The following is a 555,948-nucleotide window of genomic DNA, read 5'->3' as shown; positions in this document are numbered from 1 at the left end:
ACCTTCGGAGGAGCGGGGCGAAATGACCCACGCAGAGCCTGGGAGCGCACCGAAGTCATCATCGGCGTGCGAAGTGCCCTTTGTGAAGGGAATCCTCTCCGTAACTTCGCTCAAGGAACTAGAGAAGTGATAAATCAGTCTTCGCTACACTGCAAAATAGCTGGCTCCTAAGATTATCTATATTTCATGGCTGATTAGTAATAGGAACAAAATGTGCAGGAACTCCTGTCACAAGGCTTGTGGGGGTCTCACGGCATCTCGGAGCTGCTGAGGCCGTTGCCGAAAGAGCGCAGAAACGGTACAGGCAGTCACTGAGCAGAGCGGGGCAAACTGGAAACCCGAGCTTGAGCCACTGCATAAATACGCAAAACTGAGGGGAAAACAAAATGTGGAGGCAGAGCCGGGGGTACTGCGGCAGAAAGCACGGCGGGGAGGGCCCATGGGGTGTACACACTGTATAGAGGTGACAAGGGAAATCACCCATCATGCTGAGTAGGAACACACCACGTGGAACGAGGGGGCTCAGCTGGAGAAATGTACGTGCCCCTGTCAGAGAAATAAAGAGATTGTTACTGCTCCTCAGCAGAACGCTATTTCTCCTCAGCTCTTGCCTGTCTCTCCCCAGGGAAGGGAGTCTGACAGGCAGCAAATAATCACGTACAGCTCCAAACAAGGCAAAGGAAACGTGTGTCCCACATGGGCCTTCAGGCGTGGTTTACACAAAAATTATTGTATTTTGCATCATAATCGTCAAAGTGTGCTTATGGTTGGTTAACAAGTCTCTCCCGAGCTAAAGATACATCAGGCAAACGAGCTTCTCTATTCATGCTTGCAGTGAGTGAGGTTTTGTGGGCAGCAGAAAGCCTCTTCGCCCCTCTTTGGCAAGCTGCAGGGACCCAGAAGTATCTAAGGGGTATCTCAGGCACGTCCTCCCGGTCCCGCGGGGTTATGGTTACACTCCTTCCACCCGCAGTGGGAGGCGGTTGAGCTCAGCCCCTTCCCCTGTGGTGGCTGTGGGTAGCCGTGCGCAGGAGCCAGCGGCCAGACCTTCGGCCCCAGCCGGTTCCTCTCCGCATGCCGCAGGGCCTGCAGCACGGCAGCACAGGCGCAGCGGGGCCTGCAGCACCTGGGGCTGCAGGAACCAGGCCCGGCCATGCCAGGCGGCCAGTGCGTTGCGGGAGGGGGCTTTGGAAACAGGGGTGAGGGCAGGGAGCAGAATCGCTGAAGTGACGGATCCCGCGGCTTGGAGAAGGGGCCCGATACCCGCTGCCAAGCCAGGGCGACTGGAAACACGCACAGGATCAAACAGCTTGGAGCTACGAAAAGAGCGAGGGACTGCCGCGGATGCCCGCGTCTGAGAAGCCACTGCTTGGTGAAAGAAAGGCAAAATTGTTCTCGATTCAATAGCGAAAATAAATACTGTCAAGTACTACTGGCCCGGGGAAGCATCGACTTCACCGTCCTGCGGCGCCGTTCCCCGTGCTGGGGTGTGTTCCCAGGTGGGTCACCCGGGCACTGCCAGGGACGCTGGGTGTGAGGGGGTCAGTCCTGTGTAGCCTCTTCTCTGGGGCAAACTCCCTCAGGTAGCGGAATGGCAAAAGCTCTGCTAGATCGTGACCGCTGGCCTTCTCTGCTAGAAGGTACAAATTAAATATACAATTAAACAAAAAACAAGTTGAAATTGTGTAAGGCTGCCTCATATGTGGGAGACTTGCTGACCTCCAGAGAGCTGTGACATACAGATAAATGCGGCGCAGAGTATGCTCATGCCCAGAGGCACTAAACGCTGCTGGACTCCTGGACAATTTCTCCTAAGATTTTGTGCAACTCCCGAGACAACTCTTGCATGAAGTTGCACTGTAGGCACTGTGATCTTACCTGGATGCGGCCATCAGAGGTACCAAAGATGCGCTGATCAAACATACCATCCTGATGTATCTTGACATGTTAACACACAGGAAAAAAGAACATAAAGGGTGCAGGGGAACATTTTCTGCTGTGTTTTTGGCGCAAAAGTCTTACAAATTTCAGCCCACAGCGATTACATCAAAGTTGGGGTATGCTGGAGGAAGCTGTGTCAAATTACACCCAGCTGGAAAGGGATCCGGAGCCATATGGCATCCAGGTGAAAAGTTTGGCGGCGCTCAGGAGCAGGAAACTAGAATAGGAAGTGGCTGCAGACCACAAGAAGTTACTTGTGAGGAGCCCAGGCAGCAGTCATCGTGCCACAGCATGGGCATCCTCTGCCAGTTTCTTTGGCAGGGGGAGTACCACAGAGCAGAAGTGTCGCCACTGCGTAACACGGTGACTGACCGATGACTGGGCTGACGTCTGTGAGTCCCCTGCCTTCCTCCAGGAAAGGGGTGGGTAAAACCTGAGAGAACAGGAACATGAAATACAGCATCATCTATAAAGCATTTTCAAAAGAATTCCTAAGAGCTGACTCGCCCAATAACAGATTATAATAGAAGCTGTTTCCAAAACCAAGAAATGCTGAATGTTAAGCGAGGTGTAGTGATATTTTAGGCCTGTGGGTGCGTGCGGGGAAGCACGGGCCAAGCAGATGTGATGCAGCCCGGTGCCCCGCACACGCCGCCCTTCCTGCCCTGCCGTCCCCCAGCACCGGCTGCTCCCGTTAGCGGGGCAGGGCAGCGCCTCGGCAGTCGCAGAACGCAGACTACGCGGTTTCAGGCAGTGGGTCCTGACTGCAGCCAGTGTTTTGCTGTTTTATCCAGAGCCAGAATTCATTCATCCCAGCAAAAGGCAACATACGATTAGTAAGAAATGTTTCCAACTGGAGAAAGCAAGGAATGACTGAAGCAGTGCTTCTGCGCTGTTGCAGGAGCCCAGTACGGATGCTGAGGGCAGATGCACGTTGCCAGCCACTTTGTAGAGCAGGGGAGGTGTGGAGGGGACATGAGCTAATCTTGCAAAGATAAATTGTGCAGTGCTGGTACTTGGTAAATTCAGATGAACAAGATCTATACATGGGGGGAAAAAAAAAGGGGGGGGGGGGCAAATCTATGTCCAAATATAAAAGTTTGCCAGTGGCAATGGTGAAGAGTAATAGGTAAAAACATGCTGAAGTCCAAACTGTGTGACCTTTGACATGAATGTTAAACCCAAGTGTCTACTGTAGAGCTGATACTTAATTTTTCTCCAGACACTGCAATGGATAACTCGCAAGAGGAAACGTTACAGTATAATGATGGTGAAAATAGGAAGAAGTCTGAAAGTGCCGCTCTGTGTCCCCTTCAGCGAGCAGGAGCGTAATGGCCGCCAGCTGTATCCACACCAGCGCCGTCCCCAGCCCCAGAGATTCGCAGCTCTGACCCCCAGGCCAAGTCCAGTGGGCTGAAGGTGCAAATGCAGATCACGTTATTTCTCTTCCGCATGGAGATGGAAGGCAGATGGGTGTCGATCAGTGTTGTTACTGTAGGGGAAGCACCACTACTAGCTAAGGTTGCCTAACATTTTCTGTTACAGCTCCTGGTTTTCTAGTACTTGTAACCCAGACAGTGTAGTCTCAGTATTTTCAGTCTTGGTGCCTGCCTTGAATATTAAATTTGAACAAGAGGGCTCAAGAATCAGGTTAGATTTTTCTAAGTAGCTTTGCCACTACGAGGGAAAAAATGGTCTTGAGGCTGAATTTTTCGAGTAAGCCTGAGGGTCAGATAAGCACACAACATCACTATCCCCATGAATTTTCATTACACAGCTGCTTGCATAGATGCCATGGAAAAGTTGTCTTGCAGGTTGGGGCTATTGCATTTTTGACCCAAGTTCCAATATTTTCACAGCTTTTCCTACTGAGATAGAGCAGAAGTAAGATAACAAGGAGTTACTTGGCATTAGTCATTGGCAGGTTCATAGAAAATGTGATTGAAATTGGCACAGAGGAGGGACATGGGATATCCCCAACCCACCACTGCACCTCTGAAGAGCGTGGACAAAGCTGTGGCTACCAGTGGTTTTGGGGTGCAGCAGTGCAGGGGCCAGCGCTTGGGGCTCCGACTCCCATCTGAGCAGAGAGGGCTCCCTGTCCATTGCGAAGGGATAATGGAGGAAGTACTCACAGGCCGGTTATGCAATTCCTCTGTAATCATATTTGACTTACTTTCATCACTGTCTTTATGGCTTTACTAATTGGCTTATGCTTTTATTAGAAAGATCTTTATGAAGAGCTTTTTATACTGGCAGGAAAAACAACAAAAACCCAAAAGTATATCAGATTAAAACCCTTAAATGCAATGTAATATTTTGCTGCCTGAATGCTCTTTTATAACCCTGAGGGATGGACTCTCTTCTTCTCAGAGAGGGATCTTCGTGGGCTTTGTGAGCTTATCCCAGCATTTGATTAAATGGGCCATTTTATACTTTCTGGACTGCAAAACACAGCTAGAAGGAAATGGTCTCAGAGTTTTCACTGTCTTTTTTTAGTTCACACTTTGGAAGTGAGAAAGGGTCACACAAGTGGCTGCTCCCTGAATTTATTTTGTTCCTGGAGCCACAGGAACCAGAGGTGGAAAACCCCAAACCTGGTAGCTGGGGGTCTGATCTGTGCTTCAGACTATGGGCTGCTAACGTCGAACCGAGTCCTGCAGATTTCAGGTGCTAGGTACACGTCCTTTACTTATTTTTAAGTAATTTTAAATTCTTCTGAACTGGATACAGCTCCAGTTATATTTCTCAACAGAAATTTATTGCTGTCCATTATGGGATATTTTGTGCATAAAAATGAAGATTCATAGTATATAGCTGCTGTGATAACTGTTCAGGACAGCTGTCCAAGAAGTGTAAGACCTGAAGCATCTGAAATCAGTCCAGGTGAGCACTGGTCATCACTAGACATCGTTTATAGGCCAGGTAATGAGCTTTCCAGCTGAGAGTGCCAGTTTCTCACTATCTTCACTTGTATTGCTTCATTTTGTATCGCTCTACATCACGCAAACTTGGACTCTTGGGAAAGAAGCCTCCAAGATTCAAAAGCCAAATTTCAAAATTCTGAAGTCAGTCATAAATGTTCTTAAAACTAGTTGTGGTTTTGAACCCATATCTGGGTCCATAACATGGTCGGTTTTGTGGGGAGCCAATTTTGAGCTGCAAAGAGCTCAATGGGGAAAAACTGTACAGCAATCTGAGAAGATGTTTCCCTACTGATTTTTCAAATCTTAGATGTTCAGACACGAGTACGAGAATACTGGGAGGGCAGCACAAGGGCTGGGACTCCCCGAGGGGCGGCAGGGCAGAGCCTCCTGGCCAAGCTGAAATGGGCTCCCAGGCCATGGGTGGAGGTGTCCAGCTGGGGCTGGTCAGGGGCATTTGGGCCGATCAGGGCCCCAACAAGCACCATTGGCCTCCGAGACTTGCTGTGCACACTTCAAACACACCACTCGGTTGCCCATGCGTACATCAGAGCTATCCTCACTGGAAGCGAGGACCAGAGAGGGAGGGAGTCTTGCGAGCAGGCACATTAATACAGTTCATAAATATTTCCAAGTGAGCAAGCAGAGAACAGCCATATCATTAACTGAAGTATGCAATAAAACAGAGGAAAATATACTGATTCCCTTAATAGAAATGAAAGGGAAACAGCAAGTACAGGTATGAAAAAAATACTTGCATTTGATTTGAAAAACCTCCAGCTGGCCCTGGTACAGTTGCTGCTATTCCTGGTGCCGAGGGTATTGAAGCTGAGATGGCAGCCAGGGCTGAGGTAACTCTCCAACTCTCCACACATCGCAGAGCATTTTAACGATGTCAGAACATTAAGGCATACTTTAGCACCTGTGTTCTGGCAACGTTCAAGCTCCTGTATGACTAAAAATATCTTTGTAACTGTTCAGATTTCACCCTTCAGATGAACAATGACTCCTTAATATAGTTGGCCCTTACAGGGTCTGCAGTTTCTGCTTAGTTATTGGGGCCTAAACATCCTTCAACGTTTCTAAGGATTAGCCTAATGAGCTGCCTAGATTTTGCCTCTGAATGCAGGCTCCCATCTTAATGTCCCCACACCTGCAGCACAATTTGTATTTAAAGCATTTTGCTGTGATTCTCTACAGCTGCAGATGATCAGTTGGAGCACTGAAATCACAGCTGATAAACATTCAAGCTGTTGGTGGCTCAGCAGATCTGTGCTGCGTGATCTGTCTCTGGCACGGAGAAGCAAAGTGTCCCCCAAGCCGTGCGTGAAGCGGTGAGGAGGGTTTTGTGCCCCACGGTGCCCCGGGACCATTGCTCGTTCACAGCTGGCACCGGCGGGCTCAGTGGCTTTGCAGAGCTACGTGTGGCCAACTCTGTGTTAAATTACAGACGTTATACTTAAATTTTTGTAAGGTTAGCAAGCCCAGCGTGCCATTATGGGATGAGCCAGAGTTGAGGCTGCCTTTGCGCGCCGGCTGTGCCGTCGTTTCCCAGTCCCTTCCCACACATGCCGCTGCCACAGGTGCCTGTCCCGGTGAGGAGAAAACCGCCAGAGCCGGTGACAGCTGCTCCTTGGTGGCACCGGGGTGTTGGCAGAGTTTGTGCAGGGCAGTGCATCCTCCCGCCTCCCCTGGCCTGGGCCTTCAGGTGAGGCCCCGGCCGTGGCCCAGCTGCGAGGCCATGGGGCTGGGGGTGGCTGTGGCACGTCCCCCACCCAGCAGCGGGGACCCTAGCCCGCGCCGGCAGGATCCGCAGCCCCAGGCCGTGTCCTCAGCCACCGAAACTAAACGTGTCTCGGTGCTGCTCAGTTCGCTGAGCAGGAGGGTGACCCCGCGGGAAGCAGGGGGTAACACGGGGGGGTAACACAGCAGGGGATAACAGAGTGTAATGCAGAGGGGTGTAATGCAGCAGGGGGTAACACAGGGGGGTGTAACACAGCAGGGGGTGGCACAGACGGGGTAACACGGGTGTAACACAGAGGGAGGTAACACAGAGGGGTGTAATGCAGCAGGGGGTAATGCAGCAGGGGGTAACACAGAGGGGTGACAGGTCCCCTCCAGGGCCGCGCCCCGCCCCGCGCCGCTCTCCGGACCGGCGGTGCTGAACGCACCGGCACTTTCCTCCTCCTCCTCCTCCTCCTCCTCCTCCCCCCTCACCCCCTTTTCGGGGTGCCAGGGCCACCCCGCAGCAGGAGCACACACGATGCGAAGGGGCAGCCCAGGCCCTCTCGGTTGGGTAACGCCGGGGCTGGGAGAACAGGACACTCATCCTGACCACTGCAGTCCCCCAGCTTGGCCTCAAAACAACCATTGCTGCTTACTTTTGAATCAGAACCAATTGCAAATATTGAATACTGGTCTTCTGATACAGAAGCTGACACATCCAGCTTCTGACCAACTGTGACTATTTGCTGTAACGGTTACAAATACTGCTGCTTCTATTCAAAATTCTCTTATGCTGCCACTGGATCAAAGGTCTTCAATCTGTGACACAGATGAGAAGATTCTTTGTAACTCCCAGAATGGGCAGCCCTTACCCCAACAAGCACTAAATCCAGTGACAGCCAACGCTATGCTCTGAAAAATGCCCTGAAGAAATAAATAAATGAAATGTAGTTACTGAATTCATTGTTTAAAAAAATTTCCAGGTGCACCATTATGTTTTCCAGTGTGCCTGAAATTGTTTTAATGTTGCTGTTCTCATGGTTTTGTAGGAAGGTTGGTTTACAGAAAAGACACTGTGCACTTATGCAATGAGTAGGACCTGATTTAATTCATGCTAAGCAGACAGATGTAGGAGTAAATCAGATCAGAAAGTATATCACAGAACTAATATCTTCAGTGAAATTCTATTTCTTTCAGCTGCTGAAGGACTGCAGAAGCTGGAGGTGTTTGCTTTAACACAGCTGATGATCTGTGGAGTTTTGCCCTTCAGAAAGCTAGCACACTGGGTCTTGGGATGAATGCCTGTGCCAGGCACCTCAAAAATCACACTCTGAAATTTGGAGTCCCACAGTTTTTCCCAGCAGAGAAGTCTGGTAGTAGGAAAACCTCAAAGAGCACTCAAAAGCAACTCGTCAGGCCAAATCCTTAAAAATCAATTTCCTTTCAGTAGGCCTCTCTAATCACTTGCTTTTATATTTTCCCTGTGCTTTACGTCCACTCCAAGAGGAAAGAAACTCAGGGTAGTATGTCGGGGAATTCACGGTTACAGATGGGAACGTGCGGTAGGTGCACTGCAAACAGAAAATGTTTTAATTGCAGAAAAAGGCATTCCTGTTCATTATAAAAAACAGAACAAGAAATGACAACCCCAACTTTCCTTTTTTAAGAATCTCTCATGGGGAAATAAGGGAAGCGCGACGTGATGAGCGCAGATTTTGTTTCATTTTGGCAATCAGTGAGCAGGACTGTGCGTGGAGTTTCTGAGCATTTCCTCAGTGGCTCTGTGCCACGCAGACTTCAGACTTTGATCGAAACACTGGACTGGGGCCGTCTTCAGTGCTGGGAGCAGCTCCAATCTGTGGCATTCTCCAGGGCAGCGTACTGCAGTTCGCTGCTGTCAGCAAAGGGGTAAGCTGAACGGAACATGCCTTACCAGCTGGTAAACATCTCTGTGTTAACGCAGCAGACAGACCAAAACCTGCAGCTCACAAACCACGGGCTCTGAGGGGCATTGCTGTGCCGGTGCCTGTGAGAGGTCTCCTTTTAATAACAGAGCTCTTTAAAAAGCCTTGTGTCAAAAGTGTCTTGAGCAAGAAGAAAAGTGCATGATTGTTAGTTCATCCTGATGATCGTGTGTACACGCTCACCTTAAACCACGTTAGCTTTATTCGATGTACACGAGAGAGAGAGTTAATGCCGCCTCTTCCCCATTCTTCCCTTCTGAGTGTGTGTGAGATAAAGCAGGTAGGGCTGTGTGGCACCTTGTCCTCTGACACTTGGCTGTTAGTGACATTTACATAGCAACCACGGTACACATTAGTCATTCTCAAGTCTAGGCAGTTGCAGAAAAGTTATTAAAACTCCCCTGCCATTCAGTGTTGTGATTCTTTCACTCTCTCATTGTGCCACGCCGCTCGTAACTTAGTGCAGTTGCACTAATTCTCACCACTATGCATTACTGGCTTTCTAACTCTCCTCAGTGACACTACTGCTGCCACTGGACGGAGGTGCTCCGCAGCACAAGGGTGCTCTTGGGCTTTAAACTGGCTAGCATGAGAGAGGGGGACAGGGCGAACAAGTGACTTTCTTCTTCATCGTTCAAAATGTATTTCCAGCAAAGCCTTCTCTGCATTAGCACGGTGAGGAGGACTGACACAGCGGTTCACACGCCGCACGGCGTGATCCGGCCCCAGGCAGTCACACGGCCCCAGGCAGTGACACGGCCACTGCTGTATTGCCTGGAGCCCAGTGTAAGGCCTTTTAGCCTGCTGACTAATCATGTCTTTCACTAAAGCTTAGTTCTGCCATTATACTGCTATTTTTCCCTACCCGGCATCCCTCAAGTGCTCTTACAGCAGTATTAGTGCTGTCATCCATTTCTGGTGGGTTCTTAAGCTCTGACTGACTTTGTAGTGTCATATCACACACATTTCCAAATGAAACTTAACTGAATTCCTATAATAATTGAGGTGTAACCTGACCTACAGATTTTTAAGTTTGTTCTGTTAGTGTTTGTCACACACCAAATAAAGATTAGCAGAGAATTTTGTCCTTTCTAAACTTAAGCCAAACTAAGTATTATTGTAGAAGCTAAACAGCTGCCCTCCCCCCAGACTGTGTTTGCAACTTCTGTTTTTAACCTTGTTGCAGAATAAAAGATTTCTTGTACAGTCTCCCACCTCTTTGAGTTTCTTTTTTCATTCTCTTCCCACAGTTCTTTCCCTTATGAGGATTTAGGTCCGGATAGATCCATCTGGTCTCTATTCCAGTGCTAAAGGCCATCCAATATTTACTTTTGTACAGCTCATAAACAGCCATACCTTGCAAGCACTTCTTGAGAAATCCTAAAGCATTGTATAGACTTTATGCGTCAGGGTGTTTCACCTACAAATGGCACTCAGCTGTTCCTGGAGAAGGGCGGAACAACTGTTTATTGCGTGGTCTTGACCCTCTGAAAGCGGTGTCAGGTAGGAGGACAGTGCCCCGGGAAATCACGCGCGCCATTCCCAGCATTGTTCACCCGCTGGAGCAGGAAGCCACGTTCTGAACAACAGGAATCGGGAAAGGTTGTGCCTGTAGCATTGGAAAGCTGCAACACCATATATTATTAGATGAAATATGGCTCGAGTGGTAACTTATTCCAATACGGCAACAAATGGAGCAGCCGCCAGAGTGGTTTTCCGTTATGCCAAGCGCTGCCGGGACAGCGGTTGTGCCGGGGCCTTGCGGCAGGCCCAAGCGGCAGAGGCGTCACCAGGAGCCACTGGGGCCTTGCTTCAGCACAGAGGAGGTTAGTAAATGAAGGTGCAGCACTTCTGACCATCCTGGGTTTGCTTCAAATGTCCTAAGTCTGAACACCCTCAGGCTCAGGAAAGCTGCCGAGGCTGCTGATGTTCAGGGGCAAAGAACTGTGCCCCTCGACTGAACCTGCCTTTGTCCATCCGTCACTTACACTGGCAGAGCCACGGCAGTGCTGAGGTGGGCAGGGACCGCAGCGCTGCTGAATGCAGCCTCGCCGGGCTCTCGGTCCTGAGGAGGAGGAGGAGGAGGAAAACCTTTGGCTTTCCCCCTGTCCTCCCTAAGGCAGTATGTGAAGCCAATGTTCTGTCTCTAAGATCTTTTGTGAAAAAGTACTTAAAGACCATCATCATCATGGTAAAAGAGTAAGGACATACAGCTTCCCAAAGGCAAACACCTTTACCTTGCTGCAGTCCCAGGACTCCTCAGGAGATGGAGAAGGTGCAGACGGAGAAGGCGCAGCAGCCCCGGCGCGCTCCTGCCTGCCCTCTCTGCAGAGCACTGAGCACACTGCAGACCCCGTTTGCATTCCCTCTATTGAGATCACTCAAAATTGATTACAGCTCGGTTTATGTCACTGTCTGCTGGTGACGAGCTCGGTTTGTGTTCTCATTGCTAAAGATTAGTCCCTTTGTTACACGGCTTTAGAGATGTATATGAAGGCGTGATATGGAAAGTTTTATAAATAAATGGAACAGATTAGAGAAAGCAGGATATAAATAGCTAACCACTGATTACTCTTCTGCATAACTATCTCCCAGAGTACAGTAACAATCTTTGAGGCAGTTTGTGGACTACACCATTTCTTCCAGCTCTTATATAGAGTGAAAGGAAAAGAGGAGTACTTTCAGCTGATTCTGGTGGAACAGCAAAGAGTGGTTTAGGGGATATTAAGAACCACCCAACTCTGCTCTGTGGTATCAGTCCTTCATTTTCATAACAATTATGCAATCACATATATTGGTTTTGAAAAGTTGTATTTACTATATTGCAAGTTTATGCCTGGTAGGACAATAATTTCCCTAAAACCAAAGGAAAAAACCAGAAAACCACAGGGGACCTGTGAGCTGTGTGGTGGCACACTAAGAGAATTAACGACTTATGCTAAGCAATTTCATGATGAAAATTTCTAAAAACCTTGTCCCAGAAGGCTAGCAACTTTCATCATAAGAAGGATTACCCATCCTTTGGTCATTTTACATTATTAAATTGTTTTTGGATGGCTGCGGAGGACTGTCAGGATTTTCTATTCTTATTTTTTAAATGAATTCTGTCCTGGTGGTAAAGCCGGCGCAGAGGCAGGTGGTGCTGAGGTGCAGAGCATGCCCTGGGCGGCCACTCTCTGCCGGGGCTGACCTGTTACTGAAGGCGGGATGCATTGGCAATGCCACCGGGCACCAAACCAGAGCAACCGGGGCGGGAGCTGCGGGGGGGGCTGGTGCCGCAGAGGGGTCCCACTCCCACGGGAGGGTCTGGCCAGTTCCCCCAGCAGGGACGGGGGGGGTCGTGACCTTGCGGGGACACGGTTTGGCTGCTGTGGGCGGCAGCAACGGGCTGGTGAGGGATCTGTGGGGCTGCCTCAGCCCCGGTTTCATGAGCAAACAGTTCATACACAGATCTTATACAGGGAAGCGATTCATTTGTATTTTAAGCCACTTAATGTTTCTCAGAATTTGATCTCTCTTAAACAAGGAATATGATGTAATTTGGGTGTGTGTCCATGTGATTAGGCCAGTTCTGCTCTCCCCGAAGGGCTCCTAACCCTTCACTGCCTGAGACAAGCTATCAGGTACCCCAGTTTAACAAATCCTGTTCTTTTTCTACATCCAGATTTTTTTAGAAAAATTGTTTTTCCTCAAATCTATTAAGCAAACCTCAAACCCTGGGTGGTAAAGCACCGCAGTGGGACACTGTGGGAAGGAGACAGCAGCAGGCTTTGCATCCTCCTCGTGTTCTGAAACTGGCTCGAAGGAGGCCGGACCCGGGATGTGCCTCCCCATAGCTTCTGCAGAAGCAAAAGCTGTGAAGGGCCACAAAACTTGGCCCCACTGCAGAACTGGGTTGGCAAAGTGCAGCCTGTCCTTAGGAGGCTGCTCTTCTCCGTCCCTTCGTGATCTGCCCGTGGGTTGGTAGAAAAATATAAACGTTGTCTGTCCTGACGTAGTTTAGAATGAGGGTTGTATACCTGCCCCGTAGATTACACAGCCACTTGCACTTACACCCTTCCTGCACCATGTCGTGGGGCTGGGATGGAGAAGGCATTGAGGAACAGAACTTTTTTAAACTGAATTACACAAGGAGTAATAGTGTCAATATCATTGCTGCAAAAAGTCTATTACCTAATCAGCTAACATCAAAGAAATAGATTAATATGGTGTCTGTTCTCACAGGACCATAGATATTTTTATGGGATATGGCATTATAATAAAAATTCCCTAGACTTCAGCTTAATCTAGAAAACTCATTAAATAGATTCAATACACTATGGAATTCTATATAGAAATTTTATTGTTAAATGTGTACCATATTCCTCTGCCTTCTTTGCCAATTGTTCTTATTTTCTAGCGTATTTTACAGTGTGGACGAGATAGGAAGAGGACTCAGAACTGATGCAGGCTTTACGGATCATTGACCTGTGTGCCTTAATGCATGGGAAGATGGGAGGAAGAGGGTCATAATTTATAAATTACTTCGCTAATGAAGGTGAGTTTAGCATGACCAGAAAATCAGGACTAAACCATAACTTGGTGAGGTTTCAGATTCTTGGCCAAGGTTGTGTTACAGAAGACAATCTAAACACTAACATCTGCTGGTGAATCACCAACAGCGGGGTAACCCCGAATTTGGCTCCTGCGCCAGCCCCAGCTCCAGCTGCCATCCCACCCGAGGGGCTTTGTCTGGGGCTCTGTCTGCACGGGGCAGCCCCAGCACCGCCCTGCAGCGGGCATCAGCGCGTCTCCCACCCATGGCCGAGGGCTCCCAGACCCACGCACACAGCTCAGCTCTCGCCCTTCCCGCCTGCCCCCCGCCTGGTAGCCCGTGCTTCTGCTGCCCCGGACAAAGAGAGACCGCGTGCCCGCGCGGGGCTGCTTCTCACCTGAGCCCCAGCCCTGCGACCTTCCTCAGCCAGCAGCCTCTGGGAAGCTGCAGCTGGAGATAATGAATCCTTTGGCATATTTCAGCTGGAGATGATTTCTATGGCATAGCTCACCCGGTGGCAGGAGCGTGGCCCAGCCCTCGGGCACGCTCCGCAGTCTTTGGGAAGCTCCTGTCAAGCCAAGCTCAGAATCTCCATTCTCCTTGCCAGGCCCTCCACTGCTTGGAGCCCACGCAACCAGCAGGTTAATGGCCATGAGGTGAAGATTGTGATCAGGAGCTATGCTCCTCTGCAAAATAAATGGCAATATGTGTAAAACTTTAAATTAAGAGCAGAAGGCATGACTGTGACAACCAGCTTGAGACTCTTTAAGAAATTCCTACAGGATCTGAGGCTCATCGCAAACTCAGTGTCTTTCTGCAGGAGGTGCATTTCTAAAGCAGAGTCTTGCTCACTTGAGTGTTACTGTATCCCACATGGATGTTAAAATACCACACACAAGAAAATGCTTCTTAACGTGCATTTTTTCCACGAGGAAGCAAATGAAATGACAGCAGTTAATCCCCTCACTAACTGCAGTTAAGCACCAACAGGGAACCAGTCCTGAAATATTAGTGGCCATGGAGTGGCAACTCTTAAAAAGGTGCTTTGATTCCCCCATTTTTAAAGCTACTGATGAAAACATTTCTTTTCAGCAGTCCAGCTAAAAGGCATTGTGTATAGCATGATTCAGTTAACCAGAGGTGGGTTTGTACTGGGAGTGTTTTCAGGCTATACCTCAAAGTATTGGAATTATTGAAATACCATAAGTTCAGATTCTGGAAGTTTTTTAGGGTTGTGCCCATGCAGAGTTTTTCTGAAGGAAAATAAAATTGCCCTGCAAGGCAGCATCCTTGTTTTCAAGCAACATATGGAAGTAATAGCTTCAAAAATGCATTAGAATAAACTCTCCTGCTTGCAGATAAACAACAGTGCGTTGTATGAAGTGACTACACGGCTCCTCCGCTCCCTTGGACACCACTTGTGTTTAAAAATAAGATGTTTGGTTAGCATGTCTCTGTACCACTAGTGAAAGTAAAAAACATTCTCGTTCCAGAGAAGCTGGCTCCCCACACGGAGGAGGGAGGGAGGGAGGGAGGGAGGGAGGGAGGGAGTGCGAGCAGGCACCCAGGGCGCAGCGAGAGGGGAAGAAGAGGGAGTTGAAAGGCTGAGGCTCCTCCTTCCGAACCAAGTAATGGAAAAACGATGTAAGAATTCCAGCGCCTGAATAAATATGCGCCCTATGACCTTAATCCCCGAGGAACCAAAAACATCCAGAGTCAGATAAAAATAGTAAACCCTTTACATTGCTGAGGGAGAACAGCAGTGCTTGCAGCTAATTAGCTAAATCCTGTTAATAGCATGGGGGCTGGGCGGCCGTGAGGAAGCGAGTCTGTGAGAGGCTGCTGAGCTGGAGGCCCGGGCGAGGCCGAGGCGGAGGACGGAGGCGCATGGTGAGGTGCGGACGCGCACTGAGCCCGGTGAAGCAGGCGGACGGCACGACGGTACCACGCCAAGCTCTCGGGTCGCAGTTAGGAGGCTCTTCGCTGGGCAGGGGATCCACCCTGTCCATGGCACTGTGCGACACGCTTTGAAGGAGACTCACCAGAACCACTCCTGGTTGATTGCAGTGCTGTTCGAGCCCCCAAAACTCCTCCCAACAAGACTGCAGACCTTGCCTGCTAGCTAGCTTGTGCGGGAAACCTCAGCTGGGCAGCAAGGATCCCTTTAAAAAAAAAAATAAGAAAGAGAATTACAGTGATCCTGACAGCAAATGTCAATGAACTGTTCAGGTTCAGTTGTACCATTTTATTTAAAGTACCATAGCTTAGCAGTGTGCCAAAGATTAACTATTTATTCAAGCCATAGTGGAGACAATAGATTGCTTCGAGCAGCATTCACAACTGTTTGCTCTAATTCTGAATGACCGTTTCATTAGTCAGCATTGGTTTTTCCTTACTGTTCCCTATTTGCAAACATTCACACCAGGTGAGGCTTACATGGTGAGTGTTTTATTCATGCTGTACCTGCACACGTATGCAAAGGTTAACATCTGTGCACAGCCAGGAGTCCTGTGTAAATTAAATCTTCTATTTAATATTTTAGATTTTTCCAGCCAAAGAATAGCACCCTCACTGGAAAGCAGAAACGATACCAGTCGGTCTCAGTGGCCCACCACGCTTCACTGGAGAGAGTTTCCAGCCTGCAGCAGCTGCAGGGTTTCTCTCGTGTTGCAGTGGCCGGTCGCGCGTTATCGCTGCCGGTTGCGGTGCCTGGAGGCAGCTCAGCTGCTCCTGAAGCACTCTCAGCGTCTTCATCCATCACGCATAATGCAGTGAGTTTTGCCATAGACATGCCCCTCCAGCAATTTGGGCTGAAATTTTAGCTAAAGCGTTTACATATTAATGTTCCGGAATGAGAAATGAGTTTCTCAGAGAGTTCACTTCTGCTGCATTTACATCATATTTCTGCAAAACCACTGCAGATATTTGTTTCTGACATGATCCGATGAGCCGTTAGAACGATTTGCTTGCTATCGGAAGGAAAGGCTGTTGTGTCAGTGTGTGCTCTGGCAGGCCGGGAGTGCTCACTTTCTGCAAAATCACACTGAGCTTTGCCTGGAGCTCCAAGCCAGAGCTCTGGTGGCAGCAGCCGTGCTCCGAGACTGTGCAGGGAAATGCTACAGAGCACCGTGCTACAGCTCACGTCTGTCGGTGTGGTACAGAGCATGTTTCAGCCACAAAAATGCCAGTGTGCACCGCATGCTATACGTAATGTGTTGCTTTGCAGCAGGAAGGCAGAGGTCTGAGGTGTGGACCCCACAGCCTTTTGGGGCGCCTGCATGGAGTGGCATTGTTGGAAAATGCCAGTTCCCTTGGCAAACGCTGCTGTTGCACTTGCCACGGTGTGCCATGGCCGTGGGGTCCTGCCCAGGGACCAGCAGTGAACTCTCCATGGCTTCCCCACAGCAAGAAGTTAGTACCCTTGTTTCATGGTTTGTTTTTTAAAGGCATATTTGAAAGCATCACTTATCTCTGTGGCACAAAAGAAAAGAAGCATGTATTTAACCAATGTTTTATATAGTGCACTTTTTACAGACCAAAACCTGTGACTAGCTGGTAGTTACAAAACCAGAGAATTTTCTCAGATTCCTGTATTTCACACTGTTACTGACTGAAGTAATGCATTTTCACTCTGTAAAAAAAGCTAAGAGCATAGCTAATTTCATGCCATCTCAGGCTTTAAAAGCTGAGTAATTCGCGTCTTTAGAGTAATATAAAAATTGAGCTGTTAATGGCAACAGACTTGCAGGCTGGGAGAGATGGCTCTGCTCACTTCCGTGCGGCCGTGGGATGAAGCCCCCGGCTGCGAGGAACCGTGCCGTGGGGGGCTCCCAGCCGGCAGCACGTGGGGGTGCTCTCACCAGCCAGCGCCGGGGTCCCGTGGCGGGGCCACCGCGAGGGATGTGACGGAGTGGGGGCTGCGGGGCGCACCCAGGCATCCCCCGCGCGCTCACAGGGAGCTGCCGCCGGCATCCAGATGGGTCCCACCCAGCCCGGCAGCTCACACAAGCGAAGGGAGGCACCTGGGAAACCTCAGAACTTGGGTGGGAGGGCCGAGACGTGCAGCCATGTTGTCAGAGAGGGGCTCCATCACCCAAAGCATCCGACAAACCTGCCTTGGCCCCAGCAGCCTCTGCCCCAGCTGGGCCCATGGGGTCATGGTGGGGGTGATGCTCCTGCGCAGCTGGGGCTTGGCAAACCCTACTCGTGCACCCACCTGCTGACAGGCTGCTTTCCTACCTTACAGTGGCAGAAGATCTTGAAACATTATTTTAAACTATATCTGGGTTTTTTTCCCCCTTGTGTTTCACTGACAAATAGACAAAACTCAGGCCAGGGTTAAAAACCCCACAAAACTGATGTGAAATTGTTTAATTTGGACCAAGGGCATTGTTTGTCAGGAGTTGTGGAGGCTTTTGCTGCTGTTGGCCTTAGAAATGAACCTCTGGGCAACTTGGCCCATCCCCCAGCAGCTCTGGAGCTCAGGCAGCGGCCTCGGGGCTGCTGGGGGCCGTGGTCAGCACAAACCCAACAGTCTGGAGACTGCGATCCCTGTTCCTCGCTTGTCCCTTGGCACCACTGCCACATGCCTCTGACACTCGCATCGCCTCCATCCCACGGCTTGCTCACGCTCACAAGGATGAGGAGGAGCGAAGTGACATCACCGCCTGCCAGGGCTACGTGATCATTTGCTGTTCAGGCATGCTGTGAGGTTTCCACAGCCCGCAGCTGTCTAACCAATTCTAGCACTGCTTTGCCTCCCTCCTACTTTTCTTTTGTCACTTTGCATGAAGAGCATAACTTAGCATGGAAAAGTCACCCTCTGCTTCACGGTTCTATACACTAAAAGTGACATCTGAGCAGTCAGACCCTGATGAAAACGCCCCTCTCACAGGCTGGCGAGAGGAAAGGCAAAGGCGCTGCGCTGCCCTCCCTCCGCACCCAGGCCCAACAACGAGCTGCAAAGCAGAGATGGGACTCCAGAGCGTTTCCAGTGCTCCCCAGTGCCTGGGCGCACGCTCTTCCCTCGGGATTAGGGTGGGCACACCGCTTCCACGGCAGCGCTAAGATTATGCCCCGTGTTTGCACTGAGATGAGCGGCAGCGAGTGCTGCAGAGCAGAGGCACACCTCATCCTACCTCGGAGCGTTTCTCTGGGTACACTGAAAACCAGACCAGGAGTGCTCCAGCCTGGGTACGCCCTCACCCACCCACGAGCACATCTGTCACCTGCAGCACAGGTGGCACCAGCTTTACTCACCTCCCGGCTCTCCTAGTTCACCCAGTGGTTCCCTGGTGCTTCACTCGCCTGGTGTGACCCTCACTCGGGACCAGCTCCAGCTTTCCCACCTGATCGGCTTTTGCTTTGTTTTCATGTCCTTTTCCTGTCTCCTCAGGGCACCCTCTGCAGCTGGGTGCCTTACAGATGCTCCTTAATTAGCACCCTCATTAACTCCCTCTTTGCCACATCAGTCTGCTCCACGTCTCCGGGCAGTGGGGAAGCCTCCTGGCCCTTGCAGGATGACAGCAGTAGTACAGGCGAGCAGCGTGTCCCTTTGCAATGTGATTTTTGGGCTCCTTCAGCAGCTGAACTGGACCCAACCTGGATGTCTCAGCAATATATTCACATTTTAGCAAGGGAGAGTTGAGAGTTACCATCCCATGCCAGCTCCAGCGAGGTACATAGCGCCTGTGAGGTACAACGCTTCCCACTGAGGCTTTCCATATAGACACAGTGATAGAGAACAGGGAACATGCCAAAGTGAAAACATGTCTCTACTGAGTTTCAAGTCCTCTAAAGAGTAAAGTTTTTCTTCCTCTATCTCTCCCATCACGGAGCAGGTTTATACAGAGCTTTTCCCTAGAAGCAGGCATAGTAACTGGAATCATGTCAGTAAGACAAGTCCTGAAAGTGTGTGATCCTTATGCACAAACACAGTCTGGCCAAAAACACGTAATAAATGCCAAGCACAGCTGTTCAGAGAGGTGCAAGTGCAAAAGCAGCTCCCTGCCAACGGGATTTTCCACCTCAGACTACTTCAGATACTACAGAGCAATAAAATTAATAAATATAAAACCTTGTAAATTGCTTTTCAGAGTTTATTCATCCTCTGAAGGAGGAGCTGTGCACAGAACTTGCTCACCGAGCATCTGGAGGAGAACGTGGGCAGCAGCCCAGCTCACTCCAGCTCTGACGGCTCCCAGAGCTCGGGCAGGGAGGGAGCCTGGAAGAGGTACAGGCAGGAGCAGGGATGGCAGGCACTGCTCCTTCCTTCTCTCTGCTCTGAGAGATGAAAGCAGGCAGCTAGGAATGAGAAATGGAGTAACTCCAAGGCAAAATGCAGGTTACTTTCAGTGGATACTTTCTTACTCTTCCCCTCGCTGAAGGAGCTATCAGAAGAGACATCTCACCATGAGTCTATCTGCAGAGATGTATTTCAATTCCTTTATGAAACATTATTGCTTACTGCCCTTCTTGTAGCTGAAATAGTTTTCATTTTTAAAGAAACAGCTGTGTTTTTCTTTTTCAGTAGCTGTCAAAAGATAGATAACCAGATGAAAAATATTCTCATGATCCTGAATTTTCTTTTTCCAAGACGCCTAGTAGATGAAAGTTAATCTGGGAATAATATCCTTCATGTAAAAGGTCTACAAGACATCGTATTTGAAGGCTAAGTGGTGGGTTAGTAGCTGTGGCATCAGCCTTAAACACGCACAACTTGTACTTACCGTGATAGTGGTGAGTGCCACAGAGAAGGACAGTAACGGGCAAGATCTGGACATGGTTAAGTGCAATGTGCCTTTTTCTAAATAAAGCTTTCAACAGAAAAGTTGTTGTAAGGACACAATTCCCGTAGTTGTACATACAGACAATTATTTAGGAATAGCTTTCTCCGCAGACCGATGCAGTTCGCTCCCCGGGCTCACACAGGGGTGCAGGTTCCTGGCCTTGCAGGGCTGGTGGGATCCCGCTCCCCTCTGCAGGCAGCTGACGAAAGGCTGGGACCTGCAGAGCTCCATCTTGGAGCCGCCGGGAGCCATGCGGCTTCTGAGAGCTCAGTGCCCACCACGCCTTGGTCGCACCTTGGGGACTGAAGAACAAACAATGGGTGGGCATCTGCTACTTTTTTTGCCAACACGTGTGACTTTTTGGCCTCATTTAACCAATTTGGTTTTCTTCCTTCAGGAGCTGCTTGAAACTGAGGAAAAGATGTGAGATAGAGACCTCCTACTGTCTCTCCTTCTCTTCTTATGTAAGCCTGTTCAAAACAGTAATAGCCCCATTAAAGTGAATAGATTTGTATCAGAATAAAAACAGTGTGAGCAGCAAGAGAATTGGCTGCTTTGGGTATAAATTCATGAAAGTCATTTGAAGGCTCTCTGGGAGCATAATTAGAAACATGAAGTCCTGGGATGTCTTCCTTCCTTTTTAATCCAAAACTACTTTTAAGAGCTGCTGTCAGATTGAAAAATGGTTATTAAAAGAGAAACAACTCCAGACAGTTTGAGGAACAATGCAGACTACTAAGTTTCTCTGCAAACAGTAGGGTTTGTGCTTTTTTTTTTCTTCTGTTCTTTTTTTGTTGGTTTGTAATTTTTTTTTCTCCCTGTGTATGATTGCAGGGCAAGAGATCCATTTCATCAATAGGAACAAGACACAGGCTGATGCTGGAACACAAAGGGATATCAAAAGAGTGAAAGGGAAGTAGCTCTTTAATCTCTCTCATGGTAATTTCATCCAAGGCGAAAGATACTTTTGCTTTTTGGAGCAATGCTACCTGCAAAATGTTCAGATGGAGGTATGCTTTTAAAGTTCACATGATCCCTTTAAGGACTGGCAATACTTAAGAGTACATGAGAGAGCCTGGAAAGAGCTTGTTCCTGTTACATTATCTAGGAACAATAAATCAAGCATAGAGAGGAAACCTAATTCATCCAAGACGTTATTTTCAAAGGCTTCTCTGCCTTGATAAATAATATTTCCCTTTGAGTAGAGCAATAGGGAAGGAAGTACAAAGAGCAGCTACTAGTCATGTGTTAAGTTGCTGGAGGGTGCTTCAAACAGCAGAGCGATGGACACACTGAAAGCAATTAAAAGGTAGGTAAGATTGATATTTTTCCATGTCTGAAAGACAACTTTTCCCTTCCCTTCTCCCGCAGAGCTTGCACAGTGACATGTAAGTGGACCTGACCTCCTTTCGGTGCTCTCTCCAAGGGTAATACACATCTCCTCTGCTTCCTATCCTAGAAAGGTCAGTGTTGATGCTTTAGAGAGAAGCTCTAAGTTGGAGGATTTTTTTTCAGTCTTTTAACTCTAAGGCTACTCAGGATCCTGGAGTTGGTGTATTTGACTTTCAAGAACCTGGTACAGGATCAGAAATACTGCATTCATGGAGTTTACAATTCAGCAATGGTATTGGCAAAGTAAGACCAATTTTGTCCTCCTGCATATGGTATAAAGGCTACAGCTACGTGCTTCAACTCTGTCGGTGATTATTTATGACTCAGATCAAGTTTTGGTGGTCTGTATGATGAGCATGGAGCACAGCTGCAGCATCACCACTTAGGAGCAGCTCTTGGCTTGTGACCTCTTAGGAATCCCTGTGGCCCATAATCAGTCACCAAGATGTAAACCATGTGTTATGCAGCCATAACAGACAATACAGAATGGGGAAGAATACAAGAAGAGGGGAAAGCATGTTAGAACTGGAAGCAATTATTGCTCTTACTGTGAAGAGCTATAATAAACTGGCTAGTCCCTAGTTTGCAGAAAGCAAGCATGGCACGAGGCACTTGCAAGTCTCTTCTGTGGCTGTTAGTTACTTCTGCCACACTGCATCTTCTCAGCATGATCGTCTGTTCACATTTTTCTTGGAAAATGACTACAAAATTTATGTATGAATCTTTGAAGATTTACAGATACAAATTGTGCCTCCTTCCCTGCTTTAATAGTTCCTCTGGCATTTGAGTAACATGAAGTCTTTGGGGACAGTAGTGTTTGTTTCAGTCCCACCAAAGGCTGGCCTCTAAGAAATGAAAAATTAAAAATATGAAATGCCAGTGCTGTCATCTCCTTCATCCAAAACTAAAGGACATGTAAGGCACCAGCCTAAACTGGAGACGCTGGGATCCCTTGGCACCTAGTGCATGGGCGGGATGGTGGGGCTGCCTGCAGCGGCTGCTCACACACCATTTCAGGGCACGGAGGGGGGTAAGAAACATGAAGGCAGCATGTGCCCACAATTCACCACCAAGGCAGTGAGGGAAGAGCCTGGAAAGACGGTGGGAATTAATTCTGGGTTCCCTTGCGATAAAATGGCCTTCACCAACTGGCGGCCACGGCGGGAAGCACAGTGGAGAGTGGGCAGAGCAGAGCTGCATGCGCTGCAGGTTTTCAGTGACGGCCACTTGAGTGGGTGAACCAGTGAATAAGGGCTTTAAAAATTAGTTTAATGTTTTTCAGATGTTTGATGATGCAGCGTGTGTCCCAGAGACGTGCAGCGGCGTCGGGAGCAAAGCTGAGAGGCTCTGTAGCCTCTCCCTGGGATGCGGAGGAAATGTCAAGCTGTCCTTAGCTTGGAAGTGAAAAGGTTACACTGAATTAGGAAATCAGCACTGACTGAATGACTTTTTCTCCCCCTTAAGTCCAACAAAATGTCAAAAGCCTGTCCAGCCTGCAGCACAAGGAGGGAAGCCCTGGGGAGCTGGCTCCTGGGGGTGCCAGAGCAGGGGCCAGGACCAAGGGAGAGCCAAAGGGGCCCTGGGGACAGGGGTCTGCTGGGGTGCAGGGCTGGGTCTCAGAGCCCCTCGTGCCCTGCAGCGGAGTAAGGAGCTGAGCACCCTGTGTCCTGAGCAGGAGCCGACGGCCCTCCCGGGAGGAGCTGGTGGGAACCCTCTGCTTTGATGTCTGTCTCCAGCTGATAAATAGGGTAGCGTAACTGAAGGAAACAGTTAGTCAGAGAGGAAAGCCAAAGGAAATAATGACTCATGACTTGGCAGCTGAGAAAGTGCCATCGGAGCCCTCCGTTTCCCTGCGGAACCGATCACAGCGGTGCAAAGGTGAGCTCCTTTTCCCGGGTTGCTCCTGCCTCCAGCCCACTGTCAGAGGCACTGTCAGAGAGCTGGGAGGGATCTTCTGCTCCGAGAGAATACTGCTGCCAAAGCACAGGCACCATGCCTCTCTGAAACATTGTCCGCTCTCCAAGAGTGTTACAGACTGCTATTGTTTGCTATGACCTATGGTGATTTCTAGTAAGACAGAAATTAATCCCTGCCTCTGGTTACCTGGACAGGGTAAACTGGTGGTGTCTTTGTTAAACTGCCTGATTTAGGACTAACACCAGACTAATTCCTATGTGAAGTCTAACAAAATACTTTTTCCTGGATGTACTAATGCACCACAGAGCTCGCTGATGTCAGGAAACAGACAGGATAAACTGTCCCAAAGACGGAGTGTGAAGTGAAACCCCCTCCAAAACCATCCCCATCTCCCTGTGGTAGGAGCAGCAGCACTCTGCGAAGAGTCACAAACTGCACCGAAGCTGATTGCTATCACAAGTGTTACTGCTCTTTAATGCGGAGTCTTCAGTGCCAAATATTTTTATCTTCAGAAAAAGATATTCTTAGTGTAACTATAATTCTTTTTTTTTACTTTTTCTATAATCGAGGTGAATTAAGTGTAATTGGAAGCATCTGCTCCTATTTTGGCACCCGACATAGCGTGGTATTCTGCATCTCCTGGAAAACACTCTCCTTCTTCAACTCCCACTAGATCCAGCTAAAAATAGTTAATCTAAATCACATTCTTAGGCAAAAGTGCTCTTCAGCTCTCAGGGTTTGCCCCTCCCTGCTAAATGGCTACTGCCTTTCTTGTCCTTGCTGGACTAGGGGGAGGCTCCCCGGGCCCCAGGAGGTGGAGGGGAGAAGCCCCGTTTTGTCGGAGCAGCCGGTGCTGTCAGCAGAGCCTCGTCTGGGGAGCGGTTCGGCCGATGCTGAGCACAGCTGTGACACCAGGGAAGGGCCCCTGGTGTGCTGTCATGTGTCCTGGCACACCCCAACTCCTCCAGTGCCACAACTATCACTGTGACTGCAGCCAGACCAGCGACTGGCTCCGTCCCGAAACATCTCCCCCGGCGCCCGGGGGTACATCTCCTCCCGCTCTGGTTTGACTTTCTGGCCGTCCCTGCTGGGTGGAGGAGCCGCCTCTCCCGCTGCCGTGAGCATCAGCCCGAGGCCACGTCCTGTCTGCTGCGGGCTGGGGAGCTCCTCCGGTCCATGGAGCAGCAGTCGTGTTCCTCACGTGGGTAATGACATATTTACTTGTAGTTATCCATCCTCGAGGCAAATGGGGCAAATATTCCAGTGTCAGGTTTTTTCCTCATTTTTGAGCTAAGTATAGGCTGAACAAGCCTGGAAAATCTCAGGAGAGAAAACAGAGGAAACGTGAACAAAAGGATTTGCACAGATGGCTTGGCACAACTGCAGAAAGTTGTGCGAATGTTTGCTTTGTAGCTAGAAAGCACTTATTATGAGGTCGGTATGCTCACCAAATAGTAGCATTTTGCTAGGGAGAGGTTTCTTCATGCCACTTTGACTCTTCTTTACTCATAAACTCCCATTGCTGGAGGCTCTGCCACACAGCCCTTCGCTGTTTGCTGCATCGGCAAGCTGTGGGGCGTGCACAGCGCAGCCCGGAACACGCTGTTGGAGGGAAGGCTCTGGGAAGGTTCTGCCTGAGTGAGGTCTAGGATCAGGTCAAAAGTCTGGCTCCATAACTACTAGCTCACATAAATAGCAATGTCAGAGGAACATTTTCATATGCTTAGATCTGTTCCTATATTGGGTGCTATCCATTTGCAAATAAGTGCACATTTCAGGAATGGTACTCAGCTCTCAGTTAATCCTCTAGTTTTCAATATAATACTAAACAATACACTGTATTATGGACTATGATTCATCAAGCCTTGTTTAAAATTTATAATAATAGAACCAACACCTTAACTTTAATACTATACATAATTTTGCTTGTGACAACATTTTCCTGGGAAGGCTTACAACCCTCAGAGAATGACTTTTAACTGACTTTATATTCCCAGGTAGGAAATGTCACTATGACTGAGTCAGGATTGAGAATACATTGAGAAATAAAGGTGAATAACCTGGTAAGTCTGTTACAGTTACATTAGACCAATGACTGGAAACTGAGAAAATTCAATTAAACCTAAAAACTAAGAAGAAATTTGAAGCTGTGAATAAAGTCAGGGTATTTACTCAGATTTCTTTGTCTGATCGCACGCTCATGCCAGTGGTCCTCATTTGTGAAAAGTAAGATTCCCAAAAAAATTTCCTTCAGAAAGTGCTCCAGGGTATGAAACAGTTAAACAGAGCTGCCCCCCAGCCCCGCACATGTGGACCCAAGATGCCCGTGGAGTGTTTTGGGCCATTTCCACTCCCTGTTTGTGTGGGCCGCCCGCTCTGCCGGGGGCACAGGGTCTGTCGGGGCCATGGCAGCAGGGGGCTTAATGAAGTTGACTTAAGGAATAATTACCAGTAGACCATTTGGGAAGGCAAGGCCTTTGTTAAGGGGAGGAAGAAAAGAAAAAACCAAAACTAAAACAAAAAAACCCCATTAAGGACTAAGTTGCAGAATTATGTATCTTGGAGAATCAAATTTTAAATGGGGTGCAATGAGGAAGTATATCTAGCAAAGTTATGTGCTATCCTGAAGAGCGTTACCACTTGTTTTCTGTAATTTGTTGATAAAGCTTAGTAGATTTTATATATATGTGTGTGTGTATGTCCATATATCTGTATGTGTATACACACACGTGTGTCAGTGACAGAAAAGTGGGGCTGTTTATAAAAGATCTAAAGGCAGTATTTTGCTAGAAATACTAAGCATGGTGCTCCAGGGCCCGTCCCCACCCTCGGCCATGAGTCGTCCTGGTGCTTGATGCTGCCTGTCAGCCTGGCTGCCCTCCTCTAGACAAACTCCCCTCCCTCTGCTCACCCCCCCAGGACACCCCGGGAGCCCAGCCCAGGCACAGGTGGGGCGGCGGGACGATCCCCATTCCTCCTGGGCCACCACAATCACACCCCACCCGCAGTCACAGGCCTCCTTCCCCGCTCTGCTGCAGCTGCCTAAGGGCAGAGAGGTGGGAGGAGCAGCCTCCCCTCCTCCTCTGACACAGCCCAGGAGATGCCGCCTCGGGCTGTCCCAGTGCCACAAGCCTTGTGGGTGCCTGTGGGGCGGGTCAGGGGCACTCTCCTCCTGACCTCGGCAGCAGCCTGTCGTGTACGTGGGGTATGAGCCACACGAAGCGGGGCACACGTTCAGCCCCGCAGATGCAAGCACAGCCCCAGAGAGAGGCAGTTTCGCAAAATTATTTCTCTGGTGACACTGGCTGTCCCAGCTCTGCACTGCCTGCGGGAACCTGACCTGCCTCACAGCTCAAGGACCTAAAAGGGGGAGAAGCCTGATAAGCTCCTGCACCCCCAAACCCCCCCTGAAACTGCTGCGGAGATCACCAAATGCTCCTGCCCACTCAGACGCAGTTCTCCCTCAACTCACATCCATCTTGCATTCATAAGGGCTATAAATACATCTTGAATTCTATACAAATAAGGCATGCACTGAAAATATTTATGCATTGCATCCACTCACACAGTCCTCTGGATTCCAGCCTTGACAACAGTAAAAACTATAATTACTCCATCGCATGGACGGGAGAAAATTCTAGTGTGAAAGTTACTTTATCTTTTAGGGAGTTTGAGGAAATTTCACTTCTGTAAAGACTGCAGCACTGGCAGCTAAACCTGGCCCTTTAAGGAAATGTCCTCTAAAAGAAGGCAAGGTTTATTGGGTTTTATGCTGTTGCACTTTTAGACTGTTCAAAACTCTCCCAGGAATCCTTTTAATATTCCCATCAAATTGAAATATGAGTTATGTAATTATAATTAGAGCACCACATTCCTGATAACATTCACTTCATTTCTTTAAAGACTGTTTACTTCCTAACTTGTACCTAGAGGAAATCTTAAAAAAGCCAAACAAACAGTTCCCCTCTCTCCCATTAAAGCACAAAACAAAACAAACAGCTAATTGCTCAATACATATTAAAGCAGTTCTTCCAAGAGCTGTGTTCCCCTAGAGCAGCTTCTGCAGTAACAGCAACCTGAGGGGAAGGTTTGTCGCAGGTGTCAGTGGCACCCCAGTGGCAGGAGGAGCTGAAAGCCATAAAGAAATGCATTATCCTCTGTTTCTGTAAAAGCAGGACATGGGAAATCTGGCAAGGGCTGGATGTAGCAGCCCCCTTATACCTCAGCCTCCTTCCCTTGCTAAATCACAAATGCCTTAAAAATGAAAAATCTCCACACCCCCAAACAGTGTCCATGAACGCGTTCAGCAGTGCTCAGCGAGGCAGCCAGGGCTGTTGTGCTGGCCCTGGGCCAGCTGGCCACACCGTGGGGACACTGCCTGGTCCTGCCCAACGCCACGGGGACACTGCCCAGTCCTGCCCAATGCCACGGGGACACTGCCCGGTCCTGCCTGCTGTCATGGGGACACTGCCTGGTCCTGCCCGTCAGTCGCCATGGGGACACTGCCTGGTCCTGCCCAACGCCACGGGGACACTGCCCGGTCCTGCCTGCTGTCACAGGGCTCCCAGCCAGGAGCTGCGGGGAAGCCAGTGATGACAGAGACCCAGAGCCAGCCTCCTCCCAGCGTCACAGGACAGGACGGGTAGCAATGGGCATAGACAGACAGGAGCGAGGTTCAGAGTGGTTATAAAGAAAAAATTTCTCCCCATGAGGACAGTCAAGCAGAGCTGCTCAGCTCTGCTCTCAGTGGGGCTGTGCAGTCTCCACCCTTGACTGCTTCCAGACCTGGACAGATAAAGTCACCTTACGGCTGACCAAGCTTGGATCTGGGTTGCCCATCTCCTGAGGTCCCATCCCACCTGAACTGCCCTGTGATCCCAATATTGATCCAACGTCACCTGATGTCAATGGCACAACTTGACTTGGAGATTTTCCATTTTGCCATTTGTGGTCTTATTGCAAGACATAAGGTGCTGGTGCTCTAATTAACGGCCCAGCACACGCCGCCATGCACCTTGGCTGTCAGCGCCAGGGGAAGAAATATTAAGTCACGACCTTAAAGCAGTCTAAAAGCATGGAAGTCAAAGGGCATTTTAAAACAAGCACCAAAAAGGGGGGTAGTGTGAATGGTAAGCAGCTTTGCACGGTCTTTGAGGACCTGGCTGAACTGATGGGGGGTTACCACGAGCTGTGCTTGTGTCACCTCATCCTGTAATGGCTGGCAGCTCCTCGGAAAGGGGTTTGTGGCACTGAGGTGTCCTGAGGTGTCTTAGATAACTCAGTGAAAGACATGAAATAAGTGCCTAGGCAGTTTGTTCTTTTCTGTTTCAGTTTCATTTTTGAAAGTAGAAATTACACAGGTTAAGATTTATATGCTGAGGTTTGACATCTGTTAGAGCCCAATAAAAGCATCTCCAAGTCATTTCCCTTGCTTCCCTTTGATTTTAGCACTCTTGGTTCTAGTTTGTGCTGCCACCTTTAATTATTGAGCAGCAATATTGGTAGTGTAATCCTCAGAATGTAAACTCTGCAGACTACTGGAAAGCAGATTTTATTTTATTCTAGAGGAGTTCACATACCTATTCATCCTCCACAGAAGAGAGATGGTGTGACTGAATATAATGCGCCCTTTGACACCATCTCAAAATTTCAGCAGCTCATGCATTCAGGGCAATTTTAGCCCAGACCTCTGGGCTGGTTGCCATCCCACCTCTCTGAAACACTCCCCTTTGGGCTGTGCTGGCTGCTGAGGGTCAGCAAAGGTCAGGCTGTTACCTCTTCATGTGCCTTTCCTAGACGGGCATGCTTGCTTCAGCTCTCCTCTCTCCCTGTTTCCCTAAATTGCTTTGCATGTTAGGTTGGGTCAGCAGAAACATCTCTCCTCCGGCACCTGGGCTGCTGGCAGCTGCCCTCGGGACCCACAGTGAGTCGGCCCCTGCACTCTCCGCTGGTGCTTACATGGGGGGAGACACGGCCGCCAGTCCATGGGACACGCGGGGAGGGGGTGTGAGACAGGTTGAAAACAATCTGTACGTGCCATTAAAAGAAAATATTGGGTTATGGCTAAGGAATGGCGACGTCCTTCCAGCAGGCACAGGGAGACAGTGCTCGGAGCCAGACGCCCGGCTGGCGCAGATGGAGCAGAGACCTTTTGTTTTGGCACATCCAGTTATTGGATCCCGTGGCAATGCTCTGTACATCCTCCAGACTCGCCTTGGTAGCTTAGTGCTGCCTGGTGAAAACGGAGCCTCCTTCCCCTTCCCTGGTGCACACCATCAGGCTGGGGCAGGGGCCAGGTTTGCTTGGTCCCCCTCCGTGCCAGGAGCTATCTCTCCCCCAAAGCCCCACCAGCACTGAAGGGCTTGATGCTGAGCTCTGACAAACTCATCCTCCATGGAGGGTCCCCTGGGCTCTGCTGCCCACCCTCAGAGCACAGTGGCCAACAGCCATATTATGATTTTAAAATTAAAATGTTTAGCTACGCTAATTAATCTGAGGTTTTAAAATAATGTTTGTCCCAAACGCTTTTGTCCTCACTTCACACACGTTCAGAAGTCGTGTGCCTATCTTTGCCAATAGCTACAATATTCAATCAGAACCACTCCTCATATGTAAACAGAATATGAACTAGATGTAAGCAGCCAATACAAACCTGCAGGCTGTGAAGCCTGCTGTGGCCAAGCTGAGACCTGCGCGGTGCCAGAGCCCTCGTCTCAGTCCCCATCTCCTGCCCTTTTCCAACCAGCCAGGAACAGCACGATAAATGTGTTCTTAACCTTTGCAAGGGAAGCCAGAGCGCTGGGACTGGTATTTGCATTTCAAAGCTGGAACCAATATCATCCTCAGAGAAAGGATAAAATAGAGGACAAGTACGACAATTTGGCACATAAATGTTTTTGAAATCATGTGATATCAAATGAAAAGATTGTTAACATTCTGCTAGCTTGCTTGAAGCTGAATAATATTATTATGGGTAATATTATTAAAGCTCAGATAGCATGTGTCACCCAAAGATAACAGAGTCCTGCTCGAAGCACTTCAGGAAAGCAAGGCAGGTCTCTCCCAGCTGCAGAAAGCAGGCGAAGCCCTGGGCTGGGTGACAGGACATGCCCGCAGCCCCGCCACCAGTGTGATGGCACCAAAACCCGGGTTTGAGCGGCTGGGACAGGGCTCTGACACAGGGATTCCTCACCGACCTCTGCCACGGCTCCCAAACCCACTACAGCATCCTCCCAGGCATCCCCAAAGGGGTAAATCCCAAACACGACCATCTCAGACGGGGGTGTTGTGGGGCCGGTACCAAGCCCCTGCGGATTACTGCAGATTATCACGTCACTCACTGTGTGCTGAGTCTTGGCAAAGCCCACCTCCAGCCACTGCCCGTGTGCTGGGTGCCCAGCGAGCCCCTCCGAGGTGGCCGTTTTGGCGGGTGAAGAGCTGTGTCGGGGCCCACACGAGACTCTGGGGTTGAGGCCATGCAGCCACCGTGGCTGGAGAGGGATGGTGGGGACACTGCGCTGGTGGGACCGGAGGGAGGGGAAGGGCTCCCTCAGCCACCTCCCACGGACACTGCCGGGAGGGAAGAGGGGCACCCTGCCTTTCTTTCCAGGGTTTACAGTTTGGCTTACGGCGTAGAACCAATTTCCTGAAAAACCCCAAAAAGGAGACTGACACTTGACATTAAAATCTAATAACATTAGAAAAGCAAGGGAACAGACAGTTTAACAAGGAGCCATTTCTGGTGGTTACTAGATAAGATTTAAAAAAATTGTTTCATCCTGACTTGACCTAAATGGAGTGGAAAATTACCATGACTACATTTATCTGAAATCATAAAGTGTGTTCTGATTAGACCATGATAAAAAGGATGGTATAAATTGATCCAAAGATAAAGAAAGGGCAGGGAAAATGAGATTAAGAAAAGAAGCAGACGCTAAAAAGGAAGGATAATACAGCAAGTCTCTGATGCTGTATTAAAAATAGCTCTAGGAACTGGAACATAAATAGTTCAGTGCTTCACTTTTTGCTCATTGGGCTGAGGCTCCCTCGCAGTACTTGTGAGTCCAAATTATCACCTCGTTAATCCCAAACCCTTTGGCAGACTGCTAAATGAGGAGTAGGTCTAGACCAGGCGTTCCCTCTCACCCAAGGACCAAACCTGGGCTGTGAGCACAGGCTGGGGCTGAGCCGCCGTCCGTCCGTCAGTCCGTCCGGCAGGAGCGGTGTCTGCCGCGCCGGTGCCCGGGGTCCCCCGCAGCTGTGCTCCTCCGATGGGACCTCCTGCCTCCCCTTCTCAGTGAAACCTGTGGTTGGTTAATAGGCTTCAGTCCCTATCAAATTACACTGAAATTGGTCAAAAGATTAGAAAACTAGTACAGTGGATCTGGAAAAGAAAACAAACCAAAAAGAGCGATTGGCTGAACCTCACTTGCTAGTCATACAGCACTTGCCTCTGGCAGAGACTTTGATGGCTGGGGAAACAAATTTTTCTCTGATAAAATTTGTCTTTCAATTTCCTAGAAACAAATTAAAAATTGTGAAATAAGCAGTTGGTTTTTTTTTTTTTTTTTGAACCCTGATGGGGCTGCATAACTGGCTGTCTGAGGGCTCGGTGTTTGCAGCACCACTACGACACCAAACAGGGAGGAAAACCACAAGCCCTGAGGCCACAGGAGGCTGATGAGAACGGTGAACAACATTCTGCAGTGGCGGGGCTCCGTGGCCCTGGCGGGCTGTGGGCAGCGCTCTGTGCCTCCCCCCGCTGCAGCAGACCCTGAGGAGCCCCTCGTCACGAGTTGGGGCTCCAGCCTCTGCACCAACACCCGGGGGTGCCGCTGGCGCGTGTCAGCGCAGACTTAAACCAGCAGTACCAATGTGCTCTGCGAACCATGCGCCCCACCGTTCTCTGAGGTGTCCACCCCATCCGGGGAATAAGGAACTGATACTCGCAATAATTTGTTCTTAAGATCATCTTTCTCAGAAAATGCATTCTTGGTAGTCTGGAAATGCTGCTGCTACTTGTTAAACATGGATCAAAAATGGATAAAGGTCTGACACAGCCTTCCTTTTTAGCTGTCTTTTTCTCTCTTCAGCTTAGTGACTGGAACGTCCAGCCTCTCTCTAGAGCAGGAAAGCAGCTTGTTTATCTAATCCCTTCTGACTCTGATCTCAATCGGTTTTATCTCAGTGCGGCACTGAAATCCTCAACGTCCTGTGGACACATGCCCACACAGCACTCTCTCCCAGACCTTTCTTGGATGGCCAAGCGTGGCTGGTTAATTTAGATAAGGCTCAGCAAATAGTGCATTTGGAAAACTGTCTGCTCTTTCCATTTAGTATAAACTTCCTTTTCCACCCTCTGTTTACGTTAACGTAGACATATGTAAATCCTTCCACCAGAGATTTCCTTCAAGGAGAAAGTCCAGGCACGGAGTACGAGGAAGCCCTGTTCCCGCCACACCGTTGGGATGGTGTCGGCGAGGAGGAGCTCCCAGCATCCCCTCCTCACAGCGCCACGGCCGGCCTTTTCCCTCCCTCCGGGAATCACTCGGGGCTTTTCTTCTGCTTGAGAACAAGCCTGCTATTCACATCTGTCTCCTTGCTGCCCTGGTGGGTGCCACAAGTCCACGGCAACCTTTTAGTTCTCTCACTGGAGAACTTTCTGCAGTGTCATTAACCAGTTAAAGATAATTTAATTTCCCTAGATTTGGTATTGTTTTAATTAATGTCCAGCTAGCCAGCTGTTCCTCAGGGCATCTGCACTCTCTCTGCTGTGGGTATTCTGTCTGGGGGACTGACCAGCCCTCTGAGTCCAGAGCCCCATGGAATCCTTTCCCTCCCACCCTCCAGTGGCCTTGGGCATGCCCGCAGTGGGACTGGCTGGGATGGAAACCGCTGACCCCTCCAGTCCTCACTCGTCCCAGCCCCATCCTCTGGTTACCGGGGCACTAAAACCTGACCTGGAAACTGCCCCAAATGCCACGGGGGTGTGGTACAAAGCAAAAAGGATGGTGCCATTTCTCTGATACGTGCTGCTGATGTGGGTCCTATAGTAAAAGGTAGCACACAGAACAAGCTCAGCTGTGAGTAAGAAAAAATACCTAATAAAATGAATACTATGTATGCAAAAAGAACAACAGCAGTGAGAGGAAAGGCTGAGCTCAATGCCCCAGTAAATGGAGGAAGACAAAGGGCAGCCCTGACAGATAGGCATGCAGGAGAAAAGGCTGCTCAGCTGCAAGTTAGCATCACCTCAGAAACTAATTTATGAAAAGAATTCTTCAAATGAGAGTGTTATCACTGTGACTGTATCAAACAGCACTGTAATGCAGTAACTTTCTTTTACTCTTCAGGAATGCCAAAGCCACCAAAACACTCAGAACTGTGTGCTTAGACTGATCCCTTCAATAGCTGTTGGTATAAAGTTACTCTTGTATTACAGTCTTTAGAATTCACACCGGAAGGTTTTTGTAGTTGCAAAGGGCATTTCTTCTATATTAAGTCTCTATCTCCCATATTTACCAGCCAGAGCAGGCTATGAGGGCTACAGAAGCACACTGCAATGTAAAAGTAAGCTTGAAGCAAACTTTATAAGCAGATGTTTATAAACATGCTGCTGCTAACTGTGCTGTAACAAACATTTGATTCCCTCTTTGAGTGCAGAGATTCAGCGTCACTTTGTAGTTCCAGCCTTACATTAAATAGCAGCTTTTTTGAGGCACAGAAGGAAATGAAGAGGCTGAATTTAGGAGCACACAGTGTGAGGGTTCACTTATTTCTTACACAGTTGCTGACTAAATAAAGCAAGCAGGTGTCCTGTATTACTGTGGGAGCAAATTACCTTTGCTGATCAGCAGTAGGAGGAAACATGGGAAGATGACTGTAAAGCTGCCAGTCTTCCCTGCCCAAGACATCGGGTCTGGAGTTCTAAGCTCAGCTTAATGGAAAAGAGCTTTGCAGCGTCCCCAGGAGGTGATCCCAGGGAGGCAGAGGGTGCCCAGCTCCCAGCAGCTTCGCAGCTCGGTGATCAGCCCTCGCCGGAGGAGCTCACTCTCTTGGGAGCTGGTGGATCCAAGACCAACAGAGACTGCAAAAACAACAGCCAACTACTCTCCAGTCTCGTCTTTGCTAATGTCTATTTTCATTCATGTGAGTCTGCCATTGCTGCCATGGTGACCAACTTAGAAATTAATTATATAAAGACATTAAAGACATATTTAAATAGGAAAGTTCAACCTACAGTTCTGGCAAAAAGGATTCAAGTATTCCTAGATCGCACCCCTCCTACTTTCCCCTTGAGTCCTTCAGATACCATGACTTAACTAATTTCTTTCCTGCACTTACTTCTATGCTGATGTTGACAAAATTAGTTTTCTGTTTTTTTTTTTTTTTTTTCCTGACTCATATAAAACAGATATTCTTTATACAATTTCAGTTCTCACTACAGAAAATCTGTGCCACTCTTTTGGGCACATCAGTCTTGGTGCTGACAGACTGGGCAGGGATGGTTTTGCATAGCATTGACCCAAACTGTTCTCCCCTTTTTGGCCATATCCCCCTTCCTCATGTGTGTTGGGCAGCAGTCACGGGCACCAGCGACTGCCCCACGGGCTGCGGCTTCCAGGGACTCAGCACCACCGGGCTCCTGCCTGGCTGGAGGCTTTGCATTACTTTGGAAGAATCAGGCCTTTTGCCCAAAGTCCCTGTTGCTGTGAGCACAGACACAGTGCTGGTGTAGCACACAAGGTCTGGGGTTTAAGCTATTGGCTTCAGAAAAATGAAGCGCCAAGACCAGTGCTGGGAGAGCACAGGCAGACCGTAACGTATCCTGGGCTCTTGCATTTTATTTGTTGGGGTTTTTCCACAGGAGATCTGTAAGTATCAAAAAACGTACCACCATAACCAAAACACTTGTCATGGTTGTGGCAGAGAAGGGAAGTTTACAGAGACTGACTTGCTCTTTAATCCAACCGCCAGTCCTCTTTTCCAAGAAAGGTGGGTAGTTTAGGCATGCTTGTTTTCCTGCTGCAATCTTTTCTGAGTAGATGGGGCTTTTGAGTCTCTATGGAGCCAACTCCACACCTGCTGTGACTGAGCTCTCTGCTTTCTCTTCTCCCCCTCACCCCAGGTATGCTTTTATCTGTGTCTAATTGTGCTTTCTGCAATGTCTCTCATCACATACAGCCTTTGATGTTGGCGCTGTCATGGAGATTATTTTTGTTCTCTTTCTGCAACTACTTTACCATTGACTCATGTTGTCTCTTTTTCTGCGTGGTTTTTTTAAATGCATAAACGTATATCCACCCTCACCTCAATTCCTTTCTGTTCAGTCGTGCGTTCCAGGTGGTGGCCAGCTGATGAGGACAAGCAAGAGGCGATTTAACTGCACCCAAGTATCAGGGAATTTGGCTTTTCAGAACATCCAATGAAGTAAACGTACAACACAATTTATGTTGCTGCGAAAGCATGCCTCTTGGAAAGGACTCACTGAGGGAAGGGCTCACCCCTGGGATGCAGCCCTGTGCTTTCCCACCATACGAGTTCATTTGTTTTGGCACTGGTGCCTTGCAGGGGCGGTTTACGTGCCTCCGCATCCAGCCACTGCTGATGTCCTGTAGTATTTTCGTTCAAAGAGCTACTGGGAATGAGGCCTAAAAAAACTGTACCGAGATGCCTTCATTAGTTCTGCTGAAAAGGGCACTAAAAAACCAGTGGTATGGCCGATGCCTTTCCTCAGAAACAGTCTGTGGTGGCTGGTGGGACTGCGGCTGGTGTCTGGGTGCTGCAGCTCTGCAGCCTTCTCTCAGAGACGAACCAGCCCTCCCACCATTTGTTGCTCAGGGACTGGTTTTCAGAATTATCAGCCTTTCCTAACAACAAATGGCACGGGAGGCAAACAAAAACCAAAATCAAGAAGGATCAATACACTTAAAGAAAGAAGATAACTTCTCTACAGATGTAGCTTGCTGGATAAGCCTGCGATGACGGCTGTTGTATTTCACACACAGACAGCGCTTTCCAAGAGATGAGCTAAAACTGCTGATACGGAGTAAATTCTCACAGACTTATTTGCAACTGCCCCTGTAAAGTTTTAATCTGCTCTTCCAACACAACCAGTCTGGGAGAGGAACAGAACGGATGGAGGGAAACTGTAAAGCGTGCAAGCAGATAACAGGATGGTAGAGAGCAGGAAAAATGCTGCTCAAATTAGCACTTGATCAGGATTATCAAGACAGATCACAGGATTTCTAAAGATCAGTTCTGCACCATCTTTCAGCTAGAAGGCATCCCAGGTGCTGTTTTGTAGTTATAAGAGGAAGTGTTTCACCTCTCAAATCACTAACTGGTCTCAATTAGAAGCCGCCTTTGATGATCAGCGTGTTGAAAGAGCAAGGCCTAATATGGATTAATTTGACAGGCTCTTATATTGACTGGTATGGCTGGAGATGTCAGAAGAGAGGACTGGTGTCAGTGGCAGGCAGAGGCATCGATCTCATCTCTTTGGTCCAGAGATCCTGTTGGGATGGAAAGTGCAGGGTCACCCATAAGGGCTGAGCACGAGTATCCTTTTGGCTTTTTGATGAGAAACAGCTGGGTCCCCAGGAAAGGAGATGTTGGGTAGACAGAAAGACTAGGGATAAATCCATCCCCAATGGGATTCTGTTGGCTTTAGGGAACATATAAAACAGGAAGGGGGCAAAATGAATCTGCAAAGGATGAGCACAGACCAGCATCAAAGATATAAGCACTGGCCTGAAGTTAAGAAAAGCCTGAAACTCAACTTGGTACGTGCTGGTGGAGATAGGTTGGGTCTTGGGATTCCTGGAGGGGATGGAGGGCAGGAGGAGGCTTGAGGGCCACTGAGGGCTGGTGAGGGGGAGTGTCCCCATCAGCACCACATCATGCTGGTGCCAGCCAGGGAGGGCCTTTCCCGTGGCTTCCACGGAGGTGGCAAATGGCAGGATCCTGACAGATGCCCACAGCACCTTCCTGACTCTGCATGATGCCGCAGTGAGGGACACTGCCCTCTGCATCCCAAACCACAGTCCTGAAACTGAGGAGCAGCGGTGTCAGGAGCTCTCCATCAGAAAATCATCATCTCTCTCTACAGAGGGAGCAGAGCAACTTGTGCAGCAGAAAGAAAACCTCTGGCAAGCCAGAGCGCAGTTACTGGAAACAGGTTATGAAAGATAATATCTGATAGCTGCTCAGCTTCATGTTCAAAACAAGGCTGTGGTCAAACCCGCTTCCTTCAGACAGCCGCGTGGGGGGCAGCCACCAGGGAGGCCAGTGAGCGCCTGCCCCGGCATCGCCCACAGCTGCACGGGCAGGAGTGGCACCATGCCCTCCCGCCTCCGTAGCATCCAGGGCTGTTGCCTCTTGTGCGTTCAGCTGGGAGCTAAAAATGAATCTCAAGCGTCTCATCTGAAAACCTTTTACAGATATCATGCTGACATGTAAATAGGAGAACGTGGTAAAAAAATACGTGACACCCAGCTTGCTCCTCTTCTTTGAAAAACTCAGATGTTTTCTTGTCACAAAGCTGTTCATTCTTTCCTCTTAACATAAATATTGTAATGAGAATAAAATGGTTTTCTTTGACAAAATGCTGTGTGTTGATGTTTAAGCAAAATTAACATTTTGTAAAGCAAATGAAAGAGAAAGGAAGCTCTGCAGCAAATTCTGTGAGCAAAGAAATTGTTGTTTTCTGAACAAATTTCATTTTTCTTGGATGTCAACCCAGATGCAAAGCAGTGTCCAGGGGTACTCAAAAGGGAAATGATTAAGAAAGTGACCAAGCATCCTCCCTTTGGGTCTGTGAGTCAAGAGATGAGGGATGTTTTTGTGATGTGTTGCTAATTACTCAAGCTCCTCAAATCTTGTGCCTTCACACAGCTTCAAAAAAGGCATATAAACATCCCATGGTTCTCTGTACAATTACACTGCATAAATCATTAACCCCAAATACACTGCAGTAATCATGTGTGTTATCACTCATGTCAATAGTCTTACTGAGTTTAGTGGGACTGTCAGGGTGGTCAAAGGTTGTCAGTGTCAATTTTAGCTTCAGTATAGGAACCGTGGATGTTACAGTTAAAAGAAAATTATTGCCTGTATCTGGAGCCAACCGATGTTCAGATTGACAGTATTTAATTTTCTTAAACTTCAAACATTACTGTTCCTTTCTAACCACAGGAAGCCTCAAGGAATTTAGCTGGACAAAATATCAAAGGTTTTTCTGCACCGATATAAGCATGTAGAGAAATGGCGATAGGTTGCCAAGAACTTAAAAAATAGATGGTCTACTTTTTATAAGTCATCACCGTAATTCACAGGTAACTCACTTTTTTCTGGGATACAGGTAGCAGAATTCAGAGATTAATCTTGCACTCAGTGCGCTTTCCAAACCTCCAGCGTAGCCTGTAAAGCTCAGAGCTGTGCTCGGGCACCGCAGCTCCATCTCCGTCCCAGCGCCCGGCTGGGTTTGGTTGTGCCGGGGCTCAGGGCGCAGCCCAGCGTGGCAGCGAAGGGCCCCCCTCACCGGCAGCAGCCGCCCAACACCCTTCCTTGGGTGGGAAAGACCAGGAGGCAGCCCAGGGACTGGTGTTAAGATTTAATCATCTTCAGCACTTGGCACATTTTCAAGGAGATGATGTTTCACCGAAAAGTGATGTTCAAAGTGGAAATATTTCACTGGGACTTACCTCTTCCAAATACATTTTCATCATGTGGGATGTTTGGTCTGAAGCACTCTCGTCAGAGAGAGATGGAAATACCCAAATGGAAAAGCTGAGTTTTCAGTTTGTTGTGTGTGTGTTTGTTTTTAGTATAAAATTTCATTTTCATGGAAGCATAAAGTTTGTGTCACCTCTCAGTAAAGGCAAATCTTAATTTTAATCATCTCCATGAAACAGAACAGAACCACTGTGGTAAAAATGAGGAGACAAAATTAAATTTGAATTATTGTCCTCTCCTGCTGAAGACTTTTTTTCTTTTATATCAGAAAAATGACTACACCGTAGGTCCTGAGTAGCAGTAAGGAATCTCCTGTTGAGATCAATGGGAATTAAGTTTTTTGGCATCAGTTCCTGAGTTGTCTAACGAGTTCCATTGCTTTTTGCTGCAAAGACTGTTCTTCAGCACAAGTGCTTACTGTTGCAGACCCTGGAGTTGGGAATGTGCAGATTAAGGCATTATTTTGACTACAACCTAAAGACCATGTAGAGAAGTTGAAAAAATTCCAAGGTGCTGACAGTGGTTTTGGTGGGGACAAGATTAATGTTTGCTGTATTTGCTGTATCCTTTTAACTGCTGCTTTCCTCCTCCTTCCAGTAAATAAATCTGCCTATTAGTTAAACAAACTGACTCTGATAAAAACCAAACATAAGAAATACATTAACAATAATGCCCTGTTCTTAAAATAAAAAGGCAATAGTAAAGAGAGCCCTTGGGTTCTGGCTTGCCACTGGGCACTCCTTGCTTGAGTGCTATTGCTTTGAAGTCCCATAATAAAGAGTTACAGGCTGCAGCAAAAAACCCCCAAAATCAAAGGACTACAGCTAACTATGCACTTCTTCATTGTGCCGCTGTGACAGAGGTTGGACAGTCTCAGTGCTGGTACAGCTGATGGTCCGAATTGACCAGAGAGGGTGTAGCAGGAGAAGAGAAGAATTAAGTGGTTTAGCAGATGATCTGGGCCTTGGACATGAGCTTGGTTACCTCTCAATAGGGGTCCTTTTTTCCCCTTTTTCTGTATCTTGGTGGGTACTGTGTAACACTGCGGATACACACAGAGCTGTTGGCACTGCGGCCCGGCTATGCAGGGCCGTCCCCTCAGGGATATGCCACCAATGCAGTCTTTTCTTAAGGGGTTTTGTCCAAAGTACAGATTATTTGTTGCTTGGAAACAACCAGGAAAAACTGGCATGCAGTGTTGCGAGCAGGCATCTGCTCAGCAGCAGGTGATCTGCTCCAGCGGGGGGATGGAGGGGACGCCCTGCTGCGGGCTGGCTTCGGCCTGCACGGAGGGAGCGGGCACCTGCCGCGGCAAACTTGGGCAGTAGCTGGACATCCGTTTTCAGGCACAATTTCAAAAGAAGTGAATTCTGGGAAGCCTGTGGGAAGCCCTCGGGAAGCCCTCCTGCTCTCCCTGCACCAGGGGCGGGTGGCTTGGGGCCAGGAGGGTGTCACAGCGCCGGGCTCCTCCTTGCCTCCCCCAAACCTACTTGTAGCTCCATTGGTATTGCATTAATGGTTGTTTTGTGTTGATTTTTACTGTGTACTTCGGTTTGTAGGACCTTGTTCTGAAACATCCCCCAGAGGACATTCCCTCTACCTTGCTGCACGCTGGGGGCTGCTGCCACAGCCCAGGCGCTCCCTCCATCCATGCTCCTTTTTGGGGATGCAGCAAGTTCTCTGCAGTCAGTGACTTAACAGCCTCCATTTGCCTTTTTTGGCTGAGTGCTCCATAAATATTCAGCAATGCATAGAAAAATACCCCTTAAACCCCCAAGGACTCTGGGAAGCCTCATTCCACTCCTTCCTCAATATTTAAACTGGAGTTTGAAGTTTAGACCTTGACCTCCTCTCACACTGCTAGAGCGCTCATTTCTCTGTCTGAAGGCCAGTACCTGCCCAGGTCACCGTGCGGGGCATGTGGGGGACGCCGTCCGCCCCGCCAGCTGGTTATCGCCTTTTTTGGAAGAGCCGGGCCGGGCTCGTGTGGCGCCGCAGGCTTTGCAGGGCGCTGCGAAGGCGAGGCAGGGCTCCTCCGTCCCACATTCCTTGCTAATTTTAACCAGCTCCCTTGAGCAGCTCGGGAGCGGAGGCCCGGAGAAGTACGGTCTTGATTTATTAGTCTTTCCCTTCTGAAAACTTTTGTTCAAGTGTCTTGGGACACAAGTAAAACCAGAATGGGATTCTCAGCCTGGATCAGTGGAGATGTTTATCTACATGATGAAGTATTGCAAGTTTTTTGAAGCATCAGCAGTTTTTTCCCCAAAGATGTCCTGGCTTGGAGATGTCGGTGGAACGGGGGTCACTGGCAGAGCTGCGTGAGGAAGATGGGGTGACATGGCTGGACACTGGGCCTGGCCATGGCTGGCGCCGTCCTGCAGACACCAGTGCCCCAGCCAGGGCTGGGCATTGTGCTCACTCAGGGTTTGTACCCTCAGCGTGGTGCCGGGCACCTTCCCGCAGAGCCAGCCCTGTGTGGCACACACTCCCTTCGCTGTCAGGAGCAAATCACCGGGGCCCACACAAGCAGAGGACCGTGCTCACCCCAAATCTGATCGCTGTCTCTATTCTGTGAGAAAGGAGGGGAACCGATAGCCATCTGGCAGGGCTGACCTCCCCCATGGCGGCCCAGGGGGCATCAGCTGGACAGGGAAGGAGAGGAAAGCAGACCTCAAAGACCTGATGACAGAATGGAGAATGACCAGAAACCACAGCCTAGGAGGTAAAACGGAAGGATGGATCGCTGAGCCTGTAGAAGAGCCGACCGCAGGGGACATGGCCATCCTCAAGCACTTAAACAGACATTGTAAAGGGGCAGGGCACAGCCTACTCCTTGTAGCAAACAACAAGCAACAGTGTGGTTAACCTGAGGCAAGAGAGGTTTGGTTTCGGCACAATGAAACTCATTAGTGGTGAGTTCAGCTGAGTGCTGGAACCAACTCCCCAGGCACTCTGGGGCATCCCTATCATTGGAGATTCCCAAGTGCAAGTTCAACAAGCACATGCCAGGGAAACCAGGCAGAGTTGGTCCTGCCCTGGGGAGAAGCCCAGGCTGGAAGACCCCCTGGCTATGTTGTCACCTTGACTGTAACACAGTCACTGATCAACCACATGCAGCAGCCAGAGCCCCCGACAGTCCCCTCTGCCACGCAGGGTTATCCCAACACCAGCAGAGACGCAGTTCCTGAGGAGCAGAAAGCTCAGCCACCTCGCTGGCTATCGTAGCACTTTCTCAGTACCTCAGCATAAAAATTAGAGTTTATCAATCTCAGATTGCATCAGTAATCAAATCAGCATGAAATTCACAAACCAGAGTATTTGTGTAGAAAACATCCCAAAGGGAAACATTAAACTTTCTCTTCCAACTAGTTTTTCTCTCTTATTTCACATCTATATTTTGTATGTGCGTGGACTTTACATCTATAGCCGAAGTGATACAGTGCTCTTGGAGAATGGAGATTTAAAGCCCTGATTATGCTTTTTCTTGTCTTTCCCTTGTTATTAATACAGAGGGAAAAGATGGACAGTGCTGCTGCGCAGCCGCCCTGCCCCGTACCACGGGAACGCACCCGAGGCTCCCCGGCACCCGCTGGCAGTGGGAGCACAGGCTCAGCGCCATAGACACAGCAGTAACCACCAAAGAAACTAAGGCTGTGGCTGGGAAATGAAACAGCTCTTGCCTCATTGCTCTTACAGATTAATGATTTCTCTAAGGTGTTTTGTGCTGAAGGCTGAAGAACTAAGCAATACTTCATGGTTAAGGGTTGGTTGGTTTGTTTTTTGTTTGTTTGTTTTAGATTTTCCTATCCAGCTGCCAAATACTTTCTGGCTCAGCCTTCAAAACAAATTAATCCTGCTATGATCAACCAATTTAAATAAATACTGGTTGAACATCTGAAGTGTGAATGGGGGAGGAAAGCGGGACTGGACAACCTCCAGCCGTCTATTTGCTCCTGAGGTGGAGCACCGCGGTCGGCGAGGAATGCGGAAGGGAAGGGTGCTGGCGGAACAGTGAGCGTCCCTGGGAGCAGCCGTGCTCACAGCAGCCACTGCTCTCATTTTCTCCCTGGCAAGCAGCTTAATTTCTGCCGGTCATCCGCAGAGCGTTTCCAGTGTCACCGCTGGGAGAGCCCGGGCACGGCACGGTGCTTCGCTGGGTGCTCCGATCGGCCTTTCTGAAATTCTCTGTGGCTTAAGCTCCTCTTAACAGGGCAGGTTGTTGCTGCTTATTGCTGGTGGCAGTGCCGGGTAGAGTTGGTGTTCCTCTTAGCTTACCTGGGCTTCCTTCCTGACCCAAGTAATAACCCTGGCTTGTATTATTGTAGGCTATAAATGAAGCATGGAAGTTGCAGAATAGAAATGAGTAGAAAAGGAAAATCCTTTTCCTAGCACAGGAAAAGCCCTTACTGGTATTGGCCATATCATTGCTGGCAAATCAAGAGCTTGAATTTTGAGATACACAAGAGTTTGAGCAGGGGTCTAAAATATTGCAGCATACCAACATCTTGTATTGACAAAAGTACCTCTGCAGCCTCCCAGGGTACCTGCATGAGGGCAATTTTTCTGTCCCATCGCTTTGTCTCTCCCTCCCTTCTTTCACCACAGCGAACCCGAGTGCTGCTCTCTCCACTGATGCTCTCACACAGCCCGTCAGGACTCATTCACCGTCACGATACCAAATCCTGAATACTGTTGGCATACGGCTTCAGTCCCCACCACCTGTTTATTTCAGGATTTAAGGAAGTCAGATTTTCTCCTGTGCTGCTCCTGATGCTCCCAGACAGTCCCTTGTGAGCATCTGCAGGCAGCTGCCTTCAAACCACAGCAGACCCCGAGCCAGGCAGGACTGCTGCAGGATGGGGCAGTGTTCAGGTAGGACGTGGACAGCCAAAACACTTCACAAAATGTTTATCAGCTCCAAAAGTTTTTTAGTCAGGAGCCTTTCTGGTTACTCTGCCTGAATTTCAGATGTCCTGTCTGGAAGGGACGGGGCAGCACTGTGGCTGGGTGAAGCCGTCGGGAACGTTGATTTCCATCTGTCAGCACAGGATGATGGATCTCCAGGCATTTTACTCCCTTTTCTTGCAGGCACTGATTTCACTCATGGCTCACTGCTTGCTGAGCCTTTTCAGTCCCCTCAAATGTGCATTTAACTGATTATTTCTGTGCATTTCTCTGCTTTCTATATTTCTGTTGAGCTATTTCCTTGTCTCACACAGTGAACTCCAACTGTCACCAACACGATGCCGTCATTTGTATTTAAAGCTGGAAAAAAGCAGAATAAAGTTTGTTCTTGTGCTTATTTCACTGTGGCAAAGATTCACCTCCTTTTTAAAAGAGGCTGTTTTTTCTGTTTTCTTCATTTTCCACCAGGGCTTCTGTAAGACAACACCTTTATTCCATCTGTATTTCCTAGTTACCTCTGTTAGGCTGTACGATTGTGGTTAATATCCAACTCCAGCGAGTTTATGAGCATTGTGGACTCCCAGGCAACTCTCCATGCAGGAAACAGGCTCCTGTCACCACTCAATGAAAAATGTAATTTAATTCTTAAAGTACCCTCGAGTCTAGCTCGAGTTTCTGCATTTTTCCTGCCACATTTTAATAATTTTCTTAAGTAATTTCAGTTTTCTTAAGGAAATTCCTTATCTTTTAAGCTTTAAATACAAATAAGGTTTGTGGAAAATGCTGGCTGAGATTTCCCCAGGACTGCAGCCCACCTGAGAGACACGCAGCTGCTTATGGCTCCAGTATTGGTTTACTAGAACCCAGAACAATCCCTGAGCAGTCTGTAAACAGAAGTTATTCCACAACTCACCATACCATATGTGTCTTTACATAATTTGCTTTTATCTCATGCCCTGAATGTCCTCAAAACAGTAAAAATAAGGTGTATCTGGGTAACAGCGGAAGACAAGGAAAATGGATTTAAAGGAGACAAGAAGTTTACCCTGACGTTCTTCACATCAGCCCATTAAACTGCTCTTATAGATCTCAGCAGCATTAGCCTTTGGTTCTATAAATTGAAATTCCTAATCTTTCCTGATTTGCTACAGCCTTAACGCTTTAATCCACCTTATTTTCTCCCCTAGATACTTCTCTCCTGATCCCATTGTTGCCTGATTAAAAGTAGTTCAAAATAATCAAACAGCCAGGGAAGAAGAAATAAGAATGTCCTAGTGAGAAGCAATTTCAGAAAATGAGATTACACTTAAAAAGACTTCACACGTTTTACTGAAGTGACAGTCCCACAAGTGAGAGAAATGGAGAATGGATTTACTTTTGTCAGTATAAATTGATGCTGTTTCTCCACAACATGAGTCATCATTTTCCATTTATCATGAGGATATGAACTGTGACAAATAATACACTATATAACCAGATCTTCACATTTATGACTTAAAGATTGTTGTCAATATAGCTAACTTAACCCAAACATTTAAAAATATAATTTAAAAACATTTAACAGCAAAAGTAATATTTTTTTTTTTCTTGACAGCTAACATTTTAGGTCAGTTGAAACCACCGTCCCACAGAGCCTGAGCACAAGCAGGAGGGGATTTGGGACACCCATGCTATTTTTAGTGCATCAGACTGGGTTATTGCTGTAGGCATCCTGCAAGATTTCTTTGTGCCATCTTCCTGTTCTTTCCTTTCTCCCCACACTACTTCCTATATTTCAGATTTAGGCTTCTAGTTTGGGTACGTTTCATACAAGTCACACTTTCCACCCTCATGTACAAAACCAGCCTGTGGGTCCAGGGCAGGATTGGGGCTCGGCAGGTGGGTGGCACAGCTGCACCTCTCAACTGCTGCTCTCAGCTGAGATTATCTTGAGATTTGTCAAATTATTTATGAGCATTCTCGTTTGTTGTTCAACTCATTGCAGCCCTTTGGCGGACGATTACATCACCATGTCCCCAAGAAACTGGCAATTAAGCACCATGCGTATCGCCGAGCGCTTGTTCTCTCCATGTAGAAAAATCAATTAGAGGTTCTCGTTGTGCAGTAAATGTCAATTGTGCTAACATTACAAAATCAGAAACATCTGTAACTATGGAAACTCTTGAGGCAGGACTCATTTCAAGAATAAATTATGACAAGAAGCTTTTTATGGCTGTTTTTAAACAATAAATATAAATTAAAACAGCTTAATTTCTTAGATGCAAGTTAATGTTATTTTTTAACCTTTAGTGCTCTAGTTTCTCAAGACACATTTATCAGTATTGACGCAGAGAAAAATGGTATTTTGTCAATGTTTGCATCCAAAGAAGCAGCATCGTTATTTGTATCACTCAATTTTCTGCTAAGACAATCTCCTCTGTATTTCAGTGGAGAGCATGCTTTTCAGGTGACTAATGGCCCATCTCTATAGTTTATCATGTGTGATCTGTGCTTTTTGCTACACTTTACAGTTAGGCAAAAAACCCATCAAGTGTGTGAAAGGAAAACTCAGGCAAAACTTTGAGTCACTGGGATGTCGTAGGAAATGAACATGAGGTCTGCGCTCAGCCGCAGTTTTGGGCAGAAATCTGGGACTTGTTCTTCCGCGCTTTTGCTCCCTGTTCACAGCTGGAATGCGGTGCCCCCAGCACCTGGGAGGAATCAAGGAAGCTTTGGCTATGAAAGCTGAGCTGCCATGATTGGCATCTTATTGCCAATTCCTTCTTTGTAACACATAAACCACAACTGACACGGTTTATCTTCAGCTGTTTGTGTGCTTGGGTGTGCTCATAATGCAATTCCATGAAAATGGAATTTCAGTATCACATTGAAGGAGATTAACACTTACTTCTCAAAACTTGCTGCTGGCAGTTTCGTAGTATCTGCGCTTCATCTAAGAAAATCCTTGGGGATGAAACTTGGATGTAGCTCCTTTTGAAAAAGAAGAAAAGCTTCAGGAAATATTTATTTGGCAATTTTTTCCTACAGACATGAGAGAGTATGAGCGCGGGAATAGAGGGTGGAGAGTCACACTCCATGTTTTCAAATGTGTCCCCCAGCATCCCTCCCCTGCCACCACCCACCTGACAGCCTAAGGGACACTGTCACTGACCCCTTCTTTGCTGAAGAATTCCTGAGGCGCAGAATCAGACCTTCCATTGGTTCAGGGAGATTTAGGGACTCCCCACTTCCAGTAGTGAAAAAGCAGCACAAAAGGAGGCTAAAAAAATACAATGACCCCTGAGGTTTTGGGGAGAGGGTGGCATGGGGGGACCCAGGGGTGCTGCTGGAGGGGAGGGGGCCCGGGGACATGGGTTGGTCGCTGGTGGGCAGCCCCACAGCAGGGCAGCCATGGTCGGCACGGGCACGTGGGACCAAGCCTGGGGGAAACTGAGGCACAGAGAACAACGAGGTCACTGCAGGCAGTGCAGGAGGCGAGCACAGGGCACGGCACCTTGCCTGTGCCACCACAGAGCCACTGCACTGGGCTCCAGAGCTGGCTGGAAATGAACACATGGTACGGCTTGGTTTTTTTCTCTTCTGTTTCTGTTTTTGTAAACCTCTTCTACCTCCTACATAAGTCTTTGAAAATCAGGGCAAAACAATGAAGCAAATATCAGCTCAGTGAAGGCTGCGGCTCTTCAGCCTTAGACTCCCTCTGCCTGCAGAAAAGCAAACAAATTCTCGTGAAAAAGACTATTTCACCCCCGCCGCCCCCAACGACCGCCCATTTTCAGCAGCTCTGCAGCCGGGACTCTCTAACACTGCAGGAGGGGAAAATGCTGTCCCCCTTGCAGATACCTTCACACCGTGCCGGTGGAAAGTCTTTCAGAAATAATCTTTAGAAATCAAAGCAACATGGTCTTCCACAGCCTTGGCTTCGACTGTACAAACATTATTGAAGTTTTTGACCTTATCCACCAGGCTTGTAAGGAGTGACTCAGGACACATTACACAAGTAGCAAACTTGTCATTAACAGTCTGATAAAGTTTTCTAATGGCTTAAAAACAGTGATGCAAACAGGGTATGTCAGAGATTGTCAGAAATATTCACCACAGTCACAGCAGGAGAGATGATATTTGAATACGTGCAGCAAGTGTGCTTCAGTGGCAGCCAAAATCTTCATGCTTTACATAGATGTGTCCCTGTGCAAAGCAATTAGAGTTTAGCTCTGGATCTTGAGATGAGCACATTGCTCAAAGATGGGCCAGGAGGGAAACGGGATGGGGATCTTCTCCTGCACTGTGAAAGAGGGTGATGGGGGAGCTACCGCCCATGGACCCCCGGGGGGTCCTGCCCCCAGGGTCTCACAGGGCACCGCCAGCTCCTGCCTGAGCCACCTTCAGTAGCAAAAGATGTATCAAACTGGATGAAATCATGAGCTGTGGATGAAATAGGTACCCTATTAGTAGATTACAAATTTGCGAAGTAGTGACAGGGAAGCAGCTTAATGCACCAGCTACAGAGATTTTTATGTAAAAGGGCAACAAGATTTACTGAGATATACACTTTTTTAATTTTAAATGAAACCATGGATGAGAGGAAAGAAATTTCTCTTTCGTAAAGCACCGCTGTGTCCAAACTACTCAAGTACTCTTTGTCTGAGCAAATTAATGGGCCTGGAGTACGCAGCAGAATGCCTTACATGCAGAAAGCGAATACTGCATGTTTAACGTCGTGTCTCAGGCACACCAGATGTATTAAAATCTCCATAATTGGAACTCTAGTTATATAAACAAGCAAAAACAACGTGCCTAAATGCTTGCCTGAAATCATTGTAAGGGTGACGTAAAGATTTGCACTTCACTGCAAATAACTACACAAGCACAATTCAGACCACTTCCCCGCATGGCTCAAGTTTGCCCAAATTTCCTCTTCATCAGCCAGCAGGACGCTGAGCACACTTCACACCGCACTCCTGGCTTCCAAAATGGTGCACAGGGGAGGAGCAGGCAGCTCAGCATGCCACGAGCCAGCGTTTGCCTCTTTGTATCTAGACATGCACGTGCAACCCCACTCCTCTTTCGCCCCACAGCTTCTTCCCTGCACCACAAATACCCCAGAGCACTCACCTGCCCACATTTTGAAGGATTGGTTCCCATAGCAAAAGATTAGTAAGCCCCCATTTTGAATAATGAAAAGTACTGTCCTCTACCACACAGGCAAGAGCCAAATCAAGAGAGACAATCTCCCTGAATTTGCCCCAGAACTGCATCTGCCAGGGTGGAATTCAGCTCTCAGTGCCTTGTGCATGGACAGACCTCTCCAGAATTTTTCCCCTCTTTCCCCTCTTGTTCCTCATACTCAAAATAGAGTTTTTTTCCCTGGGAGGGCTCCACTGCTGCAGCCCTCTCCTTCCCCCAGCCCACTGAAACACTGCTCCTGCCCCCCCACACCCCTCACCAAAGCTGATGAGGGACTGGCAAGAATTAAGCTGCCACAGGGACAAGCAGGAGCCAAGGGATGACAAACTCTTTGCTATTATTTTTCTCTGAGCAAACAGCCTGTGCCGGTGACAACTTTGACACCTGGGGTGACGTGATGGACACAGCGCTCATGGTGACAGGCTTGTGGCACCGGGAGAAATTATGGCTGGAAAAGGAAGTGTAACAGCACCTGCGAGTGGCATGAAGCCACTGGCTGGGGCATACCATAGAAAGCTGTGTCTCAGAATTGATTCTTTGGGCTAAAACATGACATTTTGAAGGTTTACCAGAAAAATCATAGTCCTCCACTCAGACTGTGAATAGCTGAGGAAAGCATCCCCATATGCCTTGCCAGAGTGGGAAAAAAGGAGTTTTTTCCTTTCACCTGGTACCTCACTTGCCCTGCACGGACGATGCCCCACTGCTGGGACCCCTCTGCCACGTTTGGAAGGAGCCGGGTCAGCATCCTGCACTGTTCCGAGCACAACAGGCACACGTACAAAACGCTGACCCAAAGACTGATTTTCAGATCTGGCGTAGTTCTCAGCTTTGCTCCGTTATGGGACTGACACCATCACAGCATCATGAGTTGCTCCCCAGTGGTGCGTGAGATGTGCCCTCCCCCAGCCCAGCAGCTCGGCGGGCACTGGCGTCTGTCCCAGCGAGGAGAGACGACCCGGCCATTGCCCCCCATCACCCCATCATCCTGCTGCCCCATCGTCCCGTCGCCGCCTTCCCCCGGGCTCGGCGCTGGTGGGCTCCCCAGGAGCCGGACTGCTCCCCCCCTCCCTGCTCCATCATCAACACCACCTGACGCAACCTCACAGCCCTGGTTTAGCACCACAAAAAGATAAATGCCCATAATAAGCTCAAGGACTTAGATTACTTGCCAGAAGCATTTTGACTGAGAGAAGAACAAAGTTCTACTAGGACTATAAACTTTATAAAACAAAAAAAATCCATGACAGATACTGTGAATATTTTCCTAGACAAAAATCATCCAGAAGAGACTGCTGGGAAAATTAAAAGTCTGTACTAGAGCTGGTTAGAGATAATGCAAAGAAATGTGGAATTTCCTCCAGTGTCACAGTGAAACTGGAATCTTTCCTGGTGTGGGATTACACCCTGCCCACTGTGTTCTTGCCAGGAGAAGGTTAGAAATTCCAGTGAGGAAGAGGGAGAATCTGAGCATCTCCTTAGGTTTGCAAAAAATGTAAAGCTGCATTTCAAGGTAGGATTCAAAAAGCTATCTAAATAATTCTGCAGTAGAAGATTAAATGTATTAAAAAAATATGGGCTTTTAAAAAAGGCAGAAGGTAAAAGCTGACAATATAACTTAGGAAGCTGGCTGTGAGACCTCTAAATAATACTACTGATTTCAGCTATTCAACAGGAACTGGTCACCAACAGGAGAGCACAAGCAGCACATCAACTGGAGTACAGGGAACACACTGGGAAATAATTCAGAGTCCCTTCTTGGTGCTGCTGCAAGGTGACTTTCGAGTTCATATGTAGGATAAACAGACTGGTGGAAAGAAGGTTTCTGAGCATGAACCTAACACAGTTTAAGAAATCCCAGAGAACAAGGCATGAAGATATGTACTAACATGTCATGTACATCAAGGTTATTGGAGATTAAGATAAAGGAACGATAAATATTAATGGAGACTGGCTACAGCCGTGAGACAACCGAGTCACTTCTTTCTCGTAGTTTGAATCAGAGATTTTGTAGTTAAAAGAGCAACCAGCAAAGTCTGCATCATGAGCTTGTCACCAGTCATTTTAGAGGACTGTCTGAAGCACAGGTTCATTAATAGATCTGGGATGATCCAGATAAAAGAAAATTATTCAGTGTAACTTGACAGATTTAATTTGAGGTTAAATCTTTGCTCCTAGTACAATGGCATTGTGTCTGTTGCAGACATAATATCATTTGCCATTATTTCAATGCTTTTCCATTAATATGTTGGAAAATTTTTAGATAGACTAAGCTAAAAATGAAAAATTAACTGGATGTGTGTCTGGACTCCCAGACGGTCAGGATAATACCTTCAAGTTAAAGAGCTGGTGGCACCATCACTGGCTGAAATCACTGGAGAAGAAAATAAATACAAGCAAACCAGAAAAAACCCTAAACCCAGCTCAACATGCAGAAGCCACAGGAATAGAAAATGTAACATAAATACAACCATGCAGGGGCACAGCAAAGATTTCTTTAGCCACTCCTTGTCTGGGACAGTGGCCAGTGCAGATGCTCGGGGGCAGTGATATCTGCCCGCCCAATGCCCCGGGCTGGGCTGTGCCCCTCGGCTCTTGGGCAGTCGGTCCTTCTCCAGGAGCCCTCCCAGCAGCACGGGGAACCGCCCTCTGCTCTGGTGGGTGTTAATTACACCTTCTGGCAATGAGGGTGCTGCAGGGAACAAACCTCCTGAGGTCAGGCCCCAGCCCGACGTGCGATCCTCCCCCTGCGCTCCTCAGTTCCTGTGGTTTGGAAAAAGATGATCGTTCCTTACTCATCTTTGATTTCCTGGTTACACTGACAACTACCATCCTTGCTTCTCCTAGTGTCTCTTCCAAGCTCAAGAGGTCTCGTCTGTTTAAGTTCTCCTTGGAGACAAGGCATTCGTACCCCTACAGGCCCCCTCATCTTTTGGTCACTTTGATTCCTATCACACATCAGTCCTCATGTAACCTGCCTGCCTTTTTGTCCACTTTTAGCAGTAATAATTTTTTTTTTTATACCATGTTATGGTCAGCAGCTCTTCACTCTTTTGCAGGTTTTTTCATTTGTCTTTTTTTGGTTTAACACTAACCCTCTTTTCCCACTGTGAAACTAGCAGCTTAATTCATCTACAAGGCTTGGCTGGAGGGCCGCTAAGAAGCTGTTTGAAAATCCAAGTGCACGCTACCAAAGACACCCCCTTCTCTCTCTGGCTCCTTCAGAGACCTCTAGTAGACTTCTGAGGAATAGTTTCCCTCCACAAGCCCATGCTGCCTCTTTCCCATTGCATCACCCCACCCACATATCTGCTATTGCCCCTCTGGGCTGGCTGGGGGGGACTAGAGCCCTGCTCAGGGGGTAATTGCTTCCTCCCTAAGAGCTACATAAAGTGCTTTATAACCCCATATGCACTATTATAGGGGATCAATATAAATACACTGCAGATTAGAAATAGCAGTTGGATATTTCAGTGCCAAGCCTGCTTTTATTTCTTTCTTGCTGTGTCCCTATTATGCTGGCAGAGTGGGTACAAACCCCGCTGGCCTTGTCCCCTTCACACAGGCACCTCCTTCATGGGCTGAAGAACAGAGCAAAAATTTCAAGGTCTTTTATAAATCTAAGTCTTCCACAGGGGCCTGCCATGTGCCAAGCTCTCAAATCAAACCTAGTAAGGCACTTTTCAGAATAAAAGGAATATTTCTGTTGCAAATTGCACAACCATTACAGCTTTCAAATACAAAATCTAATTTTAAAGTGTCTTTCTGAAGTTGAACAAATTATAGCTGAATGTTTACAGAGTACCCCAAAGAATGCAGATTCCGTGCAATCTGAGAGGGTGCTGGGAATCCACAGCGAATAAATAATACTGTCTTGCTTGGTAATGCTCCAAGACCCAAGAGTTGGGATTTTGTAGCCCTGGGTTTCAGGGTCACCTACATTTCTGGTCTGGTTTCCGTGCCCTGAGCAGGCGGTTAAGCTCTGCTCTGCACCAGGAGAAACAAGGCTGGGCTGCGACCAGACAGGTCCCAGGTAGCCTCATGTCACACAGATGAGCGTTCGTGCAAAGCAAACAGATGGGAGAGGGGAGCTGTCAGAGAAGGACTGCGTTTAGAAGGCATTGAAGAGAGGGCGAGCAATCATCACACTGCTTTCTCTGCCGCAGATGACGGGGAGCACCCTTCCCAGCCCGGCGTGGGCGGGATCCCAGGGGCGATGCACGGTGCCTTCAGGTACCAATGTTTGCTGGCTGCCCAAATAAACACCAGTGTAATGAATTAATTTCTTTACATCTGAGACAAAGTTAGTTTTAACTTGCCTCCATCTTACCCAAGGAAGTACCTCAGCACAGCGGGAAATGGCACAAGAGCTCATTACAGGTACTCATCTGCTGCGATGGGTTTGTCAGCCCCTTCAGTGGTTTCCCTGCTGTGGTGGGCAGGGACTGCCCCCCACTGCCTGCCACACCTGGACGGGGGTCCCAGGGAAGAGCCATCCCAGCACAGCTCAGTGCTGCACTCACTGGGCTTCTCCTGGAGAGACCCCAGGGCTTGGCCCCAGGCCAGGACTGATGCCTTGGCTTGAGCTTTGCAGGGTCCTCACCAACGTAAGTTATTTCTGCCAGGGATAATGATGGGGAGGAGCTGCCTGGGCAAATAACAACAGGATTTCCTCCCCCCACTTTTAAACAAGTAGCTCCTGCTTGGCACCCACACCTTTCCAGGCTTCCTCAAACAAGCACGACAATAGAACAGCTTTTAAGACACTTTAGCCCTTCTCGTTCTGGCAGAAATCAGGGAGGCAGAGCTGTAGGGCAGTGAAAAGTGAGCTCTGAAGAAGGCACAGAAACCCTTCTAACTTCCCAAAGGAGCCTCACTTATCTTGTGCAAAAGCTCAGGCCAAAAGTCATGCTACCCAAGCCACTTCCAGCCTTAGTTATTATGAGAAAAGAATCCTGGAGTAAAACGATTATGGAAGAAGCACATTCTTCCACAGGGTGAAAAAGCCCATACGATAATATTTTTCAGAAGAGGAGTTCAGCTATGAACACAGTGCTCTTCTGAGGGTACCCATACTATTTTTGATACTTACATGATGGCCTGGCCATTTTATACAAGAGTTATGGTACAATTACACCATTTCTGTTTCCTTTAAAACCCTGTTTACTTTAAGAGAATGAGTTTGGAAGGAATACGATATAACAACCTGCCATACTATGGTTGGTGGAAAAACCCTGCTAAAGCCTATAAACTCCCCTCAGCATCCCAGCAGGTGCAACGTCAGGCATACTATGATGGTGTGATTTCAGCTCTGCATTATCACACATCACTTACACCACTCAGTTTTTCACGCAGTAACACCAGCCCAGGCACCTCTGCAAGTCACCACACAAATACATCTGTCCCTCTGAGTTCTGCAGGGGATGCAGATGGGACCCTGGCCAAGCCAGGCAGAGATCCTGGCCTTGGCATGCATTCGCCCCTCTGAGGGGCAATTTGAGAAGGGAGAGATAATTAAGACTGTTTATGCTCCCAGCAGGAAGCACATCACCAGCACTTAGGCTCTGATCACACAACTTGTGATGCTGCACAGTATAATGTCTTGGAAATACTTGAGAGTTTAAACATGTAAGTTCACAGCTCTTAGGTTGTAGAGGAAAAACTGGAAAAGGTCATCCAAATCCATCCAAGTTCACCATAGCAAAGTCTAAGTAGAAACAATAAATTCATTTTTTAATGATCTTAAAGCAATTAGATGAACCCTGTGGTCTGGGTCACTTTTTGTCCTTTTAAAATGGGCAATATTTGAATTCAGGAGTCCATATCTTACCACTTTTTCACCTTTCTGTTTTAGTTCTTATAGCTGTAAACCAGATTTTATTTAGATGCCACATCTTCTCAAAGTTTTGATCACCCAGGACTTCCAGAAATAGACCTCAGACTGAAGGCAGGTGTTTAAGCACCTTGCACTGCAGTTTCTGTAGGTTTCTTCTCTGGCTGCAGCCACCCTTTTGTCTGCCTTCCTTTCTATAATTTACAAAACAGTTATGGAGCCTGAAGAAAGGAAAAGGAGATTGAGGATTTGTTTTGGGTTTTGATCTTGTTTTTAACGTGGAAGCACTGAAGTACTCCTCTGTGTCAAATTCTGCAGACTCTCAGCATCTCACACCACACTGCCTTTCGTTAACGCCAGAGCAGCCTCATTTTGCCAGTACGTATTAAAGCTGACAAAGCTAATTCAAAAACATCATAATGTTTTCGTATTAATCTTGTTTGTTTTCATTTAAAAGCAGATGCACAAGAAAGCGAGGACGCCGTTTTTCAGGCCGAGCAGCTCGGCCTCAGCAAAGTCAAAGCAGCAACGACACAGTGTCAGAATCCCCAGCAGATCCTTGAGTTCAGGCCAGTGTGATTTTTACAGCACCTGACTATCAACAGGCACATGGAGAGGGAAACAGTGGCGGCAAATGTTCAGTGAAACAGTGTCCAACCCTGTATATGGTGCTTTTGACCTTTAAATTTTATGCCATGTTCTGAACATGTCATTCTGACCGGGTTACTGACACTTCGCTCTGTTTGGGAGGGGACATACATCAGCACTGGCTGTAATCGAGTCACCCCGACCCCTGCAGGCACTGCTGTCAGGATTCCCCAAGCTGCATGGCAGTGGGTAGGATCCTCCTGAACTGGGTGTATTGCTCGTGACCCACCGCTGAGCGATCATCCGAGCAACAAACTGCTCACACAGTGCCCGCCAGCTGCGACCCGTACAGGAAACCCCTGTGCTGCTCTGGGGGGAAGGTGTGTGCACAGAGCCTGCTCTGGCTCTGCCACCCTTGGGCAGACAGGCAGCACCTGCCTTCACCCAGTTGATTCCTTCTGCTTCTAAGAGAGGGGTTACAACTGAAACCGTTTTGGGGTGTTTTGTTTTTTCAGTTTTGCTTTTGTTTATACCCGCTCATCCTGTACTTGGGAGGTGGAAATCAGAAGCCCTGCCTGCACAGGCTCCAGTGCAGGCACTAGCCCAGCGATGGGGCAGTATGTGCCAGCGACGCTCAGAAGCAGCAGCGGCCCCCAACTCTCTCTGGGGGTGCTGAGGTACATGTGCACACTGCAGCACTGAGCCAATGCCTGGGTCCAGCCCGGTGCTGCAGAGCACGTCTGGTTTTCAGACTGGAGCCGGCTCATGTCCGATGGGGTCAAGGTCAGACCATAGACAGTGCGGCCACAGCTGCCTCAAAGGCTGAAGACTGTGGAAGCCTGTCTCTGAATCCAAGCCCCTCCTGAAAACTTAGTGTATCGGATGCTTGAAGTTGAGAGGAAAGTGTTCTCAGCAGAAATAAATATTAAGGGAGAAGCAGAAATACCAGGACCTGTGTTGGCACCAGGGCAGGACCGTCCCAAAGCACGCTGAGGCCCCGGCATTGTGCTGGCAGAACCATCCCCACAGACCCAAACACAGGGACAGGTGAGACGGCTCCTTGCTGCCAACATCCTGCTCAGCACCAGCTGCCCCCCCCAATCCTACACCCAAACCCGCTCCCAGGCATCCAAAAGTCTGGGTGTGAGGAGCATCCAGACAATCAAATACATTTCTCACACAGTGCTGCTGGCATCCCGATGTTCGGCGGGGGGTCGAGCAGAACAGTGACCTGCTGGGAGCTCCTCAGGGCTGCTGACGCAGTGTCTAGGCTACCTGTGCCTGTCCTGCCCAAAGCAGAGGAGCCCTCTGCCAGGGCCTCCTCCCAGCTCTGGGGCTGCAGCTTTTCCATCCGACTTAAACACGGCTGCAGTTTTTCTTCAGGCTGCCCTTTGTTTTTTCCACTGCATTCCCATCAACTACCTCACTTTGTAAGAGCTGCGGTAACAAAACATCAGCCAAGATTTTTTTATTTTCATCTCTGTCCAGCCTAACTGGATGCAGACCCAAACGTCCCAGGCTCACGCCCACAGGGAGGGCTTGGTCCTGGCTCCCTGCAGTGGTGCAATACAGAGGAAATAATATTCATTCCTCAAATGCGGTATTAATCCAAGCTGCCAGCTGCTTCTTTTGCAGCATTTAAATGTTAGAGATTACATTATGGAATAGCTGCTTATCATAAATGTCCCATCCAGCACTCACTGTCAACAGCTGCTCACACAGCATCTGCGACATGAGCGACTGGACAGCGGCCGTACCCCGGCCAGCACTTCCCTCCTTTTAGGCACAGGAGCGGTACCAGAACCGCGTCATCCTGAAGCAGAGGAGGGAACCTGCCATGGGCAGAGGAGGGAACCTGCCACTGCCCAACACCCAGGCAGCTCCTCTTGCCTGGGGCAGCAGCGTTTCTGCAATCCCACCAGCTCCTTCTGTGGGGGAAAAGTCTATATTTTAAATAGGGTCACTTACTAGACTAATGAGAGGCCTATAATTTACATTTGCACCAGACTGTTTTCCCAGCGAGACAGCTGTTTCACCTCATTATATGGATTGTACCCTTTTGTACACAATTTCACTAAGAAGATTAGAATAGTCGCAGTACCAGTGCTAAATATAAAACCACATTAAGCTCCCAATATCAAGTGTATTCGTCAGGACTTCCAAATTAAACAACTCCATGTCTAATGCCCATTGCCAGCATGACTTCTTAGCTTTCTCCCCTTGAACCACAAATGAGCACAGAGGCACCCAGAGGCGAAGGGGAGTTGAACAAGCAGAGCTGGAAGAGGAGCCCGGGGGTAATGTGATCACAGCCTACAAGTACTTACACCAGGTGGGATGTCCTAGTAGGGGATCTTTGGTCTTGTGAGTATCATCAAGTGGGCAGAAGCTGAAATTAGCTGGAGCTGGTCTTCAGGGTGATGGGCCATCAGCCCTGGTCTAACGCTGGACACAAGTCCCAAGCAAGCGCTCCCCTCCCTAAGGACACCTCCAGCAGCCTTGGGCCATAGGGGCAGGGACCTGCTGCAGCCCCAGGGAGAGGACACGCTTGGCCCCGGTACCGTGAGCCAGAGTGACGCCAGCTGCAGAATCACCGCCGCTGCCAGCCGGGGAAGCAGCACAGTGACCCACCACTCACACTGCCGGCAGCGGGGGCTGGTTCCTGCTGCCCCAAAACGCGCCTGTAGGCTCGTGAACACCGGGACTGGTCCTTTGCAGAGAGCCCGTGGGGTGAACGCTACTCAACTGCAGTCTAACAGCAAAGCCGGGGCGGATTAACCCTTGTTTTGAACAGTCCTGCAGCCCACCAAGCCTGGCTGTGGAGTATATCAATGTTTACATATTACATATTTCCAGTGAGTCACTTTTTTTCAGCTCTGAGCCATCTCCGCTCTGACGCAGCACGCTGAGCACGGAACAACCAACCCCAGGCTGTGCGGGGCTCGTGCAGCTCACGGAGCCCCAGATGGGTAACACCCGGCCGGCGGCCCTGGCCTCCACCACACTGAGGGGCAGGGGGTAAGGACAGTCTGCTGGAAGGCCTTGCTGTCCCTTAGGGTGCTTCACTCAAAACCCGGGTGAGCTCTAGCAGTTGATCTTCAGAACTGCTCTGCACGACCATCCTGCAGCTTAGTTTGCAGTGCACAGGGATGACGACTTTAAAATGAAAGAGCCTTGAAAAATAAACTCAGAATGTTGCTCCAGTGGTGTTTTAAAACATAATACATTTGCAAACAGAAGACTTGGCAGAGGAGAGGTAAAATGGGGGTTTTTTTGGCACCTACACTGCAGCCAATTTAAATTAGGTAACTGAATATCTATAAATTGTCTAATTAGGTCGACTTCTATTGCAACCTCAGCCTGAAATGCCCCAGCAACTAAGCTTTCTTCAGAGAAGGTCTTATACACCCCTTGTTCCCACATAGCACTTCAAAATGATAATAATTAATTTAATCCTCATAATTGATTTCAGGTTTTCCAGAAACTGCTATGATTTCAAACAAATACATTTCTCCGGAATGCAGGTCTCTAGGTATGGAAGGATTTGTTCTGAAAGCCATAAAACCTCTGTAACAGAGCTCTGTAATACAGTTGCATAATGATATAAACAGTGGCTCCAAAAGGGCATTTGTGTTTATTTTTCATAAAGCTCTGAAATAACAGAATGCAACTAAGAAAAACAATTTTGTTAAAATAAACCTGCCCTCTCACTTGATCAGAAATTACAACAGAGCTGTGTGCTGGTTCAGGTTTGCCTGCCGAGGCCTTTCCCGTTGCCCCCCTCACCCCACTGACTCTGTCCCTCGGTGCACTGCTGCCCTCCCCCCCCACCCCCCCCGACGGCTCTCCTGGGCTCCTCGGCTCATCCCCCCAAGAGCATCCTTGGCTTTCAGGGGGGTGGTCCCGTCCCTGCCCCAAGCTGTGGTCATCGCTGTCCCCCCTCTGCTCCCACCGCTCTTCCCGGGCCACACGCTGGGTAAGAGCGGGGAGCTGTAAAATAGCAAAACCCAGCGATAACCCAACTTTCTTGCCTTTTTTTAGGCTGAGTTACTTCCCAAGTGCAGCTGGCAGATGGGTTGTATTGTCACGAGCCAAAGGGCAGAGGTAAACAGCCAGGGGCAAGAAGGTTGGGGAATATTTTAACTGGCAGTCTGGCCAAATAAATGACTGAAAACACAGAGGCTATGAGCTCCCAGCAGCAACAGATGTCTTTTTCCCCTGTGAATCCCAAAGGCCCCCGAGTGCTCTGGGGGTTGTCTGGGTCCTGCCAACTCTCATTGCCATTACTTCAGCTTGCGTGCTTGCGTTCCAAAAGTATTTCCTGCAAGTGCCGTATGTCCATAATCCCCATTTAGATGACATTTTCCAAAGACAGCAGCCTGCTTGGGCATTACACAGCCTTCACGCCCCTCGCGATCTCTCCCAGCCCCGTAAGTCACTTCCTGGCAAAGCACGTTCCCGGCGGAGCAGCCCTGGGGAGCCAGACGGTCCCCGTGTGACGGCTTCACATCTGGGCAGCACTCCTGCGGCGGATGCTGCCTGGCTTCATCGTGATGAAGCAGAAAGTGAAAATGTGTTGATGTAACAGATCTCTGATGCCTCCCACAGCAACTTCCCACCTCCCCTCCTCAGTTCAGCGCAGGCAAGAGTCCCGCGGTGAGAAATCCTCCCCGCTGCAGGGGCCGTGCTGCATCCAGCACTGCTGCTGCAGCTTTTGGGGATGTTTATCAGGGTGCAGGGGACCAGCAGTGCTCCTCCATCCCCATCTGTGGGGGCTCGGACAGGATGGCAGTAAGTATGCAACAGTAAGAAAAGAGACTGAAAAAAATCAGTTTAAAGGACAACGAGGAGTTGCAGCCACCTCCAAGAGCACATGGCTGCTCCCACACCAGGATCTCCACACTTGGAGGGACTGGCCCCCGCCCTGGCCATGTTTCATCCCTGTGGCTGGTCCAGCTGCCCCAGGGACCTTGTGAGGACAATGTGCTCAGTGGTCGCCTCTGTAAGGAGGAGGATGGGAGGAAGGGGGTGGCCCAAGGCAAGCAAGAGGTGCCCAAGAATCACAGAATCATCTCAGTTGGAAAAGCCCTTGAAGCTCCTCCAGTCCAAGCATTAACCTCACACTGACCGTTCTCAACTCCACCAGATCCCTCAGCGCTGGGTCAGCCCGACTCTTCAACCCCTCCAGGGATGGGAACTCCCCCCCTGCCCTGGGCAGCCCATTCCAATGCCCAACAACCCCTTCTGGAAAGAAATACTTCCTAAGAGCCAGTCTGACCCTGCCCTGGCGCAGCTTGAGGCCATTCCCTCTTGGCCTGGTGCTGGTTCCTTGGCTCAAGAGACTCATCCCCCCTCTCTGCACCCTCCTTTCAGGGAGTTGTAGAGGGCCATGAGGTCTCCCCTCAGCCTCCTCTTCTCCAGACTAAACCCCCCCAGGTCCCTCAGCCGCTCCCCATCAGACCTGTGCTCCAGACCCTGCACCAGCTCCGTTGCCCTTCTCTGGACACGCTCGAGTCATTCAATGGCCTTTTTGGAGTGAGGGGCCCAAAACTGAACCCAGTCATTGAGGTGCGGCCTCACCAGTGCTGAGCACAGGGGTAAGATCCCTTCCCTGTCCCTGCTGGCCATGCTAATGCTGATACAAGCCAGGATGCCATTGGCCTTCTTGGCCACCTGGGCACACTGCTGGCTCCTGTTCAGCCGGCTGGCAATCAACACCCCCAGGTCCCTCTCTGACTGGCAGCTTTCCAGCCACCCCTCCAAGACACAGGAACAGAAGAGCCTAATGCACACAAACAAGGAAAATACCCCCAGCACCTCCCCCACAGACCGCCTGGGGGGGCACCAAGAGACAGATCAGTGTGGTAAAGCCAGTGTCAGGAAAGCAGGTTTCCACCACCCTGGGAAGTGGAAGGGTAATGACATCTGCCCTGAGACAGACACTAATTGAGCAAAAACTTATTGAAATCAATACTCCGGAGAACAGTTCTACATGGTGGTATGAGCTAATTAACTCTCCTGTGCAGTCTGAAATCCTGCCGCGATCATGACCCTCTCCCCCATGTTCAGGCCTCCTCTCCTCTCTCAAAATAATGCCTTTGTAAGCGGCAGTTAAAACAGGAATTAAAAGCACCCAGGGTCACACTGACACACACCTACATGCAAAGGTCACTGTGGTGCCTGGACCTGCCCTCCTTTTTACAGATAAAATTGCAATATAAAGCCTCGTAACAGAGAGCAGGGCCCAGCGGTGCCGGCGTGGGAGAGCCTGGCGACGCAAACCCCGCTGCCGGCAGCTATCGCTGCGCCTGGGAACGAGACACCTTTCCCTGGCAGGATGTAACACAGGGCAAGCCCACCATCCAACACCAGCACACTGCAAGAAATGGTTACTAGCAACAGAAACTGGGAAACGAGGACAAACAGGAGGCCAAAAAACGCATATTGAAAAGATGCATTTTCTTCCCTGATGCGGCTGCAGGGCCCGCTCCAGTCAATACCTGCGTATCGCACGCGCTCAATGCTGTCCAGCTCAAGTGAACACCAGATTCACTCTGTAATTTGTGAATGTAAAGTAGTGAGCTCATCAATGCCAGCTTGAATTTAGAAATCTGCAAAAGGCACGGCCAAAACCCTGACGCCAGCAGCGTGGGGCAGATGCTGCGGGGCACCGTGGGCTGCGTGGCGGGAGGCCGGCACTCATACAGACTCCCTGCTGCAAGGGAGATGCCTTTCAACAGCGTGTTTTGTAGTGCTTGACTAGCCATGCTTCATTTGCACTTTTATTTATTCCATATGCCATTCTGCCGGGTTTCTGTCTCATTGCTGAACACAGTGTTGTTTTCTTTGTTTAAACAGCAGTTGCAAGGCCCACGGCAGGTAGCTAAGTCACCAGGCGTGGACAGCACAAGACTTCAGGGACAGCAGCAATCACAGCCCTACCAACATGGCAGTGACAGCACCATCCTGGTGTTGACAGCACACCTAACACACGGTACGAGGCCTCAGAGCTCACACGGCATCACTGGGGTTGAGGGAGGTGATTTTTGCACAGGGCAAAACTTTTACTTGAAAGACGTGAGGTTGTACACAACAGAAAAGGGCTTGGAAGCGTGGAAGTTTAAAGCAACAGATAACTGAAGTTTGCAAAACCGATTCCTGCAGGTGAGACTCCTCCTTGTTCTTGCACATGGGGGCAGCATCCCCGAGATCTCAGGTCTGCCTGCAGGCTCCTGGGCAGCGATGATGGTCATGTTTTCTCAGCAGCTCAGCTACCTATTACTTAAGGAGCTGGGCAGGGGGAAAAAAAAAAATATTACTGTGCTGTCTTCCTGGGGTCTGGTACAGCTAAATTCACCTTATTTTCCCTATAAGCAGTGTGGAAAAGCCAGTAAATAAATGCAGGGAAAGACAGGGCTTGTGCTTGCAGAGAAATACCTGGTGGATTCTGGTTGGTACCTCCCCAGACACTGCTCCAGGGTGCTACAGATACAGCTTTTTAAATTGCTTGAGGTTATTCAAGACTCACTCTTTTGATAAGAAAGGAAGCAGATTATTACTAATAGCAATTATGACTAACACTGCTTTTGGTTTCAAAGTAATTTGCAAGTGCTCTTCAGAAAAGCACGCTGTGTTTGGCTCTGCTCCCATTCCTGTAGCGCAGATCTCAGAGCGCTGCAGCCGGCAGTGCTTGGACACACCGAGCCCAGAAAAAGCACAGGAACTGAAACACAACACATCATCGCTCAGGATTTAGTCTCATTTCTGTCCTGGTAACATGCTTTCACCCTCGCTTTTCGCGCAACCCTCGTGAGACACGTAGGCACAGCCTCGCCACTGCCGCAGCAGCCCCCCGTGCCGGCAGCCATGGGGTGCTGCCGTGGGGTGCCACCGTGTCCCCCCGCCCTGCGGTGCCCGCTGCTGCATGGCGTAGCCGTGCACGTCCAGAAGTGGGACTGGCTGCCCTCGCCAACAGCTCCACCTGCTGCGCATCGCCCCAGCAGCCCAGCCTGTACTGCCGCACCCCACTGCGACAGGGCGAACCCGGGGGGCTGAGCACCCCTGGGGACAGGGGACACGGCCTGACCCTGCCCCAGCAGGTCCCAATGGAGACACCTCTCCCACCTGCCAGCACCGGGGCTGAGGCACAAGACAGCCCATCCGCAGGCATCAGGGCCTGCCTCCTCCTCCCGCTGCCACCCACCCAGGGGGCTGGCCAGTCTGACCCCACCAACATTAGAAAAGTGATTCCAGTACTGATAAATAGATGCAGGCACTTTTGGTTGTTTTTTGGGGGGTTGTTTTCTCTCTTCTTCACACTTTGTTTTCAGTACACCCCTACTTCAACCTCTATTTCCACCTCTATCTGAGCCACCTCTGCAGATGAGGTTTTTTTGAAGGCTTTTCCTCTCCCTGGGTGTTCTGTATCTCACTGATGTCCTCAAGGACACTGAGACTTGGAGCATCCTTGGAGTCACAAGCACCACAGGAAGAAAAGACAAAAACAGGCAAAGCACAGCCTGGGAGGTGAGACTGACACCTCAGACACAGGAAGGATCATGAGCAACAAACAGATCTATTTTTTCCACAGCTTGCCTACCCCCAGAGTAAGCCTCACTTGTGTTGTAGAGTGTGAGGATCCACTGTTGCCTCTGCAGCCCTGTGCCCAGGCTCTGCTGGGGTTCACAGGGGGTCAGGGTAGCCCTGCAGCCACAGACCAAACCTCAGTTCCGCTGGGTCAGCAACCCCGTGAGCAGCAGAAGAAATACAGCCTGTCTTAGGTGGCTAAAACAGGATTGTATTTCAAGGGGCTGTTAACAAAGCAAACAGGCACCCAAGCTACCTAAAAATCTTATCTTTTCCTTATTACCTCACAGGGACAAGCACAAGAGGAGCTGCAGGGCTGGGGTCTGGGGACCAATCTATGCCCAGGAAATACAGCAATTTGGCAGAGGATTAACTTAAACCCTGCTCACAGTGGAAACAACTGCTCTAAGCACCATCACATTCTTCACAAGCCATACTAGAAAAAGACAAAACATTCCTACCTGAATTCACAGCTCCCAGAGAAGCAGAATCCACCCTAGAGCCTTAGGCACAGCTTTGTGGGACAGGTTTTAAGACTCCTGGTGAGCTGAGGGTGTCGTTATTGGTTAAGGGTGGGCAGCTGGTGGCCAGGGCCTGTGGCAGGTGTGGGGGCAAGTGGAAGGGGTTGGGGTCTCTGCCCTGTGGAGGTGTCACAGCATGGGGGGGAGGCTGCGGTTCATGTCCATGACCCAGCACTGAAAAGCCAGACGCTGCTCTAAGGTGTGCCAGTCCTTCATTAGGGCTGTGCTTAAGTTTCTGTCAATTTTCTAAACCAAGCCTTAATGCAGGACTTTGCTTCTTTTCCTGCAAGGTACTGAGCAGCAGACATTACATCCCTCCTCAACGCGCTGCAGCTCCCCAGTGAGGATGAGCTCTTTGCCTTTGTTGTTTATCAGATCACCGCCTCCTAAAATAGGGCAACCGTTCCATTAGTCCTTAATTGGTTTTATTTTTTTCCTGCCATTCAAACTAATTAGAGTTACCTGACCATGTCTCGCTTGCTCGTTTTAATGAGGATTTTGATTTAGGTAAGTAGCAGGGTTGGGAGCCTGTCTACGTGCATGTCTGACGCACCCCCAGGGCTCCCCCGGGTCTGAGGGTGTGGGAAAGATCCGGAGCCCCCGGCCTGGCGTGCCCTGTGCCCCCCAACACCGAACCCACCTGGCACCACACTGCGTCCCCCTCCACCTCCACTCGTTCCTGGGGTCACGCTGGGGCAGCCCTAAATGCGATGGCAGATGGTGGCCAGGGCGGGCAGGAGGGGTGCAATGACAGTCATGGTGGCCTGTCACACCTCAGGGTGTGACAGGGGGACCTGCCTTTAGGCCACGTACAAAACAATTCACTCCTGGGATGGCGGCGGGGGGAGCAGCCATCTCCCCTTCCCGGCCGTCTCTCTGGCAGCAGCCAGGGAGGCAGCTGGTCAGGAGGCAAGGGCACTGTGGAGGAAACCCAAAATGCGGTCAAACACGAACGATGCTTGCTGACGTGAGGTCGTCTTCATCCCACAGGCAGGGCAGGCAGCGCACGGTCCCGGGCAGCCTGGCTGGTTGGGTTACCTGCCCCCAGCGCAGTGATGGGGGAGCGGCTGCCCGGCCCTGGCTGCGTCGCCCGCCTATGCCTCATCCCCCTTCCAGCCCCAAACCAACCGCCTTTAAAAATCCCAGCTAGTCTTGCTACTGACTCTCACCAGCACTTTAATTTCAGTAATTGAGCTGTTTTTCTACATTTCACTGTCTTATCCCACTGGGGAAAAAAAAATGGATTATTCACAGGCAGGGCAGTGCTGATGATTGCATTTGTTCTTTAGTCCAAACTCAGAAATCAATGAGCATCCCTCAGCATTTACTAAGAGTAAAAATACTTTCTGCCCAGCTGCTCTGAACGGCCTCCTCTGGCCGCAGCTCAGAGGTGGGCTCTGCTCTGCCCTGTGCTCAGGCTCCCAGTACCGCACTCTGAACCTGCCTCCAGCAGCCCCGAATCCAAAGGAGAAAATGTGACAAAAAACGTGAGTCACTGGCAGTGCTCAGAGGCTAGTGGTGGCGGTGATGGGGAGCACGCTTGGCACTTACGGAGAGGCCCAGTGCAGCCTGGCCCTTCTCCTGCACCCTGCAAATGTCCCGTAGACAAAGCTGTTCCTAACTGTTCCGCTCGCCCTTGCACGGGCTGGAGGAATCCCACGCCGGGTTCCTGCTGCAGGTGACAGGAACAGCCCAAGCAGAGACGCTCTGCCCTGGCATCGGCCGCTGCAACCCCAGCGCCGTGCATGGGCCCTCGCCTTGCCCTGAGCAATGCCCACACTGCCCACAGTGCCCATGGCAGCCACACCTCCTGTACCATCCAGCCCCTCCTTCCCTGTGTGCAGGACACCTCGATTTGGCAGATTAATGCCCCCAAGGCTACCCTGAAGCCCCCCAGAGCAGTTTGGTGGTGGTGGATCTCCCCAGCCGCAGCTCGGGCAGGGGCCCTCAAGCACCGGCCAAGAAGGACCTTCGTGAAGCCAAACACACCCTCCCAGAGGAAGGGGGGACATGGTAAGACAGAGACCCAAGCGATTTTGGGGGGCTCAGGTCACACAGGGCTGAAGTGGTGTCTTGGGGCCAAGCCAAGAGCTGGGCAGAACATGCCACTCCTCGCGATGGAGCTGAGCAGCCGAGCAGGAAAAATATGTGTCCAGCACTTGCTTTTGCTCTTCCCAACACTTAAATTGTACGGAAGTATTTAAAAATAATGTACTCCAAACAAGGGGGAGAAAGGCTGGTTGTCATATATTACCAGGGGCTGGATGACGCAGGGACCACTTGCATTAACCTGCCAGAGAATTAGCATTTGTAATTTGCCTCTTAGGAATCCCAGTTTACCTTCACCCTCTATCTTAGTTCACTGACATCATAGTTATCAGATAGATCATTTTTATGGATTATGTTTCGCAAGGGCAACATTTTAATGAATAGCAGAATTAAACGTTTGCCAGGATTTTTTTGAAATAAATGATCAGTTACCGCTGGGCACATCCATCACATTTATTAGCTACCTTCCAGAAACATTTTTCATAACTTGCAAATTGAAATAAGGCTGAAGTTGAATTTTATTTCTTCTTCATTTGCCCATAATAAATATAGTACTTACACATAAAACACCAAGATCAGTGGGGTATTTTGGGTAAGTCTTTTTTATGACACTGGGTAAAAATCCATGTGTGCAGAATAGTGAAAAATATTTTTCAAAAATTAGTAAAATACGGATTTCCTTTTCAAAAATACCTGGAGAATTGTAACCTGGCAGACAAGATTTCTTATTAATTTTCAAGGTCATCTTGAGACTACCTGGTATGCATTTACTACTAGTAATGTCCAACCACAAGGTTAGGAAAAATGTTCAGTTTTTGTCATGTCACACAGACTATCACTGCTTTAGCTTTAGCAAAATGGAGTCAGAAACACCATATATTTCATTTTCCTAAATCAGACAACCAGCTTTATACGATGTTAGAAATTATATGTAAAATACAAGTTGTGGTATCTTCTGTAGAGTTAAAAGCAAAGTTTATGGAACTCAAAACAGGCTCATGTGGGAACAGACACAAACCACACCTCACCTGTCCAGGTCACCTCTTCCGACCAGCCCATGCACACACACTCACACGTGGCCTTTGTGTCACTGCCCTGATGTCACGAGCTCCAGAAACATGGCAGGGTGTCCTCAGTCCCAGGGACACCTTGGGCCACCCCCCGAAAGCTTGAGGTGGCTGGTGCAAAGCACTTACCCAGAGACCAGAGACTCATCAGAGGCGACGCCAAAGCTCCTGGTGCCGGGGCGCGGAGGTTGGTTCTCCTGGCCGAATGGTGAACGGTCTAAACTGTGAAGCTGAAGATGTGGGGTGACTGGTATTTAGTAATTCATCGGTTTTCCAGGAAACCATCACGGAATGGGTGTTGGTCACCGGTCTGGAGGCAGGTGCGACGCTTGCCGTGATGGGGACTGCCACGGTGGGTCGGGCAGCCCGGGAGCACCGGCACAGGCAGCACTCTGCCGGCAGGCCGAGGAGGACTCGCATCCCTCTCGCTGGCTCCTGAGAGAGGGGAGCTCTCGCTGCTGGCGGTGCCGCGGCAGTTGGCAGCGGGGAAGGAGCCTGCGGAACTTTACACCCGGACGGAGCTGGTTCCCGAGGAGCAGCTGACACCCGGCCCGGGGAGCAGGGCCAGGGGGTGGTACCACAGTCCCTGCCCTGTCGTCCGGCAGCAAGGCAAGGAAGGGGCAGAGGAAAATGAGAGGGATCTCCTCTTTCACAGTTCCCCCATCAATGAGTCAGGCCTGTCAGGGCCACGGACAGGCAGGTTTGACCCATCTCCAACCTTTGGGGCAGCAGCTGCAGAGAAGAGCGATGAGCACTGCTTTCCAGTCTGACGGCTGCTACATCCTGACATCCACACATGTGGAAAGACCCTTTTTCATGCCACGAGTTCATGAATACCCTTCAGATGGCATTCGTTTCCTTTTTTTTTCCAAATTTAAAGTCCAAAACTGAGAGGTTCAATTTTTTGCTCACATTCTTTTAAAAAGCCTTTTAGAATACTTTGAGTACATTCTAGTCTCCTTTCTAACCTCAAAAGAAAATGAAACAAGAGCAAAGACACCTTTGCTCGCAAGAATAAAATATCTCCCCCCACTGCAGGTTAAATGGGGTTTTGGGACGACGTCAGCAGCAGCGGTTTGAGGCAAGTGATGGCACCTGCGCTCTGGCCAAGGGGGGCTGGAGCGTGTCCAGCAGCATGTCAGCGGCGAGGCTGGGTGGGGAGGGCCAATTTGCTTTTGATTGAGGATTTTAGTTTTGGGGACAACTAGATATTACAGCCATAAAAGAAAAGGAGAGTGCACAACTGGGGACAAATTTCTACTCTCAAGAATGCCAAAACTGAAGTGTCTGTAGAAAAGGGTCTTATTACCAATTTTGATTTATTTTGGGCTGGTTTGTGCAGAATACAGTAACTGCTTATTCATTTGATCTTTTTTCTGCTGAAGTCAGAGTACCAGTCCCACTTTCATATAGATTTTAGAAAAAAATATTAAGAAGAAAACAATTTTAAATTTTCACCATTTGGAGTTGCACCTCAAGGCAGAAGCCTTTTCCAAAGTTTTACTTCTGTACTGAAAATGTTCTGCTCTGATACCAGCTTACTTGTGAACATTGCTTAGTATGCACCATCATGAAATCATACCTGTGTGTGTTTTAAACAATACTTTCCACATTGAAACACAACTTCTTCATGCTCCTAATCTTTTCCCTGACTCCATCAAAGCCTTTCCTAAATAGCTTTGCTCTTAGTAGTGGAAAATTACAATCGGGAGGTTTCAGTATCAAACAGAAGAGGATATGACCTCAAATAGCACGCCATGGAGTGTGTTGCAATGTTACTGGAAATTTTAAAGAAAAAAAATGACACCATTGTGAGTCAATGAAATACGGTCACGGCGGGGCACTGACCTGTGCTCAGTTCCTGCACGCGCCGCCACGAGCCTGAGCTCAGGGCCCCGTCGCTGCTGCTCTCCCCTTCTGCTCCGCTGGCTCTGGGTCTTTGGTAAAGAAATAAAAGCTGGATTTTAGCAGGCAGCTGATCCCTGAAGAAGGGGACTGCCCTTCTCCCACCGCCCCCTCCCACCACGCACCTCCCCTCCCCACAGCCGGCTGCCCACCCGCCCCTGCCCGGCCTCCCCCCTTGTCCCCGGCAGATCTCCCCCCCAGCCCAGCGATGGGGACTGTCACCCCGCACCTCCCCAGCCCCAGCGGCCGGCAGTGCGGCCGACTCCGCGCCGGCTCCCTTCCCCGGGAAACAGCTCCACGCTTGCACAGAGAATGTGCTTTATGGGGTCTCATTTCATGGGAGTTCCCTTTACAGCTTCCCCAGGTGCCCTGCCTGATCTGGTGGCCAAAGAAACGGGGTTTATTAGTCAGTGTCAATAAATCACAGTGGACTCTTGTAGTGCTATGTATATAAAACTATATATATATCTCTCACATCATGGTTGGGGAAGTAGCTATGTACTCCTGATTCAGTAGGTTATTCACAGGCTCTGCCGAGTCTATTTTTTCCATCTGTATTTGCAGCTATTTCACTACATGGTATATTAAACTTGCAGCGTGGTGCACACTATATACATTTGTGAGAAATCTGCATTTCTGCCATCATTTGTCATCTCATCCAGAAACCAGTTTTGAAAGGATCATGTTTCATGGAAAGATCTGAGAAATTTAGATTCACATCTTCTTTACCATGTGCTAGTGATAAACATCTGCATTTTGTAACCACATAAGTGAGAAATAACATGATAACCAATTGAAGAGAGCCCATCTACTAGAGACTGGAGGTGATTTTTCTTAGACATTTCCAAATTGATTGGTTGTGAAAGGAGATTAAAGGAAAAGTCAACGCAACAGCACAATAAATTATTTTCTAAAATGGGGGGAGTCAACGATGATGATCTCAAACATGGCTTAAAAGCACATAGCTCCATCCCAAAATTGTTTTCTAATGTGCAAACAGTTGCCGTGTTAGCCACAAGAAAGTCACATTTTGATGAACGGGAAGGAGCCAAGAGCCAGCAGTTGGCTGGGAACTGGTTGACTCAGAGCTGAACACTAGGGTAGAGAGAAGAAATTGGGGGACTTTGAAGGGTCAAATTGCAGCTATTTTTTGCTGAGTATGAGCTATATTAGTGGGAAGCAAAAGTCAAGGTTTGGCTCTGTGTTACAGAAAACGTGCCCTGGCCCCACCAAGCTCACAGCCGAAGCTCCCACCAACCCATGGGGCTGTTGGAACCGGGACTCAAGGCAGCTGGGGAAATTGTCTTCTTCCCATTTCATATGTGAGAAGCAGAGGTAATAACTGTGTAATCTAAAATTACAGGGGAGGGGTTTGACAAAACAATTCAGTCCAGGTGCTTTTAGTCCCAAGCCCAGTATTTTAATACTAGATAATTTTGTCTCATGTGAGATGGAGGTATTTCTATTGAGGAAGGTTTTCACTATGTGTAGAGCCCTTTTTAGCTTTCACAATTAGCACAAGCAGGGATTATTCTTTACTTGGTGAAGAGGTGCTGGCTTTGGGTAGCAGCTCCTGCCCCCATAGCACATCGCTGTGGGCTGTTCGGAAGCACCACGAGGGATTATTCCCAGCAGGAACTGGGGAAAGTTGATCTGCACTGCTCTACAGGGAGGGGTTCTCCACCATCAGAAACACTCCAGCTCCCAAAATACAGACAAATTGACAGGTGAGCAAGCCCCAATTTCTGCTGCTCCTCTTTCAAATGTGCTGAGCCATTGGAACAAGACCGCCCATCCCTCCCCAGGAGCTCACGTTGCTTTCCGCTGGCCGCTTGGTTGGTCTGGCAGAAGCACTGAGTAGCACATCAGCTCTTCCTACCTGTGGGCAGGCAGCATATGCATATTCAGCCAGCATCTGATTTTTTCCTTGCTATATCGGTCTCTGAGGGGCAGTGTTATTTTAATAAATTACATTTTTGTGCAAGTAGGCCTTCCTGGAAGGCTGTTTCCTGATCAGCATGGTGCAGCCTGCTCACATTATTGACCATTTACATCTTTTGCATCATTAATGGTATTACAGGAATCCCACTTACATCAGTTGGGGCGTGCTCACGGAGCGAAGAGCCTGTCACGTGTTGCCACAATTAAGGAAGAAAAAGCTGCCCCAATTCAGACCCTGCAACTTGCAAACCCGCTCACCCTCTCTGGGCATGAGGTTGTTCCTGCAGTTTGAGTTGTTAAAATTAGCTCCAGGCCTTGCACAAGGCTGCCTTTCCAACATCATGTAACAGCAGCTTGCAAAGAAGGCAATTTGGAGACATCTGAGATAAGGCTGGCAGCTGTGGGACCACTGGAGAGGGTGGAAGTGGTATTTTAATTTGTACTTGATAAACAAGAGTTTTATCTGAAAAAAAATTCCTCATCAAGCCAGAATGAAGGTCAGAGGCAGGAGCCAGTCCTGGGACCCAGCTCTCTGAAGGACGAGGCAGCATGCCATGGCCCTGGCATCAAAGGAAAAAAAGGAAAAAAAGGGAAAAAAAGGGAAAAAAAAGGGAAAAAAAGGGAAAAAAGGGAAAAAAGGGAAAAAAGGGAAAAAAGGGAAAAAGAGGGAAAAAGAGGGAAAAAGGGGGAAAAAGGGGGAAAAAGGGGGAAAAAAAGGGAAAAAAAGGGAAAAAAAGGGAAAAAAAGGGAAAAAAAAGGGAAAAAAAAGGGAAAAAAAGGGAAAAAAAGGGAAAAAAAGGGAAAAAAAGGGAAAAAGCTCTCGGCACAGCTCGGGCTCCCTCCAGCAACGGGGCCAGCAGAAGGCAAGTGCCTGTGGGCAGGGAGGGCAGGCGAAGGCAGGGCTGAGAGGCTGGTGCTGCCCATGGCCGTGCCCTGGCCAGCTGGACGGTGGGAGGTTTGGGGACCCCCTGCTGGCTGCATGGGGGGGGTCCCTCTGACCATCCGGGAGCCGTGGGTGCTGGTGTCCGTGCTGCTGGTGTGGTCCAGCTGGTGCTGGTGCTGGTGAGCTTCTCTCTGAAACCAGCACGAGTCTGACTGTGGAGAGCAAAGGCTGCTATTACAGCTAAAGTTAGCCTTTGCTCGCTTCCAAACTTTGTATACAAGCATGCAGCTGCCTTTCTTGTTTTCACTTGAAACACTATATGAAATTTTGCTAAAGCTCTGTAGTCCTGCATGTCAGAGGAACGTAAAATAACACATGTGCTTTTAAAATGAAAGGCACAGTGATCAGAAAGCGGGGGATCGCATGCCGTGCCACCCATGGACAAACGCACCCATGCAACAGGCGAGCCTCCTCCCCAGAAGGATCCTTGCAGCAGAAACCGCTGTGGATTTAAACCTCACCATTCCTGCTCTCAGAGACTTTGAAGTTTTTGTTTCTCTGGGTTTCCCAAAATAGGACGCGCCAACTCTAACCATGGCTGTGGGGATGTGGGCAGGGAAGGGTCGGTGCAGCACAGCGCGGTTGTCCGGAGCTGTTCAGCGCAATTTGGCTTCAGACTGCGTGGTGGGGGGTTGGGGTGGAGACACATAATTAGCAGGTTTTCAGTCTCTCATTCTCCTGCTTTTTAAAATTATCTGCTCCACCCTGTGGCTGCCAGACTCATGCCTGAGGAAGAGAAAAGGGGACTCTCCCAAGGGACTTATTCCTGCTCCTACTTCATAGACCAGAGCAAACCAAATAATGGCGGTGAGGACACTCCTGTAAAACCCAGTTTTACCTCTAGGCTCAGACTAGACGGTCCATATGAGATGCAGCCTCCAGAAGCGTTGAATTTCTGCATGGAGAAAGTCTTGACTTGGCAAATGCAGCTATACGCACCACCTTCAGCCTTGACATTGTTCAAATGTCTGTAACCACCTTATCGTGTTGAGTAAACCAGCTTCAGGCAGAGCCGAGGCAAATCCCAGCCCCGAGCTCACCAGCACCTCGCTCAGCCCCTTCCCACAGGGCGGTGAGCGGGGTGAGCACTGGAGCCATCGGCCCTGGACCCATGGCCACCGGAGCCATCGGCCCCAGAGCCATCGCCACTGGCCCTGGCCGCTCCCTGTGTGGGTCTGGGTCCCTCCAGCATCTCTGTCCCCACGTGCCGTGAGCTCATCCTGCCCCCGAGCCCGGCTGAAGGTGACCCAGACCCCCCTCTCCTTCCTCCACAGGCCCTGTGTTGCCTCACGGGCAGCTGTTTGTTTATGAAAAGTTTACGCTCGCTCTCTCTGGAAGCTTCATTAACTCCCGTCTTCAGCAAAGTGTGCCAAGGGTAATTACAGTTATTAAAGCCTGCTGAATGATTAACAGATTATTGCTGCTGACTGATTCACCTGAGCCCCAGCTGACCCTTGCTCGGGGCAGTGGAGCATCCCCGTGCCTGGAGCGGGTGACGGGCAGCACTGTGCCACTGCCTGGGCCCTCTGCGGTGCCAGCGCTGCCCTTCCCTTCCACCCAGCACTAACGGCCCTTCATTATCTACGCAGGAGGATGTTTGCTGCCCGCGGCAGCACTAAATTTAGTCTGCTGAGAGACAGAAGCAGCATTTTGCTGCTCTGACTCCTGAAGCATCTCTCTTCATTGCGTGCTCCGAGGAGGCCGGTCACAACAGACTGCAGGGAACTAAACTCTGATGCAAGGAGCCGTCTCGTGACGGCCAGTCACCCTCAGCTGCCGTAGGACATGTTACCAGCCGTTTAGAAATGAAAAGATACAAATAGACAGGAAAAAGTCGCCAGGAGCTTTGCTTTTCTAAAGGATTTAGGCATCGCTCTGCCAAAGGGAATGAATCGACCTACAGTTCACAAACCAGCCCTGGCCGACCCCCGGGGAGAGCTGGGGTTACCAGCCAGCAGCGCTCCCAGGGCAGCGGGACCCCCGAACCCATGGGACCAGCCATGGGACGGGCAGTGCAGACCCGCTGCTCCCCCTGCGAACAGCAAGGGATGAAGTCACCCCCCTCCATCCCGCGCGCCTCCTCCGGGATGCTCTTGGCTTTCTTTTGCCGTAGCCAAGAGGTGCCTGGCGTGCCGGGACCCACCTCTGGCCCACGGGACCCCCATCCCGGAGATGGCAAGCCCAGCATGGGGCAAGGCCACATGGATCCGGGTCCGGGCACAGGCATCCCGCAGGCAGGAGCCTGTGAGGGCTCAGAGCACAGGCCAAAACTTCCACAAAAAGGGTAGAGAAGACGCATTTTAGAACTGTATTCATTCTTCTTCTGAAAGATGCAGCAAGAGCCCAGGTAAATGCTGCGGAGAGGTACTGGAAGGACAGTACAGCTTTTATGAGCCTGGAGCACAGCAGCCCTGTAAGCACACAAAGCAAAAGAAAGAAAAGTGATATTTTTTTTTCATTTTCTTGCACCTCAGCAGCTTGATCTCACCTCCCTCTGAGTACCATACATCGACAGTGTTTAGACTCCAGGAACAAAACGTTTTCAGCTTCAAAGCTGATGTTTTCTTTCGCTTCAGAGCACTGTGCTTGATTGTATAAACCATATTCTCATTTTGCAAATTCCCTTTGTATTTTTAGATGCTTTTATTTAGTCCTCAGACAGAAATGGCCCTGTGGCAGGATCCACAGTGCCAATACATAGAATTTCAAAGCAGCCATGCAACCGGTCCCTGCTGCCGAGGGTGGCACCTGTGTAGCAGCGATGGCTCCCTGGGCGCTGGTGTGCTGGGGGCTGGCTGGGACAGGGAGCCCGGGATGTGCGGGGAGGAGACAACTTACAGGATGTATTTTTACATCCTGACAGTCTTTAGCGCAGCACGCTGAAAAGCATTTACACCAGCAAAACAACACCAGTAGCTATTAAAAAAACCCCCAAATTTCCTACCCAAATTTTGCAGCTCAGAAATGACAATCTGCATGTAACAAAATCAAAAGGACAAACTGTCTTGGTGTCCCCACCCTCTTCCAACCCACAGCCTTAACAGCAGGTTTCAACCGGCCAACACCAAAGCCAAGGAGGTCAATTTGAGAGAAAAAAATTAAAGCTTTTTTCTTCCTGGCCTTAACTCAGTCCCTGCTGCTCATGAGACAGGCCAGCCTGCATGAGGACGGCCTGTCGGTCTCAGCAACAGGCTGAGGGGCTACGTGAGGCCACCCCCTTACATGCATTTTGTGTCCTTGGTAGCAAAATCACTCAGGGTGAAAAATGTAACGGCACAGTTTTTAAATTCCCACTTGTGAGAGATGTGTCTTACTGAAAACTGGCCTCTCTGTGTTATACACCCACTGGTGCTTTTCCTTTTCTTAGAAGTTTCCCTGAGCGTCCTCATTACTTTTTTCTCCTTTTAAAATGACAGAAGCTGAGTCAGGCACCTCTGCCCAGCTGCCCCCAGCACACAGCCCTGGGTTGGTCACACAGACCCCCCCAGCATTTGCTGTAGGGGCTGCTGACCCCTTCCAAGGGAAAGAGCCCTGGGGCTATTTCAGGACTTTAAAAACAGGCCTTAAAATATTAAAAGCCCAGAACACCTCGTGCTCTTCTCTTTCTCCACCTCTCTGCTGGAAGCGATGGATCTGTCCAGCAGCAGAGCTGCTGGGCAGCCCCAGGGAAGCCCCGTCCCCCCGCCACGGGGAGCAGCCCCATCCTTCACACACATGTCCCCACGCAGAAGCAGCCGGTGCAGGGGTGAAGCACAGTCTGCCCCGATATTTCTCATGCGTTTTGGAGGGTGAGGAGCCAGCTGGCATGAGCCCCCCGCTGTGCCCATGGCAGAGGGCTCGGTGCCACCTGTGGAGCTGGCAAGCCGACGAACACCGGCTGCTTTGCCAGCAGCTCTAAAGGTCAAGGTGTGCTTCTTCAAACAGCACGGCTTCCCTTTGTGTACACGTTCTTCTGGGCTTTTTAAAGCTCTTCAGCATTTATCCTAGAATATGAAAATGCAGCATTGGACATCGCGTGTTGGCATCCACGCAGCATGGGTGCCTCTTGCTGGGGAGGGGCTCCTTACCTATCTCCTCTATACCCAACTTCTTCCTTCTGATAGATAATTTTGTTGGCTTTGCATAGCGAGGACTGCTACAGGGAGGGATGATTGCTTTTTAAAAAAAATGTATCATCTCCATCTAGTTCAGTCCTCCTGGCATGTCCCTTACGGAGCATGTAAGGCTCTGGATAGTCGATCCTACGGCTGTAAGAAGCCACCAGTTGGTGACTGCCAACAAATGACAACCAGGGGACTTTGTTTTGGAACAAGATTCTCCAAACACCCTGTAAATCAAAGCCGCAGGTACCGAGCCATCTGTGAATTAGCACTTCTGTAGGTCTCTGTGGCAGAACCACTTATGTCCCAAGCAGGTGCCCATGTTTGTCCATGATTTTTTTTTTTTTTTCCAATTCAACAGATTGCTTGTGATGCTTGATAAGGTGTAAAAGAGCCAACTGATGTCAACAAGATGTCCACAAGAGACAGCGCTGCTGCTGCCACCGGCCTCTGGCTGATGCATGGGAAATGACAGCGACTGAGTAGCCCAACCGACGTTGTCTGGCAGTTCCCTGGTACTCGTGTTTGACAGCTGTGTGGTCGGCCTCTCTCTTTATGGATACATTCAATATCTCCTGTTATACTCAAGTACAATAATTCTAACAGCTGTGAAGGTGAGAGCCCTGTGAGACTCTCCTCTTAGGACAAGATGAAGTGCAGTCTGTATTTCCTACTTGGAAACTCACCAAATGCTAAAATTTTCTTCCAAAACTTTGCCTGAGCATAAAATTTCCCTTGAGCCAGGACATGCCATCACCGCTTGGTGTCTGTGGCTCCACAGGGAGGCGGAAGCTCCGGGGTGGATGAAGCGTGCTCTGTCAGCCCACCCTGCTTGCACCATGGGTGCTGCGCCCCACTTGCTTGCGGAGTCTTTGGCCCCCATTCCTCCTGCAGAAAGGACCACCTAGCCATGCCCCGTCTTACTAACCCCATGGTTTGCCATCATCAGCCTGCCAGCTTTGGGCATCTCCTCCCAGGAGATGGGGCAGGAGGGGATCCCCCCATTGCCCCCCTCGTGTGCTGGGGGCAGCTGCCCACAGAGACGGGCACAGATGTCCAGAAACAAACACGCCATGAAGACACATGCCATGAAGAAACACGCCGTGCTGGTGAGCAAGGTGGTGAGTCAACAAGTCCAATCCCTCCTACAAGGCACAACAAGGTCCTTCAGAGGCTCTCTTTGCCTCTGTGTTTTCTGAAAGAAAGTAGATGAATCCACCAAAAGGTCCTCACCTGATATACCTGGAGGGAATACAGGGAAATCTTGGTGGGGAGTTTCCTTGGAAATATCAGGGTGTTGAGATGGGCAGGGAGAAGGTGCCTTGTGCTTCACTGCAGGGAGTCAGTCGTGTTTGTGCTGTCAGGGCCTCAGAACACTATTTTTGTTTCATGCTGAGTAGGGGAACAAAAATACACGTAAGCATCTTCTCATAGAATCATCTAGGTTGGAAAAGACCTTGAAGATCATCCAGTCCAACCATTAACCTACAAGCAACAGCATCTGGGCAACAGGGGGCCACTGTCCCGTGCCCAGGTGTGTCTGGGTGGGGTGGTACGTGAAAAACCTGCCCGACCCAGTAGCTCACCACTACCCCCACGTCCAAGGCGGCCCCGCTGGGGTGCTGCTCCCCCTCCTCTGTGAGAGCCAGCATGGGGGGTGGCACCATGGGCCCCAGCCATGCCTGGGCTGGCACGGTGTGATGGCCATCGGGCCAACCGTCACCGGCAGCTCACAGCCGTCCGGGACGGCTGCAGAGCTGCCATGGAGGAAGAGCACGGTGGGGCCTCGCAGCAGCCCCCGTCCCCCTCGGGAGCTGGGATGAGGCCCATGTTTGGATTTCAGTTTATTGTAAGTAATTCCCTAAACCAGAAATCATTGTGAAATGCATCAGCTGAGCTTTTCGACTTAGAAAAGGCCAGAACAAAACATTTTTGCAGCTCCCAAGTTCTCCCTCAAAATCTTTGAGCCAGAAGATGAAGCAAAACTGCCCTTTTCTCTCTGCAAAATTTCAGTTTTGAGACACTGGCATTTTCCAAAGGAATAAAATTCTGTGCAGATAAAAGAAAAAAAAAAAAAAAAGTGGCGGCCGCTTTCTTGCAGCTTCCCTGCCTGCTGTTCCCAGGTTCTGCCAGAAGATGGGACCATACCGCGCTGTGCGGGGCTGCCAGGGCCGGGGGCCCCCTTGCCCCGGGGGGGTCCCCCCAGGCCGGGCAGGAGCCTCAGCCCCCAGCCCAGGCGGGGGTAGCAGTTTTCCCGTTGGTTGCTTGAATTAGTGACTTGTTTTAGAAATGCCGAGAATAAAGTCGAGCTTTAATGCGACCGCAGATCCACATCTCTGACAGCACTCGGCGGTTCCAAAGAGCCTGTTCATTTGGGGAGAAAACAAGGGACTGTGTGCAGCAGCTCCAACTAACCCCGTCCAACACCCCTGAGAAATTTCTTCTTGGCGTTTTTAGAAAAAGCTCCTCTAGGTTTCTGTCACTGCCCGATTTCCCACTAGTTTCAACAGCTTTGTGGTATTATTTCAGCCCCCGGGGCCCCCACTTCCCCCACCATCGCTGCCCCCCCACCCGGGGCTCCCCGAGCCCCCTGTCCCCGCTCACAACTCAGAGTCGCAGTTCAGCCACAGATGCAAATCTGATTATCGGTGGTTTAATGACGCAGCTGCAGCAGAGCCAGGACTGCAAATGCTCCCCTTTGCATATACGTTTACATTTTACAAGTGAAATACAAACCTGGAATAGCCAGCACAGGTTGTGCTTCAAACATGGAGCGGCCATTTGGGGGAAAATGTTACCTAATTGGAAATTTTCAGCCTGCAGCAGCAATTTAATTGCTTAATACCCACAGCAAGCAGTTTTCTTGTAAATTAATAGCATGAAATATATTAGGAAATTAAAATAGCTTCTTTGGCACTTATGTTTTTGTGCCTTCTTACCTTCATGGTATATTTTCAGAGCAGGAGATGTTATTGCTCAGAATCTCATAAAAAGGATTTATAATAGTTAATAATTAGTGTATTAACGCACCAGACTGCAGCAAAATTAATGCAGGCTTTGTCTGCCTGGGCTTGATTCATCACCACGCACTGAAGCAGCAACAAAACCAGGCCCGAAAGCTGTGATTGATGTCCCAGGGAAAATGACCTGGTGTGGGGAGCAGCGGGGGCTGGCACAGAGGAAACCGTCGTTGTTCTCTTTTTTTTTTCTTTTTTTTTTTTTATTTGAAATGACACCCCTGAGGTCAGCTCTCTGGTCCCTGGGTGGGGGGCTGAGCCTGGCAGAGGCATTTCTCTCCCTCCCTCCCGCTCTCAGAAACCTGCCATCCTCCCCACTGCACGGCAGCTCCTTCACACACAGCCCTGAAGTCAGCCCCAAAGCCTTGGACGCTTTATTCCCAGCCTGGAATTCCTCTGCTGTCCAGTACATACTGTCCTCCCGCAGACCTCCCTCCGCTGCCCCTGCTCTCCCTGCACCCCAGCTCCACTCTGCCCACACAGCCCCCAGCGTGTGATGGGAAGGGGGGGACCTGTTTTGGGGTGAAAGCAGAGGATCTGTCCTGGAGCTTGCTAACCCCCACAGCTGTGCTGCTAGAGCCTCCCCAGCCATGCTGGGCAAAAGCTGGAGGGTTTGTGGGGCTGGGGAGGGAAACCCAGCATGTGGACTAGGTGCTGTGGTTTGCCTCCGTGCCTCGGCCCTGCCAGCTTGTGCTTGGGACCACTGCTGCCGTGCTACACTGTCACACTAACATCATTCCAAATCACCTCCCTGCATGAGCACTTATCCCAGATTTGCATCATGAACAGATCCCAGGACGTTTGAAGGATCCCAGGCTTACTGTAGCGCAGGATTATTGGTCCTGTCTGTGCTATTCCCCCATCCACTTCCAGCTGCACTGGCACCGAAACCATTGCAACTGGAACAGCTCTTAAGCCAAAATATTTGGCATTGACATTAACTGTTGGGAGCACTTCAGTGTGTGGATGTGAGGTGGTTTATAATCACCTCGGGAGGAACCATGACTCAGAATAGCACATTTTTTTGAGCAGAAAGTTTCAGGCCATCAACCTCTTGCAGTTTGCTTCTAACGAGCTTCTGCAGCAGCGTTTCACCAGCCATCACAGGCACAACGCAGCCCAGCGCTTGCAGGGGAATCCAAGCTGAAATCTAAGGGACCACTGAAGAGTCCCCGTGGGAACTACAATGCTCCTGTGGCAGCTTTATGCCCCTTCTCGCTCAGCTGCGGGGAAGAGGGGAGTCAGGCAGGCTGCCAGCCTGATGGAGCCATTGCAGCAGCCAGGCATCCAAAATGCTTTGATTTAAGCCTTCAGGACACACCAAATTAAACATGGAGCTGATTGGCCTCCCCCTGGCTCTAGCACTGTGGAAGAGCCAAAGCAGCATAAACCACCTTGCACCACCTGCTCCACCTCCCAGGCAGGCTGGAAGCCTCTCATGATCAGGCTGAGAGGAAAACCGGGATGTTTTCCTGCACTGAGAACCTCTCACTGACCCAAATCAGCTCTGGGAAATCGTGACAGCGATGGAGTGGCTGATGGCTCTGAAGGAGTCTGTAATGTGTTTCATGATAGAGGGCCTGTTTACATATTTAGTATTTTCCTACGCCAAAACACAGAGGGAGCACATTTTGATATAGGCTTTCACCCTGAGGGCTGACCCTTCCTTCCCCCAACAAACAGTGCAGGAAATTTAGCAAGACAACTTTTCCCTCCACACATCTTTCTGCTGGCAATGAGAGTCCTGTAACAATTAGCCTCGTTCCTTTGTCACAGTTCCATGATTTCAGATGTCTTCAAAAGACAAACACCAGCAGAAAATGTAGTAGAGAGGCAGGCTTCCTCACACTGCTGTAAAAATACAGCCTGGTAGCATTTCCTTATTTCCTTTACAGAACCTAGCTGGTAAAACACTAGCATTAATTTACCAATAGCGCCTCATAAACCTGTGTGGTTTTTTTTTTCCTCCCCCCACCTAAAATGAGACCTAAAATGCCAGGATCCCCATCCCCAGCCAGAGCACATGCAAGTGCCACTGGTGAGAACAGAAGCATGCGCTCAAACCACCACTCTGTGCTTCAGAAGGGTACCCCTGAAACCCAGGAACGATTTTATCCATGGGTGGTCACTGCCAGTATTTCACAGTAAAGCCGAGTCATCACCGGGCTCAGGGGTGACGGCGTTTGCTGTTCACCAGGTGGGAGCTGAGTGGGGGACATCTGGGTCCCACAGGTCCCACAGCCACTTGCTGGGAAACCGGCCAGATCTTCTGATCCAGTACTTTCCAGCTCATCAGCACATTTTACTATTTTTTTTTTTCCTCTCTCCTCTATGCAGACAGCAGCACTTCAGCCAAAGCATTGCTGCAACACGAGCTGCATGTTGGGCAGAGGAAGCTGCTGGGCTGGTGCAGAGATGCTGCAGATGCAGGGGGGGTGCACAGCACCACTGTGTCCCACCACAGCAACGAGGTATTGCTGGGGACAGGCAGCACCAGCTGGCTTCCTCTGCCTGGGACACTGTGCGGGACAGCTTCTGACAGTTTGAGATCCCAAACTCAGTTTTAAAGCCAGCCTGTGCACTGCTGCACCCCACGCCCCGAGCGAGGCTCCCTAGGCGATAGTGCCAGTCCAGCAGAGCAAACTGTGCCTGTCTCAGCTGGCCGGATCAGCCCTCACCGGCCAATGTCACCCCCTGAGACTCTGCAGTTCGGACTCTGACTGGGTGGTGACAAGGCCGAGGGATGCTCCGGGGAGCTGCGCTCCTCTGTTCTGGGGACAGCCGTGACCGTACGTCACCGCTGACGCGAGGGTGGCATGATGCCCGGCCGGGCTCTGCGGATCACTAACCTCTCCTTCAGCAGCTGGCGCTCGGTCCATCAGCTCGCCGGGCTCCTCTCCATCTGCAGAGCCTTGCGCTGGGCCCAGCCTCCGGCGCGACACGGCCGGGAAAGCCACCAAAACGACGGGCAGGGCGCAGGGGCATCCTGCGTGTCCTCGGCAGAGCTGAAACTGAGCAGTGACACTCAGAACTGTTGAGGCTGCCTTGGTGGAACTTCAGAAAACAACAGATGTTTATTAGGTAAATTCAGTCTTCCAGCAAGCATAGCAACAAAGTAAAATGTAATGAACGCATCCGCAAAAGCTGCCTAGCACCTCTATCAAAGCCTGCCTGTGCAGATCCCAGCATCCTGCCTACTTGCTTTCCTATTTTTAGGAAATAGTTTCAATTTTATTAAGTAGTTTTCAGAAATCAGTATGGCCATTCATACGAAGGTTCAGTATGTTAATAAATAAGCCAGACAGAGGAAGCCCAGTAATGAGCCTTCTCTGTGTCATAAATTCATCTACAGTAGAGCTCACAAGTTAAAGCATTTCATCTAAATCACAGAACCATGCACACTTTATAATTCAAGTCTGAGCCTTGTTTTAAGAGGTGGCCTCAATTACTGGGACTCCCCTGAGATGCATCATTGGAAAGCCTTCACAATTTCTGAAACAGAAACATGCTGCATAAGGTCTCCCTTATAATCTTAAGCCCTTACAAAAGGTACTTGATTCTATCACGCCCTGAGAACAAAATGAGATTTTTCCTCATAAGGTTTCACAGAACATGCAACTCCTACATCTTGTATTTTCAGATTTATTATTTAATTAAGGCAATAATAGGTAAAGGAGAATCTGCGAGCAGCATTGCCTTCTGCAGTTCAGTCTTCTAGAAGCACTTAAAGACAGATTTATAGAACTACAGTACATGGATTCACCAGCACCCTGAGCACTGTAGCTCTAATGTGCAGTGACCTACATTTTAGAGCAAGTAGCCGTTCTCCCAGCAGCAAAGTCTGCCTGTCTTTATGCACATAACAGCACATACTGCAACAGCACAGGACAAACCAGCTTGGAATTCCCCCAGTGGGAACAGCAGGACACAGACTACAAACCCTGCAGCTCAGCAGCATTGTGTTCAACTTACCTAGATGAACACTAGATGTACATAGCTCCCTGCAGAAACCCCCCCATGACCAGGAGGTTACCAAGCTGGGTCAGTCACACCTACCATGGACACTGGGCATGACTAAAGCTCAATATCCTGCAGCTGAGCTGAGCTGGGCTGGGCTGGGCTCAAATGGGGTCCTGGGCATGGGTGGGGTGGATGGGCCCAGGTGGGGCTGGTCAGGGGCATTAGGGCTGATCAGTGCCCTCACGGCTCTGACAAAGCTAACGTTTCCAAAGTCTTTGATGGGTTGTTTTACTTCCCATTTATTTCTGTAAAATCAATTGTCAGTGAGAGCTGTGCCTTAGTGCCAGCTGGGCAGGGAAATGTGGTTGTGCTACCTGCTATGGCAGCAGAAGCTATCAGCACAGCTCTCTGCAGCCCTCCCGGTCCCGCTGCCCCCTCGCTCCCCTGCTCTGTGCTGCCACACGGGAGCTCTCGGTCTTCCTCCTGGTCAGGTGGGCACGCTGGGCTTCCCCATTTTCATACCTCTCTTCGAAGCATTGCTCCGCGTGGAGGGTGGAAGCACCGCTCTGCAGATAGGGACTCTGGGGCAATGGCACCTTGGCACCATCACAGGCAGCAGCTTCTTCTGAGAAAATAAACAGTCTCAACATGCAGTCCTCAAAACACGTGAAGGAGTCCCCATTTTATGTGGGAAACCTGAAATGTAAATGCAGCATGTTCAAAGAGCTTGATGAAATAGGATTTACATCTTCTGTTTTTAAATATTGGACATTTCCAAACAGCTTATACATTTGCTCCAGAAAATACAATTCTACCCAATTCTACCCAATTCTACCCACATACCAGCAATGCAGCTTTAGCTTCCTGGGCATTATTTTCAGCAGATTTGTCCTTTCTTTTGTGCAGCATTCATTGTCCAGCCTGACAGCTGCTCCTCTGTCTCTGCTCGCTCCTTTTTATCAGTAATCTCTTCTTTGATTTCTGTTTGGGTTTGTTTTTTTCTGAATGTCAAAGCTTATTTCTCAAGTCCTGAGCATACACAAAAAGGCAAGCGATGTGACGAGAATGCATGTACAGCCAGGATTTTGAAAGCAACTTCTGCGTGCCCTGCACGCCCGTACCTGCAGAAAAAGCCATGCAAATGCTGCTCGCCCCCAGTGCCCCCAGTCCTGCGGAGGAGCGGGAGAAGGGCCCAGCACAGCCCCTGCAGGGTCCCGCTGCAGAGCTGGTGGCTGGTGGCAGGCAGGCGCTGCGGAGCCAGCCCTTGGCATGTGCATCTCACAGCCAGAAACAGGCCTCTGAGCGGCAGGAGTTTGACCTAAAACTCCCAAAGATTTAAAGCAGATGCCTCGTTGATGTAAATGATCTCAGCCCGCATTTTTTGGGAACACGTGAGAAAATGAGTGTCACAGTACTTTTTTGCAAGAACAGACTTTGTCATTTCTGACAGAGACTCAATAGCTGGGACTAGAAAACAAAACCAGAGCAGATGGCCATCACCCTGTCAGGTCTCTACATTATGTTTTGACTCAAATATTGTGGGATGGATAAAGAATGGGAAGTGTGGGTCAGTTCCTGTTCGAAATGAAAGAAGCCATATGAGAGTTAAAAACACAGCAAAGCTATGGTAAATCCTATGCAGGTGTTTATTATGCGACATTGCAACAAGGAAATCCTCTCCACTGGGCAGCAGAGGAAGCAGGCCTGCCCGGGACAGGCACGTATGGTGAATGCAGACAAAGACGAGGGTGGTTGCCCCTCTCAGGAGCACTCATGGACCTGCTGCAGCGGCTGGGGGGAGGCCCCACGCTTCCCCAGGGCGCCGTGCCGCCATGCAACACGTCAGCCATGGGACAAGTGTGGCTGGGGCCTTGTTAACGTGAGGACTAATCACTGTCCTGACCATGCCAGTGTCAGCTCTGTGCTTTTGGGGCTGGAGGAGAAGTTCATCCCCTCGGAGGAGCAGCTCGGTGTCTCCTGTTCCCTCTTGGGCCGGCAGAAAACCACCGTCATCTGCTGTCATGGCACCGTGCGGCATTTCTGCCAGTGGCAACACGGTGCCAGACATTGTCACTGAAATTATCAGCTGTTATGCTTAGAAATGTGCCCTCCATAAACCGCAAGGTGCAGCCAAAAACCGCTGCAGTGATAATGTCACCAGCACTGCAGCTCAGTGCCGTGCTCCCGCGGTGCCCGTGCTGCCGGCCTGCCCGCTCCCCGCCCCACGCACACCTGCAAACCACCCTCCCCGGACTTGAGAAATAAGCTTAGACATTCAGAAAAAAACAAACCCAAACAGAAATCAAAGAAGAGATTACTGATAAAAAGGAGCGAGCAGAGACGGAGAAGCAGCGAAACGCATCCTGCCCTGCTGATTTCCTCCGTGCCCCCGGCCGCAGCGCCACATTACGCAGACCAGCCGGGCCCAAAAACAGAGCTGGCTAAATAACATCTGAATGCTAAAGGTCACGCATGAACTTTGTAACACGTTCCAACAGCGTTGTATTTTGTACAAGCTCCTTACCTGTGCTTTGTCAAGCTTTGGGACCCCCGTTGCAGGCTTGGTGAGCGGTTACCAGCCCAAATCGGGAAGATCTGCTGTTGTTCTGTGTTACTAATCATTACGTTACCTACTGCAACCACAGGTGCCATTCTTCTCCTCTGTGTAAAGCTCTAGGGAGAGCTGAGTCCATTTAAAATCCCATAATTCTCTTCCATTTTCACCGCTACCAGTTTGCTGATGTTCAGGGAAAGGTTCCCTCCTGCACAGAGAGTTTAGCAGCTCCGTGGCTGACCGGAGCCGCTCAGGTTACACATTGCAGATGATTCAGGCTGCAGATGAACTCCTCTCCATGGGTCGTTCTGCAGAGCAGTCCCATGGGTGCAAATTATTCAATATTTAGGAAGAAAGGGGCAGCTTTTACACCTTGCATGTGCCTTTGCTGGCTGCTGCTGCCATTTGCAGCACCTGGGGTCAGCTCACTGCTGACAGCCCAGAGATGCTTTTGGACCCACGGCACAGGCACAGGGAGGAACCTGTGCTGTCCTTCCATGAGCTGACCCAGGTCACAGGCTGGCTAGCCACTTGTGAGCCCGGGCCAGTCCCTTGGCTCGCTCCACCTTTCCTGAGCAGAAAGGGGCTTTCAGAACAAGGCGCAGAGTGCCTAAGCCCTGAATTGCTCCTGGAAAAGCCTCTCCTCCCCTCACCCAGGAGCAGGGCGAGCAGGGCGACCGTGCATCCAAATTCAGTGCCCCGCAGATCATCGGGCCAGCCCCTGTGCTGGGGGTGCTGGAGGCACCAGAGATCACAGAATCACAGAACCATCTTGGTTGGAAAAGCCCTTGAAGATCCTCCAGTCCAACCATGAACCTCACACTGACCGTTCTCAACTCCACCAGATCCCTCAGTGCTAGAAGATGTTGGAGATGTTGGAGGCACTGGAGGTGCTGGAGGCGTGGGGCGAGGGCGGGTGCTGCCATGGCCAGCACGACGCACCACCAGTGCTGCGCTGCTCCTGCCTCAGTTTCTCCTCTCCAGCTGCATTGGCCCAGGAGCAATCACTGTTATTTTCTCCTCTGGCATGCGGTGACCTGCCTCTGGCACCGGCTAACACCTGGCAAGGAGTGAATTCAGGCAGCCAGAGAGAGGAATTTGCTGGGGGAAATGCTGTCATTTTGACATTTGGTTTTATTCAAAATTAGGGTGAGAAGTGGAGACACTGAGTGGTTTCACAAGATTTCAGCTCAGACAACAGCTAATTGAGCTGTCCCGGCATTCTGAAATCTCAGCGTGAAACTCTAATTTGAAATCTTTCATTTCAAAATACCATATTAGAAGCACAATTTAGCGAAAGCTGTACCCTCCCGCTGAAGCAATTCCAGGGAGAAATGTTTCAACTGACTTTAATACTGAATGTGTAGGAGCTAAATACATAATAACCAATTTGCCTATGCACAAGTGTGCTGTTCTGCATCTGAAGAGCAGCTATTTCTCATCTCTTTTCTGTAAAGTCCTGTGTAGAAAAAGTAAATTTCAGGGAAATATGGATGGATGCTATCAGAGAAACCCAATCTGAAATTCAAATGAATGCTCACAAACACTGACTATGTCCTTTTTAATCATCTCCTATTGCAAACTTAATTTGTATCAGTCATGAACATCTAAAGCTGGAGATTAGTATCAGCCAGTGACTACACACTGTGCTGCTCTTGTTTGCAAACAGCTGCTTTTCACTTACAAATTGGTGGATTTTCATGTCCTCAAGGGTGAAAAAATATTTGGAAATAGTGTTCTGAGACATGGGATATTCCAGAATATCTGGAATAAAGTACCGGGGTGAATAGGCTGTAGCCTGGCTCACCTGTGATTACAGCTGGTTAGGCAGGGCGGGGGAATGAGCGGCGGGCTGGAAGGGACCCTCCTGCCAAACAGGGATGGGGTGCCTGCGGCAGCAGCCTCCTGCCGAGGGGATGGGTTCCACGAGGGGCCCTGATGCCTCTGCCCGGCACGACATTTTAATAAGATGCTTATTGCGAGTGGTGAAACTTTTCTCCCAAAATTGCAGGAGGGCAGCGGGTTTGCGGCTCTGGCAGCGGTGTTTCGCCCAGCCCAGCACCCAGCTCTGCGGGGGCCAGGACGTATCCCACCCCGAAGGGAGGCCTCTGCTTCGGCTGCGCTCTCTCCTCCTGGCTCACACTCAGATAAGCTTTTCTGTGATTCCCAGCTTAGGTTTTCTGCCTGGTTTTCCTCCTCCTTGCCCACACTCCTGTCCTCCCTGCAGCCCTCTTGGCTTGCTTTCTTAGCAAGTACCAAAAATGGCATTTACCACCGTTTTAAATTTCTATTTTTTTAAAGCTAATACAGCAAGGAAGCCAATAACCCTCTCACATAAGTTTTTCTAACATTCTGTAAAAACTCTGGTGATAAACTCTGCCTTATGATCTCCAGGCCAGGCAGTGGATGCCCAGCAGATAACATACCCCCCGAAGAGGAGAGTGCCAAAAACGCCCTGAGCGCACCGGGGCGGGTGGGCGATGCTGATGGCAGGCGCGGGGGTGCGGGGCCGCGGGGGGCCGTGCGGGCCCTGAGGGTGCCCGTGTCCCTCGGCAGCGCCGCGCCGTCGCAGTCGCTCTCGGGCAAGCAGGGGCCTGGCTCTCCCCACCCAGCTGGTTTGCAACCAGCACGGCAAGTTGCTTAAAGTCTTCCTCCAAATGAGCTCATCTGGCGTCCCTTGGATAAACAGTATTAAATGTGTTTGATGTTTCTCTTCTCAAATACTCTATTATTCGCTTACTTTATGCTCAAAACTAGAGGAAAGAAGAAAATGGGAGCAAAAAAGTGCCCAGACAAGCCAATCTCCACAATCTGCGCCGTGCTCATAGCGATGATCAGAGCCTGTTGCCTTCAGATCTCTTTGCAGGGGGTATGGGGCGGGGGGGCAGGTTGCCAGACCCCAACCCATGGGTGCGTTGCTGGAACTGAACCATTTCACCTGAGCAGAAGCACCGTCCTTCCAGCCCCACGCTCGCAGCCAGGTCTCAGTCCTGGAGCAGGGCAGGATGGAGGACGCAGAAAGTCGCCTCTGGCAGCTCCTCGCCCGGCCCTCCAGCTGCTGCGACGGCCCGGCAGAGGGACTCGGGCTGCAGGCGCGGACATGCCATCGGTGTGCCCCGTCCCGAGGGCCACTGGTGAGGATTTACATCTACCAGCACAGGGCACGGGGCAAAGCTTCCCCCGCAGTGCTCTGAAGCCATCCCCCTGCGGCTGGGTGTGACGGTGTCAATAAAGTAAATGGACATTTTAGGTCAGGCCTAGACACACCGGGGATGGAGCTGTTCATCACTTTTCCTTCTCATTTTGCAAATTTCGTTTTTGAGGTCAAGTTTGATGAAGCTGTTAACAACAATTCCATGGTTTTCAACAGAAAGCCTTTATGTTACACTATTTTGCTTACTGGCCATATGTCTGATAAGACAGCATCATTTCTACACAAAGACAACTTGCCTTCTACTTGCTTGAACAGCACCCGCAGATTTAAACTTCTTCAGACCGCGGACAGCCAGCTCCCTGCAAGCCTCCTGGGCAGGGAGGACATGTCCCCGCAGCTGCCATCGAAGGGGCCGTGAGCTCGACTGGGCGCTGGGAGCGTTTGCTCCGCGGCCGTGGGGCAGCCCCTGGGTGGGCTAGGGGCTGTGGCAGGGCTTTGCTCCAGACCCACTTCGGCCCTTCCTCGGATGGCAGAGGGACTGTTGGATGGCCCACGACTCCGATGGACCCCGACTCATGGGCTGCACCGGGCGCTGTGGGCAGGGGGACGCAGGGGCCAGCATGCTAGGGCGGCAGGAGCCATGTGTACCTCGGAGTTTGCCAAAACCCTTTGGGGAGCAGGGATGCAAATTCCCTGGCAGGAGAACCACTCTGAGAGACTTCCCAGCAGTGTGGGAAGCTGCACACATGGGCTCTGCTCCTTGATGGAGATCTGAGCCAAACAGAGTCCAAAGATCTGAAGAGACAACTTTGATCTGGTGAGAGGCTCCGCCGGCGACTCGAGCGGGGCGAGGGGACAGGACACCCGTGCCCGTCCTTGCTGCGTGCACTGCGCCGGGTTCTTCAGGGCTTCTCGCTGGAGCGTTTGTCCTCCCACAGAACCTGAACCTCTTCTGCCTCGCAAGGGGATTAGTGGCTCCTTCGCTGTGGTGTTGTCTCAGGCCGGCGCTGGGCTCACGAAGGTCAGCCAGGGACGCGAAGGGGAGCGGGAACGGGGGAGTTCAAACCCCTGCGTGTGCAAGGGTGAAGGTGTAACTCAGGGAGACGGGTGGATCCGGAACGGGGCTTTTCTGAGGGCACATGTGTCCCTTATTCTACAAACACCCAGATTCTCATGATGTATATACCAAAAGCTATTGGAAAAATAAGCAGAATGGTATAGTAAGGTTAATATTGTCAGCAGACTTGACGCAGAATTAGAAGAGATAATTTTTTTTTACAATTTAAGCATGAAATTTTTAATAACTATTTCTTGTTTGTTTGCTCCATTAAATGGTGCCTTTCCGCCCTGCCAGGCAGGCCCTGCAATTGAGGTGGCAGGAGGGTTCAGCCAGATGGAAGCTAGAGCTCAGCGTCCATCTCTGGGGGGGCAGAAGGGCCCCGGCACCACCCCGACGCTGTCCCCAGCCCCTGGCACCTGGGGGCTGCTGCAGGGCCCGGGCAGCTCCCTCTGAGGAGAGGAGCTGGGAGGCAATTACCAAAACCTCTTTGATTTTAAGGAAGCTGAACACAGTCTGCACAGCAAAACGTGTCCTGGTTCAAAGGCTCTGGCAGCTCTCAGGGCAGACACCAGCCTCACCCCTCGGACCGCAGCACCCTGGATTAAAACGGGCTCCACACGGGGAGAGACAAGCAGCTACCCTGAGAAACGGCATTTTATCACTGTACACAGAGCGACAGAGGAGAGGGGGGAAGACACTGAAAACGTCACTGAACACAAGGAATTTCTGCATAATACTCCACTTTATCTTGCCATTTATTATGTTGCCACATATGTAAAAGACATAGTTTTTTTGTTCTTTGGGTCAGAAATCATCTTTGCAGTCTACATGCATACAATGGCTGGCATACAGGAATCAAAGCTGTTGTGATATATGACTATAATACTAATCAGGAGATTTCCACAGTCCATTAGATGGACAGTAGGATGAGAACACAACCCACCTGGAAACACCGTGTTAGGAGAATACTCGGGCTCTGTGTAAGAAATCACAACCAGCCAGCCAAAAATGGGGCCCAGGTGCCTGAACCTGCATTTTTTATCGCCTGTCACAAGACAAAGTGGCAGCAGTGGTGGCAGCAGCCCTGGAGCAGCCCAGCAGAAGGATGGTGCTTCTGCAGAGAGAGGGGTTACTGCCCAGGGGTGAGGGGGAGCAGGGTGGCTGGGGGGTGACCCACAGGCAGGGTTTGCCAGAGCTCTGGCCCACGGCCACTGCCGCGATGGGCAGGGACGTGACTGGGTCCCTGAAACGAGCTGATACGCCACCAAATTACCCTCCCAAAGGCACTTTTTCTGTCAAGGGATTTCTGAATAATTCATTACCTGCCATAAACAAAAAAAAATTGGTAGCTACCCTCATCCTGTTCAGCTGTTTCACTGCACTTTTCACTAAAAAAAAAAAAAAATTACCATTCTTTTAATTTCAAACACAATCAATGGGAGATATTGGTCCATACAGTCCAAGGTTCATCACTTTCAGGCAACCGCTCATAAATATTCATTAGAGAATTAAAGAGCTATTAACAAGGGTAACTGTTGAGGAGTGTTCATTAACTGTCTTCCACAAGAAATGAAATTTGCATTTTTTGGTGTGGAAATCCACTTTGTGAAATGGCACCTTGCATGACAATAAAATGTGAGCCAAAACCTGATGCAAAGGCAAGAAACACCCATTTCTGACACAAAGGACGCTTTGGATTGTGCAGCGAGTCTGTTTGTGGAGCTGATCAAAGGACACTTTTCGTGACCCTGCCTCACACTGCCCCAGGCGCGTTCCCCGGCCCCAGTGCCCTGACCCACCTCTCCCCATGCCATGGTGGCACAGAAACTCATCTCTTTTCAGTAACCGTGATTCATCCTGATTTGCATATCATGGTCACTGCCTCCACATTTCCTCTAATTAATTCCCCAGAAAGACGCTTCCCCCTGCCGTGCTGTATAATTAAAAGGTTTGTTCACATTCACTGTAGCACGAGGCTCGCATCCCCCTTTGGGACCGGGGTGCTGCGACACGTACCCGGCGTGGCTGCCTCAACGGGCAGCTCCCCCCTGCCCCGGCGCAGGCTGCGATGAAGGGGGTCGGGCATTTCGCACTCAGGGGCTCTGCACTTGCTCTCCTGCTGTGCTCAGGTTTTAGTATCATCTTACACCCGGTCCTAGCAGGCGCCATCACATAGGTGATACCTACCAGTTCCTCGAGCCATCCATAGGAGAGGGGTAGGGGCTCCACAGATTTTATCTAAGAAAACCGGGCAAGGCAGGGTCTCGAGGGGAGCAGGAGGAAAACAATCATTTTGGGGTCAGTGAAAGAAACGAACAGGGCAGGCTCTGCCGTTGAGGGCTGCACGCCAGCCACTGCAGTAAGAGCTCCGCACGTGTCGGCTTCTGTGTGCAGCGGCCAAACGACACTGTCCAGACAAACAGCCCTGCTGTGAAGGTACTGGTTTCCCTACAACTGAAGCATTTCCATTTGGAAATGCATAAGGGAATCCCAGGGGAAGATCTATTATGTAAAGCAATTATTTCTCAGCCTGAAAGGCAAGACAGTAATCGCGTCCCCTAATGTCTCTCTGAAAACATAATTCAATAATTAATATTTGCTCTTTGGCATTTGTAAAATAATGGCATCTGAAAACGGGGAACCCAGAGCCGCTCGATGTTCCCCTCATCTGGGATCATGCATAATACAGGAGTTTTTACCCAACAGATGAGTAGCTACTGGATTTTGGCCTGGGATTCCCAGGGCGCTGCGAGTCCAAAGGGTCCACAAAATGCAACCAAAGAAAACAGGACTGTTCTCTGCAGCCTGGAATTCACTTGACGCCGATGGAGAACTCCTAGGGATCTGCACAAGGAAAGAAACACTAAAAGCCTACACAAGAGGTGGTGCCTTTGCTTTAAGGGTTATTTGATGCTGCAGACCATTGCCTTGCGACGGGGAGAGAAATAGTGTTGGTGCAGAAGTTCCCACTAGTGATTTCTCTTTCCCGGGTCTGAATCATTGTGGTGGGCCATTCCTGGAGGATGAAAAGATCCGCTGAGCAATGCCTGACTACTAGAAGTCCTGTGGAATACTGAAGTCCCATTCTGCTGCCATCAAATTAGCCGTAAGTTATTTTGTCAAGTCTCTGAATGGGTATATTTAAAACTGCAAACTAACCATGGCCAGAAACTCTCATATTATATTTCTCTGTAAAAACACAGCAAGCTATATATGTGTAAATATAGATATATATATGCATACACACACACAAACCTTTTTTTTAAAAATAACATCTGCTACTATTGTGCAGTGTGTGCTCTCTGTCAGCGTTTCACAAAACGTCCCTCATGCAGAGGACGTGGGCTGACGGAAAGGTAGTGGCAGCAGCTGTCATCGTCCCTCTCAGGGCACCCTTGGGCCACATGCATCCGCTCCTGGGCAGCTCACTCGTGTTCAGCTGTGACGGGGTTCAGCGAGGTTCTGCTGCGCCGCACGGGCACCGCACCACCAGAACCCATCGAGCACTGGGGCCCTGGGAAATAAGTGAATACAGATATTCCTCCTCCTCGCAGACGAGTGACAGAGAAGCATCAATATACACACACAGATACGTTTTGGTCAAAATTGCATCTTTCTTTATTCAGATTTTTCAAAGATGAGTTTCAAGCCTACATGCTTTCGGCATAAACCTCCCTAATATATGAGTAAGTCAAAGCCCTCGAACAAAGGCCGGCAGCAAACAGGATGCTGAGACTTTATCTGAAGTCATGAAAGTTATGAAACATTTTCTGACTTTCAGGAATGATTCATGATTTTTACATTTTTGGGCAGACCTTTTTGGTTAGTCACCGGCATGGTTTCAGCGATAGATTACACTCTCGGAGCCTTTGGCTCCCATTTCTAAATCCAGACTTTGAAACTTCATCCCTGAATCACACATATGAACTATGGAGCTCCTTTTTTTTTTTTTTTTTTTTTTTTCCTCTCTCTGAAGATGGTGTTAAACTCTATCTGGTTTTAGCTAGCAGAAAAACCTGAGACTTGGGGTGATGTTCTCCTCTGTCCCAAGGCACTGTCAGTGCTGTCAGTGGCCCTTGCTGGGACGCTCTGGCAGGGCAGAGACGCAGCTCCTGCTGCCGGACGTTGCACGTTTCCTCCAGGCATTGCACTCTCCCAGCCTTTTTGCTCCATCTAAGATCACTACAAAACACAAACATAAACACTGGGATTAAATTAAATCAGAGAAAAGGTAACATTCAGAGTTAGCTTCATTGAATCTAAAGTTTTAAAGAAATATTCATCAAAGATGTTGAAACAAAGAGTAAGCATTTTGCAAATGTACCCACAAGCCCCTCAGTCAGCAACAGGGACACCAGGAATCGGGAAGACCCCGGAGCTTCGAGCAGGCGGCGCTGGTGCTCGGGAGCACCAGCCGCCACTCCCGATGCCCACCAGTCCCCGTCAAGTTCCAAGGGTGACTTCGTGATCACGACATTTCACTAATAACACCCCCGGTGTAAGAGCCTGGTGTGTGTTATTTTGCCGTGCAGAAATGTGACGCTGCCATCACGATTTGTCACGCTTTACGGGAAGTTGTGGCATTCACAGTGATTTAATCTGTTCTTTGGCTACCCAGGGAGCGATGCCAGAGGTAATCCACACTTCGATGTAGAGGGTATCTGAGAAAACCTGGTTGGTTGTGAGCAGAAATCTGGCAAATCTGAAGATATAAATTAAATTATTAAAGAAAAACTCAAGTTGTCACCAGACAATGTGAGTGAGAGACTCACCCCAGACCAGACAGCAAGATCCAAATTAGAGTAATGAATTTAAAATACAATACTTGCAGGTGAAGGTCTCTGTGGGGCTGTTACAGTGTGGCCGTGATGCCATCGTACGGGACAGAATGCCCTTGCAGGTGAGTGTTAGATGGCCCAAGGTACCCGCAGAGGGCAACAGCCACCAAAGGCTTCTTCAGGGAGGAAACCCACCCGGCCACCTCACAGCTGCAATGCTTGTCTAATCCTTCACAACACGCAGCGGAGGAGAAAGAATTCGAGGAGTATTTTATTCCTAACTATTTAAACAAGAGAACTCATAGTCTACTTCTAATTAGGTTTTGTTATTAAGGTGTTATCTGATGTGGAAAGATAGACTCATTGAAAACATGCCAGAATGGAAAATCTGAGAGCTGAGAACTTTCACATGGGGCTTCAGCGAGCGGCCATCGCCTGGTGTGAGCAGCACCCTCGGCCCTCTCCCCACACTTGCTTTCTACCTCCCTTTCTCTCTTCTTCTACACCATCAGGTACAGCCATGTCCTGGGGTGAGGGACGGGCCCCCAGGACGGCCGTGAGACTCCCTGTGCTACAGGTGCGGCACACACACACACGCTGCTGTTCTGCAGTTCATGATTTCTGACCACAGTTTCTAGTCTGTGTAAAATCTGGTAGCAGAGCACCACAGTTCAGTTGGCAGGTGCTGGCTTACACTTAGCAACCTGAAAATTCATTCAGGAAACACCTTCTTAGTTTTCCTAAGACTCACTACATTTAGAAGTCTTAATTTCCCTAAATGTCATACATTTTGTCCCTGAATAAACCCCTGAATGTCAAAAAATACTAATAGCCTTTATTTGTGAAAAAATTATGCAAAGCCAAACCAACCACCTTTTTTTTTTTTTTTTTTTTTTCTGTAAATAAAAGTGGGAATTGAAAGCTCTTCATGGTGACTAATGGTAAGTACTCTTGATGCTGCACAATGAAGCACAGAGGAATATGTGGGCTCTTGGGTTTTCTCCTTCCTTTTGCTGCTGGGATTTCAAAAAATAGTTTTTGATGTCCAGAAGCAGAAGCAACGAGGTGCCAGCAGCGAACCAGTTAACGTACTGGTAGTGCTGGGACACACATGCTGGGCAAATGCAGTTCTATTTTCACAAGAGAAGGCGACACAAATATACCAAAACTGTTTACACAATAAAGAAGGGAGGGGAATATCTCCATTATCAACTAGTAATTTTTCCAGACAAAGAAGTCTCTTCTGCAGCGCACTAATCCTCTTATGCACCAACCGTCTATAATTGACACTTCTCAATTATACACCTACAGAAGCACAAGGTTATTTCTTGTTTAGCTAGTTTTCAAGCCCGTGCGCCAGCTTTCCACATTTTCCATTACTCCACACCTTACGTATTGCTAATGCCTCTGATAGGAAATTACACACACTCTAATTAGGGCCGGCCGGGCCTGTCTGCGCGGCTCCCCCCGCCCTGCCAGGCTGCACAGGCATCAGCAAAAATTCCTCTGCGTTATCCAGGCGTGACCTCCCCGTCCAGAAGTCAGCGTTAGCCCTTCCCACGGCGCAGGGCACCGGCGCTGGATCCCCAGCACCAGGTCCTGCCTCAGCCCCTGGCCAGGAAGGTGGAAAATGCCGCTCAGAAAGCAGGGAAGCCACGACACCTGGGTGTCTTTGGGGCTCCAGCTCCCAAATGCCCAGCTCATGGGGGTTTTGCATCGCTCTCATGTCTCTTGCATGAGAGGGGGGTTAAAAACAGGTTTGAATTTTGCACTACAGAATTTCCAGTGTCCGGCGTGGTCCCTAAACGCACAGCGAGCCCCAGCAGCACCCCTGCCCCGCGAGGCCTGCGGCGCCCGGCTGGAGGAACCCGGCTTTGTGGCACCGTGACAAAGACCGAGTGCTATTTAAGGAACAAACACAGGTTAAAATCCTTTTGGCAAAGGTGGCAGTTCTGCCCCTGCCTGCGAGCTCCCCGGCGGCTTCCCCAGGCACCCGCACTGTGCACGGAGGGATGCCGTGCCTCACAGAACTATAGATATTATACTCACGCGCTTTGCGCTTTCCCATTTTTTCTGGTGCGCTTTCACACGCCAAGGGGGGAAACAAGCAAACACAGCGGCAAAAGCCCGTTTGCTCTCTGTGAAGAGAAGCTGGGATAGCACGGGGAGCTGGGGCGCGGGTAGGCGACACGCCGCAGCGTGACGGGGACAGAGCGGGCTCCTTGGCAGAGCAGCGTTCCAGCACAGCCTGGCTCCCAGGTCTCGGTTTGGGCTTTGTCTGGGCTTTGGCACTGGGTTTGGGCACAGGCTCTCCAAAGCTCGGCAGCAGCCGAGGCACCGGTGCGAGGGCTCGCTCGCCTCCTGCGAGCTGCCGGCCGCAGGACTGGTGCTGGGACAGTGTGTGCTGAGAGGGTAGAAATTCATTTCTCTGTGTGTGTTACTGGTGGTTTGAACAAATAAATAAAGTCAGTGCAACTGAATCAGGAGATAGTCCTAATAAATGTTCTGTGCTCTGTGAGCGGCCTGGAAGTGAGCTCAGCCAGACTGGTAAAAGCCACTGAAACAGCTTATTCACCCTTTTCCCCAGGCCTACGCACACACAGAGCTGAACTCTGCTTTCATCAGAGAATTTATACATGTTCCTTCTATCATCAACAGAAATCAAGGGGCTCATTACTTTTAAAGGCACTGAGGTGCACTGTGTGCAACAGACCCGTGTTGGCTTAAGGAGCCCAAGGGTTATTTTTAGACCCATTTATACGTCTCTCACTTTAATCTCTCCTTGTTTAATCTGTTTTTGCACTCTGTTCTGACACTAGCGATAGGCAAAAAAATAATCAGTTTTAAAAAACCCAATCCCCAAACCCCAACACCGCCTGTTACTGACCACAGCAAGAGCAAACGCAGACATGGAAGAAACTATTTATAGCTCAGATAAACAAGGCAGAGGTTTTGCTTAACAAAAGGAAATGGAAAAATAACACTCAGACATAGACCTTGAACACGTTGCCCTTGCCTGGGCTTGGGAAGGCTGGCGGGTCCCCGCTGTCCCTGTCAGCCCACAGAGACGGGGACAGGGATGGGGATGTGGGTGCTGCAGCCACCGCTGGGCCCCAGCCGGGGTCTGGGCTGTCGAGGGAGTTTCTGGTTTCACACAAAGGCTGAGTGGGCATTTTGTTTTTGCCCCAAAGAGCGGGTGGGAGAAAAGAACGCCGTCCTGCCCCAGCCTGCAGAGCATCGCTGCTGCATGACTCACAGGAGCAGGAGGGCTTTAACGTGCCTTCGGCAGGGACTCCAGGGAGGATGCTTGGGGCATTGTTTGGCCAGACTAGCAGGAACAAAGGTATTTATTCAGAAAGTAAAACATACAGAGCACAGCTCTGTTTCACATCAACTTTGAACAGCTCTGAATGCATTAAGTAGAACTAATCCAGCTGAGATTTCCAGGGAGGAGGAAAACACAGCAAATACGTAGCAACCAGGGGTTTCCCTCGGCTTCTCTGCCTTCAGACTTCTGGAGTTGAGGGTTTTTATTTTATCCCCAGTTTTGCATCAAAGAGGCCCAAAGAGGCTGCCGCTGTGGAGCAGGGTCTGCCAAGCGGGGGGGGGCGTGGGGAGGGCAGCCCCAGGCAGCCCCATGGCATGGCACAGAATGGCACAGCACAGCACGGCATGGCACAGAATGACACGGCATGGCACAGCACGGCATGGCACAGAATGACATGGCATGGCATGGCACAGCATGGCACGGCACAGAATGACATGGCATGGCATGGCACGGCATGGCACGGCACAGAATGACATGGCATGGCATGGCACAGCATGGCACGGCACAGAATGACATGGCATGGCATGGCACGGCATGGCATGGCACAGAATGACATGGCATGGCACAGCACGGCAGCGGCTCCCTGGGGTGCCCCGCAGCGGCAGGGCCCAGGGCGGTGGGTCAGGGCCAGCTGTGGGGGATGGCCGTGGCCCCGTGCCGGTCCCGCCGCAGCCGTCACGGCGATGCTCCCCGGATTCCTCCCCCGGCCACCCGTGCCGTTCCATCGGCTGCAGCCCCACGCCAGGAGCGCGGTTCTCACTGACAACGAGCTGACTGCATTCCCGTTTTCTCAGCCTGCTTGAAGCCAGCGTGAATCGAGGCAGAGGGTTAATCCCTGAATTTCAGGCCCAGGGAACAAGGCTGTGCTAATTCTTTCCTGTAGATTTGCTAATTTGATTTTTCTTTTCATGAGACATCAAAGCAGAACCTCCAGAGGAGAACTTCCTAATCAGCAAAGAGAAAAGGAAATCACTTATTTAGTGGGAAGGATGTAGACATACCAAAGGGAAACATTTCCATATTCTTTTTATAGCTATGAAAAACAACTTTAAAGAGTGAGTCCCCTAAAATCTATTTCTATTGCAAAGAAACGTAGCTTTGGGGTCCTTCTGTGTAGTTGTCTTGTTCTCTGTACCTCTAAATGAGAACATCAATGAGATGAGGTGAACCGGAACATCTTTTCCTTGTTCAAAATATTTTACATTATTGATTGGAAGAGGAGAAGCCAGGAGAAAACAAAGTGCTCGTGAAGAGTGCAAAGCCAACCCTTAGATTTAATCTCCTGAGCACTGAGTCACTCCTGCAGTTTCTATGTGGCCTGTGAACATTTTTTGATCTCCCTAATTCCAAAGAAATCCAAGCTTAGACCCCCAGGATCCCATCACTGTACACAAAAGCCAGCCTACAGCACACAGCAAAGCGTTGGCCAGAGAAATCTCCAGGGGAAACCACAACCTAATTATATCAGCAGTGATAAAAAAGTGATATAGTAGATCTATTCAAGAATCTTTCCCTGCTAACAAACATCTGCTCTTGCTGTGGACGTAGCAGTCCAGCTACTTGTTGTTGGACCCAAGGACTGCCAGAAGATTTCAGATGTAGTCCAAAAACTGAATTTTAGCACCAGCTAAAGCTCTCATCATAGCCACAGAAAAGACAAAAAAAAAGCCCTGGGCCCTGTCCGAGGACAGAAGTGAGGCCAAGCGACTCATTACTGTATTAACTCTGCACAGGAGCCAAGGGGGATGCTGGAGCTGCACTACCCTTACTCCTTCCCCAGCTGGCCCCGGCACAAAGCAGTAAAAACCATCAAATCTTGTTCCATTTTCTAGAGGTCAGAATGAGCCATTTTCCAGTTTTCCGCAGTGTTTTATACCTTCAGATTTTACCCAATCCATTCGAAAAGCTTCAGAAGCTCCCCACTGGGGAGCTCGCTGGCCAGCTGGGAAGAGCCATGGCACCAGGGCATTGGCAGCTGGCGAATCCCCGCAGCCCCCCTGCGTGCCAGGCTGCAGCCCCCACCCGTTTCTCCCTTGATTTGTGTTTTGGCAGGTTGCAGGGGCCTTGGGGCAGTGGTTGATGAATTCTGGGTGCTGCCGTGGTCTGGAAGCTGCTGGGACACATTTTAGCCTTGCAGAAATGCCTGCGACAGCCATAGATTTAAACTGGAGCTTTAAACTGGACTTTTCCCCTGGACCCGCAGCCTCCAGGGCCACCCAGTCAGCCCTGGTGGCTGCTGGCTGTTACCGGGCGTGGGGAGCTGGCCATGCACACCCCAAGATCTGGTGGTCCTCAGCACAGCGCAGGAGGACATCGAATTTACCTCTTCCTTTATGACGTCAATTTTCAAAGATTAAATTAGGGCTGCCTAATTTAAATCAGTGGGTGGAAAGGTGCTGTTCGCAGGGTGGTGCAAAACCACTGTGAGTTCGGAGGCACCACCACGATCTGCTGGGAACACCCAGCTGTCTGTTGGGTTTAACCCCGCTCTGCCAGCCGTGCCACCTCAGGGGGTGCTGGAGCTGCTTATAATCTAAAATGCAGGAGGACAAGGGGACGATGCTTACAAGAAAGTCACACCGAATTTAACAGAGAATGAAAACGTTTCCAAAGCAGGAGGTTCACGTGCAGAGCACTGTGTAGTTAATTACAAAAAGGTGACATTAATTTCTGCTTATTTTACAGCAATATCATCTCTGTTGCTTTGAGACTGATCTGTACAAAAAAACCTAAACTGTCTTTGCAACGCCTGCTAAGCTGAATGCTTATTCCAAACGCAAAATACAGCTGTATAAATTACACATTATTTAGTGACTCATAAGAAAAACTGTTAACAGTGAGGGGTGGCTAAGAAAATAATTACACAAGAAATCCTGCAAATTGGAAACATTGCAGGAGACTCCTAGCATAAATCTGAGGCCTAAAATGAATCTCAGCACCCCCAGGCTTTTGCTGAGGGTGGGTGGCAGTGGGCTCGGGGCCGGGCAGTGGGTGCAGGATGGGGCAAAGGCAGCAGCAGCACTGGGGACCCTGCCAGGGCCTTCCACGCTCCGTCCCCTCCGCCTAGTTGCTGAGCGCTGGGACCACAGGGCAGAGCTCCCGGCTGCAGGCACGAGGAGCCTTTCACCATTTGAAGCCCAAAGTATGTTTGATTTCGGAAGTTTCATGATGCTCGCCCTCACCTGCAGCAATTGCAGCGCTGGGGGATGTGCTGGAGATGCCACCCAGGTGCCAGGACTCGGGTGGCAGGATGAGTTTAGTGCTGTTTACTTTAGCCTGGCAGTTCGGGGAGGGCTGAGCTGACCACCAGCCACACTGGGGAGGTTGCTGAATTCCCAAGCCTCCCCTTTATTTACCAAAATTTCTCCAAACCGTACGTGAACTGCAACTTCCTCAGGTGTCTCCTGGGTGTCTCTCACCCATCACACTGGATAATAACAGTGCAATGCTAAAAAAACCCCCAAAAGGCAAAGAGCTGACAGGGCTGTGAGAAGCCCTTTCGCACACCCTCCTCTTCAATTGCTGTCTGTAAAAGCGAGTGTCCCCTTCGAGGTGACGAGGCTGTGCTAATGAACCTTTCCCGCTGGGTCTCATGATGTGCCTGGGACCTCCGAGGCCACCTTGTTTTCAGTCCCTTCTGCCCTGGGCACGGGAGGGTGGTCGTGGGCAAGCATGGGGGCTGAGTGGGCAAAAGACAAAAAAGGGGAAAAAAAACCCAAATAAATTAATCAAAGAGGAGCCTGGGAATTGCTAACTCCAGGTTTGCCATGCATGGGCAGCTGTGCTCCTCACAGACTGGGGCCGGGCTGCGGTGCTGGGTCATGGACCCCGGGCTGCGCCTGCTCCCGGTCCCTGGCTGCACCGTGCTGGGGACCCGGCCCCGCGGCCTCCCCCCGACCTGCAGCCTGGCCATGGGGCCACTGCGAGACCTGCCGCAGTCAGCTGCCTGCTGGGGAGGCATTTTCTCAGGACATGGGAAGCCGGTTCGGTAAGGATCACCTGCCCGGCTTCAACCCTCCGCCCCAGCACCAGGAACGGCCGCTGGTGCTGTTGGAGCAGCCAGGCTGAGCATCCCTGTCACTCACCCAGGGAAAGGCAATGCTGCTCGGAGAAAAACGGGAGAAAAGGGCTGACGACAGCTGAGGACATTGAAAAGAGGTGCTGCAAAGCTACCAACCTCGTTGGCTTGGGGTAGCAGCACACCCTAAAGCAATCCTGCAGCTTAACATCTCCACTTTAGCCTCAGAAATATTCCGATGCAATAGTTCTGCCCTATATTCTGCCATCAGGCCCGCAGGTGCCCCCGCCAGCGCCGCCCCCCACCGATGCTGCATGTTGTGCTCCCTGTCCTCTTCCACACGTGATTAACGAGAAGAAAAGTGGCAGCACCACCATGGACCAGAAATGCACATTTGTTTTGGTTTCACCTCATCCTCCTTTCCCAAAAGGTGGTTTGATGTGTCACAGAGTTTTGGACATACTAAGCTATAATTTCCTATGTACAAGTTGGAAATTTTTATAGCTGCACAGGGAATAGGATGGACTGCAGACAAAACAGAGAGCAAAGTCATTCTTTTTTTGTAACAAAAACAATGACTTCACTAAAAGTATAACACGCCATGTTTTCCTCTGTTGGGAAAGTCTCATTTGGACTCCAGCTACTTCCCAAGTAAGCGAAAATAACCGTGAGCAGGAGCAGGCTCGGGAGGGAGGGGAGGAGGATGGTTCCTCCACGCAGGTGCAGAGGCTGCTCTGGGACACGCTCGCCAGCGCAGCGGTTCCCAGGCGGTAAATACCGCGGAGGTGAGCGACCACAAATAACCACGCTGGGGTTTTTTTCCTTTTTCTCATTTCACTCACATCCAAAAGTAGCATCCCAACTCTTTTCCCTGGTCTTTAACATACGCCTTCACTAAGGATCAGCTGCATTTCTGCAGTGAGCCTGTGACCTGAGCTGTCTGAGCAAGAGGAGTTGACCTGTTGGCCTTGGCTCCCCTGCCTGTCCTGCTGCCATCCCCTGCCCATCCCACTCCATCCCCTGTCTGTGCTGCCCAGCATGTCAGAGAAGCCTTGAGCCATCACACCAGCTTTTGGCGCTGGTTATCCAAGCCAGCGCTCGCAAACTGCCTGCGTGTTACGGTAGTTACCAGCCTTTGGAAATAATTCAAAGGAAAGATCAAGCCGTTGGGTGCAACCCTGCATGGGCATGTTTGAATTCCCTCGGCAGCCCCAGGTGGGTGCCCAGCGGGAACCAGCCTGCCCTCACCTCTAGGCTGAAGCCCCTGGAAGGCGTCCCACTATGCTGACGGAGCACTGGGTGGAGCACTGGGCGCACTGGGCAGAGGTGCACTGGGTGCCCAGACAGTGCGGGCGGTGGGGATGGGCTGTGGTGGGCGAGGGGCTGCAGCGGTGGCACCTCCCGTTTCTCCGCCGGTGGCCGTGGAGGCAGCGCCACAGCAGCAGCTCCTGCAGTCAATGGGACCAGGGGAGGTCGAGGAGGGGAGTGGGCTGGGCTGGAAGCTCTCTGCTGCCAGTCAAAGTGATCGCTGAAAGAACACATCACAATCAAAATGATTTATTTTTACTTTTCCCACGAGAAGCTTCATTGAAATGAGTTAAAAACTATTAAAAAAAAAATCACAAAAATGCATTTGAGTGAAGCTGCATTTTTCCAAAACCCCAACCACATCTTTCATAGGAAAAAATATTCAATGAGCTCCAATTCAGCTTTATTATGAAAAACTTCTGTTTTCAGTAGTAAGAAAAACATTGTTAGCATTTCCAATAGACTCCTGGCTTTGTTAGTTCATTATTATGATTATTTCCTTCTCTTACAACTCTCAATATTTGAGCTCACCTCCTAGCTGATAACGCTCAAGCTCTGGGGCCAGCAATTAAGATAAACTGGGGAGGTTGCAGAAGCGGGCCGGACTGAGGGATGTGCTCGCCCCACTGCTCAGGGGACAGCGGGCAGGATGAAGCCTCCCACGGCATTCGGGAGGAGCCCAGCGAGCTGCCACCGGGACCTTCGGACAATTTTGTGCTGATACCCGGGTTCTCCTGGGAACCCTTGCAGTAATTTCCCTGTCATCAGCTGGCAGCGGGGTGGCCATCGAAGAGCAAACCCGCGCCGGCGCCGCAGCGTCCCCCCGTGCCACCCCCTGCGGCACCCGCTGCACTGGGACGGCCCCGAGAAGGGGGCGATGCTGCCAGCCACCCGCGCCGCCTCCCCCGTCCTGGCGCAGGGCATCTGATTACTCAGATACAATTGGCCAGAGCTGCAGATGTTATAAATGGACACAAAATGATCCAGCCAAAGTTTTTCTTTTTATTCTAGCCAACCTATTTGTTTAAACCTTCCGCATAAATGAACTCCAGAGAGACACAATACCCTGTGAGAAGAACATTTCTTCTATTGGTTCTACATGTACCGACCTTTCCATTTGTACTTGGCCTCTTGAAGAATACTGCTGTTAATTATTATGATTATTACTGGATCATAGAAAAAGTCTTGAAATTTAACCATTAAATTTAGCTGAGAAAGAAGAGTAACCCAAAACCTTGGAAAATTATATGGATCTCCAGTGCAACTCTTTAAGACTTATTAAAAAAAATCTACTTAAAACCACTTTATACTCTCTTCACTTGTTTGATCTTTTAATTCAACTGGTTCGTCCTTGGAAATCAATACACCCCAAAGAAAATACAGTTATATTTTCCATGTCTAATGCAGAATCTGTGAATAAAAATAATTATCAAGGCCACCAGCCAGGTGGAAAATTCTGTTCATTTTATCTCTGCAGTGAAAGCTGGAGCATCAAACACATTCGGATACATCAGAAATTCACCCCCGTTATGTTTAATCCTCTCAGTGGTGGAGTCACATGCCAGAGAACTCTCAAAGGCCCCACTGGTGTAGTTGCCCCCCTCAGCAGAGCAATGGCACCGACTTCACCAACACAAAGCACATTCTCTGCCTCTATTGCATTTACAGCCCAATATGAAACCTGCCCTCGGGATCTATCATCAGCCAACGTTTGCAGCACAAGTACTTCAAGTATCACTAAAAAACACTTCAAACAAAACCTCCCCAAACCTCCCCAGATCCTGCTGCCTACTGTGACCACAAGTGAGGGCAGCGGTGTCGGGGTGGGCTTCGAGTGTGGGGCTTGTATTGAATCACAGAATCACAGAATCATCTCGGTTGGAAAAGCCCTTGAAGCTCCTCCAGTCTAACCATGAACCTCACACTGACCATTCTCAACTCCACCAGATCCCTCAGTGCTGGGTCAACCCGACTCTTCAACCCCTCCAGGGATGAGGACTCCCCCCCTGCCCTGGGCAGCCCATTCCAATGCCCAACAACCCCTTCTGCAAAGAAATCCTTCCTAAGAGCCAGTCTGACCCTGCCCTGGCGCAGCTTGAGGCCATTCCCTCTTGTCCTGGCGCTGGTTCCTTGGCTCAAGAGACTCATCCCCCCTCTCTGCACCCTCCTTTCAGGGAGTTGCAGAGGGCGATGAGGTCTCCCCTCAGCCTCCTCTTCTCCAGACTAAACCCCCCCAGGTTGAATTGTGAGGGCGATGGTGTTGGAGTTTGAGTGAACTCAAGCCTGAGCAGAGTGATGCCCAGGTGAACACCTGAGGTCTAGGGACCTGGAAGGAGACAACTGACCCAGAGGCTTCCCCGAAAGGGGACCAGAGCTGACCCCTGCCAGGATCCTTACGATCGGGGACACACCTTCGACTGCCACTCCAGTGCAAAAAGAGGAAAGAAAAAGCCTAAAAAGCAAAGGAAAAAGCCCCCATGGGCAGCATGGCACTGGGGAAGCTCCTTGGCGGCTGCTGGGCTGGGTGACGGCTCTCACGGTGTTCTGCACATCTGCACCAGGGCGTGGGGAGGAGGGCTGCACAAGGCCAAGATACAAGGCTCAACAGCACCGACTTGCCATTATTTTTGGATTATGCTTAAATTTTATGCATACTCATAACGTGGAATGAAGAGGTTCCCACACTGAGCATGTCCTAAACAGAGCATGGGGGGACGATCATGTACACTGGTAGCACACGGGACCAGGTGCCTTTTACATTTGTTTACACATATTACCAGTATAGACAATTAATCATAAGGAAAGCAAACACTCCAGCCTCACATTCCCTGCACTGCTGAGCGTTACTCTGGCTTGTATTGCTAGAAAAATCTTTCTTTTGATGTCCTTTGAACAAACGTCCTTTGAACTACAGTATTTTTGCTAACACTACTGGTCGGATCACACTCCCAACAGCTGAGAAACGTGAGATTTAATTTCAGGCTGCGAGGGAAACTTTCATTGCAAATCAATGTGCTTTAAGCAAGAGATACCTGGAAACTATCTAGTAAAAATCAAGATCTCCAATTTTCCCCTTAAGCTTTCAATACTCTCATACATCTCAGCAGATTGGCAATATTTAGAAATAGTTGTCACAGTCACTGAAAATAAGAACCACAGCATATTTGGCCATCACATACACATGGCTAAATATAACACCTGGTGGAAAACGGCAACAAACAAGGAGGTTATGGCATGGGATAAAACCAAGGGAGAAATAAACCTTATCCATAAATAAATAAACAAGTAAATAAAAGGCAGCCACTTTCTTTCTCCAAGTTCCCACAGACTATTTCAGAATAGGCATTTCTGTGTGACTGCAGAATCTGCAGAGAGAATAAAAAAGATTTTAAGCCGCCTATTACGCAGAGGTACGGGCGAGCCACGTCCGAGCTCTAGAGCCATGCTCCAGCACCCAGAGCCGCTCTCACCTCCATCGCTGCAGGTCTGCTGGCAGGGAAAGCCAACATGTGGGCAGCGGAGCGTGGGGTGGCTGTTGGGCCCGGACCCCAGAGCCGTGCCCAGTCTCCATCACTCCTCCTCAGCCAGAAGCAGAGGGTCTTCCCGAGAGCTCGAGAATTCAAAGTATTTTCCACCTCTACCATGGCTCCCCAGTAGCAGCTGAGCACTTGACTGATGCGGCCAACTGTGGTCAGATCGTACGATTTTGGGGCTGGGAGCGTAAGGGTGTCCTGCTCGACCGCAGGGACCGGAGCGGGGATGTCGGGGCAGGGCCAGCACCCGCCCCCATGGGCCCGGGGGAAGCTTTTCCTCTGGGACATGGTTCCTGAGCAGGACTCTGAGTGAGAGTGAGCAGTAACAACATGTCGAGCGTTGGTCTGGAGAGCAAAACTTGGTTTGTCTTCTTAGGGAAAGACAACACAATTCTGTCGCTGCTGCAGAGGTACCGTTTGCTCATCCCTGTTACAGTGGGAGTATTTTTCCCATGACAGCCTTTGAACCGGGGCGGCATTAGTCACCAGAAACGTTCCTGGTGCTGGCAGCAGTTGCCAGAACTGACATATCTGTTCACAGTCGTGCCTGTGCAGATGCAGTTTCTAACCTCAGTCTCCTACTCCAGGGCAAACACCTGCCAGCGACCGAGGGAGCAGCCTTCGAGGGTCTGCAAGCAATTACCAGCGATGCTCGTCCTCCCCCGCGCAGGGGAGCACCCTCACTCGCCTGAGAGCGTTTCCATTTTGCTGGGGGCAGCTGAGGCATGGAGACACTCAGACACCATTGGCACCAGAAGCTAAAAGCTGTCAGTGGCACTTACAGAGAACCTGTCACCATGTATCGCAGCACTCGGTCCCTGCCTGGAGCTCTGAGCACCAGCCAGAAACCCTGTACCAACAAACCAACCACCTCCTCTCGTTTCATTAGTGCTCATTAGGAGGGTTTGCGATGGCACGTGGGAAGCTCTGCCAGCGGGATGTGGTATTTAAACATCACACGTGTAGCACACATGCAAAAACAGCCACAGAACTCACCATGAACAAGCACCCGCCTCAGGGAGCTCACGTCCGCGGGAGAAGAAACCAGCTGTGCAGAGGGGCATGGTGAAGCTTTCTGTTTGCGTGTCCCCCCGTGCCCCCCGCAGCCTACCCGCGCTTCAGAAATACCCTCAGATGAACGAAAAAGAAACAGAAAGGCACTGGGGAAACAAAGCTGAAGGCTCCTCCACCGCCCTCCAAATTGGCCACGGAGTCACCTGATGGCAGTCAGATGCTGCCAGTGTTTTCCGAGGGGCTGTTATGTGTTAGTTCAGGACTCTGGCGATGGCAAAGCATGGGCAAGTGCTCTGAACGCCCTCCTCACTGCAAATGTTCCCCTCAGTAAATCCTCAAGCCCCTTCTGTGCCATATATGGCAGTTATATACTGTATTATTGAGGTCGTCCCCCAAAATGCTCCTCTAACAAGCACAGGAACGATAAATTGCAGAGGCAGAGATTTGCCTTTGAATGATAAGTTTTGAAAGAAAAATGTTGATCAGGCCGGATAACGATTTGTAAGGGGGATTGGCTGTCAAACATTTATGTTGTAGTTCTCAAAACACAGAGAGCACAGCTCTGTGCAGGACTCAAACTGCTCCCCTCGGATGAGCTCAGGTCACGCCTGGAAGGAGGTGAAATGCCACATGACATGTAGAGCATCCAAGGAAAATAAACCACCCCAAAAACCTGGTTTTGCATATTATGGTTGGTTACTGCTTATGGGAACGGAGAGGGGCTGGTGTTTGGAAGACAGACAGTTTCTAAGAAGTAATTGCTTTCCCTGTCCTAGTTTCTCTCTCCTAATCACAGGCGGGTTTGTGCCGGGTATTTGGGGGAAGAGGGTTGCAATGATCTCCTGCAGGCCAAGAGCATCCTCCGTCCCTCCCTCTCCCCCTGGAGACCCTCTCCTTATCCTCCTCCTCCTCCTTCTCCTCTTCCTCCTTGTCCTCATCCTCCTCCTCCTCCAGCCCCTCTGTGCTACCTTCAGCCCTTCACAGCTTCTCCCCCACCCCCCCCCAAATCCTGCCCTGCTTTTAGGCATCTGGAGAACCCCCCAGAGCCTTAGTCCGTACCACAAAAGCAGCCTCAGGGTTTGGCAGGTGTCTGATGAGAGCGAACCATGAAGTGCAGAGTCCCAGGGCTGCACTGGTGGAGGAGCCTGAGCCTGAGCAGGACCCCCAGCCAAAGCCACAAAACAGGGGCACCTGCTGCTGACGTCCGTCTGTCCAGCGCCCCGGCCCCGCTCCCCGCTGGGAGGAAGCAGCCCAGACTGGGAAATATTTATTTATCGCCACAGGGAGAAAAAGAAATGGCAAAGACTACTTCTGCCCTTTAGAATAAAGGGAATGGTGGCTGGTCATCCCCCTTTGCTGAGCAGAGATCAAGCGAGACTTGAATACGGGCAGGTTGTTTTCTCCCTGGACCACACTTTTAGAGATGTCAAATCTTGCAGAAAACGCTCCTCCCAAATGGTTTTAAGGCACTCCAGTATAATAGGTGCTAACAAAAAGCAAAGTGTTTAAACAATCTGGCTATAAATCTCTGCTTTCAATTGCTCAGCTTTCATCCCCTGTCATAATTATTTATATTTTTATACACTGAGTTCCTGGACAGATGAAACCTCAACATCTAATGGAAAAAAACGAGCAGGAGGGGGAAAAAAAAAAAAAAGGTAGTGGAAAACAAACAAAAAAATCCTTCAATTCTCGAGATGCATCATCCAGAAGCAAACGAAGCACATGCCCATTTTCATCGCCCTGTCAGCACCCCGCTGGAGTCCAGGCAGGGCTCTGCTTTTGCCTCTCGCCCGCATGGGCTGCCCCCTCCCGCGGGTCCTGTGTCTTTTACCTCCTCTATTGAAACCCAACAGTGAGTCAGCCCAAAGCACACACAGTGCTGTGAGACAGCCCCCAGATAACAACACCAGGCAAATAAATAAAAGCAGACAAGGGTTTCCTATTCCAAAAGCCCACTTCATTGGTGAGAGGGTGAGGCCCGGGGACCCCCTGGGGAGAGCTGCTGCGGTGGCCCCGAGAGCCCCCAGCCCGCACAGAAACAGCCCGTGGCCTTTGGGGAGGGCAGCTGGAGTTATGGGATCACTGCTTGCTTGAAGAAGGAAAATACTTCCCTTTCAAAGCAGATAATAAACCACTGCCGGGGTTCTTTCAGAGTAAATCTTTGGCTTGTTGATGTGTAGAAATTTTTTTTCCCCAATTCTTTTTTTTAAGCCTAAGAAATGCGCTTATCAGTGCTGACAGGGAGGATAACATTGACATACAATGCACTAATTGCCAGTGAGGGTAACTTCCCTCCTCGGAAATATCCCGGCAAAGATTTCCAGGGTCAAGTCCAAAGCTGAAGCACGGATCTTGGTAGACAACTTGTTCTTGACTATTGCTTTAAGGAAGCATTTAATGTAGTTGACTCATCAATGAATTTCATGTCAAACACTATCTATGTTTTTAAATGTTAGCCATACATAACTATCGTATTTTTAAACATGATTTCCTTTTCTATATTAGATGTATATCTCTACTGAATTAACTGTATTAGATGTATATCTCTACTGCACTCAGTTGTGCTATTTTACTTGGTTTACAAACAACCCCCTAGTAAACTGCCTACTGTTTGGAGAAGATAATCTATTTTTGATGGTTTAAGCATGAGTGCTGCAAGCAGACTCGGTTTGTTTCACATTAGCTGTCCTTCAGAGGAAGGATGAGGGTTTCTGTTGGAGGCTAACTCTGGCACTGGTCAATTTGTTATTAAAATGTCAAATGTCCGTGTAAGGAAACATCTCCCTCCCTTTCCTCACCTCAAGCCATAAACACCTCAGCTCCTTTAGCTGAGTAAGAAACTTTGGGTTGATGCATGCCAGGGCCTGTGTGAGAAGTGGCTTGACTCAGACAGGGTCTGTTTTCTTCTGTATCATCTAGTATGAACATAAAACATGCAATGACTAAGAAGAGCAAGCTTTAGATGGAGTTTATTCAGTGTGTCCAGAGTTTAAAATGCATTTTTAAAGCTCTGCGGTCAGGAGATTTTGTTCTGCAGGAAGTATAAATGGCTTTTTAAAACACAAGCCCTGCTAATAAAAGAATCGCTCTTTGCACACCTAGAAAGCTGTGCAACCTTTTATTTTTAGCTTTTTTTTCTGCACTGTGTGCTGAAGTATCAGAGTCACCAGTAACTGGTAGAGCCTAAGCAGCCCATCCAGGAGCAGCGGGTTCTCTTTAAAGAGCCTTCAGAGGGAGGCAGGCTGTCCCCTCTGCATGCCCTCGCCTCACTCGCACACGTAGAACTGCCACATGAACCAGGCGGTCACCAAACAGCCATCCTGCCCGAGCCTTGCTCGGTAGAGTTTGGGTTACTCACTCCTATTGCTTCTGGGAACTGGCTACCAAAATATTTGGTCCCTTTAACTCAGCAAATGTTGGCAGAGAAAAGTTTGAGGGAAATCCCCGATTTAAAAATTGCTGCAGACCTTTGTCCCCGACTTGGGCAGTCGCTGCCACGGCCGGGGGCTGGGGCCCAGCAGCCCTGTGTGCCGCGTGTGCCACCGCGCTGGTCCCTGCACCACCGCCCACCCTGGCCCGTACCCACAGCCTTTGCACAAACCCCACAGCAATCCGCAGCAGGCATCACGGGCTGGGCTGCCGGGGCTCCCCGTGCCCTACCACCCCTCCCGCGGCCTGCGACGGCCCCCCGCAGCCCCTGCGATGCATCTTCCGGCCCAGGCTGGGGCACGCACCTCAACCCGCTGTTCCCATGGGCGCCGCTCGACTTCCACCACCCACCGCCCCTTCAGATCAGGGTGACGAGATCAGTCTGCGCTTTCGCAGCATGAAGAGGTTAAACCCAGAGGGAGAGGAACTCGGCTCCCTATCAGGGTGAGGTTTGATTGCTTTGGGAGGGGTGAGGTCCCAGGCGGATCCCAGTGCTGAGCCTTGGCATGACGCACGGGCCGAGCACGAGGGCGGCCGCTCCGACCCCCCGTGCAGCCCCGCGGGCCGCAGGGGTGTTTTAAAGCACGTGATGTCCTGGGGTACGCAGCAACCGTCACCCCCGAGGGGCTCGGACTGATGGGAGACATAGAGTGCGCCCAAAAAGCCAGCTACTGGGGTGTCCACGTGATGGACGGGCAACTCCAGCGGATCAGAAAAACCCACACTCATTTCACTAGTGTTCAGGCTGAAAACCAAGGCCAGTATCAGAAAAACTGGCCCTCCTCCACGCTCCTGCCTGGGGCGGATGGAGCAGGGTGATGTTAACCTGTCCTGGGATGTGCTGAGCATCCCTGGACGCCATGTAAGGGCCACAGGGCCAGCATGGGCATTCCCAGCAGAAAAAGTGCCAGTTTTTCTGGCTCTGCTCCCTGTCTCCCTGCGCCATGCTGGCTCCCGCTGAGAGCAGCCAGGGAACAGCATCAGCCCCCGCCAGGAGGGCAGCCCCCTCGCATTGTCTGTCAGTGCTGAAACAAGATCAAAACCAGAAGAAAACCCTGACAGCACTGCAACTGGCAGTGCAGCATTGGCGTGCACTGTGCGGGGCACCCCGGCACACGTGTGCCGATCCACCGCTGCTGCAGGGGAGGCTGCTGCTCCCAACCACCCAGGAGCCTGCCTATTCACTGAGTGGTTGTTTTCCACCCGCTGCCGAGAGCAGGGGGATAATGTGCTTACAGCAAGATAAAAACAACACAAAACTTCAAAGTAAAGCAAAGACCAAACCCTCGTAAACCACAGGGTAACACCTGGCATGGTCCCAGGTACCAGTCCCCAGGCCATCCCCATCGCCTGTTTGCAGAGCTCCTTCAGTGGGTCTCGGAGGAGCCCTTGGGAGCTCACAAAGCCAGATTATACCAAAGCAAGAGGATTTCCAGTCAAGGCACATCATCAAGGATGTCCTGCCAGCAGCTTATGTGCCTCTAATCTGCCTAGCTCATCAGCATGCCCCACCTAATTACAGTCAGGGCAATCCTGAGATGGGCAGGAGCTGGAAGAGGACATTTTGGTTTTGTGTAAATGTGATGCCTTTGTGTTAACCTACACCACCTGCAGTCGCTGACTCCATCACAGACAGTATTTTGGGGCATCCCAGCTAGAGCTGTAGTACTCAAATCACTATGGGAGAGCCACTACAGCAAAGATAGAAACAGAAGCCCAAGAAGGGCAGGGAACATTTTGCTCAAGGTAACAGAGTTTTCTGATTGGGACCTCCAAAAGTTTTGGGACTAAGGTAAAGCTTCTGGCTGGTCTTATTTTTCACCGCCTGAAACTACAGGTATGTCCACATTGTCCAGGCTACTGGAAAATCCCCGACGTTGCCGTGCCATCCCTCCCGGTGGGAAGCTGCTGCCCACGGAGCCGCCCATGAATCACCGCCCATAACCATGTGTGAGCTTGACATTTGGGAGGGCTTGGCAGCTGACCCGCACCGGGAAGCAGCCGGCTTCCAGCTCATTTCTTCTAGTGATTTATTGAAGGCGACTGTTCTTTTCAGGAACCGTGACTTAAAAACCTGTGATTTATGAAATCCCCATACGTGCTCTTGCTCCCATTACCCACGGATGGCTTCCAGCAGGGTTTCCCTGCTGCTGGCTGCTGGCCCCAGCCCCACACAAGAGCTGCACGCTGCCCTGGGCGGGAACCGGGATGCTTGTGGAGCAGCAGCTCACAGCCGTCCATTTACCACGCTCACCAAGCAACAGCATCTAAATTTAGTGCTTCATCTAATACCCTCTTTGGAGGAAGTGTCAATTTTCCACCGGGCGCAGGTTACCGGCGGGCTGACTGCTCGCTCAGTGACTGACCACAGCTAACCCACCCCCCAGCACCAGCCCTCTGTGTTTTGTCATGTCCCATCTCCTATAAGAGCGGGTTTGTTGGTGCAGTTGCTTAGATATCACAAAAAAAATCAGAGGTGCGACGAGAACCCAGCTCGGCGCTCTGAGGAACAGCCTCCCTGCAAACAGAGGAGCTTCAACAGCAAAATGCAGTCAGGGATTTCCACAGCATAGCTTATTCCTGCACTGCCTGCACTCGGGGGGGGGGAGCTCCCTCTCCGCTCACCCCTCAAAACACAGTCACCAGGATGACAGTGTTGCTGTTCTTGATGCTCATAATTTCAACATCTTACTGTCTTTTTCCCCACAGTCCCAGCACACAGAGCAAAACCACCTAGCAGAAATGTCTGCCTCAAAAAGAGGTGCACACTTCTAATCTTCATATTGAGGAGAAGGAAAAGAGACTCAAACCCATCAAAGGGAAACTCAAAGGGCACATAAAAGCCAAACACATGTTATTTAATCAACAAATCCCACAAGCTCGTGGTTTTTAAGCTCGCTTCTCTTTCAGCAGCCGCGCCGAGGATGGCCATGCTGAAAGAAGAGGGTGGCAGCTCCAGAGCAGGTTTCCCCTCCCGGCAGCTCCGTGGCAGTGGGCTGGGCTGGCAGCACCCTTGTCTGCCCCGGGCAGGTCCCGCGAGCGGGGGGCGAGCAGTCACCGGGGCAGCCCTGCTCCCCCGCCTCCAGCAAAGCCTCCCGCCGCCCGCGGAGAGGAGATGGGGCAGGAAGGAGCCCCAGCACTGGGGACGCGCACGTTCTCCTGGCAAGACAGATCCTCCAGTCGCTGAAACATTAAATAACTGAGGCGTTAAATAACTCATTAAATGACTCATCACTGATCCCACTGCTGGTCCCTCCAGTTTTCTGCACTCATTTTCCTCTTAAATCTCCCAGGACTGTGGAACTATCCCAGTTCCCAGGTAACCACCTTCAGGAAAGCTTTGTAGCCCTCATAGATACAAAATAAAATCTCAGCATCTGACACGAGTCAAGGCTCCACATGACAAAGAAGCAAAACCCCTTTTCTATTGTTAAATTCTGGGGAGGCTCATGGATGCCATGTGAATGTTTGAGGTTGGCAACCTTGTCTCTTCTTAATGGCCTCTACAACTTTTAAAGAAAATCACTTAGTTTTTCCACTGTGGTCATAGCTTCTCCAGCACAAAAGTTTGTTAACAGATGTTTTAATTCAGGAGACTCCTGTAGCTGTTTAGGCTAGAGCTAAGTTTTAAGAGACAAGTGTTATTTGCTTTTATGTTTAAGTTACTTGAAAGAAATTCACTTTGTGCCCCTTTAAAACGGTGCACCTGGGCAGGGCCGACCCAGAACTACCAGAGGAGGAGAGGGCAGGCACAGGCTTTCCTAACGTGATCAGCGTAGCACCCGATTACATCCCTCCCACTTCTGGAATATCAGCTGCAAATATGCACAAGGTTACGATGGCCGCTGTAATCAGGAGTTGATCAAGGAGTGATTAATTCCTACTGTGAATCAACGAGGTCGTTGCTTTGTAGGCAGCAACAATTTCCTTTTCTGTGATCCTGGCTGACTGCATCACAGGTAGCACTCAGGCTGAGGGGTGAGGTCCTTGGATTAACTCGGCTGAGGGGCCGAGGAGCTTCACTTGCCAGGTCTGGGAGTTAGTGCTGCAAAGGAACGGGGAGCGCAGCTGCAGGGCTGGGGGTGCCTGGGGGGACGGCGGCACTTTCATCGCTCTGCAGTGCTGCCTGCACTGCAAATCAAAACTATGCCTTGTTAAAGGGATGGAGGAACAGAATCCAAGCGATTTCTGGGTTTGGCCTCCATCTCTAATGGCTTTATGTTCAAACCAGAAAAGCGAAGGCACCATCTGCTGCCTTGTGCGCAGGGCAGCTCCTCACACGGCCGGGCTGGCTCCCCCGCCCAGACGGTGAGTCCCCATCAACTTCTGAAGGGCTCTTCTGAGAGGGCTGGGCCTCAGAACTTGATTTATTTTGAAAGGTCTTCAGTATAATGCATCAATTTGCTGTTCTGCCTTCAAGTCTGCTGTCTTTATTACACAAGGAGCCTTGAACACATTACAAATGGCTGCCCAACAAATATATATCATTCTCAGCAGCTAAGGAACAACAAACCAGCAATAGTAGTGTAGATCCTGGCCTGGCCTGTCAGACACAGCAAGGCAAAAGGCTCCTCAAATCACACCACTGTCACCCAGGCTGAGCAAATGCAGTGAAGGTCCCTCCCGCCACCCCTGGGCTGTGGCATCTGCACTGCGTCAGGCACAGAAAAATCCATAAGCTCAACGAAAGGACAAAAACAGAGCTTCTCCCCCAGCCACACGCGGAATTCTGGTCCCAGGGGGTCAGGAGCCGAACGTTGTGGTGGAAAGCGTGGCCCCGCGTGCTGCTGAGACCTGCCGCCCTCCTCCTGCTGCCCCAAGCCAGGCTCCACACTGGAAGAGCCCTTGGTGAGAACTGGAGCAGACGGCACTTTTCTGGGGCGGCTTTGAGGAGACCCCACTTTTTAGTCTCCCCCCTGGAGAAGCACAGACTCCTTCCCTCACCCCCCCAGCCCCTCCATCCCCCTTTCTGCTCACCTTAGCTGCCAGGATCTCCTCTTGGGATGCTCAGCACATGGGGACATGATGGGCAAGGCGGCTGCGAAGCCACTGGTGCCGCAAAGCCAGCCTGGCTCCTGCCGCGCTCTTCCCCGCAGAGGTGCCCGGGTCTGAGCTGCTCCTCCGCCACCTCCCACATCTCGCCACCATCAGACTTTGTCTTTGCTCGGCAGCACACGAGCGAAGCCAGAAAAGGGTGTCCTCACCTGGGCACAGCCAGATCGCTGCCTGCTGTGCTGCCTGGGAAGGCCGGTGAGACCAGGGCATGTAGAAAAGCCCCAGGGGAAGTCACCGGGAGAGCAGCCTGGGGCTGTGCCCCCCGCAGCCCGAGCCAGCCCTGCCTGGAATGCTCTGCCTAAGAAAATAGCACATAACTGCAATAAAGCTATTGCCGGAGCTTGCCATTAAGTTAGCACAACCCAATAAATGCAATTAAAAAGCCAAACCAAAATGCCTGAAATCCCAGATTTCTAGTAGATAAAAATTTCATTTATCTCCTTTAAGTAGATGATCTGAATTACTGGAATAACAGGCTCCCTATGTTTGTCCAGCTCATAAGTTCTGCTAAAGAAAAATGTTTATTGACCTAAGTAGCCCTTTCTTTTTCTCTAAGCCTTTCTGCAGCAGTGCATTAGTGATTCAGTTACTCAGTGCTGTATTTTAAGTCAAGTGAGTGGTAAATTGCTACCGTAGACATTAATATAATTTTTGCAAAACTGCAGAATTACTTTCAGATCTCATAGGGACGAGTAATTCATTAAGAGATCCCTCACAAAGTTTGGCAGCGCTTTGCTGTGGGTGTTAGAGCGACGCAGCGCCACCGAAGGTGCTCTGGACCCTCCGGTAAGGGCAGCGGAGGCGGGGAGCCGAGCGCCGTGCCAGGGCGTCACAGCACAGAGGGCACGGCCAGGACCATCGCTGGCACCGGAGACAACGCTCCTTCCAGCCCGAATAGCGGATGTCAGCACTAAGAACACATTTTCTAAACAGGAAAACAACACAATTGGACCGGAATGTGTTTCTTATTTTGTTCCCACTGCATGATCTCACTCCTCTTTATTTTTGGTCTCTCCAGACCATTCTGCACCTTCAGTTACCGCAGGTCAACAGCCCTTCCCCTTGCTGGTACCAGTGGCTGCTTAACTTTTACTTTTCAGCCCGCGCTTTGTCCCTGCAAAGCCGTGGCCCTTCCTGGCTGGGCTGGGCTGGGCTCTCCTCCATCCATCACCCAGTGCGGTTTTTCCCGTGGCAGGGTTGGTGAGGGTTGTCAGAGCCAGATCAGGGGGATACAGGCGTATGTCGACCGCCCTGGCAAGCCCTGCCCTTCCCAGCAGCACCTTCCCAGTCCGACTTCACAGAATCACAGAATCATCTGGGTTGGAAAAGCCCCTGAAGCTCCTCCAGTCCAACCATGAACCTCACACTGACTGTTCTCAACTCCACCACATCCCTCAGTGCTGGGTCAACCCGACTCTTCAACCCCTCCAGGGATGGGGACTCCCCCCCTGCCCTGGGCAGCCCATTCCAACGCCCAACAACCCCTTCTGCAAAGAAATACTTCCTAATAAATAGCCAGTCTAAATCTAATCGACTTCAATCGAGACTGTTGGGAACAGAAGTCCAGGTGACCTATTTCAGGGTGAAATGTGTTTGGAATGTCTTCTGCAGCAGATGCAAAGTACTTCTACAGCGCATGATTGTTGTACCCATCAACTCCCAAAGGACGGAAGTCCTGACTTCTGGCTGCGGCCACTCGTTCCCTCACAGAGAGAATCCCACGTCCCATTTTGCAGCGACAGATGACGTGTACGGGCAGCACTAGTAAACAACAGTTTTGTTTGCTGACTTGTAGCAAAGGGAAAAACCCAAAGCCCTGCACAAAAAATGCTTTTCTAAACAGAATGCTTTTCCACGTTTCCCAGAGAGACATCAGTGGTTCATAATAAAGGAAACGCTAGTGATCCTACCCCAAAAAGAGCATCCATCACCATTGTGCAAGCAACTGATCCGACCTGGCTGATCATAACTAATCCCCAGTGTCTGTAATGGGAAGGGGGAAAAAGACATTAATAATAATTAACATCTGTGATGGGAAGAACAGTTTAACCTTGAAATAAGGATGAATTTAGGAGCAAAGCAGGGACTGGGGGCATGGGGGAGGTCCCGTGTCTCCCTGTCCCTTCCTACTGTGTCCCACAGCCCAAGTTTGCTCCTTTGGGAGGTTCTGTGTGGATCCTGCCTGGCGCAGCAGTCCGACGCAGAGCCGGCTGACGTCTGCAGGCGGAGCAGGGCAGGGCCTGAGTCAGGCCTTTCCCACCTGCCAAATGGCCTTCTCCTGGGGGAAGCCGTGTTTTCCACGCCTCTGAACATAGCAAACCTTGTGTGGCCTGACACCGAACCCAGACTCTTCCCGACCACGCGGTTCTCCCCTGGCGAGAGACCCCGTTGCCCCCGCGCTGCGGCTCAGGTGGCCTGACGCCGGCTCGGCGTGCCGCTCCCTCGGGGGACAGCACCCCCCTTCCTGCTGGGACACGAGCAGCTTCTGCCCACAGCGCCCTACCCCACAGATAACCTCTTCCCCACCCCGTCCCGCGTGCAAGCACTGCGCCTTCCCCAGCCTGTCCAGTCCTCAACAGCCGTGGCTCTGGACGTGCTCCCCCCAAAACCCCATCCCAGTGCCTCGGGGACACCCCCATCACCTGGCAGGGACCACAGCCGGGGCGCAACCGAGGTGTGGGGATGGACGCGTCTCACGGTGGCTCCGAGCTCTGCACCACCGGACCCGCCACACCAACCGGCACAGAGCAAACGCCCCGCTTTTCCCGACAGCCCTTGTCCTGCCAGGATCATCCCAGACCAGACCTTTGCTGCAGAAGGGCTTTCAGGTTAGTCTGGACCTCTGGGGCCACCCCGACGCCCATCTCGTCACCTACAGCCTTGCCCTGGCCCGGAGAGCCGCTGGCACGTGGCACTCACTGTGCACCTGGACCCTGCGGCCGGTGCCCGGGGTGCATTACAGGGGACAAACTGGAGGGAAGGCGGCATCAGAGAGGTGAAACTCGTAAAAACTGGCGTTACATGTTCGATTCCCTGCGAGGAAAGGTTTGCAGATGGAGGCCGTGGAGTTTTCTTCCCACTGGGTATCAATTTGGCAGGGTGAAGCCGCCTCAGCGTAGCTTTTACAGCCATTTGTAAGTCACTCCAGGGACTGTATTGTATTGAACTTTTTTTTTTTAATGCAAAAGATTTTTTCAGAAAGAGGTCATAGATAGAAAGGTGAAACAGATGTTTCCAAAGGCAATTCCTGTCCAGACCCTTACTCCTATTTCTTGAAATTGCTGCAATTATCATACCAAGAAGTGTTTCATATGTCAGGGACGAAGGGCCGGGGCTGAGCCAGGCAGCCTTTATGAGCAGCTGACAACATGGAGCACCAGGAAGAAGAAACGACTTGTACATTGCAATAAACTTCATTAGTTCAAGCCACAGTGGAAACTGCCGCTTGGGAAACTGCCGATATAAATTTCGGTGCACACACAAGCCGTAATAAAAAGAAAGATAAAAAGCATTATATGAACAGGAAGGCCTCTGCTCCCCGGGAAATGCCTCCCACCATCCAAAAAGCAGGGAGGAGACCCCCTGCTGTGGCACAGCACCAGAGCCCTCGTCCCCCCAGCGACACCCGCGGGTGTGGGATGGGGCCATCCCCCCCCTCCCCACGGCACAGGGTGCTGCTGCTCCGGGCAGAGGAGGGGGCTCGGGGGGAAACCCGGGGGGCCCCCAACAATACCCCAGCGAAACCACGGCTAGAGGAGCACCCGCTGACACGATGGCATGGCAACAGCATCTTCTAACAGAGTCCTGCACGTGAACCTGCTGAGCGACTGAGATCAGAAACCAGCCGAGACAATAAAGAATGAAAATAGTAATTGTCCAATTTTAACACAGAGAAAGGGCAATACTTATTTAAATATTGAAATCAGAGGAAACAAAGCCAGTAAAATGATTCTCCAACTGGTTTAGTGTCATGGAACTCCAAATCACAAGATACTGTGTTGAAAAGTTAACTTCTAGAAAACAGAACAAACACTCCTGTGGCTAAAACCAGCAATCATCACTCAAAACACTGGCCTGTAAATTAGCCCTGAAGTGTTTGGGCAACTTCCTTGGTAGCCAGGCCACTTCGTAAAGGTCCATAAGGATGTTTCCTGCATTCTCCTTCAGAAGCAGGTGGATGCTGAGCCAAAAGCTCCTCACCCGGACACGGGACGGCTTTTGGCAGCATGTCCCGGTGACACAGCGCCCGCGGCAGCCGCAGCCCCGGCGATGGTGACCCGGAGGAGCTGCCGCGGGCACCAAGGACCCTGCGGGGACACGCTCCCGGCCGGGGAGCTTCCATGAGTTTGGGGGTTTGTGATCCCTTTGCGTTTTCCAGTGGACACACAGACATTTCACAGGGAATGTGTATGATCTCACTTTCTCAGTCACCTTTTGAGGGACTTCAGAAGAAAACAACGTCATCTGTGGAGTAAAAGCTGAAAACCACTGAATTCCCCAAAAAAACCACTTTTGTGCTCCCCCATTACAGGCTTTAACACTTAATGTTGCTCATACAAGCCCCATTCTCCCCAACTCCCCAGGGCCACTACCCCAACTACATCCATCTAATTCAATACACACTTACTTACACTGAGTTATTCCCGAATTTAAAAGCATCTTCCCCTAACTGAAATTCACACACAGATCTAACTCGAGAAGGTTGCACAGGCTCTTAAGTTTGTTTTTATGTTTTAAGATACACTTGGGAGAGCAGCACGCACCTACACAAGCGGCTCTGAACCCCCGCGTGCTCGCACCCTCTCCCTGCCAGGGAAGAGACCCAAATTCTAAAATTATCCGCTCAAAATGAGCATTTTCACAGCCCACTTTGTATCAGCAGTCACTGAGTAATTCACAGCAGATCTAAGATTAGCTAATGAAGCACAGTGACTCATCAGCCAAGCCTCCGCGCCACTGGGAAAATTCAATTTTTCTTTAGCAACAGAGCTTCAGCTGTGGAAATTATAAATAAATACAGTTTGGAAAGGCTACAGTAACGTGAGGATTCTTGGTTAGAGCTCACTGATACAGATATTTGTGCCCATGATGCCCTTGTACCAACCCCATCGCTGATCACCTGCGATAGCGCGGGATCGTGTCCGGGACTTTCTGTGGCAAAGCCGAGCGGGAGCGTGCGGTGACAACGCACCAACCAGCTAAGCCTGATCCCAAACCACTCATTAGCTCACACCCATCAGCAAATTAGAACCATGCAGAATCATTACAGGCTGCTACAAACGACGTTGTTGAGCAAAATGATGGGGTGGAGGAAAGTCATGAACGGACTCAAAGCAGAGAGGATCCCCGCCCCCACACTGGCAAGAAGACACCAAACAACACCAAATTTCAGTCCCCGGCGCAGCAGGGCCCCGTGGCCCCCCTGAAACGGGACCCTCCGCACCCCTCGGGGCCGCTGCTGTGGCCTCACACACCTTCAGCGTGGCACCGCCGACACCAAGGGTTTTCAGCAAGGAAAAACAAAGACTCCTTCCCTTCCCTCCCCTCAAGCCCCTCGGCAGGGGTTGCTCCGTATCCAGTCCAGCTGCACTTAAGATTCTCTGTTTCGACTATATTCTGTTTCAAGCCACAGTAGGCTTTGGTTATCAAAGCCAAATGCTTCAGGTTTTAGTGTCTAATGAAAACCAGCTTACAATTTATGTGTTTTTCCTGAGAAATTAGGTTTAAAAACAACTTGCCCAACTCTGTGTTTTATAATATGCACTTAAAAAAAAAAAAAAAATTGAGTTTAGGGGAAAGAAAATATTTTCCATACAAGACAGACGTTTGATTGGATTAAAGCAAGCTTCCCTTTTAATTAGGCTTGCTGGAGCACCACTGGAGTCAGGCAACCGTGTCTAACTCTCCGCGATGTCCATCAGCTCGGACAACCCCCACTGCCCGCGCTTGGGCTGGTCCCTCCCGCGCAAACCGGAGCTCAGAAGCACTGAAATTCAGAGTGACACTGCGCAAGAGAGGGGCTGCTCCCCAGCCGGAGACCCCGGGCCCCCCCAGCTGCTGACGCTGGGGGGCTCTCCCCAGCCTCACAGCAGAGCAGACACAGAAGAAACCACATCAAGGCTGCTTAGAAGTCCTCTGCTACAAGCAGTAATAAAAAAAGGATAGTAGTAATAATCTTAAGATCTAGTAAAATAAGAAAATTACTACATAGGGGAATAGCAGAACTTTCTTTTGCCAGCATAAAGCTACTTTCATCTTTAAAAGCAACTGTTCAACTTCCCACTTTCTCCGACCTATGAAGGGATACTGTGCCTCAGGATTACTGCTGTAAGGCTGCAGCCAAGCCAGGAGGACAGATCAACGTAAAACTGTTGCTGAAATCCAGCATGTTCATCTGTAAGGATGTTTTCCCACAGGGAGTGATTGAAAAACCTGTGAAAACCAGACCGGTGCCAACAGTGACTCAAACGCATCGAGAGACAAAGGGTAGTGCTGCCATCCCGGGCTGTGCCCGACGCAGGGAGCTTTTACTGACTCTGTTTTTTTGGGACAGCCTTTTCCGTTTCTGCTCTGCTCTGCTCTTTTCCCCTATTCAACATTAGGTCAGGAAGAAAGTCGAAATTTTGCAAAGTCAAATTACGAGAAACGTTTACTTCAGGTCGGTGGAAAAGCCTGAGAAACCCCAAAGCTGACCCACAAAAGCGAAGGTCAGCAGGAAGGTTTCCTGCAGGCAGCACCCAGTCCCACCCGCAGCGCTGCCTGCGCGGCTGCAGAACCAGAGCCTGCTCTTCCAAACACCACTTTTTCTTAATTTTTAAGGCTGTTCTGCTGTACGAGGTGTTTCAGGGAGGCGCAGGGACATCCCCTAAAGCAAGAGGCACCTCAGCAGGCAAGAGGAAGGGTGTTGGGGTGCGGGCAGCCCCTCGGCAGACCTCGGCTTTCCCTGCCTGGACCAAGACCCCGTCAGAGCGGGGAGGACACCTGGGAAGGGCCCGAACGGAGAACGGAGAGCAGAAAAGCGTGAAACTGGAAGAGAGACAAAAGAAGAAGCTTTGCGAAAACACCCCAGAGGATATTTAGGCAGAAGCAGGTGCTGTGATGGTTTGCCACCATCACGCCAGGCTCATAGTCCCCTCTACCCCTGCGACCACCGGCACAAGGGATTTGTGTCGACACGGGGCTGCAGCAAGCGTGGCAGGACCTGCAGAGCACCGGCCCTGAGGCGAGCCCGGCCGGGAGGGCAGCCCGGCCACCCCCTGCACCCGGGAGGGGCGGAAACGAGCGACCGCAGCCCCGCTCCCACCGTCAGCCGTCCTGGCAGAACCCGGCGCGGGGAAAAGCCGTTGGGTTCTGCTGGGGACGCTGCTGGGGCAGCTGGTACGAGCGCTCCGGCAGCTCCGCCAGCCCGTAACGGCATGGGATGGGCACTGCACTATCAGCCACAATAAAGCAACCGGTAAAAATCTCATCAACGCTTTAGGGTCCCTGACAGAATCAAAACCGTGGGGTTTGTTATTCTGTAAGTCACTCGGATGGCTTTATTAGCACAGAGCAAAAGGCTATTTAAATAGTGCATCACTACAAGCCACAATCCCAACACCAGCTCAGCAAAATATCCTTCCCCTTATAGCTAAGCCAGCCCGCAAGGGACCCTGTCCTTGGGGTACCCCCATGGGGGCACCCACCGCAGGGTCCCCACCCGGGCCGTACAGCTGTACTTACCAAAGGGATTAGTGTTAACCCAGGCAATGAAGCGCAGCAGTCGGGGAGACTGTGGCTCCCTGCTCGCCCTCTCCCCGAGGGCAACCCCCGCTCTCCAAGGAACGGCATTGCAGCGCTGTCACCGGCAGCTCCTGAGTCAGCCCACGGCTCACCAAGCAAGACAAACTATTAAGTTAGGCCACCTACACTGCCAGCTCCTTTGAATAAATTTAGTAAGTCAGAAAAGATAAGGATACAAAAATTTGGTAAGAACTCATGGTTTTGAACAGAAATAACCAGACTTCCTCTCCAGTTGCAGAAAATACCGTTTCCCCTGGGGTCGGCAGGACTGCCAGCAGGCAGCAGCTGCCCGGGGTGGGGGGAGCCCAGGTACCGCAGGGCGCTGGGGGGGCTTTTGGGATGGAAACCTGCTCACAGCACGTCAGACATGAGGCCAAGGAAAAGGGATGTGGATTATGTGCACAGAACTTAGTCTATAGGTTCCGAATATTAGCAAAATGCCTTGTTACAAAAAGCACTGATAGGTTCAGTATTGGTTTGAATAACGTCAGAATAAAATACTGACTCCCCCCGTGAAAAGCATCCTAGACTCTGCAGGGCTTGCGTTTGGAGATCAGCTGCATGTGCTGAGGCACAGCTGTCGGGCTCAGAAGGAAACCTCCAAAACCACACTGCAGAGCAGCGGAGACTATAATAAGCCTTTCATGTAACTAGAATTGAAATGGACTAAAGGCGGCCCACCGTTTCCTAAAGCCGTGCACAAGTTTTCAAAGTATAAGGAAGGAAACCTTAAAAATGGAACAAAAAGTGAAGTTTCGCCACGCACAGGAATTTGCTAACGACATTCAATGGGTAGTACTGAACCGATTACAGAGAATACTGAAGACCACTTTCTATCCCTGAACATTGCTGTTTAGGTTTTAACCCAACGGAGCTTATCCTCTGACAGAATAAAAGATTAAAGTAAGCCATTCAAACTTTGCATTATTAAAAGTGACATTTAGAAACCTCTGTATCAGCTTTTAAAAATCAGTTAGGAAATGAAACATCATGGTGCTCTTGGTTTATGCTCTTGCATTTGCTGAGAAATTATTTTCATTTATCTGCATAACAGCAGAGGTAAAAAATGCAATTCACTACAAGGTTTTTGCTTTAAGCCTTGCCAAAACCAAAGAATCATCTTTTCACTGAGGTGAAGCGAGCCAGCTTCTTCAGCTCCCAGATGCAAAATTGTGTTTTTTCTTAGGGCACTGTTCGAGGCCGGTGTTTAAACCCAGCTCTGGCCCTGAGCCACCCACTCAGAGCAGGCCCCCAGTGTCCCATCCACTCACGTGTCCCCTAAGCACCATCTTCTCCATTATCATGTTTTTACTGAAACTCTGTGGCGCTTCTTAGTAAAGTGGCAAAAATCCAGTGACTCACCTGCAGTGCTTAAATTCCATTCACTGCTTCACTCTTTGAGCTGGTGCTGACAGACACACGCTCATCAGCCATCACAAGGGTGACTGGCACAAAAAGGAGTCCCAGCACATGGCACTCCCCTGTCCTCTTTGAAGGAGGGTCCCTCCCCAGCCCTCCCGGCAGAAAACGGCACCAAACCAGCTCCTGGAACCCTCCCAGAGCCGACACAGGACCTGGTGAGGGTGCACACTGGTATTTTCCCCCTCTCCGCACTGGCAAGGAGTCTCAGGCAGTCGCAGCCCACTGTTTGCTTTCCAGAGGGCCCGGCAACATTGGGAACATCACACGCCCAGCTGTGAGGGTGGTGGGAGCTGCCCCTGGGTGACAGGGGTCTGGCAGGACACAGCAACCTGCAAGGGAACACTGCGGGGCATTTCTGGAGGGATGTGGCCACCGCTGCTCTGAGGGCACGAGCTGACAGTGACTGTCAGGGCAGACAGGTTTCCACCGTGCAGCTGAACATCTGGCAGACCAGAGTTTTACTGCAGAGCCAAATGATTGTGGGGAAAAATCTCTGGGACATCCCCTCTTGAACAGCTCCATCCTGGGGCACGCATCCAGCAGCAGACGGGCGCTGGGCTCGCGCTTACCTTCTCAACCCGCCTCGCCTTCCAAGCCTAGAGAACACCAGCAGCCCCAAGCGTGGGGCTCCGTGAGGCTCCTCACGCCCAGCAGACTGAACGCCTGGTCATCAGGATGTTTCTGCCTGTTCGCGGGGCTCGGGTGACATCTGCGAGCCTCCTTGGGACAGCAGCCAGGCCTCGCCTGTTGCTCTTGGCACCCCCTTCAACCATGGAGCAGCCCTTTGCTGCAGGGGGAAGCAGACAAGCGCTTTTCCTGAGCGCGTGGGGGAGCGGGGGCTTCATTATTTTTGTTTTGCCTTTATTTTTTAAATGAACAGAAGGCTGCTTGTAACATCCTTCAGCTAACTGCTGTAATGCTACGGCCAAAAAGCTTGACACTGCTTTTTGGCAGGGATTTTGTACAATAAAGAACTGTGTGAACAGAAAACACAAAAACTACCTCACAGAGCCATCAGCTAACCCGAGGCCTAGCTCGAGAAATTGCTAGGAAAAAAAAAAAAGCCCACAAAGAAACTCCTGAAGACGGACAGACAGGGGCTAAGAAAGGTAGGACTGTTTTCTCGGAGAGCGGGAGCGCTCGCTGCACAAGAGCACCTTTGCCAGCCGTGCCCTCTGTGCCGGAGATGGGCGCAGCAGATGCCCAGGTAAACAGCTGCTTCACAAACGCTTTACACAAGGTGCAGAGCACACTCCCTCGCTATATACTGCTGTCCTTCTTACGCTTATTTTTGGAAAACAGGAAGCTTATTGATTTGTTTGCAGAGGTGGCCAAAATTGGTCTTGGGAGACAGATGTCCTGTTTCAGCACTGCACTTTGGTCTGCGTGCTTTACACTGCAGTCTTCCAACTGTTTTAAGGGAAATATATTTGACTCATTGTATGCTCCTACTGAGACTCGGCAGAAGGGGTTTTTTGGTGTTGAACTCTTCTTGTTAAACTCTGTTGTTAAACAGAAAAGGGAAGCTCTGACCTCTCTCGCTGACATTCACAAGACCACAGTATGAGCCAGCACGAACCAGGCCAACGCCAGCTTGCACGTTTTCTGATCTGCTCGTTCTTGGAATTTGACAATAGCTCATCAGTGTTTGCTGCAACAGGGTATGAACAAACAGGAAGCAGAATCTGTGCAACGATCCTGTAGCTTGAAGGCCACTTCTACATGCAGACAACATTTAACCTAGCAGGGGAACTGTTTTCTCCAACATCAGAAGCGACAGATTAACCACAAATTAATGTTTCTAGACTGAGGGAATCCAAGGGAAAGCTAGACTAATACAAAACCAAAAAAATTAACCGATAGAGTTTCAGAAGCTTGTCTGTAGGAGGTCGCTTTAGTTTGTAAACCATTTGTACTCTGAATTTGGTACAAAAGCTGTAGGCTTTCTGTTTCTTAAAGGCCACTAATCATTTCTGGCCACTTGAGAAGATGAAGATCCTTTCTATCCAACAGCACGTGTTCACGGGGCCTTAAATTACACTCGTCGGCTAGGTGCGAGCACAAAAGTCAGTTCGAAACGTTAATTGTTGGAGGCATTGGGCTAACCACCCACCTCCACGCACGCAGCGTGAGCCAGCCCAGGCTGTGCTGCCTGCGGGTGGCGTCAGAAAGCACACACTTAGGACACAAACCCACCCACGTCACCGGGTGAGTGCTTGTTCACGTACCTGAAAACACCGAATCGCTCAGCTCTGCAGTAAGCGCCAGGACAAAGCTTTAGCACAGGCAAGGACAGCCACATAGTTCTGTGTTGCACATTTTCCAAGTTTTAATAGACACAAAAGTGAGTCCATTGTACTTAAGACACTACAATGATTTCATTCTATTGCATGTCCTGCTCCAATTACATTTCTCAGAGTACAGTATTGAGTAAAAGTTTGGTAGCTTTAAAATTAACAAGTGTGTGAAATCTGTAAGTAAAATAAGCAGCAGCAGTAAATTTTTGGATTTTATCAAGAATAGCTAACTTTTAAGTAATAAATACATTCCGAGTTGTGGTTTTTGCTGTTCTCCTAGTTCATTGCCGTATGACTCGTCAAAGTCTCACTCTAGGGTAAGATATCCTTAAGACTCTCCCGCCAGGCTCACACCAGAAGAGCCACCTAACACCAAGTCCCGGTGCCTGTCACCTGTCCCAGATGAAAAGCAGTGCAATCTGACGAGGAAACTCGTCCTCCTGCCACGCGCACGGCAACCTCCAGATTCTCCTGGGGAGCATGTCAGGATGTTTACAGACTTCGTGACCCTCTAGAAGAACAGCTGTGCTCTTATCTTCTGTTACCTTGAAGAAAGTGAAAGAGGGAGAGGTTACTGCAGGCGGCACGGCACGGACCGGCATTATCGGCGAGGCACACGCTCCGGGTTTCCTCTAAATATAGCCAGGAATTCTCCTGCTCCCAGCTGGCCCGGCAGGCAGAAACAGCAGCAGCTACAGCTTTGGAAGAAACTCCTTAAGTTAACAAACCCGAAGAGTGGGAATTTGCTCCAAGATAGAGGTGATATAAATTTCAGTGACGATAATAAATCTTCAGTCTCTGGCTTAAAGACTTTTAAGTCCTGGTTCAGGGTGGGTTACTGTAGGTTAATCTGCCACGAGTCCCTACAGAGAGCACCATGTGAGGAACATCTGCCTCCACTTTTCAAACACAATCTATAAAATAGGATTATTTTCCCCTTGAGAGCAAAGCCGTACAGAAGCTTTTCCAAGTACCTGGAGCTGCTCAAGACACCGACCGCTGCTGCAGTGCCCGGTCGCGTGTTAATGAAGAGGCAGAGCAGCCACGTCACCACCTCCCTCTGAAAGACACCCCGCTTTCCCTCAGACCCCCATCCGCCCCAGGCTCCCCTGCCCACCTCAAACCCTGCTTGTTCTGGGCCGCAGAAGCAAGCGTGTGCCCCAGCAGCACTACGGGTCACGGGATGGCCTGTGGCTCTCCCAGGACCACACAGCCCCCTGAAGGCGGCTGCATCCGAGCACACCCGACCACGACTGACCAGCCCTTGGGCAGGAAGAGCACGCGAGACGCTCGTTCGGTGTTCAGAAGTGCAAAACCACGCACTCCAAATCACAGCCACCAAAGGGTGCCGAAGCTACCCACACGTGACGCGCCACGCTGCTGTCGTCCAGCCAGGCTTGGAGAGACACAGCTACTGCAGAGGGATGGGCCCGTCAAAACGCAAAACTAGGGAAGACAAGAAGTCCTCATCCTGGAGCACAGAACATCCTCATCCTTGCACGCAAGAGGTACTTGCACCGGCCCTCTAAGTCAGGTTATGGAGTGGAAGCCTTGAAAGAGTTTGAAGTGAGGACCCACTTGTCTTCAAGATCAAGTCAAGAAACTAGAATACACGTGAAACAGCTCAGTGATGCAGAAATGAATGAAAAAATGGCACGGAGATCTACACTTGCACTTTTCAACTGCAAAAGCACCCCTGCACCACACTTCAAATGCAATTCAGTTTGAGCCAGTGCAAGAGTCTGACCAGTCCTAACACACGTCCTCGCCAAATCAACCAGCATGGCCCAGTCAGAACCACAGGCTCAAAGCTGTGTTCCCAACAAACAGGATTGATGCTATGAAGCAAAAGCTCAAAGACCTTTAGAAATCCCTCGCAGCTGAGGTTTGTGACTTGCAAATACAGAGCACAATCAACCAAGAGCATCAACAGCGAACGCAGGAAGATGATCACATTTCCAACGCTGCTGAAAACGCAGCACCACCTCTTCTGCGGGCACGGAACCAAAAGCAACAGTGATTTGCCCAGACTCAGCATCCAGAACGATCCTCAGTATGGCCCATACAATTGAGACTTCAAAGAGCTGATTCAACGCACCATGAACATCTACCCGAAAACCTATATTCCAGAGAGGGACTGCGATCGGGTTTCATAAACTCCTTCAGTATTTAGCAGAATCACGCCGCTCCTAAGAAACTGGGATGTCTCACAACAAGGCTCTATTACCTATAGTTGGCAGAGTATAAATTTATACTTAATCTTGGAGGAGAATCTATTCATTCACCTTCTGATGCAGGGCAAGATTTCCAAGAGCACACAACAAACTCACTTGCAGGTTTATTATCTTACAACTACCAAAGACTCAGTGAGGTCCACGGACTGGGCAGAATATCCCTCAAATGTTTTTTGCAGAAAGCTGACCCTTTGGAGACAGATTACAGACTGAGAATATTTGGTCTAAACAGGAAAAAAGCGCATTTTTTTGTTGAGGAGGTAACAGCAAGCCCTCAGGCTGGTTTCATTGTTTGTGATTTCCACACCTGGAGGAAGGAAGCATCACAGCAGAAGCTTGAAGCCAAACAACCTCCCAGGGAAGGCCTCAGTGCAAGGGCAGACACTGGCCTGTCACAGGGACAGGGATGAGGCTGAGCTGCAGCTGCTCGCCGGGATGACCTGGGGGCAAAGATGGGGGATTCTCTCCTCCGGGAGCAGAACAGCCAACTGCTCTAAAATAGCTGATGCTCCACATCCTGCAACGTGGAAACCTCTCCAGCCTGCCCAGCTCTGCATGCCCATGGGCACTCGTCCCTGGCCTGCAAACACAGGGCTCCGCAGCCCAGGCTCGGCAGGGGCAGAGGCTGCCCCCACACAGCCCAGGTGTCTGTTTTAAGCAACCTCCTGAGCAGACCCAGGGGCTCTCAACATGTGTTCAAGAGGAGCAACACAGCTACAGTCACTCATACGGTCTCACTTCGTCGCTGGAAAAATCCAGAGGTTTCTGTTAATAAAACATAATCTTCAAGATGGAGCAGCGGCTTAAACACCTTATTCTGGACATGGCTGTAGCCTCGAAACACGTATGAGTAACGAATACATAACAGACTGACTGACTCAGGACAACGGCATGACCCGCAGCCGGCGCGCTAAGCTGCATGTGGAAAGGAAAGCCAAGAAAGCTCTCCTGAAGCCAAGCGCTTATTCATAACAAAAAAAAATGAAGTTTTGGATCAAATAAAGCCATTCACAAATTCAGATTTACCTGCTGCAGCGAGTGCAGAAAGCTGATGTATCTTTGAGATCCCTGCATCTCGAGGGTGTGGATGCACCGGGACCCTGCTCGCACCCGCTCACGGGATTTATCTGCCCTGGTGGGTCGAGGCGCAAGCGCAGGACACCCCCACACCCCCTCCCGCCCTCATGAGAGCGAGGTGCAGCACGAGGCGGGGTTCCTGTGTGTCCCGCTGCGCCGCTGCCACCAGCCGATGCTCACAGACCAGCTCCAGGCGAGGACTGAGACACACGCACACGTGACCGAGCCGGAGCTCGGGACCCATCTCCTTCAGGCGAAAGGTTTCTCTGGAGCACTGAAACCCTCTCCTGTCCCAGCTCGGTGAGCGGCACAAGCCCCGCTTACCCCGCGTGTCCCAGCAGGTTGGGAAGCCATGGTAGCAAGAAGCGGCTTATTTTGAGGAACAATTTCTAATTGTATCGCAATTAACAGCGGGCTGTAATTGAGCATCACCAAACCACTCTTTTTTGGACAGAGAGCAGCGAGGCAGCCCTGGCTCTAGCTTGGGAGGATCAAGCGGTCGTATATTCCCACAGCCCTGGGGAGGGGGGACAGGGCCCAGGGGACCCCGAGCCCCTCTGACAGGCAGCCGACCAGCTCCGCCGCGGCTCGGTTCCTGGAGATGGAACCTGCCAAACAGCCCCAGGTGCCTGTGGAAGGGCAGAGAGGCTGCTGCTGGCCGCAGTCCGGGGGAGTCCCTCCTTCCCGGGCCTTCCTCCAGCGGGAGGAGGGCTGCAGTGGGTGGGGGTTACTGGATCACTGCTGGGACCCCCGACCTGCTGGACGGGGCTTTGGAACCGTCTCCGACTCCCAAGGCATCAGCATCCAGCTGACTTGAAAAGGGTGGCAGCTATGTTCTCCAATTTAAACCCCATCACCCGAGCACCTCCCTGAAAAATCCTCTATCAGGTTCGAGAGTTTTCTGCTTTTGGAAAGGGTTGCTTTCTGCATGAAGAAAAGGCTCAAGCTGTTGGCTTGAATCAAAATAGAGCAAGTCATCATTCGTAAGGGAAGTTAAACCAGCAATTTTGCTACAATTGATTTCTTCGGCCACAGAGAGCACACAGGAAATATGCTTTATAAAGAAAAAAGTCTGTCTGATCCAACAATAGCAAGGATCTAATGCAGATTAAACAGCAACAGGTATGTCAGTTAAAAGCTTCACTCTTTCAGAAATTAACTTAATGAAAAAAAAGCCTTCATTAAAAAGACACCCTGCTCCTCCCTTCCAGAGAGACACACATCCCAGTGACCAAGATACGAGGACATGACTAACGCAGGGCAGCTGACGGAGGTGGTGTGGGAACGGCTTGGGCACACAATGCCAGAGAGCACTGGTGACCCTCTCGCTACAGCGAGCAGCCACACGTGGGCCCTCGCCCCACGCTGCATCCGTAGGGACCGGAGCACCAGGGGCCTTCTGCTGCCCGCAGCACTGGGGCTGACCCGGCAGCAGGCACAGCCCTCCCCGGCAGATCGACGCTGCCGGCGGTGAGCGTGGCAAGGTCCCACGCTGCACCTGCGCCGGGGCACAAACGGCACCAGGAGAAGCAGAAGGGCACTTTCCGACTGACAGAAGAGCTGGAGATCCGTGGTGCAGGGACTGCAGGTATGAAGAGCACAAGCGCTCCCAAAGTCAAGGTGTTAAGCCCCATCTCTGTCATCACTGCTGGACACCAGAAGCCTATTTCAGATGGACGCAATCTCAGGATGGGGAAGAGTTCATCAGCTAGCTAACACAAAGCCCATATATTCTGTAAAGGTACATACAGAGTGCAAAACATGCATCCAGCAGATTTAAAAAAAATAAACCAGGCACCAGCCCATCCTCATCTAGTTTTCAGGACACCAGCAAGCAGCTGCTTCCTTAAGCCTTTGACCAGGCAGACGTTTGCCACTCAGCCCACAACTGAGCTTGATCCCAGCTGCAGTGATGGGTACTTAGGGAAGCATCAAGGCTGAAAAACAACAGTTTGCAAGCTTTTCAACATTTAAGCATCTCCAGGTCGATTTTGGGGTTTAAAGTCCTACCTTTCACACCTAAGTGTTAAACTGTCACCCAGTTGAGTCAGCAGGGCTCCTCCCCAGCTGAGCAGCCACATCAACAGCACACGGCTACTGCACCAACATCTTGTTCCTCCGGAGGAGAGGAACCAACAAGCACCTTTCTCTACGCAGACCTCTCCCCAGGTTTTCAAATATCCCCTGTTCCTTCTCGGCACAAAGCAGCCTTTGTATGTACAACCTGGAGGTGCTCAACACTTTGCAAATAACCTGTTTAACTGCAGCAGAAGGGGCTGAGCTCCCCAGCTTCACCCAGAGAGGGAAAAGGGCTCCCCTCAAGAAGGGCTTCACCCCTTCAGCTGACCAGTGCCACTTGCTCCGAACTGCACGTCAGCCTCGAGTCCCACCCCGCCGAACTTGCCCTGCCCGGGGTGAAAAGGGGAACGGCAGCCACTCCATTTGAGTTTACAAAGGAAACAACTCAAGAAACGCAATTCAGGAAAGGCTGAGGAAATCTCATTTTCACATGATTTGTACAAGTTTTCAGAGAAACCAGTTTCCAGGCGCTTTGTCCAGGCAGCTCTGCTGGCCACACAGCCCGTCCCTGCCACCCCGGGAAGCGGCTCCACTGGAAGCGCCGAGCCCCTGGCCCAGACCCCACTCCCGCATGGCTCCGACCGGCACCGAGCGCGCAGCAACGCTGCCGAGGGAGGAACACCCGCCCTCAATGGGCACGCTCGTCTAGCCCAACTAGCAGATGCCTACAGCTCCAGGTGGGGCCTGGAGACCCTCAGTCCCAGGCGCAGCTTGTCGTGCTTCCAAGGGAGTTGTTAAGCCCTTCGGCTGATACAAATCTCCTTCGGCAGCTGAAGTTACAGCTCACGTAAGCAGATCGCCTTCTTGGGCATCTGCGCAGCTCATCTGCGGTTAGAAATAGCACAATGTATGGCCTGCTGGCATTTCCAAAAAACACACCCGGGAGCAGAGCATGGAGAGAAAGAGGGGCAACAGATGGCACGAGCGGGGAGAAGCAGCAGCGCGGATCTGGATGTTTCCAAATGCCGTCACAGCGGTCACAAGGCAAATGTGCAAGCGCTTTTGGGACCAGGGAGACCAGCAGGATGCCACCAGACTTGCAGCCCCAGACACCCTGCGCTGGGGCACACAAATATGCGATGCAGTCTATTTTAGACTTGTTCTTCTACTTTGTATTAATATGCAGAGACGCTGACTCCAAGCTGCTTGGAGGAAGACTGAGAAACAGTAATTAAGTTGGATGCTTGGTTTTACTTGACTGAACCATCTAGAAACCACGCCAAGAAAAATCTCAAGCATTCATCTTCTGGGCTGAAATATTTCACATAACCAGGCAGGTGTTTTTAAAAATTTAGCTATCACAGCAACCACCACAACTTTATATAAGAGTTATATAAACTTTTTGTGCCACTGGTAGAGCAGGAGAGAAGAGGTAAAAGGAAAAAGAAGAGTGATTTATGTTGCTTCATAAACTGCTGGCAAGCAGTCCTGGCTACATGCACACACAAAGCCCTGAACATCTTTGAAGGTGAAGTCATAACCCAGCGTTCCAAATTTTACGTTAGAGCTTACTATATATAGCAAGTATGCAATAGGTTTCGATTCTGCTGTACATGGTAGCAGTGTGCTTTTTGTGATGAATGGCTAAATGTACTGACACTAAGGGTCTATTAAGATAATAGCAGTAAAATGAAAACCTCCAAAAGCCAGTATTTTTAAGTTTAATGGTTCCACAGCCACAGCTTGGGGGTAGGGGGGATAAAGAGAGGGAAGAAGAATAAAGGATTTTCCAGACTGAAAAAGCAAATGAATATACATATTGTAAACTAGCCTTGTGCAGAAAGGTATATGAAAATCTACAAGCAGTTTTTATAAAAGGTTCTACTCTGTGAAAGGGCTGTGGGCAGGGAGGGGAGATCTGTCCTGAGGAGCCACTCGGGAGGAGGACGGAGCAGAAGACACTGAGCACTGCGGGAGGTGCTCAGCCTGCTGCAGCCCACGGGGACCAACGCTCCTGCCAGGCAGCGCGCAAGCGGAAAGCCCCCATCCCACCACGCGACGTGTTCCCTGGAGCAGGGACAGGGCGGCCTTGGGGGACACGGGTCTCCTTCCCCGCTGCACCCCAGCCCAAGGCAGAGCCGAGCTCGTCCCCACCACCCCCAGCCCCGAAGGGTCCGTCCCTGCCCTGTGCGGGGGTAACCCCCCTCCCCAACCATCGCACGCTCTTCGATGGCATCTCTGCAGCGGTGGAACGCAACGTACACCAGCAAACCTGCTCTTAGAAAACCAGAAATAAGCCGGGGTGCTCACCCCTGTGAAAGACAGTGGAAGGGCTGTTGGTTGGCTGAAGGAATTTGATGTTTATGCAGCTGCAAGTTTAAATATGTTATTGTGGAAGCGAATGGAAAGCAAAATGCAAAAGCACAAGAGATTTTCTTATTTCCAAGAAAAAAGCCGAGGCTGGAGGGCCAAAGCCCACCAGTCTGGCTCTCAGAGGATGTCCTACACGTGGGCCCACTGCCCCGGCTGAGACCTGTGCTCAGCACCCCGCAGGCAACGCTGCAGCCTCGCTCCAACTTCCCGGCCCTGGGACAGGCTGTCCTTAAGAGAAAGGCAACTGTCCTTCACTCTGGGCTACGGGCAACCACTCTCCTCACACTCTGTGCTTCAGGCAGCCACGGCGAGGGCTCACCCTGGCTCCCACCCCATGGGACAGGGCTGCCGACACGGCACAGGGGCCCGCGTACCAGGTCAGGCTCCACGGGGACGTAACGCTGTCCGTTACCCCGGCATTGCCAGAGCTCAGGTCTGGTCACGGCTACCTTCTGCCAACAACAGAGGCCTGCGGTCATAAAAGCACGAGGAGCGGAGGCAGGCCAGTGTCTGGTGCTTTAAAACCAGGCAAGAGTAGCTCACCAAGCACCCAGCCCCAGCGCAGACATCTTCGGAGCGTGGGCAGTGCAGGCAGCAGCTCGCCATACGGGACATGCAAGCAGAAGCTGCAAAGCAGTATGAGAAGATGCTGAGTGGGCACTTTTCTCCTAGCACTACTCTAAATCAAGAGTTCTTACAAATTTGACTTCTGCAGGTTGCTATCTTGCCTGTTGTTTTTCCAGAAACCCTGTTTTACTAGTCAGTTAATGATAAGCTTTTAATAAAGTATTTTCTTTGCAAAAGAAGTATAAGGACAACATGGTAGAAACATAAAAGTGATCATACCAGCTTTTCCAACCCAACTTAAAAAAAAAAATAAAAATCCAACTGCTTCCAGTTTTATATGCATCCACAAATCACCTGAATTGTACGTTTTTTCCAGTAACTACCCTCCATGCTTTGCAGAATAGCATCATGTGTCAGAAGCCAGAAACTTTCACAACAGAAAGTGTCAACAGCCACAAACTTCTGCCATGCCCAGGATTAGCAGAAGCGGCATTAGCAAAGCACTGCTGCCGAAGGCACCTCCTGGGCTCTTGCTCTTGTTCTGTGTTAGCGACAACAAGCCCTCGTGCAGCTGCCCGTGAAGCCGCAGCACGGCGGATTTTACAGTGGCAACGTGCAGTATTACCAGTCAGATGTCTGCTCTTCAAAACTACTTTAACTGATATAAGGCTGTACTGCCTTGAAAAGGCCTTAAAGCTTTCAGATATTTAACTGCAGCTCAAGTGTCATCATGGTCCTAGGACTCAGCAACTGCAAACATCAGTGAAAACTTAGGTTACGCCCTTCAAGAAAGAACAGCTGGTGAGCAACTGAAGGAAACATTTCAGTTCTACCTTAGGGAAATTCAAGGAAAGCAGTAAAATTCAATCCTCCTGAATAGAGAGAATTAGGTAGAGGGAAAGTCTCCACAATAACGAGCTGTTTTACAATCGAGGTACCAAAACACTAGACATGCTGGTCTAATCAGCAATCTAAGTAAGCGTGACACATGGAACATGGGAAGTTGTTTTTTTCTGCTTTTCTGGTTTGGAGCAACTGCAGTTGTTTATCCAACATCATGTCATCTCCAGACAGGCAGGCTGTGCTGGCAGTTCACCTTAGGCACATGTAAGGCAGAAAATCACCCGTGGAAAGCCAGCTGCAGGAGGCTAATGAAACGGCGAGATGCGTTAAACGTACCTACATACCCATACATACGTGCAGAGGCTTGGCCGAAGCGTGCAGAGGGAAGGGAGGGTCTGGTCTAATCCAGGCCATTCACCATTTCCTTCTCATTCTCAACATGTTCTTCTTTCCCCCAGCTTACAGACCTGCTCCAGCCCTTCCTGCTCTGTACCCACAGCTCAGGTCCCCGCTGTCTCTGCAATAGCACAGGTCTCCTCCAGATTAAGTGCTTCTTTTCCTCCTCAAGGCCTTGCCCCCAGTCTTCCAGACTGCACCTTGCCCAGGCGTTACCACCAGCACATCCGCAGTGTTCTTACTGGTAACAGCAGGCAGCGTCTTCCTTTGGCTAAGACGGGACTGGGCAAACATCCCCCCATTTTGGGTTCCAGGCCTGGCCTCTGAGCTGCTCGTGGCCCCAGGCTTCCCTACTGTGCACGGCCTGACCACCGTGGCCAACCCGACCGAGCCAAAGCCAACTCAGCTCTGCTGCTCCTTTAAACAGCGACTGTTGGTACAGGGGCAATGGATTTTGACCATGTTTTTTTCCCTGGCGAGGACTGTATTCTGGACATCAGGTTTATTTATACTCCAGATCTAGCTAATAGGAATTTGGGTCCAATCCAAACACTCCTGATATAATGAAGTCTTTAGCCAGAGTTAAGCAGCATTTGAAGGGGCAAGATCAAAGATGAAGCTTAAATGCTGCTGCTGCAGTTCTACATTTTCACTCGCTTGAGTGCCCAGTCATCCAGACACCTTGGGCACACAGGACGAATATGCCACCCTCTGATTTCTTACTCCAGCCAGGCTTGCCGAGACGGAATAACAACTCAAGCAAAGAAAGTCCTTCATCACCCTCAAGGAGGTGGTGAAGTGCCATCATGACAGAGGGTACTTCCCCTCAGGATGACACAAGGATGACCACCACAGTCCCACTGCACTACAACAGCTTAGACACTGAAGCACAGAGAGTCTCAAGCAGGAGTACCACCGGCTGGCACACACACAGTCCTTGTAGCGTGAAAAAGAGCAGAAAAATTTAGGGGGCAACATAATGAACCACACTGTATAAAGCGAGACCTTCGACAGGAAGACTCCGTAATGATTAGTTACGGTTTTCAGTCAGAAAGTTAATCCCTCCCCTTGTTTAACCGCATCACAGATGAGGTCTTGTCTAGATAGTGGTGACTGGAAGGTTGCGAAACAATTCTAGATCTTATTCAAGTTGCTGGATTTTTCCCCATGGACTTCACGGAGGGCAGCGTCCTAGGCAGCATCAACTGAAACTACAGATGGTATTTCTACTCCAATCACACCACATCCTGTATTTTTAGGCACCAAATTTTCATCCTGGGCAAAGTTTTGACTGTTTGATGAGAAAGGGAGTCCCATCCCCCTCCATGCTTGTGACCAGTAAAAGCAAAACATGGAGGCACTGCAACGAATCATCTCCCACGTTTATGTTCCCACCTCATGTCCCACCCCCATGTCCTCAGACAAAGAGGCTGCAGGTGAAGCCCAAAAGAACTTAATTTGATGACCCAGGCTATTCCCCAGCAACACACCGACATTTCAGCCACAAGTGCTATGAGAAGTATTGAAAAATTGTTCCCCAGTTAAAGACAGTTTTTGGTACAATCGTTCTGAAGATCCATAAAGAAAGTGTTTTCATAAAAAATCCAGAAATCCATACCAGAGGGGTCAGAGAAACTGCAGGAGAGCAAAGGGCCTCCAAGGGCCCTCAACTGTTATGGGGAACTGCTGGGCATCCATATTTAGATATGATACATACAATCTCAGTTCCAAGAAGAGTTTTAGTTCTTTAAACCAAAAGATGTTTCAAAGAAAGTCTAGGAGCTATTTAGCTCTCCAGCCACACAGGATTAGTTTCGACACAGAGTATCCTCAACACTCACCACATCCTAGCAATAAACGGTGCTAATACAGGGCTACAATTTTATCCGCTCTCTGAACAAGTGACACTTGCTTCCTCACAGCTGCTTTGTACTCCCCCCTGAGAGTGGGGGCTCCAATTCCCATGGTCCCCCCCAAAGGCTTGGAACTAGAGGTTCTTCTCACCTCTGAAATCACCGCCAGCGACTAACAGTGAGGCATTTAAGTTTAACACCTGTCAACCTCAGTTTTTATGGAGAAGCAAATGCAAACACACAGCGGAATGTACATTAAAAAGCACAAGGAGGTTCTTCACAGGAAGCATTAGTCCAGCAAGCACTCACCTGATACTGGAGGCAAAGTTATGTCTCAAACTGTGTTAAGAGATCTCTTATTTCTGGAGTCAGATGCTCTACTGCCTTTGCAGCTTCTGTGATAGCTTTCCGATACATCCCTTTCTTCTTGCGATTAAATCTCAGTTTGAAAAATTCAGAGAAAGGAGAGAGTTTTGAAACAGATAAGAATGAAGTCGTTGGAGAACCAAACCATGATACTTTAGCTTCTCGCCACGAAGGTTCCCCATTTTCCTTCTGGCTAAGGTTTATGTCAAGAACACGTGCTGGCCACCATGGAAACCCATGAATCTTACCCCAAACAATATCCCCCACTGAAACAGTTCTTCCATCTTCTGTGACACATTTGGACACACTTTGGGTATGCAGTCTGACTGTCAGTGGCGGCACAATTTTACGCTCATCTTTTGAAGATGAAGAGACAGATGCATCATCACCAGGCAAAAAGTCACACATTTCTGGTGATGTCACTTCTGAACTAGAAGACTTGGATTCGTCTAGACTGTCGTTACTACACACTGATAAACTAGAAGAATCTGCTTTTCTTTTACGATAATTCATAAGGAAAGCCAAGTTATCATGTCCATCTTTACCCTGGGGAAATCTTTTAAAGTCATCGTCTTCACCTGAACTCCCTGAAGATATCTCAGCTAAATTTCTGTCTGTGGATTCATCATTGTAAAAGGCGCCTGGATTGGACTCCCTGCTGTTCTGAAGGACGTTTATTTCGTCAATCAGTTCTGCCTTATAAATTGAAACACTCTGACCATCATTTATGCGATGGGGCTTCAGCCGTATCTTTGGGGGTGGGACATCCGCACTGGAATGCACCGGCCGCGTGAGCTTCAGTTTTGGAATGGAAGCAAGCTGGCTGCCTGCTGACTTGTCCATTAAACATTTGGTTTCTCGACACCGTTCAGAGTCTCTGGTCTCCTCTTGGTCCTCCCCTCCATTCTGCAATATTCGCTCCGGACAAAACGGTTTGACTGAGCCGTGAACCCGGGATGGGATTTTTACAACTTCACCTTTCCCCTGTGGAGTACTGTAGGATATTTTTATAACTGGCGTTCGATGGACTAGTTCCCCAGAAAACTTGTCATCCTCTCTCTTCTCTCTTTTGTTCCTTTTCTCCACATAGTCGGAGTCACTGTGCTTTTTCTGCTCTTTGTCCTGAATGCTCAGCTTCCTCCTGGTTTTAGCATTCTGCCTGGCTGTGTTGGCATCCTCGGGGTTCAGAGTGTTTTTACACTTCTCACAGAGCACCTGCCTCGGCCGCAGCCTGATCGTGCTCATGATAAGCCTTCCCGGGTCTCTATTCCGCGACAAACGCCTCCTCGTCCTCTTTATAGTCCGTGGCGGCGGCTGAGGAACCCACTGGTTGTACGTGTGCCGCAGCCACAGCGGGCGGGGAAAGGGAGCTCCCTCGAAGTAGGGGGGGTAAGGAGGGAGGCTGCCAGGCGGTGGGGGAGGCAGGAGCGGGGGTACTTGCTCATCACCGTTCCCCCTGGGAGGTTTTTCTGCAGCGGGCTGCAGCTCCGTCTTGCCTGGCGCAGCATCTCTGCCATCAGCAACTCCATTAGCACAAGCGTCAGCAGGAGGGTCCTCATGCTTGGGAAAGGAGGATGGGAGACAGAACAATCCGGACCTAAAACGGGGCGAGAGGACAGGGAGGGAAAGAGACAAAGGGTAAGGATGTTTGAAAGTTGCTTCTCTGGGAAGACTGCACATAACTAACATGTTAGTTTCTTTAAAAACAACCAACCAACCAACCCCCTCCCACAACTTCAACATACCAAGAACGCAACATTTTCCCTTGACTTTTAAGACAAGGCAGCCAATTCTGCCACTGAAAAAAATAACAGTGTTTCAAAATTTAGGAAAGGTGTCCTACTCTCCTGCCAGAAAAGGCACAGCGATCAAAATCCCTATTTCCATGAGCAATTTGCACAAAGTTTTACTCTAAGAAATTTTATCAGGCAAAGCAGTTTATTTTATCAGCAGGCTGGTGAAGCCACGAGGAGTGCTGTGATACAGATTACACAAGCCTGCTGGGAGCTATTAAACTTCCTTTCTTCACGCTGTACTTGCATGGCTGATTTTTCAGCTTCTCATTAAAAATCTGAGCATCTTGACTCGGGTGGGTAACTTGCACGTTCAAGCCACGGGTTCACCAGCACACAGCTCTGCTCCTCTGCCCCCTGTCTCTCCACATGTGACTTTATTTGTTAAAATAAGGAATACACTGCTACTTCAGAATAGCAAGGTTAAGAATGATGATCACTATTGTTCAGTGCTGAGTCTCATTACAGGCTGCCAAAGTCTGGATACAATATCTTGCAGCTGTATTGGCAAAAGCAAACCCTCTGAAACACTGAAACTCACAACCGCGATTCACATCTCTGGGTTTCTGCACCAGAACTTATGTCCTTGGCCTGACATTAGAAACATTATGCTAACACAGCACTTGGACAAATATTTGCCCTGAAACACTGACTCAGAGCAGGCAATGCTCGCTGTCTTGGCTTTCCAGAGACACTTCTGTAGAGAGTACACCGTCAGGGAAGTGTTTCAGCTTTTTTAATAATAACAAAATGCTGTACCGGTGAGCCATGAAGAAGCCAGAAAGAGATGGAGAACAGTTACAGACCAAACACTAGTTTTAGTTGAGGATGCTACATTCCCCATTACCCTCCTCACTAGCCATCATCTTCCTTCCAACCACTAGCAAGGGAGGAGCTTCTTGGCATTAAAGAGAAGGACTCTGGCAACCGTGACACAGAAGGGCACCGAAGAGAAGCTGAAGGCGTCCACTCAGTCACACATCCCCTCACCAACAGAAGCACAAAGTCACCGCTGTGGGTTTGCCACGACAGAGGAGCCTCCCCCCTCCCCCCGGTGCCCTTCCCAGCTCTGCCCTTGGGCCGCCCCACTCTGCGGCGGGAAGGACCCTAAAAACGCCACTGCCCCTCACCAGGCACTGACGAGGAGGCGAGAGTCTCCTTCCCCGGAGCACCAGCAGCGTTAGCAAAGGTCACGAACCATCCCAGGTCAGAGACAAAAACCAGCAGGGCTGTTCAAGCAGGTCACAGGAAAAGGGGGAACACGGATCCCACTTGATAAGGCTCTAACCCACTGGCTTCATTCTCCTTTTCTCAGACAACTACAGACTGTCTCTCTGTCACCTGATTTCCATGAAGACTCCCACCTCGTTTAAAAATAAAGCTTGCATAAACAAAGCAAGCCGGAATTAGTCTGATTCTGGTACCAAGTCACTGCCCTTCTCTGAAATAAAAAGACCCAATGAGTTATCTGGACTCTGGAAAGTCCTTTCTCATTATTCAAAGAGTAAGAGTGCAAGAACTTGCTGTTCAGATGACAGCTTAGTTCAACTGGGAAGCTCCCAGTTCAAATGCTAGCCAGTCAAGAGGATTAAGCTGTTGAAACCACATAATTTGGAACAAAATGTTTTTGTTCTAAGAGGTGGGTTTTTTTTAACAGAGACAACTGAGAATGTAGGTGTTTTTCAAACGACAACTGAGAAAGCAAGTACAGTTTGTACAGCCAAACAAAGATGTCAGCATCGTTCATAAAACAACTGAAAGTGATATCACTTCCGAAGGCCTGGCTATAAATTTTGGTTATTTTATGCAATGAGATTGTATAATCTGATCGCACTAGAAAACTGTGCAAGTCCATTCATCACGTGGACACAAGCCCAGCTCCCTCTGCTCCCGCAGGCGAGCCCAGATCCTGCCTGCTCAGAGCCAGGCTGTGGAGAGCAGGCAGGTCCATCAAATCCACTTCCTTCCCCAGGATCCAGCACGGCACGAAGCTTCTCGCTTGGCAGAAGCAAAGCACTCAAAGGTTCACTCCCCGGGATGATTTATGCTTGTGAAGTTACCGTATTAGCACATCGCAACCCTGCTAAGTCTGAAACAGCCCACCTCGCCCTTCAGAGCAGCATAGTGGCTGTTAAGCCATTTTAAGCAGAAGCCTGTCAGGCTGGGGTCCTGCCATTTTAGGCTTGCCACAGAAATACAAGAAAAAAGACAGTGAGGAAGAGCCCCTCACAGCAGGGCCTCCTCACCCAGACTCAATCATCGCCCTGTGCCGATTCACCAGCTCCTCAGCTGAAAGATGCAGCAGCACCAGCGGTGCGAGGGAAAATCCACCGCCTGCCTCGTCCAAGGGTTCTGCAGCCTGCCATCTTGGACAGCAAAGCACCTCAAGGTTCATTTTCGACGGCAGCACCTTCCACAGGGCCAGGCAGTGGCTCTGTCAGGGAGGGCCACGGCCCCGCAGCTCCTCCAGCTCCGGCCCCACACCGGTGCCCAGCACCCCACCGCAGCCAGGGCGCAGTGGCGATGGACATGCTTGCTCCCAAGGCGCCTCCAGGTCTTTTCCTTCATCCTGGAAGCGTCTCCAAAGGCTAAGAGAGCGGTTTTGCTGAGCAAGCATCCCCTTCCCAGGCTGCCTACCACGCCAGTCCTGGGCGGAGGCAAGGGGAGTCCTGATGTTCCGACCACCTCCCCACGCCATTACGTGTCCCCCCAACCCTACGTCTCCATCACAGGGGGGCAGGAAAACAGTCGCAGAGAGGGCAGGCACAGACATCTCTTATCTCGTCACCGTATCGCCCAGCGCCAGCACAAGCCAACAACCGCCACCGCCCAAGGCTGCTTTCGGTTTCTCTATCCCTCCACCCCACCGACAGGGACGCGCTGAAAGACTGAGCTCCTCCAGGCTCCTCCAGCCGTGGGAAAACCAACCAACAGCGATTACGTCTGACCCTGGGAGCACGTTCGCCGGCTGCCCTGCCCGCAGCCCCTGGCGCTCCCCCCTCAGCCAGCCCGAAGCCACCTTCCACGCAGCACGGCTCCTTGTAAGAGGATTTAGCTCCGGTGTCTTTCCACCCACTGCAGAACAAGAAACGTTTCAACTGACACACTTTGCTTTCCAGGAGCGGCTCACTTTTACCACAAGGAGAAATATCAGTTTCACGAGCTTTCCCTACATCCCCCCCACTTTTTTGCACAGATGTGGATGTAATGTATTTCTTCACTCTGCTCGCTGTCACTCTTGATTCTGCGTACCTGAACCGATTCAACTGAGATGACGGTGCCCGAGTTTGGGGCGTCAGTGCACGTGCAGGCGTTACAGGCATCAGGAGATACTGCAGAATGCGATTTCACCCTGCCTATAATCTTCCTTTCTGAGGCAGGTGTAGCCAAAAGGACTAAGTTACCTCAACCCAACCTCTGCTTGGAACAGAAGACATCGTCCTCCAATTTATACTCATGCATAATTAAAAACCAACTAATTATAAGTTCCATTGCAAGAAAATTGTCAAGCCTTGTTCTCAAAAAACACTTTAACTGCAGTCAAAATGCATTAAAATCTCATAAGCGTGGATGCTTCGTACTGTCTAGAAGGGTGAATTTATTAGAACAAAATAACCACCAGTCACCCGGTAATAAGTACTGGTGCTTGCTACATGCACTATCGAGGCTGCGGGCAGAAAAGGATGCCTGTAGGAAGCCAATAACCATTTTTTCTTCAAATAATTCCACAGCTGTTGGAAAAATCAGGCACGCATTTTTAACTACATCCCACTGCTCCCAAAGGCACAGGGGAAAGGCTGGAGGCAGGCACGCACACCGGCACGCAGGGTAGAAGGCAGGCTGCAGGCAGGCTGCAGGCAGGCTGGCTCCTGCCCGCAGCCACTCCCGCTTCCCACGCAAGCTGCCTGCAGGCCGAGCCCCCGCAAACCTGGGCAGGCGGTTTCGGGTTCAAACCTGCGCTTGTTTCTTTGCGGCTAAAATAACGGGAGTCTGGCGGGTGGCGTCTGGACGGAAAGGGATCTCCTGGCTACCTGGGCACTCGGTGTCCAGGCCAGCTCCTGCTCAGCTCCCTGTGCCACCCGCTACGCTTTAGGAGAAACAAAACAGACTCATCCTCTATGTAATGCTAAAAGCAGCTTAAAACACAAAAAGCCAAAGAGCCACCATAGACACTTTCCCTCTCTTTTGGGGTCCCCCCCTCTTTTTGTACAGGTAAAACAACCCACTCCGGTTGCTCCCCTCCTGCCAGTCCCGTCCTGCTGCCCACAGTCCCCGTGGGGGGGGGGCGGGGGGGCAGCCAGAGACCGCTCCATCAGCAGGGAATGGGGAGCAGGAGGGGAAACCGTTGCGCCACGTCGCTGGTTTGGGGCCTTCAAAGTTGCACACCAAGCTGACAAATTCCTGCGGCCTTGAGGACACGTCTCGACCTTTGCCTTCCAACCACCAGCAGACCGACTCCTGCACTCTGCTGCTAATGTGACGAGCACGATCTCTTCTTCCCTCCACGTCCCAAATTTATGGCTGCTGCAGCGGAGAAGGAGTGTTCAGGCTATTCCTCACACTCACTTGAAGTCACTGAGGTCCCCGGGAGCCAGGCACTCGCCTGACCTATGACACTTCCTTCCTGTTACCCGGCCACAGCCAGAGGCCAGGGCTCCCCAGCCACACATCGGCCACCATGTCACAGGCTCGCCGTGGTCACCAGGGCCCAGCCAGCGCTCAGGACCACCGCAGACGGGACGCGGCCCCAGCAGCTGCTCCACACAACACCCGAAGCAGGGAGAGCTCCTGGCCCCTCGGGGAGAGGCTCTCCCCCCAGGGCTGCAGGAGGCTCATGGAAGCTGAGATTTCTACCCAGGGCTCCTGGAGAGAGGCGGGATGTGCTCCCGCTCCATTGCGGCCAAAAAGAGGATTAAAATGCAGTGCCAGGTGGCACCCAGAAGCTGGACTGCTCTTCCTCCCATTTCTCTACCTGAAGCAGTGCTACCGTACCAGCAGGCCATGAAACTGGCCCGCTCAAAGGTTTTTGCTTCTTTTAAGGAGACGAGAGGGAGCAGCAATCCCATCCCTGTGTGAGCTCAGGGGCAAGTGGGCCTGTCTGAAGGCTCACCTTCCGCCACTGACAAGCCTGATAATTCCTGGGGTGGGTGGGAGGAGATGGGGGCACCTACCCTACTCGTGAGGTATAACACATCACAAACCCCTTCATTCTGCCCTCCCCATTCCGCTTCAAGCCAGAAAGCAGGACGCTGCTCCCGCATCCCCACTGCCGGTGCAGGCAGTCCCCAGCCGGGCCGCAGGTCTCCTGGTCTCCAGGACGGCAGCAGAATGAGCACCAACCCTTGGAGACAAGTCCCCGGTCCGGCGGCCGCGGGCCGTCCGCCGCCCTCCCACCGCAGCAAAGATCAGCGTTACCGGCGACGGGCTCCGGAAGCGCCTTAAAGCCTGGGAGAAAACACCCGTCTGGTGGTTTCTTGGATCCACGGGGGGCAGAGGGGACAAAAAGAAGACAAAAATCACGGAGAAACGTTAGCAGAAAAAAACCCAGGTAAAAACAGTGCATGTTGTCACGAAGGAGGAAGATGATGGAATGTGAAAAGGTGGAAAGAGCCCCGGCTGTGTGACCCGACAGAGGAGATGCCTCCTGCTCACTGCTCTGGCTGGAACCAGACACCGAGCGGGGTTTATAGACTCTTAATAGAGTTAGATGCCTGAATACTTTTGAAAATCTGGCTCCAATTTTCCGGGAGAGCCCTGCGAAACTAAATAAACTCTGAAAATTAAGTTCAGAAGTCTTGCTTCATACATCTTCGAAGAAGAATTAGAGAGGTGAAGCTGGCTGCACCCCTTCCCAGCACTAACCCGACCATTCCTCAAGCAGACCGAAACCAAACCCCTGGCCTGAGCTTGACCAGCGCAGGGCAACGCTGCCCAGCTGCGGCGTGGCCGTCCCGGGGCAGCTGTGCCACCCCTCTGCGTGCTTCCAGGGGCTTGGAAAGTTCGTTTTGTTTGGGAATAACGCATCTGCCGCGCGAGTGTGTCCCTTTCAGGCACCGGCGTCCAGAGGTGCCCCCGCTGGTCTCAGAGGGGCCCTTGGCCCGCCGGGGCCGCGGGGTCTGTCTGCTGCTGTCACAGCAAAACAAGAGACCGGAGGGAAGATGCTCCAAGACCCACCAGAAATCACCGCCGCGGCCAGCCGCGGCTGCGGGGCTCGGGGAGGGGGGGGTGTGACACGGCGACAGGGAGGTGCAGGGCGGCTCCAGGGACCGGCCGGACCCGCTTCGGGGCCGCTGGCGACGGAGGGGAGAAAAGGGGAAGAAAAAGCCAAACGCGGCCAGGCTGCGGCCTCCCCCCCGCTGGGCCTGTGCCGGGGCACCGGCCCCGCCGCCCGCCCTCGGAGCGCCGGCGGGCCCAGGCCGAGGCTCAGCACGGAGGGGCCCGGGCGGCCCTGCCTCCCCCACCCCCGGCTGCACCGGCCCCGGCAGGAGCGGGACGGTACCGGTACGGCCGCCCCCGCCAGGCCGGGCCCCGCTCCCCCACCCCGGGACGCTTTGTTCCCGCCGGGCCGGGCCGCCCCGGGCGAACAAAGGGCGAGAGCCGCGGGCGGCGGGGGCAGCGCGGGGCCTCCGACCCCCCGGCTGGGCCCGCTCCCCCCTTCCCCGGTGCGTCCCTCCCCGGTGCCGGTGTGCCCCCCGCCCCGGTCGCGGTCCCCCAGCCCGTACTTCTTGGTGCAGTCGAGCAGGACGCCGGTGAAGCGGCGCTCCCCGCAGCTCAGCGTGACCACCAGCGTGTCGTTCACCATCTGCTCCACCAGCACCGGCAGCCACGCGCCCACCCGCGGCGACGACGACGACGACGACGGCGGCGGCGGCGGCGGCGCCTCCTCCGCCGCCTCCTCCGCCGCGGCCGCCTCGGCCATGCTGCTGCTGCCGCCGCCGCTGCCCCTCCCCCGCCGGCGGCGGCCGCTGGGGCCGGGCCGGGCCGCGCCGCGCGATGACCTCACGGTGCGCGGGCGCCCCGCGGCCGCCGCTGCCGTCGGTGCGTGACGTCACGGCGCCGTCCCCCCTCCCCCCCCCCCCCCCCCGCCGTCTGCGGGCGGCCCCAGCGCCCCCTGCGCGGCCGGGCGGGCACGTGCGTGGCGGGAGGGGCGGGGCGAACCGGGAGGGGCGGGGCCAGAGCGCCGGGACGGCCACGCCCGCCCCCTGGCGGCCGCGCCGAGCTCCCGCCAACACCCCCACACACACCCTCCCCCCCGGCTGGGGCGGGCAGCAGCCTTGGCCTTGGCCTTGGCCTTGTGCTGGGCCTGGCCCCCGCGGTTGTTCCCGCGGCCTGGCATGCCGTGGGGAAAGAGAGACCCCGCCCCCATAACCGATTGTCACAACGACGTAATAGTGCGCTGTGGGGAAATGGCGTCACGGGCTCGGCGGGAGCTGACGGCGATGGGAGGGCTTGGACCGAGGTGAGTTATTTGTTATAATATCGGGCAGCTGGGCCCGCGGCACCGCACGGCGGCTGGATCCCTGCCACAGCGAGTGCCGTTTGCAGTGAGCCCCCGCACAGCGTGGCAGCCACGCCACTGGAGTCTGCGACCCAGGCTGAGCCCTAGCCGTGGTGGTCACACTCAACCACAGCTTGGTTAGAATACACAAAACTGAGAACATTTACTCACACTGCAACCATTTATACGCATTAAAGACAATGGTTAGAACTAGCAATAACTAAGAACACACAGAAGCAAATACATTTTCTGAATACGGTGGCTGGCCCCAAACAGAGCGTGGCGAGGAGCCTCTGTGGGGGCGCTGAGGGGCTGAGGTTGCGCCATTCCCCTCAGAAACCCCAAACCGCTCGCCTGGATGACAAGGGGAGGTGTCACCGGCTTCGAAGGACGGGGCAGTTCCGCGTGGGGGCACCTCGGGGCGCCTGCTGCTCTGCAGCTTTCCACACCTCCAAGAGGTGTGCGTGAAAAAGCTCACAGAAAGACTGAAAAATCGAAATGTATGTATTAAGGCGTCTCTTCAGTGGATTTTTATTGTTTTGGGGGTTTGACTCTAGGAGCCTACAGTGCCTTTTGCCAACACTGTAACTAGGAAAACAAGTGGCCTCTGTCAAACGGACATGGACTGCACATCGAGCTACGTGCTGTTGCATTTCCGTGGTTTAGAACTGCGATCAAAACGCAGTTGCTGCAAACACCCCCTCCAGCAGCGCGTCTGGGAAAGTGAGCCACAGGCGCACGTTGGGTCTGAATCGGGTCCCACTGCCCCGCGCCGGGGTCTCGCAGCCCCCACCCAGGGAGCGCAGACACTTCAGTCACAGGCCTTACAGACGCCAAAGGATCCCAGCACTCAGCCGCTGTTACCGGCGGAGATCGGCCTCCTCCGCGGCCAGACTCCCCACAGCAGGAGCCTTCCTCCCCCAGCTCCCACCGCTCACCCCTTGGCCGGCTGCTACTCAAACATCAGTTCACACTACCCAAGCGCCCAGCACTACCCGAGCACCAGAAGGGCCTCCTCCGCCGGCCCCTTCATACACCAGTCACAGCTGGAACACCCTTTTTACTCTCCGAGACATACTGTGGTGCAAATGGAAGCCGCAATGCTCGGGTCTGCCTCAGTTTTGCGTCCAAACGATGCGGAGACAACAACTGCTCTGAGCTACTTCCACGCTCTCACCTCAGAGCCGGCTCAGAGCTGTTCATCCACCTGTGTCTGCCCAGAGTTCCATCAGCAACGATCCGGGCTCAGAAACTGCTCTGAAACACCCTGCTGGCCTTGGGGCCGGCTGTGCCGGGAGTCCACAGCAAGAAATACGTGTGCCACCAGTTACGTCAGCAACATACAAAACACTCTGTGGTGAGCTTCCGTGCCCACCCACGGTATTTTTCCCCAGCTGTTTTGCACAGATCAGAAACATTACGGTGGCTCTAAGACACGAGAATTATGTGGAATATGGAAACATGGAGAGAAATTTTGGCCACTTAAAATCATTAAGAAGACTTCAGGTGACTCCATCAGAGTCAGACATCATCTGTAACAGCACTTCTCCCAAGTTACTAAAACGTACTTCTGATGTTAAGGTTAGACAGCAATTTACATCACACTTTACCTATCTCTGATGTTTAGTTCTGTCCCTTCACCACTGTGAAGTAATTAAATTAATTCAACTTTTGTTTCCGGGTAAATTTTCTGTTGCTTATTCACTGCAATGACCCTGCAACAAGCTTGCACATCCTCTGACAAATATTCAGAAGTCAAGCAGTGAAATGCCATTTTCATTGCTTTTGAAATATGAGGGAGTTGAGAAAACATCTCTGCTAACACTTAAGTTCTGCATTTTCTCCCCTGTTCACAAAGGAAATGTTGTTCAGCATGTTTTGTGAGGCTGCAGAGCAGGTTCAGATGATGTCTCTCTTCCTTTGTACACAAAATGCAGTAGCGTTTTCCCACCTTGTTTTGTGGCTTTGAAATCCTTGAACCTTAGGGTCACCCAGCACTTTCCAATGGGAGCTGCCTTTCTGTTAACTTTGCCAAATGCAACCGTTTGTGCTGAATTTTTTTCTTTCTGGGTGTTTGCTCCAAGGAGATTGTTCTTGATTGCACTGGTTTGACATCCCTGAGAATAAACAATTTAGTTAATCGTTTGCCAAAGGGGGTAATATTACCCCTTCCTAGCACTCAGACGGTGGCCTGCAGCACCCGCCCGGCCCCCCTCTGCCGCAGCCAGGCCCTCCCCGTAGCTCCTAACTGGGAAAGCTTGACTTGGAAATTTTAACGCTTTAAACCTTTTTTTCTGCCCAGACACCCTGAGATTTTAACTGGTGAAAGCCCCAATAGCACCTGAAAACCGTATAAAAGCGACAGTGAGACCACAGAGCCGAAACTGATTGGGAAAAGCTCCAAGGCCTGAGCCTTAACAAACACCCCGGAGCAGCTGATTCACCTGCGGTCTCAAAGTGACATTCAGCTGCAGATACAAGTGCAGTCTGGCTTGTTAAATACTCACGGGTATCTGCACTAATCAGCATTATCTGTGGAACTGAGTCAGGAGCCAGGGCGGTTATTGGTGCAGTCAAACTGCACCCGTGCTGGGCACTGCCCCTGCCAGAGTGGCTGTGCTCTGCCTGTAAAGTATGCCAAAACAAAAGGATAAAACAATTCATTTTTGTGTTCGGTCATCCTCCCTCCTTTCCTTTCCTCTCCTCTCAGAGGTCTGGCATTCCTGAAAATGGAACAAAGTATGAATTAATTTCAGCCCTCCTGTTGCAGTGGAAGTGTCCATTCCCAATTTTCCATGAGCAAGTGCCAATAAAACCAGCACAGAAATCAATCATCGCATTTGTATTTGTACAAAAATAACTGAAATAACCTGTTCAGTCACTGCCTCTTATTAATCAGTTGTTGATCCAGACAGATGCAAGACAAATCTCTCTCTGACATATCCAGAAGTGTATTCAGCGACACCTCACACTGAAAGCAAGAAAGATGCTTCAGGAATGGCCACAAACCTGCAAATGCAACAGATCCCCTGGGATCCACCAGTTCAGCCTTCACGAATGATTTCCCCTTAGGCCTTCAGAGACATGAAGGTCACAACCATGAAAAGCAAAAGCAAAGCCCTTCTTAAATGTGACTTTTAGGAAAAAAAAAGAAGAGAAAATCCTTTTTTTAACCTTGCGTTTGCTAATTACTTAAACAATGTAGTTCTGTAACAACTGCTAGTAGTATTTCCTTCAGGGTTTCCTTAGGGTTCATGCACAGGCCAAGCAGGAATGCTGTACAAAAATTAATGCTTTTACTGATAACTACAGACAGTATGAGCTAGAGCCAGGAACGAGACACGTTCTACACCCTCCCCCTCACTCTGCTTCACGTGCGAGTGAACCCACGCCTCTTCAGCTCTCACAGAACTGGCATGCTCATTTCCAGGTTTCTTTGAAATCCGACATTTTGATGTGTCACATCCACTAACTTATTTTTATAACCATCCTTTACAAATAACATCTATATTTTTATTAAGCTTTTATGGAAGGATCCCATTTTGATCCGAATTGCTGAGCGGACTCAGGTACGCTCGATTCATATGGAACTAATGAAAGGTCTCTGCTGCTGACTAAAGCTGAATTCTCATTGTACGCAAAGGATCTGACATGAACTGCTGAAGCTTAATGTAGGTTTCAAGTAGAGACTTGCCAAAAAGGGCTAATAAATGTTTACTCACATGAATATTACTCTGTGTTATTTTCTCTGTTCATTTAAAAACTTCGACTGAATTAGTATTTGGTAGTATTTATTATGGAAACTTTTAAATGTTGCAATCGCAGTACCTAGAGGACAGGACAAACTGTAGTTCTAAGGCAGCCTTGACTTTCTGCAGAACCTTGAAAATACATTGAGAGCAACATGCAAGCACAGAGGAAAGTTCTAATGTCACCAAGGACAGAGAAATCTGTACTAATTTTCAGGAGGAAAAGGATTTTTTTAAGCATCCTCCAAAACATGGTGATATACTTTTAGAGAAAGTCTACCTCTAAAACTGTTCAGAAATTACTAAGGCAGTTGCTACTGTCACATCCACTCATTAAACCCAGGGACTCTGAACACAACTCGGACCAGACGCAGACCATTTCGGAATACACAGAATAAATCAGCGCACAATTACCAGTCTGGGAACAGTGGATGGATCTGCGTAAACACATATTACAGACATTCAAAGGAAACCTTGTCAAAAGTGGATCGAATTAACGTCACGTTAAATAACATCTGTTCAGAAAGAGTGCACCAAACCTAAGGGAGTTGCCCTGAGGCCTCCGTCGGTGTGGCAGCAGCGCTGGCTGAGCGAGCCTGGTTAATAACCCGTGTGGGATGAGGAGGTGCAGACCTGTGCCTCGGGTGGCAGAGCCGGCGGCGTGGCTGTGGACCGTGGGAGGCCCCGGGACAGGCCTGGGGGCAGCGCCCTGACGCATCAACCTCTGCTCCACAGGACGGGGTGGGCTTGCTCCGTGCTCTTCCTTAAGACAATTTCCCCCTTCTGTGTATTCCTCTGTCACAAACAGTGCCACTTTGTCCCCACAGAGCAGTTCGGTGGCGTTACTGTTTATTCCCGTGACTAAAATTCCCCGTGTTTTAAAGCACGTAGACTTAGCCCAAAGTGGAGGCGGGGCCCGCCTGAGGTACCTCTGCTCTCAGAGGAGGACAAGTGACAGGACCATGGCAGGGGAGGATGTGACAGTGGGGACAGCGGGAGGACACAGAAGGCACGGGAGGGAGGCAGACCTCTGCTGTGTGTGAAATTCAGCATGGTGAGGCCCTGCCCGGGGTCCTGTGGGGCTGGAAGATCCCTGGCAGCAGCTCAGCTCCTGCACGGCAGCTCTGCAGTAAAGGCCTCTACCAAGCACTGCCGCTCTTCTGGGGCAGTGGAACGCAAAAGAGCTCCTGAGATCCCGTCCTGACACCTCCCGTCTTGGCGCTGCACAGTTCCCCTCATCTCAACAGCGCGACTGCTGGGATCCGGGTTCAGCTGTTATCTCACCCCGCTGGCTCGCTGATCCCCCGCTGCCCCTGCAGCCAGCAGCTCCTCTGCTGCTCCAGCCAGCAGCAGGGCTCAGACTGGAGCACAGGCACCCTGGGAAGGGCTCCTGACCTCCTCTTGGCTGGGAAAAGACGCGGCCTTCATGACAGGAAAATGCAAAGAAAGTGATTCTACATTTCAAGACTAGCTTTGAATATAGTGTTACGATTTAACATTAAACACAGCGTTTGTGATGAAAACCCGGGCTGGTCTGATATGACTGGGACATACAGTGCAAGGCCAGAGATGTGTTATTAAATTATATAAATTATATAATTATACAAATTAGATAACTAAGAGTACCCGGTTCCTCATATTAGTAAAATTACAAATGGCTGTTCCAAACCTTAGGGGCAATTTCTGAATTTCATTTTCACAGGATTTTCGTAGCTTGTAGAAGAGTGCTTGAGGAAAATGTGCAGAGTCTGAAGAAAACACTTTACAACACTGTACCACAAATCTTCTAAAAGAGACAAATTTTACAGTCAGTTAAAGCAGATCGATTATCATTATAGGTTTAACATTGTCAGATGCAGTCGGGAAGACTAAGTGAGAAGAGGAGGCTTTTGTAATTCTCATTCTTACGAAGTAAATGTTTCACACTTTAACAATTCCAGGCAATCAGGATTTGCTACTGGAAAAGATCTTTTGAATTTGCATTCTTGGTGAGTCAGGTGGAAACTCCCCCGTGAAGGCTGTGAGACGATACTCCTGGAGAGGAAGTCCTCCTTTTGCTTTTGCTAGCTTGGTCTGTAGATCTTCAACCTCGGATTTAAAACAAAACAAGGAGAAAGGATATATAAGTATCTGCAGTTAAGAACAGAAATTAGTGCATATGTCTATTGGGCCGGATTTTTACCTGCTTCTTCTGCAGCCTCCATCTGCACACACCTACAATGGCCAGAGAACACACTGAGATGGACTTGTCCATCCACAGTAACTGTGCAAACACACAACTGTGCTGGGATTTACATCTCCAGTCCCATGCACATGCTAACATTTAAATACGTGCATGTTTTAAAATAGCTGAAATGAAAACAGGGGGGTTTAATCTCATTAGTGCAAATACATGCATAGGTCACTTTGCAGGAATACAGAAGCTATCGATTGTAAGAGGGCTGGAAGCACTAAAGCTCAACAGATTTTGAAAGTAATAAACAGCAACTACATGTACCACTAACTACATGTTCTACTAAACTTATTACTAGTAAATGTATTTGTGAATAGTCTCAACTCGGTATGTAAATATACTTTTTACTAGATTAAGATTCATATTCATTCACTTAGATATTTCACAAAATTGTAATAAACTTGAAAGTTGATGGGAATTCAGTAAAGCTCTTACAAGTCTTCATGAAAATATTCTGCTTTTTAGAAATACAACCAGAGATTTTAAAACATTGTTTCTTTTGCTATTCAGTACATTATGAATACTATGGAATACATTAGAGTCATAGTCACAATAACCTTGGGGGTTCCAAAATAACTTGGGATCATCACATCAAGTTTACACACACCATACACAGTGAGGTCCATGAGTAGATCTTTGCAGGCTTTGGCTCCTGATAGTCTATTGCACATACCTTTTTTAAAACAACTTTAAAAAAAATGATAACAATGAAGCTAATAGTGTTACATCTTGTGACTGTTCGCCAGCACGAGGCACCGCGTATTAACTGCACACTCTGAAGCTGGAAGTCACTCGGATTCGGTGAATGAACTCAAGCTCCTTAAATCCCGCAGTTCCCCAATGGCCATCCAGCGATGTGTCCCTTTCTGGGTGTAAGCACCACATTTAAAACATGAGCAGGCTGTTCCCGACAGAGCAGTTGCCCGCCTCTGCAAGGCTCGGAACTGTGAGTGCACAGCGGTTTGTGTCGACGTACTGGCCGTTGCAGCTAAGCAGAAGGCACTTGGGAACTGGGCACCACGCTGCTGTGCACCTGGGGACACTGATGATGGAACGGGATCTCCTCCGTAGCGTCCAGACTCTCGGAGGTGTATTTGGGAAGGCAAAGGGCAGGCTGCTAATGGAAATGGTAAAGGCAATGAGCCCGCCCTGAACCGCAGCCACGCGCCGGGAGCCCATGGTGAGGGACAGGCGCAGCCCCCGCGCAGCCCAGCCTTCCCCACGGGCCTCTCACACCTGCCTGGAGGAACGAGCTCCTCCTGGGGAGCGCGGGGCTTGCGCTGCACCTGACGTTGTGGAATGTGAGGGATGGGGGTAATTTGAGGACAGTGTCATCAGACAGCGTTATCAGTAGCATACGGTGTATTTTTTGGTAACTGCAGCAAAATGGAATGCTAACACGTTATATGGAAATGACAGCAAGTGGAACCTGGTTTCATAGTGAAATTAAAAATGTCGTAGAGGCTGTAGTTCTTTGAAGCCCTGATCAGTGAGCGGTGATGGCTGGGGCAGCGCTGTGGCTGGCGCTGGGTGACAGAGCCTCGCAGGCAGCGCGGGGCTGGGGCGCTGGGCCAGGCAGCAGCGACTCGCAGGAGCCCACACGACGCTCTACAGCCCCTCGGGGCCACACTCGTAGGAGGATACCTTCTGTATTCTTCCCACTTGTCACACAGCATCAACAGGCTCCCATTTCTGTGAGAGGGCATCATACAGAGTCCAGTAAATCAAAAATCAAAGCTGCGAGATGGCTTGCCTTGAGCACCTGGGGGTTTTATTAGCAAAACAATAACGAGGCTGTAGAGGCCAATGGGAGTTGCATAATGACAATGCTCCTGAGTTCTGCTACTGCTACACTGGCTGAAGTCACAGTCCTGTAATTGAATTCTGTGTCTTGTACTCCTGTGTTTTTATTGCCTTCAATTAAGTTGTAACATTCGCAGATGAAATACAATATTTATTTCGTATTTACTTAGGAGAGTCTTATTTCCCCAAGATCTTGGGAAAAAAAAACAGACAGATAAGACAAATCTGTTTAAATTATTTAAATTCAGATTAATGCTGATGCTTTACATAAACTCCTGCCATAAAGTGAAACAATTAGAAGTACTACTTACAGACTTAAGAACAAACCAGGCAGACCAAAGCAGCATCCACCCCCCTGCGAGGGGTCGGTAACCGTGCCATCCCCTTACCTCTTAAGCTCCTAAGATCTCATAAAACTTGCTGCACCAACAGTCTTTCGGAACGTCTCAACTGTGGCCTGCGTGGTTTGTTCTTCTCCCCGACTTTCACAAATCCATTCTAGGTAAACGAAACACGTACCTGTGCAGTTCAGGGGTTTAGCAAACAGCCTTAGGGTACCACAACATTTAAAACACTTGGCTTACACCACCCTAAGGCTGCTTTCTCCCAAAGCTTTAAAACCAGTGAGTGTTTTGGAGGAGGCGTTGTCAGTGAGGACTGGACTTAGGTGAAAAGCAAACCGTGCCAGCAGCGGTGTCTGGCCTGCAGATTCACTCACAGAGAACCAGGTTTCCTTTACGTTGGTATGTAATTAGATCAGTAATAGCTATGCAGAGTATGTGAATTTTATCCCTAGTAGAAGCACAGAGTGGTTTTATAAAAGGTACTCAGGTCTGGCAAGCAGGCATGACAGCATGCAGTTTAGGACCAAAAATAAGGGGGAAAAAAAGGGAAATTTACAGATATATTTTCAAATCTAGAATACGGTACTAACAGTAATTGTAATTGGCAACATACTCTATCTTTTCAAATTCTGTCCAATCTTACTGTTTTCCAGGCAGATAGGCATTTACCTTTATTTGTAGCTGGAAGAGGTATTTGCTTGATCTCCTATTACTGAAGAACGGGAAAATGACTTTCACCCGTAACTTCAGTATCATGTTTAGTAACTGGCAGGAGACAGCTATCCTAATGGCACATGTAGCTGTAATTCGGAATGATAGCTGAGCACCAAGAATAGAATTTCAGCCTGAGTTACCTGAGTAGTTAAAAAGTAGCTTGTGGTGGTCAAGTTCATAAAACTGCCATTTTGGGACTGCTAACCCAAAAACTCCTTAGCATGGCGCCTGGGGACTACCTGAACTGATAAACAGGAACAACTGAAGAAGTTTCAGCAATATTTTTTCCATTTAACTAAAATATGAAGTAAATTTTGTGGAAAAGTATCAGTCTTGAAAACGTGTTACTGAGAAAGTGTACTTACATTTTCTCACGTACTGGCTGTGTACGCAGTGGCAACACCCTGTCTGCACTGCAAGGAACAGATCACTGGGGCCTGGGAAAAGGGAGGCCAAGCGCATGTTTTCTAATTACATTAGCCAAATCTGGGGAGCAAAAGTAGGCAGCAAAATAGGCCATTTGGTAAGGAAACAGGAATTTCAGGAGCTAGTGAGTAATTTCAGCTCCAGTGGGAAATGCTGGCAGATGCTGACTCAGTAGCCTTGTAGAGAGACTTGTGGAAGAGCTAAGTCAAATTCCTACCTCCACATTCAACTGCCCCCACTCCCAGAAACCTGGTCCTTGCACCTGATTGTAGGATTAGGCCATTCCCTCAGCATTTTCCATGTAAAGCTACAAAAAAATTTTGGTTTTGTCCTGCCAGGTTGAATACCTTTAAAAACTCAAAAATATTCTGTGAAGCCAAATTACTTTGCAGACAAGCCACCTTACCTATACTTCACGTTAATAAATTTCCAAGGTTTTGCACTGAGAAAAATGCAGTAAATTTGAAGTATTTTATAGGCACTTCATTGTTCGCAGTGCAAAAGCATACCTGCAAACTGGCTTACAATAAAACTGTCAACCATATTTTCAAAGCATCGCCTATGACTATGCTTCTGTAAGCATGCTGCTGCAGAGAAAGTCCATCAACTAATAGGAGGAGAATGCTACAGAACAAACTCATTTCCAGAACTGTCCCTTATGACACTATCAATTCAGGTGAGGACAGAGCAGAAATGACATGGCACGCTCACACTGATCTGACACATATGCACAAAAAGAGTATTTACCTTTGGGAAAGTCAAGGTATGAAATGGCAACCACAAGCAACCATTACTCACCTACCCATGCCTTGGTCGTAATTACTCAAAACTAGGATTCTAAATCCCATAATTTTAGGAAAAATATTGTAAGTTTTCTTAAGTAAAGGTAGCTGCCTTGTGGTCGTCCCCCCCCCCCGTCCCCCCCCCCGTCCCCCATTCCAACAAGAACAATGTGAAAACTAAAACCTTTAGAGTTAAATAAAGGAATATTCTCTGTAACACTCAAGGAATATGAAAACTGCTTTTAACAAGATGATCAGAGAACAAAGAAATAGACTAAACATCAGAGCAAAGATTGTTAATATAAAAATATGAGAACGTGCTGCAAAGCTGTTATTAATTCCAGCATGTATTAGGTATTAATGTAAACCACCGCAACCCAGGAGCCCCGCGCCTCAGTCTCTGTGTGGTCCCATGGTGCCATCTCCTGTCCAACACACGCACACGCGGGTCTCCCCTCACGAACACTCAACACACAGCGCTAACGGCCTTGCTGCCCTTCTAAACTCACCCTTTGTTATCCTTGTGTAGCACTTACAGCCTTCTAAGTATCTAAATATGGTCGGGTTGTTGTTTTTTTTTTTTTAAAGAAAAAACTTTTACAGAAGAAATTCGAGAATTGTTTACTCTGGGAGTGAACACATTCTCCCCATTTATTGATGTGGGAATATGAAAGAGAAAAATGAGGAATATTTAAACGTACCACGTAGCAACATACTTATTCCTTCTCTTGTCATTCCCAATCAGTTCTATTCTGTGCCAACTGAATTTCTGTAGTCCTGAAAACAACCGTCTGGTTGGCCAAACCAAGGCCCTTCCTACCCAGAGAAAGCCGACCGCACAGCCTGCGCCGGGCGAGCGGAGCCCCGGGAGCCGTTCTTTATCCATCAGGAAAGCTCTCGGGGCTGCCGCAGGACTTCAGCCAGGAAGTTTTCAGTAAAAACCAATCTGCGTGTTCAGATCTGACCGCTACTGTTCAGAGCAGAAAGATGCATTTTTGTCACACAACCTGCTTCTGGTCACGCTCCCGCTTTGAGCGCTAGGCAGGTGCCCTCGGCACTGAACGTGGCTGCGCAGCAAAGCAGCTTCCCGAAGCGTCGCGCTGACAGCACCGGCCTGAGCGCAGAGACAGCAGGAAACGTGCTGGTTTGATCCGTAGACACAAAAAGGATAATTTGACACAGGACAGTCTGTGTTAAATTAGTGAAGCATAAGTAAGTATTACTAATCCTACCCAGTCATCAGAATGAGCTACTGGTGCCGCGGAGGTCATCGGTCAAGTGCTGCAGCTGCAGGCCGGCCCTCAGCACGCAGGGCACAGGCAGGCTGCCCGCAAACCTGCTCCGGCACCCCGGCAAACACATCGCTTGCGCTGACGGGCCGGAGACACTAGCATAGACAGAAGCATTACAATTATGTATTTAGCTTCCAGCACAATAAAAGGCAGCAATGAATAATCACAGTCTAAGAAAATCCTGTTAAAATATCCCGTAACTGGACTTTAGGTAACAGCTCTGTTGAGGCATAAAGTGGAATAAAATCCTGCTTGTATCACCCTTCCAGCCATCAGCTCCAAAACGTTTTAGCATTGTGTTGTATATACTCTCATATAGAAAAAATGTTTAAATCAGTATTTCTGTTTTGCTGAAGTAACCAAACAGGATCTTTAGCGCTGCCGCTCGGCAAGAGAAAAGGGGCTGTCGATCCCCTGCCGCCTCGCCGGCACCTTGCCTCTGGTGTAGTCCCATGGCCCTGCAGCTGAAGCAAAGTTCTGCAGCTGGGATTGAAAAACACTGTTTAATTGGTGGAAAATGTCACACTGTGGGTGAGCAGAAAGGTGAAAAGGGGCTGTATGCCCATGAATGAACTGCCCGAGTCGGAGCCGAGGGCCCCGCACAGCCGGTGCAAAGGGCAGCCGACTCGCAGCCCATGGCTGGGCCCTGCCCTCACCCGGCCAAGGCTCCCAACGTGGCGCCCATGGTCGATGCCCATGGCTAGTGGGAAACCTCTGTAACCTCCTGTTGGATACATGCAGTTCAGAAAGACATTTCTCCGAGCACTGGTGCATTTAGTAACACAATTTGGCTTAGTTTCAAAAATCTGAGTTTAAAAAAAACCCAACCCAAATAGTGAAAAACCTAGCAAGCTGGAATTGTGGCTGCTTTGGTTTTACTTTTAAAATATTTACAAAAAATTGTTTGGTTGTGTCAGATGTTGAATTGCCAGTTTTCCTGCATTTCTGGAAAAGTTGTAATCTGTTATACAAGGGTCCTTTTTTATTGTTTGAGCACCAGGTATTGCTAAGCAGATATCAATAAAATGTAATACTAAAGCTGTACAAATCCCCTTTTTATCACTGAGGGATGTAATGAATTTTAATTTAAAACCTACTGATATTTCAGAAAAATTTGGGTATATTTCTACACTTCCAAGGTTAGAAGTAGTATGCCCAGCAATCATGAAACTGAGATGAAAGAATTCTTCACAGCAAGAGAAAAACTCTCACAGCATCTCAAGCTCCTTCAGCGATCATCTCTAACTGCCTTACTCAGTGTCTGTGTTGCAGTTCATTTTCACACCAGAGCACTGGAAAAATCATGTGTATTCATTTTCAGCATCTCATCTTCCACAATACTGTATTATAAGGAATGAGAATCTAATGGCAAAACTAATGGGATCATTTTTTGCGATTTTTGTTTTAATGTTTGTTACTTTGTGAAAAGAACTTTTCAGGCCTTTTATATACACTCAGAAAGAACCAGTGAGGTCCCCTCCTTTCACATGCCAGGTTTTACAAATTCCTGGAGGAACCAGAAAATCCAGCCGACTTCAAATTCAGTTTGGCAGTGGCAACATCTCATATTGGAGGCGTTCAATAATTTAAAAAATCATATTTCAACATACGCACTTCTGTTTCAACGCCTCCAAGTAGCCTGATTATTGGAGCCACTACAGATTTTGAGTAGCAGTTTGAAGGATCTGGCAACTCCCACACTGCACATGGGGCTGCAGCACTTCACACAGGAGCCAAAGTCCACACAGATCTTTGAGAAGGGGTCTGCAAAGCCATTGCTGAAGTGCTGGCATTTAAAGTCTTGGTTTTCTCTTTTTACGTCTTAAATATATGGGCTAGAAAGAAAAGAAGTCAAAGGGTATCACTAATGGATTGTTTTTTCCAGTGTCCTATCTCACTATTTTCTCTTACGTACCGTATCTGCATTTGTAGGTGAAAATTGGAACATTTCTTTTTTTTCTTTCACCAACTTTGCTTGGCTGTACTGTTCCTGAAGCTTTACTTCATTGCTGAAAAAGTTAATTTATATCCAACTTTTAAAGCCATAATTTAAGAGGTGAACACTACTACTCTTGTTTGCATGCTTAGCCACTTACAGCTGAACAACGTATGGTCCTTGCTAGACATACCGACTCCTAACAAAGGGAAACAGAATACCAGGGGTGTCTTCACGAAACAGTGACTTACCACAGGAGGAGGAGAACTGCAAAGACCCCCCCTCCCTTCCCCATTCAGTGGAGAAATAGAGCAGCAAAGAGCAGGACACAGATTCAGACAAAAGCCAAGCAGCGTAATGAAACTGCTCGGAGGACTGGTAACGAGCTACACGGTTCATCTCTGGACTATAGTTTCAACCTGGTAAGTTTAGGTCCTGAGTAAACTTCAGTGAACATAAAGAAGAAATAGACAGTTGTACCACAAAAAGTTCTACTGGATAACGTAATCTGAGCCATCCCATTTTTAAGGTTCATCAATAAAGGTCTCATTAATATATCTACTCTGATTCTGAATGGCTGCAGTGATTCCCCAGCTCTTCTTTGTTTCAGTACTAAGTTTCAGGCTACTTCTCCTTCTACTGCCATTGTCTGGCCCATAAACAGAGTAACCCTCTTCATTTCCACCATCTCTTTAAAAATACTTGTCAACTATAATAATGTTATTTGTTATAAATTCATAGTTTAGTAAAGAACAGACATTGTCCCCAATAGTCTCTCATTACGGATGCTTTCCTAAAGTCCTCCCAGTATTTTCCTCTCGACCTCTATATTCTGTCTGTAGCTGCCCATAACGCTAAGGAACACTGGCATCAAAGTCCAGTGAGAAGCTAAACGAACACCTCCTTTGTGTCAGCATCTCACCTGAGAGGGAACTAGGGTTGGAAAAACCAGAGAGGGCAGGGCAGGGCATGCGAAAGCTCAGCCTTGTTCCCAGCGGCCGCTCTCCAGCTGCGCGCAGCGGGTTAAACAACTCGCAGTAACGCGGGCTCGGTTTTACTCGCCTGGCCCAGTGATGGCTCACTGCCCACTCACCAGCTCCCGGAGACGCGGGGTTGGCCTGACGGGAAGGGGAGGGGAGGCAGTAATTCCCTGGGCCTGCTCCTCTCCTCCTGGCTTTTCCCTCTCTCCGGGTGCAGGGGTGCCCCGGGAGCCCCAAAGGAGCCCCACAGCACAGCAGCTGTAACCCAAACTGCCGGAACAGAGAGCTCCCCTGTGGGCACCCCAAATCCAGGGCACTGCCCTTCTGTAACACAGCCATTGGGTACCCCCAGGACTGCCACGGGGATGCACTTGGTCTGTAACAGGGCTTCTGTAACTCCAGTTGTAAAGGAAAAAAGGTATTAAGATGATACTAATCAGAACTAACGTCTCATTTCTTGGGTCTAGTCTGCAATAAGGGGACTGATTTCTGAACAGCAGTCCAAATGTATGCACATAGTGGGAAAATATGCAGAGATATAAACAAGTTCTTCTAGCAAAATTTGTTCAATACATATACTTTTTATACCCTAGATATATCATGTTTTTATGTCATATGCAGAGTTTGCCCTCTAGCTGTAGCCTTCTGTCAGCAAAGATAAAGTTAAATTTAAGTTTATGTAGAATGTGACACATGAATTAACTGAATTGGATTTATTTTCTGCTCAATTGGAATGGGAATTCATGGAGTTCATGGCCGAGTTGGTAGAAGCTTGGTAAGTCACCTTTGTTCTTGCCTTGGAGCACCGTATTTTGTAAGGAAAAGCACTCCTCATATTTACACTTGTACTGTAACATATTTGAAATTACCTCTTCCCTTATAAATAGTCAACTAGGCGATCTATTAAGAAGCTAAGTAGCAACTTTTAAAAGACAATGACATTGCAATACTTGCTTTTTCCTTGGTTCAAATAAAGCTTGTTCCTCTTTCAGCTCCGTTTCTGCTACCGATCTGCACTTTTCAGCTCTCTTTGCCTGAATTCTCCTATCATAGGACAGAAACGCAAATTTACTTCTCTGTGTGGACATCCTCCTTCTAAAATGGACAGTTTGATATTGTTAATTAAATACTATGTAGGAAACTAAGCACATTTAATGATGGTGATAATACACACTCAAAATGCAGTTTTTTATCTACTGGTGATCCTGCATATGAGCAGTCTGTTGTATTTCAATATAACCACTAAAATGTTTAAAGTAAAAAACCATGCCTAAGTAATTTACCAGATGAATTACTCCACAAAAACCACTGCAACCCCAAGGTTGTATTGTGAGGGAAAAAATTAAGCATAAACCTTGAATTCTGCCAGATTTTTTTCCATACTGTTCATACTTCAGAAACAAAATCCCCTAAAACGTGAGAGCAGCAGTATGAAAGAGTATGTAAAATACAGCCCCTGAAGCGCAGAGGACAGTGGGCAGTAGGGCAGGGCAAGGCTGGGAGCAGCAGGCAGGTCTGAGAGCTGGCCTGGAGGCACACGGCAGGACAGACAGCCGCTGCCCCCGTCCTCGTCACCTAAGGAAAGGCGGCGGCCTCGCAGCGAATGCGGAACGCACGGGTAAGTGGGTGAGTCCCTCTCCCACCTCAATAAACCACCGACCATCGGAGATTCCCCCCGTCCCTTCCACACTAATTAAGCACGTGGCTTTTTTTACTGACTTACAGTATTTTACATTTTCCGGGAGTGGCATCAGAGAGATGGAGGGAGGCAAATGCGAAAGGGTGAGGAGTGAAAGAGAGAAGGCAAGAAAGAAAATCCACAGTAAATATAAAAGTCCCTTTCCTATTTTTCATTTGAAATGTGAAACCTAACCAAAAGGTCAATATTTTAAAAAAATCAGTCAGCTCTAGTTTGTTAAAAACCAGTGTTGAGAAATAATATTTAGGTAACAATAAAACTGTTCATGAATATTGGGTGGGAAAAAAATCATTGATATCATGGTAAGTATCAACAAAAAAATAAAATTAAGAATATTTCCAGTGTGTTTATTCCCTCCTTTAAAAAAAAGGTACTTCCCTTTCTCAGAAAGGATTCACCAACACATTCTCCCAAACAGTGTATGCATTATTTGCATATTGTGAAATACGACAAATAAAGCATTTATTAAATGCTTTGTATGCAGATGTAAAGGAATTTAATGTATTATATTTATACATTGTTATTTATCATATTGCATATACTAGAAATGAAAAATTAAGTTACCTGCAGGATTCTACAGTCCTTTGTTATCCTGTATTATAAAATTCTTCTGGTTTTTAGTAGAATGCATCTGGACAATTATCAAAATAGGAATGAAAAAATGGAGTAAATGAGAAAATATAAAAGATTCATAGTGGTTTTTACTTTTGGAGGAAAAATATTTAAAATAATAGAAAATATAAAAGTTGTTTTGTAGTCTACATACTGGTGTCAAAAATACCATTTATTCATCAAATGCACATTTGACAATGAGTATAATGATGCATATTAAACTGCTTTTATATTTTCCGGTAGAAACAGTTTTCCAGCACTTGCAAGATCCTTATCATGTGAGTGAAGCTTACTCACCTGTAAAGACTCGCTGGCTCTGAGTAGGGCTCTTCTTTCTTCCCATGGTTTTTCCCTTCTTCAGTAGAACCAAGGGTTGCACCTACACGTTCAACAGCAAGAAATTCTTCTTTTTCATTTTTTATAATTTCTTCTTTCAGCTTTTGAAACCTTAGCTTTTCCTCTTCACTAGGCCACTCATCTGACAAATCCAAGCTGGACTGCAACAGTTCGCTTAAGTTTAGCTTTTCAACAGGTGGCATTTCTGTTGGAATTAAAGGGGAAATTGCTGTAATCCTATGTATCAATTAAATTAATTGTTTCTTAAGCAAAACGCAGTTTAGATAATGTCAGTCAATCAGTCCAACAGAAGTGGGATTCATTTTTTTCTTTTAACACATACTTTATTCTCAAAGATTTTTCACAAGTTTGAAGCAATCTGTGTTCTGGAAGAAACCAACAGTCTATCAATAAACGTGAGCAGAACAGTGGCTTCCTTTTGATCGATAATTTATGTATCTCATAATTTGGGAAACTCTTCACCCAGCTTTTCATCAATTCCACCAGCAGAAGCTGATTTAACTTACAACCATTTTTGTTAGATGCTTCATACCCCTGACTTAGGCCAAGTTTAAGAGCTGCGTGTCCTCGACACCTTGCAGAATTCGAGTTCTCAGAGCAGCAGCCACATTCCTACTCACTGGCGGTCCCTCCTTGCCTTTGCCCCGACACGCGCAGCCCAAGAGCACGTCCCCGCGTCACCGCCGGAGCCCTGCCTGCGCAGCGCTGACCAGAGACCCCGGCAGAGTCTACCACAGACGTCAGTGGCCGTTAAGCAGGGCCGTGTCACACCTGCTCTGTAAGCCAGGGAATCCTGAACACAGAGTAGGATACGAAAGCGGAAAATCCCAGCTTTGTACTGGGATCTCTACTCTGAGGGAAAAAATAGAGTGGAAATTAAGCCTCACATAATGCATGCACATGTAAGGACTGAGCTAAGGCTGTATAAAACCCTAACTTTTTCTCTCACTTCATGTTTCTGCAGCATTTATAGCCTGCCAATGTAGATGTGGGTATAAATAAGTATTACATGAACCGTGTATGACTGAATTAGAGTTCTCTGCATGATGAATAGGAGTTAAAAATATGTTCCATGTATCAGAGGAAGTAAAAAGGCAAAGCAAACAGATACAATAATCATTAACATACTACAAGTGCCCAAATGCAATCTGTGAGTCAAAACAGGAAAGATCTTTTAACATAATCAATTTAAATATGTAATGTCATGTCATGTAACGAGGAGAAGCAAAGCACTGATGAAAGCTTTAGCACACCTTGCATTTCATCCCAGCTGGCATCTCAGGTTAATCAAATTTAGTATTATCTCAAATTACACCTTTAAAGGTATTAATCTTCACACACACTGAACTTTCATGGTTACATGATGGTGATTCATTCTGGGGTGTATCTGCGCTGCACTCCAAAGTGCGACTTACACTGAAGCGCACAAACCACAGTCACCAGTAAGTTATTAGGGCACCCACAGAAGTGCCAAGCTCAGCAACAGTCGACCACCAGAGAATTCATCCACATTTTGGGGTAGATCTGTACTCGAGACCTTCTGCTGCCCAAACAATAACCACAACGGCTAAATATATCACACCTCTGACCATGGGGTTGAGAGATTGTGAGATACACAGAGGTTTGGTTCTGTATAAACTACAGACTCAGGAGGTTCCCTGAATCCTAGAGGAGAAACACACTGGGTTTCATCTCCCTCTTCTTCTCACATTTTAGAGAAAAAGCATTATTCCAAGGTACATTCTGTTATCCTCTCTGCATGAAGTATGTATATACTACTTCTTACACACTGCTCTCATCCAACATGAACAGATGGGCCATGTGGGAGGGAGCAAAAAACTCTTGCATATTACAGAAGGTTCCCAAACTTCATGTGCAAACCCACAGATTTTAAATATTAAAGTCCATGGGATTATTCTTCTTTAAATATACCACTATCTAAACTAACACTAAACATAATAACATAATAAAGTTACAACACTGTTCCAGAGCATAATTTATAATTGTTTTGTCATTCCAATTGACTGTGTGTGAATTAAGAACAGAATGCAATCCCACATTCTTATGCAGAGAAAAATCAGCAGAAAAATGCTTTTAATTTGCTACTTTGAAGAATACTAACCAAATCCTCAAAATTTGCAAGATTGTGTACCACTGAAGGGAGTTAAAACCCAAAATAACTAACTAGAGAGTTGCAAGTATATTACGTGTTTATTTTGAAAGGGAGCATGTAACAAAATGAGGGAGGGAACTTGGGAAAACAGCTGTAAGCGTCCACTTTAGAATACAAACAACACACCATCGTCAGACACTACTCTGCTACTTTCCAAAGCAAACTCTCACTTCACATACTAGCTTGAAGAGTGATCAGCTGTGATTAATTCTGAATTGCTACTGCTCAGAATAAAAAGTGATCTCTGAAAAATAATGCCGGTTCACCTCACACAGATAGATAAAAACATAAAAAGTAGACAGGCTATTTTCAGAGTCTCCACATCTTTAGAAGCAAAATCAAGAATACGTCTTCCAGCTGCTGACGGAGCACCTAGCACTACACTAGTGTCAGGAGTACAGCACATAAATATATTTCTGTTCAGGGGATCTACATCTTTAGTAGATGTACATAAAAAGGACATGCTTTTGCTACTACCCTGAATTTTTTACTTTAGGTAACCATCAAAAATGCTCAATGATAAATTAATTTCCTAGTTGTAAAGGGGAGAATTCGTATCAGTAAGTACAGTAAGAATGCATTCTGCACAGAAGTTTTGCTTCAGTTTTGCATAATTTGCTTACTAAAACTTCACTTGAATATTAGAGTAGGCTTAGTTTAATTGGACTGAAGTATTCCAATTCCAGCCACAGTATGGATTTGTTACCAAAACATTTGAAAGTCTATAAAAGGCATAATTTAGACTATCCCACATTAGTTCTCATTGAAAATTAATGGTAAATGTTTGGCATTTTACACCCACTCCCAAGTGTTCTTCCGATTTCGATTCTAAACGTTACTCTGCTGTTGGTGGAAATACCAAGTAAACACCTACACTTGGCATTAGGCCTATGTCCAGAATCACAAACATTAGCCTCAACTGTGTCAAGCACAAATGGAACTGAGCTTTCTTCCCTTTCATTTTAGTATTCTCTGTAAACAAGTGTAGCACGATGCACCAGTAAACGTGTCAGATTCTGCAGAGACAATGGCAAAAAATAAGTTAAATGACCAGTGTACGTTCCTATATTAAAATGCTAGTATTTAACAAAAAAACCCCGAAACACTTAATGAAGCTCACCTGCTTCCACGGGTCACTGATTACCTTCTGAGGAAGAGGACAGCTTGGGGGTTTTTTTCATAATGTTTAGCAATGGTCTGTTCTGACTCCTCTAGCATGGGCAATTCTGTGGAATACAGAACTCTGGGGTTCTAGCTCTATCATTGTGACTAGATTAAAAATTAAACTAGGACTGGACTTATAAAACAGTAAAATCTATTTAGAAGAGCAATCTTGCATCTTAAAAGGTCTATTTTAATATATCATTGGAATATACTACTTTAATATATCCTTTCTGGAAGGCTCTGTAAACTTTTCCAGATGATGACTTTATGCTAATTCAGACACGGGCTGGCTTGAGGCAGGTACCAGGAAGACCCCACGCGGGCAGGTGCTGGACTTGCTTCCCAGCATGCCTCCTCCAGTTATCCCCGTTCTTGACCTACACTAGTTCTCATCCAGCATGATCCTTGCTTGAGGAGGTATCACAGTCAGCGTGAAGCTCGCAGAATTTGTGGTCTGAAACAAGCCTTGATCTAAGTCTTCTGAGAGAACAGTTTGACTTGCCAGCCCACTGAGCTACTTGTCTAATACGTCACGTGAATCCGGCTGCAGGCTGCAGGGAAAGTTCTCTTGCACGTACAAAAGCCAAGCCAGGAGGATAATACAGATGGTATCTTAGCCTATAACTTCACTTGAGATCCTGATGACTTAAAATGTTAAGTAAGCAGATGTTTACATATTATGCATGCTAAAATAAATGTCCACTGATATGGAAAAAGTGATATAAACATTAATCACTAGTAATGCAGACAAAACTTGTCTATATAGAAAAAAGCACTGCTTGCTCTCAAGTCACGCTGAAGTGTGGTGAAATTTGAAGCTAAGAAGTGGTAATTAAGCAACACCACTGGGATATAATTTGTCTCGAAACAAAATATAAGCAAGGTCTTAAAACATGAACACAATAATCACACGAAGTTCTGGAAATGCGCATGGTTCCCTTTAATGACACTACGTGGAATTGAGATTAAGAAAAAAACCCCAGTCATTATCCTCATATCAGTATTTTAACTTCATTTTCAGTATCATGGTATTTTGAGCTGATATTTTTATATTTCACCATATTGTTTAGCATTTTAAGTGGCTCATTCATCCTCTGAATTTACTGCGCTCCCTTTAATGATACCACATTTTAACACCCCTAATTCCAGTCTGATACTAATGGTATCCACAGTAATTAGCCTTTGTTACAGGAAAGCTTAACTATGAGAAGAGGTCTTCTGTGGAAATATGCCCAGTATTTCTATTATTAATGACTTCTGGAATCTATCAGACCATAAATAATGCAAATTATGTTGCATCTTTTCCTCTCTGCTGACAACTTCTTAATTTTACCCTCCTAATGTAAATTTATAACTGCAATACTGTGGCAAAAAAAAGAAAGTGTGATAAAGAGAGAATTGTGCTTGCCTTTGAAGAATGTGAGCTCAAACACAATAGGCAGACACAGAAAACACTATCAGGCTTCTGGTATGGGGATGAACAATATGAAGCAGCTTGTAAAAATTAGTCACAGTGTAGGGTGTGTTTGTAGTGCACTAACTTTTTAAAAAGAAGTAGGTCTGTGCTTCAGATTGTCTACAAGTTTGGTAACTGTGTCCCCACCTTCCTCAGGACACACAGGCAGACAGAAGGCATTCCCTCCACTTGTGTTTTCATTTTCCTTTTGCCTCGTGCCAGAGGCTGGGCAGGCTGGCGAGGCAGAGGCAGCGTTAGGCTGGCTCTGCACGTGCAGGCAGCTCAGCCTGGCCACCCAGCCCTCCCGCCTGGGCCCCGCGCGAGCTGGACACTGGCACTGCGCGCTGAGAGGAGGCCGGTACCTGCCAGCCTGCCGCAGGCCGGGTCAGCCCTGTGCCCCACCACACAGCAGCAACTCCTGCTCCTTCACCCACCAGCCGCTGGCTGGCGGAGGCATTCGATTAGCGTGAGTAATCCCCAGGAGGCTGTCACTGATCTCCTTAGTGTTTGCAGCAGTCTGAGTATCCAAACCAGACCACGTCCTGAAATAGAAACTACACTGACCCATCTGTAATTTTATCAGCTCCACCTTTTTTCTGTAAGTCAGGTACTAGATTTCCATTTTTTTCACAGTCATCTGCTAATGAAGTGTCCTTTTTCATTTTCCTAATATCTCAGTCCCCTCTGTATCCCCTATAAAATGTCACTGTGTACCCTCGATGAAGTGCCTGGCACGCACACTGGCCATTTTTCATCACAATGGAACGGCCCAGTCCTCTGTTCACGCTTCTCCTCTGCTGATTCTAAAGAACAGCCTCTGCTGAAACTTTGTCTTCTGTTTCTCTAACCACATCACACGTAATTAAAACTTCCTCTTATACAAATACTGCCCCTTCTTCTCCACTTAGGGGTTTAAGATTCATGATTTGATTTTTTATCACCACATTGAAGCATTTCTTTTTCCTCATTTATTCTAGCCGGCAACACCCCTTTCAGATGGGAAGCTGGATGACACCCATTAGTGACAGAGCCCACAAGGAAACATCCCTTGGTTCACACCTTTTTCAAAACAAATTACAGTAAATGCACACAAATACATCTCCAACATACCTGAAGTGCCTGGCTCCGTACCGAGTACTTTTCCATTCCCAGAATCCCGAAGAAAGCACAGGATGGATTTTAACCCATTTTGTATGATATCTTGAGGTGGAAATTCAAGGGGACAGTGTCTCAGATTCAAGGCTCTCAATGAAGTTAAGTTTCCTGTGGAAACAATATAATTTAGCAAACAGAGAATCACAGAACAGCCCAGGTTGGAAGGGACCGCGGAAGATCATCGGGCCCAACCTTTGACATTTGGAAAGACGGGTGAGTTTTCAGGAATGTACAGCAGCTGACTCAAAGCGAATGACTGGTGTTTATTGTGTTTATGATTTCTGTGACAATTACCATTACTACATATGCAGATACTATACACTACCTTAAATTATTTATGTGGCCAAGTCTAGTGATTTTCAGTTTGCTGGTTTTAGAGCTACAAGTAACTGATACTTTTATACATGCATAGTATAACTAATACTGTAATATCTAAGATTATTACCAAATTCCTGACGGGCTGTATTTCTCATCTCAAATCTCAGGCTATTCTGAGCAGACTAGACTGAATTCCATTGAAATACTTGCTTTCTCCTTGAAAGTAACTCCTCGGAACATTAAAGTTGTTGATTTGCTGTGCTTAACTAAGGCCTCCTCCAGACCGAGGCTTCTGTGAAAAAATAAGCCAGTTGGAACCCAGTTCCAGAGCTTGCACCAGATGTATCCAGAACCGAACACACCTGTATTGTATCACTTCATACACTTTCAGGTGAAACTCAAAACTACCATCTCTTGTGTCAAGCGCTTCTGCCTTCTCCCAGCATGGGAACACATCTCTGACCTGAGCCAGCATGTACTCTGCCCCTTGCTGACTTCAGATGTTTTATATTTTGGTTTCTGAGATGTTTCACAAGAATTTGTATAAAACAGGCTCTGTCATTTTTGTTGTGATTACTTGCATGCTTTTTCTTCTTTTACCTTATTTTGCCCTTATACTCTGTTGTTTAATAGCTTTGCAATCTTTTCATGTTTTTAAAAAATTTTAAATATTTAATTTCTCTAAGCAAATTTTTCTCCCCATTCAAGATCAGCCTAGACAAAATGAAATTTCTCCCACAGCTTAGCTGTCCAGTACAGTCCCCCACCTGCTGTTATTGTGCTTTTAGTCATAGATGAATGGAATTTGTGGTGAAGATATATCATTTTTTTACCCTACATTAATTTTTTCATATGGAAGGAATTAAAGATTTTAATTAAAGTTATCCTTCTTTTCTTTCTAGCATATTGTTCTGGTTTTGTACTTCTGACATCATCGGTCTATATTGCTTCTTGCTCCCAGCCTCACCGTTAGCTATGCTTGCCCAGGGAAACAAAGGGCACCATCTCCCGAGGCCAGACAAGAGGGAGATAAATCTTCAGCAGCCTCGGGGCTAATGAGTTCATGCATCTGGCAGGCCGGCTGCAGCCTCCTGCTCATCTCATAAGCAAAAGCATACGCAGCCCAGGTTACATGTGTAAAGAGAAGACGTGTAGCAGGGGGGAGTCATCTGTCATGTTCTGCCTACGGTCTGGTGAAATGGGAATAAAGTGCAAAATATGCACAGTCAACTTCAGAAATCAGATTTATGCTGATTATTTATAAATACTTACAAATTACGTTTCAGAGAAGTAAAATAAAATCAGCAGTTTTCCCTTCCTAACTAGATTTGCAGAATTAAATAATACTTGCATTGAGTTTTGATTCAGACAAAAGCACAACAGTCGAAACGTGCTCAATCTTTCAAAAAATAAATGTACCAAGTCTCTAAAGAAAGGTAATATCATATTTTGTCCTGACATTTATTTTAGATTGACATATGGTTTATAATAATGTATTTAGGAAGTGCAGCATTGAAAAGCACACAGACAAATCTCAATCAGCTCAATCAGAATTTATTTTTCATATTGTATTACTGGAGTCACACTTTAAATCTCCATTCCCAGCTTGACTGTACAGTCTAATCTGCCTCACTTTCTACAGGTCGACTGCTTAAAATTCTGACTGTGACTAGCTGCTTCACGCATTACAGCATAAAATAGGGTATTTGCTCTTTTAAAATGTTTTTGTAAAACCTTACTTGCAGAAATGACAAATACATTACTAACAGCACAGCTATTGAATTTTAAATTACCAGTAATTAAAGCTGAAAGGAATGTTACAAAACAAATTTCACAATGTGATTAACAACTCCATTTTGACAATACTTCTCTAGAAATGTCAGCTACAGCAATATTGACAAAGTACACTTAAAAAGAAAAAATAAAAACCAGCAAGAGAGCAACTGAAGGCAGGGAGCAGCGGAATGAGGTACCAGGGTTCTCCGGGAAGCTGGGGAGCGCAAAGGAGTTTTTCCAAGCACCACAATAGGGACAACTGCTGGATCCTTCTGGGTCCCTTCTCTTGGAAGAGAGACTTGAGACCCAAGTACAAACAGACTCTTCCCATCAAGGAGATCGTGTGTACAACCTGCTACGTGTAAAACTACCACAGCTACACAGAGGATCGACTGCGACATCCAATTACCGCCATGGAATGCCCATTTGTTTTCCAAGTTCTTTCTTGCAGTGCAATGGACAACAAATGTACCTAAAACTTACTTCTTTTCAACTACATTCTGATTTTTCATTATTTGTCTGGTTTTTTTTGACCAGCCACAGGGAAGAGCTGACTGGTAACTTATCAGTACTGTAAGAAAAACTGAGTTTTGCCATCCCAACACCAACGAAGTTACTTATTTGAGAGTTAAGGGAAATTCAGCTCAAATCTCAAAACCATTCGAAACTTATTTTTTTTCCCCCTCACAGACCATAGCTAGAATTCTCAAATGTTAATCAGAATTATTACTCTGAAGTCTGCTAAAGGTGAACTCAAACTGAGAACCAATGAAAACCAGAACTGTCTGAATCATTCTGAAATTGCACTCAAATTGCAACTGATGTGATTTAGAGAAACTGAACAGGAACGGGACTGAAAAAATGATGTGTTGAAATCCCTGGGGAAACATTTAGATGAAAACTTAACTGCACCACATGTGTACCACATACTGGCTGAAAAACAAACATATTGTTGTTTTACTGTAAGTCAAGTTTATGAGGGAACAACACGGACTCAGCCTGCCAACATCTTGCAGAAGGACAAGAGTTCTGAGGAAAGGTCAGAAAAGAGGAGTTACCTGGTACCACAGATCAAGGGAAATACCCCAGGCAGACAAACTGGCAAAAAACCCCAAATCAACAAACAAGCAAAACACAAAAAAAAACCACAAAGGAAGAATTACTTGAGTACAAACTAAAACCACATCAGGCCAGCAGTGCTGTATACTTAATTATGTTACGGAGTAACAAGAGCACATGAAATTGAAAATCCATGTTTACTGCACAGAGACTAAAGATGCTGCTGCATAATTATTGCTGTTGGTTTTGTGAAGAAATACCTCACAGAGCTCACACACAGCTGTGTCTCTGTCAAACAAGCAAGCTTTCCCAGTGCTCCTCGCAGCCTTACTGCCTGCTCTCAGCAGGGCGTCGGTACGGAATGCTGAGGTTCAGAGGTTGAGCACACAGGCTGTATTCTAACAATCTAAACCCAAAAATTTGCTCAGTGAGCTACAATTACCAGAATGCCTTTTCATACAGTCATGATTCACAAATTAAAAAATTAGTTCAAATAATCATAAACTATAAACACAGAAAGGAAGAGCTACATTATTAACAAGAAGAAATGGCTTTGAAAATTCACCTTGTAAAGAACAATTTGGGAATACAATTAGATTTAAAATAGCTTAGTATGAAGAAATTTATTTTTAAACAGAAATGATCAAAATGAATCACACAGATGACTTCAGTATTGGAAAAATGAAATCTCTTTTTAATCTTGCTGAAAACAGCTCAGGTTTGAAGAGGATTTGAGTGTAGTGGGGGAGTTCCACAGGACGTGTGGCTACAGCTCACGCTGCGTGGTGCGGCGGTGCGCGCTGACTCCACGCGCACGCCTGGCAGGGTGGTGGATTGGCACTCCACCTTTCAGATTCCTCTTTAAAATTTAAGTAAATTATTTTGAACTGCATCACCTACTGCGATTCTTCATGCTTTAGGTTGTTTCTAAATCATTCTAAAGAGCTCTTGGGTAGGTGCAGCAATGAAATTCTCCAGCTCCTATGCAGTGCTTTCTTCAGCAGGCTCCCAGAGTTTTGTAACTGTAGTCTCATCCCCATTTTGCCGCAGAGGAAACTGAGGTGTGGGCAGGCCGGTGACTTATCCAAAGCCATGTAACTCTCCTGACTTCTCCAGCAAGCCCCTGGCAGTCCTGGAAACAGAAGGCATGTATCCCAAGTTCCCCACGACACTGCCCAGCTAGCACACAGTACGCTGGAGTTTGAGATCATTTTCTGAAACATGTCGGCTGGCAATGAGTTTTTCATCTTTGATAATTAAATTCAGAACACACGATAATTCTACGCAGCTTGGGTGAGCCAGTATGAATGCTCTACAAACAGCCACAGATGAATAACAAAATTGTTTTGTTAACATTCAGGCTTCTGCTCCCCTTCCAAATGGTTTTTCATTCATTGAACCAGTAGCTTTTAACTAAAAAAAAAAAAGTTCAGTGAATGAAGGGAAACACTGCAAATTCATTCCAGATCTAGGTGAAAAACACACCCAAGAAATGAAGACTAGCAGCTGACACAGGATTATCATGGATCATCCTCCAAGCTCATCTCGGTTTACGTTACAACCTTTTTGTTTGGTATCAGTGATACCAGCATCATAAAACTGGTATTCTGCTTGCTACAGAAAGTACAAAGGATGACGGCACGGCCACTGTGGGACGGTAACTCTCGTTTAAGTTAGTGCTGGCGCTGTCAGCGTTAGCTCCTGCTCTGTCTCTTAATATAGGTGGTTATGATAGCAAGGGTACAGAGGAGAGAGCAACAGGGAAGGGGAGGAGGAGGAGCGGGCTGGGAATTAGCTCATGAAACATCATTTTGTCAGAAAAAGCTGTCTTGTCAAAACAGGAGTGTTTTGTAAAAAGATACTAGATTTTGACAACCCTTCACAGTGTCACAGCACAACTCCCAGGTTTTCTCCCAGGTTACCGGGTGGGTGGCTGGGCAATTCCCTCAGGTCCTGTGGCAGGAGAAGCCCGTGCCGCAGGCAGCTGTGCAGCCCAGCTCCGCCGCGCAGAAGTGAGAAGCCGTTAGTCACCCAGATTAAGGCAACCGTTGCACTACATCTATCATCCTCCAGCTAAGGTGCAAATCACTGTGCTGCTCCAAGCCTCGCGTTGTGCACTGCGGAAGGAGGCAAGGCTGAAACAGCTGGGCTGCTGCGGGGCAGAGGGAGGCACGGTTCTGCAAATCGTGTGCATGTATATCTATATCTATACACACGCGCGTGTATCTGTGTGCATGACATGGTGGCAGTTGTATACACGTGACTCCGAGGTGGCAATGCCACGGGGCTGCCCCTACCCTGTCAGGCTCTAGCCGCACCACTCGCTGATGAGCATGTGCCTGAGGCGGGGAAGCCTGGCTGCAGCCTGCCTCTGCGAACACCTCCAGCCATCTGTCCTCACCCTGATGCTGCCCAGCAAAACCCAGCCTGAGAAGCCTGCAGGGCCCTTTAGCAATTGCTGTGGCTTGAGTCAAACCTCCAGCACAGCAGGAACGCTGGCATCCTTTTATTAGTACCTACCATCCCCAGAGCCGGGAGAAATGGGGAAGTGTCACAGATGGTAGGAATTCCCTCACCTCAATACCAGTCTGGGAAGCCTGTAACGATCGAAGTATCACAGCAGAAGAGAGTCCTGCCCAGAAAACAGTACTGCATGAAACAAGTCCTACTGCAGGAAGGGCCATTCTACTCTGGGAGACACAAGGATGTTTAAATCAGCAGGTAGGATGTTTTTGATTCAGTCACTGCTCACCTCAGGGTAGAAAGAGCAGAGTTATTCCAGGAACATGCAGCCTCGTGTGAAGTGGGAATGGAACAACTGATGCCCTCTGTCCTTCCCCTGCCTGGGCTACCAGCCATTCCTCTCCAGCAGCCAGATGGGCAACAGCAGGGCTGCAGTGGTCACCAAGCCTAGCTGCAGTTTGAGGCCACTTCCCTGCACCTTTATATGCTTTGATCCACTGTTCCAAGCTCTCCTCCAAATAATTCTTCTAGGAGATAGGACTCCACAGGAATAAGCCCTGCTTCAGGATGGAACTAACAGTCAACTAGTACAGCAGAGTCAGCCACGCGTGTGAATTGTGTCCAAGCAAACACCTGAGCTGCAGGGCTCAGCTGGCTTTTTGTTCCCTACACAGGTGTGAAGGCAGCGTCAGGTCAAGCGGCACACGGCCTGCCCGTGCCCTCCGGCTCGCTGGCTGGGAAGCACCAGCACAGAGGGGTTCTGGCCTGCCCCCAGACGACGGGCTGGCCTGAGGAACGTGGGGCCCAGAGACCTGAAGAATGATGGGTCTGCCTGGAAGACCCTGCTGCTGGAAGCCTCAAAAAGGGACAGTCCAGGCTGCCCCAAATAACTGTGAGGTGGAAAGCGAGAGGGTCAGTATTGCATCCGCAACATTTTCTGCCAAAATCTGAGCAAAGGTGCCGGGCTGGAATGGCTGTGGTGGAAGGGTGCTGCGCCCGTCTGCCTTCTAACACACTGCCCAGGAGCAGGAGGGCCCACGCCTGCACAGTGTTACCTGGGAATAGCAAAGCTCTGTTAAAATACAGAAAACTTAGTAGTGCTTGGGAACATTCTCAGGCCTTAGACTACGGCCGCATCTCTAAATAGCTGGCTCAGTCCTGGAGACGCATGTCGGCCTGCACCAGCCAGGCCTCTCCAGGCAATTCCTGCTCAAGGCCTGGCGACACTCCAGACCCACTCCCAGGGCAGTTCTGCAGGCAGCCACCCCGTACGGGGCCGAGACAGCAGCCGTACAGGAACAGGTCGCTGCGCCGCTGGCCTCGGGGCGTGGGGACGTGCCTGGGCACCTTCTATTTACTAGCAGAGACATCACCTCATGGACAGAGAGGTAAGATACTTTACGTAGACAGTACTGGAGAGTGAAAACAAATATAACGGAGTCCAGTGAAGCAGAGGAGCCAGCATGGTCAGAAGTAGCTGCAAAGATGTCTGCTGAAGCGCAGTCTGCACATCAGCTATGGAAGCAGCAGGAAGCTAGGCCTAGCTGAAAATCTCCTACTGAAATAATCTATTCTCTTCTATCTGTGTTTCCTGCTAGGCGTAACTGAAAACTGGCATATTCTGTTCTATTCTAACTGTGTGGCCATCTCCACATCAAGCTATTTTTGGCGACACAAGCCCAGACTCCAGATGCAGCTGTGGAGGTTAAGTCTCCCAGTGCTGCACCGGGAGCCTTACAGCTCAGACAACATCAAACAGGGATAAAAAACCCCCGACATGTATGCTCCGAGGACTCAGAGAGCCCAAGGGGTCCCAGCTGGACCATCCCAGGAGTCCATGCAACCAGCTCAGTTTTCCTTAGAACATTTGATTTGGAAATATCTGTTATTTTGAAGTGGTAACTGCTTATGCAAAAAGAGTCAGTAAAATGAAGTTACAAACCATGAACACAACCTGAAGTGTAAGAAACTACTGTAGAAGTTCTCAGCTCTAATCATGTTTAGTTATTTATGTCTTACTATGCAGATACCTGAGATGTCTGACATCTGAGACATGTTTTTTACTTCAGCCTTACTCAGAGAAATGATATTGAACATTTCTGACCAGAACACTACAGACATTTTAATAAAATTTCCCCCCCTTATCAATGAAGGCAATCAATATAAATATCGTAAGTAATTTCTCCCCCTCTGATAGCACATGTTCGTGGTAAATTAAAACCCTTCTTTAGATAAATATCAAAGTATTTTAAAGTCTAACCACAGAATTAAACATTAAGAGCCAAAAAATGTCTTTGATATCTTAAAAAAAGTAGTGAGTACTTACCAAGCTCTGTGGGTAGCTCTTTTATAGGATTCCTTTCCAAAAGCAGAGTTTTCAATTGCCTTTCCAATAAAGCAGAAAACAGTAGCAACTGTATGAGCAAAGTTCATTTAATTAAATAGAAACACAAGAATATTTTTCCTCCTTAATTTTTTTCTTACTTTTGTTTCCTACTACAGAAAGAACTTCACAGGCAAATGCACAATTCTCCATCGCTAATGTCAGTGCTAGAAAATAACACACCCCAAAGCTTTCTGGTATGACAATCCGAAGCTTGTATTTATGTCCGTTTATTAGAGACTACTTCAATATTTAGTATTTGATCTTTCTTTGCAAAGCCTGCTCATCACTTTAAAGTCTGATACTGACAGTCCCAATTATAAACACATCATTTCCAGTTGTTTACAATTTTGCTGAGCTTCAACTGTTTGGGTTGAGTGTGTTCCTCAGGCTAAATTTGAGCTAAAACTGCTCAGCCTTTTTTGATAATGTGATTAGAAAAAAAATACACCCTATTTGTATTTAATTTCATCAACTTTTTTTCAAAAGCTGTAGTGTTCCTACTCCTGGAAGCAGCTTGGCATGGGTCACATATGACATTTATGGCATTTATGTCACATGTAAGATTTTTTTTTTTTGGATAGATCTGAAAATCTGTAAACATTTAGACAAATCCTAAACTTCTGAGAAAAGGTCAGTATGCCCGTGCTCAGAAAGCCATTGGTACTGCTTAGCAAGTAAGATGCCCAGAGGTGCTCTATACCCTCTCATTTGGAGCGGCTCCGGTGGGAACCTCCGGGCTGCTGTGCGTTTCGGATACCGGGACACTTGGACCCAATGCAGGGAGGTTGTCTCTGCCCCTTGTGGCACACAGCCACTGGCCCCCGGCAGCTATGAAACATACTTTACCTATTCCCCACTTTTTAACTGCTTCATTCTGCCATTTTAATAGCATTCTTTTAAATAGCTGTTAATATCCAGCAACAAACATATCAGATCAAATGATATACTATAGACAAGGTGCTGTTCATACCATAAATGAAGAATCATCCTAACAGAGAAGCTAAGGGGTTTTTATTTACTAGTGTTGCAATTTCACTTGTTTACTGTTAAAATTCAACAAAACAAACAAGAAGAAAGCTTGGTAGTTTCTGTCATAATATTTCTTTACCTCTAGGAAAGAAAAACAAACGTTTTGGCAGCTGCTCAACACTGGATTAACGTTTGTAGCAATTTTTTAAGACATTTCAATTTAATCAGAGAAGGAAAAAAAAAAAGCAGAGTAGTGAATTCCATTAAAGCAAAAAACTAAGTGAAAGTGAGAGGGGATTCCAGACTCCAGAACCTGAATTCCCCCACAGCTTGAGGTGCCACAGCACACCGGGGCCACCCCGCTGCCTCAGAACCCCTCAGCACTGATGGCCCCGTGCGGGGAGAGCTGGGCCCTGCGCCACGGCCAGCGCTTGCTCCTGCCAGCTCTGGCCCAAATGCAGCTTCTGCAGCAACGCTGGTATGGAGCTTGCCCTCGGCGGTCCCTGCCCAGCCACACACCCAGATCTCACGGGGATTCCTAGAGACAAAAGTGTTAGAGCGGTACTTTCCCTCCCTGCACACCAGGCTAGACACTGTTTCCACAACTGAGGTGATGTTTTTGTTTGACCTGGGGAAACTCTAATCAGAGTATCTACTAAATCAGTGAGAAGATTCATGAACGACTTGAATGGTCAATCGATTGGGCCCCAAACTAGCACAGAGTCTCTGCTTTTCATGAAAATTATACTTCCAGAAAAGGATACCCAGAGAATTCCCAAACATCTTAAAATACAGCTTACACTCCAACGTGTAATAAGGACAAAATGAAACTAAGTAATATTCATTGAATATTTCTGATGGGCATTTTCTGAAAGCTGAGCTGCTGTTGAAGTCAGTGGAAATACACAAACAAGATCAAGCATAATACATGTAGGGACGAGTGACCCGCACATTATTTTTAAGGAAGATGCACACAGAGAATGTCTTAATCTCAATGGATTTCAAGGACTCATACAATGATGATCACATAATTCCACAAACCATATTAAAATACTATCAGTCCTGTCCAATTTAAAAATAATTTATGAAAGCTGTATTTAAAAGATTTGGAAACATTATTAAACTTGACATTTTTCAGCTATTTTTAGAAGTATAACCTTTGTTTACTGTATTTTGCTAATCACAAGTTGAATATATGATTCACAACCAAGTGATCTTAAAATACCTTTAAGCACCTTGTTTCAGTCACAAGATGCCATGAAATTAGGTTTCTTTGGGTTGGGTTTTTTTTTCTTCTTTATTTTGGAAAATTCTGCAGCATCTATCGTTCAAGGGTTGCCTCCTTTTCCTCCTTACTCACTCCTCACAGAATGGTTTCTTTAAAGAACCACAACTGAAAGCAAACTGTCCTGTGGTGGTCTTTTTTTCCTTCCAGTAACAAAATAATTTCTTTGCTCCTGTTTATTCCCACATACTCTGATTTGTGGTCTTCTGCTCTGGAGTGAGACACAAGGAGTTGTCCAAAGACATTAAAGAGAATGGTGAGAAGTTAGTTTTGGTGGCCACAGCAATGTGAGAGCAAGTGCACTTTTCAGGGTCAGAACAACATGGTGTACCTACCTTCTCCCTTGCATACTCCATCTGAATCAGTGACAGGCAATTAATCCTTCCAACAGTGAATGCCATGTCAGACAGCCATCAAAACCAGATTAATGGGTGAAGTTCTTTGACTAAACTGTCCTTGGTTGTTACTTAGCAGTGACATGAGGTTTGTAACTATGGGTCCCTGTTTTCACCTCACCTACCACACTGTAAAAACTTAAGTGAAAAGACTAACAGATCTTGTATTTCTAAAGTTAAGAGTTTAGAAATTCGCTATGTAATATTAATTGGACCTTTCAGTTCATCTGAGTTTTAGTAAACAAAATTAAGCTTATTTACCACTCTCCCGCACTGAGGTCAACGCTAAACAAAAGCATATAAAAGTCTGACTGTTACAATGAAATTACAGTAAGGCAAATAGAAGACAAATACAATTGTTATTAAATTATATGTATGACCAATGATCCCTACCTGTGGTAACCGATTCCAGGGGGAAAAGCTTTAATCTTGTTATACCGGAGATCCAGCCAAACAAGATGTGGCAGCTTTTGAAATAAATCCTCAGGAATCATTGATATGACATTTCCTTCCAGATGAAAGTACTAAGAGAGAAAAACATAAACATGTTTTAAATCCAGGAAGAGAGGGGCTGTTCCTTGGCATGCAAAATGTCAAATGTGGAAACTGTAAACTGCTCTGTGCTTTTATGGAAAGAACACCATTAAATGGGATTAAAGGATACACAGCTCTGAATTACACACAGAACTGATTTATTTAAGGACATTTTCCAAAAAAGAAACAGTGATAAAAGATCATAGCTAAGAATCAGTAGCTTTTCCACTCATCTGGCTAAGCAACGAGCCCTTAACTGCTCTGTGCTATACTCAAGCCAAAGGTATCAGAACTACTCACAACAAGTTACTCACCTTTATGCTGGGCAGTCTATATATTTCCTTAGTAAGATGTTTAATATTTTTTCTGCTGACATCAAGAGTACTTGAAGATGACGACAGACACTGTTCAACAGCTTTTCTGATCTCTTCTGATGAATTAGAACCAGATGAATTTCTCTTTTTGAGATGTTCAGCTCCAAAATTATCGCCGCTGCCATTAAACTCTTCAGAGTAGTTGTCATCCATTTGTCAGCAAGCCTGGAATATCAACTCAGTAATTCGGACTGATGGGCTGAAGGCAAGTCATGAGTTGAGAAAAACAATGTATTTTGGAAAGAGAACATGCACAAAGCAAGTTTCTTTCTTTATATTAAGTTGCAGATTATCCCCAGTGCTATGTATTCTTTGTATGGTACAAAACAGTCAAATTGTTATCTTTTTATATATATTTACACTTATAACAATGATACAATTTATCATAATACATGTTTGAAGGCATAGTAAGTAAGAAAAATCACTGATTGGCCCTTGTGGCTGTTTCCCCCACCCACGTCACCCATGGGCTTAGCAGAAGCACTGACATACATACACATGGCAGTAAACGACCTCCCTTCCGAGCGCACACTGCCCTGCCCAGTCTCCCGCACTCCTCACTATCTCCTGCCCCTCTCTCCCAGCTCTTAGGTGGGCTCTCGCACCTCGTGGCAGTGCCTCGCTGAGGCAGGGAGCGCTGGCAGGACGCGGGTGCCACAGGGGCTTCGGCTGCTCGCCCGCAGCTCCCCCGGCCCCCGCTGCCCCGGGCTCGCGGGCAGCCCTTCCACCCCACTCGCTCACGGGGATGACGGCTGCCACGTTCCCCAGCGAACGGCAAACCTGCAGCTCCTCAGCCCACACCAACTTCTACTCACATTAATTTCTACCCATCCTAGCAGGTGCCAGGGTCCCACACGGGGCTGTGCTGCGCTCCGTTTTACCTCCAGGCCCGCGCTCTGCCTGCCCGACACGCACCGAGGGCTCCCTGGGCCCCGTGCGCCGCGGGAGGTGGGGGTGCCCCAGGAGGTGGGGGTGCTCTCGGACGCAGGGGTGTCCCGGCGCTGCCTCCAGGTGTCCCGTGTCCCCGCGCCGCCAGCCGAGGCTGGTCCCGGCTCCTCGGCCAGGCCAGGCCGTGGGCGGTTGGAGACGCCGCTAGGCCGCCGCCTCACCGGGCCCGTGTCTCCACAGCAACGGGCCCGCGGCCGCCGCTCGCTCCCCGCTCCGCTCGGGCCGGGCCATGGCCGTCACCGCCGAGAGCGGGTTTCCAGCGCTGCCGCCCCGGGGGTGTCCGGGGAGAGTCACCGGGGAGGGACGGGCTGTCAGGGGAACACGACTGCGGCCTCCGCACACGGAGGGATGGCGGCGTCGCTGGCGCGGAGAGGCCTTCGCCTGCCTTCGCTGGAGCGGGAACCCCACTCCCTGAAAGGGCAGGGAAGCACCTCCAGCCAAACCGTTAAATACAAGCTCAGCCATTTTTTCAGTGACTGAACAGAAATACCTGCGTCCTTCACGCATCTGCTCAAGCCCTGCGGGATCCTCACACCACACTCCCCATCTCACTAACGGTGGGAACTATGACACAGCAAAACACAGGGCCTTGGCAAGGTTATTTTGAGGCAAACGGGTAAATGCGTTAGATCCTGTGCGTAGGCAGTGTCAGTTGTAACCAGTGCAGCTGGAGACTGGAACGTCTCAAACTGGCAGAGATCCTGCATTAGTGCAAAGCTTTGATTCCCTTAAATTTAGAATTGTTCTCGCCTTGGCTCACTTGAACAATCCCCTTGTTTAGGAACTTCTGACCTCCAAAGACTGTCCAGGCAGGAGCCTGTTTTGTAGTAGAGCATGTTGAACCTTGAAAACTTCCATTTTATAGGGAATCTCAAATTCTGAAAGAGAAAACTGCTTAAATGCATAACTAAACAGGCCTAAATCTTCATGTTTCTTTTGTTACAGGGCCACAAGCTTCTGAAAAACACACCATTACCTGAGCTGAATAAAACAAAGCACCTATTCCTCAGCTTGAATGCATCTCCACTTTGAAAATACAGATTCTACTAATTAGGCTATTACTGCTGATTAAAAAAGAGCAGGTATGACTAGTAAACTTATTATGCTTTTCCTGGAATAGATTTTCTCTGAGGCTACTCAGGTGCTTAAATCCTCATTATAAGCAATATTTATAAACCAGAGGGCAAAATTTATTTAAAATTAAAAACAGATCAACGGCAAAGCTCTACTGAAAGAAGTATTGCTTTGCATTTGTTCATGCAAAACCAAAAATATTTTAGGATAATTTTATTTAAGATTAATTAAGAAAATACATTAGGGTTGAAATCAATGGCATCATTCCATTAATTAAAGAGGGGATTATTTCAGCTAGTTTTGATCTCAGCATTCTGTTCAGAATTCTGTAACACAATAATAATGGAGAAACATTTTCATGGGCATTTCAGGGAAAGAAAGTGAATCTGGAAAGATACCCAACTTAGGTGAATCATCTTGAAACAGGAATTTGAATATTCCTTTCTCAAATCTAGTTGTCCACTCGTCACTGAAGCTTGAGTTCTCTATGCAGTACCAGCACAGTAACATAATACCATTTTTTTTAACATGACTGTATCTAGGAAGATTTTTATCCTAACAAGAAGGCAAAAAGAAATAATAGATCAAAAGTCAAGAAATGTATCCCTCAGTAGGTTTGTCTGACTTTTAGCCAGCCAGAGTTACAAGCTTCAGTTGCAAAGCAACAGCCAGTATCCATATTTCACTGCACAAACCACTGTCAGGTTGGTTACTGCATTTTCAGGTTGCTGAGCTGCTTGCAAGTTATACACTAAAGGCTTGAGCTCTCTGGCCCATCCAGTTTTGATACCTGAGGAACTCCTTTACAAATACAGCCACAACAACAAAAGTATCATTAAAGTTTGCATGCGAGATGGCAAACGAGCAATATTCTGTATAGATTATTTCTGATCTTGGGGAATAACTGAGGGTTTCAGCTTTTGCCATTGGGAGTTCCCTCCTAGAAGCAAAATTAATGCAGGGATTGAATGTAGAAAGAGAAAACTGTGCAACCCCTGTGCGGACAGAAATATCCCAAGGGCAGGCTGCGGTAACAGCCTTGTCCAGACCTGGAGGGCCTGGACCCAGCATGCTGAAATGCAGTCAGGGCTCCCTCCGAAACGGTCATCCTAGAGAGAGCATTTCACAGAGAAGTGATGTCAGGACAAGGAGGAACAGCGATGGCCAAGAGCTTGCATGGGTTTGCTGAAGACCTGAATTTGTATCTTTTGACAAACATAGAACCTGTTTGGACACCAGAAGAAGAATTTCCTGTAGGTGTTAGGGTGTGGTTTTTAATCCTTCAGCTGCAGTGACACTAACATAATTTATGATGGACCAAGCGGTTGCCAGATTATCTCCAAAGGTGCAGGTCTCTGCTCTTGGAGTTAGCTGTTTTGCTGGGCAAGAAGGGAAGTGTCACACGTTTTGTTTGATTGAGCCACAAGGTGTTTTTTTTTTTCTTTTACAGCATGCCAGTCTTTGAGAAGACTCAGCTTGGGCACTGATCTCTTGTCAGGATCTAAGCTGTGAGTCTTTATACAGAGGGCTCAGAATTTGATATTCCGGGGTGGACACTGAGCCGCAGCCCTCCTTCCTCCCTAGTCCTGGTTTCAGAGCTGCTGCACTTCAGATGCAGCAGTGCCCACGGAACAGAGAGAAGCTGCCAGGGCACATCACCACACGTCGCCCTGGCACTAAAGCCTGGCAGCCGGCTGTCTGCCACCCCAGCGACGGCCCGAGTGGGCTCCTCCTCACGTGTGTTAGAGCCTCCCCGGGCACCGTGAGGCGAAACCAGGGTCTGCAGTGCCCTGTCACCACTGACCATTGCCTATGGCAACGCTCCTCTACAGCGTCGCAGGTTGATGCGGGTGACAGAGGCTGATGCCAGAGATCCTCATGCATTTCCATAACACTGTTCCATTACGGCCTTTGTAAGATGATGCTCTACCCTTAAAGTTGCAAGTGATCACCAAGCTTGAGAGAAAAGTGTTCAGCTTTTCCACCCAGAGACTTGTGCAGATTGGCGAGCACCTGTGTTACACAAGTTCTACTTGCCTTTGACTTCAGATAAGTTAGGAAGCAAAGTTTTTCCTCTTCTTTCTAAAGTAAGAGCTATTGAATAATACAAGAAATGTCATTGCTTTTTATATAAAGCTACTCTCTATAGCTTTATATAGATTTTTTTAATACTCCCATAAGTGAAAGAACTAGATGACTAAATTCTGAGAAGGCATTTTATTAAAATATAGTAACATATGTTCTTAATTTCTTAGTGAAACATTTGGTTAACCTAAATAAATAAATAACATAAGCAGAAAAGTGAACAGACATGTAAATGAAAGGAAAAACAAAAAAAACAAAAGGAGGCAGAAGTCACCAAAAATGTGAAAGGCTGAATTGCTCAAACAGTACCAGAAATAAAATCACCCTTTTACAGGATTAGGCAAGAGAAAGCATTACAGCATACAGAAAATTAAGCAGGATACATATTTTGCTCAGTAAAAGGCCAAACCAAAACAAGCAACTGAACTAGCACACATTTACCTCAACAGCTTAAGAGGAAGCAGCTTGGCATGGAAGCAGGGAGGCGCTTCTATCGCCCTATGGGTTTGAGCTGCGGCTGGTGAAAGAAAGGCCTGTTGTGTCACCCCACTGCCATGCCACCCTGCTGCCTTGTCACCCCTCTGTCTTGTCACCCCTCTGCCCTGTCCCCCATGCCCCAGCTGGTAGGGGTGGACTCAGCAGGAGCCCTGCCCTGCCGTGGAAGGTGTAACCCTTTTCCCCCCGGGCTGCACAAGCCCTGAGCTTTAGGGCTACATGGCAGCTCTTGCTGCCTGTTCATGCTTACCCTGGCCACAGCAGGTGATCCTCACAGGAGAAGGTTATTAGTTAACTGTGGGCTGTTAAAAGAGTTTGAAACAGCTGGATCAGAGTGATTACTATTAGCATCTTTAAAAATAGAACTGGCCATATTTACAGAAGCACTGATGATAGGAAATATATATGAAGTTTCCCCCTTATGTTTATTGAAAGAATTATGTGTTCTTTTAGAGGAACTTTAAAACACAAACATAGGCTTTTCTCTGTAGGCTTTCTTCTTGATGAAGAAGGCATGTGAACTTTAAGAATCACAGTAATATTCCTTTCATCATCTTAAACATGTTGCAATTATAGCCATTATATTCAGTAAAGAGCTTTTAACAGGAATGTAATATCATGGCATATCGGCCCCCTTGTCTCTATACCTACATTAGGAGTGTCGTATAATATTTGCCTCCTTTGCAGTTTTATGATAATTGGTAGCATTTTTGTTTTGAAACCATTTTCATCAGCTCACTGAGAACAGATAACCATAAAGAATGTAATGTTACTTCAGGAAGTTCTATTTTTATTTACACTGGTTTTATTCAGGATAATGTCACTGATACCAGGGAACTTGATCCTAATTTACAGTGGTGAAAGAAGAAAATGATCACCATTCCATGTGACCGGTAAAACGACAGAGGGGGAACCGTAAGTAATAGCTACCAGTAGAGTATCGCATAAAGAGGTAAACTGCAGGACCCATACTGCTTAATTGAAGTGTGAGAATATCAAAGAAAAGCTGAAATATTATCTTCAGTTTCCCTCATACTAATTTTGACACGATATAAAAAATACAGTTCACGATGCTTGGGAATAAGAATGATCAGTCATTCACTTGCAGAAGGGAGGCACTTGAGAACAATTGGATTGAATAATTCCAGACAATCCTTTGATTAGAAGAATAATCCTGGAATTTCATGAAGAGTTTATTTGGCCTGTCCTAGATTAGAACAGGTAAATGAATGCATGTTGGCTTTGCCTGTTGAATGTCACTGAGGTTTTGAGGAGACACCACACAGGTGGTGCTGACTGTACGAGTACCTGATGAGTTTGGTTCAGCATGCGTAATTCCCTCAAGTTAGAGATGGTTTCATGTCTGGTGAAATGAAAGAAAACTCCAATCTCTTGGAATCCGTGAGAAAAGAGAATATGCAAAAGTAAACACAGATGGGAAAAGGCAAACTCTTCCAAACATCAGAGTGGTTGCTCTGCCTTTTGCAAGTCTCTGCTCACACCCAGGTGAAAGAGAGAACTGCCAGCATCACCTTTCCAAGGCTGCAACAGGGCTTTTACGTGGTATCTTCTCTGTAGCCCGGTCAGCAGTGCTTTCATCAGCTGGTTTTCCACCACCGAATGCCCCGAAGTGCAATATATACAGACGTGCTTCGGGTCTGAAACCACCTCCACAAGAAGAGAGCAGGATGAGGCCCCGTCCGAGCACAGGGTACTGTATCTCTGTACCTGGCCATCACCAGGCAGGATGGTGCACTGGAGGGACTTCGCACACACTGCTGACCACAACAGTTCTGGGTTTTCTCCTGCTTTCCCCAGAAAGAAGAGAACCTGATCACAGCTTTTCTTTCTTTTCTGATTAAAGGAAATCACCAGATCTGTTGTATATTAACAGTTTCCAGGGACAAACAGACATGCAGACAGTATCCCCAAGACTTCCACTAGTGAAGTGCCTAACTGTCTCGTAGTAAAATACAAAACTGTCTCTGAGACAAATACAAAACACGAAAAGAAGAATGGAAACAGAAGAGGAAAAATTAATTTAAAAAATGCAATGAATTCTTAGTGGTTTCAAGAACAGTCTGTTCCTAATAACTTCTTTGGTCACCCAGCTTATACATGGCCCCCTTAGAGGTGAGTTAGAGTTACATCCAAAGATGTCTCAAAGAATAAATTATCGTAAAAGTCAGCTTTTAATTAAACGTCCTCATTTCAAAACCAAAGTGGATCTCTGTTTCCCTGGAGACCAGGATATGTAAGAAGGCAGTTTTCTCTCCTCTTCCCTTTCCTACGTTGGACCACTATAGAGCAGTTTATGGATCTGCAGGATCAGTCTCCCTCGCTGAGTGGACACTTTCATGAGACAACTGTGACTGGGTCACTGTGGTGGCCGTCTGCATCGATACCCTCGACGTGCAGTTGTTCACCGAGGGGATCTTCCACGGCACGCCAACTACACCGGTTTTGAACAGTGGTATCAGACATGAGCGCCCACTGAACAGAGGGGGAACCCTGTTTCCAAGCTTTAGAAACAGAAAAAGAATACAATTCTGCTACAGAGAGAACGCAGACATGTCTGCTTGAACCTCCAGCGCACTTGCTCTGTGGGTGAGAGCAAATACTGTCTGAGAGAAAACAGAAGGGCTACGTTTAGTATTTTTGGCACTCATTTTGCGTTGCTGTAAACGACTGTGCGCAGGCAATGGTGACCCAGCATTCTCTGGTTCCCAAGCTGATCTGAGACAGTGAGCATTCCATCCTTCTCTCCGTTTCTGTCGGTATAGAGGAGGAGACAACAGCAGGGCTCCATCTGAATTACTTGAGAGTAGACAGAGTTAGAATTATAAATAAATTGGAATTTATTTGCAATGGTGTTAAAATATTGAAAATAGAAAAGCTTATGTAACACCATTTGTGCTAAATATCTGCAAATTAAATACAAATTCCACTTTTCCTAATGAAGTGAGCAGCTGTGGCCGTTTTGCCCAAAGGAAGGACCACCACTACGTGATTTAGAGCCTGTATAACAAACACCGTGTTCAATGACAGTGTTATTTTTCTCCCCTCTTCCTTCCACGCATCCTCAATGTTCATATGTCTCTCATTTCCTCTCCAACACATTCTCCTTTTCATCATTCAGTTGCTGTCAGATGTGACTTAAGATCACAAGCAAAAATACTGCTTTTCAAACTGGAACATCACAAACAATTTAGATAATCAAAACATAATTTCCGAGGAGAAAATACAGCCAAACGCCGTTGTTAGTGGCCCAGATTCTTTGCCGTGCCACAGAAGTCTGGAGGAACTTTTCTAAACTCTTTTCCTCTTATCTCGGTTCTATCATCTTTGTTGGTGGCAGTTCAAAAGGTGCCAGCATGGCACAACAGTCTCCAAATACCATGTATGGTATTTAAAGTAAGAATATTCTCTCCCAAGTCAAAGCAGAGGGCAAAAATCAGATGATTTTCCACCTGAGAAGAACCATTCGATTCAATTCATGATAAACCTCACCCTGTTTTCTATTCAAGGTAACGTTCTCCCTGACAATTTCAGTATTGTATTTTAGATGGAAACGGGGCTTAGGTTTCAAACACAGGCACTTGCTTCCCATAGAACCCTGCGGAGAAGTCAGTGGCCCTTGTGCTGAGTAGTGAGCTCAGGACCAGACTCCTGGTAGCGGTCAGGGCAGCTCCTGCTGTTTCACTCTGAGTAGAGAAAAGCCTCTGGGATAATGGATGGGTTTAGATACCCAATAATTCTTCCCATAAAAAACAAGACTAAAATTCTGATTGTCGTGGCTATGTGATAGACAGGCCTTGTGAACGGGCAGACCTCATCGTGAGGATGATAGCAAGATGATAATTTTCGTGGGATTTGGTAGGTGTTTGGTAGGACGTGGCCTGGGGCTGACTTCCTAGAAAGCAGCAGTACATGAGAGGAGCTAGTTTTGCTTAGCCTGTATCGCTATCAAGAATTTTGAGCAGCACCTAGTCAGTCGTGCTCTGAGTAGGACTAAAAAAACCCAAACAAACAGCAACTTACAAGGTCTTTTATTTGTCTCCTATTCAAGTTATCTTTGAGAAGGTAAAATCACTTACTACACTTCTAGTGAAGCAAAAATTAAACAAAGTCCCATGCTGCACCTTTCTCCATTTTGCAAGTAAAGGAATCAAGAAATGTGGTGGAATGAAACCCTCCTCTGGTATCAGGACAATTACATCCTTATTTCCCACACTCTTCTTTCCTACACTGCATCTTGCAAACTTCTCGGAAAAAGATTGATTCTATGCTATGGATTTGATTGTCCAAATATTAGTGGAGAATGAGAGAGAAATGACAACTGAATGGCAGACAGACTGAAGCTGTTTAATGGCATCTTTTAGACTTTTCCCACAGAATGTAAAGAGGAAGGGGTGAAAGCTGATAGCTCAGAGATTTGCAGTATATTTTAAAACAAATCTATCCCTAAACAAAGAAAAAATTACTGTCTTGTATAAAAGTGTTCTCTCTTTTTATTTGAGAGGGATTCTTTCCAATTTCTCAAAGAAATATTCTTTAAGAACTATTCTTTGCTTTTGGAAAACTGTTCTTAAATTACACCCTTCAATTGTAATAATTTTACAACTTTCAGGCTCTTTTAAATAATGACTAACTCCTAGCAAATTTTCTGTGAAGAGTACAATAACTAACATATCCATTTGAAAGCATGCTCTGAAAGGAAACAGCATAAATCTTAAATTAAAACTTACGAAGCAGCGTCTCAGAAATTATGAATGTACTTACTGATGGTGTAACAGATACAATCTAACGGCTGAAGAGCTGTCACTCGCCTTGACATTTCTGATGTGGTCTGCTAACATTATAAGTTATTTCTGAGAAACACATTTAATTAGACATTCCATAAGACATTTCAGTTCAACAAGCCATAAAAAACGGTGTCACGAGCATGTTACAGCTCAGCAAAGTCTGTAGTGACTTGGAATGAATTCTTTTACTGAGGAGCTCTGCAGCAATCCCTGGTTTTATCACTGAAAAAAGAGCAGGAACTCTCTAGAGCTAGTGAGATACAAACACTGATTATTTAGGCAATGCGGCTTTTCCATGACGTAGTGCTGCACAGAACAAAAACTCAGCATAAGGCTCCTCGTCAGAGCTCGCCCTCCGTATGCGTTAGCAGTTCATGCAGCAGAATGGCACAGTTGCATCCCGTGCTATTCCTGTGCTGGCAGGCTGTTTGCCACGGTGGCCCTGGGACACACTTTTGTCCTGATTACCTGAAAGTAAAGTCACAGGCCCAGTAGTTATGGAGGAGAATAGAGATCACAGAATCACAGAATGGTTTGGGTTGGAAGGGGCCTTTAAAATAGTCTAGTTCCAACCCCCTGCCCTGGGCAGGGACACCTTCCACTAGCCCAGGATGCCCAAAGCCCCGTCCAACCTGGCCTTGAACCCTTCCAGGGAGGGGGCAGCCACAGCTTCTCTGGGCAACCTGTGCCAGGGACTCCCCACCCTCACAGGGAAGAATTTCTGCCTTAGATCTCATCTAAATCTCCCCTCTGTCAGTTTAAAACCGTTACCCCTCATCCTATGGCTACAGGCCCTATTGTCTGTCCCCATCTTTCTTACAAGCCTCCTTTCAGTCCTGGGAGGCTGCTCTAAGGTCTCCCCGGAGTCTTCTCTTCTCCAGCTGAACCCCCCCAACTCTCTCAGCCTGTCCTCACAGGGGGGTGCTCCTGCCTCCCGAGCATCTTCGTGGCCTCCTCTGGCCCTGCTCGAGCCCCGGTCACGTCCTTCGACATACGCTGAAGGAACCCAGGGATCTCACTGCGCCTCAGTCGGGGCTCAACTTCTACCTGGGGAAAAGAGGGGGATTCGGGCACTTGTTATTCTTCTAGTGTTTGTTTGGCTTCCTGTGTTGCGGCAATCGGTGAGAACCATCATTTAAGGCCTAAATTCCCAAACTCAGGTTTGTTTTTCTTCTGTTTCGGAACTTCCCGTGTAACATGGTCAGTCACAGCGCAGTCCCCAACTCCACAGCGAGGGAGCTCCTGAAGCGCTCTGCTGTCTCTGTCTGTTGGCTTTCCAGCGCCCCGCTAATCTAAATCAAACCCTTTGTTGGAACAGTTGGATAAAAATCAGTGGGTCTGTCTCCACGCTTATAAGGTTAAAAGTCACCAGCGAGAACTAGTGGCCCATTTCAGACGAGCCGTTCGCGCTCTCACATAGAGCGGCGGGACGCTGGCGAGCGCCTCGGCCGAAGGGCGGCCCGACCGCCTTTCACACCGCTGCGGCAGCCGGGGACGAGCTTAGAAATCATGAAACGGCGCGAGAGAGCGCCCGGCACCGGAGCGGCCCGAGCGGGGGCCGCCGGGGCCGCTGCCCGCCCATCCAGGGGGAGCTGGGGGGGGCGCGGCGGGGAGCGGGGCCGGGCCGGGCCTCAGGGCGGGCCGGGCCTCGAGGCGGTGCCGCTGCGCTGCCGCCGCCGCCGGGGGGCGCTGCGCTGAGGGAGGCCCGGCCCGATCCGGCCCCCGCCCCCCGCCCCCCGCCCCCCGCCTCCCGCCTCCCGCCTCCCTCACCCGCCCCCCGCCCTCGGCTCCGCCCGGCCCGGCCCGGCCCCGCTCCGCCCCGCTCGGCTCCGCTCCGCCGCGCCGCGCTGCGGCAGCCGCCGCGGGCAGGAGGTCGGGAGGCGGCGGCGGGCGCTGCCATGCGGGCGGGCGGCGCCGGGGCGCGGGGCGGGTGAGGGAGGCGGCGGCGGGGGCTGGCGGCTGGCGACGGGTCGCAGCGCCTGGTCCCGCCCGCGGGAGCCGCCGGGCCGGCGGGGAGCGGCGCGCAGGGCATGCCATCCGCCTCGCCCCGATGTTTCACTGGAGCAAGTGGAAGAAGAGGATGGGAGCCAGCGCCTCCTCCTCCAAGAGACCCGTCTTCGACGAGCGGGAGGACGGTGAGTGCGGGCCGGGATGCCCCGCTCTGCCCTTCCCCGGGCTCCCTTTTTCCCTGCCCCGGGCTCCCTTTTTCCCTGCCCCGGGCTCCCTTTCCCTGCCCCGGGCTCCCTTTCCCTGCCCCATACCTGTTGAGCCCCGCTCCGCTCCGCTCCTCTCGGCGCGTCCCGTCCCGTCCCGTCCCGTCCCGTCCCGTCCCGGCGGGGTTGAGCCCCCGGTGCGGGTTTACCGGCCGGGTGTTGCCCCCCGCGGAGCCCCCGGCCCGGCGGGCAGCCCGGCAGAAACGGGGCGGCTGTCGTTAAAATAACGGGTAGCGGAGGAGCGGGCAGCGAGGGGACAGTTCGGCGATGGAGCTCCCGTGTGGGCACGGCAGCCTCAGGCGTTAGGAAGGAAGGAGCAAGCGCAGCTGGCCACCAAACTTCCAAAAACTACTTGTCACTGGAAAACGCCGCTTGGGGTTTTTTCTCCCCAAATGTGAGGGTTTTTTGGTAGAAATACAGCATGAAATACCTCAGACTTCTCAGGTGCAGGGTGAGATTTCAGAGGAGCGGAGGAAGGAGACTTTGGCAGCGGGTGGAGGAAGGCTCGGGAGGGGTCGGGGTGGCCAGGGCAGCCCCGCGGTCCAGCACTGGCCCTGGGGCGCCGGCCGAGTGCTGGCCAAAACCCACTGGGCGCTCGGGGTGCTGGAATTTTGCACTAGATAAACTTGGAGCGAGATACATAGGTTCATTTGAGTCTTGGAGGCGTGAGGATGTTCTGGTTTGCCGGCATCCCCTCGGCGAGGGCGATCAAACCCCAGACTGGCTGTGCTGCTTCTGACAGCTGGAGGAGCGTTAAATCGGGGAAACTTTCACTGGAGAAGGAGCTGGTCGATATCACCAAGTATTTATTCGCAATTCGGAGTATAACATTGAACTGTTAACCCTTGCCTCTCTTATTGCAGAAGTGTAGAGGAAACAGCGGTTAGGGTGACCCCTCGCTGCCCGCGGGCTGTGCTGGGGTGTGACAAACACACAACGAATTTGCTGTTGGAAGGAACTGCAGAACCCGCCCCGCCCGCCCCGTCGCTCTCCGATCACGGTGTATGTGAAACTGGGTCCGGGTGGCTGCTGGGGGCGTGCGGCTCCGGTGGGCTTCACCAGAATTTTGTGCTGAAAGTGGAAAACGTGTTTCACCTTGGATGCGGTGGGTCAGCAGGAACAGCAAGTGGGCCAAGTAAAAACGCTTCAATTGGAGGCTCTCCTACCTAGTTCCGAAAGCATTTCATTCTGAACTGAGCCTGTGTACAGCCAATACAGGGAAACTGGGCTTTGCAGGTGAATGACTGCTGACAAATACCTGATAACATATTTCCAAGCAGCGCTTTTGCAATAGCGGAGACTTATTAGGACATTACTTTCCTAATATTGCCTGATTTTTCATCATTGCTTGTTAGTGTGTGCTCAGAGCAATTACAGTGTTGTTCTGGTGAGCTCCTATTTACTGGCACGGCATGGTTGCTATGGAGATCTCTTAAGACATCCCAATAACTTCCTTAGATAAAGAAGCCAGTTGATACTTTGGTTTTGTGTTTGACATAATGTGGAAGATTTACTAGTGATGATAATTTAAGGTGAAATAAAAAAGAAGAAGATAGGTTAGTCTATGAAATTTCATCCATAAGTGGTTCGCAGTGATGGATGTACAAGACTGTCTAAATCCAATGGTTAATCCCTTTTAATTATGATGGAGTGTATATAAATAGAAGTTAACATTTATTCGAGGGAGCAGTAACACAAGGCCCAGTATTTACCCTCAGATAAATCAAACTCCGAATGGGTAGGTGTTTGAGGCAAGATGCCTGAGTTTTTGGGACTGGTTTCAAGACTTTACGGAATTACTGCCTCAAGTCAAAGCGGTGTGGCTGAGCCGGAGCGTGGTGGGGTTTCCTGGGGGTGGGCAGTAACACGTTTGCTCTCAGTGCAAAATGCCTGGCCCTGGAGGATTATCCACTGTTAACCTCACAGAAATTGTCCTTTCTCTCCCGTCTGCGGCTGGCCAACCCCAGTGTCCTGCTGTTGGCTCTCACCTTGATAAACTGGAGGAGTTCCTGTTGTCATGCCCTTGTCTCCGTGCAGCGGCAGGCTGGGACTGCGGCCACCCGGCGTCCTCGTCACTGGGATGTGTGGATTGAGCACTCGGAGTCCATGACTCCGAGGCTAAACCTCGTATTCCTGGATCTGTCCCATGGATCTTCTCTCAACCCTCTCTGTTTTTTTCAGCATCATTTTTGTTAATGCTGGGACTGAACTCGTTGCTCCAGCTGGGATCAAGCCTGGGGTGCAGCCCGTGTGTGGTGCTGGCTGGTTCCCCATCCCGGGGCGGGCGGTGTGGAGCTGTGTGTGGATTGTCCTGCTCCCTCCTCGCGCCCGTCCAGGGGTGCTGTGCTGTCCCCTGCCCCCAGCTTCCCCCAGCTCAGGTAACTTCTCTTCTCTGTGGACCCAGGTGTGACAGGCCCTTTGGGTTTCACCTGATCTGCAGCAGGGGGACAGCGTATCTTTCCAATACCCTTTTGGTACCGTGCTTGCTCCTGCGCACACAGCTGGCTGTTTCATGTTTGCACATACAACCTTTGAAATATTTATGAGCATTTCAGAGTTGGGATTCCGCTAATAGAGAAGCTGACTTGGGAAGGAGAGTGTCTGGAGGTTTTGTGCATGCTTCTAGAAGGCACTGGTATGTGAGAGATTGCTTCCCCTTGCTTTGCGAGCGTCGACTTTGGCTGGGACCGTTTACACAGAAAACTTGGTGCGTGGGGTAGGTGCTGCACAGGCATCAGCTGGGTGCAAACTCCAGCCTGTCCAGCTAGAGGTGCTGCCTGGCGGTGCCTTTTTGACAGGTAGTTTTTGGTGTGGTATGTTGTTTCTGAACAGAGAAAGTTAATGAATGGGGGAGAGGAAGAAAAAAAAAAGTAGGAGAAAAAATATAAGAAGGTGGGAAGAAGGATGTAAGGCAAAGGAACAGAAGGGCTGCAAGGTTGGGCACTTCCAGAGTTACGGTGTTCTGGAGTAAGGTGACCTCAGTAAGCTGGCGTGGATCCTCATGGGCTGGTAGATTTATCGTTATCACCATCCATCAGGAAAAACAGGCCTTTTTCTGTAAGGGCTTTTTAGGGTTTCTTATTTATACTCATAAGAACCTTTGAAAAGCTTCTTGCTTTGTCAGTGAATTTGTTCACCGGCACAGAGGAAGGCCTGGTCCAGGTGCCGGCTGCCTCCCTGCCCGCTGTGAGGCACCGGCTCTCCATGGCAGGGTACGGGACGCTGGAGGGGCTCGGCACGGCCGCCGCAAGGCTTGTTTTCATGTGGGCAGAAAGTATTTTCTGTTGCCATTCTGGGAAATGGCCAAGCGAGTTCTATTGACACTCCCTTCTTTTTTTTTAAATTTTATTTTTATACTAAGTGGGGGGAAACCCATCATTGTGGAGCCAACGGGAATGTTTTATAAATACATTTTACTTAAACATATATTTAAATATAAATATTTAAAAACCGTTTAGCAGAGTTGCTAGGACTTGGGAAACAGGGCTGAGTAATAGGAAATACAAGGCACTCTTACACTCGGTGCTATTAGCGTTGCTCACAGTTGTGTTCTGTGAGAGAGGGGGAAAAACACAGCATGATGTATCGTTATATGCGGTTATATCTAAAGAGGAATTTTAAGAGTGCGTTTTGGTTGTGGCTTCTCCTGAATCAAAGTGGTTTACTAAAAAAGTGTATGTAAATATACATGAGAATATGTAAAGCCATCTGCTGCTTTCTGCTGAGCTGTTCCTTCCTTCGCTTACACCGAGGTGAGTGGTCGAGGGCTTTCTGCTTCTTTCCTGACACCGAATTAGATTTCCAGCTGATTTACAAGGTTTTCATGCTGCAGCCCAGTTACTTTCATCATGATGTTTGTCTCGATGACTTCTTTATCCATGCCTTATTTGACTCTGCCAGAGTGAAGGGGGCTTTTTGTAAGCGGGTCAAGTGCAGTCTGCTGGGGTTATCCTACTTGCATCAAAATCATCTTTCAAAAACAAGTTCCCAGTTTTACAGCCCACAGGTACAGCTCGTCCAATAAACCAGTCTGACTTGCAGAAGTGTGTACTCAGGGTTGCTCTTTGGGTCAGGTGAAATGGCTGTGGGTGGTTTTGTTTCCCCTCTCTGGGAGCAATCTCTGGTTGAAAGTCTTTGGCTCAGGGAGGCACCAGGCTGGAGTTTGGGGGAGCAAAGACACTGCAAGGGCAGGTGGCAGCCTTCAGGAGGATGTGCTGGCCAGGTTGGTCTCCTGTGGCCTGTGCGTGTTGGTAGACGTGGGTCTAAAACTTATAAAAGAGCTGCTGCAAGTTTCTAAGCTGAGAAATACTATTCTGTAAGAATGTGTTTCTGCGGTAAAACAAGAAAACTGTTACACGTCTCGATGACGCTTTCCTGGCTGTGCAGTTTGCTGAAAGTGCTCCAGCTTTAGGGACATGCTGGGCCTGGGGGGTCCTGGAGCCCAAGCAGCGCGGGAGGGACGATCCCTGCTCTGCCTCCCCGCCAGCCTCATCCTCGCGGGGACGGCGGGAGGCTGGAGAGCCTAGGCAGCTGCGCGGCACAGCGCCCGTCCCCATGGAAACGGGCGAGAAGCTGCAAAACCTGGGGGAACGTGCTTAAAATAATCCCCATTTTAATTTCAAACCATGAGTTGGCAGGCTGCAGGGTTACACACGCGGCAGAGTGTGCATCCCTCCGGCCTCACCCTGGTGATCTGGTGAGTGAAAACTGGAGCGCTTCATTCGTGGAGCTGTTTGATGTGCAGAGAGAGAACTGTGGGTGCCGGTGCCAAACCTGCCTCTCGTTCCAACCTGGCATCCTGCAGCCAGTGCTGCTGGGTGCCTCCAGCTTCAGGGAGGACTCTCAGACCTATGTCTCATCGTCATCTTACATCACTTTCAAGTCAAGAGTTCAGCCATCGCAGATTGGCAAGCTGTTTCCATTCCTCCTTTTACTCCCGATTTCCCGATCTGATGGGAGCAAGCTGTCCGATGCTCTCCACAGCGCTAGGTGTTAGTTTTTCAGGTCGGGATTCTCCCCTGTAAGCGTTTGTTCCAGACATTGGGACCTTCAGGGGAGGAGGGGCATGCTGCTGGAGTGACAGAGGTGTGGAGAGGACGGGGAGCGAAGCCTGGCCTCGTCGTGTGTCCCCCCCCAAACCCCTCTGGCCAGGCTTGCCCTGGGTCTGGGGACATCCCGCTGTGCTGCCAGGAGAAGGGACCCTGTGGCCCTCACTCAGGGGCCAGGGGAAGTTTCTCTCCCTCTGCTGAGGTGATAAGTGTCATAAACCCCGTGCTGTGTTTCCGCGGGGCAGCCAGCGTGGCCTGACTGGGTGCCCTCGGCCCTGGGGGCTGGAGCTGCCCTGCAGCATTGTCCCTGCTCCAGCTCCTCTCACTGCCAGGCACCTGCTGCTGCTTCTGCCCAGCTTCATCACCTTGGCTGGGCAGGGGCTTCCACCCCTGGGCATGAAATGTTGCCCTTTTGATTGGAAAACTATGGACTGGTGCCCAGGAAGACAGTTATAAAATCCCAAATCCTGTTTATTTAGGGTCAGATACAGATGTGTTAAGCTTCCATGCTCTGCAAATTACTTACTAATCACTGATGAGATTGCAAGGCAAACTTTTTTCATAGCCTGATTCTTATGTGGCTGTGGGTTGGGAGCACAGATGCCTTTCCCTGTTATTTAAAAACAAGAGAAAAAAGCCTTTCTGTATTGTCAAAGTGGTAGCTAAGTAAGTAAGTGGGGGGAGGAGGGAGTGGGAATTACAAGGAGGTGTCAGAAAAGCTGTGTTTAGTATTGTCAGCGGTGCTTTGTTTTTGCTTTAAATCTTGCTTCCCCCGGATCCGTGGCTTTTCGTGTGTGCTTTGCCCAGAGACAAGCTCTCGCCACATGCTCGCTGCCCCCAGCCTCCCCAGCAGAGCCGATGCTCCCTGGTCACTCTAAGGATTGAAAACTTTTCCGTGTGTGACACTTTTCAGTGTGTGGTGTAACGCAGAAATAGATTAAATCCAGAGAACTTGGCAATTGCAAGTTGTGAAAGTGTGTGGTAACACGTACAACATTTGGGTGACTGGACCTCTTTCTCCTTCAGAAATAATTAATAACTTTGCTGTCACTCTCCACACTGAGGGCCATGGTCTCTTCTCAGTAGTGCTGAAAGAAATCTGAAGAAAAACCATTCTGGATTGTGCTGGTGAAGGGGAACAAAATGTCTCCCTTTGAACACTGAAAATTGCAGTTATGGAAAAGTGTTGCTATTGCTCACCTAAGACCGTGCTTTATCTTTCACTTGTGTTGGCTTAAGACCATAATATTTAAGTCTTCTTATTTACAACTATTTACAAAACTAAACTGCCTTTCATAGAACACAGTATGAGTAACCACTGGAAATTTCATGTTTCCAGTGTTTCGTTATACATCTTGTTCTTTCAAACCCTCGCAGTGTTTTCATGTTTCCTTTGCCATTTCCCAGTTTACAAGTTCACGGTTCACAGAGGTGCCGATGGGGCCAAATCACCGCCCAGGCTGTGTGGGGCTGTGCACGCTCCTGATCCCCTGCCCTCCCCTCGCTTGGCCCCTTCCCGCCCGGGGCAGCTCCCGTTCCCCCTCCCGGGGCGCACGTTGAGGCGATGCCCGCTGGCCAGCACAGTGATAACATCAGCAAGATGCACATTTTCCTACTTTTGTGTTTTGTGGCGGTCCAGCGCACGCACCAGACCTGGCTGAGGCTGCCTCAAGCGTCATTTCTCCAAATCTGAACCCGGCCCTGAGGCAGGCATCTGGCTCTGGGGAGCGGGGCTGCGGTGTGCTCCGCTGGCAACAGCGATGCTCTCAGGTGGGGGGTCTCCGGGGGGGGCTGTTTGAGCACCGCTAGTGTCCTTGTGCCCTTCAGGTGGACCAGGTCCCGTGGGACTCTCCTCCTCCTCCTCCTCCCCAGCCACCAGACCCTGAGCACTGGAGTCTGGACCCGCCCAGCACAGCCTGCCCCTCCGTGCCAAGCGGCGCTGGATGGGCATTTCACGTCCTTCCTACTGTAGCATCACCCCCAGCGCCTTCTGGAGGTGGGGGAGGAAAGGTCCTGTGAGGCTTCGGGGGGGGGGGGTCCTGTGTCTATGGGAGGTCTGAAGAGAGGAGATGGGGGTAAAACAAACCCTGAGGGCAGCGGGGGCTGTTGGCATGAAAATAATAAGAAAAAATTAACAAACCCAACTGCAATTCATGGCACACTTGACTGGTAGGGAGGGTAAAGGGCAATCAAGAAAAAGTTATGGGAAGTACAGTTGAAGTAAAATGTTAAACTAAATTAACACTTGGTCTATTCTGTAATGGCCAGAGTTGTCACAGTGGGTTTGAAATGGGCTCTCCGGGAATTTAGAATAACATGCAGGAACACGCTTGTAGGCATCCGAATACCTTCCTGACCACGTGCCCGGTGCTGGCGTGGTGACCTGCCCAGCTTCGCTGGCGTTCCCACCGATGCCTGCGGCTCTGCCTTCTGGGGTACAACTCCATGGAAATGGAGCTGATGGTGCCAGGTCACCTGTAGGCACCAGCACCAGCAGCTGTTGGCCCCGAGAGCCCTCAGCGACAGTGCCCGGCTGGGAGGGTGCTTGCAAGATCATCTTGTGCTGTGGCTGGCAGAATGTCCGCGTGGGTCCCTTCGCAAGTAAAACCCTCCCAGAAATGGAAAAAGTTGCTCTTTTTGCAGTTTGGTGCTTTTCTTGTACAAGCCTGGGGCTCGGGGGTGGTCAGCAGGTTGAAATGCTGCCGCAGGTTCTGGTCTCACCCGCATGTCATGCCGCGGCTGGAGGAGCGCTGTGTAGCGTGGTGCATGCTCACGGGTCCGCGCAGGTAGGGGATAATGCATGTTTCCTTTCAAATGCTGCTTTATTTCTTGTGAGAATGCCTGAAATCGAGTGTGGTGGGTAACGTTTGCGCAGAACAGAGATATTGCAGGCGTGTTCCTCTGCCCCCGGGTCAGGACTTGGGCTTTGCGCTGACTGTGGTCACTCCTGAGCCTCCGTGAGCGTGGCTGGTCTGGATGTGCTCGGGCAGGGGACCTTGCTGAGCCCGTTGCTCATGGACAGCCCAAGAGGTGTAAAAGCAGCTACTACTTTTCCCGTTCGTCTCCATGGACCCGCTCTCCAGCCGCAGTTTCAAAGGCTCTGTCGTGCAGCAGTCAGTGCAGGGTTTCATAGCTGCGGTTTTTGTTAATGGGCGGTTTCTACCACCTTATCCTGGAATCCTGTAACGAGGCACCTACATTAATCATGAATAATAACTTCCTGTTGTGTGCTGCGGCCACAAGTTGTAGAGAAGGAACGCGGTGTGCGGTGGCTGTGACAGAGGGCTGGCGGGTGGTGGGTGAATCCGAGAGGCGACGTGCACCAGCGCGGGGTAGCTGTGCCGCGGGGAGAGCGGCGGTGGCTGACCTCTGCTTTGGCATTTATCTCCCCAAGGAAAGAGGCGGGAGAGCTCGCCAGCGGCTTAGCTTCTCCTAGCAAGAGAAGATAAATGTCAGTGTCCTCTTTCCCTCTCCCACTGTTCTTCAGGAATTAAATTGCTTTAGGTGACAGTTATGGAAAATTAAAAGTGGTTAGGATGTGTGGGAACAGACGGCTCTGATACTGCTAAGCAGTGAGATATGACAGTGTGTGAATGTTGATGTGCTAATTTACATCGAGTCTGTTGTTCGGGGTCTTTTCCAATACCTGGGAAGAGATGCAGGCACTGAAGGATGTTCCAAATTCCACTGGGCACACCAAATCCTTATAGGCTGATGGTTAGCCAGGCTGTGTAATTAAATTAAACAGCAGTATAATGTATTTACAGCTCAGCTGACAGTTCTGGAAGCTGATAATTTTCATTTATTATCCCCCAAAATACATTTGTTTGATTCTAGTGGCACCAGCAAAGAGCTGGTGGGCTTCTGAGCCTGATGGTGCTCTGTGGAACTTGCAGGCTACCCTGCAAAAGGCTGATCCAACATGGAAAGTTACCTTATTGTCCAAGGTTTTCACTTCATTACGGCCTAGCTATCTAAAGATATAAGTGATCTTTTATATTTCTATGGGTAATATGGTGGTTGCAGCGTTTTGGAGCACTGGAGAAAGCGCACTGCGTAGCTCTGAAGCAGAGCGGTGAGGGTAAGAGTCAAGATGTGAAAGCATGGCACTGTCCATGCACACTGCTGGGGCTCTTCCGTTCCTGCATGGGCTGTACAAGGGAAAATACAGCTCTTTGCTCAGAAGAGAATCTTTCTTTCTTTCTTCCTTCATTTCAGGTTAGCTCCCTGACCAAAACCCACCCCTACCCTCCAGCAAACAAACAACCCAAACAAAATCCACAACTAAATAGAAGTTGGCATCACTGGTTAAAATGCTGGCGTATGGTTTATGTCGTGTGAATGTAGAGGGATTACCTGGTGGCAACGGATACCCAGGGCAGGAAAAAAGGAAGGGAACAGGGAAACTCAGTAGTAACTGGAAAGAAACTTCCATTGAAAAGAAACTATTGTGGTATTTAGGAATTTAACAGCCAAGACACTTCCTAGCATTGGCATTTAATGTTGTTGGCTTATAGGCATGATATTCAGTGTAAGGGCACGTGGAGAGGTACTTGCTTAGGTCCCCTTTTATGGTCACTTGACAAATTCCGACGTGTTCTTAGTTCTAGTGCCTGGGTACACTGGCAGAGGTCAGAAGGAAGGGGCTTGTCTTGGACAGAAGCTCAGGTTCCTCCTCTGAGCAAGCAGTTCTCCATGAGGTTTAGGTAAAATGCTTACGATGTGCAGGCTGCAATGAATGTTAATCACAATTATCCAAAAAATGGAGTAAATTATATAATTGGAAAGTCCCCAGCAGTACATGTCAGTTAATCATCCAGGACCGTCAGGGTCAGTCAAGATCCTTCCAAATCTGTTTTCCACTGACTGCATGAGTGGCACAGTACGTGTACACAGCTCAGGATGTTGGATGAAACACATTCTTCTGTTCCTCGCAAAGAGCTTTTTATTGCCAGTACCATTCCTGCACTATTTCAGCAGACTGTGCCCGCTGCAGCCCTCCCTCCTGCTAGCTGTGGAGGCTCGGCCACCTCCCGTGTCAGACCGTCAGCAGGTAAATCTCCTCTGGCCGTCGCTGCTGCTGGTGTTGACTGGACACAACATTACCTCTATGACTCAGTGTGTTTTTGCTGTCAGAAGGATATTACTTCTCTCTGAAAGACCTTTTTTAAAACTGTGCTATGTAGCATGCTGAAGTACCTTGTAAAACAAATGTCATATAATCCACTAGAAAGCTATATACTGCATATTTGCTTTATATTTTACTGGTTCCCCACTCCTAGTGGGAACTGTCAGGCAAGACCAGAAAGTAGGAAACAGAAAATGATACACATTAGGCTTGGATTGTTTGCACTGTAGGAAAACGTGCTTTATGCTTTACAGAAAGTAAGGCTAAAGCCTAGCCCCAAATAATTTGCACTTTAAAGGCTCAATGTTGCATGTTGTAATCACATGAATAATTCATACACTTTCAAGCAGTCCCCATAATTTCATATTCAAGCCTGATTCTAGATTTGCTTGAAACTCTGAAGTGCCATCGATCAGTGGCTCCTCTGGCTCAGAAGGCAGCTTGGCAGGACCTTGGGGGTGGGGGATGAAATGTAACCTCTCCAGCTGGTGCCAGTCGCGTGTCCCGTAAGGGCTGGGAGCCTCCCCCATCGCCCTTGCTCAGGCAGGCTGGCCCATTGCTCCGGCAGTGTCCGGAGCTCAGCGATTCAAGTGCCTCCTGGGTCTGACCTTGGCGTGTTTTCATTTGCTTTCATACATCATTGCACCTTTAACCAGTAATAAACACTAGCAGGAAAGTCAGCGTGGGCTTGAGCTGTTGCTATGAGCTCACACAACACTTCGAGTTCCCCAAATGGCAAATGATGCCTGTTGAGGGGATGAACCCGTGTTGTGGGAAGAGCTGCAGATAAAGCAGCACGCGGTGGGCAGCGCCAGGGAGCTGCTGAGCAGGCATTGACTTGGGCTTTCTCTCACAGTGTGCGGGTGTGCTTGGCCTGCCCCCAAGGCCAGTACTGCCTGTTGGCTCTGGATTGGGATTTCTGGAGTAACTGGAGAGTGCTGAGGCTTAGGCAGAGCTGTCCAGACGACACAGGCAGGAGTTCTGGGTGGAGCTGATGGGCAAAGAGACGCTCACGTCAGGGTGCTGGCAGCAGCACTGCACTGCTCAGCTCGGACGTCCCAGCCGGCCCCAGCTCTCCGTCTCCCAGCTGTGGCTAATTCATGCGTTAGACCCTCTGGCAACCTGAAAGCTGCCTGAAGTTGTCAGTTACTGCCAGGACGCCAGCGTATCGGGGATTTGTGATAGTCCCTTGGTAACTCCTTAAAAACCAGAGACAGCAAAAAAGCTCTGTCGTCAGCTCCGGGGTGGTATGTGCAGTACAGGGTGAGCGCACGGTGCTGGGGGCACTTGCCATCACTGTTCGTTTTGTTCTGTAGGTTTTTATTGCATGTTAAATGCCACAGCAGGAAAACTGCAAGCAGGTGTCAAAACAAGCACAGTTGCGACGAGGCGAACTCAGGGATTGATTAATGAATATTTTCAGCATGTTGTATATTTTTCTACATGGCTTTCTGATATGAAGATCAATGTGTGAAATTGTTTAAAAAATAACAGGTTTAACTAGAACAAATTGCTTCTGTTTATCAAAATGTTGAGTAACATCAACAGAAAATTCAGTCGCTGATTGCCCCTCAGTACTGCTTTGGAAGTAATTTTAGTTATTGTTTCCTCTGGCTTTGGTTTGGATTTCTCTATGCACTTAGTTCGGCATCTCCAAAGGTACCCCTGCCTCACCCCCTCCTCTCCCGGGCAGGCCTCTGTCCTCCTCCTCCTCCTCCCTGCACTGAGATGGGAGTTTTCCATTGCCGGCTCTGCTCTTACTCTCTCACGGAGGCTGCACAGGGGTTTATTCCCAGGGGTAAAGCAAGATGGGCGGCCCTGGCAGTGTCGGGTGCTGGTGGTGGGACGCGGAATGAAGGCAGAGCCTGGGGGGATGTGCCCGGGCCCCGCACACCCTCCGTGCTGGGGTACCAGCGCCCCGAGCTGCCGTGAGAGAAGGGGGACTCTCCTGAGGGTTGTCTCTGCTCCCTGTGCACACACCGCTGCAGTGTGTAACAGGGTGGCGGCTGTACCCCACGATGGTCCCTGGGGTACCCCGCTATGCCGCAGCCAGAGGGGAGGGCGATGCCCTCTGCTCTGCCTGCTTCAGCAAGAGAGAAAGCTTCCCTCTTTCTTGTGTTTAAAGCCCTTTTCAGGAGATGTTGTCTTTCCAGAGTGAATTGGTATGTAACAGTGTTCAAGAGAATTTCTTATCTCAGAAAGAGGATGTTTGCTTTCCCCAGAGAAGTTAAACCTGGTGAAGAATTGTGTTTGGCATCCCTACTGTCTGCAAATTTGGGTCTGCTCTCCTGTTGTTGAGCCAAAATGAATCCTGAGTGGTTATGGTCATCCATCCCACGCTCGTGCGGGTACTGGCTGGGCAGGCTCAGTCCCCACGATGCTTGGCATGCGGATGTGTCAGTGTGGTCTGTCCGCCCAGGGAATCTGTTCTGGCATCTCTGAAATAAAGAACAGATTTGATGTTGACTTCAGGGAGCACCAGAGGGGATCGCTGCTCCTACCTGGGTCAAGCCTACCCCAGCAAAAAGATCTTCAGGTGTTCATGAATCTCTTGTGGCTCTTTTTTGCCTTTCCAGATTTATCTGCATTGCAAGCACTGATAATAACCGCTCGTTTACACTGTCTTGGTCCTCATTTTTCCTTCTTTGCCAAAAAGAGCCCCTCCCATTGCGACAGCTGCGTGAGATGCCTTGCTCAACGTGACAGACCACGGGCGGTGGCAGGGAGACTGACCCCCCTGGCCTCGGGAGCGCGCTGGGTCCTGCCCGGTTGCTGGTGTTCGCCAGCCCCGGAGCTGCCGGGCTTGCCATGGCCTCAGTGCAGCAGCCTGCTCGGGATGGTTGGGTTCCCTTCTGAACCCTGGGTACTGCTGGCACAGGGTGCCTGTCCCCTCTCCAGCTGTGTTTGTCAGAAACGTGTGGGTAGGTCAGTTGAGTAGAAGTGGTTCCCGCAGGCACTAAAATGCCGTGGCAGCTCCGATGAGCCGTGCGTCCATTGATCCCAGCGGAAAGTATTTTGGGAGCGCGTCTGCTGCTCGTGAGCCTCCGGGACAAAGATAGGACCGTGCGCCTAAAATAGCGTCCTGGAGCCACGCATGCAGTGCAAACCCCACCGGTGGCTGCTCTTGGGAGGAAAATCCAGAGTTTGTTTTCAAGTCATCAGCGCTGTGTTGACAGGGCTGTCGCGGGGAAAGCTATCTCGACTGGGAATGTATGAATTAGCTCCGAGTGTGATGTACACACATGCAGATAGCGCACACCGCTCACATCACAATGTAAGGAAAGGACTTGTTAGCTTTTGAAATATATATACGTATTTGCCTGCCTGTTGCCTGTTGAAGAAGAAAATGGTTTCTGTTGTTGTAGTTCAGTGCATGCTCTCTTTTGAAGCTGCCTGCTGAGGCAGCTCCTGCGGTGCCGTGAGGGCATCATGGCGGTGACGGGCTCCAAAGGGCCACAGACACCGGTGGGGGCTGCGCGGCACCCGCTGCTGTGGGGTGAGGGGTGCCGGGCCCAGGTGACCCTTCCTGTGCAGCAGAGCGCGGCCAGTCTGCTCCTGAGCCACAGAGAAACTAATGGTCGATGCCAGCATGTTCATTAATATGCGTGTGTTAAAAAAACCCCAACCCCAGACCAGACAGCAACCGTATTTCCATGGTGCTAACCCATCCAGTCGCCAAGAAATTAGTATCGTTGATGACTCCAGCCCTTTTTCATGAAGTTTTGTTCTTCTTTTCCATTTTCTTTATGGTACCTGAGTGGAAGGAAATGCTGTAGCAGAGACCACCCTTACATGCTGTAATTGCGGTGAATGCAGCAGTACTGGAGTTACATGTGCTAAACTAAAACTAGTTACATGTGCTAAAAAGCAAGAAAGCTGCATTTCATTTTTAAGTGTATCCTCTGTTGCGGCTCCTGCAGATGAAATGCTTCTTACACACCCCCAGATGAGCAGCAGTGCTAGAAGTGTATCTGTTAGCTGAGCTACTGCCGAGTTGTGTCTGCTCACCTTCGGGTAAAAGCCAAGGGCTCTGTGCTCTTCACCCTGCGGAGTCACTGCTGCGATAGCAGAGCACACAGACTGCTCTGGCCAGTGCATGAATGACTTTTTTTGGTTTATTTTCCCAATGTCTGATAGTCATTACCAGCCTCAGCAGCATAGCAGGAGGAACAAGACTGTCTTTCAGGTCCCACCATGAGTTTGCTGGTGTGGCAAGTAGTAAAAGCCTCTTTTGATTAAAAAACAGAAGCAGCTGATTGTAGAAAATATTCTTGGAGACTCATTACAAAGAGTTCTTGTCTCAGGGCTGTTACACACCGAGTCCACAGGACACTAGTGTTTCTGAATTTATTTGAAAAAAGCAGTGATAATCAGGAAACAAACTAAATGATAGAATGTATGACATTGAATAGAATAATGAAGGTTTTTCCCCAAAAGACCTATTTTTTCAGTCTCGGGCCTTTTAAAGGCTCTCTTGTAATTTTTTTTTACAAAAAAGGTAATGCTGAATTCTGTCTTGTTCTCAGCCATTCTTAAGTTCTCACTTGAAACCCGAGTGCTCCGTGCCCTCATCAGGAGTGTAATAAAGGGTGGGAAAATGGGGGAGTGTTGGGTGAAAGCCCCGCCGGGTGACTGAAGAGCCACGGGTAGGAGTTTACTACTGGAGCTGTGTTATGGTACCGCCATGGAAGCCTACAGCGAAATTGGAGAGAACTGAGCAGAGAGAGATGGCTCCCGCAGGAAGGGAGTTACAGTTACATAGACCGGAGGGAGTAGAAGGAAAAGACACTGCTTTGGTGAGGAGGGGGCACAGGGCCGGAGCCTCAGCCGGCTCCCAGCTGGAGTGTGATGGCCGGGGTGCTGGGGGGGAGCCGGGGTTTTTCTGCGCTTTGCCCGGCCTCATGTGCGCACAGCACGGGGCTGCCAGGGAGGATCAACTCCCGCGGCACAAGCGGCTGCAGGGCTATTTATCCTGAAAATACAGGGGACTTTTCCTGCTCGCGTATCATCAATCGCACACCAGTTGCTGCTGCAAGCCTAATAATTTTTTCACAATACCTCAGTGTTTCTGCATAAAGCATGAAGTTAAACAAGAATTAGGTAGTTCCTTTTCTTTTCTGCTTTGAGCAGCCTTTGTTGCTTTTTCTAGCTACACAGAACAAATACGCCAAGTCTGAGGACTTCAATTACCTACTGTTACTGCTCGCTTTTCCTTGGAAAAGCATTGATAATTATGAATATTGCTAATTTTTCTATTAATTAATGCTTAAAATCTTCCAAATATGGTGTCAGGGCCTTTCCAAGGGATACATTACTAAGATTAGCGATGGTCTGTCTACTTTGAATATTCCTGTTAAGCCATTTCCCTGATCTTTTAATACAAAGCATCGGTTTTTTTCCTTCTCCAAAATGGCTCCATCTCTCAAAGATGCATTTGTGTGATTGCACGTCAGGAGTTGGGATATTGTTACAGCATTGGATTTCACGTTAGCAACTGGTGCATCTCTACAATTACTCTTGCTGCTCACTATTATCAGTATTTCCATAGCAACTGGAAGGTCTGGTCGTGGACCCAGCGCGGCTGTGTGTGGTGCTGGCGAAGCACGGGAGCTGAAGGCAGGACCCCTTGGGCCATGCCAGCCCGGGCTCCTCCTGGTTGGGCATCGGTGCCGCTGGTTGCTGAGAGCAGGGATTTGTCTCCCCTTTCAGCAGAGCTCCATCAGAACTCTTCCCATCTTGTAAAAAGCTACTAAAACATTTTTTTTCTCATTTTTCTGAACCAGATAGCATCTCTCTGTAACCTTCCGTGTGGTTCCTACCCTGAGTCAGAGTGCGGAGCCATCCAATCAGCTCATCTTCACGCGTGGCTGTACCAGCAGCTAGCGAGGGGAGGCAGGCAGCCCCACGTGGCCGGGCAGGAATCTCTCCTGCCCTTCAGCGTGTGTCTTGACAGAGAAGTGTGAGCGTCCCTATTGCTCTCTTAGCTTGTCAGCCTCTTAGTGGTAATACGACCTGACAACCCTAAAAAAAACGATGACTGGAGAATCTGTTCTCCTGCAGTCTCAGGGCCCTGCTTTCCACAGGTTGACTGTTGCTATATAAAGAAATAGTCTGTTGTTTCTAAATTTACTCTGTTAATGTCACAGAGCATAAAGAAAAATAGCAAGAATAAATTGACATTTTCAGCAGGGAGTGATCCAGGGAGCAGGCCAGTTGCGGCTGTACCCGTATGGCTGGACGCTCTCTGAGTTTGTTCCTCTTTCTGTTGAATTACTCAAGCCTGGCAAGTCATCTGCATATGTGGCTTTTAGCACTTCAGACAACTGTTTTGCTGATTAGGGATACCAATTAAACTCAGACACCAGGGTGAAAAGAGCAGGCATATTTTACTAGAAATAACTAAATAATATAACAGAATAATACAGAAAACATACAGTAAGAAAACACAGAATAGTGCACTCAAACAAACAGGAAAATACAGGGTAATGCATCAAATCATTACTACCCGAGAGAGAGGGAATAGCGATTAAGAAAGACCCATCACCACTTGCACCCGTTCCCATCATCCAGACCCGCAGGCGCTGGGCAGCCCCGGTTACAGCGAGGATATGGAGAGCCTTTCCCGGCAAGTGGGAAGTCCTACGCGGTGCGTCCACCCGTAGGTGAGGCTTCCAAAGTCGCTGTGAGCGGGTCCAGCCTTATATACCCAAAAATCAGCAAGCCAGAATAGCTGGCACCTTTGTTTTCAGTGGAACATCTGGTTTCAATCTCACATTAGATTCCCCCCCAGAGCCTGGCCAGGGCTCAGGGGAGAATCTAAGGGAGTTTCCCTGCTTACCTAATTTATGTTCTTTTTAGAACAAGGCCACATGTCTGGTCCCAAGGCCGGACAGCTGGCTTCATGGCTTTGTTAACTTGCCTCTATGCAAAGAAGAAAGATACATTCAGGATAGCCATGTTTCCATTACATTCATCATCAGTAATGAGTATATGATATCTAAGCTACATCTTCCATTAATGAGCATACATATTTTGCTAATGACTACATACTAAGTCAGCAGCTTTGGCTTGGGGCCTGTTGTTCAGGTTTCAATACTTCAACACTTCAGCACTTTTTACATCAGTATAGGTGGTTTGTTATAACCTAGTACAATACCTACTAGCACAATGGTTATCAGTTATAAAATATACAGGATTCATCTATAGGTCAACTCTGGCTTGGGCCTGTTGTCCAAGCCTTAGCACTTCAACAACACTCCTCTGCGTGCTGTGCAGTAGACTCTGATTTTAAGTGAAATCCAGACATTGTCAAAATTTTTAAAGAAACAAGAAGGGGGGGCGAAGTGGCACGCTGAGCTTGCGGTGGGTAGTGGGACAGTAGCAGGGCTGTTGCCTCCCCCGGGCAGAAGGGAGCTGAAAGCACCTTCCGGGCTTTGGGCAGGACGCCACAGGGGTTTCGTTAGCACCCAGGCCACTGTCAGTCTCATGGGAGCGGTTTGCAGGCAAAATCTGGATACAGGCGGCGTACTGCCCGGGGTCGTCTGCCCGACTGGCACCGACAGAGAGCTCTTGCCTCTTTACCACCGCCAGCGATAACCTTCTCGCTGGACAGGGGAAAAGTCAGATCTGTAACTGCTGTCAAGAATAATCATTACACGTAAGAAATTACTTACGTTGCCATAAATACAGGCACATTTGAAAAAAAAAAAAGTAATTCTCTCACTAGGCTGGGGATGTAACCTATCTGGGCAGCATCTCCTCGGATGTCCCTCAGCTTGTCCCACTTGGATGTTCCTTGTCTGGACCTGCTGTCGGGAGTGCAGTTGGGACATTCTGATGAATCCAAAATCAGATTTCCCATGTCAAGCATAAGTGGCATCTCCATTCCACGAGTTAGTTTTTTAAGCCTTTTTTGGAAGCCCCAGTGCTTGCAAGTTCTTTGTGTACCAGCACTGCAAATTTTGCATAAGGTTTATTGCAAAAGTAGGTCTTGATACACCAGTATTCGGCAGGCTTTGAGCTTGCGTAGAGCGTTTACAGCACTGTCAAATATATGTCCCACATACGTGAATTCCTGCCCCCAAGTGCTTCTGAGGATGATGTTTGATACATCAGGATGTGGGGATGCACCTACCCACAGATGAACTCTGAATTCTCTTTGCTGGCTCTGACCACACAGTGTTTGCCCAGGTGGTACCAGCGTGGTGCAGCTCTGCGGGATTAGCCCTGTCGGTCTGTCCTGGGTCGCGAGTGCCCTTGAGGTCACAAAGTTTCCCTCTCCGTAGGTGTGCGAGTGTCCAGGTGTTACAGTTGGCCAGTTTGACTGGTGGGATGGGGTCCGTGAAGTGGTGACCTGTTAGACCATGCAGGAGGTGTCCACTGAACTGGGCTCGGACCTCCCAGGCCGGGCTTTGCCCCCATGTTGGACTCGTGCTGCCTCAGCTGGGCACCGGGAGCACGAAGGGGCAGCGGCGGGGGCGCACAGCGGGACTGTGCAGCTGCTGTGATGGGAAACTGGAGGAGTAAACTAGGGGGAGGAATGGGAAAATGGTACCCAATTCTTCTGCTGTCTGGACCTTTTGTTTTTTTTAGACTTATCACTTAATACTATTTTAAACTCATCCATCTCTGTTAGTCCCTCTGCCACCTAGCCTCTCTCCACAGTGTGGTACGGCGATTCCGCCAGACACCAAACCCGCAGCCTTCCTGGTTTGAGTTGCCTTAGGTGGCTTTACAGGGATCGGTGTGCCCCAACTAGGCCGACACGCACAAATCTCCTTTTTTATTTCTTTCTGGCTGTGTCCCGCGGATGTGGCGTCTCCCCGGCGGGTCAGTGCTGTGGAGGTGGGCTGGATGCCGGGGACGTGTGGGCATGCCGGCCTGGCCAGGATCAGCCTGGAATAAAAACACACTGCATTTGGAGGGGAGTGAGAAACCATTCTGAGGCACTCTGCTGGAGCTGCTTGGGTGACGCTAATTACTGGCAGTTAATTAAAAAGCAAGTAAGAGGAAAGCTCTTTCAGGGACTGGAGCGAGGGCCTGGGGTGGCTCGCTCTGTTCTCCCTGTGTTCTCTGGCTGTAACCGTACATGGCTCTGTGCCGGGGCTCTTCCCTCTCCCATAACTCTCCCCTTGCAGGAGTCTCGTCCTGAGGCAGGCGGGATCCACTCCCCTGCCCACGCCGTGGCCACGACCCTTCCATCCACTTCCACCCACCGCCCAACATGCTCATTTTTCCGTTTCTGCTGCGAATCTATATCGGCAAATGAGCAAAATAAACGTTGCTTGTTTGTTTTGACAATTACAGTGCGTATTTAATTACGGTCCTTCTTCCTCCTATACTGCTGAATGTTATGTAGTATGTTAGGTGTAAACAAAGATGTTCTGCTAATGTGAGATATGGTTATTAAAGATACACTGTCGTGCTGAAGCCGAAGTCGGTTGGAGCTGAACTGCCAGTGTGCGTACTTCTCATGTTTGGTTTTTGCAGCCTGCGTGCAAGGGAGAAGCAGATGCTGTGCAGAGACATCCCTGAGAGTGACTGGGTGAACCTTTGGGAAGTGAGCTAAGGAAACTGAAAAACAGGGGAGAGAGAAAACTGCTTCTGCGTCTTCCTTTATTTTGAGTCAGCAGCTTCAGATATTATAGCACGAATACAATATTTAAGTCTTGGAGCAAGTTCTCAGTTCAAAACAGCGGGTATCTTCAGTTGTCACCATGAAAAGGGCCTGATTTTCCTGCTAATCACTTACTGCCTTTGAAGGATCTGTTTTAAAGTCTGAGCCTATTGTGTCGATTTGAAAGCAGCTGTAACATTGTCTTGTGATGGTAAATTGGCAATGACTTTGCATTTCATAATTAGTTAACAAGGAATCGCTTACGATGTACACGTCTTTCAAAATATCATTGAAATGTGCAGCACACGTTTGACACACTATTAATTAAGAATAGGATTCTGAAAAGCTCTCGGGTGACAGTTTCCATTTCCCCTCACTGAGTCGGGCCATTGACAGAGATGAGGACGAATTAAGCCAAGGGTTTGAATTTCTTTCTGAAAAGTACTTTGGGACTCCAGGGTGATTAAGGGGGGCTTTGTAGCCCACTGACTGCATTTCAGATCCCCCGTGTGGCACCGAGGTGAGCAGCTGCCCCCTTATCCCCTGGGGCTCGTGGCTGGGGTTCTGTGAACTCCCCCCGGTCCCGGTGAAGGTCGCTCTCTCAATTACGTCTTGTCAGAAAACCTCTCAAGGAGGTAATTTGAGGGAGACATTATTTCTAGAGATTCTTGTCAAATTACAGAGAGTCTTTAATTGAATGAGTGTCCATTACTTAATGGCAATTATGGAGAGAAAATCCTTCTGGAAGAGGAAAAATCTCCAGTTTCCTAACAAAGATTTGCTTTTTAAAGTAATAAGATAAAAATAGCTTATTCTGCTCCAGAACTGAAGCCTAAAAGAAATTAATGCCTATACTTTGGAGGGATTTAACCTGGAAAGGGAAGAACATTCGTGTTAGCTTTCTGCAGGCGTTGGCTGTGGAAGGAGTCAGGGCCGCAGAGCGAGCCGTGGCGGTTTCTTCCCAGCTCGGTGCAAAGCTGATTAATGGTGCTGTGCTCTCGGGGGGCACCGACACACCGGCCCTTCCTGGGGGCTGGCTCGTCTTCCTCTGCCAGTCAGAAGAATTCCCAACGTCTTCCAGTCTGCCTTGAACCAGGCCGTGTCACCAAAGGGGTGGGGGGAGGCTGGTGGCGGGAGGGTGCCGAGCCGGAGGAAGGCCGCAGTGCCATCTCTTGGTCCTCCCGCGACGCTGTGGCTGCCCCTTGCGTGGGGGCTGGCGCGAGGAGCCCCCCTGGGCTCGGGGAGCTCTGCAGGTTTGTGTCCTGCCACCACCCCATCGCCCTGACCTTATTTGCAGCTTGTGGCATTATTCGGTTAGGCAACAAGAGAGAAAAAACAGCCCAAACCTTGCTGGTTTAAAACCAAATGAGTGTTTTTAAGACTTGCCTTACGTCTTTCGGGTATTTTTATCGTCTGCCTCATTCTAACAGTCTTGTCTGAGTCATCTCATCCCTAGTTTAGACTCCTTTCTGCGCCTACTCCCAACAGGACCTGAATCCACCAAGTACAGCCTGCTGCTGGCCTCGCTGAAGTCATGCAAGACTGTTATTATTAAATTATGTGGGCATTGGATCGGGGAGTTATGAATATTGATGTAATTTATTTAGCAGCCTTCTGAATTTAATGAGTGTCCATAATACAGTAATTCATAATTTATCATAAATAAAGACAATAGATTAGGTTGCAATTTAATTATTGCTTGGTTTTGTAGCTGTTGTGGGGTTTTGTCGGAGTCACCATTAGCTGGGGTCCTTATTTCTCCGTGCGGGAACAGAAACGACGCAACACCAATGTGATGATCAGGTCGTCCATCTTTTATTATAGTTATTGTTCTAGTTTTTTTCTATTCCTTTTCTGGTTACATTTATACTCTACTAAGTTCCGTACACGCACTCATCTATCTTCTAACAGGCTACAGGTCATCTACACGCACTGTTCACGCGCCTCTACAAGCATTTGCATTGGTTAATTGCAATTAGCACGTAAAGCCCAAAACTTGCCAAAACTCCCTTATCTCATACCCTGTTTTGCTCAGACTTGTGTGCTTTTGCTGACCACAGGTGTTTCTCACTTATCTGCTATCTTGTGTGTTTTTGCCAGCCTTATTTTGCTGGCCTTGTCTTCGTCCTTGCATTCTTCTGTCTGCACTAACTTTCTCCCAGCGCGGCCCAGACTCCTACAGGGTTTCTGTAGAAAATACATATAGGAAAAGTAATCTTTCCTAAATTACAGCCCTCTGAGCAGTGAATTAGGTGAACAGTCTTACTCCTTCCAGTGGCACTGCTCATGGGAGAAAACGTCGTGGCTCCAGGAGGGTTTGCAGGACCATGTTTTGGTTTCCATGCGCACGGATGGCACGAGGCCCTTGCAAAGCCGTTGGCAGAGTCACCTCGTCATTGGGTGAGATGTGCTGTTGCCTTCGGCTCTCCTTCCACAGCCTCTTGGTTTCTGCTTATTTACTGAACAAAACCCCTCCAAGTGGGGACAATGGACAGCTGCACTGCTCATTTTATTCCAAATGGTGAGTATTATATTTATGATAGAGAGATCCAAATACAGTCCATCTGTTATCTGTTGTTGAGCTGTTCACTTCATAGAGAAGAGAACGTTTCCCTGTCTCTCCTGTGGTGTTCACACGAAGAGCTGAGTTTTTTAAAGCTGTTTAGTGTTTTTCTTTATGGGGTGGATGCTAACTCATGAGAAATTCCATAAAATCGCGTGCTTCGTGTTCCGGAAGCACCAGGGCTGCCAACGCACATCGGTGTAACAACGCCTGGCCTGGTCTCCGGCGTAGCTGCGTGTGCCGTCCCTGCTGTGCGCCGGCGTGGCTGGCGGTGACCTCTCCTACGCACAGCGCCTCAGCCAGCTCCGGCGGGAGGGAGGCACCACTTGTACAGTTTTCTCTCCCAGTTACCAGTGTTGTAGCACAAAGTTGCCAGATGCGTTGAAATCGGGCAGAATCAGGCAGGGCTGTCTTGTTTTGAACGAGGGTGGGCACCGCGGGGGGCGGCTGCTGGTGGGGGCTAGCTCTGCTCCCAGCGGCCCCCCAGGAAAGCGATGGTTGGTGTCGGGGGGTGTCGGGGAAACCGGCGCTTGCTCCCCCCGGCATCTCCTCGGCTGAGCGAGCCCCATGCTGAACCGCCCTGCAGCTGCCGTCAGCTGGGCCAATGTCCGGACGCAGAACCGAGGTTTCTGGCTTGTGACATGATTAGAGATAGATGGTACAAAAAGCTTTAAGAAGTGGAGGAGGAGTTTGTTGCCAGAGGACTTTAATTTTGCATTGAGCGTAAGGGGAGTGGCATCAGATGTAATCAAGAGAGAGCTAGAAATTGTCCAGAGATAATGTCCTGTCTTTCCCTCTGGAAGTACTAAGAGTTTTATGATTGATTTCAGGGGAGGCAGCACTGGAGACTAAAATGGAAGAAAGTTGCAGAAGATGCAGTAGGTCAAAGATGAGATGAGTTAAAGGATCAGTGAGCTGAGAGTTGCTAAGAATAGAGCACGCCAGAGACAAAGTGAAGTGTCAGGTGGTCTGATGGGATGCTCATGCAGATGCGGCGTCTCCAGCTGTAACAGCAGTGATGGAGTGATGAGTGATTTGGAAGAAATTGGTTAGAGGGCAGCTCTGCAAGAAAGGAACTTGTGTCTGAAAGCAGTGGGGACTCAATCAATAGTGAAGCCGTGACGCTGCGGCTGCCTGGGGAGGGACTGGAGGTGGGCTGCTGCGGGTGGCCAGGACCCCCAGCCCGTGAAGACGGGGTGAGGGACTCGGCCTTTGGCCTGGGACAGGAGGACAGTGCCAGAGGGAGGGCGGGGATGCATTTTTCTCCATCGGCAGCAGAACAAGCGATAGCTAATTTAATAAAGAGGAAGGAAATAGTTGTTGGACGTTGTGGAAGACTTCCCAACGGCGTGACCAGCTGGCTGCGTGGGGCAGGCGTCCCGCGACGCTGCGGTTTCTGCGGGCGCAGGGGGCTGTGCTGCTGAGGGTGCCCGGGACATAGCACTGCCCCGGGAGCCTGGGACAGCTGCTGGCTTCTCAACGGTGTTCTGTCAGCGTCAGGAACGTCCGAGGTGGAAACCACGTCTGTGCAGCTGGAAACCTGCTCAAAGCCTGGCTTCTCCTTCTGTAGAGCTTGCCAGGATCACCAGCTAAGAAAGTGGATTTCTTGGTAACTCTAATTAATCTCACAGTACTCCCGTGAAGTCTGGGGCACCAGGGTGATCCCTCTGGGGAGCGTGGAGCCGACCCGCAGAGACGCGAGCGCTGCGCCAGGGCTGCCGAGCCGAGGAAGACGCCCTGTAACAGCCGCTCCTGGGTTGGGTCCGGACTTGCTCCCTGGCCCCTTTCAACTCTGTTTCACTTTATCTTGACTCAGGATGGTTTTTTTACCCTGCCTAAGCAGAAACCCAGCTATTTCAGTGCGAGGGTCATCCCTATGGCATTTGCAAAACTCTTAGTTTAGTAGAGACCTTGTCTGATTTTGAGACTCCAATAATCACTATTCCGACAGCCCGGTAATGGAGAGTCAGTGATTCGCTGACACAGATTTATGACATTTTCTGTGCTTGCATTGGCTGGTGATCTGTTAATATTTTTTTCAGTTTTTGGTATTTAATGTAACCACATTCTTTTCATACAAACATTATTTTTCTTCACTGCTTTTGAGGTGATGCTGGCCAAAGCTGTTGGATTAAGTTGATGGTGAGACGTGTGTTGCTTCACATCCGCAGGTCTTGCGTTGTGTTGGATTACAGACTCACCGTGTCGGCCTGTTTCCCTTCAGGCCTGGGAGGCCACATAACCAGCAGTCCCTAACAACTCCTGATTTGCAGTTAATAGTGTTGCTGGACGTGGTCCTCCCCACCTGCCGTGCAGAGCCGTGAGGGTCACGGGGTCTCCTCATGGCGGACGTGCCCAGCTCAGAAAACAAACCACTCTACAAGTATATCTGCCAACTTAATGCTTTTCCCTAAAATAATTATTACTGTGTTTTAGAAACTAATTTTGACTGAAAATTGTTTCTTAAGAATTCTTGATTGCTTCAGTTAAAAAAAAAAAAGAAAAATAATTTCAGCACACTTCAGAAATGCATTGGCACAAATATTAATTTAGCAAAGCCTTTGATTTCCTCCACGCGTGGTGCAGGCTGCCTGGCAGTCAGGGTGTTCTGTGAGCAACCTCTGCAATTTCCATTTTCATAACACACACATTACATTAAATTTTGGTTCACATCTCTGACATCTAGAAAATTGCTCCTTAACAAAAGGAGTGTAATAGTTGTGCTATGAACTATAGGCATGGTCTGGCCACATTTTGGATAACTCTACCCTATTCTTTAGAAAATTGGTTTTATTACTGGTAATTGGGCTAAAAGGAAGACTATTTAATCCTGGCCAACCCAACTTTCTGGGACATTAAGTTCTAATAGGCAGATGTAAACTGGTCTTAATGGATGAGTCTGACATCATCTGGCTGCTTATTAACTATTAAACCTTGTTTCAGTAATTCTCTTGGCAACTCTGTGTGTGTTGCCATAGTTTCTTTGTTAATAGAGCGAGACATTAATGCATTTTGAGTACTTCTTGCCCAAAAGACATGAAAAAACACCTTCTGTTTAAAGATGCAGACTCGAACCCGTGACAAGAAGCGGGCAGAGCTGGTTTGCCACCTGCGGGCAGCGTCACACCCCACGGCTCTGCCTCTGTCTGCGCACAGGACGTGGGGCTGCACAGCTGGAGGAGTGCTGAGCAGCCCCTGGGGGTGGGCTACGCTTTGCAAACCCGTTGGGCAGTAATCTTGAAAAATGCATATTGTGTATTTAGACGAACGCTGACCAGCCCACCAAAGCGGAGATTCCCCAGTGCCCTAAGGCGTGTTTGGCTGGGGACCTGGGGGACCTGGGGGACCCTCGGGGATGCTGGATGACGGGCTCCCCGGGAGCGTCCCGGGGGCTTGGGCAGCGCTGAGCGGGTTCATGCCTGGCTCAGCCACACAGAGTCTTGCCATGAACTTTTTGAGGACTTCCCATCAGCATAAGTAGCGTACGTTTCTTCTCATCTCCTCATCCTTGGCACAGCTCAGACTGGAGGGATAAATAGGTTGAAATAGGTTCACATTGTCTCGGATGACAGTCTTCAGATTTGGCCTGAATTTAGGCAGAAACCTGTGGGAGGTCTATACAGTAGCGAAAGGCTTTTGTAAGTAATTACAGGCTTAAGGCTTAAGGGAAGTTGTAGCATTAGATACCACAAGTGGTATTTATTCCATATTTTATTCAATATTGTAAATTACAAACATTTAAAAAAAAAAAGAAACGGGCAGATTCGGACCTGCATAAAGCTTCTAAGCGCGAGTCCCCAGGAGCTTGGACAGCACTTGGGCCCTTGGATGCATGGCTGGGTACAGCCTCTTCTCTAGAAGTAAGTTTGAAGTGAGCAGGTCTGCACTGGACCCATGGGGGGCTCGCGCAGAGAGCTGGATGGTGGGTGTTAGCGGGGTGCTGCGCCCTACCCCCCCACCCCCCCCCCCCCCCCGCCCAGCACTGGCAGCAGCGTCTCAGCTCCCCCACTCTTAGTGGAGCTCTGTGAAGTCAGCCAGCAATTAACACGACAGTTTTAAAAAGAAAAACAATGTCCACGTACATGCAAAGTCACCCTTCGTTTACTTGCAGTGGCTGGGAACTGGCTTTTGGGGAGAGTTTCCTGTCTGGGGATGATTCAGTGTCAGCGCTTGGTTCTGTTACCCTTAGAGATGCTTTATATACATTCCAAGCAGGTAGTTAAGACATCTGTACTTTTTAAAGAAAAGGCTTAAATGTTGCTTTGCGGGGATGCTGACTGACATCTGTACTGCTCTGGCCTGGGTGAGACAGGCTGTGTGTGGTGGGGGCGAACACGTGGGATGCAGTGTTACCGGGTAGGCTGCACGTTTATGTGCAGGGTTTTGTCTTATCCTGAAAGTGGAGAAAACACTCGCAGCAATAACTTTCTCTTATGTTTGGAGGAATGCTGAGACCAAAATCTGATTTAATATAATGTTTCTGTTTCTTTTAGAATGCCTTCTCACTTTTTTGAAATTTTTAATTATGAAGATATGGTGAATGGTAAAGTGTAGTGAGTGGTGAGGAGAAGGGGAAAAGCACGATTCATTCAGACTTCTGCAGTTTGTTGTGATTACCAGCGCAAGTTGCATGACAGGTTTCATTCTGTGCTTGGATAAGTGCAGTACTAGCTGAGCTAACTTCTTAAAATACCTCATGGAAAAGCAGCACACTAAGAGGAGGTGAAAGGCAAGAAAAAGTACGGAAGTTTTGGAAATGCAGAACTTTTTTTTTTTTTTCCCCACATCTTTTTTCCGTACAGCCCCACAGGTGTCTTTTGTGCTGAGCTGAGGCTGTGGTGAGACAATGATTTTAAAGCTGGGAGGGACAGAGCAGGTCGTGCCCTCGCAGCTTTTCTGGGAAGGGCGTGTATGTGTGGGCTCTGTCAGACAGTGGCACTCCATTCAAACCGCGAGCAGGAGACGTGGCCCCTCCTCTGGCAGTGAGCTCTTTCCTCAGAGTCATCAATTATGGTGTGAATATAAATATTCTCCATTATATGGAGAGATATATATATCCATTATAATGGCTTTTTGAGTATTTCTGGATACTATTAAGCTAATTTAGGAAGCATTTAGTCTTTCTCTCTCTATTTCTTCATTGAAAGGAAGCAGATTTTGAGCAGTTTTTTCCCCAGGAGGTAGGAAAGTAGTATTTGCCTTTAGGGAACAAGGAGAGAACACTCTCCATTCATTCAGTCTAACTGGAAAGTGCTCGAGATGTCAGGTATGAAAATGGAGGCTGAGAGAAGGGAAAGGTTTTGATTTTACTCAATTGACTGTATCATTTATCAGAACTTTTTTGAATTTGCTAATTAAGGAAAAATGTAAATAACCTATTCTCCATGCAGTTCACAGTGCGGTGGTTGCATGAGGTGCGCAACAGAAGACATGGCCCAGCCACAGGGAACAAGACGGGGTACAAGGGGATGGAGGAGGGGTTTGTGGCAGTGTCACAAGCAGCTGAGAGAACTAGATGGTGAGTCACCTTCCCTTGGTGGAGAAGATTTTCATGGTAGAAATAGCCCCGAGTGTTGCCCCCACCTGCTTGTTCAGGGTTTTTTTTTAGGGATGAAACCCACCCCCTTTTTCCTGGGGGGAATTTGCACTAGTTTGATTTTTCAGTTTCCTGCTGTCATGGATGGCAATGAGACCCGCTGGTTTGAGTCATGTCCTGCATGGGGAACAGAGATGGCTGGCTGACAACCTCTTTGTTGAGTGGAGAAAATGTGTGGAGAGGGCAGGGAGGGGACAGGAATGTCTTGACGTGGGTGTGCTTCTGTCGAGGAGCTGCCCAAGTGAACTGCAGGCAGCGAGGACAGGAGTGGGAGGCCTTGTCCGAACCGTCCTGTGGAGAATGGCACTTCCCGAGGGCTGAGAACGGTCTGACGAGGCCCCAGCTCTGCTTCCGGCACGCTCGCCTGTTTAAAGGTGCTTCTGGGAGCAGGGGCTGCGGGTGCCAGGAGGTCAGGACTCGGTCGTCCCCATATGGGCTATGCTGGAGACAGACGCGTCCCTGCCCCTGTGCCCAGCCCCACAGGGAGGCAGAGCCATTGCAGAGGCACCTGGGCACTTTGTGATGCTTTGCGTTAACGACTTCTTCCACCTCTAAGCAGTTGTGCTGCCATCTTAAAGAGTGAAAGAAGAGAAGAGTCATCAAATGCTGACCATGTGGTAGAAAATTAATTACTGGTGTTCTGCAAGTTCATATGAAATGGATGAGTGGAATGATCTCTCCTGACAACTTGCACTCAGAAACCCTCTGAACACCATCTGAAGAGTGAGATCTGTGTGGGCACGGTCCTTCTCCTTGCTGCCTCCTTGAAGACCAGCGTGAAGCAGCCCAGGAACCCTCTGCAGTTCATGATCTCTCCTGTGTAAGGCCAGCACTGGACACAGGAGTGAAAGGGCTGTTGCCTTTCTGCACTCATACGCAAAGCTGCAGTGTATATACCTCATGTTCTTTATTATAAGGTCTCTTTGGTCAGCAATAGAAGTAATTCCGTTGTTTTTTTTTTTTTTGCCTGGAGAAAAATTTGCCAAACTATTTGCTAAGATTTGTTGGATCAGTTTGAATCAAGAATATACAGATGTCCACTGGTGAACAGGTACATTTCCTTAGACATCAGAAATGGTCTGGCGTTATTGCACCAGTATTTATTTGGCTGAGAAGCTGTACTGAATACTGGGATTTTTTGTTCTACTATGTGAGGTATAATTCAGATATAGAATGTATAGAATATAGTGGGTATCCTTATGTTTACTGGAGTCGCAGTTTCAGAACAGCCAGTGATACTTTCATGTTAATATTCATATTTATATTAAGTAATACTATCTATTCACATATACATTCTGAGCATTAAGAGCACTGTTATCTTCCCGTTGACTGGAATTCACAGGACATTGTGTTCTACCAGCCTTGCTGGGAGATGCTTGAACACCCTGGCCCGGTCTCACCTGTGGCAGACGGGGTGCTGGCTGTCCTGCTCTGGCTGGCAGGCGCTGCCCAGGGCAGCAGACGTGCCGTGGCCTTGGTGTCTGGCCGAGGCGCGAGGCTGCTCCCCACTCTGTAGCTCTGCATTGCCCTGGTCGGTCTCCAAACGCGTGGGGTGGCTCGTGGTGTGCTGTGACGGCGCCGTTGGAGTGGGTCTCTGGCTGAAGGCCCCGCACCGAGCCCGCTCTGCAGGAAGGAGAAGGCTGTTCTGGCTGGGGCCCGTCTACTTTTGTCTCCTGCGACTCACCGAGCTTTGCTCGCGGCAGCTCAGTACCAGACCAGCCGGCGCTAGCAGGGCAACTACCTATGTGGTATGCAGGAGTGAGTCCAAACAATTATTAGACAAGAAAGGGGCTAATTTAATAATTAGTAGTTTGACTAGCTCTCTGCAGTAATGTTGGAAGTAAGTGTTGCCTACTGTGACAGAGCGCCGTTTTCTGTGAGAATACCGTAGTTACTTATCTCAAACTTCAAAATGATCTTTTCCAACTTTCTCTTGCTGGTGTAGAAAAGTGGAAAGGATTTCACATGAATTAATACATCTTGATCAGTGTGTTTCCAGCAGGAGCTGAGTACCAGTTTGTTACAGTATTTGAGTGGGAGGAAAGAAATGTGGGTTTGTGAGTGAAATAAAACAAGGGAGGGGAAATAAAGTACAGGTAGGGGAATGAGAAAGACGAGAGAGGATGGTTTAATGTTGGGACCTGGCTAAACCCTGTATTTTCCTTTTGTATTCTGTGGTCAGGCACCTGATGATTTCACGTGATGTGAATTCTCTGCTTTGACAAGTGACAGAAACACAGAATTTAGGTTTTCCAGAAAGAGAAGGCTGGTGTCTTCTTAACAGGCGTGAATTTTTGCAGTCTGAAGTCATGTTCTGGGCAATACCTAATGAGATTGACCTAGAGGATTTGCAGTCAGTCCCTTAACAATAATGTAGAAGTAATTACAAATGAGTTGCTTGTTAAAGGGATTTGGTTTTGAAGCTCTTTTTGCGCCTGTGTGGGAGACGATGGGAATGCCTCTGTACTGGCAGGAGGCACCACCTTTTGGGGAGCCTGATTCCTGTTTGCCACACGGTGGAAGGCTTGCTGGTTGCCCGGCAGCGGAATCTTGGGCTGGAGCAGAAGGCAGCCGGGGTGCTCGGGGCTGGCGGGGCAGAAGGTCAATGATGACCTGCTCCTGGAAGATGCCGGGTGTCCGTGGCGCTCACCCCGGGCACTGGGGCTGGCGGAGCCTCTGCACAAGCTAAATCCATGCCACGAGCAGGCTGCTGGCTGAGGGCTGCAGTGAGTAAGCACAATCTCCTTCCCAGCTGCCCAGCACACTTGCTGCGCACGAGGGAAAGAGGGGATGTATTTTCGAGATGTAGATTTGCTGACATGTGAAGTGGGAGTCTGGAGATCCAAAAATAGCGGCTGTGTTTTCTGAACGGAGAGGAACCTCCATCGGCCGCGAGCGGGGCAGTGCTGTCGCCCCTCCCGGGGTTTCCAACCCCCCGGTCCCCATCCTTCCTGCAGGCTGGGGCTGTGGGGATGTTCCTGCCCCGCCGTGGGGGGAAAGGCGAGGAAGGGAGCGGGGTGGGCTGGTGGGCAGCACCATGCTTTCTGCTGGGGATCGCTTTCTGCCGTTCCAATCGCCTGCTCTTTCGGAAATAGCTCTGTGGCAGGGAGGGGCCGAAGGGAACCGGCCTGATTCCGGAGGCGCAGGACCTCTGCGGGAGGGTTTCTCTGTGCTGGGCAGAGCTGCTCACTGGAGCTGTTCTGGTACCGTCCCAGAACTGAACATACCCATCCGCAACTCCCGAACCTTTGCTGAAGAAAAGACCAGCCAAGATTTTAAAAAATGGGAATTTCAGCAACAAAGCCTTTCCTCAGTGACCTCGAGAGAGTCAGCTGCTGCCCCACGCACGCCATGAGGACACGCGTGCACACACGCACGCGCACACACGTGTGACTGGGGGAGGCAGGCTCTGTGGGGCACCTCGCGCTCGACAGGTATGTGTGGGCTCCCCGAGCTCTGCGCGTCCTGTAGCGGGGCTGAGATGTTCAGATCAGCAGTGAGGATGGCTTCTGGGATTTATACTTCAGAATTAGAGGCCATGGTAATAGGGGAATTTTTTTTTTTTCTTCCTCAAGTGCTATCAAAAGAGATTATTTTGTAGGTGATAAAATTTGGGGGGGAAAAAATAAATTCCAGTTGGCGCAAGTACTAGAAAGCAGGTCAGCTACTAGCATGAGAATCAGGGGGTGGGAGCCGTGGCTGGGATCTGTCTGACTTCGGTGCCAAAGGTCTCGTCCCCTTCAGCGATGGGTCCCCCCTCTGCCCCTCCTGCCGCCTCTGTTCAGCAGTGTGTCCCCCCGGCTGCCCTCGGAGCCTCCTCGCCGACACCATTTGCCCGCGATTCATCGCCGGGCTTTATGCTGGCGGTGGGTCTGTCCGTTGGGTCCCTCTGCACTGCGGGCACCAGTGCTCACGAGGAGCAGAGCTGCGGGTTTCCTGCTGGAAAACACATTTCGAGCTATGCCCCCGTCACCGTCGCGCTGCAGCGTTGGGCCTGAAACGCCATACTGCTCCTGCAGCTCTGTACGCGGTGGGCCCTCTCCCCCAGAACCTCCCAGGTGCCAGCTCTCCTTAGGCTTCCAGGGCTTTGCAAAAGCTTGGAAAACAGCACTCGAATTAAGCACTAGATGACTGTTCCTTGTGTGGCTCTTTACCAAACCTCTCCGTGTGGATGATGGTAGTTTAAAAATGTCACTGTTAAAGAGAAATGCTCTGAAACTTGGGCTTTTCTGATACTAGCAATTCTCTTCCAGTTTCTTTTTTGCTCTGACAAGTCAGATGATAGTACTAAAATACCAGTAATGAGCAGACTGAACAAAGATGTTAAATAAGTTGATGTGATTTTTTAAAAAAGTTATAGAAAAGCATTTGTAATGTATTGCTGAATATTGTCACTCTTTTTGGAAATGACAGAGGAAACCCTGAGTCTGGATTCACATCTCTAATCAGTATCATAGAATCATCGAATTCTACATCGAACCTGTGCCAGGGCCTCACCACCCTCACAGGGAAGAATTTCTGCCTTAGATCTCATCTAAATCTCCCCTCTGTCAGTTTAAAACCTGTAGGGCTCCTTTAAGTCCTGAGAGGCCGCTCTAAGGTCTCCCTGGAGCCTTCTCTTCTCCAGCAGAACCCCCCCAACTCTCTCAGCCTGTCCTCACAGGGGGGTGCTCCAGCCCCCCTGAGCATCTTCGTGGCCTCCTCTGGCCCTGCTCGAGCAGGTCCGTGTCCTTCTGATGTTGGTGCCCCCAGAGCTGGACCCAGTACTGCAGGGGGGTCTCCTGAGAGCAGAGCAGATGGGGAGAATCCCCTCCCTCAATGTGAATATCTTGATACAAATTTAATGAAGTATTTCTTTTTGCAGACTTTTAAAACAGGTCAGCAGTTTCTCAGAAACCAGGATTTCCTAACATTATTCCCAAATGTGCATTTTTAGTACCATAATCATGCAGCCCAATGTTGTAACAAATAACTTCATTGGCTCTTGAGAATATGCAAATTCTGCCTTGCTTTTCTTAATGGCTTCAGCCTTGCAGATGTTTGTTCCTTGGCCAGGCAGGCCCCTCACCTTCTGCAGCCGTGCCTGGTGAGCTTTCAGGAGTGAAGTGGGCTCTGCAGCTCCTGCCCGCAGGCAGCACGGCCGGCGTGTGCCTGTCCTCTGCTCGGCTGCTGTCCCCTGTGCTGGATGTCCGTGCAGACCTGCCTGGGGTGCTCGGGGCTCGTCCCCTGCCTGCTCGTGTATCTGCTGGGTCGAGGAGTCGGGGAGCGCCCGTGGAGACGCTGCGTGGAGCACTAACATCAGAATAAAGATGCGCAGCATGCTTCTGGGCAGGGATCTGCGGCAGCTGGGACAGGAGTGTGCTGGGACACCGCGGATCGTTGTGTACGGACGTGGTGGAAGCAGGAGCTGCTCAGTCGTTTTGGTCTCTGTTTCCTTAAACCCAGAGGCCGTATCCAGTGGTCATTCCCGCCGTGCCTTCCCGTTAGCTTTCTGTGTGGGTGAGCGCGGAATCGCAGACTGGCTGAGCATGGAAGGGACTTCCAGGGGTCATCTGGGCCAGCCCCCTGCTCAGGCAAGGTCACCTAGAGCCAGGTGCCCAGGACAGGTCCTGGCTTTTGAGTATCCCCAAGGATGGGGACGCCACCTCCCTGGGCAGCCTGTGGGATCTGTGGGAGAGCTATCTGAACTGGTTCAGGGGACTGAGTAGGGCTAAAAATACCTGCCTGCAAAGAGGTGGAGGGAAACAAGCAGGCAGCAACTTGACACCCGTGGTGCTGACAAGAACGGGGTGCGCAGGACCACAGCCTCCGGAGTAAGACGTGGTCCAGCCTTTCCCTGCTGTCCCCTTTCCCACCTCGAGGGCACAGACAGGAGTGGGGCAGAAGTTTCATCCCTATAATCCCACCTCCGTGCCAGGAAGAGCACGAACCAGAGTTTCCCCTTCCAGGTCAGTGGGGGGACGGGCATCACAGAGCTTGCTCTGTGTCAGCAGCCTGGCAGCACCGTCTGGGAGAAGATGATCAAATCCTCCTGCCTTCCTGGCAGGCAGCTCCGTGCTGCGGCTGGGAGCCAGCGTGGCTGCTGGCCACCCTCTGCGTGGGGCTGCTGGTGGGTGCCGTGGATGGGCGGCCCTGGGGAGATCCCGGACAAGTGGCTGAGATGCTAGGCGTGCCTCGGCAAGGGCCTTAGCATGGGTGCTGGCCTGACGTTCTTCCTTGACTGACTTCTCTTCCCTTGGCTTATATGAGAAAGTTACAGCACAGCACAGCCCGCTGACCTGCACCAAACCTCACCTCCTTGGGTTTAAACAGCGTGATAAGATACAGTGTGGCTGGGTTAATGATGGATCAGCTGACATCTAACCTGACTGAGCAGCGTGTCCTTCTCATGTTCAATGCCAAGTCACAGACGGAGGAATTTATTTTCTCTATTGCTTGTATTTTTAAATTAAGCTTTTATTTTATTTAGCCTTTAACATAATCCATTTCAAAGTGTATAAGTGAGGTTTCGATTTAGTTCCTGGTTTGATCCTCTAGAAACTGGAATCAATGGTGGAACACATCAAAAGCCCAGGAAATGGAGTGTTCAGTATTTATCTTTTGAGATATTTTCCATTTTCCCCAGCAAACATTACTGGGTTGTTGTAGATTCACAGGAGCAAGTTGTCTGCACAGAGTCTCTGCTGCGCAGTATGGCTTCTAGAACATTTTGTTTTCAGTTTAGACAACACTGAAAAAGTTGAGCTCAGCCCTCCAGGAGTCCTCATTAGCTCCATCAGCGTTATGTGCATCGCAGTCATTAAATGTGTGTTGTTGGGTTTAGCTAAGGAGGAAGGAATATCAAGTGCCACCTGACTGCACATAATTAAGTTTAAAACATGAAGAGTTAATCCTGCTGTGTATTAGAATTTGTGCCATTTCAGTGTGAACTCTGTATTTCTCAATATACGAGTATTAAAAGTTAGTAGGAATTAGTGTAAGCTGTTTGCTGTTGAGCTGAACAATTGGTTTGAGCTGAATGCTGAAATAAGATCGTGAGCAATACTATTATTAGCAGTCGTTCTCCTGAGCTGGTAATGATCGCTTCAACCTGCTACGGGAACAAAGCGATGCGGTAATTAATCCACTGCATATGGCAGGACAGGTTTTATTCCGTGATCAGCATCTCTCTTGGTGTGAATCACAAACAAACACCATCCCGTTGCAGTGTCGCGCCTGCAGGGCCTGGTTTTGCCGTGGATTCTCTGCCGGTCTCGCGTCTGTGGACCCTGCTGAAAGCAGCCAGTGTTAAGCTGCGTAACCGTGTGTCTGGCTTAAGGCAGATCCCTGGTGCTTAACAAAATTGAACTCATGGCTTGTGGTTTTTGATGCAGTGAGGTGGGCACCTTCCAGAGCTTTACCAGGAAAACTGTGGTCTCATTGGAGCCAGTCAGGAAGCCTCCTTTTGATTCTGCTGGGCCAGAATATCCCCAAGCTCTGCCACTGCTGTTGTGAACAGAGCTGAATTTGGGCCTTAGGGGTTCCCAGATAAGGGTTCATGGGTCTCTTCTCATTCTTCCTGCTTTTTATCCCCCTGGGAGCTGCAAGCACGGACCTGTCGCAGCAAGCTGGCTTCTCTGTGTGGAGCTCTGCTCCGACGCCTTTGCACGAGTTCTGATGAGAGTCAGACCCCACTGCGGTTGCTCCTGGGGGTGTGACGCACAGCGTGGGGGTGCTCTGGGCGGCAGAACAGGATTTTCAGCGGGCAGCACAAGGAGTCAGTTCAGTTCACGAGGGATCAGAGACGGAGCCAGGAGTTGAGCATGGGGCTGGTGGCTGTCTGTGCCCTCGGTAACATTGGCGTGGTGCTCTGGTCCCCCTCTGTCCTTTTTTGCGCCTGCCAAACTGGGTTTCCTTTGCTCCCCTGACTGCTTGCTGGGCTTAGATCTTCATTTTGCTCTTCATCATCAATTCCAGTGATGGCCTGTTAAAGATTTCTTGCTTTGTACTTTGCTTTCATGTGCCGTTTGTTTCCTCGTAGCTGAATCCCTTTTCTTGGCGGCTGGAGATACCAGTATGATTTCCATGTAATCAAATGCTGGCAAGTGCCACCTCTGCCTGTGCAAAGCGTAGCAGGAACAGAAAGCCTGAACAGGGCCCTTGTTCTCTGGTTCCCTGTGAGGAAAAATTGATGTGGACCCAATAGACAGCAGCCTGGGCATATTATGGCTAACAGCTTGCTGGGGAACAGGCCTCAGCAAATTGTATTTGATTTGGAAATGTGTAAAAACAGAAAAGTAAATGTGCCAGCAAAAAAATCCTTTTTTTTTTTTTTTTTAATTTAAAAAACATAATGTTAAAATCTGTTTATTTTGGAGGTATGTAGGTAAAGAAAAGAAAGAAAACCACAAGCTGCTCCCCCCTCCAAGGCAGATGAAAAACCCTTGTGGCTGAGGGTGGTGATGGTTAGGCTCCAGGCAGCAGGGAGTTTTCTCAAGCTGCGGTAGCAGCATTGGAAAACTCGGGTCATATCCTTTGCTATTATTGTTAAAGCTTTGCTCACGGTCTGCAGGAATACCAAGCAAAAGTTGGTCTGTTAATTTTGTTGCTGGGTGCAGTTTATTAAAAATGTAAAGTCAGGGCACACTGTGAAGACTGTGGGTTTAGTGTGATGGAGCCGCATGAAAAATGCAGACGGTTTAAATATGGCCCATCCTCACGTGGAGCAGAGCTTAAAAATGGAAACTGTGGCAGGGGGAAGCACACGAAGTGTATGTTAATTCTTCTATGGGATGAGGATGACCTATTTCTGTAAGTCATTCTCAATTGCCAACTCTAGGCAATGAAAATGTATTTTCTGAATGGTGAATAATTTAGCAACTTTAAAGTGATTAACATAGAGAAGAAACTATAACATGAAAGGTAGCGTGCTTTTGGAGCAAAATGTGCTCCTGAGCAGGAGGGCAGCACAAATCCTGTTCACAGTGAGAACAATCAGCCACTGCAATAATCTCCCCAGGGAAGTGGTGGGTTCCCCAACACTGGACACTTCTAAGATTCAGCCGGACAGGGAGCTGGGCCAGCTTGTCTAGGCCGGGCTTTTGCCAGAACAGCTGGACCGGATGATGCTTGAGGCCCCTTCCAGCCTGGGATTCTGTGATTCCATGATTCTTCAATAAGGTTTTGCATGCGCTCAGCTGCAAACCCTACTGGCATGCCCATGTTTTCAGAATTCATCAAGCGTTGCTGGATGGGCTTAAATATTTTACAGCTCAAATACAGCTCGAGGGTGCAGTGCGGGTTTTCTTCACAAGTGTGGAGGCTGAGGAATGCTGCAATATCCATTTTTTATGAGGTGGCAGGTCTGATGAGGAAGGTTGTAATGAAGTAGCAAGCCACCGTGCCGTTCCAACATCTGCAGGAGGTGAGAGGTTCTGCGGAGCGTGGCCAGCCCCGCTGCACCGCTACTGCCTCCTGCGGAGAGCCGGCCCTCGGGGGACCTGAGCGTTTCCATTTCCACCTGCTGCGTGTTCCTGGAGGTACGGCTGGGATGAAAACACAAAGATGTCCTTGCATAGCAGGGCTTGGATTGGTGTCTTTTTAGCTCTTGGTTTCCTTTCTCTAATAACGACAACGAGGGTTCTGTAGTGGAGAAGCGAGGGCAGTGAAACTGCAGAGCAGTGTACTGGGTGCTGAGGCCGGGCTCTCGGGGGCTGCCCTCGCCCTGGGCGTGTGCCCGCTGCAGCCGGAGGCGCTGCCGGGAGCGGGGGACCGGCTCGCAGCCTCCGGTTTGTGTTCCACTGGTGCCGGCCCGTCGGAGAGCAGAGAGCTGGTGTCCTGGGCAGCAGTGTCCTGACACGCTGGCATGAAATTTAAGATGGGCGGCTGGTGTGGCTGCCAGCTTAAGGTGACTTTTAGAAGAAAATAGTTCAGGGAGGTTTTCTCTGAATGGGCTGCAGTGATGTAAAAACTCTCATGCTGGCTGCATAGAAAGCATTTATCTGGAGTTATGTTTAAGGAGATGAAATGATGAACTGGGGTCCCATTAGGCATGCAACCCCATAAAGGCAGAAAAATTCTGTATCAAAGGAATTCCTTATTAAATTAGTTTCTTAGACTTTTGAAAGATCCATCTCTTTCATATATCTTTTAATTTAATTTTGGAGATAGTTCTTGAATTTGTACATCCCCGATTTTATTACAAACTTTTTAAACGTTTCCTTTCCTTCTTATTCCTCGTGCTTCTTCTTCACCACGAGAGTCCCTCGTGCACTTCTGGTTCATCTGAAGTTAGTAGCTCATGGTTAGAAGCTCATAAAACTTGGAGAATTGGGGCTGGCTCACTATAGTAGTAATAAGTTTCTTCCTGGAAATGGTGTATTTCTTCGCTGGCTGGATTTTGTTTCTGATTACTAAAGGTTTCTGCATCCTCCTGTGAGAATTTCCTAATTGTATTTAAACTGGCATGGCTCAGCAAACCTTACCACTGCAGAGCCAAAACATACGGTACGTACATAAAACATTAACATTCTCCCCATGGATGGAAGCGAACCGAGGCTGACAAATCGCAAACTTTTCTGTTGTGCTGAGCAAAACAGATCGTCAGCTTTCCATTTGAGGTGGAAATGGGAAGAGGCCTCCAACTTTGTTTTCAGCCTAGTTTTCGAGAAAACTTGAAATTTATTTCTTTTTAATGCGAGTGTTTTCTGTCAAACCCCGTTTCAGCAGGAAGCTGTCTCTGAGCCATAGCACAAAGCAAACGTTGCCTCCGCAGCTCTGCGAGGGCTGGGGCATGGCTGGCTCTGCCCAGAGACCCCGTCCCTGCGTCCTGAGGAGCTGGCGTCCTGCCGGGGCACCGAGGGCAGGCCTGCTGCTGGGTGGCTCTGCTCTGGGGTGGCTTCTGGCCCGGCGGTCGCTGCAAATCCCCTCTGCGGGGGCAGCTGTGGGGCTGGGGGCTGCGCACGCCGAGGGGTCGCGGGCTGCAGCTCTTGCGCAGCCGGTGCGAGGAGTGGAGCTGGCGGGGCGGTGGGTGCAGCAGCACTTCAGGGTGAAATACCTGTTTGGGGTATTGTACCCGAAATCCGCACTTCTCAGCAGAGAAAGCAAAATTTCTTTTGGGATGAGACATTTCATTTTTTGTAATTATTCAATTTTTTTACCTTTAAAAATTAAAATGCAAAGGAGGTCTTAATGTGCAGAAAAGTACTGTCAAGGTCAGTTTTGAAAACATTCCAGAAGGAGGGAGACTTTCTCCCTACACACTGTAAAAAAATGAAATTAAAAGGAGGAAATGAATTCACTGTTTTGGTACAGCCAGCTTTACAATTCTTGTTGGAAATTTGTCTGAAACTGTTTAGCTTTACTAAGGTGCTTTCTGTTCACTTTAGGGTTTTTAGCAGTCACAGCCTAGCCCTGAACAAAATACAACCTAAATGTTTTATAAAGCACCTAAAGTCATCCATTTATCATTTATAACATATGTTGCAAAAACATTAAGTAACATTTAGCAGATATTTTTTGCGAGTGTTATGCTACTATAAACATGTGCTATAAAGACTTTTTTTTTTTTTGGTAAAGCAATTTTAGTTGCTTGAAATAAAATTTTCGAAGCTGTAGAAGTGGGGGGAAAAAAGCAACAAAACAACTGAAGGCTAGAGTACACATCCAATCTGTCAGCTTGATAAAAGATGGAACCTGAATTTGGTATTTAACTAGATTTATTTTCTAATGCAAAATGCCATGCCTTCAAGGAAGGAACAGTGTAGTGCATTTTAATAGTAATTTTTGCTGGCTGGCTAGAATGTTTACCTGCTTGGCCCAGTAGAAACTGGTTTTCTGATTTAGGGTTCCTAGGGAAGAGGACCGACGCTGAAAAGCAGGACGCCTGGCCTGAGCTTCTGCACCCTGGCCACCCCCGGGGCCACCTGCACTTCTCCCACACTCCCTGCTTTTCTCTGGGAGCTCGAAGCTGGGCCCTGCCCGCTCCCCAGCACGGTGGTGGGGGGCAGCCCCTGGCCCGGGGCTGGCCGGCGGTGCGGGGGACCAGAGCGTGGTCTGTGGGCTCCTCGGGGCCACAGCCCGGCCCAGTCAGTTGGTGTGGCTGTTCCCTGGTGCTGTGCCTGACACGGACTGTGAAGCGCTGCCTCCTCCTCCAGCACCAGCTGATTTTGTGGGTCCCCTGTGGCCCTGGCCCTGGCCCTGGCCCTGGCCCTGCCTGAGCCCAGTGGTGAGGTCACATGCCGTTCTCAGTCAGACAGAAGAAAGGGGAGAGATGAGCGCTGAGGACTCTTTCTGTCTGCCTTTCTGTCCTTTCACGTGCAGAAATGCATATATGCGGGGTGTATACATATAGACACGTTTCTGTAGAAGCCTTTTCTGCAAGTGTTTTATGTGGAAAACAAAAGGTCCCTCAGTTAAAGCAAGCACGATGGTGGCTGCGCCGTTCTCAAGGTGTGACCCTGCTCTGAGCCCAACTACAACCAAAAAGCACCATGTCCTTTATTGCTACCAGCTGAATGGATGGCCCCAGCTCCTGGCATGTGAAAGCCCACTGGTAAGCCCAGCTTGGTGGCTAGCCTGGGCTCAGGAGGCAGGCTGGTGGTCCAGAGGGGAGCTGGCCTTGAGAGGCAAGGACCTGACCGGGGGGAGCTTTGATTCCTCCTTTTCTTTCCCCCCGTGCCACTGGAAAAATCAAACTTTGTAATTATGATGGAACTGTCCCAGAATTAAATGGCTCAAGTGACCTTCTTGATCCTCTTGTTCTATTCTGGGATGAAGAGCAGGGAGAGGTGAAGAAAAATAATTACTAGTGCTGCGGGGGGAGAAGTGGTGATGATGCCGTAAAGCCAGGCGGGCAGCCCGCGCCGGCTGAGGCAGTGAAGGAAGAGCCACAGAGCTGCAGCTCAGCCTTGTCCGGCCCAGTCCCCCCGTTTTCCCTCTTCCAGCACCCGCGTGACTTGGGTGAGGTTCTGCAGCGTGCGGCAGTGCTGGTGCGGCCCCAGCGGGACGTCTGCCAGCGGGGTCCTGTCCCCGCAGGTCCTGTTGGCTCCATCCCGCGTACCCCCAAGCAAGCCGGGCGGGATCTCACAGACGGGCTTTCCTTTGTGTGGCACTGGCTGTGCGCTGGGAGATCAGAGGTGCTTTAGGCTAAGCTTAAATTATTTGGCGTGGAAAATTAGCTCAGGGCCTTTTGCTGTGCCTGTGAAGCTGAGGACACCCTGCTGCACATGGGGCAGTGCTCAGGTCATCACAGCCTCGTGGATTTAATGTCCTGTTTAGCACTCAGTTAATTTATGTGCTGTTCCTGAAGAGTTTCTGTATCAGCTTTACTCTTTCTCCACCCAGGGTTGCTTTTTTCCCTATTTTTTTTTTTCTACTCATAGTTGAAAATACTACTAGAAGATAAGAAAATTGGAAAAATCTTGGCTTGCCTTCACTCAGCAAAGCTAAGCTAGATTATCAGTAATGCTCAAATACCCACCCCGAGCTGTCTCTCCTTGTAGGGCCTCGGTGCAAGGCCGGGCAGTGAGGGGTCCCTCAGAGAGCACTGGTCCTTCCTCACTCTTCCTCACAGGAGGAATTTTTTGCCCAGCAGGCGGGAGAGGCACCAGGATTGCTGCTGTGAGGGCAGAGACTTATTTTCTCTGCCACATCAGCCTTTCCTTGCAGGGTCCTCCTGCATCAAAACCTGCCCCTCAGTGTTAGCTTCTGAAATGTGCATCTGCCCCAGGAGACGGGGCTCGGGCTTGTTACAGCGACACATCCAAGGAACTGGGATAAAAATGGTGTGTTCCTGTCGTGCCTGGTAGGGCTCTAATTAGCAGCCCTTTCAGCCTGGATAAGATGATACTGTGATCAAACGGCTTCAGCTCTGCTCTACTTTAGACCTGATGCGCTGGAAGAGTTTGATTATTTGCCAGTGAGGTTTTACTCCAGCTGCATATAAAGTTTTTTCTTACAAATTGAACGTGCTGGTTCTGCCCTGGAAATCCTGCGGCTGCTCCTCACCAGAACAGATGAACTTGTGTCCGCGGTGGAGTATGGCCACTTGTGTTCCAGGCAGTGGCTCCTCCAGCTTTCCTGCGGCAGAGCCTCCCGGCGCAGGGAGGTTTGCTTTGGTGGGTGCCAGCACGGCGCCCGCCTCCTCCCCTGGTCTGAGTGGCTGTGGGAGGGGTACGCGGGGTCTGTGAAGTGCTCTGCCCGCAGTGTTTACACAGGGAGTGGGACGAATCACTAGGGAACGTTTACTTTTTCAATACCACCACTCTGTAATCTGCTTGGGAGGTGTTTAATGATCAATACCACCATAAACTGGACCATTTACCAGTGAGTTTTGCAGAGAGGCAGTCCCCTTCCAGAAACACTAGCCAGACGTGTGGAAGCACAGAGGAACTAAACCTTCGTTGTAATTGGCCTCGGGGCATGCGTTACTGGTTTTGGGTGGTCCAGGGGGCTCTGGCGAGCGTTAGGTGGGGGTGCCCTCCTGCAGCTGGCCCTGAAAACACGTCTGGCCCCAGAGCTAAGGGTGGGCAATTGCTGTGACAGCCTTGTTTGCCCATTGGCCCGCATGTGCACAGCACACGCTTGTCTCCTGCGCTTTGGCCAACACCGCCGTGCGCTCGTTCAGTGCTCGCTGATCTGCACCGGCGGAGAGCTCAGCTGGGGGTTAATGAATAACCCCATCGCCTCCCTGCATTGTTATTGCAAAGTAGCGGAGCTTTTTCTAACAGGAATAGCATTTCTCAGGCGTACAGAGCACAGGGGACAAGGTGCTGGATCGTTCTCCGGGGTCTCTAGTGCCTCCTGAGCTGACTGTTGGAGAAGCAGATGAATGTAATGTGCTTGCACTTGTCTGGAAGGGTTCCTGGCCAATGCAAGCAGTATTTTTACACTAATTAGGAATGGTTTCTGGCCAGTGCAAACATTTTTGTACCCAATATCAATAACCCCGTCTCCCTAAAATGACTTAGAGTTGCTTTTCATGGTATATTTGATTCCTTACAGAGTTGCAGAGATTCATTTTTAACCATACAATAACTTGTTGTTTTTACACGACTTCAGAGTTGCTTCCTAATAGTATGTTTGAATCCCTAGTTTCTAAAGGGGTTCATTTATAGCACTGGGCTTGTATTATACCTTTAATTTCTTTCATTATCTACCAGCATTCCCTGAATTCCTGGGTAGTTAATGCTCACTTGAGTTCCCTGTCAGTCATGTTATACTGTATTTCCATTTTTCTCACCCATGTAATCTTCTCTGTGGATATGAATAGGCAAAACAGATCAGCCCGCGATGTTGGAGACCGAACATATTGCCTGTGCTTTTTCCAGTGATAGGAAGGAAAGCAGTGGTTTCTTGCGCCATATGGAGCCTCCCAGTTAGAGGAAAATGGATGCCTTGTGTTCAGAGGGTTTCAGGCCTGGGGAGGGCTGCTGACACCGTTCTGCACTGCCCCTTGCTCCTTCTCTCCCTCAGATACCTCTGCCTTTCCCCCCAGGTTGCCTAACCTCATCTCGAATCACAAATCCCACTCTTGATCTCCCTGATCTTACAGACCTTCCCAGTTCACTAGGTTCATCCTCCGGTTTCAAAGCTTTTCAGACCAAGTCCTCCCTGTCCCTCCTGTTGTCCCACCCCTCCCTCTCTCCCGCTGTTTTTAGCAGGGTCACCGCTTCCTTGGCAATTTTCGGAGGTTTCCGTCTGCAGCGATGCCGATGCTTCCCTGCTCTGCCCCATCCCCTTGCTCAGGCCCTCCCCACTGCTCCCAAAGCTGCTCCTAATCCTGACATCTGTTAATCCTGCTGTGGTGCCTTTTTGGCGTCCTCTGACTTGGCCGGCCGTTCTTGCCTGTCGCAGTGCCCCCACGCCCCATGTTCCCTGCAGGCTGTCCCCCCCCTCTGGCCGCCCTCTGCCCCATGGTTCGCAGAACCGGCCTTTCCTTTCTGGCTGGAATCCATGTGTGCAATGACTTTTCGGTCTTAGCTGTAACTCTCTTCTCTGGGAGATGAAACTCTTGGCATTTTGTGGCAGCAAACTTGTGGTTACTGTGGCCACATATTAATGTTTCTGCATCAATTACTGTGGTGCTTTCTTCCAAAGCTAGATTGCAGTAATATAAAGGGCAGACAAATGCTATTAATTATGCTAACATATAGAAATACATTGATAGAGAAAGTCGATCATGCCATACTAGCCCTGCACATTTGTTGTTACAAGACTCAAAAAAGAATTTCTTAGGCCTTTAGCACTGTAGGGAGTCATTCTTGGAGTTTAAACTTCCCTGGTTTTATTGATGAAGCTGGAAAACATGCAGATAAATAGTGAAAGGTTGACTTGATCCTTAAAATGTGATTTTTAATCTCCTGTTTTCCCCAGATTTGAGGATGCTGGATACTAGATTTTCTAACTGCATCCATTATTTTCCTACTATTGGACATTAATTTAATCAGGTCCCGATGTTGAACCCCCGCTTTATGGCAGTTTTATCTTGCCATGCTTTTAGGTATCTTGTGAATAAATGCAGAATAAACAGCAAAGATAATGAAAACATTCATAATCTTAAGCTAGTAAAGACAAAACCTCATTTTTTTGCATCTCACATTGAGGCATACTCATCCTTTTTGCCGAGAAACATATTCTTCATTCCCTTTATTTCACTGGAAAATAGAAGCTGTGCATCCATTCTGCTTTATCACGCAGTACATTTTGTGACTACAATGAAATCTTAATTATAGAGATGTCAGTGCAGCACCTGGCACTCTCTTGTGAAGTGGGCTGGGCTGGGCTGCGTGAGGTTTGGTGGGGTCCAGCAGGCACGTGAAACCCGGCCATCCTGCTTTTCATGCGTTCCCGGAGACAGAGAACAAAATCACGCCGAACTGAGCAAAACCAGGTCATGGTATTTATTTGGGATTCGTGGTTTGTCACTTGATGCCAGGGAGAGTCAGGAAGAGGCACGTCCCTCTCGTGGCAAATACCAACATCTTATGTCCAGCAGCTCCACTTACCTGCGAAGGTGCTATATTGATAACGAGCTGTTAGAGCAGTCAATAGGAATAATTAGCGTAGTTTTTTCCCAAGGAGCTACGGAAATACCCACTGGGGCATTTCGGCACAACAGATGGCACTGGGCTGCAGCACGACCAACACGTCAGGTCCTTGAGCCGCAGTGCCGCGCTCCCGTGCGTCGATGCGTTGCAGACAGTTCTCGGGTCCCTCTCCCCCTCTTGCGGGTTCCTCCGGTCCAACCTCAAGCCAAAACCATTTCTGTACTTACAGATTGTGACTGTCAAAACTGTGCCGCGCTGAAGTCACAGTAGTGGGTGAGTACGGTCCTGTGAACAGGCAACAGCTGTCATCTCCCGCTCGCTGGGAGCGTGTGTCATGAAATCCTCCACTGGCGTCTGTGACTCAGGCTCGTACCAGTCACCCCCAAATAATCAGCTCTTCTAGCTGCGGGTGAAAGACAGCTTTCTCTTGTCAGCTCACAGAAAGTGGAGTCTCTGGAGCATACGTAATTGTTCCAGGCAGGTTCAGGATTTCTATTTTAGGGACAATCACATATTCTGTAGTGCTATGTTGTCATTTTTAGAAATCCAGTGTGTTGTGCACAAAAAGCAACATGCTGCTACTATGATTTTCTTCCTCAAATGTTGAGATTTGCTTTTTCTTCAATGGGATTGCTTACTAATTCTTGAAGAAGATAATGAAACTGAAAAAAACAGTCAGTGCCTGTTCATCTAGCATTGTCTGAACTCCAAGTCAGCAGAACTATGTACTTCATTTATTTAAAGTGACATCTCTGCTGATAGGTTCAAGGGCCTGGTGAGTGTTCATATCTAGATTTGTTTCTTGACTGCTGACTAGAGCATGCTTTCTAGATCGGTTGTAGTCATGGATACATGGAAATGACACTTTTGGTTTTGTTTTCCCAACGGCAATGCTTTTTTACACACTGTTCCAAACATTATAATAAAGAATTGTCAAAAACTACCCTCCTGGAGTGATCACAGATCATGAGCACTTGCACATGGTTTAACTGCCAAGAAAATGCTGTGCTTTAAAGGTGCTCGCTATAGCTGGGTTCCCTCTTTGAGTATTTCTTAGTGACAGAAGTTCAGTTAATGGATTAGCTTGCACGTCAAAAAAATTGGATTTGTTGCCCCAAATGCTTCAGCATTGTGTGTGCTAACATTCTGGATTTCAGAAAGAATATTTATGAACAAGCTGTAGCTGCGGTTACACATCGCTCACTACAGTCTCTCTAATAGACGTGGTAGGAAAAACCTCAATAAAATGCTGCCTGTGGCTGCAGATGCTCCTTCCAGGGCTGGATTTTGTCAGATGGGAGGGAGTGGGCGACAGGTTTGCAGCTCCTGCAGCATCTCGGACGAGCTGACCACTGGCTCCAGGCGTTCCCTGTGTCCCTGCTGTTACCTCATGGCTTCTCAGCCCAAGCCCGTCCAGTCCTGCTGCGAGCGAGCGGTTCACCCGGCGCAGGGGAGCGGGAAGGAGGTGACACACCACGCGTGTGGCTGCGGCGCGGGAGGCCTGTGGAAGGACGGGCAGCACTGGCTTCCCCGCATGGTCTTTCATGGAGTCTCCCGGAGCGTCCTGGGGGAAGAGACGTGCATCCGCCCATCGGCGTCGCTCATGGAGTAGACTGGGAGTGCAGGGAGATACGTGGTAGGAGCTGGGCCAGACTCTGTTTTCCATTTCATTTGGCAAAGTTGTCTGAGTTCTCCTGCAGAAAATGTCCCACAAAAGTGACAATAACAATATTTTGGATATAAGCCTAGCACAAAAGGGTAATAGGAACTCCACGGGCATGCGTGGGCTTTTGATTCATCCTCAGAGATGGCAGATGTGCATTTATTTAAGATCTGGGAGTGGGACTCGGAATATTTATGGTGAATTCTTTGCTCCCACTCTTCCTGTGTGATTTTGGTCTCCACTGTCAGTCAAACTCGGGGTCAGTGCTCGCTGCTGATCATCTCGTGCATCATTCACTCTGCAAAGCCCCCAGCCCATGCCAAGCACTTCTCTTCATCCTGCCTTCAGAGCCTTCTGGGGAGGAGATGCCGAGGGTCCCCTTGCACGGTCAGGGCCTCCAGGTAGAAATGTCAAGGGCTGGCAGGTGGAGCTGAGCAGGGAGCGTCTCGGCCCATCGGCGAGTTCCTCCAACACACGTCTGGCCGCTTTGAGAGCACGCGGGGCTGGGGATAGAACACAACAGTTCCACTGGAACTACAGTGCCCGTTGGTCCAACCGCCTGACCAGGAGCTAAAGCCTGTGCAGCAGCCAGCACTGATGGGCAGGGTGGGTGGGCACCGTGGGCTCCCTTTGCAGCTGTGCAGCGAACTGAGCTGGGAGGGCATAAAGGAACTGAGGCAGAAAGAGGCAAATTGTGAAATGGGAGTAATGCCGTGTCCTTTACCTTGGCTTTTGTCACCATGTTTAGTTATTTGTTTGTCTGTGACACTCTCAACTATATGGCAGTGGGGATTATCTCATTACTGGAATAAGTAGACCTATCTCTTTTGTTTATTTAAGACTGACAATAGATTAGATCACAGGAATAGTTTAGTAAAAATAATTTTGTTTGTGGTGGCTGCTGATCAAGGCGATAGCTGAAGTGTTATGGCAGCACTGTCCTTGTTATTACTCCTCACCGTGGCTCTGGAAAAAAGAACAGACCTGGTACAGGTGGGTTTGCACATGAAGAGAGTGGGAGGCAGTCCCCGTCCTCTGACTTTGTCCTTTGGAAGGGGCGAGTACCAGAGCAGGCGTGCACAAGCAGCTGTCAGCCAGACGCGTGGGGAGCAGTGGCCATGGGGGGTTCGCCAGCGTTCTCCGCCCTGCCACGCTCCGGGTGTGCTCACGCACTTACGGCGTCTCGGTGAGGCTCCTTCTGTGTCGACAGGTCAAAGCTGTATTTTAACTGGCTCTAAACCACTTATTTAGTAACCTGATTCAACCTGGGTTTACCTGCTTGAAGTACCTAGCAAAGACAAACAACTGCTGTCCTGCATCTGCCCCAGAGACTTTTAATAAACACTTGACCAATGTTCTTTAGTTGTCTCCTTGTCTTAATTTTAAATATAAGATCTTTGCAGTAAAGCATTTACAAATTTAAATTCTTTTTTTCTTTACCTTGTAGTGAACTTTGACCACTTCCAGATTCTCCGGGCGATTGGGAAGGGAAGCTTTGGCAAGGTAGGCTTGAACGCTCGGTCTTGAGTTTGCTTATATGTTTTATCAGGTGCCTGCTCTTATGTACTTAGGGTTTATTGAAACAGTAACGGTGCTGAAAGAGGCTATTTTAATTGTCAGATTATGGGTGCTAAGTAAACACAGGAAAAATGTGTTCAGGAAAATACCTTGTTGCCATTTGACTTTGCTTTAATTCTTGGTGGCTTGGTGAATCTGCTGTATTTTAAACTACCAGCACAATTGTGACCATTTCATGGCAAATATTCATTATGCTTTTTTGTTTCCTGAGAGTGTTTATAGGTTGTGAGGGGGGACAGTAAATCAGGAACATGTTGGAAGTTGTTCTGGGTGATTGACTGAGCTGGTACGATGTGGTCAAGAGGGTTCTCTGAAGCCCTGGGCTGTTTTCCCACTCAGAAATGAGTTATGCTGAAGAGTTTTTGTTGTTTATTTTTAACAAGTTTTTTTTTGCCAGGCATGTGGGAGAAGGTGGGAGGTGATGATCAAAAAGCTGGATAGCTCTGGAAATCAGCTACTGGTTGATTTCCTAGATTTATTCCTTTTTCATTCCCCTTTTCACTGACTCACTCAGTCCTTGTGCAGATAACTCTCTCCTGCTCCTCTCATGGCATTTTACACCATTTATTTGCACTGCAAGCACACAGGTTGGTGTGTACGTGTGTGCACACAAGTGTCTGTCCTGGCACACACGCGAGACTTCATTGCATTGGTACTGTTTGTAGTCATTTTGTCACCTGCATTTTGCTGTGCCCCAGCAGTAGTTGTGCCCCTCTGTTCAGCCGAGATGTCTGCACCTGAGGGACAGGAGCTGGGTGAGGGCAAACTGGTGATGATTCATGGAAATCGCTGAATGTGGTTGTAATCTTCTCACATGACGGTTGCATGGTGTGGGGCTTTGTGCCAGGACTGGGTGTCAGGGTGGGGAAGGGAAATGGCCTTTGAAACTCCGCAGAATGTCCAACACTGAACGTGTGAAACAGCGCAGACTAGCTCAGAGGATGGCGCAAGCACCTCCGCGTCTCCACGTGCTGCTGAAATCAGCTGAAGACAAGCTGAGCGGTCGGAGGAAAGCTGTACCCTCTCTCATTTCTTTCTGGTCTGGTTGTCTTGGCTGGTTTCTCCCATTTTACTTTGATCAAAAGCTCACACCACAAGGGTAAGAAAATCTGAATCAGGCCCAGGAGATGAACCATACTGTCCTTTGCTTTTTCACTCTAACGAGGCAGCGTCACACCGGGCGACAGCCTGACCTGCTGCGTGCGATGCTCGGGAGCTTTGCTCGGATGGCTGGAAACTTTGCAAAAGCAGAAATTTCTCAGGAGATCTGAGACCAGAAGAGCTCGAATTTTTGCCGATTACTGAAAATCTCTTTACATTCTTAAAATGTATTAAGTAGCGTCAGTTTTGAGGAGCAGTAGCAGCACAAAATCCGACGGCAGTCTCGATGAGGCAGAGTCCAGCTTGTCTTAGAGTCAAGCGAGTGGACACTATTAGTCATGGTGCTGTCATTAGCACAGCTTGCTAACAACGATGTTTTGTCACAGCCTCAGTTAACTGATGAACACCGAGGTATCTATTACACTGTTCTGGCATGCTCAGGACACAATCTGTCCATGCGAATCCCTGCCTGGCTTCGTTGTAAGTCTGCATGGGGCTAATGAAAATGTAATGCCGACAGTATGCAAGTTGTGGAGAGGGTGGTTTTAAATAGTCACCCATATCTGCAGCCATGTCTCTTGAACAAGAAGAGGCAAAAGCTGGCAGCAGAGCTATGTCAGATTTCTGAGGTTATATTAGACAATGGAGAATGTTAAATACAAGCTCAGGTCCTTCCTTAGGGTAGTGCTGTAAAGATAAGGCAAACAGCAGAGGAAGGTCTCCCCAGACACTCCTGGCGAGAACGGGAACTCTGAGGGTCTTGTGACTTCTGCTCATCGTCAAAGACCAAAACCTAACTCAAAATCTTCCTAAAAAATAGCAGCTAACATTTTCTTTTCGAGCTCATATGAGAAGACTCATACTTCCAAATATAAGCTTTTCAGAAAAATAGATGTTTTATTCTGTTGAGCAGTAGCACTTGGCACTGGAAAATTAATTCTGCTCAGAACATGAAAAGGAGAAAAAAATATTGTCATCCCAGAGCAGGATCTTTTTGGCTTTGAAGAGAGCTGCTCCTCATGGCTGCTTCCTTTTCTGTTTATGTTAAAGTAAGGTTAAGTCTAGCACGTAGCAGTCTATCAGGCATCAGAATTGTATATACACTTTCAACAAAATGCTGAAATGATTCATCTGTCATCTTTCTGGATAATTATGTCAATATGCTAAATTTCCTTTGATACTGAGAAAAGCTTTTTACATTTACAAAGTCATTTACAACTCACAATTACAGAAAATATAGAACTACCTACCTGAAAACTTATTTGAAATTTATGAGTAATTTAGTTGCTTTGGTTAATTTAAGCACTGTCTGCCCACATTCAGGAAGGTATTCAGGAGCCAGTGTCCTGTCCATCTCAGAATGGGGGTGTAGAGCCTCGGTGTGCAGTGAGTGACCTGTGAGGTCTGTGCTGCCGTGTGATGCCAGAGTGACAAGACCTAGGAGGCAGCAACTCGCTGGGTAGCTTTGGGTCAGGCATTTGCTTCCCACTCGCATCTTGTGCACCTCTCAGGGCAGACCGTGTGGTCCTTGGCACAGGAACTGTACCACAGGAAGGAAAAAGGAACTCAGAAATCACTTTTGAAGAGCCTGGAGAGCCCCTGAGCTGTGACTCTGGCATATCTGCAAAAACTGGGCAGTTTGTCTTTCCTGGAGATGGGTTTAATCATCGTTAATATACTATGAATCAAACAAAGCTCATGCTCAATTCCATGTTTACTCAAATTAGCAAATGTGTCATATTTTCCATACGTATTAGAGGTAATATTACTTGATTTTCAGTGTTTTAATGGGAGTGCTGTGTTTCTCCTGTAGCCCAGACTCCTTTCTCAAGCAGCAGCAGTTGCCCAGGTGTGAGCTGCTCCGTTGTCATTACCCAAGGAGCAGGAGCCAGAATAGGGTTTCCAGAATGTGATGCAGTTTGTGACCCCCCTGTTCTTATGGGAAGTGCGCTGCGAGTTTCATTATGCTTCACAGGAGACATGATGAGACCTGGAAATCTCAGAAGGTATTGGTTGCAGTGCAGCTATCCTGATGTCTCCCTTCCTAAAAATTGACCTCTCCTGGCTTAGGTCTTTGTCCGTTCGAACCGGGAGGCAGCCAAGGGCGTGTTCGCCCCCGTATGCCTCCTCCCACCTGGGCTTCCCTCTCGATTCTCCCTCAAATCAGCCACCGCCGCCTTTTTCCCAAGGGGTAAAGAACTGGATAGGGTTATGGGAATTCATTATTTTCACTTTACTACTGTGAAGAAATGAAAACATATCTGAAGTTCTTCAGCATGAATTTATGTCTTTGTCTGCTGGTGGAAATAGAGGATTAAACCAGAAGATGAGGGCTGGAATGAGCAGCAGCATGAAATTAAATTTTCCAGAGAGAACAAATACGTCTTGGGGTGGGTGGGCCCATGGAGGCAGCCCACAGGGGCCTGGCGGCTGTTGCTGTAATTTTTCTTTGTTTTATTTTTTTTTCTTTGAGTAATTTGTGAAGTTTTAATGGGACCGGTGAAGGTTCAGGGGAACCTGTCTGGTAGTAAAGAGGTTTTTATAACTGTCAGGCTGCACGCTGGGGGCCTGGAGACCAGGGACCCCAGACAAACCCCCGGCCTTTCGGCGCACAGGGTGGCGGGTGGGGATCGGGCAGGAGCCATGGCGGGGAACGGCGTGAGGGACGGCCGTCCTCAGCGTGGTGGCGCGGGCATGGAGCACGGCGGGGTGAGCGTGGAGCACGGCGGGGCCGGCAGAGGAGGCCGCCAACTTGGGCCAGGGAGCTTGTGGCCCTCCCTGCTCAGGCTGCTGCTCCCGGAGGGTGGCTTCTCCCTGCCCCTTCCGAAGAAAGTTCGCTTGTAACATGGTTTGCTTTGCAGAAGTGCTTTGACGTAATGATTTTGTTGCTTTAATAATTCACACAGCCTGAAGCTGGGTATAGAAAAGCTTTAATCCATTTTCTAGAGGTCATAAATGCCCACCCAGTCAATATACCGTAAATAAAATTCCCTTAAAGTCTATTCTCAACTGAATCCCTCTTTGATATCAAAGGATCTTTGATCCTTTGTCATTTTTTCAGACTTTATAAAGGTTGGATTTTTCCCCCAAAAGAAAGGCTACAAACATAATCCTTTGATATTAACATACCATGGATATTTTTTGCCCTTGTTTTTTCCTTTGCTCGTGTGAGGCCGAGGGTTTGTCAGAGCCACAGGCAGGGTCTCAAGACACACGTCCCTGCCAGCCATCAGCCCCATCGCTCGTTCACACACTGGTGACAGCCCCGACCCTGGCATGGGAGGGCAGCGGGAGGACCCACCGCATCATCAGGAGGCTCCAGAGGTTGAAATGTGTTTGCTTTCCAAAAGGGCTGTTGGTTAGTGAGAGGGGGCAGCCAGGCGAGGTGTCTCCATGAGTCCCGGGATGCCAACAGCCTCTGGTGTTTGACCACCTGGCCCCACCTGGGTGAGTTTTGCTGGGCAGCCCAAGCCCTGAGGGAGGGAAGGGCCTTGCTTGCTGGGCACCGTCCTGCTTGGCCTCCAGAGCTGCACAGGGTGTTGTCTGGGATGTAGGAGGGTCCTCCAGGCAGGAGATACACAACTGCAGGAGTAGGGAGTGATGCGGGGGACCCGCTTCACCGTGGTGTCTGGCACAGGGGCAGCTCCCCTGGCTGGGAGCCCAGATCCCTCCTCTGGCAGTGACCAGGAGTGGGTGTGTGAGAGAGCACGGAGCACACAGAGAGTGATCCTCCCTCTGATACAACCTCCTAGTTAGTTTTTAATGATTTATTTTTCTTTCTTGGACGTTGCTAAGCTGTAAATGTGTCATCAGAAAAAGCCACGGGAGAGAGAATGGCAAAGAATGAAAAGCTGAAGTGGTCCAACACTACCTTATGGTCCAGATCTTGGGTTGTGGGGGCAGCAGCAGTAAAATTACAGGGCAGGAAATGCTGCTGAATGATGCGAGTGACGGAGAGAACAGTGACTTCGGCTGGAAGGAGGCCTGGGACATGATAGTGTGCACCCCCGCTGGGGCCCTGTTGGGGTTTCTGAAGGATCAGGCTTCATAAGACAGTGATTTATAGTAAAAGCTGCCCACTTTTGTTATTATTATATACCCAGTGCCTTATTAACATTTGCATTAGAAACTGCCTGGGGTTTATTTCAGCCCCCATCATTCCCTGTGGATGAGTCAGGCCGGCGTGGGACCAGAGGTGGGACGGGAGGTGGGACCGACGCTGGCACCAGCAGCCGGGACGCTGTGGCCAGGAAAGCAGCGTAAGAGAGCGAAGGGTGGAAGCACCCTCCTCCACCCAAAACCCCACCGGTGGCCCCTGGGCCACCCCTGCAGGTTTCCACGTGCGGGTGAGGACTTGCCGCAGAGCAGAGCCCTGCCCTGGGGCTGCATGGCTGCTGCACCCCCCTTCTCGGGCACCCCCCTTCTGGGGCTGTCCCTTCGCAGGAACGCGCGGGGAGGGCTCCGGTCCTTGCAGAGGGGCAGGCGCGAGCGGCAGCTCCCGGGAGCTGGCTGTCGAGTGGGATGGCTTCGCTCTGTGTGCCACGCTCGCCCCTCACTCGTAGTTTCTCATCCAGTGGCTCACACGGCCTCTGTCCCTCCGAGTCCCGAAGCCTGCTGGTTCCAAGTTGTCAGGAGGCTTGGAGGAAAATGGGATGCTGGTTGCAAATCGTGGTGTTTGAATGTGACACTTCTCAAACTAACCCTGAGCTCGCTGTAGTCTGTCCGCCGATCCATGCCATCTTGTGTCAGGAGAGTCTCCTGCGCATTGTGCTGAAGCCTCTTCATGGGGGGAGGATGGCCTTTGCAGTGCAGTGCATGACACCCTCTCTTCATTCACAGACACTCCTCCCTGCTCACACGGCCCCTTCCTCGTACACTTCCCTTCCAGGGCGTGGGGGCCGGGCGGGCCCGCTGGTTGTACTAGCTGTGCGTTGGGAGTTGAGAAATGCACTGCAGGTCTTATGCACAACCAAGAATAAAACCTGTGCGTGAGCCAATCTCTCTCCTTTATCTGCTACAAAACAACCCAGAGGATGTTTTCATTTGGTTTGCTCCCCCACACTTTGTAGACATGCTCCACCTCGCGCTTGCAGAGCTGTTGGGGAAAGTGCTTCTGACTCTGTGCCTGAAGTTTTGTCATTTTCTCTCGTCAAGTTGTCTTTTGTTATCAAAAGTGCACCGATGCCGAGAGGATCTGTGCCTTGTTACCAGAACAAAGCTTGTCTCTACTAACACATGTGTAGCAGCAAAGCCTGATTTGATGTGATGAATTCACAAGGATTCCCTGGTGTCTAATAATGTGGTTTAATTAATAATGGACCCTTTCCCTCCTTCTGGATCTCTGTCTTTTGTGTTGTCTGGTTGGTTTTCACAAAGCTGAGAGGAACTTTTACATGTTTGAGATGTCCATCCATCCGTAAAATCTGGCTGAAACTGGCCAACAGTCCTACAAGTTGGTAGGGGTGAGTGTGAAAAAAATAACCCCATAACCTCATTTTCTTAGGAAAGCAGACACAAATGTTTAATTCATGAAGCCGTAAGCAAGTCCAGCAGACTGGTTCCCTCCTGGTGTGAGCCTGCATTATAAAGCAGCAGAGCTCCTGGCTGAGCAGACTGGAGCCTTGGGCTGCCCGGAGGAGCAAGTCTGGCTGAGATGCTGCAGCCTCGTCCCCCTCCACCCTGGCTGGGGCTGGCATGGCCAGGAGCGCCGCCCCCCCTTCCCCATCGATGTGCTGGTTCAAGGTGTCACAGCGCCTGTGGTGAGGCCTCAGTGTGGGAGACATCGGCCTGTCAGCCTTGCACAGCCTCTGAATCAACAGCTAGGCTTTGATGAGAAACAGGCCTTGGGAAAAAGATAAGAAACTGCTGAGTAGTGCCAAGGCAGCAAGGAAAAACAACGGACAGCTGCAACACTGAACTGTGGAAAAGTACTGAATTGTGAGAAGTTACTGCTGCGAAAACAGCACGTGAACGAGAGGGTGATTGGTCTGCACAGGGCATGTTAGAGTGGTCTGATGCTGATAGGAGAAAAGGTTGGTAGCTGTCTAATTGCTGATTTGGTAGCTATGAAGTAAGAGCTTTGGCGAGAGCGTAAGTATGTACTATTGAAAAATAAATGGCTTGGCTTGATATAACTCTCATAGAGTTGTGCAGGTCCGATATTCTCCCGCAACAGCCTTGGGACGGGCCAGCGCTGGTTGTGTGTCCTGTGTCAGCGGCGTGATAAACTGTCACTAGCAATTGTGGTGGTGGAAAGTGATGGAAGAGGGAAGAGCAAAGGGTGCTCAATGCTCCCATGCCCTGTTTCCTCATCCTCGCCTCACTCTCATTCTTTAATCTTGTTGGCCCCAGGGGTGTCACTTGTGGCTGCCTCTGGTATCCACTTCCGAACTGGTTTGTTGGTTTATTTTCCCTGTGTTTTTTCCTTCTTCTACTGCCTCTGAACTGTACAAAATGAAGAAAAAAGGAAACACGAAATACAAAATCTTTTAAAGTTTTATATAATTTTATGTAATTTGTTAAAATTCTTTTTAAAAGCTAGCATGAAATGAAAAGGAGAAAGGATGCCCGTGTTTGTAAGTGCAACATGACAGCCAGCTGCTGCAGGCTGAAGCTGGCAGCCGGGCAGTCCTGCTGAGGCGTGGTGCGGCGATGGGCTTCAGGGCCCGGTGGACACAGCCCTCTCCAAAAAACTGTGTGGCCCCAGGCGATGCATCCGTGTGGCGAGAGCCTCCCTGCAGCAACCATTGCCGTTCCCTGTTTAATTGGGATGTCGTTAACGGAGTCCGGAGTCCGTAAGGCCCAGGGGGTGGGAGGGTGGCAGTGCTGCAGCGGGGAGCCCTGCAGTGGGCAGGGCAGGGCCACGCACCCACCGGCCTGAGCGCAGCGAGGTGACCTGCCCTCACCTCCTCGGCACGGGGTCATCGAGCTGCCACTGCAGGACCCCACGGTGCCATCCTAGCTCCCGGGGACCTGCCTGCTGGCAGCCCTGGCCGGTGTCTTCATAGCCTCAGAGCTGCCTCATGCCAGGGGAGGTGTGTTGCACTCGTGATCGCGTTGCCGTCTGAGGAATCCGCTTTTCACTTGCTCTGCTCTGCAAAGCAAGGATCCGTGGATCGGGTAATTCCTGAAAATAGCAAAGGAGAGGAAGATGCTGCTGCTTCTGAGGCCTCCTCAGGCCCTGTACCCCTTCTCGGGGCTTTCTCAGCCCTGAAGTCACCCAGCGATAGGCATATATACCGTTTTCCTACTGCAGTCTGCAAAAAGGTCGTTCGTGGGAGGAAGCCTAGACAGCAGATCCATAATACATCTTCCCCATGACATGTTTGTGTAAAGACTATGAGGTTCTTGTTTGCTATAAAGAGTCAAATGATGCAGTGCCGTTACAGCGTAGGCAAGAGAAACACCTCCCCAGAGGGCACAGCACAGTCCTGGAAGCCGGCGGCAGGGAGCCAAGCTTTCCTAGGGGCATTTTCTCTTTCCTCCACCAAATCCCCTGGCAGTCCCACAGCGGTCTCCAGTCGCCCAGAATGAGAGTGGCAGAGAAGCCGCTATGGATGGGAGCATCCAGCACGTTCTCATGTGGCCTTTGAAAAACAAGGTGTTCTCCCAGTTCCTACTGCAGAGGTGTGGTTGGTTGGTGGTGTTACTAACCCAAGCTGGCTCTCCAGCAATTCAGGACCGTAGGCTAGACCCTCTAGAACATCTCTGCCATGTTCTTTGCCTGCTCTTTCTTTACCACGTCATCTCTGCCTGGACTTGGTTAGACCTTTAGCTCTCGTTTGTGGTGTCTCCTGCCAAAATCCGTGCTGTGTGTCCTGGGTCTGAAGGTAGCACTGCTTTTGTTTTTCATCCCCTGCTATCGCTGCTGTTCCGCCGTTTGTACAACAGCTCGTAACTACCCGAGGAGGCACTGCGAGGGGTGCTGCGGGGGGAGCCGCGGGGCCGACAGAGCCCTGTGTGGGGCGAAGGCTGCAGGAGCAGGCGGTGCCTGCGGCAGAGGTGCTTGATGGGCCCGCGGCGGCTGTGGCTGGCTTGGGGCGCTGCGGCAGCGGCTCCTCTGCGGCTGGAGGCAGAACCAGTGGCCCGAGGTGAACCACAAGACTGCTTCTGCCCATCGATGCCATGACAGCTTGCCCTGGCTTGTGTCAGCTGGAAGTTTTTCTCACATACATTACCATGTATGCACCAAGGCTAAATAGCTGTTTCCTGCTCAAATTATTCCTACTCTTACATGCGAGTTTTTTCAATATTAAATTCTAACCACACCCCCCTGCCTAAGCCACAAACACAATCGCGTTTCTAGGTCTCTGATTAGGGAGACCCTTTCATGGATTAACGGGTGCTGTCTGCTGAGTGGCAGATGTCTGAATCAAACTGACACTCGCGTTCAGAAGGGCCAACCTAATCATGGGTTAAGGAGAGGGAGGGCTAAAGGTCTGTGAGGGGAGGAGGAGATGCTGTGGCATGGGGGATCTCCAGATTCTGCAGGAGTCTCACGGACTCTGAGGAGAAAAACCGGGGGAGTGGGAGAGGGCAGAGCTGGGCTGGATGGCATGGCTGCAAAGAAACCCGACCTAAATGCATTACTGAATTTCCTAAACTATCATCTGTCTGTGAGGACAGAGGGCAGAATATTTTGGCAATTGATTGGACTTATAATTGGAAATCTGATTGTTGTTCTTCTAGCAGTTACCCTGAAGAGAGCGCGGGCTCAGCTCGCCCAGGCGTACGCTGCCCACGGGATGTGCCTTGTCTCGGCCGCGGTGTCTCCGCCTGCCCTCTGTGCTGGCCGGACAGCCAACAGCTGCTGCTGCTCCAACATGGCCAACATTAAAAAGTCTTATTTTTAAAGTAAATAAAATGTGCCCTGCTTTGCTAATGTTAATTATAAATTTCTCAGTGGCTTAAATAGGACCAGCATTTGGATCTTTTTTTTGTTCTGACAAGCCATCATACAACACACCCCCACAAGCTAGTTAACTGAACCAAGAGCATGAGATGTTTCAGCATCAGATGCGGGATTTGACAACAATAAAATTGAAGCTGCATTGGACATCAAAGTCCTCTACAGGTCCTTAGAAGCTGCAGCTTATGGGTCTGGGATGTTCTGTTAATGCTCATGGTGGGACAATCCAATTACAAACCACTTAATGTCATAAATGATAAGGAACAGTGTCCTGTGTTCTTATGAAATTACAAATATATCAGCATGATACAGCAAATATTCCCTAAGCGCTTTTCTAATAGTTTATTAAAGTAAATAATGTCTGGGTTTACCCAGAGCATTATGGGGTGTACCCGTTTTGTTACTCCAGGCAGCACCATAATTCAATGATGTTTGCAGAAGGAGACTTGCTCCTTTTCTTCACATGATTTATTTCTCTTGTGCCTTGGCTCAGCATTCAGAGAAGTCTGAAGTTCATGACTTCCTGCTGAAGTGTATGTGCACTGCTTAAAAACGAATCTGGATGTCATGGTAGTTGTACAGACACAAATCCATAAAGCTGTACTGGGTACAGCTCTGTTCTGGTTTTTCTGTGGTGAATCCAGGATCTGCCCACAAGCCAGTAAAGGGCAATTGAGATTTTCTGTGTCTCAGCAGTGAAGAAAAAATGGAACATGAGAAATATGAACAGAAGCTGATGCAACTGGTGTACAATTAGCAATAGAAACTGTTGTTGTAATGATAGATTTGAGGAAATTCTGTCACAGTCGCCTGTGCTGTGTGCCAGAAGTCAGCTGCAGCGCCTGGGCTGGACCTGCCATGGGACAGAAACTTCCCATGAGCCAGGCTTACTAGGAAGTGTCCTTCCCATTGATGGGCACATGATGTACTTTTCTTCCTCTCCTGCCTGCCTTTCTCCTTTGAAATTGCCTCTTTTCCAGTCTTCTAAGAATTTGGTAGTGGTTTGTCTTGTTTCCCAGATGAACCATATTGATGGATTCTGGAGAAAGGCAAAAAGAGGATGTGGAAAAAGTTGTTGTGGAATAGACCTTTAGAGATGGATCAGAAGGTTGTGTGGAGGTTGGGTATTTCATGTGATGAGCTCGGGGAGACCATGAGAGTGCATTTCTTGTTACCTCTGCCTGGGATGGAGTCTCCTCCCCACCATGCCCAGCGTACACCTGCCCCGAGCTGCACACAGCTGAGTCTGCAGAGACCTTGGTGTCGGTTTTATGTACCATTTGTATCTCATTTCTATTTACGTACCACTTCTATTTTGCATGGCTTCAGAGTCTGGTGACCCTCTGCAGCAGCCTCTGAGCACCTTTTCCCACGCTCCTGTGCACCTTGGCCTTCGGTCCCTGTCCCCACGCTGGCGAGCCTGTCCTGAGGGATGCTCAGTAGTGGTGCACTCACGAGATGCTGCTTTACTGTTGTGGAACTGAGTCTGAAAAGTGAACCAGGGTTTTTATTTGCGTTACCCTGACCTGTGGAACTGGGTTTCTACTGGGAGAGCAGTGATAGGTAGGTAGACAGATAGGTGCAGATGTACCTCTGTACATACCCACACAAACACACAGAGCTTACGGTGGCTATTAGGTGCTGCCTTCCTTTGCGTGGATCTTCCTTTTGGTGGATTGTTGGCCCCAAAGCGGGGAAGCACCAACATTATGGGTTTGAACTACATGCTCTTTCTTAAACTGTGTAATGAGCCAGGTCCCCCTGTACGGGTATCTGTCCTTCAAAAGTGGCAGGACATGTTGCTGATGTAAGATGTCCTTTTGCAAAGGGGCTGTGGTTTCCAGGCAGTCTTTATTTATAACTCTTGTTCCCTGGGAAGCAAACGAGCCTTCCAGTCTCACTACCTAGTTGTACTGTAAAAGCTACACAGTTTGTTCTGCGAATCTAACCAGGTTAGCTGCAGTCCTGGCTACTTATGGTGTTGCTTAAAATCATTATGTCTGACCATGTTCCTTACAAAATCTGGGGATGCTGGGCTCATTTGCTGTAAATACAGTTAAGCGTTTCAGGTACACCTTTCCTTTTTATGCAGTGGTTCAGCTTAAGTGAACCCCCCTGCTGAGTCCTTCAGTTGGCACAGTGCTGCTGTGCGTTCCGTGGGACGGTGCCTGAGCACTGAGACATCTGAGGCCCACGTGCTGTGGCCAGGAAAGAGCCAGAATTGTCAAAGTGCAGCATACTGGCTGTTTTCGTGAGTATTTTCATTCTGACTGGCTGGAAAAACCTTCCTGAAAAATTGTCTTGCATTATATAGAATACGTACTTCATTAGGAAACATTTAGGGAACCCAGGAGTGCATATCTGTTGCACAGAGGTGCCATTTGCCAGTAACAAGTGGCAAAGAACTGCTGATCTCTCCAGTTTCTCAGAAGCTTGATGTTTGTCTGGCTGCTCTCTGACAGGTAATGAATTCAGCCAAGTGGGGTGCAGATGTGCAGACACAAAGCCTGGCTCCGCTGGAGTGGGTGAGTTGGCTGAGTCCCTCGCCCGGTGCCCTCAGCGTGCGCGAGAGCGGGGCTCGGCCACGCATGCCAGCGCGCCTTGTTTCGGAGCGGAGCAGGGCACGTGCTGCCCCGCGTCCTGGGGACCCCACTGCTCTTCAGGAACAGAAATGCTGCCTCCTGACGTGCCCACAGGCACAGGGTCAGAGCTGTGCACTGGGACGTCTCTGCTTCTCATTTCATTCTCTGCCCCAGATCTGGGGGAAGAGACAGAAATGACCATTCTCATCCCTCAGCTGTATGTGGTTCTGCCATTTAGGTACCTGCTCTTTTTTGTCTGTATTGCTACATCCTTCTGCTAACCACTGCTGTCGGCACTGGGAAACAGGGAAGTGAACAACGGGCAGAGGGAAGGGTCAAGCTGCTCAGCCTGTCACGAGCAAAGAGCTTCTGAGAAAATGACCATGGAATAGCAAACAGGTTTTGTGAGCAGCATAAGTGATAGGATGTGATTTTTGGTGGATTTGAGTCCCTGGTCGTTCCGTTAATGACACTGTTGGCCATCGCCAGGGTGCGACTCTGCGGCGGTGGGACGGTGAGGGGCCATCGGTATGACCTAGCAAGGCTTGCCTGCGAAAAGCTCCGGACATGTTATTTATATAATGTGGAGAGCAAAAATACTAGCTGTTTCAATAGTCTCATAAAGTTAAAAGATTGGGAATGAAAACATCGATGAATTCTAAATTTAGTGCTTTCTGTTTTCATACAAACTAGAGATACTGTTCTCTGAAGTAAAACCTTAATTATAGTATCACTTAGACAATTGCAAATATGCTTCTCTAATGTTTCATACTTCTTTTATTCTTATTGACCCATCACAGTTGTGATAAACTATATTTTTTCTGTATGATCAGGAATTCTACCTCCCTGAGGGAAAGACTCTGGGCTGTAAACACATGAGATTTTTTTAAAGAAAGAAAAGTAACAGTATTTATTAAACAAAGTCTTTTGTGTCTCTGCTTTTCACTCTCACCTCCTGTTTAGTTACTATTTAGGTACAAAATCCATCAAGAATCCTTCTGTTAATGTTGTTCACTCTCAGAGTTGCAGTAAGATTGTTGTGCTATATTATGACTTTTGATCTAAAAATTGTTTTTAAAAATAAGTGCTAAAAATTCCCCTAAATAAAGGGCAATGCAGTATAAAATATTTATCTGTTCATATCCAGCACATGGTGCAGTTAAACCAAACCATACTGCAGATTAAATAACAGCCAACCCATTCCTCCCAGCTGCCGCTTTGACAAGTGCCATTTAGGAAGGCTGGAGGAGCTGCGTTCGGCCGCCACTCATCTCGTTATGAAATCATGCCCTGCGTGTGCTCGTTGCAGAGGTCCGTGCCTCGTGCTGCACCCCGAGGCTCTCAGCTCTGTGCTGCTCTACCTTATTTCCTTGATAGGGAAACATACTCAGATGCAAACCTGAAGGAGAACATTTGCATAAGATGAGAAAACTAGATTTCAGCCCCCTGCTATTATTTTCTGGCTTATCAGAGAGAGTAAGATACGCCGGGTTGCTCCTGGGCAGAGTACTTACTCCAGCTGGAGACCCTTCCATCTGCGGGGCGATGCCTCCAGGACTGAGGCAGAACTCAAGCCGTGGTCAAGCAGTGCTGCTCGGCAGCAGCGGTGAGCTCAGGTGTTGACCTCCCCCTTCCCGGTGCCCCGTGCCATTAATCCAGCGAGCAGAGTTTGTCACGAAATGGGTCTGCTTGCCATGGGCCCGCAGGGCTGGGTCAGGCGGTTGCTGGCTCCTCGGGGCGGCCAGGCCGAAGTCACAGCACTGCGTCAGCTGGGAGGTGCTGTCTGATGTTCCCGGAGCCATGCGTGACGATGGGCCACTTGAGGGACAGCGAATAACTCAGCAGCGTGAATGAGTGGAGGCATGAAAGCTCCGAAGATGCCTAATAGGAGAGCTGTGGTAGGAAGATCCTCTTCTCTGCTGTTGAATGCTTGAAGCCTATTTCTTTGTTTGGGTGATACGATATAATTAAGTACTGTTTGGTAGAAAGACTTGTGAAGTGATGCTTGGGAACAGGGTGGAGGCAGCCCCTCGACTGCTGGTGACCTCTGCCCGGGCTCATCTGAGCCGGTGGCCGCAGAGGAGGAGACCAGGCAGGAGGAGCTGGTGCACAGCCCCTGTGCCCCCATCTGGAGGGGGGCCCCATCTCCCCAACCTCCCCAGCCGTCTCTCCCAGGAGACACGGCTCTCTCCAGCCACCCCTGACAGAAATCTGTCATTAGAAGAATTGCAAGAGATTCCTCATGGAGAAGGGACTCGGAGCACTTTGTACGTTGAGTTCCTGCACATGTGGAGGTCAGTGCTGGAGCTGGAGGAGACATGTCCTTGAGGAGCTGCTGTGATAGTCACCTTCTGGCTTTTCCTAAAGGAAGGGTCAACAGCGGTCACAATGGAATTCATCGGGAGTTAATAGAGTTGTGCTGGGCATGCTAGGTGGGTCTTAACCACAAATTATCATTAATCCTCTCCCTTCCAAAATTATATTTTCTCACTGACACTTTTGCTGGTTTTATACTGTGATAGTTCCTTAGTGTGGTCTCTGTTGGTAACCCTCCCAAATGCTTCGTGTTGAGTGTTGGGCATGCAGGACAAAGGGACCTGTGTGTGGTCAGGTCCTACAAGGGCTAGGTTTCAACTGTCCTTTTTCCCCAGGGAAGGATACTAGGGATTTTATTGCAATATTGAAAAGCAAATGTGAGCAGATGGGACTATAATCTGGCCAAATTTCCTTCCAGGCAAGTTATTGACTTTAAGCCTGGGGAGTGGTGCTGCCGTTGATGGAGAAATTAACGCTGTGTGCAACATGCACAGTATGTGCACAGGGGTGTTTGCTGTCAAGTAACAATTGTCTATAGTTATTCTGATTTCTGAGTTCCAGCTGGCAGACCCAACATTTGATATTAACGTTTGGGAGGTTTTCGTAGCTCTGGCATATGAGCTGTTTTTAATGAACTTTACGCTGGGAGCCACTTCACAATTTGCCTGTGTCTTAGGCACAGGTGTCTGCGGTGTGACAGCTCTTATGGTTTCTTTGCAAGACCTTGGACCTGGTGCTGAAAAACAAGGTGTGTCAGTGCAGAGGATCTTCACGAGAGGAGATGCCTACCAGGGCAGATCCCTTTGCAGCAATTTGGTGGTAAACACATCGGTGCAGTGAAGCAAGCTTCTGACAAGGAAAAATTAAGCATTTGGCTGCAAGTGACATTAATCCCTCCTGAAGGTTTTGCACTATGAAACACGAGTATCCCCTTCTTTCTTAGTTGAAAAGTTACACCTATATTTATTTACTTCAGCATGGAATGGAAACTTTGGTGCCTGGGAGGCACGTTGTGGCAGCAGCACAAACGAAGACATTAGGCCGCATCGCCCGGCAGCGCCATTTCAAGATGAGTGATGAGGATTTTCAAAATGGCACAGTGAGTGTTCTTGCCTTGGGATCAGGAAAAGCTTCAACATTAATTTACGTTCAGAGATTAAATAAAGCCCTCCATTCTTCATTGAAAATAATTCGATTTCTCTCTGTTCCCAAGTTTTATCAAATATGTAACTAAAAAAATCATTTTGTCTGCCTCCAACCAGCATATAAAACATCATGGACTGTAATCATGGCCTTAATGAGAGATGACTCCAAATACAAGACTTAACTCAAAATGTATGTCAGCCATAGGAGGATGTACTTTCCACATTTTTCTCAGAAAAGACTTGTTAACTGTAGTTGTATGAAGGGGTTCAGATCCTCATGTAAATCCATGGAGCTCTGCCAAGCTGGAGTAAATGGTGGATCCAGGTCTGGATCCATCCAAAAGGCAGGAAGAAGATGGGTCATGGTGTCTTCAGGGAGTTCTGCAGGTTGGCCTGATTTTTCATCATTCTTCTTTAAATAATACTAAAGCCAGAAAAGCCCAGCAGAGATATGAGCATGTGATTAAAGCTACCCAAAGATTGAGATGCCTAACAGCCTTTCCGTAGGAAGCGTGACAGCTCCAGAACACATCTCCCTGTTTGTCCTCCTCCCCGCTCTCGGCAGAGCCATCCGCACAGCGGGGAACATGGTTCCCGTCCACTTGGAGACCTCCCCAGCGAGGGTCTGCTCTTCAGTGGCCTTAAGGGCAGCAAACCCGGGCCACGCCGTATTGGGGACACGTGCTCAACACTATGACCAAAGGATGATGTGAAACACCTACGTTATTTGTTTTAAAATTTAGTACCGACATCAGATTTTGAGATATCTGACTGACTACAGTTTCTATCAATCGATGAAACTATATAGCTGGCATGCAGGCGGGGAGAGGGTGCAGAACAAGGACAAACAAAAGTAAAGAAAAATGCTCCTTTTTTGTTTCTTAGGTTTGTATGCTGTCACTTCTTTAGTTTTTCCTTGTTTATTTGGATTAATGTCTCTCATGAGGTAAAGAAGACTACTTGTTTTTTGGAGCTGCAAGTCGGATAATCACCCATATCCAAAACTCGATTATAGAAACATCTGCTTAATGTCTGACGAGACATTATTTTCTCAGCATGACATTAAAAGGAAGTGCTTAGTCTGAACCACCTAAAATTACTGTAAATCATAGGATTCAGAGCATTTAGATAACATTCTGCACCCTCCTGTCATGAATTCTTGTAGGAAAATTGGGAAATATTCCATGATAGACACCAACTAGAAGAACTCATCTCCCTGCTTGCTGTGTGCAGGTGCCAATGAGGAAAGCTTTTCCTGACATAGTTTCAGTGCACTGGTTGTGTGCCATTTATGTCAACAGCAAGGCAGAAATAAGGTTCATTCTGGGGAAAAAAAAAAAAAAAAAAGGACAATCCTGGCTCTGGATGTGTTTTGAGCACACTCCCAGCTATGCCTGTGAGATGTGTTTTACTTTCCCAGTACACAGCGGGCTGGCCACGTTTGTAGATGATATAAATCCCTGTGGGTCTGTTGAGCTTTGAGGAGGTCTGCAGATCTGCACGGGATGAGAACACCAACACATTCTTAAGACTCCCGAGTTGAAGTTATTGATGTGTGGGTCACTGAGGTGTGATCTTGAACAGCAGGTTTTATTTTGGGTCAGAAGGGGTTTTTGTCTCTAGCATCAGCAACTGAGAAAGGCATTTTTAATGGAAGTGTTGACATGACCTGAGAACACCAACAGGCTTGCTATGAATAAAAGTTTTATTAGCTACTGTTACAACTCGGCTGTAGCAAAGAGCAGTACTGAATTAAAGAGATTTTAATGATTTATGGTGTTCTGACAAACCAGTCCTTCATCAATCTTGTGATAAAGCACAACTTTTCAGCAGGGAAAAAGTAAAGTCGTAAGACTCCATGAAAAATATCTTAGGGAGTGAAATGTGGCAAGGTGTTTGGAATAGAAAACAAGATCAGCTCTTGAAGATGTGAAGGCAGATTTGTTGAGCCGGTAACCTTGTCCATAGAGTGTGGCTTCTGAGGATCATGGGCATTTTCCACTCGCTGCAGCTTTACAGCTTTTAATTTGCTTTATACCTGAGGAGATAGGTTCTGGTTTTGACCTTTGCGTCTGAAGGGGAGACTGTGTTATTAAAATACCCGTTGTTACTCTTAGAGATGTAGCTATAAAGTGGTCCCAACTGCCTGAAACCGTTATTTGCAGACCAGCTGCTGCAGTACCCGGTGTCTGTGGAGGCTGGGTGCCCATGTGGGGTGCAGCTCTGCAGGTGAGCACGGCACGGACCCCTCCGTGCAGGCCGGGGATCGGCCGTGCAGAGCTGGCCCGCCGGCGGCCATTCGCAGCCAACAGCAGCACAGCGCCAGGAGGTACCTATTTGTGCCACGCGTCCCCCTGGGCCAGGTGCGGAAGCAGTCAGGAGCAGTGTGTGAGCGTCTCACCTGGAAGCATCTGTTGTTCTGAGGACCACAACCGCGTAGGGGAGCAATCCCAACGCAGGAGGCTCTGCCGTGCCGGCCTGGCCCCGAGCAGTGCTGTCGGCCCGATCCAGTCCGGAGGCAAGGCCGAAAGCCGGAGACACGTGGAAGGGTGGAGGAGGGCTGTTGTCACGGCCAGCAGCCGCCCACTTGTTTGTGTCACTGGGCCCGGCTCGTCAACATGGCCTAACATGGGAGATCTGTGCGCAGGTTGGCGCTGGGACCAGCGCTGCAGATGTCCCATTCTTTTAAATGGGTCTTTGTGTGCGGGAGATAATAGTTGGGAAAAACACTGCCAGAGACACTGCTGTCAGAACTGTTCCCAGAACAAAGTTCTGGTTAAATAAGCTGCATAATCAAGCAATGAAGGTTTTTGATTGTTTCAAAGTATGTTGTTATTCAGGATCAGACACTATTATAGTAACGTGTCCCCACTGAGCGTGAGGTAAGCGTCACGGGTAAGTTGTGGGCAGCTGCCATCCTGCTCCCAGGGCTTCGCCTCCCTCCCCAACTGTTGCCTTTTTGAGAAGGCTTTTGATTAGATAAATCTGATTTGATAAATCTGAGGTGATCTTTGGTGGCGGTTGCCAGCGGTTCCCACCTGATCCCGCCCGTAACTCGTGTGCGTTTGTGGCTTTGTGGGAGGTGCTGTTCTCTGTGGGTTGTCACAAGGCTGGAGCTGGGAGCCAGCATGGTAATTATTGGGATCAAAGGAGGTTTTGACTGAGGGAGTGTCCCCAGGGGAGGGCAGGGGGTGGTTTGAGCACAGGCCACCTCCAGTGGCTGGTGGCCCTCAGGGGAGCGTGCTGCTGGCCAGACAGGCGGGGCTGGGGAAGGAACCCTTCCTGGCTCCAGGCAGAGCCCACTGCTCGCAGAGGGGTCGGGCCCCCTTGGCCACTCTGATGGCTGGTGGTGGATGAGCAGCGGGGGCAGCCCGAACCAGGGAGCGCTGGGCCGTGCCAGTGCTTCACGGCTGTGGCCGAGTCGCCGTCCCCTTCTTGTCCACCCACGCCTGGGCTTGTGTCCTGGGGTCCTTCCCGGTTGGACATAAAAGTCATGGGCAGACCTTTGGAAAGCAGGTAGATGCTTTCAGCAGAGCTTCATCCAGCTGCTCACGTGCTTAATGAATCCCTGATACTTTAATTGTACTGCTGCAGATACACCTGGGAGACAGCTTTAAGCTTTGCTATCTTGGCTGTGCCTAAAAAAAAAAAAAATTAGCTGGTTTCATCCTTAATGTTTATGAGAACTGTAGCGCAATTTAATATGATCTTTTTAATTACAAGTGTTACACAGATGTTAATTATCAGGCAAAGATTGTATTTCAATTACCATCAGTGCTGTCATAATACAAAATGGGTCCGAAGATTGCTTTTAAATGACAGGGTAACTGATACTGCGTCCTGTGCAGCCGTGATGCCGTGGCTGTGCCAAATGCCTTCAGTTTCTCTTCAGAATAGCACGATCCCTGTTTGTTACTTTCCTGATAGCAGCTGAGAATTGATTTTAATTTTTTAATGTAATTGGCAAGATTCTGTCTGCAGCTCTTGGTACAGAACCGCTCTCAAACGGCGAAGCAGAGGGGATCCTGGGGGGCCGGGGGGTGCAGCTCTCCTCCCGCCCGGGCACTGCTCTGCCCAGCGCGACGTTAACTGCCAAATAAAGTCCTCTGCAACTCTTCCAAGGCTGCGTGACAGTCATTTCCCTCCAGCTGATCAGATGTAGCTGCTTTCTGAAGAATGAAAACTCTTCAGAGAGGTGAACGGTTTGTTGTCTTGGTTTAACAGGTGAGCCGTTAGAGGAAAGCTTGTCTGAAGATGAACTTGGTAAAAATCGATATTGGTGGTTATTCTTTCAGTGACAGAACAGCAATGCACAGTTTACAGTAAACCCTTTCTTCCCTGCTTTGTTGTCTCTATTTGCTCAGCAAACTCACTCTGGCTGGCAAGAAACAAGTAATCACAATCTTCTCGTCCTTCTCTGCAAGGAAGACCTGACTGTTCCTGATTTGCAGTCTGCCTTCAAAGTCTCAAACCCTCACTGAGCACCTGGGGGTGGTTTCCAGCTGTACTGGAGTGACTGGGATTTAACCCAGCTGTTCCCTGTGAGCCAACAGTTGGGGTGGTCTCAGCTGCAGTAAGCACGTGCTTATGTGGCTCTGTCACAAATTACCAGTTCTTTCTCTTTTCTCCCTGCTCCTGCTGTAACATTTAGTGATCAGAACTGAACTCAGTTGTCCAAAAAAGCTCGAGTTATTTATACACCATGGTAAGTGCTTCCTTGCTGCTTCTGATCCTTCTGAATGAAGAACTTTGTTCTTCCTGCTCCAGAATCTCCCATTTCCTTGACCCCCTTCCTGAGGCTACTGCCACGCTGGCCCCTGTGGCAGAGACTCTTTTCCCTGGGCAGTTCCAAAGCCAACTGATGCTTTTGGGTGCCATGGGCAATTTTACGTTTATGCTTCACAATTCAAGTTTCAACCTTACAAGTAAAATGGCAGCTATAGAGATATTGGGGAAAAGGTGGAGGGATTTGTCCCTGGCAGCCCGAGAGGGGAGAATGAGCCACACCAGTGGTCCAGCCAGGGTCTGCCCCTGCTCCAGCCTGTGTCTCGGTGGGACGTGGCACTGGGATGTTGTGCTGGTGGCCCCGACAGGCCTGGCGACTGCTGGGTCTCGCTGAGCTTGCGCAGTGGAAGCGCCGTGGGCTGGGCCGGGCTTCTTCCCAGTCCTGCATGTCCTCTGCACTGCTGTTCTCGGGCCGAGGCAGGGCTGGGTCCTAGGCCACCAGTGCAGGGGGTGGTGGGTGTCAGAGGTGACTGATATTTCCTTTGCTGCGTTGAAGCTTAGGGCCAGATTCTGGTTGTGCTTCTGCTCATGATAATTCCTCGTGACTTCATCAGGGTTGACTTATTTTTGAGAGCTGAAAACTGCTGCTTTGGGTGATTAATGGTTGGAGAGCGCTGCTGGGATCAAATAAGGTCTGCCAGATGGATCGATGCATCATCCCAGAGTCACAGCCATTTCCAGAATGACCACTTACAACTGCAGTGCTTTTCATCTCTGCAGAAAGGAAATACGGAGACTTTTTTTAACCATTTCAGTATCTAACAGGAGTTTTGTAGGTTTTCTACATTGGGGGTTCAGCCATAGATACCCAAGGGAAGTCGGCAGAAGCTGGAGGAGAAATCCATATAGGTGGGCAAGGTGCAAGCACTCCAAATAAGCATTTTTATAAGCTGGAGCAGCGTTCAGCTGTGGTTCACTATCGTGTAGGATTAAGGTGTTTGGTGTTGGTGCGTAGTGCTTGCTAATCCTAAGACTTTACTCTAAAACCAAAATAAGTGAAATCCAGCTTTGTACACTGAAACCTCCTGATGACTCTCAGCCAAAGTCAATAAGGTGTCTGTGTATGTAAGGATTACAGCACGTCTGTCTCGGCTGTCAAAGGCCGAAGCCGCTGAGAGATTCCGGAAGAAAACCTACTGCTCACAGTTCAGAACCAAAAGGAAGATCTCTTGAACCCAGCTGTGGGTGTTCGCATCAGATGTGACGGCAGGGTCCTGCGGAGGACAGGACTGTGGGTGCCTTAATTTAAGATCACAGCTGCATTTGCAGAAGGAAAAAATAATCTTTGTGTAAGCCGAGATCAAGCAGTCTCAAGTATTTATCAGCTCCACAGATCCTGCCCAGAATGCAAACTGCTTGCTTTTGTTTGAGCCCAGACAAATTGTGCTGCCCCTTTATAATTAATTTGAGATAAGTCAGGACATGCTATTAAATGATTAGATGACCTTTCATCTGAGTGGGGATTTCAGCCCACTGGATTCCTTCAGAATCAGCAGGAAAAAAGGATTTCTGAAGGAGGAAGTGCAAAGTCTGCCTGAGAGAGAGCAAGTTGGACTGAAAAACGTACAGAGCAGCAAAAATGTAGGCAAATGGGGAAAGTATCCTGAATTAACAAGAACAAAAAAACCTTCCAAAAGGGACATAATGTCTGAGTCCTCTGGACAGCAGAAAACATCCAGAGCCCAGCTCCCTATTTCCATGCCAGCTTACACCGTGGTTGGGTGGAAAAGAGAAATAACGCTGGTAAGCAACAGCCCAGTGAGGGACGCAGGGGAATAAGAAGCCAAATAATTCCTGGCACGTTACAGACTTTGTTTTTGCTTTTGGTACTTAGTCCGTGGTGTGACAGAGAGTGCTTTGATCCTACAGAATGAGGTTCATCCTGAGGCTTTATCCTAAAGTCAGGTTTGTGTGAGGGTGTAAGTGGTGCGTATGCCTCTGACTGTGAGAGCGAGGTTCGTCCCTGCGAATTACAGTCGTGTCGTGTGTGGGAGTAGAAGACAAACCGGTCAAAAGTGTAAGGCCCTCAGATATGTTCTATTACTTAGTTCTAGTATTATTTTTCTAAATTTGTTTTGGTTTCTAAACCTTAAATTGTGGTCTGATATTTGAAATTCTTAATGTTTTCCCTGAATCAGTTGGAAGCTGGTGGAAACAGCCCCCACCAGGCTGACCCCAGGAGAGGTTCGGAGCTGTGCCAGCTGTTCCCGCTCCAGAGGCTGCTGTTGGTTTGTTCTTCTCAAATTACAGCTGATCCCTTTGTCCCCGTCTTTGATTTTCAGATGCTACAGGAAGGTCAGGTGAGCTTTGGTGTGCTGTGTTTCCGTGCGGTGCCCATTTGCCCCGCGGGAGCGTTGCTGGAGCTCAGCACGGCACGGAGAAGCCCTCCCGCTGCCGGGTTCCTCTTGGCTCCCCATCCCTTGACTTCTCAGCTGTTCTCACACCTCTCCCTCTCATCGATTATTGGGACGGTTTGGACAGAGGATGTCCTGTCAGCTCAGCAGAGGGTGGGATGTGCCTGCAGCGGGAAGCCGCAGGGCCAGCTCTGCAGCGAGCGAGGTTGGGGCCGTTGTGCGGGCAGTGCTGCGTGGAAGCAGGGGTGGCAGGGAGCAGCATCGTGCGTCTGCCCGCGGGACAGGCCGTGACAAAAATCTCCGGGGTGCTCTTGAAAGTCGAACAAAGTCTGGCTTAACTCCTCAGCTGCTTTTGCTGAGAAAAACAAACTTTGTGCACAGAGTGGGGAGGCAGCTCTGAGCACTTCTGTTCATGTGCTGTGGTTTTAATGATAACTCTTACCTTAAAGAAAGGTATTTCAAAGCCAAGAGTCAGTTTTCCTCACCTGTTACTTTTTTAATATCACCTAGGTCAGTGGTCCTCGTTAGTCCCCTCTAAATTAATGAGATAGCCAGGGCTGTTGAGTGTTGACCACGCTGAGGTGGGCAGGAGCTGCCAGTTCTGGTGACAATACAGGCGTCGTCATTGTCTGGGGCCCCATGAAGTGCGGTGGAACTGGGAGATGTTAAATGCACATCTCATGTCCTGAATCGCAAATGCAGGCTCCAAACCCTTTATGCCTTTAATGCAATAAAAGCAAAGGCAGCTGTATACAAACCATTTGGCAGCAGCTGAATGTTCAGGGTATCTGGGACTCTATTAAATCTTTTATGTGCCATGTCTTGAGCAATATAGTACCAGCTGATGCCTGCCTTCTGCTTCGCAGATCTGGCAGCATTACATACAATTTTTTCTAATGGCTGTATTTAACCACTGAAAATTTCCTTTGTGCGGTGAGGGACCACATTATGCAGAATGAGGACAAAGTAGTCTCTTCTTTCTGCTTTCTTGCCTTGCTTCACATTGTAGATCTGCTTGAAAATGGATTGAGAGTCATTTGAAAAACCACTCTGACTTGTTACCAAGTAGATGTTTATTCCTTCCCCAGGAACAGATGCAGGAATGGAGAGGCACAAAAAAGAAAAGATACGTGTTGGGGCACTGATGTTTGGGGGGGAGGACACTGCCTGTCTGTAACCAGGGGCATCTTATAAAGCGTTCGCAGCTAGGCGGCCGTGCCTGGCCGGGGCAGCACCAACCCTGCTCCTGACGTTGGTTCGATTTGTGTGACATCCCCTCCGAGAGCTGTGTTAAGGTGATCATTAACGATTAATGGCCACTATGGCAGTACAGAGCGTAGCTGGGCACCGGAGACGTGCCCTCTCGCCCCGGCCGGCCGGTGGCCGCAGGGTGTGCTGCCCCGCAGCTCATCCCACCAGGCTGCCCCCGCCACCCCGCCATTCCGGGAGGCTCGGCTGGAAGAGGGACGTTTCCATCGACGCCCACATTGGTGTTCTTTTCCAGAAAACAGAGAACAAAAATTTCCAGAGCGCCTGAAACTGGCATTGCTTTGTATGTAGGTGATGCTGTTCCATTGCAGAAAGCCATTTATTATGATTACAGAGTACAAGAAGTTTTCATCATTTTCTCATTTATTATACCAGGTTTCCATTTTCCCTGCAGAGAAACAAGAAGCAAATGACATAAATATAAAACGCCTGTTAAGATAGTGCAAGTCACAACCTAAAAAGAAATAATAAAAAATTAGAAATTAATGAGCTTCTAGCCATAATGTGAAATAAACTGACATCAGGAAAGAATGTTGTTCAGCGCCTGGATGGCCGTTATTGAAAGGTTTGTTTGTAGAGGAGTTATGTAGCAATGACTGTGTTTTAAAGGGATGTTGTTAGGTCTTTTCTGCTCGAAGAATTTATAAAATATGAAGTTATTTTTGCCTGGTATATTAAACGTACAGCCAGCTTTAGGCAGGGGCTGGATCCTGCTGGTGCTTTGCATTGCGCTAGGCAGTTCATGATTATTATTAAGTTTGCACAAAGCAGGGGTTTTTCCCTTACCTGTTTTGTATAAAAGCTCGCCCACAGATGCTGGAGGGGATGGTGCCAGCGGGGGGGACGGGGCTGGGAACACCCGTGCTCAGCTGCGAGGTGAGCAGGGGCATGGGCTTGCTGGCACCTGGGGGCCAAGCCGGGGCCTGGTGCCGTGGCCACTGGACTGGGCTCTGGGCAAAGCCTGAGGAAATTGCTCAGGTCAAGCTGCCCCAGGAGGGAGGGTTGGCAGGAGGCCTGAGCTGTGCCAGGAGTTATTTCAATACATAATTTCCTGTTCTTACCGTAACTGTAATGACGACTGTGAAATAGTCCCTGTAATTTCAGTGTGCATCACTAATTGGGGTGTTTTTATCAGGCTAATGATAACCACCTATTATTTTGTCACCTTCTTGCTGCAGTGTGTCCTTGATGATATTATATTTTGCGCCATTAGCGCTTGCAAATGGTTATTAATGGCAGTATTTTAGAAGTGCGAGGAGTTCAGCGGCTCCCGTCTGTCTGCGATGTTTTCTGCGTCCACAGAAACTCCCTTTCCTTGCTCCGCGCTGTGTAGACGTGACCTGTTCTCTAAGGAGCTCACCCCTGGTCAGCCTCCCTGCGCCGCTCCGCGTGAGGGCTGTATCACCAAAATGCCAATTCTTTCTTTTTCAAAGAAAATAGATCCAGCGCATCGAAATCATGAGCATGTCTGATAATTAAAAGAGGACAGACATAATTATACCAGATGTAGACATTTCATTAGTTCATTTAAAAATAGTTACCTTGATAACTAATTAGCTCTTTTAAAAATAGTTCCCTTGGTAATTAAGGTGTCGTTAGCATCAGGAGACCCAAGAGAGGCACACCGAAGGTGGTGCTGGCCGGGAAGGCTGTGCCAGCCCAGCGGGCTTCGTGCCCATGGGCCAGTGGGTGCTGGGGCCGGGGGCCGGGGGCTCCCTGCAGGCCGGGGGCTGCCGGGCAGCCCGGCTCTGCGGGGCGGCAGTGGGACGGCCGCCAGCAGCCCGTGGGAAGCTGACGGTTCGCGGGGGGACCCGTCGTGGCCTCCCACTTGCCCGGCGCGAGAAGAGGCTGCCTGAGCCTGTGCCACGGGTCTGAGTCTCGCAAGGACAGAGTGCCGCTGCTTTCCAGGGGCACAGTGGGGCTTGTTGTTAAGAAATGCACATTTTAATCTCTTCCTGCTAAAACAAATGGGATTATTTTGACCTTTCAGAGCCCAGCTACGGATGCAATAGATTAAAACCAATCTGGTGGATGTTGGCAGCCAGCGGGTGTGAGCAGGATGGAGTTGAGGCTGGGAGAGAAGCCCCGCAGTGGCCCAAAGCCGGTCTCCATTCGGAGGCAGCCAGCACCAAGCTCTCTCCCACAGCTCCCAGCCCCCATTCCCTGCTGGAAAGCTCTCCCCAGAGCGGTCACATCCTCGAGGGAGCTCTTGTGTGGCCGCTCAGTTACAGGCAGCCCGGGGGGGTGGGGGGTGCCCAAAAGGGGAGCGCATGGAGCCAGGACACTTGTATCTGTAGAGCCCAAGTCTCAGACCAGGACCAGGGTTATCTGGTAGCGGCGTAGAAGTGCTGAGCAGCCTGGGCCTCAGCCTGGTAAAGCAGCAAAGGAGAATATGGCACATTTTACTAAATCTCTTTTTTTCCTTCCCCTTCTGCGGTCCTCTAGGTGTGTATTGTGCAGAAGAGAGACACTGAGAAGATGTATGCCATGAAGTACATGAACAAACAGCAGTGCATCGAAAGGGATGAGGTTCGCAATGTGTTCAGAGAGCTGGAAATCCTGCAGGAGATCGAGCACGTGTTCCTGGTGAATCTCTGGTGAGCAGCTCCTCTCCCTCTGCCCTCTGGGGCCGCCTTCCCTCCGGGGCTTGCTGAGCCATGTCCTCCCTGTCCTCCTGGGCTCACTGACGTCTGTGGGAGCCTCCCAGTGAGCTGCCACAGTGCAAGGCCATGGTGACATCAGATGCATTCAGGAAACCTAGTTCAGAGGGATCTATAAATGCTATGGCATCTAACACTATAAAACAGCCTAGCTTCTCTTTTTCCATCAGAAACCTTTGTGTGTTTGCTGGGTGTTTTTCACAGCCTTCTGGCAAAGACCAGAAATCTAAAATCTGGCAAAGACCAAAAATCTCTCTCCTTCAGAGATCGCAAGGGTTATGCTACGATCGGAACGTGGTTTTAGGGCTGGAGCCGGTGCCTGGTGAACAGCACCTGGATTCCACAGAGGCAGGAGAGGGGAAGAAGCAGCAGGTTTTCACGGGGAAGCTGCAGACCTCAGGTGGCCTCGGGCAGCTGGCTGGCTGCGGGTGTCCCCACCCTCTCCGGCCATGGCGGATGCGTGGCAGGCTGGTGGGTGGGAAGATTTTCAAAGATTCAGAAAGTTTAATACACAAACTGATGGCAATTGATGATACTTCACATTTTTTTTGTTGATCCGTTACTTTAGAACAGCCAAATAAGTTAATATTTATTTTTCAGCAATTTAGCAATTGCAAATATTTTTTTCCAACAAGTAATGAATTTCTTGAGAAAACTTGCTTCCTTAGCAAATTTTTCCCTTTCAGCTCGTACTTTGAGAATAAACCAACATTTAAGATGAGAGAAGTGTGTGATTCATAAGTATTATACAATCCCACATACTCTTTCCTTAGAAATACTGTCTCCAAATATAACAATTGAACGTTGTTTTGTAGTGTATCCTCACTGCTGTCAGTCTCCTGTGGGATCCACTGCAGATTTAGAGAGGCGTTTTACTCTACAGTAAATATAAATCTCTTTTTCTGGTTTTCATGGTTAAATTAGTGGTTGTGTTTTCCAATTCATTTTCAGGATATGCAGAGATATTTTAAGTAGTTTTATCAGATTGTTCACAATTGAAAATGCAAAGTTTTTCTGAAGCAACTGGCTAGCAAAGCCCCGAGCTCTGCCTGCAGCTCTGCCTGCTGGTGGGGTTACAGGCAGCGTTCGGGAGGTGATGGTGGCAGGGTGAGCAGGGGAAGTTAATTGGGATGCTTACCTCTGCAAAGGGAGAATTGTTTAGTGTGGCAATGGGTTAAAAACCAAGACAGCATCTTGAGTCGCCCTTGCTTAATTAGAAAGATGTGAGCACCAAGGCCGGGATGTGCTGCGGTGGGACTGTTCACAGTTTTCACAGGACGGTGTAATTAGGAGAGGGGAAAAGCCTGGCTTGGTGTGGTGGCTCCTGTGGGATCAGGCTGCTGGCTGACACTTCGCCGGTCCCGCAGGTACTCCTTCCAGGACGAGGAGGACATGTTCATGGTGGTGGACCTGCTTCTCGGCGGCGACCTGCGCTATCATCTGCAGCAAAATGTCCAGTTCACGGAAGAGACAGTCAAACTCTACATCTGTGAGATGGCGCTGGCTCTTGACTACCTACGAAGTCAGCACATTATCCACAGGTAACCGCACAGCCTCATCCTCACAGGTGGGAGCTGCCCGTGGCTGCTTTGGGGTGGGTGACGCTGTCTTTGCTTAATGCCACCGGTGCCCCTGTGTCAGGGAGCTGCCGGCACTAAACCGCGCTGGCAGCGCCAGTGCTGGGCGCCCCCTGGCTGCTGGTCCTGCTCCCCCGTCACTCGGAGGGAGCCTGACGCTTTGCTGGGGGCTGAAGGCACCTTTCAGGTGGGTTTCAAAGCGATCAAGGGCTTCTCAGAAATAGGCCCGCTATTGTGTTATTAATTTTCCTTGTAAATGATGCCTGAAGAGGTCTGAGGCTCCCACTTTTTTGCCCAGTTGCCCAGGAAAGGCCTATTTCTAGTCCGTCATAAAGAGACTTGTCTCATGTTAGGGTATTTTTGTTTTACTTGTTCCTAATTTTTGATAGATAAAAAAGTTGCAGGTTTTTTTGTTGTTGAGTTGCATCCCTGATCTGACTGAGATTTCATCTTGCTGGAACCTTGCTTCTTTTCCCAGAGACGTAAAACCAGACAACATCCTCCTCGATGAGCAAGGTAGGATCTCTCTGCCTTGCTTTGTCTGCCTCCCTCATTTGAGGGACAGATTCTTTACAGTCTTGAATATTGTGTGTCTTTTTATCTGGGAAAGGTGTGGAAGAAGCACCACTCCTTCTAATTGATGGGTGTTTGGTAATGCCAGGGAAGCTCCGCCCAGGGCAACCCCTCTCCTCGTTACCCCACGCTCGCGAGTGCCCAGGGCATCGTCATGCCTGCCCGAACCGCGGCACCTGGCATCGTGGGAGGGCACAAAGCACCAGGCCTGACTTTGTGGAGGTTTAGAGCAGGTGATCTGCACATACATTTTTAGGATAGCTTTGATGTCTTCCTGGAGGGATGGATCTGGGCTGAGCTGGGTGGGATGAGTTCAGGGATCTCGCTGAGGGTCCGTCGGCTGGTTGTACTGTCTCCGTGGCAGAACTACCTGGGAGAGCTCCCATGGGAGATCTGGCAGTCACCTCTGTTCTAGCAGGAGATCTTACAAAAGGAAGATGCAATCTCTCAGGAGAGCAGGCTCCAAACCATCCGAGTTTTACCACAACACCTCATCAAAACTAAAGCTTGCACTTGCAGGGAAGTTAATTATAAAATAGCGCAGGACGTAAAGCCCAAACATAAATGAGAACAAGGAGATGCAAGGGAAGACTTCACAGGACAAGGTAGTCTGTGATTTACAAACCACTTCCGTCACTGCCGTGTAGACAGAGAGCAGAGCGCAGCCTCCAGAAGGGCAAGTGGGTGGGTTTTCTGTATACCAGGCTGGCTTGAAAATAGTGACCTATTCTGAATTTTAACTTCCAGTCCTGATGACAGAGAAAGTAGAAACAGGGAGAAGGTGTTCCAGCACTTCTCGAAATATCTTAGTGATTTCTTCGTACAGCCTGAGGGTTTGGGAAGCACTGTTATGATTTCATGTTCAGATCTGCTGTGCTCTGTGCAGAGTGGCAGCACTGGTTTAGTTTTGGGACTTTGGGGTGGTTGTGGTTCAGTGACTTTCATCAAAAACAGTTCTAGGGTTTTAATCAATGCGACCAAGGCGATAACTTGATATAGTGTTTCCCTGTTGTCTTCCTCACTGACTGTAGGCTCTGGCCAGAGCAATTTGAGCGAGTGCTGGAGCTGGTGTAGGTTACTAGTTTGCTCCAAGTGCGATTTAAAATCAAGACCCAAAGCTAGCTACCGTTTAATCGCCTCACCAGCCTCAGGTCCTGGGAAAGCTCCAGGATCTCGGTGGGGTCTGACCCTGACCCGCCTGCGCCCATGCTACGCTGTCTGAGGGCAGGGGCTTATGAAACAAATGTATTCTGACTCTGCATTGCCACTGTTCTGCACTGCGATTAATTCCTTCTTAAAATATGTCTTTATTTAAGGTCATGCACATTTAACAGATTTTAATATCGCAACAATAATTAGGGATGGTGAAAGAGCAACTGCATTAGCTGGAACAAAGCCATACATGGGTAAGAAGGAATAGCTGTTCCTTACGTCTGTATTTTACACTGCAAGAGCACTGACTGCATGCTGCCTGTCTGTGACAAAGGCATGGGATTCATTTAGCACATTAATGCATGTGCCCAAGTCACTCAGCGGAGCCTGATCCTTTGAAAAGGGAAATTCCCAGCGTGAGCGAGTCACCGTCAGCACCCCCTCCCCTCCCCTCCCCTCCCCTCCCGCCCACCCCGCTGGCCCCGCGCTGGGCCTTGGTGTGTCCCGGCGGGTTTCTGCCGTCCCTCAGCTCTCCCCACCTGTGCCCCGTAAACCAGCTGCCCGGCGAGGGTGGGCGGCACCTGCTGCTGCTCACCCCAGCTGGCAAAGCCTCTCTTGGGCAGGAGCATGTGCAGATAACCCTGGGGTTTACAAACTGACTTACCTGGAATACTGAAAGAGAAACAGACTGAAGTCAACAAATAACCTGTTGCCTTTTGCCCTTTCTGTTCAGCCCCGGAGATTTTCCATTCCTTCCTGAATGGCGGGACGGGCTACTCCTTCGAGGTGGACTGGTGGTCGCTGGGGATCATGGCTTACGAGCTGCTGCGGGGCTGGGTAGGGCTCCTGGCCAGTCTGAGGCCTGGGAACGTGCCTTCTGACTGACTGCAGAGAGGACAGGGAATTTCTTCTAATCTTTCTGCTTTTTTCCCCCCAGAGACCATATGACATCCACTCCAACAACCCCGTGGAGTCTTTAATTCAGCTCTTCAGTACCGTGAGCGTTCAGTACTCATCTGCGTGGTCAAAAGAAATGGTTGCTCTGTTGAGAAAGGTAAATCATCCTGCTGGTGCGGTTTGCATTGTACATTAGCCATGGCGCGTGCTGGACTAGCTGGAAAATATTCAGCATATTAAGAAAAATGTAAAATTGAAATAGGACTAATTTTTATGACTTTGTTCAGGCTTAAGCAAAGGTTAATCTTGTGTTTTGTTTGTTCATTACCCCTGTAACAAGATGCGTCATGTTTGACAGCAAGGGAAGGAAGAAGCCTGGTTTTGGAGTGGCAATCAAATTTCTACCTGGGCTAGAACTGGCCCCTTCCAGCACTCCCCCCTGTACCCTCGGCAAGTGGCAGCTCCAGCTGAGGCGGCTGTGTGAGCTGGGTCCTTGTGCTGCCCCTGCTGCCGTAGCTCGGCCGGGCTGGGGGGGCTGGCTCAGCATGTGGGGGGTTCTCACATTGATGCCGGGGGCTGCTGCTTGCCGTGCACTGCTGCATGAGGAGGTTGGGAGTGGAGGCTGCATTTAGCTTCTGCTCGCTTCAGAACTCAGAAAAGTCACCAAAGAGCGTGCTATATAAAAGATAAACACGGTGCTGACAGCAAATAAGTGACTCTGATGCAAGTGAATGTCAGGTGGACAATTTACAGAATTAGATTTTGTTCTAAGGAGAAGCAGCGTTGTTAGTTGTGACTGCAGCGGGGCATTCAGCAGGTTCGCATTGCCATCTGCTGGGCTGCGGGCAGGTGGGCTCCCGGGGACCTGCCGGGCACCAGCCACCTCAGCGGGACAGTGCCAGCGGCCACCGCAGCCTGGCAAGACCCGCTGTGGCCCCCCAGAGTGCTGGGGCTTCTGTGCTCAGGACGACCAGGGGCGATGTCAGGGGCTCTGCTGGCACCAAGAGGTGATGCCGGGGGCTCCGCCAGCACCCAGGGGTGATGCCAGGTACCCTGTTGCCCACCTGCCCACCAGGGCCAGCTCCCGCTCCCTGCTCCCAGGCCCCACAGTGGCCTTACTTGGGAAGTGGGAATTGCCCCTCTTTGTTTTAAAGGTGAAGATAATTTTATGCCATGGAAAAATGCCTGAAAGTTTCCCCCATTAGATGTACCTCCCCATTAGCCATACCACCATGTTAGATGTATCTCCACATTAAATGTATCTCCACGTTAGATGTATCTCCATGTTAGGTGTACCTCCAGCAGTCCTGGAAGCTGTAACTCAAGTCACCCGAGCGTACAGTGGGGTACACAGTACTGAATTCTTTGAAAAATCGGGTCTGTCCTCAGACTGGACTCTCAGTGGATCAAGCGATCATTTTTTTTCCTCTGTGCTTAGTAGTCTGTGTGTGTGATAAGCAGAGTAGTACCCCCTGGTGTCACAGAATGTGAAAGCAGGACGTGTGGAGGTTTAAACCGAAGCGATGAACCTCTGGGAGGATCAACGCCTTTACGAGGGAGCGAGGTCTGTCCCTGCCTCGGGGAGGAGCGCGCTGGGGCGGCAGCGCCCGGCTGCTGCGGCCAAGGGTCATGCATTGTTGGTAGGCATGGGAGGAGCAAACCCATGCCGGCCCAAGGGCTCACGGTACTGGATTTTTGCCCATCTGGCTTCACAACCTCCAGAACGCTTTTCTAATCTTTTTTTTTCCCTACAGCAAGTTACATATTTCCCATGACGGAAAGGCTGCTGCGTGGCTGAAGTGTCTGGGTCATCCCTGAGGCAGGATGCTGCTAGGCCCCTCTTCCCTCTCCTCTGACGGGAATGCTTTCCTCTCCCCAGCTGCTGACGGTGAACCCCGAGCATCGCTTTTCCTGCCTGGCCGATGTTCAGGCCTCGGCGTACCTGTCCAGCGTGGTCTGGAGTGACATCTGTGAGAAGCGGGTGGAGCCGGGCTTCGTCCCCAACGTGAGTAGGAGCGAGGAACTGCTGTGCTCAGCAGAGGCCCTCTGACAGAGGGGTAGTTTCTGAGTGTATTTGCTGCACAAGAGAGTCTCTGCTGCGCCTAACGCCTACGGTGTCATGTCATGTGTCCTGGCAGAAGGGCCGCCTGCACTGCGACCCCACCTTCGAGTTGGAGGAGATGATCCTGGAGTCGAGGCCCTTGCACAAGAAGAAGAAGAGGCTTGCGAAGAACAAGTCGAGAGATAACAGCAAAGACAGCTCTCAGTCTGTAAGTGCTTTCTGGGGTGATGGCCAGATGGGAAAAAAGGCTGAGCTGCTGCATTTGGGGTGTATAGCAGTAGTTACTGCGACAGTGCGGTAACTGCAGGTTACGCAGAGAACGGTCAGTGTGAGGTTCATGGTTGGACTAGATGATCTTCAAGGTCTTTTCCAACCGAGATGATTCTGTGATTTATTCTGATGAAAACATTTGCCCAGCGGAGTCTTCCTAACAACCAAATGTTCATCTTACGTAAGTTTTTACAGTAATCTGTACTTTGGAAAATGAAATGAGAAACAGAGGTCTAGGCACACCAGTCAAGAGAAAAACTTAAGAAACAAATACACGTCCATGTGATGTTTCTGAGAGGTGGTGCCCCATGTCTGTGACAGCTCTCGGGGGGGTCGCACGGTGGGGGTTTGTCTGATCAATTAGCGGGAGCTAATGTGCAATCAATGAGACTTACCATAAGAGGATGAAGAATAAATCGGGAAGCGAGAGAGGGAAAAAACAGAATAAGCAAATTTGCAAATACCTCACCAAGGTTTTGCTGCCAGGAGAGTTAAGGGCACTTTACCTGCCAGGACCCACGGCCATTTGCCCACGCTGGGCAGGAGCCCCTCCCTCGCTGTGGCCATGGGTGCACGGGTGGGTGGCACAAGGGCTGGCAAGGCCCTGCCTGGGCAGGGGACAGGCGTCCCTGCTTCGCTGGGAGGTGGAGCAGCATCTGGCTTCAGAGGAGAGCTCTGCACCTAGACAGAGGTGATGCAGGAGGTAAAATAAAGGCAGAAATCAGGAAGCGTGGGCTGTCCATACGCTGGTGTTTCCTGCCTGCCCCACAGGTGCTGCCAGCTTCCCTGGTGTGCGAGCAGGCAGCATCCCTGCCTGTGGACAGGGCAGCAGCTTTGTGCCTTGCTCTTGCAGGGGCTCACACACGCAGGCTTTGCGCTGCGCTCTCCCCCGCGCTGACTGCCCTGCCTGTGGGCAGACAGCACTCCCAAAAGCAGGATACACAGATAAACGCGCTGTGTTTGTCTGGAGAACGGCGTGCTGGCTGTGCTGTGTGGAAAAGCGTGCTTGCTGCAGGTGAACCAGGCCCCTGGTGAAAGCCACGAGGGTGGCAGTGATGAGATGCAGGTGGGACTGCTTATGCATGTGCTGTTTTCCTTCAACAGGAAAATGACTATCTCCAAGAATGCCTTGAAGCTATCCAGCAAGACTTTGTCATTTTTAACAGAGAGAAGTGAGTGTGGGGTATATTTTTTGAGGAAAAAATACTCTTTTTCCCAGCTTCCCTTTGGAATCAGAGTGCCAGTGCATGATGGCTGGGAGCGTCTCGCTGCCGCCTTAGCCCTGGGTGACTGACGTCAGCAGAGGAGCTCAGGTGCTGCCTCTGTATGAAAAACGGTTCTGACCAAAAAGGGAGATGAGATCAGAGCTTATTGATCCCTGCCATTAAATAAATCATGCTGCAGAAGGGCTTCTGGGTTTAGCATGTGTATGTGACACTGCTCAGTTCCCCCATTGCATCTTCCCACCCGTCCTGCTGTTAGAGGGTGAGGCTTTGGAAAATGAAGGCAAGGGAGGTGCTTCCTCTGCGGGGCGTTTGCTCTGGGGGTGGCCATAACGCCTGGTTCCTCTGCTCCGCACAGGCTAAAGAAGAGCCAAGAGCAGACAAGCGAGTCTGTGTCCCCCCCTGAGACCACCGATGAAGCCGAGACGGAGGCCGAGTCCGAGACCTCCAACTTGAACATGTGCAGCTCCGTCTGCTCCTCCGCAGGCAGCAGCTAGGCTGCAGCCGCCGGGCGAGGGTCGCCGGCCCGCGCCGAGCCGCTAACCCGTCCTCAGGTTGTGCTGAGCACCGCAGGCTGTCTTCCGACGCCGCCGGGGAGCACCGACCACTGGGCTTGCAAAGCTGTAGCAAAAGGGATAGTTCTTACAGAACTGCGCTCCTGGATTGACCGGCTCGCCAGCGCGGCATGCTGACTGCCTGGCCTGGTAAAGGTACTTGCTATGCAACTTGTCGGAGGAGGCAGATCAACTTCTTTACTTGTTCTTTTTTAATGTCAGGTTGCTGATCTGCACGTGTTTTTAATACAGTAAGATGACAAGAAAAGAAGTTAACGTCCTTGGGCGCTGCAGGGGATGACACCAGGCAGGTGTGGCGAGGGAGGAAGGCCGAATAGGTGGTTTCATTTTTCTTGGGCAGTCCCTGTTCGTGAAGGCTGCCGCTGGGACAGGCAACCCCTGTGTAAATCGGAGCCTTTCCAGGCTGTGGCGGGCAGCACCAGCCTCCTGGGAGCCTTGAGCTGTTCGGGCCCTGCAGCAGAAGGACATCCCGGGCACGTCCTTGTCCTCTCGTCACCTGTCAGTTTCTTTCCCGACTAGGGGCAAATAAATGTTTTTTGTGCACTCCATGAATCCTTCAGGGTCTGGGTAATGATTAAACATATAATTGAGATGCAGAATGCGTTTAAAATATTTGCTTTCTTCACGTAGCTGCTGCGAGTGGCGAGGAGCTATGCGAACAGACCGGAGGGTTTGGCTCCGTTTGTCTGGGTTTGGAGGACGCTGTCTGTCCCAGGTGCAGGTTTATTGGAGGCCAAGTGGGTGGCCTGGCAATGCTGCGTGGTCACGGAAGACGGGAACATCTTATTTCACCCTTTGATTTACTTTAATTTTCAGTGTAAAGTAAAAGTACTGTATATAATTTACCAATACCTGTTTTAACTTCTTAATAAGACGGGAGATCTCCTGAACTTGCTCCGGCTGTGGATATTGCCTTTCTTGTTTCAGAAGCCTTCACTATATTAGTTGCTTAATCTGCTGTAGAGTGGCTTTTGGTTACTGTTGCTGAAAATGAGCCATGGGTTCTGCTGCAATGTCCGGCCGTTGTGATGCACAGGGATTTCGTTAGGAGTGCATTCACTTTCAAACTACCAAGATCTGTTTGCTGCCAGACATGAGGAGGCTGCAGTGTTTGCATCCTTACTGTGTATTCATAACGCAGAAATGGATAGAAAATGTTTTTAACAGATGCAGACTCTTTTCAGGACAAATTTTGTTGCGTTTTTCGTTTCCATGAATAAAACAGAAAGGCGTAACTGCTACAAACCAGTTTTAGTTTAAAAATGACACGATGCATTTATTTTCCACAGTTTTATGTGGAGATTATTATGTGGCTGAAATCGTGCAGGACCGAATTTTCACAGAAGTCTTTAAAAGCAGCATTGAGGCACACAGGCACAGCTTGTGCGGGGTGGGAAGCCGAGCTCTGGTGCCCATTTGCGTAGCCATTTTCAGGACAGAGCCGGGCAAACGCCGTCGGCCGCGGCCGCTCTCGCAGGGTGGTGAGTGCCCAGTCCCATGGCGGAGCCCAGCGAGGGGCCAGGGTGGCACCGCGGGGCCCCGGCCTTGACCACGGGGCCTCACGCAGGCCTGCTCCGCGCCTCGTTAGGAGCTGCGCTAATGACGGGCTGGAGGGGGGCTGCAGCCTGGTCTGAGCCCCGCTGCTCTCTGCACACCCCTCATGTCCCCCGTCCCCCCACCCCAGCCCCTGAGTCATGGCCAGGACACTCTGGTAACACTTCAATCTCGTCACCAAACCACATGGAGACCGGCTCTGATTTGGTTGGGATCAGAGCAGGGTGAAAAGGCTGCTGCCACGCAGGGCCCAAACCCACCGCTCAGCCCGCCAGGACCCAGGCGGGGCAGGAGACGCAGAACGAGGGTTCAGAACATGTACTGATTCAGGAATTACAAATTACAGATGATTTACACCACCGGTGTGGATAGGATTTTTCAGTAAACTCCATTGCACTATTGTCATCTTACTGTAAATAATGACAAAAGTTTAGACTGTCGGAATGACAAGGACCAAACCCTCCCCTGTATGAGAGACATGGGTAGATCCTGTTCAGCCAGAAGCTCTCGGGCCAGGAGGGATGTTAGCAGCTTGGTAGGCCCTGTCTAGTCCAGTGTTTTCATCGCTTTCTTTAGGACAAGTGAGAAACAGCCCTTGAGTTCGAGGTTGGTGTGCAGAGGGAGGAGCTGGCTCACTTCCGAAATGGATGTTTCTCCCCGCAAACCCTCCCCATGTTGGTCATTCGTGTTCCCTTTTCAGCACTGCCCTTCCTGGGTAGATTGTGCAAAATATCCTCAGCAGCACTCGGCAGAACCCGGGAAAGCTGCTGGGGAGACGCTGGCTCATTGCTGCTTCCCAGGGGCAATGATGGGGGGCGGGTTCTGGCTCCCACCACTGAAGTCCAGCCAGGGAAAGCTCTGCTCTCTGCCTCAGGCTGTCTCTAAACCTCAGTCACTGAGGTGGGACACGGGCCTCTGGGTTCATTGTGCTGAGCCGGAGAGACACCGTGAGCCCACTGGAGCGGAAATACTCATGTTTGATCTTAAGTAATGCATGGGCATAACCTCGGTAGTGCCCACTGGGGGCCAGGCTTTACTGCGGCCTGGTTGTGCCTAGTCCCTGGAGGAGAAATTACACAAAAAGTGTAACTGGAAAACGGAAGAACGATAGGAACGAGCTAGTGTGTGCTTCCTTGTCAGGATCTCCATGGTGGGTTTCAGCACGCTGGGCCCTTCCGTCCTCGCTGGGCTGCTGCTCTCCAGGCACCTCCTGTGCCGCGTCCCCGTCGCCGTGTCCCTGTTGGGAGCCTGCGCTGGCCGAGCCCAGGACGGGCGGCCCCGTGGGGGGCTGGTTCCTGGGGGAAACGCTGGGCTTGGACGTTCTCCAGGCCACTCCTCTCCTGTCTCTGTGTCACATTAGAGCTGACGTGGCCCCAGATGTGAGCAAAACTCGCGGTGAAGTTGTGGAATCCTCCTGGTACCAAACCCCGTTGTGCAGAGCCTGAAAGACCCCCATAGCAGCTCTGGTTTACATCTCCACTATGACCAGAATACAATAATTTTCTGTATATAACTATTTAAATATATGTATTTTTTGTATGACAGATTTATACGGGGTGTGCCATCATTCGCTGTGAGAGGTCTACATCGCCTGTAACTTATTCTCCCTCAATTCCTTGCCATAAGGTTGTTTTCTTATCTCTGTTGTATTATGAAGTTTTGCAAAGTTGCATATTTTTAAGTGTTTCCATTGAATTCCACAGACTTCACTGAGAATTTTGCGTAGAAAACAAATGACAGATCGGGTCCTGATGTTTCTTCTGTTGCCAATTCTTTATTTCTCTGTACCTTGCCAAAAAGAGAATAAGAGTTATAAAATAATAGCAAAAAGGCCAATAACATGAACTTGACATTGGACAGTGCTGAAATCCTCATGCCTTGGTAGGGTATTTTTAAAAATTATTTCAGTGGAAATAGATGTAAAGGATATCTTTGTATTTTATGTTAATACATTTCTGTAATTTTATTGCATGAAAATTTTACCATGTCACAGAATATTTAAGTTATGACAAGTTTGTGTTTTTGCAGATACTGCGAGAAGCCATTGCGTATGTGGAGTAATAAATGTATTTTTAACATGGCCACGTATTTGCTGTCATTTCCAGGTTAGTGCTCTGTAGACAAAACATGGAATCTCATGAAAAGCAGATGTTACAATTAACGTTTCTTGTTTACACGTCGTGGACTGGAGCCATTCAGCACTCGGGTTACACCAGTAGGGGTAACGGCCGGGCTGTGTGGCCAGCCTGCTGGCCTGTGCTGCTGGCTACCAACGGCAGCTCCTGGGCCAGCGGTGGCCGGGTGGCTCAACAGGCCGTGGATTTCCCGTGGGCTGCACGTGGTGCCAGGGGGGGCGCAGCGGGTGGTTACAAGGCCATGAAGGCACCAACCACCAACGCAGCAAAACGCTGAAAGCTCAGCGAGCCCCTGGGGTGGTGGGATGCTCCCACTAGTGTAGAGCTGGGGTGGGACAGGAGCTGCAAGAACGTGGCTGTGAGGCTCCTGAGCCACTGCAAAATGGGTGCTAAAAAGAAACCAGCTGAATCCGGGCATTTTACAGCCTCCCACTTTCTGGTGTCAGACAGCGGGATTTAGAATTCCCCAGGCAGAGTTTATCTTGACGGTGGTGGGGCTGAGGGCCCTTTCCACGGGGGCTTCGGGAGCTCAGTGAGGGTGAGGAGTGCCCTGGGCACAGCCACCAGCCTGGGTCACCTCTGCCCACGCCGGGCCCAGCCCGGGGGCACCTGCACGGCCCCGGGTAACGTAATGGGCTGGTGCCTGGGCATGGGCTGGGGGAGCGGGGAGGGGTGTGCCGGGTTGCACCTGCACAGGGACCAGGGCACGGTCAAGGCACCGACAGCCCTGCTTCACTGCGTTTTGGTATTTCCCTGCGCAACCCTGGATTTTGTATCTTAAACTCGATAAAAACGACCCCAGGGAACTTCGGGAGGTCTCCGTTTTTTCCTTTTCATCCCTCATCAGTAGTTGGAATTATTTATTGTGGTTGTTGGTGCAGTGTGTTGGCTTGCTTCGTCTTGCTGTAGAAAGCATCTACAAAGGCTCGTCCTGACTTCAAACCAAGTGGCAAAGCAAGGAGATAAAGCCTTGACATGGCTTTGTCTGCAGAGCCCTTCACCGGCAGTTGGCAGCCCTGTGCCCCGGCGTCGGCAGGGCTGATTTGACCCCTCTGGTGTGACCCCCCCACAGCCTCCCCCGGGGGTCCCCAAAGGGCCAATGGCGCGCGGGGCACCTGGCAAAGCAGGCTGCTCACCCCTTGTACAGTGGGGAGGAGGTGAAGGGAATGGGGAGGACAGTTCCCCCCCCCCCCCCCCGCCCCTAAATTACAGCAGGTGAAAAAGCTGAGAGACTTAAACCACCCCAAACACAGGCAGCTCTGTAGCTGCCAGTCCTCTGCCCATTACAGCTTTGCCTTTTTGGGGCTCACCCTCAGGATGGGACAAGCAGGGAATGTCCCTCCCTGGGTCACCCCCTGGCTTTGCCTTTCTGACCTGCTGAGATTTTTCATGCCACTGTTTCTGCTGGTGGGACCTGAAGGGAAAGCGGGTGCTGGCTGCGGCTGCCAGCGTGGGGTGGGCTGGGAGGAGACTGGTTACCCAGCGGAGTAGGACAAAGCCAGGTTTGCCACAAGCTGGCAAAAAAGCAGCAAAGAGCGTGGAAACAGAGTGATGATCTTGTGTCTGTCTGCCAGCTGGTTTGCACCCTTAGGGAAGTGCAGGGAGAGTTTCACACAGCAAGTGTGTGCCCTGTGGCATCCCTCTGCCCCTGCTTCCCTCCGGTGAGGCACCGGCGCCAGGGCCACCGTGTCACCGTGTCCCGCAACCCTGGGGCTGCTTGGCTGCGGGTGCCCTCACCCCATTTCAGCACTGTGCGATTTGCTGCTGCCTGTAGAAGTGCATGATGTGTTTAGGACCAATATGCTGCATTGCATAGTCTGTCTTGGTTTGGACTGAGTGGTTGTTGTCTTTGGATTTTACTGGTTTTTTAACTAGTGCTGCTGTTCCACTGGGAAACGAGAGGCTCATCCCTGCTCCCGTCACAGGACTCAGGGCTCCTCCAACCCCCAAGCCAGCAGCAGCCGCCGAGCCAGGCATGGGCCCTCGGGCACGGGCACGACGCGTCTCGCCGGTCCCCTTGACCTGTGTGTGCCTGACCCAGAGCCTGCAGGAAAGCTGTCCAAAGAAATTAGGGCCAAGCAGAGATGGTGTTTGTGCCTCGGGTAGTTTCGTTTCGAGGAGGCTCTGGCTGTGTTAGCAAGCGCCTGGCTCTGCCGGGACCCTCCTTGGCATCTCCTGGCACGGGGAGAGCTGCAGAAACACTCCAGGCCCCGTTCTGGAGGCTGAGGAGATGATGCAGCAGCGCGGGCCGGCATTGACAACTCCCTGATGGAGGAAATCCAGGGAAAGCCTCCCTTCACGGGGAAAGGGCAGCGGGGTTTGAGCCCTCGGCTGGCGAGGTGGCTGGAGGGGCCAAAACCGCTTCTGCAGGGTGATGCTGGGCAAGGGGACAGCGCCCCTGGCTCCTGCTGGGGTCCCCACCGCCCCTTTCGTTAACGAGCCCGACTGCTGGAAGAGGGATATTGCCAGCAGAGAGCTCACAGGACTTCCCTTGCGAAGTGCTACCAAGCCGGGGGTGCTGGGGCTATCCCTGTCGCCCCGTGGATGTCTGGGCGGCTGGGATGTCACTGCCAGCAGACTGGAACTTTTATCTTTCCCATTCCTCGTGCTCCTTCCATTTCCATCACTTTAAAACTCTTATTTAGAGAGAAAGTAAATGCATGTTCAATAGTTGTGGTGCAATTGCAGCAAAACCCAGAAAACCAACAAATGCAATTAAGTAACTTGTTTAAAATTAAATACAAACTAAATGAACAAATGCATTCCCATATGTTTGATGTAGAAACTATTACAGGTCATTGCATTAAGCTGTGAGATGTAGGACAGGTCAGATAATCGAAAAAACTCCACCAAAAAAAAAAAAAAATCCCTTCCTGGTTTAAATTTGTGAATTCAGGTAATCATTCATATTTAAGGGCGTCCAGAGCTGCTGAATGGTGATTTCAGCTTCCCCCTGTGGAGCAGCTGTGTGCTTGTGGTTCCACACCTCTTTTGTTCCCTTTCTTGTTCCCCGCTTTCAGACAGGGCTGGAAACGAGAGCATGAGGAAAAGCTGCACCTCGCAGATACGCTGCAGCGTCTCCTCCAGGCATGGGGAGTGGTGTGGACTCAGTGGGAAGGAGCCAACCACCCCCGTGGTGTTGTGGCTTCGCAAACCAAAGGCTTTGGGTGGGCTGTGGGATGCCAGAGGTGATGGAGCAGCCCTGGCAGGGCCTGGGCAGGGGCGGGGATGCTGCGGTGTCCCTGCAGAGCTAACGGTGACCCTCTCTGCACTGACAAAGGGCAGTACAGTCACAGGTCATGAATTGATTGTACAAACCCTCGTGCATGAAAACCCAAAGGAAGAAAACACGGAAGTTGACTCAGACTGATCAAGCGCTTCTACTGTTTTATGATTTCCAACAAACTTTATTCAGAGCAAGGAACAGAAAATGAATGGCGAGCTGTTCTGTTAGAGGTACATGCATAGCTTTGTGGCACAGAGGTTCACCTTTGCTGTACATACCTTTAAATATAATAAACGGGCCATAATAACCTTATAAAAGAATTTGTCATATGCAATTGGCCTTCAAATGAGCCTCGTTATTGGTTCTAAGACTTACACTCGGTTCTTGAAAAACTGTATAAATAATCTTTAAAAAACAGGGCTAACAGAAGGACTACAGCCCACTGGCACGTCTGCCGCGGTGCTGGGTCCTGGGAGCGGCCCTGCCCCGGGATACCAACCCCGGCCGGGACAGACGGACACGCTGCCGTCCCCCACAGCCGCGGCACCGGGCACAGGGATGGTGACGGTCACGCCTGGAGCACGGCCAGGCCTGCGCCATGAGCCGAGACCTGCCAATGGACAAGATGCCACTCCCCACGTTAAACTGTACAGATTCGGAAGTGTTTATGGGTTAAAAGGCCTCAGACTAGGAAGGGCGGGCGATGCTGCCGGGAGGAGGGTGTCGCAGCCCGGTGCAGACCCAGGCGCCCGCATGCACAAGGAAAGGGCTTTCCGAGTAGCTACTGAGGAAATACAGACTGGGAGAATCAGGAGGGGAGCGCTACCTCGCAGAGGGGGGTTCCTCTATTTTCTATCTACGAGAAGAAGGGGCTGGGCAGCTGACGAACACTCGCTCTTCATCCTGAGCTCGAGGGTGACCTGGCATCCCCTTCGCGGGCGGCGCTGGCTGCGGCGGGGCCGGGGAGGGGGAGCGCAGCCCCCGGGCTGCCCCGTCAGGACAGCGAGGTGATGTTGGAACGCCCGCCTGGCGGGGCCATGATCTTCTGAGCCGTGCGTCTGGCGATGTGGTCGTCTGCCTGTGAGCCTGCGGGAGAGGACAGGCATGGGGTGTGCTGGTGGCACCGGGTGGGGGCCCTGCTGCTGTCAGTGCCCTCATCATGCCACCGTCCCTTGGTGGGACCTGCTAGTGCTTTCACCACACACCAGCACGGACAGTGTGTTAGCGTAGTGCGGTTTGGCACAGCTTCATTTGCCTGAGCATCTTTATTTTTTATTACTTCTTTCTGGAAAACATTGTAAGTGGCTTTTCTGTAAATAAAGTTTCCACATAATAAAATCTGGGACCTTGTACATTTATTAAACAATATGTGATCCAGCTGATCTCAGCCAGCTAAGGAAACAAAATGACAAAAGTCATTTTACAGCAGAGCACTGGCTTTCCAAGGTCCCTAAAGCTGCCGGGCGGGTTTCTGCAGGATGCTGAGCCAAGCAATGCTGAATCGCTGCCTGCTTACATGGAAAGACTGAAGAAATTATCTTTTTGGTTCCTGAAAACAGTGTTATTTGTCTAATCTCTACAAACCCAACCACTTCCAACCCCCAACTCACAGGGGACGCAGCTGGGGCTGAAGTCCTGACCCCCCAACAGCCACCACAGCGTCCCCGTTGACCCGGGCAGGGTCATGGTGACACCCTCACCTTCAGCCTCATCCTCCTCCTCCCCATCATTGCAGCCTCCACCCTCCGTGGAGCCTGTACTCACACCCCCACCAGGCTTTGGGATGTATGTTCATCAGTGCATTGACACAGAAAAAACATTCTCTGTGCAGCTGCTGCAACAGTAAGAATTGTGTTTTACTGAGCAAAAACCACGTTTCTATTCCCCGGCTTTGCCCTGCCGCTCACACAAGCTCGTGACACAAAGCAGCCCCCCCTGCTGCCCACACCCTCCTGCCTTTCAGGGGACCCCCCTGCCCTACCAGACAAGCTGAAGCCCGACTGGTGGAGGTTGCGGACGGGGGGAGCCTGGGCTTTGCCTGCGCAAGGTGCGATCCGGGATGCCGGGGCGGGGGCCACGGCTTTGGCGCTGGCGAGGACATCGTGGACGGGTCCGTCGTAGAGCCCGCGGGGGACGCCGTGGACTTCGGCCAGCTGCGAGGGGGGGAAGCAGAGGTGTAAGGTGCATCTTTAAGCTAAGGCAAGCAAGAACCAGCCTAACATCTGGATGATGACTTGTCCTTCATGTGAGGGGCCCTGCTCCCCTGAGGGCCGCGTCCCACAGGCGCGGTGTCACCCGGTGTGACCGTCATGGGCAGGATGAGCTCAGCCCCGTGCTGCCAGGGCAGCCAAAGCCCTAACGACGTCGTTACCAGTGTTTCATCACAGCTCTGCTTAAGGCTGTTTCTCCTCCCAGGCAAGGCAGTGACAGCCCTTTGACAACCACAGGGTCAGAAGGGACGTGTTTTGAAGATGAAAAGTGCTGGGTTTCAAATTAAAAAGGCATGCACTGGTAGGTTATCAAGACACATACAGCATTTTCTGTAGAAATTTCTCTCTTACATGACCTTTGTCTTCATCGTGCTGCATATCTGGTGAAGAAAATACCCTACTCGATGTTTTCCAGCGCTCTTTTTGACCGTAGCTTTTGTTGAAAGCTCCGGTTAAACCAAGGATGGCGAGCTGGCATAGGCAGGCTGTGGGTTGTTTGCAAAGCACCGAACGCACTAACGGCGCAAACAAACCCCTCACTGTCCGGGCTGGGGCCCGTCACCACCCCACCAGGGCAGCGACTTCAGCTCGCTGTTCGTCAAGGTTTGCATTTACCAAACTCCAGCCTTTATGATAAAAAATATGGCACGGGGTGTCTGCTTCCACGGCAGACAGAGACGCAGCCTGACCTGCTAGGGCCCATCCCCATCCTGCCCTGACTCTGAAGGCACTCGAGGAAGCACCCAGAAGCACCCAAGGAGGCACCCCCAGGCACAAGAGGCACTCCAGGGGCTGGGGGTTCCTGCCGCAGCTGCCAGCACCGCTGGTGCCTCTGCAGGTAGTTCGGGGTTAATGATTTCTGCTCTACCTTCATCTACAATGGATAATGAAACTGTCTAAAATAACACATGGGAAAGGGGAAGGAGAAGGGCAGAGCTGTTAAGAAGCTTTTTATGTATTTACGTGTCTTCCTGTCTCCTCACAGAGCTGTGCTGACACATTGAAGGATTTATCTCATTGTATTTCCAGTAAGTACCAACGACTACAGCCATTGCCCTTTGACAGACACAGAGCACACGCTGGTAATACAGTGACATAAACTCGTCTAATGCAGGTAGGAGAGGAATTCCTCCCTTCTCCCTCAATACAAACCAAAGCCAGATCTGCTAGAAGTCGTATTTTTGCTTTGTAACTTTATAATAGGCAAATAATACTAATAACGCTAGCATTATTAGCTATAATACTAAAATAGGCATTGTTGATTAATGTGCCAAGCGTCACACCAAAGCAGTTCCACGACAACATCACAAATTTCCAAGGCCCAGTAAGAAATAACATTAATAATATTCTTGTTTCTGCTGCCTATTCCATCAGCAGGCTTGCCACAACAGTGACTGCAATAAAATAATGCAGAGAGATTGCAATGAAAATAGGGGATTATGGCAAATAAAATTCTCCTTACCCTGTTTCTTGCCTTTATCCTTTTATAAACAAAATCAGGGAAGGTCTTCCTTGGAATGAAGCGGCCTGACCCCTGGGTGACACACAGGTTTCCATCTTCGACAACAACTTTTCCCTGACTTATGACCACAGTAGGAACCCCGTGGCACTCTGTGCCTTCAAATATGTTGTACTCCACGTTCTGGAAACAACAAACCAAGATATTCAACACAGTTAAGATTTAAAAGAGAAGGTGACAGTCTAGCCAACTATACCCCCCCACACCCCCTTTTCTACATTTGTTCCTTGTGCACAATCAGTTGTACTTAACTAACCCTTCATATTTCAAATAATAAGGTTTTTCTAATTGGATGAACTAAAGCAAACTGGAATGGAGAAACTAAATCCTCAAAACTCTCAGTACTTGCTCGGAAAACCTGCAGCACTCCTGGAGCAAACTAGACTTTTGCTATACACGAACAATTAATTCTCTCTAAGCCCCAGAAGAGCCCAGCTTAAGTTCTCCATTCCGGACAGAAGCGCTTGTCATTTCTTCCAAGTCACTGCAAGTCTTCTACCAAAATAGGTACGGAACGTCAGGTCTGTTTTGTGGGAAATGCAAAATTGTGCCACTTTCTTCAAATGCTCCCACTACTACCACTAACAAACTACCCAAAAAACAAAGTTTACAGTGAAAAAATGCAGCATTATAAAAAAGCAGAAGTGAATTTTCTGGACCAAAAGAAAATCTGTTTCCAGTTTTTAAAGAAAAGACCTGAATATTTCAATCATAGTGATAATTCAGTAAAAAACGTTTTGGTGAAAAAAACACATGGGTCAAAATGTCTCTACATTAACTTCAGTCAGCTCTGCACCAACATTCCTCACAACACCTCACCCTCCCCTCCTTTCAACTGCAGCTTTCTGCCTGAGGCTCACGTTGGAAATTAGTTTGGGGACAGCAAAAACCATGGAAAACCACGGTTAAAAATGCCATCAAGATGCACCCAAATCTCTCCCGTGTGAGTGACCCCCATGGACAGGCCCGTGCAGCCCGTGCAGGAGTCAGCCTGGTGCTTCAGGGAGGATGCTGACACACCAACCTGCATTAATAGTTTAATATTTAAAGTAAGTTCAGCACTTACATTTTTCTAGTCCACAGCAAATACATTGATCTTAAACTTTCTGTTCTGGATGCAGACTGTCTCAGAGTAGTCACCCCAACTCAGTTACAGCCCTGCCCTTGACAGTAACCAAAGGATATTTTCCTTTGCTTGTATTTTTAAAAGCAAATGCAAGGTCCTTAATCACTCCATCACACAGACAGCTCCTCCCTTGCTGAATGAGCCGATCTTTCTGATCTGAAGAAATGTATTGCTTTACTGCTCTCTTCAGGCTCTAAAACCAGCTCAGGAAAATAATTTAAAAAATATTTTACCAGATTGTGGGTTTTTGCTGAGATGATTTTAGTAGCCTTGGGGTTCCACAACACCAAATCCGCGTCAGCGCCCACGGCGACACGCCCCTTCCTGGGGTAGCAGTTGAAGATCTTGGCAGCGTTGGTACTGGTCACCGCTACGAAATCGTTCTCGTCCATCTTCCCGGAGACCTGGGAAGGAGGAGGGGAGAAGGACCATCACGGGAGCCGCATCCTGCTCCCGGCAGCGGGCAGCAGCCCAGTCCCTGTGGCCAGACCCGCGCTCTGCCCCCCAGGAACGAGGCTCCAGGAGAAAAAAAAAAATCCCAGGATCCAACCGTGTAACATGTGGCGTGAGGATCCACACCACAACAGGGCTGCAATTATGGGGGAAAAGGGAGACATGGGGGGGCTGAGCCTTGTCCCTGGGGCCTAAATAATACAATAGATGGGTTTTCTTTTCCCTGGACTCTGAAATCTGAGGTCTCTGAAAAACAAGACCTTCACTGGTAGGCTCCAACTCCCTGTACGAGCATCTCACATGCACTGAAGATGGTTAAGGATATTTCAATGAAGAAAGAGTGTAAAAGTGAACCTCAATAGTGCTATTTATCATCTTTGTTTATTATCTTAAGATAAATTCTATTTATCTTTGCACAAAGCCTACCTAAGATGGAGGCTTCAGGGTGTCTCGGTTCCCAAGCTCCCGGAGGTCCCCACAGAGACCGTCTGCTCCGTGGGCTGCTGGCCAGAGCCTCTGGGGATGCTCCCAGGGTGCAGGGACAGGGGACTCGACCCCTCTGGGCAGCAGAGCCCCACTGCCCTGCAGACACGGCAGTGCCGGGGGAACCCTCCCTGCCAAGGGGACTGGGGCCACCGGGCAGCTGGGAGGCACGGCCATGGCCACGGCCACCGAGGGAGAGATGCCCTGGCCCCATCCACCTCCCCAGGCCTCCTGCAAGCACCAGGGAACAGGAACGTCGTGTCTTCCCCTTAGGAAAAGATGTTGGAGAGACTTTCTCTGTGCCTGCGAGTGAGAGCGGGGCGGGTGATGGCCGTACCGCAGCCTTTGAAGATGCTTTGAAGGCATTTGAGTGTCACATTTTCTCTCATTAGCAAGCAGCACTCTAGACAGTGTCACACCTCCGGGCTCATTTGAATTAACGAGGACGCTGCCATCACCCAGCACTGCTCACATGCGCTCGCACCCCCAAGCTTCACAGGGAACCAGCGTTATCTCAGCACCTACCACACACTTCTCCCAAATGATGGCCATCCGCTCCTCGACGCCGTTGGTCCCCTCAGGGATGAGGGTGAAGTTGTCCTTCCCCACAGCCTTCTGTGCGGTGGTGAAGGTGCAGTGAGCGCTGCCAGCCACCTGCAGGTCCCCACTAGGCAAAGCACAGGGCAGGAGGTCAGAGGAGGCACCCGAGGGCGCGGGCGGCACCTCTCCTGCCCGGGACAAAGCCGCCCGCACCAGGAAAACTGCGTCTGGCACTAAGGGCCTGTGGGCTCCGTGCTCGTGGGGCCGGTGCGGCCCGGCGTCACCAACAGACCGTAGAGGCAGGAGACTTACGGTCCGCAAATGCCAATGGAAGTCAAGCTAAAAGGCAATTTTACAGGTACATAGAGGAACCTCACTCTACTAATTTATACAGGAATTGAGCACTGGAATCATCTAAGAGATGCAAGCAGCGGCCTCAGAAGCACTAGTCATATTGTCTCCTAAACTGACCATTATTACTATTTCAGCCAACATTTCAATCTCTGTACCATCCTTTCGAACCTCAGATTATTTTAGGAAATGGTTCTTCAAGCAAAGCTGCTTTTAAAGCAAGGTTCTTCTAAAGCAAGGTTAAATAAAAGAAGATCCTGGATACACCCAAATGTTCTGTACTGTCATATCCTACAGGTGAAGGAGCTGGATCCATGCTGGCAGGCAGGGCACGAAGAGAACTGAGCACACATCTCCAGGCTGGTGTCAAAGCTGTGCGAGGCTGAGCTATGCCTGTATTTTATTGCCTCTTTTAAGAGAATATTAAATGTATTGAGATATCTTTATGTACTATGTAAGATATACTAACATGAAACACTCCTGTTAACAACTGTTTATCCTTCTAGGAAAAAAAAAAATCACATTTCAGGGAATCCTAAGGAATGTTTATTTCTTCTTTGAAGTATATATTGAATGCCTTTTTTTTACAATTATCTGGACCCATACACATCTCTTACCCCATTTCAGAAATTCCTGACCTGATTTTTCCAACTCCCCGCACACCACCCTGCGGCTGATGCAGAGCTGTGCCGAGTGGTGCCACACCGCGGGCTGGGGCTGCGGCCCGAGGAGATGCTGGGGCACAGGGGTCCTGGTCCCTGCACGGCTCCAGGGACACCCCAGGGCTTTGCTGCACAACTCAACACATCGGAACAACCCCGCACGGAGACGTGCCCCAAAAGCTTACGCTTCACATGTTTTAAAATCTTGCAAATGCCCAATGTCGCTTCTGATAAACTTCTTTTTGCTTTAATGCTGAAGGAGGCTTTCCCCAGGACGCAGCGAGGCAGAGCAGCAGTCGCTGTCCCTCCTGGCCGGGATGTCCTGGGAGTGCCCTGGCCATCCCGCGGGATGCTGCGCCTTCCCCCTGCCCCTTCTGGAGGAGGAACTGGGCAGCGTGAGCCTCATTTTTACACAGAAAATCTGGAAACTATTACCTGACTTCATCAAAGCATAATTTAGACTCTTTTTGAAGGAGTCACTTGGCTCCTTGATCAAAGAACACCCAAAAATTTATTCTTTTGATATGGAAAAGTGCAACATTTGATAGATTGTTTTTCCTACTCTGATTACATCAAGGGGAAGGCTGAAGTGCATGCTAGCCTGTGCTGTGCTGCCACACCCTGCAGCGCCCAGCTATGGGAGAAGAGGGGGTGCCCCAGGAACAGGGAGGCTGTTACCCACCAGCGAAAGGCGTCGGGGGGCCAAGCCAGGGGCTGCGACCCCCCCCGCCAGCCCCGGCGCTGCAGGAGATGCCGTCACTGTAAATGGCACTCGAGGAACCGCAGGCAGGACGCCAACACGGCAGGTGCGCCCAGGCACCCGCGGACTCACCAGGACAAGAGGGAGGTGAGATGATCCGGCGTGGTGGGGTCCGGGCTGATGGGGGGGGACGTGACGAAAGCTGCAGCTTTGGCCCAGTTTTTGCTCCAGTAGTGTGAGCCGTCGGCGCCCAGGCTGGCGGTGATGGGCTCTCCGTACACAACCGTGCCTGCGGAGCGAGCAGTTAATGAGCGCAAAGGCGCTGCATGTCCCGCGGCCTCTTTTCACCACTGCTGACAAAAACCACGGCTAACGATACGCGACAGTTTCATTTATCATCAGTGTTCCCAGTATTTCATCTTTTTAAACTCACGTTAATCTCTCAGATTATCTCATACGACTGGGAAATGCTGTCAAAACAAGTTTTGAACCCATCTATTTTCTCCTTGGGCCAGAGATTCGTATCTCCAAACCATCACGCCTTGCTCTAAATCAGAGTCTGGCAGTCTCCTCGTTGGGGGCAGAGGTGGCCACAGACCCCCGCCTGTCCCTGGGCACAGCCTTCCACCCTGCTCCCCCCAGGACTGCTTCCAGCTCTTCCCACTCTACCCCTACTCTGAATTTGGAGCTTGCTCCAGATCCATTTTTCATTTAGTTCACGACAAATGATTGCAAGTGAATTATTTCCTTTTTTTAAGCTGCATCTACTGAGATTCAGGTGTCAGAGTTTCAAGCACATCTCCTCAAATCTTTCCAGCTCAGAGCAATTAGCTCTGGCACACTCTGTGAAGAAAAACCAACACCAAGTTTTAGCACCCTTAAAATGTGAGAGACCTTGGGTGATAACGAGTGCTTAAACCTTGCAGCTAGAATGATATTCCTGGACGTATGTAAATAGGTTCCATTAGCGTGCAAATACGAAACAACACTTTACCTTTTCTCTTTGCTTGAGCTAAGATATCCGCTGCCCCTCTGCTCATGATCTTGGTGATGTACAAGGGGCAGTTGGCTTGTTTTGCAATGGTAATGGCGCGGTACACGGCCTCCGCTTCCACCTGCGGACACCACAACACAGGCAGAAAAGGTCTCAGGGCACCGCCGGGACAGTGAAACCCCGGGGCAGTTGTGCCGAAGGGCTGGGGCCGTTACCTCCTCGGGACGGCTGAGGACGTGCCCTTCCGGCCCCGTGACCCCGAGCTCCAGCAGCCTCTTCTGCTCCTGCACCAAGAGGAGTGAGAGCTGTCAGTGATATGAATAGACACAAAGCGGGACACAAAACACCTTTCCAGAGTACCCGGAGGGTGATGGAAGCTCCTGAATACAACCAGGTGATCCTGTTTCTACCTGTGACACGCCACAAACAGCTGCAGCTGCTTCCTAGGAGACCCACCTCATGCTGTGGCAGCATTTCTGGCCTGGGAATTGCTGAATCCCAACAGCAATTCAGACCTTCCCCCGCTTCAAGCCCAGCTGCAGGTCTGGGGGATTTTACACCCCTTGCTGCTGGCGCTAAGGCTGTGCTGGATACGATGCGAAGGTCAGCTGGGGCCCTGGGGTGACAGAAGCTGGAATGAACTCTGGGTTGCCCCCAGCTTACTCACGCTGTATTGGAAAGCAGATGTCTAGCACACACCTCACCCTGTTTCCTTTCTGCAGTGTTTTGTATCATGTAATGCTCCCACTTAGCTGGCATTAGGTGCAAGGACAGTATTCAACTCTACGGACCAGATCTCGCAGGCTTTAAAGGATCCTGCTCTTAGAGGATGTTTATTTCTCTGTATTCCCATTGCAGATATCCTCTGGCAGCTTAAAGAATTACTTCTGAAGATACTGAACTGCTGGGGATCACATTATGTTTCACAGCCAGCTGAAGAAAAGGTTTCTCAGATAAAATCCTGGGGAGGTGGGAATTAGCCTCTATCCTGTTTGCTCAAATAAGCCCATTTGGAGGATTGGGATCCTGCTTTTATTTTAAACTCTCCTCCCACACCAGGCTGAACACTTGTGTGACCACTAGCTAAAAGGAAACTGCAAGTCTAATTCTACTTTGCAGTATGCATCTAGGATTTTCTTTTCTAAAGGTACAAAGGAAAAATATTGTACATGAGCAAAGTCTGCAGTACCAAGGAACCTCCTGAGCATATTGCCAAGTGTCATGTACATTATGATGCAAACCCCTTGATTTTCTCAAGCACTCTAAAGAAGATAGGCAATGTGATATGGTATCACTTAAGGCAGTCAGTCAGCTGAACAGTCCTTGTCAAGATTTCTGTGACAAAACCCCCAAGAGCGTGTGAGGAACTGGGGGGATGCTGCTGATTTTAGCAGGACTCCCCATCCTCCTGCTCGTCCTCCTGCCTGCCCACGCTGGCAGCACCGGCCGTTCCCTCCGAGCCTCGGGCAGTGGGAGCGGCGCGGGGCAGGACGCAGGAGCGCCGGGTCTGATCCCCCCGTCTGATCCCCTGATCTCGCCGGGGATCTCAGAGCTGAGGGAGCGGGCGATGCCCCGCTGGCAGCAAGCACCGAGGGGGCTCACTGTTCCTCGGGTGCCACCGCTCCCCTCCTCTCGGCTGGACCGGTCCCTACTGAATTTGCAGTGCCCACTGAGGGCTAAAAGCGTGCTGGCACTGCTGCACCCTCCACCAGACGCCACGGCCCATCTGAGAAAGCCAGCATGTTGCCTTAAATCCACATACCCCGGTCAACCCTTCCTTTAAAGGAACATAAATCCCATACCTCATCGATGATGTCCCCGTTTTCAGCATGCACCTGGGCAATGGCCCCCAGGTCTCGAAGAATGCAGAATATCTCATACATCTGCCAAGAGACAGCGGGTGGCCCAACATCAGATAAACCGCAGCTCACGCTCGGAGCGCGGGTGATGACTTTCACCGGCCCCCGGCTGTGTTACCTGGGCATCGGAGCACTGAAGTTTGTCTTTGTAAGCCATGAAGACCAGGAAGGAGTTCACACCTTGAGAAAACAGACACGTGTGTTCATTGTCCCAGCTGAGAACTCAGCGACCCGTCACCGGCTGAGCAGGGGGCCCTTGAACTGGCGGGGGTTGTGCTAGCTAGGGTTAGGCTAGGGTTAGGGTTAGGCTGAAAGCAAAGCAAGGCTAAGGGCTGAAATGGGAACTGCCCCCACCAGAACTGAACTCCAAAGCTTAGAGGAGTCATTGAAGACAATACACCTGAACCAAACACTGAAACCCCCACAGTCCATTTCTGATTTCTCTCTAACTCTCCCTGACTTCTTCCGAAGGCACGGAAACAAACGTGTTGCTCCCAAGCTGTTTTCCCTCCAGGGGTGGTTTCAGTTTATGGTTTATCCCCAACTTCATTCTGATAACCGTCTTTGAATTAGCATACTGGTGCTAAGACTAAATTACAGCAAAAGATGAGACTCTCCAATATTAGAGCACTGTTATTTAGCGCACGGCTATTTAGCCAGAGAAATAGATGGGCAGTACTTTGTGTACAGCGGTGCACACTGTATTTCTAACAGAAAAGATGATTCATGAAGCACTGAATCAAAGCCGAAGAATTGCTACTGTATTTTATATGGATAGAGGCAACAACTAATCCCAAACTACGATCAAATTACAAATAAACTGTATTTCATGGGAACATACATACGAAAAACACCAGTATAAGCTTGGAATAGCTACATTACTTCAGCCACTCTGCATTTTAATAGGAAATTCACTGCAAATTTCTATGTTAATTGACCAATTAAGCCTTTGCCTGCAAGACTGCAAATTACACTGAAGTCATTTAGCTCTGCATTAGCATATCTGAAAGCAAAATGTAGTTCCAAACATGGAAATAAGTTATTAATGAAATGCATGAATTCCTGCCGCATGACCTGCTTTCCAGTAAGCTGTGTCCAGCGGATGCTTCAGCATGTGCAGGAATTTATAGGCATGAATGAAATCTCTGTGGAAAGCCTAAAGCTTAGTTTCATTCTACAAACCCTGTCTTGAATGTTTTTATTTAAATCACAGAATCACAGAATGGTTTGGGTTGGAAGGGGCCTTAAAAATAGTCTAGTCCCACCCCCTGCCCCAGGCAGGGACACCTTCCACTAGCCCAGGTTGCCCAAAGCCCCGTCCAACCTGGCCTTGAACCCTTCCAGGGAGGGGGCAGCCACAGCTTCTCTGGGCAACCTGTGCCAGGGCCTCACCACCCTCACAGGGAAGAATTTCTGCCTTAGATCTCATCTAAATCTCCCCTCTCTCAGTTTAAAACCATGACCCCTCACCCTATCCCTACCCCCCTGATCAAGAGTCCCTCCCCCCTTTCCTGTAGCCCCTTTCAGTCCTGGGAGGCCACTCTAAGGTCTCCCCGGAGCCTTCTCTTCTCCAGCTGAACCCCCCCAGCTCTCTCAGCCTGTCCTCACAGGGGGGTGCTCCAGCCCTCTGAGCATCTTCGTGGCCTCCTCTGGCCCCGCTTGAGCAGGTCCGTGTCCTTACTCTTCTGTACATCAGGCAGCTGCATCAGGGCGCCCAATTCCGCCCCTTTAGCCTCCCAAATCGATTTTCATGACTCTACGCTGCCCAAAGGCAAGAGCCCACGAACGAGACGTTACGGTGTGAAGCTGGTGAGAACACCCCTGCCCACACCCTTCTCCTAGGCTGAGTACGGCCAAGCAGCACTAACTACAGAGCCTACCCCGCGGCGCCTTCCTTATGCGCCTCTGCTGCAATAATTACGATGCGGGTGGTTTTTTGCGGGGTTTTTGCCCGAATACCGCTCTTTCTGTCCTCACCTTTGTCCTTCACCAGGGCTTCCAGCTCCTCCTTCAGGCTTTCGTGCCAGCGAGGGATGTCAATGTGCAGCGAGTAATCGCAGCAGGCCTGGCTGTCGGCGGCCCCGCGCCACTGCTCGTAGGCAGCCAGGAGACTGGTCCCAGCGTCCGGGCAGACGTGGTCAACTGGGGAGACACTGCAGAGCGTCAGCACGCGATGGCAAATGGGCTACAGGAACACCTGGGGCTGCAGCAGCCACCAGTGCCCTTGTGCAAGACTTTACTGCTGTGAAAAGGAGACGTTTTAATACTCATTCTTTTTTATAGAATTGATAGAAGATGAAGGGTAATAAATTTCCCAGGTAAAGTGAAACAAATGGAACAAACAAACTCCAAGTTACGGCTATTTTTATGTCTTTTTTTCCCACAGCCCACCTAGCACAGCATCTGAGAGAGGCTGGTGAGCAAAGCGTGTCCTTGCACACTTGTGTGCAGCTCCCCTGGGCATTTTCCAGGGGTGGTCACCCACAGCCCACCAGCCACTGCACTTCTCTTGTCTCTGTCCCACCCTGCAGTACCGGCTATGAGGTCGGTACAGAGCTACACCAGGACTTGTTGAGCCTGGTCCTTCAGTCACAAGCTGCAGTGGGCCTTGGGACCAGAACAAGGACAAAACAGAAATCAAAATTATTTTACATTAACACACCAACGGAACCCATGCTCACAGAGCTGAAAAATTCTTAGAAAAACACACTTGCAAGCTATTAAAAACATATTAAAAGGTGTTTAAAGTGTTCTTCTAGTCTATTCTTACGAGGTGAAGCAGGCACCACTGTATCATTTTAATATATGTGTGTAGCAACTCAAGGAGGTTCTGAAAGGTCGATAATGCATTTTGATTAGCTTTGTAATGCTTTGATTTCTACAGCAGGAATTAACATTCCTCTGCTATGAGGATAACTAATCTCTGCAATGATACCGGGCCCAGTGTATTTTGCTAAACAAGGTTCTACTCAGAGGCCTGTTGAATGCTGCTCCATCTTACTGATCATGGTGGTGCCTCCGGCCAGGGCTGCTCTGGTGCCGTGGTAGAAGCCATCAGCAGAGCTCATCCCCAGGACAGGCGCCCGCAGCCTGGTGTGGACGTCTATCCCCCCCGGCACCACCAGCTGGCTGTAGGCATCGATGGTCTTTACACCACCAGGAACAATCAGGTTTTCTCCAATTTGTCTGAAAATGATAGCAAATGGTATTAAACGATCCTGTCAATTAGCAACAACCTTTCAGTGAAGATGCAAAAACAACTGCATACTGCTCACGGGCACGTAGCCACGGGCACTGCCCAGGCCTCAGAATCACAGAATCATCGAGGTTGGAAAAGACCTTGAAGATCATCCAGTCCAACCATGAACCTCGGACTGGCCTCCTCGCGGTGGGGGGGGCGGGGTGCTCCCAGGGGGAGCAGAGCTGCGTGGGGCCAGGCCTCGGGCTCGGTCGGCTGCAGGAGTGGAGCCGGGGTCTGACACCCCGCTGGCCCAGCAGCACTCACCCCGTCCCATCCCACCCCATCCCGTCCCACGCCATCCCACCCCCCAACACCCGTTAGCAGCCTTGGGCCCCATCCCCCGAGGCACTCCTCAGGTCCTGCCGGGCTCTCACGCGCCTTTGCCGCGCTTAACTGGCTCCTCTCTCGCCGCCTGCACGGCTTATAACGAGCACGAGCTGTCAGCACTTTACACATCTGTCCAGCCGCAAAAGTGCACTAATGTAGTTCCTTCCTGACACTATTCTAAAAGAGCTTGTTTTTCAAAAAGGGAACACAGTTCCAAGAGAAAAATGACAGAAAGGAACCTTGTTCAAATTACATGGCACTGTATCATGCTTGGAAATTACATTATCAAACATAAATTTTTAACTTACTTTATTAAACCATCTTCCACATAAACGTCTGCATAAAATGACTGATCATCGTTGACAATTTTTCCTCCTTTGATTAATAGCCGGTCACTCTAAGAGAAAAAAAAAACAACACTTTTTAGATACTACCTTACTAATTCTGAGCTTTCATTAAGCCCAGGACTCAATATTTTGCCCTTCAATCATACAAGTTTAGTGACTATCCAAAGCCCAACGGTATTTTGCCAAGGAAACCACATGAAATTGTCAGGTGAGAGGAAGGCAGGTCCCCTGTGAAGGGCAGCACCAGCCCGGGCTGTCGAGGCGGCACAGCCGGGCCCGATGGCTCCGGGTACCAGAGCAGGGGCAGCCGGCCCAGGGGAGCCTTTGCCACTGCCGACCTGCCCCCCGCCCCCCCGGACACCCCCAAGGGCTCCTTCAGAGCATGTTCAGAGACTGAGGGAACTTCTCGGCAGCTTTAGGTCTGCAAGGAATCGTCCTGCAGCTCAGGCAGGTACCTGCCGCCTCCACCAGCTCCGGTTACAGAGACTTTGAAGTGCAGCTTCTTAACCTGGTAATTTATTGACATTTGTTCGTTGTTACAGTCAAGGACTTTCCTCACTTCAAAGCACGACACTGGTTCAGGTGTCAGATTTGCAGAACCTTTAACCAGAAAAATTAGAAAGCAGTGGCATTTATGTAAAAGTGGGACTGCAGCCTAATTTAAGAGCCTTCCTCTCCTGCTCTCCGGTGTTGCTAGAAAAATGATTACCAAGGCTAAAACGGGCAAGACAAAGAGCACGGCCTCAGCACAAAAACAACCGAGGGATGCAGGAGCACGTGGAGATGACTTACAGCAACGTGTGCTGATGCTGAACAGCCTGGAAAACATTCAGGGCTCTTGTTTTAAAGAGCACCACTGGCATATAAAAAAAATTAAAGAATTGCACTGTGGTTTTAAAACTATCCAGGCTTTTATTGCACCTTTATTGTTTTCCCTTGTCCCGTAAAATCAATCAAAAGAAGCTTCTGTGTTGGGTGCCCCACGGGGGAGTCCTACGGCCCCTTCCCTTCTGGGGCCCATCACCTTCCTCACCCCAGCCCCTTCTTCATCCTCACCCCACCCCCTTCCTCATGCTCACCCCATCCTCATCCCCATCCGAACCCCATCCCGAACCCCTTCCTCACCCTGTTCCCATCCTCATCCTCACCCCCCCCAGCTCTCCCCCTGCAGCCCGGGAACGCAGCTCGTCACCGGCTCACGCCGCCACCGGGATGTTTTTCAGGGGAGCTCAGCCATGAGCCAGCAAACCGCTGGGGGGGGGGGGGGGGGGGGCTGGGGGGACGACGGGGGGACGGAACCCAACCCAGCAAACAAAAAAGCGCGTGGCCCTCGAGAGATTCTCCCCTCCTCCCGCGGAGAAGCCCCGGCGCCGGGAGAAGGGACCCGCTCCCGCCCGGCCCGGGGGGGCAGATGCCGGGCAGCGGGGAAGGAACAAGGCAGACAGATGCTTTCCCCCCCCGCCGCCAAGCCCATTCCGCGAAAAAAAAAGCGTTTCTGAAACACGTTCTCCGCCCCAGCGCCCAAAGCAAAGTTGGGGAGGCGGCGGGGCAGCCCCGCGGCCGCGGTGAGGGTCGCGCCCGCCTTTGTCCGCCGCAGCCGGGCGGTTCGGGACGGCGGGACCCCGGCTGCGCCCCGGCGGGGCGGGGGGGGGCTGCGGGACCCCCATCCCCGCCGGCAGCGTGTCCCCAGCAAACCCCCGGCGGGGACCGACCCGCCCAGTCACCGATACCGGGGAGGGACCGGCGAGCTCCGGCCCCGACGGACCGGCACTGGGTCGGGGGGGTCCCGCAGCCCTGGGGGGGTCCCACAGCCCACGGGAGATCCCGCAGCCCCCGGGGGGGTCCCACAGCCCACAGTGAGGGGGTCCCACAAATCCGGGGGGGTCCCGCAGCCCCGGGGAATCCCGCAGCCCCCCGGCGGGGGGGGGGTCCCTTCTCCCGCGGCACCCAGGGGAAGCCCCTCACCGTGGTGCGGGGGATGCTCTTCTTGCCCTGGTGCGACATTTTCCCGTCGCGCTCCGCCCGTGTGTCCGTGTGTGTGTGTGTGTCCGTGTGTGTGTGTGTGTGTGTGTGTGTGTCTGTGTGTGTGTGTGTGTGTGTGTGTGTGTGTGTGTGTGTGGCTGTGGCTGCACGTCGTGCGTGCGCGCCCCCCGCCCGCCCGGGGCCGCGCTCCCGGCGCTGCAGACAAAGCCGCCCCGGGGGGAGCGGAGCGGAGCGGAGCCGCCCGGATCGGTCCCGCCGCCGCGGGCTGGGGCCGAGGGTCCTGGTGGTCCTGGGGGGGCCTGGGGGCCGGCGAGACTTGTGTCCCCCGGAGGAGCGCTCGCTCGCTCGCCCTCCCGCCCGCTCCCCCGCCGCCCCCTCGCTCCGACGGCCCGTTCCCGGCCCCCGCCCGCCCTCCCGGCGGGGTCTCAGCCGGGGCGAAGGGACGCGGGTCTCCGCTCGCCCTCGGGGGGCTCCGGGCTCCGCCCCCCCGGGCCGGCCCTTTACCTGCGGGCAGCCGGCCGGCGGCTCTGCCGGGGGGGCGGCGGGGCCGGGGGTTCCGGGGCCGGGGGCGCCGAGGGAGGCGAAGTCCAGCGTCTTGTTGTCGAAGGCATCTTCCACGCTGCAGAACATCCCCCCGCGCTTCTGCCGCGGCCGCGGACTGCCCGCGCCCAGCCCCGCGAAGCAGGCGGGCAGCGCCGCCTCCCGCCGCCCCGCCATGGGCCCGGGGGGACGCGGGGACCCCCCCCCAAAGCCCCGGTGCCGGTGCCCTCCCACGGCCGGCTCGCCCTGGGGAGCGCAGCAACGCGCGTTAAAAGCAGCGCAGGGACCAACCGCCACCCGCCCCGCCCGGCCGCCACCGGCCCCCCCGCAGCGGTAGAGCCGCCCCCCCGCCGCCGGGACACCCCTCCCGCCGAGGTAACCCCCCCCCAGACACTGTGTCACCCACCCCCCCCCCCTCGGTAGCCCGCTTCGCCCTCTCGCCCCGCCGGGCAACCGGGGCTGTCACAGCTCGCCCGGCACTCGCCTCAGAGACAGGGCAACCCCCCCCCCCGCCCCGGCAGGCGCTGGAGGGGCGTGGGACGGTGGGGAAACGGGAAAAGCGAATATTCGGCTGAGGGGGAGGTAAGTTACATCGGCGAGGGAGGGTGGGGGGAGAGTTTTCTGTTCGCGGTTTGGTCAGTTTTTCGGGCAGAACTCAAAAAGCGGTTAAAAGGTTATTGCGCCGCAAAACAAAACCCGGCCAAGTCGCTGTAACTGGTCAGGGGCCGTTCTGCAACCTGGGGGAAGAACCCCAACCATTTACCCCGTTGGAAGGTTTAAAACAGGTCTTTTTATTAAAAGTTTACAATAATTTATGTATTTTACAAATGAATAGAAAGTCTCTTGATATATATCATATGAATCACAATACAAAAATATGTGTAAAATTCTGTAATTGATCGATCCAGCCCTATTTTAGGCCTGTCAATTACTGTTTTGCACTGAACCAAACGTTACGTATTGAGGATGAGGGTGGTAGGATTATATCAGAGAACACAAGTCACGGCACGCCGGCCATTGGAAAGAAAAAACCCCAAAAAAAACGTTTTCTCTGGTTTACATTTTGCATAAGTTTACAACAGTTCCTTTTTATAAAATGTACAACACGTGAGTACTGGGTTTAATCCACATATTCACAATTCGGTTTCCTGAGTCTAAACTAAACCCATTGCTGTGCTGGCGCGCGGGGCGGTGGCATCGGGGGACAAAGGGGCCCATGGGTGCGTTTTCCTCTTCCCGGTCAGGAGTTTTGCTCACAAGCTGTGTAAGGCACTCGGGGATACGCTGAAGGCTACAGATACCACTAGAGCAGGGTATTTTCAGTAATACCACAGTCCTCCGACAGCTTGACCAGGAAGTACCGGCCGGGGACGGGCGGCTGGTGGCCGAGCGGGTCGGGGGCTTTCAGCGCGGGCAGGGAACGTCCCGACGGCCTCGGGGCCGCCGCAGAGACCAAGCCAATGCGCCTGCCTGCCCGCTCCCCTTCCCAGAGCCACCATCGCTCTGTTCCGGTGGTTACTGGAAGGACGTCTGGGGAATTTAGAAAAGGTGCTTCGAGGTGAGACGCTGGCGTGGTTGGACGCTTGCTGAGGGGCAGGCGCTTGCCAGCCGGGGGGCGGGTGGCCGGGGGTCCCTCCCTGGGCTGCTAACCCCACCTTTGCTCTGCTCTTTTCCACTGTCACCGAGGGGCTGCAGGGATGCAGGGAAGAGCCCCGGATTAGGGTAATGCCCCACTCCCCCCCCCCCGCCGTGGTCCTGTGGCTTTGAGACGGTGTTTATAAAAAATGCGCAAGACCCGGAGGGGAGAGGAGAGCAAAAGAGATGGGACACAGCTCGTCTCAGGGACGCAGGGTGGCACCGTCTCCAGAACGGCTCCGTGCCACGGTCAAGGACTCATCGTACAAAACCCCAGTGGGATCGAACGCAAAGGGACTGGGAATTGAGCGAAAACCCTTATGTTGAAATTAAGGAGCACATTTATGCAGATTTCCTGTCTGTGCATTTGTCAGAAAGAAACAGCTTTGAAAACATTCTTTCAGCCACTTTTTTCTTTCCTATGTACATATCTTTTTACATATAAATATTAACACATACATAAGCATAATCCCTTATTTACACATGTACCTGTCCTGTACAGTTAGCTTTTAAATTAAAAAACTCCATGACTAAGAAACTCTAATTAATGGGAAAACGGAACTGAAATTCTAGACACATACCCACAACGTGCAAGAGCATGGCCCGAGTGAACAGCGATGGGATGGCTCCCAGCCCCCTCCAAAGGCCCTCGCGTCGCCGGTCCCAGGCCCCGGCAGCGCCCCGGTATCGGCCCACTCGCCCCCCAGCAGCTCCCAGGGCCGATCCCTGAGCCTCGGGCCTCTCCATTAAGGCGGTTTCAGAGATGCCAGCATACACATTCCCACAGATTTCCAGCCGTTCAATAATGCCCCAGGCTGCAGGCAGCTACCTCCACTATTGTTCCCAGTTCTTCCAAGTAAATAAAATACTTTAAGACAATAAGTATTTAAGTAGAACTCAAAATGGACACATTTTACGCGTGAAATGCAGAAGTAAAAATGTAGCTCGTCGATGTAACCCCAGCATTAGTATCTGTGTCTGGTAGAATTGGAATTTTTTTAAATTACTTTTATAATATAATCGTATGCTGATATCAATATCCATAACCTTTGACTTAAAATGTCATATCACTTCAGTACAAATATAACACTTTCTGAACAATTCATTTTCTTACATTTTTGTAGCTTAGCTCCCTTTGCTGTTCACACTGTCCGCTTTAAAACAGATCATTGATGTACAAGTATCCGGGGAGTCTTTAGAACTTCAGTATCAAGGGATTTTCTTCATAGCTTTATAAACTCAACACAAGTTTGGGAAGCGGTGCAGGTACCTGCAGAATAAAATAAATATGAGGATTAACTAAATTGGACTTCTCTCTCCAACACGCAATTTTTAGTCCCAAGCACTACAATGTTCCCATTTCATGGGGTTTGCCAGATTGTCTTAAGTAGCTCTTAATTCAGTCTACAGTTGGAGTAGGCTTATCCAATTGCTGTTTTTTCTCTAGAAAAAAAAAAAAGATTATTTATTAAATGTTAAATATACAATTTTCTACAGGTTGTACCATACATTATATTATATATTTTTCTTAAGTGATACTCCCCTAATAGTTCTCAGGTAACACTCAGAACACAATGATGGTAGTGATGAGTTTAAAAATTGCCCCGTCTAGCTTGACACAACTTCTGAGGCCGCCTCCCCAGAGCCTGCATCCCTCCCCCGGAGCATCCCGTGGGGCGAGTGGCCTCGGGGACGAGGGAAGCGCTGCCGCTCGCGGCCCCGACAGCGCCAGGGGACGAGCAGCGTGCTGGGACGCTGCCACTGCTGCGGGCGAGTCCGTAAACAGCCACCAGATGGTCTGTTTGAGAATTATTATTTCCACAGAGGGGCACAGGTCATTCTCCTACCAGAAACTAAAGGAAGGAAAGGCTAAGACAAGCCCAGCAAAATTCTGAGCTGACAAAGAGCTGGTGAAGGCTGGCCGAGGCGGCGGTGGCACGTGCCCCCAGGCAGAAACGAATCCCCCCCCCAGTTCCAATCCTGCCCGGCCAGTGTCCCCAGACATTGCCAGGACACTGAGAGCTGCTCAGCTCCGCTGCCAGGCACGGGCACGGCAAAGAGACCACGCAGCAGCCTGAGCTCCTCCAGAGACGGGCCATCCCTGCTGAGAGTTTTGCATCAGTAGAAGGGACGGGGAAAGGAGCTGTGTCTCGGAGAGGACAAGTTAATAACCCGCAAAGCCCAGTTCCACCCAGTTCCACCGGTTCAGGTGAGGAGAGGAGGCCCAGAAGCACCTCATGCCCTTAGGTGGGAAGGGTGGTGCCTTGGGGCTGGCCCAGCCCTTCGCGTCTCTGTTCTTGGGCCATTCCTCACCACTTTCTATTTCACACTCTGCTACCTGACCAATGTCGGGCAGAGGGGAATTTCTAGGGCGATCACACGGAAAGCAGAATAGCTCAGCTGATGACTTGAAAGGAAGAGGAGCCCGTTCCTTATCCCTTCTCCCCCCAAACCTCCTGGCCCTCTTGCACTGTGTGGGGAATGAATTAACCCTTCCCAGCCCGCCCAGCTCAGCCTGCAGTTCACAGAATCACAGAATCATCTCGGTTGGAAAAGCCCTTGAAGCTCCTCCAGTCCAACCATGAACCTCACACTGACCATTCTCAACTCCACCAGATCCCTCAGCGCTGGGTCAACCCGACTCTTCAACCCCTCCAGGGATGGGGACTCCCCCCCTGCCCTGGGCAGCCCATTCCAACGCCCAACAACCCCTTCTGCAAAGAAATACTTCCTAAGAGCCAGTCTGACCCTGCCCTGGCGCAGCTTGAGGCCATTCCCTCTTGGCCTGGCGCTTGTTGCTTGGGTCAAGAGACTCATCCCCCCTCTCTGCACCCTCCTTTCAGGGAGTTGTAGAGGGCCATGAGGTCTCCCCTCAGCCTCCTCTTCTCCAGACTAAACCCCCCCAGTTCCCTCAGCCGCTCCCCATCAGACCTGTGCTCCAGACCCTGCACCAGCTCCGTTGCCCTTCTCTGGACACGCTCGAGTCATTCAATGGCCTTTTTGGAGGGAGGGCCCTGGCAGTCTCGAGACAGGGGCTGCACTGCTCACACGTGGAAAATAACAACCCAATAATTTTAATAAGCAGTTCCTAAAAAGACACGGAACTTGGAGAAATCAAGAGTAAATAACACTGAATTTTAAAGAGGCCACGTTGTTTTATGCCTGAGAACGTCACTCCAAACAGCAGCTGGGCAGGCAGTGCCGGGCAGGGTAAGGAAGTCACAACGAGTTTATGTGAAGGCAAACAGTGGTGCTGGGCACTCACTGAAGATCACGGCTGCTGCCATTTCAAATGTCACTTAAATGCTGTCTGGGGCACTGTCTGGAGGGCTGACGTTTGCTTATTTTAAAAGGAATGCAGTTAGCCTTCTCTCACCATGCAAGCTTGTGCCAAAGAGATTATTTTTTTTTCAGAAAGCTGTAACAATGGGACAAAAGAAGCATTTCAAAAATGGTAATGGATGGAGCTCTAATCTTCGTGCACCTGAGCGTTCACTGCTGGTGAAAAACAGCAGATTCACTGGAATGGAGCAATCCAGAAATGCAATTCATCAAAGGTTATGGACAAAATTTCACATGGAAAAGGAATGATTGCCGCCATTAGCCTGTTATTATTATGCACAGCCTCTCACCCAGGCTGCAAGGGAAGGAGATACAGATATACAGATATATAGATATTTCTTCATTTAGAAATGGTACTAAAGGGATTTGCTGGGAGTTTGTTTAAACACACCACCCTCAGCTGAAAATCCCATTTTGCCCGCTCCCGCCTGTGGCGTGTCCCTGGTAGGCCGCGGGGCGGCTGGCGGGGGGACGCGGGGCTGTCCCCAGGGACGCTCAGCAGATGGGTCCCTGCCCTCGCAGCCAGCCCCGACCCCCGCGGTAGCAGCACCAGTGACCATCTGGCTGCGCGAAGCAGACGCCGTCCGCGGGGGGTGTGCGGCACTTACAATTGCCTGGGGAAACAGGAGAAACCTTCAAGGAATAATAAAACGGCAACCGAAACACGGGTGCAAGTTTAAATTGGCTGAAAACGGGAAATACCATTTGCTCGAGCACCCTAACAATGTGCAGCCAGTGTCACTGGGAGCTTCACGGTGTGCCCCGTGCCGCAGCCAGCAGCCTCGGCGGCTGTCACACAGGGAATCTGGGGACTAAAATAGTCCTTTCTGGCCTGGGGCATCCTGCTTAGGGCTTGATTGCCAGGAATTAGAAGAAGGAATGTGAGTCGGTGGCTTCAGACCCCAGCACCCATCAGCTGAGCGCCCACCGTGAGCCTGGGCTCATCTTGGTGCTGAGCCCAGCCTGGTGCCACGGCAGCAAGGCTGGCGGCCCCCCCTTGGGCACAGCACGGGGGGCAAGGGGCACGAGAGGGGTTTCTAAAGCAGATCGTACCCAAGGGAGAGTCTGCGGGTACGACCCTGAGGCCCTTCACATACCCGGAGCCCAGCTGCCCTCTGCAAGACGTAGCAGGGCTGCTAAACCTGTCCCTGGTCCCATGCTGTGGGACCCCCAGGGACACCGCGGGTGCTGGGCTGGGTCCCCTCACCGGGAAACCACGGGCCTTGGCACTCCCGCCTGAGGGCAAATTCTCTCCTCTCTTCCCACTTATCATCCGTGCTGGGAATAAAAAGGTGGAATTTAATTTTCTTGTGAAGAAAAATGGGCTAGTCTTGGCTTCCTCTTTATGTTCCCCTTCCTCTCCCACTAGATCCACACGCACGAGTAAATTTATGGCATATTCAACCCTGCTTCTCATAAATGCAGATAACCCATGGGTAACTACTGCATGGGAGGGAGGAGGTTGAGAAAGCAGGAAGATGAGAAATCATGAGCAGAATGAAATCTTGAGGGGGTTATTTAACCATTTCAAGTAGGGGAAGAAAAAAAAGTGGCCATTTAGTTCAAATAGGTTCCACAGAATGGTGAACGTTTTATGTTGGGGAAGATGATGCGGTAGGTCCCTGCTGAGGAAGAGGGGACAACCTCTCGGTTTTATTTTCCTTTTTTTTTTTTTTTTCCCCCTTTTTGCCTGGGGAGAAAGAGGAATCTCTCTGCTATTTGCAATGAAATTATGGTGATTTACAGTAGCTAAAGATCAGGCTAATAATAGTTATGGATCTTTCAATACTTACACAAATTACAGCTGCAACCACAGCTTGGAAAAGGTGCACCTTATTTTTTAAGACATTATTTTTTGCTAATACCTGACTGTGCGAGCCAGTGTGGTTGAAGACCACTCATGCAGTTTCCCTAGTTTAATTCTCTACGGAGCGAAAATAAGTCTCTGCAAAAATTCAAAGGTTTCTACAGGAGCATCATCCTGCATAAAGCTAAAAAACCCTTAAGTGCTGTGGGCAAAGCCAGGCTGACTATAAAACCACAGCTCACCCTGCCAGCTGCCAGCCCAGCAGTGAACAGCAGGCAGCAGGACCGACGGCAGCCAAGGCCACACTCAAATGGCTTTTGGGGCGCAAGTATCCATTACCAGCTCCAGGAATCTCAGGAATCAGCAATTAGCCATCTTTTACTGTCGGCTTAATTCGTTACTATATTCTTTACTTTTTTTTTTTTTTTTTTTTGGCACTTAAGTATTGAGAGCAATTTTTGGAAGATATCCCAGTGAAATTGTTTATGGTGTATTTTGCTCCTGACCGTACTGATTTGGAAAATTCTGGGTATTTTCCCCCCTTAAAATAGTCAAATATACCAACCAAAAGAAAATTGTCCAACATTATCCATTTACGTTGATAAAACTCGTGAACACACGCTAGGCAAAAGAACTATTCATGAGCAAAAAAGCATTTCACGTCATAAATATTTATAGGACTGGAATCTGAAACGCTGTTCCGGGGGCCCTGGGCCCCCTGAAGCTTTTCAGATCTTTGGGGGGTTGGGATGAGCCCGGGGCCGCGCAGCGTTGGGGCAGGTGGGGGATTTCAGGCACCCGCTCTCTAATTCGAGCTGCCTGCGCCAAGGCCTGACCTAGATTGGGGCGCCCAGCCTCCGCCCCGCGCCCATCACCCGCCTGGCTGAGACTGGGCTAACGAGGCTAACAGCCAGCACATCTCATTCTTAACCGTTTCTGTTCACTTTTCATCACCGTTTTATGCCATAAACAGGCAAATGTAGGGCAAAGCAGGGTTTCTGGCATCAGCGTCTCAGTAAGTGCAGAGTGCCAGGGGCTCCTGCAGCACAATTAGGCTTCCCCTTCCTTCTTTAATGGAGATGGGAGGAAATCTGGCACAGATACACTATAAACTACCACTACAGGACAAAACAGTGTTGATCCTTTGATGCTTAATAGCAGGGTTTTAAAAGCTGTTTCCTTCCATTACAAGTTATTTATTTGTGATAAAATCTTTTGTAAATAAACTGAATACTATTCATTTTGCACACACACACACATATACATATATGTGCATAGTCTATAGCATTTTCTTTTCATGTTGGATTTTGAAGCGGTGTGTAACAGAATGAGAAGCAGATTTATAATTGAACGTATTTGATGGCTCCTATACCATCCAAAAAGCAGCACAAGACCGCATGGCCTTGGTTCTCGTAGTCCCACCAGGACAGGTGGAATTTATCTATTTTAATCACATGTTGTTTTTAGGATAATGGCTGATTCTGCACTGAAAACTGGTTTGCCCTTTAGAAACCTGGTTTACGTTAATTGCTGGTATCATCCCCTAATTACTGGGGGTATTTCATTTGGGTAAATGGTGCTTATGAGTGAATTTGTAATACATTTACATGTACTTTTCATGTAATTGGTAAATGATGTTAGAACGCTTTTTCAAAAGACAAATCTATTAGAAGACAGTCGTGGTATTGGAAAGTGTGGTACAATAGGTATAATTACATGTTGTGTTATATATAAAATATTAGATAACATCACTTTTTGTTACATACCCAGAAAACATAAATAGCATCGATTTGTTTTCCAACTAAAGAAAAGATTTTAAAATATTTGTCTTCTATATTTGCAATAATGTGGATTTTGAAAGCTTTATAAGTGCTTAACCCTTCCAGGAATCCCTATGGGTAACGTCTAAGCAGTATGTTTACGGCTGGAATCCCTTAGGCAGCCTACGCACCCATGGCCCGAAGGGCCAAAGAGGCCCGTGAGGAAGCAAAGCCTTTAGCTGGGGGTGTCCCCACGGGCAGCTGGGGGTCGGGAATTTCATATTTGGGGGACTCCTGTGCGACCTGCAAAGAAGCCACTCGGCTCCCCTTGGCTGAGGCAAATAGTGACAGATTCTTTGTACTGTCAGAATCAATCTGCGGAAGATGGAGCCGTTTGCCGGCAGTGCCGGGGCCGAGCGCTCCCACCCTGGCAGCCGGGGGAGGCAGGGGGGCACCTGCCTGAGGGGCTGAGCTCGGGCACCCATCCCGGGTCAGTCCCCTCATGAGCGGGTGTTGCGGTGGCCTTAGGAGAATACGTGCTCCGCGGCTGAACTCACGGCCAATTCCATACAGATTGGAAATCATCATTACACAGACAGCAGGGAATAAAAACATCCCTCTGCCTCACCTGTTCTGTACCAGGGCAATGGGAACAAGTAACGGGAACAGCTCTGAGAGACAGAAAAATAATTACAATCTGTCAAGAACCCGGCTGCTCACAAGCATTATTTCTTATTATAGACCCCCAGGTCACAGACAGGAGATCGGCTGCAGCAGTAATATGTGACATTTAAGAAGGAAGGTTCCGAAGCGGTGAGGAACCTAGTCAAGCTGTAAATGCGGAGCTAACGCAGAAAATGCAGAAAATGCAGGCTGACAGCCCAGCCCCAACGCGGGCTGCTCCTGGGGGAAGGGTGGCCCAAGGGCGAGAGCGCAGCCCCAGCTCGGCCCTGACGAGAGCCACGGGGCCTCTGGGTTGAAGGCAGCTGCTTCAGCCTACTGAAACATCCTTCTCTTTCCTAGATGACCTTTTCACAGCGGCTTTGAGGAAACAGAGCTACCATTAACACTCTCAGAAACCTGTTAAATTATAAATTTACAGCCTTTAGGATTCTACAGTCACTTCCTCAGTACAATTAGCCTAGGTTGGAAAGGTTGCTTTGATTTGACGGTGTGTGAATATTTTACAGTCCTCTTACCAGTTGCTAACACATGCTGGTATCTCCCGTTCTGACACTCATTTCATCCATTTGTTGTATCCCTAAGGTGTGTTCTTGTTTACAACAAGAAGGAAACTGGCCATTGGGGCAATCTGCCTTTAGGAGCCGCCACCAACAGAACAAAATTTTGTACATCTGCCTCTACAGCTCTGCATAAGGCCACTACAGGCCTTCCTTGGCCATGTTCTCCTTTCCCGGGGGAGGTTTATGTGGGGTCTCTGATGAGCTGGGAGTGCAGACGCGGGTGCCGTGCACACCAGCCCCGCGGAAGCCCCCTGGCACACACCAGCAGATGTGGTGGGCCTGGGCCGCGCGGGGCCTCTGGGCTTGTTCTCTGATAAGCGGATCCGTGCCTGGCGTGCAATAACCCATCTGAACACGCTCAGGAGAGATACTGTATTTATCCAGGCCTGGGTGCTCAGTGGACTTTCCCACAAATCAAGCACCCCACCAGCAGGTTTTTGTGCTCCTTTTACACACAAAAATCAGAGGTTAGTGCTTTCCCAAACACACCTATTAGACACTGATTGGTCAGTGATTAACATACACCGATAACATGCTTACACAATGCTTCTGCTACTGCACATGCTCAGGGGAAGGGTCTTAACCTGGGCAGGGGGCTTTTTGACCTGTGGGTGTGTTTTTTAGTATTATAATGAAGGTAGTTCACTGTCAGGACACTCCAAAGTTAGTTTCATTGCTGAGTTAAGTACTTGATTAGTCCCTTTGCCAGGTTGTCAAACAACTCATCCTCAACACAATCCCAGACCTTCTCTTGATGGTCCAGGATGTCCTGCTTATTTTCTAGGGTTCAGAGATCAAAGTCTATCCTCGATGAATTTCTTATCGCTAATCAAAGTCATCTTGACCACGCTTCAAAGTCTCACCTGACCAGGCTTCAAAGCCTTGTGATTGTCCCCATATGTGGGGTAGCTACAGCTACTGGCACAATTGTTAACCCTGGCTACTAGCAAACGTGAAGTGTACGGGATCAGGCTGGCCCCGCAAGCTGGACACCACACGCCCAGGACAGAAGCCCTCACATTTGTGCCGCCGTGGAGCAGATGAGAGGTACAAGGAGACATCCTGCTCCCCCGGATTCAGCAGGAAAATCCTCTTTGAGTTTAGTGAAGCACAGTAACACCCAAACCCTACGAACCGCAGAGGTTTGTGGAAGGTGTGGAGCACCATCCCACGTAGACGCGGCCACCCTTACGTTAACCTCTGCAGCGCGGCCTGGAGCCGTCCCATGCCCCAACAGCCCCGGCCAGGCTCTCCCCTCTCTGCCCTCAGGCCAGCACCCCCAGAACCCCAAATCCAGCAGCGGGATTAGCTACGGCAAGGTTTTCCACCCAGGAATAAGGCTGACCTACAAAGTTTGTCTTACACTTGTATTACATTTGGACAGTGTCTCCAAAAGAGACACAGATCTTCACACTGTGCTTTTATGCTTCTCTATATGCACATTATAATAGCATCAGAGAGGATCCATAACACCTGTGGAACCACAGCACATCTCCAGTTGGGAGGGACCCATACGGATCATCGAGTCTGTGATGATACATATGATACTATCAAACACTTGTACCCCTTGTGCAGGCCTATTACGTGAGATCTTTATGAATAAAGAGTCTGAATTCACAAAAAGGTTGTGCCTATCAGCACTGTGAACTAGTCACAAAAAATTACGTTTAAGCTAGCTAATTTGCATTTATGCTCAAAATTTGATTCTCCAGATAATATTTAAGTGTTTTGTTGTCCATCTGGGCTCTCTATCAGAAGTGAAATGATGGGGTCCCTGACAGGAACCAAGAAAAGGTTCTTGCTAATTTATGCTAGAGTATGCTCAAAAATATTTTTTTTTTCTTCCTTTGCTGTTACGTTATCAGTATAACAACTTCCCGAAAGGTTTTGACTGCTGCAAGCCTTGCAAATTAATGCTATGCAGAGAAAAATGTATTTGTATATCTATGTAGGGGGTGTGTACACAAACATATTAATTTACAAATATAATGAATTTTTTAAAAAAGTTCACTTTATAACAGATTTCCCAGCTAATTAATTCTTCAGGCTAATACTGAGCTTGGTACATTACAAAAATACATGTCCTTATTATTTACAGGAATTCAGGAAGAATAAAATTAAGGGGAAGAACACTTCAGACTTAATGACAACCAAATCTGCTATGCCCGGGAGTACTTTGGAAAATGAGTGATTAAACGAATGATTATCTTTAAAAGCAGCTCTGTGGACCAGGCTTTGACAATGCCAGTCTCAGTTCTGTACCGAGTTATGCTGAATGTGTATTTGGATGATAATGACTGATTTGTTGTTTTTACCTAAGGAAAACCCTACACTGCTGATAAGCTACAGACATGAAACAGCAGTGGCTGCGAGCGTGTCCGGCCCTCATGCACGAGGCGCGCCAGGGAACAGCCCGTTTATGTAGAAGGGTCTCGGTGGGGATTTGTTCTGAACTTGGGGCTCTGCCGGGAGCCCGCCTGCAGTTTTTTTTCTGAGAAAGGTGTGGGGTGGAAGCCCCTGAGGTCTTGGAAGCGCGGGGAGCAGACATGACACAGAATTGCTGCTGCCGTGCACAAATCTACAGGATGTTTACGCACCAGGAAAGCTCTTTGCTACTTCTCACAGATATGAGAACAGCCGTATGAATGACGCTGTACACAGATACCCCGACCACCAAACAGGAACGTGGGCTTCTTGATCACAGAGATCAAGGACAGGATTGTCCCGGGTACTGCCCCTCCTTAACTTGTCCAGGAAGCACAAGGAAAAGTCACTGCTGTAGAAAAAAGATGCTCTACTCAGAAGGAAAATCTCAGCAGGTCTGCTTCGAGTTGTTTTCCTGTGGGAGTTAGCAAAAAGCAGCCCCTTTATAATCTGAGAGCTCTCCATGATGGAAGAGCTTTCCCAGACGGGCCTCAGATCTGCGCTGCGCTGAAGCCATCCGTAAGCACCAGCGACAACGGTACTCCTGCCCGAGGACCTCCGCCTCGTCTCATCTCATCTATAAATTCAGACTGACATTGTCATTTCTATGCATTTCAGTTTGTAACAACCCCTGAAACATTAAAGCAGAAATACTGTGTAACAAGACACCCCATGCTTTTATATAAATTGACAATTATTAACCTGCTGGAAATCACTTTATTATTCCTGAGCCAAATTCTGCTCTTTACCGAGATCAAGAAAATTACACAAGATTTACAGCGCAGTAAAAATGAGCAGCCTTTGAATCCTTTCCTCTACATCTTCCCAGAAATGCTGTTTGCTCAATGGGAGTCTTCCTGATGCCTTGAATTTCCCCTACACAGTTCACTTTAAACAAAGACATTTTGGGTCATCCTGCACAGCACTTGCCAATTAGCATTCTAATAACGTAGCTCATTAGCCTTATCTCTGTACCCCTGTGAAGAAAGCCATTTACAACCCCTTTCAGAATGCATGAATATATATACAGAGAGAAAGCAGCTGATAGAACATTGCAGGAATATTTAAGCTCCAGTAGCTCATCATCTCCCCTGTGGATCGTTTCTGGAAAAACACGCTGCTGACCTTAAAAAAACCCAACCTCTTCTGACAACTAAAGCACGCCAACGAAACAGAACAATTTGATTATGGAATCTATATACAGAGTAATTTAAAGAAAAGTAATTATCTACAAACCAAACAGGTTCAGTGGACAGGTCCAGCCCCGGTGTAGAAGGTGGTGACCCCCCCGAGAGCTCTGTAGGCATTCACCGGGGGAAGTGCCACCCGCCCTCCTGCTCACACATTCCATCCACAGATAAATAAAAAGATCAAATTCTAAACACTTGAAATTGGTATTTCTAATTGCTGCCTACAGTAAGAAATATGTTGTATATTCTTAATTAAAAATGTCAAGGCCGCTTCTAAACAGAATTTATACTGATGTACGAAACAGCAGGGCTGGAGAATCTGCAAACAGAGGGGTTGCTGTCTGAGCTCGTTGGCCACGAAGAGCCTGAGGCTGGTTTGCTGCTGGTCGACATCACTGACAGCTCTGGGGGGAGAGGCACCTCCCCGTGCTCCTGCAGCACGTGCTTCTCTCTATCCTTCTACACTGAAAACATTTAAAGAATCTTCTTTTAATATTTTAAATGTTTTAATTAAGATTGCAATTGCAGTACTATCTTCTATTACCAGTAGGAAACCTTTCCAGTCAGGAAGCAAACTGGATCACCACCCGGGTGTGATCCTTCTTCCTGGAGGGAATATCAATTTGTAAGGGTGAGCGCGGGACCTATTTTGGCTGTTCCAATGTTATCTGTATCAGTCTTCAGTTTAACGTGGGGTAACACCTCATGTGTATTCATCAGGAGGAGTTAGGTTACAAAAGGTATTGTGTGGTAGTGATGGGCAACAACTGCTTTTCCTCAGACGCATGCACTTATGGACTCCTTCAAGGACCCGTCTCCAAGCTCCCCATTTTACACACACACACAAAGTACATTACGTTTGGTAAAACTTTTTAGCTATAAAGGAAATAATTGCATCGATACACCGGAGACCACAACCTGAGGAAACCGGCGGTGGTTGTGTGGCCCCAAAGGCTGAACAATTTTCTAGTTTTACACTTAAGGGAGATCAATGTTTCTTATTAAAAACACACGTTCTTAAAGAAAAAAACATTTACTTGAAATCTAACTTTCTGTTGAGAAGTTCTTTCAACAGACAGTTCAGAAAGCCCTAATTACAATCCAAAGCATTTTTATTTCCCTCCTTTGACTGCATTAAGATTCTTTTTTAGGTCACTAAATGCATAGATCTCATTGATCTTACCACCCAGGAAACACCAGCCCCTTGGGGACAGGCACGAAAGATTTGGACCACTCTCCAAAAACTAGCAGGGCTGAGATGTACAGCTGCACATTTTGAGGAGGAGCGTGCACCATCGAATCTAACCCTGAGCACAGATTACCTCAGCGAGCACCACGTGAGACAAATGATTTCTAAGACTTCCTGAGTGCATCCCTCTGTACCCAGACATCCTGTGTCCGATTGCTTTGAGAAGCAGTAATCTCATCTAGAGCGGCAAATCAATAACCTGCAGCCAAACACCTTAAGATCTGTGAGGGATGTTCAAACTCAGATTTGATAGATGTTCTGCTTAGAAAAAGTATTTGGAAAAAAAAAGAAAAAAAGAAAACTGATGGGATGAAGTACAGCAAGACAATTCCTCCTGTAAAGCAGAAACACATCCTGTGAGAGGTATTAGCTGTAAGAGGTCTGACCAGTCACAGACAGGTTAACAGGTACTGGGACAGCCCCAACAGAACTGAAAAAAGAAGAGGCCTCTGAACAATATTGCAAGTGCTCTGATTTGCCTGTTGGCTGAGTTATGCCGAGCATTATCCACAGGAGTGACTCAATTCTATTCCAGGTGGTTATTTTTTGGAGATTTGAGTATTTTCCCTCATCTTGGGAGAGATAAAGGAGTCCAGCAAGCACTGGTCTTTCTAGGCACAACAGGCTCCCCCAGGCTGGGGTAACAGCAATTTCTCACCAGCTCTCTTGCTGGGTTCCAGTCCCCCATCTAACATTCCCGTATTCTTCAAAATTCTGAAAAAAGGCAACTTCAGATAGTGCTAGGGGGACTGCGGCTACTGTCCCCATCATGTTTACCAGCCAAGCAACTCATGAGTAGCATAAATTAGAAAAAAAGTGAAACTGTGAATTAAAATACTTTTCTGAATGTTATTTTTTCAATCCAAAATGAAAAATATTTTCACCTACTGCATTTAAAATATGTATTTTTTAAAAGCAACATGATCGCCTGCTCTTCATACAAATTTGGCAGTGTATTTCATTACCTGCCTAGTAATTTTTTGTTAAGAGTGACCACCGATCTAAAACCATCAAGTTAGCATTTGTGATTATATCACACTGAAATTCAATACCTAAATTACTAAAGTAAAACAGTGATAAATAATGTTTACATCAAGACTTTGGTAACTTCAGAGTTTTCTCTGTGTTATGATGAGAAGCATTTTAACCGAAGCAAGAGAGACTAACATCCGTGTAAAGGAGGTTACAGGGTGTATATAATCCTATAATAAGCGGGTTTCCAGTTATCAGTCCATCTTACCTGCCAGGAGCTCTGGTTTTGCCTCCTGCAGCGCGCTTCCAAGGGACGGACAGTTCCTCCACCACGCCTGGGTCTGTGGGTGCCGCGCAGCCGTGGGGCCCTGCAGGCGGGAGCTGCTCCTGGGCCTTGCCCGGCTCTGGGCGCGCCCGTGGTTCCCCTGTGGCCAATCGCACTCTGGGATTTCTTCTGGACTTTCCCTCCTTCCCCTGTTTTTCTAGAGGCCCCATCTCCCTTCCCGGCTTCTGTGCCAGCTTCCTGGGCTGGGGCTCTGCGGGACTTGTGCCTCACGGTGACAAGATCTTCCGTTCCCTCTTGCCGCCTCCCCCAGCCCCGAGCGTGCGGATCAGGGATAATGTGTTTTACTCTTTTCCAGGTCGAACTTTTTGCTGGGACAATGTTAAGCTTTTGTCAGCATTCAGGGACAGCAAATTATAAATTATTGTGCCATTTTTCTCATCAGGCCATGGTCTACTGAAAACTCTCCCAAAAATTACAACTTGATTTGTAGAACATAGCTTCACGTTTTTCCCTAAAACTGGGCTCGTGGGATATTCAACCAACCATCGGATGTACCCTGTGTTATGAAGAAACGCCTTGGAACGAACCACTTCATTTTCATTCACATTTATCTTTTCATGAGTTACTCCTCTGGAACTCTTCCTAAAATCTTCTTTCAAGCCAGATTTTTAAATAACTATGAATAACAAATATAAATGCGTGACATATAAAACAGGACACGGTCACTTCTACAGAGAAGCAATTTACTACCTGCTTAGCAGGGAACCAAAATGTATTCAGTTTATCTGAATTAGTATACCGCTCCTTACATAAAGCTGAGAGCTATTTCAAGCAGCAGAGCCAGGACTTCCACTGAAGGTTAGTTCAAGCAGCAGAGCCAGGACTCCGGGGAGGAGCCTGTGGCTGGAGGAGAGGGAGGGGGTTTTTGGCTTTCTTCTTTGTCGGCTTACTTGTAGCTTTTCAAAACACTCAGAGATTTCAGTGGTGCAGACGTCACCTGTGCAGAAATTTCCACGTACCCTAGTTCAGCTTCAGTCAGAAAGGGACAGAAAGATTGCATCTTCCATCGCCAGTAGCAAAATATGAGAGATATTTGGGGGTTTTGAAATGGCAATGTCTCTTTTTCTGTCTTGGTAATCAATGCTGTCTTCCTGTTAATAACAGTAGAAGCAATTGGAGCTTCCTCAGTAAGCTGAAACAAGAAAAGATATAAAAACAAGGATCAAAGAAAAGCATATCTGGGCAAAAATAACACACATGGAATTTCTGTAAGGGCGATATTTATAATTGTATCTTCATTTGAATCATACGACTGATAAAAAAGGATTTGTGTTATATTCTATTGACACTGATGACCAATAGGGAATGTTCCCCTCAATGCCATCCATAACATGGAAATTTCTGCCATCTCTGGAAGCACAAACAGATTGGCAGTTTATCTCCTATTTACATGGGGAAAGGGGGGATTTAACAATATCTAGGCCCCTCTGGCATGATGCTTGGAGAAATACACATTTCTAAATGACATGTTCCTCCCCAAACCATTCTGGTTGCTTAGCCTGGAGGCAGGACAAGCTAACGCAAGAGGTTCAGCCCGGCTGCGAGCATGTCAGAGACCAGAGCCCAGCCAGCAGATTTCCACAGATTTCCAGCAGGGATCAGCTGGAGCAACCCCCAGTGTAGTCAGAGGAATAAGCACAGACTGGGCCTTTACCATGGTTCACTGGAAGTTTCCTTACTTTTAAGCCTGCTGTGTTCTTCTCTTTCCTTGTCCTTCCCTCCAAAGAAGGAAATTCTGTTTGAGAAGTTTTTAGCCTGCTGGTGCCTAGGTTCTACATTTTTTTTTAAAGGCTTTAGAGATTCCCAGTTTTGGGTCATCTGAGGTGCCCAGGAGACCCCCCCAATACTGCTGAAGCATCCTGAGTAGCAAGGGGAAGGCTCTGATGCTTTACAAGAGGAGAAGTCACCAGGGGCTTACCTTCTGCATGTGGCCTGAAGGACTATGACCAAAGAATGAAAGCTAAAGAGAAAAATAAAAACAAAAATAAAAACTGAAAAGGGGAGGGAAGAGAGGAAAAAATGGAAGAGAAGAAAGAGAATAAGAGTTTACAGTGTGTTTAGCTGAGAAATAAGCTGTGGTTACAGACAGAGTGCAACAAAACTCTCAGTTGAAAAGAAATATAAAGTGTGAAGTAGGTTCTGAGGGCTTGGCTCAGCCCGAGCCCCCGCGTCCCTCAGACAGATGAGAGTCATCTCCTGCCCCAGCGGAGTCCAGCCCAGCCGCAGCCAAGGGCTCAGGAAAAATGGGGAGGAAAAAATCAGCTGAATTCTTCTGATACCTCAAAAAAAAACCCCAAAACGAACATTGTTAAGGTTTGGGTTTGGTTTCAGGTGAAAAGTCCAGCTCAGCCCCTGTTGTACCTGAACAAGTTCTCCCATGGCAATTTCGCTAGAAATAGATGGTTTCAGATGAGGGTAATTTTAGGGTAAAATTCAACAGCTATGGCTGGACTGGAGAAAGCTAGATGACATCAGCCACGTGTGTTATTTGCACGTGCAAATGCTGGAGACGGGAGGGAGAAAAGACCCCGGGCTCCTTCCCCAGAGCACATGCTGACCTCCGCCCTCGGCTGTCCGGCGGCTCTCCACCACTCCCTTCCCAGGGCAGACAGACCCCCCAGCCCTGCAGAGTCCTGTGTTTTGGACTTTACTGAAGGATAACAGAAGGAAAGACTCAGTTTAAGCTGGTAACCTTTCCTTCTCAGAGGGACTAATGCCAATGCAAAATGGGTTTCCTGGAGCACTCTCACATTAGCTCACTGCGCTAACAAACACAAACTTTCTATACGATTGTTTTCTTAGCCAAGGTGAAATGAATATATGGTCATGTGCACATACAATAACTTTCATCTGCATTACCTTACCTTTTCCTCTAACTCTTTTATTTGTCTTTTTTGGCCTTCAATTCTTTCTTCTAGCTCTTTAATTCTCTGTCAGATTTCAAATAAAAAAATATTTATTAACCAACCAAATACAGATGTACCCAGAAGATGCATTATTTTTGGAGATATAAATTGTATGTGCTGTGCTTCTTAAAAAAATTGGGTTTTACGCTGTAGATGAGCCCTCTGTGAATGTCACTATGCGCGACAAATCAATGAAAACCAAAATGCCCTGTTTGCAAGGATTATCCAAGGCAAATCCAAATCTGGCCCCAGGACCAGCCATTTCTGGTACAGCTCTATGAGGAGAGGCTGGTGCTCACAAGGTCAGGGACAGTCCCACCCCGGATCTCGCTGTGCCCGTGCAGCAGCGCCTACCTGCTGCGCGTGCTGAATGAGCTCCATCCTTTCTCGCAGGATTTGGGCGTCCCTCTCCCGGAGCTCGCTCATGACCTGCCTCTTCCATTGCTCTACTGCACTCTTCAGTTTCTCTTTCTCCTCTTCTGAAAGAAGTTCGGAAATTTTGGCTCCAGCTTCTTGCTGCAGGGCATCATAGAGCATGGCTTCTAATTCCAGAATTTGCTAATCAAAAACAATATAAGGCTGTCAGCTTGACCTTGTCTCTGTTTGGACGAGGATTTTGTGAGGAACTGAAAACCCTACCCTGGTCAGGCAACGGGAGTGGTGAAGGAGTTGTGTGCTGAGCTTCCCACCCAGGACTGTGCAGAAAACTCAGTCCTGGGGGGAAATACTTCAGGCTGCTTTTATGCTGTGGGGTTCTGAGCTGCACTGGCACTGGGACAGCCCCTTACTCAGCCTAACCTGCCTCTCAAAAAGTATATGGGTGTCAACTACTCCCTTCTGGAGGTGGGGAGATGGCTATGGGGAGAAAAGGCAGAAAAAAAGGAAAAGGGAAAAAGAGGTTCATAAATGGCTCCTTTTGTGAGTTACATGTTTTTTAAATTCAGTGTTCAGTCTCTCAGTTCACCTTTCCCAGCTATTGGCAGCAGCAGCAGAGGATAGGGCACCAGTCCATCCTCCTGCCAGAGAGGAACAACTCCCTGCTGCGTGCTTACAGCATTTTGTACCAATGAGCTTAAAGTGCCCCATGTGATGGCGTTTCCAGCACCTCCTCTGGCAGAGCTGCCAGCTCCAAGAGGCTTTATGCTCAGAAAAAACACATGTGGTAGCTGGGCTCTGTTCCTGCAAGTCTCAGGCTGCAAAGCCTTTACTGCATCAGAAAATGTCTCTCACACACAGGCGGGTGCACCCTCTGGGTTTACTGAGAAGTAGAAGTGTGTAGGAAGTGGACTGGCAATGCTTCTGCAGGGCCACCGAGCCCAGGACCTTCCTAGGGCAGGTGACCTTGCCGGACAGTCCTTCTGCTTCAACGTCCAAGATAAATGCTATTCCTCATGCAAGCCAGAAGTAAGCCAAAAGCTTTTTTCAGCAAGTTTGATACAGAGCAAGAGACAAAGCAGCAACTGACAGCACCTTTGCACACCCTCTCCAAAGCTGGTGGCATCTGGCAGAGCTCTCCATGGCCTCAGGAGAATGTGGCTGCACTAGTGCAGCTTGAACCTCTAGACCTCTGTTTGAAAAAGCCACAGATGCCTGTCGTGATAATCCAGCGCAATTCAACAAGTTTTTACACCTGAGGCTCCTGGTGGTGTTTTCTTACAACAGTTTAGCAGAGCCAGGAGAGAAGAATGCAAGCACTCACAAGACTAACACCATGGCAGGAGTTACGGATAGTGATGGTAACTGAAAGACAGTAACTGTGGTGTCTCTGCAGGGAAGATCAGATCGGATCTCAGAAGAAAATTCTGCTTTCCCTTTTAAAAATAATGCCAATGTCCTTGCTAACTGTAACTGTCCTAACAAAATGCTGTTATTTGAAACACGGATTTCTGTTGGGCCCCAAACCTCAGTCATACAACTGCTATCCCTCTCCAATTATATTGGCTTGTGAAGAAAGAAGAGTGTGGGGAAATTCACCGTCTCCAGAGCAGCAGCGGTGTCAGGAGTCTCTGTGCGAGCCAAGTGCTTCTCGGAGCAAAATCCCCCGCCAGCAACCAAAGGGAGTGAAAACCGTGCAAAAAGCTCAGTGGTTACAGCTGTTAATCTTGTTGGCTGCAGTTAGCGGGGAAGATTAGCAGCTCCTCATCTCAAGGGCACAAAGGAAACATGGACACGAAACAAATTATACAAAGCAAAAAAGCTGTTGCCACTTGCATTTTGGGGCAGAACGAAACTTTCTTGCTGTTTTCAGGTTGCATTTGTGCCCAGGAGTAAAGCCCACCGCTTTGCCTGGGGACACTCACATGATGCCTTTAAATACAGGAAAATGCAATTAACAGCATTTAATTGCAATTAACATTGCAATTAAATGCAATTAACAGCATTTAATTTAACCTCAGCGACTCCTGCATGGGCCACAACGCAGTTTGCAACGCTGTTCCCTCTCCGCAAGCGGCAGAGCCAAGGAGCAGGGAGTTTTTGCTGGATCCTGCAGTAAATCTGGGACCCTGGAGCTGACTGTGCATGGAGGGAGAGCGAGCGGCCGTGAGACGCAGGGCTGCCGAGTAAACCGGCGCTGCTGGCCACGGCTCCGCGGCCGAGCCCTCCTGCCAACACCAGCACACTACCAGGAGTTTCAAGTGATGCTGTATGATTTTTCCCACTCTGCTGCTGTTGCACGTTTCTGCATGCTCAGATTTATGGATGTGTGTCAGAACTCGCCCAGGACACAGGGGGATCACCTCCCTCAGGGCTTATCTTTGAAGACGAGTCCTACAGGCTCAGCCTTTGGCTGCACCAAACCACTTCTCAGAACAGCTCGAGGCTGCGGGAGATAATCTGGCTTCAGGGCTGAGACAGCAGGCAAGAGGGGCTTGTGTACCTCCAGGGGTTTCCACTGTGCATAGGCGTTGGTTCCAGATACAGCTCAGCATCTGGCAAAACTGGTCTTAAGAATCATCCTTGCAGGAACAGAAAGTGTGCTGAGTAAAAGCTCCCCCAAATGGTTTGAGATACAAATAGATAACAGGTATCCAGAAAAAGAGGCAGAAATACTCATTGCTTCTCAGAAAGTGTAACTGTGCTCAAGATTTAAATGGAACTGAAAGAATTAAATAAGTTGATATGAAAAATTATGCATTTATGTCTTTCATGAGTACGTATTGAACTTCTCTCTAACTGAAGGAAACAAGACAACTGATGACTGATGAGATGGTTGAAATGGCTTAGGATCAGCTAGTGATGAACCTGACCTAAAAGCAGCTTTGTTTCAAATTCATAGAATCACCCAATGCCTCCAGCTGTTTTGGTTACAGAGGCTGTAATCTAAGATCTAAGGAAATGTCTAGGCTAGAATCTCTATTTTGGAAGGAAAAGAGAAGTTAGTAATTTTCTTATTTATTTCTTCTTATTTATTTCTTTGTTTACTGAAACCTCTGCTAAATTAAAACTTGTGTTTAATAAGTAAACATTCAGGTCCTGATCCTGCAAGGACCACCCAAACACAAGGAACTCTGTCTTAAGGAACTCATTATCAGTGCAGGGCATAGATGAGTTGGTTAAAATTCAGCCTCGTTAGTCCTCGGTCACGCCACGAGCAGTGCAGTCTGAAGCAGGGGGCTTTTCTATAGAGGACAGACCACACGTATTACACAAGAAAGTTAATCAAGATGTCACAATTCAGTCAGGACTGATTCTCCTCACCTTGTGAGCCTGGTCCAAGGACTGTTTCCTGAAGTCGAGCTCATCATCCAGGTAGCCCTTCTGCTTGCTGAACAGCTCCTGGGGACACAAGGCAGAGGTGTCAGCACAGCCGCCGAGGCCGCAGCGCGAGGGCTCTCCCCGCCGCCGCTTCGATCCCCCCGTCCCTGAGTACCTTTTCATTCTCAAGGTCCAGCATCTTCTGCTGCAGCGCAGACTCCGTCACTTCGATCTGCTGTAGCCACTGTGCACAGAAACGGAGAGCAGGTGCTTCAGCCCAGAGAGCCGAGGCAGCATGACTGCGCGCTCCGCTCTCCCTGGGACTCCAGGGTGTGCCAGCACACACTGCAAGTACTGAGTTAAATTCACTACGTATCTGGGGAAAAATTAATTACATTTTTTCTTTTATATATACTGGTGATGGAAAAAAGCTTTATTTCAAAGCCTAGCCATTTACCTTCTAACCGCTTTGCCAATTAAGTAACACTTGAAAATAAGCAATGTCTGTCTCTATTGCCTGAACGTCACCTTTATTTTGATGAAAACTAGCCTAAGTGTACTTCCACATAAAGAACCATGGCGTTTTGTGATGCAGCCGTCATTCACATCACCGGTGCCCTCAAGTGGGCTGTTCTGAGGGGGTCAGATGCTTTCACCACAGGCGTTTACCGAGGAGTGATGCAGTTGTTATTACCTTTTCAGCCAACGTGAGGACTGTCCTTGCTTGTATAACAACTACTTGCTCTTCATTGGTCAGATTCTGCACCAAAAGCAGAACAGAATTACAACAAATCCCAGTGTCTTGTTATTAATCCACTACTGGGGCCACTGCTGTATTGAATAAATACGAAATTAAATATGTTCGAGGAACAATGAACTAAGGCAAAGAAAATCAGTATTGTAATGCAACATTGTTGTAAAAACAGTTGTAACTATTCATGCTGAATTCTTATCATACGTATAGTTAATTTTTCTAAAATTCCCACATTTACTAGAAAAAAGGTGACACTGGACCTATTTTTACCCCACAAGGAATAAACACACAGTTACACAAGACAAGATCAAGCTTAGCACGATGTGCCATTGAGAAAAGAGATGCGGTCTTAAGTCCTTCAGTTCATTACCTGCACGGTAGGTTAATACACAGTCCTGATTTTGCACGGCCAAGTCATGATTTTGGAAAACATTTAAGACGTTAGCTATTCAATCCATGTTTTGTTGCTTTTTTAAAAAACTGAGGTACTGAAGCTATGTTTTGCATTTCACCCCAAACTTTGCTCTTCCTCTGACCACATCGGGAGCAGGAGAGGTGAATCCTCCTAGGCTGGGCCCTGCACCTGCTCGGGTGCAGAGACCCAGCAGCCCTGTTCCCGCAGGGCCACTACGGTGAACTCCGGTTTACCGCGTGTGGCTGGGCACAGCGAACGTGCTGGCCGGCCGGGATGGGAGCAGGCTTTTCCCAAGGACCCTGAAAATTATCTCTTCCATAACAGTAAGTAATTTTTTTTAAAACAAATTACGTTACATTAAAAATGCAACTGTCCACACAGCATACGAACGGTGTTTTTTGCTGTTGGGAGACCTGTCCCCTGCCCCGACCCCACTGCCTGTGAGGCAGAGGAGGTCAGCTGTGTGCCTCAGCCCCGCTCTGTGCCTCTCCCCAGCGGCCCCGTAGTCCACAGGGGATGTACCGCACCCCCCCGACCTTCTGCTCTGCTCCTGGAGGGCTCTCTCAAGGCTTTGCCTTACTCAAAGCAGTATTTAACTCAGCGGGAAGCAGCTAGAAGCTGCCAGGGGGGGCTTTACGGAAACCCAAGTGGGAAAATGCACAGAAAAGGATGGAATCCTTAAGAGATGGGTTGACATAGTGCTGAGGGATCTGGTGGAGTTGAGAACAGTCAGTGTGAGGTTAATGGTTGGACTGGATGATCTTCAAGGTCTTTTCCAACCTTTATTCTGTGAATCTGTGAATCACTTGCACACAGGCAGGACATGGGTTCACTTTCCCAGACTCCCTCACAGCCAGACATGACAAAGTGCAGCCACGGGGCAGGGTCTGCCATTGGTGGCTGAGTCTGTGATGTTAAACACGCAAAAACAGGGGGAAAAAAAAGGTGGTAACAACGGTCTACTGTTAGCTCAAAGCTATCTGAGTTGGGAACTGGGAACTTCCCTTGTGTCATATCTGGAAGTTAGTTGTTTTATGTAATAGGGAAAACAAATCAGAAGGAAATAACATTACAGACTAGGGATCATTAATATCAATAAAGAAGCCAAGAGGAAATGAAAGGGAATAGAAAATGTGAGAAAAGATCACTTTTTCTGTTCCTGTTCGTGTCCAAGTTGCCTGTTCAGGACACTGTTCCAAATCACTCTGCATGTAACTAACCTGACATTAATAATTCCACTGAAGACATTACTACAGGGATTAATAGATCGATGGGCATTATCTCTTGACACATTAGCAGGGTCAGTCTTAGCTCATCAGTGATTAAACTTGTACGCATTTTTTTTTAATCTTTGCACACACAAGGTTTTAGGATTCTTCCTATTTCTGTCAGTGTGAATATCATTAACTGCAGCAGTGGTGAAGACTATTAGTTGCTCCATTGTGTTTCAGGTCCTCCACTAACTCCTGACTTGAGCAGGTATCAGAGATCGGGGACAGTGGAGACACGATGACCCAACTGGTCTAACTGGAGAGGCGGACGAGAGGCGGCTGCAGGCTGCCCCCGTGGCCCTGAGGACAGTGTTCAGGCTGGTATCTGAACGGTCCAGGGGCACAGGGAGAGCTGGGGCAGCTCGGGGGATGGGGGGGACCCTTCTGCAGAGCCGGTGTCGGCAGGGGGGTCTCCCAGGGAGGAGCCCCGCAGTGACCAAGGGCTCTGTGACAGCCTGGGCTAGAGAGGGGCTCTTCTCCCTCTGCCCCTCACAGCACGGGGGCTCTGGGGCTCTGCTGACAGGGGAGAGGACAGGAAAAAGAGACAGTATCTCTTCTATATACATAACTATATGTATAATGATTCAATTCCATTTGCTAAAGGAGAAATACTTTCAAATTTCTTATTATTTGTTTCTTCTTTTCACACTGCTGTTGGAACTTTCTGTTTAATACCCTGGTTGCTACCGAAGGTTTATGGATTATTAGACGAAATTAAAGTACACGGCTGCTAAAACGCAAAAGCAAAGCAAATGCAGAGTAAGCAAATAAAGAAACCATGTGGGAACAGCGGCCAGAAGAAAACAAACACCAAAGTTTCAAAATATTTTCCAAATCATTGAAAAATGAAAAGCAATTTGTGACACCAAGCCCCTGCATGGCTCTGATCAGACGGCTATTAACAGAACCTTAAAAAGCCAGAAAATGCTCAGCTGGGAGCCCAGTGCTCTGACCACAGGGAGGACAGGCTGTGCAGTAGCAAACCAAGAAGGCTTTGCTAACTTAACGTGAGGACAAATATTTACCAAAGCATGCACAATTTATTAAAGGAACATACACTTACGGCGTTATCCCCTAAAATGTCCAATTTTTTCATCAGCTCTGCTACTACTATGTCCTAACAAGAGAGAAATGGAAAACCAGGAGTCAGAACAGAGCGTCTGATTTTATTTAGGGAAAGGAAAATAGGAAACGAGAATCCCTTACTGTTACACCTTCTGCCTCGCAGTAGACTTGGAGAGGGCTCTTCCCCTCTGTAAAAGGACCGTGGTGGAAGTTGATGGCAGGCGATCGTCTCTCTCTCTCCTGAAATAACAACAACCGTTTGGTGAGCCACGACCTACGTCACAAATCACAGCTTCGCCAAGAACTGGGTAGGGGTAGCTGTGGTCTGAAAAAGGCCAGCGCTAACCGACCGCGCTGCAAAGCAATGCTGTGGCTGAGGGGCTTTGCTCTGCGTGCAGAGAGCACAGGAACCCTGCCTGCCACACCCTGCGGCCAGTCACACCGACAGCCGGGGGCAAGAGCCGTTTCTCTGGCCAGACCTCGTGCTTTTGTGAGGGCACTTGGGGCTGAGAGGGAAGACCTCCTCCTCCCCACAAAGCAGGGTCGACTTATTTATTAACAGTGCTAATATTTTCCCACCACGCTTCTTCACTGGGCAGCGGTCATGACCACTTACCTATTATTTTGACTACATATTTGAACAAAACTATACACTTATACCTAGTGTAAATAAATAGCATTCAAATTCTTCTTGTAAGTGGCTGCTTTGTCAATCTCCCTTCGGAGAATTTAGAAAACAGTTTCCAAGAGCTTATAGATTCTGTTTCTACAGGTAACGATACAGAAAACAGAAGGCTGAGTGGAGTAAACAGAGCAGTCTAGGCCACGTGATTCCTTCTCTGCTGGTTTAGCAAGAGGTGAAACGCCGCAGTGATTTTTGGCAATGAAAAAAGAGTTCCTTTTTCTTTTTCTTTCCCATGTATGATCTGTTCTGGCTTTATCGCCTTGCATTTTCAGGACAGATGGAGTATAGTAAAATGTGTATCTACATCATAAGCTGATCTGGATCTTACAATTACCCAAGTAGTGAGAGTGCCAGAACAACCTATCGAGAATACCGGTATTGATCCCTGGGTGCTTGTTTGGGGTTTTTTTCCCTCTTTTACTAGCACTTTGTACCAAACTCTTTGGTCTCATTCAGTGCAATGCAGCTCTCTAGAGTAAAGTTCCCAAGGCTGCGGTGCCCCAGCCATGGCTTGTGCCACCCAGCGCAGGCGGGCAGGACCCCGGCTGCAACACGTGCTCACTTCAAGCTCCAAGATCCTGAACTCCAGGAGCTCGTTTTGATCCTTAACGTCCTGGACGTCGTGTTTTAAGCGAGCTTCCTCCGCTTCCATTTGTTTTATCTGGAAAACAAAGCAACGTGTGTCAGCACCCTTTGCAGAGTGCCACTTGAGACCCGTCATGCTCCAACCCTGCTGGGGGAAGGTCGGGCTCAGTGTGAGCGCCCAGGGCCTGAGCCCAGCCCCTGGGCCAGCATGAGTGGGGGCCACAGCAGCAGCGCTGGGGGCACGTGGGGCTCCTCCCCACAGCCACGTCCTCACACCGGGACATCGTATGGGGCAAGAGGGAACGCCAGGAAACCACTTTTTCTGGCAGGGCTGTAAGGATCTTGTTATTATAAGCCAATTATTTCCAGTAGAGCTTTATGATACAGACGAAAATATTGCACCTCCTGCAGTCCTTAGCTACAAATATTATTTGAATAATATGAATAGAAACATTGAACACCTTTTCTACCAGTTCTTGATTTCTTCTGTACAATGCTTGCTTCTCCTCAATCCACTTCATGTCCTTGAAAGAGAAAAGACCAATACTGTAGGTGAAGCTGGCAACATTTAGCATGAACATAGTAGCAAATATTTCATTAAATCACACATCCAGAGGGACAGAATAATATTGCATATGAAATTGTAATTCCATTATTTCCAACAATACGAAAGCTCACCCTTTCTGTCTTATTTTAACAGCCTGTGGTATACAAATGGAATAGAAACACTCCAATGATTAAAAAAACGCTTTCAGATAAAAGATTTGTTTGCATTAAAAGGGATATTTCTAGCTATGCAGTTACTATAAAATTTCAATTATACTGAATACAAGTTACATGTTTCTGAACACTAGGCAAAATAAACCTTATTCTGAAACTAATTTCTTAGTCTGGTGGATATATAAAACCACAGAACCCAGAACCCTGTTTATCAGTAAGGTTAACAATAAGATGAGGTTAAGCTGGAAAGGTAAGGAGCCAGTGATTGAGTATTATTTTAAATTTCTCGAAAAACATTTTGTTTCTGGGGTATTTTGGGTTTTTGTTTGTTTGTTTGGGTTTTTTGGCTGGAAAAGTAAGACACAAACACAAGCTAGACACAGCCTGGGAACATGTCTTGTACTTCCAGCTGGGGGTTGGATATTTGCAGTCCGTGACATTTCATTCTCTGTGCCTTTCTTTATCACCTTCGGATTCCCGTGTGCGAGCTGGTTTTAAACTCTGTACTCTCCCAATTTAAGGTGCATTTTCCTTTTAACGTTTTCCTGCACCGTGCTACTTTATGTCCGTCTCCGGGCTGCCTGAGCTGCTGCCAGGACGGACTCGCTCACCCGAGCCGCGCGGTGGGCTCGGGGTGCTTGGCTCGAGCTGCCCCCTGCTGCCGGGACATCCCTGATCTCAGTGGCACGGACGTGGGCGCAGGGTCCTCCCACACCCGCGGGACCGCACGACTGCGCTGGCAGCATTCAGAGCCACCCAAGCAGGAACTCCCAACCCCATCAGGCCTTTTCTGTTTGGGGAACATTACGAGGGAGAATTCTCTGACACTGGCTAGGCAAGGACATAGAAAAATGGCAAATATTTGGACTCAGCACTGCAGCCCAAAGGGATCCAATGGCATGCAGCAGCCAAGAGTACAGCATGGTCTGTGCCAGGCGCTGAATGTCACCCACCAAAAGCTGCAGTGGCACCCAAACCTGCCCAGACCTCGAGCGGGGCTGGCTTTGCAGAGTGGAATCTCAAGGTCAGGCCAAGGTGACAGACTACGGAGCCAGCCTTGAATAAGCCAGTCATGTGCAGGCAGACACCTTGCAGTGAATTCAGGAATTAAAATTACCAGGTGTGAGCCTTAACACATCAAGGCAAAAATAAGACACCTTAATAATGCCTGATGGCATGAAAACGGCAGAGCTCAATAGGTGTTTGGGTGAATGTGATGTGCTTCATCTTTATCATTTAGACTAAATTTCCTAGAGTGCAGTTTCATAGATTATTCAATTGTATTTCAAATAAATCCTTTTTGAAAGAATGACTGAGATGATTTGACAAGCGATGAACAGGCTGCATGGTGAACTACACAAACAGCTGAACCGGACACTTCAAATAGCCCTAATACACAAATTCACTCTGAGTTTAAGGAAAGCATTCACAGCAAATTTTTTCACGTGATGAGAACCACTTTGGTTTTGCTGAAAATACACAGCCTGTGTGTGCACTTCCTCCTTCCCTTGAAATGTTTAACCACTTTCTAATTTAACACCTGCTTTTTCTCCTTTTAAGAATCTTGTGGTGCTACAAGGAAAGCTGCTGGCAAGGAAAGCTTACTTGTACATTTGCTAAACAAACATTTCATTAGGAAATAAATACTCTTCCTTTATTTTACCTTCTCAATTTTCTCCTAAGCATCACAGATACTAGTAGTCTATGAGGTTTTAAAGTAGACCGACTTCTTGCCAAACACAATTGTTTTACCATAATACTCTTTCATAATACTTTCTCTTTACCATAATACTATATAAATCTTCAAAGGGATAAGGGAACTGACCTGTTATTCACGGATTTAATTTTCAGGAGATGCATAATAAAACAACAAAGAGCAATTTTAAGCTGGGGGCAGTGAAGGGATAGAGGAGGCCCGGTGGGCATGGCTGTCAGCTGGGTGCCAAACAGAGCCTGTGCTTTGGGACTCCGGGCAGAGACAAGGAGCACAGGAACACATTTCCTCTCCGGCCACACAGAGAAATTCTTGGTGTGCTCTAGGTCTGTGGCACCCACTTTGCCTTCAGGTAGCGAGTTCAGGGACTCCTTTCCCAGGTGACTTGTGCTCTCCCTTACTGTGAGACGTCCCGCATGCTGGAGCAATTTAGGGGGTGCTTATTGTAGGGGCCAGCACAGGAGCGCTGATGGGACTCAGGGCGCTGGGGACTGGTGTTTCAGTTACTGCCACATGTAAATATGGAGAGTGGGGTTTTCAAAAGCCCTTGTATGCCTGACTCTCCTTGCAACGCACTAGACCACATGTATTAAGGGCTTTCTTTTCAATTAATTAACGTGCTTATTGAAATAGTACTCAGCAGGTTCCATTGAAGCCTGAATCAGGGGTGCAGTGGTGATGGGGGTTGTGCGGGGTAGGTGACGGCAGCGCATATGGACAAGGACAGTAATTGCTTCCCTAGCACGTCTGCTTTGTATGAAATGAAACAGCTACTGAAAAGTGGCATCGGGGTTATTCTATACATACATCAACACTCACGAGCACCTGCAGCATTATACAGCAACACGACCAGGCACATCTCCGGAGCCCCCTCCCACCCCCACACGAAGGCCGATGCGTTACCTGCCCCTGCTCAGCCAGGGCCTTCTCCAGGTCTGCTATCTGAGCCTGAGAGCGGTGTATTTCTGCTTGGAGCTGCTCACGTGTCTGTGGGATAGGAGGGAAAAAGAAAAAAGTAATAAATCAAACCTCCTCTAAAAGACAAAAGCTAACACAGGTATAGAAAAGACTTAGAACATCAAATACTTTTAACAAATAATTTTTAAAGTTCTTTGGCAGAATAAATTTGCAGCTAAGCACGTAACATTAGTCATTAATCATAAAAAGAAGTCTGTGAGACTTAAGTCAAGATTAATGTAAACAGCATCCCATGAGGTAGACAGCAGGACAGCAAACCAGACATGGCTTCTTACAGCTGGCGATGACAGTCTGCAGTGCACAGCCTTCCCTCTCCTAGAGCAAGTGTTTAAAAAAGCCAGTGTAAGGCCAAGATTCATTTCTCCAGGAAGACAAATGAAAATGACTATGCCACAATTCTGAGCACACCTGATTCCTTTAAATTTTTGATGAGTTAAAAAGCTCAGAACAGACCCTACATATGTAACGTTACTGGCAAACTGTTCCTCCTTACACATTCAGCACCCTATCTACGGTCTTACTGGATCGTGTGTAATTTTTTACTATACTTGTAGCTTCATGTGTATTTAAATATACACCACCTTCCTACACATGTTTTCTGGAGAATAAATGTAATTATTATTAGCTGTTTTATTCATTAAATATCATTTTATAGAACATTTTCTTTCCTCAAACCATTTATCTACTCTTTATCTTGTTCTTTACAGTGAAAATGATCTTATTTGTTTGCATTACCTGCAATGTTCTCTCTTTTTGTCTCACTACGACAAAAGTAAAATCCAGTAACTTTTCAAGTTGGGCATGTCTTCTTTCATTACAGTTTTCTTTACACGTGCAATTCCTAACGCTTCGGAGCAGAGCACATGCTCCTGGGGATGTTAGCTTTCCTGCATTCGGGGCATCCAGAGAGAGTGAGATGGTCTGTGATTCTCAAATGGGGAGGTCTCTGGGAGACAAAGGCTGCTGCTAAATCTGGGTGGCCGAGCGGTACTCGCCAGTGGAGACGGTGGTGAAATCAGCAGTTAACTCTTTGAATTATTCAGTGGAAGAAAACCAGACTAGTTATATAGCTAGGAAAGCCAAAATATTACTGTAAAGATGGAATTCAGCTAGAGGCATCTGGCTGTTCGTTTATGTCTGGCTGGGGCCAGGGAGCTGCTGGCGGCTGGGACAGTCCCAGCTCGGTGGTAGGTGGTGCCGGAGGCACCACTGATGTGGCACTGGGTGATGTGGGGGTCTCCCAGCACTCTCACCCTCTCCTCCAACGACTGAGTGTTCCTGGATAACACGTTCACACAGCAGCACAGAGACAAATGAAGACTTTGCAGTTACATTTCTCCTACTCAACTTCAAACTGTTAGCCCAGAACAGAATTTGTCCCTTTATTTACTGGATTCAGCCCTGCATTCTGTGGATGAGAAGTCCTGCCAACTCCTCATAATATACAACATACTCATAATAAACGTCACATTTTGTGCCAGATATTTGAAGCCACATGGGCTGTGGAGGCAGTAGGCAGGCAGAATAGCACAGGACACTCTGGAATTTAGTTAAGAAAAAGAATCTCAGCTGTAAGATTTCTCAACATTTTATGAGGAATCATGTCATCTCACAGAACCCAGAAGGAATTAAATACCAAGTATTATGTATTTAAGGCAATCTGTCCTAAATTTTTATAGAAGAAGAGCTTAATTTTAAGGATTTCCCATAAAAATTCTCTTGGAATTTCTCTTGAACTGCTCAGAGGTGAGAAGACTAAGCCGTGGTGATGGTGGTTCCTGCAGCCCAGCAGCACTGCAGGGGGGATGCTGGATGAGCTGGCTGGAGGCATAGACCCCGGAGCCCAGCCAAGCCCCTGGCCCTGCACCCCCAGCCGGCAGCGTGCCGGAGGGGCTGCCTGGCCCCAGTTTAGCTTGAAAACAACCTGAGCAAGTAAACTGGAAACCCCCATACAATTACAATCCTTATTTTCATGTAATATAAGCCATTTAGACCTTAACTTCTCGTTCTGCATCCAATGTTCCTCCGACCTGTTCTTGCAATAGGGCGTATGCTCGTTGCAGAGCCTGGTACTCCATCGTCAGCTGCCGAAACCGCAGTTCTGTCTCTTCCTTGGCCATGCCCTGGAATGAAAAACAAAGATGTGTTGCACCAGTTGCTTTTGTTCCTGCAAGGAAAATAACAAAAAAAAAAAAAAAAAAAAGTGGGCTTTCTCTAAAAAATGCGAAAATTATTACTTTCAAAATGCAATTTGGGAAGCACAGTACTAAAGATCTGGTTCACATGCTCTCAGACTATTTCTTTCGTCCCTTAAACATCTCTTGCTTACACCTGCTTCAACAAAATGCAATATAGAAAAAAAAGAGAATTCCCCTCGCCTTGGAAAGATAAAAACTTGCCATCCATATAATACAGTAATGAGAGAATCGCCCTTTATTATTGTACCAGGCAAAGTCATCACATTTAGAGGTGAAAACATCGCTTTCTTGAAACAACAAAAGGTTTCCAATCTGGAGAATAAGCCAAGCCTGACAGTCCCACTCAATTATTAAAACACTAATCTAGAGTTAAGACTTGTAGAAATGGTGACATCAATATGAAAAGAGCCCTTCATCTTCTTCACTCTCCTTACAACATCCAGCACTGAATACTTTCATGTCAGGTTGACCAGAATATTTCATTTGACACGAAATGAAATTATACTGCTGGTTGCATGCATAAACTTCGCACTATATGGACAGCGAAAAAAATGTCAATACAAGAATGAAAAATAATTAGGCTCATACATATAAAAATACATGCAGATTCCCTGCAGTGCAGCACACACCTGATAACCAGTTGTGTATCTTTTATGATGGAGACAGGGGTTCTTTAGGTTCCCTTTTAACAGATCTAATTACAACCCCTGGAACAGGTGAAATGGCAGATGAAAAGTTGCAGGCAGCATACCACAAAAAGGCTGCAAGTCCTTACTAGGAAATTTTTGTTTATTACAAGATTCTTGTTAAACCCAGAAACCTGTAACGGTGCAGTGATCTGACACATTCTCAGGAATGCTTTTGTAGGGAATTCCCTGCAAAATACCAGGAATAATCACTTCTATTTGTATTACCAGCTAGTTTTGTGTGCTCTGCATTCAGAGCCTCCAGGAAAGTCACGACCTCAATATACTGGCGAGGAGACAGCCTTTCCTCTGGAGACTGGTGCTTTATGTGACTGCTGCCTCTCCTTCCAGAAACACAAACCTCATTGCTCAAGGCTGCGCTCTGTGCCGAGGTCAAAGTGACAAACAGAAGGATCTGAACTAACCTACATGCGCACAAACCTGCAGTAAATCGCAGTGTGAACAGATCTTCCTGGGGTCATCCACCTTCTCAGTCTCTTTAGACCTCCAGCCTATAAACCCATTATAAATCTCATATCCTTAGGATTTAATATTTCCAGCTTGGCTAAAAGTCGTGAAATTACTGAAGACTCGAGATCCAGAGATATTAACCAACATGCACGGTATGAAATTTAACGTCAATTTTAAATTTTCTGGTCAGAGATGACAGATGAATGATATAACAGACCAGGAATTTTGTTAAGAATTAGCAGCAAGGTTTCAAAAGAGAGTAACACATATTTTTTGATGAATACCTCTTCCAAGTCATCTTCAGGAGTGCAAGGGGTTTGATCTGTCCGGTCAGTTTGGTATGAGATAGAGGACCCATCAGACTCCAAGGAAGCCTCTTCATCGTAGCCGAAAAATGTCTCCACAACCGGCTTCTGGCAGAGACAAGGCATCAGCGGGCGCAGCCGTGCCAGGCGCAGCGGAGCCAGCAGCTGCGCCCGCCCCACGGTCTCAGGGCACAGCGGTGCCTTCGGGCACGAGGCTCAACTCTGCACCCTTCTAATGTGAACATGCACACCTCGGGGAACCTCAGCACCGGGCTATTGGTAACTCCCGCTACTGCTTTGGGAAAAACTGCTCCCGTTCTTTACAGGTGTATACATACAAAGTTTTTTCACCCCATGACAGTGCTCTGACAGCTAAAACTTACTGCAATCCCTGAACTGCCCTATTTGCTGTTAGGTATCACAGTATGCAACCTCAGAGCCCCTGCCTCTTTTTCATGTGTTTTCCTCCCAATTTCTCTAGCCAAGCAGAGCACCCTTTTTGCTGCCTTGTGTGTTCACCTCAGCGAGAGGCGGGAGTTGTGCACTGAAATGTTTTTGTTATTCCATTGTCACAACGTCCCTCCTGTCACTACCACAACTTTCACACGGAAGGTTAGATTTGCAAGAAACGTTCTACTCAAAAATTTGAAGTTAAGCACCACAGCAATGTTTTTACAGTTTGAAGAAATAAATTTTTCCACTCAAAGCTGCTTTCTGTTTAAAAGAGCGAGGGGGGTGGTGGTAAAGAAAGATTTACTCTTAAATGTTTGAAAGCTAAAGAACATATTTCAAACACAGTTCTTAAGTATTTTTAACTGTTGATTTGCAAAAACATTTCTAGATTTTGGCTTTTTGTTTTAATTTGCCATGGATAACTTTCGAAGGAGACAAAACATAACTCTCTTTGAAAGGCTTGGTTGCCATTTGCAGGAGGACAGGAGTCAAGGAGTTATCTCACATCAACCACAATTCATTATTTATAGATTCATTACCTCCAGCGCCACCTTAAGTCTTCACATGTAGAACACAGCTCGCTCTCAGGTCCCTAACATTATACCTTACGATGTTGTTACAGCACTAATATTTATATTAACATCCTGCCAAGCATTCATTAACTAACATTTCCTTTTTCCCTGAGCTCTAACTGTTGCTTCTTGTAACCAGCAATTTTTGCATGTTACTAAACTCCATAATGAATTATTTACAACCTACATATGTTTCCAGGCAGTGCCATTAAAAGATCATTTTGAGATGTGTTAATTCATAAAATCTGTCTCATCTTAAGACAATCACACGCCACCGAAGTCCCACGGGATCGCTCGGGGTACACGCAGAGCATGCAGACACTTGTGATGCAGACGGTTCCCCCACCCCTACCAGATCTTGTCTGAACACCCCAACACAGTCTACGAATGTCCCTGAACTACACAACCCAAATTTAAGACCAGGACCCATCTGCAGACCCTGGAGGAGAACGTTCCCCCGCGTGGCTCCAAGGTGCTCGGAGTGCCCCGGGAAGCCAGCATCCCCACCAGCATGTCAGGACATGAGCTTTTTTTTTTTTACCTTAGGAATTCTTGTCATTTTTTTCCTTTGCTTCCTATACCTTAATAGCTTATCACGTTCCTGAAAGAATCAGATACACACGTTAGCTGTTTTCAGAGAGCCATTATTTAAATTAACTATGTCAGTACTAGCAGTCACTGGGCAGTCAAGAAATAGTAACATCAATGCTGGCCACTGCCTCAAAATGAAACAGCCATGCCTTCATCAGACTCTAAAAAAAATGCAATTCCAGTGTGGCAGAGCTGTCCCAGAGATGGGGGACACTCGCTGTCGGTCATCAGGACAGAGTGACCACGCTGCCTTTTGCCTCTGGGGTCATCCTAGTGGTGACAAAAAAATCTTTCCTCTCACCAGAGCTTCCCTCTCCACTAGCACTACATTTTTCTCTGGTGAACAATTGCAGATATGGCCTTTGACAACATCTATGCTTAGAAAAACACTCTGTTAGCTTGGTGCCTGAATGGAGATGTAAGTGATAATAAATATTATTATACCCTGCATGCTTTTCATGAACAGCAATTTAAAGCATATGAAGATGAGGATGAAGTTAATGTCATTCTTACCATGACACTCTTCACATAGCCAGCAGTTTCCAGTGTCTAATGAAAAAGAATGAAATAATGTCAGTAAGGGTCCAGACTTAAAGAAACAAACAACAAAAAAATGCAAAAGAAGGTATTTTCTTGAGGAGTATTATGATTTCAGTATTTTCTGTTTCCATTTTTTTGTTTCTATTAACAAAGAAGCAAAACCCCAAACCCAACATTGGAGAACACCCTCCCTGTACACAGCAATCTTTAGCCCTGGTGCTGTCTCCAGCTCAAGGAGCTCTGACATTTCCTCTCACAGGGGCAGGATCCAGCCACCAGCGTATCTACTGGATGTGCTGCAACGGTTCTGTCATGCAAGCGCAATGTAGACTGAAAGGATTTTTCCAAATACTATTGCACAGATCACTTATATTCAGTACAGTTTCTAGCAATTGCAGAAATGCTCCCATGTCCCACTGACGCCCACTGTGCCTGTGAGCTCACACAACCCCCAGGCACCCCTTGCTCCAGCTTCCTGCTACGGCCTTCGTCGACCCTGTGTGAGAGTGGCAGAATTGTATCTCACCTTGGAGAGTTCATCAATGATATTTTGCTGTTCAATAACTTGTAGTCTCAGGAAATCAACTTCTCTTTCTTCCTGGCTGTGGTCAAGGTCATTTAAAGAGCTCGGTCTCCTGATGGTTCCAGCTCTCTGCCTCTGAAAGAAACCCCCGGGGCAGAAGAGGAGCCATCAGGCGGCTTTGCCCAAGGGCAGTACCCGACCCTTCCCTGCGTCCCCTCTAATGGCCGTTCTGGCAGCTATCTTGCTTCGCTTTTGCTGAGCCAGACTGCAAACACACCGGCTGTTCCTGCTCCTCAGGCTGCCGCGGGAAGCTCGGGGTCACCAGGGAGGGCAGCGGGCATGGGGGGACCACCACCCCAAAGACGGAGGCCAGCAGCTGCTCAGCTGCATCTCCTCTTTGGTTCTGCCCCGAGCTGTGCAGCTTTCCCCCACAGCGGAAGGAATGCAGAGAGCTGGGGCCACCACCACTTCTCTCTGGGTTGCTCTCAGCCATTCCGACCTGCGGGGATGAGCTCAGCCCTGCTGCACTCATGCAGTGCCACGGCTACGTGCTGCCAGCTATTGCCCGCTAGCGATATTCCACTGGGAAAAAAGGGAAGGGTCACAAGTGCAGACTTCTGAGGGATTTCGAGGTGTTTCTGGTACAAAAGTCCAAGGTGAAGTGGGGTGATCTGTGCTCAGGTCGAAGCTGAGCAGCTGGTGACTGAACAGTCTCCCAGTCAAAATGTGCAAAGCTCACCCACTCTTTTCACAGAATCACAAAATCATCTGGGTTGGAAAAGACCTGGAAGATCATCTAGTCCAACCATTAACGTCACACTGACTGTTCTCAACTTTTCTTCAGAACTATTTGTTTTTAAAGCTAAACCAAAAGATTCTGTGTAAAACAAAACATGTTCTAGCCACAAACCACTCCGTAGTGCACCACAGAACATCTGAGTGAGCACCAGAAAGGGGAAAGATTCCTATTAAATTTGCAAGTTTGGGACAATGCCTGACTCCGTCAGCCCTGCAAGCACTAAATTACACGTTCTCTCTGGAGCATACAGACACTTACCATTGCTATATTTTCTTGCGTTACAAATTTTAATTTATTTTCCATTCGACGTAAGGCATGTGACAATTCTTCATTCTTCCTACTAAGGCGTTTATTTTTGTCCAAAATGGGCTTATACTGACTTTCAGCTTCTCTGAGACGTTTTAACTGAAAGATTAAGAGAGAATGAACACCTCTGGAGCTGTTATTTTTCATCAAATATATTAATAATTTTCTTTAACTATCACACTATCAATATTTTCTCCTAATACAAAGCAGAACTTATCAAACACTGGGTATTTTCCATGGGGAAGCAGATCGTTCCTCCTTCATGAGGCATTCAATCTGTGCGACAAGTGTACCATGTGGGGAATGTATTTATTTTTCAAAATAAATAAAAATAATCCCAGTTAATGCCACCTTAAAAATTCATTGTTATATAAGCAGAGATGAATGTGATGTGGCATACCACCAAATACACAGCATAAGGAGGAGCCAGATACTCCTGCAATGATTTCTACATGGCACAGGAGAAAATATCTTGGTATTTTGGGGGCAAGGCACCACCACGACAGTGCATTCACAAGCAGTCATCGCCGCGCTTCTCCACTGCCCTCACCAGCTCGTTTCTCTCCTCTGACAGCAGCGCATTCCGGTCCTCCAGCTTCCTGATGATGGCACTCAGCTCAGCGATTTTAAGTTGGAAACGCCGGGCGTCCTTTTCATCCAACTGCTGTTCCTAAAACAAAGATCAACTGCAAATAACTGTTCATAAGTCTACAGGCATTATCAATATTTTTCAAAGCTCAAACTTTTTCTTATCCCAAATCCAACCACTTCAAAACATTATATGGCAGAGAGTAACCTATGTAACCTAACTGACCACTGAAAGCTGCAGGATGAGACCAACAGAAAGTTAGGAGTGAAAATGTAACAAAGTATGCAAATGCAGAAGTATGTATATGCAAATACAAAGTCACAAATGGTAAACTTGGAAATAGAAAAGAAAATATCAAAAATTAAGGCAATGTTTCCAATGTATGCCACTGTTGAACTGAGTGCTTCAGACACATCACCCACTCTGAGGCCTTTGTTATAAGAAAATGGTATTAAAAATACTGAAGTACAACTGGGGAAAATCCATGCAATCACACCATTGCATAAGCTCTTCCTCTGTAAAGCTGTGGCCCTTATTGGGTTCTACAGGGTCACTCGTAAAGCCAAGGGGTAGCACTTTATCCGAGTGAAAATGCTTAAATCAAATTATAAATGAATAGAAATATAAGTAGACATGTTCTCATTCAGAATCAGAGAGAAGTTACATCCATTTAGAAATGTTTCCCCTTCTCTAGGACTTGTTCTGATGTTTGGCAGAAGTGAAATACAAATCGAAACAAGCAAATTAGTGTCCGTAGTGCTTGTGGCACTTCTGGGAGGTCTAGGGTTCCTCATTCAACAGGTGCAGGAGAGGCTTGGGACAAAGAATAAAATTGATTGGTTTGCTCATGTATCAGTATTTACACTTCTACTGAGGAAATTAAGGCTGTTGCAAAAGAAATCTTGATGAGGATTGGCAATGAAGAAGATCTGCATACGTCAGACATATGAGGTCAGTTAACTGAGGGGTTTTTAATATTAGCAAATTAAGGCAAAAGCAGAAAGGTGCCAGAGTTACATTAAAAAAGCCATTGTGAAAGGGTGACTAAATTTAACGTTCTGGATACTGCATTGTAGAAAAGAAAGAGGAGAGAATAGGTTAGCAGGTGTTTAATTCACTTTCTGGTCCACTGAAAGCGAGAGCACTTAGCAGCACGAGAACCCGAGCTACAGCGGTGTTCCAGGAGGGCGGCGGGATTTCCCGCACTTTCACGCGCCCGTTACCTTCCCCCTTTCCCTTTGCAAAGTGGCCTTGTCCATCTGCTCACAAAACACGTTGTTAGCAGTTCCAAAAGCTAGCACACATACATTACTTGGTTAGAAATGCATTTGCATCATTTGTTGGCAAAATCGTGTCAAACTGTCAAATTAAGGAGGTGGCAGAAGTATGGTACAGTGAGGAAAAGGAAGAGAAAAAGAACAGAAAAATTTCACCCTGCTAACGAAACCAAACCAAACAAACCAGAAAACAAAACGACAAAAAAGCAAAAGCTCTCCCATAACGAGGTTTGATTTTGAGTCTTAAAGGTTTGTCTACCGAATGAGAGCAAGAAATCGGTGCCTCGGGGTTCCCCCTGCACGGCTATGGGAAAGCTGTTGCTCCAGGGTGCACTCATCAAGATTCTGTCACTTCGTGCCTTTTTGTCACTCTGTCTGCTCGTTCGTTTAGGTGAAACCACGTGAAAGTGCTTACGGGGCTTCCCGAATGATCTGAAGCGTCTCCTGCACCACTTGCATAAGGAAGTTCCCGCTTGGGGCTGCTCAGATGCCGATCAGACTCTTTGATCTGGGAAAGTTGTTCATCTAAAGCCTCCTTTTGGAGCTGCAGTCTCTGAGCATGCCCGGCTTGAACCCCTAACTCTCTCTCCAGCACGTAGACTGCTCTGTCTTTAAACTTAATCTCCTCCATCTACAAGGAGAACAGAACACAATCACACAGGCAGGCAGCGGCTTGACAACAACAGAGCATCTTACGATCCCAAACGCGGCCAGAGAACAGTTGCACAGTGCTGACACCCCTCCACATGGAAAATACAACAACGCTCTCTTGGAGATAGAACAGTAACAAATATTTGACAGTGAACACACGACCTGAATCACTTTACCAACCCAGGAATGTTACTCTTCCTCTGGGGGCCACCCAGAAGAAAATCTCTCTTTTCAACAGGAATTTCTGTAATTAGAATGATTGGGAAATAACCCATGTTCTTAGTACTATTTCAGAGTATCTTAACAAAAATTTAAAACCTAATATTCATATCACAATTTGGATTAGTTCACTCAAACATTTTAATGATTTTGCAGCATTTTGCTTGGACACCACCTTTTGAAAATTTGGATTCATAATTTTAAATGAAAAATATTAAAACCTTTTACTTTTCAGAATATAGAAGGAATGTTCATTTTTAAAATTCTTTTTCCAAGTCTCCCATGTGAGCAATTTGTTTAATTATCCCCTTTCCATGAGAAGTTTTGCTTATGCATAACAAATATTATGCAAAATCATTAAGTGCTTAAATGACAAATGTCCAGCTATCTCCAATTCTCTTCCTTCCTATTTTTCTGTGCTGTTCCTGCTGAGGTTAGGGAGCTCATCGCTGTGGGATCAGGCACGTTGAATTTGCAGGTGCTCCAGGAATATTTTCTGTATTTTTTTTCCGAATGCTAATGTGGAATTAAGGCCTCCTGAGCCACGGAGCCGAGCCCCGTCCACCCGTGCGGAGTGCCGGGGGCCAGAGGGGTGGCTCGCGCCACGGGCTGGGTGCTCACACCGGGATCAGAGCCTTGGAGTCTGTTTAGAGTTCAAACGAGGATGGCCTGTGCCCTGCCTAATCACCAAAAATCACTGCGCACAGCCCGGAATCTTCTTCTGTGCCTGTGATGATGGACAGCACTGCAACAGAATCGCAGACTCTTCCCAGCTGGATTGCATGCTTATACATTATACAGGAATATAAAGTATTAATTACACTCACACCACAGGGCTGCCAAATGTGCTTACAGATAATGATAAGAAAGAAATCAGATACATCCCCTAAAATGGCCGTTGATCTGGTTTCAGACACCATACATGCATAAGATTTTTGGCATAAGTTTTTGAGACTTTACACATTTAATTTAAATGATCAGTTTTTAAAAGGTGGCCTGCTTGAAATAAGAACATTTTGCCTTGTGAGAACAGCTTTTGATACTTTTATCTTTGACAGCTTTTTCTGTAAACCTGGAAAAAAATGACATTGTGAATTCACAGATCAAAGTACTTTGTTTCCAGTAACTGCAAAAATGGCCCACCCAGGGAAAACGCCAGTGATGGCAGCTCACACATGCCCGGCAATGGTAGTGGGAAATGGCTTCCATGAGGTGTGCTTGGGTGGAGGGGTTGGTTACAGCTTCCAGCTGTGGAATAAATTACGTGGGAGAGGACACGGTGGGTTGGGGCACCATGTTCCTCCATTGCACAGCGTGGAGGCGGCGTCTGGACCCAGGCCAGGCGAGGTGCACCGACACCTCATCGTCACCTCATCGTCGTCACCCCATCATCCAGTACCCCATGACCATCACCCCACCGCCCTCATGCGCAGTTCCAGCTCCAGCTGTAGGCGAGAGCCCAGGGGCTCCCCAAGTGGGTCCTGCCCTTCAGTGGCTGGAGGGAGGATGCACCGAGAGACAGGCCCAGGGACATCCTGCACCATCCTCGGGGGAAGAGCCAGCCTTTGCCAAAAGACAACGTAGGGCAACTCATAAATACCTGTGCAGAAACTGTGTTTCAAGGTAAGCAAAATTTAGACTCTTTTAGTAAAATGGAGCAAATCAAATGTACTTTGGGTGCCATTTTATTAAAGGCGCTTTCAACAATTTCCATTAAGGCAACAGTCTAGTAACTTTGAGAAACAGAGAGATGCCCACTGAGGTCCTTCTGCTAAATACCTAATCAGGTAGAAATCTAAACGGATGTATAAATGAAACGGTAACACATCATCAAATGATTATTTGTTTAAAATAAGCAGAATATTGGGTAATTGATCCCTATTTGTATGAAAACAAAGACATGGTATAACACAGACAACACTTTAAATGAGGAGGAACAAAGAAACTGAAGAAAACACAAAACATTTCACAGTATTTCACTAATGTTTTGTTTTCCAGAAAAAACCCTAAACATAACATCTTCATAAACAACAAAAGAATCATCAGTATTCACATTTCCCCTCATATGATTAAATTCACGTTCATGAAATATGCATAACAGCTCAATGTTTGCAGCCCATTGTTAACCAGCAACGCTCTAGAAATAGCACAAACCGAAGGAAGCATTTCACTGAAAAATATTATTTAGCACATTTCTTCCTAGCGTTAGTGACATTCAGAAAACGTAAAGACAAGAAACAACTTGCAACTCACTGGAGGAGGCACCGGTCCCCAGGCACACCCCAGCAGGCTGTCGCGCACCCCGGCCTCATTCTGCAGAGGGCGCAGGACCGGCGGGACTCGCCCTCCCCACGGCGGGTCCAAGGGCTGCCGACACCGGCAGCGCGTGGCAGCGCCGCGTCCAACCACCTGACAGGCGGCCCTGGGTGTTCCCACTGTTGTTCGAGCAGGCTGCCTCGACTTGGGATGAATATTTATGTGGGAGCGCTAATTAATAACCAGCCCATGAGCACAGCTGATGCCAATTATGCAAACAGAATCCCATGCAAAGTTGAATTTGCTATTCCCGCCTTGTGCATTGCCTGTCACGGTCTGACATGCAGCTGGTTTGAAGCTGCGTGATTCTTTTTAAACGGATTATTTCCATCCTGATGGTAAAATCCACACATAGGTTCCCTGGTTGGGAAATTTCTCCTTGGGATGTTCCCGGGGCCTCCGCAGCTCTGCCAAGTCACAGGAGTGTGGGCATACACCCCAGAAATTCGCCCGTGAAGCTCCCAGAGCCGGGGGGGACCGAACTGCCGGGCCCCATCACCCGGGCAGGCAGTGGAGAGCCCAAGTGAGAGGAGACTTGTATCAGCACTAGCGTGGCCAGCAGGGACAGGGAAGGGATCTTACCCCTGGGCTCGGCACTGGTGAGGCCGCCCCTCGACGACTGGGTTCAGTTTTGGGCCCCTCACTCCAAAAAGGCCATTGAATGACTCGAGCGTGTCCAGAGAAGGGCAACGGAGCTGGTGCAGGGTCTGGAGCACAGGTCTGATGGGGAGCGGCTGAGGGAACTGGGGGGGTTTAGTCTGGAGAAGAGGAGGCTGAGGGGAGACCTCATCGCCCCCTACAACTACCTGAAAGGAGGGTGCAGAGAGGGGGGATGAGTCTCTTGACCCAAGGAACCAGCGCCAGGACAAGAGGGAATGGCCTCAAGTTGCGCCAGGGCAGGGTCAGACTGGCTCTTAGGAAGTATTTCTTTGCAGAAGGGGTTGTTGGGTGTTGGAATTGGCTGCCCAGGGCAGTGGGGGAGTCCCCATCCCTGGAGGGGTTGAAGAGTCGGGTTGACCCAGCGCTGAGGGATCTGGTGGAGTTGAGAACGGTCAGTGTGAGGTTCATGGTTGGACTGGAGGAGCTTCAAGGGCTTTTCCAATTGAGATGATTCTGAGACAGGATCACCCCCGAGAGATGGGGTTCAGCCATGCAGGCTGGCAGGAGGGGCGGGCTGCCCTGCCTGCTGTGCTGCTCACGTTCACCTGCCTTGGCCGCTTTCCTCTCGTTTTCCTTAAGGCTCTTGAGGAAATACATGCAATTGCCCCTTTGTCCTGGGGGTGTATGTCACTCCCCAGCAACAGCCAGCCAGATTATGCGAACTGTTTTTTTGCCCAATACTCTACAAGAGTCACTCGAGCTGGTGTTCCGATACTGCACATTTCTGTCAACTACTACGATTTACCTTTTACAGATAGCCCGGGGGGGTGGCAGCAGCATTCCTGCAGGGAGACACTGCTGCCTTGTCAAGGTTCCTAACTCAGGGCATTCAAACCCCGCTAACGTGCTCACACACCTCTGCCACACAGCGCTGCAGCCCCAGACCCGCACTGGCTCCCCCCACTGCAAATGGTGGGAGCAGCCAATACAACACAGGAGCAGGCTGGGATTTCTTTTCTTTCGACCCAGGAGAATTCTCTCTATTTCAATACAGATGAAAAACAAAACACAAAGTGTGATCCCCTCTCACACTACTGTACCATCTTGTTACAATATACGTCACAACGTATATTGCAGCAATAAGCTGCACACGGCAAAGTACCTGATGTATTTTCACAGGAGCAAAATGCCCCTCGCAGCACTTGTGTCATCCCCACGTGCTGCTGCCAGAGGCACCGCAACGAGCGGCAGCTCCTCAAGAGGACAACTCGTCACTGCAGTTCAGCTACGGCACAAGAGCAAACCCCCACCAGAAGAGGAGGTCCCGCACCCTGCCTCTCCCTCCCAAAGTTTGGGAAAACTCTTCTTTTTCACTTTGATGGTTAATTTGCTGCCGAGGCAGCTCACTGGACTGGCTCCCTCTGTGCGTCCGTGGCCCGGGGCAGCAGAGGTGGGGTGGGCAGGCGCTGCCAGGAGCATGGCCGGGGGCTTTGGTGGCCTCGGCTGCTCACCTTGGCTCAGCTGCAAGGTGAAAATACACTCTCTAGTCTCCGAATCCCGCAGGCTGCCTGGGTCTTGAAGAGTCATAATGAGATGATATTTGAAGAAACCTGTGGCTATCCCATTGCTTCTTCTGAAGCAATGAAGCAGCCCTTCCAGCCCTCATTCCACTGTTCTGCAGGACAGCAGGATCTGTGGCCCCTCGGCCATGCAGACGAAACCCCCAGCATTGCCCAGGAAACTCCTGTCACATCATCTTCCAGAATTCAAAAGGTGATCACTGTCAGCAGGGCATGTCCACTGTTCCTGTAACCTTGCCAAATCATCAGACTCAGGAGGAGATGACATATCATGTTTTCAGTTAAACACAGACGCATGCAATATGTGTTACCAAAACTTCATTCTGCAATGAGATTCTGCTACAAGTTTGGCCAAAGAACGGTTCTATTTCAGGCTGATTAAATCCCAGTTATACTTAACCAAACAGAAAATGCTGGTCCCACACACAGTAAATGTCCTACGCCCGTTTCCAGGCAGTTGACATCCTACAGCAACAGCCACAGGCAGGCACGTGCCTCCCGGGACCTGGCGATGCAGTAAACCGCTCCTCTGGCTGCCAGCGGCGCGGCTGCCCCGGGACCCCACTGGCTCCCGACGCTTCCCGGGAAGGGGCCCTGGGAGCCTGCCCGGCTGAGTAAAGTACATTGGATGGGAGAAATAATTGTACATAAAGAAAGATTCAAAGATTTTTCCCACACTTGCCTGATTTTGCATCCCCTCTTTTGCTCCACCTTCAAATACCCCTCACGCCTCCCTGGCGCTCAGGACACGCTCAGGGCCGTGTAACTGTGCAGTGCCACCGGTAAACGCCATAAAATGAAGCGGGTGCTGCCTCAGACCCACGCTGCAGCAAGCAGAAACCTCACATCCAGTGCCATCAGTTCCAAAGCGCCTCCAGACGTTCGGGAGCCCCAAGCCCTGCGTTAGGTGTGTTGTGGCACAACAACAACTCGGTTACAGCACAGAAGAGAGCAGAGTTCTTGTTTAGGATTGTGCGGAAAAATGTTTTCTAAAAACCGGATTGTAAAACACAAAGGAACAACTCAGACCTAGGAGGTTTATTGATCCTCCAAAATGTAGGAGTAATGTATAGCTGAACATACAACAAAATCCTTCAGTAGTCCCAGTTTAGTTGGAAGAAATACTTCTGTAAATGAGGTTCAAACCACAAATGATGAAAAAAATCCACATTTGCAAGAAGTAATTATTCACCTTGAGTAATTTGTCTACCTTTCACTATAGGATGACTGCTGAGATACCTTTATAAAACCAAATACGGTAATTTTTCACCACACGAGGGAATAAAAAGGAACAGATAAAGACTAAATCAATCACCAATAAAATTAATATTTAAAAAGCCAGCTTCCTACACTTTTCATCTGACATCTTCACTAATTTACCACTGCCTAACAGAGAAATCTCAGGGCGGTGTCTGTAAACATCGAGGTTCAGAGCCTTGTCTGTGGTGCTGAGTTACCGTGAGGAAGCCATGAAGGTCTCAACGTACAGTAGTCTTACATGAGGCATTAGAGCAGGTTATTAAACCTTTTGGCAGTCACCATCAACTAAAGTTTATCTTAAAATGAAAATAAACACTTTCCAGTCTCTAACAACTCTCACTTCTTCAGTTTTTCTGATTTCTGTTTTAGTCCCCTTATAAAAGAGGCAGGAGGAAGGGAGGCTGCAGTGGCTGTTGCTGTTCAGCACTTCTCCTTTCTGACCAATCTACAGTTAAGTACAATTTAAATGCTCTTTGCTGCACTGAATTTTAGTCCCCGTTAACCAAATTCAAGGCCAGTTAATCTCAGGGAACTCTCCTGGCTGAAGGGCTGTTTTCCCTGGACATGCACACACCAACACAGGGTGTGCTGTTATTAGTGGGAAATCGTACAAATGAAATTAAATACATTCGTGTAGTATTTTAAGCTGTTTCAAAATGCACACATTGAAATTTAAAAAAAGTTTACTAAAATTAGAAATTCTTTAGAAAGAAGGTCGTTGCCATACTTGTTACCATCTGCAAGGGACTTTCATCTTTCACATTAACATTTCTTAAGCTTCTGAGCCAGGGACAGCTTCACTGGTTGTACTTCTCTGGAGAGCGTCACACTCAGACTTTACAGACACAAACAGCACAAGCCATATGTGCAAACAGAAACCCCGGGGCCAGAATAATTTGAACATACACTCTTGCGAAACACGTTATTTCCTTTCCTGCGCTGCTCACAGAACTGCAAGACGCTCAGCCCTGCTGTATGAGATTAGTCCAGAGCCATTGGCAGCAACGAGCAATAGTTACCCTGGCACCTGAAAAATACCTAGAATAAACAGCTAGAATTTTTGTTTGTTAAACACTAAGTGGGAACTGTTTCTAAAGAGAGATCACACCTTGTTAGCTGCTACAATCTGCAAGCCTCTGTGTGCCTCTAGTGCAAACATACTGCAAATATTATACCACGACAGTAACAGCCTGTTTGCTGTGTCCGGGTCTTCTGGGTCAGCTGCAAACACCTCTTGGCACAAGAGCGTGAGCTGGGGAGGACCCAGCTTGCAGTTGCATTTGGAAGTCTCCTTTTGACTAGAAGAATATTTTGGCTTTAGTTTTGCTGCTGGAGATGGGTACAGCACGCAGGTAAAAATGCAAGGATTCCCCTCAGAAACCCGGCGAGGACAAAGTTCACTCACTGGCGCTGGGTTTGGCTTGAAGCGACAACTTAACTTCATTCAAAGTCGCAGTAAGTCAAGAAAACGGGAAGGTTCTGGTTATTTCGAACGCCTCAGCATATATACCCTGCATCTCCCCTGGCAAAATCTGACAAAAGAGGATGATGCTGAAGACCAAAATAAACTCCAATTTGCTTGAAGTAAATTTGATGGCTGTACAGTTCCTTTTTGCATAATGTTGTATCTTCCTACCGCATCTGTTACTTTAAAGGCCATCCAACATTTTTCTAAAAGTCTAAAGTAAGACATCAACAAATGTATTGCTGTCTGCCCAATAAAGAAAAAACCCCTAGTTTTAATTTGAAAGGAGAATAACGGATTAGTACTAACTCGCCTTTTCCAAACAGTCTTTGTCTGACTATGCATGAAGTATTTTCCATAAGCTAAGCCTCAGAAATGAGAAAGTATTATCAGAGATAAATAACTTCAAAAAATTACTTTATGTTAAAAGGCTTCACATCATTGCCAAGCTAAACATGAATGAGTACCACTTGCCTTTCTCTAATCTGACTAAACAAAAAAAAGCAGTATTTTTCTAGGCGTGAAATTATAATTTGCTTGAAGGTTACTTCTGCCCTTGATTACAATGACTAAATAATGCATCATACATGAATCATGGAGCTCTTAAAACCCTGATGTGAATCCATCAACAATTCCAGGCTGGATGTCTGCCACAGGGAGGTGCAACCCCATCTCTGCTGAGGGACAGACCTGCTCACGTCAGGCTATTCTGTGTTCCTCCCTGTCTCACTGCAGCCCCGGTGAGGCTCAATGAGTGTACTTTATTGATGGCTCCTATCCTAAAAAGGGAAAAAAGCACTGGTTTTCAGTAATAGTTTAAGTGTTTTGAGAACTGCCTCGCTTTCCTAGAGGGGAGAGCTTTTATCATACAACATGGCACCAGCCATGGCACCCCAGCACGCCAGGGCCCTCCCCTGCGGGGTGCCGGGAGCCAACAGCTCCCACTGAAATCAATTACGGTCAATGGAGCTGAGAGTACTTCGAGTCATGCAGGAAGCACTCAGGGCTTGGTAAAACAATGGCATCATGTAATTTAATTAGTACAGCTAGATGATAATCTGATTCTTTCAAGCAGGAATGAAAAAAAGTCTGATTTTCGAAGGCAATTTAGAAAACATAACATCAAACCACTCTATTCCTTATAACTAAGAACATAATTTATTTTATAGCTTCTACATTAGAGGCCATTAGCGTGGACTTGCCATGTAATGCAGCAGGTTTATTTAGGATGTACATTAGCCATCCTTTCATTCCGATGTATTAAATCAATGCATCTAGTAATGTATGTTTAGACAAGAAAGTACTTACACTGCAGGATATCTGAACAGTATCAATAGATCAGTTGGTTATAAATTATTTTAATATCCTCTTCATAAAAATAAAATAATCTATGAAGGGAAAAAAAACTTAACAACCTAAAGACTGAGAGAAGGGGTGGCTAAATAAAGGGCACGTAACACTCCGGGGACCAACGGAGCAGCGCGCAGCGTGTCGGCCGCAGTCACTCGCCGTGGCTCGTTAGGACGCAGACGATGCTGCACCAAGCCTGTGGCAGGTGTGTTCTGCAGGCGCTTGCCGAAGCATGGCTACACTGCCATGCTTTGACTTGGGGTCAGTCTGCAAGCTGATTCTGCGTTTTTACATTTTTTTTTTAGGATTTGGATAATAGTCAAGGGATAATGACTTAGAAGAGACACGGATGAGTTTATACTGAGACACTGCACGCTATAAAAAAGCCTGGCAATCACAAAAAGACAGTGACTTCAAATAAATACAAGACCCAAAATATGTGTCACGAGAGTATGGGTGTTCCATTTGTTCCTGTGCCCTGGGAAAGGCAGCAGCAGTAAAGGGAAATGGTCCTGCAAATCAGCTGCATGCTCACTGGGCGCTGGGACTCCTAAGGCCAGTGCCTGAGATGGTGGTGGAGAAATCAGCCTAAAACCCAGGAAGCGCTGGTGGCCTGCCAGGGTCTCCCGCAGAGACTTCCCTCTTGGAGGGAGCTCCCTCCCGGCAGGAGGTCTCCCCTTTTCCAAGCAACACGAGCCATTTTAACCTCTCCAACGGGTTTCCAAACGCACTGGAGGAACACTGGGAAGCCATCAGCACGCAGCTATTGCCTTTGAGACTCTGACTGTTGCACCTGCGAGTGAAATGCTTCCATTAGGTGACCGAGGGCTGCTCAGCACGCACAAGGCCCCAGAGGGGCTCAGGTGGGCAACGACGGGTGAGGAGCCCCAGTGGGGGTGAGGGGGGACCCGCTGAGCCGCCGCTCGCGGGGCTGCTGGAGGAGGAGCACCAGCGCCCGGCTGGGGGAAAGGCACCAAGGTGGGGCACGGCGAGAGCTCCTTCCTGAACGCCTCACGGGGGGCACTGCCTGCGGGGTATGGGACTCACTATGGGATGCAGAAGAAAGAGCCCTGGGGACTATGTAAAGCTCATTATGGGATATTTACGGGAACCACAAAGGCAGGGAAAAGGAGCGACCAAGGTGGATCAGCAAGGAAGAAATGGTGGAGAAACAGAGGCATGGGCCAAGAAACGTAACAGATTTGTAGAGTTCCCCAAACCAGTTAGTAACCCAAGCCTCCTTCCTGATGTCTGCACTATGAACAGTATTAATAGACACTGACATGGATAAAAAGTTCCTTACAAAACATCCTAATAGTTTTTTAAAAACATTTTGACATTGCTACTAGTAAATGTAAAACAGATGTGGAGAAAGCTCCAGAAGTCTGAATGCCCTTCCTTACCCATCCCTCTGAGTCCAGCACTGAACTTTCATTTACTTACTATCAATAACATAAGCTTTAGAAAAGACATAGATGCAGATAGCAACACGTACCAGTCTACGAATTTCTCTCTCACACTCCCTCTTAATTCTGCTGATTTCCTCTTGATGCAGATGATACACACTCCTTATCTCCGCTGCTTTAATTTTGTCAGCTTGGATGACCATAGTTAAAGCCTCTTCCACTTGTTTCTTAGCTCCCTTCAGCTCTGAAATTTCTTGCTGCATTTTTATTTTCTCAACCTCAAATCCCTTCTTGGCCTCCTCCTTCGCCTCCGTGAGCAGCACCGTCTTCACCTTGTCAGGAGCCCCGTCACGTACAGCATTGAGAAGGGTCTGTAGCCTCTGGATTTCATTATCTTTAATTTTTATTACTCTAAGCAGTTCAGCTTCATGCTGTCTCAAAAGTGCTTCTCGAACAGCTTGAAGCTCCTTCATTTTCTCTTCATGAAGTTTGACTTTGAGCTCTGTTACCACCACTGCACTTTTATGCTGTTCGTGCTCTTTGATCTGCTTAACTTCCTGATTTTTCTCTCTTTCCAACTTACTGACCTACAAGGAAAATCAAAAAAAGTACAGTATTTTCAATCAACAAAATTATTAATATAAATCACTATACTATTTAAAAACAGTACAGATCACTTTACAATATTAGGCCTTAATGCTGTATGTCTGTGCCTTAGAGTGCAAGCCCAACCTGGTGAGTCCGTATTACCACACGTAGACCTACACATTTGGCATTTTGTTTATTCTTTATGATCTAATACTTCATTACATATTAAAGATCCCTTTTTTAAGGAGTTTCCAGGTAAAACTAGGGTCACCGAGCTCTGCCGCACAGCCTTCATGCTGTGGACTTACAAAAGAGCGATTTCCTCTCTTGACGCATTTCGTGTGAAGAAAATAGACATTACAAACCTCTGCACAACATTTTCACAGAAAAAAGGCTTTTTACAATTTAAGGCAAATACTTCCAATGCACTGTCACAGCTGTCATTGACTCAAGGTTTGAGGTACCTGTGGGGATCATCAGCAACACAGCCGGGAGGACTTGGCATTGTAAAAATTGTTCTAAACCTACCACAATACTCTGGGCACACTCTGCCTTGGCCCGGACAGACCCACCCTCTCTGCAGAAGTGCTGGCGGGTGCCCCCTTGTCACCAATACACCCGTGGCAGTTCCACACAACCAAAACCAACAGGGATGATGGCTAAAGCCCTCGGGATGCAGCCTGCTCCCCGGGCGGCCACGGCTGTGCCCACCGCACTTGGGCACTGACGCCCCGTGTGCTGGCCCCAGTTCTGTCCGCAGCACTAGTGACTGTTTGTCCCTGCCGGGGAGGCCACACATGTGCCCCCACGCTGGAAAGCCGGCAGGGTTGGCAGTTGCTCAGCAGCCATACCTGGGCTACTCACATCTCTTAGGGGGAATGCGACCCACCTGGTGATTGGCGTGGCAGGTACTGCACTAGGAGATGTGCCCAGCGCATATCTGCAGCAATTGCCGTGCTTGCAAAGCTAACCCTCTCCTTTGGGCAGGTTTATTCCGAGTCAGAGTGCACGTCTGTTTGCTCTGTCTTTTCTGCCCTAGAATGTCTATGAGAACAGCCTGTGCACATATTTAAATGCTAAAATTAAGAAGTGGATATTCACTACATTGTTTTTAATCACTGAAGTGTTTACTGGGAAAAATGTTCCAGTCGACTCTGTTCAATAAAGATGCATATTTCTTCCTCAGTTGACACAATAAGGTTTCCTTGCTAATAATATGTCAGAGTCTCCCTCACAAACAAGAACACTGTGGAATCAAACTGTAGAGGTGTAAAGAAAAAACGGTGACGTTACAGAGAACTTTGAGAAGTCTTCTAAGAAAAAAGTAACTTGTGAAAATAAGAAGATCAACCCTGACAAATTTGTAGAAAAGACCTTTCTTTCACTGGAAACCAGCATAAGCGGAAATATCCACATATTTAGAAAAAGAGAAACAAAAATGTATCATTATAATTTTGCAAATTATTGATATTGAGGATGAAAGCCTAGGTGCCGATGCTGATTTTGGCATCGTATTCTATTTTTATAAGTAAATAATAATTCCTTGCAATGCTATGGAGTCTTTAATTTGGCCAATTCAGTGCCCTAAGAAGCATGAGTTAATACAATATAAATAAATGTCATAAATTTATGCAAGCAGCATGAAATCCAGGTGAACTAACCATCCATATCCAAACACTACAGGCAGCGTATGCGCCGAGATGAGGCGAACGTGTGTGATGTAGGTGCTAGAAACAGACTCACGTTTAAGATAATACCCACTCAGGAATCAGCCAGGATCTTGTGGTGTAAGCCTGAGTCCTTACGTTAGTTTTCAGCTGGCTATCTGCAAAAGCTCTCACACCACATCCCCAAAAGAAGACGTGAGAAGTCAGGTGCTAGGCCGTTATTTTGGCACGCTCAGGCACACAGATCCAGACTGCACCGCGCAGACATGCACATGCAAGACTTAAAAAGCTCTGTGCTAGCTACTGCGAAGCACTGTATTTTATTGCATTTCATCAGATGCTTTTTAAGGCAATGAATTATTCAGTACAAATAACTAAGTCTTTCTGACCACAGAAGGGTCAAATGACATTTCAGTTGAAATCCATACCATAAACTCAAAAGAAGCCATGATGAGAAGTGGCTGGGGAGGACAGGGAGAAGGAAAACAGGATCCTCAGTCTTAAAACTGCAAATGCTGCTTCACAACAAAAGGATTAATAAATGTTCTTTTTATCTATCTACACATACCCTTAAAAGCTTCCCTAAAAATTGGAGTCATGGTCTACAATGCCTAATAACGATGCAAATTAATGGAAAAGTGCCGATTCTGTCTCTGCATGGTAATGTATGTCTCTATTAACATTCTGGAACCAAAAAAAAACCCCAGAGTTTATCAGTAGGAACTAACTGGGGGGATCAGTGAAAAGCAGACAAATTTTGTATGCCCTCACTGAGCAGTGGCCTGAAGGCTGTGGCTGAGAGCTCTTAAAGCGGAGACTCGAGGCACATCAACCACTGCCCTCTCAAAGGCTCGGGGTGAAACTGTGGCTCCTTGAACTGTGGCCATCAGAGCAGAGGGCAGAGCTGAGGCCTATTACTGTACATCTGGAAGTTGTAAACAGTCAGTTTGAAGGATTTTGAGCATAAAAGCTGAATGAAATTAGTGTAAATGTGAAAGAGAAGAATCAGCAAAGAGAATTTCTGAATAACACAAAATTGCATTCAAACCCCTCGATGTAGCCATCCTCATAAATAGGTAAATATTTACTAGAAAAAGTTGTAGCAAGAGAAACAAAGGACGTGGACAACTTTCAGCCCACCACCACGCTTACACCACCTGTTTTGAGCGGGTGTTTGTTTTTCCAGATCTTTTGCTGGCACTTAGCAATGCTATTTTTCAACTTCCTTTCTGCCTGCACGGCAGGAGCGAGCGTGCTGCCCATGGCTGAGTCCTGCCTGCCCAGGGACTGCCCACCCTCGCTGCTTGGCTTTGCCACCAAGAGCCGCGACACCAAAGCATCCTCACTTTCAGAGATCTTTTGTCCATATGCACATTATAAACACAAGGAGAACAATTTAAAAATCTGCAGTAAAGGGGTTGCCCCTTGTCTCCCATAGAAGGCTAGCTCCAGGTGCGTGCACTCTGATTTATTGTGGCAGTTGTGTAGAAGTCAGCTATGAGCAGGGCAAAGAGCGGTTAGTAGTCAGAAACAACAGACTAGGTTTATTTTAATAAATTGGGGAAGGAAAGGAAAAGATGCACACCTTACTCTTTTCTTGCTGGAGCTCTATCTGGATGTCGGTGAGCTTGGCCCTGAGCTCTTCGTTGGCAGCCTGCAAGGCTGCCAAGGCGTCTGGCTTCTCCCCCCTGGCTCGGCTGCTGGAGCCCTTCTTGGACATGGTGAGGCCGCGTGGCAGGGAGAGGAGTCCCGCCCGGAGGCCCTTGTCCCAGCGCTTGCTCGGGGCTTCTCGTCCTTGCCTCCGTCCCACTACATTTTCTTACTTGCCTGGAAGGAGGGAAATCACATAAGAGCTGTCAGACTGCCGGGGGTGAGCAGGTGACGCGACACCCACCTCACGCATGGTCAGACCCGAGACATTTCTAGAAAGCACAAGGTACATGTCAGCCAGCTAAAGTGGCTCTTCCCTGGATTAAGTGAGAGCTAGACACATTGTCAGGGCTAACAATATTTTGGTTTACACCTGTCTAGAGCAGAAGATTTAAATGACAAACTATAAACGTTTTCTGTCACTTCATTTGCAGTGGAATTCACACAGTGCAGAGGATGTGGATGTTCGGGAGGGACGTCCAAGCACCATCCCCTGGCGCTGTCACGGCTGGGAGGCAGCAACAGCTGGGAAAACTATTTTCAACATAGGCAGAATACTTCTATGTTCTTTAAAAAAATGTCTTAAGGAAAAAAAAAATGTTTGATTTCCTACAAATACTTTTCAGATATTCATGACAAAAATAATAAAAGTAATAGAGTAAGAAGCTACAGAAGCAAGAAGAGATCACCCAAAGGCAGCAGAAGCTTTCCAGGCAGGAGTGTGTGGTGCATCACCAAAACAGCAATTAAGATCTATATAGGTTTGTCTAAGTCTGGTAACAGTGTAGGAGTTTTATTCACACAAAGAGGTTTGGAGTTAAATCTAAGCAAAAAAACCTGAGACAAGCAAATTAATGTTATTAAACAGCAGAGCGCCAGGCAAAAATGGACCACAATTCACAGAATTCATATATTAATATAGTCTGCACTCTGTGCCAACCCATTAATCCCAACACATTTATAAATTATACAACATAGACAATTTATAATGATAACTTCAGGTTTGTCAGTAAAACAGATACTATAATATTAAGTGCAGTGCTAAAAGCTACATGCATTTGTTGATTTTTATTTCAAAATTCTCCAACAGAGACTTTGCCCCAAAATGAACAGCAGTGTTCTGGAACAGGTAAGCATTATTGAAGTCTGTAGAGGCTGTGCCAAATTTAGAACCTCATATTATCAATGAAACTCTATAATCAATACTATTAAGGAAAGAGTGTAAGAGTTATTGAAAACATATCCTCGCAAAAAACATATTCTAGCTTAGTACAACTGTCAGGCACAGGGAGCCTAAGAGCGAGACACAACCCTGCTCCAAAGAATTTGCAACCTAAGACAAAGACAGATAAGGGTAGGGAGAAAGATGGTATTTTTTATCTGTTAATGCTATTTTTATGCTGAGCACATCCTATGATTCAGAAAACTCTATCAGAGTTCTGTGTAAAAATAAATAATTAATCTATTCATCAAATCAAATCCCTGTGACCTGTGAGTTGTCTGCACAGAGGTGAACTTGACTGAGGGGATCACAGCTTGTCCTTACTTCATTTGATTCATTTCTTAGAGCTGTGGATTCAGACAGACAGTTCATTAATATTATGCACTTGATGACTCTGAACTGAACAAGTCAGTAGGAGGGTGTTCAGGTTGCTGTCAGTTCTTCCTCTCATCAGTATTTAACGCAGTGGTCATCAATAGCATGAACAGATTTAATTTAATAGAAACCTGACGACAGCAAGATATTCTGGGCAAAACGCTATGTACTGGAGGCTTGTTTAGCTCTGGAGCAGCGGAACGTGGGCACTGGCTGCTCTATTCCTGAAATACGGATGTTTCCTCAGTGTTTCTCTCACACTGTGTGTACTTTCTGTAGGATCTTCTCTTATAACAACATTACTTTGTTAAAGCACTACGGAAGGAGAATTCCCACACGGCTGCACAAGCTCCTTGATAATTATCCTGTGCAATTTTTCAATCTGTGGGTATAGACCATGGCTGTGAAAACCCAGTTCATTCCTATTTAAATGATAAAGAGCAACACACGCAAAGAAACAGTTGCCTCTAGACAAGGCTGACTCCCCATCAAAGTTTATTTTAAAATTGTCTATGAAAAAATTAATGAGAGTGAAATCATGACTGGAACGCCCAGAGGACCAGCTAACAAGCTCACACAAAAGATACGTGCTCATGGTAAGGCAGGATGGGGAAACACCACCAGCAAAGAGAAGGATCAAAATAATATTCAGAGAACTGGATGATCCTAAAAACTACAGTAACAGAGGAGGTACAAAAGCCAGTGGTATAAGGGCTCTGCCTTTCAGCAGAGTTCTCGGACAAGACTTGGGCCAACTTCTGACCCAAGGATGAGGACAACATGGTTTCGTTGTTTCAGAGCAAAAGGCAGAACTGGTCGGGAATTTTACAACAACAAGTACATTTGCAGAAGAATGTAAAATCTAATGAAAAAACTTTTCACTAGAAAACTTTGACTTGCTTAGATGAAGCTATATCCTGAACAGATTATATGTATTTCTCAGTTCAAAAACTTACCAGGATTCATTTTTAACTGTCACTATATTTCTAGTTTGAAGTAAATCCTTGTTTTAAAGGCCCGTTTAAGTTATACTATAAACATACACAAAAAAGCCCAAATTTGGGAAAATATTTCCAACCTTCTTAATACTAACCTGGATAACAATCTTTTTGGACGATGACCTTCAATGCATTGGTTTATTCATCATGACTCAGAGTCAAAACCACAGTGGAGCAGCACTATTCCCTGTCCAAGGATGAGTAAAGAGGCTTAACAGTTCAGGGCAGCTGTAATAATAAAATAACAAAAAATAATAATAGTAAAATAACAATATAATAATAATGGTAACATAAAAGTGTAGTAGTAGTAGTAGTAATAATAATAGAACAGCCTGATTTGAATTCTAAGAGCAAAAACCTGCATCCATTAGGGAGAAAAGAGCAGAGGGAGGCAGCTGCCTTGGGGGATAAATAAATGGGATACAGAGCTAGGAGAGGGCTGAGAGCATCTGACAGACATGGCGGGAGCCTAGGAGTAACTGGACAAAGCCGCTGAGAGCCGGGGAGATCAAGTAGGACAAGCAGTCACTACAGATCTACACTGGGTCAGAGTGGGGAGCCTGAGACTCAGAGAAAAAAAGTGAGGGGAAAAAAAATAAAACTCCTGATATTGGTTGACCAAACCAAGGTGGTACAAACAGTCTTAATTCTGTTGTTTCTCAAGTCTTGACTTTGTAGCCTTGAAGTTTCTATAAGAAGAAATGTGCTTGGTTGGTCAGAGAAATAGAAATAAATAAAATTGTACAGATATTGCCTGAAAAACCTAGAAACAGGAGTAGATGTTCTTTGCATTTAAGATTCTTGCTTCGCTGTGCAAGAAGACACAATACATCAGTGATCTACAATGGTGGTCTTAAAAAACTATTTTTCTTTATAGATAAAAAAATGGGGCAGTCTGTAGCCACGGGCACTGAATTCTACCTGCTGCAACTAATGAAGCGTTTTTGCATATTACAATTATCTTCTTAAGCGATATGTTATAATGATACATGCAGTAGGTGGAGCCAGGTTATTTCACAACCCAGGGAAACAAGTAGCAGCATAATACAAGCTTTTAACTGCTTACATTTGACTGCCAGACAAATAATAATTTGAACGATACAGGGATTTGTGAGAATAATTTCAATCAGAAGGATTATTTTTGACAGACAAGGGCTGCAAGAATTTTTGTTTGTTTGCTTACAGAAAATAAAACTAAGGAAGTGATACACGTAAGCTGAAAGGCACAGATGTTATTAGAGGCATGCTCGGAGGAGGGCAAGCCCGGCAGCTGGTTCTCTGGGAGACGGCGCGCAGTAACGGCACAGAGCAGTCACGTACCCTGCGCACACGCTCCCCGGGGGACTCGGAGAATCCAAGTAGCAGAAGATGAACCATTTTGCTACCGTGTGCGGGTAGGCTCTGAGAGCCCCTCGGGAGCATCGTGCAGAGGAGCATAGCCCTGGCACCTCCCCTGCAGAGCTGGGCACCTGAGCACAGTTCGCTCGGTGGGAATTTGGTCTGAGGTCGATTTGTAGCACCACGTGTCCTCATACTTTCAGTGTTGAAGCTTTTAAATTTTGTTTAAAATGTTACCAAGGATTATTTGTATGAGTTGACACACTTCATGCAAGCATCTGCCTAAAACTGATTTTTCCTCTACTGAAAAATAAAAATTAAAATTGGTATAGCTTATTTCAAGAAAGAAAGGCTTGTATTGCAACGTTTGCTCCGAGCGGGCCCAGAAAACCTTTAAAGAAGATCTGAACTGTTATCAGCAAGGTGTCCCCTGTTATCCCGTAAAAGCAGCCCAGGCGTGGTAAGGCAAATGCCTGACGGAGGCTGCGGTTCCCCCCTCAGCCAAGCTGTGCTATGGCTCCACTGGCCAAAGTCACGGCCTGTATCTGGCATCCATCCCCCAGACATCAGTGCCAGACTTTCCCCTCTGCTTGCTCAGCTGTGGCTCATCTCTACATGTCCCATGGGAAGTTGAAGGTGACAAAGGAGAGGGGACAGCGCTGCCTTTCAGATCCTACAGGCTCCCACTGGCTCAGCGGGGGCGAAGGGGCTGATGTTGGAAACATCTTCCAGACTGGAATGCTGAAGCCTTAATGAGATTTTCCCAAAGAAAAATCAGCTCCCTTGCCAGTGCTTAAAGTAATAAGCCTGCTTCAAAAAGAACTACACAGAAATTAGCTGAGGACTCTTTCAATTAAATCTTTAAGGATGAAAAGGGACATAATGATAAAACTTGAATGTAGCTAAGAATAACATCCAAGGATTAAGAGATCCAGATAATAGGAATTTGATAAGTCTTGGTAATGCACAAATGAACTAAAAGCAACGAGAGCTGCAGAACAATAGAAAACTGCTCTGCGCACCGCGCTTCGTAGCACGAAACCTGCGGGGAGGTGGGGAAGGTTTCTCAGAGGAAGACCTGCAAGAAAGGAGTACGTTTCCCCTCTCTCACAGTAAAAAAGGGCTACGTCCATTGTAGATGTGGTCACGGGGAGCAGGAAGGAGCCCGCGGAGGCGGTGGGTGCAGTAGCCTTCCCACACGCATTTTGACACCTGGGTGGAAGCGCCAGTCACCAAGTGCCCACCAGCTGCCTTTAATCCCAGAGACACCAAAGCTCAGGCCCCAGGTGGCAGAGATGCTGGCACATCCCTCCTGAACTGGACAAGGCACGTGCTTGAGAATGACAGAAAAGTAGGTGCCCCTTCTTGCTGGGGTTCCTGCGGAAGCCCGGGAGGCTCCCACTTGCCCTCCCGGCAAGCGCGGGACCCGAGGCCTCTGTGCCGACAGAGCCTGTCCTTCCCGGGCAGGAGGGGAAAGCCAGCCTGGGAACGAGGAGCTTCCGCGTTACCAGATGCTCACTTCAATGGTTTAACTGTAATTTTGCTCTGTTCTATGCAAATCAGTGAATGATTAGTAACCGTACAAAGATCTTCAGATAATCTACATTCGTGAAACTCCATTGGTTTCAAAGACACCATGAAAACTTAAACTAATGAAGCCTACAGTTCTTGAACTTCTAAGTACAAGAAGATTAAAATGCCATGTGAGCAGTATATGTTATTATTGACCAGGTTGAGTTTTCCCTGGTAAGCCAAGAAATATAATCAAGACTTGCTGTTCACCTGCAAGGACAGAGATTTTGAAGGCAAAACCAGCAAAAAGCAACCATTACTGGTATCTACAACAGAGACTTTGTGTCAGAGGATAAAATCTTCAATAAACACGTTACATGCACCATTCCCCCATTACTGTTTTTACCACGCTGACGAAAGCTGCAGGAAGGATAAGCAACAGAAACTCACTCACTTGTGCTCTGACACACAACCTGTGACTTACTCCCCGGCAGCAGACTGTTTCTGGTGAAATAATTTCTCTGCTGCTCTGCCTTTCCCTGGGAGGTCCCAGCCCCCTGTACCAAGCACTTTGGCTCCTGCCCTGCTGCCTGGCTCCCAGCAGGCTCCCACTGGGCAGCACTGGTTTCTGCTCTGGGGGTGCAGGAAGCAGCGGGATGGATGCAAGGGGACGTGGGGACACAAGAGCCCTTTCTCCCTCAACATTCCTGCACGACCCAGAGGGCTGTGGCTTCTTCATCTCTAAATGGCACATCTCCCTCCAAGCTGGGCAACACAGAGAATGAAAATGTGGCCAAGAACGCGCACAAAGTGGAGAAAAGGGAATGCCAGCTCCCGTCGCCCCCCGTAGACAGGCCTCTGGCTCAGGTGCACGCCACAGTGATGCAGCCTAGGGCAGACTTCATGGGGAAATAACTGCAGAGGTCTCCTGGGCCACGGCTCCTGACCAAAATTTCTCAAACAGCCAGGTCACTGTACAGATTGAAGGGGAAAGCCTGAAAGCAGTGGGTTTTTTTTTCCAAGAACTGGTGATACAGAGAGAGCCCCCCTCCTGTATTCATTGTCCTGCAGACCATAAAGGGATCGACATCTTTTGTTTGAAGCTGTAGATCCATTTGGTGTACGCTGGGTTTTTAATCCCAGGGATAATAAAGGGAACTCAGACTGGACTAAGACAGCTTTCTAGGGACAACCACGAGCTTCTGTCTATGCAATGGGACAAGCAGCACTGTTAGGAACTATGAAAGTAGTTATTTGTATTAATAAAAGTGCCGGTCTTGTCATACAGAGACAGCGGTGTCTGCCTGCGCGCAGAAGAGCCACCTGGGGACTGGTGGACCACCGCCACTCTTAAAAGAGCATTTCTCCCAAACGCTGGGAGAAAAACTTTCCACAAAACAACATTCCCAAGCCAATATCCTCGTGCCGATACCAAGCGTGGCAAAGCGAGGGTTTCCCGCGCTGGCGAGGGAGCGGGCGCTGCCAGGGCGGGTTGCTCGGGGCTCTGCTCCCACAGCTAGCTAGCAGGCAGCGAGCTAAAAACCAAAACCCAGCACAGCCCCTCACAATTCCCATCCCTCCAGCCAACAGACCAGCTCAGAGGGACACCACCACCGCGCTGCCGGGCAGCAGTGGGCAGAGGAGCCATTTCCTACAAAGCCAGTCACCTTGCCTTTCTATTTTTACTTTTTTTTTCCTGCAATGAGTTATGTAGAGAGGGGCACCTGTAAGACACATCACCTTAACAGACCAGAAGGGTCTTCATATTTTTGATTCTGAGAGAATATATTATGCATACGATTCCTGGCATGTTTGATATTGAAAATAGCATTAATAATGCATCATAAGCTGCCTTTAGCAAGGTTCATCATTCTTTTTGCCTCCTGACTTGCAATTCAGACATCAAGGCTAATTGCAAAATGTGTTTTCTAGATAGCAGTTTCTGAAATCAGTGTTTCACTGCACTTAAAGATAAATGAATAAATCCCTACCCAGAGTACCAATATTTTCAGCAAAACGTAGCTTAAGAACAACACTATTCTTACAAAACCTGAAAATTTCAAATGTATGATACAGCCTTGTCAACACTGTTTTCTATTTTTGACAAATTGTTATAATTAATTAGTTTAGACAAACCTTTCTGAGTCTCTGGTGCATCTCAAAATATTATAATAGAAAGAAAATGTAATATTGTCTATGGCTGAGTTCCCACTTCCTCATATGGGGAAGCTCTTCTTGAGTAACCTCGATTTTTCATTTAGGATTTTGACAGTCTACAGGTCTGAATGCAAGAAAATGAGTTTTGTTCTGAAAAGGTATTTCATGCTAAAACAAAGTGCTCTGCCAATATGACCGCATCACGTGCTGGTTTGGTGTTTTGGGGTTTTTTTCTGTACAAACACTTGTCATAAACAGTATATTATTCACTCAGCTACAATATGAAAAGAAAATCTGTTGGAAATTACATGGAATAATACAGTAAGCAGGTTGCAAGTCTTGAAAGCACAGAGATCAAGAAATAATTACCAAGACATGTATTGTCATGTACATACGGTGATGTTGCATAGCTCCTGTATACAGCCCATGAGGATTTTTTTCTCTGTGCTGTTTAGTTTGATAAAACACTTTTTAATACAATCAAACGTGGGTAACTCAACCCAGACTTCCAAATGAGCAGATCTGACTCAACCATGCTTTTCCTGAGAAAGTTTCAGGTTCAGAACAAAACTTCTCTTCAGAACTAGCAGAAGACGGCGGCGTAAGCACAGCCTGGATGCACAGGACGCAGATGTGAGGGACTTGTGTTGAGGGCTCTGCTTTAATGCCGGGCCATGCTCACTGGGAAACACTGTCTTGTCTTGAAGATTTCCACTCTAAACAGAACTACCAGGCACTGCCATATATGAGCAAATCCCTCACGGGTGACCCATATTGCAGAGTTAGGTACTCCCTTACCACCAGTTGGCTGGTTTAGAGCAAATCGTAGTTTCCATAAGGGAAAAAAACAACCAACCAACATTTCCCAGTGAGAAATAAGTTCTGAAACTTATCTTTGATGAAATAATATCTGATTTAAATTAAAAATAATAAGCACCCCCTCCCCCCAATGCCCCCCATGCAGTAATGAGTCTCTGCAGATGGAAGTCTAGCCAAAGTTTTGCTTGGGATTAGATCAATTCCAACAACAGCTTTAACAGACACATGTCAAATCCTGACTGACCTGAATTTTTCCTCAAAGATTAATCCTTCAACCGTAGTTAGCTTTAACTCGTTGATGGGTGGACCACGTTTACTAAACCCAAGCAAAATCCTGCACCTTACAGACTGCACATATGTAGTGTACATCGGTTCCTATATGCAGACTTACCGTGTGTGTGCATAGTTACCTGTTTGCATCACACACGTGCATATCTAAATGCCATCCACTGAGCTGTCATCATAAGTTTTACAGTTTGTTGGGTTTTTTAAATGCAAAACACAGCTGGGTGTCAGTGATGTGACTACTTAATGGTTTATAGACATAATTGCTGCCAAATCTCAACGTGTATATTTTAAAGCATGCCACCTGTTTAACTTTTACATCTCTTGTGGCTAAATCACAGAAAGTGACATAATTAATTAGAAACAGTGGCTATTACGTAGGAAGCTAATTTTTCTTTTTTCTCAGATTAAGTATCTTAATCCATTGGAGTTTTTGCAGTAATATTGCAATAGTACACCTATACAAATTCTCAGTTAAACTGGAGAAATTTCACTGATTTGTGGAGGATTATTAGCGAGGAAGGCATTTCAGACTTAATTCCGCCAGTTTATATTGTGTCATTCCATTATCTTGATCACAAACAAACTGTTTGAGTAATGCCATCCGTTTTCCCAAGGAATTCATGCCTGTATAATTAACTACAATCAGCTGTAACACAGATGGCATCGTATGATCCAAAAGCACTTTATGGAAACATTTTAAGCATGTTATTAGCATCCCTAAATAACTATTTAATGCTACCTCTCCAACCCTCTTCTGCATGAACATGCAACACAGCTGGATTTGAGAGTGGAAAAGGCAGTATTTAACTGCAACACTGTTATAAAAGATTTTCAGCTCTTGGATTTATTTAATTTATAAATTAGCTTGAAAATAACAGACTCTACTGTGACAACAAAAACACTGCGTTTTAGATTTCAGAATTAAGACTAATTTCCAGAATGACTCATCCTCATCAGACTCAGCTTTGAGGAATCAGGCAGCGTGGAAGGACACTGATCGGAGGAGGAACCTTCCTTTAGGCTGACCACAGTTAGCCAAAAAGTTATTTCTATTTGACAGTTTGTTTCATTTCTCAGTTTGGAACTGTGCACACATCTACTAAGATAAAAATTTACATTTCACAGCAACAGACAAGAATTTGAATGGAAAGTCGATTAATGTCCCAAATGAAAACAGTTGCAAGTTGTTAGATTCCCATCAAGCTAACAAAAAGCTGGTCCTTCAGTCTGAAAAAACTGAGGATCAGATTACTTCAAATCTGATTTTTCATTACTAAATATCCTAGTTTAAGTAACTTTTTCTTGACAGTTGCTGAGACTCCCCTCCCTAATTTCGGCGCATCTCTGCCCATTTATTTACTAGTGAGCACGTCGCTTGGCCCATAAACTGATTTGGAAAGAAAGCAAAAACATGATCAAACAGACTTGTTGGAGATTTACTGTGGCGATGTTTTAGGGGGCTGGGTTGCGGTACCCACCGAAGGCGACAGCGCTGGGGATTCACACCATTCCTCTCCCATGAACATCTGCTTGACGAGGGCAGTCCTGGTGGGGGCTGGAGGTCCAAAGTCTCATGGAATCAAGCGTGAGCCCTCCAGCATGATCTCAGATGGGAAGGTGGTCCCTGGGAAAGACCAGGAGAGCTTTAGGTAAATTCTGGTGAAAGGGAGATCGTTTGCGTTCTAGTAACCGAAGGGACAACGTGCTGCTCCTCACACTGGGCAGCTTCTGGCAAGAACGCTGCTAGAGAAGACAAAGCCAAGAGAGATACCCAATTTAGAGATGGCAAATGAGTTCAGGAAAGGGAAGCTGTTCAAATGGCACATTACCATCACTTAAGACTTTGTGCTCAGTACCACACAGTGGGACTTCTTAACATTGGAAGTGGGCAGCACTAAAAGAATACTCGATGTGAGAACTGGAGCTAGGGTGGGAAAACCGTAATGAACATGGCAGTCATTTATATGGATTTACAGTCACACAATTAGCTGGAATTATTTTAGGTACACAGGTTTCTATCACACAATAACATCATAGCATGGTTCTGGAAATGACTATGTGCTCTGGGAGTTATTAACTCAGCCTTATATTCCTTCCTGAATGAAGCTGGCAATTCAATATACCAGAGCTCTGCAGGATTCGGTGAGAGCAGTGCTTTTTAATTATTGGTGTTCATCCATGTACTTGTGCAATCTCTCATAATCTGGGAGACAACGGTTTAAGATTTTGTCTTCATAAAGGAAAGAGCTGCAGACCCCCACACCTAAGAGGTCTAAGCTATTCACAGATATAAAAGACAAAACAAGAATGTTACTACTGTCAATTTTAGTTAAAAAGCCAAGGTTTTCACAAGTCAGAACAGCAGTTCTAAGCTGGAGGAGCTCTAACTTCAGCATGGCACGTCATCACTGCTCAGTAGGACTGGGGCTTCCCACTGCCCTGTGGCAGCTCCAGCAGGCGGATTTACCGAGTGTGAAGTTGTACCAATAGCTTGGCACCCGCTCAAAATAACCTTGGGCATGGGACGGGGTAGGAGTCACCCCTGAAGTCAGGCAGAGGATTGGGGACAGCTAGAAACACCCCTGAGCCCCCCGCTGTAGGTCAGCAGCCTGGCCAGAGGAGGCTTCCCTCCACAGCTTCCCTGCCTCTCGCCCCTGTGTTCCCGGCAAGCTCTCTGTTAAAAGTTACTAAGGGAGATACTAAGAAAAGCAAACAACCAATCCTTCACTTATTTGTAAATCTTGCTCAGCAGATCAGAACTGCTCTATTCAGTTTATACACTTGGCTACAAAGTAACAGAAATCTTTTTTTTTTTTTTTTTTTAAACATCAGAAAAGCTACTGAGTTTAGCATTAGTACCCTTAGGGACACCAGACCACTGTTTAATATGAACTGCTGCATATCTAATAATTTTTTAGGTTTTCACAGATTTCAGGATTCACCCAATAATCAGCACATGAGCAGTGTCTTTTCACAGCTAATAAACATTATGAAGAAACAAGAAGTAAAAACATCCAGCTCATTGATACCGCACATTTTCAGCTATGCGCTGAATAAAATACATGCTAAGAGAAAAATATAGAAATATTTAGGAAACAGAAAAGGATTTGAAAAAAAAAAAAAAAGAAAAAGTATTGTTAGCCAACTTCACAGAAGTGCTCCAATACACCTTTAGAAAGAAGGCATCTCTGCAAGGAGTAAGGATGTTAGAGAAGAGCGAGGCAGTGGGAAGAGCCGGATCCCCTCGCAGCCTCACCCACGGCCGGAGAAACCAGGCTCTTGCCATCTGCTCCTCCAGGTTACAAATGAGGCACCTGAGCCAAGTTCACTGAAGTCAGCAGGAAACTTGCCATATGCGGTAACGATCCAGTCATTAATATACTCGGAAGTCAAGAATAAGTGCTTAAACGCCACTTCTCCAGAGCTTCAGTTTAAAAGTGAAAGATTGTCTCTTCAGAGACGCACCAGACCCTTGGTGGTGTAAAACCCTGGGGAGGATAAGGGAGGAGGGACGTGCCACCATGCTGACCTCCATGCAGGAGTGGGACCCTCACCGGCAGCTCTTCTGGGGACAGGGAAGGGCGGCAGAGCCTCGGCCAGGCCAGGCCATGCTGCTCCTCCATCGTCGTGTCCTCCTTGTGCCACTGAGACGGCAAGGAAAAAGAGACAGCTGTGTCAGGATAAATGCTAGAAAATAAAAAGTTGTTATTTATCCTCAGAGCTAGAAATGGGATGATTCACTGGAGCCAGCCATTCTGAGGCTGCTGCTCTTCTCCTAGGAATCTCCTCCAGTGTCTAGCGGCAGGGGGATGACACCCCGAGCCACACACCGACACAAGTCAGAGGGGCCTCCCCCTGCCTGCCCATCTCCAGGGCAAGTGCAGCTGAAATGTGAGGGAAAAACAGAAAAGTAGTCAAGGAGATTGAGGACCACAGAGCTGGTTGAGTGCTTTGAAGAAAAACACTATATAAAGTTTTAAGCACAACAGTCAACCCTTAGAACACAAAATGAGTTTTTTTCCAGATGACCATGAAAAATATTGCCACCTTGAAAGAATTTTACATGTGGAAGTAAATTCATATTTAGCCACAGTTGTATCAAATACAAGGAAGTTAACCTCCCTTTGATAATGGTTTTTGTATTTGCTGTTGGTATGCACAGGGCCCATTCTGATTAACCAGTTTTTGGCAAATAAACTGTCAGTTTGGAGAGCAGAACTCAGACACACTCCTGAAAATCAGAGTCTGACCCAGGCACGGGGGTGCACGGAGAAGGACCCTACTGACATTTGTGCTATGAAGTGAACTCTAAAGCAAGAGCCAACAGATCCTACATCCATGACAAATACCAAACTACTCGGTATTTACATAGAAAGGGAGAAGTACTCCAATTTCCTCTGGCTAAGTACGTATTTCCAACTATAAAGAAAACATCCACCTTTAAAAAGATTTTAAAAACAAAACAAACAAGCAAAAAAACCCCAACCCAGCCCATAGAAAATGACCAAATAAAATCCCAAGGGCAAAATGCCCTCCTCAACAACAAAACAGAAATTCTAAAAACCTTTGCAGTAACAAAGCTCATGTTTCTCAAAGGAGAGGCAAAGCAACAGGTAGAAAGGGAAATGCTGAAAGCACACCCTGAAGAGGGAGAAATGCTGGGGAGCCATGAAGCAAACCCTCCTGTGGGCGAGGCTGCTGCCGGCGTCCCCGCTGGGCTGAGGATCGGCAGAGGCGGTTCACTGCTGCTGCCCTTGTCAAGGTGACTGCTGTTAGCAGGTGCCTGTGCATTAACCAGATGTACCCGGCTGAGAATTTTGAAGCTATAATCTGATTTTTTAAAGCTGATTTGATTTGAGATGCTGCATCAACCCAATCTGCTTGGCAGGCAGATACCCATTTCTCTGTAGTTTCACAGAACAGATCAGTAGGGGGGTTTAAGACTTCCTTTCAGCATGGCAAAAACAGACCCCTTCTTAAATATTTCAGGCTTTTAAGGGGATAAAAGGGTAAGGGTTGTTTCAACCTAACTTTAATATTTGAAGTCAAAGGATCCATTCCTCTGGGAAAAACTCATTTTCGACACAAGACCTCTATAATCTTTTTTAACCAAGACTAACAACCAGAAGACAGGCTGACTTTGATAGAAAACCACAGTTTGTATACCGTATCATACTCAAGATATAATTTCAGTTAGTAACAAGCATAACAAATTGATCCCTCTAATGCTACACTAAATGTAGTAAGCATTACATTGAATATAAATGTAATTGGAATTTTTTTTTTAAATGTGAAGTGTATGGAAAAGTCTCTCATTTCTCTATTGCGGCAGGGGTAAAAAAGGAAAAAAGAAAAAGGGAAAAAGGGGAACCTCAGTAGCTGCGTCTGCTCATGCTCTCTATCGCATCACTAAAATTGACTTGCTGGAGTTTGCTTCCGTGGCCAATCACTCATTCACGAGTGGCACCTTCTGGCAGCAGTGTCCGCTGATGCCTCACCTCAGGAGAACTTCCTCCCATGGAGACATCTCCCTCTTGTTCAGAGGATCTGGAGAAGTGCTAGCCTTGCTCTTCACTGTGAAAAGTGCTGTGTAAAACAACTGGGAAAACATTCTCACAAACATCTCCATTTACAGGCAGAAACAGCCACAAAGGAGCTCTTTCCTAGCTGTTTGTTTAGTGTCTGGGTAATCTGGGATTTGGATGCAGGATTTTCCAAGCATTTAGCCTCTGCGCTTACTCCTCCAGAGAAAGTTGTTCCTCGCATGGGTTGCACTACACTGATCTTTAGCTAAGAGGATGCGTCCATCTGGCTTCTGACCTTCCAGCTGATCACTGCTCTCAACAGCAGAGGCAGGGGATTCTGCCTGCAAGAAGCCAGTCAGGGTGCCCGAGGGCACAGAAAACGCTGCCTGCTGGGGCCTGTGTCCCTACCAACTGCTGGCAGCGCAGCCGGGCAAGTTCTCTAGCAGCAGTAGAGGGTGGAACCACGTGTCTGCAAAGGTCTGCGAGACTGGAGATGCCCACAGAACGTACAACAATAGCTGTGCCTGCTCCGCTCCAGGGCAACCCGAGTTTGATAAAGTCTGGACCAAAAATATGTAAGAACTGTGCAAAGACACATAGATCATTAAAACCAAGAGAAGTCCATGCCCAAGCAGACACGTAAAGGGTTTCACAGCCCAAAACGTGAGCTGCGTTTGGGCTAGCAGACATGACCTCAGTGACACCCTGCACGTAAATGTGCAAAGGATGGGAGAATGTAAATCTGAATCTCAGTTTCACAGCGTACACTTAAGGGTTGGATGCTTATGTAATTAACTGCTTCAGAAGATTCAGGAATGTGATGTGTAAGAAACTCTAGTCATGGATAGGGGACAGAGGAAAAGGAGGAATTACTACTAAAAGGGGGAGGTTGACAGCTGTGAGCTTCAGGGACCAGAGCTAGGGCTGGCACTGTTTGATATTCTGTTGGCGACCTGTAAAAAAAAGAGTAAAGAGTAGGATATCAAAGTCTGCTGATAGCAGAGGATTATTTAGGTCAGTCAAGATGAGATAGGAATATAAAGCAAGAAAAAGGAAGAAAAAATAAAACAATAACCTCAAACTAGAAAATTAGGTAACTAAGCAACATGAAATTCAATATGGGAAAGCACAAGATAATCTATATTTAAAAATACGATTTGACATATCCCGCACACAGAGATTTAGAAGGAAAGATCAAATCATCACTGAGGACATCTGTTGTGTACGCAGCTAGGTAAATAAGATATTAGACTGTAATAGCAGGAGATGGGAAATAAGATGAAAAGCATTGTAATGTTGCAGAAAGATAAGCAGTAGGTACTAATTATTACACTCATATTCATCTAAAAGAAACATAATAAGTACAACCAGGTAATAAAAGAATCAGGATCTGTGAATTTTTTGAAGAGACATTAAACAGGCCATCATACAATGACTGACATTATGTAGGCGAAAAGGATGTTTCATTTACTTTTTCCACACTAATGCAAGAAGAAGCGGCCACCCTAGGGGGCATTGGCAGGAGGTAGGTACACGGTTTTCCCAGTGGAAAGCTGGACCTTCCATTTTGTATCACCCACCACAAACCCCGGCAGCAGCTCTGTGCCATGCCACGGCTCCTGGGGTCAAACCACCACAAGCCAAATTCAATGGGGGGGAAAAATGCTGCTGCTCCGAGTCACATGGTGCTGGGCGACAGCGGCAGAACCGGCAGCATCCAGCCCCAGCGGCATTTATAAAAGGTACAACAGCAACTCGACTAGCAGTCTCCTTGGGTTTAGTTTCAGTAACTAAAGCAGCAGTGCAACAGGTTTTGCTGCAAATGCCTCCCAAGTGTTGCCTAGAGCAGAACCATGTTGCTCTGAAACCCTTGCTCTGAGTATACATTGCACAAATCCTTTACAAACAAGGAATCAGAGCATTCCTGGGTAGCAACAGGGCCTCTGCTACGCTGATCAGAAAACATCCTGCAACACAAACTCCCTGAGGCGACCTGCTGGGAACAGTAAAGCAGCACACAGCCAAGACCACTCTTAATATGCAGGTGTAGCACCTACACCAGCCCTAAAGGCACAGCTTTAGACCCTTGCTTCCCCAATCCGTTCTGGCTTTTACATACTCTGTTTGTGGAAGGATGCTAAAAGAAATATAATTGGAATTATACAGCCTGTCTTTGTAGCGCACAGGGTGTGGTGGGGGTGGTAGGTTTTTTTTTTTTTTAAGAGGCCTGTAGTAAAAATGACTGCAGTCTCACTTTATTTTCAGCCATATATAATTAGTAAAACCCAGTGTCATTTCTCGTAGTTAGCTATCATTTCTACACAGTTCTGGACATATAATTAAACTTCCACATTGCTTCACTCTTTAAAGCATTCTCCCTACATAGTCAAGAGTTCTCCAGAAAAGAACTCTGAGCGCAAAGCCCATCAAGGTGCTTCACCTGCAGCCTCCCCCGCTGTTTCAATCAGGATTACATCTTGCTCCTCATTCTACTTCCAACCATGAGGGATGAAGCACGACCACCCCCTATTCAGCTCCAATGTGTGGGGATGCACGAACGGCCCCGTGACCCCAGCTGACTCGCAGTCCGTGGAGCCTGTGCAGGGTAATATTCTGCGTTATCACAGCCTATAAGTAGAACCATGGAGCCTCACAGTCTAACCACGGCACAAGGGGAAGGACGGTAAGACTGTCCTCGTTCCTGGTAATGCCTCACCTTAACCCCAGCTTGCATCAAGTGCGCGTTACAGAGCTAACATGTCTCTACATCTGTTTTTAAACTTGTACTCAATTAAATCACCCAACAGAAAAAACATCACGTTACGTTTTCTTTGTGTTGTCCAGCAGCACAGGAGCATCCCAGCTCAGTCGGGTTGGATCAGTTGCTTCTCTGGCCTCCAACTAGCACCGACATCACCCCAGAGTTCCCTGTCCAGATTCGGGTCAACACTCAGCATTGCATTTAAAAATGTTTGTAGTAAAATCTCAACTGTTGGACCCAAGTATAGGCTGGATGCACATTTCAGTTCTGGGCCATGGAGCTCCATGATAGGGGGGAGAATGTGGAGATGAACACACTTTACATGTATTTTAAGTCCATTTTGTTTTGGCAGGCTAAGAGAAAGGAACACCATGTGCACAGCATCAGGCTCAGAAGTTTACCTCAACATTGCCCCGAACCAGGCTATAATTAAGAAAGAATTAAAATATTTACATGGCCATAAAGAACACGTACACTGTGTCCAAGACAAATATTTTTTCCTTGACAACTCTTTGCTACTGCAGTATAATTAAAACTACAATCCTGTCCCTACTGAAGTCAGTGACAAAATCCCCGCCTCAGCAAGCACAATAAAACAAGCAATGTTGTAATTCTGAACGCAACAGCCCCACAGCATGGGACAGAGAGTGCACCCTGCGACTCAAAAGCCGTCAGGTTGTGCAGGTCTGTCCCCCCGAGCTCTGCAGCCCTTTCCAAGACACCATTCTCAGCTGCTGTGGCAGTGGGCGGCTTCAGGACAGGCCCTACGCACCGCTCCGCCTGGCTTTTGCGAAAACTGATCATCTGTTAAAAAAAAAAAATTAAAAAAGGCTAGGAAATTAATTTCAGCTGAAAATATACCAGAAAAAAAAAAAATCTGCCTTCAGTGAGCTTTCGGAGAAGGTCGTGGCTCAGCACAAAGCGGTGCATGACCCACCCCACACAGGAGCACCACATTCCCCATTTAGATCCGGACTTTCCCTGCGCAAACTGCATCGGGCAGGGGGAGGCCAGGCGTTAGGGCTGACACAACAAGGTGTCTGGCCCTGCCATTTAATGAGAATATTTGCCCTTCTGGTTTAGGTTTTCTTTATTAGTTCTGTATTGAAATTGCACAGTTTCTTCTTTCATCTTGCTTTGTGCAAAAGCCAGTGGAACAGGACGGATGTCCTGGTAAGAGCCTGGGAGTGGACCCGCCTGGGCAAGAGGGGAGGAAGAGGAGCTCAGGGATGAGGGAGAGGAGCCGGGAGGAGAGGCAGCATCAGCTCTGGCTCGGCTGAGGGGAGCAGGCAGAGGCCGGGCGGAGGAGGCAGATGGGCAAGCGCGGGAGGTGCACGGCATCCCAGCAGGCCCAGGCCAGGCAGCGACCTGGCTGGGGAACACAAGCGGAGCTGGCGGGGCAGAGCTGCAGGTTATACGGGAGGAAGAGCAGAGGCCCAGGTTTCCACGGGGCTGCAGCCCAGCAAAGGTCGCTTTTCCAAGCACTCGCTCTGCAAAATGCAGGAGGCCAGCATGTCTCTGCCACCCCCGTGGGACGGCAACTCCTGCTTCTGCCCTCGGGGACGGCGGCTCCCGCTACAGCCTCCTGCGCGGTGGGTGGGAGCTTCAGCCGGGCTGATTACCCACGCAGTGGCAAAACCTCAGCCCCTAAAGAGATCGTGGAGCTTTTTGTTTGCTTTTTAAAAACCTATTAAAAAGTATGTGGAAAACATACATTCAGTCATAGCTTCTTGAGTTTATACTTGCTTTTGAAATGTTCGTATTCTTAAAATACAAATCTGCAATTTACAAGTGACCAGAAATTAAATGTCCACGTAAATATCTGACATAACAGCCAAAGAGTATTTTTCTGTCAGCTTAACACATATTCTGGCAGCATTTCAACAAAACAAGAATTACTTTCAAATGTCAAATGCTACATTTTAACAGGGATCAGTGAATGCTCCTGTGCCCCAGACTACCTGCAGCTTCTCTGCTGTAAGGAAACCCAGCTGGCTATGCTTCAACAATCCCAACTCCCTCCTCCCCACATAGACTGTTCTCTGCATTTGACACCCAGTTCTGTAGACTTGAGAAGATGAAAAAGCTTCAGAAAGCAAACAGTCTCTGACCGTGCATCTGAACTACAGTACAGAAGCAAGTATAAATAAAGCTGTTACAACTCCAGCAAATAAACAACAGCGCAAAGCCTGGAAAAGTACCAGGCCTTAGCTACAGGGAGATTCATAAAATTCATGAACGCAGGGAGAGCAGAATAGACTCGGGACACCGAGAGGCCGCTCCGACAGCAAATCCTCAGCTGCTTCAGTGCAAGGTGTATACAAGCAGCAGAGGAAGCAACGCACCTGCCTACCCACCATCCCACCTGCCAGAGGAAACCACACAGCATTTCCCTTTCCACCGAGACGAAAGGCTTCCAGCCACGCTGGCCCCTGCTTCCCTGCAGCCCTGCTCCGCTGCCCCTCCTGTCCCCCATCCTGCAGGATGGGCTCCCCCAGCCTGGGGGGCTAATGCCCGTGCCAGGGGTACGGGAGGAGGCAGCGCTGCATTCAGAACGGGTCCCTCGGCGAGCGCCACAGCCCCTTCCCAGCACAGGACTGCGCTGTGCATTTGGCAGGGGAAGGGGCTGCCGCCGTGATCTGCGCAGCCTTTGCCCGAGGAGAGCCAGGCAACCCCCAGCCCCTCATGACAGAAACCTCACTGTACACTCCTACAGCCTGAATTAATCTTCCAATATACTTTAATGAGGTTTAAAACCCATTTCAGACAAGACGTGCACCCGAGAAGAATTCTGGACAGCCTCTCCTCACCTTTGCTTCAACTCCAGCAGCGCGGCATCTCCCAGCTTGTCACAGCTCCAGCTCCAAGGGGGCTGTGACTCAGCAAAGGGAGCAGCTTTTTATTTTTCAGATGGAACTTACCAAACCGTGCCAATATTACGGGGAGGATCTGCTTCCTGGATCCACTTCTCTGCCGGTCTCTCCTGAGATATTTCCACTGAACCCTCCCCATCTGCTTACGTTATGACAACAGGAAACAGTTTCTTTGGGGAAAAATCAAATGCAAGCCTGCATGGGAATCAGGCTGAGCGAGAAAGAAAAAATTCCCAACCTCTATATACACTGTATTTAAAAGAAAAGGTGGCGTCTTATTATGAGCCTAAGAGTTGTGCTGCTCCCAGGCAGACATCCTTAGATCTGCGAGCAGCCGCGACGCAGCTGAAGCTCGGCGGAAGAGCAGCCTCCTGCCTGAGGAGGGAATCACCTCGGGAGCGAGCACTTGCCTCCCTTCCTGCCCTGTGCCTCTGCCCGCCGAAAGCATCCCTCTGGCCCTTCTGCAGACATGGGGCAGCTGGTCACCTTGCACCCCGTGGCTGGGCTCGGCCTGAGCCCTGGCACACGGCAGGGCGATGGGGTGCGTGGGGAAAGAGCTCTTCATCCCAACTACAGCGCCAGCTCGTGGGCCAGACCCTGCCACCTCCCTCTGCTCCATGCTGCCAAAACCAGGGAGAAATGGTGCGTGGAAATCTCTGCGTAGAGTTTCAGGCGAGCTCTGCAGAGGCAGACCACTCTCTGTTAGGCTCAGCCTACAGAAGGCGGCAGTACCTGGGCGGTGCTGCCCTGGCTGTGCAAACTGCGGCTCTCACTGGGAAGAAACTGTGAGCTCCAACAGCTCGGGGGCAAAAAAAAGCAGCTAATCAACGTTTTCAAATCCCAAGCCTGTCCCAATCTCTCACAGCACCCTAAGCAGCAGCCTAGCTTGTTGTTCAGCAACACGCGTGCAGGTAGGACGAGCTGTCCCCAGAGCGGCTGCACACCCACAGCTCCAGGCCAGCTCCAGGCCAGCCGTGCAGCAGGGCTGAGACACGAACCCATCACCATCATCTTGTGTTTGTTCTCCTCTCCTGCTCTGGTCCCTGCCAAGAGGATGCTGCTGGACGGGATGCATAGGGCTCCCCTGAGCACCACAAACCCCTGGCAGCTCCGAGGCAGCATCTGGGATGCTCTCAGCACCACTGTATCGATCCTACAAGATTATTTTCCTTCTTCAAGATATCCCAGTTCCTCCTTACACCAGAAAATAGAGAACTGACTCACTTCTTTTCTTCCCTGGGGTTATTTTCCAATTTTTTTTTACTATCTCACTTTAAAACAAAGATAAGAAAGATGTTGTCACCACCACTATAAACTCTATTTGCTAATAACTCACAAAAGCAAGTGAGAAAGCTAAGCTTTGGGTCCAGCCCGGCTCAGGCGTGGGTGCAGCAGGCTGGGGGTCCCTGCCGGGATTTGGGGACGACGCTAAGCGCAGGGAGATCGGGAAGCGCCCGGGGAGCAGGGGTGCCCATGGCCCCAGCCCTGCTTCCACCGCTCCCAGAGCAGCCTGTCCCTGCCCGCTCCCCGAGACCCGGCCCTTGGAATCTCAAGCCACGAGTAAGCGTAACTGTGCAGGGGAATGATTAGCCAGTTACTATGGAGGATGAAAGTTTACTTCCAGAAGCATCTAACCAAGAAGTGCTTGAGAGTTCAGCCTGTAACAAATTAGCAAACATGTACTTTAATTACATAAAGCCTTTCCCTTCAGTTTTTTAATTAGAAGCAAGATGGATGTCATTTACATACACAGATTTTCTTGTCTTTCTTCCACTGCTGGTGCAACTGAATCCCAGTCATACCCTGCAAATCTCGATGGATTTAATCAGGTCCTCAGGGTTACAAAACTTCTGACCATCCAGCTTTTGAGACACAGGGTACTCAAGCAGCAGCCAAAAATTGGTGCAGAAAAGACAAGTATATACAACTTCTACGTCTCTCTGTGGCCATAAATCTGTTTAAATCATTAAAATATTAAAGATCAACTATAGCTTGGCGGGTGTTTGCCAGTGAGAGCTTCAAATATTTCCTCTAACAAAAGGCCTTGACTCCACACGTATCGTGGGACAGCCCATGGTTGAGGGATGTGGGGAATAAAGCAGCACCAAAGAAAACTTCGCAAGCCCCCGAAGAGCTGTGGATTTCCCAAAGCCTTCTGCTGCTGGCCTGGGCTGAGCACTGCCCGCTGGCACCCTCCCCCTCGGGACCCACCCCCAGCACTGCCTCAGAGGACACACCGGTGCCATGGAGCACCGATCCTCACCAGCACACCAAAAGCCACGTATAGCTGCACCGCCACCAGTCTCGTACTTTGAGAAAACAAGGAAAAACAAGAGGTGCCTGTCGGTGGGGAGAGGGCCTTGCTGGGGAGGGGGCAGGCTGCGGTGCAGGCAGTGGGCCAGCGAATGCAACACCCGCCGGCAGCCACGGTAAGTCTACGGTGTATCATCAACATCTACAGAGCGAAACAACCATGCGGATAGAAACACTGGCCCGGAGCTGATGCAGTCACCAGCATAAAATGAGAAAGAAAAGGCATAGTTGAGAGTTTTAGAATGGATCAAATGAGTGAATGAGTAAGAAAACAGAAGAATAAAATTTTCATGGCATGCAGGAGACCATAAGGTGAATACTTGAATTAAAAAAAAGAAAAAAAAATCAATATTAGCCTGAAGCACTATAGAACCACAATTTAAAATAGCAAGGCTCAAAACCCCCAGGGAGACGGCAGGAGCTCTAGGCAGCCTGTTCTGCCCGCCTGAGTGTCCTCCCCCTGCAAAAGTTTCTGCTCACAGTGGGTCAGCACACCCGCCTTCCTTCAAAGCGGTGGGAAGCACCAGCCTGGATCCTCCCGCAGGGAGAGCATCCCCCCAGAGCCAACCTAACTATCCACTAACTAAGGTAAAGTCTCTGAAATGGGGGGAGAAAGAGGAGGAAAGGCTGGGACATCTCTATTTCTTCCTCATTGATTTTTTTAAAGCAGTCTGGCTCTTGATTTCCACTGCTTTGTTTTTGTATAATATCCTTAAAATGGAAATAAAATATCCTGGTTTGAGCTAAATATTTTCTGTGATCAAATTTTGCCTTGTCTCACCCTTCTGCTTCTCTTTATAGCACAGGTTAAGGCAAAAGAGAAATTATTTGGGTTTGACCCAGACTTTGACAGCTCTTTAGCACACAGCCATACCAAAGGAAAAGAAAACAAGTTCCCTGTGGGTCTCTGAAAACACGTGTTTGTGCCTGACTGCCAGTTGGGAATTTCTCTTCCTTCCCCCCCACCTCATACTTCAGAGCCCAAGAGGCAAACCAAGCCCGTCCTCCCCCGCCGGATGCGGAGCCACCGCACGCGCCACGTTCCTCCCCAGCAATCTGCAAGGGCTGAGCAAGACTCGCTCAGGCCATTTGCAGCGATATCATCGCTCTCGCTAACTGCAGTTGAAGAAAAGAGGACTTTCTTCACTGGCAAACGGGCTTCTAGCCAAAAAGATTTTGAAAACAAATATATCCTCAGGAACAACTTACCCACGCAGCAGCTCGAAAAAGCCCTGAGCCCAGCAGAACACTCACATCCCTCCCGAGGGGAGCAGCCGCAGTTGCTATGGAGCCTCGGCTGCCCGCACAGCCGTGCCCTTGATGGGCTTCGCTTTATCTCAGACCTTCTTCTGCCTCTCTTGGAGCAGACTACGACTGCGTCCCTGCCATGCGCTTTCTCTCTTCATGTTCTTGCCTTTTTTTATTTATTTTTTTTTAAACAGAAGGGCAGTAACTCTGCTGCAGATCAGTAAATTATATTTACAGTAAGATCTCAAAGGGCCACAGGCAAAAGGCACCACCTGAAGCACACAGCCACTGTGATGACCTTTGCTGACTGAGGAATTTTTATGATGGATTTATTTCTCAATCATCTTAGTCAAAATATTAAGATACAAAAACTGCCATGATGATGTCAAAAATGAAACTAAAATGTTTTAGAATGGCATTTGAATTTTTAGAATTGCTTCCTCTGAATTAAAAACAAGAGTTTAAAATCCCTATTTTAAAACATTTTCTTCCCAGAATACCTGTGTGACAAGTGACAAGTCTGTACTCTATCTGGGAGGGGCTTAAAGGGAGAAAGAAGTTTCCCAATAAGGAAAAATATTTCTGAGAAGTTTCAGTCAGGCTAGCGCATGCACGAAGCCAATAGTTTTCGCTGTCATGTGTTAGTATAGGCTATCCCCCTACAGAAAACCAAAATCCCAGAGGAATCTGGACAAAAATCCAACGTGATCCCCACAAGTCCGCAAGGCCAGTTGGATCCTGGCGCTGCAGGAGCTCGAGGTTAGCAGGAAATCCACAAAGCACAGCCTACATGCAAGTTGCACTTTATTTGTTTTTTAAGGAAATAAACAAAAAAACCCCAAGAGTTGCCTACAAGCCAGGCAGGACAAGGAATGGATCTCTCCTACTCTAAACCAGCCAGCTCCAGCAAACCCATTCCAGAGGGGTTTGGAGAGGAAAGCTTCTTACTCAACCAGGAAGGCGGTGAGGGGGGGTGGGAGTGGGTTCCTGCTATTGCCAAAGAGAAGGGGCCTATAAATTTTCTTCTCTGTCCTTGACCATCTCTGATGACTTAGCAGCAAATGCTAAAAATAAATTTTCATGCTTCATCTTCAAAGTAGATGTGGTACAATGCTTAACCCTCACCCTCCCCCCACCCTATATCCTGGAGAGGATATTACAAAGATTTCAGAATCCAAATTAAACTTTATGGAGAGGCACTGTAAGCATGCTAAAAGTGGTATTTTACATACAGCTTTGGCTCTATAAGCTCCTTTCTAGTCCTCTCCTCATGAAAGCGACAGCAATTAAGATAGGCACACATTTCTGAAAAGCTGTCTAACGTAAAGTGTTCATGATTTACTGCACAAGGGCATTTTTGGAAAACAATGCCCTAAAACTGTTATGGGTTGTAGAAGAAATGAAGCAATATTCTAATCTCCGGGGACAAGTTGGGGCTAGTCAGGTTTTCATTTCCTTCATATTCCTGATATTTAATACAGAGTTTATAGACAGGTGGTAGGCAGGACACAATCCAAATCCAGAAACCAGCTTGAACTTCTGTATGAAAACACAACAGTAATGAAATAATTATATTTTTATAACAAATAACTGCTACTAATCCCACCGGCACTTTTAATGGCCTAAGTTTAGAGGTAATAAAACTGATTTTGGCTGTAAATAACATGAAATAATGTCTCAAAATTTTGATTCAAAGTGAGTCAAGCTAGCGCTTGGAATCTAAAACTCCAAGGAAACTTGAGGGACCTAAGCTCACACTTATGTTACTTTAAATAGATGAGTCACATAAATATGAAATAAGCATTCACGAAATGATGTTCATAATCACAACCTTGAACTAGCAAACCAAAACTAAGTTTTATGAAAAGTCACTGATAAGCAAAAGTTGCCTTTTTTTAAAATAGCATCCAAAGTTCTGCACGCTATCACCTATTGCTCCTGAAGGGCTCACCAGGGGAAAGGGGTCTGCTGCCTATTTTCCATGTGAGGAAATGTCGCCGTTTACACCAGTGAACGTAACTGATACGTATGTCTAGGTCCTTTGGGCGAAATAGTCATTATTGCTCTTAACAAGATAGAGCATTTCAGGTGTTTAGCGGGGAAAAAAAAAATCTTTGAGAAAAAATTTTTTCTCTTTTGTACAGTTTGACTTTCCTTTTTCTAAAGAGTTTATAAAGAGCGCCTCATATATATCTGTGTGTGTATGCATATATATATAAATATATATTAAAGTAATTGGGTTTTGGTATGGCATTACTTAATACATTGATCACAGTGACCTGAAACATGCAGGTCATACCCAGCACTAAAGACCTTGGCACATTATCCATGCACTAAAGATTACTTGTACAAAAAGCTTAAAGGGCAAACTCTTCCCAGGTACCCCAGGGAATTATGCCTTGAGGCTACTGCTACATTTGTTTAGGCACCTATAAATGCGTTCTGAGCCACAATTTCAAATATCCAGTTGCTTGGTTCAAAATTAACTCTTTAATTAATTAGTTCCGTGCTCAGCCCACACAGCTTGAAGAGCAGCATTGGCTGGCTGCAGAGCCAAGGCAAGCCTGGACAGTAAACTGTCAGAATGGGCTGATTTTATCCAGTGGTAACCATGTTAAACCAGCAGCACGGGCACACGCTCAGCCACAGGCTTCCTGCTGCAAGCCATGACCAGCACGAGGTGATAAACGGGAGCCCAGAGGCTGTCGCTGAAGCCCTGCGAGTTCATGGCAGCGCTGAAACAGGAACAGCCCAGCACTGGGGTGGCTGGAGAGACCTGCTGAGCGCAGGCAGAGGTGGCCACATCAGCCTTCGCTCACACAGCCCGAGTCACTCAAGAAAGCCCTACTGAAAACGCCTGCCCCACCTCTAGCACTGTCTGTCTGTTACATGATGTGCCTGGAGCTGAGGGTACAGACACCAGGATGGCAACGCGGGGGTTAACATGAGGATAAACGGACAGAAGATGCTTCCAGTGCTCTTAAATTACACCCAGAGCTACCACACACATTCCTAGAAACAGTGGTATTCCAAGAAGTGGTAAAGAGCTAAGGGATGCCAGGGGAATGCAAAGATGAGGCGTTAAGCCCGAGGGTTGGCTGGAGGCAGGAGCCATGTATTTCCCAATTTCCAGGACAGTTTTTATTAGTAACTGAATTACCTGGTTTCATTTAGTGCTGGTATACAGCAATATCTTCAAACTGTTCCAAAGAGGCATCTGTTGTTTTAACAAATCCTTGCATCTTTTGCTCCCTATCCTTCACTGATGATTTGGAGATTTACATGTACATCTATTTCTATGTAGACATCCCTTCCCAGGAGGTACATCTACTCCCGAGCTGACTAACACTACTTGATGCCACTGTTTGTTGATTGACATAGAAATATGAGCAGAAGAAAAATATTCATGCCTGTATAAATTTCTTCAGTGTCAAATGTAGTTGAGCAACTTATTTTTAAATTACAGTAATGATATTTTTAGCAGAAGCACCTATTTTTCTTTAGTTTCACATGTTTATTCATAACACTGAGTTAATCAGCAACTTTTTCCCCCTCACATAACTGTTACTGCTCTTCCAGGAAAATACATCCAAACATTTCTGAGAGCAGCAGGGGGATGGAAAGCAGTTACTACGCCGAGATGGACAGCCAAACCGGCCCTGTTCCTGATGCCCAGCCCCTTGCCAATACCAATAAACAGACCAATGCCAACAAATAAACATCTTGCTCATTGAGAGCCACTTCAGATTTTTCAAAAGCACGCAGTGCTGGTGTAAGTCTGCTCCTGTTGATTATCTTGGCTCTCCAGCCTCTAGCTTTAGCTGATGGGAGAAATTTCTTACATCTTTTTCTTCCACATGAACTCTATACACACCGAAAATGCTGAACTTCTTATCTAGGAAAGGGAATGCAAGTAAAGGAGGAGAAAAAGAGTTTCATGCTAAGAGCTTTTTCCTAAATTTTCCCAAGTCCTCTACCAAGCCTCACACTACACAGCAGCAGAGCTCACGCCAGCTGCCTGCGGGTGCTCTGAGGGTTTTATTCATCTTCCCGCTCTCCTGGGGGTTTGGATGTGCTGTCTCTGTCAACATCAACTGATCCTGGCCATCTACTGCCCTCCCGCTGGCTACCGGGCGCTTCTGGAGAAAGTCATTTCACACATTTCCCTATTTCAGAATTTCCCTTTGAACAAACAAAATCACAATTAAAAAAACCCAAAACAAATTCTGAGGGAAAAAGAGCATAGCTCTATTTTTCTTATCCTACTCCTGATGATGAGTCTGACACCCAAACTCCATTACCTCCCCCTGCCCAAGCTGTCACTTTGCCTGTCTCGGCCAGCTCAGGCACCCTCACCCACTGCTTACTTCATGCGGGATAGCTCCAGGAGCCTTTCAAGCATTCCTCACTTTTCCAGTCCTCTTCAAACCTGCCATAGATCCCATTTTCTGGGTTGCTTGCTTCTCCACTGTGTTTTTGCTTAATTTGTGATTATAAAACCTTCTCAGGCCAAAACCGTAAGTCAGTCCTAATGACACACAAATATTTTAGTAAGAGCAGAAGAAAAAAAAAAAACCAAAGAAAACAACAAAATTACCTCTATTTAGGAAGAATTACCTGGCAGAGCTCCCTCAGCCACCCCTGCAGGGCTCTGCTTAAAACCAGGTCAGTGCTGCTCAGCCTGCTGGGCTAATTGACAGTGTAATGAGGGGGACCTGTGAGCAGACAACCAGCTTTTTAACTCCTGCTAAGCTTGAATGTATCTTAAGGGAAGTAAAACATAATGAGGTTTCCCTTCCAGCAAAGTCCAAGGCTTTGGCAGTGATGGGTTCGTCCCTATAAATTGCATAAACTGGTATCAGCAGTATGTGGAATAGGAATTTCTGCATATGCAAATCCAGGAACCAGCCACCTGTTCAGGAAAGCTTGGGAAAAGTAGAGAAAACTAAACCAAAACATCTCCTTTTGTTTCAAAAGCTTGTTTTGATTTTTCTCCAACTGTGCCGCTAAATGTTGCTATCTGTGGTCTCGGGAGATAAAAATCAGCCTTTACTATACTTTTTAAAGTGAACTAGTCTTTCTCAACGCCCAACCCATGGTTATTTGAGCTGTTCAACAATGAATGCCAAATGAATTTACAGTCTATATTATGGAGCTCGAAAAAAATAAGCTGGGAGGTGAAAAGCACAGAAACAGAGTGTCAGCAGCCAGCCTCTCCCTGTGCCCTTCACAACCTGTGGGCAAACCAAACAGCACCTGACAATGCCTTGCATAAAATACTGAGAAAAAAGAAGACACAAGTAAAAGGTGAAAGTGTCAAACTGTATAATGAACCCTTCCACAATCATTCACCCTGGCGTGACACCCCACCGGGCCCAGAAGCTGCAGGCACCCCGTGGTGTGAAGGGAAGTCTCCCATGGCCCCCGGCAGCGCTCTGAGTTATGGCCGTTGCAAGCCAACATCTGTGGAAATATCAGATGTTTACTTACAAAAACAAAATCCATAATGTTTCCTTCAAGGACAAGTGGTAAAATAGAGAGCTTATAGAGTAAAAAGTTGTGATCCACCTCTAAAGGTAGCTGTTCAAAACACTAGGAACCCCCAAACTGCTTTGATAGGAGAGAAAAGGCTTTGAATCACTGTGAGCATTATCTGAGATAAAATGGATTAATACTGACTGTTATGTCAGTGTATTTTCCATTTACTTGTTATTACTACAGATCAAGCTAATAAATTTTCCTTTACGACCCTTTGCATTTTAACTTTACTAACTTCATGCAAATATTTTCTTTGCCTGCAGCTTCCTCTGACTTTGCTTTGAATGCAAAGCTGAAACTTCCAGTGACCGTCCCCCAAGCGACAGCAGCGAGCCCTGACTCACTCTCACATAACGTTTACTGCCAGCAAGCTTCAGCATGCTCCGCGTATTCCCCCTGTGTTCCAGACAGGGAAAGGCTCTGTGGGAAGTGGGTGGAAGAGCTGAGCAATGAGCGCAGTCACTGTGCTCCCGGCACCTGCGTGTTCCCAGCCACGTCCCCCGCGTTCTGCTCGCTCTCCCTTAGACGTGAATGTGTACTCCAACCATCTTTTGTTGATCTGAACCATACACGTGACTGGCCTTCCCATCCAACGTTTCCCAGGGAATACTGTCAGGATAATCTGGCCCTACCTATCATGCAAGAAGTAATCACGAATATGAGACAATAATGAAATAATGCATTAATGATGATTAATCATTTTATTTTGCTAACAACACGAGCAACATGTAAAGATAAAAATGCCAACAAGCGTCTCATAAATCCCTATGGATATTTACTGCTACAGACCAAATACTCAGTACTTGCTAGCTCCTGTCTTTGAGCCAGGGCAAAATTCAGCTATCCCACTGTGGAACACAAATCACTGCAAGTCTCCAGTGACAAAGGCTGTGCTGTAAATTACTGTCTACTTCAACATACAAACATGACCGTATCAACTATATTTAGGGAATGGTTTTTCCTATTTATGTGAAAATCTGAAACTTAGCCTTTGAGGTAAATTAAAATCTGTGCTTTGGATGGTTATATTAGATTTCTACTACGCCTTCAAGTTTCTCATTAACTTTCTTTGCTGATATTCCTTTTCAGATAGAGTAAGAAAATATCACAGATGAGAATGAACCCTGTATCTATAAAAAGCCAACACTATAGAACATTTTGATGGAACTTCAAAATGTAGTGTTATCCTGTGGTGTGAGCACCAGTTACTGGTCTGTGAACACCTTCTGATTTAGTTTTATCCAAAAGGAATCCAGACTGTGGGTGCTGAGACCATACCATCATGCAAACCACAGTGGGTGTCATCCAGAGACCAGCTTTCAAAGCACTGTCCTCATCCAAATTAGACACGTTGTTATTATAAACTATGGCCAGAATTAATTTGTTATGGAGTCAGCTAGAAAAGTAACTCAATATCAAATGAATCAAATCATTATTTCAGTATACAATTAGTTAAAATGTAAAACGTAGCAAGAGTTTCTCAGGAGGGCCATGGGAATATCAGTGTAAGAGTGCTACCAGAAGTTAGTGCGCATCAGTAAATCTTCAGACACTTCAGATATTTAGTTCTCCCTCTGGGCACGGCCTGAGTCCCTGAAGTCAGTTAGATTTCTGACATTGACTCAGTGGCATCAGAAACAGGCCTTTGGTGTGCAATTTCTTTTTTAATTAAACACCATTAATACAGAGTTTGTTTCAGATTTACATCCCGGTGAAGTATGGTATGTGCCATCTGGAGTTCATTAACGCTGTCCTTTACCTACAGTGCGTGCCAGGGGACACATCGATTATGCAACTAAGGGTCAGGCAAGACAAAACAGAGCAGTCAGCAAAAAGATGAGAAGCCTGTTTGGTATTAAAAGCCCAGGTTGAATCAATTACATCTATACTGATTTTGAAAGGGTTGAAGTAGAGGAATCAGCTGATGGCCAACCCAAACAGCACACCACACCACAGCAGTCTTGCACAGCTGACAGCTTGCTCCGCAATCAATACCAACCTACTTCCAGTGGAACAAATTCTGACTGTGAACTATGACAAAATCAGCCCCGTGCAGTATCATTTGGGCAGCAGCTTTCCAGACCAGTCAGTCCTGGGACATCTCATCCCAGTTAATCTCCAGGGCATCACCCTCCTTCGAAACCCAGGGCTGCAGCCAGCCCCACCGAGCTGCCAGGCCTCATGGCACCTGAGCCTGGAGCCAACAGCAGGAGAAAGCGAGAACCCAGAAACGTTAGTTCAAAGGACAGAAAATGCACATTCTGCATCTTAAACTGACTCGTCACCTGAGCTCCATGAAAAATAAGGTTCCTGTCTGAACATAACCTTGTCAAGGTCAAACGACCGTGACATGGGTGGAATAGCTCAAAAAAGCAGCGCAACAGGGTGTCTGTGGGGCTTAAAGAAAGCCAACCCTCCGCACCCTGCTGTTTGTGTGGTGTCTGAAGAAACAAATTTTGTCCTCCAGATGTTTTCTCAAGCCTTTCTGAAGGATTTCTCCTCAGACACTGCCTCAGCCTTTATGGAATACAAAAGGCAGGGTCACACTGGAGGATATAGGAAGCTACAGAGATCAAATTGATTGAACCTACATCTTGAGTCTACATCATCAGTGAATAACAAATCCCCAATCAATGGAAATAATGGTTTGTGGATTTGCATAGAACTGAAGAGTTTTTTCAAAATCTACAAGGATGTAATTCTCCATTAGAGTAAGTTCTACAAAACTATATTAAATTCCTGAGATCTTTTGGGGTTTTAGGTCCATTTGACTACAGAGCACTTGGCTGTAAGTGCCAATGGAAAATTGGGGAATTACCTTTCTAGGTTAGACAACTGGTACAAATTGCTCAGTATTTTCCCAACAATGAGAGCCAACACTTGACGCTCTGGGGTCAAGTAAGCTCCCCTTTTCATCTGCATGCAGATAGATGCTACTAGCCAGTTGTGGTCAAATAAAGATAGGAATGATTTAATTTGGAAGTCCAAAGTATTGGCGAACATTTGGCTGTTTTTACAATAACAAATATTAGTACAAATGCTGTTATCTGTCTTAAAATTACTCAGTCCTGTTAGAATCTCACAACCACAGTAGTTGGATGGAATAACTTTCTGTTCAAATCCTACATCCAAGAGAATTCGTTTGTGTAAAATTTTTAGAACCTTATTTTTTTTGATTTTTCCATTTAAGCTGAACCTCTGCTGCTGATTATACATGAAGAGCTGCACTGCAGAAGGTGATAAACTTAGAAGACAGATGTTTAAAGGAAGGTGTTAAAAAAGATCATTATTTAAAGGCCTTCACTTGTTAACATTCATTTGCTGACACTATTTTGAATTTGAGCCATCCGCAATAAAAGGTAATATTTTAGATGAATTTTTGGGGAAAAAAAGTGAAGCAAGGTTTTATTCTTCATATAAATTGACAGTGCACTTGGAAACTTACTGAAACTTCACCAAGTAGGAGGTGTTGACAACCGTCACTTTCAGAACATATAATAAGGGAAAGATTTATAGGCACACAGTTCCACAAATACATTCAAGACCAGTATTTTTCAAGACAACCAGTGGGCCTTAAGCACATTCTTAAATCAGCTTAAAATGGGGGGCTGTTTTTTCCATCAGGGCCATAGTGACAAATGCAACTTCCTCTAGTCAAGGTGCTCCTGTATCCCAAACCAGTGTCATTTGCCTTTTAATTCACCACTGCAAAACCTAAACTTTCTACCAGCCTGGTATTTCCAGCTGAAGAGCAGGCCAGAAAGAGCCAGTGCAGAACAGACAGAAAGTCCACTGCAAAAGTGAAGTACTGAGACAGACCTGACACCAAACTTTCCATTCCTGAGTGTACTTTAAGCACCTACCATGCATGTAAACATATGGAGAACAGCAAAAGTGTAGAATGGGTGGTAGGTTAAGGGTGCTGCATGTCAGCTGAGAGCTGCGAGCCGAGACTGACAGCAGTGAGCGTCTCCTGCCAGAAAATTACTGTTTTATCCCATACACATTTCTCTGGAAGTATCATGATGTGAGAAATAACAGACAAAAGTCCCTCTGACTCCAATGTATTTGTTTTCTAATTTCTGTCTGCATTTGAAACAGTGTCAGTAGAGGCGCAGGCACATTAACTGAAAGGGAAAGAAATCCTGATGAGATAAATGACATTTAAAACCACCAAGGCAGCAAGCAGCTGGAAAAAAGTAAACTTTCTTTTTTTTAATCTAACAGGTTAAACAGCACAGAATAGGAAGCAGTTCTCCAGATACACAGTATTTGCATTGGAGTTCAGAAAACCGGCGATGTCCAAATCAGTTAGTGAGCACAGAAACCAGATTACCTTGTTACACTAATTCATCCTAACTTACATTACCCTGAAACACCACAATTACGGCTGCAGAGGAGATTTATCAACAATTACAGGCCCTGACATTTCAACTCAATCCCGTGTGACGGAGACTCTATGGAGACCCTGATGAACAAATGGAGCAGGAAGGTGCAGCCCACTGAACCAATGACAGGCAGAGCCAGGCTCTTTCCTGGGCTTGCTGGCATCCTAAAGCAGCGCGGCTGCAAATCAGGGCTCTGTTTATTCCCCCCACCAAAGAGAAACTAGACATTAAGGGGGAAAAGAAAATCTCAAACACAGAATGCAAAACAGGACATTTGAAAATGACATTGAAAATGATTATACAAAGCCTTTAGGCAGTAGCTGATTCATGTGTAACATAGAGAGATATATATAGCAGACATTATGTACATATTTATAAATGCATACAGACATACAGGAACTAACCTCACAGGCATGCTCCATCATGATGCACACTGCTTGTCTGCTTTACCTGAGGGTAGTACCATTCCTCGTATGCAGTGCACTTCATTTTAAAACCTGTAGGCTGTTCCTAGCAGATAGATTTAAAAGGATTTTTACGATTCACGCTGCAAAAGGCTAAAAAAAATAATCCACCCCTGCTGCATAAGATTCTGTTTTCCATCTCTATCCTCTGAATAGCGGAATCGGATGAGAAATGATTCATCAATCAGTCCGGGGAAGCATTTAGAGGACAGAGAAGAAAAAGGAAAAAAAAAATAAAAATCAACCATATAGTAAAATCTGCTCACCATGTACACACCCCCAAAGTGAAGAATCAGACCAGCCTAACTGAGGAGAAGCTAAAGATGAATTTCAGGAGCCGGCTGCAGTTGCTGGGTGATGCACTGTAAATCCTGCTCCCTCCGGGGAGAATGAGCTCACAGCGAAGATCCAGCAGCCGCCCCTCAGCCATTGCAGTGTCACTGCAGCTTGCAGCTGAGAGCAGGCACGTCATCACACCAGCTCCCTGAAAACTGAAAGCCCTCCCTGCCAGAAATCTAAGTCAAGCATGCCGGTATAAAACCAGCTCCCCTCCAACGCAGACCGAGCTCCCCTCCTACCTGCGTGCTGCCCCAAGGACTGGCATTTTCAGCTTCATTATTAAGCCAAAGGCTTGCATCCAGCACAGACTGAGGCTGAACTGAATGCCTCCTGAAGCAGGGGAGAAATTACTGAAAGGGGCAGAGACGCTGGAGGGATATTCGGATTTAAAAATAGCAGCCTTTGCACTTGCTCCTAGCAAGGGACATGGAACGAAGTTATATGGAAATCCTTACATGTGTAAGGGAAGGGCCAGGCACCTCTTACAGGGCTGTCATTGCTGAACAGCCCCAAGCTCAGAAAGTACATGGAAATGGTAATACGGTGGAAAAAAGGTGGGTGTCTTTACAAACTCCTGTAAGGTATCATTTGAGAATTAAAAGCATGTCTTTAACCCCTAGCTTGCTGTCTCTTGCTGCTTTTCATAACTGAAAAACTATTCATTTTCAATATTCATACTCACCACACCGAAAATTCTCCTTTACACCAGAACTGAATAACAAATACAGATAAAATCAATGTATTTGGCTACAAGATACTTATAACATCCCCACACTGCAAAATTATCTAGAAATAAAGAGGATATGGGGCCTATTTATTTGTTTTTCATATCTTCTTGACAGTGAAGGCTGGGAACCTTTCCCAGTGAATGTCAGTGAACTGCTGACAGGCATGACAGAGTGATCTAAGCACAGGACTGGAAAGCAGAAAACTACCCTGAAGGGTTTTTAGAAAGCAGGGTGTGGGGTTTTTTCCCCCTTAAACAACACCTAAATATCTGGAACCTTCCATTTAAAAACCTAATTTTCCCTGAGTCTGAAGCCCCCGACTCTGCAGCACTGGAGAGCAAAGCCAAGAAACGTGTGCAACTTTTAACCAGATTCCTAGAAACTTGTTCCTGTTCTTGTGGTTAACCACTGCTGTACTTCTCATGCCCTCTCCCCCTGCTCTGCACTTTAATTCTGTTGACAAGGGTATGTGTAGGGGCACTTTGAGAAAGTCATTAGAACAAAATTTCTATTTACTTCATTGAAACACCTAAAAAGACAAAAATATGACGTTTCTAGTGATAGGAAGCTGCAAGGACAGAATCTGTTCATTTTTTGCTATTACAGACTCAAAATTTTCCATTTTTCTGTCCATCCATACTGTGCTACATGGTGGGAAACAGTAGTATTCCTCACAGACACGGGCCCCTCATTTACAGGGGTGTTTTATCCCTAAGCCCCAGTCCTGGCTGTTTCCCTGCAACTTTCTGCCTCTTTGGCATCCCGCTGAAGCCCGTTTGTCTCTGCGGGAACACAACGCCCGTCACAAGGGATCAGCCCCTCAGTCTGCAAACACAGAGCTACTGCACGTAGTGTCAGACACAGGCAGAGGTGCACCACCAACTCCAGAAAGCTCTGACTTCAGCTTTGACAAAACTCAGCACCCTTCCCTGCTCCTTTATCACACAAATACTTTTTAAATAAAATCAGGTCATCTCGCTACAGCTCAGCCCACTCCACCACAAGAAGGCCACCAAATCACCCATCTTCCAGCCAGTTCCCCAGTTTAACCCAGGAACCCCCTCCCCGAGACACAAGGATTGGCCGTGGCTCTGGCAAGAGCTGTGCAAACAATGGCTTTTGAGCCGCTGGATAAATAAAACTGTTTTCTATTTTTAGAGTTGAATTGCAACATTTTGTGGGAGTTTGTAAGTCAAACATTGAAAGCAGTGTTGTAAGCGGTATAAAGCAAGAGGCCATCGTTAGTTTACATCACTCAAAGAATCGGGTTTTGTTTTTCAGCTGGCAAGTGCCAGGGAAAAAGCGTTCTTCTGGCAATTTCCATTTACCAAGCTGTATCCACTGCAGGCTTGGCCAAAGCACTCCACTGCACAGTGCTGTACCACGCAGAACAAAAATGCTATGAGCTTTAAAAACCTGAAGTTAGCAAGTAAATAAGGGCTGAAAAAATTGTTATGCTCCACTTTTCTGATTCACTCTAGAAGCGGTCAAAATTTCTTCCATTTTAGAGGTTGAAAAGCAAACGCACAGAGGTCTGGTTTTGTTTTAAACATTCTGGTTTCTGTCTTTTTCAGCTATCTCAGCACACAGTTTACAACTTACCTGTAACACAGATCAGCAGCTCAGCCAGGTGATCTTACACGTCACGGTCTGCACATGTGATAAATGTGAAAGACACTGAACAAAACGCACCGCAAAGCCCTGGGACCACTACCTATTCCGGGGCAGCTTTTTTTTTACTTTCCAAATGGAACAAAATGAAACCTTCTTAGTCAAGAAAATACTGTGATGAGATCGTGAGGTAGAGGGTGTGAAGCGATGCTCCCAGAGCAAACTTGCCGAGGGCCACACTTGCTCCAGACCCTGTCCTGCAGGAGATGGCTCAGCACCTCACCTCCGGAGCAGAGCACTAACACCTCGGGGCTACAGCCAGACAGAAGATGTCCTGGGAGAGACCTGCCTTCCTTGACTTCCAGGGGAGCTTCCATTTGCATTTCTGATGGCTCATCTGCTCCTACGAGCATCTTTTAGAAGTAAGAGAATATTTCTGAGTCCGAATGGTAGAGTATCCACCTCAATATTTAACATACATCAAGTCGTACTTACAGTTGAGTCCTGTTTCCTGCACCTCTCCAGGCTGCAAAACCAGCTGATGATTCTGTAAGGAATGAATGATACTAATGATCAGATTTTTGTCACCGGGCTATCAGAAATGGCTGTAAGAAAGAATAGGAAACATAGGAAAGATACAAGCATATGCAAGAAATGGTGAGGCATGCTCATAAATTAAACCTGAAGAAATCAAACCTCACAAAAAGTAGCAAGAGTGGCTCAAATAAAAGACTTGGGCTCTTCTGCACCCAAGTGCTGGTTTTATTTCACCTGCAAGAGCATCTATTTCCTCTGTCTTCCACCCGTGTAGTGCAAACGCCTTTTAAACCTAGTATTAAAAATGATACGAAAGGAAACTTCTGTGTTCGGTTAGTTTCTCCCAAATCCTGATGGATTGGGGACACATTCTACTCCTCTCTGCTTTCTTCATTACTGTCCTCCTGCCTGACTCCGTGAGGACAGTCGACCCCGGGGCTTGCACCCAACAGTCTGATCAATCTTACCCACTTATAAGCTAATATAAGCCAATTTAAGGTCATCTACGTAAGACTCTCCCCATTTAAGTCACTTAGAAATACATTTGCTTAAACTGGTACGATTATCATGTGCAGACCTAACCCCTAATTCCTTTTCTCCTTCCGACTGTATAGTCAATCAGATCATTAAATTCACTGTCTCAAGATTGTTTTGGTTTTTAAATCTCAGATATAATGAAGTCAGACCAATGGACTACGTGCATCTATTATATCTCTTCAGGTCAGCAGCCTGGCTAAGCATGCACAGCTCAGAAATGAGTATCTGAGAACTGTTTGGTAGTTAATGATGAACACCTTTCCAAGAAATGCACCCCATAAAAATAGATGTGCTGGTTTGACTTCAGAGGCAGCCAGGAGGGTTAATAACTAAGCCACTGCTGGCAGTGAAGAAAACAGAGGAAAGCAGGTCGTTCTCAGATTTCAGCCGCTTCTGAGGAACTGTGCTGTGCACAGGTGGGCAAGAGGGCTGGAGCATGCTGCTGGAGAGGACTAGGAGGCACGTGACAAGCAGTGAGCTTCACCTCTTGCGTTGTGCAGCGTGATGCCACCACCTGAAGTGATGTGGCACATTGTCCCAGAGCAGTCCTGAGACTGCCCTCCAGTTGCACCAGTCTCCCACTCTACCCATGACAAAGTTGGTACAGGTTACTTTGATTTATATTGACAAGAAACCAAAGAAACGTCAATCAATGTTATCCATTTTTAAACTACTTTAAGTTTATAATCAGTTTGGGATTACAAACAGTTTTTGTGTAAGGCCTAAAATAACTGTTCCTCACAATTGTTGCAAGCTGCCGCATCAGTACAAAAGCAGGTGCCTAAAACTGACCACAAAGCTGAAGTTGGCTGACCCGCAAGCGTGACTTCATAACAACCTAAAATGTTGCCTTCTTTAGTCCATGGAGGGCGTGGGGCACTGTCTCCCGTTTAAAAGGATCTAATCAATACATGACTGCTCTGCTGACATGCAAGTAAACAAAATTAAAGTGAGTTCCCACCTGAAAGAGGTTCGCAGCTTAACAAATTGATAAGCTTTTAAAGATTTCACCCGATACAATTTACAGTTTTCCGCAATCACAGCAGAGTACTTTTCTGGCAATAACCACAAATCTTTTACCATAAGGATTTATATAAAAATAAATGCATTCATTTAAATAAATGCATTTAATAATGCATACTAATGAAAGAACCCAGAGGTCAGCTGTCACAGCTGTACTGCGATACCTACTAGTATAGGAGGAGATTAACCTGACCCTGGTTTACACCTGCCTTAAAGCAGAAAAGGCTTGTGGTAAATCGATTTCCCGGAGGGAAGATCAGTCCCCGGGAAACAGGATGAAGGGGAAGAGAGTGTTGGAGGTGCCTTCTGCGGTGCTGGGCGGCAGCAGCACAAAGCTCTTTGCCAAGGCCACCTGGCTGAGCCTTTGCCTTTGGCTGCCCGCCTTCCAAGGATTTCTAATTGGTCTCATCTTCCTTTTTGAGGGCTAGCATGGAAGAAAGGGGCTGTGACTTCTTTTTGTCGAGGTCTGAAGCTTTTCCGACCTTGTTGACGTCCCCCTTGACTGGATGACCAGTCTCTCCTGCCTCTTCTCTCCCCCCAGGCCAGGCAGTGGGGCAAGGTGGTGACAGGGAGCAAGGTGCCCCTCCGACCCTGCAGCAATCCTCAGGCAAAGGCTCGTCCAAAAACCAGGGCAGAAGATCCAGGTATTCCTGGGGCAGGGCTTGGCGCGGGCACAGAACCTCAGCACCACTCCCAACGGGAGCAAGGGCCCAGGGCTGGGCTTCCCCAGGGCTCCAGCCGCACGCCCAGGGCCCTGGCAGGGTCTCTGCAGAGGTTCTGCCAGCTCTTGAGGAGAGATACCACAGCTGAGGCACTTACCTACGGTTATTAAAACTACCCATGTAATTATACCTGCTGCACCTGAAATGACACCTACAGCAGCAAATTTTTCCCCATTAATTTTAGATGACCAAAGTCAGAGCAGACTCTGACCCGTGGTTTGCAAAATTAATTCTTTTTCAAAGTCAGAGAAGCATTGACAGAAAAAATTCCTGAAAATTTAAACACTTCAGTCTTTACTACCCAAATGATACCTTTCTCAGCAATTTATGACATTTTTTCCCTTCGTGTAATTAATTTAATTCAAGCCCCTGTCTATGATGTTTAGGGTAACAGATACTGTAAAATCATAAATGTGCATTCAAGGGTTAAACACAGCGCCCTTTCCCTGGTGTTTCCTTGTTGGGAAATAAGTTTGCAACATTGTAACAATGTTGTTCCTTTGTTTCAAAACAAATCAATTTCCCCTCCTTTTAAGGTGGAGAAAGATTTTATTCTGAAACCCAGCACTCAGGCGGGCAGGCCGCTGCTCTGGGCTCCCTGCAGTGATGCTGGGGACCAGGGAGTACTGCCAAGTATCCGCAAAAATATTAGGCATTGTTTTGTTACAAGTGAACAAAGTGCCTTCTCTAGAAGTTGGCCCACAAGCTGCACATTCTCCTTCCAGAATATCGCTGGAAATGCCTGAACAAATCCCTGCGCGCTGGCGGTAGCAGGTAGAGCACTGCTCCGAGTTCCCTCACGCCGGGGCAGCTGGAGAATCTGGGGACCTGGAGGCACTTTCAGGACACTGGACACCAGCTGGATACTTCCACCAGGCTGAGAAAACAGCGGCCTAGAAGCTACGCTGCCTTGTCTTTCTTACCTCCTAAATTAAGTGCATCCTGCAGAGGGGGAAAGGTGGGCTCAGCTCCTCTCTTCTTCCCAGGAGAACATCAGGAAACGCTAGCAGAGCTCTACGTTCTCCCATATTCCTCCTAGAGAAGAGCCTGCTACTGCCAAAAACCAGTGATAGAAGAAGCCCGTTCAGAGACAATCTGATATCTGTGCTGCCGAAACAGGCCACATGTCGCAAACACGCTGCTTCGCACATGATATGCGCAGGGTTTGCGCAGCACCAGAAGACAAAACACTTGTCAGGGGTTTTCCTGCTAGTAGGAGACACTGTCGGAGTGTGTTTCCTCCTGGGATGAGCCTGGTGGAGTCACTGCTGGTTCCTGGGGCAGGGAAAAGTGCTCTGCAGGGCTCTTGACTGGGGGATATCCAGTGGCTGCCAATCTCCTCCTCACAGATTCCTTTGTTGATGGAAGAAGACTGAAAAGGTGATTGTGCCAGCGGGATGGTATTGCTTTGGTGACACCCTCCTCCCTCCTGAGCCATATTCGTGTCAATACAGCATTGAGCTTCCTGCTCCTTACACACTGCGCGGCCCCTGAGGCGTGGAGAAGGAACACACTCCTGGGACGAGAAACTCGCTCTTCTCTTCTGTGGCGAGGAGTTCCCGTCACAGAGCGAGGCTGCCGGGCAGCAGAGAGCAGCAGAGAGCCGCAGGATGAGCACCAAACCCCAGGCAGCAGCCAGCTTGCCGAGCCGAGCCGTGTCTGTGCGCGTCCATCAGGCCTAGCACAGGAGGACACAATAAATAAACGTATAAACATAAGGAACTTGCTTCTTGAATAGTTATTCAATTAAAAATTTTGTTCTGCCAAGGACAATTTTTCCCTAACTTCCTTAGTGGAACAAAACTGATTTTCAATCATGCAAATTAAACACAAATTTCTCAGCAGATTTCCAGTGCTCAGGCATAACGGAAGATCATTTAGGCACTGGCATGCTTGGGAAGGCGCTGAGGGCCTGTACGCAGGTCACCTCTCACTGCTGCCTGCCTGCCTGCCTGTGAGGCAGCACAGCAGCCCTCCAGCTGTGCCCAGCTGTGCACCTGCCAGGCCAGGCCTCTGCACCCCTCCCCACGTGCACAGCGCATGGCTCTGGGACGGATCTGGAGAGCTGCCCCACGTCACGCAAAGGAAGAAGGACAGACCAAGTCCTCCGTGAAGCTTAGTCCCAGGAGGCCGAAGGCTGAGGCATGGAGAAATGGTGGCTTAAGGATGGACTAAAAGCTGGAGAACTGACCCTGAAAACGTCTTCGTGGGCCAAACCGATACTCCACTTTGTCCAATAATCCCTTGTACTGAGTATAATGCACATATTAATGAAATCCCAACCTTGTATTTCTGGGAAGGTTGTAGGTTAATACCCCTTGCTACTGTACTAACTCACTGAAAATTTACCCTAAGATATATTTTATTTGGGCTTCATGATTGCCTGCTGCAGAAAAGCACAAATGAAAACAATTCCAGCCTAGAGAAAATGCCTGCATACTCTAATTAATAGTAAATAACCCTTTACCCATCCTCTGACTAAACAAAAAGTAGTATTTTATGTGTGTCTTTATAAATTCACAGCAGTAAATTGGTATCTGCTTCCAAATGGCAACGCTAGTCTTTACTAAGTGGTTTCCTCTTTGGAGAGGCCCCACTGTCTGCTCGGATGGCATTACAAGCGTAGTCAATGTTAAAAAAGAGAAGGAATTAATGATTATCTATTTCAAGGCCCCATGCCACTAGCTTGAGAGCTATCAGACTGGTTTCGAGGCCAGCACTTGTGCTTTTGCAGTCAGATATGGTTTCCTTTGAAACCCAAGTACAGTTTTCTGTTTGCCCTGCGTAACTTCGTGTAAGAAGCTCCGTATTTGGTTACCAAAGAAAGCGGGAAGCACGCTGCAGGGCACGGCGGGCTGTGTAGCGTACGGGTCACTGCGCGGGCACGGAGTGGGAAAACGAGGCGTTCTCTGAGGAAGTGACCCCGTTCTTCAGCTCAGGCTCTCCCGGCCGCGGTCGTGAGGCCAGCGCGGGGCCTCTCCCGCTGTTCCCGGAGGCCTGGGGACACCCTCCGACCCGCAGCCCCCCCGCCCCACCGCTCCAGCCGCCCCCGCCGCCATGGCGGCCTGAGGGGCCCTGGGCGAGGGAGCGCGCGACCCGCCCGACCCCGCCCCGCGGCGGCGGCCAATCCGAGCGGGGCGGCCGCTGACGTCACGGCGGCCGGTCCCGCGGCGCGGGGGCGTGCGGCGGTCAGTGTGTGGATCCTGCCGCGGCCGTAGCGCTCCGGCCCGGCGTGTGGCTCCGCCGCGGCGGCAGCAGCAGCAGCAGCAGCAGCAGCAGCGCAGGCCGCGCCATGTCGCGGCTCAGCCCGCAGGAGGAGAACTTGCAGGGTAAGGGCCGCGCCGGGGGTATCCGCGCCGGGTCCGGCCTCCCTCCTTCCCTCCCGCCTTCTCCCGGTGCCTGCCGGCCTGCGCGGCCGCGGACGGTGCTGCCCTCAGGGGCGGCGCGGCGCTGAGGCGGGCGGGCAGCGGGCCGCCGCCGCCCTGGGCCTGCCTGGAGGCCGGGCTGTGCCTCTGCCGTTGGCGGGCGGGATTGGCCTCGCTGCCCGGCCCCGGCCTCCGTCCGGGCGTTTTGTGGGGGGCTGAATCCGCGGGGCAGCGTCTTGCGGCCGCCGCTAGGCGTGTGAGCAGCCCCGAGGGGCCCAGGCCTCGGGCGGCGGGGGCGGGCCCGGGGGGCGCCCAGCTGCCGGTGCTGAGGGCCTGCGGCCCCCCGGCAGCTCCGCCGTTGTGGCGGGTCTCCGTTCAGTCAGTCCGTGACCCTGCGGGAATGGCCCGTTAAACCGTTTGTGGGGCTCCCTAGTCACGCAGGGAGACGAAGGCTCGGGTGGAAGAACAGGACAAATTTAAAAAGCGGTGGTATTGCGGTCGTGTAGCTGAACTAGCGAGTGTGGCTGGATTAATACGGATCCTCGTGAGATCTGTGGTAAATACCTCATCAAAATCCCTCCTCATCAGAAGAAACCATCAGCGGTCGGTTTGGGATCTGCCTTTGAGGAGAGATCAGGGCCAGTTCTGTCTGTCATGCGTTTAGCAAAAGTTGGAAGCAGATTTACCTTGCAAGTGAAACATCTGGATGTAACTACATACTAAACCGTGTGATTTGCAGGGGATTTTAGCAACTTAAGGAGACGTTCTTATCTTTCTGTGGAATTTTGCTTTTTTGTTTCCAGTTTTGAAAGCCATATATTAAGAAATAGAGATTTTCAGAGCTGATTGATACTTTTTTGTAAAGCTAACCTGTAGTCCTACAGTAGGTATCCCGAGCTGGAATATCATGTAAGATGATTCTCTTCAAAATCCTTCCCCATGACTCGGTCTCTTCAGTTCTTGTCGCCACGTTACGTGTGCTTTTATCTGTTTATATTTCCAACTTCCTAAAAATACTAGCTGTTTTCTCTTTAAATGATAATATAGCAGCACATTCCTAGTCAGCTAGCACAACCTTACTCTCAAGAGTGCCTAAAAGGGGAAAAAAAAAAAAAAAAAAGGAAATGTATAAAACACATGTCCTGTGATTGTTTTGATGTAATCTTTATCTTCTCCATGTTCTACCCTGCGTTCGCTGTGCCGTACGCAGCCAGATTTCAGTCGGCAGTGTTAGCTGGCTGTCTGGAGCAGTAGGTTTGCCTGTGGTGCTAATGGCTGTGGAGGTGGGATCGTGCCTTGAGTAGTGTGCATCTTCACAGGAGAAAATCGCTTGTGACCGCTTTTGTTGGGAGAGGAGCGGGAGCTGAGATGGGATGTGCTGGGGAGCAGGGAGAGGTGGACTAGGAGCTGGCTGATACTCTCGAGGTAGCTGGAGCCAGAGCTAGCTGGACACTCATCTCCGTTTAAACTTCAGTGATTGGCGTTGTTCTTTGGTAACAACTTCGGCCTTCATAAGTTTTGGGGGAAGGAGTAGGAAAAAGTTTGTCTGGGTATAAACAGATACCCAGACACATACCACGTACAGTCACATGGAGGGGAAAAAGCCACAAAGCAACCAAAACAAGAAGCCAGTTGTGAAGAGGCTATCCAGAAAAATGTTTCTTCAAAACTCGGTCACCCTGTATGTTTCTGTTCAAAAGATTTTGTGATCATCGGCTTCCTAGAAGAGAGCTACTAATGTTAATGCAGATGAAGCGGTTTAGCTTTTTGCTGCTTTCGTTTAATTTATGAACCTTCAGCCTCTCCACAACCGGAGCATCTTTCTTCATTTCATGTTTCTGTTTCACACAATATCTCTGCCTTGGCTTCTCCCCACCTTTAAAACTGCCCCTTTATTCCTTCTGCTCTCTTGAATGTGGCTCTGCCCCAGCCTTTTCTTGAGAGCAGGAAGGGTCCAAACACCCCTCTGTCTCTCCCTTTCCTTGCCTGTGCCTCAGACATCCCTTCTGCTGTGCTTGCCACAGCCCCAGGAGTCCCACCTGCCCTCCTCCTCCTGTAATTGCTGTTAGATTTCCTGTAAACTCTTCTAGGATGGGCACAGCACATCTATATGCTTCTGCTATTGTTTGCACAGAAACATGTTACATAGGTGAATTCCACTGACATTTATATAATTCAGATGATACCTGTCCCTTGAGCTGCTTTATAAATGAGACAACAGCTATGGGTCCTTTTGTGCGTTAGCTACTGCTGGCCCAGAAGAGAGTTGTTATTCAGCACACTCTTAAAAAAACAAAGCAACATGTGACTGTTGGTGTTAAATATACTGCACGTAGCAAACACATGATCTAGTTGTTGCCACATATCCTTTATTGCTTAACAGAACACCTAAACATGCCTACGGAAAACAGGCTGAACAAAACGCAGGTATTGGATTCCTGAGCCTAAAATGTTTTCAATAAATGAATAAATAAACTTTGGTAGAGAAAGTCCTTGAGATACTTTTATTTGGCCACCACCCATGTTGAACAACCAACGATTAAACACATCCCAAAAGACAAGATCTTCAGCTGCAGAAGGAAACATGCTGTCCTGACCAGCTTCTTTTCAGTTCTGTGAGACTTTCCAGCTCGCTAACAAAAGTGCCCCAGCATTTTGGCATTTCACCATGTTTATTAGCTGAGATGTCAGTGCTGGTACTTCTGTGTGTCACACTGTAATGTCACGCTGGGGAGGATCAACAGTCTCATGTTCTGCATGCCTTTCACGCAAAACCACTTGGTTTATTCTGGTTCTGTTTTTGATTGTGCCAAGCAGGTTCCTGGGTGGAACTCCACTTCAGCAGCAATGGGAACAGCAGTGGAAGCACTGTCACTCCAGTGAGCCAGGAACAAGTACCAGCCTCTATTTCCATTCACAATGGTGACATGGAGAAAATACTCCTTGATGCTCAACACGAATCTGGAAGAAGCAGTTCACGAGAAAGTTCACATTGCGACAGGTAAACGATGTGCTCTATTGTAAGCAAAGGTGGCTATTACACAAAGCTGTTCCTATGCACAAGAGGCACACACAAAAATGCTTGTGTACGTGTGTGTACTTATGTATGCACATCCATACACATGCAGAGAGGAAGAGATAAGAAAATTTCATATTTAAAGGGTCAGTATTTAAGGTTGGTAGAAGATTGGTGTTTAAGAGTAATGCTTGGGTAGAAGCCTGTCCTGAAACCAGGAAGAAGTTACAGGGGAGAGGACTCTAGAAAGTGTCTCAGGAAGATGCCCTCTTGGGGTTTTGGTGTGTCCTGATAAAGGGGTCCGGCAGCAGCAGCTGAGCGTTCTGCGGGTGTGCTGCTTGTGTGCAGGCAGCAGCCTTGCTCTGGTAAATAAATAAAGTCCTGCCGAGGTGTGTGTAGCTGTCGTGGCAAAGGGTCAGCCCTTGTGCAGGCAGTGTCACACTGTGCCCGGGCGCATTTCCTGCTGCTGACACTGCTGCCTGCAACAGCACTGTCACAGAAAGGGGATAAGAACCAACTTGTGTTTTGTAGTGCAGTACATCAGTTCATATTTCTTCGGTAATTGCTAAAGAATTGTCCTATATCTCGTTTACAAAACATAACATTCCTAGGAGTACAACACAACAAAACAACTTGTATCTGATGCAAATTGTCCATCAGTCTTATTAATTTATTTATTTGATTTTGATGGGCTGTGAATTTGCAGTCTAAAGTTTATTTAAGAAAAAAAAAGAAACTGCAGGACTCAAAATAGACAGTAGGATGCAGAACTTGCTAGTTTGAATTCAAATCAAACCCCACTTATTCATCATTTGCTGCCCATTGTTATTTAGTAAGTGACACGGGCCAAATGACAGAGCCTCCCAGGCATCTCTGCGCTGCTGACAAACAGCTCTGTGCAGTGAGCTTCTTGCCAGATTGGTAGAAAATCAAAGATTAATTGACTATGATGGCTGGATTATGTCACCATTGACAGATGAATCTCTTAAATTATGGTCAGGGCACTGTAGCTCTTTGGGAGAACTGTGCGTATAAGCTCCATTGACTAGCTTTTAGTGCATACCATAAACAAGGTCATAAAAAATGTAATGAGTTCTTGCTTACCTGTGCTTCTCTCTTTATCAAGCCCTCCTCGTTCCCAGACACCTCAGGACAGTCACAGAGCTTTGGAAATAGAGAGTCACAGCAGTGGAGAAAAGAATAGCTTTCAGGTAAAAACGTCATCTTCTTTGGGAGAGAGAATTTTTTACTCTTGTTGTTTGGAAATCGGCATTAGGAAATAAGAGGTGAAGCTGCTAATGTAGAGATTGTAATAATTTAGGAATTTAGAATAATCTTTGCAGAATTAGCCTTTGTGTATTTGTATCTGACTAGCATGGTTTTTGGCTTTTTTTTTTTTGTTAATCTGTAACCTGAGATTTTTCAGAAGGATTTAGGTGCCTTAATCGATTTTAAAATGGCTGGGTTCATAAATGCCTTTTTCCAGCCACAAACTGAAAGGGCCAACCTTCAGGTCCTACAAATAGCGTATAGGAAAAAAGATAACCCAGGAGATCAACTCTAGTCTGGAACTCAGGAGAGCTGGAGTCGGTACCTTGCTAAGCCTCCAGCTTGTGGTGATCCTGAGATGGGTTCTCTGTCGTGGTTTGTTTTGTCCTGTGAAGCGGACATTGCTCTTCTCCACTCAGTAGGTGGATTGTGATGTGGGTGTAACAGACCGAGGCAGCGGGGTTGTACAGTAAGGTGTACAGGAAATGCGTCAGTAGGGAGGGTGCCTACGTTGTTCTAGAACTGAACACTCTTCTGGGGGCAACTCAGCATGGAGAAGTTTCCTCTTCCCCCACTGACTGTCAATTTGGGACGTTTTGTGCATCACCCACAGAGAAAGCTTATTTAAATGTGCTGCCCCCGGTGCATGATGAATTTAAAAACTGAATTTGACAGCTGCAAGAATTTCTAGAGTCACTTAAACGTGACAGCCAGTAACCTGCATTTTCAGAGCACTGCTGTAGCTTTGCCATGCCATTTTGGTTTAACAGCCAGTACTTAGCATTTCTGTGTGCTGCTTTGAAAAACTCGCTGTTACTTCTCATTTCATTTTGTACCTTTGCATGCTTGCAAAGAAAATCAGTAAATATATTTGAGAAAAGAGTGGGGGAAAAGGATTATGTATATTCCTGATGTTTTATCAATATATAGCTTATTGCATGATGACAGGCTAAAATCTTGAGCCTTCACTGTACTTAGACACTAGCTTTCATATGAAAAAAATTACTTACAAAACATTGAGGAGTGAAGTATTAAAAGGTTTTTAAGTGAGTTGCTCTACTCTTTGGAAGAGTGCTTCCTTGTTTACCATCTGCAGCTGAGGTGCTGGGCATTATCTTCCCAGGCTCTCCTGATTTCCCTGGATGTCTTTATTAGTTCATGGATTATCTCTTTCTACCCAGTGTTAGGAACTTTTTAAAACAAAGTCTGTGTTCGCTCTTTGTACAGTATTTAACCCTGTGGGGTTTCAACTTCATGCAGTTTCTAAGTTACACAGCTGTACCAATAATACATAGATGTAACCAGTTCTCAAACTTACATGGAATGTGCTTGGTCCCGTTGCCTCTTCCTTTATCTGCAACTCTCCCCTTCATCTCTACAACTCCTGCCCTAGCTGAATGAATTACTGCACCTAGGTTAGCTAGGTACATTACTGGAAATTAATTATTTTTATTTTGTATTTCCAGAAGACGCTTCGTTTGTTTAAAGATCATTATTTAGACTTTGAGAACAAATAATCAAAAGTTAGAAAACCATCAGAGTGAAAGCTGCCCCGGGCGGTTGTGTTTCCATTCTTGTGTGTATGTGTGCCTATACAGCTATTTTAATTCTACGATCAGACGCTATTTTTATCCCAAGACCTTGGCTCCGTTTAACGCACATGTATTAAGCAAGAAGCTGTATTCTTACTCAGCATTTATGCTGTAACACCTTTGAAAACAAAGCCAGTGTTTGTTTGGGGTGGTTTCTCTGCACGTGTGTGTGCAGATGGACCTGGGCTCACATCACCTGCACTCTCAGCACTTTGTTCTGCAATGCTGCCCTCCTGCCTAGCGTGTCAGAGTGCTGTTTGATAATGGCTCTTTTTTTTTTTTTTTTAAGTCTGAAGAAGATTTTCTCGAAAGAAGGAAAGAAGTAGAAAGGCTCCTGAAGAAGAATGCAGATTGGATATGGGATTGGTCCAGCAGGCCGGAGAACATCCCCCCAAAGTGAGTGCTGGCAGTGTGTTGGCATGAACTCAATGCGGCTTTTCCTTCCACAAGTCTAAAGACATGTCTGATAATGCTGTGACTGTGTTTTCTTCCTCAAAACCAGGGAATTCCTTTTTAAACATCCCAGGCGCACAGCTACTCTCAGCATGAGGAATACCAGTGTGATGAAGAAAGGGGGAATATTCTCGGCGGAATTTTTGAAGGTTTTTCTTCCATCTCTGCTGCTTTCTCATTTGCTTGCCATTGGACTAGGGTAAGTTTCAATTTCTTCAAAAAAGCTAGTTGTTTTTATTTTAAACTGTTTTCTCTGACACCTCTTTCTGACTCCCAGTTCTCTTTTTGTCCAAAAAATGAGGTGAGACACTTTTCTCCATAGAAGGAGGACAGATAGTTATTCAGGAAGTGCTTTCTACTTGTCTGCTTGTGGTATTGCTGAATGTATCAAGTTTTCCTTTTCTGCTTTCCTCACTAGTTGAGAATTTTTCAAAATACTTAAGGGGCACTGAGAATAGGGGTTATGTATATGAACTGTAGTTATACTTGCACAGTACTTGGTTCCATTGGAGATATGACTTTAATCTCATAACTAATTGCAAAGGAAAAAGATGCTATTTAATCTGTTTTAAAATTCCACCTGGGAGGGATGGGGGACACCAAACAAAACGGGGATTGGTTTTCTTTAGATGATTTAGGGGTTAGATGCTGCTGCTTTAGAAACAGCTACAGGGCACAGACTGAAGGGAAGAGATGAAATGCCTTTTGTTGGGGTTGGACTCCCTGTGCCGACGCACGGCAGGTTCCTGAGAGCGGGGGGAGCAGGCAGGCCTGGGTGCGCTCCAAGGAACCTGCCGTTCGCTTGGCTCCTGCTCTTCCTCCACTTGCTCCCTGGTGTCGATCCTGACCCTTGTCAAGGCCACAGAGAGCGAGAGGCTGAGGGGCAGGACTGCGTACAGCTGCAGTGACCCGCAGCAGGGGCAGCCCAGAGCTGCTGCAGTCCCTGCGGCAGGGGCTGGACGAGGGCACGGGTTATCTTCCTGCACACAGTCAGCATCTCAGCCACGTAATGCTGTAAAAGTAACGTGAAACTCATTGAACTCCTTCCAAAATGAAAACGAGTGACTGCACGAGATAGAATAAAAGCATAATGGAATTTCCCTTTCAAAATAAAGACAAGTTCAGTGGTGTAAGTACTTTACTTTCTTCCTGGTTGCTTCCACCACTGCTGCAAATTTGCATCATTCCAGCTCTGTAAAATGAGTGAGTGACAAAGCCACATCTTCAGAAAGCGCTTACGGGAGTATCAATAAAACAGTTACATTTCAGAATGATGATTTCTGTGAGCTGCAGGAGACGCAGTGTAGGGCAGCTGTGAACACATACCGAACAGGGAAATAACTAGAGGAACAGAAGCACACAAAGATGGCAGTGAAATGAGAGGTTTACAAATTCCAGAGGTATTTAGCAAATGGAAAAAACTTAAGATAGGGAAAAGGTAATAAAATACCTGACTTGGAGACCTCAAGCAGCGTGTTCTTGACTCAGATTCCTGAAGCTGAACAGCTTACACAGAATTACTCAGTCTTTTGAGCTCAGGGAGCACAAAGTCACTAGCAACTGCCAGCTGAGTTTCTCAGTAGTCACTTGATTTGCCCACTTAATTATAGCTGGGGCTGCTGCTCCTGCTGGAAATCACAGAACCAGTAACCTGACGAGAAAAGCTGACCAAAGCCGTGTTCCCTGTGTGCTGTCTGTCCCTTTTGACCTGAACCGCAGCACTCACTGACCACACGCTCTTGACCCGCAGGATTTACATCGGAAGACGCCTTACGACCACAGCTTCAAGCAGTACATTTTAAAGGCCCCAGAAATCTGTTTTCGAAGCAAACGCTGGCCTGGGAGGACAGGGGGTGATGAGTGGAGCCGGCTGAGCGAGCGCTGAGCGACCAGCGTGTGCTTGGCCTGTGCCTGGGGTGCTGTGGCCTGGTGAGGATGGAGAAGGGGCACTACAGTGGGTGTATCTCATATAGTCTTCTGGATCAATTCATAGAGCTTGTTCTGGGTGCATTAACATCTCTTCTATTGCTTTGTAGTGAAGTATCTTTGGAAATTAAAAGAACTCGATGTTTAAAACCAATCCTAGCTTCAGCATAGCGGTTGTGGTTCAGCTAGGTCCTCCTCTAGACTGCTCTGCGCTCTCCATGGCTGTGAGTGTTCGTCACTGCTGCTGCCATCACAGCACAGCATGGGCCCACAGCAAGGTGTGGCCTCACCTACCCTATCCGGGAATTGGGAGGAGCCCTGACCTCGCTCCAGATTTTGCTCAGTTCTCTCTCGCTCTCCTGTGAGAAGGGAAATGCTGGGAGACCAGTCAGCTGGGAGAAGGGAGCGGGGGAGTGACGCTGCCATCCGCTGGTACTAGCTCAGAGTGTGATGCGTGACAGCCTCAATTAACATTTGGACTTCAGTGCCTAATAAATCACTGCTTTTGCAAAGATATCTATTTAACTCCCCAGTTAATAGAAGTTCCTTCTGTTGTATCTACTTGCCAGACCATTGCTTCTCAGTCTTTTTATCTGTAAAATAATAAATTTGCATCTTATATTTGCCTCATCCTTGTATAGATTTAAAAAACGGTTGCTTGCTTCTTTGTTTTTACTAATGGAATGCCTTTTCATTCAGTGATTTTACCTTATTTAATGAGGAGAAAATGAATGTTTGCCAAAATACCATGTTTTATATATTTAAATAAAAAGGTTCCTCGTGGATTTGGAGTTTTCTCATTCCTTTTTCTCTAATAATTGTTGAAAGTGGCTGACTTTTGTCTTTAACCAAGAGTTTCACACTGTCCTGGCATAACTGCTGAGTTAGAAGGTCCTACAGAAAACAACTCTCTTGCTTATTCTCAGACTGGAAGCTGTCGGAAGTCACCCAGCAAACAGAAACTCACTGAGCTGGCAGATACATATTCTACTTTGTACTGTTGCAATCATTTAAAAATGGATTTGCTTTCTACTTTTATTTTTTGTCCTCATTTCACAGCACTGACCCCTCCTCCTGTGCTTGGACACCTGGTACCAGCATGCGAGGTGACGCAGCGAGGTGACGTCCCGCAGCCCCTTTTCTGGGGGAGGAAATTGCTTGTTCTTGCTTGTATGAATTCAATCCCACACCTTCTGCAGGAGGACCAAGTCCTGTTTGTGTGTGTGTGCAACAAAAAGTGGGTTTATAGAACTACTTTAATTTCTGACTGATGTGAAATCAGACACAGGTTTTTTTAAGCTGACTGCAGTTGAACCTCAGTGTTGCACCAAAACACTACTAAAAACTGGTATCAGAAGTGGCTAAGAGATTGACTGCTTGTCCCACTTTGCAAAAATAAGGTCTTTTTAATAGCACTGCATCTAAATTTCAATAGAAGATTCTGCTAAGACCCCTCTGGTTCCCAGGGAAGACCCTTGCTGGGGGTCTCACCCATTTCCCTTCTCCTGAGTGGGGCATTCCCTGGTGTCGCTGGAAGCGGGGATCCCCCAACGGCGCTGCAAGTTCCCAGGGTCCCAACAAAGATGCACGGAAACGGTTACAGGCATCTTAGGTACCAGCTCGAGTTGTGTATGGCAGAATGGAGTTGTGTGGAGGGATCTGAGAATAAAGGAACTCCCTCAGCTCATTATTCTTTTCTCTTTTTAAACACAGACACAAAGAAATCCTGCGTGGCCAGGAACAGAGTTCCCGCCCTGACCGCCCGCCGAAGCCAACGGTTGTTGCAGCAGCTGGAAACCCTCGGCCCACGGGCAGAGCAGCAGCCACACCGGGAATGTCCTGGTATGCTGCTGTGTGCTGCCAGCCTCTCACAGAGAGCGGGAAAACGGGAAAAAGTGCAGTGTAGTTAAACCGTGGGGGTTGGGTGTTTATCGTTAGCAGCACCCTGGCAAGCGGCGTGTCTACGTCTGTCACAGCTGCTCAGAAAACATTCCTCATTCACACTGCTGCTTTGGTTTGAAATACGAGGTGGGGTATGTCAGTGCCCTTTATTATTATTATTGTTTATTATTATTATTCATCAGCTCCACCATCCCATGGGGTGACGTGTGGAGGGCTGCAGGGGCCTGTTCACTGTCGGTCTTGGTGTGGTCCCTCCCCAGGGGGTCACTGCAGCCCCAAGACCCCCCCTCTGCTCCTCCTAAATGGCCACCAAAGCACTTATGGACAACTGGGGGCAAGGAGGGAGCAAAGGGGGTGAGGGGGGAGCGAAGGGGACAAGTCCCAGTCTTGTTCCACAAACATTTGCAGATGCTCAACTTTTTTTTCAGCTTAAGCACAATGAATGAGGGTTTTAGAGGTAGTTACATGCTTCATTCTTACTCATTCTTAATTTACATTGATTTTAATTAATTACATGCATCGTTATCTCAGAGGATCTGAACCTATGTCCTTAATCTTACAGTGGATGGGTAGTTTCAACAGCCTTTTCGGTGTGCGGGTGCAGGCATGCGCCACTTTTCCTAAAGCTATCAAACAGAAACAGTTTATCCATTTTTCAGTTCTTACAGAAAGTGGAAGGTAGTAAATGTAGGTGCTGGTTTTGTAGAGGATCTGGGCAGTGAGTCACTATTCCATCAGGAAGGCAGCAGCAGGGTGCGCTCAGGGAGCCTGGTGCTGCGCTCGGATGGGGCAGCCGGGACACTATTAGGACCATCGTTCAGAAAAACCTCATGTTCCACCCACTACACCGTAGTTCTAGGACCTGTCCAAGGTGACCATCACCCATTGCAGAAAAAAACAATCTGTGAAACACCTAAAACGATCATCAGGTGGGCAAGCTGTGACTGAGCAGCACATTCTTAGGCTGCCCTGAGCCAGGCGGTAAAATGTAATAATTACTTTTAACATGATTGAAAGAAGCAAAGTTAATTAAAAACAAAAAAAAAACCCACAAAAAAAGCCCTAGTCATCATGGTGCCATTAAAACAGCAAAATATCTGACATCATGATCCAATTATTGGTCAAGGCCTTCTCACAGAGCTACACCAGTTTTCTGTGGCCTTTTGAGCATTGATTTCTGTACTAGCTGCCTCATACAAATTTCACAGGTATCAATTTTTTAAAACAGCTTTGAAGTGCACAGGCCTCTCTGCAGCCATGGAAGCAGTGGACAAGTGGTCCAAAAGAAATAGAAATGCTAAAAGGAATGGCCCAGACCTGCCTTCACGCGCTAGAAGCAGAGAAAACTCGCAGTGAAGGCTTTAAGCCAATTGATCCTCACGCTTCATAGCAGGGAAAATGGAAAATTCAGTCAATTCTGCAACTAAATTTTCTTTTAAAAAGAAATGTCATGGCATAAATAAGTAGCATTTCCAGGCCAAGGAGCTTTAGCTCTTCAGAGACAAACGAATAACTCGTTATAACTCCTTTAATGAACCTCAGGCCCAGTTGTGCCTCTGGGGGCCAAAACTTGACACAGTACAACCCCTTCTCACTTCCCCCCCCAGGGTCTCTCTTCTGGAGCCATGTGGCCTTTCCGCAGGGCTGACCCTGCCCCAGGCCAGGTTTGTGCTCAGCAGAAATGACCACACAATGCAGAATTTAATCTGAAACCCCATTCCTGCGATTTCTGCCCCCATCCCCCAGAGGGAGCGGCACACCTTGGACTCGGATGGGGGCTTCACCTTCTCCCAGTGCCTTTCCATCCCATAACCCGTGGGACAGTTGCCACAGATGCTGCTTCCTGCTCATGGAAGAGTTTAACAATCTAACGCACAACTCTTGGTGGAGGGGATTAAATAAAACCCTCCCAGGTTTTACAGAAACTGCCTTGGACACGAGAGGGGCTGCGTGACCAGGCCCGACGGACCCGCCGAGCCACCAGCGTTCACGTTTCAAACCCCTTACCTCTCATTGCTAGCACAGCCTCTGCTCTGCCAGTTACCTCCTCAAACACCACCAAGTTACATTGGAAATATTCGCTGATATTTGTGGGCGCATGCGGGAGGGTTCCCTGCTGGTCCCCACCAGGGAAGGGACCAGCACGGGGCAGCGGGAGCGTGACAAGCACAGCGCTCTTGAATCGGCCCCAGAAGTCAGGGTGGGTTGGGGCAAATATCTGAAAAAAACAGTAATTTTATCAAATCGGCAGTTTCGGGATAAAACGAAATGATAAAAATGTAATGAATCATCAAAAACTATTTAATTGACAGCAGTACAAGCAAATCGTGTTATATAATAGAAGATTTCATCATATCCTTTTTACTTATATTCCACTTACATTTGCTGAAAAAATAGATCAAAAATAGACAGCAGGGCTCTGTTTGCTGCGTATAAGCTTTCCCAGGTAGAGGTGTGACCATTCCAAAACTAACCCTTCAAAACGCAAATGCACACAATCTTCAGGCTGGCTCCTTTGGCCGATTCTCTCTCAAACAGAAGAAAAAGTTGTCAAAGTACACAGAGCGAGTCCAGGTAAACATTTAAAATTTATTAAACTTTTTGGTCAAAATAACTGAACAAGTATGTACAGCCCCGTTGTATTAGCTCTATTACGTATTTTAGGAACAAGGTCAAATCTAATGCTTTAGTGACCCGGAAGTTCCACATTTCAAGATTTTCAAATAGTGTCACAACCAATATACAGTATAAGATTTCTTTAATTTAATCTTTATTTGTAGAACCTCAGCTGCAGTTCCCAGCTCACTGTGAACAAGTGGCACTCTGCGGACATGAACCGGGAGGGGAGGAACGGAGACACTTTGCTCTTGCATGTGCAGATCTGGTTCAGGAACCCTCCTACACCTTCGTTTTAAGGAAAAAGGAGTGTAAACCACACGTGGGTCTTGCCGCTGGGAAGCTCGGGGGTGGCATTTTTCAGGCAGAATTTCTGATTTGCAGGCACGTTTCAGAGCAGAAGGGCCGCCTACTCCGTGCCACTGAAACACGCTGCAGCGCCTTCAGAGTGGGTTCCCACCCGGCTACTTGAGAAGGTCGATGCATTTTAGGCCTCTTTTGGAAAAAAAAACAAACAAAAAACCAAAAAAACCAAATACCTAAGGCTTAAAAAAAAATTAGCAAGAACAGAGTTACAGGCACCGCAGCAACAGCAGCTCGTGGCCTCGGTGTTCTCTGACATCTCGCTGTTAGAGTCAGAACGTGCTGAAGGTGTTACGCTGCGTTGCTGCTTGGCATAATCAAGATTTTTATTTTTTTTTTTTGCTGGCTTGAACTGCAATGAACACAATATATTATGCCAAATATTTAAAATAAACTATATCTTCATGACAAATACTAAAAAGGTTAAAAAACATAATGCACATAAGGTATGTCTCTATCGAATGTTGAGAGGCATCAGAAAAACTGAATTTTTATCTTCAAAGAAGAAAATCTGTTAAATGTTTTGTTTTCCCTTCTGTGCGAGGTGGTCGCTTCCTGTTAAGGCTGTGGCTGTCTTTACACTGACCCTTCCCATCTCCTACTGGGCACACAGATAGCGTTTTACAAAACCAGTGCAACTTAAACTAAATGACAATTTCATGGAAACTCTAAATTTAGAATTTGAAACACTACACAAAAGAGTTTGTATTAGTCTGCCAAAAATCAATGTCTTGGGGCAAACACTGTCAAATCTGCCCACCAGAATTATTCTGCACAATCTCAGTACATGCAATAAAAAAATAAAAAGACTGAATACATACCTTCAGATTTAAAAACACTTTTTATAGCTTGTTATTTTATTAAGTGGTTTACACCAGAAGGTGTGGTTATAGATACAGTTGGTGAGTAAATATTCATGGAAACCTGTCTACGAGCCCAACTCAAGACCTACCTAAGTGCTCAAAGGTAAAAACACCTAAGCCTAGATACAGGCCAGAGGAGGAATGTTTACAGGCATTAAGCACGATATATGTTTTGAAAGGCCCAAATATTACAGCAGAGAAAGAGCGCGAGAGATAGAAATTACATTTTTATGACAATTTTTCTTCTTGGGTGTTAAATTTTTGGTCTATAAACTGGAAAGGAAGGCTCAGACTTAAATAAATACATTTGTTTTGAGTATTGGCCTTATTGAGCACTGTCCATCGATTCTGCCTCTGGAGGGTTTCTCCCAGAAACCTGCGGCCGACGCTCCCTACCCTCCCCGAAGGCAGAACTACCCCAGGAACTCAAAAACCAGGCCGGATCCTCTCCTTTATCTCAAGGGAAGTAAGTGCATCAATGTTCTTCACTGGTAGGACAACAAGGCCTTCTCTTTGACAGATAAACAACTGAGCTTAACTATGCAAGACGACGACTCTGTCCTCACGTAAGTCATCTTTAGTTAATTTTGTCCTGGAATATATACAAATTATTGGTGGCAGCTACAGCAATGATGTTCTCCATGGGATGCCACGCTGTATGAAGGATCTTCTTGTTGAAGTCCAGACTGTCAACGCTTATTTCATCCTTCTTTCTTTTCCCCCCTGTACACACTTTACGCGGCTTTAAGATGGCACGAGGTTTGCTGCTCTCCCTGGAGGCTTCTAGCGTGATATCCCGCCGCGTGTTGCGGTCAAACATTCTGAAGAAATTGTTGTAAGATCCGGTCATGATAGCGCTGTTCAAAAGCAGAAGAAAGGCAAATCTCGTTAGGTTTGCAGAACCCGTGCTGAACCCCCCCGTGTCTCTCTGGCACACAGGGTGTCTGCCAGGCCGGGTTCAGGGCCGGGACGTCGCTGCTCCAGGCCTTCACCCCGCCGCCACAAAGCACACGGTGAGCAGAGCCCCTGGAAACGGCCCCGTTTCAGCAGACAACCACGAACGAAGCGCCTGCCGTCGCCCTCCGCGCCTCTCGACCACGAGCACCCCAATGGATTAATTATGAGAAATCCTCTTGAAGCAGCAAAAGCAACCCCTCGTGGGAATGCCTGATGCAGCCCTGCACAAACAATTCCGTTTCTCTACGGTGTCAAATTTGCTTTGAACAAGGTGGAGAAAAATTTGCATCTGAAAATGCTTTCATGTATCTCACTGCCCACAGACAGCGTGTTTGTAGCGCTCAAAAAACACCTGAAATTGAGGCTGAATGGGTCATTATTTTCTGTACTGACCACTTCCCTCTATCACTTCAAACTGGAAAAGCTGTTTCCCACATGGCAGAAGTCCCACAGACTGTCAAAATCGCAGCCACCTCACCCTCGTCGCCTTATTTGCCGACACACGTTGTCTTTGGGGTGTTAAAAAAATCAATGGCTAGGAGGAGATGAGGCACTGTTACCACAGCACGGAGCGCTCAGACTGTACTAGGGAACGCACCGAGAGAGTAATTTTTTTTTGTTTTCAAAAGGAGGTGAGCATCACAACTTCCATGACAACTTAAGTTCTTATAATGCATTCAAATGAGATGACCTTGCTTTGACTCCCCACCCCCCCCAAAATATTGACTGGAGTTGCTTGGAAAAAAACAGAAATAAAGGCCAGTTTCTTTGCATTTTAGCTTAGTGAAAAACACACACCACTTCTTTTATGCCTCTTATGTCAGATACCGTGAACATCGCTAGCAGCTTTCTGTAAACTGACTGATGCAGTATGATTTCTCCCCTCAGTAACTCAAAGCCACTCGCAGCCTTAGAGTAGCCAATTTTTGTCAACACCGTTTACTTAAGAAGTGAGTAGGCGAGTGGCAGGTCCCAACTGTCCCACCCAGCCAGGGAGGGCGGTGGCACTTCCTCTGCTGACTCCTGGGCACAGCTGAGGAGATTTGACTTCCCTGATCTCTGTCCCTGGCTAAACTATGTCGTGGGTCTTTTGTTCTTCAATATTGGACAGATTTAGGCCAAATCTTGTTTTGCAGGCTGATCCTGTTACCATCAAATCAAAACTGATACCTTTTCACTGAACAGCTTGCAAGCACTTGGTAGCAGACACGTCCCTGGTTTAGGTATTTCAGATATACTCATAAGTCTTCTACAACAGAAAATAAGAATCCCCAAGGCAAGTCAACCCAAAGCATCCAGAGACAAGGTCCAGATATACCATAACCTTACCCGTGGCTTCTGAAACTATTTTACCAGGTAGCCAACGTCACCACAGCTAGTGACAGGAGACACAGAGCAGCTGTGCCAATACAGGGGCTCTGCCATCTCATGAGGACGCTTCTACAACCTGCAGGCAAGACCTACGTTTCCACGGCTTGCAACAAATACGAGCAGTTATCAAACACAGTTTTATCCTCTTTAGCCACAGAAAACACGGTGAGGTTCAGCCCACAGACACCAAACACATGTTCTTGTATACACTTTAAGAATGAAACCAAGTCATGTTTTCATGGCTTGAAACAGCCAGTCTTGACTATATAAAACTTCAATAATAATTCATATTCCACTTCTGCAACTGGAAGGTGGAGGATTGAAGAATGAAGTCTTTTTGCAAAAAAAAAAAATCCCCACAAATAAACCAAACAGTCGGTTTGACTGTAACTAATGATATCCTTAAAGTACTGCTTATGGCTTTCAAGACTGGAAACCCAACTCTGAACACTGAAGGAAAAACAAACCACCCAAACCAAAACGAACCCCTCAACTTACCTATCAGAACCATTCCAGCAGCATTCAAATTTGTCAAAGATGCAGTCATTTTCGTAAAGGGAACAAAGCTTGCTTCGAAGGTACTCATGAACCTTTTTGGAACATTTAAATCGGTATTAGATATAAAGAGAAAGAAGAAAAGGGAAAAGAAGAGCTCTTTAAGGAAACTTGAACACCATACTTGGTAGGTCTCTACAGGCCTGTTCTCCATATTGAGATCCCAGACTTTAACAGAAAGGTAGTCTCTTGTCATCATGTATCGACCACTGTGACTGAATTTTACATCAGATATCGATGATATTATTTCTGAAAAAAATGATCTGCTGCTAGGATCTTCAGGTTCTTCAAAAACTGCAGATAGAAGACACAATTACAAATGAAACCAACACCAAGTTTTACAGCTTCGAACATTTTTCAGTCTTGGAAAATTTTAAATCAATATACAAGTTTCTTTTCAAAGAAAGTTGCTGTTAAATGCTTTTCAGAAATAATTTCTTTTTAAACAATGTATGCTCTCAGTCCTCAGATTGCTAGATGCCTATCTCCAACATTCTCAACTGGAGCACAGCATCAGCAAACCACAGTTCACAGGTCTTGGGGATGAATCAGAGAAAAAAAAGTTAAAAACCAGCACATGGGTACAGTAAACATTACAACTGATCTACAAAGCATGTTGAACAAGAGCAGATGAAAACATCAGCATCCCAAAGGCAGCATCTTAATGCGTGACCCAGACATTCTGAGACTACTGTTCAACATACTTTTCTTTCGATCTGAACAAAAGTTGTACAACACAACCTACTGAAATGAAATATTAGTATCTACACTTGAAATGCAATTTGTATGGTTTTAGAAAGCAGATGCAGAAATGCATTATTTAAACTGAAGAGTCAATCTCTGAAGTCAATGTTTCGTGACACAAGCTACCCAGAATTATTTTTTTTTTTTGAATACACCCCTTTTAACAGGATGTTATCCAGTGACAAGCAGTTAAAAAATAAATTACTTCTGAGTAATTTAATGCAACACTAAGTCATGTAGATGAAGTGGCCTAGCATTCTACATTGCCCGTTGCACAGACATTTCCTTTCACCGACAAGAAATCCTCATCTGCGCTACCGCAAGCTTACCTGCAAGTATCAGTACAGTAAGTCACCCCTCAGGACTAGTCACAGTAATTAATCACAGCTATTACAGAAGCGAATGAGACACGAGAGGCTGCGTGCAAGGCACGGGCAGTTATCCCTGGCACTTTAGCAAAGCTTTCCTCACCTACGGCAGTTTCCATGGCTCAGCAGACTACAGAGCATTCACCTCTCACCCCTGGAAAGTCGCTTCAAACGCAGCACATGTTCTTAAGAATTAATTCTATCCTAGGAGCTGCAAATGGTCACAAAGTAAACGGATTCCAGCAGCATCAGCCCAGTTTCTAACGCACAAAGGTGAATAAACTGCCCTGAACTGACATTTGATAAGCAGATACCTTTGAGAAGCACCAAGACTGAGTCTGGACAGAAGACAGGTCTCACTGGTGCCAAAAGCACTTGTTCCCATCAGTTTATGATGCATAAATGGGTAAACAGGAGCAGAGTCAGATCGTCAATTGTCTCATGCTACACTTCTGCTTGTTGATGGCCTAGAACAAGACAATTAAAATGTTCCATTCTACAAAACTACCACCCTTACCCTGTATGCTCTTTACCAATAAGCAGAACTGGTACGTTTATTTATAAGCAGAACACCTAGACACTCTATCTTGCCAGAAACCCATCAAGCAAAGACGCATCCTAACTTACATTTGGAGTGCCTATCACAGAGGGCTGAAGAGCGCATGTCACAGAGTCGAATCGTTCCTTTGCTACTACTGTAGACAAACACGTTACAGTGATGAGGGTGGAACTCCGCAGCAGTAATCACCTCCGTCAGCTCCTCCATGTTAGCAGGCTTAATATCTACAATATCTGGGAAGGTTTTTGTAAAGGCATGTAACACTTCACATTCAAATCACTTCGAGCAGATGCTTATTGAAAAGTGTTAAAAATACCATGTAGAAACCAGGGCAAGATCTTGATTTCTACTGTGTGCAGTCTACAAAAAGTGATGTGACCCGAGTAGATTTAAACAACAACAAAAAAAAATCATCTAGATTTTACAAATCGGCTTTAGCAGATGCTGGAGATAGTTTCAGGCTCCTCTCAAGCCTCCTTCTTAACGCTTCCTATTGAGCACTGAATATACTTCATCTGTTTACCTACAGCTTTAGAGAACTGGCAAACGACCTATTCAATAGTCAGTATTTCTGCAACTTCTATTTTACTGCAGATTTGTCAGTGTAGGACATACTATTAGCTTTGGATACAGAGGCTTGCAAAAAGATTGGAAAATGACTTCTGCAGTTAACGATATCATTTGACATGGAAAAAAATTGAAATTTGTTTTCTTTAAGAGAGGTGTCACTTAGACAGTTAAGAGACCGTAAACTTTGGAAAGAAGTATTAGCAGTAACAAAGGATCTACTTTTCAAATCTTTCAACTCTTACTTAAGTCAACTGAACTCCACAAATAAAGGATGCTCGCAAAGTTCCTCAATTTCTCTTTAGAAATCAAACCATCTGTGATATTTCTACTGGCAGTTTTCCATTACAAGAATGCTTGCACTCAAGAATGAATGAGAGCGCCCAAAGGCTTGCTTTCACTGTGTTAAACCTCCAGATTTTAAAATCCTGTATTTTAATCTCTAGATTCAAACATCTACTCTAATTAGTAAAATTAAAGAGATTCTCTTAAACATACACAACCTAGATGTGTCCCAGTGTTCACAGAGAACAAAAAAAGGATACTAAAACTTCTATCTGTGATTTCTAAATGCCATAGGTTAATTCTTAGGTCATCTGCAGAAAGGTATGTTTCATGATCACTATTTACTGAAATAGAGTTTATGTGGTAAGTATGTGCATTTGCAAATATCCTTCTGGGACTTGCTTCTACCATTAGGTCCATGGGTTTCAATATTGGCACCTGAAACAGGAAAAACAACAGTCACTTTTGGCACAAAACTGATTTCTGATTCAGCAGGTATTAATTAATTGCCCACCACAGATTTCTCTTGATTTAGTGACTAAACACTCTTCAAACCCACTGAGCAAGAGAAGTAATAAGAGAGCCTGCGGATGCTGACTTTGAGCGCTACCGAGACACAGCCTCAGACACTGCTGCCACAGAAGTTACCTGTCACACACAGCAGCTTGGTACCTCACCCGACAGGAAAACGGTGTACATATAGAATGGTATCTAAAGATTATGTTAATTTGAAACAAGCTCTTGAAAGTGACCCCCGTATCTTAGAGGGGTGCTTGTGAAACTGGTTAGAATAGTTTGCAAAGAAATTCCCCGATTTCCTCCCCAACCAGTCAGGAAGATGTTAGGAGCCCGTGGATGCCCCGTTTCCACAACTAGCTGATCTGAGGTGACGTGGCTTGTCAGGGTCGAGTGGACTAAGGTTCCCTCCAGCTCCTCCTCACTGACCAGCAAGTGACTAGTTTAAGGTTGCCCAAGGACGTCCTCGGCTGTTCCAGCACGTACAGTTCAACAGAACACTAACTGACATCATCCACCCAAGAAAAAAGTTACGACAGTGTCCAAGATAATCTGTCTTCCTGGAACAAGAAACAAATTAATCCAAGAGCTCTGTAATTGCTTTCACCATGTCTGTATCTCACAGTCTGTTTACATCAAACTGTAATGATTAAAATTAATCCATTATTTTTTATTAGGCAATTTTCCTATCACACCAAGTGAGTGTTCCTAGCCTGGTTGTGAGATCGAAAATGCATTAAAGGGAATTATCAGGAGTGCTACTTAGAAATGCCACGGTCTCTAGGCAAAGGATGCAGCTCTGAAGTGCTGCTTCTCTCCCATCTCTGCTTCTTTATAAGCAAATGGGGATTATACTTCTGTAACAAAGCATGCAGAAACAGCCCAAGGTACATACACTCTAGATCTCTAAAACCTGATCATTCTCACAGATGGAGGTAACTCTAGGCCAGGTTTTTTCCCCTCCTGCCACCCGTTGCTCAGACTTGGTTCATTCCATCACCTCTTCTTGGAAGACGTAGTGCCTGGCATCATCTGCAGCTCAGCCCAACCTTCCTTCCCCGGAAAAGCAGCACATTTAGAAGACTGACTTTTAAGAGAGAAGTTCTTGCTTTTTGTTGCTTCCCCCCACTCAGCTGGAGGATCCTGACTGTCTGCAGCATTTAACGAAGAAGCCAGTGGAGTTCCTCAGTGATGCAGCTGGCACCTTGTGAAACCATCCAGCCACGTTCCGGGCTCTCCCTGTTCCCAGACGGGTGGCCCACTCCTACATGAGGGCAATGCTGTAGAACCCAGCATTTCATCTGTGCCTGCTTCCAGCCATGGGGCTAAGGCACCGTATAATTGATTTACTTGTTCTTCAGTATTTTCATCGGAATACTCAATCGGATCTCGGCTCCCACACGCCGAGAAGAAGGACACTTTGCAGAGGAAGCAGGTTTCCCTTCCCCACGTGATCATGCATTAGGCTCACGTGTACCTAAAGCTTCAGTTCATATTCAATTTAAGCAAAAGCAAGACAAAAAACCCCAACAAAAGACCCACAACTCTATAGTCCCTACAAGCCTCAGGAATGGCACTGGCTTTGAAAGTAGCAGGAGCCTCAGTTCAATTCCTATTTATGGTAACAACGATGTAAAAAACCCAGGAAAAACTCCTACCCCCCACGATTTCTTTTCTTGAGCTCCTGCTTTAAGCGATCCCAAGTTCAGAGAACTAACCCTACCGCTACCTTGCTGCGCAAGTGGAAAAACATCAAGTTTTCAAGTACACATTAGTTTTTCCAAATAATAAACCCACCTTCTACCTGACCATAGAATACCCAGCACCCTGCTTAAATTTTTAAGTCTTGTTCTTAGAAAAAAGACTGAACAAGTTAAATATGAGCAATATTGAGTAAAAAAAAAAAAAAATTATCAATACAATCAAAGCCAAATTCTTCCTAAATTCACATGGCCACGCAGAAGGTCCCTACTTGCCAGTCTCTCTGAGCAGCACCTGGGAGGAGGAGGGTCACCCCGGCACCTCCTGCTCCTTACTGACGACCAGCACAGGCACCCCAGCTCCGTCCCTCCCGACTCGGCGTGGCCGGGAAGGGGACTCAGCGTGTTCAGGTCTCTGAAACAAATGCGGTCCCTGCGCTTCCCTGCGGGCTGTGCTAAGACACTGGGCTACTTTAAGAAGAGAGCAGGATGAGCCCATGCGTTCTGTGAACTGACTACAAAGTCATGCAGCCTCAGCCAGAGAGACTCCAAAATGCTGTATTTTCAGGCTTGAATAACAACATTTTGTTATATTTTATTGCTGTCAAAAAATCAGTATATCTTTTTCTACAGTTTGAATATACTGAGGTGGATGAAGGCTGTCTTGACCAAAATATGTTAATTCTAAAAAACAGTTTAAATTTCAAATCCATTTATAATAAGCTAAGATGCTCCAAGAAAAAAAAACAAACAAACAACAAACTACTAGGAAGCCAATAATACTACAATCATGAAAGTTTGCCTCAATTTTTCCAGAGGAACCTATTTAACAGTTACGTGTATATATATATATATATATATGATGAAGTGTCTCAATTTTTTATAAAAGTCTTCAGTGACCCTGACCAGAACATCATTTTTAACCTACACATTTCAGTTTGCAACTTTGGTAGTACAAAGGTAGAGAAGTGCATGCAAAAAGATATTTAAAGTCAAAGAGCAGAAACATACCCGTAGTGCTGTGATTCTGAAAGGATCCCTAAGTCTTCCATCTTCATCTTTTAAATTATAACCTTCGGCTCTTTTATCCCTTTCACTTATTTTCCATAATTTAATAGTTTTATCTAAAACCAAAAATTCACATGCTTGAGAATGAATTAAATTCAAAATAAAATCACTGAATAATGGAGTCAGCAGAGTGGATATGATTTATCTATCTAGGTTTCCACTGCTTGCAACAGAAAGGACCCTGATGGAGTCCTTTAAACAACAATGTAATAGAGAGTACAGCCCTCCCTATGTATACTTGAAGTACTTGGCCTTCAGCTATATTGTTTAGCAGAATTGATACATGAAAAACAAACAAAAAATATACCAGACACATGCACTTGGAGGCTGTGGATGGGAAATGCACGAACATATCAGTAAATGGAGAAGGGAAAAAAAGATGGATTCCATCTTAACTCCAATGTAATGTTCAGGTTGAATAAAATACAAGTTTCTGCCTGAACAGTAAGGCCCTATGCCTGCCGTTCACCAAAATGACCCTTCACAAGGGAAGTTTCACACACCCATTACCAAACCTCACCAATAAGCCCTGTGTGACTATCTAAATTATTTTTAACAGGCAAATGCTAGGGAAAAAAACCAACAAACTCATGAATCACATGCACTAACTACCTTAAGGAAAACCAAGTTTGTCCCGGGTGCCTGCTAGGAGACAGCCAAAGGCAATATGTGAGCACATGTCAGGGTTCCGTGGACTTCCAGGCCCTCCCAGGGTGAAGTCCTTCCAAGGGCAGAAAGTCAGCACACACTGAGTGAGATCCTCAGCTAACTGGAACCAAACCTCTTCTCCCCAAACTACGGCCTATCTTTAAAGCATTTAGGATGACACAGTTTAAAGACTGCCTTAAGTTTAGCAAGACTTAAATCAATGCAAGATTATTTTCATTTCAAAGCCCAGCAGACAGAAGTCATTCCCACTTCTAAAATTTTGCGTGGCAGGGAGGATTATCAGCCCTTACATAAAGTCATGTAAGTACAAGGCAAAAAGTGATCCAAACTTTTAGGAACAAGCATATTCCTCTGACAATAAGAGCAAGGTCTTCCATGCACGGTTGTGCATTTACCTTTACACTTGCTCCATGGTGTACCAAAACGAGACAGCCCTACTACTCACTCACACAGACCTAGTACCACTGCTAAAATACTGGAAGAAATAAAAAACCCAAAGTGCATGAAAATTTGTAATTTCCAACTTGCAATTTTTGCACTGGTTTTATGTATTCTAAGAGGTAGACAGTGGTATAACTACACTCCTCCTAGAGCGGCTGTTGTCTTTTAAACAGCTGCTTTTCAAAGCACACATGATGCTTTGGTATTGGGAAAGCAAGAAGAGCATTGTAACCACAGTGTTTCAATTCCAAATGTTTTTATTAAAAATTCATCTGGGTTCACAAAAGATTAAACTTCAAAATTAGGACGATCAAGTCAAATTCAGACTTCTGCTAGAGCTCAGCATACTGGGAACCCGTTTATACAAAAACTGTGAAGGAGAGTGACAGGGTGTGTCAACTGAGAGCATGGCCCGTATGCCCACAGAGCATACAGCTCCAACTGTGCCTCTTCTGCTGCTGCTGCCTTACATTCATAAACCAGTAATTTACAGAGTATTACAATGAAAACATATAATTAGAGAAGACATTAAAACAACCCCAAAACACGCCAGAGAAAACCCCCACAAGTGGATCACAGGTGAGATAATATTCAAATGACATAAGAAGTTCTTTGTGCAAAAATAAAGTGTCCTTACCATTTGTAGACAGCAGGAAATGAGCAGCATTCTGTTGCGGTAACCACCTAATTTTATTAATTTTTTCCTCAATTTCTAGACTTTTCAAGTAGTCAAACTCAGGTTCATGACTCTGAAAGGTACTGTAAACATTATATTCTCCCCTAGAATGAGGACGGCTTTTATTCTGCAAGGAAACACAATATTTCTTGAAGCTGTTACTCGGTTCATTAGAAATTGTGCATACAAACTAATGACTAGAAATTGTCAGTTAGCAAATAAACTTTTTACAACAGATCTTGATGAATTTTACATTTTGACGATACTGTACCTAGTTTAGCATCCCTACAGTGCACCCAGACTTCCTTTTTAAAACCATATCTTTATCTATGTGTGTACTCACAGCACACAGCATACCAGAGCCCAGCACAGAGGCATGCTGTCCCCAAAGGAGTTCCTGGGTTTGCTTGGAGAGGTCTCAGCTACGTGACCTCTCCCAAGCGGTTTCAAAAGAACAGGAGCAGAGAAATTAGCTGGGTCCTAAATTCTAAACCACCAATTCCATGTCATTAGTTTCTGCACTTTACCTGATCTCCATTCCCACCCTTTTCCAAAACTCATTCCTCTAATCACTGCAATATGAATGTAACGTGGGGTTTCCAGACTAGGAAATAAATGTTAAAGGACATAGGACACGGAGTAATTAAATACATTTTTTATAAAAACACAATTGCAAAGTCATTCTGCTGAAGGCACAGCAAGATCAAATATGAACATCAGATCTAGGTCCTCTCCTACTCATTTTAAAACATGCTGTGTCCAGAAGTGGTATCAAGGCTTATAATTAAGCTTTGACAACCTTTTTTATTATAAAAACTTGAAGGCTGGAATTACCACATTTTCGTCTAAGCTGGTCTGTAATGCTCGTCATGATGTACCAAAGACTGTGACAAACACACTGACAACTTCTCCCCTCTCAGAACTAGAAGGCCGCTTTGTATTATCCTCATTTGGTAGACATGGTAGAAGGGAACAGAGATCAAAGTCACAAGTATCCACCACTTTGCAGTATCAGATTTGAGGCAACTAGTTATCTGGCTTTTCAAATAAGTTTATGCTAGATAGCAGTTCATGTTTGGAGAACAGCCCCACTTGTAGAGCTGCAGCACCCAGAACTGCTGAAAAAACAAACTCCCCAAAACACAATTGGAAATCACTCGAGAAGCATAAAATCCCTTGCCAAGGCAGGCAAGAATCGGTGCAGGCAAAGCCCAGCCGCACGTGGACTGGTGGTACGTTACTGGGGAAAAACCAGTAGTGCCACACACCACTGGGGACTGCTGGGCCAACCTACGGCTGCAAAGGCAAGCCTGGCGCTGGCACCCTCACGCTTCCACACTTGACTTGGCAACTGCGGTAAGTTATTGCAGCTAGGGTTTTTTTCCTGCAATGTCTCACAAGTATGAAGTTTTAGTTAATTCTGAGACTTTCTATTGTTTTACTCCCTACATGTAGTTTAACTTAAGCATTCTGGAGAGGATTCCCTCACCTGACACTATTCAGTATAGTTATCTACATTACCTTGCCACCCACGTTTTGAGCAAGCTGCCTTTTCTGGCATTAGGCAGTGGTCTCACTCTTTACTCACACATTTGGTTGGAATAATCAGCTGCTTGGAACTGAAATAATGTCAGATGAGTTCAGGGCAGGATGCACAACATTTCAGCCCACCTTCCCAAATTAAACTGTATGGGAAATTTTATAACTATCTTAAGTTGTTGTTAACCTTGTTAACCTAGTCTAAAATCCACCTGTTTAAAAACACTGGTTGTAACATTTTATTAAGGTTCTGGTATTGTACGCTTATTTTAGTTTTTTTCCTCTACTCCAGAAATTCTGCAGCTTTGCACATGACAAGAGAAATGACCCTTACGTCCAACTCCTCCCTACGGTTTGCGTGTGCTCCCAAGGAGACAGTTGAATATTCCTGTGTGAATAGTCCGACTTTTTTTTCTACACTACGAGGAAATGACGTGACAGCTGGGTTTTGACTTACAGAACAACTGAGCACTGACAGCTGAAAGCCAACCAATAATAGTTCCACTCTAAACAAGCATCAAGAAAGTCAGATCCTGAGCAGGTGGACACTTTTGACCTTGATCTCTCTGTGCCTTAGTTAAGTCTATACAGCAGACTAAATGATAAATGAGCTGTCTAGGTGTAGTAGTATAGTATTTCAGCAGCTTTTTCAGCAATAGTATTTTCATTTCACTACCTCTCAAAATCTGCCCAGTTTAACTGGTAAGTCACCTTTGGGAAAATGTTTTATAAATAATATTGCAGTGGGGATGAAATGCAAAATATCAGACAGCTGTTGTTAACTGAGCATCATTTGAGCCACACAGTGAAAGTGGGATTCTGCTGAAAAAAGCCACAGCACTGAAGATTAGTATACTGCATGCACAAACAAGCTGAATTAAAATTCCACAATCAATTTTGGTATTTCTGATCCAGGAGGAGGCTCATAACCAAAGGCTCAAATTCCCATCAGCTCTTCAAAGGAAAGGAGAAACATGCTCTTCGGTGGTGGGGGAGAGGGGGAGAATTGCCACGTGGAGTATTGATTTTAAAGAACACCCATTCCAGATTGCTCCCAGACACGACAAGGCATGACAATTAATTTTCAGCATTTGGTGCACTTTTCCAATACACACTATTTCTCTGGACAGAAAAAGCTCAGTGATGTATCTGCACTGATGAATGGACAGAATCCATTACAGCATTCTCACACCACCAAGTACCATTGCAAAGAGCCAGCTGAAAAGGTGCGTAACTGTAGGAGGGAGAGTCTTCCTACCCTCGGAACTGAAAATGCCCCAGTGTTTCTGGAGAGGTAGCTGTTCCCACTGGTTTTGATTCATAGGATCCTAAAACACATCAGATGTTTAATTCCTCAGTTTTTCAACCCGTTGTCCTTGCAGCCTAACTTGTATTCCTTTTTATAAGCTTTTCTTGCATTATCTTCAAAAGCATTACAATCTATCTTAGATCAGCCTCACCAAGTGTAAAGTTCAGGAGAAAGCTCAAAGGCAATTCTGCAAAATGATACTGAGCACACTAGGTACATATATAAAGAACTCACTTGTATTTTTGGGACTTTTTTTTTGAAGGGGGGAAGGGAACCACCACCAAACCAACCCACCAAGTTCAGCACAAGGCAGATACTTAGAAACCTGGCTAATTTAGGGTTTTCTGAGAAAACAATGCAACCATTTAAACCTCATGACATGAAAAGATGAAGAGAGACTGTGCAACACAAGAACAGTGTAGTAACAGCACTTTTGTTTTTCAAGTCACTGACCTCTTGTTCCCTTTGAAATATAACCACTCTGCCACCTTTGTCTCCTGTTGCAAGAAGATCACCAGAGTAATTAAATTCAACTGTTGAAATAATATCAGCTGTAAACAGAACAGAAATAAAATAGCACTGTAATGTGTAAAGCAAATCAAGATGTTTCAAGACGTGAACACAAAACAAAATTACAACTTGTATTAATGCAACAATACAACTTCTTGATTGACATCAACAGTACCCAGAAATCAAGCCATGTTTCAAAATCTAACAAAACTTTATTTACAATCTAAAACACTTCCTCATTTCCCAGTTCAAGCTTTTGAGGGCCTTCCATCGTAAGAGAGAGAGGCATACTGTTTTAAGAATCCAAACTGTGTGTTCTCCCTGTGGACAGTAAATGCTGAAATGCCTAAGGGAGATGTGCCTGCACAGAGCTTCCAGGAGGAATAGAGCCCCGGCAGCGTCCGGCAGCACCGCCGTCAGCCCTGACCAAAGGGACCCACCTCTCCCCGCAGCTGAACCTTCAGGAACCTCAACTGGGCAGCCCCCCTCTGCCACAGGGAAGGGAAAAATAAAGAAAGGAAGAAAATGCTTCCAGTTGAGCTTCCTGAATCCACTCTGTGCAGAAGCATCAGCCCGTACACAAGAGGCAAGGATGATTGCTGCTGAAGAACAGGAGAGCAAAGGAAGAGACTGCGGGGCCTCCAGTTTAAACTGACTGAAGAGCCCTTGGGACTGAACCTTGAAAACAACTACTATTTATTCACCACTGCACGCCACAATTAATCCTTGGAGGTGGCAATAAAGAAATAATTGCCATTAAACAATCTTTAACCAAGGGGCAGAGAGATAAGGGGCTATAAACGTCTGTCACAGGTTTTAGGCATATGGTAACAAAACCAACAAACCACTCGGCGTAAAATTGTAAGTAAACACTTATCCATATGTTGCTTTCTAGCCATGCAAATATTTCATTATACGATGCAGATATAAAAATTGTAAGATTTAAAGTAAAGGATATCAATTAGTTTCAAAGTTTGTAATTGGAGACTAGATGAAAACTACTCCCCTGGATTGATTTTGATGTGCTCTTTTAAATTCCTTTCAACAATCCCTCACTCTTATGAGGAAGGTGATTAGGAAGTTTAACCAGTTTTCCCAATGTATAATTCATATTTCATCTTTTATTAACAGATGTCCTTGAAGGAGTTTTTTTCCTAGCGTATAAAGATCATGATTTACCTTCTTTGATTAAAAAAATTATTAAAGAAGATCTTTGTACAGATTTATCCCAGCCTTCAAAATGACGTTACTAACCTGCTTCTGGACACGTCTGTTTTTACATTCACCTTTCTTTAAAAGGTTATGGAAAGATTCCATTTTGGTAAAGAACAGGATGGTGGCTAATCCCAAACCCTCAACAGACCCAAACCACTGGAACAAAGCCCACACCCATGCTGCACATACTCCCTACTGAAAACACCAACCTTTCCTCAGTTGACCCACTTTTAAAAATTACCCATACTGCTAGTTTCTACCTCGCCTCCTGCTCCATTCACCGGATCCTCACCAGCCATGCTGCCACCCCACCGCAGTGACCACCACCTCCAAGTTCTCAAGTCATCAACCATGGAGCCCTTGGCAAACCTGACCCTTCAGTGCTGACCCCCTTCCAAGTCATTTTCAGTAGGCTTTTCACTATAAACACTGTCAGTTCCAAGGCTTCTCGCTATGCACACTGTCAGAACAAAAACTGATCCCCCTATTCTCTTTGCACCAATTCCACATTTTGTAGCCAATTTCTGGTACGTGGCCATTTGCCTCCTTAACAGACTATGTAGAAAGTATTGAAAACACAAAAAAACCCCTAAATACTTCCCTTCTCTAAATTGCTAAAATGAATTTACAGCAATAAGTAGTTAGCTACAGAAAATAGCATATGGTATAAAGGTTTCACTAGTACTAAGTGATCTTCTCTTACTTTAGAAATTGCCTTAGAATTATGAGCTTCTAGTAGCACAACACTGATAAAAATCTTAATATATACATACATGTATGCACACACATCCTTAAATATATATATTTTAATATGTATTTTTATACACATATACATAAATAGAAACCTTAAGACTATAGAGTGGTACAATATGTATTCAATCCAAATATATAATTAGAGAAGCTACATATTTGCACTTACCATAAAGATCTACTTTGTCAAATCTAGACCTGCACATGAGCAGTAATAATATTTCACCAAACATCAGTGTTAAAACAAGGAGCAAAATGCCCAAGTTTAAACACTGACACAAGATCTGTCAGCATGTGAATGGGGCCTCTGTTCCTCTCTTTGCAAGGTTAAGGAAAACTCAAATTACTGATACACTAAAACCAGGTTATCAATACTAACATCTGTCCTTCCTATCCTATAAATAAAGGGGGCTCAAGAGATGATGGACAAACGATTTAGATGGCTATGAAGAGACCAGTTTCTAGCTCACTGATTTCCCCGTGAATCCTGTTCAGACATTTTACCCCAAGCAAGTCAAAAGAATGTACAGGGTACCTTTACATAATTTTAACCATTTCTAAAATATACTTTCTATGACAGATAAGAAAAAATTTGTCAGCCTGCAATGCTGATGCACTACTTCGCTCTTCCAAAGCTTGCCACCTTCCTCTGATGTAATGTCTCAGACCCTGCTTGGGTCCTCAGACAGGCAAAGAATTATTACATATACAGAAAGTGGATGAGCTGGTCCATGTAAAGCTTTTTGTTAATTTGGAACTTTTTTCTTTCTTAAGAAAAAAACCCCCACAAACTTAAACAAGGCCCTTTTGTAACAATCTGTATAACATATGTATGTGGTAATGGTGAAAATGTTTTAAAGGCAACTTATTCCTCCTGCCTGACAATCATGGGGAAAACAAGACATTTGAGAACTGAGAGTCAATGTCACAAAAATAAATCTCTGCATATGTGGCCAATATGGCTGTTGGGCTTTAATACTGATCCACGCTAATTATTTTCACAATTAGATGTTTGCTTTGTGCCCAATGCATGCCTAAATTGTGTGAATTTATAAATTATAAGCCATTACAAATGGCTGGCTGGCTAAGAATTTTATAGTTACAAATACCAAATGTCACGACACAAGCAAAGAATTTTGTACTAAAATGAGAAAGCTAGTGAACTCGCTGGAGATGGAATCTTAATGAAATTCTACTCCAAGACTGACAATAGGCTAGAATAACAAAATTCCTACATCCCATTATCACTCAATTACACACAGGAAAAAAAAAAACACACACAGGCATTTTGAGAGACACTATGGGAAAGTAGTAAGCTAAGGGAAAAAAAAAAGAACCCATGAGGTAAGCAATCAGTGACCTGATAGAGTAATTTTATGACATTTTCAGCACTCAAACATTAAGTAGCCCTTGAGTTACAAAGGCTTATCAGTAGCAAAACTAATATTCCATTACCACAAAAATCTGAAAGCCATTCTACCATGGATCATTTTTACCCTTTGAGACACCATACAATTATTTCAAACAAAATCACAAACCCCACTTTTCCATTTGGTTTCAAAAAGGGAAGAAGATATTATTAATTTCTCTCATGCACACTATCAAAGCTTTTATCGAATTATTTGCTCAAAATACACTGTGCACCATTTTTGCTTTAACACGCACGTAAAGTCAACACCATTTGTCTGACACAGCTATTACTTACTAGCAGTTCTATCTAGTCAAGCATAATCTTGGGTTCCTTTATGTTAAGGACTGTGGAAACATGGTAAAACACAGACATTACCCAAATTCTATGGTTTTAAACAAAAAGTACAGGGAGAAGAGGGTAAACAACATGCACAGGTAAACTGATCACGCAAGTGGAGAATGCTTCTCTTTCCTAATTGACTACCAACTGGAAAAAGCAGCTCGAAATTTTCAATCAACACTGAAACGGCACATCGCCAACATCTATCGCCAACATGCTATATGGAAATAGGTAAGCGGAGGGGGCAGATCAGGACAAAAGTATAAGAAACCTTCTTCAAATATTTTCTAAGTTAAAAAATTTGGAATCTGATAAATCAACTTTTTTAATATATAAAAGGATGAATTAAAACCAGTTTTCCCTATAGGCATCTTTAATCGAACCTACCAATCCCCCAAATAATGCCACCCAGTATCCTCAGCACTATGCTATCTCAAAGCAGGTAAAATAAAAAAAATTACAAGAGTAGAGGTAAGCCACAAAATTCATTCCAAACCATCACTCCGTGTTCTGCTCAACATACTTCACCCATTTACATTCACTCTTCCAAGGCAGCTTAAAACTTTTAGAAAAAAACCAAAGCAAGCCTTTGCAGGTTCTTCATCATCGCATTAACTTTGGAATTTTTAAAGCTTTTTTATTATATGTCATATCTCTTTCTTAGGTGTGCAAGCACCAGTCTTATTTCCCAGCAGAATATTTCAGCCTTTTCTCCATACTAGCAAAATAACTCACAATGGAATGGGGGTGAGGAAAGACAAACTATGCTGATATTTGCTCATGTACAGCATCCTAATACACTCTTCTCATATACAACCTTTGTGATTATGATTTTCCAGAAACAGAGAGGTTTGTCCCTCCATTTTTGTTCCAGTGTGTCTATAGGACTCTCTTCTGGAAGTAGCCAGGTAAACTTTCCTCCTGTGAACTACAGAGAGCAGCAAGACCTGGGGCTTTACAGTAAGATATTAGTCTGGCAATATTTCTTTCCAGACATGAAAAATTAATGTTTAGCCTCACTTTTGGAAAGGAGTTCTTAGTTACAGTCTACATACAGAGTAGGAAACTCCTACCTGTTTTCAAAGCTACTATATTAAAAGGATTGCTGGCAACTAAACCATGATTCTGCAGAATCCTCACATTTAAAAGCACTAAGCACTTTCATGGGTAGTAAACACCCTCCCAACACATCAGAAGGCTACAAATACCCATCTTTATAATAACGCAGTGGAAACCACTCTCAGTGACTCAGGAGACTGCCCTGTAAGCCTGGATGGACGTTTCAAAATTCAGTGTAAGTGCTCTAAGCCTTTTAACATCACTGCTGAATATTAACCTCCCTGTATCACAAAACTTGTCATAATTCTGTTAAAGTTCTCCAACCTCCAAAGCCTCCTGGGCTAGTTATACTGGGGGGCAAAGGGGGACGGGATGACAGAGACCAACATTTGGTCTGCAAACTAATTTAATCCCACAAAGGATTCATACTAGGTATTTCTAACTGACACCGATCTCAACGTCTGGGCTCTCTGTTTAGGTAATGGAGAACGCAAAGAGATCCAGAACAGCTAAATTAGATGCCTAAAATTAGCTACCGTGAACTTTTCCTCTCTGAGCTGGCTGCACATTGCTACTTCGGTTAAAATCCAAAACCTGAAAAAACATAGTTATTTCATGGCTCACCCTGCAGATTAATGAACCTGCTAGCTGTAAGTTCATGCTTAGCACTAACTAGACACAAGCAGCATCAACTTCTCTCTCATTTTTCAAAGCCATTCAAAGACTTTTGTCAAAAGCCCACTCCTCTAACGTTTAACGAAGAAGGAAGTCGAACAGTCAGTTTTCAAACATTGTCTAAAAAGAGGACTGCTCTAGGGGATCTAGGCTACTTCTAGGGGATTCTAACTTAAAATTTTCCAAATATGTAATGGATAACACACCACATTCAGCACACAGACTGACAACAAAATGTGTGTTAGAAAACCCGTCTCCTGTCCCTCCCCTTGAAAAATATTTTTCATACACAGCAGCATGGTCTGTCCTAGAGATCCAAAGGACGAACTGCTTTGAGGACTGTGAAACTCTCTGAAGAGGCTCACGCTTTGAGAGGCAAAGACTGGGTCTGGACCAAAGCCAGATGGCTGGCATAAACTGTAAGGGAGATTGCCAGGGGAAACTAAACATAGAAAGAACGTTTCTGTGCCTGTAATCAAGATCAAAGGTGACACACCTTCCCCTGCGCCACATGCTGCTACTCTACAGAGCCTTTCATTCTGCAGCTGCAGAAAGCTGTGGGAGACGTTGCATGGTCTCCTCCAGTTGATGGGAATGAAGCAGAGCGTCGAAGCAAGTAAATGCAGGTTATGTGCTCCTAAATCAGCCTGGAAATCGGAAGTTGGGATCTCCCCGGGACGCTGTGCTGAACTGCAAGACATGACAGCAGGCTGAACAGTGACAACGCACCATCCCCAGGTACGACTGGTGAAAAACGTGGTCAGTTGGGGTCTGCACAGAGAACAGCAAGGAACCATCGCTTCCGAGTGACCAAGGCTCAGATAGAGTCAAATAAAGAAATATAAAAGGAGCAAGTAAGATTAGCAAAAGAAAAAAGATAGTGACCTGTTAGAGGGAACAGATTATCAAAGAGAATGACGAAATTTAGAGGCTAACACCTGCTGAACAGTAAATAATATAAAAAACGTTTTAAAAAACAAAATCGTGTTTGAGCTTAACAAGCTACAAACACACAGGGATGCAGAACTGCTTGTCACTTGACTTACAATAATTGGAAGAGAATGCTCCCCAGACATCACCAGTGGTATCTACCTGCATTAAAAGGCTTCTGGGGCGGGGAGAGGGGAAGCAGTTAGTGTAAATTTTGACAGTTCTTCAACCTGGATGGCTACAGCTGTCACACCAGGCGAGAGCAGAGCTCCGCTGGCAGGCTCTGTGCTCCCAGCCTCAGCCGCTACATGTCAGGGCAGGTGAGCACGAGCAGAACTGCAGTTACTGCAGGTTTCCGACCTCAGCACTGGCTTCCAGTCTTCAACCTCTCCCTTCTCTCTCCTTTCTGTACCTTTCACTGATTTGCTTCCAGGTGAATGAGGATTTTTCACACTACGGCTGCAGAACAGCCTGTGAAAGACTGGTGTTACTCTGCAGTGAGGATGGACCAAGATTGGTATTGCTGTTATTGCTCCTAAAATATTTCCTAAAATATTGTTTCTTAATTAACAGTTGACAGAAATCAGATTTCTATTTCCGAATTGTATTGAAACATGAGCTGTACTTTAAAGCTATCAATAATCACTTGACAATATGCATACACATAGAAGCTACTCAAAAACACCTCTTTTTTAGAATATGCCACCTCATATACTCAATTTTTAGATTTCCACTTTTATGATTCATTGGAAGAGTTAACACAGAAGTGAGATGTATTGGAAGTCAGGAAAATAAACCAAAGGTGGTATAGTTTTGCTCAGATCAAACTTCTTCCAGCTTACGCTGAAGAGCACTCTGCCAACCTACAGTATCCATCAGGTCTAACAATTTTTTATGCCCTAATACTCAAACAACTTGCAAAATGACTTGAATTGCCTTTAAATACCTTTACAGTTTAACTCCATCCAAAGTAACTCTGCTTTTTGAACTAATTTTAATCCTGGAACAGATCTGAGGTCAGCCAAGGGCAGGAACGGGACACGTGAGCTGCTTCAGCAGCGGCGCGGCAGCTTGGCCGCACGGTACAGCCCGACAAGCAGCAGAAGCTGGTCGAAGTCAGCACGGCCGCTGACAGGCTGTGGCAAACGACAAACAAAAGCGTTTCTCTCAGAAAGGCTGCCAGGTCCCGCCTGGCCCAGAGCCGCCTGGAGCCAAAGCCCCCGGGGCTCACTGAGGTGTCCAAGTGTTCCCAAGACCTGTTCCAACAGCCAGCCTGCCCAAACCCCCTGAAACAAACACTTGTTCAGCTGATTTAACGGTCACCTAAGAGTCTGCATCTCATAAAAGACAGTTAGTGCAATTCCCTCATTTATTTAGGTTTGCATTTTCTTTTCAATGGAACCAGATTGTAATGTGATGCTGGAAGTCCTTTGAATTATATTTAAAAAAACATCCGTCTTCACTGAGTTTAAAGTGCACGTAGTTGTCTAGAGGTATTAGTACAAAGAAAGGGTAAAGCAGCAGCAAGAAAAGAGAGTAGTAAAGCTGAACTTGAAGACAGAAATAAACGTTACCTTCATGCTTGCCAAGGCTTGCTGTGCCTTTTCTTACAAGCAATGAGAACTTATGGAGTCTACTTATAATATTCAGGACATAATCCGGTATTCTGTATGCAAATTGATTGCCTCAGTATTATTTTTTTTAACCTCTGGAATAGTAATTCCAATAATCTTTCTCCTACTGGAAGTATATTTAATTAATTTGGTGTTATTCAGTTAGTTTTTTCTAACTAGTTAATTGTCATGCTTTTCATTGTACTTTTATTAAGAGTTACTAAAAGTCTTAACATGATGGGTAAATAACATTTTCCATCCAGTGACAGTTTTCACATCTTCCTCCCTTTTTTCTTTAAAATCTAAATAAGGTGGGTTTTGCCATTTCTGATCAAGCTTCTCCACCAGATGTTAAGCAAAGGGCACAGTAATGAGTGTGCGTGGGAATCGTCTCCGAGATTTCCTGGGTCAACAGGTAACACCACCCACCCTTCCGCAGAGACAAACGACAGTGGCTTTCACCGTTCACAGATCAACAGTGCAGATGTAAAGGCTTGTACTAATTTCTGTATTTCCACTACTCAAAATGTTTTAGTCTGCCTTCCCACCTTACAACCCTGCAACCGATACTCACTGCCTACCCAACTGTTTATCCTTCACTCATAAGCTAAGCATTCCTGCAGCTTCACGTCTTAATCAAAATACCAACCAGCTACACCTAGTAATTTGTCTTCTCTTCTAGTCTAGTGTTTGCTCAGTCTTTTAAAGGATTTTCTAACCTGTTGTTTAATATTCCACTTGCCATCTTTCACTGGTATTGAAATTTTTTTTCCCCTTAACACCCATAAACCTACAGCTCTGTAGTTTTCTGACAAGACTGTCCTAACTTTCTTTTATGTGTCTGAGTCAGGAAGAAGATGCTAGATACAAAAGTGAACTTCAACAGCGAAATAAGACATTCATGAACCACTTCTGACTGCCTGTCTCCACCGAGGCCATAAATTTCCTAGTTTCCTTTGCAAAAAAAGAGTGATATCCTTTTGACAATTGTCAGAATGCTAAACATTTCTGTACTTATATTCATACTCCTCCTCCTGCCCCTGCAGTTTCATTAACCCAGCAAGCGCACGTGTCAGGAAAACAAGAAACAAAATTTGACACCACGATAAAAATTACAGATTTAAATTCATGTTAGCTGGCAGACCAGATTCTCTTCTCCACAGAAAACTGAGAAGACATCATTTGACATGACCACTTCTGTCAAGCCTGAAGATCATCTGGAGCTTTTTTTTTTTTCAAAACACAGCCATTCACTTGTAAATCTGGGCTTCCTCACTATGAGGAGTCATACTCTACCACTTATGAGAGAGAGAGAAACATCCAAAAGTTCACTAACATTGCATTTCTCACACACACCACCTTGTCTTAATAGTCTCCAGAGTCACTTATATGTTATATCCAGTAAGATAGTGCAATTTACTTTCCAGTGGCATAACACTCTGTTTCTTCTGTTGTCTGACAGAACTGGAATTCAAAAGATCACTTGTTACTAAATACTACTGGCTGAGAACAGCATTTTTAGGTAATAGTGTGTTGTGGAATAAAGGGTGAAGACAAATTCTTGGTCCGTGGATTGTAGGAAGACTCATGATTGAAGTGGTCTACCTGAAGCACTAAGACTACTGTCTCCAGCAGGAAACCAATATATAGTATGCGCTCAAGTCAAAACCGTTTGCAAAATATTATTTCTGCCCACATTTAAAAAACACCAAACCATTTCCCAGAGTTGATATTATCATGCAGAACACCATATACAACACACACAAAGCAGCGAAGATCAAGAAAACTTTCAAAATCTTTGGTCCCTGCAAGAAATGGTGGCTCTTCAGGCTATTCTTAACAGTCCTTTGGGGAGCAGAGACGGGGTGCCCTGCCAAAGGATCAAGGCAAATCCTACGACTGTGTATCACCATAAAGCAGGGAGAAGTGCATTATGTTTTAGGGAGGGTAAAAGAACAGGTATTTGAAGTCCTGTTTATGGCAAAACACTGTTTTTCAAGGAAAAAAACCCAACAAAACATAGCTTAAAAGCCCACCTTCTGCCTCATTACGGTAGTGACACCTTCAGGGATAACCAATTATTTACAGTGAAAGGAAGCAATCCATATGGCTTAATAATGGAGTTGTTACTAACATATTTTCCAGTTCTTACAGAAAAACAATTATCTGGAAGATAGCAACCAATTCTGGCATTTCTTCCATACAATTTTAACCAGATGTCAAATAGCTGTCCCTCTCGGAATATTTTTTTTTTAAATCTGAAATCATGCCAGGATTTGCTTTAAAAACGGTGAGAATAGGCCTGTTAAATTCCTGAACAACACGAGAACATTTTTAAACCACTGATTTGCAAAGACGATTTAACACTAAGAGTGTTTTTACATCACTTGTATCCGGACTTGAGAACAATTACAGGATATATATTTTCCAATATATTTTTATTAGATTATGGTTTTCTTCTCTACTTGTCTTCTGCATTCTGACAAACGTCTGAGGTGGACTGACTTAGCACTGTAACAAGCTTTAAGAGGAGAAGTAAACAATTTGTTGAACTGATGATAACAAGATATCTCTTAGTTTATCAGTGCTGTCAACACCAATTACTAGGTGGAGAATTCTAAAAAACCCAGTATTTTTCTTTGATCTTTAAACAGAGATACAAAATTTCTTAACAAGTAGCAAATCCAATACAACAAGACAAGTATTCCCTAAGTCAATGACAGCTTTTTCTGAAAGACAAAAGTTTTGCTCATGTGAGATACCTTACAACATTCATACTCAAGTTAACCAACAGGAGCTTCCAAGGAGCTCTTGTCTCTTACAAAAGGGCATCATGTCCAGCATTTATGTGCAAGACTACCATTTACACTCAGCTGCTTCAAAAAAGGTTTCAAATGTAGCACTTAAAACAGGTTAAGCCTTAAGCTGATGAAGCTCCAAGAGGAAAGCAGTACCTGTTTCATTTAGTGGAGTAACTATACCCTTACACTACTTATATCTCAAACGGGGAGATACCTCTAGCCAGTGCCAGATTAAAACAGCATTTAAAGAAGGAAGAGCTCATCACAATCCCAAACCCCATACTGACTGCTTTGAAAAACCCAAAGAAATCCCAGTGTCAGCAATGGAACCCCCTGATCTCCACAGCATACGGTTCACATTCTGACCAGGATCCGACATTCCTCCCAGTACTTCCAACTTGTCACTAGCACAAGTCAGTTAGGAAGGTTTATAGTGCCCACTCTCTCTCTCCCTAAATCTCTCTCTCTCTCTAATATATTCTGCTAATTATATCCAGAAGTGGATTATATGCAGAACACCTGGCCCAAGGGAATTTAATTTGGGCATGTCTGTACATTATTTAAGAAACTGTTTTATATTTTGCTTGCCAAAAAAACCCAAAGCAGAACGTTTTTGGATGGGCAAAACAAATCAAACACTGAAATCACAAAACTGATTAGGTCTCCCTCAGCATTATTAAAAAGAACCCCAAAACCCCCTGTATTTAGAAAGGCAATTTCTACCAAAAAAGATAATCCAAGAATAACAAGTTTCACAGGCAATCAGTATGGTTTTTGTATTCACATGGTTTTTATACTAACAACAAAATTACAACACAATTTTAAACTACTTTTTTTTAAAATTAAGTTTGCTGCCATACTCAATATCAATTCTTTCATTCAATATCTGTTTTATCCTCCAATCCTCCTCCTTGAGTCCAGTTAAAATTTTCTGCTTTAGAAAGCTATGTATTTCAGTAACTGGTATATTTTCCTGATCTTTTTGAAATGGCCAGACTGGTCACATAAACACTGCTCTTCTATTTATTTAAATAGAGCATTGTACAGATTTCAACGATTACTCACTGAAGAAAGTGAATACACAGCAAAGAAAGAGGAGACAAAGCGATTTTCTATATTAATGACCTATTTAGAAAAAATCCTGGGAATGGAGATGGCACTTGCAAATCTAGCTATAGCGATTTGTCAAAGCCACGTTAACATTTTTTTTTAAGCAATACACGTGAGAAACAACAATTGAATAGAAAATGTATTCTAGAATTGCACTTCAAATAGAAAAGTGACATTTTGGTTAAGTCGCCTGGCTCTCAGGCTTTGTAATTTCAACTGCTGAATGAACCGCCTGTAAGAACATTTAGCAAAAAAACCTGCATTTAATATGTTTGACAGCTACTTTATGTTGTCATTTTCAGACTTCCTCCATAGAGCTTATTTTTCACAAAACAGAAAAGAGGAAAAAAAATTACAGAAATAACAAGCTTTTGCTATCACAAAAAAGTACATTAAATTCAATGGTTTTAGGTAATATTGCAGCAAGGCTATTTCAAGGCCATCAAATAGGTTTAGATGTACAGTGTGGTAAAAGATGTTTTAAAAAATGGTAATGAGTAAATATTTTCATAACTGGGGCCAAAAATCTAGCAAAGTAATTGCACCCTTATTGCATACTGCTGAATCAAATTCAGGCAATTATTAGCAAATAAATTGTATGTTTTCTTTATTTAATTCCAATTTCAAGGCAAAAAACTAACGGGGGTGGGGAGGAAGCCCACAAACCAAAATAAAACCAGTATAAACAATAAAGACAATGAGTCACAAAAACTGTAAGTAGTTCTTGTATTCCAGTAGGAAAACAAAACTCTAGTACCAATTCTGCAAAACCAGGTGCTGAATGATTGCTTATATTAATTGCCCTGTGAAGAAAATTAAATTCCTGATACGTAGTAGCATCATGCACAATCTGAAGTCCTCACTCCAGGAAAAGTCACATTAATAAGGTACATCCGGAAAAAATCCAGGGTAAGAGTGTTGAGCATTATCATTGCTATTTCCCCTTCCTATTCCCTAGTTACTCAAACCAGAGAGCTCGCCCCTCTCTAGCCAAAGAGCTCTGCCTCGGTGACGTGTCTCATCAGTAATGTAAGTTCCTCTTTGAACAGTCCTGTTACGCACTTAAATAATTAACTGGGGTTAGGACATATTGGTGGTTCAAAACCGAGAAGCTTTCCAGCTCTACGCAAATTCTCGTCGCTCAGTAATTGACTGGAAGTAAGGTGCTCACAGAAGTATCTTCTTTGCAACATGGAGAACTGACTTTCAGTCACACAGGTGATAGATCCGAAGAAAAAAGCACCATTTGGGAAACTCATAGAAGCTACTTAAATACATTTTCATGAGAATTCTGGGAACTTCATAACAGCACAAGTTACAAAATATATTCAGGGGGAAAAAAGGAAGAAAACAACTGAGTCTGAGTACTAGTTTGTCAAGCAGTTTTCAAGTCTATTCCTCCCGTATCTATTATTTTAAATGGAATGCCAAACAAGTGGCATGAAAATGAAAACACTGTCAGCATAATTCCCCTGTAGTAGACAGTAAGAAAAAATATTTACTTCATGCAGTAAAAAAAGATCCAAACCCCAAGACGACCACACACTGGCACTACTGCAAGTTATTTCACTTAATACAGTAAATACAGCTATTTCAGTTAATACAGAAAAAAATCAAATAAACAGCACAGAATTACGCTTCACACACAGACTTCAGTCTCTTTTCTAAACAGTATTGTCAGCCTGAACAGTTTGAACACAGAAAATTTAGGAAAAAAAGAACTTTCTCTCAGGAGAGTCGAGCAGAACTTCCAATCGTTTCTACATACTAGAGAAACGCTTTTTCCAATTGAAACATTTCTTATTTTCTACTCACCCCAAAGCGTGCTGTGCTTAGAAAGTTTCAGAGAAATGCTAAGGTGTGCCCGTTTTCCGTACTTCCATATCCCTATTTATAGCTCCCAAATGTTAACAAGTAGGAATAAAATCTCTTCACAGCTGCTGGAAGCCTTTAAACTCTACTTTTTAAATTAAGCACAAATGACAGACCTGCACGCTCTCTCTGTTGCTCTCTCTGCGTCAGAGTGAAACTTGACAAGCCTGACAGACTCCATTTGTGTGGTGTTTCCTTTTTTTTTTTTCCCTGGGTTTTATCACTGTCATTACTTTTTGTCCCTAGTGATTAAAGAACAGGAGGAAGCCACCGTGTCTTCTCTCCCAAAATAATTATGCTTTCCCGAAATAAAAAGAAAAAAATTCAAGCACATCGCCCTGGAAGCCCAGGCACTAGCTTAGTCATTGCAACACACACCCCATCCTCCGAGCCTCGGGCAGGGACTGGGGAGATGCTGCAGCTCAGCCGTTCCCAGCCGCGGCTCCTTCAGCGCGGGCGTGACACAGATGTTGAGAGAGGAGGGGAAAAAAAAAAAAAAAAAAAAAAGGGTGTTGGTGGCCGTGGCTCCGGCGGAGCGGCTGCCGGGGGACGGGAGCCTCCGGCAGCCACCGGCGCGGCAGAGCTGCTCGGCCCGGCGCGGCCCTCCTCTCCCCTCCCCTCCCCTTACCTTCCGCCACGTCCTCGTCGATCGCCCCCTTCACCTGCGAGAAGCACCACTGGAAGTCGTTGCTGCCGCCGCCGCCTCCACCTCCTGCCACCCCTGAGGAGGGAAGAGCGGGCGGTGAGGGGAGGGGAGCGGCGCCCCGCCGACCCCCGCGCCCGGCCCGGCCCCTTCCCCACAGCGGGGCCCGCTCCGCCGCCGCACGGCCCGGCCCAGCCCAGGCCGCACCGCCTCGGCCCCAGCCGCGGCCCAGTGCCCCGCGAGCAGCCCCGCTCCCCAAGTCCCGTCCTCGGGGCGCTGCCTCCCGCCCCCCGGAGCGGCGCGGGGCGGCCCGGCCTTGCCGCGCCCGGCGCCCGTGCTGCCCTCAGCCCGGCGGCCGAGCCCCGGCGCCGGCTGGCGCGGCCTCACCTGCCATGTCGCACGGTGCCGGTGGGGCGGGGGCGGGCGGCCGCGGGGGGAGGCGCCGGCCGGGAGCGGGTCACAGCCACCGCCGCCGCACGGAGCTGCCGCTGCGGGAGGTTTCGGGGTTTCAAAATGGCGCCCATTGCCGGTCGGCCTGATCCGGTGACGTCATGGCCCCGGCTCCCCTCAGGGATGGGGCGAGCGCGGGCGGCGGGGCTGGGCCGGGCCGGGCCGGGCCGGGCGGGGGGAGCGGCGGCGGCCCCGGGCCGGGGGAAGGCCCTGCCGGCAGGGCGGGCAGGCTCGGGCTCGCGGGGGAGGTGGAGGAGGAGGAGAAGGAGAAGAAGGAGGGCCGCGCCGCGGAGGCGCTCGCCGGGCGGGGAGCGGGGGGCTCCGACCTCCCCGTTTGAAACGGTTGAGGGCCGCGGCGGGCCGGGACTGCCCCAGCGGCCTCGCTCCCGGCTGGGGACAGCTGTGGAAATAACGTGTTGAGACGCTTTCTGGTTTATTTTCACTTGGTTTTTACACCCCCCTCACCCCGATGTTTAATTGTGATGCTTCCGAAACGCCGAACGTGCTTCTTGCTCGTTTGCCCTGAGCGCCAGGGCCGGGGCAGGGGGCGAGCGGCCGTGGCCCGGGGCGAGGGGAGGGGAGCGGAGCTAGCCCGGTCTCCCGGGGGGCTCACGGAGGGTCGGGGCTGCTCTGGGAGCGCTCTGGGGAGCGGCCTGTTGGTGCGGGCAGCGCGGGGGTCTGTCCCCTCTCGGGGTGGTGGCAGAGCTGTGATGGCGTCAGGAGATGCGAGTGGTGCCTCCCCGGGGCGGTGTCACTGTGGGCACCCGCGGCCCCCCAGCCGCAGCGGTTCGGCACCGACCCTGCCCGGAATGGAGCGACGGGCGCGCTGCCGCCTCGTGAGCTGTGAATGTTCCTGATGCTGTCTTTAGTTTTGGCCTCTTTAATGCTGATTGTTCTTATTTTTTTTCTAAATCGGCATAGATACTGAAAGCTGTGAAGATGCAACTTTTGCCCCTAAATCCTAAAGAGCAGAAAGAAATCAAAATTCATTTTGTTTCTCCAAAATTCCTGCGTCGATATATTTTTGACGTGTAAGTCCCTTCGGAGGTGGTACAACGTGAACGTTAAAGCCCTTATTGGTTGTAGGGAAGCACTTAGAAGGGTAACAGGTCCATGCTGTCACCTCTTAAATGTTGGGTATGTTTCCTAAACCATGTTGGTTGTAGGAAACACAAGCAAAGGCGGTGATGAACAGAGACTTGGTTAGTCGTCCTGAATGCAAATGACAAAGTACATCCTCTTCCTTAGGGAGTAAGAGTCTTGTTAGTGGTAAATCACACTAAATAAAGTGCTCTGCAGTGAGTCTTCCTCTCTTATGGAGCTGAAGTTCACCTGTAGAAGCCTCGGGATGGTTCTGCAGAAGGACTCAAGTTCAGTAAAGTTCTTCTCGGAGACGATTTCTGCTCTGGGCTTGCAGCCTCTTCCTGATACCTTAAATACAGAAATGCATTTGGCTTACGTTTTCTTTATTTAATTTCTTGGTATGCTGTCTGTGCCCACTTACGAATTTGTTACTTGATTTGTGTTGTTTATACTTTATGCAGTGTATTATGTATTTAAGAATTTAGTTGAAATTATTTTCAGCTTAGTGTTTTGGATGAGTCTCCTTTGTAGGTATCCTTATGCAGTGTATTATGTATTTATGAATTTAAAAGAAATTATTTTCAGCTTAGTCTTTTGGATGTGTTTCCCTTGTAGGTATAAGAAGGTAATCTTTTAAGGCAAACGGGTATTAGTTGCATTTTATTTATTACCTAGTCTCTGCTCTTCAGAGAGAACTTGTGGAGCAAGTTCTGTACTTAGCAAAACTCCTACTTGTCTGTTGAAAGTTGTCTGTTTTATTTTTTGATTGACTGGCGCATTCAGCCCATAGCGATTAGCCGGCTATATCCATATATAAAATTAATGTTATACCTGTGTTATAATTTTATGGATACCTGAAATTTCTGTATTGAAAAATGAAGAGTATTTCACTAACGGAAATCCAAACAGTATTAGTTTTCTTTTTAAAGGAACTCGATCTTGAAGTTTTTACTTTTGAACGTTTTTTATTACTTTGTATTAGCAACAGAAACGTTTAAATAAAAAAAATTAAATTTATGCATGCTGTGAGCAGAATACCTATAGCTCAGCTGCAGACTAGGCCTTGCGCCTTGAAATCTTAGTTCAGCTTGAAGTAAACGCTAGCTTTGTTCTGTTACTTATCCAAGAGGGGAGGTTTTATGTCACACTGTTGGCCTGAGTCTGCTTAATGACAGCTACTAGTCATGAATCAGGTCTGTGACCTGAGCTTCTAGGAATTTTTAAACAAGAAACATTAATTTAAAAGTTAAATAAAAAAACCAGTGGAAACTCAGTCCATGCAAGCTGCAGCAAGGGAAACTCAGGTTAGATGTAAGGAAAGGGCTCTTCAGAGGAGGGTGGTCTGATGCTGAAACCGGGGCCCAGAGCGAGGGCAAGTCCCAGACCTTGGGGATGGTCTTGACCTGACTGGCCAAGGCTGTGAGCAGCCTGATCCACCTTTTAAGTGACCCTACTTTAAAGCAGGGCTTCGGGCCAGATGACCTCGGGGGTCACTCCCAACTGAAATAGTTGGAGTCTACGATATACACTCAGTTAATTCTTACCTTGTGTGTGTGTTTTTGGCTTTTTTCCACTCTTTTGGGGCACTAATACGTGCATTTGGCGTGAACTAGATGCCTTTATATGCCATAAACTCATGTAAATTAATGAGTATATATAATCTGAGAGTTCAAATCTTGACATAGGTAAATCGTTTTGAGGATATCCTGCTAATTTGAAGACAAGTTAAAATAGCAAATAATTAAGTTAGTCTCTTGAAAGGGGTGCATGCATTTTCATTTTTCTAATGTATGTGATTTTATGAGCAGGATCTTTTTTAAAGTGTTCTATTCTTGTGAAGTGCTTTTTTATCAAAGTTAAATTCATTTGCAGAATGCACCTGTTCTTGGTTATATTCAAAGAAAAGGCTAATTAAAATGAAGGAACTAGTTAGTTTTTACAAGCTTTCTAAAGTTTGGAACTCAAATTCAAAAGAATGTGCTGGTAGAAGAAGGTTCAGCCCACTGTGATCTGTTGGGTGTTTTGCAGTTCCTAAACCTGTTTACAGTTGTCTGACACTTGGATGAGACTTTCTTAAAATATTACTCTGCTCACTTGCTTCTACCTGGGAGCTTGTGTTGGTTGCTTGGATCGGATTGCTGGGAGAGCTTTCCTGTGCTCAGCTCTGCGTGCGGTGGGGAGCCGGGGGCACAGGCTGTTGCACAAGCAGCGGGATGGGGATGGGTGTAATACTTCCATATAATTCCCAGAACTAAAGCACGGAGTGTTTGTGGTGGCTCTTTCCAGTTTAATGGTTTGGTGACATGTATTTAGGAGTTGTGTTTGGAAGACAGTGACGCTTTGCTCTTGCCACACTTCGCAAAAAAAAGCTACTGACAGTGATGTTTCCAAACGTCCTCTCAAAATAGCATCTTGCCCAGCCAGCTGCTTCGTGCCCCCTGACATATGCAGTGTGAAATGTTGTTGCCAACTCATCAGCAGTTGTTTCTCATCGTATTTCCCATTATCTGTTTATGATTAAACAAAGCCCTGAACTCTGCTGGTGGTTTGGTGGCGGTCTTTCACTGCGATTGCTTTGAAAACAAAGCACGCTGAAAGTCTATTTTCAAAATGCACAGCGCAAGCCACAGAAAGAGTGTTTATCATAACTGGTTGGCATACGGAATCTGATTTCACTAATAGATACATATCACATGCTAATTGACATAAAACCATCTGATTATTCTGAGGTGAGAAAAGCAACAGATTTTTTTTCCCATGGAATTTTTGTCAGTCTTCCAAACTTCAGAGAAAATCTGTGGTTTAGAAGTTGGTAGGGTACTTATTAGCCCTGTATTTGGCTGTCCTACCTGTATTTTTTTACACTGTGCTTATCAATATGGTGTATAAACATGCTCCGGATGTCAGTCCTTAATCCTGGATTGGGCTGTGTTTAACTGTGGCAGTTTGCTGCCCTCATTGTCTTTGCCCCCAGCCCCCTCGTAGGTGGATGCCTGCTCTCACACGTGTTCCAAAGCCATGACCTGCAGACCCTGCTCTCTCTGCAATATTGTCATTTAGACTCTCTCCTTTTCTGCACCAAAGCCTCCTGGCATCCAAGCCCCTCAGTGAAGCAAGCCCGTTTCTTCATGCCCAGCCTAATGTCCTCAAACTTGCGGTTCAGCTTTTCTCTCGGCTTCCTGCCCGCCCAAACGCCCGTCCTCCGGGCAGCACCATCACCTTCCTCGCTGCCACCGGACTGTGTGTCCCGTGCAGAAATCCCTGTGACGCGCTGCGGCCAGGACTGCCAGCCTGGCCCCAGCTGAGCCATGGCACCGGCCAGCGCAGCTCTTCCAGGAAGAAGCAGCACAACCTTTTTTTCCTAGCGCTAGCTTGGTGGCTGCTGCGCATTTCGTTTGTGTGTTATGGATAGCTTCTGTGTGAGGGAATGGAAGGGATGATGGCATATGTCTGTTTACAGCTGCAAGGGCAAAGTGTGCCCTAGTTAGTCACGATTTCTTGTCCTGCTTACCTTCCAGTAGTATTGTCAGGCACTTCACGTGGTTGTTTAGAGAGGAAGGAATGAGAGGAGAAGGGAAGAACCGCGGAGACCTTCACTGCAGCTGACAGTCATGATGAATATACCTTGGGAACATCAGCTTTAGACATCTGAAAGCAGTGTTTTTCCCCCCCCAAAATAGAAACAAAAGAAACTCTTTGATAGCTGAATCACCTCCTGACTGAAGAAAATGTCTGTTCTAATGTGTTTTTCATACTGTGATCCAGTAATTGCTCTCTGGCATTGTAAGGAAAGATCTTGGGCTAAACAAAAACTTGAGGCAGCTCCTCAGCACTCTGTGAACACTTCTATATAAAACACTTTTCTAGTAATGTCAAAAACATTGCTACTTGGAGAGGATCTTGGGAGCAGTTGCTTCTTATGCCTGGTTGAGGAGCCAGAGGAGTATTCTACTAAATTGCACTGGTGTGGATTTGAAAATGGGTTTTGCATTTTACTCAGGACCAAGCCAGGGATTACATCTCGTTTCATGCAGTAACTCGCTGTGCCATAAAACAGTAGTTGGTAGTAGCTAAGATTAAGTGTGGAGATTACCTCCTAGTTCGGCCTTTATGGCCCAGTCTGTGTAGATTGCGAAAATTATGAGTGACTTTACCTTCCCTGCCCTTTTCTCCTCCCGGGTACCCTTTAGCATACTGCAGTCAGCTTTGCCATGCTGGCAGACAGGCAGTAATTTTGATCAACGCTATAGCCTTTGTGTTTTGGCTTGTAATTTCAGTCCACATGGACTCATGGTTGGTAGTTGGCTTCTTTATTTAATTTTATTCTGTGTTTGCTGTAGCACTATGCTGCCACCAGCATGCCCTAGTCTCTCTTTTGGCACGTTCCTCTTCCTGCACTGAAGCCTTCTGTTGTTTGTCTTCATTCCGCAGTCTCTGATTATGCCCAGGCAGCTGAAACCCTGGTCTGGAAGCTGAATGACTCAGTTTCTCCAGGTACCACAGTCAGCAGTTGCCCCGATCACTCCAGCACAGGTTACTGGGGCCCTTCAGAGAACACTATCATAGAAGCTGTATTTTCAGCTTCTTTCTCAAAAATGAAGTCCTTCCTCGAGATCCTCTTTCCTGTCTCCTGCCCATAGTACCACCTTACAGAAGTATGTGGTTGATGGCAATGGGTAGTAGTTGCTTTCAGTTCTCCTTGAAGGTGGGTTCCTTCCTCAGTGCTGGATTGTTGGACATTTAGCAAAATATTCTTACAACAATTCTGTGTCGTTTTGCATCTGTTTGTGCTCTTTCTTCTGATTGATTTGGCTCATACAAATAATTTTAAGGCATAGAGAACATGAAGTATGGCTATGGATGTGCTCTGTTTGAATGTTTTGAGGTTGCAATCGCTTTGATCAGAGCCACCTTTAATTTTTAGTTCTAAGATAGAACCATAGAATCACTGAGGTTGGAAAAGACCTTTAAGATCATTGAGTTGAACCATTAAGATCACACTGCCAAGGCTGCCACTAAACCATGTCCCTAAGTGCCACATCTACATGTCTGTTAAACACCTCCAGGGATGGTGGCTCAACCACTGCCCTGGACAGCCTGTTCCAGTGCTTGACAACCCTTCAGTGAAGAAATTTTTCCCAATATTCTATCTAAACCTCCCCTGGTGCAACTTGAGACCATTTTCTCTCATCCTATTGCTTGTTACTTGGGAGAAGAGACCAATCCCCAGCTCTCTGCACCCTCCTTTCAGGGAGTTGTAGAGGGCGATGAGGTCTCCCCTCAGCCTCTTCTTCTCCAGACTAAACCCCCCCCAGTTCCCTCAGCCACTCCTCGTACAACACGTGCTCCAGACCCTGCACCAGCTCCGTTGCCCTTCTCTGGACACGCTCCAGCCCCTCAGTGAGAGGCCCAAAACTGAACCCAGTATTAGAAGTGCAGCCTCACCAGTGCTGAGAGCAGGGGGACGATCCCTTCCCTGTCCCTGCTGGCCACACTGTTCCTGACACAAGCCAGGATGCTGTTGGCTGCCTTGGCCACCTGGGCACACCACCAGATCACATTCAGCCGGCTGTCAACCAACACCCCCAGGTCCTTTTCCACCAGATGAGTTCAGACAGTACGTTCTGTGCAGATGTAAATATCTTTCTGCATTCCAGTTTTCTTCCATCCAAGTAGGAAAGTGCCAGCAGCCCCTGAGTGTTGTTTCCTGGGTGTGCTTTCCCCGCCATCAGGTAAGGTCCTAAAAAGACCTCCCCAGCATGCCCTTCCCATGTGCAGTTTTCCCTGTTACTCAGCACTGCTGGGGGTTGTGTGGTTTATTTGCACGAAAGCTAGGAATTCTGTCTTGTTTCAAATTAGGTTCATCTTGGTTGACTTTAAGGTTATTATTTCCTTTGACATAAGTGGTTCTTTGCTCTGTCCTGCCCAGAGCCAGGCCCTGCCGTTTTGCTCCTTGTCCATCATGGTTCCAGATGCTCTGCATTGCAGAGGTGCTGTCCCTTCCTTTCTCAACTGGGATAGCTATCAAAAGGAACCGGGGGTGTCAATCCAGTCTTTTAGTTTAAAATGGGAGCCAAATGTTTGCAATCTTGTTGGTGTAATGAAAAAGAAAGAAATGTCTGGTTTGCCACTTGCTGTATTTCCTGATTTTGTTTTCTACTAGTGGTTAGAAGCCAGCTTCACTGAACGCATGGTGGTCTCTTATCTAAACAGACTTTGTTTGGGGACAGTGGGCGTCACTTCTCTGTGATGTGCTGTCCATCCAGAGATGGCCCTTTGTGCTATTTTAAGACCTATGCAGCTGATGAACTGTGAACATCTTGCCAAAATATTAATTTCAGAGTCACCTTTGAAGGGAAATTGTATTATTTGGTTTGAATGGAATTGCTCATCTCTCTGCTTCTCCCAGATTAAAGTAGAAATTGTCTTGATTTCACAAGTTGGAGAAGACGGATGTCAGACACAGAAGTGAATTAGTCATATCTGTGATAGCAAGATTTCTGTTCTGTGACACTTTGCTAAATGTCAAAGTCTCATTCCCACCCAGCTGCAGCTGCTCCACTCTGCAACTTCAATTAAAACTTCAGAATAATTCCAAACATTTTTGGGTTTGTCCAGCCTCACCCAGATTTTAATTGCAACTTGTGCATTTTCCACTGGAGAAGAAAAGTTATAAACCTGTCACAGCCGAGGTGTGAGTCAGTGCTTTAGCTAGGTGTGGCTGCAGATACTCCACTCCTTTGACTTTAGGAAGTCAGTCATCACCCACATTTTAACAGAAGGGGCAATTAAACATGGTATAGGACTTACTCAACTCTGAAGTGTTTCTTCCTCCATAAAACTGATGTGGATGCTTAAGGGGGGATGAAAAGAAAAAGAAACACCTCTCTTTGAAAAGAAACTGTTTGAATTTTACTGTAAACACTCAGGAACACACCTATTTATTTGAACACTGGGGCAGGCTGCAAAGAGAAGCACTTAAAGGACCTGTGTGTGGTGATATACATCAAAGTAGGAAATAGCATTTTTTTCTTGATGCAGCTTTTCTATTTTGAGATATTGAAGGCTTGAATGAAGACTATTTTTTCCCCCTTCTTATGATGCTGATTGCAGTGTATGATTTCAGGAGGGTCAAAAGACCAAAGGACCATATGGACCAAATTCATGACTTAAAAACAAAGAAGATTAACAGGCCCTTGTACGTTCATTGTTAGCTACTGCAGGAAGTGCATGTTCTAGCAACAGTGCTATAATAAACCCTTGGCGTGCTCTGCTCCTGAGGCTTTGGTTCGGGAAAAGTGTTAGGGGAAACTTATAAACAATGTGGGTTTTTTTAAGAGAGGTGGGACTAAATTAAATGTTGAAACCTTTTCACAGCCAGACAAGTATACTGCCTACTGTTTGTCCAACAGGGTGATGCTTTTTGGTTGGCTTCCAGACCTATCATCCTCTTAAACTGGTTGACTTTTCAGTATGAATTAAAAATACAGTGATAGTGATAGTGTTTGATAGTGACAGTGATTGAGTGTTTAAGCTATAGTGAAATAATGAAGAAAATTCAGTGTTGAAATAAGTAGCACTACCATATGCTAGAGCTAGGTCTGGTCGGAAGACTCAAAAAGAGTACTTGAGATGGCGGTGGATATTGGTAACAGAATATGTGTTTTACTACAGGCTCAATATGGTGAAATTTTAAAGGATTGTAAAATTCTTCTGTCTTAAATCTGTCTGTCCTGTGCACCTTTTAGCATTAATGGTGTGTGTAGAGGAGTAAATTCCAAACCGATGAAAGCTGCCACAAGTATTTTGGGTAGTTTTATTGCACCACTGTGCCCCTTCAGGAATGTGAGTAGAGACAAGGGTGTTCCTGCTGGAAAGGCAGGCTGTGAGTGACAGTGCACAGGGGGATGCCAAGAGCTGTTGCGTTAAGCATGCTTTTGTGCTCCAGCCTGTGGAAAACAGTGGGCAACCTGCTGACACCCAAGAGCTGCTGCCCCCAACCCCAGCAGGAGTTGTCCATGCTCTCCACTGATGCCAGGGAGGATCGGGCTGCCTCTACGTGCACTGGTGTGGCCCTCCAAAGTCCCTATTATTCAAAATACATGTGCCAGTGATGCACCGATTTGCTGTGAACTTCACACATGTGTTTCAGGTCTCCTAGAGACCTCAAAAATGAGAAAAGGAATGTTATTGCTTACAATAGTTACAGTTTGACTTGTAAAATGTTGCGGGAAATAGACTTGTGAGCCTTTAAGGTGTCCTGGGCTCTAACCGCCACGAGACAGCCGTGAGTGTATTCCCGGGGTATCGCAGCCATGTCCCCGTGCTACAGGCACGTGCAAGGCCAGGCATCAGGAAAGGAATAGCAGTTCCCTGGCTCCAGAGACCAGCAGCCCCTCACAAATCCTCAGCTGCACAACAAAGCCCTTAAATGTTCACCTGCCAGAACACGTAATATCACAGATAAGCTCAGCAAAATTGGAGAGCTGTCACTGTAGTAGATACTGTTATGCGTTGGCTACTGGTGTTAGTGGCTAAATGCTTCTGCTCAAACTGGTCAGCTAAAGAAAGGGCTGCTAGCTCCTGTCCTCCAGCGTGGAGTGAAGCTGTAGCTGTGTCCTCAGCAGAACTGCACGAGCTGTTAAATACGGTCTCGCACTGGGAAGGGAGCCAGGGCAAACAACAGTTTGAGGAACACAGACATTTGCTAAATATTTGTTTCAATTACTTGAACTACCCTGTATTCTTACCACAAGCTTATAAAGTGTTTATAGCCACTTCCCCACTGAGGATTACTGACTGAAATGGAATATCCTAGTCATACAAGAATACAAGTTTTATTAGTAGTGCACGTTGTCTCTGCTTTTAAACTGTTTTTTTAAGTCAGAGTTCCAAAGGGAAGCCTTTTGCATCAATTCATTTACATTCCAGTGTCATAAAAGCTACCAACAAAGGCATAGCCATAAAAAAAAAAGTATGAAAGTTCTTGTTTTGTTGTATTACAAGCACTGGCTGGTTACCTGGGATGATGCCTTCAAGGAGGTTTGCTGGGATAGGAGTCGCTGGGTACAGGTTCATCTGTCTGTGCTGGTTTGCTTTTGCTGTCACCCAGATGGACAATTTTAGCTGTACATTCAGCTTATTCCAGTGTTGCAGTACACATATGGTTAATGCTTTTAAACTTGTCTGCGTTTTGTACAGTGTTTCCAAGGTTTAACCTTTCTTCTTTATCCTCATGCTAATATTTTTGTCAAAACTCTCCTCTTGTCATGTCTGGGCTACTGGAGCCTTCCCCTTGGTGGTCACCTGTCCAACCACAGGTTTGTTCAGAACAAGTCACCGTCCTGCTGCTGATGTCGACTCTTGGTGCGTGCTCTGATAAAAGAGCATGAGCCCCTTCACAGGTTCTCCTGCATTCAGCACATCAAAACCAGGCATCACACTTCCCATTTTACAAATCTATATTAAAACCTTTTGTTATCTTAGACATGTCATAAATATTAATTCTTGAAGCATCCCAAGAAAACCCCAAATCCTTCTTGAGGGCCTCAGCCCAGAGAATGGCCATGGGGGAGCAAGGGATCCCAGGCCCCGTGTGCATTCAGCCTCCCCAGCCTGGGAGAGTGAGGAGAAACAGTGATAAACAGCCGCCAAAATTATCTCAATTATAAGGTCATGGAAAAACATCTTTCCATTGAGAGCTTGAAAGCACTGCCCTGAGCAATGTTGCTGAGTGATGTCCATCAATCCAGTTTCGTTTGGAGTTGGTCTTTGCTTTTTTTCCATCCTGTATGAACCTCTGGATTACATGTCTGGCACAAGTACTAGGTCCCCACCCCAAATTCAGCATCAGGTTTCAGGTACTCTGACAGACACTGAAAGAGAAGGTGGTTTTCCTGTAATCAAAGCGAAGTTGTTCTCTCTAGTGATTCTAAAGATGCGGGAAGCCGTGGGGAGAGTGGGGCTTGCTAAGAAGCCACTACACCAAAGCCTCCTTACGGCAGGCTTTCTTTATAGGAAGTTGAGCTGCTTAAAAGTCAGAGAGAGGAAACTTATTTTGATGTAGGAAACCCCATGATGCATTTCAGAATAGGTGCTGACCTAGGGCAGAAGGGATTGTATGGACGGCTTGCAGAAACAGTCACGGCAGCGAGATCGGTTTGTAGAGTGCCAGTTCTCCTGCCTGTGAAACCAAAATCAATTCCTGTTCCTGCTGGAGAGGCAAACTGATGGGGTTGAAAAAGCTGCCGTCTTCCACCTTTGGCTGTTGAAACTTGTTGCTTCTGAGGAACTGGATGAGGTTGGTGTCTGGAAATGGCTTCGCAGCTTTGATGGAGGTGGTTGTATCTCCTGTCTCTATCTCTGTTCCTCTCCAGCCCGTGGCCTTTGTGTTAAACGTCAGCAGAAGTGTGCTGAGATGTGGAGGTGGCAGAGCTGGGGAACAAAATACCTCTTAGTTCATCAGCAGTATGAAGTAGCCCAAGAGATTGCCAGGGGACAAGAGGTATGGATGAGACAGCAGAGGAAGTCCGGGTGCGCCGGGATGTTCGGAATTAGGCCAATACCTGAAACGACCAGGGTGGCTGTCAGGCGGGGAGGAGGTGATTATGTGGTTGTAGATCTACTGATGGTTGCTGTTGAGGGCTGAGCTGATCTGGAGGTGCTGCTTGTCTGCTTGGCGTTATGACCTTGCCCGTATCCCTTACCCATTCTGCTGCGGGCACTGCGCTTTCACCCGGGCTCTTTCAGTTACTGCGTTATGGAGATTTACGTTTGTCCTCGGCTTGAGAATTTAGACTGTGGTAACTATATTCAAACTGCCGTGTAAACTGACAGTAACATGGATAGATGCTGCGTCTTGACACTTTTGTGCAATCAGACAGAAAATGAAACTGGCTGCTGGGAATTAGGATGTAACGCTGATAGATTCCTCCTCATTCGGAGCATTGTTTGGGTAGTTCGTATCAATTTAATACTGTTTAGGCTAAAGAAATTATGGACGGTGTGTTCTCGAGTCTTATCTTTCACTACACAGTGGCAAGAACATTGTCAGTGGGAATGATGTGTCATTCACAGGTTCTATGTTTACACTGATAAGGGAAATTTGGCTAGCCACCGTGGTTTGGAAAGCTAGCACAAGGTATTATCTACAGCTGTGACTATATAGTTTTAAATATTGATTGAAGTTATAAGGATTTTATTTTGATTTATTTTGAACTAGTTAGTGGACTGCAGTTAAAAACTCATACAAATATGCTATTATCCATCCAGCAAATTTAAAACTCATGCAGTGTTTAAAAAACCTGAAGTGCTGTACTTTATTTTTAATACCCACGTTCCTGGCTTTGACCGTTTGGCTGTGATCTCTTGGCTTCGCTTAGCAGCGTTAGCACGTTTGGTAAAGCAAAGCTTCCCGCGCCCAAGCAGCTCCTCCTGTCTTCTCTGGAACTAAACGTTAGGGTAATTCTAAACACTAAGTAAAGTTCCTGTGGGAAGTTTAGCCCCTTAGGCTATCAAATATTCAAATATACATTGTTTTCCTAAAGTAGTACCTTTTGATGTGTTGCAAATATTTTTTTTTTTCAATTTTTTATCAATCATAATTGATACTGTTTGGTGCTAAACTGCTGCATGCCATTAGCTCTGTGTACAAGAAGCAAGTGGTTTTGGTTGCTCGTCTGCTTATCTACTTTCTAGTTTAAGTACTCTCAAGATCTCCGTACTGTTTTCTGTGTGCAGTAGCGCTCTCTGCTGTCCTACAGTTACCACTGCAACAGGGAAATTCCACCTGCTGTAGTTGATCCTTTGCCACTCCTCTGCGAGGCTCAAGGTTTTTGGGTGCTCTACTGCTGATTTCTCGCCCCTCCTCTGAGATACTGGGCGTTAGTAGGTTTAACTTAATTGAAAGGGAAGGAATAAATGCTTTTCATTCAGACTAGTTCCTGGCTCATAACACGTCTCTCTGCGGGTGGTGGGACGGTGTTTGTTCTGCCCTAGAGCTGGGTGTGAGGCCAGGCTGGGCCCCGCGGGACCTGCGGGGGCCACCCAGCACCTGGGTGGGCGTCCCAGCGGCAGAGGGACCATCCAAGACAGCGTGGGTTTCAACTACCAAGATCTGGAGGATGGCAGGTTTAATTTCCCCACAGTTATAAATAAACAGTTAGGAGTAAGTAAACACATTCACTTTGAGGTAGTTTGTGGATGATACGGAAGCAGGTCATTTTAACTGCTATAGCAGTAGCATTTTATGTACCTAAATCATTCGCTTTTCCTAGCAACCTGTGCTTGCTGGTTGTACTGACAGTTGTGTTGTCCTTGGGAAGTGGAAGGTTTGCAAGGACTAAAGTTGACTTCTGAAGTTATTCCTGTGGTTGAGGGACAGGGAGCATGGACTGTGATGAGGTATAATGGGGTATAACGGGGTTTCTCCTGACGAAGCCCTGCCCGGGAACAGCAGCAGTTGTGCCCGGGGTCTCGGGACTGTGTGTACGGAAATCGCTCCTTTTCTCCATCCCTGAAGCCTGGGGAGGTATGTGGACATTCACAACAGTGCTCTCTATGCTGGCACAAAGTCCTCTTGGCTTACAGCAAGGTGGTTTTTTTTCCCAGACACTAATGTTTGATCCTGTCTCATCACAGGATTAAGCAGGGACAAAGGAAGTTAATCAGCTCTGAAGCAGCACTTGAAATCCAGAGTAAGAACCTGTCTATAGTTTTCATGAAAGCAGAGAACCAAGGATCAACAAAATCATAAAGTAGTCGGAGCAGAGAACAAGAGTATTAAATGAGAAATCTGCGGAGGGGCACAGACTAAAACGCCCCTCGGAGCACATGCTTGTCCACAGAGACACCTGCATTAGCAGCCACAGTGCCTGCGTGAGTGTGTTCATCTCCCGTCCCCCTGTACCTGGCTGTGCCAAACAGGAACGTTCTGTGCAAAGCAAAACCCACCCTGGCAGTTCCCCTGTTGCATTGATGGAGAAGGAAACTGGATCTCCAGGGATTAGGTGGCTGAAGAATGGTGCAGAAGGCAGCTGTTGAATATTACATGGTGGGATAAAAAGGGAACCTGTGATGGGCTGCCTCAACTGGAAGGACCATGGATTTCATTTTCTGTGTTGGCCTGAGAAAATGTTTGGAGTTTCTGCTTGTATTTTTCTGTTGGTCGTGCGTTCTTATAAACAACCAAACCTCAGATGGGAATTTTCTTGGTGACCTTCCTTTTCTCAGAAGGACTGTCTGTGCTGCTGGCAGTAGAGCACAGAAGGTCTTTGCAAAGCAGGATCCAAAGAACTCGCAGTTAAAATTTTCTTTTTGCTTTCTCTACACTTCCAGCTAAATGCTAGTAAGGACATCAGCCTTGAAGTGAGACATTGTGCCCTTTCCAAAGTAAAATATCACGTGGCACTACTGAATCCATTTGCTTCATAGAATTAATTATTTTCAGTGCATTTGTTGTTAAAAGATCCAGAGAGAAACAAGCAGTGGTTGAGGTTTCACTACACTCTTGAATTATTTTGAGCTACTTCCACATCATGGCTGAGCTTAACAGTGTCTTGAAATTCTGTTATCTTCCAAACTTGTGAAAGCTCAAGATCGTCCCCACCCGAAAGTGGGAAAGTAGAACTAGAGCACATGTTTTCTGGAGTTTGTAAGTTCTTGGCATGCAGTGCCTTCCTCTTTGTAGAAAGAGAACATGTTTGAAATAGGAAAGACTTCTCAAACACTTTTTAATTTTTACAATTTTTTCAACCTTACGATGCTTAAAAATATAAGCACCATATAGCCTTCTAGAAACTGGGGGGAAAGTAACGGCCTTCCTTGAAATTGCTATATTTGGTTTTCTATGGCTTTCCATCAAAAGTATAAATGAAATTGATTCTTCTGTCTGCAGCACGTAGCCACTTGGTGGCACTATTGTTCCTTATTATACCAGACTTTTACTAACTGCATTTTCTAATAAAAACTATTTAAACTTTTGGGGTCTCTTGGAAACAGCTTCTACACATGAATGAAAATAGGAACAAGTAGGATTTTTTTTTTTTAATGACTACAATATTATGGAGATTTATCATAATGGACCAGCTTCTCTGGGTCATGGTTTTTCATCTTTCTTTAAAGTGAAAAATGTGTAAAACACAGGGAAATGTCTCTGAACCCATTTTCAAGTATTCACACACTCCAAGTCAATGGGTAGAATACTAATAAAGGAAAAGTGTTTTGTATGGAAATGCTCCATCATGAGTTAAAGGTTAAGGATTCATTTTTATACTCGATAAGAATGAATGCATAATTGCTATCTGCTAGTTCAGAAAAACGAGTGATGGATTAATAACTACAAGACCAAAAGGCATGACAGGGAAGACAGATGGCATGATTGGTTTAAAAAAAAATAAATTCCCTAGGACATCTACCATTCATATTCCTTTTTTCCTTCTCGACACTTCTCATGTTTCCTTTTTTCATTGTGTGTACTGAATGAGGGTGGCTCATCAGCACAGAATAATCGTATATTCTGCATGCATAAATCAGTTCTAGCTGGCAGTTCCAGGCAGCAGCTTCCAGGTGATTGTGCCTGGATCGCCCCAGTTCGTGTTGGAAGTTGTCTTCGAACTATAATTAGCAGAATTTTTGAGTAATGATATTCAGCCAGTTGTGAAGACATTTTCTCTTACGGGGAAGGTAAAATGAAGATTACCATAATATCCTGAAATGCTGTCTTGAGAAGTTGCATTTCAAAGCATAAGCCTTCCCAATGTAGATATGAAATGAAAGCAATAATAAAAGTACTGAGAGTCATTACATTGATAACATTGTCTCTCTCTGACATCTCCACCTCAAATCATCTATGTTTTTATCTTCCAGCTCATAATGTGGAAGAAATGCTTCTGGCTCACGCCATTGGGCGGAGTCCCAGCCAAGGTCCAGGTCGGCGCCTTTGGGGGAGAGGGAATTGCGCCAGGTGGGTCGGACTCCCGGTGCCGGTGCCCTGCCGCCTGGGCTTGGTCTCTCTTTTAATTCCATGAAAAATAAGTAAGTTTTAAATTAAACCTGGAAAATGAATATAAAAACAACCCCATGTCCCCAACAGCATTTATTGAATGTAGCTTTCACTGGAAAAAAAGACTTTTTTTTTTTTTTTTTTTTTTTTTTTCCTTTTTGGTGAGAAACCTATGTTTTAATATTTGGCAGGAGTAATTTCAGGGAGTCTGTAAATCTGGAACTCTGTATTTCCTCTAATCCTACAGTGCATTAGATGGTGCAGCTGATTTAGAGTTTAGGGAAAAAGAAATCTCAACGGTTGCCGTTAGATTTCTGGAGTATGTCCAGAGTAATGCAGATACACTTGATGTTGCTATATGCAACAATTCAGTATTTTAATTCTTTAAAGCTTTTTTTTTTTTTTGGTGAAAACTGAATTATCGTCCTTCTTTTCAAATGCAAGCTCCCTCAAAGTTGGCTCCTCTGTGTTACGACGAAGCCCAAGGACGCAGGTGACAGAACTTTATGCTTTGTCTTTCTGGACTCTCCACAGCTGCGAGGGCTTGAGAGGATCTGGTAAATCCTCTGCGTAGCCCTTGAATGCTGCCCGTGAGCGTTCCCCGGCGTTTGGTGGGGCGGGAGCCCAGCCTGGACTGGTTGGGTGTCTGTCTGGTGGGGGTTGGCTGGGTGGGCTTAGGAGTTCCTGGCAGCAGTTCCCCTTGTAGAGCAATCTCTTCTTAAATTCAATATATTGATAAGTTAAAGCATTATTTCAAGATGCTTTAAAACGTTGCATCTACCTCTAGTAACTGTTTTCATGGGTAATACACCACGATTGAAATGGTTTTGTCACAAAGGCTGTGTCTTCCTGCCACGATTTCTTTTCTCTCTTGTCTCATGCCCAGAAATCTGCTTAATAGCATTTGGCCGTGGACAGTTTGCAGTCTGAGAGGGGGCTGAGGTAAGACAGTGAATTTTTTTAAAATGCTGCATATATTTAACTTTGCTGTAGCTGAATAGAAACAGAATTCCTAAATATTCAATTTTAGAATTAAATCACTTGGAGACTTGCAGTTGCTCATGTGTGGCAGCTGTGATGGGGCACAGCATGTACCTCTGCTTGCACAGGAGGCACAGCGGTTTTGCTCGGTTTTACCCCCAAAATGGGAGGGAGGAGGACTCCTGGAGGCAGTGGGACTCTGCGGCCAGCCCGTGTAGGTGACCCGTGTCAGAGCTGGCTGTCCCCGCGGCGGTTGCTGTCTCTCTGGTGATGTCTTCAGTAACAGCCACCTTGGGTTTGGTGGCTACAGCCATACCGGGAAGCCGCTGGGCTCCCAGCAGGCCCAGACGCTGCCTCGCGGCGTGGCAGGACTGAGCAGAGGGGACGCAGGTCCCTGCATCCCACGCACTCTGGCAGAGGTACAAGTGTTTAAACCTCCTGGGAGGAAGTTGTGTTTGGTTCGCGTTTCCGTTAGCTCTTGGGTTCGTGAAGGGAACGCGTGGCAGTTTATAGCACAGACGAGCACGTTAATGAACCAGGCTGTAAGTCAGCCGACAGAGAGCAGTGAGGGATTCTCCTTTTGGGCTGGGGAGGTCCCGCTGAGGCCGACGATGCGCTGCCCTGGCCCCGGCATGGTACAGTGGCAGTTTTACTGGTTCCGTTTGCTCAGGGTGGGCGGCCAACAGCATGGATGCGCAGTGTCCCTTGCACGCGGGCTGCCCTTGCACGTAGAGGGTTTTACAGAGTTTTGTACTCTCCTTCCTCCTCTGCGGCCTTTCTCTGTGAGACTGGGCAGGGGAGGACGCTGGCTATGAGCAGTTAGGAACAAAGGTTTTGTAGCCAGACGCTGGTCTCCTGGGTTACTAAGCCACCAAGACTTAAAATGCTTCACAAACAATGCTCTTGTTAAATATATCTGAGTACGAATTCAATTAAACTAGGTAATACTTTATGAATAATTATGGCAGCAGGCATCCTTCGATATTTAATGTAGGGAGCAGAACGGGATACGCATCACTGAACCCTTATGGATAATTTTTCAGACCTCCAGCATTAAATTTTTGCCACTTCTCAGCGAGGCCACGTCTGTCTTTGCAGCTTGGTACGTTTTCTTTCATACTAGAGGAGAGTTTGCAAGGCCTTTGCGTGGCATTTGCAATGAAGATGCCTGAGGTTTGCGAGGGAGATCCTTTGTTTGTGAGGCCAATGCAAGCAGTGGAAGGCAAGAAGCCAGGCCCTGCCCGCCGTGGCACAGTCTGCGTCCCGGGGCGGCTCTTGGAGTGGGTGGGTGGTTCTCTCGGTCACTTTGTGTAAGGAAGGGATCTGGAGAGAGCACGCGGTGCCCAAGGTGAGGAACGCTTGGGCCCTGGCTTTAGTCAGGCTCTCGGCTTGGAGCGCCCGGGGGGTTTGGCAGCACCCAGTGCTCCGTGGCGTGCTTGGAGGCTTCAGCCAGGTGCCGGCACTGCTCTGCTGCCAGCGCCCCTGCCATGGCCTGCGCCAGCTCTCCGTGAGGGTTGTTGGGCACCCGCGAGCCGCTTCTTGTCAGAAAGGCACCTCTTGTGTTAGCCCCTAGGTTACCTCCCTCCCTTCACTTCTCTTTGACTCGAAGGATTTTTCAACAACAGAGAATTAGGCAACTATAGTCAGAAAAAGAGTTAATCCATTGATTTTCATGTCTGCTCTGTTGATGCATCTTTCTTGCCTAAAACCTGATTATAATACAGTAACTGGATGAATCCCGCAGCGTTTTGTGTCCTGGATGAATGATGTTGTCTCATTTTGAGTCTTGCTAACACAGTGTCCCACAACGGAGGTTGATGAAAGCAGAGATACTTTATTATCTGCATGCTGCAATGATATTGGTTTAAGTGATCATCACTGCATTTAATCTTAGGTTTAAAGTGTCATGGCTAAGATCAGAGCGTGTTCTTGTGCTTGGCTGTGGAGATTAATGCTTGGGACATCGGTGAGCTGCAGAACGACCATCGGCTCAGTGAAACAGTGCTTTCAGCTTTAGTAGCCAATTTTCAAGGATATTTTTGAAAAGCTGAAAACATTAGAAATTGAGTGAAGTGAAAACAACAACAATTTTTTAACTACTTCTGATGCATACAGGTTTGCTGCTAGTACAGTTGGTTAAGTGATACCTATGTATATTGATGAACACTGCTGTTAACAAACTGAACTTTGTCAGACAGTTAATTAAAAATAGCAATAGCATTAACTGAGACACCTCCATTTGCTTTTACTCTAGGGAAGATCCAGTCCAAGTGTAATTATACCTAAAAAGAGGAGGATTCTGTAAATCACAAACGTTTGATAAATTGATGCACAAAGAAATCAGTAAAATTTGCCAACAAACTTATAAATGAGCCTGTGTGACCATATAGTACTGGAATTACTAATGAAGGGCACTGGAGACAATGTACAGGCTGTGTGGTCTGACGAGGCAAACTGAGATTAGATGATAATCAAATTAACCCAAAATGCCCCAGAATAACAGCTCCAAATAGCATAATGAAGTTAAAGAACTGGAAAATTAATCAAGACCAAGAAAAAAAGTAAAATTATGAGAGGGGGGAAAAAAAGGTGGATGCTAATACAAAGGTGAGCAAAAGTCTTGTGGGATTGTATGGAGTGTTTAATGAGCTGGACAGCATCATCCTGGAGTGTTTTGCGAAGATAAGAACTGCTCTGTGGGTTCCTGCCCCTGTGAGGCAAGCTGCTGAGGGCCTGTTGTGACCAGCTCGCCCTGTCTGAGTGGCCCCAGCCTGCAGGGCTGGCACTGCCACCTCCACGTCGGGCTTTCGAACCGCATGTCTGCGTGGCGGCTCCTAGAAAAGCTGCTGGGAAGTGACTTTTCCGTAATGTTACGTGCAGGCCTGATCGCAGCCAAGTTAACATGATCCTTCCCTTTGATTTTAGGAAGTGAACAGTAGAAACCAAACTTCCAGCAGCCCGACTGACCGTCGCATTCAGAAAAGCGCGGACTGAGCTGACGTTGCGAAACAAGATGACATGGGCTAAGCATGAATTACTCCAGGGCTAAGCCTTCACCGAGGGGGGATTACACGGGTGAGCAAATCTGGATTTCTGTTGGTGGAAGATCTTAAAAGGGTGTTGGGTGAGAAGAGCAAAGGCAGACCTGGGACGGTCTGGAACACAGCTGCTGCCTGCCGGGGCTTTGGAGGGGCTGGCTCGGAGGGGTTGAGCATAACGTGGTTGAAGTCTTGGGTGGCAGGAGAAGAAAGAGGGAAGGGGGTGACTCGGTTCCCCCCAGCAGTGCTGAAGTTCTTCCCATCTTCAGAGGAGCACACACGCTGGGCAGCACCCGGCTGGCGGGGCCACCTGCGGCTTGGGTGTGGGGCAGGGGCTGTGCCACCTCCCCGCCAACGGCAAAATCACCTTGGACCCCTGTCAAAACAAAACCCCCAAACCCAGATGGCCCCATTCAGAAATCATATTTTTAAATTCCATTCCTCTGTTCTCTTACCAAGAAAAAAACCCAAACCAATCCACCCCAAGCCCTTGGATGTTTTCCCTAACAGGTAACAGAGCAAATCCTAGATCCAGCAGTGACATTACTTGTTTTTAGGTGAGAGAAGTATTTTCCAGTTGTAAAATGATGTTTGTGGAAGAATTTCAGTGGGGTGCTGAGGAATATAGGATGTCTTGAGGGGACTAAGATTGCAAAACTTATCTTATGGCACACTGGCGAGCTTTAGCTTAGTCAGGATAGTGACTGAGAATTATCCGTGCAAGGAATATTCCCAGCGTATGGGGGATTTCCTTGTGTGGTCTGGTTCCCACACCTTCCCAGGAGCTAGAGGCAGGCTGAAGCACGCGGACTCGGGGATTGCCCGGGCTGATCTTGTTAACGTACCATAAATACAATTTTTTTATAAACTCATGCTTCGCCTTTATAATTGAATTTTACAATCAATACGTGTCTGCAGGCAGTAGGCTGGTACGCCTGGCGATGCACGGTTATTTTATGTGAAGAGATTTGTTTTCCTTAGGCTGGCTCTTGCGGTGCTGAGCAGTTGGAGGTCTTTGGCTGTGATCAAGACCGGGAAGATTTATTTTACTGCTTGCAACAAAGCGGGTGCTTGTGGCTCTCCAGGTGCTGCCGTTGCATCAGCAGCAGCAGTGGCGGAGCACTGGGGCCGGTGCTCTGCACCAGCGCGGGGACCAGCAGTATTGCTTGAACCGCGAGGAATGATCACAAGAGCCCGGGCAGGCTTGGGTTCTCCTTTAGCATCGCATCTTCAATGTGTTGTACAAGCTTTTCCTAATTCCCCTTCCTGCTGGCGAGGTGAGTTGGGTGTACAGCCCCGGTTTCTGGGGGGCACCAGTGGCGAAGGATGTTTAGATGAGTTGCCCAAGGACAAGATGAGTGGCAGAGCAGAGGGCAGTCACTGATTTAATCTCCTAGAGCCTGTTACTGGAGAAAATCTTGCTTCTGTGTGTCTGCATCAGTAGCTGTGGGCAGCCCCATGTTAATCTCACTTAAACTGCATCAGTTTAGCGTTTTTCTTCCGAGCTGGCTGGAGTAAATTGGGTACTCACTCCCGTAATTAACTATTGAATGGGAAGTGTCTGATCTGCAGAGATACAGGGGACTTGTTGCTCCTGGAGAAACTGGACTGAATGATGAGTTTAGCATTGGGCTTATTCTTAATACAGACAGGCCGTGCGCTGGTGATTGACCCTTCAACACTAAATATTGACCGTATGAATCAATTTGCTGTGAGCATGCTGTCCCGACGTGTTTGTCTAGCCAGCTCCGAGGGGCTGTAGAGCCTTCCTGGCACGGCGTGTAGAGAACTGTTCCTGGGAAAATCCATTGATGTTACAAATGTAAGTGATAGATCTAATTGCAGGAATAGCTCAGCAGCTGCGTGCTGATATCCCCTCTCCCTGTTTGCCATCTCCCTCGTTAAACGGCTCCTTCATTTCTTCCAGCTCCCCAGCGCAGTGCCCAGCGATGTCGTTGGGTCAGACAGGCCCAACAGTTGGTGTGAGCAGGGCTGGCGGGGCGTTCGCTCAGGAGGGAGTTTGCTTTTTGCTGAGAAAAAAACGGGCTGTTGGTGTTAAGTTCAGCTGTGAGGAGCACTGGGCTGGACGCGCCTGTTGCGCAGGGCCCCGTAGGTCGGGCACGGCATCTCCAGGTTGTGGAAAATGCGCTGTAAACCTGGAGCTGCAATTTATTGTGTTTGGGAAGAACAAGTTACTAATAAATCGAAGGCAGCAGGGCAATAATGTGCCTGTTCCCATGGGGTGTGAATGCCTGGTCGCCGTGGCTGAGGCAGCTGACGGGCATCCCCGGCTCCGGGCGTTGGTACCCGCAGCCGCCGGGCGAGAGCGGGCGGTGCTCCGGTGCAGATGGAAATCTGCTTCCCCCCTGCCAGCTTCATTGTCAAAAATGTATTTGTCAGATTTTTAATAAAAGAACAAAGACTGTTTTCAATTTGTTAACTGCCTGATGATCTAGGGTAGATTGCCATTTAAAAAGCTCTGCTCCAGTTAGAGCAACTGCCAGGAAGCTGGTATGTTTGTAATATTTGTTCATCACGCTGCAAAAAATAATACAAAGAACAATCCAATCGAGGAAAAAGACATTTCCTTAAATTATTTTTTTAATTAGTAACTTACAAACATTTCTTATTAAAAAGTAAGAATTTAAAATTCAACAAACTGGTTTTAGCTTTTTAGAATGAAATGATCAGGGAGTGATGCGTCCCTCCCATGCATCTGTAATGAAATATTAATTGGATAAAAGCTTTAATATAGATTTTTAAAGCAGGTTTTTTCCTTCCAGTTTAACATATTAGAACTGGGAACAGTTCTCATCTGGCTCTTACAGAGCCAGATGAGAACCTGATTTTCTGCCACTGTGGCTGTTTTCTGCCGGTTCTTCAGTCTTTATTTATAGGGGGAATTAAGAAAGAATTAGGAACGGAACAGGAGAGGAAATGCAAAAGACAAATCTGAGGAGAGAGCGAGAGGTTGGGTGTCATAAAGTAGAGGTATCAGACGAAGAAAATTATCTTGGGAAGACTTTGTACCCTCTGTTCTAGACAGAAAAATGCATAAATTCACTCGTGACTTTTTTTAGCACAGAAACACATGAGAATCAGCCTTTTGGTTCATGTACATCTGCAGTTTTAACACTGGCTTTACCACTTAAGCTCTTCTTTATCACTTAAGGTCATAAAGCGTTAAGCAGTACTGGCGATGAGTTAGCGGATCCCAGACCAGCATATTATATTAGTATTTTCTTAAACGTGTAGGAGCTAATTGGGAAGAAACATTGATTCTAATAGAGGAGTTTTCTGGAAGGGATCTGCGCTTGGAGAAGAACAGCAGGGAGAGCTGCCTCGGCAGCCGAGCCAGGGGTTTGTGGGGTGTCTGGCATACCGGCAACCCCGCGCAGAGCCTACATTTGTGCTGTATCATAACTAATCATTAATTAGTCTGCCTCTGAGATGGATATGAAAATAAAATAAAGCAATCAGACTTTCCCAGCAGTCAAACCCCCCCCCCCCCCCAAAAAAAAAGAAAGGTGGAAACCTCCAGCTGTGGGGTTTGTTATCTGTTGTGTATAATCTTAAACAACTTGTCAGGTACCGATGCCCTGAAAACAGAACTGAAGGGGTCATGGGTGCTCCGTGTGTTTCACTGTGCTGTCAGGCTTCAGGAAAAAGGAATCTCTCAGAAAGGTGGTTTTTGTTTTGGTTTTTTCCCTCACTTGCTTGTTTACTTGCTCTCTGATGCCCTTTTCTCTCTTTGTGTTTAAAACACGGCTAATGCAGTGCCCAGGTGGGGATCTGGAGGAGGGTGTTAGAGCTGGGGAGCTGCCGTTCAGGTAACGAGCCTTAGACCTGTTACCCCAGCCTTTTTCTGGCATGGCTGCAAAGAGGAGAGTTTCCTGCGCAGCAGCTAAAAGAGCGGCCAAATTACAGGTGTGCAGCACCTGAGCAGGGGAAATAGGATTAACAGCGCTTCCCACAATAGCCTGGGTATTTCAGGGTCTGCTTTTAGATCTATTCCAGTTACTGTGTTTACTATAGCAAATGTCAGACGCACAGTTAATTACTGCGGTCAGTGATAAATATGGTTGTGTTAGCTGCTTAATGCATGTACAGATAGACACATTAGGAAGTCATTGTTATTGATGTTCTTCAAGCTGTTTGACCAATGAATTTTAACCTGGACAACAGCTCCAGCTTATGTACATTATGTACAAGTGTCTTTTAAAAATGTGTCATAGCTACTTCAAGGGAATAAAGGCTCTTAGAAGTGATTAATCCCACAAATAATATAGGTAGAAACTCAGGGAACCACTGCTGGATTTGACCCATAGTTTTAGTCAAAATCTGGATGACCGAAAAGTGGAAATGAATGCGAACTTTGGATCACCAGCTAAACAAAATGGGAGTCCCGTCCTCCTCCTCCTTCAGGAACGTATTTTCTCAATAGTAAAATGAACCCTGGGAAAGCTGGTGGAAGATTTGCTAGTAGCTCCATCTCAGGCGATGCCCCTGCAGTTGCCTCTGCAGGGCGGTCAGCCAGCCTGTGCTCCCGGTGCGGTCAGGCCGAACCCACGGGTGGGAACAGCTTTAATAATTCATTTGTGATGTACGAGGCCAGAACGGTACCTCTGATTTCAAATACCTGCTAATTAGGGTACTGATCTGAAAGCAGCGACCTGCTTCCTTATCTCTCTGAAAGAAATGGAGCTGCGCAGAGCGGGGAAGAGCAGCGTGTAGTGGGGACTGGGGGTGTAGTCGAAGAGGAGGGAGGCTCCACTCTGGGGAGGGTGTGGGGGGGTCCCGGTGGTCGGGGGCTGTGTCACCCCCACTCTGGTCACTGCTGTGGGGGGATTGGCCCCGCCACCCGGGCTCCGGGACACACCGTTAGTCTCCCAAAGACTGACCCAAAGAATGTGGGACTCACAGAGGGAGTCTGGGTGAAATTTAGTCTGTGTTACAGAAGAGGTCAGGGTGGAAAACCTGGTGGTCTCCACCGGCCTTAGACTTCTAAGCTAATGCTGCTTCCTCAGAAGCTGTTGCTGTCGTTCTTTGGGTATGAAATACATTGTCAGGTGGTTCCTGAGCCAGGCAGAACGGCGGCATGCCGTCCTCCACAGGGCATCTTCCATGCCAGCCAGGGCTCCAGCACCTGCCTCATGGTGCCGAGCAGGGTTCCCCTGGGCCTCGTGCCACGAAATGAATGCTTACTTGTTCTTATTTTTGTTATTTTCTTGTCCTTTTCCCTTTTTTCATTTCCTCTCTTTCTTTTGAGGTTTGTTGTGTGTTGGCAGTAGCACTTATTTCTCATTTCCATGCTGTGAAAAGCTGTTAGAAAGGATCTCAGTGACATGCATTGTATTTGTAAAAATGCTTTGCATATATTTGCTTGTTTGAATGCATCAATATTTCTCGTGGAAATGATGTATTAACGTTTTAACTGTCTTAGATATTTAAATCAGTGAAATTGGATAACAATACATTAATTTGAACATAATTGTCAGTGTCACAAAGAGCTGGGTTTTAAAAACAGGTTGGTTATTTTTAAATGTGTGGCAAAGGCTTTTTAGAAAACTTGTGCCAGGAGGCTGTTGAATGAGCTGCTTTCGCAGCCCCAGTGGTGGTGGGTCAGGAGTTCTGGTTCAGGTTGTCTGTTGAAGGCGAGGTTTAAACGCTTACTGTCCGACTGACTTCTGTCTTTACTGTATCTTCCTGGTGCTTTTCTGGACTACTCAGAGGCACAAATTTTCAGAAATTATTTCTCTAAACTTCTTCTGGAAATTCTAGTTACTACTTTCTCTGTAGCTTCTGCGCCAGGGAAAGATGCTGCGGGTCCGACCTGGGCCAGTGCCAGCGTCCCAGTCTGCTGCCCTCGCCTTGGAGTTCACCCCTTGTTTGCTGATGGGTGAAACCCCATCTCAGGGTCACAGAACACAACAGGACTCTCTTCCATTTTAAATAATTAAGTGCTGAGTTATTTCAACTATCTGTCCTGTTTGTTTGTATATTTTTAAGTAACCACAGAGCTGTAAACCTGTGGATCATGTGGTTATGCTGCCTCAGCACAGCGACAAAAACCTCTCCTATGTGAAGAGAGTGTGTGTGTGTGTATGTGTGTGGAGGGTTGCTTGAGGGTGGAAATCAGAACTAATGCAGGTACAAGTGATGAAATAAGGTATTTCTCTGAGCATAGGCCATTAAGAAATTTAATATTCTTCAGTGATAAAAAAATATAAATATTTTTAAAGCTGTAAAAATCAGTTAGCGTGGTTGCCTCCGGCGCTATTCTGTGACACAGCCATGGCAAACCCCTGTACTTCAGTGTTTACCGCGGCTGCGATCCCCCAGGAGAGAACCGCAAGATACATCTTTAACACATCAGACCCTCCTATCTGTTAAATTCTGCTCAGATTGTCTCTCCATCCTCCGACCCTCGTGGTTAATAAAGGCAGCTGAGGGCAGGTTGGTCACCTCAGTGTGCCAGGGCCCCGGGCACCCCCGGCAGCGAGAGTGGGAGGGGAGGAGGGATGGAGCATCCCATGGGTGCGGGGGCTGGAGCTGCTGCATCCGTAGGCACCTGTCAAGCCTGGCTGGTGTGAAGGGGTTTGGGGGATGCCAGTGTTCCAGGTTTGGTTCCCTGGAGGTGTTTTTGGCACAAGTCACGATGTTCTGATGTTGCTTTTTGGCAGCAGGAGTGTAAGCCCCTCTCACCTGTTCGATTTACCAACAGGATTTGTGCAATCACTTTTTTGTAAGCTTGTCCTGGTTTCCACTGGGATGGAGCTAATTTTTTTTCCCCCTTTCTTAGTAGCTAGAATGGCGCTGTGTTTTGGATTTAGTGTGGGGTTTCATGTGAGAAGGACGTTGATAATACACTGATGTTTTTAGTTGTTGCCAAGAAATCCAGGGCTTCTCAACCCCCCATGTCCTGCCCATGCGCAGGTACACGAGAAGCTGGGGGGAGCACAGGCAAAACAACGGACCCAAACTGGCCAGTGGAATATTCCAGATCATACAGCGTCACACGCAGTGGACAGAGGAGGGTTGATGGGGAAGCTCACTTGGGTTTTTGGGGTGGTGGTTTCAGGATTCTCTCTCCTCTGGGATCACTAGGGCTGGGCATCTGTCAGTGGTCAGTGAGCAATTGGATTGTGCATTACTTATATGTGTTTTCTATTGTTATTATTATTATCATTATTATTTTAATTTGATTTCAATTATTAAATTGTTTTTAGCTCAACCTGCGTGTCTCCCTACCCTTACCCCTCCACCCTAGGGTGAGGGAGGGTGAGCGAGTGACTGTGTGGTGTTTGGCTGTTGGCTGGGTTTAAACCATGACAAAGCTACAAACTTAAACCCAAATATCAACAAATGTGAAATGTTGAGCCAGAAAAGATGGAGGGAGCTTTTTTCTTTATCACAACCCTTCCCCTGAGACTTTTTTTGCTTTGTTTCATGCTGTGTAATAATTAGCTCTTGGTGGGTGTAATAGCTGAAGGACAGGACAGTGTGTATGACTGATGGATCTCCGTTCGCTGCACAGACCCCCCGCCCTCCCTGGGTGCCTTCCCACGGCGTCGGGGTTCTCCTCGAGCCCAGTTCCATGAGGAGCATCTTGAAGGGACACGGCCCCCGCCCCGTGCTTGTCCCATCACAGCCCCTGGGGCTCGTCACAGCAATTTGCCCCAGTGGCACTTCCCACCATCTCCCCTCCTGCTGCCCTGATGACTGTCTCCAGGCTTGGGGATGGAAGGGGTGGTGGGAGCCTTGTGTCTTGGCTTTCCTTGTCAGGTGTAACGTGCAGGCTGGTGAGCTGTGGCTGACACGTCCAGGCCCTTAATTCTGTGTAGGCTGTGAAAAGGAAATGCTTTGGTTTGCGTTTTGTTTTCTTTTTATTTTTTTTCCCCCAATCTTGCAGGGAAAAAAAGCCAAGTGCTTTAAAGAATTGAGGAGAAAAAAACCTCATGTACAGTGAGCTGGAGAAGACTTATAATTATTTTTTTTCCCTGTTGAATTTAACTTGCCCTGTGGCCTAAAGCAAGGCAGGTCTCTCCTGCTGCAGTTCCAGCGGGTGGTTTTTGCAGCATTTTGCAGTGTGATGGCAGAAGGGAGCGGAGCGGAGCCTGGGCTGTGCCTGCTGGCCCCCACTGCTCAGAGGGACTCACCCAGGTCAGGAAGGTCCCCTCAGAGCAGCTTCTTGCTGTGAAAACTCCTTTTCCATGGAGGCCTGGGAGGCTTTGGCCCCGTGCTTGTCTGCAGTGGGTTTGGGCACTCCTGGTCTGCTCAGCACTGCATGGACACACAGCAGTTGGGGTTTTTTTACAGTCCAAGTATTATTCTGTTTTTATGCTGGTTTGGTGCCTGATTAACTGTAAAATCTGTTGTTACAATAGATCAAGTAATCCAGGAAAGTTTATAAATAAATTTTAACTCTTTATTTCCAAACAAGTGATCAAAGTAATCAGAACAGTGGAGGTGATGGGGATGAGATCAACCAAACCGGCTGTCAGGCTCAGCACCTCCTACTGAAAAGGAGATATTTGGATTGGGTTAAAAAGGGAGATTTTTAAATGGAAAAAACAATATATATTTCTTTTACTAGGGTGCTTAATGTCCCATTTGTTATTCACCCTTTCATCCTGGCATTTTGGAGGAATAGGTGCAAGAAAACAGAATAAAGTGTTTGCTGTCTGTCCAGCCGGTGCGGGTGCCGGTGGGGACGGTTGGCAGCGGGGAGCCCTCTCTGTCCCGCCCAGTCCTTCCAGTACAGCACTTACCGGCTAATGGCCCTTTGCAGCCAGCCAGCCGTCTCGTTCTTTTCCACGTGTGCTCATCAGACTGCAGTTCCTGGCCTTTCTGGGAAAAGGATGTGCTCAGAAATGTGATATTCCTCTATCCCTTTTTGGCTTCCTCCCAGTGACCTTGACTAGTGCAGGAGGTGCCGTATTGGCTAATGATCAGCTCTTGAACTGCTCCCTTTGCTGAGAAGTAGCCTTTTGTCTCTGGAGTGACTTCTGTTGAATTTCTTATTTAATCTTCTATTAATGCTCATTAGTTTCATGTTGAGAATTTCATTCTAACAATTAAATTTAGTTGTTACTAACTTATTGTGTTAATCTTTACCGTTCTCCTGATGTGTTCTCACTCTCTTCACTGAACGTTTGTGCAACTGGGGTTTGATTTCTTGGGCAGACTGTGGCTTTTGTGTGAATGCTGGGGGCAGCGCTTGGGGGTGGCCTTGGTAGGTGCTGCTGCTGCTGCTGTCGCTGGGGGCCGGGCACCTGCCAGCTGGGAATTGCTGCTTACCCTTGCTTCCCTGCTTTTTCACTTTCTCCTTGTTTGCAGCGTGGTGGTGTTTTCCATACATGACAGTTCAAAACATGTTAGCAGTCAAGATGCAGTGAGACACAATATCCAATACTTTACTGCAACTCAAATGTATAATTTTTCTTTTTATCTTCCAACTCTGTACTGCTCTCAGGAGAGTTGATCAAGTTTCTCTAGAAAGATTTCTTCTTTTGAAATTGTTGTTTATTGCATGCCATTACACTGCTTGCTTGATTTTAGAGATTTTTTTTCTTCCCTCTTACAATTTTCTCCAAATGGAGCATCTCCTGCTGAAATAAATATCTGAATGTGTTGCCCAAAGGGTTGTTGTTGAAAGAAGTAGCTCCTGGAGAATTTAAGCTCTCTCCAGAAAAATTGTTGAAAAATCCTCAAGAAAATAAAATATTGGCTCATTAGAACATCTTTTGCTCTGTGGCAGTTTCAGGCCCTTGGGAAAGCAGAGGAGAGAGGGAGGGGTAGGCATACAGACATAACCTATATTTTCTATCAGAGCTGAGAGATCGTTACATAGCTGTGACAAACACGGGCTGCTGCTTCAAATTCAGCTACTGAGACGGGAAGTGAGAGCTGGAAATTTGTTTCTTATATTTGTTCCTGATGGAGATATATCAAGGTGGCCTCAGTATTTCTGGGAATTATCTTTTCTAAAGTTTACTTTGCCCTTTAGCGCAGTCAGGAATATCTTGTCTTGCCTGAGATTCAGTGGAGGCTACGGGATTTCACAGCAGGAGACTGCCTGGCCTGGCAGCGACGGGCGATGCCACCCGAAACCTTCATGAAGAGCGTGAGGAAGAGTGTGGTTCCACTCAGTGGTGTTTTAAAACGACTGCAAAAGTATTAAGATGTGTAATGGCCGTGTACTGTGGGGCGTGCACTGACGAATGCTCCCAGGAGCTCTCCTCTGCTGGGGCAGCAGCTGTTTTTATGGAAAATCCTACTTCCATGTACTGAGACCCAGGTCCTTACATGGAATTTTGGGCGGCCCACACGGAAGGTGCTTCCTGGAGCATTTGGGAGGGTTCCTGGGCCCTGCCTGCTGCAGAGCTCCAGCTGGGTGTAAATGGGGTTTTGCTTTAGCACAACCTCCCTCCTCCAGCTGCTCGGGCTTTGGCACACACAGGAATATGCACCTTGTGCCTTCCCAGAGGCGTTCCGAGGGAAAGACTAAAGTTAAGGACTGGTAGAGCTATAAACATATTCCTTGAAGAGAATGACCCAGGTTTATGCCTTGCTCCACATTTAGGCTCGGCTCTGGCTGAGAGAGCCCTGTCCCTATGAACGTTGTGTGTTTCTCCATCCCATCCCTCCCTGTAAGGAGCTGAAGGGAGCAATGCCTCAAACATTCATCGACACAGAAAACCTCAAGGACAAGCTGTGGCCTTTGTGGTTAGTCTAAGGAATGTCCCCCAAGGAAGCGGGAGTGTATGGAAGGCTGCACCCCCACCCCCTTGCAGTTGCACTGACAAACTCCTTAGATAAAGCTCAGAGGGGGAAACTGGACTGAGGGAAACCAAATGTTTCCCCTCGAGCACAAGCACCGCTAATCACTGGCTCTGCTGTGTCAGCCCGGTACTTTGTGGCTCTATTGTACCAGCCAGAGCCCAGCTTGCCTTGCTAATGACTCGTGCCTTGGCCGTTGAAGAGGTGACAAGAACCGATAAGAGGTGAGCGTTTCTGGGATGACTGATAAGAAGCATGAAGTCAGCAAAAACCTCTGGGAAAAGAGGAAAAACCGAAGGTGGGCAGGGTGAGTACGGCCACCGACTCAACTGGAACCCCGCTCCACCTTCTTCCTCCTCTCTCATGGAAATGAATTTCTGGAATCCCTGCCCCTCCTCGTCTAGTATGCAAATCAGCTGATAAGATGAACTTAAAAGGGGACAGAAGCTTTGCTGGGTGTGCACCCACCACCCAGGATTACCGGACCTGAGACAACGCTGGATCCAGGGGTGCTGATCCCTATTTCCTTGACTCTCTTTCTCTCCTTCCTTTTTCTTTCCTTTCTTTTCTTTCTTATATAAGAGATCACATTGCATATTATCCTTTTTCAAGTTTAAATTGTTTTCTACCACAAGTAAAACACTTTAACCAGTCGTTTGGTGTCGTTTCACCTTAATTTAACCTGAGGGGATCACAGAACCCTTGGGACTCTCTGGGCTTCCTCTCTGGGTCGTGACACTCCTGCCCGCTCCCTGGCTGTATATAATATATGGTATATATCTCGTGTATGTAATACTGGCTTCCAGCTGCCGGTGTTGCCATTCTGCTTAAACCCCACCGGCAGGAAAAGGGAAACTTGCATTTCTTTTTGTGATTCAGGGAACCTCTGAAGATTTCTGCCACCTTGACTGTCATTTCAGCGCCGCGCTCGTAGAGAATTGAGGCTCGTGCAACCATAATTTGAAATCGTTTTTCTTTCTGAAATGGGAATGTGTCAGCCCCGCTCTAATTAAAGTGATTGTGGTGCTGATACCTGTCAGAGAGATGCTGTAACCGTTACCGGTGCTGGTACCTGCTGTGAGCAGCTGCTTATCGCCGCCGCCACGTCGTGTGTGACTGCACGTTCCGCGGGCGCAGCACGGGCAGCCCTGCCAGGACTGCTTCAGCAGGGACGGCCTTGTTTTCCGAAACGTTTGCCATAAATCCTCCACAGCGATGGTGCTAATTGCTGGGAGGTTTGGATAAACAGTATTTACTAATTATGAATAACTACTGATTAACTGATACATTGATATTTCATAAAAAGTGCTGCGTACTGAATACACATTTTTCCTTTTTAGTGTAAGATTTTTGTTCACATTAAAACAACAACAAGTGCCCGCCACACTGTGCCTTTGCCAGGACAAGATGCGCTTTCCCAGAGCAGCCCGCAGCCCAGCAATGTGTTTAATTAGCCTTAATAATTTTTTGAGGCTAAAATTCAGTTATTTCCTCCCATTCAGGAAGGATTGTGAAAATGTTTGGAGGCACTTACGCTTGAGACTGGATGGATTGAAGCTTCCACTTGTATTGAGGGTGTTTTCCTGGCACAGAGCTCAGTTGCCCAGTTCAGCGAGATTCGCTGTTTTGCTGCATTTTTAAGCCCATGTGAATTAGTGCTGCTTTTTTGCAGCCATATGCTCTGTCACAAGATGCAGGTCTGTTTAAATATGCTTTCCACTAGTGATTTTGCCTTCTGCAAAAGCACTTTAATATTTCTGTTTACTCTTTTGGAGACAAAATCAATATTTGTTAGATGCAATTATGAAGAATGATGGATGCGCTGTCAGTGGTAGGAGAGTATGAAAAATAATATTATGGCACAGGCCTGCTCTTAATAAAAGCAGAGAGGAGATACAAACAAGCTGGCCTGAAAAATCCCATCCCAAATCATGAGTTCTGTAATAAACAGGAAGCTTGTCAAGCGTTGGTTTAAATTGGAGTTGATTGCCTGCTTCGGGGCACCGATTGGAAATTTGCTTAAATAAGAGCTGAATTTGCTTGGGCTGTGTCTGTGCCCCGCTGGGTTTGTTCTGGTGACTGTCCTGCGCGCGTGGCTCCGCAGATCTCCTGCCACGTCCGTCCTCCGCAGCACTGGGGAGGTTGGTGCCAGCTGGGGAGCTGCTGCTGCTGCTACAGCTGGTCTATTCACGCTCAAACTCGATTTTAGTCTGGGCTTAATTCTAGACGAGTTGGAGGCTCATGGCGTGGTGTCACTGAGGCAGTCAGTGCTTCCCAGGCTCCTTCCCCAGACCTTTGGGGGTTTTACCTTTCAGATCTCCATGCCGTTCTGATGCCCGCGCTCTGCCTTCAGCCTGTTCAGTGGTGTCCACTTGTGGGGATGAGACCTGACTGTTTTTCCATCCCTCACTCATAGGAAGGATGTGAGAAGCTGCCATTATTTCTTCACATATACAGATACAAGCAATGCCTCTTTTTCAGCTGTTGTATAGATTAGTAACATTTTCTGTTAATAATTAATCATGTGTGCCTGGAGACAGGCTCACTTCCCACTTGCTCCTCCCAGGACATGAAACTGCTTTTGAAGGTGGGTGTCTGTCTCCAGTGGTGGAGAGGAACACGTGAGGTGGGGGATGGCCAACCTTTGGGGCTCTATTTTGCAGTCCATGCCCAGCCTGGCAGCGGTGGCTCGTGCCAGCCCCCGGGGGGATGGCCAGGGTGATGGCCGGGGCAGCGCTGGGGCGGTGGGTCAGCCAATGTGGCTGGGCAGCCTGGGCGTGGGGGCTGCCTTCGGACAAGAGTTGGGTGTAAGAATGGAATGGAGGAATATTCTGCGCTCTGGCTGTTTGTCAAACCTCTGGGAGTTCTATGTAAAAATGGATGGGCTGATATTGCTGCTGAATGGTGATAAAGGGCAGGGACAGGGCTCTGGTGGGGACACAGCCTACAGGAGGCTGGAGCCCAGACAATCAGATTTATGAAGCTGCTGGTTTTACCTAATAGGTAATTTTTTCTCCTTATTCCTATACTGCCTCAGAGATCTTGCCAAGAAGTGAATCTCAAAACCTGATTTCCCCGAGTAAATGAAAGTAGTGAAGAAACACTGTCCCAGGAATGGGAAGTACCCAAGGTATTGGGTTTTCTGAGCTGTAACAGTGAATGCAAGGGATGAGGAAAGGAAAGAAATCACAGAAATCATCTAGGTTGGAAAAGACCCTGAAGCTCCTCCAGTCCAACCATGAACCTCACACTGACTGTTCTCAACTCCACCAGATCCCTCAGCGCTGGGTCAACCCGACTCTTCAACCCCTCCAGGGATGGGGACTCCCCCCCTGCCCTGGGCAGCCCATTCCAACGCCCAACAACCCCTTCTGCAAAGAAATCCTTCCTAAGAGCCAGTCTGACCCTGCCCTGGCGCAGCTTGAGGCCATTCCCTCTTGTCCTGGTGCTTGTTCCTTGGGTCAAGAGACTCATCCCCCCTCTCTGCACCCTCCTTTCAGGGAGTTGTAGAGGGCCATGAGGTCTCCCCTCAGCCTCCTCTTCTCCAGACTAAACCCCCCCAGTTCCCTCAGCCGCTCCCCATCACACCTGTGCTCCAGACCCTGCACCAGCTCCGTTGCCCTTCTCTGGACACGCTTGAGTCATTCAATGGCCTTTTTGGAGTGAGGGGCCCAAAACTGAACCCAGTCATCGAGGGGCGGCCTCACCAGTGCCGAGCCCAGGGGTAAGATCCCTTCCCTGTCCCTGCTGGCCACGCTAGTGCTGATACAAGCAAATACTGTTGAAAGTTTGTGTGAGGCATTTCCTCAAAGGGCAGCACACGCCCGAGAACCAAAACAGCGTCTAACTTGTGGTCTGCGCAGCCAGCGTGAGTGTGCAGTCTCCAGGCTGGCAATACTGGGAGGATTCACACGATCTCAGGCTTTGTGCACCCAGGTGCAAAAATTCTGATCTCTGGCTTGAAAGCCAGAAGAAACCCACCGGCCTCCTGTGGGAGGGGACCTTGCCGGTCCCCTCGACCTGGGCTGCCTGCGCTGCCCACAGCGCCCCTGTGCTGCGGGGCTGGGGTCCCACCGCCAGCGGGGACGGAGGATTCCCAGCCCAGCTGCCCCTTTGTGGGACCTGGATACTTCATGCTGCCCATTTTGTTGATGTGTGTGTATGATTTTGTTTGTTGCTGGGGTTTTTTTCCTGGTATGTGTTCAAGGTTAAACTTTCCACTCCAGAGAATTAGTTGGTAAAAGACAAAGGACGCTGAGCAGTAGGGGTAGGAGAAGATACATTTTACGAAAAATTTTCAGCTGCAGTACCTGAAGATAGATCAATATTTTCTATTGCCTTAGCACTAAGCTTATTTTCCTTCATCACTGAAGAGATACTCACTTGTGCCTTCCACCAAAACATTAAACCATTCTCTTCTGACAAATGGTAAGACAAACAATAGCACTTCCCAGGAGCTTCTTTATTGTGCAGAAATACATCAGTCCTTTTGATAAACAGAAAACCCCACATCTCTGTCTTAACATAGAGAATTCATGCTGGATCCAAGCATTGCTGCCATCCTGCTGGTTAAAAAACCCAAATTTACGCTAATTCTTGGAGACTCTCAGTATTCCGTCCCTGCACGCTGCCCTGCCTGCCTGCCAACGCGTGCTCCTGTGAAACCTTCCCTGCGAACACGGCTTTTACTGACCAGGTATTTATCCACCTCTGTGCACGTGGCCAGAGCAATATGGGGGGAGTCTTGCTTACAGGTATTTGCTTGTCCCTGCTGTTGATGGATGGTGGTGCGAGCAGTGGCTGCGAACCAGGTACAAACCAGCGTCCTAAAACAATTTACTGGAGCTGGAATTAAGCCTTATATAAGTCAAAAAATTTAGAAGCTTAAGGCTAACTAAAAGACAAGGAGAGCTCATAATTACTGATTGCCCTCTGCTCGCTAATACATTTTGTTGTCTGAAATTATAAACGAATTATTAGTACATAAACTCTAATGAGCATTAAGAAAACCCAGCGAGGCAGCAGCAGCCCGTTTGTGTCCTGCTGGGTGCTGTGCCGGCCCGTTTCCCCAGGAGGGGACTGAGGAGCACTGTTTGTCACGGCGGGCAGAGCTGGGGTCCAGCAGACTGCTGTGGGCTGTGCGGGGCTCACACCCCTCTCAGCTGCCTCCGGGGCTCCTGTAACTTTCAGCCTTCAATTAAAATACCCCCACGGCTGAAAGCTGCCCGTCTGCCTGAGAGTTTTGCAGAAATTAATCCCCCTCTCCATCACAGAGATCAGCTGGTTGAATAGGTGGTTCTGTCTGTCTTGTGTAGCACAGGGTAACTTCTACAGACCATAAATCAAACAAGCAGTGTTTAAAGATCGACGCAGGGAATCCCCAGGCCTCGCTTGGGCTGCACTGCGTGCGGGTGTTGATACAAACATGTTCCAGCACTTACCTCTACCTTGTGTCGATTCTCCTGGTTGGGGACACAGTGTACTTATCTGTAGACTACTGTGAGTTAATAGTGCTCTTGGGCTGTGTTGTCCTTTGTCCTGGTTTTAGAGAGGTGACCTGGAGTTAGGCAAGACAGCAGGGGATAATTTCTGTGCTTCTAAACTGATGCTCATTCCTTTAACTGGGGAGAAGAGGGTGGGTCTGACTTTAAACAGGGGAGGATTGAGAAACCTGAAGAAAAAACACCATAAAATGTTGGTTCCCAAGTTGTTCCCTGTAAGGTAGTGAACATTTAAGCGATAACACAATGGTAAGGTAGTAAAGAGGCTACCATGAGTTGTGAAGGATACATATATTCTGGCTTTCACTAAATTTCCGGATTTTACTGAATAAACCCCCACGAAGAACCCCAGAGATGCCTGAAGCAGTGCCCGCAGCAGGACGGAGCCGCCCCGGCTGTGCCCTGGCAGCTCTTTAACCCCTGGGGTCAACAGCACAGACAGATTGGGAAACGGAGCCAGAGAGCAAAACAAATTAATCACCTGAGTTAAAATTGGTTGAAAGCACTTGACCAAAGGCTGCTTTGCAGAAAACATTTGGTAGCTTTTGTTTACTCACTCATTTTTGGGGTGGTTTTGTCCATCTGTTAAAGCCACCCCCATCCCCAGAAGCTCTCTGTCAGAATCGGGGTGCAGTGTCAGGGGAGACTCCTGTTCAGTTACTTGGGTGGTGGTTGTTGCCTTCGCATTCGCTGCCCCCCCGGAGGATGCAGCACCGTCCTGCCTTCTGCAGCACCAGGGCCTGCCCGAGGGCTCCTGGCAGACCTGAAATTCTCAGTGATTCAGTGGAGTTTGGGGTGCGGGAGGAATATCAGATCATGGCCAGTCCGTATGTGCTCATGTTTATAGGCTTTCCTGCTTCGAGCGCTGATTAAACACCTGCATTAGAATTGTCTGATAGTATCCAGAATTTATTTGTATGTAAGCTGTGTTTCCAGCTCCCATATCAGCAAACATTGCATTTTCTTATTCAATCGTGTACATGTTTAGTAAGTCAAAAACAAATCTACTCACATTTGTATTTTTGTTCAGCTTTACAGCCTCAGCATACGTAGGTCTTGCAGAACGCTATTTAAAAATTTTGCAAAATAAAAATGTTTTTTTTCCTGGGGAATGGCTTCTACCAAGAGAAAGGGTTTAAATACTTTTCAATAATGTCTGGCTTTTTAAACCTAATTTCATTATGGAATTCTAGATGGTCTTCAGGTGCAAAAGAATTTGCATTGGGCAAAACATTATCAAAAGGCAGAGCTGCATTAATGACTCATTTCTGAAGCTGCAGACAATTTGAAGGAATATGCTAGTGCTTTTTCAGCTGTGTATAAATAGTGACACATTTGTTGTCTCCTCATAAAACTTCATATATTCATAATTACAGCATCAATTCATCATAGTTATCATTGTCATCAATCTTTGCCAGCACCAACTGATGCAGACAATTGCTTGCAAGGGTTTTTTTGTGGTTTTAGTTGAGCTTTCACACACGTAAGTGCAGTTCCACCAATATTATTTCTTTTTTGCTGTTCTTCAGACTTTGGAGGCTTGCCATGCCTGTCTGCTCTGGGCTGACGCGTGGCTGCTGTGCCTGGTCACTACTTTCCCAGAGCTGTCAGAGGAAACCCAGCCTTGTTTGCCCCGGGTGTGGATGTGGAGGAGATGAGGTGATGAGTGAGGCGCTGCAGTGGAGGCCCGGGTAATTCTAACGAGCTCGAGAGCAGGCACTTGCATTTGATCACCAGCTACAGCATGTCTCAAAAAGCCCAATGGAAGGAGACTGCTGACATCTTATTTACCGCGTTATTTTGCACCAATGTACATTATTTCATTCACTTGAAAATTCAGTCCTTCATTTCATGATAAAACTTTCAGTATTTTGAGAAGAAAAAAATCTTTATATTTTGTTGTGTTGTTAGAACACAACGTGTCTTTACAACAAGCATTATACTATAAAAACACAACTTCAGCATAATTCAGTAACCTGATATTAATAAAGAACTAAAATATGCTGGTTTGAGCAATTTGCAACACCCCTCCTCGTGACTTAGTAGATTTGTGTAGTGAATTCCCAAGTACTGTGGCCATTCTTAGCAGCGACTGACCTTAATATTATGTTCTCTTACATGGCAATGTATAAAAATTGTTGGACAGGATGGTGTAAACGTGATGTAAACATGGATGTAAATGAATCTGCTTCTGGTGGACTAACTCACATCTGGGATAACTTATTTCCCTCTCTCTGTATCGCAGTTTGAATATCTTCAAACTGTGGACAGCAATATTTATTTTTTCTCTATATGGAGACTGGTTGAAAAGGGGCATGAGCTGCAGCCTCTCATCTTAACAACAATAAAGAACAGACTTTGCAAGAGAACTGAGGGTACTTACAGATGCTCTCATCTTCTTTACCCACAAGGACGAGTTATTATTGTTGTTGTTATTATTATTGTTTTATTATTATTATTGTTTTATTATTATTATTGTTGTTGTTGTTGTTATTATTGTTTTATCCTTGCTTGACTTATGAAAGACCAGTGGTTGAATGAAAATTTTTGAAATGTTCAAAATTGCCTAGATAGCAAAATAATTTTTACATACTGTCATTGAAAATGAGAATGGTATATAAATATCCTGTTAGGTCTCTATTTTAATTTTCTTTTAAGAAATAGTTCCAAATTACAGGAACCATCCTTCTCAAATCACAATCTAGGCAAGATTTCACTTGTTCATACCCAAATGACTTAGTGAACTAGGGCTGTATTCGCTGATATGATTACTATGAAGTTTTTTCTTCTTACTCTGTTCCATCGATAATGAAGAACCTAATTGGTTTCTGAGGGCTAATACGCTTTGTGTAGCCACAGCTCCTTGAGTTAGTTTTGTCTTCCAGACAAGGGTAGGTCATGTTCAAGGCCGTGTGTTTCCCAGAGCTCATGCCTTGGTGTGCAGCTGCCAGGAGATGGGCAGCGCTGGTAGTGCCAAATATCCGCATAGTCGGGGCTTGCTGACCCCATGGAGTCTCTGCGCCAGGTAGAGAAGTGCTGCCGGGATGCAGAAGCTCCAAAGGCACGTCCTAAGGATAAAGCAGTGCCCTGGCATGGCAAAGTCCTGCTTTGTTACTCTAAAAATGTCATTCTCCTTTGCTGTGCTTCTGGGTATTGCTGTCATTTCTTACTTGTGGGCATAAATAATATCTGGGCTAGTGTCTTCATTAATTTGACTAAATTAATCACTGTTGCCAGGCAGCTGGACCTCTGAAGTCTTCAGTAAACCTCACTGTCTTCAGAGGACCGTGGAAGACCACATAACAGAAAACATCTCTTTCAGAGTTTTGTTGCCACAAATGATGCAGGCAGATCTGCGATGCTCTGTCTCATTTCTCCAGCTTTTTGGTTGACCTCAGCCTCTCCGCTTGTGTGCACCCATTACAAAACTCATGGGTAGAAACGATGACAGAAAGTATTAGCTACCGTAAGCTCTGAAGTCAACGATGCTGGAGCCATCATCTGAAAGTCTCTTTCCTACCGTCTGTGGAATGGTTGCCGTGGCCGTAGGGGACCTACAGCTTCATTTCAGATCATCTGTAGTGTCCCTTAAGGACTTCGGCCTTGCAACCACCTTCAGAAGACAGAAACCACTTTTCAGCTGGCTCTAGTTAGCTTCATGACCTTCCATCATAGCTAATGTAATTAGGCTTGAGGTGATTAACCAACGAGCCTACCTTGCTACGGATGTCTTATGATGAGCAAAAATTCACAATGAAATCTGCCTTGTGTTTTTGAAGGCACTTTACCCTTGGTCGTCTGAAAACTGGTCAATGTGGGCAAAGTATCTGGTAGGTAGTTGCGAGTGTCCCGTTGCAAAACCTCTCTGTTGCCCTTTCAGACAGCCCAGGACCTCCCCCAGTGCAGGTTAGGGGTGGGGAGGGCATGGGTATGGGCACAGGCACCAGTATGGAACTGCTTCCATCGGGACGTGCCCTGGCCTGTGGTCAGCATGGAAGAGACGAGCACCTTGGGCACATTTCATCCCCTGCATAAACTGGGGAGGTAGCACACACAGGAAAAAAAAAATTCAGGAGCTCTGTATTGTGCTGTCTCCCCTGAGCAGAGAGTAAAGAGAGAAGAGGTGGTTATGATGTAATAACATTTTCTTTTTAATGAGAAAAGTGCTTGATGTCAGTTATGCCATAGGAACCGAGGCCTCTGTGAGACAGCTGAGCACTGCACCATAAAATATTGTGTTTTGTAAAACTGGTGGAGTCGAGTACAAACTACAACGGAGAGAGCAAACTGAATAATGAAAACAGAAAGATGGCATTTCCCCACAGGGACTGGGAAACAGATGGAGTTTACACGACTCACGAAAACAGAAATATGCACACTTTGAGCTGCATCCAGCTTCACTGAAGTCAGTGAGAGTTTTCTTTTGACTTCAACGAGTGGTGGATCAGGTCCTTTAAGGCTTCTTTTGTTTGTTTTGACTTAGAAGAAAATATCATCTCTGTTGACAACTCTCTGTTATTCTCAGAGATACTGAACACTCACAAGTATCTCTGTATATGATGCATAAACTATGTCTAGGTAGATTTTCCTTATATTATTTTTTCCAAGCTACTGATCAAAGTTTAAGGGCTTAAAATACCTGAGACAGTCTTCATTTTAGTGATGCAATGTGTTGTGTAGAGGCCTCCACGCTAAACTCTTCCAAAAGGAGAAAAAACCTGTGCCTTATCCTGTAGGTAAAATTGAGATGTATTATCATGGAAAATTAAGGAAAGTACAAATCAATATTTTTGGATATAAATGCACAGTCTTACAACCTGCTATGATTAGAGAGCCATGCTGACATCCCGCCTGGTGAACAAGAGTAGTGTTGGGCAAGAAATCCATGACCCAAACGTGCATATTTTGGGTGAGGGCCAGATCAGTGGCCAAAGCATCGTGAGGATGGACCAGCCCAGCGACTGACCTGCTCTGGCACCATCAGCTGGGGGCGTGGGTTGGTGGGGACAGCAGAAGTGTTACTGCTTTGGCTCCTGTCCCTTCTGCATCCCCGTGGGTGCTCCCCTGTGCACCAGCGGTGCGTAAACCAGAAGAAACATCTCACACAGGCTGATGCTGACCTGAATGTGCTCATTCTCAGGGCTGCCATCATCCAAGAAGTCCCCATGCGGTGGGGCAGAGCAGGAGGAGCTGCATCTGAGCTCTTTAGGTGCTATAAGCAGCGTAGCTGCAGGAGTAGCAACACCTGACTCAGGATCCTTTCAGTAAAAATATGTTATTTCTCTCGTTTTGCTGCTCCAGAGTATGCAGAACCTTTCCTGGGAGCTGCAGCAAACACGAGCTGCTCTCGATGGAGGGCAGCAGGACTCGGGGGCTGGGCAAAGAGACATTTTAGTCCCTGCATTCTCTGGATTGATGGCAGGACGTTGCCACACAGATATTTTAGGGCTGCCAGTGCCCTCTCTGACCCACCGGGGAAATGAACGGGAGCACATGGAATCGAGAAGCCCTTTACTTAACCATTGTTTCCAGCCTCTGAATTACCTTGGGGCAGCTTGGCTAGTCTCCAGGCTCCAGGCAGAGTTTTAATTGACATTTGAAACCTCCGCTGCTTTACAGCCAGGTGAAAGCATGTGAGTACTTTAATTACGCTTTTCTGATGGCACTGTACAACAAAAGTTCAGATTTGGAAGAAATGTGAAGATCCCTTCTCTGGGGAGCTTTGCATCATTAGCCTCTGAAATGGATTATTTGTCACTAAAATAATTAATAAAGTAGCGAGTGTGAAGGACGGCTTGGCGGTGACACGGGGGGATGTGCCAGCTCCAGGGGGTGGCTGTGCCAGCCGCGGGTGGGGAGAGCAGCCAGCTCAGGAACGTCCCTGAGCCCATGTCCTGTGGCCCCAGGGGCCGTCCAGGGAAACAGTGACAGCTTTACTACCCAAGATGTCCGTCTGCCTGTTACCAGACCAAAGCAGAGCATGGTCTAATAATAAGCTGAACTTATTTTCTGAGCCCCTTTCTTTCTTTTTCTTTTTTTTTTTTTTTCCTCTTTGCTTTTCTTGCTTGCTTCCTTGCTTCCTCTCCCTTTCTCTTTTTAGTATCTTTTTCTCTCTTTCTTTCTAAAACCCTCATTTGGTTGCAGTTATCATTTTACTCGTCTTCCCTGCACCTTTCCGGTGCTCTTCCCCATCCTGCAGCCAGCATTTTAGAACATATTTTCAAAGCGAGTAGTATTTACCATTTCTGCTTTCTAAGATGATTCCTCAAATACGCTGATGCACTGAGACTCCTGACCCTGCTCACTGTAATCAAATAAATATTGATCGCACTTAACCTTACAGACCTTTAAGATGGGTGGTAGTTTTAATGGTTAATTAACAACTGTTAATGGTTTTAGTTGTGGAAAGATGTTTTTATTCTTTTACAGGAATTACTCCAAAGCCCGTGTCTCCCCTGCTGCGTGCACCCCAAAATGGTGTGGAGCCAGGGCTGTACCCCAGCACAGCCGCCGCTCACCCACACACCTGGAAGCATCCACCCACCCACCCACTGGGTGCATCCAGCCCTTCCCTTCATCCGGGCACCATCCGCGTCCTTTCACCTGTGGTCTGGGAAAACCAGGGAGCAGACGGCTGCAGAGCTGTTTCACAGCGAATAACAGGAGTTCCCACCTCTTCGCGGTACTTTCATATCTGTTGACTTTTTTTTCCCGTCTTGTTAATGATAGCATACTTTCTTTTCACATTCACTCAGTGTTGTCTGCTTTTTTACTTTACAAATTATTGTTTTTAGCCTTTGCTGTGACCTTCTGCAAAGTGGTATCTGAAACGCGGGGCTTGTGTTCTCATCAGGAACCAGAGGCAGGCTTCATTAATTTGGTAACAGCTTTCTATCGACTGAGGTGGGGCTGCAATTTCAATAGCCAAAGCCTAATGGTAGGGCAAGGACAAGTCTTGCAGGGGAGAAAAATGCAGCTCTGCTCCATTCTAGGCTGCATTTAACTTTGTGTGATACGGAGCAAGTCATATAACCTCTCTCTGCCTGTATTTTGAGATCCAAAGTCAAATTACACCCTTTTCCACTTTAGGAAGTGATCCAAATAAAGAAACAAATATATAAATGCTAAGTTCACGTTATTACATTCAAACTATTTCCTTCAAAGGAATTGCTCTGTATAGGAAAGTTATTTTTAAACACTATTTATTTCAGTCGCTGTTGCAAATGTTCTTTTGCACATCCAATTAAAAATCACATTTTCTGTAATTTATAACTTAAATCAATTTCAGCTACCAGCCTTTCATGTTTAGTATTAGGTATGAGACTCTGAAAGTGAGTCACAGGTAAACCATAAAATTAGTAATTGTAGTTTCTGAGGGATTGTGGAGTTTTTCTGTGATCCACAGAGATGTCTTCAGCAAACTTGAAGAGGAGGAGCTTTGCAAGTGTACCTGATACAAGGAAGAATATATTAAAGATAAACAGTGATGGTAGTACTTTATCTGCAGGAAATATCGAGTTCCTAATCCCAATTATGAATTTAAATTGTACCATTTGAATTTAGGGAAAGCAGATAAAGAAATAAAAGTTTGACAGCATTGTAATCTGAACTGAATAATCAACAGTGTGCAGCGATGCTGGGTGGCACCTGCCAGGTCCCGTGGGCCCCCAGGGAGCTCCTCCACCCCCAGTGCCATCCCGCTGGGCAGAGCATCTTCAGGACCCAGGGAAGGGAATCAGAAATAGATTTCTTAGTGGAAATGAGAGGATTTCCGCTGCTGCAAAGGTGGTGCAGGTTCATGATCAGAATCAGGTTCGTGGCCATTAACAGTGTTCAAGGCTGCCTGTTGTGGCTTGGGCTGTGTCATGGCCCGGATTGGAAGCCCAGAGAATCGAAATGGTTCTGTGGTCCCCTCGGGTTAAATTAAGTTGAAACGACACTAAACAACTGGTTAAAATGTTCTACTTGCAGTAGAGAACAATTTAAACTTGGAAAAGGATAATATGCAGTGTGTTGGAAAGGAAAGGAAAGGAAAGGAAAGGAAAGGAAAGGAAAGGAAAGGAAAGGAAAGGAAAGGAAAGGAAAGGAAAGGAAAGGAAAGGAAAGGAAAGGAAAGGAAAGGAAAGGAAAGGAAAGGAAAGGAAAGGAAAGGAAAGGAAAGGAAAGGAAAGGAAAGGAAAGGAAAGGAAAGGAAAGGAAAGGAAAGGGAAGGGAAGGGAAGGGAAGGGAAGGGAAGGGAAGGGAAGGGAAGGGAAGGGAAGGGAAGGGAAGGGAAGGGAAGGGAAGGGAAGGAAAGGAAAGGAAAGGAAAGGAAAGGAAAGGAAAGGAAAGGAAAGGAAAGGAAAGGAAAGGAAAGGAAAGGAAAGGAAAGGAAAGGAAAGGAAAGGAAAGGAAAGGAAAGGGTCTAAGAAATGGGGATCAGCACCCCTGGATCCAGCGTTGTCTCAGGTCCGGTAATCCTGGGTGGTGGGTGCACACCCAGCAAAGCTTCTGTCCCCTTTTAAATTCATCTTATCAGCTGATTTGCATACTAGACGAGGAGGGGCAGGGATTCCAGAAACTGATTTCCATGAGATGAGGAAGAAGGTGGAGCGGGGGTTCCAGTTGAGTCGGTGGTCGTTGCCCAGCTTTGGTTTTTCCTCTGTTCCCAGAGATCTTATCAGTCATCCCAGAAGCTCACCTCTTATCAGGTCTTGTTACCACTTCAATGGCGAAGGCCCATTAGTCATTAGCAAGTCATTAGCAAGGCAAGCCTGGTGTCTGGCTTGCACAATGGGGTTTCGCTCAGTCCATGTCTGCCCCTCTGAGGTTCATCTAAGGAGTTTGTCAGTGCGACTGCAAGGGGGTGGGGGGTGCAGCCTTCCATACACTCCCGCTTCCTTGGGGGACATCCCTTAGACTAATCCCAAGGCCACAGCTTGTCCTTGAGGTTTTCTGTGTCGATGAATGTTTGAGGCATTGCTCCCTTCAGCTCCTTACACACTGTGCCAGGGAGAACTCACCCGTCCTCTGCTGACTGTTCCCTGGGCCTGGAAGCCCTCGGCGGCTGGAGAGGTGCTTCCCGCCAGCTTCGCTCTTGCCTCCTGCCATCCCCAGGCCGATGAAAAGCGGGTGCAGGCCACAAGCTGCCGCCGGTTGTCATCCCTCCTCCATCCTTGGGCCCTTCTGAAAAATGGGGAGGGCAGCTCAGGCTCAGAGTGTCCCAGGTGCACGCTGAGTTAACTCTGCCAAGCTTGACGGATGGATAAAAATATCCAGAGAAGTGTCTAAATGTTTGATCCTGAACTCTGAGGATAAGCACGGGGCCTTAGGCTCCGTCAGGACACCTGGGCTGAAGCTCTTCTGCAGAAGCTCAGCTCCGTGGTACCGTTGCTGCTGAGCCATTCCTCCTCCCTCCCGTGCCTCTGCTGGCACAAGCCTCAGCTCACAGTGATATAAGACAATCACTGAGTGATAGCAGTGACACCGTACAGTGATAAGGCATCTCATACCGCTTCGGAAGCGTCTGAGGAGCTGAAACAGCATTTCCTTATGTTGCCAGCACTGTACAATGCGCCGTTAGCCCCGGGCTCCAGAGAGATCCCCAGCTGCCGAGGAGATGGACAAACAGCTCTGGCACATGACTGAAATACCGCAGGTAGAAAGAAAAATGTAATATAGCACCATTGTGAAGCAGTAATATTCTCATATTTCATCATTTCGAGATATCTCAAAATCTGCTGTCAGTCAAGACCAGCTTGCCAGGGTTCCTGTTTTTAACATCACACAAATATTTTTGTCACCTCTTCCATCAACTTAACAAAAAAAATATCACAAGACTTTCAGTTTTTCCTTTCCTGCCTGATCTTTTTTCCAGGCTAAACAAAGAAAATGTCTCATCTAGATGCCAGGCTGTACTTCATTTTGACTTTATCTCTCTCAGCGCAGAGCCTTCTCCTCCCCCTGCAAGCCCCAGTTCAGCAGTGCCACTGAAATGACAGCTCCATCCTTCTCTTTCCTCATCTTCTATTTATTACAGAAGATGCAGAGACCTCTGTCACATGGGGGGGAAGTGAAGAAGGTAATTGTGAGAGGAACACAGCGTATTTTTCTCCTTGGTTTGAGCACTCACTTTTTTTTTCTTGTTGTTTGTATAAATTATACATCCTTGCCCATCCGCTTTGCACCTCCAGTGTTGCTTATACATCCTGATGATAAAAATAGCTGACTAACTCTGGTTGATAAAAGATCTGAAAAAAGAGTGTCAGTGGGAGTGTGACTGCCCTATTTTTTTTGGTTAATTAAAATGTGAATGTTTCCTCCATCTCAAGCCCTCCGTGATTTTGTTTCTTTTCTTCCAGAATACTGAACTTGCAGTGTTTGTCTTCAGATGGGGACCCCTGGCCGCGTAAGACCCAATGTCGTTGCTCACAGAGCCCTAGGGTCGGGGGGTCTGGGCTGGCAGGAGCTGGGGAGGCTCAGTCCCACCTGCTCCCTGCAGGTCGCTCAGGGACCTGTCCAGGGGGGTTGAGCATCTCCCAGGATGGAGCCCCACAGCCTCCTTGGGCAGCCTGCCCCAGGCTCTGACCAGCCTCACAGTAAAAAGGTGTTTTTTTCTGTTCAGTCAGGCTTTCCTGTATTTATTCATGCTGGTGGTGCCTTACACACCATGTAGCCCCTTTGCTTTATGGGGAGTAGGATGTTTTTCAGTGCTAGTCTGGCCAAAACTGCTCCTTAGTTATAATACTGACATTGAAAATGGCATTTGGGGTCTGATCCCAAATCAGCTCACTTCTGCAGTCAGCAGAGCATCTGGGGACCCTCAGTTAAACTGATCCCAAAATAATCCAGCACCTGGTAGTCCATTGTAAAAGCTACTACAGATTTGCTGTCGTATTAGCTCACTCTAGTTTTCATTTCAAGCATCTTGCGATGCAGATGGTCTTTCAACACTGGTTGCATCTCAGTGGGAACCCAGGTGGCTGGAAATCAGCTCCCTTCCCAGGGAGGCTTTGAACCTGACAATATGCCTGGCGTACTCTTGATGCCTTGGGCCACCCTGGGACTACAGCAACTGGGTATAGATTTGAGACTGATACACATATGCACTAGTACTGTTTTGGCAGTTTTTAATAGGTCTGGACCAATCAGGCATTTTTTGGTGTCTTTTTTCCTGAAAGTAAACAAAAAAAAAAAAGAAAAAAAGAAGAAAGGTCAATAGTCCTTTTTGTAAAATGAAAAGTGAATGGTAAAAAGCATCAGTGTGAACTCAAACCTGTGCGAGGCTGAAAGTACTTGTTCATTCAAGCTCCAGACCCAGCATGTCACAGGTCAGCATGCTTCAGTAATGTGATGGATGTTTACGTGGACAATAAAATGTTCAATTCCAGAGAAATTAGAAATAAAGTAATAAAAAGAAATAAAGTCCAAGACTTTCAAAAGAAATTGAAAAATCTGTGTTTCAAGTGAGAAGCACATTTCTGGGTAACAGGGTTGTAAAGAAGACTTTTTAAGGTTTTCTTTGTAAATTATTCTCCATCTGTATCTACACATTCCTCCAGAACACCAGGTATTAGTCTTGCTAGAGGCAGGGTAGGTTAGAAAAGACTCCCAGCCTCATGGTATCTGCAGTCTTAGATGTGCAGAGGCACAAGTGTTTGCAGATCATTTGGATAGAGGCAAGACCTCCCCCTTGTTTCCTCTTGGTTTGCACATTCCAACCTTGGCACCTCGCAAATGTTCAGGAGAAGGAGACCTCCCCTTTCTGCTCATGTGAGTACGAGACTTTTGTCTTCTGCATATGTCCAGGCAGCAGCTTCAGAGCAGTCATCTCCTTACAGCAAACTGCAACGCTATTAACAACATTTTATAAAGTATAAGAGGAACCACTGGTCTTCACAGTTCCTGGGGAGGAGGAAAATGAATCTTATTTTCACTTATGGGACGGCATGAGGAAGCATCTGACTATTACAGGACTGCAAAGCATTGCTGTTAGGGCAATATTACAGTGCAGACTTTCACACTCGGCGTTAATGATGGTGTCAATTCAAGCATTGCTGTTCAACGATATAATCAGGTCCCTTAGACAACTCTTTGTGAGGAAAATTGCAAGTTTCAACCTGGGAACTAGCAAAAATAATTAAATAGCTTAACTGGAAATTTAGAATATTGTATTATGAACAGGCTTGAAGAAATGCAATCAAATTTTTGAAAATGTGTAGTTTTATCAGAACGGGAAAGCTTCCTCTATCATTCACATCTCAGAGCAGAAGTGGAATTTTTGTGTCTTGGGCTTTCGGGCTGGCACATGTGGGTTCTGCAGTCTGGAAGAAATTTCTTTGTGGTATCATAGTGTGAATTTAAGAGATTTTTTCTCTCAGTCTGTTGGAGACCCAGCGTAGTCCTTGAATTGGGGTCACGTGGCTGTAGCCCAGGTGAGCTGCTGGAGCAGCCCTTCTGGGTGCTCAGGAGATGTCTGTTTAAAAGCTCTTTACTGTCAATTCTGTCATGCTTTTCTATTTCAGGTACATCCTCTGAAAAAGAGTAAGACATTTTAATCTTGAGAAGGGTTTGAAAGGTAGAGGTTTCTGTAGCCAGAGGTGTTCACTACTCAGGTACATGAAGGTCTTGCCGAGATGATGAAAAGGAGGGTCCTGGGCAGGTGGTTACAGTGGAGAAGTCAAAACACCCAGAAGAAGGAAAGTGGCTATGGTCTGTGAGTAACAATGATCCAGAATAACATCCCCTTCGTTTCATGTTGCAAGTAGTCAGAAGAAGTTTTATGTGGTGATGCTCTGGGGAGACCTTAGAGCAGCCTCCCAGGACTGAAGGGGGCTACAGGAAAGGGGGGAGGGACTCTTGATCAGGGGTGTAGGAATAGGGTGAGGGGAAATGGGTTTAAACTGAGAGAGGGGAGATTTAGATGAGATCTAAGGCAGAAATTCTTCCCTGTGAGGGTGGTGAGGCCCTGGCACAGGTTGCCCAGAGAAGCTGTGGCTGCCCCCTCCCTGGAAGGGTTCAAGGCCAGGTTGGACGGGGCTTTGGGCAACCTGGGCTAGTGGAAGGTGTCCCTGCCCAGGGCAGGGGGTGGGACTGGATGGGCTTTAAGGCCCCTTCCATCCCAAACCGTTTGATGATTCTATGATTCTATGAATACAATAATTATGCAAATAAATGTGTAGTACCTGTGTTTAACTTATTGCTATTTTCTTTTGCATATGTTCAATTTTTTATTTCCTTTGTGTTCTAAAATAAATATGAAAGAAAATGAAGAGTCTATAGAAAGAAGATAACACTGAGCACCCTTCTAGCAAGATGTGCTAAATCAGAATTTTAAAAACTGTCTTTATTCTCCAATTTGTTACATGACAAAACTTGCTTTGCTGCTGTCCCAGGGCAACAGACATTCATTCAAGTAAGGTTTTATTCCTAGTGGCTCCAGACCAGTATATTATAAGAATTCTTAGAATAATGAGCTCTTACATCCTCAAAAAAAGACAATATAGCAGTGAAAAAATAGCCATAGAAGATTTGTCAGAAGGGCAATTTCCAGCTAAGGAGAACGTATATTAAAGTCTGCTCTAAAAGTGTTCTTGTTGCTGCTTGCTTGTGGTTCAGTATTGCATGTCCTTGGGTTGCTATCAATTGAAGTCCCATGCGTTTGAAAAACTAAAGAGAAACCAAGTAAGTTTATAAATGTCAGGAATTTAGGGTCATGAAACAGGTAAGTCCAATTATTGCTGGTCTTTGATCTCCCCATATGCACATGGACATTTTTCAGAATAAGCACACGGCTTTAAAAGACACCCAACTAATTTACAACAGAGAAAAACAATCAGGTCTCCAGAAAGCTTGACAGCTGACTGTGCTTCCTCCTCACGATCCATGTGTAGAAGTCAGTTCTTATTAATACTTGTTTATACCTTGGTGGAACTTGTGCAGATTTTGGGACTGTCAACTTTAGGCACTTCATGAACATGGAAGAGAAATGGCATTTTGAACAAAGTAGTTTAAAAGTTATTGCAGTTCTCTTTTGGAAGCTTGACCGTTTTGATAATCTATGTATTCACCCATATGGTAAATATTTTCTTCCAATGAAGAAAAATAAGCACTAGCTTTAACCATGACTGAACAGGAAGAAAACTCCTCCTTTGTCCTCCTCCTTTACTTAAATCATTTATCTGGACACCCCACTCCACACCCCCCTCACCCCCCCACCCACCCCCCCCATTCACTGTTTCTTAAGATCCAGTCTCAGGTATGTAACAGTACCACAACATAATCTCATGCTTAAGACCAAGTCTGTTTATTTACATTTTAAACTCATTCCTCTCATAAGCAAGGAACGTTTGGACAACAGCTCATTCCTAGAAATCATTTCCTATGAGAAAGTGCTTGTTTAAAACCAGAGACTTAACCAAGCCAAGCATGGTTATGACTGATTTGGACTAATGTTAGTTTTCAAAGCTGAGAAGCATTTTGAGACTAATCCTCGTAGTATTTACTCTGCATCTCATAAGACTGTTTACCCTGGGGAGGGCTTAACCCTGCAAGAATTTGTGGAATACTATGAGAATAATTCTCCTTTTCACACTTTCCTTAATAACCCAGGCAGTGATGCAGAAGAGTAGGATTATTCTAGACAGTTCCCAAGAAAATGCTTGTACATGCTAATGAGGAGAAAAAGCAAGAACCAGCGTTGTTCGGGCTGGAGACAAGAATCCCAAGGAGAGACATGAGAAGTCTTTAATTATGTAAAAGCATATTGCAAAGAACAAAGCATTAAGCCGTTATCCATGTCCACTCAGGGCAGAGTGAAAACGGATAGTCTTAAATTACAGCAAAGGAGGATTCTTTAGTTATTAATAAATGTTTTCTGCCGTATTTAAGAGCACCTGGGCACTGGCAGATTGCCCGTGGAGGCTGTGGGTCCGCATCCTTGCTCTGAGAGGGGGTTGGAAAACATCTGTGGGCAACGGTTCAGATCTGTATAATCCCACGGAGGATTTAAGGGATTTAGAGTCCCTTTTAGTCCCTTGTCCTACTAATATCTGACTTTCATTTCTCCTATATTTTAGTTACATGTTTAGTAATTAAATGTGACCTGAGATTAAAAGATCCTTAGGTCGTATAAGTAATAATTAATGAAGATTCGGGACAAACCTGTGAGGCCACTATTCCCATTTTACAGATGGGGAAACTAAATAAGGGAGATGGAGTGCTCAGTGATGCACACAGAGGCTGTGGTTTCAATCGAGCCCAGGAGTGCTGACTCCTCTGCTTTTCCCTTCCCTATAACCAGACACATTTATTTTCCTGTTACTACCTCTGTGAAATAGTCCCTTACTTGCTGTCCAGAAAGGGCTTTCTCCTCTTTAGAGTGATTAACTAGAGTGATTTGAAATCTGGGCAGAGCTCATCTCTGAAGCAAAGGAGTAAATGAATCTGGTGGGAAGGATGAGGCTACGCAGATAGGGGAGCAATGGATAATTTTCTGTGAAACACAGCATAAGGAAAAAAAAACTAATGAAAGGACTGGAAAAAAGGCAGTATTGCTGTTGTTAGTGGGGTGTCCTTTCAAGTGTGATCTTTTTGTGTCTTAGAAGATTTGTTTGCTTTTCAAACACGATAACAGCCTATCAATAACAGTAATAAAATACTAACTTTTTCAGATACTGTTTTTGTATACATCCTTCTTGGCTTTAACTTGTTTTTTTTCACTGAGTTGCCTTCTTTCTTGAAAGTATTCCCATGAGGAAAATCAGTGTTTTATATCTCTCTGGGAACAACCACCTCAGAAGTCAACAATCTTTTTCCACTTGATGTCTGAGCCACACATGATGATAATAATAACAACAGCAGCAACAACAACTATGAAGGGAATTATTTTGTGAAATACCTTGTTTCAGTCAGATTAAGAGTAATTTTTTTGCTCTTCGTCGGTCTTCTGTCCAGCTCTTATCACCCAAGTTCCTCCCCTTCAGGAACCCTACACCAAGAGTATGTGCACAGAGCTTCAAGCTCTGTTTCATGAACTATCAGTTCTTTCAACACTGAAGTCAGCTTGGATTACTCTATGTGTTTGTTCAGTCCTGTTCATTATTATATTTGGTTTATAGGTAAAATGGTAAGATTTTAGCCCCAAATCTTAAAAATTTGACGAGGGCATTAGATACTGGAATAATAATAACAACATTCAACCATGGCAAGCACCGGTTGACCTCTGTAGACTTAAATTACTCTGAAAGGTGACTGGGCAGAGTTTTGGGATGATGGTTCAGCTCTGCAGTGGGTGGTTTGTGTTTGTGCAGGGAACAATCCCAGGTGCCCGTCCTGGAGGACCGATGAATCCTTGGTGTCTGAGCAAGGGGGTCGCTGCCCTGCCTGCTGGCTTCCTTCCCCTGTCTTCCATCTTCAGATCATTTTATGAATCAAAGATAGGTACCGACATCTCACGAAGCTGCTCTAAGAACGTAATCCCTCTGTCTCTGAGGGGAAGCTTCAGCATTACGTTTCTACGTGCCTGAAAGGGCTCTATGCCAGATCCCACCTCTGGTGCTGTTTCCAGATTCCACAGACAGAAAATGTTCTTCCACCACACCTGAATCAAGAAAACAGCTGTCATAAATACAGCTTAGAGAAAATTGTCTGGTTAATTAAAAGAAAATGGAGCATTTGAGTCTAAACCCCCAAATCCCAGACAAAGCAATTTGCAGGTTGAGGAGTGGCCGAGTTTGGAAGGCATCGGTGCTCTCACTGCTTTGCTCCATGCTTCTTATTTCTAATTTGTCCAGCTCCAGGTTGAAAAGCCAACTAAGCAAAACTGTTTGTTCATTCCTCATAATGTCTTTCTTCCACTTTTCATGATACAGTGGTTTCCTCAGCTGATGCTAAATGGCCATCACCTCTAGTGCCCGATTTCTTACACTTTCCAGCAGAGCTGTGAGTAAGGAACTGGAAAACCAACAGTAAGAGACATCAGTGCACAAGGCTTATCACAACAGCTTGTTTTGGAAGCTCAGTAGAGCAGAATCTCAGTTAATGCAGCTGGAAAACTTCTTAGAGGGATAGAAATAATTTCAGGATGCTTTAGCTAGCTGTTGGAAGGAATGGGCTTGAAAAGTAAATGGGAAAAAAAAGTGGAAAAATAAATCTGCTATTTTAAAAAATACGCTATTTCAGAAGGAAAACGCGCACTGAAACATGAAATGGCAGTGTATTCACAGCTTCTTACCTTCCAGTTTGGAGTAAGGCAAGTTCAGAGTTTCAAATAGTGACATCAAGAAGTAAAGAGAGAAAAAGTTTCTTTTGTGGGAAACTGCTGAGTTCTCAGATCCAAAGACTGGTCCGTCATGTGACGGGCAAAACACAGTCCTGATGCATTTGAGCAAAGCACTGAAAATCCCAGGGCAGAGGCAGCGAGAACCTTGGCTGTATTTGCCGGCCGAGACGCGCAGGGATGCTGAGGACCCGGCCGTTGGGCTGCGATGTAAATCTGGCGGACAGTTACGTTCAGGGTCTGCAGGAGACGGGAAAGGTTTGGCCGTTTGTTATCAAAATGTCCTATGGGACAGGTGATTATTCTTTATCTCAAGCATTATGAACTATTAAAACTGTGAACTGTGACCATAGATGGTCTCAGGTTATCTCCTCTACCCATACGTGTATTTGCAACCCAGCGTTAAGAAACTCCAGAGCCATTATTAGCTCATGTCAGTAATTGATTTTACAGCTGCCCGGGGCAGGGGGACGCTCTTTTTCAGCCATCTCCAGAGTTCACGGAGCAATGGATCACAGGCTTTCCAGTAAAAGGTTGCCAACACGGCCACTCTTTGTTAGTGCTTTGGGACTCCTGAAGGGTCTCCAAGAAAGGAGTAATAACACATTCAGCCAGTGTCACGATAGGATGAAAAAGGTGCTACCCAGCATGGAAAGGAGCTACCGGCACCTCTTATGGGAGCATTTATGGGACCTGAAACCTTGTTATCTTTTAACAGTCTCAGAAGAGGCATTAGCAGGTGCTGGTGAGTGCTAGGATGGATGAAAGGGCCTTATTACGCTCCTCACCGATTATTATAAATGAGAAAATAAAACAGGGAAATTGTTGAGTGGGCAAATAAAGAGAAAGTCAAGTGACTAATGACATTGCCATGTCCCTCCGGGTAATTACTTCTGATTTCTGTGAAATAAATGGTGTAATAAAGAATTTCACCTCCTCTTCTTCTCCAGGGAGCAGAGCTGACTTCCCTCCGGGGCGGCTGAAAGTATTTAGGTCCCCAACTCATATGTTGTGCACAAAGGAGGAAGAAAGAGTCATATGAGTTGTCAGTGCCTGACAAGTGCTGACAAATGTGAAATCACAAGCCGTTTACATACAAAGCTGTTGTTAAGTAATTGAATGTTTTTTACCTCTTTATACCTAAGTTTCCACTTGTGGGAGAGGAAGATTAGCAACTTACCTGTCATGCAAATATAATATATCCCATGTGCTTCAGAAAATTTTAGATTCTTGGAAGATTACAGCTATATACAAACTATGCAGGTCAAAGGGCACACCTGATAAGTATTCCCAGGAATCCTCCATCTCTTTTCACAAATGACATGCTCATTTTTTCCCCACTATTGGAAAAGAGCAAGTTTTGCTTCTTTTTGGTCTCGTATGTCAGCTCATTACCTGGTTCATCAACTGGCCCAAAGAGCTTAACATGTGCAATGTGTGGGGTGATATCAGGGCCAGGGAAAATGGTGTTCCATTTTTCCTAAGGGCTCCGTTATCCCATTCTCTGTAACAGCTCTAGGCTGACATCTTGCTTCTAAGCTAAAGGTTAATCAGTAAAGAAAGGAGGTGATGTCATTGTCACCGTGTAATGGTAAGAGACCTAAGCAGGTCTACCTCTGACCAGCAGCGACCCCACTAAGCTGCTGTTAGCAGGAGTGCAAATGACAATAATTTGCATTTAAACTCTGCCGCACGCTTTTGCAACCGTTTTGGAAATTACACCCATCTTTCCCTGCACTATAAATTCAAATCGGTATCTTCAACAAGATTTCTTTTAACCCCCTGACCCCAGCTGCCGTGTTAGTCACACTGTGCCCTGCCTGAATGCCCTTGGCCTTTGGAGGCCCCCCCCCCCGGCCCGCCCCCCCCCCCTCCTGGCCCCGGTGGGTGCCGGTGTGACCTATAGCCCATCCTTTGGGATTGTTGCCTGTGGCTCTTCTCCCATTAAAAGCCCTGATGTGGTGGTTGCCCTCACCCCAGGGCCTGCAAGCTCCTCCCGCCCCGGCACCTTGAACATCGGCCAAGGGAGCGAAGGGGAGCACCGGAAAATTGTCCTTTCCCAGAGCTGTCACTGCTCCCCATCTTTTTCCAAAGGAAAAACAAAAGCATCCAGTCACTGACCTGAAGGGCTCAACTCTGCAACTAGAAACTCACAGCTGGGAGAGACTCTGCTGTGCCCCATAGCTCGCTGCTGTCTCACTCCCCTGCACAGGTGTTAACCTGTTTTTTCCTCCTGTGATGCTTTTCTTCTCCTTTTAAAACAAATCTTGACTCTGTATGAGGAGCCCAGACCAGGGGGTGTCCTGCCCACAGCTTTTCCCATGAGCTCCAGGAAACAAACAGGTTGTGGTAGAGGACAAAGCGCCTTGGCTTGCCTTCTTCCCCGGACACCTCAGCACGCATCCCTTTTTTCCTGGTCTGTAACAAACAATTAGATGGCCTCTTTCATTCCCCGTAACAAAGTAAGCAAGAGAAAAGGAAGCAGTTGGCACGTGTGCATCTAAACAACCTCTAAAACTGCTGAATTCAGTGGATTAATTGGACGTGCTCTAGCAATCACAGACCACAATGGAAGGAATATGCATAACACAGTTTGTGCAGAAACTGCTTTAACTAAACTCAGCAAAAGCCTTTGGTTAGTGCAGCAGAGACCTGGTTACAAAACAGGCTGCAGCTGCATCGAGCTGAACCCTGTGGCTCATCCCCAAATAGCCCTCGTTCATGTGTCACCATACATTCATTGACTCTAAACTGAATACCCTGCTTGAGAATTAACTCACAGTTGTGTAAAATTACCTCTGAGACCTCGACAGCACGAGGAACATGGCCCTGGGAGATAAACACGAGTTAATGGGAGCTCTGTTCCGTTAATCTGGTGTTTCTGTACCAAAGTGAAAAGGCCTGGAGAGGCCATTCAGTTGCATTTCCCCCAGCCTTGCCTCCTCTGACTTGCCCATCAGCCAAACTAGAAACCAATCCAGACACTTTATGTATTAAAAGCGAGATTATAGTAGTGACACACGTCAAAGTCATAATGTGTCACAACACCTCTAGGATCTCCAACATGTGTGATGTGATGATCCAATGTTATTGGAAGATTAATTTTATTTTATTAAAATAAGAATTAATTAGATCACTTTGTCAAAGTGGTTAGACTGTGCTGAAGTGGGTGCCTGTACTGAAGTATTTGGATCTTAACTTGATATTTCATTCCCTGCTTCAGACAGGAATATTACTAGTGGGACATTTTATGAATAAAGATAAATTTGTAATAAACCACGGTACCTACTTAAAACCTTATTATCCCCCTCCTGTTCTTTTCCCGCAGAGCTGCATATGAGTTTTGTTGCTTGTAGGTAGAGCAGAAAATGCTGTTTCTCTCGTCTCTTGTACGTTGTACATCCCAGTTGGTACTCTCTAAATCTGGGGTGAGGAAGGATCGGTGAAATGCAATTGGGAAACAGAGTTAAGCACGGACATCCGGCGGAGCTTGATGATGCTCTTACGAGCAGGAAAAGTCGAGGGTAGGAACCCTCTGGTCAGCATTGGGAAGGGGGACAGGGTCAGCCTCTCCCCACGAGCGTTTCTGGCTCTGAAGAGGGGGTTGAGCCGCAGTCTTGGCACACCACCATCCCTGTGCAGAGAGTCTGGGCTGGAGACGTCCTACAGCTCACACCTTGTGAACCTTCTGCTATTTTAGACTTTTCCGCTTTTTGGCTAAGGCTTTTTTTCCCCAGATTTTAAATATAGCTTTTCCATTTCTTGCTGACAGCATTGTGAATCATGATTCATTGCTGGCATTACTTTAACAGGTACAGGACTAATGCTATTGCCTCCCCTCCGGAGCTCAGTTTTCTCTTCTTTTCTCTCTTTTTTGCACACACAGCCACCTGCCCACCCCAAACCCTCCGCACAAAAGCTTTGGGGAAGGTGATGCAGCTTCAGGGCTGCTGGCACGGTGCATTTTAGGGCTGCCCCTTTGTGTCTGGTCAGAAGCTGCTTTTCTGCTCCACCTCAGATTTACAAGATCCTCCTCTGACAATCTGTGAAATGGAGCTAAGGAAAATAGACTTGTAAAGCATCCAGGCGCTGTCACACGGTGAGAAATGGGGAACTTTCTGGCACCTTTTAAAATCAGGCTATTCCTAGAAATTTAAAATCATAGCACACAGCGCCGTGGTGTGATAACAAGTGGAAAACAAATAACTGGTATGTAAATTATTAGCAACTTGCTTACATATGCCATACAAGAGGCATCTAGATATATTGGCAGGTTCAGGTGAGGCATCTGTTTTCTCACCTAGATTTAGAGAGGGTTTGGTTACAGTTAGAAGTAATTACTGACGTGCTCTTTGGATTTAACACGCTTCTTTGTATGGGTCTATGAACAGGTAAGAAGTTAAGAATTTCTTGATAAACCCTCCATCTGTGCTGCTGGTATGCTGTCAATCATACTCTATAAATCTGGTTATTCTCCCAGTATGAGATTTATCCAAGGCCTGTAAAATCCTCAGGCTAAATGTCTTGCTCCAGCTGAATTGTATTTAGAGCAAAATTTAAGGAGGGAGAGCAGAGATGGAGTTAGACTGTAAGGAGGCTTGATTGCATACAGGTGGTCTTTAATAAGGCCTGCAGCTGGGGTGCAGTCTAGAAATAAGTGAGGGTTACGCTTAGGTCAGGACTCTCAGGTTGGGCTTAGGTTTGATACAGTGCAGTGGGATGAGTTTGATGGAAAGCAGCCTTTCTGGTTTCGGATTAAGTCTTGAAGCAGCTGGAGCCCGTTTGCTCAGCGATGCTCAATGGAGGGGGCCTGTGGGGTGGCATGTGGACACCGAGGCAGGAGACAGAGGAGCCTGGCAAGAGCCCTTTTCCCTGAGCAAGTCCTTGTCCCTGGGAGCCTTGCTGGATGCTGTAAGTATCTAAGTCATTTTTGCTTCTGAAAACAAGGAGTCTGGGCTATTGTTCTCTCTCTATTTTTTTTTTTTTTTCTTCCTTGACTGATGACTTCCAAACTGTCTGAGCTTAATGTGATGATGGATGTGGAGATATGGAAGTCTCTCTAGGGAGTGGATTTTTAACAAGGCAAGCTTTGTTTCTCTAAAACCCTCTTCCTTTTTTTGTGTTCGGCAGCATTCATGTATCACAGTAGTACACAAGTGTCTAAAAGCACCACAGAGCTTTAACCTATTTAAAGAGAACCTGTCTAGCGAGCCCTGCACTGAAATTGCAGTCTTCTACCTCATTGTGAGATTGTCAGCTGCCAGGGAACATGATGCATCAGCCCGGAATGTACCTTGTAAATAAGAAGGTAATGCTGAAAGGCTCTGCCTCACTCCCCGCTCCTGTGGCTGGTGTGTGCTGGGGCTGGGGCAAAGCTTGAGAGCAGCCCTTGCTAAGCCAAGCAAATGGCACTCTGAGCTGCACTAGAGGCTGCTTTCACGTAATTAGATTGAGACCTTTCTATTAAAGAGAGCTTGGAAAGGGCTTCGAAGGCAGCAGTACGTGGGCTATTTATGTGACCCTACTTGGCCCAGGATGCTCTTATCAAGTATTATTTAAAAGCTGGTAACAGATGTAGCAAAACTTCCAGTGTAGTTGGTAAATATGTGTGTGCTCCTTAACCACATGTTAGTGGAGATTTTGTTCTGTATAAAGTATAAATCTGAAGGTTGGTATTTTGCTTCTTTCCCAGACAAAGGGTTTTTTGAAAATTTGGCTTTTGGGGATATAAAAACACCAGAATAAATACTTTTCTTCCTAAGTTGTTTGTAATTAAAATACGGATAAAAAGACTCTGTGACTGAATCTGATTTTATGTATGTAGGTTTCCCAACAAGTGAATTCCTCTGGCTTCATTTGAGCAACTGCTACAGTTGGTTATGGGCATGGTGCAGCTTGCTCCACCTGCCTCTTGCACACTCCTTGGCCTCAGTAGCTGTGTCTCAGTTTACCCTTTCAGTATTTGTGCTTTCGTTCCTCTTTCACGGCTTTGATGCTTTTTACTGTATTGAATTACACTTGCTTGCCTCTTGTAAAATGTGCCTCAAATATGTTATGCCAGGATTAAACTGCTAAAATTTTGAGTACGAGATGTCACTATCAGGCAGCAGTGGTGTAGCACAATGTGCAAAATACTTGAGATCCCTGTCTGCTACTCGAGCAGTGATTTCTGCTGGGGAACTTCTCTCCCCATGGATGCTCAGAGCCTTTGTGCGTTGTGGCTTCTCCCCTCCTGCCAGGATACCTGGCGCAAGGTCTGCGCGGTTACTGAGTAATTGTTCAGGAAGGATACTTTAAGCCCAGAAATGGAAGTCTTATCTTTCTTCAGGGGTATTTAAGGGCTTGCACTTCATCTTATCTTTGAGCCTGATTAAGTCACAAAACAAGATACTGAGCAAACTGGTCCGTATTTAACGCACTTGTACCTAATGAAAAGTCTGAGCTGCTGGAAGCAATCTAAAGGAAAATTTTTGAAGAATGATTCTTTCCCTCTCTCCCTGTGATGGGTTATTTTAATACTGACAGCTTAATGCAGAGTGCTGATCTAACTGTTATCTCACAGATATCCAAGACTGAAGTTCAAACAATGTTAATTTGAACAGGCTGTATTTCAGCAAGACATTGTTTTTGATTGTTGTCCTTTGGAAGTAATACATTTTAGATGATGGGGAATATTGTTCAGTGTTTGCTTTGAAAAACATGTTGACTCTTCCAGCAATTTGAATTTACTCCACTGTTACACGGAGTTCTTTCTGTTAAGGCCCAATGAAGTCACTGAGAAATTCCCACTGCTGCAATCTCTCGACATATAGCTTGCTTTTGGGAGGAAGAGGAAGGGCCAGACAGAGTTGTTGGAATTTTTATCACCAATACTGACCATAGTTACAGAATAAAAGGAGAAAGCCCCCAATTGTCATGTAAGCTGCTGTAATTAACAACATGAAAATCAAGCAAGGAGCGGGTTCACCCAGCTAACATCCCCTTCCCTCCTGGAAGCTAGAAGGCATCCCTCTTTTCTTGCTCTGACTAGAAGCCTATGCTGATGTAGACAATATAAAGTGCAAGGTTTGCTCGGTTTCAGCAGTGATTAAAAGACTGAAGTGAGAGCAATAACCCTGTTTAACAACACTGAAGGTAATCCTTGAAATGAGGCATTTTACACACAGAGGAATAAGCACTAGTGGCCAGTTTCCCAGGTGAGTCTGATTCTTAGTGAGATTATACTGAATCAGCCAAGGATTCGGTGCTCTGTTTCTGGGGATTCTTTCAAAAAAGAGTTTTAGTTTTCAGTCTGTTCAACCACTAATCTATTTATTTTTGTCTTGGGCAGATAAATGATCAACCTGTTAAGTCAGACAATCTGAAAAATTCTGGCGTTTATCAGTGTACAGGAAATACTCCAGTTATTTAGAAGCACAGTAGTGTTTTGTTATCGCCCATGTACTCCTCAGACATTTTTTTTCCCTGAAAAGCTCTGTTTTTATCAGTAGCAGTACTGCAGTTGTTTCAGCAGTTATAGGAGGCAGAGGCTGAATCAGGAGTAGCAGTAGCGCATCTGGGTGCTGTTTAAACACTGTATTGGAAATTGCTTCCTACAGACTATGCAGAAGAACAAATTTCTTTAGCTTTTCAGATGGCAGTTCAAATCTAAATAGAGTATGCCCCTTCAAACCTTCCACAGCAAGGGGGCTCAGCTGTCCTCAGAGGCAGACCTGAATTACCGAGGCTGTATCTTAGTTTGATCCTCCAGTAGTGCCTCAGTCTTGTGAGTCCCCTTGATTCCTTTCTTACTTTAGTAACATGGAGAAACACCCACACACACCCCCAAAGTAGATAAAACTGTGGCCTTTTCTGAAGAAATGGTCTTACTTGTGCTTCAAGGGGAAGCCAAGTGAAGATGAAGCTGCTATCAAGGACAAGGAGGCTCCTAAGGTCATCCCGAGAACATCCCTTCTCCCTCCTTCTGTCCGCCAGGTTTGTGCTAGGGAAACTTTTGGGTGGATCCGAAGCTGTGACGCGTAATGCTTAAACTGCAAGAGCACTTCAGGCAGCTGGGCCGCACTGATGGGGCTGGGACCTGGCCAGTGGCTTTTTTGTGTGTTTTGTGCTGGTTAAATACTGGGGCATCTGATGGCACTTGAAAGCAGCGCTGTGCAACCTCTTCTGACTGTTGTTCTTATCATAATGAAGTAAGTATAATCTATCAGCTTGTAAAACTCAGAAAAAGAAAACAGATGGGTCTAATTATGCAGAACTTCTGGAAAATATCGAATAATATAGATTCTGTGGACTGGTTTATGCTGTATAGCAATTGAAGTTTAGCTCAGTGTAGCTGAACCAAAAATTATTATTATAGATTGGAAATGGGAGCAGTCTCTTATTCTGCTGGCAAAAAGAGAAAGACTAATTCAAACATTTTCACAAAAGGCCCTTTTAAAGAGTTTTCATCCAAGATCATCCTAACTGGTATTACTAGCCAACAAATAACTTCTGAATTGTAAGTGGTGATGGGCAAATATGAATTCAGTATGTGTATTAATGAGGTGACTCTTCTGGTACGACTTGAAAGGACAAACCTCTTTGTTTTGGCTTTGCAAGGACAAAGGCAGGTTCATCTGGGGGCTTTCTTTATGGCTGTGCAAAGTGTGACAAAAGTGTGACCTTTTCAACATTTTGTATTCTCTGTGAATGCCTTGGTTTCTCCCTCATTCTCAAGGTAGTGCTTTTGGGTATTGGGAAATTAAACGCTCTGTAGTCACTCAGCAGTGCAGAGTCAGAGGTGGAATATTTATAACTTGTTTAGCCTGAAATTTACCTCATCCTTATTGAAGACTGAGCATCAGTTTGAAGCAACAAGAGCTATAACACATAGTTGTATTAATGAAGGCCCCTGAGAGAATTACAACACCTCCAAACACTTAAGAAGATCTAGTTATGAAAAAATTAGGCTGTAAGCTTCAAGAACAGTGAATAGAAATGTGAGACACCGAGACAGACTCTTGTGGAGAGAATTAGTGGGAGAGTGGACAAATTTGCTCCATAGAGTCACAAAACCCAGCGTGTCTGCCACGAAACGGGGCAAACTGCCTGCCAAGGTCAGCCGTGACTTGCCTGGATGAAGGCCCACGTCCCCTGGCTTTGATCCCTGCTGACCGGATGAGGGGCCAGCTGAGGGGCCAGCTCGCCGCCTGCCTTTGCTGCGAGTTCAGGGCTGAGGTGTTTGGTGGCCATGGGCGCTCGGGGTGGGGGGCACAGCACGCCAAGGGACAACACTGGGGTTGGGAGCCGGGGGGGGCCTGGGAGCTCGCTCCGTCCGGGAGCTGCTGGCGGGGAGGGACGGGCAGACCCTTTCGGGCAGCCCTGGGAAGAAGCGAGGTTGTGGCTGGCGGGGTGGGAGCTCCTGCACGAAGCCTCCCCCCACGCAAAGCAGAGCGCTGCTCGGCTCCGTTGTGAGCCTCTGCGTGGCTGCAAGACGGCTGCAGAGCCTCGGCGCGTTTCACAGACGGTCCTGCCTGTGTTTCGGCACCAAGAGCAATATTTCATTGATGTCGCTTTGCTGCTTGCTATGGCTCCTCTGTTCCTTGCCTGCTGTCTCCCGGGCAGGCATCCACTCAAGCCTCATTTTGTACATAACTAAGCTCACTCGGCTCTTTGAGGCACGTCTGTTTGAAAGCACTTAGGGCAAGTTTGCCCTGTGTAGTGACTGCAGAACTACATTATTTCAAGAATTAAAACCAAAACAGTTTGATAAAATAGCTGTTTTTTTGCTTAGAGACAAAACTTTTATTGCAGCAAATGGAAATAAAATCAATATACATGGAAATGACTTGCATTTTGGGACCCTGGGTATTGTTGATTTAATACTATTTATTTAACGGCTTGGCAAATGTGTGGTTTGTCTGTCTCAATAGATTTTGAAGAAAAGGGTAATGTTTTATAGTAAACAGTATAAAATTCAAGTGAAGGCATCTTAATCAACTCCTATAAAAATTAAATGAGCGATTGAACATGACATAAGCTAGAGTCATATTTTATCATGCTACTCATATTAATGCTGTAGCTTCTTTTGTGATGGCTTCATTAATATTCAATAGGGTTTTAGTGCAAAAGTGTGCCATTCTTCTTGGGGCTTCCTTCTTCCTTGTCTCCATCCAAAATTCAAACCTCCAGCCCCGTAGAAAAAATAGGTTATTTTCAAAAATTCTGTTTAATGTAAGCATGAGTGACATCTCGTATTATCCTGAATCTCAGTATTATCCTGGATGCTGTAGTATATAATAAACTTACAGATATTTCCCAGTATTTGGCAAAAACTTGGATGAATCAGTCTAGTATGTAATGACACCTAAGACAGTGGCCACCTGGCCTGGTTTGGGTATATACCTACTTTAAGGAGCATTTAGGCTTGTGAAAAAAAGCTGTTAAATAGGGGTGGCTCACCTGGCTGTTTGAAGGGCACCTCCTTCCCTCATGGGTTAAGAGGGCATGGTTTGAAACAGCAGAGTTTAAAAGGCAGTGAGCTGGGATTTAGTAGAATAAGCGAGTCTCTAGACCTGGAGGCCTTTAAGATCGGAGCAGGAAGCCCTTGTGATTACATTCCTGAATTGTGGAAAGGGTCCTTATGGCATCGGCTGTCTGGCAATATGCTGAAAAGCAACTTTTAAAAGATTGCCAGGAATGAAGGTTTAATTCCTCTTTTAGACTGAGGAGGCAGGTTGGTAGCTCATACCTTCCCACAGTATGGATGTCTTCCCACTAAGCGTAAAATAAGCCTGAATAATATCTTCTTTCATGTATTTATTTTATAAAAGCCAAACAAGTGTACTGGAAGATCAAGTAGCTGTCTTGGGTAAAGAAATACCTAACAAGAAATTTGTAGATGAAGGTCTCTTTAGCTTCCATAGCAGTGATAATACAGTGAATGACAAATAATGAATCTGAATGAATAAATTTGCATTCATATTTGTTGAAGGCAATCTTGAAATATCCCGAAGCAAGAGAGGTTTGTGTTGTGAAAAAGAGAAATTAAGGTGACATTGGTAATCAAAGCAGTGACTTCCTTATGAAAAGTGTCGGTGCTGGCAGGAAAACCAGGAACTTTGGTACAACGTTTCTTTTCAAAAAGTACAGCGAGTGTGCTCGGACCAGCGATAGGCTGCCGAGTGTCCCACTCCACTGGTGGGGACAAAGTTTTGATCTCTGCTTGTATTAATGCTGGTGTTGATGTGAGTTGCCTCAGCTGGTGAGATTCTTGCTAATCATTCATTTGCAGTGATAGTCACGCAAAGGTGTTTCCCCCAACTACCCAAACATAAATTGCTGTTCAGTTCAAGCGTAGGGGTATCCCTCATTTGCTGGGAAGAGGTGGGTGTTTGGCAAGACCAGTCTCCCCAGGGCTCGGGGGATGAGCAAGGCAAGCGTGGCCCTGGGGGTCTGGGGTGAAGCCTCCCTGTGCTCCTCACAGTGCTGGTGTGCTGCCGCAGCTCTTAAAACTGGAAACTCCCCAGTGCGGCTGCCTGATACCATCAGTTATTTTTAGTACTAGCTAGGAGTTTTGAGCGGAGTCTGAATTCTAAATTCAATCCTTGCTTGGTTTTGTGCTCTGTAATGTCCCATGTTATTTGGATTAGCTGAGGCTACCACGGGAGAAGGTAGACTCCTTAAGGCCAAGCCTCCATCCGTGAGAGAAACTGTCTCATTGCTGCAGGAATATTGTGGTTGAATATTATCCAAGATTGAAATGAAAGACAAAGGTAATAGCATCCCTGTTTCTTGAAAAGACTGAGTCAGCTCCTATCAGTCTGAAGAGAGCATCGACCGCATCATTTCCCCCCTTTTTTGCGGTTACTCAGCTGTCTTTGTCAGGGATAATTTTTGTTGAGTGGTTCAGATTTTTATACCCTACCATGTGCTATCCTGTGATTCCTGTTCTTAGGAGAACCTGTGCTAAATTATGTATAAACACCCACACAAGCTGTGTAGCAGCCAGCATTACTATTTCATTTCTATTTCATTTCGAAGTTCTGTGAATGAAATTTTGGGGGTGAGTTCTTATGTGTTTAACTGGCATTTAACAGGATTTACCTTTACAGCCACATACTAGTCAAAGTGGATATAAACATCTGTCCACTTCTGATAACTTGTGGAGTGAATGACATCGAGGAGACAGCAGTTGCATTCAGCAGCTCTGGTTTAACACGTCCCTTCTACTTCTCCTTTGTTTTTATTTCCTTCTGTGTTTGCCTCTTTATTGCCTCACCCTAAATTTCTTCAGTGCTGTGGGGAAGGAATGGACAGTGTATGACAGCCGTTAGTTGAGTTTCTTAATGAATATATTTTCAGATGGTGGCAGTATAAGACATTAAATAGAATGGCCTCTTCTGCTGGAAGATCCCTGCCTCTCTTCACTGGCCTCTCAAACCCCCCACAGAATGATTTCTGCAACTCCTCACTCTTCAAAGCGAGGATGTGAAATGCTGGGGAAGACACGGGGCTGGCTTGTGGCTGCGGAGAGGCACTGGTAACTGGTTGCTGTGTAATTTGTGGCGGCAGGAATTTGCAGGTGAAGATGGCTGCAACTCTTAATTCAATTCTCTTTTACTCTGGAAAACCATAATTTATGCCTCTCTGTTGCTAGCAGTAGATCAGTACTGAATCTGGGATCAGCTGCACAGGCTAGCATGCGGGTATCTGATCGCGGGGTCAGCTGTTACTCAAATCCTTGGGTGCATTTTTCATGATGGGGAGGAGGACACAAGCTTACAGATTCCCATCTCTCCTGCAAAGCCCAAGTTACCTGAGCGTGGGGTAAGAACAGGTGTTAAAAGTCCCAAACTATGGGTAAGGGCAAGATTGTGCCTGTAGCAAGAAAACAGGATTTAATAGACTTAAATTGCAGGATTAGTGTTACATATTCCCAAATGCAAATCAGAATGTGTTACAACTTCATTTCTGTGCTAGTTTTATGAAGCATACTTAAGTATTTTCCTTAAGCTCCCCCTTTATATTTCAATTTTTAATTTACAAATTATTAAGCATTTGCCTCTTTTAGTCATCAGATACAAATGACTCTTGTTCATTGGAACATCTGCATGTAACAGTTGCACACTAATCTCCCTCGCCTCCATGAACTATTGCCCAGATCCACAAAATGGACTCAGGAATCACAGTCCTGGGCAACAGGTAGAGAACCCTGCCAGTGCCAAAGCCTTGCAGGTGCAGAAGAGGAGCTGGGTGTCTCTGAAGCTGAAACACAAAACTTGGTGTCCTAAGGGTAGGGAGAAAGTACACAATACTGTGATTCCTAAAACAGCAGGCAATTGTGTCTGGATGACAAGGATATAGGTATTTCCAAAGGAAATTCATTCTGGCCTCATTAAGGTGGCCTGCATCAAACATTTCTCATGAAAAGAGAAAAGAGCCCGAGGAAGATGCTGAGTGCTGGAAGGTCTTGCACATGATGTGGGGGATCTTGGATCCAAAATAGATTTTGCCTGTGGAAAGACCTACAGAAATGCAATAACCACGGGGCTGTGTTTTGCAGTGAGATGATTTAGACGCCTCCTGCAGAAACCCTTCTGCTTTAGGAAGCCTTATTATATACTCCCTGGGGCAAAGGGGGAGGCTGTGTGATATTGCCTCTTCAGGCTTGGGTGACTCAGCTGGAGGGAAATCAGGATCCGGAGCCAAAAAAGCATGTCATAAATTTAGAAGTGAGCTGGTCTTTGGGGAATGAGAACATGGACCCAGGGAGCTGGGACCATCCTGACCCCTGGGATATGGTGTCTGAACACAATAAATGCATCATGTGGAGTGGAACAACTTCACGTAGTATTGTGATACGAGTGGTTTAAAAGTTTTCTGGAGAGCTAATACTCTAAAGCAAACCTAGGTTTTCTGCTCTGCCAGGCACTAAATGCTAGCAGGGAATACTGGCTTTCTTCTCTTTCCCCCTCAGTGAAAATCAAAGAAAAAGCAGGTGTTCTCTTGGTCCAGCTTTCTGAATAAGTCTTAAATTCCTTTTATTTACTTATATATATTCATGCATTTTACATAAATTTAGCTACTAAATTAATCCAGCATACCAGGAATACAGACCACTGCCCAAGAAATGCCTACAAAACTGCAGCTGCATATCTGTGCCTGGGAAATGAACAGGTCCTGACCCCCTTCTGAGATAAAAAAACCCCTTTCAGAATAAGGCACAGCCACTGAGCAGACCACATGCTAACCACTGGCAGGAAGGTCCTTAACCGCTGCTTTCTGAGGTGGGTGTGCAGCGTGAGCACGCTCTGCCGCCAACAGCCCACACTTGCTGTCCCAAACCTCCTTCCTCGTGGGAGGGTGCGAGTAAGCCAGGTGGTTTCCCTGGGGAGGGGGGTGCTCTGGCACCAGGGTTTGGGCAGGTCTGGTGTCCACTGCTGAAACTCCTGCTGGTCGTACAGGCAGTAGCCTGCTACCAGCTGTGCTTCAGAGAAATGGACAATTTAGAAGCAGTTATTTCCCCTTTGTCTCATTAAATCGTAAGACCAATGTGGACATGTCAAAGGTTCTGTCTCTGCGTCTAGTCCTTGCTCTTTAGACACTCTCTAAAGCCCTGAACTTGAGCGCGGCTAACTTTAATGTTACGACTATTCCCTTTGAAACAGATGGCACAGCTTGAGAGTCAAAAATCAGCATGTGTGAAAATACTTTCAGGATGGGAAGATAATGGCCCTATTTTTTTTCCCAAATTATGTCAGTCCCGCTATATCGCAGTGGAGCTAAAGGAGCAGATATATGTGGTCATAACAAAAAATGAGTAAGGAGTTAAGTGAGCATAAAGGCAAAAACCTTTGGGTTACTTAGCAGAAGTTTTCAGCAAATCAGCGCAACCCTTGTTTCACCGCAGTGAAGCACTGCGGTGACCTTCAGGGCTGCACTCCCATTGCGAGATAGAAACTTCTGAGTGATCGCCCATGTTGCCTGCTCGCTGCCGGAGTATTTTTGGCTTTTAGTTTTGTCTCAATCACTGAAAGGTCAATAAACTGCTCATTTATTTTAAGGGCTAACGGTTCACTGAGCTGACAAATCTTGCATCTCTCAGTGCTGCAACATAATAGGACTTCATCTGCTTTGATACCTGGGGTACTCTTGCAGATCTGGATTTGTAGCTCTACAAGTAAAACTGATACAAGTTAATAACCTGCTAAGGGTAGTTTGACCTTTTTCCTCTTAATTTCCTTATTTTTCCAAATTGGCGTGTTTCTAGAGCTTCGGTAGCTGTCCTGTTTCAGTCAAACTCTGTAACTCTTTCAGATGTCAACAGAGTGGATTCACAACCATTTCTTCAAGAATTCAACTTTTATGGTTGTCATGTGAGTAAAACCCAAATCAGCTACAACTGAACTGTTACATTTGGACAGTTCAGCCTGGAGAACAAAGAAAGGGGTGGTGTTACTTTACAAAAAAAATAATGTAAAGATCTGTTGTACTTTAGAATTCTACCTGGGTAAGGCAATGGCCCTGGAGTTTCTTTGGGTTATTAGGGATTTGCTTCTTGAAAAAAATATACAAACATCCCAACCTGAGGTGTAGTATGAAAATAATGCATGACTAGGGAGGGAGACCGAAGCAGCCTATCCTGACCAAGCATGCTGAGATAGATTCCTTGCACAGGGGCCACAGTTAACAGTTGCCCCAGCCAGGGCTGCATCGCTTGTTTAAAACTGTATTTATCTTAAATTGCCTACTTAAGTCATTGAAAGAGAATATCCTAGGATATCTATTTACAGGTTGTGCAGAACCCAAACACTGAAAGGAGCAGGAGTGGTGGACCTCTTGGCTCTGAGCAGTTACTGAACAATATGGAGCCAATATGACTGCTGTTTCAAAACAAAAAACCTCAAAACCAGATGGTCAGTGCTGCCTAATTTAAAGCACATCTAATTTTCCCACTGGCTTTTTGGAGTTTAAATGCCAGTGAACATATTGAGAATAGCAGAGACAGTTAAAAAAAAAATAAAATATGTCTTTAAACTTGCAGCAAAAATAACTTGCAGAGAAATATTACTAAAGATCATTGATTCATTAAAAGAGATCTAGAAGTGAAATTTCAGCTTTGCAGAGTGAAAAATAAGAGGAAAAAGCGGTCAGGAGTACTACAGTGGCTGTGGAGGGAGCTGTTATCTGTGGCTAAGGATGGGAGATTAAATGGGAGACAGCCTTGGATGTTTTGCTATGGCTTTTAAAAATGGATTTCTGCCCAACTGGTTGATCGATTTCCAGAGTGACATAGAAACTCAGTGCCCTTACCTTCATACTAGATAACAGGATTGATTTAAGCAAAAGTTGGAATACTTGAGTGAAGATGCTTCATTTATGGATTAAAAGTACCCAAACAGACCAAAGCAACAAGAATTAAGAGAAGAGTTACACAAAGAATGTCTCTTTAAAGGTTTAATTTAATATACTTCAGAGCAAACTCTGACGGAGCAGCAAGTATATGGAAAACAATTCTAATTGTAACAAGCAAAGGTAAACCAATAAAGCTGATCCTATCAAACAATTTCAATTGTGGAATAAAATGCAGAGCTAGTTTAACTGATGTAGTTCTGAACACATGAAAAAGCATATTGATTAAACATATCACTGGCACTGGATCAGGTAGAGGTAGAATCGGTGGAATTTCCAATAACCTTCAAGAATTCATCCTTAGGGAATTTCAGGAATATTTTTTTTGAAGGAAACAGAAGGTCCCAGCTCCACATCTAGAGTACAGCCTGTCAGGAGCCACTTTCTCACTGCGAGGTGACAGAGCACTGTCACGGGTTGCCCAGGCAGCCTGGGGAGTCTCTGACCCTGGAGATATTCAAGACTTGTCTGGACAGGGACCTGGGCAGGTGGCTCGGGGTAGCCCTGCTTGGGGGGGTGGGGGGTGTGTGACCAAATGGTCCCCACAGGTCCCTGCCAGCCCCAACTCATCTGTGATTTTGTAGGTTTTATTTACAGGCAGTCAGTAGCAACTTCACTTATATCAGATGCTTCTCTGAAGACCTGAGAAAAGCAATAAATACTTTCAAGGAGGAAACTGCATAAGACAAGTCTCATGAAGCCTCTTCCAGCCAGAAAACTGATTACAGGAATGTCTGTTATTAATGAACACCCTTTCTGCCACTCCTGAGGCATGCCTTTGAGCTTTGTTACTTGTCCTTAATGCTTTTGCTGTAAATAATGTGAGTTTATAGGCACAAGGATGTAAGTGTGACACTGCCAGAGCTCCCCCCTGCTCTCCTTGCCTTGCTGGGGATTAGGGTTTACCTGTAGCTCCTCACCTGGGGTTTTTACTGATGGGGTACTCTGGGGGGGCTCGGCACATGCTGTATGGCTGGCATGATGGTGGCACGTAAAGAACGCCTTCCCCTCTTAGTTTATTAAAATGTTTGTAGGCTTTTTTGTGTGGCAGCCACACATAAGTACGATGGTGAAGACCAAGCACTCAGATATTGTTGTAGCGTGGCATACACTAAAGTAAGAGATGCACAGCTCCAAGTGTAATAGCTCTAACCTCGTAGGTAAAGATCTTCCACTGAAATGCAAATAAAATGGAGCTAAACACCTCACCTCCAACTTGGTAAGCAGGAAAAGAGGGATATATTCATTAAAACACTGAGGAAAAAATAAAAATTATTCTTGAATATGACTTTGTATTGAGTGGTGCTTCACTATAGAGGTTCTTGTCATTGCCTCCTGGCTGGCGAGCATGGTGATTGGGCTTCAAGATGAACCTGTCTGTCAGCCATGGACTTGCTAAAATGTGATAATTCTTTGGGTGAGTTTGTGCACAATAAAAGAAAAAAGTGAAATGAATAGTCAACTATAAATAGTCCAAAGCTACAAGCTTTCTGAAGAGGTGTAGCAGATATTGGCACTGAGGAAATTCATTCTTAGGAAACTATGTAAGCGTGATTTAAACTGTTTTTCTAATAGGGATGAATTTAAGCACACTCCAAGTTATCCTCTGAATTTGAGCACGGACTCCTGGCTCTAAATGATGGCAGACACTTCTTGCCATATTCTCCAAAGGGAAGATTCCTTTAGTTACGTGAAGAAAATGGAATACAGGAGAGAAAGATCATACTTTTGCAAATTCCTTCCAAGAACTTCAATTGTCTTTGTCACAGATGTGGTGGCAGTTATGCTTACACAGGCATGTTAATCAGCAAGAAAGAAAGGGAGATTTTAGACCTGATACAAATTTTTTTGGAATTAAGCTTGTTTGGCTTTTGCATTAGTGAGGTATGTAAATAGAGATTATTACAGATCTAATTATTTCTGCATAGTAGGTGTCTCCAAAGGAACATAATTTCAGTTTTGTTTCACAGTATGGAATATTGTGAATTTAAGGAACTGGTAGGAGGAAAAGATGGCCTGAGAGGCTCATGCCAAGTGACTTTTTTCAAGGCAACCTAAAAATCTGCCTCCTTTGCCAGGCTGTGTTTAATGGGGATCATACCTGATTATGTACATTTTGAATGGTGAGGAGTTAATTTTCCGTATTTTAATTCTTGAAAACAATTTTCAGTTCCGTCTATGCTGTTGCAACACACTGGTTCTTGCAGGATGTGAATTTGTGGCAGATGAAAGTGTACGGTGTGTGTGGTCTTCCCAGCATCCTTTACCTCAGCACCATGGCTCTTGATTAGGATTCTGCTTTATATTCATCACAGTATATTAATTTTTAACATCTTCCTACTTTATTTTTTCCCCCTAACAAGACCCTTATTAGGTGCACATATAATGAAGGGTGAAGATCACCAAAATATCCTGCCCAATAGCCAGGGGCGGGTCTTGATGTCCCATCTCCCAGATTTGTAACCTCTCTGGATCATTTGCAAGCTGTGCACTGTGTGCATACATGAAGGCGTACTGCTGAGAGGGGTGTCCTACCCTAGGAGCTGAAACTCGCTGCTTTGGAATACTGATGAATAATTATGAAGGGCTAAAGAGGCGGGAAGGAGCAGCATGGTGTTTATAGCAGGTGAGAAGAAGCCAATAACACTGAAATCTGACTGGTCTGGGCCAAGACTGCTATTAATTAATCATTGCCTGCGGACTTGCTGGAGGTCTGTGCAGCTGCACGCTCTCTGTAAAGGCTGCGGAGGATGGATTGCCCAGCTCTGGACCTGTCTTTTATGTAGGTAGTGGTAAAGCCATTGAGGTCAACAGTGCTGCGACCAGCTGGAGAGCAGCTTTGCCAGGTCACTTGGGTAATAACCGGGCAGCGAGGGCATCTGTGTTTAACTTCGCTTTGGTGCCTGTGCTCGGCTCTTGCTGCAGCCCTGGGGGAGACCACCCGGCCGAACGCCGGGAGCTGGGGGGCAGGGTATGCTGCTGTATGCCCGTATCTAGAAGGTGGGATGCTCTCGGGTGCTCAGTCCTGCTCTTAGTTAACGTTTACTCCTCTGGGCATGTGCTGTCTCCGAGCTGCCGTAACCTCAGTGTGTGCTGGAGGTGTGGGTCTGTAGCCCCTTTGGTGCGCTGAGCAAAGCCAGGAGCAAAAGCAGCGATGGAGCTGCAAGTGTGCAGCGAGTCACTGTCCCGGGAGAGAGCTGGGACTCTGGCTCTGCCAGCTTCCTCGGTGGGGATGTGTCTCCACTGGTGAAGCCACTCGTGCAAGGGAGCAGGAGATGCAGTGCTGCCCTTCGCACACTGGAAGCCTGTGGCCAGTTTGGTTGTGCTTCTGTTCTCTAAATGTTATTAAATCTGCATCCTGAAACAACCCCAAACACAATTTGTGAGACCAGTCGCCCTCTTTTCAGTAACAACTTGTAGAAAGTCTGACTCTTAAGCTTTCATAGTTGGCATTAAACTGCTGAATGGAGGAAAAGATTTTCTTGGTTAAAAAAAAGTGAAATTTCGCTGTTTGCCTTTGGAAGGTGATGCTTGCAGCGAGAGCAACAATTTCCTCGCTCCACCACACTGACTGCCATTTCAAAATCTGCCCTTTTCAAAATCCATCTGAATCTTATATTTTTCTAGGTTTACCTTAAGTACCGATTCTAACCTTGGTCTAGCCATGCTATATTTGTTTCACTTGTGTGAACTACTACTTTTACAGGGTTTTCTTTATAGATACATTGTGTGCTTTGTATCTAAGCACAATCTGATCTTAAGCATTTATATGAGTCCTTAAAAATACAAAAAGTCAGACTGAAGAATGAGCCAAGAACTGATCAATCTGTTATGCCACAGGGGAGATGAACAAAGCAGCACAGGAAATACTGGGATTTAGAGATGTGCTTTTCTGAAAAAAGTAACTAACTTGTACAGGTAGCCTATTTTACAGAGCCTAGAGAATTATTAGCATGAAAAACAAGGGATCATTATTTAACAAATGGAGCTAATTTGACAAGGTAGGATTAAGACCCAGTTGCCTTACAGTGTTCAAATGACTTCCATTGCTGACAGATGTGCAAATGGGAGCAGAGGTTGCTATTGCTTTAGTACTGGAAGATTTTGAGGCTTGTGGGAGCTCTAAACAGATGTTCAGGGCCAAAACTCTCCTTCCTGCGTGGAGAAGGAGGGTGGTACACGCAGCACAGGGCGTCCTCTGAGGGAGGTGCTCAGATTTGCAAGGTTAGCACAGCCTCCTGTGCTAAAATCGCTGCTTTTTGCAGCACACAGCGTAGGTGAAGAACAAAAAGGGGGGGGGGGGGAGATGGAAGGTTTGAGAAGTAGTAAAAAGGTTGATCATGTCACTCTGAGGAGAAACAAGTGGAAGGAGGAGGAATGAGAGGAGATGGAACTCAGACTGAGGAGGAGGAAACGGAGACGGGAAATAAGGAGAGAGTGAGAAATAGCAGCTGAGCTGGAGGTAATACTGATTTTTTTTGTTAGTGAGGGGAGCAGGACAGTACGGCTTTCTGTTCTGAAGGCCGTGCACGTGCATCAGCCAGAGCTACGTGGGCTGCGAGTGCTGACGCTGGGGCGAGGGGACTGGGTACGTCTGACCAGTGGCGCTTCCCTTTTGCTTGAGGGAGATAAGTATTTATCTGAGCCGGGGGAAAAAGATAAAAATGTACTTAAAAATTTCTAATTAGGAGAAGTTAAGACTGTAATAGGCCTTAATAAGGAGGTTTGGGTGATAAACGAGATAAGTGCTTGTGAAAATTAAGTTAAAATATTAAGGAGCGGGAGGAGTTAGTTTTGTGTTTCCAGGCCGCAGCGCTGGCCGTCCCTGGCTTACGCTGCAAGAGCTGTGGGCTGCTCCGCTCTCCGCCGCAGGGACTGTGTCAGGGCGTGTTGTGCCTCGGAGAAGCGACGTGTCCCTGTGTCCCCATGTCCTCTGCAGAGACCCATGAGGCTGAAGGGCAGAAGGCTGTCTCCGCCACTAAAGGCATTGCTGCTGTCTGCTTTCCTGCAGGATTCAGACCCTCTCTGCTGCTGGAGCAGAAAAGAGAGCTGTGTTTTACTGCAGGAGCAGACTGTGTAGTCTTGGATAAAGAAGCACCAGACCATGTAGGGCTGAATTCGGAGCTGTTGCAGTGTTAGTGCCAGGTGACGTGCTGCCACACTAGAAGACTGTCAAAAGCCAGGGAGAGGACACTTCAGAAAGCAGTTCAGCCTTTAAGTAGCTTTCTCCTTCAACCCACGCCTGGAGGGCTTTGCTCAGGCAAACTGCGATGAACAAAACCCTCAGGGCTGGTTGAAAGGTAGGTGAAGCACACTCACTGCCTAACCTCTGCTCTTCCGAGTTGTCTTATGTGTAGGAAAACAGTCACATTGCAAATGTGAAATAAGGTTTTTATCAGACTAGGTACTTAAAAACAAAAATTTATTTTTTTATCTCAGGTCAGAAAGGAATTAATTTCTTCAAATAGAAAATAACCCCATGAATAAAACCAAAAATTATACGACACTCTAGTTTATGGCAGAAACATTGGGCATAGATGAAGAGCTAATACAGAAGTTACCATTAGCCTTTCATTGGTACTACAACGTTTTTTTTTCTAACACCTGTCACGACCCAGAGAGGAAGCCCAGAGAGTCGCAAGGGTTCTGTGATCCCCTCGGGTTAAATTAAGGTGAAACGACACCAAATGACCTGTTAAAATGTTTTACTTGCGGTAGAAAACAATTTAAAATTGGAAAGGGTAATATGCAATGTGTTGTCTTATAAATCTATAAGAAAGAAAAAGAAGAGAAAGAGTCAAGGAAATGGGGATCAGCACCCCTGGATCCAGCGTTGTCTCAGGTCCGGTAATCCTGGGTGGTGGGTGCACACCCAGCAAAGCTTCTGTCCCCTTTTAAGTTCATCTTATCAGCTGATTTGCATACTAGACGAGGAGGGGCAGGGATTCCAGAAATTCATTTCCATGAGAGAGGAGGAAGAAGGTGGAGCGGGGGTTCCAGTTGAGTCGGTGGCCGTACTCACCCTGCCCACCTTCGGTTTTTCCTCTTTTCCCAGAGGTTTTTGCTGACTTCATGCTTCTTATCAGTCATCCCAGAAACGCTCACCTCTTATCGGTTCTTGTCACCTCTTCAACGGCCAAGGCACGAGTCATTAGCAAGGCAAGCTGGGCTCTGGCTGGTACAATAGAGCCACAAAGTACCGGGCTGACACAGCAGAGCCAGTGATTAGCGGTGCTTGTGCTCGAGGGGAAACATTTGGTTTCCCTCAGTCCAGTTTCCCCCTCTGAGCTTTATCTAAGGAGTTTGTCAGTGCGACTGCAAGGGGGTGGGGGTGCAGCCTTCCATACACTCCTGCTTCCTTGGGGGACATTCCTTTGGATTCAAAGGCCACAGCCTGTCCTTGAGGGTTTCTGTGTCGATGAACGTTTGAGGCATTGCTCCCTTCAGCTCCTTACCACACCTTGTCTAATTTTGAGTCCAGATTGACTCAGGCTTTTCATCTCCCCCCTTCCCTGCCCAGCTGCCACTTTATTTTTCGAAGATGAATCCCACCGCTGAGGCACGTGTCAGGGCCCATGCCATTGCTGTGGCAAGGATGGCGGTGGCAGCACCAGTAGCCTCACTGGTGTTCACTGGGGTGCATGTGCTGTACCTGCCGGGCCTGGTGCATGACCGTGTGGGGCAGATCCCCTGTGACTCCCTTTGCTACCTGCTAACGTAGACATTGGCACTGCCCTCCCCCTGCCTCCCCTCCCCAAAGAGCTCTGCAAACACATATTTTACATGATTGGATAAATAATCAAGACTGCACTTTGGACCAAAAAGGACCTGTTATTTCCTTTGCTTCTGGGTGTGTTTCTGCTCCGTTTCTATGGAAACGGGAGGACTGGCAAAGGCTATGTGAAAGCCGCAGTTTCACAGTGCTGGTTTGGGTTTTGCTGAGGTGATGTCTGCTTCTGTAGGACCCTGCTAGCAGCACAGAGCTGCTGGCTGGGACCTGGGAGGGCCACCTAACAGGCAGCGGGATCCCTTCTGCCCTGGGAAGCTTCTGTGCTCCTCAGCTTTGACAGTGGTGGGCTACAGCTTTGGGTCTGAGACACCAACGAGCTACAAAGTCCCGTATGGCTTTGGTGTTGTGGTAAGAGGATTGGAAAATACATTGTCAGAGCTCCCTTTTAAATAAAAAATGTCCTGTTGCAAAGCTTAATGCTGCTGAAATGGTGCTGTTGGTTTAATCTGACAGGTCTTTAACTTTCAAATGATACTGTCTCCATTTGCACCCCAGCCTGTTCACATAAATGTCCTTTTTCCCACCAGATTAGCAGTTCTTAGTGGAAATGGGAATCTAAAAATACTAATGGTTATTCTAATACTCATTCTTTCCAAACATTAAAGGGTTGGATGACTGGGTTGGATGTCTGTGGCAGAGTTCACATCCAATCTGATTACAGTTTAGGTAGAAAATGAATCATACACTGAACTGAAATAATAATTTGAATTATGTGAGTGTTCCCTTTGCACTTTGATAGAGCTGTTGTTGAAAAACAGAGAAAACACCATAATGGATAACTTTTCAGTAATGCTCAATTTCCTCTTTTGCACAATATAATTTCCTCTAAAACTAAGGATTTTTTTTTTTTTCCTCAAAATATATTCACAAAATCTGCAGCCATAAAAAGACTGTGATAGTGCAGCTGAAAAACTTCACAACTGCCCATTTCTGTAGAGTGGAGGACTAGTGGTTTTGGTTGATGAAAGAGAAGATAGTGGTGTGAATCAGCTGCTCTGCTGCTTGTGCTACCCGAGAGTGTGAGCTGCAGCATTAGTCCATACCCAAAATCAACTGAAAGAACAAACACCGTGACTGACCTCAAGTTTGCAAAACAAATAAAAAAGCTTTGCAGTGTGCATGATGTGTGGATTTGCTAGAACAAATGAATGTCAGTCAACTTGAATTTGAATTGTTGATTGGAAGATGGATGGCTGACATATCCCGTGTAAACAGAATGTTTTAAAGAGCTTCACGTACCACCTTGAATTCTTTGGGACTTTTTTTTAATGCCAGGCATATTGGGTGTAATGTATGATATTCTTATGCTGGTATCTTTATTCCGAGAGGCCAGCTGACCTTTACTCCCCTTCCCCTGACTATGCGATGGAATTGTCTTAAATCGGTTTACAACTTCATTTGAAGATTCCAAGCACATTCAGAATTCAGGTGTGTGAAGGTAGACGAAGCCAGTAAATCCAATTCTGGAGAAAAGATAAAATTATTTGTGCAATTAAACTTTCTGAATACAGTTAACGTACGATAAATGATTTGTTGTTGTAAATGTGGATGTTGGGTATCTGTTTTTTCTCCTCAGTTTTCCCTAGCTAAGCATGCCTTACAAGCTCTTTCTGCAGGCCAGTAGAGTCTCATTTTTGCTTGGTTGTAAGATAAGCTTGCAAGGTGGAGGTCTCTTTATGCTCTGACTGTAATTTATCCCTTTAACCCAGAGAAGCACATCCCGGGTATGTCTCACCCTGTGCCGTGGCGTGCTCCGCTGCTGGGAAGACATGTCCAGAGCCAGCAGGGACCCTGTGGGTCAGCAAGGCACAGGGAAATTAATTTGATGATTCAGCAGAATGTTTTTCACCCTTATGTCTGTTGGAGCATGAGACCTGTACATCCACACGTGCATCTGCCTCCCTAGTTCTTACGCCTGTATCCCCCAGTATGACTCCATGGTGCACTGGAAATCTTACTGCTTAGAAATCTTTGTGCTCTGGCTCATGGTCTAAGACTGCAAAAACTCTGAATTATGATATAAGGTAGAATGTCATAACTTGATGTTCTGTGGTTGATTCAAACAGTTATAACAGTTATCAGAGAAATGTTTTTAAACCATGCAATTAAACCATAGGAGCCAGGTAGTTGGAAAGGCATTCCAGTAAAGAGCTGTTTTGATATCAAGACACAGAAATAAAGGAATAAAAACATCTGCTTTTTTTTAATTAATCTTGGATCTGGTTTTTGGATCATTTATTATTATTAAACTGCTACTTTGATTACAAAGGTTACTTGGCATCTTGGCTCAGTAATGCACTGGTGGATGGCACTTACAGGGTATAAATTAGATACAGCATCGTCCTCTTCTCTAGTGAGTCTAGGGGTTTGTGGTGGGGTTTTATTTTACTTTATTTTTTACTGGATTTCTCTCTTGTTTATTCTTTAATGACTAATGGTGAAACTGGAAACCTTTGCTCCTGGTGTCAATGTAGGGCTGTTGGTTGAAATCTGCTGGTTCTGAATACAAATGGTCACTAACCACTTAGTCATTGATTTGCATGTGCAAACATTGATTTCCATATTAATGTAATGTTGATGTACTAGAGCAAGCTATGGATTTTTGATGATTGATTTAAGTTGTAATTATTCAGAACAGAAGATAAGGTGTGTGGCTAGAAAATGCAGATTGGTTTTGCATGTAATTTCTTGAGTCATATCGTCAGGTGCTTTTATGAAGATACTCTCAGGAAATGAGTCAAATACAAAGATAAGCTGTACTTAGGGAATGCCTAATTAATAACTACAATCATAATGTTTTGGTCTAAATATTAAAGGAAGCCTCATTAAAGGAATGCAGAGGTTGTTTTTTAGGCTGGCTTGACTGCAATAAAGCTGAATCTGTCGGAATAAAAAGTTTTCTGCAGGAGCTTTGATTATACTTCCAAAATATTTAAAAACAAAACAGTGCTTGTGCATCAGCTAAAGTGATGATTCTAGCACCAAAACCTGTGACATGTACCAGGAGTGTAAAGCTGCCCTAACTAACGCCGCAGTGAAGTAGGGTGGTGAGATCTTGCTTCTGACTCTAACTTCTGAATCTGTGTTCTCCAAAGCAACGGCTGACCCAAGATTTCATTTTCTTTATTGCCTGTCCAGCTTTCATTGCAGAGTGGTAAAACTGAAACCAAGAGTGCTCTGTGCATCCTCCACTGACAGCGAGCAGGCACTGGCTCCTGCCTGCTCCCCCAAACCAGCCAGCTCCAGCCGCTGAGCTGCCTGTGCTGGGATCTGGGGACTCTATGCTTTTCACCTCTCTGCAGTTTCCATTTCCAACTTTGATCTCAGATTATTAGGAAAATACTCTTTGTTGTATGTTTGTTCGGTGCTAAGAGAAACAGGATTCCCATCCCAACGAGCATTTAAAAAATACTTCCAGTGCTTCTGTAAAACAAATACTGTTATTGCTGCTCATAATATCCCTCAATAGGCCTGGTTGTAGACAATATCTGTTCCCTCAAAGTAATAACACAATTTTGGTTTTAGCTTTTTAAGATGAAGCAATCTTTGTGAAGTATCTGTTTAAAGCCACTGCTGCCTGCAGCAGGCACGTGCTGAAGCACCACCATATTCCCTTTCCTAGAACTTTGCTGGCAAATGTTTCAGGTTGCCTGGCTTGATAGTTTTTCTTCCTAAGGATGGAAGAACAAGATCTGAATATTGAGTTGGTTTTTAAACCTACTTGGCGTAATGAAAATAATGGAAGATCACACTTCATAGACACTTCCTAAATGGGTTTTGTTATCTGAGCATCTTAAACCCGCTGGGTGGGCACTTTTGCTGGTTGGGACTGAGGATGCTGCTGGGAGGAACATTTTGTGTTGGTGTTCCCTGAACGCTGCTCTGAATGACCAGCATAGCTGTGGGGCAGCTTGTAGGCACGTCTGACCTGCTCAGGCCAGACTGGTGTGAGCCTGCCTCTACCCAAAACCTGTAAAAGCCCACGCTGCTGTGATAACCAGCCTCAGAGTGCCTGGGTTTGGCCCAGAACTTGTGATTGTATTGGCTTTGTCGCTGGCCAGCTTGCTTGACTTTAACCTCAATCCAAAATGGACTGTAGAGGCATGCCTGAAGTCCTTTTTCATCCATTTGATCTACAGAAATATGGTGAGAGGAGGTCATGCCTAAGATTCAGAGATCACTTGTGTGCATTGGAAAACAGCTTCTATACTTTTGGTGATTACTAAATATCCTACTTAGAATAAAACACTTAATTTTCTATTCTGAATGTTTAGATTTGTTTTATAAAATCTGGGAGTTCTCAATATTTGTAACACCACTAAAAATTCACTGTTACTTCATACTTGGTCCCTCACTGGTGAATAAACCGTTTCTCTTCAGGAGAGACGTGGAAATTCCTCCTACATCCCACCAGACTGCTGCAGCAGAACATATCCAGGCACAGAGAAGTGCTGTACAGGATGTACTGTAATCATAAGATCCTTTCGTTAATGGTTTAAGATGTTCTCCACAGACCTATGAATAACTGGTACGCAAAGCTTTTTTTCTGGGGACAGTTGTTAGTGATTGTCATGGGCTTCAGATAGAGAAGATAATTATATTAGGATAATGTATTGGTTTCCTTGCTAATCACAGGCAATTTGCTGTGGTTTTAATAACTATGACTTGTCATTTCAGACCCAATGAAGTAACGTAGAGGAACAGATAAGAACTTTATCTAGTAATTCAGTATATTCCATGCCTATTATCTCCTTTGTGGCAAGATTTCTGTAATGTGAAGTATTACAGCTTGAATAGAATATTCCATGAAGCTATTAGAATTAATTTCCATAAACAGCTTTGTACTGAACTTTTGGGGGAAAAAATCCTGGAAGAACATGAACAAAACATTTTCTGGCCCAGGTTTCAATAAATATTTCTGAGTGGTCCCATAATAATAAATTTCTATTTCCACTCGTGGCTTCTGTAAAGAGCGTTGTGTGCATTTACATAAGACACACACAACTGTTCCTTATTCTGTGGATCTCACAGGCAGTATCGCACAAACACACTTGGAGAGACAAAATTGTTCCTGGTTAAGTCTTAACATGGCTAGTCTGCCGTAAGGTGGATGAAGAAAAGGCAAGGAAATGGAGAGATGAAATAAGAATTATTTAAAAATAATAGTACTAAAACATGGAGGTAAACGAGGCCTCTTTACTTAGTGCTAAAGCTGCTAAAAGGCTAAGCCTGGTTTTTAAATGCTGTTGAATAGCAGCTAGGAGATACCAAAATTTAAAATATTTATAGCTTCCTGTTGATGTTATTTTCCTTTTAACAAACTATAGATATGCTAAATGATTTTGTGTTAATTACGATGCTCTGTATGCAACAGACAGTCTCCATTCAAGGCTACCAAATATCTTGGAAATACTCAAATGAACTTTGACGTTTTCTGCATAAGCCCAATAGAGGGAAGAAATGTACAATGCCAATTTCTACTAGTGTTAAAAAAATTAAAATTTCCTAATTGCTGAGATGTCTGCAATGTATGTATATGACATGTCTCTGCAGTCAAAAATCTTCAAGAATAAGGAGACCTTGCTTAGACTGGGTAATTCTGGCCAACAGACACCCCAGGGAAGAAGAAACCGCACACTGTGTTAAAATGACCTGGTGTAATTTAAAAAAAATTATTATTTTTAGGTTGATAATCAGTGTTTTATGGATTAATAGCTGGTGAAAAGGGGAGAAACCTTGGTTCTATGTGAAACTTGTTTCCATATTCTAATACTATGCTTAAAATTAGCCAGTTTGCGGGGTGGGAAGCCATTTAGCACATCCTCCTCTCTCTTCTGAAGAGCCGTCAACTCCCCAGCCTCCTCGGCCTCATGGCCGCCATCCCAGCCCGCAGGCTGGGGGTGGAGATGGAGCCGCCCAGCATGCCTGTCCCGTGCTGGGGGTCGGCGTGGGGTCCCTTGTACTGTGGGCTACGCTCCCCCTTGCTTTAAGAAGGTTGAATATCCAAACGCAAAATCAAAAGGTAATTCTGCTTTCGTGACTAACGCAGATGCTCTCACACCAGTCCTTTAACTGCTGCGGGGAAATGACGCTTGGTGCAGACAAAAGGCAGTAAATAAAATACATATATAACTGTTCCACATGTCCTAACTCAAAATAAATAACAGGTCATTATCTTTCCCTGTTGAGTTACAATGGTCCTAACAGCCCTACAACATATTATTGTTAGCCTGTTATTCTGTCAGCCCTTGTAATTACCCTTAGCTTTTGCTGATGCTTGCAAGAATACTTCCCCCCCTCCCAGTGCTTTCAGCAGGAAACTATTTGTCTGCAGCATGAGAGGGCCATTTCCTGGGTTTTTTTTTACCTTTTTCTGTCTTCTTGTTGTTGCAGTATAGTGTGTGTGAGCTAAAACTAGTCCAAGGCACCACGGCGTACGCCTGATGATGCAGAGCGACCCGCTCAGGCCCTGCACCAGCTCTTACCCAAACCCTGTCTCAGGGATCTTTCCTGCCCAGAGAGTTGTTAAACTGCCCCCCACCACTCAAAGGGGAGCGGTGGCTGTGCAGGATGCGGTTTTGTGCCTTTTTCATGACACAGCATGTAAAATATTCAATTTTGGGAGAGCTGGGCCTGCTCCTCTGGCTGATGCTCCTGGCGTGGGGTTGGCGTTGGTGTCCCAACGTAAAGACTTGTACGGTGTGGAGGGCAGAGGAGGATCAGACTAGGAAAATATTGCTGTTAGATCTACGGTATGTGAACCAGTGGGGTCAGGATTAGTCCCTTTCTCAGATGGGCAGGCATAGATTTTAAGTTAATAGAAAACAATGCCTTTCAGAGATGGGTTAAATATGGAAAATAAGGGTGCAAAGTTAATTTAAAAGGAGCCTGACAAAAGAACCTTATAATGAATTAGAAAGGCTTTCTCACTTGTTATAAATAGAAAACAGAAGAAAAAGTCCTAATATCCATTTTCCAATCATGAGATGTAAAACACAATTCTGCAAATACCTAAGGAAAAACAGTGTCAGTTTTGGATTAGTGGGTAACGATATGATTGTTAATAAATTTATGCTTTGTGTGGCTGCACATCAGATTTTCAGCAAAATATTCCTGCAGGTATTTTTATGCATACTGAACATGGAAGAAAACACAGATTTCTTTTTTCTTTTATTCATAAAACCCCTATTTTGTCCAGTAATGTTCAGTGGCTGTTTCTGTGAGGAAAAAAATATAATTATTTTGTAAGCTATCACTGAAAAGCCACTAACAGGCTAACTTTGCATATGGCATAGTACCCACTAGAAATAATTTTGCATGTACTTCTCAATTAGTTGATTCTTGTGCTAAGCCAAACCAATATTAGGAGAATAAACTTTTAAGTAGTAATAAGACTGCGAATAACGTGCTAGTTATAGCCTCTGCGTCAGTTCAAGTTGTGTGCAAATATAGAGGCTATAATAATTCCTGAAGAATTATTTTTGTACAGCCTGTTCCAGCTTACAGGTTGGCTAATTTTCATCCTAGAACAGCTGGGGCCCACTATGAATTTTCTCAAACATATTTTTCAAATTAGAGCTTAAAAAATGCACTGCACGTAAATCTAGTTTGCATATTTCTTTGAATAATGTAGTAAGCCACTTAATTATACATACATACAGATAACATATCTAAATATAGAAGCACTCCTCTGGAGGTTTATCTTGGGAAACTTGCAAAATGCGAGATGCCGCTGAAAACAGTTACTCCTTATCTGAGGATCTGCCCTGGAAGTGATCAGAGCTTCCCATTTCAAAGGTAGGACCTTTGAGGCTTCCAGGAAGACACCTGTCATCAGGTGGTTCTTGCAGGAGTTCAGCTCCTCCCCACGTTAGACCAAAGGAAAATCCCATTAATCCACCCTGTTGATGGAACTCGTGTGGACCATTTTCTGAGGTTTTGGGCACTGAAGCAGACTAGGGGGGGATGAGCACTACCATGGCCTGGCTCCCCCATCCTATCCGATCCCCATCCCAGCTCCCACTCCCTGTTCAAACCTTTATTTCTCCTTTCTGTGCACAAAGGCACAGTAAGAAAATGGTACCTTATTTCTTGTGGCCAAGGTTTCTGTTCTGTCTATCCCAGCTAGTTTGTCTGTTATTCTGTGGCTTTACAAAATTCACTGACTGGAAAGGTGGGACTGTGAACTTTGTTTAACGTTAACTGTCCCTGTATCTCCTGTGCTTTGAAACCTTCAATCCACCTTTTTGGAGTGGAAAATAGCACTTTGACTTTTCTCAGTTTGCATTCTGTGAAGTCCCCATTCGCTTCGCATTTCTGTTCTGAAATGACATGGGGTAAGTGCTGAGATGTCAGGAGTAATTGCTTTTTTGTTAATGTGTGCCTAGCTCTATCGTTGAATAACTAAAAATTAAAATTCAAGCTTGCTTAGAGCGCCAAGCTTACAACTATCACAAAAACCTCATTAAACTTGCATGCTACCAATTGAAACAGGTTTTGGCAGGGAATCGGAATTCCACATAAGTCTTTTTTTTTTTTCTCCTCCCTAAGCGTTAAAACTTATATGCAGTTTGACATTAGTGTGGAAGATGCCACAAGTAATATTGATGTTAGAGGCCAGCCAGGAAGCAGGTTCTGCTGGTAATAGGGGTGAGTGGGTAGCCATTATATTACATGTAATAAAATGTTGGCTTGGTGCGTAATTTAAAATGAATGAATTGGTTAGACTCACCACTGAGACTTTAAACCTTCTGGTTTGGTTTGCATTCATCTGACCTTTCAAAACCAGTTTTCCAGTTCTTAACCCAACATATGCTCTGTTCCTAGCACACAGAAACTGCATTTTTTTTTTTCCTGATGAGCTAATTATGCCCTTAAGAAAAGATTTCAAGTTTTCAAATGTAACTGTAATCCTGTCAATTTAAAGGCAAATTGGGAACTGCTTACTTTGAGAACATAAATTCACATTAGGCATTCTGGTATCTCTGTGGGTGTATTACTTGCTTTATAGACTGCAGGTATGACTCAATCTCTTGTTTTCGCATTCAGACAGTTTTACGTGACCCTACTGCAGGCTTGCAACTATCAAAAAGATTAGCAGCAAACAAGGAACAAATCTACCAAAATTAAGGCTTTTCACAGATCGCCTTCTAGTAAATCTAGAAATATATCAGATATATTTCTCATAATACGGACTCTTTTCTAATTGCTCGAAGTGTCTGAGTTAGAAAACGGTTCATATTTGGTTTCTTTGGGACACTGTTTGGATATCATTCCTCAGTTTTAGTTCCATATCTTGCACTTTTAGATCTCTCCTCCCTGTCACACTATTCTGAGTTGTCACAGAGTGATGCCTGACCCCTGCAATGAATTCTGGTCAGCGCTGCCGAAAAAAGTTAAATGTTGTGCTTTTGCTCTCTCTTAGGTATGGACTTAGTGATAAGCATTTTTAGCAAAAACTGAAAATAAGTTTTATAACTCACCAGGATCTTGGGCCCTGCAAAACCATTCTTACTCCTGTCCATCATACCTGGGCATGAGTAAGCCCAAGAATCTGGGCATGGCTTTCCTTTCCTATTCCAAATCCCATAACCGAATCCTCCTGTCAAGGAGACTTAATGGGGAGCTCGTAGCCTGTAAACTGTGATGCCACAGTTGAGGGAAATTTCTTATATCAATAAAATCTCAATATATGATTTCTGTAGAGAGATTTCTGCTTAAAGCCACTCTGCTGTCCGTCACCCTGCATTGTGCCAGCCCCCGGTTTGGATCCAGCATCGGACCATGTAGCCTGGGGAGAAGCACTGGCTCCTCGCCCCTATCTGGTCCCTGGGGAGGTGGGGGGTGACGGGGGGGGGATCAGCTCCCACAGCCCTTTGGGGACGAGGACCGCAGGCGCGGGGTTGGCATCACCTGGAGGCAGCGGGGCCCGCCTTTGTTACAGAGCACAGTTTTCCCTGTTGAGCTAACCACAACAACTGCTCGATCTGGGTGGTGAGAGCATAGCAACTAATGAGAAATCTGGTGTGAAATAAAAAAAGAGAAGCCAGTCCCATTACTGGGTCAGGTCCTAGCCCGTGTACATCCATTATCCTCGGTGAACTGCATTGATCTGCACCTGCTCGGGATGTGGCTTCCTGCAGCTTTATTGGTTTCTTCTCTGATGATATTTGGATTCCCCTCCTTAGGATGAGATTCAGATGGTTGTGCCCTACGATGCCTGGAAATGCAGCGTAAGTCAGCCCAGTCCCTTGAAGGAGACGGGATGGGTAAAATTATTGAGAATAAAACATTGACGTACTACTTCAAACCAATCTGTTAATCTACAAATCAAGCAAAGAACTGTGAGAATTAGCTGCTTTATTATAAAATGAGGTATTTAGCCATTTATTATTTACAAATAATTAGGAAAACAAATTGCTGCTTAATCAGTTCAACAGCAAGTACTTTTCAAAGTAATTTTTTTTGCCATCAGATCCTGAAGCATATGAATTTTTCACATATTCCCTCTCCCACTTTGTGTAAGACTTTTTATTTCCTGGGTGCTCTCTAGAAAGGAATAAGGTTGTATGAGCTCTGATACCAGTTGTAGAGACAAAGCCCCAGGACTCTCCCCTCGGTTCATCCTCCTTTGCTCTGACTCATTGTTGTGCAGGCTTGCTGAGGATTTATTTTGATATATCAGTTCTTTATGAAGGATGTGGGTTGTCTATTTTGCAGGCGGTAAAGATTAACATAGTAATTAGCAGTCTCATGAGTTAGAATTATATAAAGAAGTATATAGTGACTTCAAGTATTAAGTGCAAGTAACTAATTAGCAGGAAAGGTCCTTTCTTTGGCCAGGAGAGGAGGCTGAGGTGGAGCCTGGCCCTGCAGACAGGCAGAGTGGAGGGCACGCCAGGCTCTGGCAGTGTTTGAGCTACCCCCAGAAGCATTTTCCAGAGATGTCATGTGCATGGTGTCCCCTTCCTCGAGTGGGGGAGATGGGCAGCACTGTCCCTCCCTCGCCCAGCAAGGCGTGTGTGGTCACAATGGGGCAGGGGCTCCACCAGCTGCTTTGCCTTTGCTTGCACCTCACTGCCTCTCTCCCTTTTAGACATCGTAGGGACCCTGAATGACAGAAAGCAGCACGACTGGATTTCCCACCTGGGAGAAGAGCCATATACTCTAAAAGGAGGTGATAAATAGTAAGGTATCAAGTTTTTGTAAAAGGATTTTAGTAAAGGAAATGTTTTTCCCTAAAGAACTTGCCTGCCTGTTTGCTAGCAGCTAAACAGGGAGGTGGCTTTGTGTCCAAGCCACTCGGGAGCAGTGAGGGGCACAGAGATGGAGCGAAACAGGATAAAACTTGCAGCCAAGAAGACGAGCAGTGTGGGGCTTATCCTTCGGAGGGTGGTTGGTCAGGTGTGCGCAGGTGAGAGCGGGAGACACCCTGACTCCCACCCTGCTCCGTGGAGGTTCCTGTCCTGAGTTGCTTTCAGCTGCACAGGCGGGATGGCTGCTGTGCTTTTAATGGGTGGCATGTAGGAATCGAAGAAGCAGAATCTGTGGTGAGGACCTGAATGAATGGCCTGTGGTTTGGGTAGCATCAGAGGAGGGCTGGTGGTTCGGTGTAAAGAGTTATTGCTCGAAGTATGAAAGTGCTTGAAATCATCTGTCTCTGTTTCTGATCCATTCTTGCCTACAGGAAAAGAAAAAAAAAAAAGGTCTTAGGTGGTAAAAAATGACATAAGGAAAATTACCATTTCTGGTAGTGTTGATCTAATTTCCTACTAGGAAAAGGATCAGAACAGAGATAAAATGCACACCAACGGGGTACGTGTGGTCTTGCCTGGGGGTGATCCGCTCAGCTGTTTTATCATACTGCAGTACACGAGGGCTGGATAACGTTGTACAGATGAGATGATTCCTCCAAGAACATAAGTGCTGTAATTTGGAAGTTGAAAAATTAAAAGTATAGAGAGCATGTAGTGCTGGTAATAGTTACAGATGCATTTTGGCCCGGAGATTTGGTGCGTTTGCTGGGGAGAGGTGCGCGTCTCGGGAGAATTTCCAGTGTGAGCCAAGCAGTTAATGCTCACCCGCGCCCAGTGCCAGGGGTGTAATGGAGCAACAACTGGAGTCTGTCTAATTTGCGCCCTTCCTTGGGAAGCTCACTAATATGTAGCTGTTAATAGTTAAAACTATGGTAGGCTGAGTTCCTGCCCTAACAGACAAACGCAATTTACATCAAGTAAAGACAAATGACACACTTAGGGCATTAATATGTATGAATCACACCCACGTATGCCATATCTTGCTGTGTCTACCTTTTAAAATTAAAGCTGTGTTCGTGTTATAATACTCGAGTTGCACTTAGTGCTTCAAATCTTTCTGTTTATAAGCCCACCCATCTTTACTGTGGCAAGTAGAGGTTTATAATGAGAGTTTTGGCTTACATTTTGAAAGAATACAAATTTGTGAAAAGCCTCTAATGAAATGACATGTAAAAAATACAAAGGTGATAGAAACTGTTGAAAAAATTTATATTAATAAGAGTAAAATTGATTTATGATTTCTATTCAAAATTCTGGTTTTATGTGCGTACTACAAGATTTTCATTTATTTGTTAGACAGAGGGATCTCTTCTGGTATCAAGCCCCTCCTCTGAAGTAGTTGTTTCCAGGATTTGACACGTTGTTTATGACCAGGATTACTGTGTATTCAGTGCCTGGACACCTACCAGAAAGGACATGGCCTCCACGGGCCAGGGACCCGCTCGTTAGCACTGGTGGCTGCCCACCCATGCCCTATTCACCCAGATTTTTGACTCTCCCTTATACTTATCTGCTCCTTATCCTCGACACTCTCTTTAAACGTTATAGTGATGTGCCCGTGGCTCTCAGCGGGGTTATTCTTGGTTTCTGGACTCAGTTCCAAAAGGCATTTTTTTCAGTTGAATTTATTCATTTACAGAGGTAAACGTATGACTCGAAATGATCAAATAGTGCTTGTCAATGACACAGTAATGAATTATTTTTAAAAGTTTACCCTTGAAATCTCCTTTTGGTGCCTTACAGTCAGAACTCTTTGCCAGTTACTTTAGAAAGAGCTAATATGTAAACCCACCCATTATCGATGCAACATATGGTCGTCTAAGTCCCAGTGCTGGGAGAACTCATGCATCCACTTTTGTTCTTATTTTTTAAAATGTTTGAACCCTTAGTAGAGACATGGGTAATAAGGAGAACTGCAAATGCAGAATCCCTCTGCAGCTGTAGCTATCTTCTGAAATTAGTCTTTGTTTTGTTTTTGCCCCTCTCTTGTCTTTTAATAAAACATTTTGAATTTGTAATGTGCTTTCCTTTGGACAAATGCTTGATATTCAGTGGTGCTTTGACTTCTACTGGAGGCAGAAAATCAGAAATCAGCTGCAGTTACTGTGGTGTCGCAATGTATGAGCATCTCCCCTGCCTTGTCTCTGGTTGATAGTTCAGTGTATATTTAAACTTTCATCAACATAAAATCAGCATGATAAATTTGTAATAATCTGCATGTCATTAGCACATTTTAATTGTCAGGACTTTGTGAACAAAGGGCTTCTGAGCACAGACATATTTCAGCATTGTATTTACAACGAATATCCATAAATATTGGATCTTCATTTAAGATTATGCAAAAGGGTTGATTTCTTTTTTAATTGACAGATAATCCTCTAATGATTCACCTGAGCAGGAGTACAGTACAGTAATATAAGGCTGCAGTACAAAAACTCTCCTTCTCTCTGTTTTTCCCCTCTTTGCTGTTACTCTGGACAGACACACAAATTTTCATTTTTATTTTTCCAGAACAAAATGCTATTAGGAGCCCATCGTGATATGACAAACCAACCTCTGAAATTGGAAGCATTCATCTATTTAAAAAATGCTTTATAGAAGTTATTTTTTCACCTTTTGTACCTCTCAGCCAGATCAAGCATGTCCACATGAAACATCTTGGTGAAATCAGAAGTAATGAGATTGTTAATTAAATGGATGTTTTTATACCACAATACTACATTTAGTTGTATAGGTCAAACATTTATTGAATGTCTATAACGGACAGAAATAAAACTTGCTTTAAAATACATAGATTTACAAGTGAAAAAGATGGAGGCATGTCATACTTTGGACTCTTATTTTGTTTGTTTTTCTCTGCTGCTTTCTAGAACTGGGACAATGCAAGAACTGCTTTTGGCTATCAATTTGTAAATTCATATCTAGTATAGAAACTGGAAAAAAAATGGCAAAGAAAATCAGGGCTTTGTTGGCTGATGTCAGTAGAAGGTAAAGCTTTCATGGTGTTAGGAGGTTGTGACACCATCTCAACTGCTTTCAAAAAATCTGCACTTGCTTTCCCATATCAATAGTGGGAATCAAACCCCAAAGGTTTTGCATCAATTCAAAACCCTTTCCAGAAATGGCTTTGCCCCAGAGCTCTGTGTGTGTTTCATAAGCAGCATTTCTGGTGCTTGGTCTAGCTGTGCATTTCTTTTTTTTTGTGCAGCTCTTTGGTGTTTTCTTCAGTTTCATTTTTCTGGAAAAGTGCTTGGCTCCTGCTCCACAGCCCCTGCTCTGTCTGCCCAAGCAAGCCTTCCTCTGACAAGTGACCTTTATTGGCTTGCCCGTCAATATACAAACAGGCATTTAATTCCTCTTTATTTGTCCTGAAAGAATGGCCTGCTTTTGGCTCATTGGCATTCATTCATTATCTGGAGCAGGTTCATTTTCCAGGATCAAACTGTTGATTTCGGTGAGATAAAAACCTACAAATCTGTCTGTGAGAAACTGTAATTTTAAGGATGGTGCTTTTAGGTACAGCGATCAAGTCCTTCTTACACTACTTAATATGGAAATATCAGGGGATAAACTCAGCAGAAGCAAAGCAACAATAAGAAAAAAGGGTTTATTTGGGGTGGTTTTTCACTATTATTGTTAAAATATGGCACACTGACATATAGGAGCAGCCTGACCAAATCCCCTTCCCGCCTGGCAGGTTTTCTCACTCCTCAGCGGAGGGCAGAGTTAGGATGGGGCTGGAAGCTCGGAGGATTGCACCTTATATTGGAGGAGAGTATCCCATCTGAGATCAGGCTGCAGCTTTTGTGATCTCGCGTGAATGTAAAACCAGATGAAAATCAGGTTTTCCAGAGCTGTAGCTTCTAGCAGACATAAGGACAAGGCTTAGTACCTTTATCAGGACCATATGTAAAAAAACTATCTGAAGTTATAATGGCTATCTTTTCACAAATTTCTACAGTATCTCATTTTTTCATGCTTTTCTCTTTTTGAAAAGCATCATTAGACCTTGGCTTTCCACAGCATTCAGAGCAGAGAGAAAGTGTAAGAAATAAAGTCTGCTGCCTGTTAGGGTTGCCTGCCGGAGGACTGACCTTGCTGGCGTCCGCTGGGTGAGCCAGGCTCCTGCCTCCAAAGCTTGGCATAAGATGATGGCAGAGGCAGAAATGTGGAGGATGGGTACTTCAGTCTCCACGTGGGGAACAGAAACTTTGTTTGAATTCAGTCCTAATTCAGGAACAGACTGTTTGAGTATCACGAAATTCACTAATGGAGATACTTCCTGAAAATTTGGCGAGTGAGGCCAGGAGCATATGTCTTAAATAAGATTAAACTCGTTATTTATCTTGCAGATGCAAATGTGAAGGATGTTATCTAACTTAGACTCTGAATTTTAAATCTCTCATGTCTGTCTGACATTTAAGTATATGTCCTCTCCCTCTTTGAGACTACATTATTCTCATATTATAGATTTATGACAAAAAGGCATCTCCTATATACTTGATAGCTGCTTTGCATATTATGCTATTGAATGTTGGAATAGATGAATAGATTTAATAAGAAGCTGAATGTATCACCATAAAGGAGCCAAGTTATGACAGCTGAAGAGCACAGTAAAATTGGCAAAGTGCGGTGAGAAGGGGCTTATCTTTCCAATCCATCTGGGTTGGAAACGGAGTTGTAGACACACACTGCAGGTACACACACAGACACGTACCCACAAACTGCCCCTGCTTTTCCGGGAGCAAGGCACCCAAAGTGTGATCATCACAGCGGCTGGTACTTACCCTTGATTCTACTGACTATTTGATTGGAAAGCAGCTCTTTCTTTTCAGTTAGGAAACAGTAAGAAATTGATCTGGTCAAAACTAAAGCATATTGAAAAACTGACACTAAGATTTGGGCTTATGGGATTTTTAAAACTTGATTATTCTGTCCCAAAGCTTCAGGCTGATATTGAATGCGTTGCTCATTGACTTCAAGGGAAAGAGGGTAGGTCCCTGATAAGACATCCAGCATTTTATGTAATTAATGATCAATGTTTTATTAAAAATGTAAGTTAATGAAAATAAATACAGCTGGTACTTGGATAACAAAAAGTTCAAATAATTAGCTGTTATTGCAAGGTGTGGATCTTGAATAACAAAGTATGTCAGCACTCCCTTGTTTCACATTAGTACTTGGTTTGTACTGATTTCTGCAGTCACATAAAATCTGGCAGGTCATTAATTCCCTTTCTGAGTAGGTCCTTCTGCACAGCTGGAAAAAGAGCTCAGCTGTCAGGGACAAGGACGAGCCATGGTGTGCCTGGGAGCATCCCAACCACAGCACGAGTAGGCCCTGACACCCCACCTGTGGCCAGGAGATACCTTGATTGTTGTTCCTGCTTTGCTCTCCAAATATAAAATCAGTGAGATTATATCATGGTTTAGACTGGCCCAACAGGAAATCTGTTTAGTTTTCTTGCAGAAAAAAACCAACAAATGTTATTGTAATTTTTTTCTCTTTTGCGTCAATTTAAGGAAAGAGGCAAATCAATGAAGGGAAAATTCTAAACTTAAGAATCATTTTAAAAAAAACAACACCAAAACCCCTTCAGCTTTTCCATGCTTATTTCTTATGAATCCATTTGTTAATCAATTGTTGACCCTTAACCAAGATGTTTTTTATATCTGGGTTCAAACATTTCCTCTGCCTGAGGCGAATGCAGTTCTTCTGCATCCTCTCTGTGCATCCTCCCAAAAGGGGGAGTTTGGGGGGAGTTTGTTTGGCCACTGCCATGGAGAGTGTGGCGAGTTTGTTACAGAAGTTATGCAGGGATGGGATAATCCATTTCCTGATGCAGCAAATATTCAAGTATATGTCTTCAAAGATAATAGCTCAGGTCAGTCAAAGCTCAGATTTTCTCTATGCAAAACTGAGCCTATGTGGTAGAGGCCCTTTGCCTCTCCTCCTCCGTGGTGCAGAGCCAGGAGGTGGTGGGTTACGTGCACGAACGTCTCTGTGTTTTCCTGAGCTCTGTGGATTTTTCTTCAGAAGAAAAACTGGAATTTTTTTCTGTTCCCATCTTAGTGAATCAGCAAAGATTCTTTTCATCCTGTATATTCAGGAAAGACACACGCAGTGCTGCGCCTGGAGCATCTGGGTTTCTCTAACCTGATTGTTGATTCGGTTCCACTTGCATGACTTGCCATGGAAGAGGAGCATAGGGCCATTTTCTTCCTCATTATACACTTGGTCCAGGTCGGATCCATTCGGACTCTCTAGTTTTTCCACAGAGAGACAGAAACCCTGCTATTGCAGCGAGAGGTCGCATCAGCAGGATGTGATGGAGATTGTGCTGATCCTTAAAGCAAACAAATCACATTTTGAAGATTCAGATACATACTTTCAGGTGCTTCTAACTCAAAGCTTATAGAGAAGAGATTGCCCTGAGCTCCATCAGGGCTGAAATAAACTCTAAATAGTCATCACAACACACCAGAAGAGATGCCTGTGAAATGCTGGAGCGCAGCGGTGCTGCCCAGCCTGAGCCGGGCAGAGGAACTCTGCCTAGTGCTTTGCTGTCATTTTTTCCCCTCAAAATTAGAGATGACAGATGCCGTTCCTGAAATAGTATTTGTTTTATCGGCGCAGTTGTTTTGTTGAAGGCAATCGAGCCAAGAGGTTTGTTAGACTGTGTGTTGGCATGGTTTGCTGTGGGGCTTTCCATGTGCCTCTCGGGGAGCGGTTATGATGTGTACGAGAAAGCAGGCTCAGACAGATTTTTGCTCATGTCATAACATTTAATTCCCAGTACGGGCACCGCTCTGTTCTGAACACAGAAATTGCTCTAAAGCCAGGCTCAGGTGATGGCGTGTTGCAAGGTGATTGTGCGTTTTGACTTTACACTAGTCTGAATTTTTGCTGGAGAAGTAATAATTTAAAGAATTTGAAGACTATAATGCAGACGTTGAGGAATTTTGAACTGCCCATGTTGTGACTGATCCTGGGTTCACTCTCAGGTCATGCATTCATGGGGTATTTTGTTGATGTCAATGGAATTGCAAGGATGTAAAACTGCTGTGACAGGAGACTGAAGCCTGTTGTAAAAATGAGTGATCTTGACTGAAAAACTGGTACATCTGGGCGAAAACTATCCAGCTTGTGCTGTTTCCTTTTCCCTTTAGAATATGATTACAAGTGGCTTTTTGTTGTTCCAAAATCTGAAGGTCTCAAGAAATACCTTGTTCTGGTGGGGATTAAACCCTCAACCTTTTTGTGCTGCCTAGAAGGTGAGGAAGGAGCAGTTTTGGTTTGGGTGGTGGGAGAGGTGAGTGGTGATGAGCGGTTGCACACCCACACTGTGGTAACGATGGGATGTACCATGTGGAGCAGCACGTGGGAAATCTTGGTCCTGTGGGGCTGCTGATAAACAGGTCGAAACATGGACTCAGATCTGATCTCCGCTCTTCAAAGAGTCTGGCCAGAAATCTTACCCTGGGTTTGAGAACCATTTTCTAGCAAAAGCTTCACTGAGCTGATGTGTTTCTATGAAAAGTTTTCACTTTGATGAATAAGCATTTTCTGATGGAAAAAGCTCTTTGTGGAAAAATTCTTGATGAGAAATACTTTGCAGTGCTATTGAATTCCTCCCTTAGAGCTCCCGTTCCTGCTCAGCTGGTCTCTGTTGTCAGTATTCAGCCATTCCTCTGAAACAGGATATGACATTTTCAAAGATAAAAAGAAAATTTAACCCATTTGTAATTTAATTGAGAGCTGAGCAATGTGTAATATCACAAGTCATGACATATGCAGATGAGGGTCTATACCTGAGCCTTCGTAGATGATGTTTGCTTATGGCCATGTTATTAAAAAAAGGTAAATGTGGGGGGTGGAGGCCAGGGGAGCCCCCAGCCACCCATGTGTCTGGATGTGAAAGGTTGTGTGCTCTTTTCTGGACCCCATTTTCTGCCTGGTGTGGGATTTGGAGGCAAGGAGGCGATTTTGTAGTCCCAAAGGACTAACCTGGGACTGGGTCTGATTAATGGCTCTGGTTGCTGCCCAAGGGGGGTTCCTGAGGGGACACGAGTTGAGGCCACTCCACTTCTTGGAGCAATATCAGCAAAATTTTTAAATAATCTCTGTTGTGAGCGTAGTAATGCAGCCTACGGTGCACAGGCGGGAGTAGAGGGTGGTGGCAGCTTAAAATCTGTGTGTGGTAGTGGAAGGTGTTAACAGAACCATTTTACTAAAGCATGTTTTCCAAGCAAATCTCTGTTATGTGGAGAAAAACTGTTTCCCATTGAAGCTTGTTTGTAGTCATGAGTTGGGGCTTAAGGATTTTTAACCTTTTTGTCACATCACTCCAGCCTGCAACGAAAGTCTCACCCTGGAGGCAAAACCACCATTGCATTAAGGTGAGCGTATTAATCCTGAGAAATAACCAGTCCCTGCGGGCTACAATGTGGTGGCATCTGCTCAGCAAACCAATTTAAATTCTTCCTGGTTTTTGATGGGTGTGAGACCAGGATCATCGACTTGCCTTCTGGGAGAGGAAAGCAGAATGACGGTCCTTACATTAAATCAAATCCCACTTAATGATTGCACATTTTGATTAGAAACACCCAACCAGTGCTACCGTAAGCTGCGTGCCAGCGGTAAATTCATACACTTAAAACATAATTGTACAATGAGTAGATATTTCATTTGCATGAAAGGCAAACAACTGAAATCCAACCCCTGGTCTTCATGTTTGATTAATATTAAAAGAGGCACCTTGGGGTTTGCGATGGAGCCGGCCGGAGCGAGGGGAGGGTGCTGCAGCCATGTTCCCAATGAGCAAACTGCAGAGCGCTCCTGCGAAAGAGGAGAGATGTAAATACCTTTCCTGTGACAGGTGGGTAGCTGTCTTCAACTCAAAATAGATAAATGCAGATAAAAACCTTATTTTTTGTGCCTGTGGTGATCCCAGTAAAATTAAATGATATATTTCCATCATAAATATTATTGTTTCAAAGCTATTTCTGCTTTAGGGCTACTTCATTCTGCTTCCCCTTCCCACTGGAGTCCATTACAGATAACCTTATTTGTGTACATATTCTTGGTCTCCTAGCAGTAAAGCACCTCGAGAATAAAAGGAACAAATGAGCAAAACGAACAGAAGTTCAAACCGGAGCCGGCACACTGACGGGAAGCTAAGCTGCTCTGACTGCTTAGCATTCATGCTATTTATTCCCCCTGTTTGCTGTGGTGACTGCCTAAGAGTTCCTGAATCATGGAATTAGTCAAATGGTTCTTGAAAGTTGGTTATTGCATTTTAATGGCTTTCTGGCTTTGTTTACCGTAAGGGTTCTCCTGTACAAGATGCTGGCTGAAGGATATGTGCGCATCCAGGTGAAATCGGATTCATACGTACATACTGACGTTCTCCCGAGGGTCTGGGGAAATTTTGTACAGTATTACACAGCGAGGGATGCACAGCGCTGCAGAAAGGGCATATGCTGCGGTAACTGCAAAAGCAGAGACAGCTTCCCAGCCAGGGGTAAAAGGATGAGGGAAAACGTCAACCACGCTGAAAATCTGAGATCACAGAAATTTTGGACTCTCAAAGATAGTACGGGATCCAACTGGCGCCCTAAAAATACTCCTGTTTGCTGCATCGTGCAGTGTGGTAAACAGCTTTCCCCCTGTGCTGCCTGTACCAGCTCTTGGCTGTTGGAACAGCTTGGGTGGATGGGCTGCGGGAGGGCTCCAGAGCTGGCATGTGCCTAAAGCCCTGGCGAGGGCTCGGGCCTGCAAACCTGCTGCAGGGCAGCACCTCCTCGGGCCTTCAAGCCCAGCTTTGCCCAGCAAAGCTCCTGCTGCATTTCTGAGGGTGCAGGCAAGAGCCTCAGGATGTCTGACTTGCACACTTCAGTGCCGAATGCTTTTGTTCCTAACCTAAAACATGCTGAGATTTTTCCATTAGAAGTCTCAGCTGAAAAATCCTCCACTGAAATATGGAGATGCTTTATTTTAGGGAATTACATGCTTTCTGACAAGAGCTCCTCTAACAAATGATAAACAAAACCTTGCCACTTAAATCTCTTAAGAAATTCCTATTTAATTAGAGATGCTTTTGGGATTCCTTATTGTTCAGCTGTGTGAGTGCATTAAGTCATTTGCACTATTTTGTTATATTTATGATGCAACAAATAAGTGACCTATAAAGCATCCTTTCTATCTGAAAATATTATATAAGTAACAGACTGTGTTCAAGAGAAGTAATGAGATGTAGTTAGAGGGGAAAAAAGCCTCATTCAGAAGCGAGCCCATAAACTTTTCAGCAGGCTTTAATAAAACATAATGCTAGCTTCTTGCTGCACCTATCACTCTTAAAACTGTTAAATCTCTATGGGCAGTTTGGCATTTGTCTAAGGGATCATCTGAGCCTCCACAATACCCCCACAAATGTGCAAAGAATCACCAATTCCAGTAATTTGCTTCCATGAAAGCTGTTCTCTGCTGACATTAAGAGCAGGGTATGCTATTTGGGTAGGAAATGGAGGTGTCGAGGCAGTGGAAAGAGGAGCAGTTTGGGTGGCGGGGATGGGAGCCTGAGGTGGGCAGGGGTCCCTGACCGTGCTCCCTGTGCTCCCCATCCTGCCCACAGCCACCTGCAGCTGCCTTTGCCAATTCCTCCTCTTTTCCCCTCATTTCCATAACATGCAGGAGAAGCCAGGGCCAAGGGAAGAGCAGGCTCACTGGCAGTGCCTGCCCTGCGAAATGTAACTTGTGGGTATGATATAGTTCCTCTGAATTTGAGTTTTTCTAAATCTGCTCCCTGTGCTGCTCTGTAGATGTTTCTCTGAATAGTATTGGTTTAAATAATCTCCTTTTCAGAGCTCAGTTTGATTGTATTCCTGTAATCTTTGCACTACAAAATATTTTGGTGTTTCTACATCAGCATATAAACTGAAATCCTAGTCCTGAAATTAATCTGGGAAAAGTTTCCTTTGAACTTCAACACGACAGAAGACAAATACCTTCTTATTCCTGAGTATTGTCAGAGAGAGTTTCCTTCCTTCACCCCCCACTTCTCTCCTGCAAAACCCCCTCTCTCAAGCATGAGTTTGATTCTGTGAATGCAGGCTGGTCCATTGGTCCTTGCCAGGACCTTCTGCTTTTGGGTCTTGCTGCCTGATTTATGCTCCTTTGGAGTCTCTGCAGAAGCCAACTGTGCTGTCAGGTACCGGTGTTTTGGCATAAAGTTTTGCAAGGGTATAAATCAGTGGCAAAGTGCACTTGGAAGGTGCTCGACTGTCCTGTCCGATTCAGTAAGAGCTCGGTTTGAGATGGATGTTTTATATGAGGAAATATGCTGAAACCCCAGTAAGGTTGGCATTTAATATCCTGCTTAGTTTTCCCAAAGGTTTTCTGATGGATTTATGAATTCACACCTTATAATATGGCAGTGAATACCAAGGTAGTGATCTGTGGTGAATTGTCAACGTTCAATTCTGGAACTCACTTTAAAAAACCCCAAAACCTGTCCTTAGATGACCGAAATAGCTTGAACTTTCCCTGTACACCTGGCTCTTGTGCTGTGGCTTGTGCTGGAGAGGCTGCCTGTCTGCCTGGGTAATGAGCGCTGCAAGTTGACCTCGCCTCAAATTTGAACTTAAGCTGTGTTTTTGAAAGGCCTATATATTTTGAAGTTACATATTATTCTCCAAAAATTGCAGAGTACTGATATAGCTTCTCTTTCCTCCTGGTAACTTAAAACAATGCAATTTACCACGTTACGCTCTGCAGTACTCACACAGAAACCAACCACTTCTGATGACATCTTTTGGAGAACACCTTCCTGCATGCTATGGTTTATTTGTAACCTAGGCAGTGAGCTGCAGTTTTCTGATGGAGTCTGTTTGCTCCCCAGGGGGCTGAGAGATGCCACAAGGGCGGAGGGTCCCATTCCTTGGTGCTGCTGGTGCCCATGAGGGGACAGATGGGCTGTGGGGCAGAATCATAGAATCATTGAATGGTTTGGGTTGGGAAGGATCTTAAAGCCCATCCAGTCCCACCCCCCTGCCCTGGGCAGGGACACCTTCCACTAGCCCAGGTTGCCCAAAGCCCCGTCCAACCTGGCCTTGAACCCTTCCAGGGAGGGGGCAGCCACAGCTTCTCTGGGCAACCTGTGCCAGGGCCTCCCCACCCTCACAGGGAAGAATTTCTGCCTTAGATCTCATCTAAATCTCCCCTCTGTCAGTTTAAAACCGTTACCCCTTGTCTTATCCCTACCCCCCTGATCAAGAGTCCCTCCCCCCTTTCCTGTAGCCCCTTTCAGTCCTGGGAGGCCGCTCTAAGCTCCCCCCGGAGCCTTCTCTTCTCCAGCAGAACCCCCCCAACTCTCTCAGCCTGTCCTCACAGGGGAGCTGCTCCAGCCCCCCCGAGCATCTTCGTGGCCTCCTCTGGCCCTGCTTGAGCAGGTCCGTGTCCTTCTGATGTTGGTGCCCCCAGAACTGGACACAGCACTTCAGGGGGGTCTCACGAGAGCAGAGCAGAGGGGGAGAATCCCCCTCGCCCTGCTGCCCACACTGCTCTGGATGCAGCCCAGGACACGGTTGGCTTTCTGGGCTGCCAGCACATGTTGCTGGCTCACAGGCAGTTTTCCATCCACTGATACCCCCAAGTCCTTCTCCTTGGGGCTGCTCTCCATCCACTCCTCGCCCAGCCTGTGTTTGTGCTTGGGATTGCTCCGACCCATGGGCAGGACCTTACCCTTGGCCTTGTTGAACTCCATGAGGTTTGCACATCCCACCTCTCCAGCCTGTCCAGGCCCCTCTGGATGGCACATCCCTTCCCTCCAGCGTGTCACCGCACCACACAGCTCGGTGTCGTTGGCCCAAGTGAGTGGCTGTGGCTGCTGCCACAGAAAATGCAGGTGGGATGAGAGAGGAGCTGTTTGGAAAGAAGCAGCCGTGCTGGAAATCTGTGATGTTCCGCAGGGTGAGGGTGTCGGATGGGATTTGCCTTTTGGAGGTGATAGTCTGAAGTGAACCATGCACACTCAATTTCCAGTGTGTAATTTTCAGACCTTGTTAGAGTCCTAAAAGGACAAAGAAAAGACAACAAACTGAGAGAAAGGAGAGTAGGAGAAGATACTGGATCCTAAATTTCAACTGGCTTTATTTACTAAGTTTTTTCTTGCTGTGGAACAATTTTCCTTCTGTCTAAATGTCCTCCAAGTTTTCTGAATCTTATGACAGAGTATCATTTGTATTTTCACCTAATCCATAGACTCAGAATAAATGTTTTTATCAGATCATTCTATGGAACAAATCTACATCAAATATTGAGCAAGTAAAAGAAATTTCACTTCTATAAGAAGTATGAAAAGGACCCTGTGCCAGGGTTTCCCCTGGGGGGTAGTTGTATGGTACAAACTATAACATACTTTAATTTCTTCTCATTCTGCCACAGAGTTACGGAATCACTGGGAGAGTCTGTTTTATGTGGTTGGCCAGATTCAATAATCCATGTGATTCCTTTACAATCTAGTACATAAACAGTGCAGGGATCTCAAACCATGAGCAAGGGTAGGCCAGATGGCTGGGACAGATGAAACATGCTGCAGGTCACCGCAGCCAAATATTAAAACAGATTTCTTGGCTTCTGTTTTAAGCAGCATTAGAAAGTAATAAAGCTTAACATTAATGTTCAAGCTATCTTTAAATATTGAATCTTAACTTTTTTCCCCTTCTTTCTTTTTTTCCCCATGAAAGAGAAGCTGGGTCATTAGGCAATGCCTTGACTCCAGGAGAGCCCAGGCCTGGTGCCCACCCAGGGACTGCCCTGACCACAGGTCTCATCGCTGGTGTATTTTAGAGTATTTGCACGAAATGTAGAAGGAAAACTGAATCCTTGTTGGTATGGCTACAGATAAAAGTGAGGTTTTTCTTGTGGGAATGGGAATTTCAGCCCCAAGCTGCTGTTGGGAGTTAGGCAGAGGCTGAACCCCAGGTCCCACCTCCCAGGCGGGCACGCGGAGCCCGGGCTTGGGGCAGTGGGAAATCCTCTCTGGTGCTGAAAGGTCTCGGTTCTTTCTGTGATTCAGCCAAAATGTGCTGGTGGGTGCACGCTGTGACCTTTGCTGCAGAGTCTCCCCGTCATGGGACAGCTCGGCCCAGAGGGCTGCCAGGTTCAGGGGCTTGGCAGCTGCCAAGGGGTAGAAAACACCATTTCCCTTCAGTTTTAACTGTAGCCAAAGGGTTGGTTTGTTTGGGGTTTTTTTTGCGTAGCAAATTTATATTTTCTTTGTGTAGTGTAACAGGAAATGGAATCAATAAAACTAAATCAACAAATCAGTCTTCCTTAGGAAAGTCCTTTTGCTAGGAAAGTTAAAGAACTTGAAAGAAATAAACCCCATCTAAAACCCAACTTCATTTTTCATTGCTGATTCTACCAAAACAAGCCACAGGCTAATCCTTCAAATAAACACATCTCTGTGCTTTCACAGTCTCAATTTTGATGCAACAACAACTTTTCCTTCCCCAAAAACAATGCCAGCCCCTAAAGAGAAGTTTGTAGCCTCTGTGTGGATGGCAAAGGATTTCTAACAGAGCTGCTGCTTGCTTTCCCCAGTTGTCATACTGGCCTCCATGTGCTGATCAGATCAAACGCTAAAACCCCACCGTGCTCCTATATATAGTTTCCACAGTTCAGCTTTGTGTTCTCTGTTTTGTAACAGCTCTGCAAAATCACACATTCAAGAATTACAGGAAGCTCTCATTTGCTTATTAAGTTTTTTACATTTTTTTAATTTCATAAGATATTCATTGAGATTTAAAGCAGTTGTTATGTCCTGCACATAAAAATATTATCCGGGGAGCTGAAGCAAGAATGCACATTCTCTTAACTAAGGAAGGATTTCACGCCTGCACCTCTCGTGTCAGCTCTTCTTGTTTGCTATTATTTAACTGCAGAGCAGGAACAACGCATTTCAAACCACTTTTAGCAAAATCTGTGAGCCCAAGCTTGCCCAGCCCGGTACCCCTGTGCTGGGCACCTAGAAAATGTACAGCAAAAGATATTTGATCTCCAAAGAAAATTACAGTGAGAAGGACAAGGGAGAGTTGTGGCCTCTGCTGTGCTGCTATCTTGAACAGGACAGCACATTTTAATGCCAGGTTAGCAAACATCTCCATTACCAGTAAAATGCTAAAAGAAAATAAAATTGAGGTAAAATCTTGAAATATGTCCTAAAAATTAAGATGCTTTCTAGAAAGAGTAATTGTCTTACGGCGACTGAGATGATGTGCTTGAAATGCCTGGCTGAGGAGCGTGAGATGAATTATTTCTGTATCATACAGTAAGGGGGAATATTTCTGTATCATAGTAAGGGTGTATCAGTTAAAGTTCATGCAGGGTTACTCTTATTTCACATTGTTTACTATCTGAAGATGAGGCAAGAAATTCTAAATGTTCAGGGACTTTTTTTTAAAGTTGTCTCCTGCATGCTAAAATTTGTATTTGTGTTCAGTTGATCTCGCTCAGTGTTTAATCTTATAAGGTGATACTTGATGAAGGGGGGAGGTGTGTTTCTCACTGTTGGTACTGGCTTAGAGCTGTCCCCAGTGATCTTCTGTACACACAGACTTAGTAAACATCAATAGGTCCAGAACAGCCCTAAATCATTCCTTATCCATTTATCCTTCTGGTGCACTGTACCTGTGCTAATTCCTCAGCCTCAAAATCTCTCCCACTGTCAGTAATATTGGAAAATCTATTGGTAAGATCTTTCTTTTGGGAAAAATCTCAAACAATTTTATACCAGTACTGATACGGTTTCCCTGGAGTACAGCTGGAGTTACTTTTTTTGCAGGGAAAGCCTGTGAGCAGCCCAGTCCCAACCTGGCACCTTGGGGCAGCGTGGGGCAGAGCAACCAGCGGCTGAAAGCTCCTCCAGTGCATGGTCCTCCCTCCATGCCGAGTGCTGCAGAACAGTCTGAAAACGATCATATATTCTGACTTGGTCTCTTGAAGCAAGAAGGCATTGCCTATGGGGTTGGAAAGAGGAAAGCTGCAATATGAGCATCTATAGTTTGCTTGGACCAAATGAGGGTGAAGGTTTTGTGTGGAGGTCTTCATTACTCATTCCTTCTAAAAGTTTCCTGACATCTTTAGCAATTTGCATTTATTAATTGATATTTTTTCATGACAAAAGTAGTATAGCCTTGATCCCCTGGGCAGGTTGCCTTCCCTCCAACTCGCTGCAAGTGCCTGCACCAGAGCGTAGGAATTGTTGCTGTTTGTAGGAGATGAAGGAGGTTTTTCTTCGCAGGCTGGAAAGGCTGTGGGGGGATGTTTCCTTTCCCATTTTGCTCAGGAGGTAGAGATGTGGATGCACAGTAGCCTGGAGCAGGAATTTTCCTAGTCTCCCTCAAAATAGCTTGTATTTGTTTGGCGTTCTTAACCTGACATTTTAGAAGAAATAAAGTAAATTTTAGAAGAAAGTAAGTAAACCAGAAAACCTGGGCATCCATGGTTGTGCTGAGCTACCCTGTTGTGTTTTGAGGCCTATCTGAAATTTATAAACACCAGCTTGTGATCTTTGGATGAAAAGCATCATTTAAAATTAAATTATTATTATTAGCATTGGTGATTTTGACATACAGCGTCCTGTAGCGGCAAACGAAGCCAACGTGCTGTTATGCAAAATTGACCACTTTTCACCTCCGCTTGCCAACAGTGACGCGCGTTTGCCATGGGGATGCTAAATATGAAATGTAATTTGAATTTTTAGGATTTACTGAAGTAAAGTCAAAGAAAAAGACAGTGGTTTAGGAATCCCTGGAAAACACTGTTCTTAACAGGGAGGAGCGTACCTGGGCAGCAGATTCTGCCTTCCAGAAGGAATATGTACGGGGTCAGCCCAGAGAGGTATAAACAGCTCTGATCCAAGACAGGGTTTCCAGCGTAGACCTTGCGTGGCTGGTGAGCCCAGGTGAGAAGGTACATGAGCAAAATATGACTGCTGTCTCCTTCATGGACCTGGGAGGCACAAGATCTACGTCTGCCAGCGTGGTGGAGGGCTCCTGGCTGTGGTGCGGGTTGCTTGGCCACCTCCATCCCTACTCTGTCAGACCCTCCCTGTGGTGATGGAGTCCGCAGCTGCTTCTCCGTACCTGCACCTGGGTCGCTGCCCCTGGTGAACAGTGCGTCTTTGCTTTCCCCAAATTCCTTTTCCTCTCCTCAAAATGAATGTTTTGCTCTGTCTTTCTCAGTGGGGGCACAGTAGAAATGGTGCACCTCTTGCTAATGGCAATCGTAATGGATCTGAGCTCTTCCGGGAGCTGAGATGGCATCGTGGAGTATCTATTTTTAATGTTGGCCAAATATAAATAACTCCATTACAATTCCATTTGTGGGAAGAAACGAATGATTTGATTTAGAGTAAATTGAGTCTGAGATGCCTGCTTGGCATTACACCGTGCGGTTGGAGAGAGGGAGCCTCTCTTGCAGAGTTTGCATTGACGGAAGCTCTCATGCTTGTGGGCAAATTAAACTTTTGTGGAGGAGAAATTAGTATTAAACAACACAGACAGGACAAGCTGAATTTGCACATTTCATTGATATCTTTTTTGTTTTGCATAGAGGAAGGAAATTTTTTCCAAAGAATCAATACGAGCAGTTTGATGTCAGTGGAAAAACTTAAATATACAGCACCCCAGGATACTTTTATTAATAAAAGTTTAGGCAATTCTCCTAATTTCTATAGTATATGTATTTAAATAATTGCTAGATCTGCAATAATTACTGGAACTTGACTACCTATAAAGGAAAACATTAAAATGTAAAGTTTTGACCACTGCTAATAAAAAATGAATAAAACCGCACTTACAGGTGGAAGCTTGTTCTGTTCCTGATTACTTTTGCCAGTTTGTAGTTGCTGGGCTGTACTGGGAGCTTCCCACGCTCCAGGGAATGGTGCAGTACTTAAAGAGTGAAAACATGAAATCACCACAAACAGCTGCCTTTGTCTTTGCTCTGGGTTGTAAATGAAAATATCTTTACTAAAATAACAGGAAAACATTTCGGCAGGTAATTGTAAATTAGAATAAAATACAATATGTACATACGTCCATTTGCATGTACATGTACAGTGTGCATATAGAGAATAAACTTAATTTATCTGATGCAGTTACTTAAGGCAATATCCCTCAAAACGTGCCATGGTGCTCACAGCTCAGTCCCAGGTCTTTAATAGCAGAACACACCTCTCCTGTATATAAATGTGTTATGGGTTTGGTCGTGGTGTTTCACTCGGTGTGTCATGTGGCTGTGCTCTGAAACATTTATTATTTGTCTGTATGAAGCCCAACCTGACCAGAAACCCTCCACCTCCTTTACGCCGTGAGGTGCTGAGTGATTTTGGAGTTTTTGCGCTTGGTTATCCCTGTGGACAGGGATCCCAGGGGAGGTTTCAATGTCTCTGCCAGCATCTGGAGTCAAATTAAATTAACGCTGCTGGACACATGATGGGCACGTTTCTCACTGTGCATATGTAATATTAGAAAGAGATATTGCTAAGGCTGGAAAATCAAGTCCTTGAGGCTTGGGAGATGCATTATTGACTTAATATCTTTCTGTATTTGTGATGATTTACCCTTTAATTACACAGTGACGGATACACTGTCCGTGTTGCTCACTGCCTGACCCAGCACACCCTTATGCACACTACTCGCACCCTCCTGTAGAACCAGAATTATGAATTTCTTCATGGGATCTCCTGTAGTGCTGTTCTTGCTCATGCTAGAATGCTTCATAAAGTTAATTAATTTTCTTCCTAACACTCCTGTGAGAGGAGTGGGTATTATCCGTGTTTTGTAAATAGAAAATTGAGGTACAGAGAGATTAAAGTAAAAAGTATTTACTAATTTTGCCAAATCTGACCTGCATCATAGTTATTTTTTCATACAACCTGGCATTATTACTTCCATGTTTAATCATAGAAATTGTAAAATACACTACTGGAAGGAATATCAAGCCATGCAGTAATTCCCCTTGTCCTGGATAGGATAAACTCTAGGATATCCAAATAGAATAAATGCCTACCCCCTAATGATGGAGATTTCATGACTTTCCTAGTAGATCTGTTCAAGTGCTTAACTATCCCTTGTACTTTGACAGAATTTTGTAATGTCTGATTTTCACATTCCTTGATTCAATTTATCACACTACATTTTGCTCCTTCCCTGGGGAACAGGAAAACCAGCCTATTTCCATTTTCTTTGCACCAGCCCTTGGCATATTTGAAGACTGTTATCATACCTCTCTTAGTTTTTTTTCCTTCGTCTTTCCTCGTAGGCAATGCTTTCCCCAGTCCTGCCTGGTTTTGGTGCCTCCTTTGGGTGCTCTCTGGGTGCGATACATCCTCCTGCAATGCCCCGTGCCCAACGGGCCACACTCCAGGGTTGCTTTTATTCCCACACGTGCTTTTCAGTCGATGTTTGGGTTTTTGTCCTCACTTTGTCATCCACTGCGGTCTCCAGTGCCTTTCCTAGAGAATAACATTTTAAAGAGTGATTCCTCTGCAACATAATCAATTCTGTTGATGGAATTTGTTATACCTCTGTAGGTGCAACACTTTGTGCTTGCCCTTGATGAATTGAACCCTACTTACGCTATTTCCACCCAGTAGGAAGCAACTATTGACTCTAGTTGCAACCCAGCACTTCTGCAAGCTGGGACTCAGTGTCTCAAATTTGGTATCTGAAAATGTGAAACATTGGGTTAATAAAAAGGTGGATTTGTGTGAGTTCCCTGCATGAGGGAGCTGCCGAGGGGCAGGGAGAGAGGGTGAGTGTCTTGTGGTTAAGTGCACAATCACGTCATGGCGTTCATGCTCAGGGCAACCTCAGTTCGGGCATTGCCTCATCTTTTAAGAACCTTCCTTTTGTAACATGCATTTTTTTAATGTCACAAATTTTAATTATATAATTACCTGGCCTTTAAGAGCAAATTGCAAAAAAAAAGATTCCCCTTCTGCATCCTTACACAGGCAATCCATTGCACATGGTAGAAGCAGCCATGCAGTTTATTCCCGTTTTGAAAGGGTGTTTTTTTAGGAAAAACCATGAAGCCAGCTGCAGGAGAGGAGCAGAAGAGGAAGGGCTCCTACTTTTCCCAAGTTTTTTTGAAATTGTGTTATCAAACTTGGAATTAATAAATAAAATTCATGCACAGAAACAGGTAGAAAAACACTACATGCATAAATAAAAATATTCCATGGGCTTCTTTTTTTTGTTTGTTTCAGCATCCATAGGGACCAGTCAGCTATTTTTATTAGAATAATTGTTATTGTTAAAAGTCTAAGAAATCTTTCAAATATCTCTTTCCAGCGTCACTGAAATCTCCCTTTCTTTGGCTGCTGTCTTCTTTAATTTTTCTGTGATAAAGGTGTTGAGCCATATATCAGCAGCAGGAAGAGCACCGGGTTTGCCCTCTTTGACTGTTTTACAGACATAACCTTTAATTCCAACCACCTTTCCCCACTCCCCCTGCCCTACCTGGTATAACCCCTCTGAGGAACCCAACGGCATGCCGGCAGGGTCTTCCAGGGAAATGTGGTTTGGAAAGACTGAACGGGGCCGCGAGCTTCATCCTCCCTGGTGCTGGTGGGTGCAGGCAGGTGGCATTGAATTCTGAGGCTGCGAGGAGCAGGTTGTGCCCCGAGCGATGTCCTTGTGCATCGGGAAGGCAGACAACAGAGGTGCAAGATTTTTTATTTAACAGGGTAAATCTTTATATTAAAATTTAGAATAGAATTTAATCTTTGTTATGTCTTCATTTCAAACACCACGCAGAAAATATTTTTTTAAAAGCTCTTTTCACAGTTGTATTTGGTGGAATTTTGTGATGTTGGGGTTTTTGCATCTTAAAGCTGAGTTATTGCAGAATTGCACAATGACTGTATCGCTAATAAATAGCTCATCCATCTGCAAAGGTTCCTTTAAGGTTCTCTGAAGTGTATAAGAAGTAAAATCTGCACTGAAGGAAATGTAGTCTCTATGCAAATATATTTTACATTCTAGCACCATTCTCACTAATGATTATGACACTATTTTTCTTTCAGGGAAAATAAATCCTAACTGATAAATAAAGTAGCTTCCTTTTTTCTTGTCATTTGTGGGATAATTTTTATTCACAGCCACTGGACTGGCGGTTGTTGTTATGCCGTATGCTTTAGTCCTGTCAGAGCTTTTTTACTCTCTTCTGAATTTTGCCAGTCACCAAGTTTATTGCTTTAAACAAGGGACAGCACTAGTGGCTGGTGGGAAGCTAATGCAGGATGTCAGGATACCGTGTACCAGTGAAGCACAGGCCATGGTGTATTGATGAGCAGCTCGGGTAAGGAAGTCTACATTTAAAACTGAAATATGATAATGAAGGGACTCCTTGATTCCTGAAAGTAGGGGCACCAGAAGAGGGTGTTGGGGGGCAAACAGTGTCTGGCTCTGGCTGCGTGGGGTGGGGGCTCGGCCGCCCGCGTCGCAGGGACCTTCCCTCTGAACTCCTCCTGCAGGGAAACTGGAGATTGTGCCTCGCTCAGTACCTTCTTCAGAAATCTTGCTAATTTATTTGAGACAATAAAATTTACTATTGTTATTGTAAGAAAGGAAGAGAAAAGATTTTGCGTACTAAATGAAGCAGAGCCACGCACTTTATCTCAGCCTTTGTTTAGGGGAAGGGAAAAGCAGATTAATAGTCAAACGTTTGCTGCCTCTTTTGTGCTAACATAAAGGCGTAAATACTATTCTAATTATTTTAACACATATATATATTTATGTTGCCTGTGAAGCTGTGATAAGTGCACATCCAAATGGACGGAAAGGTTTTTTCTCATGGTAAGTTGTTATTTATGAGATATATCTGAAAGAGTCAGGGGCAATGAGAAACTGCTGGTGAGTACTAATCATTAGAAAAACAATACTTCGTGGCCCTGGTTTGCTATACCTTGCTACTAAGCACATTGGTATTGTGTAATCGGAAGTACAAAAGGATAAAACATCTATTTGTAAGATACAGTGATCTTTGCCTTGTGATCTAATATTTCGTATTTCTAGGAACCTGCCCCCAGCCAGTAAAAGAAGCAGTCCTTTACTGGCACACTTTTCTTCTCGCTTCTTGCTAATGAGTTTTTTTAACAATGACAATTGTGCCAGTAGCTGTTTGGAGAAATGAATTTTCTTAAAGAATGTCATGTTTTGTATGCATCTGCATGTGACGCTGTAGAGAAACTGGAGCTGTAGATCATTTACTTGGTCTAATTCAGAAACAGGCAATCACAAATTGATGTCAATGGTAGCAATTAGCATTAAGAAGTATACTTTAATAATGCCTCTCCACAAAACACATGTTCAGATCTGATTTACCATTTATATGCAGATTTTCTGATGTAAATGAATGAAAAGAGACGAAGAAACCTTCCACTCTTCTTTTATATCCTCCCAAACTCTTTAAGTGATCTAAATGCAAATACATATACACATAGAATAACAAGTGCCCAATCTTTGCTTTATGACACTGCATCACAAGATAAGCATCAGGATGGTTTGTTTATGGGTTTTGCTCTTAATATGTTAGCAGTTAGGAACAACAGTATAAACACACACAGTTTTTTGCAGCTTTATTACTAACCAGAGTAAATTAAAATACGTAAAGCACCAACTCCTGATCAGACAGGTCATTACGAAGCACTAGATACTGCAGCATTTATGGATATGGATATTCACCAAGGCCCCGATGCCTTCGCAAAAGGCATTTGTGCCCGGGAGAGCTGATGCTGATGGAGACGGATTATCAGAGCTGTGATACTTGAAGGTGTTTCAAAGGACTTCTGCAAATCAGGGCAAGTAGAGTCACCTGTGGCAGTAGATATAGTCTTTGAAAGAGAAAGGAACCAAATAGTAGAGCTGCTGTTCACCATCATCGCTCTGGGGAATAGCCAAGTAATCAGGCATTGAGTCATTTTTTCTGACTCGCATAGTTACCTGAGAAGGCATTGAACATATCCAGTTTAAAATTGATATTTCTGTGTTTTTTTACATTTCAGTTTAAATTTGTTGAGTGCTTGCACTGCTTAGACAAAAAGCCCTATATATTATCTCCTGATAAACATGCTTTGTCTTTCTCAGTTCCCTTTTTGTGTTAAGATTGAAAAGATGTAATACTGGGCACCACTTCCCGGTCAGGTAATGGAGGTACTGAACACATCAATCCAACTGAAATGAATCATAACAAATTTCCTGCTCCTGAGCAGATAAAAAGTTTGTGAGAGATCAAGAGTAAGTGGCGAAACTTTTGTCCATCTTCTGTCTAGCAATTTTCAGTGCTGTATTTACATTTTTAATTCTTTCCAAGGTTATTAGTGATGTGTTGTTCATTGTACTAAAGTACTGTTGCCCTAAACAACAAATGCCAAGGTTACACCGAGAATACAAAGACAAAGCTAAAATAATCAGGGATCTGCTCTTTAACTCAAAGACATCTATAATAATGTCTAAGATAGAAAAACAATGAGCGATCAATCTGGATAGCGAGCATACCTTTGGGAATGCACAGGTCAACGGGGACTTCCTTATAAACAGACTGTTTTAAATAGGTAGGACAAATTAATCTAGTTGTCAATAAAGCAAAGCAATTGCAAAATGAAAAGTGGCCAAAAGTTACTGCAAGATTTCTGTGAAATCCAATTAGACATTGGAAAGAAAGATGTCATTGTTGCACAATTAAACCAAGAATGCAGTTAAATTGAAAATGATGATTAAAAAAATTCTAATGATTTTTGTTCAATCTAGTTAAGCTAACTTTAAAAAATATTTTCATAATAAAAGCATCAGTCGTGGCAAACATGGTATTTTACTGCGTCAGCTTCTGCCTGCCCCAGCATGGGTAGGCTGGTTTGGGAAGTGTATTGCAAATCTGATACTAAACCCTCCATTTCCTGACGATTGTCTTTGATCCAGTGATCACAAAGAACAGGACTGACAGCATGAGCAAGTATTACAAGTCGGTAACAACTCTGTTTTAATACATTTTTAATGCTGTAAAAGAGGTGGCATGAAGCTAGTGAAAGATTTTACAACGGAGTTTTAGTGCCTGTCATTATGGCAATAGAAAGTTATAACCTTTCTTCTATAGGTTAAGAATATTTTGCCATTACTTACAACTGAATTTTCATTGCATTGATAGTATTTTCAGAGAACATGACATCAGAAGATAAGATTTTTACTTCCATGGCAAAGATTAAATTTTGTGTGCGAGTATATGTTTGAATGATATAAGTGTTAGCTCTGGTTATAGAAACAGCTGAACCGTTTTTGCTGAAGTTTATCA

General features: G+C 47.3%; 6 protein-coding genes and 1 long non-coding RNA gene across 41 annotated transcripts; 3 read left to right on the top strand and 4 right to left on the bottom strand.

Annotated features, from left to right (window-relative positions):
• Positions 1-94,332: 94,332 nt before the first annotated feature.
• On the bottom strand, positions 94,333-148,718 carry PWWP2B (PWWP domain containing 2B). Of its 2 annotated transcripts, none has more exons than XM_074875609.1 (3): positions 148,498-148,718; positions 139,926-141,579; positions 94,333-94,469 (listed from the first exon to the last, which is right to left on the bottom strand). In XM_074875609.1, exons 1-2 carry the CDS (start codon positions 148,692-148,694, stop codon positions 139,944-139,946), a joined length of 1,833 nt encoding a protein of 610 aa, XP_074731710.1. In that variant the 5' UTR covers positions 148,695-148,718; the 3' UTR covers positions 94,333-94,469; positions 139,926-139,943. The 2 variants fall into 2 exon arrangements, with proteins under 2 accessions (XP_074731710.1, XP_074731709.1); XM_074875608.1 differs by lacking the exon at positions 94,333-94,469 and adding an exon at positions 128,262-128,799.
• Positions 148,719-195,081: 46,363 nt separating this feature from the next.
• STK32C (serine/threonine kinase 32C) lies at positions 195,082-282,629 on the top strand. Of its 2 annotated transcripts, XM_074875604.1 has the most exons (12): positions 195,082-195,249; positions 243,416-243,471; positions 270,452-270,603; positions 272,034-272,207; positions 272,722-272,759; positions 274,133-274,222; positions 274,702-274,805; positions 274,906-275,022; positions 276,745-276,870; positions 277,004-277,135; positions 278,302-278,369; positions 278,779-282,629. In XM_074875604.1, the coding sequence occupies exons 1-12, from the start codon at positions 195,165-195,167 to the stop codon at positions 278,915-278,917; spliced, it is 1,281 nt and encodes a 426-aa protein (XP_074731705.1). In that variant the 5' UTR covers positions 195,082-195,164; the 3' UTR covers positions 278,918-282,629. The 2 variants fall into 2 exon arrangements, with proteins under 2 accessions (XP_074731705.1, XP_074731708.1); XM_074875607.1 differs by lacking the exon at positions 274,133-274,222.
• Positions 282,630-286,070: 3,441 nt separating this feature from the next.
• Positions 286,071-303,466, bottom strand: DPYSL4 (dihydropyrimidinase like 4). Of its 2 annotated transcripts, none has more exons than XM_074875602.1 (14): positions 303,210-303,466; positions 300,684-300,772; positions 299,809-299,993; positions 298,785-298,949; positions 296,926-296,987; positions 296,751-296,831; positions 295,164-295,232; positions 294,949-295,069; positions 294,087-294,243; positions 292,227-292,368; positions 290,999-291,169; positions 289,583-289,762; positions 287,892-288,063; positions 286,071-286,996 (listed from the first exon to the last, which is right to left on the bottom strand). In XM_074875602.1, the coding sequence occupies exons 1-14, from the start codon at positions 303,420-303,422 to the stop codon at positions 286,905-286,907; spliced, it is 1,899 nt and encodes a 632-aa protein (XP_074731703.1). In that variant the 5' UTR covers positions 303,423-303,466; the 3' UTR covers positions 286,071-286,904. The 2 variants fall into 2 exon arrangements, with proteins under 2 accessions (XP_074731703.1, XP_074731704.1); XM_074875603.1 differs by lacking the exon at positions 303,210-303,466 and adding an exon at positions 302,688-302,813.
• A 546-nt stretch (positions 303,467-304,012) lies between these two features.
• On the bottom strand, positions 304,013-398,916 carry JAKMIP3 (Janus kinase and microtubule interacting protein 3). 27 transcript variants are annotated; one of them, XM_074875573.1, is made up of 27 exons: positions 398,305-398,916; positions 395,058-395,109; positions 368,253-368,398; positions 360,756-360,888; positions 358,001-358,242; positions 354,250-354,747; positions 343,729-343,944; positions 341,998-342,117; positions 341,400-341,546; positions 340,346-340,477; positions 339,793-339,828; positions 339,230-339,289; positions 337,643-337,771; positions 335,998-336,126; positions 333,929-334,012; positions 331,053-331,115; positions 330,569-330,667; positions 329,463-329,561; positions 329,314-329,373; positions 326,511-326,576; positions 325,992-326,060; positions 325,820-325,897; positions 322,475-322,678; positions 322,079-322,144; positions 321,133-321,174; positions 319,137-320,346; positions 304,013-306,150 (listed from the first exon to the last, which is right to left on the bottom strand). In XM_074875573.1, exons 5-26 carry the CDS (start codon positions 358,133-358,135, stop codon positions 320,101-320,103), a joined length of 2,778 nt encoding a protein of 925 aa, XP_074731674.1. In that variant the 5' UTR covers positions 358,136-358,242; positions 360,756-360,888; positions 368,253-368,398; positions 395,058-395,109; positions 398,305-398,916; the 3' UTR covers positions 304,013-306,150; positions 319,137-320,100. The 27 variants fall into 27 exon arrangements, with proteins under 27 accessions (XP_074731674.1, XP_074731673.1, XP_074731682.1 ...); XM_074875572.1 differs by lacking the exons at positions 395,058-395,109; positions 398,305-398,916 and adding an exon at positions 392,151-392,263; XM_074875581.1 differs by lacking the exons at positions 395,058-395,109; positions 398,305-398,916 and adding an exon at positions 392,151-392,263 and having other exon boundaries at positions 322,475-322,636.
• A 1,629-nt stretch (positions 398,917-400,545) lies between these two features.
• Positions 400,546-409,787, top strand: BNIP3 (BCL2 interacting protein 3). Its single transcript, XM_074875571.1, has 6 exons — positions 400,546-400,710; positions 403,564-403,747; positions 404,889-404,973; positions 406,913-407,019; positions 407,126-407,275; positions 408,827-409,787. The coding sequence occupies exons 1-6, from the start codon at positions 400,674-400,676 to the stop codon at positions 408,876-408,878; spliced, it is 615 nt and encodes a 204-aa protein (XP_074731672.1). The 5' UTR covers positions 400,546-400,673; the 3' UTR covers positions 408,879-409,787.
• A 3,686-nt stretch (positions 409,788-413,473) lies between these two features.
• On the bottom strand, positions 413,474-443,524 carry PPP2R2D (protein phosphatase 2 regulatory subunit Bdelta). Of its 5 annotated transcripts, none has more exons than XM_074875565.1 (11): positions 443,386-443,524; positions 442,984-443,076; positions 442,734-442,800; positions 428,524-428,621; positions 425,184-425,377; positions 423,380-423,492; positions 420,413-420,590; positions 419,369-419,533; positions 417,754-417,923; positions 417,573-417,664; positions 413,474-415,603 (listed from the first exon to the last, which is right to left on the bottom strand). In XM_074875565.1, exons 1-11 carry the CDS (start codon positions 443,520-443,522, stop codon positions 415,324-415,326), a joined length of 1,587 nt encoding a protein of 528 aa, XP_074731666.1. In that variant the 5' UTR covers positions 443,523-443,524; the 3' UTR covers positions 413,474-415,323. The 5 variants fall into 5 exon arrangements, with proteins under 5 accessions (XP_074731666.1, XP_074731667.1, XP_074731668.1 ...); XM_074875566.1 differs by lacking the exon at positions 442,734-442,800 and adding an exon at positions 427,997-428,089 and having other exon boundaries at positions 425,184-425,349; positions 443,386-443,519; XM_074875567.1 differs by lacking the exon at positions 442,734-442,800 and having other exon boundaries at positions 425,184-425,349; positions 443,386-443,519.
• An 816-nt stretch (positions 443,525-444,340) lies between these two features.
• Positions 444,341-486,584, top strand: LOC141945685 (uncharacterized). Of its 2 annotated transcripts, none has more exons than XR_012629580.1 (5): positions 444,341-444,479; positions 459,397-459,564; positions 460,419-460,474; positions 463,439-463,588; positions 486,264-486,584. It is a non-coding gene; the product is annotated as an uncharacterized LOC141945685 (long non-coding RNA). The 2 variants fall into 2 exon arrangements; XR_012629579.1 differs by lacking the exon at positions 444,341-444,479 and adding an exon at positions 450,207-450,263.
• Positions 486,585-555,948: the final 69,364 nt, after the last annotated feature.

Source organism: Strix uralensis, chromosome 7, assembly GCF_047716275.1.
Source record: "Strix uralensis isolate ZFMK-TIS-50842 chromosome 7, bStrUra1, whole genome shotgun sequence".
Classification (NCBI taxonomy): domain Eukaryota; kingdom Metazoa; phylum Chordata; class Aves; order Strigiformes; family Strigidae; genus Strix; species Strix uralensis.
Note: the sequence above shows the minus strand (reverse complement) of the source record. Positions and strands in the feature narration are given on the sequence as shown.

Excerpts from the sequence above, each read along its gene's own strand:
- PWWP2B (XM_074875609.1), bottom strand. The coding sequence starts at position 148,694 with ATGGCCGAGGCGGCCGCGGCGGAGGAGGCGGCGGAGGAGGCGCCGCCG. Across the intron at positions 141,580-148,497 it reads CTGCTCGACTGCACCAAGAA|GTCCGGATTGTTCTGTCTCC; the intron begins GTACGGGCTGGG and ends GCCCCGTTTTAG.
- STK32C (XM_074875604.1), top strand. The coding sequence starts at position 195,165 with ATGTTTCACTGGAGCAAGTGGAAGAAGAGGATGGGAGCCAGCGCCTCC. Across the intron at positions 243,472-270,451 it reads GGAAGGGAAGCTTTGGCAAG|GTGTGTATTGTGCAGAAGAG; the intron begins GTAGGCTTGAAC and ends GCGGTCCTCTAG. Across the intron at positions 272,208-272,721 it reads AGTCAGCACATTATCCACAG|AGACGTAAAACCAGACAACA; the intron begins GTAACCGCACAG and ends TTCTTTTCCCAG.
- DPYSL4 (XM_074875602.1), bottom strand. The coding sequence starts at position 303,422 with ATGGCGGGGCGGCGGGAGGCGGCGCTGCCCGCCTGCTTCGCGGGGCTG. Across the intron at positions 296,832-296,925 it reads TTCAGTGCTCCGATGCCCAG|ATGTATGAGATATTCTGCAT; the intron begins GTAACACAGCCG and ends GTCTCTTGGCAG. Across the intron at positions 295,070-295,163 it reads TCCTCAGCCGTCCCGAGGAG|GTGGAAGCGGAGGCCGTGTA; the intron begins GTAACGGCCCCA and ends TGGTGTCCGCAG.
- JAKMIP3 (XM_074875573.1), bottom strand. The coding sequence starts at position 358,135 with ATGTCCAAGAAGGGCTCCAGCAGCCGAGCCAGGGGGGAGAAGCCAGAC. Across the intron at positions 326,061-326,510 it reads TCCTCACGTTGGCTGAAAAG|TGGCTACAGCAGATCGAAGT; the intron begins GTAATAACAACT and ends TTCTGTGCACAG. Across the intron at positions 321,175-322,078 it reads TAAAAGAGTTAGAGGAAAAG|CTTTCATTCTTTGGTCATAG; the intron begins GTAAGGTAATGC and ends TTTTCTCTTTAG.
- BNIP3 (XM_074875571.1), top strand. The coding sequence starts at position 400,674 with ATGTCGCGGCTCAGCCCGCAGGAGGAGAACTTGCAGG. Across the intron at positions 404,974-406,912 it reads GAGAAAAGAATAGCTTTCAG|TCTGAAGAAGATTTTCTCGA; the intron begins GTAAAAACGTCA and ends TTTTTTTTTAAG. Across the intron at positions 407,276-408,826 it reads TTGCTTGCCATTGGACTAGG|GATTTACATCGGAAGACGCC; the intron begins GTAAGTTTCAAT and ends CTTGACCCGCAG.
- PPP2R2D (XM_074875565.1), bottom strand. The coding sequence starts at position 443,522 with ATGGGCGCCATTTTGAAACCCCGAAACCTCCCGCAGCGGCAGCTCCGT. Across the intron at positions 443,077-443,385 it reads GGCACCGTGCGACATGGCAG|GGGTGGCAGGAGGTGGAGGC; the intron begins GTGAGGCCGCGC and ends TTCCCTCCTCAG. Across the intron at positions 417,924-419,368 it reads CTGTGATAGGCACTCCAAAT|TTTTTGAAGAACCTGAAGAT; the intron begins GTAAGTTAGGAT and ends TTCTATCTGCAG.